Source organism: Amphiura filiformis, chromosome 11 (genome assembly GCF_039555335.1).
Source record: "Amphiura filiformis chromosome 11, Afil_fr2py, whole genome shotgun sequence".
NCBI lineage: Eukaryota > Metazoa > Echinodermata > Ophiuroidea > Amphilepidida > Amphiuridae > Amphiura > Amphiura filiformis.
In genome coordinates, this window is record NC_092638.1 from 18,037,951 (window position 1) to 18,590,748 (window position 552,798).

At 37.3% G+C, this 552,798-nt stretch overlaps 10 protein-coding genes, 3 long non-coding RNA genes and 1 pseudogene across 16 annotated transcripts; 3 read left to right on the forward strand and 11 right to left on the reverse strand.

Moving 5' to 3' along the window:
• Positions 1–5,119: 5,119 nt before the first annotated feature.
• Positions 5,120–104,941, reverse strand: LOC140164477 (Na(+)/citrate cotransporter-like). Of its 2 annotated transcripts, XM_072187758.1 has the most exons (15): positions 104,518–104,941; positions 99,762–100,028; positions 97,572–97,698; positions 96,808–96,977; positions 94,469–94,519; positions 91,556–91,771; positions 90,238–90,357; positions 20,138–20,257; positions 18,105–18,221; positions 14,698–14,795; positions 12,783–12,901; positions 8,354–8,515; positions 7,118–7,255; positions 6,102–6,521; positions 5,120–5,942 (listed from the first exon to the last, which is right to left on the reverse strand). In XM_072187758.1, the coding sequence occupies exons 1-14, from the start codon at positions 104,520–104,522 to the stop codon at positions 6,315–6,317; spliced, it is 1,917 nt and encodes a 638-aa protein (XP_072043859.1). In that variant the 5' UTR covers positions 104,523–104,941; the 3' UTR covers positions 5,120–5,942; positions 6,102–6,314. The 2 variants fall into 2 exon arrangements, with proteins under 2 accessions (XP_072043859.1, XP_072043860.1); XM_072187759.1 differs by lacking the exon at positions 94,469–94,519.
• Positions 44,513–51,077, forward strand: LOC140164478 (uncharacterized). Its single transcript, XR_011860533.1, has 3 exons — positions 44,513–44,622; positions 47,411–47,485; positions 50,972–51,077. It is a non-coding gene; the product is annotated as an uncharacterized lncRNA (long non-coding RNA).
• A 12,833-nt stretch (positions 104,942–117,774) lies between the features above and the next one.
• Positions 117,775–118,386, reverse strand: LOC140163521 (uncharacterized). Its single transcript, XM_072186836.1, has one exon. The coding sequence runs from the start codon at positions 118,384–118,386 to the stop codon at positions 117,775–117,777; it is 612 nt and encodes a 203-aa protein (XP_072042937.1).
• Positions 118,387–149,044: 30,658 nt separating this feature from the next.
• LOC140164479 (galectin-3-binding protein B-like) lies at positions 149,045–159,104 on the forward strand. The gene is made up of 5 exons (XM_072187760.1): positions 149,045–149,226; positions 151,673–151,787; positions 153,675–153,806; positions 156,104–156,420; positions 157,724–159,104. Exons 1-4 carry the CDS (start codon positions 149,224–149,226, stop codon positions 156,406–156,408), a joined length of 555 nt encoding a protein of 184 aa, XP_072043861.1. The 5' UTR covers positions 149,045–149,223; the 3' UTR covers positions 156,409–156,420; positions 157,724–159,104.
• Positions 159,105–190,387: 31,283 nt separating this feature from the next.
• Positions 190,388–305,665, reverse strand: LOC140163523 (E3 ubiquitin-protein ligase rnf213-alpha-like). The gene is made up of 73 exons (XM_072186837.1): positions 305,432–305,665; positions 303,475–303,810; positions 302,339–302,925; positions 301,969–302,125; positions 300,965–301,185; positions 298,908–299,042; positions 294,106–294,285; positions 292,318–293,105; positions 290,393–290,529; positions 289,035–289,106; positions 288,223–288,326; positions 284,717–284,858; positions 283,862–284,042; positions 282,069–282,312; positions 281,070–281,216; positions 275,479–275,593; positions 275,152–275,326; positions 274,336–274,498; positions 273,221–273,393; positions 270,317–270,523; positions 269,157–269,279; positions 268,485–268,614; positions 267,394–267,632; positions 263,901–263,983; positions 262,131–262,264; positions 261,379–261,471; positions 260,663–260,955; positions 259,253–259,478; positions 258,463–258,633; positions 257,771–257,946; positions 256,463–256,594; positions 254,933–255,095; positions 254,511–254,587; positions 252,860–252,992; positions 251,913–252,106; positions 250,785–250,967; positions 249,706–249,826; positions 248,542–248,733; positions 246,689–246,816; positions 245,483–245,715; positions 243,925–244,509; positions 243,049–243,193; positions 242,259–242,590; positions 241,362–241,540; positions 240,537–240,743; positions 239,382–239,590; positions 238,307–238,415; positions 237,711–237,814; positions 237,290–237,478; positions 235,839–236,102; positions 232,814–232,931; positions 231,874–232,119; positions 230,679–230,843; positions 229,916–230,032; positions 227,645–227,755; positions 224,226–224,279; positions 223,049–223,246; positions 222,037–222,115; positions 220,595–220,629; positions 214,747–214,841; positions 213,400–213,553; positions 213,038–213,193; positions 211,622–211,796; positions 209,565–209,665; positions 208,991–209,281; positions 204,729–204,870; positions 200,202–200,270; positions 198,236–198,419; positions 197,169–197,448; positions 196,477–196,671; positions 195,014–195,103; positions 193,745–193,923; positions 190,388–192,888 (listed from the first exon to the last, which is right to left on the reverse strand). The coding sequence occupies exons 1-73, from the start codon at positions 305,472–305,474 to the stop codon at positions 192,744–192,746; spliced, it is 13,233 nt and encodes a 4,410-aa protein (XP_072042938.1). The 5' UTR covers positions 305,475–305,665; the 3' UTR covers positions 190,388–192,743.
• On the reverse strand, positions 224,963–225,726 carry LOC140163945 (uncharacterized). Its single transcript, XR_011860437.1, has 2 exons — positions 225,432–225,726; positions 224,963–225,325 (listed from the first exon to the last, which is right to left on the reverse strand). It is a non-coding gene; the product is annotated as an uncharacterized lncRNA (long non-coding RNA).
• A 642-nt stretch (positions 305,666–306,307) lies between the features above and the next one.
• On the reverse strand, positions 306,308–333,513 carry LOC140163524 (E3 ubiquitin-protein ligase RNF213-like). The gene is made up of 17 exons (XM_072186838.1): positions 333,356–333,513; positions 330,761–330,885; positions 329,555–330,316; positions 329,050–329,114; positions 322,686–322,801; positions 321,431–321,616; positions 319,768–319,970; positions 317,881–318,245; positions 315,179–315,438; positions 314,151–314,363; positions 312,735–312,945; positions 312,085–312,143; positions 311,428–311,569; positions 310,721–310,864; positions 307,671–307,766; positions 307,121–307,237; positions 306,308–306,385 (listed from the first exon to the last, which is right to left on the reverse strand). The coding sequence occupies exons 2-17, from the start codon at positions 330,852–330,854 to the stop codon at positions 306,308–306,310; spliced, it is 3,111 nt and encodes a 1,036-aa protein (XP_072042939.1). The 5' UTR covers positions 330,855–330,885; positions 333,356–333,513.
• Positions 333,514–351,146: 17,633 nt separating this feature from the next.
• Positions 351,147–373,465, reverse strand: LOC140164481 (uncharacterized). Of its 2 annotated transcripts, XM_072187761.1 has the most exons (8): positions 373,394–373,465; positions 367,753–367,923; positions 367,140–367,244; positions 364,211–364,334; positions 359,250–359,593; positions 357,803–357,906; positions 352,748–352,837; positions 351,148–351,408 (listed from the first exon to the last, which is right to left on the reverse strand). In XM_072187761.1, exons 2-8 carry the CDS (start codon positions 367,915–367,917, stop codon positions 351,195–351,197), a joined length of 1,146 nt encoding a protein of 381 aa, XP_072043862.1. In that variant the 5' UTR covers positions 367,918–367,923; positions 373,394–373,465; the 3' UTR covers positions 351,148–351,194. The 2 variants fall into 2 exon arrangements, with proteins under 2 accessions (XP_072043863.1, XP_072043862.1); XM_072187762.1 differs by lacking the exon at positions 352,748–352,837 and having other exon boundaries at positions 351,147–351,408.
• A 53-nt stretch (positions 373,466–373,518) lies between these two features.
• LOC140163525 (E3 ubiquitin-protein ligase RNF10-like) lies at positions 373,519–410,261 on the forward strand. Its single transcript, XM_072186839.1, has 20 exons — positions 373,519–373,957; positions 381,232–381,407; positions 384,054–384,250; positions 385,353–385,443; positions 386,113–386,170; positions 387,896–388,022; positions 389,229–389,374; positions 390,503–390,568; positions 391,067–391,101; positions 392,589–392,636; positions 393,649–393,712; positions 394,038–394,108; positions 394,603–394,879; positions 397,097–397,230; positions 397,845–397,962; positions 399,319–399,420; positions 400,460–400,633; positions 401,559–401,713; positions 403,694–403,931; positions 404,619–410,261. The coding sequence occupies exons 1-20, from the start codon at positions 373,780–373,782 to the stop codon at positions 404,711–404,713; spliced, it is 2,550 nt and encodes an 849-aa protein (XP_072042940.1). The 5' UTR covers positions 373,519–373,779; the 3' UTR covers positions 404,714–410,261.
• Positions 410,262–413,991: 3,730 nt separating this feature from the next.
• Positions 413,992–422,314, reverse strand: LOC140164482 (uncharacterized). The gene is made up of 2 exons (XM_072187763.1): positions 422,218–422,314; positions 413,992–417,427 (listed from the first exon to the last, which is right to left on the reverse strand). The coding sequence occupies exon 2, from the start codon at positions 417,358–417,360 to the stop codon at positions 414,514–414,516; it is 2,847 nt and encodes a 948-aa protein (XP_072043864.1). The 5' UTR covers positions 417,361–417,427; positions 422,218–422,314; the 3' UTR covers positions 413,992–414,513.
• Positions 422,315–439,721: 17,407 nt separating this feature from the next.
• LOC140164483 (band 7 protein AGAP004871-like) lies at positions 439,722–477,074 on the reverse strand. 2 transcript variants are annotated; one of them, XM_072187766.1, is made up of 8 exons: positions 476,895–477,074; positions 473,567–473,691; positions 464,614–464,766; positions 458,048–458,200; positions 456,740–456,846; positions 454,681–454,759; positions 451,764–453,157; positions 439,722–444,903 (listed from the first exon to the last, which is right to left on the reverse strand). In XM_072187766.1, the coding sequence occupies exons 1-7, from the start codon at positions 476,965–476,967 to the stop codon at positions 452,969–452,971; spliced, it is 879 nt and encodes a 292-aa protein (XP_072043867.1). In that variant the 5' UTR covers positions 476,968–477,074; the 3' UTR covers positions 439,722–444,903; positions 451,764–452,968. The 2 variants fall into 2 exon arrangements, with proteins under 2 accessions (XP_072043867.1, XP_072043866.1); XM_072187765.1 differs by lacking the exon at positions 458,048–458,200 and adding an exon at positions 457,840–457,992 and having other exon boundaries at positions 476,895–477,067.
• Positions 477,075–481,416: 4,342 nt separating this feature from the next.
• LOC140164485 (uncharacterized) lies at positions 481,417–512,324 on the reverse strand. The gene is made up of 2 exons (XR_011860534.1): positions 511,567–512,324; positions 481,417–485,633 (listed from the first exon to the last, which is right to left on the reverse strand). It is a non-coding gene; the product is annotated as an uncharacterized lncRNA (long non-coding RNA).
• LOC140164484 (band 7 protein AGAP004871-like) lies at positions 484,846–500,182 on the reverse strand. Its single transcript, XM_072187767.1, has 5 exons — positions 500,156–500,182; positions 497,886–498,038; positions 490,738–490,844; positions 489,523–489,601; positions 484,846–487,339 (listed from the first exon to the last, which is right to left on the reverse strand). Exons 1-5 carry the CDS (start codon positions 500,180–500,182, stop codon positions 487,151–487,153), a joined length of 555 nt encoding a protein of 184 aa, XP_072043868.1. The 3' UTR covers positions 484,846–487,150.
• Positions 512,325–512,745: 421 nt separating the features above from the next.
• Positions 512,746–536,569, reverse strand: LOC140163526 (band 7 protein AGAP004871-like; annotated as a pseudogene).
• Positions 536,570–552,798: the final 16,229 nt, after the last annotated feature.

Sequence of the window (552,798 nt, forward strand, 5' to 3'; positions counted from 1 at the left end):
CATAGCATGTACAGTCTATCCACATAGAAGTACAAAGTAAATAGACCTCGGAAATAGGAGGTATGAGAATAATTTTTTCAGTGCAATGCGTGTGTAAATGCTTCTTTGGCGTGCCAACTGCTGCACGATTTGTACTTGCTGAGCTTTACGCGTAACATTTTTTAACACGCAGTGCGTGAGATGCAAAGCATAGACCCCTGATGCCACAGATTTGGTTTGTACTTCTGTGTGGACAGACTGTATGGATTGAAGTAATTTTAAAACAGGCATGTAATGATCGCAAAATTGCATGGCAAAATCATATTCTACCTTCTATTCCATCCAATTCATCACCACAGTAGCCCGGCCCCCCAACCAGCGTTCGAAATAGGGCCGGTCAGCCGGCCATTGGCCTGTAACTTTTTGGCCTGGCCGGTAACTTTTCTGACTGGCATCTAATTGCCGTCTCCGGCTGGCCGGTAACTTTTTAAGGTCAAGCCCGGCTGGCCTGTAACTTTTTGAGGCATATTTCGAACACTGCCCCCAACTCAATATAAAAATTGACAACCATGAGAGTTACCAAATAGCGCGGAAAAGGGGTAATTTTACCAGTAACAAGGACCGTACCGCGAAATTGGGAAAATAGGGGTATTTAATTTGGACAGTCCGCGAAATTTGACTGTAAATCAGCAAAATAGGGGGTATTTAATTTGCACTGTCCGCGAAATTTGGATAAAGGGGGTACTTGGGAAAATTCGGTAACATATTTACAACATAACATTATTTCATCTGCTGAGATGTTTGGTCTATTATAGATCTTAACTGTATGTAGACTACTTCTACTGAATACATTATTATCATTGTGGAACTTATACATGTATGAAAATATAATATTCATCGTAATTTAACTACAATTAATTCTTTAGATTGCTTAGTTGTTCTTCCTGCTATCAAATTCATAAAAAGGAAATCTCATGAATTCTTGATTTAAACGTTTGAGTTACTATATTATAAAAAGTAATGTACGTTTTGTTACATTCAAATGCAATTATTGCACTGTCTATATTATAACCATAATTACTAAATTACTACAGTACATACCTTTTTACACCCTGATGAGCAGGGACAAGCGATTTGCGCGGAACTTTTTTTCCCCGCAATCTCCACGCAATTGGCAATTTTTTTCCTATGGGCAGGGATACATAATTTGCACTGAAAAAAGTTCCGCGCAATCTCCTCGCAATTTGCTATTTTTTTCCGCGCAAATCGCCTGTCCCTGCTGATGAGGCAGACCTTGATGTGGCTGTAATGTCAGTGCACATTTCATTGGTAGCCGCTTCAAATCGCCAGTGTTCGCTCAAAGTACTTGCGTACACATTGGCTTAAAGATGCTGCATAGATACGCATGCAAAACCACTGCCTCAACGCGTTGACATGAATGACATCACTGCCATATCAGGGTGAAAATTGGTCTAGTGGGACATTTTACCAGGAATAAGAAAATTGGGGATTGGCAGATTTGTACAGCTGCTAAGCTGAATCATTGTGCACTTTGTGATAAAGCATGAAAGTGTCCATACATGAAGTACATGGTCCAAAGTTTATTTTAAGATGTGGACGCATTTCAGATTTGACCCCTGGTGACCTCTAGACGTCACGCAGTGGTAAAAATGTGAAAATGCTGTAATCCTGCTGACAGATACACCAAATTGTTTGTCTGATCACAAGGATTTCAAAAATGTATAGTTTGTGCTATCTACGACCTTTATAGTATCGTTACAGAGTTATTCCACAAAAACCTCATTTTGGGTAAAAAAATGGTACATTCCCATGCTTTTATCACAAAGGGCACAATTGTACCAAATTTGGGAGCTTAGCAGCTAAACTAGCTGCTTCAGCAGTAGTTAAAGGTATGTAAGCTGCTATTACCCTGCCATCATGTTCATTATTGATTGTCCGTAAGGCTGCGATCACATAGAAGTATACTATTCGGGTATACGGTGCACGTTTTGCAGGTGCACGCGTATAGCTCAAATCGAGCAAGGCAATTTCATAGTACCGGGTCACATAGGCTACGATCGCATAGAAGTATACTATTCGGGTATACGATGCACGTTTTGCCGGTGCACGCGTATAGCTTAAATCGAGCAAGGTAATTTCATAGTACCAGGTCACATAAGAGCTATTCGAAAAGGCCGTATACCTGCATATAGTTTAGTATAGTGGGAATCGTGCGTGTTCGATTTTAGTGCAGCGTATACCGTCCTAATTTTAAAAACCTAAACCATATGTGGGTAAATTAATTTTTTAATAGATGCACTATCTAATTCTGCACATTATGACACCTCATTGAATGCAATGTGACCAGAAGTAAAGTTACAAGCATTTGATCAGACGAAGAAAATGGGTAAACTGACATACTAAGCTATCCGCTATATGAAATACGCTCATTCGATCAGGCTGAGTTCACATAGTATACTCCTATATGAACTCAGCCTGATCGAATGAGCGATATTTCATATAGCTTAATACCATATACTTCTATGTGAACTCAGCCTAAGGGACACATGCTTGGGTCCATGGAAAATCCTTGGTCCAGACCTATGCATAAGCCAGGCTAGCTAGAGCATGCTGGCCCATTATGAGCCCTGCACCAAAAAAAAATGAGAGGAAGGTGGCTAATCTTTATTTTTGAGTAATGGCCAGATTCATAATTTCTGGATCGTAAAATGATAAACAACTTGCCAGGCTTGTTCCCACACTTGGTGTTCAAAAGTCAATATTTCAAAGTAGAATTCTTTTGTTTTCTATTGTAATCTGGTATGTTACAGGAACAATATCTCTTTTTCTTCCCAAGATGAGTTTCCGCTCATTTAGTGAGAACAGTCTTATATAATGTAAAGAAAGCAAAAATGAAGCAAGAAATAGAGGGAAGCACTTGCAATAATCAATGCAACAATTTTTCTCTTTCTTGGTTCATGATTGCTCATGGAATGTCAACAAGGTCATTTACACAATGATTCCTCTTTACTCAAAATAAAATTGAGCTCTATAAAAGAACTTTCGCTCTCGATACTACACTGTATAGAGTTGAAACATGGACTCTAGATGTTTTCTACCTCACATCGAGGACTGTCACCCAAACATTCTTACTCTAAGTTTAGCAGCTATTGCACGCTGCTGGCTATTGTGTGTTCTACCTCACATGAGGACCATCACCCAAACATTCTGTTCAAGTTCTGACTTAAATTGCTCCAGCGATTTGGTATTGAAAAACAAACATGTGCATCCTATAGTGCCCATACAAGAGCACATGGCTTCCAGAGCTGCCAACATTGGAATATGTAAATGCAGAAGATTTCTGCGAAGTGTAAAAAAAGCGGCCCTTGCGTGGGATCAGCGCCCACAAAAGCTCCTGGATGTTAGCTTTTTGAGACCCTTAAAAATGCCATGCCAAGGCTACTGAACCTTTTTTTTTTTTTTTTTTCAGGACAGTGGGCGTATAATTGATTTTTTTTTTTTGCCAGATGGCTGTAAATGCAGAAGATTTAGCCAGATGGCTGCAAATTCAGAAGATTTTTAAATATATATATTAAAATATGTTTTGCAGAAGACAGAAGATTGTCAGCAAATGAGGAAGTCTTCTGCAGGATCAAGAAGGGTTGGCAGCTCTGGGCTTCCGGCATAACCACCAAACTACCCTGTTTTTGTTCATGCTGCTTAAAGAAACATATATATTCCCAGCCTAAAACTACACTGGGATTATGAGACAAATATGAGTTTTCACCCGATACCAAAATATACATTTTGATGGGGGAGGGGGAGCCAATCAATCTCCTTTAACATTGATAACAATAATCACACCCATAATACAAACAACATTCCTACACATAACATGGCAGAAAAACAAAGGGAGAGCGCGGCGCAATGGTTAGGGTACTTGCCTTTAGTGCACAAGATCCTGGATTCAATTCCGGTGGTGGCGATTTGCTGGGATATTGACTTGGAAAAAAGTCTGAAATTAATTTGCAACCTCTGCAGATTAAATTCAGACTTCCGCTCTCCCCATGATTCATTTAGAATTGGGTAAATGAATTATGAAGTAGGGGACGTTAAGCGGTCGGTCCCGTGTGCAGGAGCCATACCTGTACATGTATCTTGCAGCCAGTTATGAAAAGAGTAGGGTGTTAACCCCTGACTGTTCCCAACCCGTCCTGGTTTCAAATGGACCCCAATGGAAATAAGCTTCAATAGAGGCTTTCTTGGGTTATCCTGGGTTGTCAAAACCTGAACAAACCAAATCAAATCAAAATCAAATCAAAATCAAAGCAGCCAAATATTGTCCAGAAACATTACAGATTTACCGGTATGTAAAAGTACAAATTTCAATACTGCATTTTTTTTTATCCGAAAAAAGAGAATGTTTATGAAGTATGTACAATGTAGTCAGAAAAATACAGCATTAATTTCAAATCAAGTATTAACCTGATTTGCCAAATGAAACATGGCTAAAGCTATTTTAAGCGATTAAAATCCTTTACTTAGTTCTAACTACATGTAGCAATAAAAAGTTTAATTTTAATATTTGGTCAATTCTGGGAAATAAGGGCCAAAAACATGCATTTTGGGGAAGTTTTTCATGTGATGTGACTATCAGGCCCAAAGACTTGTAAAAAGACTAATTAAAATGTTATCCTTAGACTTATGCCAAGTCATTGAATTTTGTGACTACAATTGAAAGAAATGCATGTTTTGGGGTCATTTTCCCTCAAATTGCAAAAATATTAAAATTTAACTTTTATTACCAAGTAGAGCTAACTAAAGATTAGGTTTAGCTATGTTTCATTTGTCAAAACAGGATAATATTTTTTCCCAAAAGATTAGTGCTGTATTAGTGCTGTATTTTTCTGGAATAGGAATATAGGTCTTATGAGTATGTGAAATAAGCCACTTAAAAGCAGCACAAAAATATTCAGCACACACAATTACATATAAGTATATACATTGTAAAAAGAAATCTGATATAATGAATGATTGGAAGTCTTGCACATCTATTAATTACTTACAAAAAATAAATAAAGAATCACCTAAATTGGTTAAAAAGTAAAACAAAAGTGATACATGGATTTTTTTTCCAAAATTCAAATAACACAGGTGTAACATGATTTGCAACTGTACACTTTGCCTAATTAACTTTTGCTTATAGTACTTTCTTTGAGATGTATGACTAAAAATTAATTTTCTTTCAAAATTTAACCAAGGATTAAAAACCATTATTATGACCACGACTCAAACCTGAGACCTCTGGATGTCCAGACTCCAATTGAGCTTTTACAAGCTTACGGTGTTGTAGCGATATGGGCTATTCCACTTGAAATCCACACTATTCCAGTGCAAGATTTAGCAAAAGTCTTCCACAGAGGGAGTATGGGCTTCAAATAGAACAGACAATTGGCAGGCGTTTAGTTTTAAGGAGTGCGGAGGAGTGTGATCGCACTCCTCAAAACCAAAGTCTGAATTGGGTAACTTCCATTTGACATACTTACTCCAGTTGTGGAGGATATAGATATAACCCCATATAGAATGATAGTAGGGGTTTCAAAATAATTAACCGTAGCCATTTCCATAAGAAGACTTTTATAAATTTTGGAAGATTTCAAGCAGAATATTCCAATAGATACAAGTTAGATCAGGTATAACTATGGAGATCGGAGCTATGGAGATTAGTCCTACAGAGAAGGAAACTTTTGGTATTTACATACCTATTCTATATTTTTATAGATCCGGTTAGAAGGGCAAATACATATTTTGCAATAACATAATATTAGATGGCTGCAGTTTAATTTTTGGACTTAGCTGGCTAGGATTAAAGGAGGAAAAGAAGGGATTAAAGGGATCCCTCCTAAGTCTAACCTCCATAGTTAGACCAGGTCTACAATTAGACTTATTTTGTGCATACGGACCTATAAGTCTAACATCCACAGTTAGACCAGGTCTAAAGTTAGACTTATTTTGTGCATACGGACCTATAAGTGTAACCTCCATAGTTAGACCAGGTCTAAAGTTAAACTTGTTTTGTGCATACAGACCTATACAATTAGACTTGTTTTGTGCATACGAACCTATAAGTGTAATTATTAATCATATTTCTCTTGCTTCTATAGCAACAAGCAATTTTTCATTTGACTAAAAAAACACAAAAACACAATAAAAACGAACAAGTCTTGTTAGGGTCAAAAAGGGCATCATAGTGCTATAATGTACATAAACCAGCTAGGTCTCACAGTTTTCAAAAGGGGCATTCTTAGTAGAAAGAGTAATTGTTTTCAGTCCTACTAGTAACACACACAAGTAGTAGTTGCACCATACATAGTTGTCATATTAGGTGAGAGAGTTGTCAAGTCGACATCACGGCATGTACCGTTAATATCAGGGGCCCACTCTGGGTAATTGAAGACATCAAACATGGGGGCACCCAAGGTGTTTATCATCAGGTTGATTAGGCAGATTCCCATTATGTTCATGACAATACCAGCTTTAGCCTGTAATGAAAAACAAACAAACAAAGTAGTAAATACCTAAAAATGTAAATTCTATGCTTCTTTCACATCAAAATTCAGATGCAAAACTCGATATACACCATTTTCAAACTTTTTGCGTTAAGGTTGGTCTTAACCCTGGAATTATGAAAACTTTTGGGCCTCATAACTGCTAAATTGTTGGTCTAAAGTATATAAAAGTATACATGTTTAGAATGGTAAAGACTTGATAAATTCATCTGTGAGGTCAAATTTGCTATTTTTAAAAACTAGATAAAAATATCTAGGAACCTATTTTTTTCATTTTTTTGAATTTCAACCAACTTTGAAAAAATTGCACCAAAAATGGTCAAAAAATGCTAAATTTTCAAAAAAATCATTAAAAAGCCTAACATTTGCCCAAATTTCAAATATTTTTTGTGAAGTTTATCAAATTTCAACTTCCCAAGTTTCATACGGGTTATCAATTAGCAATAAGTTCCTTGTCCAGGAGAATTTCAAGCTAACTCATTTTGCACGTGAGCATCACTAAACCACTGCTAGGGTTTGAACCCACAACGTCTTACACCATAGTCGAACGCCTTATCGATTGAACTTACCATATCTGGTACAGTGAGTGTTCCATAAGAAAATGCTATTGCATTAGGTGGAGTGGCCACAGGTAGCATAAAGGCATAGGAACATACTACTGTGGCTGGAATCATCAGGTAAAGTGGATTCACACATATACTCTCAGCCTGAAATCAAAATAATGTAATACATGTTATAATATAATAACATACAAATGAAGAATTGCATCTATCAGGCTTTGAGTTTTGAGGAGTGCAAGTGCGATCACACTCCTTAAATGATCATAAGGAGTGTGATTTACCACACTCCTTATATCTTTAAGCTTGCATCACATTTAAGCATAATCACACTCCTCATTCGAAAAAATAGCACTCCACCCAAGTTTGAGGAGTGCTATTTATCACACTCCTCAATTTTTTTTAACTCAAAGCCTGATCTATAAGTGTAATGCAGTAGTCTTTGTGTTCTAAAAATGTTTGATATAATGATTTAGAGAATAAACAATAGGAATTTTTGTTTTTACTATCCTCTACCGTTAGTGATAGACGACAGGCAGGTCCAATATTTTGAGTAGTGGATGCCAGCGCAATTTAATAACGGCAAAACTATTTTTTTAGCAAAAATTAAGTTAACGTCATAAAAACTCCCCCTTATTATAAAATGCACGAAACTTGTTGTGCAACATTTGTTCATATCATTCTGCTTAAAAATCCATCCAAATATGATATAATTGCTCCTGGGATGTTGCTGAAAATATTGCAACACAAAATGCTTGGCCTCTTTTTTCTTTGCATTTTTTTCCTTAATATTATTCTTGATCAGGTAACATATCTGGGTATTCGTGTGCAAGAAAGCTCCCACCTGCAATAGCTGCCAGATGGCACATTTTAAAATTATATACAATATAGAATGCAGATATTGTCAAATATCTATATGGCAGCTATTGGGCTATTCCATTTAAAATCCACACTACCAATGTGGAAGATTTTGGAAATATTTTCCACAGAGGGAGTATGAATTTCAGGTGGAATTAGCACATTAGGCAGCTCCATTTGAATTTCATACACCCTCTAACAAAGATTCAACCTGAATCTTCCTTTGAGGGAGAGTGAGTTTCAAATGGAGCTGCTAATGTGTTAATTCCATTTGAAATTCATACTCCCCTGTGGAAGATATTTCCAAAATCTTCCACATGGGTTTGAAATGGAAGAGCCCACTTGCCGATAGCACCTTCTTGCATATTCCCCTCCATATGATATACTCACCACAGCTGCTAATATAGGAAGGAATATGGTTGCTGTAGCGGTATTACTGGTGAACTCAGTGAAAAAACAAATAATTGTTACGATGATAATGTTGATTGTGACTGGTGACATGAATGATAAGGATTCAAATTGTCCTCCTAACCAATGAGATAATCCTGATACCTGTGATAATGATATGAATGACAATATATTCTTATGAGATCGAGATGCTAGGTGAATTATGAGGATATGGCCAACTGCATGGAGATAACTGAAGGATTGAGATTTCTTATGCAACAAAAGTTTATTTACTGCTACGTAGGCACAAACCAGTTCAATAAATTCAAAATCAATTAATTTCATTGGGATAGACATAAGCATTTGGAAAGAATTTGCAATTTCTCAATTGTCAATGTGAAATACTCCAGAAGCACAACATAAAATAGTGCTCCTGGAGCACAAGTTGAATGCTACATGCTGTATCTCACTGCCCATGTAATGGATAAATATTGTCACCATGCTATGATAATTAACTAACTCATTTTTTGTAATTTTGAGAAACAGTATAAAATATGGTTCAAGCATGCATCAGTTCCGTAATGACCTATTCATTTTTTATTATTACATGTACTTTTTAATTGGTCTCATTATCATTTGTTCTTGTGCAAAGATTTGTGAATAAATATGTTTAAGTGCATGCTGAACCATGATTTGTAACAAAATTACTAACAATGGGTTAGGCAATTATCGTAGCAGGGTGACAATATGTGCCAGATTCTGATTGGCCTACTTGCCAATGGGATAATTCAAATACCTGTCATAATGATAATAAGAGAATGCCTAATAATCTATATCAATAACAAACATAGCAAACATGAGATATTGCCATTGTAAAATACTCCAGAAGCACAATATAAATAGTGCTCCTGGAGCACAAATTTGATGCTACATATGGTACACTTCATTGGCCCTGTAATGGTGGCTAGGTTTCATGCAGATGTGATAACCGTCCTATCCAGTATGATAATCGTGATATCTGCGATAATGATATGAATGAAAAGATGACTCTTATTAATAGTTGGCTACGATAATAGATGCATTTTCATTATTGCAATGATGGAAATCTGGAGGCAGTGCCATTGGGTTATTCTATATAAAATCCACACTGCGACACTACCCCTGTGGAATAGTTTGTAAATCTTTCTTCCACAGGGGGTATGAATTCAAGTGGAATGAACACAGTAGGTAGCTCTACTTGAATTTCGTACACCCTCTTAGAAAGATTCAACCTGAACCTTCCACTGATGGACCGTGAGTTACAAATAGAGTTGGGTTAAGGGGTACTACACCCCTGGCCAATTTTGTGCCTATTTTTGCATTTTTCTCAAAAATTATAGCGCATTGGTGACAAGTAAGATATGTATATTATAGGGGCAAGGACTTGTAACTACTGTACTGAAAATTCAGCAACTCAAGGCAAGTAGTTATTGATTTATTGATCAAATATTGGTTTTCCCTCATTTTTGACTGTAACTCCACAACTGTTGTCTGTGCTGAAATCAAATTTCAAGTGCAGTAGTTGTAGTCCTTGCCCCAATAATATACATATCTTACTTGTCACCAATGCGCTATTATTTTTGAGAAAAATGCAAATATAGGCACAAAATTGGGCAGGGTGTAGTACCCCCTTAATGTACCAATTCCATTTGATATTCATACTACCCCTGTACAAGATACTTCCAAAATTTTCCACAGTGGGAGTGTGCATTTTAGATGGAATAGCTCATTGCATGTGAAGCGTAGTGTTTCTAATAAAAGGAAAGGATTTGATTTGATATGGTTATGGGATATGCTGGTAACATGTAACAGCCAGTAGCAACACCAAGGGGGGGGGGGGTAACAATGCTGCTGTTAATGTGTTTTCATGCAGGAAACGTCAAGCAAATTCAGGATTGAAATCCACAAAATATCATACTATCATAGTCCATCGTGTGATTAGAAATCTCAAATTTTGTTTGAAATATAGGGTATATTAGTTAATTAAAGTACATTATAGTTTGATCAGCTCGTAATCGCGGATTAATATCATTATTGTTTTTATTATTATTATTGTTACTTATTAACATCGCACATTATCAATATATTTTATTTTAGGGCTAAACCGATTATCGGATCAGATATCGTATCGGCCAGATATTGTATGGCCCGATATTGCACAGCATATTTGCAATATCTGTATCGGATCGGATATCAGTAGAGAATCACTGGACTAAAGTGCTAGGATCATTCACAGGCAATTTGAAAAAAATTTGAAAAACCAATACATTTTTAATGTGCGATAGATGTAGAGGTAAACATTAGTTTGTAGTTTGCAAATTAAGGATAACAAACTGTAATTTTTTCATAATTTTTTTTCCATTCTTTTTTTTCAAATTAGCTGAGAATGATCCTAATGATCCTAGGACTTCAGAATAGGTCCAACGGTTCTCCAAAGTTGCCAAAAACTTTTTTTTTACCAATATCGGATCGGATATTGACCGATATTATAAAATCGATATCGGATATCAGATCGGTAGACAAATGCCACATCGGTTGAACCCTATTTTATTTTGAAAATTGTCTTGTGATATGTTGCCAGAAGTAGAACAAATTAATTTAAGTCCTATACTTTGTCTACTTTATTTAACACATACAATATAGACCAGACAGTTTTATCACTCTTAACATGGGTCTACTTTTCGGCATAGTGGTAAAAGCCTAACAATTCCCGACGATTAGGAACTGATCAAAGTATACAATGGTGTATTGAATATTGACAAAAAAAAAGGAGGGCGCCCTCCTTAGCAAATGTCACATTATCGCTTTAATGGGGTGTAAATATCCTAACCCATGGTGCAACCACTGGCAGTAGATTATGATGGTTTAACATCCATACTGTCTACTTCTCCAGCAATTAATTCACTACACTCACCAAAGCTGCCAGAATTGGGAGAAATATGGTTGCCGTGGCAACATTACTTGTGAATTCAGTAAAGAAACATATTACAACAGTAATGATAAAGACTAATACTGGAGTGGGTATTCCACCTAGGGCTGCAAATTGTTCTGCTAGCCAGTCTGATAGACCTGATGCCTGTGTGCGAAGAAATAGATATTTGAAAATCAATACAAAATATATAATCCAAATAGAGGTAAAATCATCTAAAAATGGTAATGGTCAACCATAAGGGAGCTTATGAAAGCATAAAATTTGGACTTGTACAATGTCTTTACAGATCTGTTTCATAAAGGCTGTTAGGCCCTCACTCTTCAGAAGACTCAATGAATAATGATGACAAAATTGATATACACATACCAGAAAATATAATTATAATAAGTTTATCAATAACAAGTAAATAAACACAAACATGTACATGTATACCATGCAACATCTTACTGTAGGTCTTTCAAAAATAAAAATAAAATAAACAGTAAATAAAAAATGTGCCTTTTAGAGTAGACAAAGCACTGTATCTGGCCATATCAAAAGGATATAGCATGCACAAGTCAATCTAAACCCCCGTCCAGGGATGTGAGAGACCAGATATTTATCTGTTTTCAGATATTATTTTTCAACTTCCAGATATTTTTCTACACTTGTTGTGTACAAAAGTATGTATGATTTAAATAATTTCAGATTTTTTTAGCTAAAACCAGATATTTTTTCAAAGACACACTCTCAGGCTTGCTCCCGTCTCAACCATTATGAAATTTAAATGTGAGAAAAAAATAAAAGGAAATATCATCTTTGGCATCATTTCAAAGCATTAAATATGTGTTATCGAATATGCGTGTCGAATGTAGACGACAAGTTTCAAATTTTGGACTTAAGAAAACCACATCATTGAATGGGAAGGGGCAAAAGTACTCTACAGGGACTCAAACGCATTCACCAGAAGAATAAGGGAAGCTATCCAAATCCGCAAAAAGGGGGCCAAAGCAATCAACCGCGACGGAGGTATCGTCTCTCTCGATCTCGTATACGATCCACTGCTCAAAACAAAAACATCATCACTTCCGGGAAATGTCAACAAGCCGTTTCGCGGGAAAAGCAGTGGACCAAGACACTTGTGATCAAGCTGTCAGCCCAGATTGCAAAAGCTAAAGTAATGAGTTATAGTTTTTCATTGGATTTGCCTAGCAAAATGTTTGAATTATTTAATCTACAATCCTACAAATGCATCTATTTACTATTTTAATTGTCGTTTGCAATCGCTATTCCAAAATAGAGCTTTCCAAAAGTGTTGCATCGCAATCGCTCGGTGATCCGAGTATAAATTCAGCTTTAGGCTGATTGCGTCATGGCACCAAGTAGATGCATGTATGCGCAATGGTTTTCCTTGTAAGATTTTTGGGAATAGGGTTAACATTTTTCATTCCAGTTTATATAATAACTGTGCAATAAACCTACCTGACAACCATCGGCTAGTGCAAATCCACCACCTAACAACAGAATGACACTCCAGGGTAATTTACGTTGTGCAGTTTTCCAATCTAATAATGCAGGTCTAGGACCAATTTCTGATGTATCTGAAAAAGAAAAATATTTACAGGAATGTTTTACAGAAAACCTTAATTTGTTTGATTACAATAAAGTAATCCTTTTTTTGAGTGAAATTCCATAGCCAGTAAGTGGCTGCTTCCTGGCTTGATCTGCAATCGACGTTTTTTAAGAACGTGTACAGATGAAGCAAGTTGTTGTTTGCTGTATCAAGCCCAGGTAGACATATTATAAATCCTGTTCCATCAATCTAACATTCTGCTGCACTGCCCCCGACTTGGGACAGGCGGTGGTGGGTTGAGCACTTTGGTCTCGGGAACCATCTCTCTCCAGTGCAGCAACTGTTGACATCAGGGAATCATATTACAGTAGTGGCTACTCCTTCTTGCAGACCGGGAACTGTTGGTATAAGGTGTTGAAGCCAACGTGCCAAGTCATCACCCCTTAGTATACCAAGCAAACCCTTTGTCATGGATCTGCAGGGCAGGACTTGCACTGCTGGAACATCTTGATGTGTGTAAGTTCCATTAGAGGTTAGGCTGGTCACAGGATCCAGGTCCTATGTATAGGGAAGTAAAGCTTGGTCATTTACTAGTATTCAACTTCAGGAATTGGGAGAAATATGGTTGCTGTGGCAACATTACATTATTTGTTGACCGAGAGTGAATATTGGGATAATCCAGTTGAAATCTACACACCTCCTATGGAAGACATGACCTTAATCTCCCACACAGGGAGTGTGAATGTTAAATGGAGTCACTCATTCAGGTAACCCCATTTGAAATTCACACTCCCTGTGTGGGAAATTAAGTTCATATCTTCCACAAGGGGTGCATAGATTTCAAGTGGAATAGCCCATTTGGATTGCTCAGAATTTTGCACAAATATGTTCTTTTCCTACTGTTACATTTGAGGCATTTTGAATGGTGTACTATAAAAGTGGTAATTTTTGTGCTACATTTATTTTTGTGCTTTTCAAATTCCAAGCTTAGCAAAGATAACAACCCATGAATATACCGTAAACATTCGCCTAATGGCGCTATATGGGCTCCCTTGACACAAGTGGAATTTTAGGCACAATCTAAAAGTGTCCTCCCGTAAAATTCCCACCAGCATATAAGGGCACAGAACCTTTAAAATTCTTGTTGGAATTTCAGAGGAGGGAGCTCTCTATTTGCACATAAAATTTACCCCAAGGCAAAGGAGCCCAGGTTCGCCATTATTCGCCGGTATTCCTTTTGTGTATAGGTCAATGTAAGGAAACTTAGAATCACAAATTTAAAAACAAGGGAAACAGTTCATAATTGGCAATGCTCGGAAAATTAACTGTGCGAAAATTTCTACTTTTACAGTATAATTGCGACACGATCACAGAAAATGAGTCGGATGTCGCTAATATCGATTTCAAAATAATGGTATAGATAGTGTTAAAACTCTTTTGTTTTATGTTGTTTTCAGTGATTGATAAACTGACGTAACTTTGCAAAGAAAAGTTGTACCAACATTGGGTTTCCAGTTTCTGATAGCTCTAAAATTATGTCCTTTTTAGAAACTATATGCAAAACTCATTTTCGACCAGGGTCGACATGGGACTCATTCCCCTTGATCATACACTAGGATCCACAACAAGTTCATCTATCAGGGAACAGTTCTTTACCCCAACATATTTGTACATTCATTGAATGACCTTTGAAAATTTGGGTACAAAAACTCATATTCTGAAACTTTATTTCCAATTTTGCAGTATAATTGTTTTATTAAAATAATTGAACTATGCCATTAGGATGAGGCCATTGTGGTCCATAGTGAGGTCATATGAGCTTACCATTTTTTGTGCGGCAGCATAGAAAGTTTGGTGGTTGAGACGGGAATACAAATAATAAAAATGATATAAAAATAGCTGCAGTAGCATCTGATATATACCTGAAAAAAGAAAGAAAGGAAATCTAGCTCTGATTTGAAATGACTTCGTACTCTAGGTCGGTAAACATGATGATGGTTTGATCTTTCCCTAGAGAAGTCCTTTTTAGAGGGCTGGGGTTTCGGAACTATAGCAAGTGCCATCTTCAGAGCCAAGTCTAGCTTTGTTGGTTTAAATCTATTTAGCATTTTGTTTATAATACATGTATGTGACCATCCAGCACAACTGAGCCCTGAAGTCGCCAATCATCATTTTTGAGATATTCAACCAAAATATTCTGCTTGAAATTAGCTTTAAAATGATGTATATCATGTCTATAGTACTTGACATTTAAGTAGTGAAAATCAATAAAACAGTCAATAAATCCTTTGTTTCCTATTGTTTATTGTTAGTTCAATGGAGCATATCTCAATAGTGGCACTGGAGACATCCGGGCTCAGTTGTGGTGGATGGTCACATATGCTGTTATTCTTTTGTATATTAGGCTATTCTACATGTAGTTGAAATCCATACACCCCTATGAAAGACATGATATTAATCTCCCACATGGGAGGGGTAGATTTTACATGGAGTCACCCATACAGGTCACCCCATTTGAAATACACACTCCCTATGTATTAATGACATGTCTTCCATAGGGGGTGTTAGCGCCTCGGATTAGGCTACCTAGATAGATGACGCTTTATAAATGCTTTAAAGTTAAGGGGGTACTACACCCCTGCCCAATTTTGTGCCTATTTTTGCATTTTCTGAAACATTATAGCGCATTGGGGACAAGTAAGATATGTATATTATAGGGGCAAGGACTACAACTACTGCACTGGAAATTTTATTTCAACACAGACAACAGTTGTGGAGTTACAGTCAAAAATGAGGGAAAACCAATATTTGATCAATAAATCAATAACTACTTGCCGTGAGTTGCTGAATTTTCAGTGCAGTAGTTGTAGTCCTTGCCCCAATCTTACTTTTAAACAATGCGCTATAATTTTTGAGAAAAATGTAAAAATAGGCACAAAATTGGCCAGGGGTGTAGTACCCCCTTAAGGTGTACGGATTTCAACTGGAACATTCCAATGAATCATAATACATGAGAGACCAAGAGCAAAAAAGATATTACTTGCATGGAAGACATGATTGGAATCTTCCACACAGGGAGTGTGAATTTCAAATAGGGTTACCTAAATGGGTGACTCCATTTGAAATCTACACCCCTTTGTGAGAGATTAAGGTCATGTCTTCCATGGGGAGGGTGGATTTCAACTGCAATAGCCCATTGTTTTGCTTGTACAGAGCAATGTGGGTACATTACCTCTATTTGTTATTAATAATATTATTATTTATTGTTCGCAAAAGTGACCTGTTCGCTTCTTAGGCCAACAAAAAAATTGTTTGTTTGTCCATAGAGGCTTATGAAACAGTTGGGTCGGTAGGTCGGATTTTTATTATTTTTATTTTTACAGATATTGCACTTGAAACTGACAATTTGAAGACTGGTCAAAACACACAGCACTTTACTGGTTTAACTCTTGAGATGGTTCTGCATGTTATACTGTTCATTTTCTTTACATTTTCTTTCTTAAAATTTATACTAACCACTGTTTTATACGATGTCCCATCGATGCCAAAAAATATTAAAAAAATAAAAATAAATAAAAAGACACGGTCGGGACCAGGGTACACGGTCGGTCGGACGTGGACAAACAAACAATTTTTTTTTTGGCCTTACTGGGACAAGCAAACCTAAGAGATTATTAGAGACAAAGATTACCAACTCCACCATGTCTGCATGTATTTCATTGTGATTTCAAAATATAGGGGCCACAACTTATAAGTTCCCCCCTAATACTTTTTAAAATAAGTTGAAAAATATTTTACAAAATGTAAAAATGTAAAAAGGTATGTATAACCCTATTTGTTTTACACATGTGGACCATTGCGTTCAGTCACAATGGTTAATTGTGTAAGAAAAGAGGCAGTTTTAAAAGTTGCACCTGAGTCCATAGCAGTCAGGTTTTCTTATAGACCTGGCCTACTGTATTGTTTGAGAGTTGACTCCTATGGACTCAGATGCAACTTTTAACACTGTTTAAAACAGTTTTTTTTTACATAGTGAATCATTGTGATTGAACGCAATGATGTGTGACTCTATAATTTGGTCCATATGTGCAACAAATACGGCTACCCGGTACCTTTTTACGCGTTTGGGAACTGGGATGCGTTTGGGAATTTATAAGTTGTGGACCCTATACCTCTGGATTATTTTGCTATGCTCCTAGAAAACTTCAATTCAAAGTGTGTGGTTGTTTGCGTTCTTTGTGTAACACATTGTGCCAAAAATGTGCACAGAGCTCAAATGTAGCCCTCAAGAAAATACATTATTTGGTCTCCATGAGTGACAAACCAATATTGCAGATTCACCATAGAGGCTGTGCATATGTGACCATCCAGCACAACTGAGCCCTGAAGTCGCCAATCATCATTTTTGAGATATTCAACCAAAATATTCTGCTTGAAATTAGCTTTAAAATGATGTATATCATGTCTATAGTACTTGACATTTAAGTAGTGAAAATCAATAAAACAGTCAATAAATCCTTTGTTTCCTATTGTTTATTGTTAAGTTCAATGGAGCATATCTCAATAGTGGCACTGGCGACATTGTCTCGGTTGTGGAGGATGGTCACATATGACGTATCATACCATAAATATGGCGGACTACTCAAATGCATTCAACAAAAGCATGATTGCAATTTACCACGACAGTTTGTCTCACACACATAACAAATGCATTACGATCAAATAGGTTGATGACAACATTTGATTGAATGGACTATACTGCGCCATGATTACGGTGAAGGATACTGGTTCAAATCCTTTGTTTGAAGCCAATCAATAATTTCACGCACAACCTCTATAGCGTTACACCCAGGACAATTTTGAGTAGGTACTCTTTGGGCCTAATCTCTTTGAGGCAAACATAAAAGTGAATAACCATTTGTCAAAATGGCACTTTTGATAGAGTCAAACCCCTTGGTACATCATATATCGAGGGCTTAGAGCAAGAACAAGCTATGTCCACAATTACATGTTACTCATTTCGGCAACAAATGGACGGTTAATTCTGCCCTCTATAATATAATGTAAGCTAGTTCTTGCTCTAAGCCCTTGATATGCACATGATACGCCTCCACATACTTCACACCCCAATTGCTCCTGATCATACAGGATTACACATATACTTTTTTGATCATTTTAAATTAATAATATTATAAATGTAAAAAAAGCATAATAGAAGCATGTGTACTTACTCTGAGACAGGGAATAGCATAGACCAACCAGGGAATCCTGGTATGAAACCAGGTTCTCTTAGTAGCCATAGTAGAGCTAACACTATAAAATGACATAATACAGATGCTTCTGCCCACCTGCAAAAAACATAAACAAACATGGGTAACAAACAATCAATCAATCAATCAATCAATCAATCAATCAATCAATCAATCAATCAATCAATCTAATTATCACCCTCCACAAAAGCATGTGTCGGTCATGCAACATACAAAGCACAGTTCGCATAGGTACTTAGCCATAGTTTGTGGCCCATCAATCAATTAATCAGTCAATCAATCAATTAATCAGTCAATCAATCAATCAATCAATCAATCTAATTACCGCCCTACACTGTGGCCCAACCTGAAGGGCCCACGTAAATTCACAAAAGCATGTGTCAGTCATGCAACACGCAAAGCGTGCCTCGGTCACACAACATGCAAAGCCCAGTTCATGTAGGTGCTGTGCCCATTTGTGTGTTTGCCATTCTATATCAATCCACAATATTATGAGTCCCGCCCAAGCTGATCAGATGTAGGGCATAATCACATCCTAATTGTAAGGCTATCCCTGTGTCTCCCAATTTTTACAATTCCAGATAAGCACCACAAGCTGGATATATGGGCGGTTTTACCAGAATTTGGAACGTAAATCACCCAATTGGGAGGAAAAGCGTTTGACTCAAATTAACTTCAGGTCATAAAACCCATTTTATTACACTTTGGAGCTTCAGAGACTTAAAACTTTTATAATTGAAAGGAAAATACGTCTAATTACAGCCGCAGCCCAACACTTGCAAAAAGGAGCCCAATTTTAGACAAGTAGCAGTGTGCGTTTTTGAGTAGCCAAGTAGCCCAATTGGACACCTAAGGTGCGGTGTTGGCATCACTGTACTTACGAGATACTGCCTTGTTGCTTGTATTCATTCTTGATGACTTCATGTCCAGCTTTGTTAACAGTGTTTCACTTTCTACCACCATCTAGGGTTGTCGGCTTATACTTGTGTCGGTACGGTACTTACGAGATACTGCCTAGTTGCTTGTATTCATTCTTGATGACTTCATGTCCAGCTTTGTTAGCAGTGTTTCACTTTCTACCACCATCTAGGGGGTGGGCTTATTTTATACTTGTGTCGGTACAGTACTTATGAGATACTGCCTAGTTGCTTGTATTCATTCTTGATGACTTCATGTCCAGCTTTGTTAGCAGTGTTTCACTTTCTACCACCATCTAGGGGGTCGGCTTATACTTGTGTCGGTACGGTACGGTACTTACGAGATACTGCCTAGTTGCTTGTATTCATTTTTGATGACTTCATGTCCAGCTTTGTTAGCAGTGTTTCACTTTCTACCACCATTTAGGGTTGTCGGCTTATACTTGTGTCAGTACGGTACCTACGAGATACTGCCTAGTTGCTTGTATTCATTCTTGATTACTTCATGTCCAGCTTTGTTAGCAGTGTTTCACTTTCTACCACCATCTAGGGGGTGGGCTTATACTTGTCTCGGTACGGTACTTACGAGATACTGCCTAGTTGCTTGTATTCATTCTTGATGACTTCATGTCCAGCTTTGTTAGCAGTGTTTCACTTTCTACCACCATCTAGGGGGGTGGGCTTATACTTGTGTCGGTACGGTACTTACGAGATACTGCCTAGTTGCTTGTATTCATTCTTGATGACTTCATGTCCAGCTTTGTTAGCAGTGTTTCACTTTCTACCACCATCTAGGGGTGGGCTTATACTTGTGTCGGCACGGTACTTTTTACGAGATACTGCGTAGTTGCTTGTATTCATTCTTGATGACTTCATGTCCAGCTTTGTTAGCAGTGTTTCACTTTCTACCACCATTTAGGGTTGTCGGCTTATACTTGTGTTGGTACGGTACTTACGAGATACTGCCTAGTTGCTTGTATTCATTCTTGATGACTTCATGTCCAGCTTTGTTAGCAGTGTTTTACATTCTACCACCATCTACGGGGTGGGCGTATACTGTGTCGGTACGGTACTTACGAGATACTGCCTAGTTTCTTGTACTCATTCTTGATGACTTCGTGTCCAGCTTTGTTAGCAGTGTTGCCCTTTTTACCACAGGTGATGCAAGTTGTACAGTCTCTACAACATGCCACACAACTGATGGAATAAAACAAACAAACAATGAGAATTAATGTGGAACCATTACAAATATGCCAACGCAATCAGGTTTGAAAGAAAATTAACCAATCTCATCTTAAAATATCACATACTGTGGCTTCAGAGGATGATTTAAGGAAGCCCCATCATGTACTGCAAAATTGTTATCGCTAGAGTCTCAACTGCCACTTTACTTTTCAAATCCCATTGAATTCTGTGCAAAAGATGTTGTTTTAGAATTGTGTGTGTGTCATTATTACTTGGTCGATTTCAGAACAAAAGTGATGGTAATAATTCACACCTTCTGCATATAACATAAAATGTGAAATCGACCAGCATTTTGAATGTGTTTTTATTGTAAATATAGCTGTCTAATTTCAAATTTAACCATGCACGTATATGCAGTGGGCGTGCAGTGGTGTCATGTTCACTCACACAGCTGTGCTAACCACAAGTAGTGGTGGGTAGTACTTAAATCATCCTCTGCTGTGGCTTTAATGAAAATATATAACTTAAGCAATAAAGTGCAAACTTTGGTTCAATTACCACACACAAAAAGGAGAAGGATACTGTTACATATGATTCTATCAAATATCATCTGTGCAGATGCTATCATAAACCCAGGAATAATTCCTGGGTTTATTATGATTTAAAAGTTTCTGAAAGTTTGGACTTATGAAAGCGATTACATAAGAGTAAACCAAGTGTGTTTAAATTTTCTGTACAAAATATTGTGTGTGGTTTTTTTTATGGGGGGCCAGGGGGGCTAAGTTGGGCCCGCCTCCACAATACGGACTTGCCCTGATACAAAATTCCCAGCTACACCACTGTCAATATCTCCCTTAAAATTTGCTATCTACTGTCTCATCAGGCTATTCCAGATGAAATCCATACACCAGTGGAAGATGTGAACCTATCACGCAGAGGGTGTAGATTTCAAATGAAATCAACCATTCAGGGCAACTGCATTTGAAATTACCACTCCACACTTGCCAGCATTGGAAAACCAGTGACAATCTTATAAGAAGCGGAGCTCTCTCTTGTCATGGCCAGGGGTACTGGGACCCGCTTAAGGGCCCCTGGTGGGGTCCAGGGGCAACACAGGGAGTGGCAGGAGAATAAGATCATGCCCTCCATATGAGGTATATGGATTTCCAACTGGAATAGTCCAATTTTTGTTTGAAAGTTTCTTCCCACCATATCACTGGTAATTACCGTAACCACCCAGGTATAAGCCCACCTTCGGCTATAAGCCCACCCCCTATTTGTCAAAACATTCTGGGAACAAGGGTGCACTCAGGTATAAGCCCAGTACTAAATTTTGGCCAAGTTCTTATCAAATCAATGCTTTGCTCTCATATTTAAGAACAAATGAAAAAAAATATCAGTTGATAATTAACATTCCACACTTATAATTTTAAGAAATTGACATAGATGATAGAAATTACTGGTACATTGGGCATAAACAAATGGGGGATGATTTTTTTATTTTTAAATTCATGAACTAGTTCTTCCCCGGTTATAAGGCCACCCCCATTTTTGAAGTGAAATCTGTGATCTAGGGGGTGGGCTTATACCAAGTGGTTACAGTAATAAAAAACTCATTCTAAAGGGTGTAACTTTCACACAGCAGATTGTGGTGCCAGCTCAGATTGCTATCAGAGTACCATCAACTTTTCATATGCATCCATGACAACATATTGAACATATTGGGTCTGTATCATTTGAATGTTCCTTTCCATGGATCACTAGCTATTAATCATGTTAATCAAAAAACTGTCATTCTAAAGGGTGTAACTTTCACACAACAGATTGTGGTGCCACTGGAATAGCAGATCAGATTACCTATAAATACTGACATTGGTAGGTGTGTGATTTGTTTCACCTCGTCTCTTCATAAAGACAAGACGCCTGTTCTCTACTCATCATTCATTGTGTGGATTTGCTAATCAGCATCAAAGCATTAATTTCAGAAGAACATTCTAACTTTTCATAAGCATATCTTTTTGGAGGATCCTTGCCATAGCAAAGCAATACGTTAAGAACCTAACTTTTCAGTGTTTTCTTTTGCATCTGTGCCTATTCATTTGGAGGATCCAGTTAGCCATATTCAGTCATTTGCAGCATCCAACTTGGTAAGTACATTGTTCAATATTTGTACATGTAGGATTAATTTCAATTATTAGCTTGTTTTTATCTCTATTTGTTTCAGTTTAATCAGAAATGACAGAGAATACAACATTTATGTTAGTTTAGATGAACATTATTATGAGTTTGAACGAAGCATTTCATGCGCACAACATATAATGGGAATTAGACATAATTATACTATAAGCATTTACTCATTTCTTATGGATTATTTCAATATTCAACCAATTTTAGCACGATTATTAAAAGGATTCATGTAAATTGAAAACCTCAGAGAACAATCATTTTCATTTTCCTGAAGCCAAGATCAACTTGATTCCCACCAAAAGATGCAAGAATTATTTAATTCTCCCCTTAAATATACTGCTGTGTAAACTTGTGAAGTTCAGAAAGATCAGTGGTGAAACTTGGAATAAGGGTACAAGGGAGATGCAATATGGGAGAGGTCCAGTTAGGCTATTCCAGTTGAAATCCATACACCCTCTTTCAAAACTTGATGCCAATCCAGGTGCAATTTGTGGTAAATTTCATGGTAACAACTATCGACCCTGCTGAAACTTGAAATGGTTTAAAAAATCCCATTTAATTTTTCACATTTGTGACCGTACACCACGAATGAGCCGTAAATGTCCTCAATTGTATTCTGAGTTACAGTGTAAAATGGGCATGAAGGTCATATTCATAGGTACCTCAATTTGGTGCTACGTGTATCTCATTAAATGAGGTACACGTAGCACCAAATTGAGGTACCTATGAATACGACCTTCATGCCCATTTTACACTGTAACTCAGAATACAATTGAGGACATTTACGGCTCATTCGTGGTGTACGGTCACATTTAGGTGCCCATTTCAGGTTTTTTTTATTCAAAAATCTTTTACATCTTTTCCAGTATTTTTGATTTGGAAATTTGTATTATTAGAATTCCAAAATCTTCAATGCGAGTGTTGTTTTCAAATGGAACAGCCTATTTACATCACATTGTACCTTCATTTTTATAGCATATTTTAGTTTGTGTAAATGTACACTGCAAACATGTAAAATCTGAAGTTTTAGAAACTTTTTAGAAACATTTGGGTAAAAATCATGCATATGATGATTTTCTCAAAAACTTTGAACATTTTTACATACAGTTAAATTCGTCAGATTTTTGTCATTCAAAATATGTACATGTTTACATAGTAATTCGCTCCCTTAACAGCTAGGATCTTGGAAGACTCACTTATTCAACTGTACATTAATCATTGACTGTAGGGTGGCTCTGAGGGTGGAGGAAGCACTGGTGAAAATGTGGGACATGGATGTGTGGCCACATTATTAACCCCAATTTTTCAACTTCCTCTCCAATGACCTCCTTTTTTTTTTGCTGTCACCCAACCCCTTCTTTAAATAGATCTGAATAAATTTAAGATAATTCTCACCAAATGACCCCTCTTATTCTCTAAAATGACCAGAATTTTGTACTTTTTTCAGAAAATTGTTCTAACTTTAACTAAATTTAGACTAATTTTTGTGTTTTGGAACTATTATGGACCCAAAATTGCACAAGCCTCAAAATGGTTGTTTGATGCAATGTAAAGCTGTGCCATTTTAAAGTAAAGTTGAACAATGATGGTGCTATTTATCTTAAATCCTGTTTGCATCTTTACAAGGGGTAGACACTTGTATAATGGTATTAGAACATCAAAAAAGACAAACAGATGGCAACAGGGTTCGAATTCAGTCAATTTTTTTGCATCGCAGTTTGTGCTATGCAAAACACATGTTTGCATAGCAGTATAGCACTTTTAGCTATGCATTTTGGAAAAGTGCATAGCAGTTGATGGAAATTGCATCGCATTTTGCGATGCGATACCGTCGAATTCGATCGCTGGATGGCAAGCACATTAAAAAAACCCTTTTTATCATGAAATGTAAGGAATAACTTCTAAGTTTTGAATAATGTAAATAGCGCCCTCAATTTTCACACAAATATACAGTTTATAGAATAAAAATTACCACAAACAAGCAGAAAATGATGAACAATTTAAAATAGAAACAAAAATCTATGTTAAAAATAGCTAAAAAAATATATGTGTATTGTGATAGCTGTTTGTATTTTGTCCAGGTCTAGAATTGAATATTATAATAGTGTTTTGTTAGAAAAAATAATAAATGATCACATCAAACGGCCATGTAACCTCCATTTTCAAGGACTCATCACACTAATCCAGTTGAAATCCACACACCCCCTATGGAATTTTAAATGGGGTTACATGAATGGGCGACTCCATTTGAAATAATACACTCACCACTGTGGGATATTAAGGTCATGTCTTCCACAGGGGGTGTATGGATTTCAACTGCAATAGCCCAATAACCCCCATTTTAGGGGGCTTCACACCAAATGGCACCCTCTTTTAATCAAATCTCTCACTAAAATTCCCCTAGTTTTGAACTCCTGTCTTCACACCCATCAATTTGAAAGAAAAGTGCCCCTGGGTTACACTCTTAGAAAAAAATGTAATCTAACTAGGTTTTTAAATGCTGTATCAGTGTATGTTGAACCTTAAATAGTTCAATAAAGAACTAAAAAGGATTCTGCAAAGCCCAATCAGAACCATTTTAGACATGAAAAAGGTTCTGTAAAGGCCATAGAACACTAGCTGTCATATATGTAGAACTCTTAGAACCCTTTTCATGAATGAAATTAAACTTTTTTTTCTCTTAAAGCGAAGACTTTGAGATCACCCTATGCAAAGAGTTGAGACTTGGTGAAACCTTGGAAGGTTTTTGGGTAAGTACATAATGGTAAAAAGGTTTAGTTTTATGAAAGCACATAGTAACCGTCATTTGATTGTTTGTTTCTTAATATAAAGACTTAATAATTTTACCGTAAATTAAAGCACTTCAGGCTTAGGTCTTTCATGTGGTATTTTAGTACACTATTGGTCATTAAAATCATGCAAAAACTAGAAATTCAAGACAAATCACTTATTATAGCTTTAAAGGTGCATAAAAAAAGAATGGCATACAATTGAATACCTGAATACAAAACCCACCCAAGTCCATACTTTAGCCAAATTGAGTTAAGCATGGGAAATTGTTGCCTATCATATGTATAAAAGAACAAAAAAAATCCACCCACTACGTGCGTCTATTGAGCATTTATTGAGCATATATTTATTTATTTTATTTTTTTTGTCAAAAAAAACCAAACTATTGAAGTTCCAAAACAAGTCAACAATGGTTGATAACAAATGCTGGAACCTACCCTCATAAAACAATTTGAAATTATTTAAGAAAAGTGCATACAGAATTTGAAAGAGTCCAACATATTTTCACCAGATGTCCTTACTTTAATAGATTTAAAATGTTAGTGAATGGAGATGTTCAATATGCAAAGAATTTACCACAGCAAATGATTTTCTTTTTACATAAAACGGTTAGTGCATTTGCGGTCGGTTAAACGTTGTTGCCCCTAGAAGTAACACAGAGCACTTTTCTCACTTTATGGAAGTAAAATTATTTGCTTTCTACATGATCTATTTCCTTCTCAATTCACCATCTTTGTGAATTAATAAAATATCGAAATAACACGGATGTCAACATTCAATAAGGAGGCAAGGCGTGAGTGCTGTTGACATGGAACTATATAAATCAACCATATGCTCATTTACGGTCCAGCTAATATGCTAGTATCACAGACCCTTGAAAGAAATTCAGTCATAAACAATATTAAATGAATCTGCATATCCATAAATACTTGCGCATGTGCCTGTGTACCCATAAACACTTTAAAACGCATGCGTGTACCCATAAAGAGTTGCGCACAGGCGTGCATATCCATTTATACAAACATGTGTATATCCCCATAAACAATTGTTTGCTCACATGCGTACCCATAAACACTTGCGCACTCATATGCGTACCCACAAACACACCCCCACACGTGTGTGTACCCATAAACACTTGCATGCACGTGTATCCACAAACACTTGTGTGCGTACACCCCGACATAAGCATGTGTACCGACTGTACCCACAAACACTTTGCGCGCGAGCATAGGTACCCGCAAACACTTGCGGCGTGCGTGACACTGACTTCCATGTGTGACACTGACTTGTAGTAAGTAAAAAAATTTCTTATACAATACTAAGGTGACATTGACTCATTTATTCTTTTTTAATAGAATGCTATTGATGACACTTATTAATTTTATGGGTAATTGAGATTGCCTTTCCTTTTGTTTTCCTTGACAGCTGTATTGAGCCCAGGTTTCCATGGTTACGGGATACAAGACCTCACATCAAGCAGCGAAGCCTCCTGTGGTTAGCTTCTCAAGACAAGATATTTCCTTTCACTGTATTATTTGTCGTATCACATAATTTGTTCAAGATTTAAGTTTATTCCATCTATATTGTAGGTAGACTTAATTTATAATCTGAACAAATCAGAACAAACGATTTATGTAAGTTGGTAAACAACTGAGAAAATTCCTAGCAAAAGCGGATTTTCTTGATTACTATAAAGTAAAGTCACAACAGCAGCGTTTTCTTAATAATAGGAAAACTTATTCTTCCAAAACCAGTTATTTACCCAGCTCAAACTTAAAGCATTGCTTAACCCACTAGCTGACATTTCCCCTTCTTGTTCAGCCAGGTGTTTTTCCCAAAGCTGTGCTCCTCCATTACAGCGAGAACCAGTGTTGCAAGATTTTGCAGCACTTTTAGCAGAGGATTCTAAAGCTTGCTTAATTTATATATCCCCTAATCTCTGTTAAATTTTTGTCATAACATTCTCATTTAAATTAAGATGCTCCTCAACCTTCATAAAAGTAAGTTAGGAACATCATTCCCAGAAACACAAATGTTTTACAAATGTCTGATTCTTGTAATTGTTTTCGTGATTTGCTTAACAAAGGTCAATTGTACAGGACCGGTTACTGACAATGAAAGTCCAAATTCCCCTGAAAAGATGGAAAAAGAATATACTACTGAATCTGAGTTGATTACTGCCACTGCAGTTGATACAAAATACATTCCATATATGACTGAACAAGAACCAGATATTCACATCCAATCATCCTCAAAACAACACGCTAGAACCAAACCAACAAACCTGCCTATATCGTATCATGTAACAGCTCAAACTACCACGATGAAGGCAGACATGTTGGGAACAACTACAATGGGCGTGTCTAGTAGGTCCACTGCACAACACACAACACTGCCTACTACCCAGAGTGTAATTCATGCATGTGACATTGATCAATCTCTTGTAGTTTCTACCAATCCCATTCAACTCCAAGCATTTACTGGCCCAAATGAATGCAATGTGTCGGTTACTTCTAAAAGCGGAGCTTTTCTGTCAAAAATTACAGTCAGGTCTTAATACTGTATTTTCTTATTTCTATATAGAAATGTTAGATGAAGCCCAATATTGCCAAGGTAGATATGCCTTAATGTCATATACCAATGTTCCTTGTATGATACTTATCAGAGGGGGTCAATTCATATTTCATTTTCAGAACACTGAGTTAGTACTTGAGATCAGTGCTGAAGATAGAGAAATGTCAACTTGCTTTGAAAGTTTTTCTGAAAAGGAAGCTGGGTGTGGTTTGACTTTATATAGCAATCTTGTCAAGCAAAACAAACACATTAAAACATACAGATTCGATGCTGAGACTTATTATACTAGTTCAGAATCTTCTTATTATAGCACGGATCGGGATATCTTTGTCACTGAAATTGAAGTAACTACATATGACTTTAGGTGCTTTGTGTCTTTATGTACAGGCATATTGGGTTATAGAGAATGGCTGTATTTATGCAATACACACGAGAACAAGGCTGATTTGATAGTGTATAAGCCACCTATCATAGGTCTATCATTTGCTAACACTGGCTTACACATCATTCAACCACATGCATTTGCCGGTCTCAATATATTGAAATATTTAATCTTAGATCACAACAACATTCAGATACTTCCTGTAAATTTGTTTCAGAACTTGACACAATTAGAAATACTTAACTTAGGTTACAACAGTTTGACTAATTTGACATCAGGCATGTTCAATTCATTGGTTATGTTGCAATACACTTCTAGTGCCCGTTTCTATTCATCGTTATGTATTCTTCTCCCGTGCGTTATTTTCGCGAACTACCCTTCACAGCCCAAATTATATAAACCTGCACGCTAAACAATGCATTATCTAAAACCTGCACGCTAAACAATAGATTCTAGATAATACGTGCACGCTCAAATACTAGAAATACTACTTTCACATAACCATAAAGTAGAGTTAGGTGGCGCTTTAGACACAGAGATCACATAACTATATAATTGTCTGTTCTATATATATACCAACAAAAAAGTATGAATATACATTCTGTGGTGTTAAAATGGTATAGTTACAAGCGGTGTTCTATAATAGTGTACAATTACGAATAAGGTGCAACTTCGCTAGACTTGAGTCCAGTCCTCGTTTACGGAGTTTAGGATTAGGGTTTAGGGTTGGGATAGGGCAGTCTTGTAATAAGACTAGTAGAGTTGCACCCTTGCAAATATCATTGTCATAAATTATGATTAATGACCTCAAATAAATCAAACATCAAATGAGAATAATCGAGCTTCTATTAATTAAAAGGGCCAAAAACAGGTGGATCATAATTATACAAGATGACACCATTGCAAAATATTCAGCATTTTACAAATGAAATACATGTAGGCCTATATCTAAAATAACATAGCGGGCCCGGAAACACACACTAGCGCATAATATCATGATCATGCTTTATAATACCATAGGCCTTCAAACACATGTGTTTGAAGGCCTATGATAATACTGAACAAATTGTTAAATCCCAATGTCGTGTGTTTTAATATAAGTAGTTCAAATTATAGAGCTATAAAGTCCAGTTGATATTCACCGTAGTACTAGTCTGACATCTAAATCGATCGTTTCCAACTTGTTCAGTTATCTCTGTGTTCGAAACCACGCTATTAAATGATCACAACATAAAGTCAAGTCAATTAAACCATGCGTGAATAAGTTACCTAAGTATGACGTATGGCGCAATCGATACCATTGATTACAGGGATTGATTTTCTTTACCAGTTAAATGCTACGTAGCTGGTCAATGTCCTTACGGTGTTTTTAAAATGTAAGATATTTTCCCTAATATTAAAACTAATATAATGAATGCAGCAATTAATATTGCCTATTGTTTTAATAGGCCTACACTCAAAGTGTATGACGGATAATGTACTCGTGCAAATGCATTCGTCAAGATAATTGCACTTGCCATGGAGTTATTGCATTTAGCTTTCGAGCCTATCGGCTCTCAAGCTAAATGCAATAACTCCACGGCGCGTGCGATTATCTTGACGAATGCATTGCACTCAGTTCATTATCCTTATCATATCTTGATCTGAGCAATAATAAAATTCACACACTAACAAAGGATGTGTTTGACTCACTTGATGAGTCCTGTAATCTTGACTTGAGTTTTAATTACTTAACAACACTACCATATGGGATATTCACCTCATTACAGGCCATAGAGGGGATCCTTGACTTGAGATGGAATGACCTGACCTCACTACCAGATGGTATATTCACCTCACTACAAGCCATACTGGGAACCTTTGACCTGCATTATAATAACCTAACCATGCTACCAGATGGGATATTCGCCTCACTGCAGGCCATAGAAGGGATCCTTGATCTGAGTTGGAATGACATGACCAAACTACCAGATGGTATATTTGGCTCACTGCAGGCCATACAGGGAACCCTTGACCTGAGATATAATGATCTAACCACACTACCAGATGGGATATTCACCTTCCTACATGACATACAAGGGACCCTTGACCTGAGTGAGAATGACTTGACCACACTACCAGATGGGATATTCACCTCACTACAGTCTATACAGGGAACCCTTGACCTGAGATATAATGATCTAACCACACTACCAGATGGTATATTCACCTCACTACATGACATACAAGGGACCCTTGACATGACATTTAATGACCTAACCAAGCTGCCAGATGGCATATTCGCCTCACTAAAGGCCATACAGGGTACCCTTGACTTGAGGCAGAATGACCTGACCATACTACCAGCTGAGATATTCCCCTCATTACAGGCCATACAGGGGACTCTTGACCTGAGTGAGAATGACCTGACTACCCTACCAGATGGTATATTCACCTTACTACAATCTATACAGGGGACCCTTGACTTGAGTGAGAATGACCTGACCATACTACCAGCTGAGATATTCACCTCACCACAGGTCATACAGGGGACACTTGAACTGAGATATAATTATCTGACCACACTACCAGATGGGATATTCATCTCACTAAAGACAATACAAGGGACCCTTGACCTGAGTAAGAATGACATACCCATACTACCAGATGGTATATTTGCCTCACTACAGTCTATACAGGGGACCCTTGACTTGCACTGGAATGACCTGACTGAACTACCAGATGGTATATTCACCTCACTAGAGTCCATACAGGGAACCCTTGATCTGAGTGAGAATAACCTAACAACACTACCAGATGGTTTATTCCCCTCACTACAGGCCATACAGGGGACCCTTGACCTGAGTAAGAACGCCCTAACCAAACTACCAGATGGGATATTCACCTCACAACAGGTCATACAAGGGACCCTTGACTTGAGTCATAATGACCTGACATCACTACCAGATGGGATATTCTTCTCAGTACAGGCCATACAGGGGACCCTTGACCTGAGTAGTAATAACCTAACAACAATACCAGATGGAATATTCACCTCTCTACATGACATACAAGGGACGCTTGACCTGAGTGAGAATGACCTGACCAAACTACCAGATGGTATATTCACCTCACTACAAGCCATACAGGGGACCCTTGACCTGAGTAGTAATAACCTGACTACACTACCAGATGGTATATTCACCTCTCTACATGACATACAAGGGACGCTTGACCTGAGTGAGAATGACCTGACCAAACTACCAGATGGTATATACACCTCACTACAAGCCATACAGGGGACCCTTGACCTGAGTAGTAATAACCTAACAACAATACCAGATGGAATATTCACCTCTCTACATGACATACAAGGGACGCTTGACCTGAGTGAGAATGACCTGACCAAACTACCAGATGGTATATTCACCTCACTACAGTCCTTACAGGGAACCCTTGACCTGGGTTGTAATGACCTGACTAAACTATCACATGGGATATTCACCTCACTACATGACATACAGGGGATTCTTGACCTGAGTGAGAATGACCTGACTACACTACCAGATGGTATATTCACCTCACTGCAGTCTATACAGGGGACCCTTGACCTGAGTGAGAATGACCTGACCATACTACCAGCTGATATATTCACCTCACTACAGGTCATACAGGGGACTCTTGACCTGAGTGAGAATGGTCTGATCACATTACCAGATGGTATATTTGACTCACTACAGGCCATACAGGGAACCCTTGACCTGAGATATAATGATCTCTTGTGATATTATATCTTCAAATTCCATCAGATTTATTTCTGTGGACTGAAGATTTGGAAAGTTTAGATATATCTGAAAACAGATTGGAGACAATTAATTTCAGTGCATTTGAAAGTCTTAGGGCATTAAGATCTTTGAACATCAGTACAAATATTCTTTCAACTCTTCCTTCATTTAGAACACAAGTGAATTTGAAAGTTTTAGATCTTAATGATAACAGACTTCAAAACTTACCATTGGAAAGCTTTCAAGGACTGGACAATTTACAATCTTTAGTTTTGTCCAAAAATCAAATATCAGAACTACCAAACTATGTATTTTATCATTTGCAAAGGCTAAAATTTCTGAACCTCTCACATAATGTCATACAAGATATTGGTTTTAAAGCCATCCACTCAAAACTTGAAATTATTGACCTCAGTGGGAATGGCTTGTACCAAGTAACTCACAAAACTTTCAAGACTTTAAACACTTCAACCCTTTTGGTTTTAGTTGACAAATATTCAGCCTGTTGTTTCATTAAAAATGTACGATGTATATCCAGGGATCCCCGCCCAGAATATCTAACTTGCAAAAGAATGTTACCATATACTTTAACAAGAGTTTCAATATGGGTCATTGGATTATTTGCAATCGTCTCCAATGGAATTGCTTGTTACTTACGATTACGTCAAAGACAAGCAAACAAAGTACAAACTCTACTCATATCCCATCTATCATTGTCAGATTTCCTTATGGGTGTTAACATGATCATTTTAGTTATTGCCGATTTATACTATAATGAGTTTTTTCCATCATATGCATTTTTGTGGCTTCAAGGGTTCACTTGTAAACTAGCAGGTTTTTTATCAATAATATCTAGTGAGGCATCTGTATTTTTTATTACCTTGATAAGCATTGATCGTGTACTCGCAGTAAAATACCCCTTTGGTAGCCAGCGATTAACAACTAAAATGGCTCGAATATGTGTTGCGCTTGTTTGGTTGGTAGTCATATTGGTAAGTGCCATTTCAATTGGTTTAGCAAGTGAAAAGGGTGATAGATTTAGCATTTCTGAAGTGTGTATTGGCATCCCCATAGTTCGTCGACACATTACTACATTGATGAATAATTTGATACAAATTAACGGGACTGTTTTTGGAAAGAAGGTACTTGGACGGACCGGTGTTCCTGGTCAAATGAATTTCCCTAAAGGTAGAATGGTGGAACTTAGCATTGTTCAACAACAATACCAATCAAACATCACTCATACCATTGCTACCATAAGCGGCAGCCGAGTTTCCCCAATTGTTTCTATTGTGATATTTATCGGAGTTAACCTCTTATGTTTTATGGTAGTAGCAGCATGTTATATAGAAATATTTAGAATTGCAAGACAAACCGCAAAAGGGGCCGCGCGAATACAAAACCGTGACGAAGAATTACGCATGGCTAGAAAAATGTTTACACTAGTGTTTACTGACTTCTGTTGTTGGGTGCCTTTGTGTATAGCATGCATCCTTGCACAGTGTGAAGTCATTGTGATATCCCCAGAAATGTATGTATGGATAATAGGGTTTATCCTACCTATCAATTCTTCAATAAATCCCATTTTGTATGTGATTTATGGAGAAATATCAGAATATTGGAAGAAAAGACGGGAAACGACAATCCCAACACAGCAGATTGAGTTGGAAAACAGATAGGTAAAAAGACTCACATTCATTACTAAAAATGGTATAAAAAGTAAACTGAGCTCAAAAAGAAACTTATAATTTTTCACAAGGTCATATCTTAAAATCCTGTAAATAAAAATGAGCCAAAATTACAGACAGGGTTACTTCAATACTCTACTCTAAACACATGTCAGTTGTCCAACTGACACAACAGCAAAATGCACTGACACGAAACAGCTTCCTGGACCATATTCACAGGCGAATAATTGACACCAAGATCCGTACAGTTAATAATTTCCAAAGAGTAAGTGGAATAGTGTGGAACAGGGCTGCTTATGCTTTTCACACACTTTCTTCAAGAAACAGGTCTTGTTCGACACTATTCCACATACTCACAGATTTCTTCTGTTGGGTGCCAATTATTGGGCTGTGAAATGTGTTCCAGGAAGCTGTTCCATGTCAGTACCTTTTTCTATTGTGTCAGTTAGACAGCTGTTGTCGGTCGCATAAGTTGTTTCCTTAATAAATAAACAAACAAATAAATATTTGGAAAGACAGAAAATTGGTGGGTCTGTTGTATAGCTTTGTATTATAAACAAAATATATTTTACTTGTACATTGAGATGTAGGTTATAGAATGTATTTATATTAATCAGAGAAAAGAAACCATAATATCAAACAGAGAATGTTGTGTTGTGTCATGCTTGTTGTTTATTTGCGTCAACATAAAGGTTTGTCTTATGAACATTATGCAAGTACTTAGTATGCTTTTTTTCTGACAGCTCAAAAAAACCAACTGTTAGGGACTGTTCAATATTAACACCAGATGGGTGGGAGTTTCAATTTAAAAAATTGATACTTTTTCATTCCTCCTTGTTTTCCCCCTTTTCTCTATACATTTAAAACTCTACATTCCCCCTAATGATTCAAGTAAGACAAGTTCAGATTCCCCACAGGACCCCACAAAAAATGTGTATTCCCCCTTAAAACTCCCACCCCCAGATAACTATTGACCAGTCCCTTTTGCATGTAGGGTTGTGAGACAAACCTTTTTATGTGTACTTAATTATGGGAAAATTATATCACAGGATTCTTTATTGCAAAAAGGGAGGACATTTTTCTTCAAAATAAATGCACTTGTAGTCTGGTAGACTACCCATTTTCGATTTTTGATAAATGAAAGATATGTTATTATAAAATATGTGACTGGACACCACGAATCAGCCGTAAAGTCGGCCCCCGGTCAATTTTGTTTTATTTTGTGTTTAGAAAATATATATCATAAGCTTTAAAATGGTCTATCATTTGACTTCAAACGATATCGAGAAGCAGGGTTATGGTTTGTTGAACTCTGTTCCTTCAACAAAATTTTTAGTTTTTATCGGTTCTACATGTGTCTCTTTTTCCACATTTCTGGTAATAAATATCAAACAGTCATAATTGGCGGTCATTTCAAATCATCTCCCAAGTCAACGAGGTTCAGGAATGTCCTCTCATTGTTAATTGTTGATTATACATACCTAGACAAATAACAATGCTTTGATATCTACCACTTGAACAGGATTTGGCCAAAGCAAACAAAGACAAGAACTATTCTACAAAAATAAAGTTTAACACAGTGCAACAAGTTAAACTCAATTTACCCTTGCTGAGAACTGGGCCAATCCATGTTATTGTTTACCGGGTCAGATGTCAATCATTGTCATGCAGATAAATTTGTATTGTTTGGCTCGACCCGGGAACCAATGGGATTTGCCGCCTTCACAGGTTTCGGGCATGATTAGGTGGTGATTTATTCACTGTTGGTTTTGTATTGGACACGACAACAACAAAAATCTTTGAGTTTCCAGCCATGATATTTGATGAATGATCCACGGGTTCGGGGTCAAACGCTCAGAATTTAAGCTTCGGGTGGCGGCTACCCGAGTGCAAGTTTGGATCACATTTGGTTTAGCCATGATATTTGATTTAATGATCCACGGGTTCGGGGTCAAACGCTCAGAATTTAAGCCTCGGGTGGCGGCCACCCGAGTGCAAGTTTGGATCACATTTGGTTTTGCTAAAACGAGATTTTCTGCGCCTTTGGTCGTTGTTTCGCTAGTCTTGGGTTGGGTATAATTCGCTCGATTAAAGAATCTCCTATTATATATTTGGCTATAGTACGGCTGAGAATTTGTTTGTTTGTTTGTTGTACGTACTGGTGCGGGTCTTAAAACAAAAGTCAATAAATGGTTGTCGTGTCTGATTGCCAACATGCATGCAAATTTTGCGTCCGAGTGTTTTTCAATTTCTCTGTCTTAGGGTAATAGGTAGAAGCTTTATTATCCTCTTCAGCAATATGTATTATTGATTGATTTAAACAGTGTTTGATGAGATACTTGTCGCACTGAATTGAGACAGCTATGAATACGACCTTCACGCATATTTTACACTGTAACTCACAATACTATTTGCCGAGTTTACGGCTCATTCGTAGTGTCCACTCACAAATTATGATGAACACATTCAGCTGAACTCAAAACTTATTTATTATAAGTAAAGTTTTCAATAAATGGTCATAAAAAAAAGTTTACATAGGCCCAATTAGAGACAGTAAAAGTAAAGTATATGTATGCTATTGAATGCAACATATTTTGGCATAAATATAAGGAGGGCTCACTTACTGAACAATTCTGATTTTGGAATCTACCAGTTTTATTGATCGTGAAACCCCCCCGAGTAAAATATTTACTGTGTACTTTGGATTTTGAGAAGAACTTTTCCCCCAGACTTGTCCCTAAGGGCGTGTTCACATTACACAATGTGGGTTCGTACCTAGGTAGTGAAGTGGTGTCGATCCACATCGAATCCACATTGAGTTCGCGTTCACACTACCAAGCTAATCTACATCGAAAGTGGGTTATGACGTAAGTGGAGCGAATCCACATACCCGGATGTCAGAACGACCGGAAGTAAAGCGCCGTTACCACGCAGCATAGATACCAAATTTCGTAAAGCCATCACCCCAGAGAAGCGATTTAATAGCGGTAACATTGTGGCAGCTAAAACGCCGAATACAGAACCATAAGCCATTTATTTGGGGTTGCCCGTAACACAGCCTGTCTACTCGTAAAACAAGTAATTTATGTAAGCTTATGTTGAGCATACTGTGGACTGAAATATTTTTTAGCATGTAAATGTCATGAAGTCAATTCCCAGTGAATACAGTTCGTTTTGTTCCATTGGCGTTCACCATTTCGGCCCGTACGACCACGGCCACTTCCGGTATATGTGGAGTCGATCTGGATCGACTCCACATTATCGCGTTCACATTACAAAATTTAACCCACCTCCTAGGGTCGAAACTACCTCAACCAGGTAGTTTCGATCCACATTGTTGATGTAGGGTCGAATCCACTTACTTTGTGTTCACACTACACGGGGAAGTGGTTTCGATGTAGGGTCGACTCCACGTCCCTACATCAAAAGTGCCTGATGTGATCATGCCCTAACACACAATGTCAATCATACTCGTCATCTATTTGTTATCAATCAAATTTAACCACAAGCATCAAGCATTGTGATTCCAAGAGGTGTAAAATTGTCACCCTTTAATTTTGTCCAAACCTATGCCAAATTGTTCCTCTCATCATAAGGATTCAGAAATTATATAGTTTCACACATCTGTGACTTATCGTTGTTGAGTTATGAGCAAAAAGGTCAAAGGTTAAAAAGGGGACTCTACAGGGGTTAAAAAAGAAAAATGTTCCAATTTTCATGAAAATGGTCTTAAATTGTTCTTTCTGTGACAACAACTCTAGTAAAGAATAGTTTGGACCACCTAGAATGACTTGTTGCCTGGGTAACGCATCAAAATAAATCATTGCCATTTGAGTCCTATTGATGCTGACCTACTGGTAATCACTGAATGGTTAGGTAACAAGTCAATACAGGTAGTTGTAACTATTCTTTTATTAGATTGAGATAATAGTTCATTAGATCTATTTCAGCCCCTATGGCAATTCAAAATTAACCTTTGACCTTTTTGATCTACCTGGATGATTGATAATATTCATAAATACTTTGACCTTTTGGCATATAACTCTCTGAACTAGAATTACGCGGTTCGTAATTAAGGTATCCCCCACACAAAGGTGTGTAAATAACAAAGGTTGGTACAAATAATATTCAATATGCAAATAAGCTCATTAATATGCATATGAAAATAACTATGCAGCACATCAGGCCACCATATACTATCACAATATCAAGTTTGAAGTTGATCGGTTATTGCGTTTAAGCTGCAGAGTGGATTAATGAAAATGTAGGCAAGATATGCAAATAAGCTAATTAATATTCATAAATATGCAAATAACATGACACAAAATTATACAGCACATCATACCACCATACCAAGTTCATGCATTTAAGCTGCAGAGTGGATTAATGAAAAGCTAAGCAAAATATGCAAATAAGCTCATTGATATTCATAAATATGGAAATAACATGACACAAAACTATACAGCATACCATACCGCTATATCCAATCACCATACCAAGTTAGAAGTTGATCGGTCATGATTTTAAGCTGCAGAGTGGATTAATAAAAATCTAAGCAAAATATACAGGACACAAAACTATACAGCACATCAATCTACCATATGCAATCACCATACTAAGTTTGATATAATATTGGATGGCTGAGCATGATACCATAACATATCGGATGAGTCATAAAAATATCGGACGAGCCAACGGCGAGTTCGATATTTGTATGACAAATCCGATATGTTATGGTATAATGCAAATAAGCCATCAATATTATCATTATTAGGTTTTCTTAACTCCTAATAACCCTGAAAACATAATAATGAAGTTGATCGGTTATTGCGTTTGCGCTGGACAGTGGATTAATGAATTTGCTTCCACCCGGACATCCAGCCAAACAAACAACCAGCCAGACAGGTAAAGAAACAAACAACCATTTGGATGATAACATAAGTCCCACACTTGTGTGGGGGCCAAAAAGTCAGAGGTTGGTCAAACTATACATTTTCATAATCTACATCTTCATTGTTACTCAACAAAATATACAAGAGGAATATTTTTGTATGGGTTTCAAATTAAATTTAGCAGTCTTGAGGTATAAAACTTTGCCTTGGAAATCTTGAAAAATTTGCCCAGGGGTGTCAATTCTACACCCCTATAATCTCATTTTGTTCCACCTATAGAATAATAATCAGTGAAGGAAAAGACTAACTGGTAAAACCATCTAACCTGATGAAACATAGATTCTTTGACTAACCAAATCACTGATAGTGCCTTTAATGTAAAATATATAACTTTGGCAAAGGGCAAAGGTTCAAGTAGCATCACGTAAAAGCAGAAAGGTAATGTTACATGTAATTCTATCAACGATTTATCTTATAACCTTACTGCATAAACTAAATGAACGATCTTGTTTCATGCACGGAAATTAAATTTTCCTATTAGGTGATTATTATCTGTGTGGATTCTATAGAGGACACAACTGTGTATTTTACAAGCAGGGTGTGTCCAGAAAACGACAGCCAGGGGGTGGATCAAAATGTGGCCCAAACAGCTGATTTTACAGAAAACCAGAGAAAACCACAGACCTTTTAAAATGGTGGTATTTCCAACTGTCCTTTGACCACTTCTGGTTGACCTTTGACCCAGAAGTGGGCTTTGACCTTTTAACCTCATGACCCTTGACCTGGAAGTGACCTTTGACCTTGGTTGACCTTTGACCTCAATTACGACATTAACTCAAAGTTGCCCTGTTGTAATGTAAACACAACAAATTTGGTTGATTCCAATTAGTGTAAACATTACAAATATATGTCAACAAAATCATGTTTGAAAGAAAATTAACCAATTACATTTTAAAATATCACAAATTGTAGCTTTAATGGAAAAATATAATATAACTTTAGCGAAGTGTAAACTTTGGTTCAATTACCGTGCGCAAAAGGAGAAGGGTAATGTTACATATGATTTTATCAGATCTGTTTTGCTAGTCTTCTAATCTTACCATGTAAACTCAATGAACAATATTGTTTCACAGAGATGAATTACATTTCCCAATTGTAATCTGTGCAGATGCTATCATAAACCCTGGTAAATATCCAGGGTTTATTATTATGGAGTCAGTCCTTGCCAAAACAGACTGAGTATACACCCACCATCTTGGCTATTGGTCTCCTTTGGCTCAAAGGTACCTTTCATGGATCCCTTGAATCTGTTGTGACCCTCTTGTTGAATGTTGTCACTCACTGGCTGTGTCTGAAATGCCTAATGCCAAAAAGATGGATTTTTGAATTTTGTTGGAAATATGCTAATTAACCATGTCCACCTCATTAATATTTATACATGCTAATTAGCCACATGTGACTTGTTCCTGGTTTTGTCAGAACGGGTCAAATGTATGCTAATTAGACACACCCCCTAACATTTTCAAGTATTAACATTTATAAACATCCTTAAATATTAATGCTGGTAAAATATGACTCAAAATGGCAACATTTCCAGTTGACCTTTCAAAATGGTGGTATTTCTGGCTGTCCTTTGACCACTTCTGGTTGACCTTTGACCCGCACTATAACAAAACCAGGAACAAGTTGCATTTTTGAAATGTCATGATTTGAATAAAAATGTAAGCACTAGACAATAAGCTTTAAAATGACACCAAAATTATATAAATAGCATCAATACTTTTCAAGATATGGATAATTTTGTAAATGATACCTTGATATTTTGCCAAATTGCTATTCTGAGTAATGGGCCAATTAGTTTCCTGCCTTACACAGGATTGAATAGGGATTACCATAGTTCAACTGATAATTATTGATTAAATAAACCTCTGTGTAATATGTACTTTCAAGGATTTGAAAGTCCACTTAGTGCCACAGTCAAATACCATAAAATTAAGAATTTCAAAATTTGATTTTAATTTTATGGGAATGTCATCTTTAAAGGCCTATAACTCAAAAACATGTCTGGTGACTTGTTCCGGGTTTTATTGGAGCTGGTCACATATAACTTTAGCAAAGTGAAAACTTTGGTCCAATTACCGCATACAAAAAGGAGAAGGGTTATGTTACATATGATTGTATCAAATCTGTTTTGCTAGTCTTCTAATCTTACCATGTAAACTCAATGAACAATATTGTTTCACAGAGATGAATTACATTTCCCAATTGTAATCTGTGCAGATGTTATCATAAACCCTGGAATGATTCCAGTGTTTATTATGCTTTTTGAAGCATAATAAACCCTGGAATTATTCCAGGGTATATGATAAAAAGTTAGTGAAAGATGGAACTTATGAAACTGTGTGTTTAAAGGTATATTCAGAAATTTTCTGTATATAATATTTGTGGTTTTTTGGGGGAGGGAGGGGGAATTTAGTTGGGCCTGCCTCCCCAACATGGACTTGCCCCCGACAAAAATCCCAGCTACAACACTGTCAATAACCCGCTCCTAAAGTGTAAATTGCTGTACTCGGTGTCTACTGTTAGTACTATATGCTGAAATTGATGGCGACGGTTCGCTATCTCTAAGGACCGCTATCTCTAAGGTTCGCTATCCTACGGGTTCGTTATCACTAATTACGAAAAAGGTCCACTATACCTAAGGTTCGATATCACTAATTTTTAATAAGGTTCCATATTTCTAAGGTTCGATATCACTAATTTTAAATAAGGTTCGCTATCTCTAATTTTAAATAAGGTCCGCTATCACTAATTTATTGAAGGTTCGCTATCTCTAAGGTTCGCTATCACTAATTTAAAATAAGGTCCGCTATCTCTAATTTTAACAATCCCGGTATCCCTAAGGTTCGCTATCTCTAATTTTAAATAAGGTCCGCTATCTCTAAGGTTCGCTATCTCTAAGGTTCACTATCTCTAAGGTTCGCTATCGCTAATTTCAAATAAGGTTCGCTATCTCTAATTTTAAATAAGGTTCACTATCTCTAATTTTAAATAAGGTTTGCTATCTCTAATTTAAATAAGGTTCGCTATAGCTGTCCTTATTCAAAATTAGAGATAGCGGGCCTTATTTGAAATTAGAGATAGCGGACCTTGTTTAAAATTAGAGATAGTGGACCTAATTTAAGATTAGTGATAACGAACCTTAGGTATAGCAAACCTTAATCGAAATTAGTGATAGCGAACCTTAGAGATAGCAAACCTTAATTAAATAGGGATAGCGAACCTTAAACAAAATTAGTGATATCGAACCTTAGGTATAGCGGACCTTTATTGCAATTAGTGATAGCGAACCTTAGAGATAGCGAACCTTCAATAAATTAGTGATAGCGGACCTTTTTCAAAATTAGTGATAGCGAACCTTATTTTAAATTAGTGATAGCGAACCTTATTTAAAATTAGTGATATCGAACCTTAGAACTAGCGAACCTTATTCCAAATTAGCGATATCGAACCTTAGAAGTAGCGGACCTTTTTTTAGGTATAGCGAACCCTTTTCTCTATTAGAGATAGCGGGATTCGGATCTCCATAAACTTTACACGTTAGTGATAGCGAACCTTAGAGATAGCGAACCTTAGAGATAGCGGTCCTTAGAGATAGCGGGATGTTACCAAATTGACAGCCTTGTTGTATGATAAGAAAAAAACCATAATATAATAAAAGTATGGATATACTTTATTCTATCTTCATTTTGATGTCCGATTTTGTCTTTTTAATAATACTTTCAAAATCGTCATTTTCCCTCCAGTAGCACATCTGCTTGTTCCAAAAATGAAAAAAAAAATCTGAATTTTGATGGATTTGAGAGTGTTCTAATTCATCAAATTGCGGAATATGCCTTTTAATTCATGTTGCTTATATTGTAGTGCTAAAAAGCCACATTCTAACAATATGGAATTATCTTCCAAATAGTTTGGCTTTCGAAAGAGCTATTTAAGTATTAATTATGTTTTCAGGTGGTTGTTTCAGGTGTAATATTTGCTTCTTTATGTGTTTTTCATTTAATTGCCATCACACATTACGTAATCTTTTAGCAACATTTTCTATTATATGTGACACGATTTGGTCTATGGAGGCCAAAGGAGGCATTTTTGACAATTGAGTTACTATAATTATTACCTTATACAAACATTAAGCTATCATATACTGAAAACACCAAAGGTCTAGCGTACTTGGTTCTTCTATTTTCTTATGTATTTTATTGTTTTTTTAGTCCATTTTTTTGCCTTTATTTCAATTACAAATTTGCCACATTTGGCCTCTGTGGACCAGAGCGTGTCACATATAATAGATGTCTATGTAGATATATATGATAAGCCAATGGGTTTTCCAATTGAAATCCTTACACCCCCTATGGAAGACATGAACTTAATCTCTCTATTTGAATTTAACACTCCCTGTGTGGGAGATTAAGATCATGTCTTCCATAGGGGGCATATGGATTTTAACAGGAATAGCCCAATATCATGTGAAAGTTCCATCCCACCAGATCACTGTCTATTAAAGCCATATTATAACATTTGCTGAGGAAGACGCCCTCACTGAATTTTTAAAATTCCTTTTTTACACGATTAAATTTTTTTTACTCTGCAAAAATCAAGACTCTAGGTGCTGTAGTTTTGTCAAAATCCGAGATTTTGAATAAAACGCCGAACCGGGCGCTTTATTATTACGATGGAATTATTAGTCGAACGCATACACGATGTTCATAACTACACGGCAAAGGGTCGTACCACAACATGACCGAAGGAGTGGTACGTATTGGCGACATGTACGCTGGTAGTAAATTCCAATTTTCTTTGCTTTGCCGTTGTTGTTCGGCTCAAAAATAAAAGGGGATATATCTGACAGTAAAGCTGAATTTATACTCGATCGCCGAGCGATGCGATTAATCGCTTTTGAAAAAGCGATTTGAAATCGCCGAATTTTGCGATGCATCGCCCGTCGCTTTTGCATTTATACTTATCACTGCGATAGCGATTGCAGACGACAAATAAAATATTCTAAATGCCACAAAATACATTTTTAAAACATCAGTTGCTGTCAATAATTATTGCTTTGAATTAATTCATCACCAAAAGTTAAAAATCGAGAAAGGTAAATTAATTAGCAAAATAATAGATCCAGTTGGTTGTATATGATTGGTTGACGCATTTACGTGTCAAGCGATATCGCTGGGAAGTTGAGATTTCTTCAACTTGCAAAAGCGACGTCGTTTTTGCCTCCGCGATTTGAATCGATTGATCGGCTTGACGCTCTGGAAATGTAAGTAAACATTGAGCATGCGTGAAAATCGCTTTTCTGCAAAAGCGATCGAGTATAAATTCAGCTTTAAAGCTAACATTTTATGGCAAAGAGATGCTAATCTATTTTGTTTGAAAATGTTATAATATTGCTTTAATCAAAAACTGTCACTGGGCTATTCCAGATGAAATCCATACACCCCCTATGGAAGACATGAACTTAAATCTCTCATATAAGGGGTGTAGATTTCAAATGGAGTCACCCATTCAGGTAACCCTATTTGAATGTGACACTCCCTGTGTAGAAGATTACAATCATGTCTTCAATAGAAGGTACACAGATTTCAACTGGAATAGTCCAATATGCTAATATCATTTTTTGAAAGTTCCATCCCATCACCAGATCACCGGCTATTAATCAAATAACTGTCATTCTAAAGGGTGTAACTTTCACGCAACAGATTGTGGTGCCACTGGAATAGTAGATCAGATTACCTATAAATACTGACATTGGTAGGTGCGTGATCAGTCACACCTCGCCTCTTCATAAAGACAAGATACCTGTTCTCTACTCATCACTCATTGTGTGGATTTGGGTATTATTCAGTATTAAAGTGCTATCAAAGCGACAATTTCAGAAAAGCAACCTAACTTTTCAAACGCGTCCATCTCTGTGGAGGATCCTTGCCATAGCAAAGCGATAAGTTAAGAATCTTAACTTTTTGGTATTTATTTTGGATCTGTGCCTATCCTTTTGGAGGATCCAAGCCATATCCAGTCATCTACAGCATCCAATTTGGTAAGTACATTGTTTAATATTTTGCTTGAATCGGCTTGCTTTATCTCTATTTCTTTCCGTATAATCAGAACCGACAGAGAATACAACATTTATGTTAATTTAGATGAACATTCATGATTTTTAATGGAGCATTTTATGTAAACACAACATATAGTGTGAATTAAGCATAATTACAATACTTAGTATAAGCATTTACTCATTTCTTATAATAAAACATTTCTTGTGGTGGTATAATGCAGTATTTTATGTGCAGGTCTAAAACTATCTATATGCCTTAAATTTTAGCTTAATCTTTAAAATTATGAAGCAAAGACCAAAAAATGTTAAGTCTTTTGGAAAACTTCATGTATATCATTTTGATATGTACTTCAAAGACTGCTAAATGTAAAAAATGTAAATTTTTAATAATTTGCCATAAAATTTGTATTATATCGCTAATTTCAAAGTACTATTTGCTATAATCAGGACATTCCTCGTAGTCAGAATGCAATTTGGTGTGTCTATAGTGTGCTTTTAGGTCCCACAAAAATACTGTTGCAAGGTGGGTGAGTTAAGTATTATTGTGATCAGTGGCGGCGCTACGGGTGGTGTGGGGCAAGAATATGGGGCACTTTTGAGGCAAAACTCCGAAAATTATGTCTGCAAATTTGATCGGTTGGGGCAATTCTGAGAGTTCTTATGAGAACACATTCAAATTATCTCCAAAATGGGTTGGGAGCAGGGTTCAATTTACTTTTTTTGCACAGCAGTTTTAAGCGAAAACATTATTTAGGTCCCGATTTAGGTGATGTTCTTATGATATTAGCATACATGTATGTTTACATTGTAAATTGGTATTATGAAGTGAATTAACAATTTTGATTTTGGATTTTAACTTTTGAAAATTTCCAAATTTCTACTTTTAAATAATGACCTGTTACTGTGCAATATAGCTTGTTGGGGTGTGTAAATATTTCCGTAATTAATATATGACTATAATATGTAGATATGTATTCTAAATTATAATGTTATTTCTAAAATGTATGCAATTGTCTGCAATTTGTATTATGAAATTAGTTTAAATTTTAATTTTTTAATGTTATGCTAAATTTTACTATTTAGGACACAGGTTTATGACTCATATTGATAAGAAAATTATTTTTTTTTGGTATTTTTATATTTATGCTGGCATGGCATTAACATTCTAAATTTTTACCTGATATTTTACCATTGTTGCTAGGCCATATCGAAGAACAGAGAGAAAATTATATTTCTGTTGGCATATGGGGGTAAAGGGTAGGGATGAGGTAATGGTAGGGGTGGGTTTGGGAATGGGTGGGGTAAGGGTGAGATGGGATAGTGGTGGGTTAGGTGTAGTGTTGGTGTAGTGTAGGGTGAGGTTAGTGGTGGTGTAGTGGTTGGTTAGGTGGGGTGGGGTGGGTGTTGTTTTTTTTTGGTTTTTATATTTTTTTGTTTGTAATTTTTGATGTTGTAATTCTTCAGGGTTAGATGCAGTGTGGGTGTAGTATAGGGTGAGGTTAATGGTGGGGTGGGTGTTGTGGCCGGGTGTAAATGTTTTTTGGGTTTGGTTTTTTTTTGGTTTTTTTTTTTTTAATTTTTGTTGTTGTTGCAATTCTTCAGCATTTTAATCATCCAGTGTCCACAAAATGCAAAGAATGTTATCTTTTACCATGCAAATAATATAAACTACGCAAAAAAAGTTTCTTTATGGTTAGGAAATTTACCCACCAGAGTTTTTCGGAACTAGAGATGATGGCCAGATGAAGGGGACTACCTGTACATGTATAGACCCCTGACGTCACGCACAGGTCTATTAGATCTGTCAATTAAATGCACTTTTTGGCACAGATCTATGCTGTTTCAGATATTTATCAGCGTTTCCAACCCTTTTGAAACCATTCTAAGGCATTCCATGCGCTACAGTGTCAAAATTGCGGCTACATCATAGATATCTCGGGCATCTCAGATCATTACTTGGTTTTGCATATGAAAGTAATTGAGGTGTACTTTCGTCGTGTGCTAAATAATCACATGCGGTGGATTGTCCTGCGCATTTTGACACCTCAATCATTACCCTACAACACTCCTGACAAAAGATATGAATATTTAAGAACCAAGAGGTTGACAGATAAAAATGGCAAAGACGCCTATTCAATGGTTTTAGAGTTGACTCACTGATCCAAGACGGTTTCATTATTCCTGCCATTTCAATTTAAATTTAAAGCATTTTCCTTGATGCATGTTGCATAATCCTTTGCTTATTGTGCAGATAAATGAACAAAGACAAAGGTGAGCGGGTACTAAGACATTAACGTTTTGAATAGTGGGTAAATTTCCTAACCATAAAGAAACTTTTTTTGTTCTTTTATGCTGAAAACTTGAATGGGCCTTTTTGCAATTTTTATTTTTTGACCTTGTGTTACTTAAACATTCACATCTTTTCTCAGGAGTGTCATAGGGTAGTGATTGAGGTGTCAAAATGCGCAGGACAATCTCCTGCATGCGATTATTTAGCAAACGTACAAAATTAGCCGCTAGATTTTAATAATGGGTAAATTTCCTAACCATAAAAAAAAAATTCCGTAGTGTATACATCTATATACCAACCACCAACCACCAAACTCTATGCATTTACACAGAGCAAAATTTGCAAACAATCTATTTTTGGCAGAAACCGGCAGTTAATCATGTTAATGTCCTGTATGTAGAACCTTTTTTCTATGAGTGTACCCCTTGGAATGAGCAGGCTGGCTATGCACATGAATAAACCCTTTTTTCTCTCTCACAGGGAAGACATTGAGATCACAATATCCGAAGAGTTGAGACTTGAACTTGGTGGACAACTGGCGAAAGATTGGTTTTGGTGAGTACAAATAAAAAATTGGTAAAAAATATCTTACTCTTCCCATAATGCCATGATTTGCTATTCAGTGCAACATGGGTTGATAGTGACAAAAACTACCATAACCCAATAAGTGCCCACCCAGTGAATTTTCAATATGTTAAAGGGTACCATTAATGTTGAAGTGACTATAGACGTTGATACAGTGAAATAGCTTGAGGATTTGAAGTCCTGTGTAAACTTGCAATACATTTACTGCATCAGAAAAGCTACTGGAACGTCTCGGGACCCTATTATAACGTAGGTAAATTTGTCTCTAATAAACGGCCCTTACAAAAAAATTCGATAAACCAGGTAAATAATAAGCGCCCACCCAAATTGACTTTGTAAAGCGCCCTGGGCACTTATTGGAATAAATACAGTACTTCAATTAATAGCTCATTCAGATCTTGTAATTGAGGCATGTCTTGTTGCTATCGAATAGCAAATAAAATCAGTACAGGGAAGAAATGCATTATGGGAAGTGTAAGATTTCTTCCCTGAGCAATGAGCATCACAAATAGAGATGCTCATTACTCAGAGATGATATCTTACACTTCCCATAATGCATTTCTTTTTTGATCAGTATCAGCTACTCATTTCAGTTAACTCATCTCATCTGTTGCCAAATAGTTTATTAAAAGTATACAATGTATTGTTGGTCGAAGCAGCCAAAAAAAATAGTTTGCAGCATCTTGTAAATCATAGTGAGCTTTAGCAAAAATTGCATTGCTCAATTTGTAGCGAGCGTGTAGAAGAATTCAAATATCACAGATATATTTTTGCAGGTCCTGTGGTTCTTGAGTTATGTTGTAAAGAGGGCTGAAACAACAACACTTTTGTAAAACGTACATAACTCATTAACAACAATAAATCAAGCAAGTTTTCAAAGTGTATGATTTGTAGAATGAACTTTAACAAAACAACAAAGTGTTATTTTTCAATAATTAAATATTGATTCAGATAATGAAAATCAATTTTTTTTTTTTGGCTGCTTTGACCAACAATACCTCGTATACCCATAAGGGAGCATCTTGGCTATATAATGATCAGAGATTTTCCATAGCCCGCAATAAATCACTTTTTGTTTTTCAAACATATTATATTATGTATCAAATGTCTTAATCCAGCTATATCCACCTATTCATATCATATCATGTTCCATGAAATGGAGAACACTTGCATATTGATCAGACCACTCAAGGCTTATTCAGACAGGAGCTTACCTCCATGTTAGCATAACACAGAGGTAGTGAAAGGCTGCTACTTGTCCACACTGTCCCTCCTCAGTCTTTAACTCTAAAATCTCCATGTTAGCTGCAGCCATCACTTCGTGTTTGTGTGGTACTACAGAGATTTCTTGGTGGTAAATATTTTTGGTAAAGCTTCATGTTTGTTAACACGATAGTTGTTCAGACAGGCGCTAACACTAAGCTACCTCAGAGATTAGCTTCATGTTAGCCTAACGTGAACTAAACTCTAAGCTCGTCTGAACAAGGCTTCATCCACCATTCCATCAATCATTCACAGCTTTATAACTTTGAGTTTATAAAACTTATTAATACAGTTATTAGCTCTGACCCATTTAAAGTCAAGCACATCAAATAAAAATACATGTACTCAGTGGAGTAGCAGGGGTAGGAGGGTCTGTGTCCCCTGTGGCATAGCCAGGATTTTAGTGTCAGGGTACAAAGCCAAATTTCCGTCCCCATTTGTCAATTTTGTTCCATTTAGTCATTTTAAAGATACTTTATGCTTTGCCTTCCCAATTTCATTCCTGAAAAATTTCTGGGGAGGGGGTGGTAATCATGATAGTACATTTTAAATATATTGTATTTGCTTGTCAGCTTTTTATCCCTTTGGTTGGAGGTGTTGCCTACCCCAGGGGAGACGCCCACACCTTGTGTGGTGGTAGGGTTAGGGTAGTTGGATAGGGTTTGAAGGCAGGGGGTAGGTAGGGTAGTGGGGTTAGGGGGTGGTGGGGTATAAGGATGGAGTAGGGTAGTGGGGTGGTAGAGGGTGGTGGAGGCAAGGGATATGGTGCGGTAAGGTAGGGCAGTGGGGGTAGGGTGGTGGGGTAAAGAGGTCAGGGTGTGATGGGGTAGGGTGGTGGGGTATGCGAGATGGCAACTTCAAAATGCGAGAAAAAAGCGAGATTTATGCCCAAAAATTGGCGAAAATCAGAAAAAGGTAAAAAATTGAGTGAGGGCAGTATTTCATTGACTCCATACCCTGAGTGATACCAAAACAAAGCATGGAAATTGCCGACCGGACTATCAAAAATACACAAAATCAGCTTAAAAGGTTTGAGTAGTAAATAAAGAATATTACTTGTGTTGTTGCTTAATGTGCCAGAAAATGGACCGTTTTTGTACATTCAGGCTGGAAAATCAGGTCAAACTTAAGCTTTTTTAGTTGCAATGGTTGTCGAATTCTGCAACCTTTCGCCACAGAAATAGATTTTCATGGTAGAAATGAATCTTTTAAAAGCGAGAAAAGCACTAAAAAGCGAGATTCACGGCGAGAAAAGCGAGATTGCGTTTTCTCTCTAAGCCTAGGTATAAGGGTGAGGGTAGGGTGGGGTAGGGTGATGGGGAAGTTGGACAGGGTGGTGGGGAAGTTGGGCAGGGGTAGATATGGTGGGGTAGGGAGGTGTTGGAGGTAGTGGGATGGGGTGGTAGGGGTATAGTAGGATCAGGGATGGCTATAAGGGTCGGTAGGGTGGTAGGGGTATTGGGATGGGATAGGGAGACAGGGGTATGGGGAGGTGTAATAGGGTAGAGTATGGTTGGGTGGAGTAGGCTGATTGGGGTATGTGCTAGAGGTAGGATGATGGGGATGGGTGGTAGGGGTAGTGGTGTCCTGGTGTGGTGGGTAGTGTGGTGTGTGTATAATAAGGGTAGTTGGATGGGGTAGGGTGGTGAGGGTAGTGGGATAAGGTGGGGTGGGTAGAGTGCTGGGGTAGTGGGGTAGAGTGGTAGTGTAGGTTGTGGAGTACGATGTGGTGAGAGTAGTGGGTAGGGTGTGGTAGGGTGTGGTAGGGTGGGGTAGAGTGTTGGGGTAGTTGGGTAAGTTGTGGTGGGGTGGGTGTTGCAGGGTGGGATCAATCACAAAAGAAGGGGATCACAAAAAAGGGCAAGACTAGTTGTTCAAGAACCACCTTGTTCTTTTAATGAGGGCTCCTACAACTGCCAAGTTTCGATATCACACTGACTCATTTAGTCATACAGACTCATTTCTTTTTAATCATAGATTTTTATTGACTAATCAGTGTGAGGGTGGATGTCAAGCTTAGTTAAGAAAACTGACAAGCAAAAAAATGTAGCACACCAATTTTAAAATACATTACTGCATTTTTGAGTAGTTCTCCTTTGTAAAAAACGCAATTGCACCCCCCCCTTCCTCCAACTGCACTAATTAATTATTTGGGTCATTAAGTTTGTGTTCCCTTTTTGTTTTCCTTAACAGCTGTATTGAGCCCATGTTTCCATGACTACAGGATACCAGACCTGACAGCAAGCACTGAAGCCTCCTGAGGTCAGCTTCTGAAGACAAGATATTTTCTTTCAATGTATCATTATTTGTAGAATAACATAACTCGTAAATAAGTTTATTAAGTTAATTCCGTTGATATTGTAGGTAGGCTTCATTTCTAATCTTACCTAGATTGATATAATTGGTAAACAACTGAGTAAATTCCTAGCAATACCAGATTTTATTTATTTTAATAATAGGAAAACTTATTCTTATAAAACCAGTTATTTACATAGGTGAAAGCATTGCTGAAATTGCTAGCTGAAATATCCCCTTCTTGCTCAGTCAGGTGGTTTTTTTTCCAAAGCTGTGCTCCTCCAATAAAGTGGGAACCACTGTTGCCAGATTCTGCAGCACTTTCAGCAAAGGATTATAAAGTTAACTTAATTTGTACATCCCAAATTTCTGTTCATTTTTTGTCATAATACTCTTTATTTAAATTAAGATGCTCCTCAACCCTCAGAAACGTAAGTTAGGAACATCAGTCCGAGAACCACTAATGTTTCACAAATGTGCCATTGTTGTAATCATTTTGATGACTTGCTTAACAAATGTCGATTGTACAGGACCGGCTCCTGACAATGAAAGTACAAATTCTCCTGAAAACATGGAAAAAGAATATACTACTGAAACTGAATTGATTACTGCCACTGCAGTAGATACAACAGACATTCCATATATGACTGAACAAGAACCAGATATTCACATCCCATCCTCCTCAAAACAACATGACAGAACCAAACCAACAAACTTGCCTTCATGGTATCATGTAACAGCTCAAACTACCACGATGAAGGAAACTACAACACTGCTTTCTACCATGACTACCCAGAGTGTAATATTGATCAATCTCTAGTACTTTCTACCAATCCCATTCAACTCCAAGCATTTACTGGTCCAAATGAATGCAACATGTCGGTTACTTCTAAAAGCAGAGCTCTTTCTGTCAAAATATTACAGTCAGGTCTTAATACTGTATTTTCTTATTTCTATATAGAAATGTTAGATGAAGCCCAATATTGCCAAGGTCGATATGCCTTAATATCAGATACCAATGTTCCTTGTATGATACTTATCAGAGGAAGCCAATTCATATTTCATTTTCAGAACACTGAGATATTACTTGAGATCAGTGCTGAAGATACAGAAATATCTTCTGAAAGTTCTTCTGAAAAAGAAGCTGCGTGTGATTTGACATTATATATCAATATTGTCTTACAAAATCAGGTTAAAAGGTGTGAATGTGGGTGCCCTCTGTCTTTATGTACATGTACACTGGGTTATAGAGAATGGCTGTATTCATGCAGTACAAACACCCCACATGAGAACAAGGCTGATTTTATAGTGTATTATCCAAATATTGATTCGCTTTCATTTGCTAACATTAGCTTACACATCATTCAACCATATGCATTTGCAGGTCTCAACATTTTGTTTTACTTAAACTTAGGTTACAACAACATTCAGATACTTCCTGTAAATCTGTTTCAGAACTTGACACAATTACAAATGCTTAACTTACGTTACAACAGTTTGACTGACTTGATGTCAGACATGTTCCACTCATTGGTTGAGTTGCAATTTCTTGATCTGAGCCACAATAACATTCACACACTAACAAGTGATGCGTTTGAATCACTTGATGAGTCTTGTAACCTTGACCTGAGTTGGAATGACCTGACCACACTACCACATGGGATATTCACATCACTACAGAGCATACAGGGCACCCTTGACCTGAGTGAGAATGACCTGATCACACTACCAGATGGGGTATTCACCTCACTACAGGACATACAGGGCACCCTTGACCTGAGTGAGAATGACCTGATCACACTACCAGATGGGGTATTCACCTCAATACAGATAATACAAGGGACCCTTGACATGAGTAAGAATGACCTACTCACATTACCAGATGGGGTATTCACCTCACTACAGGACATACAGGGCACCCTTGACCTGAGTGAGAATGACCTGATCACACTACCAGATGGGGTATTCACCTCAATACAGATAATACAAGGGACCCTTGACATGAGTAAGAATGACCTAGCCACACTACCAGATGGTATATTCACCTTACTACAGGACATACAGGGAACCCTTGACCTGAGTGAGAATGACCTGATCACACTACCAGATGGGGTATTCACCTCAATACAGATAATACAAGGGACCCTTGACATGAGTAAGAATGACCTACTCACATTACCAGATGGGGTATTCACCTCACTACAGGACATACAGGGCACCCTTGACCTGAGTGAGAATGACCTGATCACACTACCAGATGGGGTATTCACCTTACTACAGGACATACAGGGCACCCTTGACCTGAGTGAGAATGACCTGATCACACTACCAGATGGGGTATTCACCTCAATACAGATAATACAAGGGACCCTTGACATGAGTAAGAATGACCTACTCACATTACCAGATGGGGTATTCACCTCACTACAGGACATACAGGGCACCCTTGACATGAGTAAGAATGACCTACTCACATTACCAGATGGGATATTCACCTCACTACAGGACATACAGGGAACCCTTGACCTGAGTGAGAATGACCTGATCACACTACCAGATGGGGTATTCACCTCAATACAGATAATACAAGGGACCCTTGACATGAGTAAGAATGACCTAGCCACACTACCAGATGGTATATTCACCTTACTACAGGACATACAGGGAACCCTTGACCTGAGTCATAATGACCTGATCACACTACCAGATGGGGTATTCACCTCAATACAGATAATACAAGGGACCCTTGACATGAGTAAGAATGACCTAGCCACACTACCAGATGGTATATTCACCTTACTACAGGACATACAGGGAACCCTTTACCTGAGTAAGAATGACCTGACCACACTACCAGATGGGATATTCACCTTACTACAGGCCATACAGGGGACCCTTGACCTGAGTAAGAATGACCTGACCACACTACCAGATGGGATATTCACCTCACTACAGGACATACAAGGCACCCTTGACCTGAGTAAGAATGACCTGGCCAAACTACCAGATGGGATATTCACCTTACTACAGGACATACAGGGAACCCTTGACCTGAGTAAGAATGACCTGACCACACTACCAGATGGGATATTCACCTCACTACAGGACATACAAGGCACCCTTGACCTGAGTAAGAATGACCTGACCACACTACCAGATGGTATATTCACCTTACTACAGGACATACAGGGAACCCTTGACCTGAGTGAGAATGACCTGACCACACTACCAGATGGGATATTCACCTCACTACAGGACATACAAGGCACCCTTGACCTGAGTAAGAATGACCTGGCCAAACTACCAGATGGGATATTCACCTTACTACAGGACATACAGGGAACCCTTGACCTGAGTAGTAATGACCTGACCACATTACATGGGGTATTCACCTCACTACAGGCCATACAAGGGACCCTTCACCTGAAATGGAATGACCTGACCACACTACCAGATGGGATATTCACCTCACTACAGGACATACAAGGGATCCTTGACTTGAGTTATAATGGCCTGACCACATTACATGGGATATTCACCTCACTACAGGCCATACAAGGGACCCTTGACCTGAGTTGGAATTACCTGACCACACTACCAGATGAGATATTCACCTCACTACAGGACATACAGGGGACCATTGACCTGCGTAGGAATGACCTGACCACATTACATGGGATATTCATCTCACTGCATGACATACAAGGGACCCTTGACCTGAGTAGGAATGACCTGACCACATTACCAGATGGGATATTCACCTCACTGCATGACATACAAGGGACCCTTGACCTGAGTGAAAATGATCTGACCACATTACCAGATGGGTTATTCACCTCACTACAGGACATACAAGGGACCCTTGACCTGAGTGAAAATGATCTGACCACATTACCAGATGGGATATTCACCTCACTACAGGCCATACAAGGGACCCTTGACCTGAGTGAAAATGATCTGACCACATTACCATATGGTATATTCACCTCAATACAGGACATACAAGGGACCATTGACCTGAGTGGGAATGACCTGACCACATTACATGGGATATTCACCTCACTGCATGACATACAAGGAATCCTTGACCTGAGTGAAAATGACCTGACCATATTACCAGATGGGATATTCACCTCACTACAGGACATACAAGGGACCCTTGACCTGAGTGAAAATGACCTGACAACATTACATGGGATATTCACCTCACTACAGGCCATAAAGGGACCCTTGACCTGAGTGAAAATGACCTGACCACTCTACCAGATGGGATATTCACCTCACTACATGATATACAAGGGACCATTGACCTGAGTGGGAATGACCTGACCACATTACATGGGATATTCACCTCACTGCATGACATACAAGGGACCCTTGACCTGAGTGAAAATGACCTGACCACATTACCAGATGGGATATTCACCTCACTACAGGACATACAAGGGACCCTTGACCTGAGTGTGAATGACCTAACCACATTACATGGGATATTCACTTCACTGCATGACATACAAGGGACCCTTGACCTGAGTGAAAATGACCTGACCACATTACCAGGTGGGATATTCACCTCACTACAGGACATACAAGGGACCATTGACCTGAGTGGGAATGACCTGACCACATTACATGGGATATTCACCTCACTACATGCCATACAAGGGACCCTTGACCTGAGTGAAAATGACCTGACCACACTACTAGATGGGATATTCATCTCACTACAGGACATACAGGGAACCATTGACCTGAGCTCTAATGATCTAACTACACTACCAGATGGAATATTCGCCTCACTACAGGACATACAGGGAACCCTTGACCTGAGTTTTAGTGACCTGACCACACTACCAGATGGGATATTCACCTTCCTAGAGGACATACAAGGCACCCTTGACCTGAGTGGGAATGACCTGACCACATTACATGGGATATTCACCTCACTACAGGACATACAAGGGACACTTGACCTAAGTCATAATAACTTGTCAACAATGGCAAACAGCATATTCACCTCACTTAGGAAATTAGGACCGGTTGGGACCCTTGACCTGAGTCATAATGACCTGTCAACAATGGCAAAGGGAACATTCATCTCACTTACGGACATACCAGTAGCTAGGACTGTTGATCTGAGTCATAATAGCCTGACCACACTGCCAAATGGAATATTCACCTCATTAAGGTTAATAGGATATGTAGGGGCCCTTGACCTGAGTCAAAATAACTTGAACACACTACCAAATGGAACATTCAACTCACTTGAGTACTTAAGTGGAACTGTTGACCTGAGTCATAATAAGTTAACCTCGTTGCCAAATGGAACATTCAGCTCACTTAGGGGAATAGCATATAGAGGGGCCCTTGACCTGAGTCATAATAACTTGACCATACTACCAAATAGACTGTTCACCTCATTAAGGGAAATAGGATTTCAAGGGGCCCTTAACCTTTGTCATAATAACATAACATCATTGGCAGATAGAATATTCCCCTCGCTACAAGTCATTCATGGGACACTTAACCTGAGTCATATTGGCTTAACAACACTTTCAGGTGGCATATTCATCTCTTTAGAGAAAATTGAACCTGAGGGTACCCTTGACTTGAGTTACAATAATTTGATCACATTCCCAGATAAAATGTTCCCATCACTACTGCATATATCAGGGACCCTTGACTTGAGTCATAATAAGTTGACCAAGTTGCCAGATACAATATCACAAGAAAACATAACAGGATCACTTGACCTAAGTTATAATGATTTGGTTACACTGACATGGGAAACATTTTCCTCAATGCCATTACTATCATTCCTAGACCTGGGTCATAATAACTTGGAAACCTTAGCAGTTGACACTTTTAAGACATTTCACAAATTGCTATCACTCAACCTAGGAAGCAATTCCTTGAAAATAAATTCATCCATGGCTTTCCAGTTCCTCCATGCATTAAAAATGCTAGATTTAAGCCACAATGCAATTGACCAATTTCCACCAGATTTATTTCTGAGAACTACAAATTTGTTAGGGTTATATCTATTTGAAAACAGATTGGAGACAATTCCAATTGGTGCATTTACAAATCTAACCGAATTAAGATCTTTGAACATCAGTACAAATTTTCTTTCAACTCTTCCTTCATTTAGAGCCCAAGTGGAATTGCAAGTTTTAGATCTTGGTGATAACAGACTTGAAATGTTATCATTGGAAAATTTTTATGGACTGGACAATTTACAATCTTTAGTTTTGTCCAATAATCACATTTCAGAACTACCAAACTATGTATTTTATCATTTGCAAGGGCTAAAATTTCTAAACCTCTCACATAATGTCATACAACATATTGGTTTCAAGGCCATTCACTCAAAACTTGAAATTATTGACCTTAGTGGGAATGGCTTGTACCAAATAACTCACAAAACTTTCAAGACTTTAAACACTTCAACACTTTTGGTTTTGGTTGACAAATATTCAGCCTGTTGTTTCATTGATATTGTACAATGTGTATCCCGAGATCCCCGCCCAGAATATCTAACTTGCAAAAGAATGTTACCATATACTTTAATAAGAGTTTCAATATGGGTCATTGCATCATTTGCAATCATCTCCAATGGAATTGCTTGTTACTTACGCTTACATCAAAGACAAGCAAACAAAGTACAAACTTTGCTCATATCCCATCTATCATTGTCAGACTTCCTTATGGGTGTTAACATGATCATTTTAGTTATAGCAGATTTATACTATAAAGAGTTCTTTCCATCATATGCATTTTTGTGGCTTCAAGGGTTCACATGTAAACTAGCAGGTTTTTTGTCAATAATATCTAGTGAGGCATCTGTATTTTTTATCACCTTGATAAGCATTGATCGTGTACTTGCAGTAAAAAACCCATTTGGTAGCCAGCGATTAACAACTGAAATGGCTCGAATTTGTATTGTGCTTGTTTGGTTGATAGTCATAGCGATTAGTGTAATTTCAATTGGATTAACAAGTGAAAAAGGTGATACATTTAGCATTTCTGAAGTGTGCATTGGCATTCCAATAGTTCGTCGACACATAACCAAATTGGAGAATAATTATATACAAATTAACAGGACTGTTTTTCGAGCAAGAAAAGTGCTTCACTATGTTTTTTCTGCCCCCAGCATTGATTTTGCGGGTCCTAGTTTCCCAAGATATGGAAACGTAGATTTGAGTGTAAGTCAACAACAATATCAATTAAACATTACTCGTACCATTGCTAACACAACCGGCAGCCAAGTTTCCCCAATTGTTTCTATTGTGATATTTATCGGAGTTAACCTCTTATGTTTTATGGTAGTAGCAGCTTGTTATATAGAAATATTTAGAATTGCAAGACAAACCGCAAAAGGGGCAGCACGAATACAAAACCGTGACGAAGAATTACGCATGGCTAGAAAAATGTTTACACTGGTGTTTACTGACTTCTGTTGTTGGGTGCCTTTGTGCATAGCATGCATCCTTGCACAGTGTGGAGTCATTGTGATATCCCCAGAAATGTATGTATGGATAATAGGGTTCATACTACCTATCAATTCTTCAATAAATCCCATTTTGTATGTGATTTATGGAGAAATATCAGAATATTGGAAGAAAAGACGGGAAACTACAATCTCAACACAGCAGATTGAGTTGGAAAACAGATAGGTAAAAAGACTCACATTCATTACTAAAAATGGTACAAAAAGTAAACTGAGCTCAAAAAGAAATTCATAATTTTTCACAAGGTCATATCTTAAAATCCTGTAAATAAAAATGAACCAAAATTACAGACAGGGTTACTTCAATACTCTACTCTAAACACATGTCAGTAACCAAGCAGCTGTCCAACTGACACAACAGCAAAATGCACTGACACGAAACAGCTTCCTGGACCACATTCACAAGCGAATAATTGGCAACCAAGAAAAGAAATCTGTGAGAATGCTTACAAGATCTGTACACAGTTAATAATTTCCAAAGAGTAAGTGGAATAGTGTGGAAAAGGGCTGCTTATGCTTTCCACACACTTTCTTCAAGAAACAGGTCTTGTTCCCCATTATTCCACATACTCACAGATTTCTTCTGTTGGGTGCCAATTATTGAGCTGTGAAATGTGTTCCAGGAAGCTGTTCCATGTCAGTGCATTTTTCTATTGTGTCAGTTAGACAGCTGTTGTCCAACACATAAGTTTCCTTAATAAATAAACAAACAAATAAATATTTGGAAAGACAGAAAATTGGTGGATTTGTTGTATAGCTTTGTATAATAAACAAAATGTATTTTACTTGTATATTAAGATGTAAGTTATAGATGTATTTATATTAATTATATTTAAATAATGTTATTCATATCAGAGAAAAGAACCTGTAATATCAAACAGAGAATGTTGTGTTGTGTCATGCTTGTTGTTTATTTGTATCAACATAATGGTTTGTCTTATTTTTTGCTTTGTTTGGCTTTTTTCTGACAGCTCAAAAAACCCAACCAGTGCATACTAGGATGGCTTAATAACTGTTAGGGACTGTTCAATATTAACACCAGGCGGGTGGGAATTTCAATTTAAAAAATTGATATTTTTTATATTCCTTCTTGTTCCCCCCTTTTCTCTATACATTTAAAACTCCACATTCCCCCTAATGATTCAAGTAAAAAAAAAATTCAGATTCCCCCTCAGGACCCCGCAAAAAAACTTTTGGATTCCCCCTTAAAACTCCTAACTCCCCCAGATAGATATTGAAAAGTCCCTTGCAGGGTTGTGAGACAAACCTTTTTATGTGTGCTTAATTATGGGGAAAATAAGGGCGCGTTCTCACTATGCCTGTTTGATACCAGGACGTGGACTCGATCCTACATCGAGTCCACTTCCAAGCATAGTGAGAACGCGAAATAAGTGGTTTCGATCCTACATCCAGGATAGCATCGAGACCACCTCATTGAGGTAGTCTCGTACCTAGGACGTGGTATCAAACAGCATAGTGAGAACACGTTTACAAGTGGACTCGATCCACTTATACCGGAAATGTTGTATGCACAACCTTGATGGCCGTCATTGTACTATAGGCCTATACAATATATGTCTACATTATATAATTTTCCATGATACAATTTAAACATGCATTTTCAACTTAAAAATTCGTAGCTGGTATTATAGAACAAATTTATACATGCTTTATTTCATGTAATTTACAATCTTTATTTTTATGCGGGAAAGTCGAGGGCCTGTTGATATATACACGGACATTCGTTCGTTCGTTCGAGATGCTTGCCGTAGTTTGATGAGCAGCATGCTTCTCGTGCAGTGTGAAAACAACGGCATCGCGCCAAGATACAGATTTTATCCAGTTTCAGAATTAAACAAAACGACATTGGGCTTTACAGTATAATACAAAAGAATATTCAGGTGTAATATTCGTTTTTGAGGTGTACATTTTGCTAGACTGAGTTACCAATCAAAAATAGTATTTTTGATGGTGATTTAGAGGTTGTGTTGCGTGTGAATCGGCGTGCTTGACCAAAATCAGAAATAACAACCCGATGTATTTCTCTCATTTTACACGTATAGGCCTATATAAAATAACAGTTTTTAAAGCTGTTTATTTCAGATCTTTCCAAATACATGCATATATCACAAAATAACATATCCATAGATTGAAGGAATATATCAGGGGGCCTGGAAATAAAACATGATCTTTCCAAATTGATAGTCTAGTAAAGTTTGATTTGTGCTGTGAGTTCGGCTCAAAACATGCATTGGAACAGAATTCGTGACATCATGGTCATTGAAGCGCTTGATATTATAACATCCGGGTAAGTGGAGTCGATCCACATCACATTTTGGTGTTAGTGAGAATGCGAAATCAATGTGGACTCAGTCCACTTGTATGTGGGCTCAGACCTAGGTACGAGACCCCATGTCTGTAGTGAGAACACGACCTAATAGTGCAGGATTCTTTATTGCACAAAGGCAGGACCTTTTTTTTCAAAATGAATTCACTTGTAGTCCGGTAGATTATCGATTTTTGATAAATGAAAAATATGTTATTTAAGGGATCACTCCAGTAAATCAAGTTCCTATTCTTTTATGAGTTAAAAGGTACAGAAGAAATTGTCATTTTCTCATGGTTAAAATGTCATAGTGCATTCAAAAACACCATTTTGCCAAAAGTTTATGATATATTCTCCCTAGAACCAGGGGAGTTGAGCTGCTTGATTTTTCACAGTGTTGCATTGAACATGATGTAAACCATACCAAACTCTACAGCTCAGCGCCTCTATATGTTGTGACATCATTTGGTGCATGGAACCACAAAAACTTCTTTTTTTCAGTGCCTAAACCAAAAACCTTCCTAAAATGTCGAAATGTAATACCGTAAAACCTCGTCTACAACTTGTAGTACAAGCATATAGTGTGCTTCTGATGAAAACTAAATTAATCCAGCCGCCATTATGGAGTTTGAGCAAATAAATTACAGATCGATCCAAGTACATACAAACAAGTACTATTGTAAGACCAATCTATTGTATTGGCATATTCACGCTTGTTTCATATTAATTTAGCTTTCATCAAAAATGCTATAATATGCTTGTAGACGAGGTTTTACGGTATTTTGCTACATGCACGCCTTCTATTACATGTAGAAAGTGAACTATATATATTGACATAAAATCACTGTTTCTTCTCAAATGAACTTTAAGATTATGACACGATTATGATACATGAATGATGAGAGCGTCCACACGGTCAGCATCTCGTCATCGTGTCGTAATAAATTCACGCTCCGGTAATTACGAAGCCCATTGAGTAAACATAAATACAACAACAAAATGCGTACACACAGGTAATTTTCATCATTAATTACGACACGATCATGCTAGAAACCGGCCCAATGATGGAAATTTTCATCATTCGTGAATGATGACACCATTGTAGTATGCCGACGACATTGAGCGGACACACGGTACTAATATTATAATACGATTATGACACGATCGTAATCGACAGGAAAAAACACACTCGTGTGGACCGGGCCTAAGTTTGAAGACAATCCATATATCCTAAACTAACATGGTTAGCCCACTTTAATATGATCCTTTCAGCTGTATTCGTCAGCAAATTGTTAGGTGTAATCCTATTATCACTATGTCAACTGGATCATGCTTTTGAGTTCTGCACCACGATCAAAATGACCTCAACACAAAGTCTATGGCATGTATTACCAATTCCAAAAGGTGCATGATCCAGTTACCAAGGAGTTACGTAACCACTTCGCTGGCGAATTGCAGATACATTAGCATACCTCCATAAATGCACAAATCTGATTATCAATGATTTTGAGATTCTTTGACTAACATTGATAGTACCTTTAACGGAAAATATATAACTTTAGCAAAGGGCAAAGGTTCAAGTAGCACACACATAAACAGAAAGGTAATGTTACATGTAACTCTATCAACGGTTTATCTTATAACCTTACTGCGTAAACTAAATGAACGATCTTGTTTCATGCACGGAAATTAAATTTTCCGATTAGGTAATTATTATCTGTGTGAATTTTATGGAGGACACAACTGTGTATATTACATTAATTGCAAACAGAGGTGTGCCAAAAAAACGACAGCCAGGGGGTGGATCAAAATGTGGCCCAAACAGCTGATTTTACAGAAAACCACAGATGGACCCACAGATGGCCAGGGAAAAGGCATACCTGAAGACCTATGGGCCGTCAACTGGACATTTCTGCAAAGCCATGCACATCTCAAAGGCAACTATGTTTAATTGGAGATCACTAATGATCTCTTAGAGAAAATGGAGAAAGGGTCCAGGTGGACAAAGGTGTGAAGAGAATGATGGCCAAAATCGATCTAAATTTGACGGGCTATTTCTGTACGATGAAGAGGAGGATGTCGAGGAGAATGGTGGTGCCATGGATGAAGGCAGTGAAGATTAAGACACAAATGCTCTTGCACTTTTAATGAAAATAACGGAGAAACAAAATAGAATCGACTGATTTGACTCATCCTTATTCAAATTTTAAATCTCTAAAACTCCTTCTGCATTACGCATTTTGTTGCACGATTGCGCATTTTGACCCCATTTGGCATGCTATTTACACATTTCATGATGCAATGACACAATTTGAAATGCAATTTATGCATTTCACAATGCAATTGACGCATTTTTGATGCAATTTGTTACGCTTTGACACCCACCTCATGAATGCAAACCGGAAGTGACCCCAGTTTACCTCTGACCTCTTGACATTTTTTGAATTATTAGTATTTTTTTTTTAGATTCAAAATGGCAGTATTTTGATCACAATCATTCATTCATATTCATGCTCTAGTGAATATACTAATTAACCATGCCCACCTCATCAATATTCATATATGCTAGTTAGCCACACCCACTAACGTTTTCAATTATTAACATTTGCAAACATCCTTAAATATTAAAGCTGGTGAAAAGTCAATTTCTTGACTCAAAATGGCAGTATTTCCAGCTGACCTTCAAAATGATGGTATTTCCAGTTAACCTTTGACCACTTCTGGCTGACCTTTGACCCAGAAGTGGCCTTTGACCTTTTAACCTTGTGACCCATGACCTGGAAGTGACCTCTGATCTTGGTTGACCTTTGACTTCATGACCTGGAACCGGAAGTGGCGATGTCCTGGAAAGCAATATTACTACTGGTATTGGTTTCTGTCCATTTTAAGCCAAAATAATGAGGTAAAATGAAGGAGACCACCAGCTGTCTTGGCTGTTTAACGCAGGGACTGCCTTTTGAGGGGGAGCAAGAGTGATCGCTCTCTACTGCTCTCCATAAATCTGATATAGGAGAGTGATTTTAAGCTCTTAGTTTTATTCTATTGTAAATGCTCTAAACAGCTCTCTTTGAAGGCTTCAGAAGAGCTATTTAATGCTCTCCTGCAAATTCCAAAAGACAGTCCCTGTAACGTGGAGCTGTATTGGGTATTTAATGTAGTAATTACGACATTAACTCAAAGTTACCCTGTTGTCCTATACACAAAAAATTTGGACGATTCCAATTAGGTGTAAGTTGGGACATGTGTAAACATTAGAAATATATGCCAACAAAATCAGGTTTGAAAGAAAATTAACCAATTTCATTAAAAAATATCACACATTGTGGCTTTAATGGAAATATATAACTTCACCAAAGTGAAAACTTTGGTCCAATTACCGCACGCAAAAGGAGAAGGGTACACACTGAAAAAAGATTGGTTAAATTTTCCGTGTCATATATTTCTAACACATATTTGTCATAAATCATTTAATTGGTCATTCGCGTTGGCAATAAGTTGGATAGAAGTGAATCTGTTGGACAGCACAGAGCAGGGTTAACAAACTTTAACAAAGTTTCTGTGTCAATGGATCAATGCTCCGCTCATTTGCAATGGAATGTTTTCGCAAAAAATATTGCCCTCAAGATGTGAGTATATGTGCATAGATTTTATATTATAAGGTAATCAAATGAATGAAGAATATACACAAATGTTGGCCATATTTTCTCATGTCATAACCAATCTGTTTTAGTGCATACAGCCCCACATCATTATCTGGATATCCAAACTCCTCTATAGGTCAAGCAGTCAAGTTAGCTCAATCGATAAGGCGTTTGACTAAGGTGCAAGAGGTTGCAGGTTCGAACCCTGGCGGTGGTTAGTACGCGCTCATGTAAAAATTGAGTTAGCTTGAAATTCCCCTGCTAATTGTCCGATACGGAAATCGCTTCAATTTGACACGGAAATATAAGAATATCCATGATCCTTTTAATGGAATTTGACTACTTTTCTTGTTAATTAATTTTAACACAGATTTTGGTTATTTCTTAACCATTTTGATGTAATTTACTTTGACCATTTTTTGCGTGTCATTTTGACCAATAATTGGTGATTCCCCTGCAGACTCATTTTCCGTGTTAAATCTGGCCATTTTTGTGTTAAATTTAACCAATCTGTTTTAAGTGTGTACTGTTACATATGATATCAGATCTGTTTTGCTAGTCTTCAAATCCATGAACAATATTGTTTCACACAGATAAATTACATTTCCCTATGAGCTAATTGTAATCTGTGCAGATGTTATCATAAACCCTGGACAATTTCCAGGGTTTATAATTATGGAGTCAGTCCTTGCTCAAACAGACTGAGTAATACACCCACACTCTTGGTTTTGATCTCCTTTAGCTCAAAGGTACCTTTCATGGATCCCTTGAATCCATTGTGACCCTCTTGTTGAATGTTGTCACTCACTAGCTGTGTCTGAAATGCCTAATGCCAAAAAGATGGATTTTTGAATTTTGTTGGAAATATGCTAATTAACCATGTCCACATCATTAATATGTATACATGCTAATTAGCTTAACCCACTATCCATTGTCAATTATTAACATTTATAAACATCCTAAAATATTAATGCTGGTAAAAGATCAACTTCTTGACTCAAAATGGCGGCATTTCCAGTTCACCTTTCAAAATGGTGGTATTTCTGGCTGTCCTTTGACCACTTCTGGTTGACCTTTGACTCACACTAACAAAACCAGGAACAAGTCACATTTTTGACATTTCATGATTTGAATAAAAATGTAAGCACTAGACAATAAGCTTTAATATGACACCAAAATGATATAAATAGCATCAATACTTTTCAAGATATGGATAATTTTGTAAATGATAACTTGATATTTTTGCCAAATTGCTATTCTTAGTAATGGGCCAATTAGTTCCCTGCCTTACACAGGTTTGAATAGGGATTTAATACCATAGTTCAACTGCTATTTATTGATTAAATAAACATCTTTTTAATAAGTACTTTCAAGGATTTCAAAGTCCACTTAGTCCCACAGTCAAATACCATGAAATTTCAAAATTTTATTTTAATTTTATGGGAATGTCATCTTTAAAGGCCTATAACTCAAAAACATGTCTGGTGACTTGTTCCGGGTTTTATTGGAGCTGGTCACATATAACTTTAGCAAAGTGAAAACTTTGGTCCAATTACCGCACACAAAAAGGAGAAGGGTACTGTTACATATGATTGTATCAAATCTGTTTTGCTAGTCTTCTAATCTTACCATGTAAACTCGATGAACAATATTGTTTCACACAGATAAATTACATTTCCCTATTAGCTAATTTTAATCTGTGCAGATGCTATCATAGACCCTGGAATGATTCCAGGGTTTATTATGCTTTTTGAAGCATAATAAACCCTGGTATTATTCCAGGGTATATGATAAAAAGTTTCTGAAAGTTGGAACTTATGAAACCGTGTGTTTAAAGGTATATTCAGAAATTTTCTGTATAAATTTTTTTTTTTTTTTTTTTTTTTGGGAGGAGGGGGAACTAAGTTGGGCCTGCCTCCCCAACATGGACTTGCCCCTGACAAAAATCCCAGCTACAACACTGTCAATAGCCCGCTCCAAAAGTGTAAATTGCTGTACTCGGTATCTACTGTTAGTACTATACTATGCTGAAATTGACAGCCTTGTCGTATGATAAGAAAAAAACCCAAAACATAAGTAATATAAGTATGGATTTACTCTATTCTATCTTCATTTTGATGTCAAATTTTGTCTTTTTAATAATACTTTTATAATTGCCATTTATTTTCCCCTCCAGTAGCACATCTGCTTGTTCCAAAAATGAAAAAAAATCTGAATTTTGATGAATTTGAGAGTGTTCTAATTCATCCAATTGCGGAATATGCCTTTAATTCATGTTGCATATTGTAGTGCTAAAAAGCCACATTCTATAAACAATAGTTAATGGAATTATCTCTTCCACTGAATATTCTCAACATTGCAAATAGTTTGGCTTTCAAGGGAGCTATTTAAAAGTATTAATTATGTTTCAGGTGGTTGTTTCTGGTGTAAATTTTGCTTCTTTTGTGTGTTTTTCATTAAATTGTCATCACACATTACGTAATCTTTTTAGGAACGTTTTCTATTATACATGTATGTGACACGATTTGGTCTATGGAGGCCAAAGGAGGCATTTTTGAAAATTGAGTTACTATAATTATTACCTTATACATACATTAAACTATCATATACTGAAAACACCAAAGGTCTAGCATACTTGGTTCTAAAGTTATAATATCTTGTGATGTCTATTTTCTTATGTATTTTATTGTTTTTTTACTCCATATATTTGCCTTTATCTCAATTACAAATCTGCCACCTTTGGCCTCTGTGGACCAGATTGTGTCACATATGATAGATGTCTATGTAGATATATATGATAAGCCAATGGGCTTTCCCAATTGAAATTCATACACCCCCTATGGAAGACATGAACTTAATCTCTCACACAGGGAGTGTAGATTTCAAATGGAGTCACCCATTCAGGTAACCCTCTTTGAATTTAACACTCCTTGTGTGGGAGATTAACATCATGTCTTCCATAGGGGGCATATGGATTTTAACTGGAATAGCCCAATATCGTTTGAAAGTTCCATCCCACCAGAAAAAAAAACTGTCAATGGGCTATTCCAGATGATTCCATTACACCCCCTATGAAAGATGTGAACCTGATCTCTCACGCAGAGGCTGTAGATTTCAAATGAAGTCACCCATTCAGGTAACTCCAGTTGAAATTCCCACTCCCTGTGTGGAAGATAACAATCATGTCTTCCATAGGAGGTACACAGATTTCAACTGGAATAGTCCAATATGCTAATATCATTTTAAAGTTCCATCCCATCACCAGATCACCAGCAATTAATCAAAAAACTGTCATTCTAAAGGGTGTAACTTTCACACATCAGACTGTGGTGCCACTGGAATAGTAGATCAGATTACCTATAAATACTGACATTGGTAGATGCGTGATCAGTCACACCTCGTCTCTTCATAAAGACAAGATACCTGTTCTCTACTCATCACTCATTGTGTGGATTTGGGTATTATTCAGTATTAAAGTGCTATCAAAGCGACAATTTCAGAAAAGCAACCTAACTTTTCAAACGCGTCCATCTCTTTGGAGGATCCTTGCCATAGCAAAGCGATAAGTTAAGAATCTTAACTTTTTGGTATTTTATTTTGGATCTGTGCCTATCCTTTTGGAGGATCCAAGCCATATCCAGTCATCTACAGCATCCAATTTGGTAAGTACATTGTTTAATATTTTGCTTGAATCGGCTTGCTTTTATCTCTATTTCTTTCCGTATAATCAGAACCGACAGAGAATACAACATTTATGTTAATTTAGATGAACATTCATGATTTTTTAATGGAGCATTTTATGTAAACACAACATATATTGTGAATTAAGCATAATTACAATACTTAGTATAAGCATTTACTCATTTCTTATAATAAAACATTTCTTGTGGTGGTATAATGCAGTATTTTATGTGCAGGTCTAAAACTATCTACATATATGCCTTAAATTTTAGCTTAATCTTTAAAATTATGAAGCAAAGACCAAAAAATGTTAAGTCTTTTGGAAAACTTCATGTATATCATTTTGATATGTACTTCAAAGACTGCTAAATGTAAAAAATTTAAATTTTTAATAATTTGCCATAAAATTTGTATTATATCGCTAATTTCAAATTATTATTTGATATAATCAGGACATTCCTCGTAGTCAGAATGCAATTTGGTGTGTCTAGTGTGCTTTTAGGTCCCACAAAAATACTGTTGCAAGGTGGGTGATTTCAGTATTATTGTGATCAGTGGCGGCGCTACGGGTGGTGTGGGTCAAGAATATGGGGCACTTTTGAGGCAAAACTCCGAAAATTATGTCTGCAAATTTGATCGGTTAGGGCAATTCTGAGAGTTCTTATGAGAACACATTCCAATTATCTCCAAAATGGGTTGGGAGCAGGGTTCAATTTACTTTTAAAAATTTGCACAGCAGTTTTAAGCGAAAACATTATTTAGGTCCCGATTTAGGTGATGTTCTTATGATATTAGCATACATGTATGTTTACCTTGTAAATTGGTATTATGAAGTGACTTAACAATTTTGATTTTGGATTTTAACTTTTGAAAATTTCCAAATTTCTACTTTTAAATAATGACCCGTTACTGTGCAATATAGCTTGTTGGGGTGTGTAAATATTTCCATAATTAATATATGACTTTAATATGTAGATATGTATTCTAAATTATAATGTTATTTCTAAAATGTATGCAATTGTTTGCAATTTGTATTATGAAATTAGTTTAAATTTTAATTTTTTAATCTTATGCTAAATTTTACTATTTAGGACACAGGTTTATGACCCATATTGATAAGAAAATTTTTTTTTTAGTATTTTTATATTTATGCTGGCATGGCATTAACATTCTAAATTTTTACCTGATATTTTACCATTGTTGCTAAGCCATATCGAAGAACAGAGAGAAAATTATATTTCTGTCTGCATATGGGGGTAAAGGGTAGGGATGAGGTAATGGTAGGGGTGGGTTTGGGAATGGGTGGGGTAAGGGTGAGATGGGATAGTGGTGGGTTAGGTGTAGTGTTGGTGTAGTGTAGGGTGAGGTTAGTGGTGGTGTAGTGGTTGGTTAGGTGGGGTGGGGTGGTTTTTTTTTTTTTTTTTTTTTGTAATTTTTGTTGTTGTAATTCTTCAGGGTTAGATGCAGTGTGGGTGTAGTATAGGGTGAGGTTAATGGTGGGGTGGGTGTTGTGGCCGGGTGTAAATGTTGTTGTTTTTTTTGGGTTTTTTTCCGCTGTTGTTGCAATTCTTCAGCATTTTAATCATCCAGTGTCCACAAAATGTAAAGAATGTTATCTTTTACCATGCAAATAATATAAACTACGCAAAAAAAGTTTCTTTATGGTTAGGAAATTTACCCACTATTAAAATCCAGAGTTTTTCGGAACTAGAGATGATGGCCAGATAAAGGGGACTACCTGTACATGTATAGACCCCTGACGTCACGCACGGGTCTATTAGATCTGTCAATTAAATGCACTTTTTGGCACAGATCTATGCTGTTTCGTATATTTATCAGCGTTTCCAACCCTTTTGAAACCATTCTAAGGCATTCCATGCGCTACAGTGTCAAAATTGCGGCTACATCATAGATATCTCGGGCATCTCAGATCATTACTTGGTTTTGCATATGAAAGTAATTGAGGTGTACTTTCGTTGTGTGCTAAATAATCACATGCGGTGGATTGTCCTGCGCATTTTGACACCTCAATCATTACCCTACAACACTCCTGACAAAAGATATGAATATTTAAGAACCAAGAGGTTGACAGATAAAAATGGCAAAGACGCCTATTCAATGGTTTTAGAGTTGACTCACTGATCCAAGACGGTTTCATTATTCCTGCCATTTCAATTTAAATTTAAAGCATTTTCCTTGATGCATGTTGCATAATCCTTTGCTTATTGTGCAGATAAATGAACAAAGACAAAGGTGAGCGGTACTAAGACATTAACGTTTTGAATAGTGGGTAAATTTCCTAACCATAAAGAAACTTTTTTTGTTCTTTTATGCTGAAAACTTGAATGGGCCTTTTTGCAATTTTTATTTTTTGACCTTGTGTTACTTAAACATTCACATCTTTTCTCAGGAGTGTCATAGGGTAGTGATTGAGGTGTCAAAATGCGCAGGACAATCTCCTGCATGCGATTATTTAGCAAACGTACAAAATTAGCCGCTAGATTTTAATAATGGGTAAATTTCCTAACCATAAAAAAAAATTCCGTAGTGTATACATCTATATATTACCAACCACCAACCACCAAACTCTATGCATTTACACAGAGCAAAATTTGCAAAAATCTATTTTTGGCAGAAACCGGCAGTTAATCATGTTAATGTCCTGTATGTAGAACCCTTAGAACCTTTTTTCTATGAGTGTACCCCTTGGAATGAGCAGGCTGGCTATGCACATGAATAAACCCTTTTTTCTCTCTCACAGGGAAGACATTGAGATCACAATATCCGAAGAGTTGAGACTTGAACTTGGTGGACAACTGGCGAAAGATTGGTTTTGGTGAGTACAAATAAAAAATTGGTAAAAAATATCTTACTCTTCCCACAATGCATTTTCTTCGCTATACTGATTTGCTATTCACTGCAACATGGGTTGATAGTGACAAAAACTACCATAACCCAATAAGTGCCCACCCAGTGAATTTTCAATATGTTAAAGGGTACCATTAATGTTGAAGTGACTATACATGTAGACATTGATACAGTGAAATAGCTTGAGGATTTGAAGTCCTGTGTAAACTTGCAATACATTTACTGCATCAGAAAAGCTACTGGAACGTCTCGGGACCCTATTATAACGTAGGTAAATTTGTCTCTAATAAACGGCCCTTACAAAAAAATTCGATAAACCAGGTAAATAATAAGCGCCCACCCAAACTGACTTTGTAAAGTGCCCTGGGCGCTTATTGGAATAAATACGCTACTTCAATTAATAACTCATTCAGATCTTGTAATTGAGGCATGTCTTGTTGCTATCGAATAGCAAATAAAATCAGTACAGCGAAGAAATGCATTATGGGAAGTGTAAGATATCTTCCCTGAGCAATGAGCATCACAAATAGAGATGCTCATTACTCAGAGATGATATCTTACACTTCCCATAATGCATTTCTTTTTTGATCAGTATCAGCTACTCATTTCAGTTAACTCATCTCATCTGTTGCCAAATAATTTATAAAAAGTATATGATGTATTGTTGGTCGAAGCAGCCAAAAAAAAGTAGTTCGCAGCATCTTGTGAATCGTAGTGAGCTTTAGCAAAAATTGCGTTGCTCAATTCGTAGCAAGCATGTAGAAGAATTCAAATATCACAGATATATTTTTGCAGGTCCTGTGGTTCTTGAGTTATGTTGTAAAGAGGGCTGAAACAACAACACTTTTGTAAAACGTACATAACTCATTAACAACAATAAATCAAGCAAGTTTTCAAAGTATATGATTTGTAGAATGAACTTTAGCAAAACAACAAAGTGTTATTTTTCAATAATATATTGATTCAGATAATGAAAATCAATTTTTTTTTTGGCTGCTTTGACCAACAATACCTCCTATACCCATAAGGGTGCATCTTGGCTATATAATAGGAGTGATCAGAGATTTTCCATAGCCCGCTATAAATCACTTTTTGTTTTTCAAACATATTATATTATGTATCAAATGTCTTAATCCAGCTATATCCACCTATTCATATCATATCATATGTTCCAAGAAATGGAAAACATTTGCATATTGATCAGACCACTCAAGGCTTATTCAGACAGGAGCTTACCTCCATTAACATAACACAGAGGTAGTGAAAGGCTGCTACTTGTCCACACGGTCCCTCCTCAGTCTTTAACTCTAAAATCTCGATGTTAGCTATCACTTTGTGTTTGTGTGGTACTACAGAGATTTCTTGGTGGTAAATATTTTTGGTAAAGCTTCATGTTTGTTAACACGATAGTTGTTCAGACAGGCGCTTACACTAAGCTACCTCAGAGATTAGCTTCATGTTAGCCTAACGTGAACTAAACTCTAAGCTCGTCTGAACAAGGCTTCATCCACCATTCCATCAATCATTCACAGCTTTATAACTTTTGAGTTTATAAAACTTACAGTTATTAGCTCTGACCCATTTAAAGTCAAACACATCAAATAAAAATACTCAGTGGAGTAGCAAGGGTAGGAGGGTCTGTGTCCCCTGTGGCATAGCCAGGATTTTAGTGTCGGGGTACAAAGCCAAATTTTCGTCCCCATTTCTCAATTTTGTTCCATTTAGTCAATTTAAAGATACTTTATGCTTTGCCTTCCCAATTTCATTCCTGAAAAATTTCTGGGGAGGGGGTGGTAATCATGATAGTACATTTTAAATATATTGTATTTGCTTGTCAGCTTTTTATCCCTTTGGTTGGAGGTGTTGCCTACCCCAGGGGAGACGCCCACACCTTGTGTGGTGGTAGGGTTAGGGTAGTTGGATAGGGTTGGAAGGCAGGGGGAAGGTAGGGTAGTGGGGTTAGGGGGTGGTGGGGTATAAGGATGGAGTAGGGTAGTGGGGTGGTAGAGGGTGGTGGAGGCAAGGGATATGGTGCGGTAAGGTAGGGCAGTGGGGGTAGGGTGGTGGGGTAAAGAGGTCAGGGTGTGATGGGGTAGGGTGGTGAGGTATAAGGGTGAGGGTAGGGTGGGGTAGGGTGATGGGGAAGTTGGACAGGGTAGTGGGGAAGTTGGGCAGGGGTAGATATGGTGGGGTAGGGTGTTGGAGGTAGTGGGATGGGGTGGTAGGGTAGTAGGATCAGGGATGGTAGCCTATAAGGGTCGGTAGGGTGGTAGGGTTATTGGGATGGGATAGGGAGACATGGGTATGGGGAAGTGTAATAAGGTAGAGTATGGTTGGGTGGAGTAGGCTGATTTGGGTATGTGCTAGAGGTAGGATGATGGGGATGGGTGGTAGGGTAGTAGTGTCCTGGTGTGGTGGGTAGTGTGGTGTGTGTATAATAAGGGTAGTTGGATGGGGTAGGGTGGTGAGGGTAGTGGGATAAGGTGGGGTGGGTAGAGTGCTAGGGTAGTGGGGTAGAGTGGTAGTGTAGGTTTTGGAGTAGGATGTGGTGAGAGTAGCGGGTAGGGTGTGGTAGGGTGTGGTAGAGTGTTGGGGTAATTGGGTAAGTTGTGGTGGGGTGGGTGGTGTTGCAGGGTGGGATCAATCGCAAAAGGGGATCACAAAAAAGGGCAAGACTAGTTGTTCAAGAACCACCTTGTTCTTTCAATGAGGGCTCCTACAACTGCCAAGTTTTGTTATCACATTTAGTCACACTAAGTCATTTCTTTTTAATCATAGAATTCTATTGATAACACTAATCAGTGTGAGGGGTGGGTGTCAAGCTTAGTCAAGAAAACTGACAAGCAAATAAATGTAGCACACCAATTTTATAATACATTACTGCAAAAAAACATAAAACTTGCCAACATTCAAAGAAATAGCTCTAAAACTGCACAGAGGGGTGGTGGCCCAAATAGCAAATTGGCAATTGCACACCCCCCCCCCCTTCCTCCAACTGCACTAATTAATAATTTGGGTCATTAAGTTTGTGTTCCCTTTTTGTTTTCCTTAACAGCTGTATTGAGCCCATGTTTCCATGACTACAGGATACCCGACCTGACAGCAAGCACTGAAGCCTTCTGTGTTAGCTTCTGAAGACAAGATATTTTCTTTCAATGTTTCGTTATTTGTAGTATAACATAACTCGTAAAATAGTTTAAGTTAATCATATTGATATTGTAGGTAGACTTAATTTCTAACCTGAACTAGTCAGAACAAAAGATTTATGTGAGAAAATTCCTAGCAATACTGGATTTTCTTGATTATTGGTGTAAAGTCACAACAGCAAGATCTTTTCATAATAGGAAAACTTCTTCTTCCGAAACCAGTTATTTACATAGGTGAAAGCATTGCTGAAATTGCTAGCTGAAATATCCCCTTCTTGCTCAGTCAGGTGTTATTTTTTTCCAAAGCTGTGCTCCTCCAATAAAGTGGGAACCACAGTTGCCAGATTCTGCAGCACTTTCAGTAAAGGATTATAAAGTTAACTTAATGTGTACAGCCCAAATTTCTGTTCATTTTTTGTCATAATACTCTTTATTTAAATTAAGATGCTCCTCGCCCCTCAGAAAAGTAAGTTAGGAACATCATTCCCAGAAACACAAATGTTTCACAAATGTGCCATTGTTGTAATCATTTTGATGACTTGCTTAACAAATGTCGATTGTACAGGACCGGCTCCTGACAATGAAAGTACAAATTCTCATGAAAACATGGAGAAAGAATATGCTACTTCTGAGTTGATTACTGCCACTGCAGTTGATGCAACATACACTCCACATATGACTGAACAAGAACCAGATATTCACATCCTCCCATCCTCAAAAGAACATGACAGAACCAACCCAACAAACTTGCCTTCGTCGTATCATGTAACAGCTCAAACTACCACAATGAAGGCAGACATGTTGGGAACAACAGTGGGTGTGTTTAGTAGGTCCACTACACAACACACATTACTGCCTACTACCATGACTACCCAGAGTGTAATTGATGCATGCGACACTGATCAATCTCTAGTAGTTTCTACCAATCCCATTCAACTCCAAGCATTTACTGGCCCAAATGAATGCAATGTGTTAGTTACTTCTAAAAGCAGAACTCTTTCTGTTAAGATATTACAGTCAGGTCTTAATACTGTATTTTCTTATTTCTATATAGAAATGTTAGATGAAGCCCAATATTGCCAAGGTCGATATGCCTTAATGTCAGATACCAATGTTCCTTGTATGATACTCATCAGAGGGAATCAATTCATATTTTACTTGCAGAACACTGAGATACTACTTGAGATCAGTGCTGAAGAAAAAGAAATATCAACTTGCTTTGAAAGTTTTTCTGAAAAGGAAGCTGGGTGTGGTTTGACTTTATATAGCTATCTTGTCGAGCAAAACAAACACATTAAAACATACAGATTCAATGCTGCGCACAAGACCTATTATACTAGTTCAGAATCTTATTATTATAGCACGGATCGGAATATCTTTGTCACTGAAATTGAAGTAACTGGGTGTGAATGTGAATGTGAATGTCTTCTGTCTTCATGTACATGCATATTGGGTTATAGAGAATGGCTGTATTCATGCAATACACAAGTGAATAGGACTGATTTGATAGTGTATAAGCCACCTATCACAGGTCTATCATTTGCTAACACTGGCTTACACATCATTCAACCATATGCATTTGCAGGTCTTAACACACTGAAATATTTGATATTAGACCATAACAACATTCAGATACTTCCTGTAAATCTGTTTCAGAACTTGACACAATTAGAAATACTAAACTTAGGTTTCAATAATTTGACTAACTTGTCATCAGACATGTTCCATTCATTGGAAGGGTTGCAATATCTTGATCTGAGCCATAATGATATCCACACACTAACAAGGGATGTGTTTGACTCACTTAATGAGTCCTGTAACCTTGACCTGAGTTTTAATGACTTAACAACACTGCCATATGGGATATTCACCTCACTACAGGCCATAGAAGGAACCCTTGACCTGAGTAATAATGAACTAACCACACTACCAGATGGGATATTCACCTCACTACAGGCCATAGAGGGAACCCTTGACCTGAGAAGGAATGACCTGACCAAACTACCAGATGGGATATTCACCTCACTACAGGACATACAAGGGACCCTTGACCTGAGTGGGAATGACCTGACAACACTACCAGATGGGATATTCACCTCACTACAGGCCATACAGGGAACCCTTGACCTGAGTTGGAATGACCTGACCACACTACCAGATGGGATATTTACCTCACTGCAGGACATACAAGGGACCCTTGACCTGAGAGGGAATTACCTGACAACATTACCAGATGGGATATTCACCTCACTACAGGTCATACAGGGAACCCTTTACCTACAACGGAGTGACCTGGCCACACTACCAGATGGGATATTCACCTCACTACAGGCCATACAAGGGACCCTTGACCTGAGTGAAAATTACCTGACCACATTACCAGATGGGATATTCACCTCACTACAGGACATACAAGGGAATCTTGATCTGAGTGGGAATGACCTGACCACGCAACCAGATGGGATATTCACCTCACTACAGGCCATACAGGGAACCCTTGACCTGAGTTGGAATGACCTGACCACATCACCAGATGGGATATTCACCTCACTACATGCCATACAAGGGACCCTTGATCTGAGTGAAAATGACCTGACCACATTACCAGATGGGATATTCACCTCACTACAGGACATACAGGGAACCCTTGACCTGAGTTGGAATGACCTGACCACACTACCAGATGGGATATTCACCTCACTACAGGCCATACAGGGAACCCTTGACCTGAGTTGGAATGACCTGACCACACTACCAGATGGGATATTCACCTCACTACGGGACATACAAGGGACCCTTGACCTGAGTTGGAATGACCTGACTACATTACCAGATGGGATATTCACCTCACTACATGCCATACAAGGGACCCTTGACCTGAGTGAAAATGACCTGACAACATTACCAGATGGGATATTTACCTCACTACAGGACATACAAGGGACCATAGACCTGAGTGGGAATGACCTGACCACATTACATGGGATATTCACCTCACTACAGGCTATACTAGGGACCCTTGACCTGAGTGAAAATGACCTGACCACACTACCAGATGGGATATTCACCTCACTACAGGACATAGAAGGGACCATAGACCTGAGTGGGAATGACCTGACCACATTACATGGGATATTCACCTCACTACAGGCTATACTAGGGACCCTTGACCTGAGTAAAAATGACCTGACAACATTACCAGATGGGATATTTACCTCACTACAGGACATACAAGGGACCATAGACCTGAGTGGGAATGACCTGACCACTTTACATGGGATATTCACCTCACTACAGGCTATACTAGGGACCCTTGACCTGAGTGAAAATGACCTGACCACACTACCACATGGGATATTCACCTCACTACATGCCATACAAGGGACCCTTGACCTGAGTGAAAATGACCTGACAACATTACCAGATGGGATATTTACCTCACTACAGGACATACAAGGGACCCTTGACCTGAGTGGGAATGACCTGACTACATTACATGGGATATTCACCTCCCTAGAGGACATACAGGGAACCCTTGACCTGAGTGAGAATGACCTGACCACATTACCAGATGGGATATTCACCTCCCTAGAGGACATACAAGGGACCCTTGATCTGAGTGGGAATGACCTGACCACATTACATGGGATATTCACCTCACTACAGGCCATACTAGGGGACCCTTGACCTGAGTGAAAATGACCTGATCACACTTCCAGATGGGATATTCACCTCCCTAGAGGACATACAAGGGACCCTTGACCTGAGTGGGAATGACCTGACCACACTACCAGATGGGATATTCACCTCCCTAGAGGACATACAAGGGACCCTTGACCTGAGTGGGAATGATCTGACCACATTACATGAGATATTCACCTCACTACAGGCCATACAAGGGACCCTTGACCTGAGTGAAAATGACCTGACAACATTACCAGATGGGATATTTACCTCACTACAGGACATACAAGGGACCCTTGACCTGAGTGGGAATGACCTGACTACATTACATGGGATATTCACCTCCCTAGAGGACATACAGGGAACCCTTGACCTGAGTGAGAATGACCTGACCACATTACCAGATGGGATATTCACCTCCCTAGAGGACATACAAGGGACCCTTGATCTGAGTGGGAATGACCTGACCACATTACATGGGATATTCACCTCACTACAGGCCATACTAGGGACCCTTGACCTGAGTGAAAATGACCTGATCACACTTCCAGATGGGATATTCACCTCCCTAGAGGACATACAAGGGACCCTTGACCTGAGTGGGAATGACCTGACCACACTACCAGATGGGATATTCACCTCCCTAGAGGACATACAAGGGACCCTTGACCTGAGTGGGAATGATCTGACCACATTACATGAGATATTCACCTCACTACAGGCCATACAAGGGACCCTTGACCTGAGTGAAAATGACCTGACCACACTACCAGATGGGATATTCACCTCACTACAGGCCATACAAGGGACCCTTGACCTGAGTAAAAATGACCTGACCACACTACCAGATGGGATATTCACCTCACTACAGGACATCGACATACAAGGGACCCTTGACCTGAGTCAAAATAACCTGTCTAGAATGGCAAATGGAATATTCACCTCACTTAGGGAAATACCAGTAGGTGGGGCCCTTGACCTGAGTCAAAATAACTTGACCACACTACCAAATGGAATATTCACCTCACTACAGGACATACAAGGGACTCTTGACCTGAGATGGAATGACCTGACCACACTACCAGATGGGATATTCGCCTCACTACAGGACATACAAGGGACCCTTGACCTGAGTAAAAATGACCTGACCACATTACCAGATGGGGTATTCACCTCACTACAGGTCATACAAGGGGTCCTTGACCTGAGTGGGAATGACCTGACCACATTACCAGATGGTACATTCACCTCACTACATGACATACATGGGACCCTTGACCTGAGTCATAATAACCTGTCGACAATGGCAAATGGAATATTCACCTCAATTAGGGAAATACCAGTAGGTGGGACTGTTGACCTGAGTCATAATAGCTTGACCATACTGCCAAATGGAATCTTCACCTCATTTAGGTTAATAGGATATGCAGGGGTCCTTGACCTGAGTCAAAATAACTTGACCACACTACCAAATGGAACATTCACCTCACTTGAGTACATAAGTGGGAATGTTGACCTGAGTCATAATAAGTTAACCTCATTGCCAAATAGAACATTCAGCTCACTTAAGGAAATAACATATGGAGCGGCCCTTGACCTGAGTCAAAATAACTTGACTGCAGTACAAATTGGACTGTTCACCTCACTAAGGGAAATAGGATTAAATGGGGCCCTTAACCTTTGTCATAATAACATAACATCATTGGCAGATAGAATATTCCCCTCACTACAAGTCATTCATGGAACACTTAATCTGAGTCATATTGGCTTAACAACACTTTTAGATGACACATTCACCTCATTAATGACAATTGAACCTGAGGGTACCCTTGACATGAGTCACAATAATTTGATCACATTACCAGATGAAATGTTCCCATCACTACTCTGTATATCAGGGACCCTTGACATGAGTCATAATAAGTTAACCAAGTTGCCAGATACAATATCACAAAAAAACATAACAGGCACACTTGACCTAAGTCATAATGACTTGGTTACACTGACATGGGAATCATTTTCCTCAATGCCATTACTATCATTTCTTGACCTGGGTCATAATAACTTGGAAACCTTAGCAGTTGACACTTTTAAGACATTTCACAAATTGCTATCACTCAACCTAGAAAGTAATTCCTTGAAAATAAATTCATCCCTGACTTTCCAGTTCCTCCATGCATTAAAAATGCTAGATTTAAGCCACAATGCAATTGACCAATTTCCATCAGATTTATTTCTGAAAACTACAAATTTGTTAGGGTTATATCTATTTGAAAACAGATTGGAGACAATTCCATTTGGTGCATTTACAAATCTAACCGAATTAAGGTCTTTGAACATCAGTACCAATTTTCTTTCATCTCTTCCTTCATTTAGAGTGCTAGTGAAATTGCAAGATTTAGATCTTGGTGATAACAGACTTCATAACTTATCATTGGAAAACTTTCAAGGACTGGACAACTTACAATCTTTAGTTTTATCCAATAATCAAATTTCAAAACTACCAAACTATATATTTTATCATTTGCAAGGGCTGAAATTTCTAAACCTCTCACATAATGTCATACAAGATATTGGTTTTAAAGCCATTAACTCAGAACTTGAAATTATTGACCTCAGTGGGAATGGCTTGTACCAAATAACTCGCACAACTTTCAAGACTTTAAACACTTCAACCCTTTTGGTTCTGGTTGACAAATATTCAGCATGTTGTTTCATTGATCATGTACAATGTGTATCCCAAGATCCCCGCCCAGAATATCTAACTTGCAAAAGAATGTTACCATATACTTTAACAAGGGTTTCAATATGGGTCATTGCACTATTTGCAATTGTCTCCAATGGAATTGCTTGTTATTTACGCTTACATCAAAGACATGCAAATAAAGTACAAACTTTGCTCATATCCCATCTATCATTGTCAGACTTCCTTATGGGTGTTAACATGATCATTTTAGTTATTGCAGATTTATACTATAAGGAGTCCTTTCCATCATATGCATTTTTGTGGCACCAAGGGTTCACATGTAAACTGGCAGGTTTTTTGTCAATATTATCCAGCGAAGCTTCTGTATTTTTTATTACCTTGATAAGCATTGATCGTGTACTTGCAGTTAAATACCCATTTGGTAGCCAGCGATTAACAACTAAGATGGCTCAAATTTGCATTGTGCTTGTTTGGTTGATAGTCATAGCAATTAGTGTCATTTCAATTGGATTAACAAGTGAAAAAGGGGATGCATTCAGCATTTCTGAAGTGTGCATTGGCATCCCAATAGTTCGACGACACATAACCAAATTGGAGAATAATTACATGCAAATTAAGAGGACTGTTTTTCAACCTAGAAAAGAGCTTTACTATAGTTTGGATATCCCCAGCAATGATTTTTCAGGTCCTGTCTACCCAAGTTATTATGGAAACATAGATTTGAGTGTAAGTCAACAACAATACCAATCAAACATCACTCATACTACTGCTACCATAACCGGCAGCCAAGTTTCCCCAATTTTTTCCATTGTGATATTTATCGGAGTTAACCTCTTATGTTTTATGGTAGTAGCAGCTTGTTATATAGAAATATTTAAAACTGCAAGACAAACCGCAAAAGGGCAGCGCGAATACAAAACCGTGACGAAGAAATACGCATGGCTAGGAAAATGTTTACACTGGTGTTTACTGACTTCTGTTGTTGGGTGCCTTTGTGTGTCACGTGCATCCTTGCACAGTGTAAAATCATTGTGATATCCCCAGAAATGTATGTATGGATAATAGGGTTCATACTACCTATCAATTCTTCAATAAATCCCATTTTGTATGTGATTTATGGAGAGATATCAGAATATTGGAAGAAAAAACGGGAAGCTAAAAACTCACCACAACAGATTGAGTTGCAAAACAGATAGGTCAAAAGATTAACATTCATTACTAAAAATGGTATATGAATTGCTTTCCAGCCCCATTTGAGCTCATTGCAGAATTGCTCAATAGGCTTTGTGTTGTACTTATTGCGGTGTGTTCAAATGGAATGTCAATGTTGATATAATCACGAATTTTACCTTTTTTATTCAAATATACATATATTGAATGTAGTCAGTTAAAGCCATATTGTGTGATTTGCTCCACAGCGACACCCTTAATTTGTCTTGAATTTCTACTTTTTGCATGATTGTAATGCCCAATGGTGTACTAAAATTCCATGTGAACGACTAAGCCTGAAGTGCTTTAATTACAGTAAAATAATATAACTGGGGATACCCAGTTTTATCCTGGGGGGCACTCACCATTGATAAGTTGTTTCATCCGTGAACAACATGAAAACATAAAAATGGTATCAAAAACCATGAAAATCTTGAAAGGGTGCATTTTCCGACATGATCTTACGTATTTAGGGTCCATTGCCAGCTTTCAGAATCTCAACAAAAAACATTCGGAACTGTTCAAAGTATTCCCAGCATGCCCAGGAAAGTGCACAAGGGGTTAACAGTATCATAAACTGAAGCAAACCCCAGGCGCCGACAAGTGTACCCTAGATCATGGATGAGCTGTTATAGTTAAAGGCCCATTCAGTGATTTGCTCATCCAGATGATCGTAAAAATCATCAAAATTCAGATTTTGGTACCTTTGTCATGGTCATAGATGTGTTAACATAGCCTGCTAGTAGTTCAGCCGAATGTATTTAAGACAAAATAAGGCATTTACATGAATGTGTATTTTGAATGGAGCTTGAACTTTGTCAATACTGCTGCGTTTGTTGTTTTTATGCCAAATTTTTCATTTCAAAAATACTAAATGACAATTTGAATGACTTATCTTTCACCTTTAAGCAATTTATAAACAATTTTAATTTTTTTACACTTTTGCTGGGATCACTGAATGGGTCTTTAAATCATTTTTTGTCACTATGGACGGTATGGACCTATGTTGAATAATAAATCAGTACAGGGAAGAAATGGATTATGGGAAGTGTAAGATGTCTTCTGTGGATTGATGATGTTCAATAAACATAACTTCTCCTGATTCCAGAAAAATACAGCAATAATTGTTTTGGATTAAAAATCTATTATCCTGTTTTGCGAAATGAAACATAGCTATAAAAATCTTCAGAACTGGCAAATAAAAGTAAAATACTTAGCCAATTTTGGAAATATAGGTCAAAAACATGCAAGTTTCTCATATCAAGCCAAAATACTTGTACAATGAATAATTTCAAGTTATGCATTCTAGTTTTTTGGAAAACATATTTTCTAATATCTTTTGCAAACACTTATTAACATTATAACGAAAAATATTAAAATTATGAGCGTAGCCTATACTCAAAATTTTGAATGTTAATAGACTTAAGCTAAGACTTTGAATCTTGGGATCTTGTGTAAGAAAATATGCAAAATTACACATTTTTGTTTGGCTCATTTTACCTCAAATTACAAAAATAAGATTTGACTTTTATTGCCAGTAAGTACTAACTAAAGGATTAGGATTTAACTATGTTTCATTGGCAAAACAGGAGATTCTTTTAAATCCAAAAAAATAGTGCTGTATTTTTCTGGAATCAGGAGTAGTACATTTCATTTCATAGGTGACCCCCTCCCTCCCTGTCCCTAATAAAACTGGGAGTGGGTCAAAATAATATTGATGTTTTTAAGGGCATAGAAGAAACATAACCAACATTTTCAACCTTATACAAAATTTGTTTATGTAATCGGTCGTATCAATTGTCCCCTTAATAAATAAACAAAGAAATAAACTGTAATATTTTAAAAGAAAGAAAATCATGATTGGTAGGTTTTTTGTACAACAAACAAGATATATTATATTTGCACAGGATTTAAATGTAGGTTATAGATGTATTTAATTTATATTAACCCTTACGCCCTCACGCCTTTTTGGCGAGGGGGAAGGAAAGAAGGAGGAAAGAAAGAAAGAAGAAGAAGAGAAAAAATTTTCTCGGTGCGGTTTGAACCCCGACCCTTCGGTGCCACGCCCTGCACTGGCCTACCTTGCCACGGGGAGTAGCTTGTCCGACCAAGCTTTCCGTGCCCATATGACTGTTCGCATGATGACGCAATAGCATCACGTGGGATACCTGCTTGTGCCTACGCTTTCTGATTTGAGGTTTTTTGGTGTTCAGTACGGTTAGGGTTAATATAGACATATAAGAGGAAAATGAAGGTGTTAATTATCCCTTACGCCCTCGCGCCTTTTTGGCGAGGGGGTAGGAAAGAAGGAGGAAAGAAAGAAAGAAGAAGAAGAGAAAACTTTTTTCTCGGGTGCGGTTTTTCATCTTCAGAACTGGCCCATTTCTAAGGGTAATTTTACCGAAAATAGGGACCCATATATAAGGATTTTCAGGAAATAAGAACCCATATCTCAGGATTGAGCTTGAAAATAGTAAAAGCAACATGTTTTCCCGAATGTTTTTCACACATAACACAGAAAATCTAAAAGGGAGACCCATATGTCTAAGGATTTTTTCTTCAAAACATAGACCCATGTCTAAGGATATTTCATGGAAAACCTACACATTTGGGCGGCACATCCCGTATAGCATCCCCCCCCCCCCGGGTTTCAAACAAAGAACAGCAACTCAACATAAGGAACATCTTGAAACTCTCAAATTGGGCTATTCCATTTAAACTCCATGCTACCCTGTGGAAAATTTAACTAAAGTCTTCCACAGAGGGAGTATGAGTTTTGAATTAATAAACAATTCGGTAACTTCCATTTGAAATACTCACCTCAGTTGTGGAAGATATAGGTAAAGCCATAATACAGAGGGAGTATGGGTTCCAAAATGATTAACCCTGACTAATTACATTTGAAAAACATACTCCCGCTGTGTTAGATATTTAAAAAAATCTTCTACAGGGGTAGTGTGGATTTCAACTGCAAAAGCCCATTGCGCCTTAACACTCATTTTGCGGGAGCAGGTCACATATGATATGCTTTTTTCTGACAACTCAAAAAAAAACCTGTTTTCTGCTAAGGATGGCTTAGGGACCATTAGGGACCATTCAATATTTGGGTTTGGGGGGAAAAATATACAAAAAAAACTGCGCTCTCCCTCGCGTCCAGTCAAAATGTTTGAATTCCCCTTGTTTTCCCCTTTTTATCCATTAACAACTTCACATGCCCCCTCATAAAAATTTAGATTCCCCCTCCCGATTTGACCCTTCCCAGGGCTCATAATTATTGCACAGCCCCTTTAGTGGTTGGAACTTCATTGACATGAACATTCACAACAACAAAAATATTTTTATGAACAAATTTAGGCAGAGAAAAATAAATCAAAGATTAAATTTATTTCATCTTCTCTGATTTAAGGGATCTGGAATGAGCATTTTGAGTGTTTCGACAGTATTTTTTGTGGGACATGAGAGCACATCAGACATATCGAATTGCATTCTGAATACGAGGAATGTTTTTTCTGATATCAAATAATTTTCATTTTTGAAATTACGATATAATACAAATTTTATGACAAATTATTAAAATTTGATATTTTTCACATTTTTGATATATAACAGTCCTCGGTTAATTTTATAAAACTAATGATATATTCTTAAAGTGTATGTAGTGGGGGAAAACCCGACGATCACTTGAAAATGTTGACCTTTCATATTGCAGATATGGATTTTTTTTCCCAAAAGACCTAATTTTTTTGTGTGTTTTGGGAAAAAAATCCATATCTTCAATACGGAAGGTCAAAATTTTCAATTGATCGTCGGCTTTTCATCCCACCTACATACACTTGAAGTATAAATCATCAGATTTATAAAGTTTACTTTGAGTACTTTTAAATATCAAAATATCAATTTTTAATCATTTGCCATAAAATGTGTATTACATTGCGAATTTCAAAAAATCAAAATTATTTGATATCAGAAGGACATTCTTCATATTCAGAATGCAATTCGATATGTCTGATGTGCTCTAATGTCCCACAATAAATACTGTCCAAATGTTCATACCCCATCCCTTAAGGCCTACTTTTTTCAGCACATGGTTGCCTCATCTCTTGTTATTATATACCTAAAAATATATGGCTCATAAAACTATATCAATTTTAATTAATGCCACTATAGCTACAACCATTTTAATTAATGCCACTAGCTACAATTATTTACAATTGAATTTCATGGGCGGTAATATAAAGCACTGAACTGTCAAATTATTTAGTTGAAAAAATATTCAAAGCATCCTTGGATTTACCAATGAGCTATTTCAGTTTAAATCAATACACCCTCTATGGAAGAAATGTCCTTAATCTTCTACACAGGCTTGGGAATGTGAATTTCAAATGAGGTTATTTGAATGGGTGATTCCATTTGAAATCTACACTCTCTGTGTAAGATTAAGGTTATGTCTCTATAAGGATTTCAACTGGAATAGCGCAATAGCCCAATCTGCCTGAGTTTCCTGGGTGGTGCTGTTCTTAGGTGATCTTGGGCTATTCCGTTTAAAATCCATACTACCCCTGTGGAAGATTTAGCTAAAGGCTTCCCCAGAGGGTGTTAGAGTTTCAAATAGAATAAACATTTGGATGGTTTCCATTTGAAATTATCTCACTCCAGTTGCGGAAAGGCTAAACCATAATACATGGGGAGTATGAGTTTCAAAATGATTAACCCTGACTAATTACATTTGAGAAAAATACTCCCCCTATGGAACATATTTCCAAAATCTTCCAAAGGGGTAGTGTGGATTTCAATTGGAATAGCCCATTGTTTATAGAGGCCAAAGTAAAGGGGACCTAGTTGGGCTACCTGTACATGGAATATAATCAGGGGATGGGGGTGGGGGACTCACATACAGGGTGTATCAAATGATTGGTACCTATCAAGTTTTGGGTGTTTAATGGCAAGCCCGCTCCTTCAATTAATATGCAACATTGGAAGCTATTGGATGCTCCTGAAATGACCAGGATTTATAGTTTTATGACCTTTTTATTTATAACATTCATAAATAAGGTAGTTCCTATGTTGCATTTTGACGTGGTAGTATTGTCCATAATCACTGGAAACTGACGGGTACCAATCATTTTGATACAGCCTGTATATAAGGTATACAGGGATGTACCACTCTAATGGGTCTGCAAAACAATACCTAAACATGGGTCACAATGTAGAAAAATTGGTCAACAACTGTCAAATTAGCCATTTTTTAGGTTATAAAATAAAACTTGGCTCCTGATTTGAGTAAAAAAAACCCTAAATATGAGACCCGATTTGAGAAAAATTGGACAAAAACTGTCAAATCAGCCTTTTTTAAGGTATAAAATCCCCCTCCCACCCTGAAATATAATGTGTACCAGCACATTTGAAATTTGACATTTAAAATATCTCACTGCAATCTATGCTTGTATGAAAATAACAAATAGAAATGAATTTCAGAAATAAATTCAGAAGTCAATATAATAGTAAAATGGGTATTTCCTGGCATTGTGCTGAATATATATTTGACATTATTTTAGTATTACCCATTGGTGCATGTGGCTCCAGCTGTTCCAATTTGTTGACTTAATGCTCTACATGCTAGCCATAGGTTTCAACATAAAAAGTCCCACATTTTGAGATATTTTCTCAAAATATCAGGAGCTATCTTAAGAACCACTGAACCAATACCAGGCTTGTTTGTACTCATTTTAATACATTTATCATGCTGATTCCAAATATGGTCATAAAATTGTACAATTCTGAAATATTATTTTTGAATTAAACAAAAATTTAAAACTTGTTATCTGCCATCGACTTCCGCGTGGAGTGAGTTAAAATGCATAACTACCGCATTTTATTTTATTATTTCCTGATCAAATCTAAATATTGTTTGACAATCTATATTAAATAATTCATACAATGTTGCAAAAATTCAATTTTGAGTTCAGCACTCAAGTAAATTTTGCACAAGGGAAGGCTTACGGATCGTACACTGGAACATAAAAGCATTTTAAAACATTGCAAAAATGGCGCAGTACTGACTCTCATGTTATAGGTATATTACGCAACTCATGGTCATGCTGTTATATTCGGCACACTTATAGCTCTGTGATAAACACACACATGTATCATTACGGTCCAGAAGATATGCTACATGGACGTAACCGGCATGTTCCAGCCAAGAATGACCTAATACCTATAGTCTGAACAATTTGGATAGCATAACAATCAGTTATTTCTAAATCAGAAAATAAAAAGTACTAATTGAAAATCAGATTCCCACATTGCTGTAAAGAGTATAGGTATGCTAACATACAGGTAACACAACTTCTAAGTTCCCCTTAATACTTTTGAAAATAAGTCGAAAAATATTTTACGAAATGTAAAAATGTAAAAAGATATGTATAGCCCTGTTTGTTTTACCCCTGTGGACCAATTTATAGCATCACACATCATTGCGTTCAGTCACAATGTTCAATTATGTAAGAAAAGAGGCCGTTTTAAAAGTTGCACCTGAGCCCATAGCAGTCAGGTTTTCTGTATTTAGGGATTCAATCATGTGTCACCGTTGTTCATCACCGATTAACAACGGTACGTCTGCGTCGTTTGCGTGGTTTACTTCGCGAGGACAGATTTAGCTTTAGCTTTAGCTGCCCTCGCGAAATAAACACGCAGACTACGCAGACGCATCGTTGTTACTCGATGATGAACAACGGCGAACATGATCGAATCCTTTTCAACAACGAAAACAAGCTAACGGTCGTCTAATTCACACGATTATTTCATGAGGAATGACCAGTTTAGTCATTGTCACTAAACACAAGAAGATCGATGCTTTCCTGATGATAGCAGCAAAAGAACTACAGAATAAAAGAGCAGTATTAAGCAGCTTCCTCCAAAATAATGAAAACATCATGTAGTGCACAATGTATGGCAAATTTCTGACGCGTATCGCGCATACCCGCTTCCAATAACTTGCGTTCTCGTATACGCTACTGGCAAATTGTGGATTCATCACGGATTAACAACGATTGGCGCCTGTAAAAAGGTATAGGAAAAATTGTTGAACAAACACATGAATAGGCCTGGCCTGCTGAATTGTTTGGGAGCTGACTCCTACATGTATGGACTAAAATGCAACTTTTAACACAGTTTAAAACGGTCTCTTTTTTTACATAATGAACCATTGTGACTGAACGCAATGACGTGTGACGCTATAATTTGTTCCATAGGTGTAAAACAAATAAGGCTACACATGTCTTTTTACAAGTTTGCATTTTGTCAAATATTTTTTGATTTATTTAAAAAAGGATTTAGGGGGAACTTACAACTTGTGCTATGGGCTCAGGTGCAACTTTTAAAACGGCCTCTTTTCTTACATAATTAACCATTGTGACTGAACGCAATGATGTGTGACGCTATAAATTGGTCCACATGGGTAAAACAAACAGGGCTAGACATATCTTTTTAAAATTTTACATTTTATAAAATATTTTTCGACTTATTATAAAAAGTATTAGGGGGAACTTAGAAGTTGTGTTACCTGTATACCCTGCAAATAATAAGACCAAACAAAACAAGCAAAGACGTCAAAATAAAGGTAACCTGTCACATTTTACATGCAAGATGGTGGAGGAGTTTGTCTGTACAAGCGCTTATAGCTACACACAACTGAGTGGAGCTTTGTATTTATCAACAAAGTTGTTTTCTTTCTTTTACCAAAACACCTGACAAGTCAATGACTTGTTTTTCACTTGTAAGCCATTCTCAAAATATCCCATAGATTGTCTCCTTTGTGAGGATCATTAATAGTACCTTTCATGCGCGCATTTTGGAGGGGCTTTGTATGCGCGAGCCCCGGGTAAAAAGCAGGGGTGGCCAAAATGAAGGGGTGGCAGAAGAAGAAGGGCGGCAGAAGAAGAAGGGCGGCAAAAACAGGGGCGGCAAAAGGAAGGGCAAAAAAAGAATTTGTATAGAAAAAGGGCGGAAAAAATTTGAAAAAGTATAAAAAATTGTGAAAAAATGGTACTATACATCAAAATGTGTTCGCTTTTGCCTATAATCCTTTTCTTCAGCCCCCCGGTAGGAGCGGCCACGGTACACCACTGCCTTTAACAGGGAATCTTGAGTTTTAAAGCACGCAATTGCGATAGCACACCATCGCACACCTTAAATCATCGATCCAAGTGTGATTTATAGCACACCTCAATTTCTAAACTTCTTATCGAATGCAATTTAATAGCATGCCTTACAGCCATGCACCTTAACATTCCCAGAAGTGCAATTTGTAGCACAGCTGTATTTTCAAAACTCAACCCCTGCTTTAACACAGGTGGGTGGATTTCAAATTGAATAGTGCACTGCATGTTCTTACCTTCTTCCTAAATATAAGAATTGAAGCCATAACCAAGCTAGAAATAGATTGATTATCATCCCAGGTAAGGCAAAGAACATCCACGAGGCAAAGTTCAGCCCAGCTTCAGCACCATACAAACTGTAGATAATAAAAAGCACAATGGTTGGGTGGTTAAAGATATTTCCAAATTTAAGTTATTTTCAAGTAAGACAAGTAAATTTTTTAATGGCCCATCCTGTTAACGAGCCAGTCCCACCATAGGGTTGCACAACAATGTGAACTATAGTCTATAGATGTTTGACTATGGCCTAGTGATAGTCTTATTTTCTCCCTACTGTGTCCTTGACAGAGATGTAACACAGGTAAAATGTCCAAATTGATGATCGCTTGTGTGCAGGCATCTATGGAAGCTCGTCCGTGGAATAGGCTATGGGGCATGAGCCTGATTGAGGGCGCACCAGCCATTTTTCAGCAATGTTCAATGGGATTTTTCACAATTTTCACATATTGGTGGACATGTGCTCCCAATCCCCCATGCCTCTCTGTCACTGGTGATCCCCTACCAAATCCTCTTCTCCCCAGTCCCCATAACTTACTCATCAACTAAATATCCAATTGCTAGATGTAGACCTGTTCATGTTACCAATGTTAACAGTGTAGCAAACACAGAGATTCCCCTCCTAAGAGCTGCCTCCTTACTCATAGCCTCCAATCACGGGTTTTGTTCTGTTCTTGCATAGCAGACAGTAAATGTGTAGCTTACTCCTAAGACCACCCCTCCTCTGTCTTCATGACTACTCATCCTCCAATCACCCAAGTTTTGTCCTGTTCCAGGCCTTCATTTTTGCCAATTGCAGGAGCTGTTAATCACTCTCCTGAGTTTACTAAGGTGCTCAACAAGGAGCTCAATCTTATAATATCAGTATTAAAACATAGCGATTCAAGTAGTGAGGAGCTCAGTAAATCACACTCCTAGAATGTTGTTGAGAGCTGTAGGAACTCTGGTACAATCGAGCTCCTCAATAATGAAGGTCTGCTGATCCTATTAACATAAGTCCCACCAAGTACATCAGGGGTTCTCAATTATATAATTTTACTTGTGGACCTCAGGACAGAAGGCCAAAATCATTTTAAAGATTTGTGTTTGAGGCATGTGGTTTGAGGGCCAAATACATCTTGTTTTGCTATGTTTACTGTACACTTCCGAGCTGTTCAAGGGCCAACCACAATTGGTCGACGGTCCAGATCTAGCTCTCAGGCTGTCAATTGAGAATCCCTACTGTACATCATATACATGTATAGTGACCCTCCACCCCTTAATATCCCCCTGACTTACTCATCTACTACGCCTCCAATCACCAGATTTGGTCCTGTGCCCGTTAGTGTAGCAGTCCCACCAATATTGGCTGCATAGCACACGCATAACATCAAGCCTTTACTCAGATTTCGTTCTTCTTCATTTAGTTTTTCCCAATCAATGGTATCTCCAGTCACTGCACTTTCTTCGATTTCCTTGGTAGTGTCTTCTATTTCTGGATTCTTGGGAAAATCTCTATTTTGATATAAAAAATAAACAAAAACATTTGTTACAATATTAGGGCTAAAATTTCTGGAGCATAGGGCTATTCCAGATAAAATCCATACACCCCCTATGGAAGACATTATGTTCATCTCCCACACAAAAACCTCAAAAAGACAAACTTATTTAAGTGTTGCGACGTTGCTTTGCCATATCATGGCCGAGCAGGCAGCCAAGATATAAACCCTGCTATGTCCCTGTTGAAGGATTCTGCAGCCTGTATACTAGGCAATAAACTAACCTGAATGGTACTATAACAATTGAAATGGCAACCTAGTTGCTGTGTTGAGGGACAGGTCCACAATTAACCATTCATAACTACCACCCATTTCCTTGTATAGGAAATTCCCAGAAAGTCTCTTAAATGAGCTAGGATGACTCTGTCATGAGGGATATCATATTGCATACCAACCTCATTTCACTTCCTGTTTGGTACTAACATCAGTGTTTTTATGCAGTTGTACCAACAAACTGCCTTTGTATGTGTGTGTATACATGCTCTGCAGGATTAGTTTAGTGCATAATTCATTATTGCAACCAGCAAAATACATACTATGTCGCTACCAAATTCAAGGTGAAACAAAGTCAAGGCAGTAAAAGTAAGAATACACACACCATACATACCGTCGGTCGCAACACATAGTGGCGTACGGTGATTTTGGTCAATTTTATGAAATTTGGCCCAGCAGTTTTATTAATAAGTTCTTCAAGTATACCAAGTTAGAAAGCTCAACTATATTTAATTAATAAATAATGTTAATTAATTAATTGACTTATGTTAACAATCCTGTAAGAATCCAATATCTTCCGTTTCACAAACTGATGTACGATCATCATACGCCATTATGTGAAACGGCGAAAATCGGATTTGATGACATTTAGGCACATCATCCATCAATAATGTGGTGTACGCTTCAGAAACCAGCCAAAACCCCAAATCTTCCATTTCACATAGTGGCGTATAAGTTTAGAGCTAGGTATATCATGTCAAAGTTATCACTCTTTATACCTATTTAAGTTACAGTTTAATAGTTTAATCCTTTAACTTCAATTTCAAATGTAATCGGTCCACTGAGAGATAATATTTGAGTACTGACTATGTTATTAGTAGCATATCCTTCAAACACGTTTTTCTCAGAAATGTATTTTGCGTTTGTCCTGCACGTACGCCACTATGTGTTGCGACCGACGATACATATAGGATATACTTAAGCCTAAAAAATTTGATTGATTGGTGTAGCATAAAAAAATTAGGTAGGTAGGTAGAGATTTTTTTTAGTATATTCAAGAAAATTCTCTGTGATAAAAAAGTTACCAATGCAACTTTTAAAGTTGTTAATTGCATTTGATAAAGGCCTTAGATTTTTTTTATTCTTTTTTTATATTCACTTTTTTATTTCCTTTTTAAAATTTTTTAATAATTTTTTTTTGCAAAAAAAAAGAAAGAAAAAGTCTAGGGTTGGGCCTAATTTTAGGGTAGGTCGGGTTACGCCAGAGCTGCCAATATTTGAATCTTGAAAAAAGGGAGATTTCCTGTTGGAATCAGGGAGATTTGTCAAAATGTGTACATCTTAATGGATGAAACCATTTTTTCAGGGAGATGACCAACAATTAAGGGTTCTGAAGGGTTAAAAGTAGGGAGTCTCCTGCGAAAAGAGGGAGAGTTGGCAGCTCTGGGTTACGCCAATCAAACAATTTTTTAGGCCTTATATTATAGCGCAACATACATCAAGAGTGCAGCGCTTGAATAATAAGCAAAACATGACAAGAAAAACAATGTATAAAGCAGTATTAACCAGATAACATACATGTGACTTTAGAGTTCTTTTGAAAGCAGTTTATGTTGGAGAAGTTCTGCTGGTGACTAATAAATTGTTCCAGAAGAAGCAAATAAACACACACAAAAAACCTGTAGGGACATCTCAGCTGGATGTTATCAGCACTTTCCTGTGAATCAATCGATCATTAAATTGATCAATCAATCAGTCAGGTGATCAATGAACCAATCAATCAAGATACCAATCAATCAACATGTCAATCAAATCGCACATTCAATCAATCATTCCTTCAATTAGCAGCAAGAAAACAGGAAAACAAGCAAGCAAGCAAGCAAGCAAGCACTAAGCTAGATAACAGAGAGGCTTGCGAACAGCATTGTTTGTAATAAACACCCCTACCATAATTAGGCAATGAAATGGATGGAAGTTTGATTTATAATAATGTAAGTTTTAAGTTTATACTCACACGATATGGCATGGAAATATTTGTCCATTTTTCATTGAAAAATTGGAGGGGCGTGTATTAGAATGGGGCGTTTAATACAAACAATGTGGTATACAGTAATAACTTGATAGTTAACATATGTGCTCACTATCGAGCCCTTTTGAAACATGCAAACCTGGAGAACCCCATTCACTAAAGTGTAAAGGGTTTTGAGCAAATCATCGATACACATAGTTATCTATGAACAAGTAATCCTGCAAATTTGCGTCTCAAACCAATTAGCTCAGTTGGTAAAGCACTGGACTTTGGTACAATTTCATGTTTTCAAAAGCTCTTGATAGTAAGCACATATGCTAACTATCAAGTTTTTACGTATACGGTATAGCTTTGCAATGTTTATATCAGTTATCATTATCCCATTGGTGCTTGCATGCAACATTTACTTACAATGGTGGTGCCATTACCAACACAGCTGGGACTGTATGGTCATCAAGCTGACTGATGAATATAGGATGAAAATGAAATAATGAGGAAGAAATCCACACAATAAACAGTGCTGACAATCATGTGGTACATACAGCACAGAAATGAGCCCAGGTACACCATCTAAAATGGGCTACTTGACTATACCTTGTTCGGCTTAATTATAATTGGCAAGTGCAGATATACGGGTTGAACGCTGTTGAGCCCAGTTCCTCCGCTAGTTGCACTTGCATATTATGCATGATCGGGACCTTTTAGCACATGCAGTAACATTGACAGAATTTTTTTGGGGCCTTTTATAAGCCGAACAAAGTACCGTAAAAGTGAAAAATTTTGCGCTTTTCGCATTCTAAGCTTCTACCGCAAAAATAACTTTCCACTTTTGAGCAAGTTCCACTAAATATGTCATGCAATTTCATTGTGAATTACACTTTTTATTTTGGTCCATCTTCATTTTTTTCAATCCTTGAAGTACTAAATCACAATTTGCCGTAGAAGGTGTGATGTAACAGGATTAATTACCATAGCGACCAGTCACCTATTTTTGGTTGTATTGCCCTGCACTAGATTTATGCTGTTCCTCTGCATTGCATCAGAGGTTATAAAAAACCCAGGTATAAACATGATAAAGACCTGAATTATAATTCTACAAAAATTTCTTATCATGCTGACACCTTTAAAATTAGTAGCTTTGAAAAGAGTGGTATCATATTCAATCTGTGATTGCACACATACCGGTACACAGGTGATGAGTGCAGCCTGTATAGTGCAGGGCAATAGGCCCAATTGAATACACCAACTGGAAGGATATAACAATTGAAATAGCAGCCATGTTGGTGGAACAGACTTCAAGTATTTCTGAATCATCTGCTTGAATCAAAAAAAAATAAATAAATAAATAAATCATGCCTGATGTATTGTTCTCCTAAATCCATGTTGGTGGTCATTGTTTTGATGAACTTGTATTCGACTGGGTCTATAGAAAATAGTACGGACCGATTACTATGGTAATATTTAATCCTGTTACAACACTACTACAGTAAATTACAGTGAGTGTTATGGAGATTTCATTGAATGGTTCATCATGTTAAAAAAAGAGACAATTTTAAAAGTTGCATCCAAGTCCTTAGGAGTCAAATATCTCAAATAATAGAGTAAGCCAGGCCTATTCATGTATTTGTTACGGAAAGTTTACTCCTATGGACTCGGGTACAACTTTTTTTACATAATAAACCACTATGACTGAATGCTATGTATTATGCTATAAGAGGTTCATATGTGTTCAACAAATACACATACCTTTTTATAGTTCATAAAATATTTTTAGATTTTTTTCAAAAGTGTAATGGGGCAGTTGTGGATCCTATATAGTAGCTTATAGTAGGCACAATGTAGCACAGAAAATTTGTCTGAAAAGGATTCAAGCTTCTGGAATGCAAGTCCAGTACCAACTGAGGTATCCAGCTTTACATGTATGATAGAGTGGTGATCCCATTTACCAATGAGCAATTCCAGTGAGAAAATCCATACACCTCCTATGGAAGACATGACCTTAATCTCCCACATATTGAGTAATAGATTTCAAATGGAGCCACCCATTCAGGTAACCCCATTTGAAATTCACACTCTCTGTGTGGAAGATTAAGGCCATGTCTTTCATGGGGTGTATGGATTGCAATTGGAACTTCACAATGTCTTTGCTGAGGTGAGGTACTGGTCAGAGCCATTACACCTTCCTACCATGGTTGAGGATCATTATTTTTTTACTACTGATACTGATCTTAACCTTCAGTGTTTTGATCTACAAGTATGACACTAGGCTTGTTCAGACGATCGCTTGTAAAGTCGCTTGTAACTACATTCGAATGTAAACTTGCATGTAGTGCCTGTCTAAACGCACTCGCATGTAGCTACATGCAAGTTACAAGTGACAATTTTACATGTAAGATATCTTACATGTAGCGAGCTACATTCAAATGTAAGGCCAGTGTGAACAAGACTTGCATGTAAACTTGCTTGTAAGCATGACCTTGATGACCCAATCCTATTCTGATTGTGCATAATCATGGCATACTTTACCAGTGAAGGTCACTCTTACTTTTGAGTTAGCTTACAAGTAAGTCCCGTGTGGACACACACTCGCTTGTAGCATAATTTGATTGCTGGCTCGCTTGGAAGTTACATTCGAAAATAGGCTACTGTCTAAACACACCTAGAGTTGGCGGTATTTTGTGTGAGTACAATGACGTTACATTGTGGATTTCGAGGCTACAAAAAAAACACTCAATAAAATCTCTACTTACTGTTTATTGGCTGATTTCTCCTCCCCATCTACTTGTGTCTCCTTTTCATCCTCTATGCTAGCCATTGGGTTGTCATTACCACCGTCCATCTGATATGATGGAGGGTCATCATCGTTGGATGAGACTACCTTGTGTGCATCATGATCATCACCTTCTTCACCTTTGAATAACTAAAATGAAATAGCGCAGAAAAAAGAGACACTAATCAACCTACATAGTAGAACAACCATCGCAACCAGAATCAGCTCCTCAAATTTTCATATGGATAGACCAGGGCAATATAAAGCAGTTAAGTTCCTAACTCACACCCATACATGTTATTTACCGGTTATCATGTACCTTTAGGATTTCTGAGACCAGTATAGACCCAGCATCGTAGCATCATAGAGGGATGTGACCCTGATTGAAGTGAAAATTTTGAAAATTGCCAATATCAAAATGGCTGGTGCCTCCTCAAACAGACTCAGTGCCCCCAGCACTTCAAACACTGTTGCTTTATGGCTTCACCTCAGCTACTCGCGCTAGACGCTCGCGACTCATGCTCACTAAGGCTGTGAGGGCCATAGATTGGGGCTAGGTGCCCCCTTAATCCAATGACTGAATGCTACACAACTGCATGTTATTTACATTTTTGTATTTATATCTTGGCTTTGGGCCCCTGTAAATTTGATCTACCGCTAGACAGGATTGCTATAGTTAGCATAAAATCCAGCTTGAGCCTGTAATAGCCCCCCCCCCCCACACACACACACGCTATCCCATACCTTTTTGTTTTCGCCTACAAGTTGTAGTAATACAGCCTGTGCTATAGGAATCATCATGGCTGTAGTAGCAGTGTTACTGATCCACATTGACAGGAATGCTGTAGTTAACATAAAACCCAACATGAGCCTGCAATAAACCATAAATAAAAATATAGTACCAGGATATACTGGTATTTTTACATATATAGCATACATGATGCCTGCAATAAGCTCATTCGTATCAGTTATAGTTTAGGCTACAATGTATATATATACAATAATTATGAGCCAGTAGTAGGTTAAATTGGGGGTGGGAGATAGTTTTTTTGGCAAGCCAAAGGAGGAGGGGAAGTCGGGGGGGGCAAGTACATGTACTTTTGGGGGGGTTGAAGGGGGGAGGGGGCAACCAATTTTGGCACACATTTATAAAACACTCTAAACAGGCATAGGAAAGAACACTATGGATTCAAATTTCCTACTTGCTAATGTTAAGAATCTTAACGTTTTCAAAATGGGCCAAAAATCTGCCGTCTACAAAGGGGGAAATCATTTTTGACAGACCAAGAGGGGGAGAGAGGAGGTTTATTCAGTTATTCAGTAAAATGTTTTTCAGCATTTTAATTGCCACACATTTATTGAGATTCAAGTTTCAAGAACAAAGGATTCCCACAGAGGACTCATAATAATAAAGTAAAAGAAACAATTTTTACTTTTGAGGGTTTAGGACCAGAAAGTCCTATCTGCAACAGCTGCCCATTGTCATAAGGTTTATAAGTGCTAGCACCCTAAAAGCAACACATTTTGATGTATAGTACAATTTTTTCAAAATTTTTGAACTTATCAAATTTTTTCCACCCTTTTTTCTTTACTAATTCTTTTTGCTGCCCTTCTTCTTCCACCGCCCTTCGTTTGTCAGCCTTTTTCTTCTTCCGCCGCCCTTCGTTTTGACCGCTCCCTACTTTTTTCCCCGGGGGCTAATGCCCCAAAGCCCCCAAAAAAAAAAAAATATGTGCATGGTGTGTATGCACTCTTCTTTTATAATTTAAATCACAATTTATTGCCTATTGAAATCTTTGAGTGTCATGCCACAGTTCATTGATCACACATGAAAGAATTCAAGGTTTTCCAAACTATTATGTGCTCAAGCCACACACCATTTGAATCATTTTCATGGATTATTAATTTCATGTCCTTGTAAAAATAATATCTTGGGTTATTCTACTTAAAAATAAAAATTTCCTACTAGTTAATAATGCTGGTCTCAATATTGAGAAGTGGCCTGTAAAAAAATGATTGGGCGGATGGAAAGACTGATGAATTATATGTAATGCAGTTTGAAAAATCCCATCTACAAGTATAAAGATGTTGGCATCTAGATATTGTGGATTTTTCCCATTGGACTATTTAATAATATATCTATAAATCTGTTAATGAGTGCCAATTGCCATGAAGTGCAACAGACAAAACTGCTACGCCCACTTTACGGTTGTTACTGTGTATTTTCACGTATCTTGCGTTACAAGTAAACGTGAAGGCACACAATGTTCTTTCTCATAAATGTGAAGATACGCAATGTGTGCGTGATTTATGGTCAATAGAAGGATGGCTCTTGTGTGCAAATTCTCATTGCATACAATTTACAAACTTAGGACTTTGCCTATTGGTGTCCTCTCATCTGTACCGCTTTAATCTAGATGATTTATCCCCACAAAATGCTGAACTGAAACAAACTTTTTTTTTAATGTAGATTACTCACCAGGCCTCGAATTTTAATTTTTGGGGCACTCATTTTATGGCCATAAGGCGACGAAAAAAAGATATCCTGTTCTACGGGTGGACGGACCTTTCAAGTAGGGTCAGTCGGTCGCCTTTTTTTTTTAATGATCCAAAAAATCACTAAAATGTGTAAATAATTTGCAATTTGAGAAAATACAAAAAAAAATTGTTCCTGAAATTTCCGAAATTTGGGTCGGCCTTCATTTGTACAGGAAAAATATGTTCCCAATTTGTTCAAAATCTGGGTCGGTCGGGCCCGTTGAACAGGGTTTTCTTTTTTCGTCCCCTAATGGGCAAAGACAAAGAAGGGCACAAGGCCAACAAGTGATGAAGAATGCCTTGAAGTTGTCAAAGATCTGGGGCACTAAAGCCAAAACTGAAAAGGGCAGGCAATGGCCATGGTGGCCTCCCTGAAATTTGAGCCCTGTCACTCACCATCTTGGTTGTGATCCCATCAGCATTAATACACTCAATGCTATTCTCTTGTGTAGATTCCAATGCTCCACGGCTACAGCAACGATTAAACCACCCACAAACAGAAAGTTGGTATCTTTCAGATAGTTACGACAGACATCATCAGACTCCTGCACCCCGAGTAGAGGATACAGGACGACTGGTAGTAGGGATGTGACTGCTAGAGGCACCACTTCAAAGATCCAATATCCTGCCATGACGATAAACGACCCACGCACCTTTGGAAGGCTGTTTAGGTTGGATAAATGAGGAAGATATTCAAATTAAAATTCAATGCATTTTGAAATCATTAATAGAGTATGACATGAATACAAATTATCAATTTTTTGTTTTTTTTGTTTAGGTCAACCATGAATGATCCTAGCATTTAGGTCTAGGTCCAGGGACACTACAAAATTTTTTTTTTTTTTTAATTCGAGTATAGTCCCACCCCCCCCAATTTTGAAAAATGTTCACCCAAAAACGGGGTGGGACTATACTCGCGTCAGTACGGTATTAGTAATGATCATTCAAAGCCTTGAATGTTGAGTTTGTATCAGCAAGGCTAACTAACTGATATAAAAACCAAAATATGGTACAGTACTCGGACAAACCAAAAGAGGACACAAAACAGGGTAAATGTAAGTTATATTGCCCATTTGTGGGAGCATATCAGTTTTTATGATGGGCTAAACAGCCAATAATAATCACCCTACCCCACTGGCTATCTTGGCTATTTAAGGGGGTACTACACCCCTGGCCAATTTTGCACCTATTTTTGCATTTTCTCAAAAATTACACATGTATAGCGCATTTGTGACAGGTAAGAATATTATAGGGGCAAAGACGGCAACTACTGCACTGAAAATTCAGCAACTCAAGGCAAGTAGTTATTTCATTTCATTTCATATTTATTTAGTCTTATCAACATCAACAATTGACATTTTAAAAGGCACATATAGAAAATACTTATATACATTTTATAAAAACAGAATAAGAATATAAACAGCACATATTTATAGAGAGCACGTTGATAAGACCAAGGATAGCCCAAAAAGCCATGGAGGCTTATTGTATTTATTGATTTATTGATCAAATATTGGTTTTCTATCATTTTTGACTGTAACTCCACAACTGCTGAAGTACAATTTCCAGTGCAGTAGTTGTAGTCCTTGCCCCTATAATATACATATCTTACTTGCCACCAATGCGCTATAATTTTTTAGAAAAATTGGGCAGGGGTGTAGTACCCCCTTAACATGGAGCAATGTTATCTGTACTCGTATTAAATATAGGGTCAGTCCATGTCAAAACAGACTGAGTGTACACCCACCCTCTTGGATTTTGCTCTCCTTTGGCTCAGGGGTACCTTTCATGGACCCCTAGGTGAGGTCACAAGATTGACCAAAATTGGGAATTTAAGGTGTCCAAATGACAAAGCGCTCTCTTTGAGAGGCATTTTCTTCTTAATTAAATCAGTTGTGACCCTCTTTTTGAATGTGGTCACTCACTGGCTGTGTCTGAAATGCCTAATGCCAAAAAAGATTGATTTCGGAACTTCGTTGGGCTTTCAGAGGGGGTCAAAATCAGCACTTCATACTGTTCCATCAAATTATCTTTGATTTTGAAGGACCCATGATAATGCCACAGTGCACTTATAGGTCCTAATTATGTTCAGAATGGATTAACCATGTGCCAATGTCTATGAGCAATTCAAAAAAAGAGAAATTTCTAGACCCCCTACAGAATTTTAGGCCCCCTAAAGTGGTTCAGCCACAAATGGTGCTTAAAATCGGCAAATTTTGACACCTAATAACTTTAGGTGTACACCAGATATGAATTTCTAGTCTTTTGCATCTGAAAGAATGTAGTCTTATGTTACTAGGAACATAAGATTTGTTTTGTATTTTTGTGTTTTGATACTTTTCAAAAGGTCGTTGACCTATGAACATTTTTTCGTCATAGCGCCCTCCTGAAAGGTCTGACACATAACAACTATACATTTTTGGAATCCTCATGACCATACTGAGTAATTTGATATATTACTTGACATAATTGGGAGCATTCTGAAAATTTGACCCCATAACCTGTACTTTATGTGCATCGTTGCCAGGAAGTGCATTTTGACCCCTTAAAAATCCATACAGAGGATTAGAAAGTAGTTTTTCTTATTACTTGACTCAAGAGCAACTTGAAATATCAGGATAAATAATACAAATGGCTATAAAGTGATCAAAAATATAAAATAATATCATACTAAAATTGGCATTTTGTACCGTATCCTGTATGCATGGTATGTTAGGCAAAAATGACTATTTTTGAAAGCGTCAACTTAATACTAAAACACAAAAATACAAAACAAATCTTATGTTCCTAGTAACATTAAACTACATTCTTTCAGATGCAAAAGACTAGAAATTCATATCTGGTGTACACCTAAAGTTATTAGGGGTCAACATTTGCCGACTTTAAGTGCCATTTGTGGCTGAACCACTTTAGGGGTGGCCTAAAATTCTGTAGGGGTCTAGAAATTTCTCTTTTTTAATTGCTCATAGACATTGGCATATGGTTAATCCATTCTGAACATAATTAGGACCTATAAGTGCACTGTGACATTATCATGGGTCCTTCAAAATCAAGATAATTTGATTGAACAGTGCGAAGTGCTGATTTTGACCCCCTCTGAAATCCCAGCGAAAGTCCGAAATCTATCTTTTTTGGCATTAGGTATTTCAGACACAGCCAGTGAGTGACCACATTCAAAAAGAGGATCACAACTGATTCGATCACAGCTGATTCAATTAAGAAGAAGTGCCCCTCAAAGAGAGCACTTTGTCATTTGGACCCCTTAAATTCACAATTTTGGTCGAGGTCGCCAAACTTTGATTGCCCGCCATTCATAAACGAAATGGAATTTGAATTTTTTCTTGTGACCTCACCTAGGGATCCATGAAAGGTACCCCTGAGCCAAAGGAGAGCAAAATCCAAGAGGATGGGTGTACACTCAATCTGTTTCGACATGGACTGACCCTATATCTATAGGGATGTCAGTTTCTTCGGAAGGAGTGGGTCATGAATATGTTGGTGACCGGAGTAAATTATTGTATGACCCCCCATCGCGGGCTAAAAAATTTTACGACCCCCCCTATCTCAGGTGGAGAATTTTTATGACCCCCACCCCCTCCATTCAACTGTTATTCATTGCCGGAACCAGAGGATGATTTAAGGAAGCCCCAGAGGATGTTTAAAGACATTCCCACAACCCAATGGGGTTTCTGACCTTGTATGTCTGGCTTTTGTACACATATGGTACAGTTGATCATGCCTTGCATTGGAATTGTGTGCAAATATCTGGTGTTTTCATCCTATTATTTAACATTCATAACATCGAGACTTAGGAATAAAATTAATGCAGTGGGACAATATGAATGTTTCCTGTAAGAAAATCAAATATCAGTCCTAAGTCTCAACTATTAGCTCGTTGGCTGCAGTTTTAAAATGACCATTTTGTGTGTGTGGCAATGGGGACTTTGCCTTTAAAATTAGGTTATATTGATCAAATTTCCCAATCATAGTGCATTGTAGGAATGCCTTTAAGCCTCCTCTGAGGAAGCCCCATCATGCACTGCAAAAGTGTTATCACTAGAGTTTCAACTGCCACTTTACTTTTCAAATCCCATTGAATTCTGTGCAAAAGATGTTGTTTTTAAAGAATTGTGTGTGTGTCATTATTACTTGGTCGATTTCAGAACAAAAGTGATGTATGCATAAAGGATAATTCATTCCTTCTGTAGGTAACATAAAATGTGAAATCGACGATTTTGAATGTGTTTTTATTGTAAATATATCAGTCCAAATTCAAATTTAACCATGCACGTCTATGCAGTGTGCGAGCAATGGTGTCATGTTCACTCACACAGCTGTGCTAACAGCAAGTGTACACTACTAGTGTATGGGGACGAGAAGAAATTCTTCAATTAAATTCTGAAATTAAATAACTGAACCTAATTGAAGGATTCCCGAGTCCCGACCATATAGGAACTTTTTGGGAGGGAAGAGAATTTCACCTAATATAAAGGCAAGCCCAAGGCTCGAACCCTCGTCGATCGTATCTCCCGGCCAGCAGCGCAACGCCTTAACCACTCGGCCATCTCGCCCTCATAAGCGTTAACCATCGCGTACGTACGCGCAACATCAATAATACGCATTGGATGGTTAGCAATATGCTTAATTTGTAAAAGGATATGCATTATTTCTTGCTCGAGAACTCTAGCCAAGAATTTGCTCACCGATAGCTTCTCATTCTAAGCTAGAGACCATTGCATTCAAAATCTAGTCGGATTTGCTGAAGCATGGCACCCTGTAAAGCAATGGGAGTTCAGAAGTAAACACAGCCGATCACGACAGGCGATTTCATCAAAAATGTTGCTAAAATAACACTTCAGCAAAATTTTAGACTGTCCAAAATAGGCAAATCTTGCTCAAAAGATACAGTCGACTCATCAGAATAAATAACCTTCGGTGCAAAAAGTTGCACCGCTGTCCGACCGAAAAATGATAGCAACGTACTCTAGCATCGAATGCGTAACTATCATGTGCAAATTCGAAGCTAGAGTTCTCGAGCAAATTATTTCATGATTTACAAAATTTATAATTATGTCTACATGATCATGATGTATAGTTGTCATGATTGAATAATTATCAATCGTCATTAAAATATTGAATAAATAATACTTACTCCATCGCCAATGGGATCGAGGATCAGTAGCGGCGATGCAAGAAGGGGAATCAAAACAAACAGTACAGTTTTCTTGAATGCCCACAGTTCACTCGCAAATCTTTTAAACAACCCCATATTGGTAGGCCTACTGTTTTGCCTGCTACGCTCCCTGCGCTGTGTACTGCGGGGATGCCATGCAGTGCTCGAGTAGCGGTCCGAAGTCCAGTCGTCAAACCCATCATAATCATTGTTTTTATCATGTTTATCTCGATGTTTGTTTACTGTTTTATCAGATTTATTGCTGCTGGTCAACAGAGGCGAAAATTCTCTTGATGGGGATGAATCCGAGGACATTGTGTCACCTATTTTCTTCCCGTATGTTATCTGTCGCTGTGTTATGATTGGCGACCATTTTGGATATGAAATCAGCTGTGAAAGTGTTTCTAGAAATAAGATTTTAGAGACAAGTGGGTAAGGGAATTTCCCAATGCACAACAACAATGACCTGCCCCCCTGCCGGTATAACTGCCGGTCCAGACTCTGAGTTGACAACATAATTTCGAGATGATGAGATAAATGATGAGATAATTAACTCGAAATTATATCGTCAATTATCTTATCATTTATCACATCATCTCGAAATTATTTTGTTACAACCTGTAACAGCTTGTAACTCGGATTTCATATTTTGAATCCTGTTGTGATAGTAGTCTTTTACTGAGCTTCTTTTTAGGGACCGCTCATTATTAATGGGGGAGGGGGACGGGAAAAATGTAGGGGGGTTATGTGATTTTCAGTTTGACAAACAGGGGGGGTTATGTGATTTTATTTTTCCTGATAGGGGGGTCATGTAAAATTTGATAGTCATTCACTATGATATCTAATAGTAATACCAAGTATCCTGGAAGGTCTTGCATACAATATATTAACCGTACCATATATACATAATTATTGGCACGAAATTGTTTCCATTTTGCACCATATTTCACCATTTTAGCTTCAATCATAGGGCCTGCACTTTGGCTCGACATTTGAAAGGGGCGTGAATTCATTTTTGGATACGCCCCTATTATAATTAGGTAATACTCGACTCACACACATTCCCTATATTAATATGTATATACATGTACCACATGTAGTCAATCTGTCTGCTTCATCTGTATTGTGCCCCTTCTTAAGCAAATACGGTAGTTAAACACGATTTCATCAAACATTATAACAATAGCTCTTTTACAGTGTGCAATCATCCCGGGGAATAATTGGGCAATAATAGAGGATGTGCGTGAAATTATTGATTGGCTCCATACAAAGGAATTAAACCGGTGTCCTTCACCGTCATATGCAAAACTTGTGCGCATCTGCTCAACACAGGCCTAATTGGTTCATTAAGCACGGGATTCCGTCGGCGCATTTTTCGTTTTTGACAAAACTTTTGCTGTTGATGGCTTTTAAAATAAACTTTCTTACAATCGTCGGACGGTTTCATAAAATATAACACTTCTTCTTTCAAATAAGCCTAAATTCTATTGTATCCAATGACGGGAACCGGTGGGCAATTTTGATTTCGTTTGGTCATTTTTTTCAAGCTTCAATGAGGACAGTGCCTGTTTTTGACGATTTTCTGCGGGTTGCCAGCGCTAAATTCATCAGCAAAATTAAACTATCTGTCAAATGTGAGGTCGTCGGACGGAATCAAAATCTACATAATATTCTCTTTCCAATGATATAACACACTTCGTGATTGGTTCATGGGAAGAGGTGGACAAAACTTGTCCAATCACGAGGACCGTGTCTCCAGGGATGCCAAACCCGCGATTTGGTAGCCCAATTGGGCGACTTTTGAAGATTTTCCCCGCGACTTTTGACAATTTCCTGTCCCATAGAAACCAATGGTTAAGAAAAAAATTGGACGACTTTTCAACATTGTCTCCCGCGACTTCCTATAGTTTCCTGTCCCATAGAAACCAATGGTAAAGAGAAAAATTGGGCGACTTTTCGATTATTTGACCCGCGATTCGGGCCACAACGCTTTACGATACGGGGATGTGTTTGTCGACGCTATACTTCCTGCTACAGGCCTAACTCACTCTGTTACGCTATTGTTTAGGATCCATTTCATTTTGGTAAAGTGGAATGGTCCACTTATCTGAGCAGTGCTCATGAGCCGTGCAATTAGGTCGTCGTGTACAAAAAGGTCACACACACACTGAGTGTTGCAAACAAATAGCTAATGCACAAATCAGGGCAAAAGTTTTCCATATGAATCATGGCACAATGCAGTGCATTCAATCAAACGTTGTCGTCAACCTATTTGATCGTATTTGTGCATTTGTTATGTGTGTGAGACGAGCTGTCGCGGTAGATTGCAATAGCTTGTAATCATGCTTTTGTTGAATGAATTTGAGTACTCCGCCATATTTACGGTATGATACGTCATAATCTAGGTGATTATTTGCATTGGATATCTTGAATACGTTGGTGAGGTTGTGTAATAATCGGATTAATGCTATAACAGTAGGTGAATACAAGTTTTGAATATATCACGTTGCAAAGCCCCATTCAATGATCCCAGCGAAAGTGAAAAAAAAATCAAATTGTTACTTTTATAAAAATTTTAATGAAAAAATTGGCACAAAACCCAAGAAAACGGCAGTATTGACGAAGTTGAAGCCCCATTCAAATACATGTAGCTAATTTATATATACTGTCAGTATATAAATTACAGATTCACGTAAATGCATTATTTTTGTCTTAAATCATGTAAATAGGCCTACACGGCTTAGGGCTGAACCACTAGCAGAAGACACCAAGTTGATGTTTTATGACCTTTGACATTCTTTTGTGGCGAGTGATGGTCAGTTCAATTCACGCCGAGTGTCCTTGACAGGTTTAACTCGGCTTCGGTGGTCATGAAAGAATTCAAAAGATAACCTCTGCCCCAACAATCCCAAGCAATTGTCTGAAACTGCTCTTCGGATGATGTATCATAAGAACTCAGTCGTCAAATGATGATAGTCATACACACATATAATGACCAAAAGATTATTACTGACTATATCATTGAAGACTGAGTTCCGCAGTCTTGTACAAAATCTGAAGTTTGATGATTTTTACGATCGTCCGGATGAAAAAAAATCACTGAATGGGCCGTTAGTTCCCTCCTCTCCTTACACTGGCAATATGGATCAAAGAAAATAAAGAAAAAATAAAGAAAACAAGAAAAAAAAAAAAGACAAAGAAAAGAAACAATAAAAGAAAAACAAATATGAAAAGTTCGAACAATATTTGGTTTATAAAATTAATGTGACCGTGATGAGGCTCGAACTCACCACCTTCCGATTTAAAGTTCGAAGCGCTAGTGTACCAAATTCTGATGCCTTACCAAGTGAGCTGTGCTCCTGAGATACGAAATAAAAATAAAATAATACACTGTATATCTGCTTGTGTCGGTAATTGATTTGCTCAAATTCCATAATGGTACAGTGCAACAGAGCAAAAATGCCCAAAATTTAAAAGCTATATAATTTATGACCACTATACACTACACATAAAAATACTAATACAAGGGAATTTCAACGTAAGAATCCAAACAATTAAGTACCAACATGCACAGCTTTGTCCTTATATCACATTTGGGTTTTTAACCAAATGTTATCAAACCTCTACTGTGATTGGCAGCTGCACAAGGCATCTCTTTGATAGCTGATCATGGCCATCCATTCAGCAAGTGGCTACTAACTGACCTTGACAGGCTTGAATGAGCACTGTCATCTGCTACAAAACCATCACACTCTAGGACCTGGTCACTCCATAATGCTGCAGCTACATACAGGGAGCACAGTACTTTGACAATGGAGTGAAAGACTATTATTATTGATTAGGCGCGGATTTTAAAAGTACAGCTCCTATGCGTGTATAGCAAAAAATTGGAATAGAATGTTTGGAATCATGTAACTAAAGTACTAAAGTCATTCTGCAAAATGCGCTCTGACCAATTTATAAAGCATTTCATTAGCTTTAATTTGACATATTGTTTGACATATTTGGAATTATGGTAAATCATTAAACAAAATATTTATTAATTAATCAATTATGTCAATTAATTAAAAATTTAATGCAAATATGCATATTTTCTCTTACAGAATTGTAGGATTTGACAAGAGCCATCTTTCTTGTAAGTTTGATTCTTATAACATACCGGTATCGTATTGCGTCCCGTTATAGTTGCAGAAAAAAAATACGCGTGCAGGACACACATACGCACACACACCCCCACACACCCCCACCCAGAGGATCGTACCGTTTTACAATCTTATAACATTCATTGGCGCTAGTAGTAGTAAATTTCAATTTTCTTTGCTTTACCTCACTTGTTCTGCTCAAAATTAAAAGGGGACATATCTAGCTGACAGTAAAAGCTTACATTTTATGGAAATTATGTTTAACTTTTTGGGTTTGGGAGTTATTTATTTATTGGGAGTTATTTATTTATTTATTTATTTGGTTCTGTTGCCTGATCTGCTTGTTTCCCCATTTCTTTTTTTCTTTAAGGACCCCAATGGAAATAAGCCTCAATTTTTATTGAGGCTTTTTGGGCTATCCTTGGTACTCGTCTGGTGTTTACTCCATAATCCATACATTTCGTTGTTATATCTGGTTTTTCATGCAATTGACCACATCTTGTATGTATTATAATGTATCTTTTTATCATATGTGCAGTAATATTTTTTATGTGAGTACTGAATAAATATGAATGAATGAAATATGAACTATTTGCTTAAACAGCACAAAACAGATAAAGCAGACAAATTTACTATACATAGGCCTATACATGTATGGTATCATGCCAGGGACTGTTTAAGAATATAACATTAGATTTATGATATTTACTTCGAGGACTGTTATTGATCAAAAATGTGAAAAATATCAAATTTTAATAATTTGTCATAAAATTTGTATTATATCGTGAATTTCAAACAATGAAATTTATTTGATATCAGAAAGACATTCTTCGTATTCAGAATGCAATTCGATATGTCTGATGTGCTCTCATGTCCCACAAAAATACTATCGAAACGCTCAAAACGCTCATTCCAGATCCCTTAATTTAGTTAATTTTCTTTTCTTGTTTTCTTTCTTTATTTTTCTTTGATTTATATTGCCAGGGTAAGGAGAGGGAACTAAAGGCCCATTCAGTGATTTTTTTATTTTTTTTTCATCCCGACGATCGTAAAAATCATCAAAATTCAGATTTTGGATACTAGACTGCGGAACTCAGTCTTCAATGATAGTCAGTAATTTTTATATTTTGGACATTATTATGACTATCAGGACTGAGTTCTTATGATCCGAGGAGCAGTTTCAGACAATTGCTTGGGATTATTGGGGCAGAGGTTATCTTTTGAATTCTTTCATGACCACTGAAGCATAGTCAAACCTGTCAAGGACACTCGGCGCGAATTGAAAAACCATGTCACTCGCCACAAAAGAATGTCAAAGGTCATAAAACACCACTTTTGTGTCTTCTGCTATCTAAAGGCCTATGACTGATTTTGTACCTTTCGTCATTGTCATAGATGTGCTAACATAGCTTGCTAGTGCAGTGGTTCAGCCGAAAACCGTGTGTCTAAGACAAAAAATAATGCATTTACGTGAGTCTGTAATTTATATACCGGTACTGACAGTATATAAATTAGCTACATGTATTTGAATGGGGCTTCAACTTCGCCAATACTGTCGTTTTCCTGTTTTATTTTTTTGCCATTTGTTTTTCAAAAAAAAAATTTATAAACGTAACAATTTGATTTTTTTTTCACTTTCGCTGGGATCACTGAATGGGACTTTATACACCTATCCGACTTCGCCATTACTGCGGTGTCCCTGATGTAAAACTGCGGTGTCCTGAGGTCGGGGGTTCCATCCATTATTTATTGTGTGCTATACAGAATTGTACCCGGGAATTGTACACAATAGTGATATTCAATACACAGTCATGAGTATTGAATTACGAATTAAATCTCCCGCTCTGGTACATCTGTGTTGCCGTCAATAGAGGGCCAAATACAGTAAACGCTTCTCGGATTGGTGTATAGCGCGGATTATTCAAAACTTGTTTTTACCTACTGCTATATAGTATTAATCCGATTATTACATAACTTTGCCAGCGTATTCAAGACATAGGTTATGTAGGGATAAACTGTACATGGGTATAAGCCCTGCATGCTTTTATCGATTGGCTCCAAACAAAGGATTTGAACCGGTGTCCTTCACCGTAATCACGGCGCAGTAGCCTACAGTCCATTCAATCAAATGTTGTCAGTGTGCGAGACGAACGATGTATAAATCTGGAGGTCACATCATCACTTATCATGCTTATTGTAAAAAGTTTGTCCAATGCATATACTGTGTGTATTGTTCCCGGGTATTGTCAATACAGTCAAGCAAACAGGTATTATATTTTGAAAAGGCCGCTATAGTATATTCACAGGGGTGTCTTGAATGGCCAATCATGTGGGACATAATCAAATTGCAGTGACTGCTTCCTTTGATACCACATGTCAGTCATCTTGTGATTATTGGACCATGTAAACCTGCAAAAAACGAGCCAAAGTGCAGGCCCTATGGCCAAAATATTGCGCGCATATGTAGGCCTACCACGATCATAGTCAACAGCCCGGGGGAGGCACTCGAATATGAAAGTGACGTACCTGTGCCCATCAGCGTACGGGTCTATCGGTGTAGAAATTTTCAGAAAAAAGGGGGCATTGGGTGTTGGCAATGTCAAAAATGGGGTGATTTTGTATAGGAGCGCCCTAAATTTCACATCATTGACAATCAAAAATAGCTTTTTACCCAAGATTACAAGTACAAAGTATAAAACAGACTAAACTCTTTTAAATGTCAATTTTGAGGACTAATTGTTCAAGAAAAGGGGTCATTCAGTGTTAGGCTATACTGAAAAAACCGGGTCATTGGGTGTAGGATTTGCCAAAAATAACAGGTTCTTTTCATGGGCACATGACGTATGTCAATATATGGGAGTGCCCCCCCCCCCCTCACGGGTCAACTGCCAAAATGTGCTGGATTCACTATACTTCAAGAAATTTGTTCTTTTTCCTACCTCATCCCCCTAAGAAACCTACGCCACTGCCACATGTTACATACACAAACCACTCACTCCTCACTACATGACCACCCCTGCAATTAGCACACACCTATAAATTTTCTCACCAAAATAGATCTATTGGCCTAGGCGGTATAGGCGTAGATCCCGGGGGATGGGGGGGTAAATCCCCCAATATTTTGCCAGGGAGATGGTCAATACAATCATCCCCCCCCCCCAATGTTGAGGCCTGTAGGCCTATGTGGGTTTCCGACCAAATTAACCTTATATTTGTCTATTTTAGTCCCAAAATTGTACATTTTTGTGCGCTTCGAGCGAATTTGTTCCACTTTTGCACCATATTTCTCATCAGTTTAGATTCAAAATGGCAAAAAATTTTGCGCGCTTTGCGAGCATTTGTACAATAAACTTATTTTGGCGACAAGAGCTGCATTCACTATGACTTTAAGAAATTTTTTCCAACCCCATCCCCCTTGTCAAAATCCCAATCTCTGTGACTGAATTAATATTGAAGTTTGCTTGAAAGAGGGGGGGGTATGTGATTTTGTTCGATTCAATACGGGGGTTACGTAAAATTGATTCATCGCAATAGGGGGTAGGTATTTTCACCCATAAAGCTCAACATGCTCCCCCCCCCCTCCCGCATTAATAATGAACGGTCCCTTAGCATCAGAAATTTTGCGGATGCTGTTGTGATAGGCCTAGTAGGCCTACTAGTAGTAGTAGTAGTCCTTTTTAGCATCAGAAATTTTGCGGATGCTGTTGTGATAGGCCTAGTAGCCTACTAGTAGTAGTAGTAGTCCTTTTTAGCATCAGAAATTTTGCGGATGATCATATTTCTGACTGATCACAGTTTTTGTCTCTCATTGATTAGGGCTTTGATATCATCTGTCATCCATGGTCTATTTTCTACATGAAGCTTAAGTACTGTCCGTGCGTGTATGAAAGTGGTCGCTGATAGCTGCATTAAGTGAATACATAGCATTACACTTAACTGCTCTGAGGATTATTACATGTAGCCGAGTAAACTTCGGTCCATTCATGCGTAATAATCCACTGTCCAAATTCCCGAAAGGAGGATTCTTCACGGGTCTAATTGCTTTCTTCACGGTGACATTGTGTTTGGTGAGACTAGGAAGAGGTTTCCACAAAACAACATTATGATCACTACGCCCGAATGGTGGAAACGTGTCAGGAGTTTCATACTGTTTGGAAACATTGGTGACTATTTTGTCAAGAATAGCATTACCTCGGGTAGGCCTAAGCTTGTCTACTACTTGTGCAAAACCTCCAGCAGCTAATCGCTCAATGTCAATGCGATGTACGTCACCAGCAATTGTGATACCAGCATTAGGGTAGGCCTATTTGGTACTGATGATATCTATAGACTGTTGCAAGTGGTCAAGCAACAAATCAACATGAGGATCATCAGGTGGAGAGTAAACGGCACAATAATACAAAGATGTTATAGATCGTGGAATGAATACTGGTCTTATTTGCATCCACACGACCTCCAATTCGTCTGGGACCTGAATGTCAACAGTTTTTGGATGCAGTGAGTCACGAATATACAGGGCAACTCCTCCGTGGATACGATTTTCACGAGGTTTAGAAAACAAAGTAAAGTTATCCACTTCCAAGTGATCTAGCGAGGAATCTGGCTTGATCCATGTTTCGGATATACAGGCAATGTCAAACAGAGTGATCATGAATGAACGATCTAAATTCATCCATCTTGTTGTTAACTGACATTGGGTTGCAAACAACAACAGTTGGAAATTTGTCTTTACGTGTAATAAGTTTGGGAATAGCAGTGAGATTGGAGAGAGTGTCTCCCCTTTGACCCGATATTTTAGTCTTTCTTGAAGAATTGGTAACAGGAATACGCCTGTGGATGTGCATGCATGCCTCCTCTCCGTCCACGTCGGCGTTCATACTTTTTAAGCCAATTAAGGTCAACATTGGGTTCAGTGAGACTTGCATTATGATATCTAAAGTCTAACAGTTCACTGCCAGAATAGCGATACCGTAGATATCTACTTCATCAATCTACGTCAGCAGTAGAAAGATACTTCATCAATACCGTTATCAGCAGTAGATAGCTACTTCATCAATCTACGTCAGCAGTAGAAAGATACTTCATCAATACTGTTATCAGCAGTAGATATCTACTTCATCAATCTACGTCAGCAGTAGATAGCTACTTCATCAATACCGTTATAAGCAGTAGATAGCTACTTCATCAATCTACGTCAGCAATAGAAAGATACTTCATCAATACCGTTATCAGCAGTAGATATCTACTTCATCAATCTACGTCAGCAGTAGAAAGATACTTCATCAATACCGTTATCAGCAGTAAATAGCTACTTCATCAATCTACGTCAGCAGTAGAAAGATACTTCATCAATACCGTTATCAGCAGTAGATAGCTACTTCATTAATACTACATCAGCAGTAGAAAGATACTTCATCAATACCGTTATCAGCAGTAGATAACTACTTCATCAACACAACGTCAGCAGTAGAAAGATACTTCATCAATGCCGTTATCAGCAGTAGATATCTACTTCATTAATACCGTTATCAGCAGTAAATAGCTACTTCATCAAACTACATCAGCAGTAGAAAGATACTTCATCAACACCGTTATCAGCAGTAGATAGCTACTTCATCAATCTACGTCAGCAGTAGAAAGATACTTCATCAATACCGTTATCAGAGGTAGATAGTTACTTCATTAATACTACATCAGCAGTAGAAAGATACTTCATCAATACCGATATCAAACGTAGATAGCTACTTCATCAATCTACGTCAGCAGTAGAAAGATACTTCATCAATACCGTTATCAGCAGTAGGTAGCTACTTCATTAATACTACGTCAGCAGGAGAAAGATACTTCATCAATACCGTTATCAGCAGAAGATAGCTACTTCATCAATACTACATCAGCAGTAGAAAGATACTTCATCAATACCGTTATCAGCAGTAGGTAGCTACTTCATTAATACTACGTCAGCAGGAGAAAGATACTTCATCAATACCGTTATCAGCAGAAGATAGCTACTTCATCAATCTACGTCAGCAGTAGAAAGATACTTCATCAATACCGTTATCAGCAGTAGGTAGCTACTTCATTAATACTACGTCAGCAGTAGAAAGATACTTCATCAATACCGTTATCAGCAGAAGATAGCTGCTTCATTAATACTACATCAGCAGTAGAAAGATACTTCTTCATCAATGCCGTTATCAGCAGTAGATATCTACTTCATTAATACTACATCAGCAGTAGAAAGATACTTCATCAATGCCGTTATCAGCAGTGGATAGCTACTTAATACTACGTCAGCAGTAGAAAGATACTTCATCAATACCGTTATCAGCAGCAGATAACTACTTCATCAACACAACGTCAGCAGTAGAAAGATACTTCATCAATGCCGTTATCAGCAGTAGATAACTACTTCATCAACACAACGTCAGCAGTAGAAAGATACTTCATCAATGCCGTTATCAGCAGTAGATATCTACTTCATTAATACTACATCAGCAGTAGAAAGATACTTCATCAATGCCGTTATCAGCAGTGGATAGCTACTTCATTAATACTACGTCAGCAGTAGAAAGATACTTCATCAATACTGTTATCAGCAGTAGATAGCTACTTCATTAATCCTATGTCAGCAGTAGAAAGATACTTCATCAATACCGTTATGAGCAGTGGATAGCTACTTCATTAATACTACATCAGCAGTGAAAGATACTTCATCAATACTGTTATCAGCAGTAGATAGCTACTTCATTAATACTACGTCAGCAGTAGAAAGATACTTCATCAATACCGTTATCAGCAATTATAGATATCTACTTCATTAATACTACATCAGCAGTAGATATATACTTCATCAATAGGCCTACCGTTATCAGCAGTAGATAGCTACTTCATTAATACTACATCAGCAGTAGAAAGATACTTCATCAATGCCGTTATCAGCAGTAGATATCTACTTCATTAATACTACATCAGCAGTAGAAAGATACTTCATCAATGCCGTTATCAGCAGTGGATAGCTATTTCATTAATACTACGTCAGCAGTAGAAAGATACTTCATCAATACCGTTATCAGCAGTAGATAGCTACTTCATTAATACTACATCAGCAGTAGAAAGATACTTCATCAATGCCGTTATCAGCAGTAGATATCTACTTCATTAATACTACATCAGCAGTAGAAAGATACTTCATCAATGCCGTTATCAGCAGTGGATAGCTACTTCATTAATACTACGTCAGCAGTAGAAAGATACTTCATCAATACCGTTATCAGCAGCAGATAACTACTTCATCAACACAACGTCAGCAGTAGAAAGATACTTCATCAATGCCGTTATCAGCAGTAGATAACTACTTCATCAACACAACGTCAGCAGTAGAAAGATACTTCATCAATGCCGTTATCAGCAATAGATATCTACTTCATTAATACTACATCAGCAGTAGATATATACTTCATCAATAGGCCTACCGTTATCAGCAGTAGATAGCTACTTCATTAATACTACATCAGCAGTGAAAAATACTTCATCAATGCCGTTATCAGCAGTAGATATCTACTTCATTAATACTACATCAGCAGTAGAAAGATACTTCATCAATGCCGTTATCAGCAGTGGATAGCTACTTCATTAATACTACGTCAGCAGTAGAAAGATACTTCATCAATACCGTTATCAGCAGTAGATAGCTACTTCATTAATACTACATCAGCAGTAGAAAGATACTTCATCAATGCCGTTATCAGCAGTAGATATCTACTTCATTAATACTACATCAGCAGTAGAAAGATACTTCATCAATGCCGTTATCAGCAGTGGATAGCTACTTCATTAATACTACATCAGCAGTAGAAAGATACTTCATCAATACTGTTATCAGCAGTAGATAGCTACTTCATTAATACTACGTCAGCAGTATAAAGATACTTCATCAATACCGTTATCAGCAGTGGATAGCTACTTCATTAATACTACATCAGCAGTAGAAAGATACTTCGTCTATACCGTTATCAGCAGTAGATAACTACTTCATCAACACAACGTCAGCAGTAGAAAGATACTTCATCAATGCCGTTATCAGCAATAGATATCTACTTCATTAATACTACATCAGCAGTAGATATATACTTCATCAATAGGCCTACCGTTATCAGCAGTAGATAGCTACTTCATTAATACTACATCAGCAGTAGAAAGATACTTCATCAATGCCGTTATCAGCAGTAGATATCTACTTCATTAATACTACATCAGCAGTAGAAAGATACTTCATCAATGCCGTTATCAGCAGTGGATAGCTACTTCATTAATACTACGTCAGCAGTAGAAAGATACTTCATCAATACCGTTATCAGCAGTAGATAGCTACTTCATTAATACTACATCAGCAGTAGAAAGATACTTCACCAATGCCGTTATCAGCAGTAGATATCTACTTCATTAATACTACATCAGCAGTAGAAAGATACTTCATCAATGCCGTTATCAGCAGTGGATAGCTACTTAATACTACGTCAGCAGTAGAAAGATACTTCATCAATACCGTTATCAGCAGCAGATAACTACTTCATCAACACAACGTCAGCAGTAGAAAGATACTTCATCAATAGATAGATAGATAGATAAATGGTTTATTAATATGCACTCGCAGTAAAAACTGAATTGCCACATATTTACAAAATATAATAAACATATTAACACATTATTCATTAAAATTGACATAAAAGATAGCATTTTATCAACACTCATGTACTCACGCTTCGAACAGTAAACTCACCACACTACGACTCAGACTCCTAACACATTCACAGCGCCCGTCTTCACACACACCCAACACACCCCTTTACAAACACTCACACACCCACACACCATCGCCAACACCCCGATCCACACCCGCGACACTAAACGCACAACCACCAAACTCACCCAATCACACACCCACTCACACACCCACACTTAAACCATTTACTCCATAAATTCAAGGTGAAAAACATCAAAATACATATTTCAAACGAGTACCACAAATTGATGAGAACACATTTGCATCAAAATTGTTCATAATATTGCACATGATAATAATGATAAAAGATCACATTAGCTGGTCATTGTACAGTTTAGTGAGATAGGGTATTGGGCTTTCTTGGTAGCGTTTAGTTCTGCAACGGACAGTGGTCAGATGATCTGAATTACGAAGTAGCCGACTTGTGCTGCTGCCGCGCAGGGGAGGTAGCCATTCGCGGAATTGATGAGAACTCATCATTGCATTGACGAATGTTACACAGATATGTTTCCTTCTCTCAGTCAACACAGTAAGGTTGCATGTGGTCAAAGCTTCATCATAGGTGAAGTATTTGTTGCCCAGGATGATCTTGCAAGCCCGCTTTTGCACACGTTCAATGGCGGATTGTTGTTTGGCGGTGATGCTTGAATGCCAAACCGGAGCAACGTATTCTGTAAGTGGTCTGACGTAGCCAACGTATATTGTCACAAGATCTTCAATCGGCAAGTCAAACCTTTTCAGCAGCTTCAGCATATGAAGCCTACCGTTGGCTTTCTTCAGCATTTGATCAATGTGAGTTGACCATGTCAAGTCAGCTGAGATTTGGACGCCAAGGATTTTGGTGACATCCACCTGATTAAGATCAGTGTTACAGAGTTTCAGCACGTGATTTAGCGGTCGCTTTAAGAACGAGATTGACATATGCGCACTTCTCAGGATTGAGCTTCATGTTGTTCTCATTTGACCTTGCATGGTGGTAGGCTGCGTTGCTTTGGCTGATTCTATGATGGTCATGTCGTCAACATATTTGAGAACACAGATAGGCGATGGTGTGTCAACAAGTGCAGAATTAATCATGACAAGAAATCCATTGGGACCGAATAAGGTGCCTTGGGGTAAGCTTCCCTTCAGCGTTATCCACGATGAAATGGCGCCTTTGTACCGAACACATTGTGCTCTTTGCGTAAGGAAGCTGCAAAGCCACGCAACCACAGGGGGCGGACTCCAAGATTGATTAATTTGCGAATGAGTACATTGTGGTTTATGCGGTCAAACGCTTTGCTGAAGTCAGTGACCACCAGCGTACTGTGGCTTCCTGGTTTGTCAGCATTTTTGTGTAGCGTATGCAACAGTTTGACAAGGTAGTGCGTAGTCGCCACTCCTTTCCGGTTTCCAAACTGGTTGGGATCAATATGTTTTTGAATATCGTCCATGAGCCACTGATTCATGAATGATTCGGCTACCTTAGCAAAATGGTCCGTTAAAGATATTGGGCGGAGACTGTTATATGTTGCAGGCTTACTCTTGGGGATAGGGACCACCGTGGCCTTTCTCCACTGGGGTGGTACAACACCCTCTGCGTAAGATCTGTTAAGGATGTTGGAGAGTGGTAAGCTCAGTTCATACGAGAATTCGCGGATAATCCTACTTGGTATTCCGTCAGGACCTCCAGCTTTACCGCTCTTTATTTTATTCAGTTTTCTGTACACCTCATGCTGCTGCACCACAAATGCTGAATTGTCAGACGATTCAAAAGATGGAAGATCATCCACATTAAGAGGTGGCTGGTCATTAGCAACTGATGCGAAATGTTCATTGATACTATTTGCCACAGCGACAAAGTCACTTGGGTTGACCCTCTGGGGTGGAGCAATGTTTGATTCAGTTTTTGTCATATTAGCCATAACACGAATCTGCTGATACCACTTTGCCGGATTCGCTGATTTTAGTCGCTGTACCCGGTCACGGTAGAAGTCACGCTTTGCTTTGGATATTTCGCGCTGGACTTTGTTGCGCATGATTCTCAATTGTGAGTGTTACCTTCATGGAAGGATTTCTGTCTCTTACAAATAAGCGATTTAATAGCTGGAGTGATCCAAGGTTTGTCATGTACATGAAGTTTCACTTTGCGACAAGGGAAGTGAAGTTGTATTGCCGAGTTCAGAGTTTTGTAGAAGGCACTGGTCTTATCACCTGTATTTGCCGCTTCAGTGACCTCAGTCCATGTATGACTAGTAATCCATCTGCCAAACTCGCGAAGATTAGAGTCTTTCAGGGGTCGTACTTTGCGGGTGTGAACGCTGTTGGATCTGATTTCATGATCCTCAGGAGTCCATAATACAGTACGATGATCACTAGTCCTGATTGGGGCGCTGACAATTGGTGTATTGTAAAACGTGGATAAGTTGGTCACTATCTTATCCAAAATGCTGTCACCTCTAGTTGGCTTGTCCACCACTTGGGCAAACTTGTGACTAGCAGCAAGGATCTGGGTGATATCAAGTTGGTTAACGTCACCTATCAGGGAAATACCAGCATCTGGGTGTTTGGTGCTAATTTTGTCAATACCATCAAGCAAATGTTCAATGAGCTCTTGTTCATGGGGATCGCCCCGGGGTATGTATATTACAGCATAGTACAGTACAGAGATGGCCCGAGGAAGGCGTTGGGGGCGTGCTTTGAACCACAGTACCTCTAGATTGTCTGGGACTGTGATGTCAGTATTTTGTGGATTCAATTCATTGCGGACGTAGCAGGCTACTCCTCCCCCTGCGCGAGTAGACCTTGATTTTGTGAGCAATTCATACCCTTCAAGTTGATAATGTTCAATTGGTTTGTTAGAAGTAAACCAAGATTCAGAAATGGCACAGACATCAGCCTGATTCCCAATAACCGTCGATCTGAACTCATCAAATTTTTTATTCAAAGATCTTGGATTGCACATGAAAATAGAGGGAAGGCTATGTCCGGACATATGAGAATCTTTAGGTTTACATTCAGGTTGACATTCAATTCTACATAAATTACTACTATTACTATTGCACACAGATTTTGTTGGCATACTGACATTATTACACGAACTGTAATTGGTCTTTGTTTGTTACGACCAGCTCTACACCCTCTCTTAGTACTTTTTGCGATACCAATGTCTTTAAGTTTAAGCCACAACGAGTTATCAATACTAGCGCAAGTATGTTGGGCTACGTCGAATAAAGCATGTCTATCGTAGCGTAGCATTGTACTTCATCAACACAACGTCAGCAGTAGAAAGATACTTCATCAATGCCGTTATCAGCAGTAGATAACTACTTCATCAACACAACGTCAGCAGTAGAAAGATACTTCATCAATGCCGTTATCAGCAGTAGATATCTACTTCATTAATACTACATCAGCAGTAGAAAGATACTTCATCAATGCCGTTATCAGCAGTGGATAGCTACTTCATTAATACTACGTCAGCAGTAGAAAGATACTTCATCAATACTGTTATCAGCAGTAGATAGCTACTTCATTAATCCTATGTCAGCAGTAGAAAGATACTTCATCAATACCGTTATGAGCAGTGGATAGCTACTTCATTAATACTACATCAGCAGTAGAAAGATACTTCATCAATACTGTTATCAGCAGTAGATAGCTACTTCATTAATACTACGTCAGCAGTAGAAAGATACTTCATCAATACCGTTATCAGCAGTGGATAGCTACTTCATTAATACTACATCAGCAGTAGAAAGATACTTCGTCTATACCGTTATCAGCAGTAGATAACTACTTCATCAACACAACGTCAGCAGTAGAAAGATACTTCATCAATGCCGTTATCAGCAATTATAGATATCTACTTCATTAATACTACATCAGCAGTAGATATATACTTCATCAATAGCCCTACCGTTATCAGCAGTAGATAGCTACTTCATTAATACTACATCAGCAGTAGAAAGATACTTCATCAATGCCGTTATCAGCAGTAGATATCTACTTCATTAATACTACATCAGCAGTAGAAAGATACTTCATCAATGCCGTTATCAGCAGTGGATAGCTACTTCATTAATACTACGTCAGCAGTAGAAAGATACTTCATCAATACCGTTATCAGCAGTAGATAGCTACTTCATTAATACTACATCAGCAGTAGAAAGATACTTCATCAATGCCGTTATCAGCAGTAGATATCTACTTCATTAATACTACATCAGCAGTAGAAAGATACTTCATCAATGCCGTTATCAGCAGTGGATAGCTACTTCATTAATACTACGTCAGCAGTAGAAAGATACTTCATCAATACCGTTATCAGCAGCAGATAACTACTTCATCAACACAACGTCAGCAGTAGAAAGATACTTCATCAATGCCGTTATCAGCAGTAGATAACTACTTCATCAACACAACGTCAGCAGTAGAAAGATACTTCATCAATGCCGTTATCAGCAATAGATATCTACTTCATTAATACTACATCAGCAGTAGATATATACTTCATCAATAGGCCTACCGTTATCAGCAGCAGTAGATAGCTACTTCATTAATACTACATCAGCAGTAGAAAAATACTTCATCAATGCCGTTATCAGCAGTAGATATCTACTTCATTAATACTACATCAGCAGTAGAAAGATACTTCATCAATGCCGTTATCAGCAGTGGATAGCTACTTCATTAATACTACGTCAGCAGTAGAAAGATACTTCATCAATACCGTTATCAGCAGTAGATAGCTACTTCATTAATACTACATCAGCAGTAGAAAGATACTTCATCAATGCCGTTATCAGCAGTAGATATCTACTTCATTAATACTACATCAGCAGTAGAAAGATACTTCATCAATGCCGTTATCAGCAGTGAATAGCTACTTCATTAATACTACGTCAGCAGTAGAAAGATACTTCATCAATACCGTTATCAGCAGTAGATAGCTACTTCATTAATACTACATCAGCAGTAGAAAGATACTTCATCAATGCCGTTATCAGCAGTAGATATCTACTTCATTAATACTACATCAGCAGTAGAAAGATACTTCATCAATGCCGTTATCAGCAGTGGATAGCTACTTCATTAATACTACGTCAGCAGTAGAAAGATACTTCATCAATACCGTTATCAGCAGCAGATAACTACTTCATCAACACAACGTCAGCAGTAGAAAGATACTTCATCAATGCCGTTATCAGCAGTAGATAACTACTTCATCAACACAACGTCAGCAGTAGAAAGATACTTCATCAATGCCGTTATCAGCAATAGATATCTACTTCATTAATACTACATCAGCAGTAGATATATACTTCATCAATAGGCCTACCGTTATCAGCAGTAGATAGCTACTTCATTAATACTACATCAGCAGTAGAAAAATACTTCATCAATGCCGTTATCAGCAGTAGATATCTACTTCATTAATACTACATCAGCAGTAGAAAGATACTTCATCAATGCCGTTATCAGCAGTGGATAGCTACTTCATTAATACTACGTCAGCAGTAGAAAGATACTTCATCAATACCGTTATCAGCAGTAGATAGCTACTTCATTAATACTACATCAGCAGTAGAAAGATACTTCATCAATGCCGTTATCAGCAGTAGATATCTACTTCATTAATACTACATCAGCAGTAGAAAGATACTTCATCAATGCCGTTATCAGCAGTGGATAGCTACTTAATACTACGTCAGCAGTAGAAAGATACTTCATCAATACCGTTATCAGCAGCAGATAACTACTTCATCAACACAACGTCAGCAGTAGAAAGATACTTCATCAATGCCGTTATCAGCAGTAGATAACTACTTCATCAACACAACGTCAGCAGTAGAAAGATACTTCATCAATGCCGTTATCAGCAATAGATATCTACTTCATTAATACTACATCAGCAGTAGATATATACTTCATCAATAGGCCTACCGTTATCAGCAGTAGATAGCTACTTCATTAATACTACATCAGCAGTAGAAAGATACTTCATCAATGCTGTTATCAGCAGTAGATATCTACTTCATTAATACTACATCAGCAGTAGAAAGATACTTCATCAATGCCGTTATCAGCAGTGGATAGCTACTTCATTAATACTACGTCAGCAGTAGAAAGATACTTCATCAATACCGTTATCAGCAGTAGATAGCTACTTCATTAATACTACATCAGCAGTAGAAAGATACTTCATCAATGCCGTTATCAGCAGTGGATAGCTACTTCATTAATACTACGTCAGCAGTAGAAAGATACTTCATCAATACCGTTATCAGCAGCAGATGACTACTTCATCAACACAACGTCAGCAGTAGAAAGATACTTCATCAATGCCGTTATCAGCAGTAGATAACTACTTCATCAACACAACGTCAGCAGTAGAGAGATACTTCATCAATGCCGTTATCAGCAGTAGATATCTACTTCATTAATACTACATCAGCAGTAGAAAGATACTTCATCAATGCCGTTATCAGCAGTGGATAGCTACTTCATTAATACTACGTCAGCAGTAGAAAGATACTTCATCAATACTGTTATGAGCAGTAGATAGCTACTTCATTAATACTACGTCAGCAGTAGAAAGATACTTCATCAGTACCGTTATGAGCAGTGGATAGCTACTTCATTAATACTACATCAGCAGTAGAAAGATACTTCATCAATACTGTTATCAGCAGTAGATAGCTACTTCATTAATACTACGTCAGCAGTAGAAAGATACTTCATCAATACCGTTATCAGCAGTGGATAGCTACTTCATTAATACTACATCAGTAGTAGAAAGATACTTCATCAATACTGTTATCAGCAATACATAGCTACTTCATTAATACTACGTCAGCAGTAGAAAGATACTTCATCAATACCGTTATCAGCAGTAGATAGCTACTTCATTAATACTACGTCAGCAGTAGAAATACCATTATCAGCACGTGATATAATGTGATGTGCCATGATTTATCTTTGTTTACAATTAAAATCTATTTCATGAGACATTTTAGGAATTCCCCTTCTTGCATCAACTTGATAAAGAACAAATTGAATCATATCTAATTTTGGATCATATGGGAATTCCCCTGAAATTGTAAAGTAAAGATGACATCATATGGGATTCCCCTCAGGAAGTGATGTCATGTGAAAGGTTAATGTTATAATTAAGACTTGCAGCATAGTGTGAAGGAAGTAATTGGCTCTTAATAGAATGAGGTTTTGCTAGTATCCAGTACTTGGTATATAAGAAAATGAAAACATAATTCTACACAGTTGAGTGTTATATTGGGCAAACAGCTAATGTGCTTACAGTCCATTTCCTTCAAAGAAAGGAAATTGCGTACCAGAAATATTTTATGTAGTCAATGTACTACTGCCTGCGCCAGTGTTGTCGGAGAAGATCTAGTTTACGTCAAAGGAAGTACCTCTTCCAAGAAAGGAAATTATATTCTTCTGTCGACTTTCTGAAGTCTGGTTTATTGAAACAACACATCTGTCAATATAATTGGGGACAACTGCAACGATCGAAGTCCTGCTTCCTGAAGACATTGTGTGAAAGGTGAAAATAGTACCAATTTGGAGATTTGGTGAACTGCGCAAGGAGTTAAGTTTGGAGAAAGCAGCGCAAGGAGATAAATATTTAGAGAATATCACCATTTTTGTGTGGAGATTTTATACGCATATATAGGAAAACGGACAGTGCAGTATGGTCAATGTTTGTTTTAGATAACGTATGAAACTATTCGGACTGCCACAACCTCATCAAGAACTGTCTTTAAATAAGAATTCTTTAAAAAATCCTTTTAAAAAGGAACAGGGCGAGACAATTATGTGCAACATGTATCGGAAACAAAGTTGCCCATACTCGAGAATTATGGTACGTAACAAATTTGGCATAATAATAATAAACAGACACTTAATATAGCGCATTATTACGAAGAGCCTCAATGCGCTTTACAACAAAATATACAAGCATAAAAAACATTAAAAGAACCAACACGCCTAAGAAAACAGTCAGAAGGAGAGCAGAACAAGGCCAAAGGCTGAAACTCAAACGTGATGGTTTTACAAAAGCAGGCAAGCAATAAAAGTAAAATACAGTTATAGAACCACAAAATATAGGCAAGCAATATAATGATATAATATGAAAGTAAGCTACAAATATATCACAGCAAATATATAACATAAAAATATTTCAATTACAAATGGCAAGTAATAAAAGAGAGTATGGATGACCAGCATCCACGCCCTCGGCAAAAAAGAACATGTCAAACAACATTATTTTAATGCAGGCAAAACCTTATCTAAACAAACATCAGAATACATAACATAAGAGCATATTACATTTCAACCACTAATGATCAATTATCGGAAAGATCATTAATAATTATGAAAACAAAACCAAATAATGTGATCAAGCAATTAACAAAGATACAATATATATGCAAAATATAATGCAAAATGAATCAAAATATGAACCAATATGAGGAACACGCAAAGGCAGGAGTAAATAGGGAACCCTTGAATAACGAAGAGGTCACCAGTACATATGAGCAACATTAAGATGCAAACAAAGTATAATGATAAACAATTCAATCAAAAATACAACAAATATAATAAAGCATTAATGAAACCGGTTATCAGGAACATACAAAGACAAAATATTATATGGAACCCTGGAGGAGCAGAGGTCGCCAGTACATGCATCCTCAGCCTAGATCCTCAGCATCCGGCTCTTGAAACAAGCAGGGAACCCGAGCACAAGAAAAATAATCAAAACACACAACCCTGGTGGAGCAGAGGTTGCTAGCACATGCATCCACAACCAAGATCTTCAGCATCTGGTTCTTGATGAAGCAGGGTATTACAAATTTTGAAACATGTGTGTCTTGAGCAATTTTTTTAATTTAGCAGAAGATGGAGCGGCACGGATGTTTTCTGGTAAGGTGTTCCACAGTGCGGGTGCAGCTGACGCAAAAGCTCTATCGCCGTAAAACTGCGTAGATGAGCGGCGTGTAACAGACAGAAGAGTTTTGGAAGATGAGCGAAGATGACGTTTGGGCTTGTACAATGAAATGATGTCAGATATGTAGCGTGGAGCAAGGTCGTTGATCGCTTTATAGGTGAGAAGAAGGATCTTATAAGCTGTACGCTGTTTGACCGGGAGCCAGTGAAGGGAATGAAGAACTGGAGAGATGTGTTCGTGACGAGATACGCGTGCGACAAGTCTGGCAGCCGTATTCTGGACTCGTTGAAGCTTGTTGATGTCGGAACAAGGAAGACCATACAGGGCAGAATTGCATGAATCCAAACGCGATGTAACAAAAGCGTGAACCAGTCGCGCACATGTTGTATCATCTAAAAAATTGCGAATTTGGCCGATACGACGAATTGCTGTGAGAGCACCTTTGCAAGTGTTTGAAATGTGGTCTTTCATTCGAAGCTCGTCGTCGAAATGGACACCAAGATTGCGAGCGCACGATGACGCGTTGATCTCTGAATCACCAATTGTAACAGTAGGAGATGGGGATGATGTATTTGAAAAACGTGATCTGAAATGAAGAACTTCGGTTTTAGCATCATTGAGAACAAGTTTATTTTCGATGGCCCACAATTTCACATCCTGGATACATTTCTCAATTCTGGAGACTGCTGTATCTCTATCCTCTGGAGGAATGTGAGGTAGAGTTGCGTGTCGTCTGCATAAACGATAGTGTTGATACCATGGCTGTTAATGATGTCCTGAAGAGGAGCACTGTACAAGGTGAAAATAAGAGGGCCCGCTACAGAGCCTTGAGGAACTCCCCATTTAAGGGGAACCTTCTCCGACAAATTATTTGAGATGTTGACAGACTGCGTGCGGCCATCTAAGTACGAGGTGAACCAGTCCAATGCTGTTCCCGTGATACCATACCGCGATGAAAGACGTTTCAGTAGGATGGCATGATCGATGGTATCAAACGCGGATGAAAAATCCAGAAGGACTAACAGGGCCTCATGACGAACATCCAGAGCACACAAAATTTCATTCATGACGCAAAGAGTGGCAGATTCGGTGCTATGGTGGGGGCGATATGCAGACTGTGCCCTAGTATAGAGATCGTGTTCAGCTAGGTAGGTCTGCAACTGAGCAACTGCAGCACGTTCAATTAACTTGCCGAGGTACGCTAAATTCGAAATTGGACGGAAGTTAGCTAGATTGTCGACATCCAGATTCACTTTCTTGAGAAGAGGTATCACGTGGGCATGCTTGAGAGACGCCGGGAACTTTCCAGATGATAGGGACTTGTTAACAATGCTGGTAAGCACAGGTAAGATTGGCTCAATGCACTCCTTAAAGGTGCACGTGGGTAAAGGGTCCAGTTGACAAGATGTTATGGACGATGAACGAATGATCTTCTGCAAGTCTTCCTCAGATACATGATCAAAATTTGAGAAAGTGCTGGTACAGGGAGCAGAGAGGTCATCAAGAAGCATCGATACCGGCGACGAATCAAGGCGTTCTCGAAGTGCATTGATCTTTTGGTGAAAGAAGTCCGCAAACCGCTTGGCAAGGTCACCTTTGTTCGTATGGGATGGAAAGATGGTGTCAGATTTAGGCTTCGAGAGCTTGTCCACTACACGAAAAAGATCTTTATGATCCGCACGTTCTATCTCCTTCCGGTGAAAAGATGACTTAGATTCATTGAGCATGTTTCTATAGTTGACGCATTGTTCCTTGTAGAGATCTTGGTGAACAGACAGCCCAGTGCGTTTGTATTTTCTCTCGCGACGGCGCTTCTCCTGTTTGGCTGCCCGTAGCGCATCATCATACCAGGGAGCGTGAGGGCGAAGAATAACGTTTCGCTCCACAACAGGGGCATGGACGTCGATGATTTCACTCAGAACATCAGTATATTGCTCAGTCAAAGAATCCAGATCACTAGCAGGATCACAGAGTAAGGAAGATTCCATGATATCTTTGTGGAATGATACAATATCAACGTTGCGCAATTTGCGGCCACGTATCATCTTCCTTGTCGGCGGCGGACGAGAGATGTTAATCAGACATTTGACCGCAGAGTGAAATGAAGGAAGATCATCATGAATTGATGTCGAAGTGACAAGGTCATCATCCTTGTAAGATATTAGAAGATCCAAGGTGTGATTTCCCTTAGAATAGGTTGGACCAGTGACGTGCTGAAGTAAATTGTAGGACTCCAAAATGTTTAGAAAAACAGACGATTCTCGATCATCAGGAGTGTCCACGTGAATATTGAAATCTCCAGCCAGCAGGATCCTTGACGAGGATGCAGTACAGGTTTCTAGCAGAGAAGAAAATTCATCTTGAAAAGCGGAGAAAGTGAACTTGTTTATGCGATTTGGTGGTGGTCTGTACAGGACGATTAAACGGAACGAAGATGACTGAGAAGTTACGTTCAAGTCCAAGTACTCAAATGTACTAAAATCACCGGTGGTGTTGAAGTCAACATTTATACCCTTGCGAACGATCACAGCAACCCCGCCACCTCTTGAATTGAGACGATGCTTGTGATGGATGACAAAATGCGGAAGAGTATTCTGGATATCAGCGATTGCACGATTATCTCGAACAGTCCCGGTAAGCCAAGTTTCTGTAATGGCTAACACATCGACATGATGATGGATAATAAAATCACAAATAGCACCAGATTTCTTTTTTGCTTTCATGGAGCGAGCATTCCATACCGCAAAACAAATATTTGGAGCATTATGGGCACTATCTCTATTAAGCGGAATGCTAATAAGATTGTTCTTATTTACTGATGATGAAGCGGTGCATTTTGGGATTCTGTTCTTTATGCAAGTTTTTATTGACCGCTTTTTGTGTTTGCCAGCTCTACAACCTCTGATTTCTTGATCAATACGAGAATAGTTATTGTTTATCACACTTTTTCGCTCAGACGATCGATTGGGTGGAAAGAGCAAGAACGGTCTCATGATGAATAAAATGAAGACAATTAAGTACTATACAACAGTCAACAGTAAACATGTAGCGTAGCTAGTATAGTAAAACGCAATGTATATCAATAGCATATAATAACATCGATGAACGTACAAGTTCGAAGAATGAAAAATGTCAGTATAACACGGAAACAGTTTAAAAATTTTAGCGATTGAGTTCACTTTGGTATACCAGATGTACTTACGAAGCATCAACAGCAAAATATTCTTGATAAAAACGATTAAATCCGTAGAAATTATCGAAAATAATGGAGCAAAAAGTTTATGCGGCAGTTCGAGATCAGCGCCCTCAAAAACAATCATGCAGGGGTCAAACATTGAAAAAAAAAACCACCCATTTTATGGCATGAAATTCAGTATCAAATGACGGACATTTTTAGTCATGCGTTATCAGTGTCTCGAACCGGGGGAATTATTTTGTTGGCCATGGGCACTGAAGTACCATAAAGCCCCGCAGAGCCCAATAACTTGGGTCATGCCCATTGCCTCCAAATATTTAACATATTCCGAAGCCTATGGTTATTCATTTGCTAATAGCACAACCTAACATACCGTAAACGTTTGCCTTGGAATAAATTTCATGTACAAATATAAGCTAATATAGCCTCAGCTTCCTCCTCTATAAATCCCAACAAGAATTAAGGATATATACATTGTATATGTGCCCTTATTTGCTGATGGGATTTTTTATGGGAGGGTGCTTTTAGTTTGTGTATAAATGTCCAGTTATGTCAAGGGACCCCATAGCGCCATTATAGGCGAACGTTTACGGTAATCTATAATCCTACTATAATCCTAACATGACACAACCTAACATAATCTATAAGTCCTAACATGTTAGGTTGTGTCATGTTAGGGTTATAGATTATGCTATTCATGAGATGACGTCATACGTAAATTTGCATATTCATGAGATGACGTCATACGTAAATTTGCATATTCATGAGATGACGTCATACGTAAATTTGCATATTCATGAGATGAATGACGTCATAAATAAATTTGCATATTCATGAGATGACGTCATAAATAAATTTGCATATTCACGAGATGACGTCATAAATAAATTTGCATATTCATGAGATGACGTCAAATAAATTTGCATATCCTTATAAAACAAAGTCAAACATAAGGATGACTTTTTCTAATTTTTTAATTCTAATAATTTTCCTCATAATACAATTAAAAACAAAAGAAATATATTTACAAATCCTAATAAAATAAAGTCAAACATAACAATAACTTTTTTCTAGATGCTTATTTTCAATTCTTATAATTTTCCTCATAATACAATGAAAACAAAAGAAATATATTTACATATCCTAATAAAACAAAGTCAAACATAAGAATGACTTTTTTCTAGATACTTATTTTCAATTCTCATAATTTTCCTCATAATACAATAAAAACAAAAGAAATGGATTTACAGATCCTAATAAAACAAAGTCAACCATAAGAATGACTTTTTTCTAGATGCTTATTTTCAATTCTCATAATTTTCCTCATAATACAATAAAAACAAAAATGGATTTACAGATCCTAATAAAACAAAGTCAAACATATATTTAAACATAAGAATGACTTTTTAGATGCTTATTTTCAATCCTAATAATTTTCCTCATAATAAAATTAAAAACAAAAGAAATCTATTTACAAATCCTAATAAAATAAAGTCAAACATAACAATAACTTTTTCTAGATGCTTATTTTCAATTCTTATAATTTTCCTCATAATACAATGAAAAACAAAAGAAATATATTTTTATTCTTTTTTAGTTATTCTTATGTTTGACTTTGTTTTATTAGGGTCATCATCATCATCATCAGTCGGCTGCGGAGCAGGCGACTACAAGCTTTCTCCAACTGTTGCGATCTTGGGCAAGCGAAACAATTTTGTTTGGCTGCAGCATCCCTTCAGTATCTCCCAGGAGGTGCTGTATATACTGTAAGTACAGTGTCCGCGGCCGTCCCGGTTTCCTCTTCCCATGTGGTGGAATATAAAGGGCATATTCTTTCACAGGCTCATCATCTTCAAGACGCAGTATATGGCCGAGAAATTTGAGTTGATGAATCTTGACTCTGGCAACCAGTGGAGTGGTGTTGGTCAGATTGTATATGGTTTCATTTGGGATCCGATCCACACGCTTGATGTTTAACATTACTCTGTAGCAAGATGTTGCAAAGGCATATTGATCTTGTTTTCCATGTCCTTGGTGATTACCCATGACTCGCACCCGTACAGAAGTATAGTGACACAAGTTGTCTCAAACAGCTTGATTTTTGTTTCGATTGGCAGGGATGGGCTTCTCCAAAGGCGTTCCAGTTTCCGGCCCAGGCTAATGCTTTTCTTCTTTTTAGGTGTCCAACACTAGAGCCCATCTTGGAACCCAAGTACTTGAAGTCTGCGACATGGTTGATGGTACTACCATAGACTTCAAGTGCTGGCTGAGTCTTACAGTTTGCAGTCATATATTCTGTCTTAGGTGCGCTGATGACAAGGTCTAGATCTGCTGCTGCTGTTGCAGTCCTAGTAAATTGTGACTGGGCCCGGGCTATAGAAGATTCCAACAGGGCAATATCATCAGCAAAATCCAGGTCATTCAGCATCCTAGCAGGATACCTGCTTGACCGACGTGGGTAGGTAACAATTCCAGCATCAATTCCAGAAGTTGATTTCTTCAGGAGGTAGTCTACCAGGATAATGAACAGGAATGGTGCCAACACATCACCCTGAAGCACTCCAGTTGTTACTTGGAAAGGCTCTGAGATACTTCCATCTACCATAACGGCACTATTGGAGTCCTTGTAGAGCACCTGGATGGCATTGACCACAACCTTTGGTATTCCATAATGCCGCAGCACTGAGAACATGACGGACCTGTTGATGGAGTCGAAAGCTTTTTTGAAGTCCACAAAAGTGACTGTCAAGGGAAGTTGGTACTCCTTGAAGCCTTCCATGATCCTCCTCAAAATGTGTATTTGCTGAGCACAGCTTCGACCTGATCTAAAGCCAGCCTGGTTGCTTCTCAGTAAGGGATCAATGTGAGGTCGAATCCTGTTCAGAAGGATCTTGTTGTACACTTTTGCGGCAATGGACATAAGCGAGATACCACGGTAGTTTATCATGAGAGAGAGAGGTCGCCTTTCTTTGGTAGAGGAATGATGACATTTGTGACCCATTGACGTGGCGGTGTCAGCGTTGAGAATACTTCCATACAGAATTTGAGAATCATATCAATTATGCTATCCCCTCCTCCCTGAAGTGCTTCAGCAGTTATGGCACAGTCCAATGCTGCTGCCTTGTTGGTCTTCATGGCTGCTACTGCTTCGACTACTTCTTCACGAGTTGGGGGCCCAGTGATAATAGGAAGATCTTCAACAGCTGGTGCAGAAAGTTCTGAAGCTGCTGTGCCACTGTCATTGTTAAGGAGTGAGCTGAAATATTCCTTCCTTTCCTCAAGCAGTTCATGGTCACTGGTTGGGGCTGATCCATCTCTCTTTTTGACTTTTACCCCTTTCCTTGAGTTCTTTCCAGAGAGCGAGTGTATGATTTTCCAGGTGGTGGTGTAATTCCCCATTTCATCGGCCAGCTTTAGGTCTTCCATCTGTTTATTGAGTGTAGCAAGCTCATCAGATTTATAGGAGTTGTTAAGGCTGGTGTTCAAGTTCCTCCATCTTTCTCTAGATTGACGAGACTTTGAAATAGAGTACCGCTTTTTGGCCTCATCCCTTTCAAGTTTAAGTCTGATGGTTGCATCTGATACCCAACTTGACAGTCCGCATGGCTTTTGCTTTCCAATAACTTTCTCAGCAACTTCACGAACTGCTGTTTCAAAGGTCTCATACCTATCAGAGATGGGTGTGGCATCATCCATGCTCAAGACCTGGAATCTGTTTGTTAGTTCCAGCTGAAATTCCCCTTTTGTATCAGGGTCTTGCAACTTCTTCCAATTGAATTTTGGTCTCTTGCAAGGTTTTCCTTTGCTTGTTCGCAAACTGGCAGCTAGACGGACGCTCACAATACGATGATCGGAGTCCACTTCTACAGAATTGTATGCTCGACAGTTGTGGAGAGAATTAACCCACTTGCTGTTTATTAGAATGTGGTCTAACTGTGCATGGGTTGATCCAGCTGGATGGGTCCAAGTCCAGAGACGATTTCTGGGTTGGGGAATCTCATTTGGGCCGGTCTGAGGTTGTACTCCTGGCAAATGTTGACCAAACGCTCACCATTGTCATTGGTTGAATCATGGTAGCAGTATGGACCCATCACCCATGGATGGGAAAGATGACTATCTGTTCCTATTCTGGCATTAAAATCACCGAGAATGAGATGGATGTCGTGCCTTTTCATACCATCCAAGTGGTCAGATAGAGATGAATAGAAATCCTCCTTGTCAGAAGATGTTGAGCACTCAGTGGGAGCATATACAACAGTGATGCTAAGCTGAGGGTTACCATGGAATGTTACAAATAGTATCCTCTCGGAAACAGCTTCAACACTCTTAAGACATCTGTGAACATGCTTGGACAAGACCAGACCCACTCCTCCATGCCTTTGCTTGGTAGCAGAACTGTATACTATAACCCAGTTCCTATCGTCTGACCAAAGTTCATCAGTTGGGCTTGGTGTAATTAGACGATGTTCTTGAATTCCGGCAATGTCAATACCTGCATCAGCACAGCCCATGAATAGCTGATGCATTTTCCCTTGTTGATTAATAGTACGGACATTATAAGTAGATATTACAAGAGGTTTGAAGGTAGACAGGCGACAATAATCAGGGCCAACAGTTTGTGATGGTGTGCCGAGTTCCCGCTGGTCCGTCATGGAGTCAACAGTAGACTGCCGCTCATCTACCCTCGGATTTTTTGGAGATTTGCTTATAGTTTTCGTAATCATTGAGTTGCAGGGAATTATTTTAGTCCAGTCCCAGCAGCTTTACGGGTGATCAGCCCTGTTTCAGTTTATTTCTGGACACACAGCAGCCGAGATCTACCAATATGCAGTAGTTCGCCTCTGATCTGGAACATGTTGGCCAGTGTTGGAAGGTTGACCAATGATGACATGTTCAACACCAGCCTATTGACCGTTGGGAAGTAAAACTTCCTCTTCCGCTCTTTGGCCCATGATGAAAATTTGGAGCCATTGAGATAGGCTACTCCAATATGAAGAGAATCACTACCGTCCTTGTCCCCTCAGAATACTCAAGAAAACGAAGATGGAGCTTGATGTTCATGGCAAGAGACCTTGGAACTAAACTAGCCCTACCAGAAAAACGGCACCCGATCTTAAGGTTTAAGGACAAAGTCCGGCCGGAACATAACTCACAAGTGCTCTTGAAAGACCTGGTATTAAACCTAACCTAACAAATGCCACAAACACCAAGATATGAGTAACTAAAAGGGAAAAGAACGGAGCAATATCTCATCATAATTGTGTCGCTGGCTGTACTGTCTACATCGTTGCAGTAGCAAAAACAAATGGCCAAGACATTTGAACATACTGGCCGTTGAACCTGATGGTTTCCTCCGCCCTAAAGCTGGCATGTTCAACAACTGAGCTAGGGAGGCAGAGGGAGCTCATTCCCTCACTCTGGTAAAATACCAGCCCGCACCTGGGAGCACCCAAGGGAAATCCAACACCAGAAACAGCATGTTAAACACTGATTCTTTGCAACCGGGGTTGCAGGTGTTGGCAAAGGTAATTTTCAGCTCCCCGACACTGCAACAGTGTCTCCCTTTGTTATGGGTTTGTAATGCTATTGCTTTTGCTTATCATTGTATTATGAGGAAAAATATTAGAAATGAAAACCTCATACTAAATTCGCCCTAAATCGTGACATAGCTGATGGCTTCTTTAGAACAAAAAAATTACGGGAGATATTCATCATTTTCTACCCCGGTATCCAAAGATTTATCGCCTGAATATTAAATCGTGCATAGCACATTCACGTGTATCGATCCCCGGGTATTTATTTTAGTATTTCTGCTGTACCAAGTATATATAATTATTAGCCAGGCGATGTCGGTGTGCCGCACTGGGCTATTTGCACAGACAACTTTATAGCCAAGTTCTGTTTATACTTTGAGTTCATTTCAAAACGTCTTTTACTGCTATGTAGTGTGCCACATTAAAATACACTTCCTTGGGCTCACTCGCTTCCATGAGACTAGCTTATTACTCAAACTTTAACTTTCTGATGTTTTAAGATCATTACTCGAGATTGCTAGCGATATAAACCGACACTCGTTGCGTTGACTAGAGATGTAAACAAACTAAGCAAACGCTACAGAAAATTCCTTTTATAACTTCTTTCTGTTCTTTAATAGTACAGTTTACCTCGTCAATCTTCTTGTGAGTTGTAATCATTCACTTTAAATGTCTTCTCCTTCTTATGAAGCTAATATATATAAGTTTTAACGTTTAAAAAAGTTAGGTAAAAGACGATTTGGTCATGTGGTTTCCATGCGAGTCGCCAATTTGAGCCAACCTTCCCACTATGCATCACTAATACTTTAAAGGGACAATCGACGATTTTGGAGCTACTCCGCAAATAAACAAACAATTCTAAAAATAGGGTTTGGACATTACAGTATCAACAGCCCGTAGGGTTACGCATAGATATCAGTTGGATCCACTAAGGAACGTGAACCAAAAGCAGGACTTCCTCTCTAAGTACAATGGAAAAAATCAACTTCTAGGCATATTGACACGGAATCTTCGACAAAGAAAGTTTTAAAATGCTTAAACAATGTTTAACCTAACCCGAAAGTGCAACACTATAACTACCAGGCGCACTGTTTATCACTCCCGGCATTTCGGGGAAAAATGGAGATCGTAAACAGATGTTTGAAATCACTCAACAGCAGCATATCGCTAGTGTTTTCAAGATTTATTAAATATTTTGTTTTGTAACATCGACGGAAATTGGAAAATTCTGGCTTATATGTACAAAGGTATAGGCAAAAATGATTTTGGCTAAAGATTCTACAAAAATGTGATTTTCACCAAGTTTTCTCCTAAATATAAAAGGTGATGACCATTTCAACTAACAAGTAAAAAATCAGTAGATCTTGGAATAATTTTACAAGAGCGAACTGAAAATTACCTCTCAATCACACCTCCAGTTAAAACTTCTGCATGGAGTAGGCCTATTTGATGGTGTACAATCCAAGATCCACGGTTAGGTCATTTAGGCCTACGTCTGTCGTGCCCATCTTTGAAATGTTTGATAACCCCGAAAGGCCTGCGAAATGCAATTCATTTTTAGGAGTACTGTTTTGGTCAGTGTTCTTTCTGTGTTCTTTCTGTGAAGTGCGTAGCAAGTTTAGGTAGCATTAGGGATCTGGGAGATATCGGATAAACCACGACTCAGCATGATGATTACAAGCATAAAATGCCAACATTTAGGGTCCCTATAGTTTAAAACTTATGTTTAAAAAATATTGAAAACTTAAAATTTCTGAATATCCCTTTATATTTTGTCCAGATATGAGGAGCATAATATGAAGTGCGATTAGAGGTTGATATGATTAGAGAGATTGTGTTTGGTTCCAAATGTCACCACATTCATTAAAAGACAAACGAGAGTCTCAGTATTGGCATAAGCTTTGCTATAGAAATCCAAAGTATGCAGAAATTATGACGTATGTTTGGTTCCAAATGTCACCATTTGTTTTTGACATAAATTAAAAACATAAAACAAATACGTATGGAATGATCGATCATTAAAAAGACAACGAGTCTCGGTATTGGCATAAGCTTTGCTATAGAAATCCAAAGTATGCAGAAATCATGACATATGTTTTGTTAAAGTACTTTGAACGTTTTGTTAATGTTTCGTTATGAAGCATTTTGTTAATGTTTTGTTAGTTAACCCTAGAACTACAAAGTAGTACCAACCCCGCTCGCGTTTACCCCCAAACGACCTAAGCTTATCGTAGATCCACCCTTTGCGCTCATTTTAGTGATACAACCCGGCACCTTACCACGTCACTGACAGTAAATGTCGCTGATGCGTGCCGACTTTTCCCAATTCGATATAAGTAGCGAACAAATGTATTCGAATTGAAATTTTTCTCGCGTTTCGCGTTAAATAGCAAATAAATAAATAAATAAATAAATAAATTAATTAATTAAATAATTAAATAATTAAATAAATAAATAAATAAATAAATAAATAAATAAATAAATAAATAAATAAATAAATAAATAAATAAATATAATTAATTAATTAATTTATTTATTAATTATTAATTATTAATTAATTAATTAATTAATTAATTTATTTATTTATTTATTTATTTATTAATTTATTAATTAATTAATTCATTCATTCATTCATTCATTCATTCATTCATTCATTCATTCATTTAACATGAAATTATAAGAATTATGACCATAATAATTTCTAGTAAGACAAAACTAGTAATAAAAAGCACATTTTTCTTGCGGAACGCGCAATGCCATTTCCCCTCTTGGGCCATTGTATTACTAGCCTGTGTTTCGCAAAATGGCTACAAAATATATCCTTATTTATTTCCTTTTTTAGATATATTTTTACGAGTCGTTCTTGAATCAAGGCCACAGTCACCTTTTACCCGAAATCACACGAATACACAACACAAATACACTGTTTGATTAAGCTAACAAAATCTAAGTCTTTAATTGAAAACGAAGTATGCTTGGTACATATAACACCAATTGCATATAATAAAAACACACAATCACAGTTTTATTCTATCAGTACTTAACCAGCGGTTTTCTTGTTGGTGATCCTAGAGTTCTTGCAATGTTCTGGACGACTGATGTAATATATCCTTATTCACTTGTCCTGCGAAAATCAGCGAAGTCCAGTGTACACTTGCGTTTATAAATATCCTTGCGTATGAAATCCTCACACGAAAATGACGCTGCTTTCTCCAATCACGTATCTTCTTGCGCTGCTTTCTCCAAAATATATCTCCTTGCGCTGCTTTCTCCAAAAATGGTGTTTCTTTCACCAATCACTCTTTTTCCAGGGAACAGGTTTCTTTAACACAGCTCCGCTGTATTTGACAGATGTGTGGTTTTCATAAACCCAGCAAACTCAAGCAATTCGACAAAAGAACTTTAATCCTTTGATGAGGAAGAGCACATTTGTGTGCTCGCAATCTCCTTCGTTGCTGTATTAAAAATAGCTCAATTATTGGCTATGTAAATTGGTTAAAATGTACTTCCTTTTTGAAGCACGAAGACCATCACACACATGTGGAGTTTCACAATCTCCCATGACATTCTGTAAAGTCCAAACTCAAGCCTCCAGCTTTTTATACCAGTACTCATGCAAAACCCATCATCTATTGATAAACCATCACTTCATTCACATCTTCACAGATGATGCAAGCTTGGGATTTCCCAAAATTAATTATACACATTAACCTTTCTCATTACATCACTTCCTGGGTTTTTTTCTTTATGGTGCAATACACTGAACTGGGGATTTCCAAGTTCCAAACATTATCTTGCAAGTACAAGGGGGTTTCCCATCTCATGAAATACTTTCAGCTGGTAAACAAAGTTAAATAATTAAATTAAATTACTCAGGGCACATCACACCCTCCCCCTTAAAAGAAGAAAGTTCGAATGTAATGAAAACTTTCTTAAATATTTTCTTCCTTTACATCAACTTTAACATATACATTATCAACTTTGAGTGTTCAACTCAACATACACAGTGACTTCTTGTCACACAAGTTCGCTTTTTAAAGGATTTTTTTTTGTCAGGTTTTTTATGCAATTCTGGACAGGGCATCAGCCATATGTTTGATGTCCAGATTGTACTCTTGCAAGGTCAAACTCCACCTCACCCGTCTTTGGTGTTTGTTCTTCATCCTGTTGATGAAGGTGAGGGGATTGTGATCTGTGAAAAGGTGCACAGGGTATACTGTGGTACCCAAATACACATCAAAATGTAGCAATGCTAATAGCAATGCTAGACACTCCTTCTCAATTGTGGAGTAATTTCTTTGGTGCTTGTTGAACTTCCTTGAAAAGTAACAAATGGGGTGATCTATTTGATCTTCACCCTCTTGCATCACAACACCTCCACAGCCTATTTAACTGGCATCAACAGTCAACTTGAACTGCTTCTGAAAATCAGGTGCAGTAAGTACTGGTGAACTCATGAGTATTGATTTGACTTTGTGAAAAGCATTTTCACACTGTTCTGACCAAATGAATTTTGCATCTTTCTGCAACAAATCAGTCAAAGGACTTGCTATCTCTGAAAAGTTTTGACAGAACTTTCTATAATAGCCAACCATTCCTAGAAATCTCATGAGTGCCTTCTTGTTTACAGGTGTGGGTATTGCTCAATTGCTCTAACTTTGGCTTTGATATGTTTCACATGACCTTGACCTACAACATATCCCAAGTATGTGACTGTGGCATGGCGAAACTCACTCCTCAGACAGCTTCTTAAACAATTGATGGATTTGTTCCATGTGTTCCCAACTTTGACTGTAAACAAATCATCTACATACGCTTCACATCCCTCTATGTCTGTCACCATTTGGTTCACCATTCTCTGAAATGTTGCTGGCGCGTTTTTCAACCCGAATGGCATAACGTTATATTGGTAAAGACCAAATGGTGTACAAAAAGCAGAAATCTCTTTGGCACGGTCAAAAGATCAAATTTGCTAACAAATTTTGCATTCCCAATTTTGTCTATGCAATCATCAATTCTTGGAATAGGGTTCGAGTCTGTCTTTGAATGAACATTTGCCCCTCCCATGTCTGCGACTAATCGGTATGAACCATCAGGCTTGGGAACAAGTATACACGGTGAACTCCATTCACTACTACTTGGTTCTATGATAGCATTGTCTAGCATATAATTGATCTCTTTTTTTTTTCAATGAATTGACTCTGTAAGGATGCTGCTTGATTGGTTTTGTATCACCAACATCTACATCATGAAATGCAGCATTTGTTCTACTTGGCGTATCAGGAAATATATTGTCAAATTTGTGAATCAAATTTGCAATTTGACTTTGTTGATCTAGAGAAAGATGACCTAACTTTGAGTCCAAATTAGTGAGCACATCAGAATTGTTCAATTTTACATTATACTCTTTGTGCTCCAGCTCTTTATCCTGGTCAAATGTGACATCAGAATTGTCATATTTACTCTTGTCTACATCGGCGATTTTGTCTACATCGGCATGTTTGTCCACATTATCAGCATGTTTTACTGTACACACAGGTTTTGGAATGCCACTGTCACTTCTTTCAACATACTCTTTGAGCATATTTATGTGGCATAACTGCCTCCTCTTGCGTCTACCAGGAGTCTTGATAATATAATCTACTTCACCCACTTTTGAATCTACTTCACATGGGTCATGATATCTGGCTTGCAATGGGTGTCCTGGAATTGGAAACAGTACTAGAACTTTGTCACCTGGTTTGAACACTCTTTCTTTGGCATGTTTATCATACCACTGTTTCATTTTGGCCTGACCCTGTTTCAAGTTTTCTTTGGCGATATCAGTTACTCTGTTAAGCCTATGCTTAAAATTGGAGACATAATCCAACAAATTGATATCTGATTTCTCATTGAGCCACTTTTCTTTCAACAACTTTAAGGGCCCGCGCACTATGTGTCCAAACACTAACTCAAAAGGGCTAAATCCCAAAGTTTCCTGAACAGCTTCCCTAGCAGCAAACAACAACAAGTGTACTCCCTCATCCCAGTCCCTCTGAAATTCCAAACAATATGTCCTGATCATGCTATTCAACGTTTGATGGAACCTTTCTAGTGCACCTTGTGATTCAGGATGGAAAGCACTTGAGGTATACTGTTCTATACCTAATTGATACATGACCTGCTGAAATACTCCAGAAGTAAAGTTTGATCCTTGATCAGACAGTATGGACTTGGGGAACCCCACAAATGTGAAGAACTTATAATTTGGGGGGAATTCCAAAATGACTTTTAACACCATTACCTTGCAAGTACAAGGAGGTTTCCAATCTCATGAAATACTTTCAGCTTACTTTCAGCTTGTAAACAAAGTTAAATAATTTAATTAAATTACTCAAGGCACATCACAATATCCCTTTGTAAATTTATCTTTTGCTTTTAGCTTCATATATTTACTCTTTTCGATGGGGTCACATCTCCCGTATCTACCCCTATTTTTGTTTTGGTTGAGTTGGGCCCCGCCACATGCATGCTACCCTCCCCCCCACTAGCAGGAATCGCGGGATTGTTGGTCCAGTTGATGTATTTAATTAACTAAGTTCATAGATGGGCTAAACATATAATTAAAATAGCTGTTCAAACTTGTTAAAATACTTTATAGCGGGCTTGAAAACGTCTAACCGTGAATGCAGCAAGAGACGATTTTACGGAAAATTTTCTTGTTTGAACGCGGAGCACGGACGCTATACAGCCGGTAGAAATCGTGGTAGTGTTCCAGGATACGCAATTGCAGGGTAATGTATACCTGTATGAATTATTTGACTAGCTGTCATATCCCTAAGCAATTAATCCCTGACCTTACTCGGAGGAAGGACTGGCCATCAAATAATGATCGGGGGGAGGAGGCCCACCGTTGGTTTCTATAGTAAAATCAATGATTTTCGATTCGCTCTTGTAAAATTATTCCAATATCTACTGACTTTTTACTTGTTAGGTGAATATAAGTATAATATAATATAATATAATATAATATAATATAATATAATATAATGTAATGTAATGTAATGTAATGTAATGTAATGTAATGTAATGTAATGTAATGTAATGTAATGTAATGTAATGTAATATAATATAATATAATATAATATAATATAATATAATATAATATAATAGTTGAAATGGTCATTACCTTTTAAGTAAGTAAGTTCAGTAAGTAAGTAGATCAGTAACGCTAGTGAATGGTGCCTTGCTGTTGACAATAAAGCATAGGCATTTAGCTCTTTCTTGATTTCATACAACCATGATTGCCATCCATAAAATTCTTTGTATTATATATAATAACATCACTGTTCTTCTCCATCTGACTCATTAGCTCAGTTGGTAGAGCATCGGTCCGGTAAACCGAAGGTACCAGGATCAAATCCTGGGTGGTTCTCTCACCGGCTGTCATTAGGTATGTTTTTGTAGAGACTTGTGTCAAAATTGAATATAATATGATTTTTTGTGTAGTCAGCAGAGAGAATTTAATGGGAACTTCTTTGATGCATTTATTTTCGTTTATATAAAATCATTTTAAAAAGTTTGGAAACTTTCAAAAACGGCTGTATATCAGAAAGTTTTGAAATCTATCTCCACGTTGTTTCATATCAGTGAAACCATTGTTCTTTCCTGTCAACAATGATACCTCATTTGTGACGATCACTTATTCCACGGCTGGGTAACTTTCTTTGAAAGACAGAGAGGTCTCAAAGAAAATGTACCAACTGACCATCTCATCTTATTGCTTTGAACTAATGAACGAGTGGTTTAATGCATGAATAAAAGAAGGAATGAAAAGTTGTTTGCCGTACATCATGTTGAATAAAAAAAGTGATAGGATGGTTCTACATGTGGATTCAAATGGATCAACGCATAGTGGTCATTTGCAAATTCTAATCAACCATGGTTCGATTATCAGATCTGGATAAGGCTCGAGCTATTGGTCAGCTTGAGGCTGGCATAACTCAGAATCAAAGTGCGGCAACTTTTGGAATTTCCCGCAATATGAATTCCAAGCTAAATCCAAGTTTCGTCAGACCGGAGATGTCAAAGACCATGAAGACAGACCCAAAAGTGGCCGCCCAAGGAAAATGACGGCTGCAGAAGACCGGTACATCAGACTGGCAGCACTTTGAAACCGTTTTTAATGAAACATTGTGATATTCCTTATTCATGTTTACTGATGCAAATGGCGCGAATAGTGGCAGATTTGGCACATTTTGTTTGAAACATCCTTGTCTTTCAAAGACAATTACTCAACCATGGAATAAGTTATGGTCACAAATTTGGTGTCATATTTGACAGGAAAGAATTATGTTTATTTTGATATGAAACAATATGGATATAGATTTCAAGTATTTCTGCTATAAAGCCGTTTTGGAAAGTTTTCAAATTTTTTGAAGAGTTTATAATATAAATGATAGGGTTCCAAAAATTTACCATTGTGTTACACCTCAACTTATATTTTAAAATCTTAAATTTAATAACATAATTCATTTACAAGTTTTCCAAATGTTGACGTACTATCATCGTAAGGACAACTTGTTGTCGGTTTCTTGGTAGGTTTCATTATAAAATATCAATCACTTGTTGAAAGTACACGTAGAAGGGTAAATGTACATTTATTTAATTGACTTGTCATTATTTTTAATTACCTACATATCCATGAAAGTACACACCAGGTTATATCACAATGCAAAAACGAATACAAACTCTGCAAAAATGCATAAAATGCACACAGGTGCCTACAATTGCACGAAATTAATTTCTGTAAAATGTAATAATAAAAAATGTTTGCAGTTGCTTAGAAGGATAGGTTTTCATTTAAAATGCAATCCATTTAATTGAATTTTTGTTTTTGACAACTCGATGAAAGTACAGAGATGGTTTTCTGATATAAGTTCAACGGTATTATGTTTAAAAAATGTTAATCATGAAAATGAAAAACTCATGTATTAAATGTTGCATAAAAATGCACACGTGTCCCTACGCAGTGGCGGATCAGAGGATGATTTAAGGAAGCCCCATCATGCACTGTAAAAGTGTTATCACTAGAGTTTCAACTGCCACTTTACTTTTCAAATCCCATTGAACTCTGTGCAAAAGATGTTGTTTTAGAATTGCCCGTGTGTCATTATTACTTGGTCGATTTCAGATCTAAAGTGATGTATGCATGAAGGATAATTCACACCTTCTGTAGATAACATAAAATGTGAAATCGACCAACTTTTTGAAGGTGTTTTTATTGTAAATATATCTGTCCAAATTCAAATTTAACCATGCACGTGTGTATGCAGTGGGCGGACAGTGGTGTCATGTTCACTCACACAGCTGTGCTAACCGCAAGACTTGCTGGGAAGTGCTTAAATCATCCTCTGGTGGCGGATCTAGTGGAGTGGTTGAGTTGGGATAAAATTGTGCAAACATCGATCGGCCAACGCGTGGCGCTTGTGCGACACTGGGGTGTCTCAGGGGATGTGCCCCCTGAGAAACTTTTGCAAAGTGAAGACCTAATTGAAGCCATTTGGTGGACAATTTTGGCCCTATTATTAAGTAAAATTTTAGTTTGAAAAACCCACAATTGAAGCCATTCATGGACCAGTTTTCACCGTTATTGTATAAATTATTGCTTTAAAGGCATATATTGGAATGTCATCTTTCCCTGGGTAAGATCTGACACCAGGCCAGCCCATGGCCAGAGGGTAACATGAGTAGGTTTGTTTCACCTTGAAGGCAAGGATAGTCTTGCTAATATGGGTTAACTTTCCTCTAGGCCATCCAATATGCCATGAATTAGTAGGACTACAAGTGGTATCTACTGGTCAGTTTTAATCCTATTTCCACATCTGTTAATTTTATATGTGCCTTTAAGCATAAAGTGTCGGGTGTCCAAAGCAGAAACGAAAAGGGCAACTACTTTATGCATACGCAGTTACGGGGTGCCGGAGGGGGATATTCCTCCTTGAGAAGTTATAAAATTGTGCAAAATGAAGGCCCAATTGAAGGCATTTGGTGAAACATTTTGACAATATTATTGTAATAAAAAGTATGAAATGTGTGAAAATGAAGGCCCATTAGTGCCCACGAAGCCATTCGTGGACCATTATTTACTATAACTACACTGCAAAATTCAAGTGTTTAGATTCTAAACACTTTTTTGTAACACTTATGAAGCGTGTCACAGTATTTATTTTCTAAACATGTCACAGTGTTTAGTTTCTATAACAGTCGACACCGTGTTTAGAAACTAAACACTATAGTGTCCAGCTCAACTTAACACTATAGTGTTTAGTTTCTAAACATGGTGTTGACTGCTGTAGAAACTAAAGATGTCACAGCATTTAGAAACTAAACACTGTGACATGTTTAGTTACCTGTAACACTTATTAGACACTGTGACACGTTTAGTTTCTATATCAATCAACTATAGTGTTAAGTTTACCTGGACATTATAGTGTTTTGTTTCTAAACATGGTGTTGACTGTACAAACTGAACACAATCAACACATGGCATATTTAGGACAATGTGTTTAGCCAAAAAGTGTTTAGGATTTTCAATCACATACCTAATCTTGAACATGTGAATGATGTGATATGTTTAATGTGATTTCAACCAAAACATGATAGATTTTCATTCCTACACCATTTTTCGTAAAGTAAAATATGATCATGTCATTGATGCACTGCCTAGTGCTACAATGGATGTATATAAACATACAAAAAACTTACATTTTCTTTGTAATTAACCAAATTTCTTCAACCATTTCCATGTTTTAACACATTTTGTTTTCAGAATTTTTACCATAAAACAGTGGTAAACACATTGTTACATTGCATCAAATATAAATGTCATTAAATAAGGAACACTATGCCACTACACGGTACAATAATATCCTTACAATTTATCTGACATAAATATGCTAATTAACATGCATAATTAAATATTCACAAACATGCTCATGAAAATATCAGATTATTGTCACAATTTTAAGCAAAATGCAATATTTAATTCACAAATCAGTTATATTAAACCTGTTAATTTCTGAAACTATTTTTCAAATTACCTGACAACCAAGTGAGAGAAAAATTTGAAAAGGAATAGTACGATCTGAGAAAACTAATTTTGTGAACAAATTGACATTTAGCAACTTTGTCTAAAATATAGTGATAAAAATATGTCCTTAAATTTAATCCAAGCATCATTCGCATTACTAATAGATGAAATGTCTTGCCAATTTACAGTTGACAGTTCTGAGATAAATGAAACAGCATCAGTTTTCAGTGATCTAATTTGAACATTGGGTTTCTAAACTATCATCGGTCAAGTCATCGCTATTCCTAAACGCAATGTCATTTCTTATAAAAGTGCAAACCCTACCCCTTCTCTAATTCTGTCCTTTCTTATAACATAGTAGCCGTCTATCATTATTTCACTATCAGTCACAGAATCATTAAGCCAAGTTTCGCTTATAGATAATGACGGCTGCTTTTGTTTTCCTAACCAAACTTCTCAGTTCGTGTAGCCCAGGCTATCAAGACAAGGTTGCAGCGAAGTGAGAGAAAAATTTGAAAAGGAATAGTACGATCTGAGAAAACTAATTTTGTGAACAAATTGACATTTAGCAACTTTGTCTAAAATATAGTGATAAAAATATGTCCTTAAATTTAATCCAGGCATCATTCGCATTACTAATAGATGAAATGTCTTGCCAATTTACAGTTGACAGTTCTGAGATAAATGAAACAGCATCAGTTTTCAGTGATCTAATTTGAACATTGGGTTTCTAAACTATCATCGGTCAAGTCATCGCTATTCCTAAACGCAATGTCATTTCTGATAAAAGTGCAAATCCTACCCCTTCTCTAATTCTGTCCTTTCTTATAACATAGTAGCCGTCTATCATTATTTCACTATCAGTCACAGAATCATTAAGCCAAGTTTCGCTTATAGATAATGACGGCTGCTTTTGTTTTCCTAACCAAACTTCTCAGTTCGTGTAGCCCAGGCTATCAAGACAAGGTTGCAGAATTCATCAGACTGTTCTATAAGCTTATTGATGATAAAAGTATTGCCATGCAGAACATGTTTATTTACAGTTACCTTAGCAACAATTTACCTAGAAGCATTCACTAGCAAAGTAGTTATTCACCTATGAGCTACAACCGGAACAACTACCCTCTGAAAGATGTAACTTCAAGGTAGATTTTTCCCGGTGATATAGAAACACACCGTTTATAAACAGCCTGACAGCTAAACACAGCTGGTTTCCCAGCTAAACACTGTGTTCAGTTTCTAAACACGTCACATTCTCGGTCACATGTCACATGTTTAGTTTCTAAACGCGTACCACGTTACCTATTTTAAACACTATGTTTAGCATATCAATCTTTATTTATGTGTTTACCAGCTAAACACTTAGTTTCCCAGCTAAACACTGTGTTCACTTTCTAAACACGTCACATGTCACATGTCACGGATTGATGTTGAAGTCAGCAATACTGACTTTTAAAATGTGACGGGCCCTGCGTATCGGGAGTAATTTTCATATGCTCGGCCGAGGACCCGCCTTCAAGCAATGCCTAAAATAACCAAATCCGTATAAATACTGTGCCAAAAAGTATCCTTACACTTGGAAGAAAAATCCTAATTTTAAAACTAAACCATATTTGGGTATATTTATTTGTTTAATAAACTGAGCTCAGAAACTTATAATTTTTAACAAGGTCATATCTTGAAATCCTGTCCATCAAATTGAACCAAAATTACACACAGGATTACCTATACTCTACTCAAAACACATGTCAGTAACCATTTTAAGATATGACTTTGTGATTCACAAGTTGTAAAAAATTATCTGGCACATTATGACACCCCATTATATCCAATGTGACTTCATGAAGCAAAGTTACAAGCATTTGATTAGGTCCAGTTTTAAAAGTGACAAACTGGCCTCACACTCCACGGACTAGACATCTGCTTTGAGAGTGGTGAATGGCTAATATATGCATGCCTTTAATCTAAAACAAAAGGAACAAAAGAAAACTGAAACAATAGAACTGAGAAATAAAATGAGAGCTATGAAAAATACAGAGACGTAAAAACTGAAATAAAAACTGCTTTAAATAAAGCTTCATTGATGAAACTGTGTTGGAATATTTTTGCGCCTTGTATAGGCCAATTTGTCACTTTTAAAACTGGACCTTTGTCTATTCAATTGCTTGTAACTTTACTTCTTGAGGTCAAATTGGATTCAAGGTGGTGTCATAATATGCATGGATTACATAGTGCATTTATTAAAAAACAATTTTTTGATTTTGATGTCCATTTCTCCACTTACGTTCAATTTTATTTACTCGGTAATTTTTTCTAGGACACCCTGTATACACATTGATTGATACTAAGTAATTGTGCATACCACAATGCCGGAAATATCTCTCGTACGCCTACTTCAGCGCTAACCAATCAGGGCATCAGAGGCTAGTAAGGCAGCTGCCTCGTCGTGTTTTCGCTGACAACAGCAAAAATACAGCAAAAATAAAGAAGTGTCCGGGGGTCACTCCCATTGTGACCTACACACCAACTTTTGAACAGCACCCTAAACAAAGATTTAACCCTTGGCTAAAACGATACCCTAAACACACGCCTGTTTTCACACCTAAAACAGGGACTTTATTCCTTGCATCAAATTTCATACTCTAAGAAGGATTAGCGTATTGCATTTTAGATACCCTTTAAAAAAAATTTCATGTTTTTGACACTCTAAACACGATACCCGCGTATCGTGCCTACCTACGAATACCTGTCCGTTTTTTCCTCGCGGATGGTGCACAGGCCACAATGGGAGTCACCCCCTCGGGGAATTAGAGTCCCGGGCTCTGGCTCCGTAATTGGACCCCGGACACTGCAAAAGCTTATATTAACTCGAGTTATTTCCTCGACGTGTTACACATTCTGTCTATACGGTCCTGCAAACAACACGTAACCAAGCATCTCCTCTGAAGTATTCACCTGCAGATCGGAACTTTTCGCATTCCTGTCGACGTTGAAGTGAGAGCGTATGGTAAGTACAATAAGTCCTATTTTATTCGTTATCCTATAATTGCTATTTGAGTTGACATTAATTCTTTACCTGACGTATTTTTCAGGGTCAACACAGATAAATCGGCAGTATTTGAAAAAATCGTGTCGCACACATTGAATTCTATTTTTCACGAATGCTTTAACTGTCATTGTGGATTTCTTTTGTAAAATCAAACAATCAAACTACATGCAAAAATGGTAATGTTTTTAAATCTTGGATTGCATTCCTTTTGTAAACCACAGAAGGTTGATTAAGGGATGTATGGTGAAAACACTGACGCAAATGAAATATTCTTGATATTTAATGTTGCCCTTTCTTAACCAAACGTGCATTCAGTCAAAACATGGCTTGTATTTGTAGTAACGATCTATACTGATAAAAGCAGCGAAAGTTTAAATGTCATGGCCTACTTTGAGTTTTTAAAAATACCATCGAAATATGCCGCTAGATTTCTTGAAACCTACGTTACCCCTATAATGTTAACACACACCTTAGTGGTTGTAAACACTTGCATTAAACCAAATCGTCCTTAAATATACGGTTTATCATGCAAGTTATATGATAGTAATGTTTACAGGTGCACATGATTTTTGCATTTGAGAAAAAATCCTATATGATATACGAAAGTTCAGACCCTATGGTTAAGAAATGTAACATACGTTACCATAAAGTGCCGAAGTAATACAAACAGGTCACTATAAACTGTTGAGCAAATTATAGCAGCAGGTGTACTTGATCAACTTAATTAATAATATTTCATTAACATATTCCCAACGTACCTGTCGGGCACATTGACGTTAACGTTGTAACGTAAGTTTCATCTAAAATGTCACATATGTTTCAATTTTTTGTGGCAATTAATTCACCTTTTGAACTAATTTCTGTTTGAACTAAAAGGCGACATTTAATATTTCATGCCAACACAATAATTAGTTGATGCATTGTCAACAAACGCAGTGCACCTTTCAATCGCAGTACTCCTTTCAATCTAATGGTAACGTAGGTTACTTGACTTACTCTCTTTGAGGTTTACTTGAATTTTTGCATAGTTCCCCATAGAAAACCCATGGGCATTATTGAAATTGATGTAAGAATAAAAGTTCACAAGATTTGATCTTCATATTTTCCAGAATGAAACTTAGAAGGACAGCCTTTGATTTATAAATAATAAGGAGTAGTTTGGGGATACTTTATTTTTGCCAATTTTTCAAGTAACGGTGATTTTTAGGTCTTTTGGGGAAAAATGTATAGCTTCAATACGAAAGGTCAAAATTTTCAAATGACGCTTTCCTCCTCGCAGCTACATATACTTTAAGTGCATATCATTAGAGTTATAAATTTACTTCAAGGACTGTTAAATGTCAAAATATCAATTTTGAATAATTTGCCATAAAATTTGTATTATATTGTATATGCAACAAAAATCAAAAGTATTTGACATTCCTCGTATGAATGTAATTCGATATGTCTGATGTGCTCTCATGTCCCACCAAAATAATGTGCAAACGTTGCTATCCGATCCCTTACTTACTGAGTTCACAAATATAACAATTTACATGTAGCACAGTCTGTGTCCTACACCGTGGAAACAGTGGTTACAAAGATATTTACTCTTAAGGATACTACAAGAAACGTATAAAAGACGTATGCAATAATTTTCTCTAAAATCAAGTTTTCTCAGCAAATTAAATATCCCAGTGAGAGTGCTTTACATTATTTTTGTATGTGTATACATAATTATTAGAATCCGTTTGAATATCATCATGCGACTGTGAAATTTATGCGACTTCTGTGGTCGACCCAAATAGGGGTGAGGGGGTCTGGGATTATGCAGGGGGCTTAAAATGTTTGAAATTTTTTGACTGAATCGTAGACTTTGGCAGGTAGTTAACACATTTTGAGCATTAATAGACCCTTAAATAGCATGGAAATATTATCATTGGTCCGTGAAAAAGGGGAAACATTTTGTTCAACGGCACGAGGGGCTGACATTGACCCTTTCTGAAATTGAAACAATGTATATATCCAATTTATTTTCATGCTGCTTTTTTATGACCAGATGGTTAACATTTCAGTTTAATAAAGGTCTTAGCTGATTTATTGGCTGAGATATTGTCCTTAAAAAATGGTACTTTGTAAAGTGGCCTGCAATTGACCAAATTTAGCTGAACATGTACAAGTCTATCAGAATTATGCAGTGCATTAATTTGTTTCCCCACATACCACCCTAAACTTGGGAGCCCCACAGTAACAACGACACATCACTGACAAACCTCAAATTTAAGTTAAATGTTAGATATTTATCCCGTGAATTAAATTTGAACCCCACCTCTCCTTGCTTGGCGCTACCAATTTATTCCGTTAGTCCTTGAAGATTATATGTGTTTGTGAGAATAATTTTCAATATACTCCTATTAATTTACAGATGGACATTTTTAACATGCATATTATTGCTGTGTTGATTTGCCTTGCTTTGATCTGCGAGGTCAGCAGTTATAGACCAGACGTCGGAAACACGAATATAAACCAAAAACGTAGTGGTAAGGCTTTCTTAGTGTTTTTCTGCGTCATTTCACCAAAACTCAATTTGATGAGATGGCTGAAAATTAAATGATTGCCATTCTAATACGTGTTAAAATCGAGGTGCTTGTGCAAATATAATATAAATTTCACTGTACATAATGCTACCAGGGATGTCTCCTACCCCTGATGCTACTATCGTCTATACATGTGTATCACCGAGCACTACTTAGAGAATAAACGACAGGAATTTTTATTTTGCCTATCCTCTAACGTGTGATAGACGACAGGCAGGTCCAATATTTTGAGTAGTGGATGCCGGCGCAGCCGGTATCCACTACGATAAAAATATTGGACCTGCCTGTCGTCTATCATAGGTAGAGGATAGGCAAAATAAAAATTCCTGTCGTTTATTCTCATTCTTAGTCAGTTAAATATTTTTTTAATAACTGTAAACAAATTATTGAAGCAAAAACTAAGTTACCGTCATAAAAATTCCCTCATTATAAAATGAACGAAACTTGTTTACAACTTCACGTATTCTGTAGCGCGTATTGCTAGCGCGTTCGCGTATTCCGCGCTAGTCTACGCATCCAGCGCGATACATACGCGCACCTCTACTCGCGTGTTACGCATTATCAAGACGCATGATGACGTGGGGTCGTCTACGGCCTGATAGACGGCACCCAAAATCATGCGATTGTCCAATCAGAAATGTGTCTACGAACTAGACCACTCCCACTGACTAAGAATATAATATCTACCTCGAGTCACCGGCACTAGCTTTGAAATTCAGCGTGTTCTTTGTTAGCTTAGCGTTATTTGGTCTGTGTACATACTTTTACGCGCGCGATCAAAGTGGCGCGTATGTACACGCAAGAAACAACGCTAAGCCTACGCAGCACATGCTGAACTTCAAAGCTAGTGCGGTGACTCGAGGTAGATATATCGACTATATACAGCCTATCTCAAAAAAAATTGTGCAAGTAAAAAGCGCCCTCTTTGGCAATTAGACAATACCGTTGTCGCATGATGCTTACGTCAACGTCAAGGGCGTAGTCTTAGCTCTCAAATACCGTTTGTTCTGTTCAATTTGCTTCTTTTAATCTCGAGATATGTTTAGTTAACGACGGAAGGGTAAAATCACAATTGTGCCACTTTTACTAGGGAAGAAGGTTTTACATGTAAATCAGTGATAGCATCAAGTTTATCAAGATATCCTTCGTGAAATCAAAGGAATGCATCAATTACACAACAATACAAAGACGTTTTTACTGTTTTTACTGTTTTATCATGATACAGGAATAATGATTCTCTTTTCCACTTAAAAGATAAATAAATATATGACATTCTGCTGTAAAATTAAATACATGTGCATGTCAATGATTTTATCATGGTAAATTCTGTTCTCTTTGTCACTCAAAACAAACATGTTAAAAAACAAACAGATATTGCACACTTATAGTTTAATGAATGCGTATTACTTGTTGGGAGAGAAATTAGACAAAATAATGCACGCGAGCTGATGTTGATGCGTCTAATGCACGAGCCTCGAAGGGGGAGTCCATTAGACTCATTTTAACATCTGCTATCATTGATTTACATGTACAGCTCTCTTCCCTAGTAAAAGTGGCACAATTATGATTTTACCCTTTCGTTGTTAAATAAACATATCTCGAGATTAAAACAAGCAAATTGAACAGAACAAACGATATTTGAGAGCTAAGACTGCACCCTTGACGTTGATGTAAGCATCATGATCATGTCACAGCGGTATTTTCTGATTGCCAAAGAGGGCGCTTTTCACTTGCAGTAGCTACACTGGAGACACGTGTGACTGTGTAAAACAAATGCACAATAAATTGAAGTAATGTATAATACGTTTTTCAAATATTATTGATTTTCAGGATGCAATAGTTACCACGACCCTTGTCGAAATGGAGGCGTTTGTACAAATCGGACAGATGGGACAGGTGGGTTCTGTACATGCGCTGCAGGCTACATTGGACCAATGTGTGAATATGTCCTGTCTGAGGGAGGTGAGTAATATATTGCAAATTTCACTGAATATTACATGAAATTTTGTTGCACTTTGGAAACATGAGCTCTGCTAAGAAAAGAACTTTTTAAAAAACACAATTCTTTATTTCATTTAGGTGTAGGATTGTTTTACATTTCAACCCTAAGTCTACAAGGTTGCGATAAAATAATGCCATGTGCGTAAGTTGTAGTTTACGCATTAAAGAATTATTATAACAGATACATTTAAATACAGAGTGTTCCAGAAAAAATACCGAATGAATGAATTTGTCGAGAAATAGGCATCGGAAACAAAAAAATATATATAATAAGCTCATTTCATTGTGCATCATAATACGCAAATTTTAGATGAGTAAATGGAAGCGCCAGTTCACTAAAACAGGAGGAATTACTGAACAGGTAGAATCATTGAAAAGGTAAATTTATTTATCTAAAACTGACACTCCTTAGGCCTACATTTCCTCTTTAGCTTCTTTCTGTCTCTTTAGCTTCTTCTACATGGGCTAATTTTGTTCCATTTTTTTTTAATATTTGCTGCTTTAATAGCTTGTGATTTTCCGTTTCCATGTTATTTATTTATTTAACCCCGTTCCCGTTATTTTCTAAATCTGTTCCTTTCTTACATTTCCTTTTAGCTTCATTTTTATTTGCTGCTTAGCTTGTGATTTCCGTTTCCATGTTATTTATTTAATTCCGTTCTCAGTTTAATAGCTTTCCTTGTGATTTCCGTTTCTTTCTTTCCTTCTTTAACCTATTACAGATAAACAGAGAAAGTACCACCAAAGTCCCCCAATGTCAAAAAAGAAATCTACGCCACTGATAGGAGAATCAATAGACCCTTAAGGGGTGGTGCAATAATTATGTGTACCCCCGGATGGTGAATTATAGGGGGGGGGGGGCAAAGATTTTTTGGCAAGCCAAAGGGGGGGCAAGCATTTTTGGCAGGTCGAAAGGGGGGTCAAGCGAATTTTGGCAGGTCGAAAGGGGGGCAAGGGATTTTTGGCACAGATATTTTGGGCACCGTTTCTATATTACGCCCTAAAAAGGTGCAGGAAAACGTTAGGAACACGTTCAAATATGCACAATTTCCTGCTCGCTGCGCTCGCATTATATGATAAGACAATAATATTTAAGGTTTTAAATTCAGGTTCCCAAAAAAATCTTGCATGTGTAAAGGGGGGGCAAAGATTTTTGGCGCATCAAAAGGGGGCAAAGGTTTTTGGCACGTCAAAAGGGGGGGCAAAGATTTTTGGCACGGCCAGGGGGGCAAGCAATTTTGGCAGACCATTTTGAGAATTCACCACCCTGGGGTACACATGATTATTGTACCACCCCTAATATGTACTGTATTGTGTTAGGGATGTTCATAAAATTTTGTAGTTCAATATTTTTAACTGAAAGTTCTTTCATTTGAAAGAGAATCAAATTACCTAAACAATAAGGGGTCAATCATGTTTCTAGTGCATATACTTTTGAAGTTACAAACAAAAATAGTGTCACCAAATTGCCCAAAATTTTGTGCGTGAAATTGTAACAGCAGGTACATGTACAATGTACACTACTGTATGTGACCCCAGATGACCTCCTATTCTTTACTGTAAGAAAGCTGTTTTGGATGGTCTTGATTTACGCACAAATTGCTTTTGCGCTTTAACGAGTGTCGACTTGGTGGAACATAGATTCCACTATGTGATAGTTTATGAATCCAGTATTATCCCAGTACCAACATATATAAAGTCAACATCACAATAGCTTTTGGTTGTCAAAAATAAATTTTTAGTGATTTCTTCCATTGAGCCCCACAGTAAAGCCATTTGTGGACCGTACATGCACATTCCACTTCCCTATGGACGAATAGCGCCACCAATAGTGTGTGATGTGGGCCTGCCTAATTATGCACCATATAAATTTCCTCACTGATTTTTTAACCATTTAAATACGGAGGATCTTTTCTTCTTTTTCATCAAACTCTCACATTTAAAGTTATTAAATTAAAAATTGTAAGTTCCTTCCCATGCTTAGGCAATAGAAACATATTAGTTCGATCTTTCGATCGACCATGGATGCTTGGTCGATCCTTATCATTTATGAAATCAGTTACCTTACTATTGTTAATTGTAATAACATAGTAATCTATGCCTGTAGCAATATTGACCAATATAAATTAAGCATTAATTTGGATTAATTAGTTGATAGTTCATTAATAATAAGCATCGAAGCAGCAGCGACGGTCGATCCAAAGATCGAACATATTTGTTTCTGATGCCTTATAAGTCTTATTTTGGAACTCTTTCAGCCGTCCGCCTTGTTAGCAATAAGACCGGTACCGTTATTGAAGAAGGCAAAGTGGAAGTATATCACAATGGAATTTGGGGTACAGTGTGTGATCACGATTTGGACGAGCATGTAGCAGATGTAGTTTGCCAGCAACTTGGATTACTTCATGGTGTTGTCAGTAGCGGACCTTTCTATGGAGAGGGAACTGCAGAGAAATGGCTGGATGGTGTAAAATGTACAGGAGAAGAAGGCAGAATAAATGAATGCCATCTTGGATGGGGAAATGATATGTGTCGGCACTTTTGCAAGAGTAACACAGGGTGAAATGCGATTTAGGTAAGTACCAACGGGGTGCAACCACTCAGTCCGACATGCCGATTGTCCGACACGTTGCTAGTCCGGCACGTCTGTAGTCCGACAACACACAATTCCTATATACTTAGAGGCGTGTCAATCCGAAAATGAAACTTGCGTCACACATTCGGACTACCGTATAGTACAGTGCTTTTTAGGCTCAAATGTCGCATTTCCTCCATGTCAAAAAAGAAATCTGCGCCACTGGTATTCATGCTGGTAGATATTTAGAGTGGTATTATTATTCTTGATAACGTTTTTCTGTATCGCTGCATGAGCTTACCTGGGGGTGCCCTCACTGAGTCGAATTTTTTTTGCCAAAAAGGTATATGTCAAGATCGCCCATTTTATTAGTATCTGATTATTTTTTATGTATGGCTTTTCACGCTTTTAGTCGAAATCATTGATGATAACAGTAGACCAAATCTGATCAATATTTTTTGCAGCACCGCATGACTTTTCTTGGGAGTGCCCGAGTGGGAAGCCATCCGGCCCCGCGTATTCGAAAAAATTGGCCAAAATGTATGTCAAAATTGCTCATTTTAACAGAGAAACCGGAGGAGAAACCCCAAGACTGGGGACAATGCCCTCGTGTCCCTTCGTGCAAGCCGCATTTTGGCACATTGGGAGTAAAAGTGGATGTGCGATGGACCAAGCTGAGTTTTTTTATTAATTAAATAGGCTTCGGTCTGCAAAACACTGAGCTAGTCCGAATTTGGGAAACACTGCGCTAGTAGTCCGAATATTGATTCAGACTAGCGCAGTCAGGGCCGTCGCTAGAGGGGGGGTATGGGGGTGTGACACCCCCCAATGCACAATTTTGTCGTCAAAAATTGACTGTTGTCGTCAAAAGCATGTGACTGTCGGCAAATGTAGTCAAAGGTGTGTGTGATTGTCGGCAAATTGCGAGAGGCATATAAAAGATTAATGTGTTACGAAATTGTGCTGTTTGGGTGTCAAATCGCTCTCCAAAAGCTTGGAGCTTGGTTGCTATGACGACAAAGTTGACTTACGGAAGTTTGATCTGCAGAAGGGTGTCTGTCTACCTGAGGCAGTGATCTGCAGCTTTCAACATCTTTGTAAAATGTTAACACACTTTTGTCGTTTTTACCAACATTGTACATTTTTCCCAGTGACGTGCGGCCTTAGAGTTTTGTTTTATCCATCCAATATATTATGTCTTCATTGTAATTTTTATAGCACCATGAGCATCTTTTTAATGTGGATATCGGTGCTTCATAAGTTTTCATTATAATAAAATATTACTATTATATTTAAATTGCAGGGGGTTTGGACGCAGATTTTTGATGTTAAGTGACGTGCTTCGGTAAAACTATAAGGACTAGTCCGACGAGTAGGACCTGATTTTAAATTTTAAATTTTAAATTAAATGAGGATTTCAAATATTGTTGGTGCAAGTTTTACAACTGGTGTCTTGTGTTTTGAGGCGGATTTTGGATTTAAAGGGTAACATTACAAAGTTGGTCAATTCCGGTTAAAAAGCACACGAAAGTATTCTTCTCATGATCTTAAGGATTTAAAAAAAGTATAGCTTAACCTGTCTACGACGTACCGTTATCAAGTTATAAGCAAAAGTTCAAATTCCAGGGCCTGTAGGATTAAAAAATAAAAAATACCGATTTCAGTCAAATTTATCTCAAATTCTTCGCCATGTAAAATTTAATCAAAACTATATTAGTTCGCACTGTCTACAATACTTCGTTACAGAGGAAATATGGCAAAATAGGTCAAGCCGCCATACCACCATGACCTAATTTAATAGTGAATGTAATGTTTTAGATGGTACTAACTATTCCTTTCCTTCTCTAACATAATATTTATATGACGAACAATTTAAGACCAGTTTCGTTAAAATCGGAATACTTTTCAGTTGTTGACCCCTATGGTCCAAAAGTTTGACCTCTGATCTTTTTGCTTAAAACTTCAGAATGGTATGTTCTTTAGACCCTCTCAGACCTGAACTATATACATACGCGTAAGATTCCTGTTTGTGACCATTTAAGGGTCACGTACTAGTACACCGGGACATAAATCTAATCATATTAAACCACAACTTAAAGCCTTAATGTACGATCTTCTTAAATTTTTCTTTTTTTTTTCTTCCAAAATGATAATATGCAATCATTATGAAAGTTCCCAATATATTTGGACGCGAAAAACATTTGGAATTTGCAAAGAAACAGCATCATAAACTTAACCTCTATCACTCGAAATATCTCGCACTATTTGGATTAGGACGGCGAGTGCGGCCTCATAGTTAGTCTCCTACGCAGGCAGTTTGGTTACGCTCCTTCCACATGTGGAGCGTAACCAAACTGGCTTCGTAGGAGACTACGATTTACGATCGTTCCGACATATTATCATAATCTAAAAATCATCCCGTTTTACTACAAATAGGGCGAATTTGACAGTTTGCTCATAGATTTAAGTTGGAACATGTGTAAGTATTACAAATATGCCAAAAAATCGGTTTTGAAAAAAATAAAGGTATATTCTGAAAAAAGATCGTACATTAAGGCTAAAATTGTTCGTCACGCGTTCAAGCCCTTCATGAATAATAGACAAAGCTTACACTGTGGTCCAGTCTTTAAAATTCGTTGGAAAAAATAAGAGATTCTTGTAGAATTAAAACTATGAATATGAAACCATCATGCGTCAGGAGCCTGTTTATTTCAATTGTGTGCCGTTTGCAGTTCTTAGGGACCAGACAAAACGATTGATGAAATCTTGATGCCATTTATACGTAACAACACTCAAGTGCCCAATTATGATATAAAATTGGATCGGTTGAGCCCATATTTATTGGTCGAGCTATGAGTTTTAAAATATTGGACGAGACGTAGTCGAGTCCAATATTTTACAACTCATAGCGAGACCAATAAATATTGGGCGTAAAGCATCCATTTTATCATTATTATGTTTTGGATCCAATATTATCACAACTTGGATCCATCAAAACATAATAATGTGTAACATCGGGAAATTTGGTTTTTCTGAGTGTCCCATTATGTGTAACATCAGACACTCACTCGGGTGTCCAGTTCTCTGTAAATAACATCAGAGACTAATGTTGTGTTTCTCATATACCTACAATCTTGGAAATAAGTCTTGGAACACTTGTGTGTAAATAACGGAAAACTGTCACCCCCTTCCCCCATGCAATGTTGAGAAATGCCAATGTCTTCAGCGGATTCCCAATGTGTCCAACATTGATTGATGGGGAGGGGAAGGGTAAATCATTGTTGTAGAAGTCATGCTTGTTCCCAAGCACAATATACGTCATTTCCATGATCATAAGAAATTCTGGACGGAATTTACGGCAGAGTGTGCCAAGCGTTCCAAGTACTTTTTGCCAAGATTGTAGGTGCACAATGTGTGACATCTGACATCTGAGACTACTGTTTATTGAGGTTTTTTTTCAAATGTGTGTGCCCAATTAAACGTACCATCGGCGATAAATATTGACTTTGCAAAACCTGGTCACCCAATTAAACGTAACAAAATAGATTATTGTTGTTTTTTCAATACCCGGGTGCCCAATTATGTCTTTCCATCAGCCGGGTGCCCAATTATGCGTTATATCAGAGGCAAATGTTGTGTTTCCAATACCTGGATGCCCAATCATGTATGACATCAGAGGTTAATGTTGTCTCTCCAATACCTGGGTTCCTGATTATGTGTAACATCAGAGATAAATCATGATTTTGATATAAACTTTTGATCCAAAAGTTATTGTTGGGTTTTCTGTACATTCTGTTACAAATCGTCCTCTCACCCGTAATTAAAGCCTTAATGTACGATCTTTTTTCAAAATATACCTTTATTTTCTTCAAAAATGATTTTTGGCATATTTGTAATACACATGTTCCAACTTAAATCTATGAGCAAACTGTCAAATTCGCCCTAACTGTAAAACGGGAAGATTTTCTGTTGGTCCGACATATTATCATAATTTTTAGATTATGATAATATGTCGGAACGATCGCAAGTCGTAGTCTCCTACGAAGCCAGTTTGGTTAGGCTCCCTCCACATCACAGGGAAAATATGCCACCTAGTGCCAGGTTAGCACTTGCCAACTGATACCAATGTGGTATTTGCCAGGTTCGGCCAAGAAGAATGTGCAAGGGGTACGCACAACCAGGCATTTGCAGGCACGGGCCAAATTGGCATTTGCCATCAATATCCAGAGTGTCAGTATACAAATATTAACTGTCTATAATGAGTGTGATGGTCGAAATATAATCACGAGGTGAAAGATGGATGAACAATACATCTTTCACCGCCAATATGTACACCATTTCCGTGGCATTGTGAACAAAAAATGAACTTTAATAATGGTGTTTCTTCTTACTTTTGACTGGAACACACACTAATTTTTCATCTGAATAATCTTAAATCTATTTTTTTTGTGATGACTGGTTTGGTATGATAATTTGTGATTATTGTAAATGCTCTAAACATCTCTCCTTGGAAGCTTCAGAAGAGCTATTTAATGCTCTCCTGCAAATTCCAATAGACAGTCCCTGGAACGTGGAACTCTATTGTGTATGTAATGTAGTAATTACAACATTAACTCAAAGTTACCTTGTTGTCCTGTAAAAACAACAAATTTGGTCGATTTCAATTAGGTATAAGTAGGGACAAGTTGTTTGTAGAATTTTGTAGCACTCAGGCCGGTTAGGGTTAAATGTAGTAATTACGACATTAACTCAACGTTGCCCTGTTGTTCTGTAAAGACAACACATTTGGCTGATTCCAATTAGAAGTGTAAACATTACAAATATATGCCAACAAATTTAGGTGTGAAAGGAAATTAACCAATTACATTTTAAAATATCACATATTGTGGCTTTAATTGAAATATATAACTTTGGTCCAATTACCGAATAATACTAATAATTAAAACCGGGAATTAAAAAAGAGGTGAAAGGTAAACTGAGGTCACTTCTGGTTTGCATATTCATGAGGTGGGTGTCAAAGCATAACAAATCGCATCAAAAATGCGTCCATTGCATCATGGAATGCATAAATTGTGTAACGAATTGTGTCATTGCATCATGAAATGCGTATATTTCGCGCCAAATGGGGTCAATATGAGTCAATCGTGCAACTAAATGCGTAATGTACAAGGAGTTCTAGAGATTTAAAATTTCAATAATGATGCGTCAAATCAGTCAATTTTATTTTGTTTTTCCAATATATTTTCATTAAAAGTGCGAGAGCATTTATGGCTTAATCTTCGCTGCTTTCATCCATGGCACCACCGTTCTCCTCGACATCCTCCTCTTCATCATACAGCCCTTCTAATTTAGATCGATGTTGGCCATCGTTCTCTTCACACCTTTGTCCGCCTTGACCCTTTCTCCATTTTCTCCGAGAGATCATCAGTGATCCTCCAAATAAACATCACACAGTGTCGACAGCCAGTGTTATAAATATAAACTTAATACTCCGTTGAAAGGAGGCCTACCGTATCTGATTGGTTAGAAATCGATCGCTGATCGCTCAGAGGTGTAGTACAAACTCAAAATGGAGACATGTATTCAATTCGATTGAAATCGATATTCTATTATTGACGCAGATAAAGAAAGTCGATAATGTACATTGAATTATAGATACAGCAGCTGGATCTTACACGGGTTCCTTTGTATAATTCATTTCTCAAATAGTTGAATATGTCACAATTTTTACTTTGGATTTCAAAATCTTTACTTATAAAATGCAGTAAAATATATCCACAGCAAACAGCAAGGCCCCGCTAATTAGTGTATTGCTTTTCGAGTTAGTGTACTGGAAACAAAACCTGCGTTTTTCCTGACAACAAATCGAATTTTCTATAATGGCAACACCATAATGTGATACTGATCATCATGCACAAATCATAGAATAGAAACTATGCGGCAGGCTCTGTGTGATATCTCATATCATGTAAATGGTATGCTTAGCCTGAGTCGCTCGGCCTATCTCGAACAAAATCGCCATACGTAGCTTTTGAAAAACGAGAGGATTCGTTGTACTATCACGCCAATTTTTGACACGAAGATATAGGGATGATGACGATGTGCATCATTGTCTTTGATATGTGCGTGGCTTTGCAGAAACGTCCTGTACTGATCGAAAAACTCGCATTTGACGGCCGATACGGTCTTCAGGTGTGCCTTTTCCCTGGCCATCGCTGGGTCCATCTCTGTGGTTTTCTGTAAAATCAGCTCTTTTGGCCACATTTTGATTGACCCCTGGTTTTTGTAGAAGAATTATGTAACGATAGGTCATATATAACATAAACTATACATTTTTGAAATCCTTGTGATCAGACAAATAATTTGGTGTATCTGTCAACAAGATTGGAGGATTTTCACATTGTTACCCCTGTGTAACCTTTCGTGACCTCCAGAGATCAGTAGGGATCAAATCTAAAATGCCTCCACATCTTACACAAAGTGTACAATGATTCAGCTTAGCAGCTGTACTACAAAAAAGTCTGTCCACTTAGAAGTACAAACCAAATCTGTGGCATCGGGGGTCGATGCTTTGCGTCACACGCGAGCGCGACGCGACGCGTAAAGAGCGTGGTGCACAAATCGCGCAGCAGTTGGCGCGCCAAAGAAGCATTGCACTGAAATAATTATTCTCATACCTCCAGTTTCCGAGGTCTATTTACTTTGTACTTCTATGTGGACAGTTGGGCCCAACGCACTGAATGGTCTATTGTTCTATTGTGTCCGATTTGAGCGCTGACATATTGGAAAATGTTGCCAATCAATATTCATGAGAGTGTACATTCAACGTCCAATTTTCGAAATTGGGTGACTTGTGCTTGGCAGGTGTAAAATACATCTGACTGGGCGTTTTAAATACGTAACGCATAAAGGCATTGACATCATCGAATGGCTGCCTATACGCTGGCGAAGTTACGTAATAATCGGATTAACTACCATAGCAATAGGTACAAACAATTTTTGATTATATCGCGCTGCACTACTACCTTCATGTGGTACCTCTGCATTGAACCATAGATGTCAAAGAAATGCTTATCACTTGCACCTGTAAGATTAGTCTCTTTGAAAAGAGCGGTATTGTATTCAATCTATTATATGATTGAAGACAGGTGATGAGTGCAACCTGCTTGTAGTGCAGCGCGGTATATTCAAAATTGTTTGTACCTATTGCTATGGTAGTTAAGCCGATTAATTACGTAACTTCGCCAGCGTATAGTGCTGTTAGTGTTAGGCTTATGTGTGTGTGGGGGGGGGGGGGCTGTGTTTAGTTTCTATAATAATTATAATAAGGCCTACATTTTGTCATTCCTTTCTTTTCTTTTTACTTATTCTTTCCTTGCTAAAGTATCACTCCCTCTTCTTATCTCCCTTCCCTTCTCCATCCCCTCTTACTTTTTGTCCCCTTTCATTCCTATCATTTTCCTTACCTTTCTATTTATTTACTTCTATTTATTTATTTCTCTTCATTTCTTCCTCTTTCTCTCTTCTTCCAGTCCCCCTCTCATTCTTCATATCCCCACTTTCACCTCTTCCTCCCTCATCCCCTCCCAAGACCTCTCACAGAAGAGATGCTCCCTTCAGTACGCCACTGTTTATGACATTCTCCTTCTTAAAATAAAATAAAATGTCAATTTGTGAAACAACTTTTATATAGGCCTATACCGGTATACTTATTATTTGTTACATGTATACGTAGCTATTACCATTATACTATAGACATGCAGACATGGCAGCATTGATGTGTAATCATTCAGCAAGCGCATTCAATTTATTTAAATGAAGCACCTAAAGTCAGTGGGGTGATCACGAACTGTACATCAGCGGCTAATGTGTGCCTTTTGTGCTTACGGCTACTCAATCACACCCTTGTGTGTTATGGTAACAAAGGGTACTTTTCGTTCCAGTAGTCGCTTTCACGCGCCTTTCGTTTGATCACTTATTGACGGTAGCCTGCTAGGTAAAGCGTTAATACACTGTCGGGTCAGCTTACCGATTTAATGGCGGAAGCCCTTTGTCCCAAACAAAAGGTACCTTTCGATGAATAGCTTGTCAGATTTCAAATCGGCACAAGTGAACCATGCGTTACATAATCTATTGCTTCTCCATCTTTAATAGCTCCATGGTTGGGTCCTCCATATAGAATCCACACATAGATTTTATAATGATTAGCTAGGAAAATTTAATTTCCGTGCATGAAACAAGATCGTTCATTTAGTTTACGCAGTAAATTTATAATAATTATAAACCATCGATAGAATTACATTACCTTTCTGCTTTTGTGTGTGCTACTTGAACCGTTGCCCTTTGCCGGACTAACGCCCTGCCAAAGTTATATATTTTACATTAAATGTGCTATCAGTGATTTGGTTAGTCAAAGAATCTATGTTTTATCAGGTTATGGTTTACCAGTTAGTCTTTTCCTTCACTGATTATTATTCTATAGGTGGAACAAAATGATATTATAGTGTGGAATCTACAGTGTGATGTGCTTTGAGTAATTTAATTTGATTATTTATCTTTGTTTACAATCAAAATCTATTTCATTAGACATTTTAGGGATTCCCCTCTCAGGCATCAAATTGAGCCACAACAAATTGAATCATTTCTAATTTCGGATAGTTGGGAATTCCCTGAGATTGTAAAGTGAAATGAAATTATAACTGGGAAAAACCCACAGGAAATGATGTAATGTGAAAGATTAATGTTTATAATGGTTCTTGGAACTTTTCAAGATTACATCGTATGTTGTAAAATAGCAATTGGCTATTAAAATTATGGGATTTTCCCGTGCTTGGTATATAAGGAAATGTAAACATTACAGTTTATAGTATTGTTCTGGGTTAGCTAATGTGCTTACAGTCCATTTCCTTCAAAGAAGGGAAATTGCGAAACCAGAGATATTTTATGTACTATTACATGCCAGTAGTGTCGAGGAAGATCTACAGCATGTCTAAAAAAAAGTGAAAAGCGCTCTCTTTGGCAATTAGAAAATGCCGTTGTGGCATAATGCTTACATCAACGTCACGGGCGTAGTCTTAGCTCTCAACTGCCGTTTCTTCTGTTCAATTTGCTTGTTTTAATCTCGAGATATGCTTACTTAACAACGAAAGGGTGAAATCACAATTGTGCCACTTTTACTAGGGAAGAGGGCTGTACATGTAAATCAATGATAGCATCAAGTTTATCAAGAGTTCCTTCGTGAAATCAAAAAATGCATCAACTACACAACAATACACAATTGTTTTTACTGTATTTACTGTTTTATCATGAATCAGGTATAATGATCCTGTTTTTCCACTTACGAAAAATTAATAGATAAAGATTTCACATTCTGCTGTATCATTAAATACATGTGCATGTCAATGATTTTATTATGGTTTTATACTGTTCTCTTTGTCGCTCAAGACATGTTAAAAGACAAACAAATATTGCACACTTATAAGTTAATGAACTAGACAAGTTCATTAAATTTGACAAATTAATGAAATTAGACAAAATAATTCACGCGCGCTGATGTTGATGCGCCTAATGCATGAGCCCCGAAGGGGGGAGTGCATTAGACGCATCAACATCAGCAATCATTGATTTACATTTACAGCCCTATTCCCTAGTAAAAGTGGCACAATTGTGATTTTACCTTTTCGTAGTTAACTAAACATAATTATCTCGAGATTAAAAAATAGCAAATTGAACAGAACAAACAGTATTTGAGAGTTAAGACTGTGCCATTGACGTTGATGTAAGCATCATGTCACAACGGTATTTCCTAATTTCCACAGAGGGCGCTTTTCACTTGCACAATTTTATTGAGACATGCTGTAGTTTACGTCACAGCGTGTACCTCTTCCAAAAAAGGAATATATATAATTCTTCTGTCGACTTTCTGAAGTCTGGTTTATGAAACAACACATCTGTCTTTGGAGAACAGCGCAAGGAGTTTTGGGGTCTGTTACCATCAAGCAAAATTTTAAATATGTGGACAAACTCAAAAGAATAGAAATTCCTGATTCTTTTAGCATGGAAAGGGTTTAGGGGGACATTTCAAAACTGACATTTAAAAAGTTGCATTTGACCTGTTGGCATGGTAACGGGCAACACATAATTTGGTCGAAAATGACCAAAAATGACCATTTTCATTTTTGAAAAAAGGCAAAGTTTGGTCGAATGCCACAAATAAATAGATGTGATATTATTTTTTTCTTCAGATAGGGGCATACTTTGGTAGTCATTGCAAATGAAGAAAGAGCTTGTCACTCTTTTAAAAGATCCTATAATTCTAAGTAGAAAAAAACACATTTTGGGCAAAAATCGTAAGTGCCATTTTACCCCAACATTTAAGGGGTGTAAATGTAAAGAAAAGATTGATATTTTTAAAGTGTATGGTGTCATAGCTAGAGTGAACCCTTGTTGACAGATATATAGTTTTAAAAAATTGGGATCTCAACTTCTAAAGAAGTTCTGGCTTTTTAAAAGTACCATGTTTTTGAAAACAAAATAGATTTTTTAAGGTAAAAAGGTCAAATTGCGATTGAAAGTATTGTGTTTAAATAACTGCAATGAAATAATCATTGAAACTATTTCATTGATGAAAAGATTAAAGCCATATTATAAACATTTGCTGAGGAGAACGCCCTCAAAAAAATGTTAAATTCTGGTTTTTACACGATTGTAATGTACTTTAGTCAATAAAGATACTCTGCAAAAATCAAGACTTTAGGTGTTGTAGTTTTGTCAAAATCCGAGATTTTGAATAAAACGATGGAACCGGCGTTTTATTATTACGATGGAAATATTACTAGTCGAACACGTATGCACAGTACGTACTCGGCGTGCGGGATACACATACACACACACCACGAGGATCGTACCATATTACAACCGCGGGAGTAACATGCATGGGCGCTAGTAGTAAATTCCAAGTTTCTATGCTTTACCTCATTTGTTCGGCTCAAAATTAAAAGGGACATATCTGACAGTAAAGGCTAACAATTTATGGAAAATTAATATTAATCTATTTTTACAGAAATCAGCTGAGAAATGTTATAATATGGCTTTAAGTGAATTATTAAATTTGTGTTTCAGTTTTAAATGGTACAAACAAGCTACCCGATATAGGGCGCACATCACTAAATAATCGTCCCATTCAAATACACGTGGAAATACAAGAAAGTAAGTTTGTTTTTCTACCCCATGTAACAATATTTTTAATATTTTGATTGCACCAATGTCTTCAATAAAGATGAAATTTTAATTTTAATTTGATTTTTTGGGACAAGTTAAGACAAACTTAAGAGATACGAACACCTAAACAGCGCCATCCCGAATTTCAGCCGACACTCGAGTCTCCTTACCAGTTCCGGCCATGATATCGTTCCGAGATCCTATAACCCATGCACATTCGATTCGGAACATTTTCTGAACAGATTTGTAATGCTGAGCTCCTATTCTACCAATCAAAACAACCAAGAGTCACTCGAATTCGTTTACCTCACGAAGCCAATATGTTTCACATAGGCGACATTTTTTACCGGGACTATGATGGGTTACACCAAATGCGGAAGGATTTAGTGTTGTGCACTCTATACAAACAGTTCCATGATGCAGTCATGTCTACAGTAGAATTCATCTCGACCTTTGCAGGACTTAACCCCATTAAAAGCTATTAAACCAAGATAACACTCATTGAAACAGCTCAACTGATTAAATCGGATCTTCTCTGGCTGTGCACATGTGACTGTTTTCATGTGCGATATCGCAATAAAGTTTGTATTATAGCTTCAGTTGGGTAACCGATTATAAAGGAAACGAAAGGAAACAATGGTATGTGTAGCTTTGTTCACGAAATGAGACAATGGCGTGCTTTTTGTAAACCAGCATTCTTGAAAATGAGCAACATAATGATTGTTGACTTAACACGGTTTGGAAATAATTTCTTCATATTTTTGGTGTTATCTGTCGTTTACATATCCTTCCTAAAACACAAAAGTACGACCCTCTCCAAACACCTAAATTAGCTAAAAATTTAGGACATGTTACAAAACTATATTGTCTATAATTTTAGAAGAGTACTTTTAATATTGGCCGGTTATTTTTCACACAGCGACGTTAACTAGGCAATGTACCATTACCTATAACATTAACTAAAACACCAAAGTACGAATATTTCCAAACATCTAAATTAGCTAAAAATTTAGGACATGTTAAAAAACTATATTTTCTAGAACTTTAGAAGAGTACTTTTAATATTGGCCGGTTATTTTTCACACAGCGACGTTAACTAGTCATATCCCCATATTTTTAACGTAGGGCTATGTGTAGAGGTCACGCGTCAATGGGAAAGAGCACAGTGAATTGTGTATAGGACAACGGACAGTAACTGCAGTATGCACCAACTCCACGTAAACACTAATCATGCAATAATTTTAAGTGTTGTATGAAGGGTAAATATGGGGGTGGGGGGAGGTTCAAGAACTTTTGGCAAGCCAAAAAGGGGGGGGGTAGCAATTTTTGGCAGATCAAAGGGGGGTGCGGCCCTGATTTGGTAAAATTATCTGACTTGAAAATCACTGTTTTGAGAAAAAGAGCTTTTAAGTTTGAACACTTGACGTTTTTCTTTTTGAATAAAATAAATTATTAAACACATCTAATATCTTAGAAAATATAAAAATCTCATTATTTGCACAAATTTGGCTAATTTGGTTGAGTAATTTTAAAATAACAACCATTTTTAGGAAGTTAGATTCTTTTACATTGTTTTACGTCGTAACAAAAATAGGGGTGCACCGCTCAGTCCGACACGCCGCTAGTCCGACACGCCGCTAGTCCGACACGCCGCTAGTCCGACACGCCGCTAGTCCGAATCTGAAAAACACTTTTTTAGTCCGACACTCCGCTAGTCCGAATTTAAAATACACTCTGCCAGTCCGACACACCGCTAGTCCGAATCTGAAAAACACTTTCTCAGTCCGACACTCCGCTAGTCCGAATATGAAAAACACTGCGCTAGTCCGAAACTGAAAAGCACGGCGCTAGTCCGAATCGGGAAAACACTCCTTCAGTCCGACACTGCGCTAGCGCTATGGTTTTCAGTTTCTGACTAGAGCCGTGTTTTTCAGATTCGGACTAGCGCAGTGTCGGACTGAAGGAGTATTTTCCAGATTCGGACTAGCGCAGTGTATTTCAGATTCGGACTAGCGGCGTGTCGGACTGAAAAGTGCTTTTCAGATTCGGACTAGCGGCGTGTTTTTAAAATTATGTAAACCACGCCGCTAGTCCGAATTTTTGTCGGACTAGCGGCGTGGTTTTCATAATTAAATTTCGGACTAGCGGCGTGTCGGACTGTTGCAGTGGTTTTCATTTTCGGACTAGCGCATGCTTTTTTCGGACTAGCGCCGTGCTTTTCATTTTCGGACTGACGCACCTCTAAGTATAGGGAATTTGTGTAGCGGCGTGTCGGACTAGCGGCGTGTCGGACTAGCGGCGTGTCGGACTAACGCCCTGTACCCTTTCAATTGGTCAGCTTCGTCATTTTTACTTTTCATTATAGCTCTGCAGTCGGCCTAATGCCGATTTTTCTCTGAGCGCGCAACTCCGTTCAATACAGTTTTGCCGTTTCGCGCCGTACTGAATCATCATCTACAACGCGTGCTAGGCAATGTTTTTTTTTTGTTTTGTTTTGTTTTTTAATAATATTATTATTATTTTTTTTGGCTTGCTATCTTCCGAAGATAGCAATTTTGGTCTGCTTCGATATGAGCGCCATAATGTCAACTAATGGAAAGCACATTTTCTGTCAAACAATCATTTTTCACCATCTCCCGACACACCCCAACTAATATTTAACCCGTGCCGTTTATGTTGACCTCTACCAGATCAGTCTTGGAATTTTGCGAAAAAGTGTTCCATTATTAAATGTCAAGTCTGTAGCTACAAGAAATAAAAATGACATAAGATTATTGCAAAATTAAAATGATGCGTACAAAAGTAATTTTTTTTTTAATTAGAGAAATGGGATAAGCACAAGTACCGCAAGGACTCACCCAGTGGCGCACAAAGGCTCTCTCGTGCGCACGGTTGTTTGATAGCATGCAACCGTAATCATTTTTCAGAAAAGGTGAACAATGATGGCGCTATTTATCTTAAATCTTATTTGCATCTTTAGAAGGGGTAGGCACTTGCATAATGGCATTAGAACATCAGAAAAAGACTAGCAAATGGCAAGACAATTTTCAAACAAACTTTTCATCATGAAACGTAAGGAATAATTCATATTATTTGGCTAATTTAATGTATGTAAATAGTGCCCTCAATTTGAATACAAATTACTACAAAAAATCAGAAAAAGATGACCACTTTGATATAGACACGGGAATTAACGTTAATAAAAGCTATAAAATATATATGAATATTAGTGGGATAACTGTTCAAAATTGTCCAGAATTAAACATTACATGTTTTGTTAGAAAAATTACTAAATGATCACATCAAACAACCTCGCCATGAGATAGATTTCACGCACAGACAGAGAGCCCCTTCTCCAGAAAATTCAAACAAGAATTAAGGGTCCGTGCCCTCAACTGCCATGGGTCATCTACGGGAGGGCACTCCCAGCCCCTCCCCCTTCGAAAAATGGTGTACGGGGATGTGCCACGCAGACTTTCGGATGCTGACTTTCCCTATACCTACTTTTTGAGGTTTTTGCCACCCATCAATATACCAATTTTCCACACACAAAGAAACACCCAAAAAGCACCCAAATTTGCCTTAATTTGACGCTTTTGGGGGCACTGGTATCCACTGAAAACCCACCCACCGAAATACCGATACCCCAAAACCATGGCACCTTCCCCATATACCCACAACAAGGAATATCCCCCACCCGCTATGCGCATGTTCACGATTTAATATTGACTACTATGTGGGGCATGGTTAAAATTATAGGCCCAAGGTGATCTCAAAACCATGTCAGTTTTTGGTACAAAATGGGAGGGTCTGTTCATTCAGTGATGATAACATTGGTGGTATATGAATGCCAGCTTTGGTGGGTTTCCTATATTGAAAAAGTAAACTATTTCAAAATTACTGGGTGAGAACTTTGACAAATTGAATTGAGATAGTAACGGCACACAATATTGATAATGCCGGGTGACAAAACTCGGAGCCAAATGTCAATGACAGGCACAGTATTGCGCATACTATGTTCGGGCAAGCAATTTTTTTACCACTGTCTGCCAAACCGGTCGGACAAGTCTGCCGAACTGGGCCAGCTAAAAAAAAAATTCGCGGCCTGTGCAACAAAATTTCATGCCAGCCATACCCGACAGCCATATCAATCAATCACTTAAATTTACAGAGCCGCGGCAAAAACCAAAAAAGACATTTCACTAAGGCGCTATGAACGAGGCAAAGAATAAACAATGAATATACAATGAAAGTGATACCCTGTGATACAAGCAAAATATACTACTACCACTACATTAATTAAAATCATATGATCGTCACTAATTATTATTCAATTATTCATTATGTATAAATACAATAATTTTCTCAAGTGCAGTCAATATTGTCCCCGCCGAAGGAGCTCGAGACGGGCTATGAAATACGGGATGAAATGAGTACCATTTGTCAACTTACATTTAATTACTTTAACCCCTTATACTACGCCGCAATTGCTTTGCCGATATATCGATTACTTTTTGCCGCAACTCGTCGCATTTCAAGTTTAAATGTATACCTTATTGCGACACCGCAATACAGTATTTTGCAGTACGATGCAGTGCGGCAACGCATCGCAAAGCAATTTCGGCGTAGTATGAACGGACATTTAGGTGATTGTAACCCAAATCTCAAATAGAGTATTCACCAACTTATTGGGGGTATCAAAGGTCATGTGTATGAGGCCAAAGATCATTTAGAGGTCAACTAGGAAAACTGCCAACCCTACATTATAACTTTTTCCTCTTCAACCCGATTGTAACCCAACTTGGATTACATGCAGTTAGAGTATGACTTCAAAACTTTATTGGGGATGTCACATGTAAAAGTTCAAAGGTCATTTACAGGTCAATTTTAACTTGCAAATACGGATATAACAAATACGGCGGGGACACATTATATATTTACGCATCGTCATTCTGCGAATTACATATTAAAGCGGCGGTCTAGAGGCACAGGCCTCTTGAGTTCCTCACGAAGACGTCTCCAAAACAAATACTGTCCATGTCCATCGCCTGGCCATCTTAGTAACTGCACTCTACAATATAATTGCCTCAACAGCAGTGTCATTTTGTTATCTGGAATATTTTCCAGAAGTATCAAAATCATGACATTGCGGCCCTCTTCCAGGACTCGATGATGCGCCATGTTTAACTCAAAATAACACCAGTTATCTTCAACGAATCTCGGTGAAAGAATAACAAGAATTTTGCGGCTTCTCTGTATGTGAAGAGATATTTCATTAAAAATTGGTCTCCCAGCGCGTATGTCTCTAGTCTTAAGACAAAGTCTGAATGGTTCTTCACCTTCCTCAATATTGGCGAGAAGTTCTGCATCTACCCAGTCCTCATCCTCTATATGGTAGGGGACATAAGCATCATATCGAGGGATGCCATTCTCATCATCATCAATAATGTCATCCTCATGATTGACAAGATGGTGCTGTTGGCGTTGTTTTCTGTTGAAGAGCAAATAAATTCGGTATTTCATGTGCCACCAATAACGCACCGTCAAAATGACTGTTACCAGTATTATCATGACACAAGCTATGCTGATTGAAACGTATGTCAAAATATGAGATTCACAATCCAAATTGACATCTGTAATGCTGAAATCTTTTTCTGAGTCTGGTGAAAAGCAGAGATACCCAGCGTCGTATAAGACTGGAATGTTAATGACCATATCTGTAAGAATCCAATTCCTAAGTGCCTCTACATGACAATCACATTGGAATCGATTGTTGCGAAAATCCAGCATGTTCAAATAAGGATGGTAAGATTCAGATAGAATTGCTTTGGGGACTATATTAATTTCATTATTTTGAAGACTTAATGTTCTTATATTGCTGAAGTATTGCAAATCACTGACTAATGTCAATTTGTTGTTGCTCAAATCTAGGTATGTTATTTGACTAAAAGTTGATAAAAAAGTGTGATCAATTTCTGTAATTGCATTGTTGTCCAAATGAAGACGTCGCAATTCCGGTGCTTTAAAGGCTTTAAGTTTAATAAGAATATATTGTCCATAAGTAAGCCAATTTAGGTACAACTCGTGTAATACAGGCAACTTGATTACACCATCCCACAATTCTAAGTTGCAATGGGAAAGCGTTAATGTTACAAGATGGTGACAGGTAGAATTGGTTGCAGAGAAGTCCACTGTTGTTGCAGTAGCATCAAATGATTCTAACTGTGTTGCGACGTCACATATATCTCCTTTCCAAGTCACCAATCGGGTTTTTTGGTTCCCTATGATTAGTGTTTTCAAATTAGGTGGTGCACATGCCCAATACAATGCATACCAAAAGTCAAATTCATTATAGGACAAGTCTATATATTCAAGTGAAGAAATATTACATAGTTGCTGCCAGAAAAAGTCAAAATCATCACTTAATTGATTATGTGACAGATCCAAGGTGGTTAAAGAGTTATAGCTACTAAATGTATTCAGAGCTCGAGCAGTAGGTGAGGACATGTCAATTGCGAGGCCAGACAATATTAATATATTTAAACTTCTTAATCCCTCAAAGACATTCACTGGCAATATGCGAGTGAAATGTGTTGGATACTTGATTATCAAAACTTGCAAACCAATAAACCATTCAAAAGGTGCACCTTCAAACCCAATCTCATATACATTTAATGTCAATACTCTCAGTGATGCTTTCCAATTTCCCCATGATGCAAATGTTGTTGAATTTAAAATACAAACTTCTGCAATTTGAGAAAGAAGAGTTAGACTTTTAAGTGGTGCATCTAGTGTGACCAAAGCTTCTATAGCTGTGTGCATCCAAACATCAAAATCAAGGTTGAGACTAGTTAGATTATGCAGTAACTGGAAAGCTGGTAGACGACTGCTAAAATAAAAGGAGAACTGGATAAAGCTAAGATGTCTCAAAGGTATCACTCTGCTACAGTTATGATTTGCATCCAAGCTATTGGAATTTCCATCATACAATGAGCAGAACTTGATTTCAGGACAAGAGTTCCGAATGGTAAAGTGCAATTGTTGAAGGCTGTGCAATCCTATAAAAAGTTGGTTTATACTGTCACAGTCATTGACATCACTGACTATCAACAGTTCCCGTAAAGATAAGAGGTTAGCTAGAGGGGTATCAGTAATGTTTTTGAAATTATCATAAATTGATATTGTCAAAGATTGCAAGTTTTCCAAACCTGCAAGTGATGTCATGCTGAGAGATCTCCCATCTTTCCAATAGATTTTAAGCGACTGCAGTGAGATAAGATTTTGAAACGGGAAACCAGATACATCACTCAAATAGTTAAAAGATAAGTCCAGGTTGGTAAGTTTGCTTAGTGTAGTGAAGGCTTTGTCGCTTATAATGTAAATCATATTGCGAGCCAAGTCCAAAGTTAATAGTTCATCAAGTCCAGCAAATGAACCATCTTGCAATGCTGAAATGTGGTTGCCTTTAAGAATCAAATGCTGCAATTTGTGAAGACTACAAAATAAGTTAGCTTGTATGTTTGACATCTCGTTGCCACCCAAATCCAAAGTTAATAACTCGTGAAAGCTGGCAAATGTTTCATCTTCAAATGATGATATCCTGTTGCGACTCAAATTCAAAGTTACTAACTTAGGAAGGCCAGCAAATGTTTTATCTCCCAGGGATGGTATATCGTTTGCAGAAATAACTAAATGTTGTAACTTTTGAAATTCGTGAAACGTATCATCAGCGATTGCCAGGAGGTTGTTATGAGATAGATCAAGGGATTGTATTGAAGAAGCATGCCGTAGTGGTGGAACACAGACTAGATCCCTGCTTTTACAATCAACATTAGTACGATTCCATGTTTTACATACAATAGTTCCTTGCGGGTAGCAAGATTTTGTTTGTGTTGAACAACCATTGAACACATAACAAAAGAGTACTATGCTACAAACGCAATGAACCATATTGTAAGCCATGGTGAAGTATCAAATGCATAGAGAGTTATTAGTTTTTGATTATTCCCTGGTAATATACTGCTGTTGTATCAGGGAGCTGGCATGTGAATATAAGTTTCAGTTCCTCATATTAGCGGGGAATTGCCAGTTCTTGCACCGCATATTACACAATGTAAATTATCCAGCTTCCTTCCGGAGATCAGTTGTGTTGGCTGTTGGCTCTAGTTTTACATTTCTATGCTGCACAGTAAGTCGAATATGTACTTGTTTGTGTAAAACTCCACGGTTAGAATGTGGTTTTGTGAAACTCCTCGGTTGAAAACTCCACACTTGTGGTTTATACAAGAAAGTGTTTGTATTGCGTATGTGTTGTCGCATAAAAGGGTACACTTTGCACTTTCACCAAAAGATCCACTTTTTCAAAAATCAACACAGGAAGCAAATGCTAGGCTCCTGACGATAGGTGACAGATAAATGTATATAAATAGACGGACTGCAATTAAACAACCGAGATGAAAATGGGTTATTCCAGTTGAAATCCATACACCCTCTATTGAAGACATGACATTAATCTCCTACACAGGGGGTGTGAATTTCAAATGGGGTTACCTGAATATGAAAACAGAAACCTGTGACTTATATTATTATATACAGAAAGCAAACCCACGCAGATAATAATGATAGACTTTAAATCTGAAAATGAAACTTCCTACCATACATCAATAAGTATTATGTGTCAAAGCACAAAACATAGATAATATCTGGGAACAATGAACTTCTCTAGAAACATTGCACAGTTGAATTGTATTCATTAACATTTACAACCATGATGTTCCTGGTTGGAATGATGCAATATTTGGCACTTTCAGATAGAGGGGTATGTAGCATAAGATAATGATATTACTAAAGAGGTAAAAATATAGGGAGGAGTGAGACAGGGAGACACATTGTCACCAGTACTAGAAGAGGTGCTTAAAAAGTCCAATAGACAATTAATGTGGTAAGATGTACAGGCTGTATCAAAATGTTTGGTACCCATTGTTTTTGCTGACTGTTTATTGGTAAGCCTGCTTCTTTAATATGCAATATTGGATCCTCTTGAAATGCCCAGGATTTATAGTTGTATGACCTTTCATAACATTTATCTATAAATAAGGTGGCTCCCATGTTGCATTTTGTTGTGGTAGTCTTGTCCATAATATCTGGAAACTGATGGGTACCAATCATTTTGATACACCCTGTAAGAATCACATAGAATTGATTTGGTGACTATCTTAATATCATTATTTTAAAGACTTAATGTTCTTATATTATTTAAGTACTGCAAATCACTTATTGATTTTAGTTTGTTGTTGGTAAAATCTAGATATGCAGCTTGACTAAAAATTTGTAAAAAAGTATGATCAATTTCTGTAATTCCATTGTCCAAATGAAGACGTCGCAATTCCGGTGCTTTAAAGGCTTTAAGTTTAGTAAGGATATATTATTCATAAGTAAGCCAATTAAGGTACAACTCATGTAATATAGGCAACTTGATTGCATTATCACATAACACTAAGTTGCAATGGGAAACGTTAATGTTACAAGATGGTGACAGGTAGAATTGGTTGCAGAGAAGTCCACTGTTGTTGCAGTAGCATCAAATGATTCTAACTGTGTTGCGACGTCACATAGCCTATTATCTCCTTTCCAAGTCATCAATTGGGTTTTTTGATTAGTGTTGTCAAATTAGGTGGTACACATGCCCAATACAATGCATACCAAAAGTCAAATTCATTATAGGACAGGTGGAAGCTCTATAGTCCGACGGTTCTTTATTCCGACGGTTCTTTAGTCCGAAGGTTCTTTAATCCGACGGTTCTTTATTACGAAGGTTCTTTATTCCGATGGTTCTTTATTTCGAAGGTTCTATAGTCCGAATTTTGAAAACGGTTCTTTAGTCCGAATATGAAAATAGGCTCTATAGTCCGAATTTAAAAAAGAGTTCTATAGTCCGAATATAGAACTAGGCTCTATAGTCCGAATTTAAAAAAAGGTTCTATAGTCCGAAATTGCAAAAGGGTTCTATAGTCCGAAACGGATACCGTGTTCTTTAGTCCGAATTGGTAAACAGGTTCTATAGTCCGAATTTTATTTTCATCATTTCTTTCAGTGTCAAATCATCATTCATTTATTCATTCTTGATTTCGTTCGATAATTTTTTCATTAGCTCTTTCTTAAAATCCCTTTCTCATTTTTGTTTGTTCTATATTCAAATTTCTTTATTATATTCTTTTTTTCTTCTCCTTGTTCTTTCTTAATGTTCATTATTTTGTTCATTATCTTTGTATTCATTGTTCTTTCATTTGGACTTCCTTTTCGTCTTTATTCAGTTGTTTCATGTGTTCTTTCATTTATTTTCTTTCATTGTGTCTTTCCTTCTTTTGTTCTGTTTTGTGTGTGCGTGGGGGTGTGTGTGTGTTTGTACTTCTTCAGGTTTCTTTATATTTTCGTTCCATTCATTATTTTTCTTTTCGTTTCTGATGGTGTAAAAATACGTCAACATTTTTGGAGCAAATATCGTATTTTTAGGATCTTTGTTTACAGTAAGTTGGGGATATCAGGCGCGAACGCAGGATTTGTTTTTGATGACGGGGGAGGGGGGGGCAAAAGTAGCGTTATCCTGTTTACCATAAACTCTGCTATTATCTAGCTAGAGGGCGCAGTAAATGTTAATGTTATAAACAAATTCGGACTATACGCTGGCGAAGTTACGTAATAATCGGATTAACTACCATAGCAATAGGTGAAAACAATGTTTGAATATACCGCGCTACACAGATACGTTCACGCGGTACCTCTTCATTGAACAATATCATGCTGATTACTTGCACCTGTAAGATTAGTCTCTTTGAAAAGACCAGTATTGTATTCAATCTATCATACACAGGTGATGAGTGTAACCTGCTTGTAGTGTAGCGCGATATGTTCAAAATTGTTTTCACCTATTGCTATGGTAATTAATCCGATTAATTACGTAACTTCGCCAGCGTATAGAGCCTTTTTACTGATTCGGACTAAAGAACACGGTATCCGTTTCGGACTATAGAACCCTTTTGCAATTTCGGACTATAGAACCCTTTTTTAAATTCGGACTATAGAGCCTATTTTCATATTCGGACTAGAGAACCGTTTTTAAAATTCGGACCATAGAACCTTCGAGATAAAGAACCGTCGGAATAAAGAACCTCTTTTAAATTTTTTTCGGACTAGAGAACCTCTTTTAAAATTCGGACTAGCGAATGCTATGAACACATGTTCGGACTAGCGCACCTTCGGACAAAAGAACCTTCGGATTATAGAAGCGTCGGATTATAGAGCAGTCCCTCCTCAACAAAAGTTTGGAAAGTTTTTCAAGCATCGGTATCTCCAATTATTTGTGACATATTCATATCGTGTTGCATATCACTGGATAGCTACAATACTCCTCTTTACAATGACACCCCATTTAAAACAAGAACATTTTTCACGGCTGAGTACACGCCTTGTGAACGTAGTGGGGTCTCAAACAGAATTTGCCAAATTGACCATTATTCTGTGCTCAAACAAAGCTAGCCACTAACCTCAATAGCGGGTGGAAAAACCACAGGCATCCACAATAGTCAGGCACCTTCTCCTCATGCTGCCCACCGATCTGGTTACACGTTACTGTGTGATGGAATTCCATTCTTCAACAAGGATTCGTCGCAGGTCATTCAATGTGGTTGCATATGGTCTTCTCTGGCACGCACAGCACGATCAAGCTGGTCCCACAAGTGTTCAATCGTGTTGAGATCTTATCTGACATGTCTGATGGCAGGCCATTTTGACTCTACTCCCATATTCTGTAGGTTGTCGTTGACTACCGTGGCTATGTGGGGCGAGCGGTGTCATCTTGGAGGATTGCATTAGGTCCCAGATTGTGAAGTTATGGGATTGCAGCTTGCTGCACAGAATAATGGTCAATTTGGCAAATTCTTTTTGAGACCCCACTATATTCACAAGGCGTGTACTCAGCCGTGAAAAATGTTATTGTTTCAAATGGGGTGTCATTGTAAAGAGGAGTATTGTAGCTAGCCAGTGATATGCAACACGATATGAATATGTCACAAATAATTTGAGATACAGATGCTTGAAAAAACTTTCCAAACTTTTGTTGAGGAGTTTATTCAAGTGAAGAAATATTACATAGTTGCAGCCAGAAAAAGTCAAAATCGTTTGTCGTTTTTGTCTGCTGAACGAGAAAAAGGGTACATATACCACAAAAAAGCTTTCCAGAGACTTTACGTGCTAAATAGGGGTCGCGTTTTGGCCATAAGTCGAGTTACGTCCAACTTGGAAATATATATTTGATATCATCTTAACTAGAACAAAATTCTGCATAACATTTCTGAAAATGACTACACATTTTATATCCGACTAATTTTTGAGAAAATCAGTGCTATATAAAAAGGCCACATTTTTCCGTGTTTACGTCCCTTTTTCTCGTTCAGCAGACAAAAACGACAACCAAGGGGCATTAAAATTTGAGCTATCTGCAGTTGATAGCTTAAATCACACGAATCCGACAAACACCAAAAACAGATAGAGAAATGTAAAAGCTTTATTTAAAAGTTTGTTTCAGCGTCATACGGTATTCGGTTCTTGAGATATTTCAATTTTAATATTACCCATGTAAATCAACGCATGAGCTCTATAGCCACCGGCACCAGAATCGAGCAAATTACGGCATGCCACATTTTCTTTCTTTTAGTATAAAAATCGGCACTAGGCCGAATGCAAAGCTATAACGAAATGTTAAAATGATGAAGCTGACCAAAATTGCTATCTTCAGAAGATAACAAGCAAAAAAATAAAAAATATTAATATTAAAAAAAAGTATTAAAAAAAAACCATTGCCTGGCACACATTGTAGATGATGATTCAGTACGGCGCGAAACTGCACATACTGCAGTTACTGTCCGTTTTCCTATTGACATGTGACCTCTACAAATAGTGTATGTTAGAAGTATAGGCCATTGCCTAGTTAACGTCACTGTGTGAAAAATTACCGGCCAATATTTAAAGTATTCTCTGAAATTCTAGAAAATATAGTTTTGTAACATGTCCGAAATTTTTAGCTAATTTAGATGTTTGGAAATATTCGCACTTTGGTGTTTAAGTGTATGTTATAGGTAATAGGACATTGCCTAGTTAACGTCACTGTGACAAATAACCGGCCAATATTTAAAGTATTCTCTGAAGTTCTAGAAAAGAAAAAAATATAGTTTTGTAACATGTCCTAAATTTTTAGCTATAAATTTAGGTGTTGGGAAATATTCGCACTTTGGTGTTTTAGGAAGGATATGTAAACGACAGATAACACCAAAAAATGTGAAGAAATTATTTTCAAACCGTGTTAAGTCTACAACTATTATGATTCTCATTTTCAAGAATGCTGGTTAACAATATGCACACTATTGTCTCATTTCGTAAACAAAGGCTCACAAGTATTGTCACCTGGCGTTTGCTTTATAATCGGTTACCCAACTGTAACTATAATACCAGCTCATTGCAAGATCTGATGTAACATAGTTGAGCTGTTTTCAATAAGTGTTATCTTGGTTTAATAGCTTTTAATGGGGTTTAAGTCCTGCAAAGGTCGTGGTGAATTCTACTGTAGACATGACTGCGTTATGATTGAACGGGGTTGTGCGCTCAGAGAAAAATCGACATTAGGCCGACTGCAGAGCTATAAAAAAATGTAAAAATTACGAAGCTGACCAAAATTTAAAACGGCACTTATAACGCAGAGATTATCATCTGTCTGTTTCTCTATTTTTACCTCTTCCCCCCCCCCTTCTTTTTTAAATAGCGCGGCATATAGGCTGAATGCCGATTTTTTAATTCGGGCAGAGTAACCGTGCGCGTTTTAGGATGTTTTCGCTATATCTACTGAAGATAGCATTTAGACTCTCATCGATTAATTGCATCTTTCTACTCTAGAAGTAATGTTTTACATTATTTTCTCTAAATTTTTTCTAATACATCAGTCCCGATTAGAAAGTTCAAAGCGACATTACAGACTCATCACTTGTTATGTTCTGTCTGTTTCTCTATTTTTACCTCTTTTTCCCCCTTTTTTTAATAGCGCGGCATATAGGCTGAATGCCGATTTTTTTTTATTCGCGCAGAGTAGGCCTAACCGTGCGTGTTTTAGGATTTTTTGTTTGCTATATCTACTGAAGAATAGGCCTAGCATTTAGAATCGCATATAGTCCCAAATTAAACCAAAACAAAATATCAGAACATTTGAAATTTTAATTTGATTCTCAGTAGATATAGCACCAGTAGGCCCAATTCGATTCGAAAATATATATCTCGCACAGGGGACAATGAAAACATAGGCCTGCCATTTATTTCAGCTATATACTAGTATTCAGTAGGTAGAACAAAAAACCACATGCAATTAAAATTAAAAACCAAAACAAAATGTAGCAACATTTGAAATTTTTATTTAAATTTTAAGTAAAAATCTAGAGAAAATAATGTAAAACATTACTTCTAGAGTTGAAAGATGCAATGAATCGGGATGATATTCTAAATGTGCGCGAAGTAAAAAAATCGGCATTCGGCCTAATGCCGCGCTATAAAAAAAAAAGGGGGAATAAAGAGGTAAAAATAGAGAAACAGGCAGATACGGAAAGTGATGAGTCTGTAATATCGCTTTAAACTTTCTGATCTGGACTGATATAATTAGAAAGAAAAAAATCGCTGTTACATGATGAAGTAAACATTTAGAGAAAATAATGTAAAACATTACTTTTAGAGTAGAAAGATGCAATGAATCGGGATGAGATTCTAAATGCTATCTTCAGTAGATATAGCAAAAAAATATCCTAAAAAAAAGCTTTTTTTATTTTGGCCAAAACTTTCATTATTTTCATGAAAAAGTCAATTATCTAAAAATTGAGATGGAAATATCAAACTCTTAAAACGTCACAGGCCTTTCTGATGATTTCAACAGTTTGTTTTAGTTGTAGGGTAGAGGATGTAGTCAATAATGTAACTTCATCATGTTTCTGGTGATTATAAAAATTTCAAATTTGTTTTCATTTTCATTACAACTCGAATATTTTTTCAATCTGTTGCAAAATGTCTACAGGTAAAGATGATCTGAACATTAATCCATGTTTTGAAATGTTCTTACATCAACAATATAGGTAGTAATGAAATACCGTAAAACCTTGTCTACAAGCATATATACTTTGATCAGCTCGTAATCGTTGGGGCCTTATAACATCGCGGATTAATATCAAAATATTTTATTTTAAGAATTTCCTTGTGACATCTCTCCAGAAGCATCACAAATTATTAATGCAAGTCCTATACACCAATCCGAGAAGCGTTTACTGTATTTGGCCCTCTATTGACGGCAACACAGATGTACCAGAGCGGGAGATTTAATTCGTAATTCAATACTCATGATTGTGCATTGAATATCACTGTTGTGTACAATTCCCGGGTACAATTCTGTATAGCACACAATAAATAATGGATGGAACCCCCGACCTCGGGACACCGCAGTTTTACATCGGGGACACCGCAGTAATGGCGAAGTCGGATAGGTGTATACTTTATCTACTTTCTTTAACACAAAAAATAAAGACATGAGAGTTCAACTAATAACACTCTTAACGTGGGTCTACTTTTCGGCGTAGTGATAAAAGCCTAACAATTCCCGCCTGTTACGAGCTGATCAAAGTATAGAGTATTTTTGATGTAAGCTAAATTAACACGAAACAACAACTGTAAGGCTAGCTTCAGACTCCGTATTGTACGTACAATATTGTATGTACAATACTTTTCGTGACGTCAAAAAGTATTACACGTGCAATAAATATACGTGCCACGACGAGTTGAATCAGATTAAATAACGCGCTATAACCGTGACGGTTCATTGTTTGCTAAATCCAAGCGAGGTCACCAGAAAATCTATGCAAGAGAAATTTCTACTGCTGCTGATGAAAAATCCTAGAGTGCATTTGGAGGTTTTTTCTGCACTTTACCAGTAGCCCTAATAAATTCATAAAACAATAAAAATCAAATAAAGATTTAGGGCAAATGTTTTTACTCACTGCTCATCTGATCCACTTTCCCAGGAAACTAAATACCGATACTCCTTAGTTTTTCCCTGACTTTCCAGACATAATTATGAGTAAACATCAAATTTAATGTTTACAAAACAATCAAATATATATACATTCTTTTGCATTTTGTACATAAATATTGATATCAATAATGTAGGCCTACAAACATTAAAAAAGGGGCCTAAGAGTATGTCTATTTTAATAATATACTAATTCCGCCATGCCCAAACATATCTTATTATAGTGAAATCGTGTAATGGAACCCAAATTCCAATCAAAAATAAAAACAAATTTGTTATCAAATACACTAGGCCTATACATTGTATTATAGGACTTAGATGGTTCATTTTAATTAATAAATAGATTAACACGGGTAATGGACAAGAAATATTTGGCAATACCGGATTTACCAGAGAGCCAGTGGATAAAGAAATTAATTAAAATTAAAACAAATTAAATGAGAAAATGAAAGCAAGGACATTTGGCGAAGTATTGTTTTAGAATTCGAAGGAGTCCTAAATGTTATCCTGGCCCCAGGACACTGATTAATGTAAATTCGACCCATAGTTATTTTATCTATACTTTTGCCAGCATTCAACCTGTTCAATGTGATTTATGCCTATTTTTAATAAAATTCCGAAATCTGACGTATCAACGTTGTATCGTGCACGAATTATGATTCGAGACTATTTCATTTGACACGGTTGTATGGATTTCAGAAGATCGGTCCTATAATAGATTTCGATTAGAGAATTACAGCAAGAGGCTTTGAGGATGCCGTAATCATCTTGACCATCAACCAATCAGAGAGACATGTTTCAGAAATATATTCGTAGGCTTGAAACTCTTTCAACTCTGAAATATATATTTCAAGTAATCTCGTTTCACACTTTGGCTTGCAATAAAGCCACGAAGGGGCGGTAATGTTAATATACGATTTTAGTCAAATATTGGTGCAAATATACGATTTCGGTCAACTATTTGGCTATCCTTTGCCCAAAATTAAGAAATGTTGATTAGTAACAACAACTCTTAGGGCGGTTTTCGAGTAATTTTAGCGAAATAATGAGGTTAAATAAAAGAAAACCCACTTACAATTTTGGACGCTTAACTGTGGTGTTCTAGGGGAATTAAAATATCACAATTAACATGTTTAATTCAAAATCGTTGTCCTACAAGCACATGTTCATATTGTGTGAACATTACAAATACAAACAATAAGGTTGAAAAATAAATAGCCATTTAAAAATGATTTTAAAAGATCGTCTATTTTGTAGCTTTATGACACTGAATAGGCCAAATATCTGCCTCTGACGAAAAAAAAAAAAAATGTTTTTCATGCTGATTTGTTTTTGTAACAAGTACCGTATGTCATTTCAAAAAAAAGAAAAAAAAAAAGGCGGATATTACTTTTTAAAAACTCAACGCATTACTATTAATACGCCTATAATTAATGAATGAAAAAGTATAGAAGGCGTTGCATCCGGTTCTGATGAGGGGAGGGACACAAGCCGTTTTCGGCAGTTTTCCTATGGGATTTTCTAATATTTCAGATCAATGGGGGGCTTTCGTGCCCCTAACGCTACGGTTACTGCATTAACACGTTTATGGATGTATTGTGATGATCATAAGTAGGCCTATCATAACATGCCTCAACGATATCAATATGTAACAAGGTGTTGCAAATTCATAACACAGCGTGTTATAATGTAACGAATGCTATGCCAAAACTTTAAAAAAATTAACAAAAATATCAGTATCAATAAAAAGAACCAGACCTACAAATAATACTTTTAAATATTATTATTACAATTTTAATATTATTAATATTAGTATTAATACGACGTATTATTAACTTTAAAAAGGTGCCCATTGATTATATAATAATTCAAGTACAGTTGATCATGGTAGGTATTATGATACCTACCATGCTTGAATACAAGAAGACATTAAAAGATGTTCATCATTCCTTGCACTCACTAAATTTAGAACTCTTAGAAATTTGGCAACTCCGTATCAATTAAGCAACCTATGATTGTAGCAAAATATATATTTTCCCGGTACATACTATTTATTGCACGTGTAATACTTTTTGACGTCACGAAAAGTATTGTACATACAATATTGTACGTACAATATGGAGTCTGAAGCGCGCTTAAATATGCCAATACAATAGATTGGTCTTACAATAGTACTTGCTTGTATATGCGTGTATCAGTAATTTATTTGGTCAATGATTTTGTTGATGGATGGTGCCTGGATTAATTTAGCTTTCATCAAAAGCACTCTATATGCTTACAGACGAGGTTTTACAGTACAGTAAGATAATGAATAATGAATAGGTTACCCTAACTTTCTACAAACAATATTGGACTGAAAACAATTTTCATTAGCCTAATAATGTCTCACAACTCAAGACTAGTTCAAACACATAGACATCAAAATTGCCTTTTGCTGTTTTAATACATGACCTAACTGATACATATATATTTTTTTACATTATTAGAAAACTGTCTTGCATGATATAGCAGTAGATTCAATTATGATCATCACAACGACCTGATTACAACTTAATAAATTGGGCTATACCAGTTAAAATCCACACTACTCCTGTGGAAGATTTTGGAAATATCTTCCACAGGGGGAGTATGTTTTTCAAATATAATTGGTCACGGTTAATCATTTTGAAACTCATTCTCCCTCTGTATTATGGCTTCACCTATATCGTTCACAACTGGAGTGAGGTTCAAATTGAAATTCTATTATATTGTATTCAAAACTCATACTCCCTCTGTGTAAGACTTCAGCTAAATCTTCCACAGGGGTTGTGTGGATTTTAAATGGAATAGCCCAATATCACAAGACACCTGTCATTTCCTGTGACAAATTAATGCATATGTTTGAGCATATACAATACAATACAATACAATATGATCAAGGGGACAAAGTAGGACATATATAACAATGATTTTTCATTATGGTTATTTTTTTCCTTTTCATTTTCATAATCAGTAAATCCTTCTGGTCAAAAAGATTCTCCGTGATATGATCCGGCCCACTGCAGAGCACCTTACTACAAGGCAAATAGATATTCACATGATTCGACCTTTCTCATTTTCATATCAAAAGTTATCAAACTAATCACAGACATGAAAACTGGTCTTCAAAAATTTTCAAACAGCCTGCCAAAATTGCTTGGCCCCTCCCTCTCGCCCGCCAAAAAAGAGGTACAGATTGTATTTTAAGCCAAGAGTATGAGCGTATCATGCTTGGTAAAAGTAGTGACATTCAGCCTGAGACAGTTACAAAATATTTGCAACACTAAGTACAACATGCAACCATGATGTATTTAATACTGGAGAACATTTCTAAAATCATTCAGACAAATATTTAAGAACCAAATAGTACTTAATACTAAATTTCATTTCATTTAAATTTCAGTATGGAAACACATATACATACTGCTCTTTACATGTTTATAGAATATTTATATATCTTAATCTACATGCAACTAAGGGATGTCTAACTACTTACGCTGGGGGAATGGGAGATTTTGAATTTTTTTCAACAAAAAATTTTGCATTTCCCACGCTTCCATGCACAAAATCCGGGAATCCCTCTTGTTTTATGAAATTTTTCCATTCAAAATTTCACATTCTCCTCTTTCCTGGCAAAAAATTCTGGATTCCCCCTTTTTGTTCACAAGAAAATTTGGATTACACCTATAATCCTCCTCTCCCTAAACAATTTAAATGATCTGGAATTTTATTTTTGATCAGCATTTTGCCCCTTGGACAAACTTACAAACATGCATAGTTATATACATGCACTAAAGGCAATTGGAATGCTGCTTTCTTGAGTAAATAACATATAAAACTATAATAACTTGCTTTTACACAGTTTGACTGTTTTGTGCACATAATTAGCACATAAATAAATGATTTCAGTCAGACGATGGTGGACGACATTATTCAATGTGGCAACAGCCAAAAGCTTAAACAAAACAGACAATATGACGGCAACAAGGCCTGCACGTTGGACGCAATTATTTTTTCTTACTTACAATGAGGTTCATTGTCGAACCTCAACGGATTTAGACTGATAAAATAGTGCTTGATAACATGCATACACTTTTGGAATTATTTGAGACATTTTTGTGTTTACGTGTAAAACCAATGACGACGTCAAAATTCAGTCAATCTTGGCCGCCCCACCCCCCCCCCACTGGATTTCAGTCATTTTCATATTTCAATATTTACTTTTCTCAGGTGAAAGACAATAAACTTGTAATGACACCTATAGATGCAACTGGCTATTCAAATACTCATCATTTTCTAAAACATTTCTGAGCATTTCTGAGTAAACTCTATAAATTCATACAAGCCATCAATAGTGTGGTTAAATTTAACTTGAGTAAAACTATTAGGGCGAGTTTCCCGACAGGAGTCTTATTAAGCCGTAGTCTTAAGGTGGCCTTGAGGCTACTAAGCCTAGCCCGCTCCCGAAGCCCGAGTCTTAACTCTAGCGGATTTCTTCAACGCAAATTCAACCTAGTCTTAGTGGCCTTGTAGGCTTAACGCTTGACAACCTCGTCCCTTTCAACCAGCGACTTAATTGTATAGGCTGTTGGAGGTAGATGTACAATAAGCTGCGTTCCTCACGGTTTACCGTACTAACAAGGTTGCCGTCTCATTATCGCAATGTTCCCGGCGCAAAGACCAGCCTGGACCCGCGGTCTTGTGCTTGGGTTTATACCGTACACAACTTGATGCAAGAATATTGTGTCTGTTTTTGTGTCTTTTATAACACACTTATTTTATTTCCACTTATTTTATTTCCACTTGACTTTTTATGAGTCCAACTTGTATGAATGATACGTCTATGCTTTATACTCGTGATTCTTTCTTTGCATCCCAAAAAGGGTAAAACTGTAAGCCTAATGGAAAGGAATCTGTGATTCCCCTAAAAAGGAAAGCAACCAACGTGCTATCTACTGCTGATATCAGATCTCACATGAAGTTATCTGTTCTGTTGGTACAATATTTATAATTATTTAAGTAGAAGATATAGCAATATTATATGCATCTTATCCGTAAATTCAGTTTTAATACTGCATGCATTATTGTTTACGTGTCAAATGTTTACTATATCTTTACCAATTTTGTCCTTCCTCTATTGTATTAAATTGATGTCCAACCTAATAGGCCTACTTATGAAAATACAGTATCAAACTATAAGGCTTGGATAGGGACAGGTGGTATCATATAGGTCTTGATGATGATGATGATGATGATGATGATGATGATGATGATGATGATGATGATGATGATGATGAAAGAATTTTTTTTAAATTATATTCGTTGTTAAAAAAACCCATCATGAGTAGGTCTTATGATAGCAACAGCTACTTAAAAAAATTCAACTAACTCAAATGAACACTAAAATAAAATGCTGAAATGTTCAACTAAATCGAACAATTAGGCCTACTTACCCACAGTGGCGTAACTAGACATTTTCATTTGGGGGTGGGGTGGGGGAAAGCGGGGGCAAACATAATAAATGAGGGGCAGGCATCGTTCATGCTGTTTGGGTTTGTAAGGGGTGGGGTGGGTCTGAGGAGTTATGGGATCTGCTTGGAATATGTCCCCGGAACATTGGCGTAGATTTCTTTTTGACATGGGGGGGGGGGGGGTGTGAAAAAAAAAAATTATGGTACAAATGCCATATTTAAGGTATTAAAGCTGGTGACATATAGGCCAATGGTACAAAAGTGGGATAAATGCAATTTATTTAACCTTAAAATTGAGTTTTAAGGTTAAAATGACCAAATAATGAGGTTAATTAATAACTCTCAGAAGTAGGCCTAATTTACCTTTTTTCATGGGGGGCAAGAGCTCCCCCGCTCCCCTAATTACGCGACTGCTTACTCATGTTAATTGAAAGACCGTCAAAAATATGAAAGATAAACTTTGCGTTACAATTTAAATAATTTGTAAATTGAAATAGACCAAGGCTTACGACCTAAGACCTGCTCTGAGGCAGGGCCAAGAAAAGCCGCTGTAAGCCTGGTCTAACAGGCTTGCGGAGACTACGGCTACAGAAGACTGATTTCGAGAAATGCACATTTTACTGAAGCCTGGGGCTAATCCTACAAGCCTGGCCCACGTGCTAACTTGAAGCCTCGAGGCTATGGTAGCCGTGCTTGGGAAATACGTTTTCAGTTAAGCCTGGTCTTACGACCTCTTAAGCCTTGAGGCTAGACAAGCCAATTGCTAAGCCACCCGTCGAGAAATTCGCCCTTAGAGTCAACTAAAATCACAGACACTCAATGAGTATCAGTGACTACTCCCCATTCCAGAAAAATACAGCACTAATTTTTTGGGAGTAAAAAATATTATCAACTTCTGCCAAACGAAACAGCTCAATCTTGATTATTCATTTGGTATTAACTGGCAATAAAAGTTAATGTCACTATTTGGCTAAATTTATGAATTAAGGGCCAAAAACATGCGGTGACAATCAAGTCTAAAGAGTTGTATGAAGTCTAATTTCAATTTATGCATTCTAGTTTTTGGAAAAGGCATTTTTCATTCATATATCATTTAATTAAAGTAACACAATAAAGTGAAAATTCCAAGTTTCTGATTTTGTCTCAGAAATGCATGTTTTTTGCTCTTTTTTCAAGAAATTAGAAAAATAGTGAACTTTTTCTTTTATCTCCAGTTAATACTAAATGAATAATTTTCTTCTGTCTGTCATCAAAGTAACAGGCCCGGGTTTAATTGAAGACAGAATTACATAGACTAGTTTGCATCGGACGTCAGGGTAAAAGCGCGGCGTGATTGGTTGCTGACCTGCGCAGTACGGTATTTTTGGTCCAGTTGACAGAACGTCATATGCAAACTAGTCTTTTTAATTCGGTCTTCAATTATAACAGTTGTAGGTCATTTCCTCTGCTGTGAACTGGCCAAGTGGGGTGACTCCTTTAATTGACATACACAAAACACATAAATAAATATTTAATTTTTACAAATTTCAATAATTATTCATCTCAGTGAAAGACCCTGGACACCACATACCCCATTTGAGGAATCACACCAATACATATTTACTGCCAGCATTAATCAAAGAAAAATCACCATTAGGCGACGAAAAAAGAAAACCCTGTTCTACGGGCCCGACCGACCCAGATTTTGAACAAATTGGGAGAAAAATTTTTCCTGTACAAATGAATGCCGACCCAAATTTCGAAAATTTCAGGAACACAATTTTTTTCTTCTCAAATTGCAAATTATTTACAGTTTTGGTGACTTTTTTGGGGTCATTTAAAAAAAAAAGAAAAAAGAAAAGCAGACCGACCGACCCTACTTGAAAGGTCCGTCCGCCCGTAGAACAGGGTTTCTTTTTTTCGTCGCCTTATGGAATGAAAAAAAACAACCTGTTTTACGGGCGGCCTTTTTTTTTCTGGTGGCTAAAATTACCCTAAAACATCACAAACTTGCAAAATCATGATTTTTTTTCAAACATATTTTGAAAAATGTTCTGAAATTTTCAGTCAAAATCAATTAATTTTGGCCAAAAAATGGCTGATTTTAGCCAAACTAAAGAAAAATTCATCCAAAACGCAAAATCTGGGACGGTCGGGCCCATAAAACAGGGTTTTTTTCATCGCCTTATTACAGCAACTCAGTGTTTACTGTGACCATCCTTTTTGCATATGTACACATGGTCATTGACAATATATACTTAATATTATTAATATACAATTTGCTCTCTTCAGTTAAATATAATACATGCAAATAAACTACTGGCAAATCTGGCATTACATTAAGACTCTTGAGTAAAGTTATAATACATTAATGAATAGTAAACAACAGTACACGATTACAATCTGTTCAGAGTTGCAAAAATGCACTACACAACATATAATTATATCATTTTATTCATATTTTTATACAATGTTAACTTTATCTCGTCCTAACAAGGCTAAAGATAATATGAGACATTATTTTGTATATAATTTGAGTAAATAAATACATAAAAATATACTTATCCAACAAAAATAGTTTGGTTAAATGAATCTCGAGTACAACTAGGGTAACCCACTGAGCACTACCTGCTGATCTAACATTGCCTCTGATTGGTTAACTACATGATATTTTCATTTTAATCACCAATCACAATGGAGTTTTGCAAATAATTCACCCCAATTTTTTGGTGCGGTGAAATTATTCTAACAACGTTGCTGATTGGTCCAATTTGTAATGAAAACTTCTTTTTGACCAATAGGCAGGTAGTTCTCATGGGGTTAATATCCATCTTTAAGTGCTGCATGTTTACTACATACACTTTCATATTCTGTATTCAAGTCATCGCATTTTCTCCTCAAGTTATCTCACCCATAACAGTACAAGCTTCCTTAAAGCTTCACAACATCTAATTTACCACACTTATTCAGTACTTCCAATTACCTTATTGAGTTATTCCACTCAAAATCCACACTACCCCTGTGGTAGATTTTGGAAGTATAAATATTCCCGGTTGCATCATATGACCCGGTATTATTGGTGGGATACATACATATACCATTTTCTTTTATGTATACAGAGACTGTACATGTAAAGTTTTCGAACATCCCAAAAAACTACTTTAGGCTTTGTTTTGTATTTTACACTATTTTGGGCCATAATCAGGGGTGAAAGGGCTTTGTTGGTACAATGTGCGTGTATAGCCCGGTATTATCGGTGGGATACAAACATATACCAGTTTCTTTTATACAGAGACTGTACATTATGCGTAAAGTTTTCGAGCATCCCAAAAAACTATGTTAGGCTTTATTTTGTATTTTACACTATTTTGGCCGGGTTGAAAAGGGCTTTGCTGGTACAATGTGCTGGTATAATGTGCAAAAAAATAAATACACAATTTTGGCCCAGGATTGGGTGAATTTTGATGGCAAATTGGCTCCTTGTCCCTTTTCTTTCCCTCTGTCTTCCCCATTTTCTCTTTCATTTTTTATGGCTGAGCAAGTTCCACTAATGTCCTCCAAGTATGTACAGCATGCTGCAGTTGAATATCCCTGGGGAAGTTCTCTTGTAGTCCATGGATCATAGAATTGCTATCTTTCTCATCCATGAATGCTTCCAGGACATCCACAATACTGTAAATAAATATACACATTTGTATTAAATAAAATGGCTTTTTTTGTCAGATGAAATATAAATCGATATAATTACTGGTTGTAAGAAGTTACAAACACACACTAGGGGAAAGCCAAAATTGGCCTGATCCAGCTGGTCTAATGTCAACTTACCTTAAAATATACCTTTGAATGTAGAGAATCTCACAAATCTAGCATTAGGTTCCATTGCCTAAACATAATTGATCACAAATGGATGGAATTCTGTCCAGAGGTTAGTATTTGTCAATGTGGTGACAAGATCATCAGGCTGTCATTATAGCTATACTTTGATTAGCTCATAATCGGCGGGATGCCGAAAAAGAGTGATAGAGTTAAGAGTGATAAAGTTGACCTGTCTGGTCAATATTGTGCGTGTTAAATAAAGTAGACAAAGTATAGGACTTCAATCAATACTTTGTGATGCTTCTGGCAAGATGTCACAAGGCAATTCTCAAAATGAAATATATTGATATTTAATAATCCGCGATGTTATAAGGCCCGCCGATTACAAGCTGATCAAACTATAGAGGCAGTATAAGATATGGATCAATGGGTTACATAAAAATATGACCTTGTGTGGTATTTAGTTCCCAGGAAGTGAGTTTTTTGCCTGAGACAATTTGTGGTTACATGTCAGATAGCTCACTGTATTAAGAGTTATTACCATCAATTTGGTTGAAAAAGGAGATAAGACGTGGTCAATGCTGTTCAGGCAGTGGAACCTAATGAGAATATTCAGATTGGGAACAAAGTTCTACTATCAATACCTAAAAGATACTATATCATGTTCCTATATTTGTTGAGTAAAATTGGGTAAATTAAGTTATGAGCTTACCTATACTGTGTGATATCTTGTTCTTCATTGCCAATATTTGTCAAATGTAGCACCATATATTCATAGAGCTCAGCCAGCATGTGTTTCAAGTTGATATGTCTTCTCACTTTCACCAAGCCAGCAATCTGGGCATTGCTTAGATCATGTTGGTATTCTGGTGCAACACTTACAAAAGGATCCTAGAAAGGAATGAGAGCAAGAAATCTTTACTGCTCTTTGTGCTGGTTAAAGGCTTCAACATACTGAACTAATACTAGGCTTGTTTGTACTCATTTTAATGCTTTTTTCATGCTGATTCCAAATATGGTCATGAAAATGTACTATTTTAAAAATGTTGAATTTTTTGAAGAAAATTTAGAACTTGTCTTCTGCAGTTGACACCCAAGTGGAGAAGGCTAAACATCAAATACATGTGACACGATCTGTTCCAACTAGCCCAAAGGAGACATTTTGAAAATTTATTTATTGTAATCAGCAGCATACAAACTAACCTGTAGTACTTTTGTTGAAATTTTCAGATCCCTAGTGCACTCTAGTTGCAAAGCTATGAGGTTTAAAATGTTATAATGCTAATTAAAAAAAATTATTTTCTTGTGTTTTGCTTCTTATTTTTGCCTGCATCCTAATTTCACTTTTTTTCTTATTTTTTTGCAAAAAAATTAAAATTTAAAAATTTAAAAAATAAACCCTACAATTAAAAAAAAAACATGAAAAAAAAAGCAATTTACCGCATAAAATGTGTGTAAAAAAAAAATTGCAGACCGACCACCCTATTTTTTTTTTTTTTTTATGTTACGCCAATCAAACAATTTTTTAGGCCTTACTGACTTTGGCCTGGTCAGATCAGATTTGTCTAGAGCAATGACATCCCAATAACACAATGAAGGCTGATGACAAATGAGCACAAATACCCATGATGTCATTGCTCTAGACAATTTTCGGCGCTGGGATTTTGAACATAGCATATTGAAAGCCGACTGTTTTTTTATGGTCAATATGAGTTTGTTTAAAATAAAACCACATGATTCGTGTTTGATAATTATATTATAAGACAATAATGTTGTGATTGCCGTACACATCCTTTAAGGTCATGTCTTCTATAGGTGGTGCATGGATTTTAAACATAATAGCACACTTCTAAAATAGCAGAGGTAATAATATCAGATTTTAATCATTTCAAATCTTCTGCTGATATCATTTTAGGCACTTTTTCTCTAGACCCTTCTATTAACATAATATTAATTGCAATAACTCTCATTTTAAACTTACTTGTTCATCTTCATGTAGTCTACACGCTCTTTCTACTGCCAGTGTCTGCCACAGTGCCAATATGTGACAGAGGCGACAATATTTATGAGCCTGAAAAAATAATAGGTTGCAATACAAGAAATAATAATATCAAAATAACACATCTCCCTAACTAGACTCTAATTCCTCAAGCATATCGTCACTCTCATAACCCCTCAATTGCCCAGTCATTTTTTGAGGTTTTGAGTTTTACAATTCCCACCTTGCAGAGGTGGCACCAGGAATTTTTGTCGGGGGGGGGGGCAAGAAACATATTTGGGGGATGCCCCTAGCACCGCCACTGCCACCTTGCAACAAAATGACTTAGTTGTTACCATAGAGAGCACCTTCATAACACCTTTATATGATTTTCGGCCTAAATCTGTGAGTGTGACTTAGGCTATATTCATTTCAATGACTTAGACAGTTATTCCAGGACTTCTACCACTATCAGTGACATTTTCTTTGTCATTAGTTTGAATAGGCCTACGTAAATCTTATGCATATAGGCCTATTTTAATTTCAACACCACCAACACCAACACCATAGGCCTACCATCATTACGTCACCCTCATAACCAAATTGCCCCAGTCAAAACTGCAAAAAATGACTTGGGCAATTTGGTTATGAAGGTGGCGATGTGCAAAACAGATTACATATATAGTCAGTCAGACATCTTTGAATTTAGTGAATCAAGGTAGAAACAAAACTTCTTTAATTTGGTCTTTGTACTTGTGATGTGTTTGCTATACATACTGGGCTATTCCAGTTGAAATCCATACACCCCTCCCTTCCTTCCATATACGTGCTCACCTCAACTGATTGAGTATCATGGCACAGGCTTTACGTGCAAAATGCGCGATCCTGGAACCTAGGATTGATTGCAGATATCAGAACCGGGGATAGTCCCCCTTCTCTTTTCGAATAGTTATGATACCTAATGTGCACAGGGTTTGACACTTCCTGTACACAGGACCAACGGCTTTACGTATGTTACTTCCGAACAACGAGATGTAACACACACACTACCTATATCTGCACGTGCTAAGCAGTGTATGGGGTGAGAAGAAATTTATTCTGTTAAGTAACTGCACACAATTGTAGAATTTCCGACCTTATAGGAACATTTTGGAGAGGAAGAGAATTCTCACAAGGCAAGCCCATGACTCAAACTCTCGCCGATCATATTCTCCCGGCTGACAGCGTAATGCCTTAACCGCTCGGCCATCTCACCCCCTATGGAAGACATGACCTTAATCTTCCACACAGGGAGTGTGAATTTCAAAAAGTTACCTATTTGAAATCTACACTGCCTGAGTGGGGATTAATGTCATGTCCACAGGGGGTGTATGAATTTCAACTCACCTTGATGCTTTGTACAGCGCTTCGAGATTAATTTTGTAAGCGCTTAATAAACATGTGCATATTATTATTATTGTTATTACCTTGGGTACATTCTTGATGCCTCTATCCTCAGGTAGGCTCAGAGTGGTGTGCAAGTAATCACTGATACGAACATCAGGAGGGCTACTTGTAGATGCTAGGAATCCAATGGCAATGTCTAAAGCAGCCAGACAATCACCCAGGTCAGAGACTGATTTGACTTGAGATAGAATTTGATGTTGGATTGTCAGTGGCTTCTGTTGAAAGAAAAGTCCAATAAGAAAAGAAAGAAAGTGAGAAGTGGCGGCATAGACTGAGATCGAGACCAGGACCTTGACATCCAAACAGTATTTGGCTGCCATTTTGGGTGCCATTTTGAAAATACACTGACTCTTGGGACTTTTTTTTTTTTCTTTATATCAACCCGAGTTTATGCTGGGCTCTTTATTTAAGCTAAAACAGTTAGTTTGGTCATTCATCATTTATAGTGATTACCTTCATATGGGAGCCATATTGGACACTATCTTGGACCCCCCCCCTCGGAGCCAGTTTATATTTTTGGGAACATCCTGATTATGTTTTGGGGTCATCTCAGGAATCTAAAAAAGTTGGTTTGGTTTAGTCGGGGGCAGGGGGTGCAAAGGCAGTGCTTATAGCTCCCTGGGTATAGGGACTAGACATCAAATCAAGAGCTTGTAGTTCCATGGTTATTTTCCTGTAATGTGAGAGTTTTTGAGCTTACAGCAATACTTACTTGTGGTACGTTCTTCCTCAGCTTCTGAAACACGGCAGCATTCTGCAGCTCTTGCCGAAAAACAATACGCTTAGTTTGTTCCTCAAGCTTAGGACGCCCTCGTACAAATCGTTCCTCAATCTGTCTCTGCAATGACATCAAGTTGAAGGTTTGGGTTGTGCCATGGTCAGCTTGTACAGCGTAGTCTTTGTGAGCCAACATCAAAGGAAGCAGATCTTTATCAAGGTCAAATGTCACAAGATGGCTGACTGCTATGTCACATGCAGGAATGGGGTCACTTCTGTGAAGAGAAACAATACACAAGTTTTCAATGATATTCATTTTGTTGTATGTAGGAAACTTGGGGTCATAGCTTGTGTTTCAGGCACCAGAATTCTTTTCTTATGTGCTTATGGATAGTGTATATCATGGTAAGTCTAGCATATTTCTAACAGGGTTAGAAAACATGTTCGTGCAAATGTTTTCTAGTCAGAAACGAGTCGCTGAGTATTTCTACTTTAAAGAACTGGGGCCCGAGCACTGATGACGACCTCAGCCTCACTGGATGCACATGTTTTTGTTGAATTACAACTTTTGCTGTGTTCAAGGACTATGTCCGACACAGCATTATATTTCAAGGCCTATGGCCTTATTTTGCAGCATGTCTCCGAATCAGTGGAAGAAACTCTACTTGGAACTTTATAAATATAACTTTTCAAGCCAATGTAACCAAGTCTACTTTATTGATTTTTCCAAAGTAGTGGATTATAGTGTTGAAATCAAAAATAAATATCAAATTTAATAGTATACAGGGATGTGTCACAGTTTTGGGTATGGGGTACCTTTCTGTATATCGATGGGTGGGTTTTCAGTGCAGACACATGTGCCCAATTCGACACATGTGCCCTTAAAGCCCCCAATTTGGACAAATGTGGGTGCTTTTTGTGAAAAACTTGTACATGTATAAGTACTGATGGATTGCAAAAACAGCAAAAGGTACATGTAGGCATAGAGAAAGTCATAGTACATCTCTGTTTTAAAGCCCCCCCTGCAGATGCAGATAGTATCCGTTCACACCAGACACTCACCTTGGCTTGTCACCAATCAGACCATGGTAGAAGTCCATGAATTCATTGTGAGTATTGATAAGGAACTGAACCAATGCAGTGGAACACACACCTGGTTGTTTGTCTGTTGGTAGCAGCATTGCAAGGCTGTCAGTTGTATCCATGACACGGAAACAGAACTCACGAGGTACCGCTGATATACCACCTGTTATATATGAAAATATGGACAACATACATAAACTAATAGTGGGATAGACTTTTACGATGGGAGCAGTCTTCAGTGAACGGCTCTTTTCAGAGCCACCAAATCTTTTACATTAGCAGATAGACAAGGTCTGCATGTTTTCTGTTGACAATTGGCAGTCTTCAGTGAATGGCTCTTTTTAGAGCCACCAAATCTTTTACATTAGCAGATAGGCGAGGTCTGCTTGTTCTCTGTTGACAAGGGGCAGTCTTCAGTGAACGACTCTTTTTAGAGCAACCAAATCTTTTATATTAGCAGATAGGCGAGGTCTGCTTGTTCTCTGTTGACAAGGGGCAGTCTTCAGTGAACGGCTCTTTTTAGAGCCACCAAATCTTTTATATTAGCAGATACGCAAGGTCTGCTTGTTCTCTGTTGACAAGGAGTAGTCTTCAGTGAACGGCTCTTTTTAGAGCCACCAAATCTTTTATATTAGCAGATAGGCAAGGTCTGCTTGTTCTCTGTTGACAAGGAGCAGTCTTCAGTGAACGGCTCTTTTTAGAGCCACCAAATCTTTTATATTAGCAGATAGGCAAGGTCTGCTTGTTTTCTGTTGACAAGGGGCAGTCTTCAGTGGACAGCTCTTTTTAGAGCCACCAAATCTTTTACATTAGCAGATAGGCAAGGTCTGCTTGTTCTCTGTTGACAAGGCCAAGGGGCAGTCTTCAGTGAACGGCTCTTTTTAGAGCCACCAAACCTCTTACACTAGCACATAGACGAGGACTGCTTGTTCCCTGTTGACAAGGGACTGTCTTCAGTGAACGGCTCTTTTTAGAGCCACCAGTAGGCAAGGGGCACCCTACATGTCTCATTCTTAGGTACTTTGTCCTGAAGAAGTCAGAGCTACTCCTGACAAAAGCTTGACAGTTCTAAACTTGTTCGACGGCGAACCCGCTAAAAACTTACCAATTGATACATAAACTAAGTAACTTAAAGTTTGCTCATTTACACATGTGAGCAGACCCTCGAACAAGGGAGGGCAACATGGGGAATAGTGAATGCCTCCTTTAGGGTCAGGCATAAAGGAGCCCAAGATTCACATGCAGATGGCCCAAATTTACTTATTTCAAATAAATAACATTATTATTAGATGACATTTTTAGTGTAAAAATATCCTTTATTTTTGTATGCATTTTATAAACACTTGTATGTATTAAAATAAAAATAGAATTTTGAGACCCCTTCTAAGCATGGCTCTTCTCTCTGCGGCCCTGTATCTCAGGACAAAGATTACACATTGGTTTTTCAAAATATTAAGATAAGGGTCAACTTGAAAAATGAACACAATTAAACAAAATAACAATAAAAACTGATCAAGAACCACAAGACCTCTGCATAAATGAATGTAGCCACAAGTGCCTACCTTCCATTAAGGAATACCGAAGACCATAACATAATATTTTAGCTTGCAGATATAAGACAATCATTCCTGACCTGAAATATTTTCCGGACACAATTTTCATGCTTATTATTTCTTTATTGCCCCGATAATCTCTTCATTTCTCGACAGGAATTCATTGTAAGTCATGTTTTAATGACTATGCCTTCGGTTATCATAGTACCGGTGCAGCCGGTCACTTTGTGAGTGGTGAAGCTTTCGTCAGACATGGCTCTGACTCCCCATCCTGATGAAGACAGAGCCATGTTTGATGAAAGCTTCACCATTCACACTTGATGGGCTGTACCGGTACTGTGATAACCTATAGTGTAGGTCTACTTGTTAAAACACTGCAACCTGTATCTTACCATGTCTGAAGATATCTTCTCTCACTTGATTCCATACACTGATAAATATCCCAACCGCATCTTTCAGCTCTGTAAGGAGAACAAAATGTAGCACTGCTGTGATAATGTGATTTTTGTGGCAATTTCAAACTATGAGTCAGAGTGCAAAATCTATTCCATTACAAGTCATATCATTGGATTCATTGAAGTCATTTTCCCCATCAAGATTCTACTGTCTTTAGTGCAACCAAATTCAGTGCAACCTCAGAATATTTCCAAAATTATATTCAAATCCTTTTTCTCACACAACACATGTTCTATGTTTACTTCCGTTTTCTGTTTACTTTACCGATCGATTGATACCCATAATTTTTTTGTAAAAATTATGTTGTTTTTACAGGTTGACAAAATTTCAACTCCAAAGTGATGCTGATTGACAAGTAAATGCCAATCATTGCCTACTGCCTGGATTATTTTGCTAATTTATTTCCTGTTCTTAGTCATTAATTAATGCTCTGCATGCTAGCCATAGGCTAGGGATTAGATTTAGAATTTAGGATTCAGGCCTAGTGTCAATGTTAGAGTGCAAAATGTATTTTAAGTAATTCCTAATTCAGGTAACTAACTCACATTTGCATTTTGTATAACATATGCTTTGATCCCTATTCCAGAAAAATACATAACTATTTTTTTTTGGATTAAAATATATTATCCTGTTTTGCCAAATGAAACAGGTCAATCCTCATCCTTTAGTTAGTCAAACTAGCAATAAAAGTCAAATTTTAATATTTGGCTAATTTTTGGAAATAAGGGCCAAAAACATGCGTTTTTAGGGTGTTTTTCGTATGATGTGACAATCAAGCCCAAAGATTTGTACTAAGACCAATTTCAGGTTATGCATTCTAATTTTTTTAAACCCATTTTCTAATATCTTTCATAACCAATTATCAAAATTAACATTAAAAAAATAATTTATAAGGCTATCAAATTTTGAATGCTTAAGACTTGTGCCAAGTTTTTTAATTTTGTGACAGCAATTGTAGAAATCATACAAAATTGCATGGTTCTGGCCCATTTTCCCTCAAATTGTAAAACCATAAAAATTGGACTTTTATTGTCAGTTAAAACTAAGTAAAGAATTAAGATTTAGCTATGTTTCATTTGGCAAAACAAGATAATATTCTTAATCCAAAAAATTTAGTTCTGTATTTTTCTGGAATAGGGAGCTCTTACAATAACATTTGAACCTATTGGCAAAATGGTCCATTTTGGTGGTACACTTTGAAATTCCAAATTTTACAGACTATGTAGAATGGATGTTTTACTACAAGAGAAGTTTGCTAGTGTTTTACAAATTAATTTTTGAAAACAATGGAGCTTGACCACTTATCCAGTCCACAAATTAAAAATCCATTTTTATTTTATGATCACAACTCATTCTACTCAACTGTTTGTAATAATGAGTCCACAGAGTAGTTCCACAAACCTGACACCATTCTTAGAAATACTTGTGGTTTTTTTTTAATGGAAGTATATATTAAAGGTATGTGCCTCAGCTTCATCCTCCACTTTTCTTCATACAAATCGAATACAAATGTATGAGAAGAAATTATCTATGCCCGTGCAACGGGGCATAGATATTGTATTTGTTGTGTTTAGTCTTCGACTTCTCCTTCTCCTCCTTCTCCTTCTCCTTCTTCTCAAGATCAGTCCTTTGCACCCCTCTAGCTCAGGAACTAAAGTAGCCCCTGGGCCCATACTTGGTACAATGATGGCCCATGACCCCTAGATACATCCTAGGTACCCCCGACCCCAAAGGTCAAAGGTCATGGGCTACAGGGGGCAATATGTGTAAAATTTCAAACAGCTCTAGCTCAACTACTATAGCGCCCTCAGGGTTCATACTTGGTACAATGATGGCCTATGACCCTAGAAGTATGCTATGCTAGCCGCAACCCCAGAGGTCAAAGTTCATATGCTTTAAAAAGCAAAATAGGTACGACCGGTTAACACAGTGTATCATAATAGGTAGCATTTTGGTAGCTACCTGTATTTGCAATGATGAAGGCTTCAAATATACGTCAAGACGTACAATGGGGTTAAGAGGTTAACCGCTTAAAGGGACACAATGTTTTGGGATTAAAGGGGTATTCTCCAGTCTGGTAGTGTTTCAGAGAGAGTGAGGGTCTGATGGAGTATAAGAGAGAGTGATGGCTGGGTGGGGTATTAGAGAGAGTTGGGGTCAGCCTGGTGGTGTTTTAGAGCGAGTGAGTGTCTGGTGGAGTATAAGAGAGAGTGAAGGCTTGCTGGGGTATTAGAGAGAGTATGGGTCAGCCTGTTGGTGTTTTAGAGCGAGTGAGTGTCTGGTGGAGTATAAGAGAGAGTGAAGGCTTGGTGGGGTATTAGAGAGAGTATGGGTCAGCCTGTTGGTGTTTTAGAGCGAGTGTCTGGTGGAGTATAAGAGAGAGTGATGGCTGGGTGGGGTATTAGAGAGAGTTTGGGTCAGCCTGGTGGTGTTTTAGAGCGAGTGAGTGTCTGGTGGCTTCTAAGGGAGAGTGAGGGTCTGGTGGGGTATTAGAAAGAGTGTGTGCCAGTCTGGTGGTGTTTTAGAGCTAGTGAGTGTCTGGTGGAGTATAAGAGAGAGTGATGGCTGGGTGGGGTATTAGAGAGAGTTGGGGTCAGCCTGGTGGTGTTTTAAAGCGAGTGAGTGTCTGGTGGAGTATAAGAGAGAGTGAAGGCTTGGTGGGGTATTAGAGAGAGTATGGGTCAGCCTGTTGGTGTTTTAGAGCGAGTGAGTGTCTGGTGGAGTATAAGAGAGAGTGAAGGCTTGGTGGGGTATTAGAGAGAGTATGGGTCAGCCTGTTGGTGTTTTAGAGCGAGTGAGTGTCTGGTGGAGTATAAGAGAGAGTGATGGCTGGGTACGTGGGGTATTAGAGAGAGTTTGGTTAGCCTGGTGGTGTTTTAGAGCGAGTGAGTGTCTGGTGGCGTATAAGAGAGAGTGAGGGTCTGGTGGGGTATTAGAAAGAGTGTGTGCCAGTCTGGTGGTGTTTTAGAGCTAGTGAGTGTCTGGTGGAGTATAAGAGGGAGTGATGGCTTGGTGGGGCATTAGAGAGAGTATGGGTCAGCCTGATGGTGTTTTAGAGCGAGTGAGTGTCTGGTGGAGTATAAGAGAGAGTGAGGGTCTGGTGGGGTATTAGAGAGAGTGTGGTCCAGTCTGGTGGTGTTTTAGAGCGAGTGAGTGTCTGGTGGAGTATAAGAGAGTGATGGTCTGGTGGGGTGTTAGAGAGAGTGTGGGCCACGGGCATAGATATTCGTGTTTGGTCAAACACAACTGTGGTTTCTAGTCTCATATTGTTCTTATTATCCATACCTCAGTAAAATTTAATGCCCGAGATATGTTTAGTTTCGATGATTTGAGTGAAAATGTATCATATCGAAACCTTTGGGGAACTAAGATTTTCCGAGCTATTTCACGCTTGAACTCCTATGGAAACACGGGCTAAAATCGGGTCCTTTTTTACATCTCTTGCCACCGAAACATAATTTATAGTGATATAACTTGGATCCGCTAGTTACATGGAACTAATACTGTGATCTTTTGATTTTTTCAAAAATAAACATGCTCGAAACTTGTTTAGACTCGCGTGTCTAGTGGTAAACCTTTTATTTTTAGTCAAAAATCGCGAAAATTTCAGTGTAAATTTCGCGTTTCTTGAAAAATCGGGACCTTCTAGTCAGCTTCTCTTCACCAGAAAAATAAGCAGCGCCATCTATTCACTTGGATCTCTTGAGTAAAATTTCTTCGAAGTGACCGCTTTCCATTGATGTAACATCCATTTTGATGGCTTCAGATTAAGACTCGCGTGTGTTCAAGAAAGAAATAACCGTGAATTCGAAGTCGGACTGAAATCTAGTCATCAGGTCGTCATATCCTAGTCGTTTGCACAGACCTAAACATTTCGACGCACTGAATGCGCAAAGCCAATCGATCAGGAAGTAAACAAACAACCCGCTGAAGAGGTTAAGTGGGCTATTGTGTGTAACACGGACAAACTTCTTCGCAAAGTTCGTGTAGATTCTTTCGTATTTGTGGCCAAAAATTGTAATTAAATTTTTAATTTGTATTATTCTGTAACCACAATATTGCAAAATAAGTAATACAGAATAAAAGGTGTGTATTTGTTTGCAATAAAACACAATATAAAGTGGTTAAAATAGCAATAAACGAGTCGTATGTCAAAATTTAAAAAATTCGACCGATCCTCCAATGTCGTTGACAGTATCGATCTGTGTTCACTATGCATGACCTGTGCGTTCAGGCCAATTTTGATAGGGTCCTTTTCACTAAAAAAGGTTTCCATATGGTACTATCCTACAGGGCATTTTTGTACACATTTTTTGCTTCTCATATCAAAATGGCTGGAGTAATGCAACTCAAAATTTGGAAACATTGTTTCAATGGTAGGCCTCAATGTAAGATAGGAAACAGAACATGAAGAAATCAGACCTTACTCCTTTAAGATTAACTCAAATAAATTCATCTCATACCTCTGTTTGCATTAGCCAGAAAGTCTTCTATTGTGATTTTATCTGCTTCTGTTGCATCAATACGTCGGTGGAATTGATCAATCAGCATCTGTTGAAGCCTTAGAAGATCTGGTAGATGCTGAGCCACTGAGAGAACATGAGCCTGTACACAAAATATGTTGGATGATTAATAAGAAATGAACATTGAATGGGTTAAACATGAGTTGTGTTATCAGGTTGCACTGAATTTCTACATTTATAGGTTAATAACTGCGCATCGGTTATTTGGAGGGCATTGTGAAAAATCTAAACATTTTGCCTTTGGAACCGAGGAATATCCCGAGGTCCAAAGCAAAATGTTTAGATTTTTCACAATGCCCGATATATAACCGATGCACACCGTCGACGCCCCTATACGATAAATATAAATTTAATACTCCGTTGGTGAGCGACAGGCGGTAGTGGTAGTGAGCGACAGGCGAGTGGTATTTCACTGAACGCAAGAAAAGGAGTTCTATCTGATTGGCTAGCAATCGATCGCTTAGGTCGCTCAGTAGTCAACTACAAACTCATGCATTCAATTCGATTGAAATCAATTATTCTATTATTGACGAAGATAAAGAGCGTGATAGTGTGTCAATAATGTACATTGTATTGCACCTGGTTTTACCAGCATTCCTTTATAAAATAATTTTCTCAAAGAGTTGAATATTATCAAAATTTTTACAGCGGATTTCAAATGTTTTACATCAAAATTGCAGTTAAACATATCCACAGCAAAATACCGGTCCTCACTAATTAGTACATTTAATTTCCAGTTAGTACATTTAAACGAAACCTGTGATTTACGTGACAACAAATAAAATTTTCTTACAATAGAAATATCATATGGGATACTAGAAATATCATATGGGATACTGATATGGTAGGCCGCAACCGCCACACCGTGGAGCTGCTTCGCGTAGCTGACTTTTTGTTCCGTGGAGCCAAATTGACCAATCATGTTAGAGTTTTTCATTACTCGGAGGTAAAACTGACCAATCAAGTACGATTTACTCATTACGTGAAGCGAATTTAGTCATTAAGAATTTGCCAGACGAGCTTCACGTAGTTGCAAGATATCCTCGGTCACGATAGTTATGATTCAAAAAGTAATTTATGAAAAGTACGAACCGACTTATTATTAAGATGGACATGCACTCACAAGAAACTCATACAGTATTGTACACAACTATATAGCTAGGCAGAGTGGTGGTAAACCATGCACACAATTCTGCGATCTGCAGTGTATCGCCGGGAGCTGATTTGTACATCTTATGCGGCGTGGCCTGCGGAATTCGACCTTCAGCAAACCAGTTCGGATTTACTTTATATACTAGTAGTAGGCCATACATACTGTAGTTACGGTACTGCCCGTTTTCCTATACACAATACTCAGTGCGCTCACCATTGACGCGTGACCTAGTGTATGTTAGAAGTATTATGCCATTGCCTATATGACGTCACTGTGTAAAAAATAACCAGTCAATATTTAAAGTATTCTCTGAAATTCTAGAAAATATAGTTTTGTAACATTTCCTAAATTTTAGCTAATTTAGGTGTTTGGAAATATTGGTACTTTTGTGTTTTAGGAAGGATATGTAAACGACAGATAACACCAAAAAATATGAACAAATTATTTCTAAACCGTGTTAAGTCTGCAAACCATTATGCTTCTCATTTTCAAGAACGCTGGTTAACAATAAGCAGACTATTGTCTCATTTCGTAAACAAAAGCCCAGACAGTATTGTTACCTTATGCGTTAAGCTTTATAATCATTCACCCAACTGAAACTATAATACCAGCTCATTGTTCATTGCACAGGTAAAACAGACACAAGTGCAGTGTGTATTTAACCAGAGAAGATCTGATGTAACATAGTTGAGCTGTTTTCATTGAGTGTTATCTTGGTTTAATAGCTTTTAATGGGGTTTAAGTCCTTCAAAGGTCGTGGTGAATTCTACTGTAGACATGACTGCATCATGATTATTTTAAAGTCAACAACATTCAACAATATGATCACCGTGATAGTATGACAGTATCAGTACCGTGGGTGTCAGTGATCCTGGCCTGACACAGTAGACAAACAAACAAACACGCCACACACATGGCACATGCATGCAAGGTAACATTGACTATACACTAATCAAACAATGGTATTGATCCTGTACAACTGTTTGTGGTTTATTTACATTCGATTCATTTAAAATCCACATAGTAAACATTAATTTTGGCAAGAGTTTTTCTCTCTGGAGCGATGATGCATCAACTGGCTCCAGCGTAATGAAAAGATCTAACATGATTGGTTAATTTAGCTCGCATGGCGAAAAAGTAAGCTACGCAGTAGCAACTCCACGTTAATGGCGGTTACGGCCAGCCATATACTGATCATGCGAAAATCGTAAAACATAGAATAGAAACAGTGTGGCCGGCTCTCAAAATCTCAAATTGTATGCATAGCCTGAGTCGCACGGCCTATCTCGAACAAAATAGCTCAAAATCACCATGCGTAGTTGTTGAAAAACGTGAGGATTTATCGTACTACCACGGCAATTTTTAACACGAAGATATAGGGATGATGACGGTGTGCGATGCAAAGTTATTAACCTCATTCATAACCGTCACTTTGATCTTTTAACTTTACAAAATAACACAAAATTTTCCTCAAAAGTTTGTAAAATAAACAATTTTACATCTTCCCTTTCCCAAAATCGATCAGGCTAAAACAAAACGACCAATAACAAAAGTGCTTATCAGAATCTGTCCAAATATGGTAGCGCGCAATCCAAATACGGCAGCCAGCGCACGCACAGTTCGTTGGACGCTGTCTGGCGCACGAGAAGTCAATTGTGTGCGACATTGGAACAATTACGCATTTTGCGGTCAATTGTGAGATATTAATGACCTCGATTTGCGTTCAAGCGTTTTCACAAATAATAAAATATGATTGGATCGCACGCATCGCGTTTATTAATGAGGTTATGAATATACAACAATTAATCTAGAATAAAAAAGTTTTGGTTGTTCATCAGGTCAGTCGGCAAACATTTCCCTCCAGAAACACCCAAACGACCTCAAGTTTAGGCGCTTTCTGATTTTCTGTTTTGTTGTTGTCGGTTTTGGCCCAATCAGGTACTTTTGAGTACTATATTGCCACTTAAATCTCTTTATTTTATAATATTATTTATATCAATATTAATTGGCTCAGCATTATTGATATTTGTGTATTAGTTATGATTGCTGGTTTTATCCTGTTGTAGATTAAGAATTGATATTAATTTTGTTGGGTTTTATGCTTTTGTAGTTTTTTAAGATGTTTGTAGTTTACGGTATTTTCCTTTTGTGCAGCGCCTAGAGACCATTTGTTTTGTGCGCTTTATAAATGTCCATTATTATTATTATTATTATCAAAGTGATTATGCCAAGCGAAGGTAAAATGGAATTGGACATCAGAAAACAAGTGTGCTTTCAAGTCCTTACAAAAACAAGTGTGAACAAAATACAAATACAATTCACATCCCAGCAAACACACAAAAGGAAAATGTATTTAAAATGTTATAAGTGAGTTATTAAAATGTTTTTACTTTGGTCAAAAGCGTTTTAAATGTCTATTATATAAAGGGCTTGAAAATGTTTTATATGAAAAAACAATGTTATTGTAAAATATTTTGGCTGTTTTGCAAAACATTTTGTCAACACTTTAATAAATTATGTTAGAATGTTTTGCAACAAGTTTTCAAAATGTTTTTGAATGCTTATATCACCTGTCATTTCAAAGTTTCTTACTGGGAAGGGATCATATGTGATGTGTCATGTCAAAAGGAGACACTTTTGGGCAGGTTATCAATTTTGAGGTTTTTACATATCTTAAATATGGAGATATTTTGCCCCACAATGTTTTCCCCAATGAAATCGGACTTTCCTAATCGAAGATATTGCGTTCGTAAGTTGTGGTATTATAAAATTGGAAATTGAGATATCAGCCTTTAAAAATATTATTGACAATGTTGAGAGTAGGATTTACCTTGAAAAATGTCTCAAAAATACAAGATGCCAGTTATTTTCTGGGTTGAAACTATCAGACAATATTTTTAACAATAATAACATCACAAATTCGCAACAACCCCAAATTATGAAAAAATCACCCCCAGGCAGATTTTTGGGCTATTTCTCCATTTATGATCCTGCCCAAAAGTGTCTCCTTTTGACATGACACATCACATATGCAAATTCAACACCATACCTTCTCAAGGAACTTTCGAAGCAATGCCAGTGAATCTTCCTCATGACCCACCAAACTAGCACCTCTGTCCACAGGGGACTTCCATCTCTCCAGATACTGCTGCAGACTTTCTATAGTAACTTGTGGTCGATACTGCCATACTTCAGGCATGGTATGCAGGTTTTGCATATCATCTTGTGATAGCGCCCTCATTGTGGGCTGCTGGTGTAATAGACGCATGAGAGGGTTGGCACTAAATCGCTGGTCAGCTTGAAGGGCTGTATTAGCTCTAGCCAACTCTCTGTCAAGATTCTGAAAAATTCAACGTTTATAAAAATGAAGGTAAGTACGTATTGCTAGGAGGAGGGTTCTCTGTGGAAATGAAATTTTGGTTTATTGGTGGCTCTCATTTTCATGAAAATTTGGTTTAAGATATGGTGTTTTTTGAAATTTTCTTGAAAAAGTGCAAATTTTCCATTGTTTTTTAGCAAAATTTTTGACAATACCGATGAGCAAATGCCACTTCCCAATCATCTCTTGACTCCCTACATTGAGTGGGAGGGGGTTAGATGCATTGACACTGTATAAGACCTACCTCTATGACAGGTTGAAGGTAACGATGAGCAAATGCCACTTCCCAATCATCTCTTGCCTTCCTGCTTCCCAACAATTCATCCCAATGCTCTCCTCTCCTTCCTTTATAAACAAATCATAAAATAATGAAAAGTAGTGAAATGTTTAAATATGTTCTTACTTGGTCCATATTAAGCGGTCGATCACGATATTGATGTCGTCATTGGATTAACACAAAATCATGAAATATTCACAAACAATTCTAATTGTGGTATCAAAGCAAAATTATGCTTTTCTAAAACTATTGGGTGCAACAAAGAACTCACTGTTTGCTTTCAATTTGTTACTGCTAACCGTCTATTTTGAACAGGCTGACAGCCTTGTAGTTTTGTCAGTCTTGTATGTCATGTGTCCTATATAGCCTGCTAGAACTCATAAAACACAAATAAATGTGCCGGGGGGCACTCAACTAAACTTTGGAAGTGACAGGGATGTGTGGACAGCAGTTCAAAACTAGGGGACTTTTGGTGAGAGCTTAGACACCGAATAAGGGGGTCTTTCAGTGAGAAGGCCCCCCAAAAGGGGGTCTTTCCATGAGATTGGGGAAAATCTGGGCCAAGATATAAAAGTTGATAAAAATTGTTAAAAAATTCATCAAAATTTGAAAAGATTTTTGAAAAATTTGAAATTTTTGAAAAATTTGAGGAAAATAATGAAAAAATGGGGTCATTCAGTCAGAGATCATCAGAAATTTCCCCAAATTTTTTGAAAAAGGGGGTCTTTTGGTGACAGGAAAACAAAAAGGGGGGTCATTGGGTGAGAGGGTGTTGAAAATGGGGGTCAATGTGGCGCACATCCCGTCACCCATTTTAGTGAGTTCCCCGGATAAATGTGACAAAGATTTTTATCTGGAATTCACTTGTTTTGATAATATATGAATTTTTTGTGACGTAATATACAACTCTCATTACATGTATTTAAGGGCAGAGTAATGGGAGAGAACATGGACCTTTTCGAGCTTCATTATTTCTGGATTGTATGTCCAAAGTATATAAAACTATACATTTTTGGAAAGGAAATGAGTCAAGGAATCCCATGGTGACGTCAGATTTGTTCAAAAATCTCAAGTTTTTGAAAAAATCACAAAAATTCACTTTTTTACCCCAATTTTTTTGTGACAACTTAGCAAAAAATCCGTTCTGAGTAAAAAAATTTCAGTTAGCTTTTCATGAAGAAGAGACATGAACTTAGGGAAGGTTTTTTTTTTTTTTGAAATTCGTCTCTTTTTTCGAAATATTGAAAAAAAACATGTGAAAAAAGCCATTTTGTCACTCTATTAAGCTCAAAATTGCACATAATGGTGTATATTTTTGTTTAAAATAAATATTTTGAAAAAATGAAAAAACCTTCCCTAGACTTTGATGTACTCTAAAGGATAGTGCAAAAAGTTTACCCTTTGCTTGCATATTTTTCGAGTTATCTTGTCACAAAAATCGCAATATTGTCAAAAGTGAACTCTGAGAAATCGACGATTTAGTAAAAAAATGTCAAAATTATGCACAAAACGTCCTTAAATTTTAAAACGGCAAGATTTTCACACTTGTAAAAGCTGTATCTGGTGCATGGTCTAAATATGCATCTTTTTGCACCAATGAATCTATAATCTGCGCCAAAATTCAAAATAATTAAAAAATCTAAGTAGCATTTTGACTGCAAATTTTTGTTTTGTTTACACCACATTTGCTGGCGTTAACAACATACCGAATGCGCCTTGAATGCGTTGGACATACGCGCAGAGTTGCGCCGCGTCGCGCGCCGCCCAGCGGATCGCACGCAGTAATCACAATATTTCGCATTCGCAAGCATTTCTGGCTCATTATTTCCGCCAATTTACTAAGCTGTCTTGAGCCATGTGACTTTTTAGAGTTGAAAAGAGTGAAATAAATCAAGCAAAAATACGAATAAATATTAGCAAATTGTATGTTATCAGTTTCAAGTGAAAGTTGATAAATATCAAAAAATCTCAAATTCGAGCGTGAACGAATGTGTCTTCCATTACTCTGGCCTTAAAAAGCCTACCTGTTCTCTTCTCGGCTGTTATAAGTTGTAATACAATGTGTACAATTAGCAGACAGTCATCTTGACTCTTTCCACATGCTAATGACAGCTGCTCCAAATCCTTTAATAGGTGTTGCCATAGAAATGCTCCTATGTCTCCTGCTGGCGGTGGTGGATGGCAAAGCTTTTCAACTTCCTGTCAATAAATTGATAAATTTTGATTTTACAATGAGTTATTATTTGAGGCATGATGATACCTACATCCTGACTCTCAAAAATAATTTAACAAAAACTTCATTTTGCAATTAGATTTTTAATCCACCTACAGGAAACAATTTTTTTAGCCTTTTATTGAACTTTATTCATGGTGTGCAGAAGTCCCTAAAAGCCCATCGACACATTCTAGGCCTGTATCACACCCATGATGTATTTAATGAAGCTTACCAGCAAGAAACTCTTGCAATGTAAGTTTTCAAATGAAATATCATTTATGTCATATTCAACTTTCAAGGGGGCAAAAGATAATGAAAAATGTCAAAAATAGGCTAAAAAGTAACAAAAAAGGCGTAAGAATCTTACAGATCAGGGCGAGCAGTATCCCACAGGGCATGGGGAGGGCAAGACTTCTCACAGGGGGCAGCTCCCCCTCTTTGCTCTGGCAATACAATAAAATAAAATAGCAGCCCAGTATAGCGTATAGAAAGAGGGCTGGATAGCTATCTATTTATTAATCTACCTTTGAGTTGTATACCACCTTCCATGTTATCAGAGAATCAGTTCAATTCCAGTAATAAGGGCACAGAAGATATTGTAGGGTTTTGTGACTTTCACCTTGAATATTTAGGGATTATAAATTTGGTACAGCAAGAAAAAGCATTCAAAAGAGGAGATGTATGTGCATTAATTCCATTTTCATTCAGCAAGCTTTGAATTTATAATTAGAGAATAAGATAGGATTTTGTCTTTTGCCTATCCAATATCGTGTCATAATGGATGGGCTGGCCAATATTTTGAGTAATGGATGCCGGCTTTTTTCCAGAAAAAAATCAAGTTACTTTTTTAAGTATATCCCCGTTGTTTTAAATGAACATTTAAGCCCCCCAAATCGTGTTCTTAATTTGCGCATGTGTATTACATAAGCGCATTATCATACGATCATTGAGGATCTACACACATGCTGCCATTGCGTGTTGGCGCGCTCACTGTCTTATATGACTATCCACTATCGTGTCATAATGTATAGATGAAACCAATCAAATTGCATGTATTCTTGACAAGACGCACCAACTGAATTAGAATGCAATTTCACACTATTGGGGTAGACTTGGCTTCAATATTTAGTCCACTTGAGTCCGAGCCAGCTAGGTCCAAGTCCAACAAAATCAAATCTGAGTTCATTTAAGTTTCATTGGACCCAAGTCCATTGAAATAGCTTACCTGGGGTTTAATAACAGCAGCACTAATCATGGAGAGGTGAAGGATGATTCTAAGTATACATGATGCCATTGGATACAGTTGTCCCTCTGCTATAGGTCTTACTGATCTTGCATCAGGGTCACCCAGTGTATGGCCTCTTAGGAATGAATGATATCTCTAAGATGCCATTGAAACTAGTTACCTGAGGTTTAATGACAGCGGTACTAATCATGGAGGAATGCAGGATGATTCTAAGTATACATGATGCCATTGGATACAGTTGTCCCTCTGCTATAGGTCTTACTGATCTTGCATCAGGGTCACCCAGTGTATGGCCTCTTAGGAATGAATGATGGCTCTAAGATGCCATTGAAATTGCTTACCTGAGGTTTAATGATAGCAGCACTAATCATGGAGGAATGCAGGATGATTCTAAGTATACATGATGCCATTGGATACAGCTGTCCCTCTGCTGTAGGTCTTACTGATCTTGCGTCAGGGTCTCCCAGTGTATGGCCTCTTAGAGACAAATCAGCCCTGTCATGAGGTAGAAGAAAACAAGATAGGGATTATTTTCATACAGAGAGATTGTGTGCTACATTTGACCTTATCAGTGCCTCAGGTATTTATAAGTAAGTCTTTTAAAAGCAGTGTTTGTTATGGGGGTATGCAGGTTCACTCTATGGGAATGTTTAGACATTATATTGTATTGTATCTTTAAAAGTAATGACGATAAGTTAAAAGTATATACACATGTATTTTCAGAAAGAAAATGATGCAAGGAATCTAACTAGCATGACATATTTCTGAAAAATCAAGTCAAGAGATGATTGGGAAGTGGCATTTGGTAGGTTTATATGTGAGTAAATGTATCTAACCCCACTCCTACTATGAGTAGGTAGTCAAAATGATTGGGAAGTGGCATTTGCTCAATCGATGAAAAGGGCATATTTACCTTTCTAAGACACAGAACTAGAAACGGCTTTCACAGATTTATAAATTTCTGTACAAAATATTTTGTCTCACTGCACCACCAGACAAACAAATATTATATTAATTCTATTTTATAAACAATTCAAATAACTCCCTCTTTAAGTGTAAATTGCTACCCAGTGTCGTCTGCTATGTGTCTATTAAACAAAAGCCATTTCTTAAAGACACTACAACTAAATTTCAAAATAAAGCAGTCCACAGATGGAGAATTTTGTTCTGCATACTTTGATACCACATTTTGCATGATGCGATTTTATTCCACTAAGCTATATGCATTTGAATGACAAAAGGTAGTTTCAGAAGTGACAAATTTGGATATTTCCTCCTTCAAGACGATTTCCGCTGCCTTTGTTACGGCCTCATTACAGCCTGGTAAATGAACGCTCACTCCACTTTGTTCAATATCTGTGTGCTTTGCGGGAAAAGTCAATGTAAATTTTTGTGTGTTTAAGAAATGGCTTTTGTTTTAAGTGTTTAGATATTTTTGTGCTCAGTATAATTATGATATCCAAATTCGACAGGCTCAATTAATGCGCCAATCGGGTGAATGGAAGTAACTAAATCTATATTCAGTTTGATGTCAGATTTGACTTAATCAGTTTTTTCACGTTCAGTTTGCCATTTGTCAGCTTCATTAGCATCTATGCTTGATCCAAAGATGCAAAAATTTTTATAAATTTTTGGGTGTTCTGGCTCCGGAAAACTCATAATCTCTTTAAGAAATTAAATTTACTTACACTCTGTTGCCTTCTGCTGGTTCGTGGTGCTGACCTCCTATGAACTCATTACAGCCTCTCTCTGCACATCTCCTACGCACCCAGGGCCTACCACACTATAGAAAGCAAGTAAAGCAGATCACAATGGAGTTTAAAATGACACTTTTGTACCTTTTTTATAAAAAAAATGGGTGTATTATTGTATTATGGAGCTGAATATGATTATATCCATATTTTTATGGACAGAATTATGTTAAAATTATAAATATATGATTTAGCTATCTACATTGGCATCAATTATTAAGTTACTGTCATAAAAACTCCTCTATTTCTGAAATGAACTTTCGAAACTTGTTTACCATTGTAGTCGTGCGTAAAAAAAAGCTCTCCGAGTTTCGTACATGTTACAATGAGACAATTAGCAGTAAGTTCCTTGCCCAGGGGAATTTCAAGCCAACTCAATTTTCCACGAGCGTACTAAACCACCACCAGGGGTGCAACCTCTCACACCATAGTTGAAGGCCTTATCGATTGAGCTAACTTGACTGCCCGTACTGTGATCTCCTTCGCATATTATCACATAACACGATACATACTCGCGATTCGATAAGCGTGTGATAGACAGCATGCAGAAACCAACAAAATTCAGCGCTAAAGAAGCTAAGCCAAAGTCACTAACTAAGATTTAGGGAATAAAGGTATTGTTTTTAACCGCTGGAGTGCATCTATCGTCTCATATAACACAGGCAACATCATTATTTTAAGTAAAACAACGAGGTGAAGCCGAGTTGTTTTTCCCCAAAAATAATGAAGTCGCCCGTGTTATATGAGACGATAAATGAACGACAGCAGCTAAAAACAATACCTTTATTCTCATTCTTAAACACTTCAATTCAAATAAAAAATATCATATAGTCGGGCTCTCATTCGCACGCGGATGGGAAATAGTGTTCACTTTATGTTTGATACGGTTTCTAGACTGAAATTTTGCGTAGAACACGCTCCCGTAGTCCACTTTAATTAAAAATGTGCCCAAAGTGCTTTTTCCGGGGTGTGCCCCTACAATGGGGGTCAAAATTACTAAAAATGTATTCTAAGGCCAATGGTGGTGATTTTGGTGTCTAAATATATGTTTATGGACATGAGAAAGTCATTTAGATAGTTTACTGAAATCCAAAATGGCTTCCTTATGGTCTAAAAATCAAAATGGATGCCAAAATGGTGAATTTTAGCCAAACTTATTTGAACAGCTTTTTCAGGCCGATGGTGGTGATTTGAGTGTCTATGAATATGTCTGTGGACATGAAAAAGTTATTTACATAGTTTATCAAAATCCAAAATGGCTGCCTTATACAAAAAAAAAATTCAAAATGGCCGCCAAAATGCGAAAATTATTCTAACTTATTTGAGCGGCGCTCTCGGGCCGATGGTCATGATTTGGGTGTAGGTATATGTTTGCGGACATGAAACAGTCATTTAAATTGCTTATAAAAATCCAAAATGGCTGCCCTATGCCCAAAAATTCAAAATGGCGGTCAAAATGTCGAATATTAGTCTATATCATTTGAACGGCATTCTCAGGCCGATGGTGGTGATTTTGGTGTCCAGTTATATGTTTGGGGACGTGACAAAGACATTCAGCTAGTTTACAAAATCCAAAAAAGTTGCCCTATGATCCAAAATTCAAAATGGCGGCTAAAATAGTGAATTTTAGTAAATATTACTTGAAAGATATTCTTAGGCTGATGGTAGCGATATTGATGTCTAGGTATATGTATGTGAAATATAGGCCCCTATAGTGTACATGACCAAGTCATTTAGATGATGGAATCTTAAATGGCTGCCCTATGCTAAAAAATTCAAGTGGAGGTCAAAATTGCAAATTTTATATTGATTTCACATAATTATCATATAGACACCCAAGTTCTATCTTTAAACCGGGGTATTTGAAGATCGGCCATAATATGAAACACAATAATCATTATAGCGCAATTAAAGAAAGTGATTAACCCTACAACTAAGGTTTTTCATCCTCCATAAAAAAAACACGCGTCTTTACGCCCAAACGACTTAAACTAATCGTAGATCCATCCTGTACGCTCTTTTAAGCACCTTACCCGGGGTATGACTGACCATCAAAGATGATTGACCATAGGGGGGGGGGGTGAGTGAGGCCCACCATAGGTTTCTACAGTAAATACAGTTTCATTTCACTCTTGTAAAATTATTCCAAGATATATTGACTTTTTACTTGTTAGTTAGGTTGAAATAGTCATTTTCCTTTATATTTAGGAGACAATTCGGTGAAAACCGCATTTTCGTAGAATTTTTGGAAATTTTGCCTATACTTTTGTATAACCAGAATTGAATACATGAATACAAAACCCACCCAAGTCCATCGAAAGTGATTTTGAAAAAACTAAAAAAACAAATGTGTATCATACATGCCGGGTATAGGCCATTTTGAATTTCTCATGCTAATAGACCCACGTAGAGGGTTGATTTGGGTTCAAATTTTATACATATGATAGGCCTATGTATAAGCAAACAATTTTCCATGCTTAACTCATTTTGGCCAAAGTACGGACTTGGGTGGGTTGTACATTCATATATTCAAGGATGTGCTCACAGTATGACGTCATAGCGATATTATGTGGGGAATGTTTGTACTTCTTTTGGTATCACTGGATAAACGAGACCCATAGCTAAACATTGGTACCTAATACAATTAAAAATTAGGGGCAACACCCCCCTCTTCGTATTCCGTGGTACAAAATATGGCTCAGTAGTTCTCAGTAGTATATAGCGACTGTTCCTTGGAGTCAGGTAACTGAGAAAGCTGGATTTGTTAGAAAGCCATCACATTCGCTTGTTTGGTAATAATATTGACCAAGACCTGATATCCTTGTGATAAAAGCGAGTGTCCATTGAACAAGGATAGATAATAAACAATAATTTCCACTTTTAGCACATTAATTTCACTCATAACATATCAAAAGTGGAAACGTCTGTAAGTTTAACCCTAGAACTACTGAGCCATATTTTGTAACACGGACAACAAAGGGATGGGGTGTTGCAACCCCTAATTTTAAATTACAAGCGTCATATGCCGTTATATTTGGTAACAAAGTATAGCTATAGGTCTACTCTCTCCAGATATATCGCTATGACGTCATAATGTGAGCACACCCATGTAAAATTGGGACATTTTAGCTATCTACAAAAGTATAGGCAAAATAGATTCGCCAAAAAATCTACGATTTTAATTCTAAAGTGCGATTTTCACGAAATTTCTCAAAAATATAAAAGGAAATGACTATTTCAACCTAACTAACAAGTAACAAGTCAATATATCTTGGAATAATTTTACAAGAGTGAAATGAAAATCATGATGGGCCTCACCTCCCCCCCCCCATGGCCATCTTTGATGGTCGGTCCTACCCGGTCCCCCGGGTAAGGTACTTGGGCAAACATTTTATCACTAAAATGAGCGCAATGGATGGATGTACGATTAGCTTAAGTCGTTTGGACGTAAATACGCGTATTTTTTTTTTATGGCGGATGGAAATCTTTGGGGTGGTACAACCCCCCTACTTAGTTCTAGGGTTTATCACTTTACTTATTGCGTTATAATGATTATTATATGATGTTTCATATTATGGCCGCCAAGGTCTTCAAGTGCCCAGGTTTAGAGATAGAACTAGTTTTCATTTTACGGAATATACAACATTTTCAATCGTCTTTGGACTACCTTTTTAAATCATAATAGATCAATGGATATCAAATGTGATAGTGTTAGTTAGTAGGGTAGCTGCAGGTAATATGGGACAGCAGGTAATATGGGACACCTGTTTTCATTTTAACAAAAAGTAGCTTAGAGAAGGTAAACACTTTAAGTTGATTTGTTAAGTGTTTAGAGACATCAATTGTGCTTCTAGAAATGCAGTTTTGGAGTCTGTGTATCAAACTCTTGGAAATCAATGCCAAAAAGAGTGAAATTGCCCAAAAAATTATATCGTTTTTTCGGCCTGATATAAAATCAATGACGTTACATTTTATGATTGTGTATCCAAAAACTCTGGTACTGAGGGGTATTTTTCATTTTTATGATCTTTAGGTGATGGGTTAAGCTTATCAGCAGGTAAAATTCCACTGACAAGTGGCACTTTCCTTTATAAATGATTATTTTCTCTGATTTTCAACTGAATGGGTGCAGGTAATATGGGACACATAGGAAATTGTGTGCATTGTCAATGCGAAAAGCAAAACTATTTAGAAAATTGAATTTTCTTGTAGAAATTTGCATTTAACATTCAAAATCATGTAACAAAAATGTTTTTAGAACAAAGTGATTTTCTGAACTTTTTGATTTTCACCATAGAGATAACACAGTGTCCCATATTACCTGCACATGCAGGTAATATGGGACACTTGACGATGACGTCATTTTGGCGTCATAGCGTCCAAACAAACATAAAAACAAGGTAACATTGCCTGTTTTATTAATCTTAAAGGACAGGTTGTTCATCATAACAATCTCTTGTGGGCATATCTTCTTTAGTTTTTATGCAAATAAGCTAAACGTCCTTAATGGTCCCATATTCCCTGCAGGTACCCTATAACATTTTGTTAATGACGCCATTTTGAATATTTTGGGCATCTATGTTCCATTATAAGTGATTATATTGTGACATAGGGCATCCATTCTAGATTTAATCAACTATCCAAATGACTTGGTCATGTACACTATAGACACCAATATCGCTATCATCAGCCTAAGAATATCTTTCAAGTAATTTTTACTAAAATTCACTATTTTAGCCTCCATTTTGAATTTTGGACCATAGGGCAATTTTTTAATTTTGTAAACTAGCTGAATGACTTTGTCATGTCCCCAAACATATAACTGGACACCAAAATCGCCACCATCGGCCTGAGAATCCCGTTCAAATGATATAGACTAATATTCGACATTTTGACCGCCATTTTGAAATTTTGGGCATAGGGCAGCCATTTTGGATTTTTATAAACAATATAAATGAATGTTTTATGTTCTCAAACATATAACTACACTCAAATCACGACCATCGGCCCGAGAGCGCCGTTCAAATAAGTTAGAATAATGTTCGGCATTTTGGCGGCCATTTTGAATTTTTTTGTATAAGGCATCCATTTTGAATTTTGATAAACTATGTAAATAACTGTTTCATGTCCACATACATATTCATAGACACTCAAATCACCACCATCGGCATAAAAAAGCCGTTCAAATAAGTTTGGCTAAAATTCACCATTTTGGCCGCCATTTTGAATTTTGGAGCATAAGGAAGACATTTTGGATTTCGTAAACTATCTAAATGACTTTCTCATGTCCATAAACATATATTTAGACACCAAAATCACCACCATTGGCCTTAGAATACATTTTTAGTAATTTTGACCCCCATTGTAGGGGCACCCCGGAAAAAGCATTTTGGGCACATTTTTAATTAAAGTGGACTACGGGAGCGTGTTCTACGCAAAATTTCAGTCTAGAAACCGTATCAAACATAAAGTGAACACTATTTCCCATCCGCGCGTGAATGAGAGCCCGACTAATAAGTATTACAAATTTTAATCAAATTAAATCCTGCATTTTGCAAGGAATTAAACCTAGGGCTTAAAATCGATCAGTCCCGTTGTTGCTATGCGCCTCCGATTGGTTCAAATAGCGAGTACGAGTATCGCGACGATGCACACGCGCTGACCAGTGTGATATCGTTTGACATCACTCGGGTAAGAACCAATAAGATTGCAGGAACAGTTTCAAGTGTTTAAGAATAGTCTAGAGTACCGATTGTCTGATACATCAGTTTCATATCATACTTACATCTCCAACAGTATATAAGTGTCCATTGGGGCATTCTGTAAATGAAAATATTAGAAAGTTTAAAAGAATGAAAGAAAGTTTGAACAAAAGTAAGAAAGAAAGAATTTTGAAAAAAAGAAAGTTTGAATGAATGCAAGTTTGAAAAAAGTTTGAAAGAAAGAAAGTTCAAAAGATTTGTTGTAAAAAGGTCCTGTCCTTGATTTTACAGGGTAAATATTCGAAGAGCTTTGTTTCAAAACCCCTTGCATCCATTTGAGCAATTTTGAGAAAACAGCAAAAAATCATCAAAAAAATATATATGGGGGTTTGCAACAAAAGCAGTTTTTTGTCGGGATGCCTGGGTAGGATGAGCATCCTGCCAAAAGCTGCTTTAGTTGCAAACCCCCTTATATCAGTGATTTTTTGATGTGTTCTCAAAATTGCTCAAGTGGATGTAAGGGGTTTTGAAACAAAGCTCTTCATTTGTCAAAAAGGAATGAAGAAATATTACATTTTTCTTTGTTATGTGAAAACATATTATATAGCACAGGCAGGTAATATTTAAAGTTCAATAAACAAATTTTGAAATCACCATAATCAATTCAAATGGGCTATTCCAGTTGAAATCCACACTACCCCTGCGGAAGATTTTAGAAATACCTTCCACAGGGGGAGTACGTTTTCCAAATATAATTGGTCAAAGTTAATCATTTTGAAACCCATACTCCCCTGTATTATGGCTTTACCTATATCTTCCACAACTGGAGTGAGTATTTCAAATGGAAGTTACCCAATTGTATATTCTATTTGAAACTTAGACTCCCTCTGTGGAAGACTTTAGCTAAATCTTCCACAGGGGTAGTGTGGATTTTAAATGGAACAGCCCAATAATCTTTGACTTATGGAAGAGCCCAAGAATCTTTGACTTTGACTGTGTCCGACATTTCAGATAATGGGTTTACTTGTGATTTGACATGTTTTGAAGTCGGATCACATGGGCTCATTACCCAAGAAAATGTTGGACGCATTGTCGAGATGTTTTCTTTTGTAGGCAGAGCCAAACCGTCCAAGAAATTCATAAAAGAACTCAGCAAAATGGCCCTCCTGTCTAGTTACACGATCTGGAATGCTAGGCAGGAGCCGGCCTGGGGCTCCGCAGATCAGCCTCACATCAGTTTGTGATCGCACCCGCCGCCCTGCCATTTTGTTGGGTTCTTTCAGTCCTGCTTGGTATTCCTGGTGTGTTCTGCTTGTTTGTATATTCTTGTGTATTTTTGCTAATGTATATTATGTCACCCTGCATTAATTTGGGCATTTTGTCCAGATTTTGTCCTGGGTTTTTGTTCCTCCTTGTATTCTTGCTTTGCTTATATTTTGTATTTTGCATTCCTGAATAAAGGTTGATAAACAAACAACAGGTTGCATAAATGGATGCTACAAGCATTTATTAGTACATTGCTTACCATAAACCCTTTCCCGTCCCCTGACTGCACTCCGTGCAACAAGTCTGACATCTTCTGGCATGGTGGGTAGATAGGATCTCTGTGTAAAACAAATCATAAACTAATAATATGTGTTCTGATAAAAATCAATATATCGATTTCCTCCCATTTTCGTAATCTGAAAGTTGCTAAATGCTTCAAAAAGTGAATATGGAATGTAAACTTTCAACTGTATTAAAGTAATGCAACAGTTATTGATTCCAGAGGTATAACTTCAAGGGACATATAGTTTTTCTTCAAAAAGTGATATCGGCGATATAGATATTATTGGATAGTTGATTTATTGATTATCAATATATTGATAGTTAGAGAATAAAGGTAATGTTTTAAGCCGCTGGAGTGCATCTATCGTCTCATATAACACAGGCGACATCATTATTTTAAGTAAAACAACGAGGCGAAGCAGAGTTGTTTAACGCCAAAGGTTCAAATAGCGAGTACGCGTATCGCGTTGATGCACATGCGCTGACAGGTAAGAACCAATAAAATTGCAGGAATGTTCACAAGTGTTTAAGAATCCTTAATATGCCACTAATTGAAACATGACAAATAAACATGAAACAACTTCATAATTCATTTTGTACAAATTTAAGACCAACCCAAATTTTAACAAAACACAAAAATGAAATTATCAATCATTTTCATCTGATTTTAGAACTAACTTTCTAAACTTTCAACAAATGAAGAGCTTGGTTCTAAACCATGGTAAGTCCACAAACACATAGGTATAGTAATTTCAGTTGGATACACCATTACAAAGCAAACAGTATTGATGCATAGTAAAAATACTGTGTGAGACCTTTGGTTCCTAAATGAGAACAATAGTCTGCATATTGTTAAACAGCATTGTTGTGGTAAATAATGGCTTGTTGATGGTACAACTCATTCAAGTAATTGTGATTGTATCACGCAAGTAAATGAGAAACATGTGGTTGTTGACTTAACACAGTTTCGAAACAAGTTTTTCAAATACCTGCATATCTTCTGGCCGGTGGAAGAGCCTAAGAAGTGGATGTAGCATTGAGTTGTCTGGTGAACATATAAGGGTTATCAATGTATGCATAACCAATGCTAACACTGATTGATGTAGTACACCTTGCTGGGCGGAGACTACCAATTGACTGCAGCCTAGATTCTGTAAGTGATTTCTGATCATGTGTTTCACAAAGTCCTGGATGTAAAAAGGTAATGAATAAGGTGCAGAAAAGTTGTCACAAGTTAAATTTTAACCACAGAATTAGAGGAGAACCAGGACTCCCTATACAGCCACATACAATCGCGCCATCAGCTATAGAGAGGAACATTACGTTTTACTACCTGGAGAGAATTGATTAAAAATTGAATTCCCTCCTGAGGTTGGTATCTGTCAATGAGTTGACCAGATCACAAGGATGTCATTATAGCTAGAGGCAGTATATAACACAAATGGGTCAATGAGTTACATAAAATGACCTTGTGTGGTATTCAGTTCATGAGGAAGTGAGTTTTGCCAGAGGCAATTTGTGGTTAAATGTTGATCCCTCACTACAAGAGTTATTACCGTTGATTTGGTTGAAAAGGAGGTGAGACATAATCAAATTTCTCCAGGTAACAAAACGTAATGAAATTGGGGGTATTCGGGTCCTTGCAGACGATGCACAGAGGCGAACAAAAACAATTCTGCATCTCATCTGAAGCGTCTTGGTACTGGCAGGCAGGTCGCATTAAGTGCGTCTCTCAAATGTGCCCATCGTCCATGTCGCGCTTGCATGCCAACTAATGCCTCAAGCACATTCCGAGGGAAACCAAAATTTTATTTGCTCCATGCCTGTATCACCCCTTCATTATGCACCAAAACAACTTGTTGTGATGGTCTAGATGCCAAAAGCAATGCTGAGACTGTCAGCCTCAATTCCAGGTTTGCAGCATTTAGAAATCAGGATTGTTTTTGTCAGGGAGTTGAAGGTATCCCTTGTTGTGATGGTCTAGATGCCAAAAGCAATGCTGAGACTGTCAGCCTCAATTCCAGGTTTGCAGCATTTAGAAATCAGGATTGTTTTTGTGAGGGAGTTGAAGGTATCCTTCTTGTCTTTAATATAGTGTACCTTATTTAGAGTAACTTAATATTAAAGGTTTAGGAATCATAAAGATGGAAAATCTTGTTACTTTACCTTTGGTCTTATATCAACTGATTCATCCAAAAATTCAATCAATCTGTCTATCATCTGAAATGTATATCACAGAGAAAATAATTAATGGAAACATTCCAATAACAGAAGGAATATGCAACTAATGTAGCCAAATCCAGGGCAGTTGTTGAAGTCATACTGTCAGCCAAGGCCAGATAGCTGTGGCTGTATAAACACACCCCACTCCCACATAAACACCTACACAAATATCCCCACCCCCACTTTCTCACCAAGACAGTTAGCATGCACATCGTCAAAACTTATTTAGCTACCTCTACATATACCAGATTCTTCAATGCAATTAGGGATTCAATCATGTTTCACCGTTGTTCATCACCGTTTAACGATGGGGCCGCGTTGTAAACCACGCAGACGCGCCGGACGCGAGTTGTTAAACGGTGATGAACAACGGTGAAACATGATTGAATCCCATTCAACAACGAAAAGAAGCTAAAGATCGTATAATTCACGATTATTTCACGAGGAAATGTCAGGGAATCATTGTCACTAAGCCTTACAAAAACTTCGATGATTTCTCTGTTAATATCATCAATAAAACTACAGAATAAAACGGCAAAATTTAGCCGCTATCTGAAAATACTGAATTCAACTTGTAAACTTGCATATACGCAGAAAGGTTCCAGGCATGACAAATTTTACGCGCTCTTGCGTAACGCGTAGTTACCCCCAGACAGAAATAATTCAACCACAAACACCAATTGCGCATCTGTCAGGCATTCAGACAGACATTCATATATTTATTTGCATCAAATATCATATGTTACAATGAATTAGCATGCACATTAAGAAAACACCTTCCACAATACTTTGAAAATATAGTTTGTATTATTACCAGGACCTAGATGAACCTACCTAAGATACCTCCCCAGTGAACTACCTACCTGGGAGCTGATCAAGTCATAACAAAACTAATAATAACTATATTATTGGATATACCGCCCCAGTGAACTACCTGGAATCTAGTACCTCCCCAGTGAACAATCTACCTGGGAGCTGAATTGATCATGAATCAGGACCTAGATGAACCTACCTAAGTTACCTCAACCCAGTGAACAACCTACCTGGGAACTGATCATGTCATAACAAAACTAATGAATATATTATTGGATATACCGCCCCAGTGAACAATCTACCTGGAATCTAGTACCTCCCCAGTGAACAATCTACCCGGGAGCTGATCATGTCATAACTAAACAAATGAATAATTATATTAGTGAATAGTGGGCTGAATCTTTACGATAACTGTGCATGAATACTGTTCTTCCAAGAGATTGCTTCCTGGAATCCTAGGAGAGAAATTCCTGAAAGGTTAATTTGGATATAAAATAGTATATTAATCCAATATGAAAATATATAAAGTATACATGTACATAATTAAATACATGTTAGAAAACATTGCCTTACTTGACTGTTTTAACATTGAGTAATCCTTGATAATATTATAGTGAAAGTTAAGTCACACCCATAGAACAGTTCATTCAACATGTTAAACTAGCACAGAGAAGAGTTACACGAACTACTTTTTCTACAAGATGAAGTACCTGCAAAAGTTATTCTTTAATATAGCCAAGCACAGGGTGGTCTTATGACATTTTTATCAAAATGAACTTTGCTGATACCAACATCATAAATATAAAAGAGCCCAGAGCATATGAATATATGTCAAATTGCACACCCCTAACTCTTGTAAGTAATTAGATATTTCATTTCATTTTATTCGCCAGAAAAACGTTATAAAATACATATATTGTACATCTATAAGCACTACATAAAAACAATTAGATATTTAAAAGCGATTACATAAGCCCCTTGAATATCATCAGGACTGTTAGGTAACATACCAATGGTAACTGCTTCACGAGTCCAGCAATTCGATATTAATACTTCTTTGCTAAACCCTTACTATGACTATCCTTACATCACACAACATACATACAACAACAAATATAGCATTTTGGTGTCGGTTTATTGCTGCCAAACGAGATGCACACACTGTACCATGCTATGAAAGTATACAGAATTAGGATATCGTGCCTACGCTAATAAAATAGGGCAGCCTACCACAGGAATCAACGTGATAACTAGGGGCTGAAAAAACAAAAAAAAAACTTGAACCAAATTTTTTATTTTTTATTTTTGTTGAACAAGAAAAATCTGAGGGCATAGTACTTGGCTCCTGCCTAGGCTATCCCATGCCAACCTGGTGTTGATTCCTTCCTTCCCGCTATAAACAATCTTAATCGACAAAACTTCCACCCGAGACTAAAACTGGTTTAAATAAACATATTTACTGATGATTCTAAACATTCATGCTTCTTCTGAAGAAGCAAACTTGACACACACTACTTAAATTCAACTGCGCTACAGAATAGAATATGTTGCCGTGATAGAAACCGAACCTGAAGTGAGGTTACTCATACACTCTCCCACACAGGAATAGTCATACTATTACGTAACGCAAAGAACATCAATATATTCTTATTCGGGGGCTCTCAACCGAATATATTTTTATATCTTTGCTCTAATTGCTACTGGTACCACACTTATGTAGATAATAATATCCTGGTGTAGGTTATTCACCCAGTAGTTCAAATGAACAAACAAAGCAAAGTGAGTTGCACATTTTTTGTTACAGTATTAAATTAAATTTACAATATAATGTTCTACAGATAATGTCACATATTTGATTAAATTTTCTTCGATTATCCAAGATTATTCTTTCTTATACATCAACATTTTTTTTTTTTATAATTAGCCATAAACTTTCGGCTTTTATTATACTATTTTCAAACTTTTAATGGCTTTAAATGCACACCTTGCAATAGGGAGTGGTGGGTGGGAGAAAAATTCATCATATGACTTGTCTGCATGAATGTTGACAGAATAATGGTGGTACATACACACACACAAGAATCAAGCCTTGTTAAAGATGATCGCTGATTGGCCCAATGAACACTGATGGTGCCCATGATAAACAAATAGACAATACACATGTATCACCTCATATTGATCTTATATCACCTCATATTGATCATATAACAATAACTAAACTAACAGGACCAAACCATTATTTCTGCAGGGGTCAAAACTGGTTTTTAACCTAGTGGTTCAAAACGTTATTTCGCTCGCGTTCGCGTATACGCTACAGTAAAAGTGTGGATTCATCACGAATTAACAACGGTTGGCTCCTGTACAAAGGTATAGGAAGAGTTGTTGAAATGAATTTTTATTTTATTAGACAATAATTGCCACTATAAAAATTAGAACAGTCCACCATTGCAGGTAGGTTTTCATGTAAAAAAAATCTGGTGTGTTTGGTAGCAAACACCAACACCCCTTACTCACACACTCAAATATAGTGCACACGCATAGTCATTTACCTCTGGTTGAATTTGTCTCTCTTCTTCTCTTGCATAAGACATTGTGACCTCTCTGAACAAAGCAAGTAGCAAACTGGTTTCTCTTTGGCTCACTGTCAACCTCTGACATTTCTATAAAAATAAAGATATGCATAAAGCATGAAACACAAAAGTAGCAAACACGTTTGTCTTTGCCAATCTTTGACATGAAAAATAAAGACTTGCATGAAACACAAAAGTAGGAAACTGGTTTCTTGAAACACTCAAGTAGGAAACTGGTTTCTTTTTGGCTCACTGTCAACCTCTGACATTTCTTTTGGAAAAAAAAAGACATAAAGCAAGAAACAAATATATGCTAAATGAGAAGTAAAAGGACAATCAAGATATTGTCTGCTCCAAATATTTTACCAAATTGCTCCATTAAATAATCAACAAATATAGGTAAGCCAATTTGATCATAATAGATCATGCTTATCTCATAAATCACTTGCCAATTTCTTAATTGTTCTGTAAATAATTCCACATGAGAGCGGGATCTGCATTTAAAATGTTTCAATGCAACCTCATGTTTCAATGTGATCTCCTTGGCTTTGTCTTGTTGTATTACTTTTATCGCCTGTGTTATATGTAGGGCCGGCGTCGGCACCGTTTTTTGATGTCGACATGTCGAAATATTTCGTATCTTGACGTCGACAGTGTGTCGACAAACATTTGGGTTCGAAAAAATACCATGACTTTTTTTTTTCATGATTTTAGGAATATTTTAAAAATTTTAACCTAAAAATATCTAGAAACACCAGCGGCAATTTAGCGAGCACATAGCGATAAAGTGTACAATTTATACCGGAAAACAAGGCAAAATACTGTCAAAAGTATGACCCCTGAAGGCAAATAACAAGAAAAGTTGGCGAAATAGTAGGTAAAAGATAAGATTTGGCATTGCATTTTGTTGAAAATACATTGGAAATGGCCAATATTTTGAGTGAAAATGAGCTTGCCTGACGAAGTTTTACTGGGCCATTGCCTGAGCACTGTGTCGCCATGGACGAAGTTCTGTCGATATGTTGACATAATTCACTTTGTCGACAGCATTCCGACAGAGGACCTGTCGACGCCGGCCTGTCGACGCCGGCCTTAGTTATATGAGACGATAGATGCACTCCAGTGTCTAAACACAATATCTTTATTCTCTAAATAAAAAGTGTCTTCTCAGCACTCTAATCCGCATTCGGGATGTGATCGGGTTTCTTGTAAGTGTGTCACAGTGCGTTTGCATGTATGCGCGCAGGAGATCACATTAAAACTTATTATTTCCAGTCATGCGTTTTAATGCAGATCCCTCCTCTTGTGTTGAGTCACTCATTAATGGCAGTCGTGAACAATGATTGCTTGCATTTATGGTTTGTGGAATGATGTGGGCCATAGTGGTCAGCGACAACCTGTAAAGTGTGCTGAGGCTTGTGGATCAACGTCTAGGCGTTGTGCCTGTGCGTAGCGCACTATAAATCACTGCGCTTTTTATTTATTTATTTTTTTTATTTTTTTTTTTATATCATAACCCTCTCCATGCCGACAAGTTTCAATATTTTTTTTTAATCTAAAAATTTTAGAATTGCAAATTTTCATGACCATACGTAACCAGTCACCACAAATGAGCCCAGAAGTCAGCAAATGTGATTTTGAGCTACAGTGCAAAATATCCAAAAATTTCATATTTTGAGAAAAATTAGATTTTCACAGAAAACATTTCATAGTACTCTTATACAGCTGCTAAGTTATACAGCTATACAAAAGCTAAAAATAATTACAAATTAACATTTAATGGAGCTGATTTCAACAGAAAGAATAATAGAATTTTGAAAGTATTAGTGCAGTTTTCTAAGTGTTGAGCTCTGTTGTAAGGCAAATATTGAAGAAACAACTTCATTTCATGATATCGTAGACATTTGGTTGAAGTGGCATTTTGAAGCTTAAAGTATGATCTTTACAAATCTGTAAAAATCTCAATTAGGGCCGACTTCTGGGCTCATTTGTGGGGGACGGTCACATATTTGGAATCATCATGAAAATGTTCAGTGGCTCTAAAGATAGGTCTTGATATTTTGAGAAAGATCATTAACCATGGTTTCCACATCTGTATTCTACAAGGCTTTCAAAATTTATTGGCTCTGATATTTATAAATACTACACTAGCATGAATTTCCATAGGTGGGGAGTTGGGGTCAAGATCATTCACATAGGTGAAAAATATCAGACCATGAACCTTTAAAAATAAACTAACAGAAGTTTTACCTGCAGCGCATCTGTGACCAAGTTAAATTGCCCTGATGTGACAGCCTCTGCTACTGCTTCCCTCACGACACCATATGCTTGTCCACAGATAACATATCTGTCAGCAATCTCATCATGCTGGAGAAATTTGAGAAGAAATAGGAAAAATCAGATTAAGGCTGCATTCTCACATTGAAATGGTAATGATTAACAATACTACTGAAAATAAACATACAGATTCTGTACTGAGTTTGTTTTAATAATAATCACAAGGGAAATTAGTATAATGCAGAAAATATTAAATTTTAAGTGTTTTATATCAGACACTAGTCCTTCAACAGTGCTATGTTTTTGATGCAAATCTCAATCAAATTTAACTTCTGGTTATCAGGTTATAGACATTATTCACTTGCTGAAAACAATAAGAACAAAAAAATTGAGTACATCATAATCATTATTGGACCATTCCAGTTGAAATCCTTGCATCCTCTATTGAATAGCACATTGGTAATATTAGATTCCTTCACTTTGATTGTGTCACATATAAAACAGTTACATAAGAAGAGTGGGTCTCATTTTGCTGAATAGTAGTTTGTATGAATTCACAAAAATGGTTGCAATAAACATACAGTGGTGGCACCACTTTCTTCCAGGGAGCAAGTGAAAGGGGGGAGGTAAATCCAAAATGTGTATAAGTGCTTCAATTTTGCCCCCCAATTGGAACGGTTAAAATTTCAGGTGGGGAAAAGCGCATCACCCCCCTTGGCGCCATTCCTAGCCATACCTGTGTTTCTAGTTCATGTGGTCTTATCCAGTCTACATCGGCATGTTGCAATAGCGTATCCATGGTACTGCTACCATAGCAACTACAAAGATGTCTGACTAAGAATAGATGGGCTTCATGATGTGCTATGCATGTCTGGTTGGCCTCAGCAAATAAAATCGTAAGCTGTGGAACGACAAGACAAAAATTGGTCAATTTATGTACATTTCATTGTAAATAATTATTTAAACTGAATCAAGCTACATAATTTATAGATGATAAGGGGCTGTGTAATAATTATGAGCCAGGGGGTAAAATTTCAGAATGGCATGCCAAATACTAGTAATGCTTGCCCCTTTTATGACCTGCCAAAAATTGCTTGCCCCCTCTCAGCCTGCCAAAAAATCTTTGATATATACATGTAGATATATATATATATGTGACACGATCTGGTCCAAGGGGGCCAAAGGCGGTCAATTTGAAACTGAGATAAAGGTAAAAATATGGAGTACAAAACAATAAAATACATATATGAAAATACTCATCACAAAACCTCATAACCTTACAACCAACTATATATGCTAGACCTTTGGTGTTTTCAGTATATGATAGCCTAATGTTACTACAAAGTAACAATTATAGTAACTCAATTTTCAAAAATGCCTCCTTTGGCCCCCATGGAGCATATTGTGTCACATATTGCAAGCGCAGCATGCTGGAAATTTGCATAAGCCTTTCCTCACTGTTTTCCCAAGCCCTCTAAAAGGCACCCAGATGAATGTGTGACAAAAATCACTTGTCCTCTTTTAAGGTAAAACAAAGAAAGTTGTTATTTTATTCCAGAGCGTATAATTATTGTCAATGCATGTATTAGCTCGCCAATCATTATTGAGCTTCACGCAGCTGGGACGTACAAATAAGATGCAAGACGAATAGAAATATATACACACAGTTTATACGTCACTGATTCAATGATACACACACATGAGACTTGTCAGCCATCACTCGATCGGTGAACTCTGAATATACCGCAGATTTCCAGATTTATCATAAAAACTTCAATTTTACTGCAATTAAAGCACTTCAGGCAGTCTTTTTATGGCATTTTAGTACACCATTGGGCATTACAATCATGCAAACAGTAAAAATTCAAGAAAAATTGAGTGCGATGCTGCTGAGCAAATCACATATTATACAAAATACCTCATACCCTTACCTGTTCCATATCAAGTCTCTCTTCTTCCTTCCTGTTGCCAACACACTTCAACTGATGTAGATAATTAGCCGTTATGACTAAACCATACCGTATCTTGGCAATAGCAATCAGAAATCTCACAGTCAATCCCTGCAGTGGATCCTTTGTTGCCAGCCATTCCCTACCAGCAGACAGACCACTGATGGCCTGCTCTACCATGCCAATGTCAGGGTTGCTGTGATTGGCAGCTTGACTGTGATAAGAATCCTATCAAATTTGAGAAACAAGAAGACAACAATGTATTGCATATCATACCTTGTATTGTAAGTCGGTGAAGATATAACACATCACCATTCAGTGCATGTGCATTATTGAGTTTAATATTATTTCGCATTTATTATAATTAGTGTCAAGCAGACATATAGACATAGACCCCAGGATTTTAGCTTTCATAATCATAACATTGCTCTAGGAGTGAGGAGCCAATATCCACACTAGTCTGCTGGATACTGAAGCATGGGTACCAGAAACTGGGAAACCAGCCCTTCATTACCTACAATGTAAGCAATCATGCCGTATTTTCTCAGTTGGGCTGTTCCATCTATTGCACTTACCCACTTCTCACGTCTGTCAAAGGGGACACACTCGCGAAATCCATATTGGTTCGTACAGGGCCTTTTAGTTCAAGTCAATTTTCTCAGCACAGAAAACACCAATTTGCCTTGTTTTTGGTAATTATTTAAAGTTGATTTCCCTGATAAGAAATCAAACTTTTGGAATTGTTTCATCAAGAGGTATTTATCTTATGACGTGTTTTGTGATTTCCCCCTTTGATTGCAACTGTAAGTGTCCCCTTTGTGTCCAAAGAGCCGAGATGGAAGAGCCAAATCTCAGCAAAAAGCAACCGATGGAAAGAAGCGATATATCGCAAGTGACGTCATGCCGAGCGACAAAATCTTACCTCCATACAGTGAATGAACAGCGAAGACACATTGACAATGTTATCCGGTTTGTGTGCAGCAAGAACTTGTTGAGATCTTTCCAGGTATATGTCTATGTAGTCTTGAACTCCATCCATACTGTATGAGTTAAGAAACATTATTTTTCAGGAAGACAAATTTCTCTCAAATAAAGTGTTTTATAATACGTACACACATCCACCCCACAGAACAAGGAACTTACTGTCAATTGTCTTGGTCTATACCCATATGAAACATGGGGAGTCAAGATGATGCTGGCTGCGATGGTTATTTTATATACAGGTTGATTAGGGTGTTGCACTTGTCCCTGAATTATGCTAAAATAGGTTATCAGATGTGTCATGGGCAAAACACAATGATCTTATGCAGTGTCTCCTCTAGGCAACAAAAAAAGGAAACCCTGTCCTACGTGCCCGACCGACCCAGATTTTACACAATTGGGTAACAAATTTTTCCTGTACAAATGAATGCTGACCCAGATTTTGAAAATATCAGGAATTTTTTTTTGTACTTCCCCAAATTTCCTACTGTAGAACAGGGTTTTTTTTTGTCGCCCTATGGATTTTTTTGTTGGTCTGATTTGAGCTGTGAGAGAAGTTTTTGCCCAGGGTTCAGCCTTAGGAGTGCACACCAGTAAATACAAGTCTCCTACACCCTGGGAGAAAAAAATCAGTGTTTCAAACGAGGAAACGTGCAATACGACTGAATTAAATCCATTAGAAAAGGCTTAAAACCCAACTATTAGGCCCTGATTCATATTTAATCCTCATTTAGGCCTGGGAAATAGATTGTCTGTGAAAAATGAGCAGGATCTGACTTTTTATTACAATTTGGCTAAACTTTCAAAAACTTTCAAAATGTATGGGCTATAGGGTGATCTAGTCGGCATTTTTCTGGAAAAAAATGCTGGACTCCGTATATAATTTCTACAATAGATGACTTCATCTGACCTTTGACTTGCAGAAAGGGTAAGTTTTGAAGAACTGAGTCACTCTGGAGTCAAGAAAATGACGTTTTCCTGGACCCTGTTTGTACAGAAAGTCAATGGGAGCTATTTACTGGTGTGCACCCTGTACAATAAATTTTGACCTTTTGACCTCGGTCACATTGTTTTCCTTCGAGTTTTAAATTGTTATCGATAAAATCCTTCAAAGCGAAGCTACAAATGACTGTGTAGCATATCAATTAGGTGGTTTCTAGCTTGTTTAGCAAACTACCTGCAGATTTTTGACTATTGAAGGAGTATAAAGGTAAGATTTGTGTACAAAATCAGTGAAATGCATACTCGGATCACTCGATCACTGATAGCATTGGAAGACGATGCATGATCATGCATCGCGAGACTTCCAGATTTGGCACTGCTGTCGTTCTCTATCATACAGAACTGCAAAAGCTTAAGAAAATCATTCCCACCATGGTTCGAGCATGCATTTAGAAGGCTGTGATTGGCTGAATGGAACCTGCATTGGACACAATGTTGGTAAGCTTAAAAATTACACTGACCATTTTTGGTCAGCTTGTTCTAGGCAAGATAATTCTCATCACTGTACCCAGGCTCTACTCCCAGGGCTTATGTTATATAGTTACTAGCCATGTACAGGGGTGTAGCATGAGATATCCTGGGGGGGGGGGGGGGTGGCACAGACCACTATGGGGGAGGGAGCATCACCAGGCCCTAGGGGTACCCAAGCACCTTTTCTGCAATTTTCCTCAGGGATTTTCAAAATTTTAAATCGATTGACAGGGGACATGATGCCCTTTCCCCCCCCCCCCCCACACACCCCTGCAACCCCCCCCCCACCCCACCCCTATGATGCTACACCACTGGCCATGTATTTTCTCCTCATTTGCTTTTGCAATTTGCTTATCTTCATGTTTGCTTGCTCTTATTTAGAGAGATTAAAATGGGAAATCATGAAATTAAAATTTTTGTCATTGCTATCAGCAGTAGATAGCAAAATATTCTAAAAATAGTACCATGTCAATTAGCTGATTTGCATAGTAAAAACCCCTTCAAATTGAAAGAAACCAGTCTAATTAAGTTTATTAATGTCCAAATTTATGATTTATTAAATAAACATAAAAACATAAAAATTCTTTAGAGTGCACACCAGTAAATACAATTATTAGTCTCCTACACCCTGGGAGAAAAAAATCAGTGTTTCAAACGAGGAAACGTGCAATACGACTGAATTAAATCCATTAGAAAAGGCTTAAAACCCAACTATTAGGCCCTGACTCATATTTAATCCTCATTTAGGCCTGGTCTGTGAAAAATGAGCAGGATCTGACTTTTTATTACAATTTGGCTAAACTTTCAAAATGTGTTACATTTCAGAAACACCAAGCTATTTGTAAGGTGGCGTACGCTGTATGGGCTATAGGGTGATCTAGTCGGCATTTTCTGGAAAAAAATGCTGGACTCCGTATATAATTTCTACAATAGATGACTTCATCTGACCTTTGACTTGCAGAAAGGGTAAGTTTTGAAGAACTGAGTCGCTCTGGAGTCAAGAAAATGATGTTTTCCTGGACCCTGTTTGTACAGAAAGTCAATGGGAGCTATTTACTGGTGTGCACCCTTAGGGCACATGATGGGGAAAAAATTCTTTTGTCTTCTCAGGAGGCCTTCTGCCACTTCCTGGAAGCGCCTGGTAAATTGCACACCATATCAACTTAGCGAGAGCGAGAACACTGTTCTTAAGTAATTGATCGATATATAGACCACTTGACATGTGACGTCATTGCCCGGCAGTATGCGGGCGAATTATGGCAATTTCCATTGTTCTTTGCCCTGCAGCGTGCGTACGCATCATAATTTGCTCAGGGCACATGCATTTTAAATTGCCCACCACATTTCATATAGTACAAGCAAGCCATTGAACAGTGTAGCGGTTCGTTCAAGCATATCGATAGACCAGTCCCTCGCCTTTGTTGATAAACAATGATGTCAAGTGGTCTATATCTGTTCCTTTGTTATTTATTTATAAAAATACCAAGGCTTACTTTGATTGCAGAAGTAGCTGTAGCAACATGGATCTTATGACAGGTGTAGAGTCAATGCTATCATCCTTAAATCCAGTAATCCTCTTGGTATGTATCTGCTGAACATCACTCTCATCTTGTGTTTCCTTGGTAACGTACGAGAGAAGTTTTTCAACGACTTTCCTGCTTGGAGGTGCACCATCAGCGAAACACAGCTGTGAGATAACGTCCATGAAGAAAGTGTTGCAGCGTTGCCTGAATGAAGAGAACAGCTGGTAGGATTCTCTGAGAGAAGAAACATAAACAACACACACACATTTTAATCATTGTTTGAGGAGATAGCATAAAATAGTGATCAAAATATATTTCTGTGCATTATTTACCAGAGCTAAATGCATCTGGCTTTGTGCAAACTTATATGCACTGTTGAGGAAAATGAGGGCACTGTCCAGATATTTCAATGCTAATTTTTGGCATGGAAGACATTTTTTGAAAAGAGTTTTATAGAAATCAAAAACTATCATATCACTGTTTTTGCCATCAGTCATCAACATCAACAAAATCATCATCATCATTGTCATCCTCCAGCACATCCTAGTCAACCTTCTCATTATAGCTAAAATAATAGTTTCTCGATCATGAGAGCTCAATAGGCATGCAATGACAATTGCGTCGGCGTACAACGCCTACCACACACGCTCTGCATTTCCTGTGCGTGCACAATCAATCGCGCTATTGTGTCATTCCACTAAACTTGCAATATTACGCAGTGCACGCAGTACATTGTATTCTCATGATCGAGAAACTGTTATTTTAGCTATAGTGCACATCATTGCATCTGGACGCATTTTAAAATTTGCTGATGCGAGTTTCAGCTGTCCGATAAAGTATTTTGCATCCATGTAAAATTAAATCAATTGAAGTAAATTCTGCGATATTTGTAAATGCTATTGTTTAATTTAATTATTTATCACAAGCTGAAAGCATTATGATTTAATGTTTTAATATTGGCAGCACAACTAACAAACTATATGATATTGACAAACCCGGAGGTATTTGTGCAGCTCAGAAAATGATTGAAAATCAAAAGAAATTACATATTTTACAATACATATTTTTGATACATTTTCTTTACTTTGTTTGAAAATTAGAAGCAACAGGAACATTTGAAGGACAACCAAGAATTGGTACCTTGGCAGACCACTACATTTTCCCTTCACTACTTCTGTATGGACTACAGCTACGGATAGCTACTAAATTTTCTTCACATCCTGGGTACAAGATTTTTTTTGCAGGATGCGTAATTTTATATATTTGCCATGCACTGTGCATCTGCTTGGATGCATGGTGCTAAAAACTTAATGGGACTCCCATCACCATTATCATCATCAGATGAATGATGATGATGATCATCATCATCAGATGAATGATGATGATCATCATCATCAATAGAAAAGTTGTTGTAAGCATACCTGCTCTCTGTAGGTGGTGGTAGCTCATAGTCCTCTGGTATTTCAGCTCTGCAATCTGGACATGCATGGCTGGCATTGTTTTGCAACCACGTCTGTATACATCTCATACAGCAAATATGTTTACATGGTAACTGGACTGGATCAATCTGAACGGGCTTCTTGCAAATAGGGCAGCTGGCAATCTCAGTTCTGGTACAAATGTATTGAAAGAAAAACACACAATGAAACAACCTAATAACAAATTTCCACTACAAGTAATTAAGCTTTCATTATTAGGGGGCTATCATTTTCTACAAAAGGGCAGAGCCAAAAACAAATTATTCACGGGAACTGCATAAAACAGTGTTATTAACGGGGTTACAGATTCAGGAAAAGTCAAGGTCATCCATAAAATCTAAAAGAAGCCCAAAATGTTTCTTACTCGAAATAAATATCAGACACTTTCTTGCTGCACAGACTCAGAACATTCTCTACAGCTTCAACGCCTTCTATTGCCTTGATTCCACCAGGCTTATTCCGTAAGGACTGAAATAAAATATAGAACAAAAACAACATGGTAAGATATTGATCAATAATCAATATTAATTATTGAAGATAAGGTTGTTACGTTGACACACATTGTAAAGGTAATAAGTAAGGTTCCAAGTAAACTGTTGTTTATGTGCCATAAAGTCCATATAAGGCCTATAAAATATAACGCTGTGTCGGACAATCAAGTCCTTAACATTTCAAAAGTTCCTAGTTAGCAAAAACTTCTAAGTCGAGGGATACTGAGGTATTCATCGGCACTCAGGCCTCAGTTCTGTTAAGTAAAAATACTAGGAAACTTGTTTCTAATTAGAAAGCATTTGCACGAACTTATCTGTGATATGAAATTGTCTGCTCAGGTTAGAAAACATGTTTGTCAGAATCAAGTCTCCATATCTAAGTACACAACATGATGGCCCCCACCTGGGTTAAAACATACTGAGCATGCACTTCTGCACCACCATTCCCAATCAGTATAACTAAACTTACCATCCATAGCATAAGTGCTTGGGGTGCCAGCTCTATTCCAGTGTTACCAGATGGCAGACACACATGTTCAACAAACAGTTTCAATACACACATGGCATCCCACATTACTCTGAAATATCAGAAGAAATCACACAATATTGTTGATTCTTTTTTAAGCATTTTATTTTTCAAATAAATGCCAAGGACACTGTACTAAAGGGCTACCTGAACACCTGAATGCCTATAAAGTGCTTATTTTGCTGGGCAACTTTAAAGTAGAAATGTGAAATCTGCCTGTTTTAAAAAAAATATAGTTTTGCTCCTACTGGGTTTTCTTTAACATCTGTAGCCTTATTGTTGAGCTTAAATCAGTTACTATTTGTTAGGATAGATGCACATTGCTATCATCTGCTACTAGCTCCTTGCAGCATTCAACATTGATCAAGGGGAGTTGGATTATGTGAAACATGTGAGGCACTACATCAAATTTGTAACTCTTTCCATCACACCTAGAAGATGTAACAAATTGAATCAAGCAAAAAAATTAACATTTGCATAGTGTTACCATTTTTCATTTAAATAAAAAATGAAAGCACTATGCAAATGTTCAGGGTATGATGGAAAGAGCCGCAGGCACCTATCGGGACACCGATAGCACTATAGGACCAAATTAGATGTTGTGCTAAAAGTGTGTTACATTTTCTCATTGCTGTGCATGATTGCAGCAGGCAGCTTCAAACTGACTGACTAAAAATGAACTTATTAAAAAGCAAATGAAGAGCTTATTTCCAAACCGTGTTAAGTCCACAACCACAAGTTTTTCATTTACTTGTGTGATACATTCACAATTTATACTTTGACAAGTTTGACATACCAACAATGAGCTGTACCATCAACAAGCCATTATTTACCACAACGATGCTGGTTAACATAACAATATGCAGACTTTTCCATCTACTGTTTGCTTTGTAATGGTGCATACAACTGAACTTATATATAATATCTATAGCATCACAACCCATAGCAATATCGCACAGGTAAATCAGACACATGTCTTAGCATGGTTTGGAATTAAACTCTTTAAATAGAGACCCACCTTGTACGTTGGACAATATCAGCAGCACCATTTCCAAACTCCTCAGATTCCATTGCCTTCATGGCTGCTTGTATAGTGTTATCAATGACAGGTTTAGTGTATTGAATCCTATGAAGCCAATCTTGTCTGTAGCCTTCATTTTCTCTCCAGGTAGTAGAATCAAGTTGAAGAGACTCAACGGCTATCATGACAGCGGTGATATCCAGAGTCTGTAAGGATGTTAACATAGAAATATTGACATGATATTGGTTTGTTTCTTCAAAAAACACTAGGAACAATGTTAGAAATAAGGTTGGCTCTCAGGCTAAAAGCGTGAGAAAATTGATGAGGGACCATCAATTTTGAGACCTAATGGCCTAAAGCAGTTTGTCATAACTTGCATTTTGTTATATCTTATATACACATGTAACCTACCACAATGAAATGAGTATAAAGCTACAAGTTGGTAGTTTTGAGACATTCGGGCTGACCGAGTTGATGGCTTTGTTTGCCCCACACCTGCTCTTGTCAGAAGTATGTCTGTATATCTTTTGTGAATGGGGGCACAATGGGACATTCACAAAGGAAACAAAGACCACCAACGCAGTAACCAGGTCATTTCAAAACTACCACCTTGCAACTTTGTGCTCATTTTGTGGTGGTAGGTCACATATGGTCTAAAATAAAGGGGTTTATATGATCTAATACAGGGTTACCAACTAGTAAGGATGACCCTAGGACAAGCAGTGGCATTAAAAGTAATACCTTTAGGGTACTTTCAAGCTTGGTATCAATAGCTAGCCCAAAATTACCTCTTTGCCATAAAAATATTGTTACTATGGACAATTAGGCATACATTGCCATTCCAACCACTCATGGCAACCAGTTATTTTGCATTCTAATTCAGTTGGTGCGTCTTGTCAAGAATACATGCAAATCTGATTGGTTTTCACCTATACATTATGACACGATAGTGGATAGTCATATAAGACAGTGAGCGGCGCCAACACATAGCGGCGGCATGCTCAGTAGATCCTCAATGATCGCTCCGGCATCCACTACTCAAAATGTTGGCCAGCCCATCCATTATGACACGATATTGGTTACGCAAAAGACAAAATCCTATCTTTTATTCTCTAAATGCCAATCTGGCCAAAACCTGCCAAATAGACTTACCACATCTGGTTTCATCAACCTCTTGCTGTTGTTTTCATTCACTAAATCTGGGCACACCTCCACCAATCTGGCAAACCTGGCTAGTGTTCCTTGAATGTTGGCATAAGCTAGATGCAGCAACACGAGGGAACTGATGACATTATCTTGCTGCATGTTGAGTTGACGAGCCAGGAGTTGTAAGGAGAGGTCCAATGTACATGATACACACTGAATCAACAAAATGAAACGTAACAAGTAGCAGCAAAATCAAAGCATGTTAAAGAGTCACAAAGAGCATAACATACTTCTTACATTTTAAAATATTATATCTAAAATGATTTTGCTTAAATTGCACGAGCTATTTTTATACTATCTGCGTGAAGATTTCATATATAAGAATCGTAAGATGTAGAGATATTATGTACCAAATTGCAGGACTGAAACTGACCTAAAGTGAAAAAAACCTTAAAATGCGAAAAAGAAGTTGGAAAGCAGCGTGAAATTGGGGTAAAGTAGCTCAATTTGGGCTGAAATAAAAGAAAACACGTAAATTGGAGCAAAAACAAAAATTAAATCTGCAAAAAAGCTGAAAAGTTTCAGATCTCTTGAAGTAGACCTGTTGGTATATATGTTAGTACTGCAAGTTTTGAGTACTCATCTCAGGGAGTGTCTGAGGGGATGTGCCTCCTCATAAGTTGGAATTTTTCAAAAAGAACAATTGGCATCGCTTTATTTGGGAGACCTTAGCATTTGCTCCCTTTCCCCATTCTGGCTTTAGGCCTGTGTATAATGTTGCTACCAATCAGACCAAAAACAAAAGAAACGGACATAAATAATGATCATTACCTCGAGTTCACTATCGCAATATGTACTGCTTTTGTACATCATTCTTATGAAGTCTATCATGTAATTGCGCATGAAATTCTGGCTAGCTTGTTGTGGTACAAAACGTTGTAGCAGTGAAAACCAAGGTGACTTGGTGACTAGTCTATAGAAGATCACTTCAATGGGTTCCTCTGAGTTACCTGGGAGGGAGAGGAAATGGGTTAAAAGCAATAAACAGGTGCAATGTGTGAAAGGTGTAAAAAGGTGTACTAATCTCCAAAGCGACCATGATGTACCGTATTATCAACTATTTCATTGACATTCCTGACAGCCAATTGATACCTTCAAGCACCAGCACCAGAGGCAACTCTCAGAAGTTCCGTGTTCCATTCACCCGCACAGCTTTACTGCAAGGCTATCTTTTTTTTTCCCAGACACTATCCGTCTGTGGAATTCATTGTCCCAGGAAGCTGTTGAGTTACCAACCCTAGACATCTTCAAGTCCAGTGTGTGTGTCGTCTCCTTCACCTAACCAGTCCACTTTCCAATCATCTTTTTAGCTGCACATTCACCTTGTATTTTTTGAATCAACACCGGTCTTTGTCTGCACTTACTTGAATGCACCACAACTAATGTGCGAGTAGACCATGATGATGATGATGATGACCATGATGATGATGATGATGATGATGACCATGATGATGATAAAGATGACAATGACGATGATGATGATGATAATGATGATAATGATGAATGTGTTGCCATAACAAAACAATATAAATTTTTCACTTGTGGGCAGTAAATAACTACTTTGACGTTTATGGTATTTCAGGAGCTAAACCCACTCTCCCACAGTTCCTCTCTTTTGTAAACCAAAGCGTTATTTAGAAATATTGGATTCAATAAAAGTTGACATACCTCTCAATTCCAAGGCCTGTTCATGCAAAACTTGCAGATGCTCTTTCAATAGGTACGAAAATGCCAAGCGTGCCGTCACTGACTTCTTGCTGGTTCCCACTTTCCTCACTAACGCCTTCTCTCTCAATGCTAGATTGGTAGGTGATATAAAATCCTCATAGTGTACAGGAACCACTGTTGTACTACTGAATATGGCAAGCCATAGTTTGTGTTGCCAGTGCTCAGGTTGGTGTTCTAGTAGTAAGCTTAGATTGGCATTGCAGTCACAATAGGCAACAAGTTCTGCCAGGAGTGGGCTGATGGTAGCAATCAAATGCTGCCATATAGTCTGCCTGTGTGTGCAAGAAAAACAAGTATTTTAAAGTAGTATTTTCGTGATCATCTTTTTATCACATTTTTCAGTAGATATCCACGAAAAAAGCTTATTTCCAAATTTTCAGTTGATTCCGATTCTGCATTTGTGAGTTACGCATGATTATGTGCATTACACTGCTAAATAGGCCATAGTGCAAAATAATACAAACTTGACAATATTTTTAATAAATGAATAAATCTGCATCACACAGTAATTCATGTCTGTGAATTGACAAGAATCACTGCATGAAATGCACTTATTAAAGATCCACTGCTATTGGTTCATTGGCTCATGAATATTAATACGGTTTATGAATTATAAATATGCATAACTAAATCCTTGAACATGGCAGGATATGCATACACACAAAGGGGATTCACTTGCTCAAAGTGATCATTTTACTGTTAATGCCATCAGTTTCTTTTGATATAATACCTGAATGTACCAGTCCTGTGTTTATCAGCCACAGTAAGTGCTTCCCTACTAAGCCAGGATGCACTGCCCCCTCCAGATCTGGACTGTCTCTCCTTCAACAACTCATACAGACGTTGCTTGGTGATGGTCAGGAAACTTATCATCCCTACAATAAAAGTAACTTATTAAGTTAATAGTTATAAGATATCTTTTCTACAGTTTTAAGTTTCATTTATACTCGATCGCAAAGCAATTGGGATGCACAGCTTTTGGAAAGTGATGGGCAATCGCTGAATTTTGCCATGCATCACTTGTCCCTTTTGCATTTATACTTATCACGGCGATAGTGATTACAGACGACAATTAAAATGTCATAAATGCCATAAAATACATTTTAGAACAACCATTGCTGTCAATAATTATTGTTTTGAATTAATTCATCACTGAAAGTTAATAATTGCAAAAGGTTAATAAATTAGCAAAATAATAGTAGATCCAGTTGATAGAAAATGATTGGTTGAAATTTTTATATGAGAGCATACAGACCACCACCAGAGTTCAAACCCACAACCTCTTGCACCATATTCAAACGCCTTGCCGATTGAGCTAATTTGAATGCAATAATTAACTATAATAACCAAACTACATTTATTGTCAAGCCATGTTGAAACTATAGACTGGCTAGTTGAGAATGGATAAGTTGGATTTGACTATTCCAGTTGAAATCCATACATCCCTATGGAAGACATGAACTTAATCTCCCACACAGGGAGTGTGAATTTCAAATGGGGTTATCCAAATAAGTGACTTCTTTTGAATTCTCCACTCCCTATGTGATTAAGGTCATGTTTTCCATAGAGGATATATGTATTTCACTTGTAATAGCCCAGGCAGTACCTTGTTCTCTACGGCATTCCAACGTCAGAAGCTTCATTAATGTTGTGATGCGTCCTGTTGTTCTTTCTGAGTCCAGTCCACTATCACTTATTCTTGCTGAGGCTGTATGTAGGCTGTCCTGAATGAGGCAGTTTACATCAATGGTGCTTGGGTTAGGTGGATCTCTCTCTGAGTGTCTACCAGGGTGGCTAGTGGGTAAATCACAGGTAGGACTATGGGGTACAGAATCTTGCTGTGTCTGGTTTTCAACATCGGTGTCTACTTCTTGGAGCGCTCTTGTTTCCTCTTCATAAGCTGCATCTTCTTCTGGATGTGACGTATCAGTGGTATCCTCCTCCTCCTCATCATCTTCATCATCATCGTCTTCATCATCACCACCACCATCATCATCCGGTTCCTCCTCTGTCACATCAACCAAGCTTTCTTTCACATTGACATCTTCATCGGTTTCCATCCATGTCTGTATATCAGGGTCTTGTTCAAACAGATTGAGGATGTCAACACCTGTCAGAGAGGACACCTCTGGACGGTTAAGCTGAGCAGGGTGAATGTCATCGATGTGTACTGAACGCCAAACACCTGATCCTGTTCATACACAAAAAGAGTACATAAACTTTCACATGGGGCAAAAAAGTAAATTGTTATGTCCTAGAATCTTTCCTTTTTCAAATTAAATTTGATCCTTGCCTTGACAAAATTTAACCTGTATTTTCTCAAAAACATTGATCAGTGACTAAACTAGATACAAACACAACTTTTGAAAATATATAAATGTGCTGAAACTGACATTTTCTAAACCAATAACACAATACACACATTAATGAAAAAAATCAATTTGATCTTTGACCCAAGGTCAGTTTGGGTCAAATCAAGAGCAACCAATGAGAATTGTTGAGATTCCAGATTGATTTCTGTCAGTCAGAATGTTGTCATCACAGACTATTCACAAACACCCAAAGTCCATAAGCTTTGTATGCTGTAAATTCTCGCATATTCACGAGGGATGATCATTTGATCGTGGGTGTCTATTAAATCACGTCAGCGTTGCGTGCCTCCGAATTACGTGATTGAGCATTGTGTGACTTCGCGTTTATGCGAAAGACCTTATTTTAAGTTTCATATGTCGACCGCACTTCATGGAACGATTGGCCCTCATTAACGGGGACTTTAACAGGAACTTGGTTGTCATAACTTGGCTATTCCATGGATATTCCTCAACCTCCCTCTGACACTGGTGTGAAAGATTGTTGTTTGCGGTAAATTTGAAATTGAACAGAATTGACACAGCAGCCTCATCTTTTCATTATAAATTTTGTTCAAGACAATGTTAATCCTTTGTGTCAAACCAAAAAGAATGAACAGAAGTGTCTTTCAATGCATGGCACCCTAGATCCGGTGAGTATAGATGGACCAAAAACCAGGAAGTCAAACCGACAGAATATCCCTGACTTGTCACCAATGTTTGATTCAGAACAGAAAACAACCAATCAAATTGCTCACTGAGTACTAATGCCCCATCCAAACAAGAAATACGGTAAATTATTTCCAATGAGCTCACCCTGGAAACCTGTGAATCCTTTTCCTCCACAAGACAACTGTATAATGAAGACCACATGTGCCAATCTGCAAGGCGCATCATCAGCTTGTTTGAGTCTCATCCTCTCCCTGGCTTGAGTTCTTTCATCTTGTATACAGTATGAGGCGCTGGCTATCAGGTTGTTGCTATGGTGACCATCTTCACACTGGACAAGGAGTAGGCTTTGGACCTTTTCACACTTCTTGTAGAAATCCCTGTAAATGATGGTAGAAATTTACATTACTCAAAGTTAACCCTCTCTAGGCATGTGTCAACTGCAGATGACAAGTTTTTAAAAAAATTTCTGAATTTCATGACCATATTTGGAATAAGTATGAAAAATGTATCAAAATGAGTACAAACAAGCCTAGTATTGGTTCAGTGGTTCTTCCGATAGCTCTTGATATGTTGAGGAAATATCTCAAAATATGGACTTTTTATATTGAAGCATATAGCTACACTAATGGCTAGCACCATTATCCACCTTTAAACGCACAGCATAGCATGGTGTCAAAATGGTTCATTTATTGTGACAAAAATGTAATATAATTTGTTAAACCAAAATCTTGTGTCTATTTCATAGTACTTCAAATAACTCGCTCATTATGTGTAAAAAAACCCAGTTTTATGGGCCTACTTTTCAAGTAGGGTCGGTCGTTCAAGATATTTTTTCCTGGAGGCTAAAATGACCTTAAAATATCACCGAAAGCTTGAAAATTTGGCAAAAGTTTCATGATTTTTTTGCAGACATATTTTGAAAACATATAAATTTACATGATTTTAGCAAAAAGTAAAAAAAAAAAATTCTCCCAAAACACAAACTAATTTGATAATTTATTCACTGAATTGCAAAGTATTCACAAATATGATACGAGAAACAAGACTGATTACAGACTCGAAATACACAAAATTAAATCTGTATTAATCTTGGGACTGAAACTTTCTTAATTCTAGTATAATAATAAATAGCCTATATTATTTCTTTTAAGGTGGTGTAACATTTAATTCAGGCTTTTGCCTTTTGTTACATCTCCACCATCTTTTTTAAATTCTATTTTTGCTGTTTTATTAAATTTGCTTGCATGTATTTTGATAGAAATAAATAAAATATGTATGCATGTAAAACATGGGTCGGTCGGACCCGTAAAACATTTTTTTTTCTTTGTCGCCTAAGCCCTGACATCATACCTGATCTTTGTAGAGAATTGATGTTCTGTTTGGAAATTCTTAAGATGTAGAATATCCACCGAGACCTGAAGATCTGCTTCCAGATGATGTCTGTCTGCTTTGGCAAGTAGACGAGAATGGGTGCTAACCTGTTGTTGTGAATTGGGAAAATGAAAATGAAAGATTTCAATGATATTAAAGTAAAGGAGATTCGATGCAGGGTTGCTAAACAAACAATCAACAAAACTTATTTTTTAAATTAAATTTAACCCTATGAAAACTACCTGCCTATTGGTCAAAATGAAATGTTCATTATCAATTGGACCAATCAGCAACATGGTTAGAATAATTTCACCACCCCAAAAAATTGGGTTGAATTATTTGCAAAGCTGATTGGCGCAAAGTGAAGATATCACATAATTGACCAATCAGAGGCAATGAAAAATCGGCAGGTACAGCTCAACTGATCATACTTTTCCTACATTCGACCTTGCATGATTTTTGAGTTGACACAGTCATGAAAATAACTATAGATACTTGACAGACCATTAGTAGCCCAGTTCTGAACCTTTTCATTGATCATTCATAACAATAGGTATCTGATGGATCAGTGAAGATAAGAAGGATTATAATATATCCGTAACCTTGATATTATAGTACATCTCGAGGAAAAAGTGCAATGGACATGTTTTCATTTTATGTTTCAAATATCCAGCATGAAAATTGAGTATTTAACCCAAAATGGAAAATGTATTGGAAATCTGTTTAACAGATTTTTTTGACATCTTTTTCCGCACTGTATTATACCTAAATTAAGAAATTTGATAAATATTCAAAGAAAATATAGGTCATCCAAAATTTTTAGATTTTTACACATTTTGGGGCAAAAAAGGAAAAATAAGCAAAAATATCAAAATCTGTTTTAACAGCTTCATTCATCAAGTCATAACAAACGGCCTACATGCTTAATTTCTAATAAAATATTGAAATTGTGAAAAATATAGGTATTTATTGATTTTCATGTTTTTTCTTGCAAATATGCTAATAATATGCAAATTATGAAATTGCAAAATAAAGTTTCTACATAGCATACATCTTTCAAGTGTGATGTTCAAAATGACAGACATCAAAAAGAGATTCGATGAAATGTAAAGGTGTAGTAACAATTTTGGCATGGACTGTCTGGTTAGGAAAAGTACGGTAAGTTTGCTACATTTTGAACTACTGGATGAATAATCTACACCAAGAGTCAACAAAACCCTTTCCAAGGAATGAATACAGGGTGATAGTCTTAAGGGTCTTAAGTCTGAAAATCCAATGACTTAGTTATAAACCCTAACCCTTATCCTAATCCTATATATGTTACCCTAAGCCTAACCAATAACCTAAGCCCTAATCCCTAACCCTAAAGATAACTTTAACTCTAACTCAATATTTAACCATAACTCTAATCCTAACAGTTACTCCATGACATATCATTTATACAGATGTGCCAGAAAAGGTGTTTTTTTAAAACTATGCAAATAACCTATTTCCTTGTCCTACAGAACTTGAGCATCTATCGGGAACTAACTTTTTGTTATGCTAAATAGCCTTCCAACTTTTATGCGTTGAAGGTTACGCTCTACATACATCAGTGAATGTCAAAAGAGGAGCTAGGCTTTGTCTGTATCAGATGTATGATAATTGTGTAATCCTAACCTCATCCCTAAAACTATTGATAACCCTAACTCTAATGTAACATTGCCCCTAACCCTAATCTAAAATGCCCTAAACTCTAACTTTAAACCTTTTTGACTGTTCTTAATTCTGAATTTGACTCCTACCTCCCCATCTACAACAGGAGAAGTGGCAAACAAATAACATCAACTTACTTGTACCATGAGCTCATCCTTTTGTTGGTTAAGCTCCTGTTGCAGGAAGCTTATCAAGCTACTATGATTCTGTGTATGGAAATACTGCTCAAATCTGTGATTGGCTTCACGCATCAGTTTGGAGTTCCCTAGTCTTATCACTGCGTCTGGTGTAGCACACTGCAGCATCAGGTCCTTCACTGTCTCACAAACCTGGTAGCAAATTGAGCAAGATTGAGAATGTGATAGGGTTATAATCACACATGGACGGACAGCAGTGGTTTTACTGTCTTATTCTTATTCTATTCCATAGTGTAAGACAAAATCACAAATATTCATTTGCATTGTACAATATAGAAAGTTTGTTAAATTGCCTCTTGCCTCATTTAGATTGTACAAGCAAAAATGTTGTATTCCATGTATAGTATTCTATGAGCCATTGTAATATGGATTATTTGGTTGAATTGTTGCTTATAAGGCTATATAAACAAATTAGTCTTTCGATCGACCAACAATGCTTGGTCGATCCTTATTCTTTATGAAATCATTGACCAATGTTGATTGTGATAACATATGAATCTATGCATGTAATGATATTAACCAATAAAAATTTAACATTAATTATGAGTAATTAGTTGTTAGTTCATTAATTTAAGCATCGAAGCAGCATGGACATCTGATCCAAAGATCAAACAAATTTGGGTCTGGTGCCTAAGTTTTACAAACAATTGAAATATTGTAGCATTTGCTAAAATGTGAAAAGTGGCAGAAGACTGTACAAGGATTAATGATAATGACATCAACTGGACAGATTCTCAATGTTGCACTAAATTATTTCTAAAAATTATTACTAAAGTAAAATATTGTAATAGATTGTAATGTGCTCATGCCTTGAGCATGCATTATAACAGTTACTGTATGAGGCTAACCCAAAATCAAGTAATGTATTTACTGGACTAAAAGTAAAAAGTCAGCAATTCTGGTTGATTTCTGCCTGGCAGATGGGACTGACAAGCCCATAAAAGCCGCCGGTCTGAGGTGGCCTGGTCCCCTGCCTGATACACTACTGTGATAGTGATCATGCAGATTCTGCAGAGGCTTGTACCACCTAAGCCACTCCATGGTGGACCCACTGATGTTGTATTAATTTCTCATGTGAATCCCCAATTATTCCCTCAGTCTTACCATATCTTTCCATTCCTGATCCCCTTCTGTCTGATGCATCTCATGACACACTTGGAACACCAGTGATGCTAATGTGTCAGCATGGTAACCAATGAAAGCATCAGTGATCTTGTATCTGTATCTGTTGACAAAGTCACATTGAAAGTCTTCAAATAATATATCCATTTCAAACATAAGACATTAATATTTAATTCTTGTCATCCCAGTTACCAACAATAAAGTAGTAAACATCAACTATTTTCCATTTATAATCAGTGGGGTAACAAAGATCACACAAGTGTTTAATGCTAAGCATCTGGATTGTGATCAAGGGCAGATCCAGGGGTACCACTTATCTAAAAAGTTCTGACTCTGGACTACCCCTACCCCAGAATGGCCAAAAGAGTTGCATTTATGCTCAAATTTGGTTGAGTGAAACGAGCCGGAAAATCTTTCATGAGCAGACCCACCCCCTTTCAAAAGCTTGGATCAGCCCTTGATTGTGAATACCCTGTCTTGTGGATAGCTTCTGCTGGTGACTTTCTTAACATCTGAAACATCTCCAAGATGAAAATTGCAGCATATGTGTTTTTATGTTGAGTTTGTAATAGACTGTTCCAGCAGACACACCCACACAAAGTCAAGCCAAACAAATAGCCCAAATGTCACCAGCTTCAGAGTGACATGTTTCCCTGTCCCATGCATGTTAAAGCAGTATAAAATCGGTGTTACAGGGTTACCACACCTTGAAGCCTTTAAAATTCAAGGACTTTTCAAGGACTTTCAAAATCCAAAAGCATGATTTTCAAGGACTTACCACAACACAAAAATCATGCTGCGGCTCTCTATGCGGCACGTATTTAGGAAAGTGACGTCGACAGCTCCTCTTCACTCCCTAAATTTTTGTCAAAATTATACTTTAGGTAAAATTCCAATTTTCAAGGACTTTCAAGGATCTTGTGTAAATTTCCAGGACTTTCAAGGCCTTGAAAAGCTGTTTTCAAATTCAAGGACTGTAGGAACCCTGGGTGTATTGGGTACCACTTAGAAGCTGCTCTTTGACAGGAAGAAAAAAACATAAATCATGATGAAACCCTTACTTGACTTGGTGTGATAGATTGATAGAAGCAAAGTCCTCGACCCATTTCTCTACTTGCTTCAAGATTTCTTGCTGATCCATGGATAGCATGGTAGAAGTAGCCAGGAAATGCTTCTCTAATCGGTTGATGAGTGGTGTCGGGAAATCTCTGTACACAACGTCCTTGTCTGCTATCACTATCAATCTGAATTCAAATGATTAAAAAAAGTGATTTTTTTTGGCAAATTTACATTTTAATGAGTATAATGCAGATAATATTACTAAGCCCAGTCAAGATAGCTCAATAGATGAGGCACCAGGAGTGAGACCCAGCGGAGGGAGGCTCTTTGTGGAAATGAGGGTACAGGGATGCGCTGGAGATTTGGTACATTTTGAGCCATTCAGTTTTAGACTCTGTAGATTTTCAGCCATTTTCGAAAAATTGGTATAATTTTGGGTCTGTTTTCAGTCAAATTAGGTTTAAAGTCAAGTAGTTTTTTGGAGTCCCACCCACACATCCCCACCCAACTAAAATTGAGAACCCCCTGGGAAGAGGGTGTGAGACGTTGAGCCCCGGCAGTGTCGTTAGTTTGCTCTCATGAAACATTGAGTTTTGTTGTTCTCCTGGAAAAGAGTTGTCTTCCATTGTACCCGTATGAAACTCGAGTGGCTGATCCTGGCTATGAAGGTATAAGTGATATAAATAGGCTGTGTGATTCTTAAGGGCAAGTCCTGAGTTGTTGTTATATAGTTATAGAATGATCAGAGCCACAGAGGTCAGCGACAATCTGTTAAGTGTGCAGAGGCTATGGCTGTTTATTACGACCACTTTCAAGGCTTATTGATATTACGCAAGCTGTACATATCCACAATCTTTGTACAATAACATGTAAACCTACATTAGTGGAATTTACACTTTCATTACATGGCACTATGAGTTCATTCATAAAAATAAAATTCCAATAAATCTTGGGAATAAATCAATAGGAAGGCCTACAGTTTACGTAAAATCAGTAAGGCTAAAATGGAGGGCGCCCTAGAGAAAAGTGGTTGTCACGCATAGGCGGTAAATGGCCATGACGTCTGTAGCTTACAAAAAGTATTTTATAATTCATCTGTTTGTTTACAAACACATACAATAAATTCCTACCTGAAATCCTCATGTACTTTGCATTTGAACCTATGGTAACCAAGTCCCAAGTCTACATAGCGATGATCTCCCAGGTACACATAGGACTGGTTGAGTGCATCATACAGACTTTCATAGAGGCTCTCCAGGTTCAGTAAGATGACTGTACGGCCTGTCTCCATGCAAACCTTTATGCGATTGGTGTTCCTGCATACCTGCATAAGAAATGCAAATAATTGTAACCTGATATTGTCGAGAATTGTATCAAAATCTTTCTTTAAATGATAAGTATCACTATCAGTACATGCTGACATATTAAAAAATACATTGATGCCAGCACTGGTGGCATCCATTACTGTTAGTAGACATGAAGTCTGGAAAGGTGACTTTCACATTGTACTTTTCAATGGGACAGCAGGAAGTGTGGCCAATTTTATACCAATTTAAAAAAAAAAAATTGTGAGAGCATAACAAGACTTTATACGTTGATGGATTTTGATTTCCGTCGGTATATATCTTTTTAATTAAGTTTTTCATAACACATTAAAATTTCAGAGACCCCTGTTGAATAATAAACTATCAAGGTAAGTAACTTTCATGAAAATTCTGAAAACAAGTTGCCTATACTTTTGTGTGTGTATGGTCCATTGCCTGTCACTTGGTAGTCTTGTAACATGTTTAATGGTACTGCCCATGCCCACCTGATGAATGTATAATTCAAATTAATCAATTAATTTTGATGTTATACACTATCCAGTATTAGTACATACAATGTTTAAGTTCAATTTTCTCAGATTTGAATCTCAAATGAGGTTACCTAAATGGGTGACTCCATTTGAAATCTACACTCCCTGTGTGGGAGATCAAGGTCATGTCTTCCATAGGGGGTGTATGGATTTCAACTGGATTTGCCCAATGACAGTGCTTTATAAAATTCTGGTACAAAATGAATAGAATGAAATGAGTACCTGTGTATACTGCTGGTCATATGGAAAACTGCTTCCAAATATGGTGATCACATCCTGGTCACCAAGGAGACTCTGTATGATTGGCAAGGCTGCATAATTCTGTGTCAATATCAGTGGATAACGACTCTGACTTCTGCAAGAAATATACAACAAAATGTAGAAAAAAGGTCAGCAATCACAACAATGAAAGCAAATTTTGATGACAATGTTATATTTATCTAGACTTCATTTTATTTTTTGGTCATTACTACCATAAACCTTAAAGGCCATGTGTTTGACCTTTGGATCGACTGTTGATGCTGCTTTGATGCTTGTCATTAATAAACTATAGACTAATTAGTCAAAATTAATGGTAAATTTGAACATGTATTGGTCAGTACCATTACATACACCATTTCATATGTTATCACAATTAAACATTTAGCAGATTAATTGATTTCATAAATAATATAGATTGACCAAGCATTGATGGTCGATCAAAAGATTGAACTAATTTAGTTCTATTGCCTAACATCTCTTACTTCCAAATAAGCAAACATAACCACATTCTATGTCCTTGTGCATTCCAAGCCAGGTACTTTTTGCCTTCTTATAAGACTGTGGATTTAATGGTTCATGTGTGAGTGTATTATAGTAGCCCTTATGTGTATACATGCATCTGTGTGTCTGTTACATGTGCATCAGTGTTTGGCTGCAAACGAGGACACACACAAGTTTTTTTACTCTATGCTGTGGACTTACCTGCAATGGAGGACAGTCCTTTGTCTCAAAATGCTGCAATAGACCTCAAATGCATGCTAAATGCATTTGAGCAATACTTGCTCAAAACCACGAACCATACGTGTAAAAATTACAGTCAGCAGTTGATGGCTAAAATCACAACAAAAAAAATCTGCCATTTTACTCCACGGTTAGGCGATGAAAACACCACACACACGTCCGCGGTTAGATAGCAATATACAGTGTCCGTGGTTGCCGGCAAACACACACTGGGGTGTGTGTGCGATTGTGAGGCCATCCAAACAAGGACACACACAGGAAGCTTACAGAACTAACATGGACACACAACAACTGAGGAGGTCTTTGGTAAAAAGACAATATTCAGAAGATTGCAAATAATGTAAAAATACCTATGCTGAAGATCCACAGGGTGAGGAATATAGGTAGGATTGCATTTGGATAATACCGATTGTGTGTGTTTCGAGTTATGCATGACCACAGTATGGCAATTAAAACGGTATGTGTGTCCTCGATTAAATAGTTTGCCGGTCCGTGCAAGTAGGTGCGTACGTGTTTGCCGACAAACGAGGACACACACAAGATTTTTCACCCTAAACTGTGGACCTACTTCCAACCGAGGACTGTCCTTGGTCTCAAACTGCTGCAAAAGACCTCAAATGCATGCTAGATGCTTTAAGCGCTATTTGCCTGAAACCGAGGACCACACGTGTAAAAACTACCGTCCGCAGGGTGATGGCTAAAATTCTGTTTCGTATTATACACACAAAAAATCCGCCATTTTAGTCCACGGTTAGGCGATGAAAACATCATACACACGTCCTCGGTTAGATAGCAAAACACAATGTCCATGTTTGGAGGCAAACACAGACAGGGGTGTGTGTTTGTGAGCGCATGCCTGTTTTTAACTCACCCATGTATATCTACATGGCCATCTAGACTTGCTTGTAGAAGCTCTGCTGGTGTGCACACTGGGTCACCCGGGAACACCTATTAATAGACAAAAACAGATACCTATTATCTTAAAGAGTTTAAACAGATACTAATTAGTCATCAACTTTGACAGTTGATAAAAAATGTCCTCAAGCATCGATTGTATGACCCAATTAAGTTGCTTAATTTGTCACTGAAATTTAATTTGTTCAACTTTATTGTGTATCACTGATGTTTGCAACAAGGTGGCCGAGCGAAATAGGCTCGGACTCATAATCAGAAGGTTGTGGGTTTGAGCCACAGCAACACGATCATGTTGTGCCCTTGTGTAAGGCACTTTATCTCGATCTATTCCTTATGAAAGACTTATTTTAACGGCACATGTCACTACAGTTTTCTTACTTCATCAGGAGTAACGAGGCCAGCCAAATGCTTCTCAAATACTTGTACAGGGTCTTGTTCACTCGGTAGTCCTCCAAAGTTGCGTCTCACAGAGTACACAATCTGGGCCCAGGTGGGACTTCTCTTTGACTGCTTGGAGAAGTGGAACACCATCTTAATCAAGCTATAAAACAAAATAATATAAAAGTCTGATGACTGTTATGATTGTGATACCATGTCATATTCTATGAAGGGCCAAGAAGAGAGAAGTGATGTTTCAATTTTATCATACCAAGGTGTTAGTGCATGGAAGTAAGTAGGCCCTATCTGGAATATCTGCCCTATTAAAGGGGGGTAACCCTATTGGTTTTGGATATGGATTGTCTTTAAAATTACATAATAATATCAAATATCGCCCCCTTTATGCTGCTTTGTGAAAAAACGAGAGCATTTTCGGCGTAAATGTGAATAAATAGCCAAATTTGCAATCCAATACCTTGGTATACGTGAATTGCATTCTGGGTAGGCAAGCAACAACAACCATTTCCGTTCAGATGATTTAATTTAATGCTGACATGCTGTACAATCAATGCCCGGCCCGTATTGAACGAAAAATATTTGTTTTTTTCAGTACCGTTTCAGAAAAAAGGAAACAAAATATATTTCCCTTGTAATATGTACATTTCAAATGAATATAAAAAAGTTTGGGTTAAAAATGGAGAGGAAAAAACATTCCGACACGGATTTTGAACCGATTACGTACCTCTCGGGTAGAAACATGAAGCGCTAGGCTAACCGACTGAGCTAATCGCCCGCTGCCTCCATCGTGGAAATTTTATAATTAAATACGGCACACCGTCTAGACGCGTCTCCTCAGCAGTTAGTGTGGTTCGCTTTTTCACAGAATGTGTATGACGCGAAACCAAAGTAGCTGTTGAGGCGACTGATATTACTGAGCTATTTCGTTCATAATTCCCGGCCCAGAAATCAAAGTATTTACCATTGTTTACAAACTGGTATACCTGTAAAAGCCGCTGTGTTTCATGATTTCTCGGGAAATACATCGACTTGGAGCGTCAAATTTCAGGATAGTAATGAGAAAAATAGTATCTATTATGTGATACTAAAACCTCATCAACAATGAAAAAAATCGGGGGGATGATGCTGTCGATCGGGTTACGGACCTTTAATAGACTATACATATCTAAAAATACGACACTTGGCAGCTATTGCATATATGGCCTTCTGGGACTAACCCCACAATTTCTTGTCATAGATCCTCTTCATCATAACTTCATTTTGTTCTCCTTTTTTTCAATATTCCTCCACTCTTTCTCCCTCGATCCCTTCCTTCCTCTCTCGGCTCTCTCTGTTTCTTTCTTCCTTATTCCTATCCCTTTCTATCTTTCATAGGGGTTCATCAATGAAAAGGAAAAAATGCAACATATTACATCTTCCATGCTTTTGCAATTCTACACAGTACATTTTTTTGTACATTGTCAGTAAGAATGACATAGCAACAAAATGTAAGTTTGAGCATGCATCTTTTACCTGTAGTAGTCTCTGAGACCAAAGTAATCCCTGTCTCTCCCTTGTTGACACAATTCTTGATAAGCTTCCGCAAATGACGCAATAAATAGCTGTAGATGATTGATCACCAATGGATCACTGGCACAAATGCCCCTGTACAAAGAAGTATACTTGTTTGTATTAATGTAAGCCCATAAATCTTGGAAGTGAAGCATCAAATAAAAATCTAATTGGACTTGTTTCACTTGGCAAAAACCATGCCTTGTACTGAAGTTTGTTCGGCTTAATTGGCGAAAATTATTTGGTTTTTGTAAACATTGTTTACACCAATAAAGTCTCAACTTATGCTCGTGTCAATTTACATAAGCATGTGCCAGCCACGCATTATGCAATGTGCAACTAGTGCAAGTGCTGCACTCAACTGCATTCTTAACTTTCTATTATCAATACATTGATACACGATGTTATGAGTCTCATTTTTGTACCCCAATTATAAGCCGACTTCAAAATATGACACGAAAGTCAGACCTAACTGGTGTAGAAAATGAGTACCACTGTCTGTCAGTTTGCCAGCCAATGTCAAGCAGTCATGCTTTATGGCAACAAATGTCAGAAGATCAAAAACATTAGGCTATTCCAGTTAAAATCCATACACCCCCTATGGAAGACATTACCTTAATCTCCCACACAGGGATGCAGGTTTCAAATGGAGTCACCCATTCATGTAACCCCATTCGAAATTCACACCTCCTGTGTAAAAGATTAAGGTCATGTCTTCCATAGGGGGTGTATGGATTTCAAAAGGAATAGCCCACGCAACAAGCATAATCTCAGACAACTATCCAGTTAGCATGCGGAATAAAGCAAATGAGGGGAGCGTGGCCTAGCGGTTAAGGTGTTAGACTGTGAATCCAACGGTTGAGGGTTCGAATCCCAGGTCCGCCTGAGCTTGGCTGGCTCTTTGTGTCCTTGAGCAAGGCACTTCACTCTACTTGCTTAGTGCTTCAGAGGGCACTTTAAGCCGTTGGTCCTGTGTACATGTATTTCTGACATTAATGCAGTGTGCACGTTAAAGAACGTCACAGGCTATTCGAAAAAAGCAGGGGATCATCCCGGTACTGTTGACTGTACTTCAAAAATACACTCATCTACTATAGTTCCAGAGTAAAACATAAGTACAGCTTGTCTGTACACAGTGCGATAATACTCATACATATGAGGGAGGCACTAATAAGGAAGAAGAAGAAATGATTCTATCGGGGTCAGTCGTGGTAACTGGATACTTGTCCAAGATTCTGCTTTGTGCATATAGCCCACTGCCTCACTCACCTGGCTGTGTCAATCAACTCTTGTGAAGTGGGTACCTCTCTGGACACCAATATGCCTCTGTTCATCTTGGCCGGATCTAAGGCCCAGTTAGACAGTCCTATGAAGGCCACTTTCTTGTAAGGTTCAGGCTCATCTTCATCTTCTTCTGAGCCAGTTTCCAGCAGGGGATGCAAAGTCTATGATGAAAATTATTAAATTATCAAATCATCATGAATATATCATGTTACACAACCTGGTAACAGGTATTAGGAGGCTAGTTTATAGGAGTACCAAATTTGGGTAAGAAAATGTATATGTATGCAAGTGCATTGTATGTACCACAGTGTTCTTAACTTGTCTATTTGCTGTAAGTTGCATGGGGATGTGTCTATATGTGTACCCCTAAACAGTGGCAAATGGGGGGGGCAAATGGCACCCAGTCAGAACTCTTGCCCCCCTAGTCTTCCTCCAGTAAAATACCAAAATTATGAAAATTTCCACTTTTTGCAGCAATTTTGCGCAAAATTGGTTGATTTTGCCCCCCACCGAAAAAAATTCCTGGCGCCACCACTGCTCATAGGGGCCACGTTTGTAGGTAAAAACGTGTAGGGGTGTACGTGTATAAAACTTTGTACATGCATTTGTGTATTTGTGAATCTATGAATGAATTGCTTTATTGGGGTCTGCATTTTTGTAATGCCCACACTAATTACCTTGAGTGGCATTTTTGGTGAGTCTTCTGCTAAACCCACTTCATCAAGTACCACAACTGATACAAACTTATCCAAATCCTTCCCTTTCTGGAATTCACTGCATTGTTTGAACACCCCTACAATGCCCTCTGGAGTTGACAATGGACTGCACTGGTATGATGTCATGCGCACCTGTAACAAAGATTATGTAATCCACTAGTCAATCATCTAATTACTTTCAAAAAAGTTGTATAATGTACCCAATAAACTATTGTCAAAAGCTAGTTTTTGGTTGGTTATGAAAATACAGGTAAATGTGCACTGCAACAATTATAAGCAACATTCCTGGTCTAGAAACGTTACTCAAGAGATTGCAATTTTTTACTCCAACACTAACTTCTATACAATCAACTGAAAACCAGCCCAGGTAGAGCAATTTTATATTAAAAAATTTGCGTAGAAGTTAGCATTAAAGCCATAATGTACGATCTTATATGAAATTGTTTTTTGTTTTTTCCAAACCTGTTTTTAGGAATATTAATGTTTACACATGTCCAAACTTACACCTAATTGGAATCTGACAAATTTGTTGTTTGTCAGGTCAACAGAACAGTTTTGACATGTTTTATTCAGACATTAAGTCCTCCATAGAACTCCATGTTAAACAGCCATACTATCTAGTGTGGTTTTTTTTTCAGTTTACCTTGTAATTTTGGCTTAAAATTGGCCAAAATCTTTTCCTGACAGTTATTTCAATCTTGTCTTTCAAAGGGGTTTCAACTGAAAGAGACAATTATTCAACACACAGTACCTTTTTGAGGTGCTTAAATAGCTGAGAGCGAGACGTTGGTCCCTGCATTGCATCTCCAACAATCTTCTTAGCCAGTGATTTGGAGCTGCCGGGTTTCCCTACCAGGAAGAGTGGGATTCGTAGTTCTATGCAGAGGATCATCATGAAGACATTCTCTTTGAGGGCAGAGTTATGAGCTATATTGTCATCAACATGTATCACCTCATCCAAAAACACATCTTGACATCTAAGATAAGGAGAGAATGCAAAAACATATCAGTGCATGGACAAGACCTTTGAATTATTACTTCTAATTTTAATTTTAAAATCACATTAGCACACATGCAGAGGGAGCCAACTTATGACGGATGAGCCAACAAAAGACTAGTCTACATGCCGGAAAGGGAGGTAATTAGTAATTGCCATATGGGAACGTGCCGCAATAATATTTTTGGTCTTTTGGTATATCAATGACCCTTTTTCTAGACCAATTTTGGTATATGGACAGATCCTTTTTTCAACAAGTTTTTTTTGTGGAAAATATTCCAATTTTGCCTAACTGTAGCCAAAATATTTGAAATTTTCCAAAAATTTGGGGAAAACTAAGACATTTCTGTTAAATTTGACCAGAAATGTTGACTTTTGGTGTATTGATGAGTCCAAATTTCTTAAAAAATTGGTATAAGGATGGGTCTACTCGACTTGCAATACTGACCGCACGATCGTTACCAAAATCAAGGGAAAAGGGGTCATTTTAGGGCTTGTCCGCGGACAAAATTGTCCGTGAAATTGGAAAAATAGGGGTGTTTTATTGCACAAATGTCAGCGAAATTGAAAAAAAAGGGGTTCTTATTATTTTCTCCCGATCCCGTGGCCAGATAAATAAATCACAGGAATAAATTTGGTTTCCTACTTTGTATTCATCCCGTGATCAATATTGTTCTCGGTTCTGATTTATATTCAAGGGGTACTACTTGAATTCTGTTAATTCTTGTTAATTACTGAAAAAAAAAAAAAAAAAAACATTCATAGGCCTAAAACCCTTTTCTTGAAAATGTTGAAATAGGGTCAAAATTGCAAATGTGTCCTCGGAATCGAAAAAATAGGGGTGTTTCAGAGTACCATTTTGTCCTTGTTTTGGAGTAAAAAAGGGGTAAAATGTCATGATTTGTCCTTGAAATCGACTGCGAAAGGGGGTAATTTGTACTTGTGGTAACGGTCCTACGCGTCCCCCCTGCCAGGGAGTGACCCCACCGGGAAAACGTTAGTATCCTCATGCCTACATTTATGTACTTCTTGAACACATGTGGCAAGCTAGTCCTTGTTAGGTAATTTTTCAACTTGTCACTTGAAGTTGGTGTGTATGTTAGAACACCTAAGCTTTTTACAAAAATGTAAAAAAAAGAAAGCAAAAAAAGAAATATTATTTACCTTGTGATATCTTCCAAGATCTGATCTGCACCATTGAACAAATAGCAAGGATTTGTGAATGCCCTAGCTACATGGTCTCGATATGCAGGCCTCCCTTCCTGTAAACAAGCATGGTAACACACACCAATGGCTAGTACGAGTGACAGGGTCACATCATCACGTGGGACAACCACCCGTGTGCTAGTGTTCTTTCTATCCAATAGTGGCCTCAATAGGGTCATGTGATCATGGAACCAAATCATAACATCCAGACAGCGTTCAACATCCCTCAAGCTGACAAAGCTACATTCGTTCTAAATAATATAAAAACAAAGATGACAGTGATAATGATGAAAGCTGATGAACAAGACAATGCAGAAAGATGAGGATGTTGTTTTTGTTGATGAAGATGATGATGATTATGACAACTATATCTGTATCTTATCCAGTGGTTAAGGCACTGGTCTTGTAAATCAGAGGACCTGGGTTCAAGGACTTTCAAGGTCCAAAAGCATGATTTTCAAGGACTTGCCACAACACAAAAAGCTGCGTATTAACAAATTAGTGACAGCTCCTCTCCACTCCCAAATTTTGTCAAAATTATACTTTAGGTAAAATTCAAATTTTCAAGGACTTCCAAGGACCTTGTGCAAATTTCCAGGACATTCAAGGCTTTGAGAAGGTGTTTTCAAATTCAAGGACTTTCAAGGACCGTGGGAACCCTGAGGTTATCATACCTTCTGTTCCCTCATGAATTGTTGTGAAGCAGAAAGTACATTATTGATGACATCTGCTTGCTCTCTACTTGCTCTCAGCTTCTCAGAAGAAACCTGCAGTCAAAATAAGCATGTTGTGATATATGAAAGATGAGTAAGCTTCAATAGCATGCAGATTTATAGATTAAAGATTAATATCATGCAAAACTGAAAAAAAGAGAAGAGTTTAAATTTCCACTTACTTTCTATGGCAACTTATCTTTAGCTATCTTTGCATATACACATAGTAAGGTACATGTACGCTACCTTGATCAAGGGGTCATAATTTAATATTGTGGGGTATTCCCCAAAGTGACTCTTTATTTTAGTCCTTTCACCATTAGCAGCCTCAATGGCATCATATACATGAGCTTTTGATGACTTACAGAGAGTTGTAATCCAGCAAATCACAAAGTGGATCTTTGATAACTATATGGTCCCTAGATCCCACTTTCTCCGGTCCCTACAAAGGGGTTCTTAGGCAACCTTAAATCTTACTTGCACGTCAGTTTGATCTCTAGCACAAAACAAGATTATTGCTTAAAAATCTGTGTGCTAGCCATAGTAGGCTTGTTTGTACTCAATTTGATGAATTTTTCATGCTAATTATGAATACAATCATGAAAATTTACAATTCTGAATTTTTGTTCATAAAAAAAAATTGAAACTTGTTGTCTGCAATCGACACCCAATTTGCTTCTGAAAGGTTGCCGTTCCCTGGGATATACACTTACATATCTGGCTATTATTTGCCTGATGTACTTGGCTTCTACTTCTGCGCTGAGCTGCCCAAAATCCCACACCAGAGGGCGCATACTTGGTGGGAGAGCCTGGACACGATACACCAACTCACGTAGTGGAATCTTGCCTGGAAGTAGCAAAAAAGAGTTTCCATACAATTAAACAAAATCAGTATGTTGTTGCTTCCAGATATATAATATGCACAATAACAAAACAAGATAAAATGAAATGTGACCTGCTACCACGAAATGAGCGTAAAGTCACAAGTTGGTAGTTAATGTTCTTTAAATTTGTTTGCCACGCACCAGTACAAGCCAGCTAGCATTATGCCCTTCATGAATGGCCCATTGTGCCCCCATTCTCCTGGGACCATTTCTGTTTCTCATCTACATAAACGACCTGCCCAACTGCGTTTCCAACTCAACCACTAGATTGTTCGGAGATGACAGCATAGTGTACAGGGACATATCATCTCCAGCTGACTCTGCACTCCTTCAGGAAGACTTATCCCTTCAAGCATGGGAAGACAAGTGGTTGATGAAGTTCAATGCATCTAAATGCCAGGTCCTGCAGATCACCAACAAACGCAATCCAATCCCTCCATCCTACACCATCCATGGACACAGCCTGGAGAATGTGAGCTCGGCAAAATATCTTGGAGTGCACTTGGACTCACGGCTTAGCTTTAATGCCCATGTTGATGCCATCACCAGGAAGGCTAATTCCACCGGGCCTTCTTGAACCGCAACCTTAGTCACTGTTGCCGTAAGATCAAGGCAGCTGCATACATAACTTTTGTAAGACCAATCGTTGAGTACGCTGCAACTTCCTGGGATCCCCACACCCAGCGTAACATCTGCAAAGTTGAACAGGTTCAACGTACCTCTACACGCTTCGTCACCAGTGACTACAGTTGTGAGAGCAGTGTGACTGCCATGCTGAAACACCTGGAATGGCCATCACTACAGGAGAGACGCCAACAAAGCCGCTTTGTAATGATGTATAAGATCCACCAAGACTTAGTTGACATTGATTGGACCAACTACCTTACCCAATCCACATCCAGACAAGAGGACACAAGTCTCACTTCGTGTACCCCAGACCAGCTCATCAGTCTATGCCAATTCCTTCTTCCCACGTACCATTAAGGATTGAAACATCTTGAAGAAGGATCCAGCTGAGTACTCATCCCTTGACGCCTTCAAGGATCGTCTCCTGATGTAGCTCCGCACATCCAGTTTTTAACCTGCACTGTATATTTCGCACTAGTCTCCAATTATATGTTCAAGTTGTTCCTACCCATGCACACATGCAGTGCGTTTTTCCTCATATTTCAGGAAGGAAGGAAGGAAGGACATACAGACATACTACTGGCTTGAACAGTGCATGTGAAACAAAGAACACCAATGCAGCAGCAACAAAGTCATTATCAAATGGATTTTTTTAAAGCATTGGTTAAAATGGCTGAGTGATCAGGCAAATGCTTTTGAGTATATTTCCTTTGCTTTGCAATATACTATAGAAACTAGACAATTTGTTACATAGCCAAAGAAAGAAATGTCCTTTTCTTCTTTTCACCCCTTGTTTAATATATTTGTCAGTTTATATTTTAAAATTCTTTGAATGTTTTCTTTTCCAACACTTATGATACTATTCCAGCATTCTCTACATGTGAGGCCTATATATATACCACAGACTGAAGAAGAGCTTGAGTTTATTATACCACTATGATGGCAATCTATAATTTCCATGATTATACTTACCCAGTTTCTCTTGGGTGTCCTTAGCAGATACTTTGTAGCCAAGTCCTGCTACCTTCAATCTCTCAATCATGTCTGGAGTATGCCTGTCAATAAACCACATTGTATATTGTGTCATTGAAAAAGTTAATAATAGGTCTGGCCAGAGAAGATATCTTATGCTTCCCATAATGCATTTCTCCATTTCAATTGTCTGCACTGATTTGCTCAACATGGGTTGATAGTGATGAAATGTACCTCAATGAACAGAGCACATCCAGATCGCAAAATATGTTTAGCCAATTTATTCACAAAATTAAAACAAAGGGAACCTGCATAAAGTAATGGGAATGTCATTTGATGAAATAATGTGATGTACCATGTTGCAAAGTATTCTGGGAAGGGTGAGAGATCTTCTGTAAGTTCTGACAGTTGAGAGAAAACAGTTTGAAACATTTACGTTTTGTATGTTTCGGCTATTATTTTTTCATCGCAAGTGGCTAATTTCCCCTTCCAGATTCCTAGGTACACCATCGTCAAGAAGCTAGAGTCAGCATCTGCTACATAGTGCAATAATTTCAAACTTGCTCACCCCAGCAGAAATATAAGAATAATCCACCTTTTTCGTAATTGTCCACTTTGCTGCTGTTGGTGGTGTTTGGCTCTGCTATCTCCAATTAGGCCAGGGTTAGTGAAGGAAGCGAGTCCACAGATGTAAATTACATACTCCCTACTATGCAAAGTTAATTTGCCAAGTAACTATAAGGACTATATAGCTGAGACTTGGTACATATGTAGTACAAGTAAAATATAAGTATATTATGTTTAGCATTTTGCATATTTTAATCTGCATAATTAATCAGAGGCTATTAGAGTTTATTGTATTTTTTCAAGAAATTAACCCAAATTAATTATGAAGACTATAATTAGCAAAATATTATAAATCACAATATACTTCTATTGTGCTTGTTACGTACCTTTGCCACCTTGCCTCACACCTTGCCAGATAGGGAAACCTTCAGAAGTTCTACCTTCCCATCCCATGGAAGCAGTGTTGTTCTTGCTCCATTGGTGCAGAACAGTCCATATATCTTTGGGGATTCCTAGAAGTGCCATCTTCCTGATTAGCCCATCTTGCCATACCACATCGAATGCCTCTAGAAGTGTCATGATGGTTGGAGTCCTGGGCAGGTTCCTCTGCACAGCTTCATTGATAACCAGAGAAGCTGACAAGATGGATACTGATGATGTAAATCCAAACTGCAGTCTACATTGCTGGTGTTCGAAGAAGGTCTCAACTCTTTTGGTGATGATGTCTTCAAAGACTTTACCCAGGGTAGATGTTATTTTGATATCTCTGTACTTACTGGGGTCATCTTTGGAGCCTTTCTTCTTCCAAATAGGCTTAATACATCCGTGAGAAATGCACAAGGGACATGCTGCTGTTGGATAATGTTGTCCTTCGCATAGATCAGATGTTCACCTGAGATGTCGTCTGCGTCGGGTGCCTTTCCCTTCTTAAGAGCTGAGTGTGCAGAGTAAGTTTTTTTCCATTGTGATGACGGTTGGTGTCTCATCCAGGATTGATTTGGGAGAGTGAAGAGTATTGCCACATCTGTCTCTACCTTTCCCCGATGCTCATTGTCAAATGAGGTATAAGACACTTTGGGTTTACCTAGGTCATTGAAGTAGGAGGCAAAACCTGCACGCACTTCATCTGGACCTTCGTGCAGAACACCTTGGTACCTTAGTGATGGGGTGTTAACTTCACTACTTCTTCTTTGTTTGTTGACCAGCCTGTGAAAGATCTCAGGATCAGCAAAGTTGGTTTCTATCAGCTGTTCGTGAAGGTCAGCATCCTTCATGGCCTTGTCTTTCCTCACCTGAGATCTCAGCTGTTTTCTTTGCTATCCTAAGTGCCTTGGAAGAGGGGCAATGTCTTCCAGGCTGTCCTGCCACTTTCCATAGATGAAACACCTTTTTTACTTTCTTCCTGCAAGTGAACATCATGTTGCTGGCAGACGATTTTCTGGCAGGAATGTGTTTGGACGATGTAGCTTTAAGAGAGCGGTGAAGCTCAGCAACAGCATTCTCGATTCCAAATTAACTAGCTATATCAACCTCCGACGACAGGGTAGGCTCAATCTCATCATTGTATGCTATAAGGTCCCTTTTGCCCACTTGATGATGCTTCTCTTCGTGGTACGTTGCTTCTTGCCACTTTTATTGGCAGTACACCTGCTAATTTGGCACATGGTCAGAGGTATTGAGAGGTGCCACACTATCATCAAGCTGGAGCACTCTGATGTTGACGAGTTGATTGGTTTTTGTACCTGATTGAAGTATGTAGTCAATGGCGGATTGGTCAATTCCGTTGGAGTGGTAGAACGTGGGGTCAGGGGATAGTTGGCAGATAAGTGGATATTCTTGTTGTTGCAAAATTCCATCAAGTTCCTGTCATGGCTATTGGGTGGAGTTATATGCAGCGAAGCGTTGAAGTCACCACAGATGATGATGTCATGGGTACTCTGGAATCTCTCTGCTAGGTTTCCCACCTGCTCTAGATGATCTCTAAGTGCATCCTCTGAGTTGTTCCTTCCCCTAGATGGCATGTACACATTGACAATACATAGTCTAGTCTCTTTGTCGTGAATTGTTATACAGCAGATCCTGGAGTTCTGAGTTTCAATAGCCTCAACTTTATAATTGGTCATGGATTTATTATTCCAGATGAAGGCTGTACCTTTTTCCCCTCTTGTCTTGTGAGTAGGGAGAGTTTGGTCAAGGGTGTCAAAGCAAACGACATGATATGCAATATCTCCAAGTTGTTCAATCTCCCTATTTACTTCATAGTCATGTAGCCAGTGTTCTTGTATGGCAACAATGTCAAACTTGCAATTTCTGAAGAACATGGTAGTTTGACTTAAAACCCCTCATATTGTAACTTGCTAAAATGAAGGGGGATCTGCGAACATCTTCGCTCACAGGTGTGTGAGGGTTGAGGCCCTGCCGCTTCCTAAAAAAGGGGTTGTCTTGTGAGCTGCTTGAGTTGCTTCGTGTGAGTCTGACTTGCCTTCCACTGCTTCGTTCAGGTCGACTACTCTTACTGTTGTGGCATTATCTGCAGTGAGGGGCTCTGCATCATGCTCGGGAGAGATAGCATTCCAAGTGCAGGGCTCAATATCATGTTGATCTTGCTTAGGTTTCAGACTGGGAATTTCATGATTGTTATTAAACAATCATTGCTGTGCAAGTTGTCATGCAGAGCCACGAATGCATATGTTCTTACTAACATGATTCGGTGTGTCGATATGCGCATGTGATGCCCTCAGCAGGTATGATATGAGATATATCATGTCAGTAAATCGGGGCACTTATCCAATGAAAACACTGGAAACTACTTCATGGTATGATAAATGTTTTCTCAGGCAGCCCTGAATATGTTTTCAAATAAATAATCAATCAAATAAAGAAGACACACAGAATATTATTATTTGCATATCCTCACTTTAATTACCTTCTATATGGATTGCATGCTGCTACTATCTTCAGTGCTCCATTAGCCATATCTATAGGTTGACCTTTGACCCTGCCATCACACATGATCTCCTTGATCAGTCCTATAAATTCCGTAGTGTTGACCTCATCCAAGAATAGCACTGTATCTACATTGTGGTTCAGCTTGTTTCTCTGTGCAATGTCTTGGGCCATGTGAATCTTCCTGATGATGGCTTCACATGTTGTACCGCCATGAACCTATGTGAAATACAGAATTGGATAATATGTGACATGATCAAGAGGAATGAGTCACATGTCGACCCTGATCGAAAATGAGTTTTACATATTTTTCTATAGAGGATATTTAGAGCTTTCAGAAACTGAAAACCCTATGTTGATACGACTTTTCTTTACAAAGTTACGTCAATTTATCAACCGCTAAAAACAATATAAAACAAAAGAATTTTAATGCTTTCTTTGCCAATATCTCAAAATGAATATTAACGACATCCGACTCATTTCCCTTGATCGTGTCACATATGTGTAATAATAATGAATTAAAGGCTCATTCAGTGATCCAAGTGAAAGTGTACACAAATTAAAATTGTGTATAAATTGCTTAAAAGGGTAGGAGGACAAATCATTAAATTGTCATGGTTATCACTGTGTAGCAGAAACTCACCATGAAAATGAAGGAACTAAGATACCCTTTACAAAATCATTCAAATCTTGAATATTATTTATGCCAATAAATATGATTCTGCACCAGTAACCTTGGCCAATTTTAGACCAAATTTTTGGGTTTAAAAAAAAAGAATTTCTAAGTTTGGGAGAGCATAACAAGACTTTCTGTTGATGGATTTTTATTACCGTCAGTAAATATTTTTTAAACTACGTTTTTCATAACATATTAAAAAGGCAGAGACCCCTGCTGTATAATAAATAGCTAGGTAAGTTTTGAGTAACCTTGATGAAAATTATCATTAGCGTGTGTACGGTCCATCACCTGTCACTTGGTAGTCTAGTAACATGTCTAATGGCGCTGCCCATGGCCACTAGATGAATTGTTTAATTGAATTAATCAATTCAATATTATAGACTGTTAAATACCTTCATGAGTATCATGTTTTGAAGGCCTCCCTCCCGAGCTGCTATACCGCCTTGCAGCTGACAAAGGAATCGGATCAGTCTAGTCTTACCGCACCCAGTTTCTCCCATGATCACCACTGGTATACCACACCTGAAAGATCATATAGATGCATTAATATAGGTTATAATTAGATTGTTCTCTTACATCAGGGGCTGGGGAAAATTGAGAGAATATCAAAATAGAGTGTCAGTTTTGAGCAGGTCCTGTCAGCTGCCAGTGTGCTGTGCAAGCAATAGCAGAGAAACATATGGTAGAGAAGGGCATTTATATTGACCTTAAAGGCCTATTCCATGTATATATAGCTATATTAAAAATTCCTTTGTCTCAAAGCTCCCGCGCTTTATTTTTTTAAAGTAAAATTGTGCGCATTAGGTTATTTTAAAATCATATTTGCTGTGCTGGGTGCCAATTATTGGGCTATGAATGTGGTCCAGGAAGCTGTTCCATATCAGTGCATTTTGCTGTTGTGTCAGTTGGACAACTGCTTGGTTACTGATATGTGTTTAAAGTAGAGTATTGAAATAATCCTCTGTGTAATTTTGGTTCATTTTGATGCACAGGATTTTAAGATATGACCTTGTGAAAAATTATAAGTTTCTCTTTTGGCTTAGTGTAGCATGCAATATACTTACCTAAACCTCATATGTATGGCCAGCATCTTCATGACATTATCAGAGGTCAACTCATAAGTCTCGTCTGGATCAATGAGCTCCTCAACACCGAGCACCATGCCTAGTTGACGCAGTTGGGTTGTTCTAAATGTAGAAAATAAATCTAATGACTTCAACATCAAATAAACAGTTTGAATATTTGATCAAATTCATTTTTATTTCAAAAGCCCCCAAACTTAACCAATTACATCATGCAAATTTTAGACAATTATTAATACATGTATAATGGTGGCATCATCTGCATACAAGATGGACTGATTCTTCAGATCTTGTGAGATGTCGCCAATGAAGATGATAAACAGGAGGGGGCCTAGTATGGAGCCTTGAGGTACCCCATGCATGTATTATATTACAACTTGCCAGAGGTGTTAATAACGCTCAAGTGCCAATTGATACATCATACATGTCAAATTCAAACTCTGATCTATAAATTACTGTAAACATGGATATTTTTACTCTTTTATTTTTGCACTTTTCATGTTCCTAGCAGCTATCCTGAAAATAACAATTATATCCTTATGATAGGTCAATGTAAAGAAGCTTAGAATCGTGAACTGGTATATAAGGGGGGTGTCATTTTTTTTTTAAGACCCTCCTATCTCGGGTATGACCCGCCTACACAGACTGAGGACGCGGAGCGTGCAAAAATTTTAGTATGAAGACTGAAGAAAGTACGCGGAGCGTATTACAATTTTGATCGCAAGTGTAAAGAAGGTACACGGAGCGTGCAAAAATTTTGCAATATATAACTAAAGATTGTGCGCACATTTTGATTGTAAATTAACATAATGTGGGCGCGGAGCGTTCAAAAAATTTGAGTCACCTGCCTTTAATAATTCTATTACCCCCCTATTTTTGGTGTAAAACATTTTGACCCTCCGTATTTTTGGTCTAAAAATTCTATGACCCCCACTATATTCATGATACCCCCCCATTCAAGATAATGACAGCCCACCAAGTCCTGGTAACAAGATCAGAGTTGAAGTAAGAGATATAAGGGGGGGATTAGCAAATATTCATATAGAATAAAAGAAAATTTAAAAACAAGTGAAACAGTTTAAAATTGGTAAAGCACACAAAAAATAATTTCCAACAAATAATTTCCAATTTTATGGTACTACCTTGGTAGGGTGTCAAAATCAGTGTTTAATGGTATTCCAGTCTGCTCCAAGTTCAATTCCAACACTTGTTTCAATCCAATATCAATGATGTTGGGTGCTATGACCTGTTGCGTTGTATGATCTACCAGGGAGCAGCCATCATCAATGAAGAATCCCATGAATGTCATGGTAACACGGTCATCATTGAAGAAGATGTAAGGATGAGGGCTGACATGAGTGGGAAAAGAAAAGAAAATTTGCATATTATTTACACAGCATTTATGAAAACTAAATTAATGTAAATACCAAATGATATCAATATATTTACTAAAGACTGTCTGTTTCACTTGACTTTGTGTTTGGCCAATCTGGTAACACCATAAAGCTGAATTTATTCTTAATCGCTTTTGCAGAAAAGCGATTCTCATGCATGCCCAATGTTTACTTCCATTTTCAAAGCATCAAGCCAATCAATCGATACAAATCACAGAGGCAAAAACAATGTCGCTTATGCGAGTCGATGAAATCTCAACTTTCGAGCAATCACTTGACACGAGAATGCATCAACTAACTGGATCTATTATTTTTCTAATTAATTTACCTTTCTCGATTATTAACTTTTGGTGATGAATTAAGGGCTGGGGTATGAACTTTTGGACAGTATTTATTGTGGGACATTGGAGCACATCAGACATATCGAATTGCATTCTGAATACGAAGAATGTCATTCTGATATCAAATAATTTTGATTTTTTGAAATTCGCAATTTAATACACATTTTATGGCAAATCATTAAAATTGATATTTTTGATATTCAACAGTACTTGAAGTAAACTTTATAAATCTGATGATTTATACTTAAAGTGTATGTAGGTGGGATGAAAAGCCGACGATCAATTGAAAATTTTGACCTTTCGTATTGAAGATATGGATTTTTTCCCCAAAACACCAAAAAAATTAGGTCTTTTTGGGAAAAAATCCATATCTTCAATATGAAAGGTCAAAATTTTCAATTGACTGTCGGCTTTTCCTCCCTGCTACATACACTTTAAGAATATGTCATTAGATTTATATAATTTACTTCGAGGACTATTATATATCAAAAATTTGAAAAAATCAAATTTTTATAATTTGACATAAAATTTGTATTATAATTGTGATTTTCAAAAAATGAAAATTATTTGATATCAGAAAGACATGCTTCGTATTCAGAATGCAATTCGATAGGTCTGAGGTGCTCTCATGTCCCACAAAAAATACTGTCGAAATGCAATAAACGATCATTTTAGATCCCTTAATTCAAAGAATAATTATTTACAGCAATGTAAGTTTTAAAAACATATTTTGTGGCATTTAGAATATTTTAATTGTCGTCTGCAATCACTATCACCGTGATAAGTATACATATGAATTTCTCCAATGCAATTTTGTTCAGTGAAATTGTATAGTAAATTCACTGGGCATTTATCGATTTTCTCTGACCACCATCTACTGTTCAATACACACAAAGCAATGCAAACAACATTTCTATTGTTCGATACGAAATTCCGCACACACACCCCTACTTGATTGGAAAACAGTTAGAAATTGTGGAACATACTTTTTTGTTTTTTCGTCATAGCCCCCCCAATAATTTATTTTTATAACATTTAAAAACAACAGTAAAAACATACACATTTTCAGTTTTCTGTACATATAATATTGTGTATATATCTACATAATAAGGTTATTTTGATCGGAGGAAGTCGAGTCCCGTGGCAGAGTATGTAAGCAATTTGGGCACCCATGCAAACGCTATGGGAATTGCTGATATTACGCCCATTCGTATTGGTTAATATTTTGAGATTTACAATTCGACGGTGCTTTATTTTAACCAATCAGAAAGAATTTTATATGAGCATTTCCCAAAGATTGTCAGTAAAATGATAGGGCTTTCGTCCATAATAAATAATACACGCCGGAGTATTTATACACAGAGGCCGGTCACCATGGACTAAAAATGATCACGCCACATGAAATTTGGCAAAACTTGGGAACAGAAACAATTAAATGACAGCGGATTTTTACAAGATATAAATATAAATTTTATACTACAAGATCAGTGACAAACTAAGCTTCAACAAACCCTTTTCGTCCATGAAAAAAGACCTTTCCATTCAAAAGAACGGAGTCAAAACCGTGCAAAATCGGCCATTTTTAAGGTTTTTCAAGCCTTTTCTGACCCAAAAACAAGTCGCGCTGAAAATGAAGCTTGAGTGAACATGACAAATTCATATGAATCCAAAAGCGACGAGCGATGCATCGCAAAATTCAGTGATGCCCATCGCTTTCCAAAAGCGGTGCATCGCAATCGCTCGGTGATGATTGTTAACTATAATTATTATTATATCTTCATTGGAACACTTTATTAGTCATAATCATATATAATATATGTACAAGAGTATCAACTGGGTCTTGATTCTATGGAAATTTTACATTAATACTCCTCTATATTGCTCAGCAAATACAAAAATGCTTTTAAAATGTTATATAGACATGTTTTGGTTTTGGTCAAAATGTTTAAATAAAATTTTAAATGTTGAGTTATATAAGGGGTCATGAAAATGCTTTTAAAAGATTTTTATAAAAAATCACTACAACAACATTTTCGAAAAGTGTTGTCAAAATGTTGAATAAGGAGCCACCCATTTGAACCAAATTGAAATTACAATGGATACAAAGTTCACTGATTGTCACATTTACCTGCACAAAAACTTGCAAACTTATCCTGGCTGCAATGGTGTATTATATATGTAGGGTGATTAAGGTACTGCATCTGTGGAGAGTTGAATTCCTGACTGAATGGGTTATAGTATATTTAGGGCCATATGGTCAGCACCTTTTTGTAAAGCACATATAAACCTCTTTTAAGATGGCCTTTCATACCTAGTTTCCCATCTCCTTCTGAGCTGGAATAGTTCAAGGACTTGTGCTGCTGCTGCTGGTTGTTGTATCCCATCTATTGTCTCATCATCATTCTCCTCATCATCATCTTCAATCTCTAGTACTCTCATGTCTGGTGTCTCTTCACTCATAAACAGAGATGGAGTTGCAAAGTCCTGTAGGTATGGAAAACAGTCAAGAACAACTTCATTAATCCAGCTATATTCATTATTCAAGATCTTTCAAATTTCACTTTACTAAAAATCCATATTGTAATATTTCCATAAGAAATATAATTATATTCCGTTTCCCTAAAATCATTTTAGTTTTCACTCTCAGATATGCCCTCAATTTTGACACAAACAGATGAGGCAAAACAAAGAAAATCGCTGTTATATCAGTTGATTCAGGCACGACGAGAGGTCACATGTATGGAATTTTTCTATCTATGGTTTCATTAATCTAAGGTTAATATCAGATACAAAGTTATGTATATTTTCAAACTTTAAGACGATGACAAATAATGATCCAAAAATTTTTTGGTATCTTTTGGTGAATTATGACATGCATTAAAAGCAAAGAAACAAAAAAACAAAATTTAAATAGGACAAAAAAAAAGCTCAACAAATACACATTTTGCTTCCCCACTATCCCGGCCCCCCCAACTCAACACAAAAATTGACAACCATGAGAGTTACCAAATAGCGCGGAAAAGGGGTAATTTTTTTACCAGTAGCGAGGACCGCGAAATTGGGAAAATAGGGGGTATTTAATTTGGACAGTCCACAAAATTTGACCGTGAAATCAGCAAAATAGGGGGAATTTGCACTGTTCACAAAATTTGGATAAAAGGGATACTGTACTTGGGAAAATCCGGTAATTTTATGTCAATATTTAGTGTCACTGAAAAGGGGTGTTTGAAATTCTAGTCATTGAAAACCAGAAAAAAGGGTTGTTTTTGGCCCAATTTTGTCCTCAATTTTGCATGAAAAAGGTGGGTAAATTTGATGAAATATCATTGCAAAGGGGGTCTTTAAAAGATTTGGTAACTCTCATGGTTGCCAACTTTTGTGTTGAGTTGGGGGGCTGGGCACACATGTTTGTCAGCACTGACTTACCCTTGCCATCTGTATCAAGAATTTGACCACAAATGCTTTGAATCCTTGCAGACCTGAGGCAGCACTGCAGTAGACAGATTTCTCACAGTCTTCTAATTGAGCACTCAGGAAGTAGGCAAAATGGCGGAGCTCAGACCAAGATGGGTTGTCAACACCACAGAATCTGGAAATAGGTTCAAATCACTGAGTTAACCCTAACTGTACCAAACACCGAAAAACCACAATTCCAAAAGCATAAGCACAGGCATGTATCCCACATGATGCGATTGTCTCATCATGCAAACAGTCATATGGTGACAGAAAGCTTGGCTGGCCAAGCTACACCCCCGTGGCAAGGTAGGCCCGTGCACGTCTCTGGCACCCAAGGGGTAGGTGGTTCAAAATCGCACCCGATTAAAATGCAGATATTGTTTATAAGGCAAGGCAAAAGCAAGCCTGTATGCAGAGGGGGTGCAGGTCCCTCAAATTGGCAATAGTATATAAAAAGTCCCCCCAAAAAAAAAAAATTAACAATTTGCAAGCGTGGCGGCAAAATTTTTAAAATTTATGCTTTTTGGTCAAAATAGGTCCAAATTTTGGGAAAAACATAACACTTTTCACAAAATCACCCCTCCGCCTCCTCAGTGTCCTGGAAAGAAAGTCTACTTTTTCAAAATCCGCACCACCTCCCAAACAAATCCTGCATACAGGCCTGGGCAAGACACCAAATTAGTTGGTTTTGCACAGCAAACAAAATTTCTTTTAAACACAATCTTCAATTTTTGATATAAATGAAGCAGCAACATTGTACCATATTCTGATATGAAGCCTTCTTACCTGAGGAGTGTATTCAAGACTAGCCTGTTATCTGCTTCAAATTCTCCTTCAATAAACTCATAGTTATCTAGTTCTTCAGGACGCTGACTGTGTCTGATGAGATATTGATAAGCACGCTGGAAAGCTGCACTGTGGAATTCTTGTTCATCAAATTTTGGATCATCGCTTTGCCAACCTATTTCAGAAATATAAAAGAAACAATTTGTGGTTATCCATTTATAATAACTACATGTAGTGTTACCTAAAGTGGTAATGTTAATTTATAGATTAGCCATCACATAAAAACAACAGAACACAATAACATGATTTAACTTTAGTGCAAACTACCTCTTGGCAATCCTAGACGGTGGTGGAAAAATGTCACGGTATGGACATCTGTGGGCGCATGGCATGTTACCAATGGCAACAAGGAGTACAGCTGCTGATTGGTTGATGAAGCCATCTGAAATCATAATTGGCATAAACATAAACAACACCTTATCAATTTTAAATAGAATTAAAATTAATGAAAGTAAAGCTGAATTTATACTACATCGCTGAGCGATAGCAATTGGTTTTTAGCCAATGAGGTGGAGCGCTTTTTGTTGCGTTGGGAAAAGTGCACTACCTCATTGGTCAAATACCAATTGCTCGTTGCTCAGCGATGGAGTATAAATTTAGCTTAAAATTTATAATCAAGACCAGCATCCAATGTAACTAATTGGCACTCTTAAATGGCACCAAATTAACATCACACCTGCAAATACTGAGTTCATGTTCATTTCCCTGGTGCTGCCGATTAACTTGCAATAGCTACTCTACAGTTTGTCCACTCTGAATGCATGCATATACAGCATGTAAACAGTGCGCAGTGCTGCGTCTCTGCTGCAGGTATGCGCGCCTTTGTTTGAACTCCCACATGTTTTTACTTCACAGCATATTTTATGGGCAATCCCATAAAATTAGCTATTTGATATCTCAAATGGTCTTAACAATGGACCTTTTCAAACCAATTCATTCTGATTAAACACAAAGCATGAAATTCCCCGATCGCACGCGCATACCTCTTCAGCATCATGTACAGTGTGAAGTTCCAATATGTAACAGGCATCATAACCACAATGAAAATTTGCACAGTCAATTATGGATGAGAGAGATATAGTCGCTGGTTAGCTGACGACAACACAGCCATGATTGGGCTCCTGTTTCATTTTCGTTTTGTGTCGTTTTTGATTGTGTTAGCCAACTATATTTTACACCAAAATAATCGTGAGTACCTAGAGAACAATTTAAACAACTTTAATGAGCAGAACTTGACTTTTGTGGCTCATACAGAGAGCGGGAACTTTGAACATGAATACTGCAACGATATCCATAAAGCTAGTAATAGTAACACCATTGAGCATCGGACTATTGATTGCAATGACCTCGGTGTTGTGTATGGTCATTCATCACTTACGGCTAATAATGGTCAATCACCCGTACTAAATAGTGACCACAGTACGGAGTATCGCTATTCTCGCAATGAGCTGTTAGACTTTAGATATCATAATGCAAGTCTCACTGAGCCCAATGTTGACCTTAATTGGCTTAAAAAGTATGAACGCCGACGTGGACGGAGAGGAGGCACGCACATCCACAGGCGTATTCCTGTTACCAATTCTTCAAGAAAGACTAAAGTATCGGATCAGAGGGGAGCCACTCTCTCCAATCTCACTGCTATTCCCAAACTTATTACACGGACAAATTTCCAACTGTTGTTGTTTGCAACCCAATGTCAGTTAACAACAAGATGGATGAATTTAGATCGTTCATTCATGATCACTCTGTTGATATTGCATGTATATCCGAAACATGGATCAAGCCAGATTCCTCGCTAGATCACTTGCAAGTGGATAACTTTACTTTGTTTTCTAAACCGCGTGAAAATCGTATCCACGGAGGAGTCGCCCTGTATATTCGTGACTCACTGCATCCAAAAAACTGTTGACATTCAGGTTCCAGGCAATTGGAGGTCGTGTGGATGCAAATAAGACCAGCATTCCTTCCACGATCTATAACATCTTTGTATTATTGTGCCGTTTATTCTCCACCTGATGATCCTCATGTTGATTTGTTGCTTGACCACTTGCAACAGTCTATAGATATCATCAGCACCAAATACCCTAATGCTGGTATCACGATTGCTGGTGATGTTAATCGCATTGACATCGAGCGATTAGCTACTGGAGGTTTCGCACAAGTAGTAGACAAGCCTATCCGAGGTAATGCTATTCTAGACAAAATAGTCACCAATGTTTCCAAACAGTATGAAACTCCTGACACGTTTCCACCATTCGGGCGTAGTGATCATAATGTTGTTTTGTGGAAACCTCTTCCTAGTCTCACCAAACACAATGTCACCGTGAAGAAAACAATTAGACCCATGAAAGAATCCTCTGTTCGGGAATTTGGACAGTGGATTATTGCGCATGATTGGACCGAAGTTTACTCGGCTAATGATCCTCAGAGCAAGTGTAATGCTATGTATGAGACACTTAATACAGCTATCAGCGACCACTTTCCTACACGGACAGTAAAGCTTCATGTAGAAGATAGACCATGGATGACAGATGATATCAAAGCCCTGATCAATGAGAGACAAAAGCTGTTTGGCAAATGTGATCCCCGGTGGAAATCAGTCAGAAATATGATCATCCATAAAATTTCTGATGCTAAAAAGACTACTATCACAACAGGATTCAAAATATGAAATCCGAAAACCCTGCTGCTTGGTATAGAGAGATCAAGTTCATTACTTCGGGCCAGAAGAGTTCGCCAACTATAGCTCCTCCACCTGGAGTTGACCCCACTAATGTTTCTGCGGTTGCTGACAGCATCAACCAGCATTTTGCTTCTATCACAAAAGACATTGATGTTTTGGAGCGGTCTTCCCTACCAGTGTTTCTTCCAACACGGATTCTTGTCCCACAATTTATGAATGGGACGTGTATGATCGTTTAAAGAACCTTAATCGTCGGAAAGCAGGGGTCGGATGGCATTCCTGCGAACTTAATTCGCAAATTCGCCTACGAACTCAGCAAGCCGTTAGCTGATCTTCTCAATTGTTCTTACCAGAATGGTGTTGTCCCTATACAATGGAAAAAAGCTACTGTAATACCCTTGCCTAAAACTTCGCGCCTAGCCGTGGGACAAACTGCGTCCGGTCTCATTAACTGACCATTTCGCGAAGTTAGCTGAGGGATTTGTCACCGAATGGATTATGTCGGATATTGATCACAATCTTGACCCAAATCAATTTGGTAACCGCAAGGGTGTTTCAACTTCACATTATCTAGTCAAACTGGTTAACAATTTGTGTTCTCATACGGACCAATTGAAATCAAAGTGTTCGGTTGTCATAACCGACTTCAGTAAGGCTTTTGACCTTATCAATCATAATATCGTCATAAAGGACCTTCTTAACTTGGGAACTCGTCCATCAGTGATCCCTTGGGTGTGCAGTTTCTTAGAAGAACGAATGCAGTGTGTTCGTTATCAAAATCACAGTTCTGAGTTTGTTACCCTAAAAGGTGGTCTTCCGCAGGGTACCAAGTTTGGCCCTCTTGGTTTTCTGGCCAAATTTAATGAAGCTGTCAGCACAAATGTCACCGAGTTTAAAGTATGTTGATGACATGACAATTGTTGAGAAAACCCGTATTGGTGATACTGAATCTTTGCAAAATGTTCTTGATGGTTTTTTTGTGACTGGGCAAAGCAAAATGATATGAAATTAAATCCTGACAAGTGTGTTAACATGAATGTTACCTTTATGAAGATCCCACCTGACAGTGCACCTGTCCAAATGTGTTCCGAGAATTTGGCAATTGTGGACAAAGTGAAAATTTTAGGTGTTACAATTTCTTCCGACTTGAAATGGGATCTTCATTTGTCTCAAGTCAAGCGTAAGGCTAGCAATAAATTGTACATGCTTAAAGTGCTTAAGAAATTCAGCCTTTCTGTTGATGATTTGATTACTATTTACAGGTGTTATGTGCGGCCTTTATTAGAGTATGCCGTACCTGTGTGGAATGCAGGAATAACCGAATCTCAGGTCTTAATGCTAGAGAGGGTGCAAAAAAGAGCCCTCAGGATCATTCTTGGTCCTGATTATCTGTCGTATGACCATGCTCTTGAACTGTGCAACCTCACCAGCCTTCAGGAAAGGCGTAAAATGCTGTGTGTTAAATTTGCCATGGATATGTACAAGTCAGATGAGTTCAGTGCCTGGTTGCCTTTAAAAGTCAAAGATAAAGTGCAATATTCTCTGAGAAATGCAAACCATTTTAACAAAATCAAGTGCAGAACCAATCGGTTTCAAAATAGTGCAATTCCTTATTTTGTCGATTTGCTCAATGAACTCATGTAATAATGTGCTCTAATTTTAATCATGTTGCTGGCTAACTGTTTTTATATTGATGTGTTTATTTTTTCAAATTCTTGATATTATCTTATTGTATTGTTGTATTGAAAGTATAGGGGTGGGGTGGGAGAGTAGACTATGATATGTGAGTTTTGTTGGTGTGAGGACTCTGATTGTGTTATAATTCAGGATGTGTCTAGTGTCATGCTGAGTGGTGTGTGTGAGCAACTGTTGTGAGTGGTTATGTGCCCTTCCAGTGTGCTGTAAGTGGATTGTGCTGTGCAAATGTTGTGTGCTTGTGAGTAGTCTGGGTTGGATTTCTTGGGGTGGATTATTAACTTGTTTTGCTTTCGTATGGTTTGTGCTATAGGGTTTGCTGCAATATTTTGTTTATTTTATTTTGTTGTTCACTTGCATTTTGTCATAATTCTTTATTGTGTATATTATATATGTCTTTTAATGTAAACTTTGCTGTAATTTAGCCTGCGGGCTACAATGCATTGTGTTAATAAACCATAAATGAATGAATGAATGAGGTACTTTTGCCAAGGACACTCAATGCGCAATCAAGTGTGTGGTTGTGTCTTGTGTAAAAGACTGATTTGTGGAAGAGGTGATGCAGAGTTTGTTGTTCTGTAAATATCTAACTGATGAAAAATGACAAACATTTGCACTTCTCTTTCCATTGTAAAGTACCAATAGCGAAGGTGTTAGTTAAATACCGTGGAAAATATTTCTCGTGATGACCCATGTTGAATTTGGCTATAATTAAAGACAGAGATAAAAAGAATTTATCGCGTCTGATGTCACTGTCAATTACGATCCTTGATTGGTAAACACAGGTTAATCAGCGCGTAAAAGGAAGACCGATCTATCTGGTGCTGATCGGAGAAAAGGAATAGCAGCAAATGGCGAAAAATTCCGTACTTTTACAAGGCAAAAAGCAGCTTTTCTAGGCATTGTGGACATGGTGCCTTCACCAAAGAAAGTTTCCTACTATAAAGACCTAACTTTTGAGATGGTTTGCATGTCGAAATGTGCAAAATTAACAATAAGGCGCCCGGTTATAAATCCGTGTTCAGCAAGTCATCATCACGACACTTGTAAACAAACCGTGCTTGAATTTGATTGGCAGATGACGTCAGACGCGATAAATTCTTTTTATCTGTGTCTTTAATTATAAGTAAATGTATTTTCACTCAAAAGTGTACCTTGATTTATGACATTTCTTGTCCCCCAATTTGACCCCTTAGCTTACTGAATAAATACCGGGGTTTTCCAAACTTTTCCAATCTTAATTTGAAATGGTCTATGGTTTAACCCTGTTAGCTGTCACAAATAGTGAACCAAATTGACACTACTTAACGATGGGTGGTCGGATTTTTTTATAATGTGTTTTCTGTCTTTCATTGAGGTTTTGCTTCAGCTGTGTCGATTTGAGATGTACAAACATGAGATAATACATTCTTCTGTTGGTGGTTACCATGTTTATGTTCACACCATCTAAACAAAACATTTTGATAGCCAAATTAATTACCTGCATATTACTGGTCTGTAGATTTATGTCAGTAATCTCAACCAGGTAAGTATCCTGTGGTTTACATCTCCATACTTGCCCATAGCTATCACATAGACGTCTCAAGATGAGAAGATTGAACAGGAGATCATCTAATCCATCATGAACCTACATACCACAAGCAAAGATAAAAATGTGGGGATCAGGAACATATACAATCAGTCTAATCTGAAGTACAAAGTACCGATGCGGATGCACACATTGTGCTGACTTTGAAGGCATGCATACCTGCAACAGAGACGCAGCACTGTGCACTGTTTACGCGCTGTATACGCGAGCGTTGTCACTTTGTACTTCAGAGTGGACAAACTGTAAAATGTGGAATGTTTGGCAAAAGTCTATTTACATGTAAAAGGTAGATTATTTTTAAAGGGAGCAAGTTGCAAACAAAATTGACCAAAAATATACATCTTCTTTTTAAACAAACTTGGCCTGTTTTAAAATTGGCAAATTTTCATGCCCTTTTTTTTCCACCTTGAAAATTGTGCCACTGTAATATTTCCCTCAGTCAATTGGTATGCCACTGGGTTTGGTCGAGAGGTGTGGTTGGGTTTTGGAAATCTGGCCCAAAAATATGCTACTTAGATTGGCAAATAAAGGGATCAAAAAATATAGTCTGCTCTTGAAATGCTTCGAAAATTACAAATTAAGCTATATTACAACTTTTGTTACAAAAGAGTGAAAACAATCCCGCTACAGGGCTAGTATAGATGATGATAATGCAGTGTAAAACTGGTCCTTTTTGCATGTGTATTTTCTCACACTTTGACAATTTTAACTTCTTGCTACCTCTTGAATTCGTGATTTTGAGTTTTCTTACAAGATCTATAAGTAAACATAAGTCACACATTTTTATTTTCATGGTACTTGTGTTGAAAACAACATGTTAAAACAAATGTCTCATAAAGTTTTAACTCTTAAAGTATCATAGATGATTGATGGTTAGGTGAATGTACTCACCACAGGAGACACATCAAGATGATATATCATTGGTACACTGCCATTGTTTGCATCCTGATGGGGCAGCAAGGCTTTCACCACCGCATCTTTCTCAACTACACCCTGGAACAGAGGCACTGTCACATGTTGTTGAGTATCACTGTCATTGGATGGAAACAACCTGGCTAGAGTGTCTGTGTATCTTTGGATAGTGAGTGACTTGCCCACACCAGGATGACTGGATACAACTACTTCAACTTGGGATCTGTGTTGGAATGAAAGAAATATTTAGACTTAAAAGTCAAGTTGGCTCAATCGGCAAGGCGCTAGACTCTAATGGGCAGCGGTGCAAGTTCGAGTCCCTGCAGTGTCTTCATTCTCATGGGAAAAATGAGCTTGCATGAAAATCCCTTGGGCAAGAACTTATTGCCAATTGTCCAGATCCACCCGTATGAAACTCAGAGGGTGGATCCTGGCTGTGACGGTTATTATATGTAGACTGATTAGGGTTCTGCGTCTGTATAGAACTGTATCTCTGAATGATGCTAAATGGTTTATAAGATGTGTCTTTGGCCAAAGTGGTCAGCGACTTTCTGAAATTGCGCTATATAAATTTGTGTTTTTTTAAAAATATAAACCTGACTCAGAATAGCCCTGTGTGTAATGCTTTGGTAAATCCACCATTTGGATTGGCTGCTATATTGGATTGACACAGAAGGAGACTAAAATAGCCTCCTATGGTATTTATCACCAAAAGTCCAAAACCAAATGACAGCTAGCATCTTAAAACTTAAGCATTACAAGGATTGGTGCATGTACTTACTGTGTGTTATCAGCATTATATACATGTATGGAATGCAAACAAACATGCACTGAATTACCATGCGCATTGTGAAATATGCAAGAGGTACCGTACTCTCAATTAACACCAGGACCGATTACGATACACGTCGACAGAAAGAAAAGATGAGGTACATGACTAGCATCAGATTTTAAAAACCAGGTGACTGCACGGCTAGGCCTATCCCGTGTTTGGACATGTTGGACATTTTTGACGCACCCCCGACACACCCTTGTAGAATGACAGACATTGACGCACCCATTAGTCATACTTTGACGGACCAAATGCCGTCAATAATGATGGTACCCTGCGGCATAATTCCTTGGTAAATGACCCACCCATGACGCACCTTTCCCAGGAGTCATATAGTGTGTCACACAAGTGATAGGTGTATTACACAACAAGGTACACCTTTTTAAGAGCCTACTTCCTTTTGAGCAAGTTAGTTGCCGTCTGGTTTCTCATGTGTTGTCCATTGATTTTAGACACTTTTAAGCCAATACCTGGGCAAGACACCACCACAAAGGATTGAACTTATGGCATAGCAAAGGAGGGGCAGGGAAAAAAGGGCACCTGTCCCCTCCCTCCTGAATATATTTCTCTCCTGTGGGATGCTGGCTTTTGTGATATTTAAAAAATATTTTTAGCCCTTTTATCATGAAATTTTTGTTGTCAAGTGTTGACCCGAAAGTCAATTTCCCCGAAAAAATCATAGCTACACCTCTGAATGTGGGACCGCATGCATCAAAGCAAGTTCCATTAACCAATGCCACAAGCTCTTCAGTTTGTAATCTTACTTCCGTCTTGTCTCCATGCATCCATACAGCAGTCAACTGCTTCTTGAGGTATCCCTTGATGTCATCTGTTCTAGGATTTATATGAATATCTATTGCCCTCTAAGGGCCCCACCCCCAAAACATCATGGCTATGCCTCTGAACATGGGACTTCATGCACCAGAGCATCATATCTTACTTGCGTCTTGTTACCACTGCACCTTCGTTCATCCATACAGCAGTCAACTGCTTCTTGAGGTATCCCTTGATATCATCTGGTCTAGGATTGATATGAATATCTCTTCTATACTGATCCAAAGCAGCTACAATGTGACAGTTGCCTTCTCTTTCATGGCTGCAGATAAGGATGAGGCGATAGTCTGCAAAAAAGGAAATTGGGATGAAACGTTTACGCTACCACTTACATAAAAATGTATTCTTATCATTCATCAATTCACCACCGCATTTTTAGGGCATATTCTCCTAAAAATTAAGGTTTCTACAGTCAGTCTACTCTGCAGTACAAAGTACAGACGCGGACGCACACATTGTGCCGACTTTGAAGGCACGCATACCTGCAGCAGAGATGCAGCACTACACACTGTTAACGCGCTGTATATGCGAGCGTTGTCACTTTGTACTTCAGAGTGGACAAACTGTATACCAGTTTTCACCCTGATGTGGCTGTGACGACAGTTTGCATTGCAGCTTCAAATTGCTAGCGTTCACTCAAAGTACTGGAGTACATTCGCACATCTCTTAAAGATGCCAAATAGATACGCACGAAACATATGTCACAACACCAGACATTAAACCGGAATTCTAAAATATGACTGCTTGACTGTAATTTGACCTAGGCCTGTTTTATCAGTCAAACTTTGGCCATAAAATGCCTTTAACTAGCCTACAGTTTAAAGCGTACAAGGGCGATTTATTAGCAGGCTTGCGGTGCAACCAAAGTGGCATGCAATAAAGTATAAGTAGAACCCTATTGCGAAAATGACCAACACTATTAATAACTTTTTTTCACATTTTATTCATCTAAATGACCCACCTTGTGGCCCCTGATCACACATAAGTTCAGCCAATTTTCTTTCCGCCTTGACACTGATATCATAGTTCAGTAGATCTGGACTAACCAGGCAAAACACCCGTCCTTGTCGATCGCAGATGGCTCGTCTCCATAGCAACACAACCTATTTGGTTTTGTGGATGGAAATGGAAAAAAGTTGTTCCAATTGAATACAATCTACTTGTGAAGGTAGTAAATTAATATATGCATTTAATACATTATGCTATTCCATTTGAAATCTGCATTTTGTGGCAGATCTTTGTTTTGTTTGTTTGTTTGTTTTATTTCTTCTTTAACCTGGGACACTCAATCAGTTGAAAACACAATTAATCATCTGTTCTTCCTTGAGGCCCAGGGATCAATACAACATTTACATAACATAATTATTAAGGTTTTAAAAATACTAAATACATTCAAATACATGATAATATTGCAAATTTAGATAAATACAATGTTTACAAAATAAATCAAATTACAATGTAACTTTACAACATGTTTAAAATACTATTAATACTACATACATAGGCAAAGCATATAGAATAAAGGATCAAATAATATGGGGGACCCAATAAGCATTAAAACTACTTAAAAGATAAAACACTACAAAAATCAACCTATGAACCAGCATAGCTATAAAACATTAATATTATTCAAAACTATCGATTGCACCAAATACAAACAAAATAATTCATTTAATGTCAAATACAAATAATTCAATATGGAAATTGATTGCACAAAATAGTAGTAAGGCATAGCATGATAGTATAAATATAACTCAAACAAATCTTGTTTTGCAAAATAAACGAATGAAGCCAAAATATGAAACAAATTTAAAGGCTACTATTTAAGAATCATAAAATTGAGAGTTGTATATTGTTTTGAAAGTTGCTGTGCTAATTGGGAGAGGTGATTTCAGTTTAGGATCTAGTGAATTCCAGGCCTTAGCCCCTAAGATCTAAGAAAAGTCTTCCACAGAGGGAGTACATTTTTCAAATGGAATTAGCTAGAGTTTATTATTTTGAAACTTGTACTCCCTGTATATGGCTTTACCTAAATCTTCACAGGAGTGAGTATTTTAAATGAAAGTTAACCAAATTGTCTATTCTATTTGAAACCAATACTCCCTCTGAGGAAGACTTTGGTTTAATCTTCCACAGATGGTAATGTAGATTTCAAATGGAACAGCCCAGTAGTGCCTTTGAAACAAACAATGCAGTTATGAAACATGTATGTTACATTTATTCTACTGCCACTACATGTATAGTGCTTGTCACCACAAGATTGGTAGTGATGCTACTGCATGTTTTGCATGTGGAGATGGCACAATCAGAATGCTTTCTCACATTAAGGGTAGACGAGGTATTGTTGGTTGAAGCAGCTAAAAATTGATTTTCATTATCTAAATCAATATAATTATTAAAAAATAAGGCAAAAAAAAAACATGTTTGTTTCCTGTAGCAGGTCTAAAATTCAAATGCGAAATGCAGTTTTTAATTTTTATTTTGTTTTAATCCATGTTTTGAAATGAAAACCAACAAACCATTTTTACTGCAAATTGGAGTGGGAATTTACCGCGTGTCTATCCGACACCCACAAACAAATCATATTTCTTCATATTCAAGAATATTTATGATCCCTTTTCAACCTGCAGATTAAAAAAGGTATTTAAAAAAATGTGTGATGTTTTCTCTAGTAGTTTTTCACAATGCTCGTTTGTTGTGTAATGTGTAAATATTTTCTCCAGTAGTGTTTTATATAATTTTTTGTGATTTTCCGGGTTTTTTGTTTTTCCCTTTGTAAGTGAAAAAACAATTCTAATGCACAAAATAAGCCATCAAAAACGAAATGCACGCGATACAGGAAACAAACCTTGGTTTTTTTTGGCCTAAAAAATACTATAATGTTTTGTAAAAGTTCATTTTACAAATCATATACTATGAAAACTTGCTTAATTTATTAATGTTAATGAGTTATGTACGTTTACAAAAGTGTTGTTGTTTCAGCCCTCTTTACAACATAACTCAAGAACCACAGGACCTATAAAAGTATATTTGTGATATTTGAAATCTTCTACACACTCGCTATGAAACGATCACTGCAATTTTTGCCAAAGCTCACTACCATTCGCAAGATGCTGTGAACTACCAAATCGCAACAGTTTAACGCGGCTGTGTACTCAAGACATTGTTTCTTTCGCGAAATTGAGCTTTTTTGAAATGTATTTACTTTGTTATGTTTTTTATAAATACAAGGAAAGAAAATCCAGATTTGTTAACTCAACTGCTCTATTTTATGGATTTTATTTCACTATTTCACTCGTTTCCATAATTTAAAAGGAAAGAAAATCTTTGTTGTACCATCGGGTATCTGGCAAGCATAACAACGCATCGCGTTTTGTAGACAGCGCAATTTGTTAACGCACAGATACGCTACGCACGCATAGCGCTTAGCTGCATGCGCCCGGCGCATCTTATGGAAGCACCGTGAAGCACTGATTTCATAAAACCTAGCGGTCAAATGGCTCCATTTTAGCTGATAAAATGTGAATTTTTCAAGTTCTTTCCCCGATTTAAACATCAAGATATGAATAGATTTCGCCGAAACTTCTCAAGGGGCTGTGGATTTACCCGATGTTCACGTAATGCAAGGTAGAAAAACAAGAAATGCCGCATTCTCCTGTGAGCTTCGATCAAAGTGCAAAATATGACCACTTTAAACTTCAACGGCCTTTATTTCAATGTTCATTTTCTCGGTAAAATGACGATTTAGGTACACGATAACTCAATAAATACAGCATCTATAGGTAAGCAATTATGCTCATCATAAAAAGCATGATCGACTTAAGAAAGCGGTTTTCTCATTTTTTTATATTTTGGTCTATTTCCGATTTTAGGCATCATTTTGTGCAAATAGGCGTTTGTGAATTTTAAAAAGTTCATTTTGATGCCTTATATGGTCAATATCTCAAAAAATAAGGCCAATATCAAAAAACTAAAAAACTGTTTTTGGAATGGTGCCTCAAGACTAAGAAAAAACCAAAATAAAAATTTTTGGAAAGAGTGTTTTTTGTTATGATGTACCGAACAAAAATTGCCAAAAACTCACTTTTTGTGATTTTCTTCATAATTGTTGTTTTACACCAAATCTGTATTTATATTAAGATTCATTGATGTCTTGCCTTTATAAAAATGTAGACTTTTATATGTCTTGCGTTAATAATTACAAAGTTATGGCACTTTTACTACATGCATGTCTGAGAGTACACAGCTGCCTTAAAGTGGTTGCTAACCTTAATGGACTAAATTCCTGTCTTAAATCCTTATGGACAGCACTGAATCACAACAGTTTCAAATACTTGCTAACCTTAAAGAGATGCATTTTGACATTGCTACCAATCTCAAAGTGACAAGCAGTGTTATATAAGTGGGATATACCACACCAGTTTGCCAATCATTCATAAATTTTACTAATACTTGAAATCATCTTACCTCTTCCAAGGTCGTATTCTGTGAACATGTCAGAACTTCTTCAGGAGTTGGTAAAGGTCCATTTTTGATCATGAAGAATGACAATACCATCATCCAAATGTCAGCTGTAACATCAATTATAGAAAATTAAAATCAATTCATACATATCATACTCTTTATTTCAATGGCGCACATGCCAAATTGAATTGAATTTGAATACATTTGCAATTTCAGGGGAAATGGGCCAAAAACATGCAATTTTGCATAATTTCTGTCAATTTCAGTCACAAATTCAAAGACATGGCACAAGTTTTGTAGTATTTTATGTTAATTTGATAATTGGTTTAAAGATGTGTTTTCCAAAAAATAGAATGCATAACCTGAAATTAGTCTTAGTACAATTCTTTGGGCTTGACAACATATGAAAATACCCTAAAAACATCTTTTTGACCCCCTATTTTCACAAATTTTCCTAACATAAAAATTTGACTTTTATTGCCAGTTAAAACTAAATAAAGGATTAAGATTTAGCTATATTTTATTTAGAAAAACAGGATAATATTGTTTTTAATCCTTAAAAATTAGTGCTGGATTATACAATAACCACAGAAGGTGCAAAAGAACTCTGATAATTCCACCAGCAAACTTACTCGTCTTAATACTAATAACGATGTGTCCGTCCGTCCGCGCGCTTACGCGTTCGCGCGGTTCGCGTTCACTATCGCATGCTCGCGGTGCGCTATCGCGGAGTATCAACGGGAGTGTGCGCGGAGTACAGTGCCCGCATCGGAAAAGTATAATATACTTATATCACACCAATGACACATACATACCTTCAGGGCAAACAAGTAGATTAGGTTCTCCTGCTTTCAGTAGATCATGAAACTGTCTTTTAAGATGACCACCTGAAATTCAACATTTTATAAATTCATTATTTGTTGATGGAGAAATAAAGTTAAACTGTGTGGGAAATATGAGAAAGGTTTTTAACACAAGTTTTCACTGACCATCCAGGATTTGAGCCTGGGACCTTTGGATCACAGCACCAATGCTCTACCAACTGAGCTATTAAATGAGTTGGATGGAGAAGAGCAGTGACATTATAGCTACAGGATAGATAACGTCACTGCTCTTTTCCATCCGAATCATTAGCTCAGCTGGTAGAGCATCAGTTCAGTAATCCGAAGGTCCCAAGTTCAAATCCTGGAAGGTCAGTGAAATTGTTTCACTGAAAAACCTTTCTCGTCATTACTTGGTGTTAGACTGTTTAGGGAAAAAAAAACGTTGAAAAAGTAGATTTATGTTCTTGTTAAAAATCTGCTCTTTTCCAAAGAAAGAAGTGATAATTTTCTCGCAGTAATTTTCTCTCACATACTATTTTGCATTTTGCCAATTTTGAACTACTTTGCTTGTTCTTAAGAAACAACATTAAAGCTGAATTTATACTCGATAGCTGTTTGCAGGAAAATGAATCACACACATGCTCTGAGTTAACTTCTAGCTGTTTTCAGAGTGTTGAGCTGATTGATCCATACCCATTGCTTTTGCAAAAACTTGAAAAACTTCTGCACTCACTAATCATTGCATACCAACATACTTATTCTTTTGCTAATTAATTTACTTTCCTTGATCATCAACTTTTGGAAGTGAATTATTCAAAGTCATAAATATCAACATGAATGGATGTTCTAAAAATGTATTTTGTAGCATTTTTAATATTTTAATTGTCATCTGCAAGCATGATCGCTATGATTAAATGCAAAAGCAATATGGAGCAATACGCTACAAAATTCTGTGATTGCACATCATTTCTCAAAAGCAATACATCACAATCACTAAGCAATCTAATGTACATTCAGCTTATTTAACCCCATGAGAACTACCTGCCGATTGGCCAAAAAGAAGTTTTCATTATCAATTGGCCCAATCAGCAACATTGTTAAAATAATTTCACCACACAAAAAAATTAGGGTGAATTATTTGCAAAGCTCCATTCTGATTGGTGATTAAAGTGAAGATATCATGTAATTGTTCAATCAGAGGCAATGTTAGATCGGCAGGTAGTGCTCAGGGGGTTAAATCCTTTCCAACTGGCAAGTAGTGATCATCTCATTTTCAGGTAAAAATATTTTGATTTTGTTTGCAAACAACAAACAATATATTTTTGCTCAAATCAGCCACATGTACTTACTCTTTGCTTCAATGTGTTTCAATATGAGGCCCAAGTATTCCAGACTCAGACAGTCATTTTCATTAGTAGCAGTTGTAGCTTCACGATGCTCTTTCCATAGCTGTGTAAGCTTGAGTTTCAAAGTATCTTGTGGGCTCCTAAACAGAAATACATATAAAACACTTAAAGCAATACTGTAAGACTAACTCAAGAGGCCCTCAATGTTTCTCAAAATACTGATTTTTATAATATTGTGATGAACATTGATACCCTGTGACAATCAAGGCCTAAGGTGCTGTATTTGTGAATTTAATCAAAATGCACATTATTCTTGCATTTAACCATCAAGGCTTCAACAACTCTTCCTATACCTTTGTACAGGAGCCAACCGTTGTTAATCCCTGATGAACCAACACTTTTACTGAAGCGTATCTGTGACGCAGCGAGACTACAGCGTTCTGGCGAGAGCCAGCGTAAAATTTGTCATGCCTGGAACCTTTGTGCGTATGCCAGCTTACAAGTTGAATTCAGTATTTATCAGGAAGCGGCTAAACATTGCCGTTTTATTCTGTAGTTTTATTGCTGATATCAAAAGAGAAATCATCGAAGTTTTTGTAAGGCTGAGTGGCAATGATGAACTGACATTTCTCGTAAAATAATCGTGGATTATACGATTTTTAGCTTCTTTTCGTTGTTGAAAGGGATTCAATCATGTTTCACCGTTGTTCAAAGCTGCCCTCGCGAAGTAAACCACTCAGACGACGCGGACGCATCGTTGTTAATCGGTGATGAACAACGTTGAAACATGATTGAATCCTTAATTGTTCGAGTTAGGCTAACACTAAGCTACCTCTGAGGTAGGGGTAGCGTCTGTCTGAACAAGTATTGTGTTAACTAACACAATGCTTAACAATGAGAATTTACCACAGAGAAATCTCTGTGACAGCGAACTAACACTAAGCGCTCATTCAGTGTTAGCTCCAGCAATGCTGTTGGAATACGTAGTGTTAAGTTCAGTGGGAAGGGACTGTGTGAACAAATATCTGTGTAAAGGATGACTACCTCCATAGTACACTAACACAGAGGTAGGCACCTGTGTGATCATGGGTAATATGTTATCATATTTTCACACTCCCTATATGAAGAGCTTTTTTGCAAACCCCCTTACATCCACTTGGGCAATTTTTGAGAACACATCAAAAAATCACTGATATATGGGGTTTGCAACAAAAGCAGTTTTTGGCAGGATGCTCATCCTACCCAAGCGTTGTTGCAAACCCCCATATACCAGTACTTTTTTTAATGATTTTTTGATGTTTTCTCAAAATTGCTCAAGTGGATGCAAGGGGTTTTGCAAAAAAGCATTTCATATATAGGAGACATATTGAAAATATTGAGAGCTTAGAGCCAGAACAGATTTTATTCACTTTCAGAGTATTTAGATTTTGTCCACCATATTAGTATGAACTTGGTGTCTATGTCATATGTTTCAAAATTATATCAAGGAGAATTATGGAATAATGTTGTTTTGCTGGGATTTTTATTTGATTATTTTTAGAAAGAATCAAGTAAACATTAAAATTCAAAACATCAATTTTGGACATTGCCAGTTCTGGATTTAAGCCTTCCATATCTGATTAAGAAAATCTTAACTTGGTGCTCTGCATACATTAAAAAATCATTTTCATTCTAATTTTGTATTGGGGTATTCCAGTTGAAATCCATCTACATCTACATCTAAAGAAATACTGGGCAGGCTCAATTGGTATTGACGTCCAGATTCACCACCTATAGAAGATATGACCTTAATCTTCCACACAGGGGGTGTAGATTTCATATGGAATCACCCACTCAGGTAACCCCATTTGAAATTCACACTCTGTGTGGGAGATTAAGGTCATGTCTTCCACGGTGGTTGTATTGATTTTGCCTATTCTATCACTAACCTGTCAGCAATGTCGGAGATCAAACGAGACCGCACCTCTTGACTTGTCCGACCAAGACTGGGATATGATAAACCCTCATCACTATCATCATCAGGAGTAGTATCTCTGTCATTCAGGAAGAATAGACCTGATGTCAAGGACTCAATGTGGCTATCATTCTGAGCATTATCCAGGCACCACTCCATGTATTCCTCTGGTGTCTTGTCATAACCCAACTCTAGAATAGCCGCCCACGTGGATCTCTCCTGAAGACCATACTCAAGCATCAACTTCTTCACTATCTGCTTTCCCTTCTCCATATCAGCCTTTTCTGCTTGTTCCTCTGCAGTTGCTTCATCAAGCGGTCCTCGCTTGACATCTTTTGCAGCTGCTTCTATTGCACGGCAGACGTCAGCTTTTGTGCACCCGGATTTGACAGCCGAAAGCAGCACTAGTATTTGAGCCGGCAAGTTGGTTCCACCGATCAGAAACTCTGCCAAAAGATGACGCAATTGGACCAGTTGTTCCGTACTGTAGTAGTTAAGTTGATAGCACCGAGATCTTCTTTCATCCACATACACATACCATTCCGATAGACAGGTGTTCATGAATTCTCTCAAGAATTGCAACTCTTTTAGGAGGGGTAGGTTCCCGGTAAGGAGGCCTACATCACCGACATCAAAGCTGACATGGACTGAGTATTTCTTCTCACCAGAGTACAGCATAGCTTTCCATTCTGTGAATAATATGCAGCCAGCGTGTCTGAGTTTCTCATAGATTTTAGCTATATGGTTTGCTGCTGTGAATACCTTAAAGGTGAAAAACAGACATCAATGATAATTATTATAAATTGCATGTCAGGCTAAAAAAATTTTAATTTCTAAGAGTCAGGATGTACATGAACAGTAATAAATAACTAATATTTATTGTCAAATCGGGGAAGAGTATATGTTAGATATGAAAACTGTGAGTTTTATGAAAATTGTAGATTAACTTGATTTCATATTGCTTGTAAACAAAACATATGAGAAAAAAATCATATTCTTTTTGCTTGAAGATATTACTTTTTCAGGATTTCTCAAATTAAAAAACGAAATATGGTAAAATTGCTCTCTAAAACAAAATGGGCACTGTCTATGGGACACAACCTTGGTCTGTTTTTAGCCTAACATATCTTTAAATAATAAATGTTGGTATTTACACAGCGCCTTTTACATGTTTTTGCGTGTATCAGAGTGCTTTACATTTATTCTGCTGTCATTAGAATATGTCAAATGCCATACAATGCCCAAGGCATGCTCATACCTTTGTGCGGCGTTCAATGGAAAATATTCATAACAGCTCCCCATTGCGCAAATGCACAACACGATGGCTCCACCGGTACCGGGGCTTGAACCCGCAATCCACCGATTGCAAAGCAGAGCCCGTACCGCTGTGCCCCTAATGATGGAGGCTTGATCACATAATGTTTCAAAATAGATCAGTAATACTTATTTTCAGATCATGTTGCATAGACACAACGATCACCATTGCAAAATGAACTCCAGTTAGCAGCTAATACTGGTCAAACAGCATTTTGCTTCAAACTCTATTTGTTATATGTATTTGGATTGCACCTTCATATCTTACAAGGGGTAGCCCTAGAATTGCATTAATTCATGTCAAGGGCTAACAGTGTTATGTAATCATGTCTACCATGAGCAGTCATTCATAACAAAGTGCCTTTATCAGAGCTACTGACTTCTGTAAGCCAAGGGCAAATATTTTGAACAACTCTTTTCAGAGCCACCATTATTTCTATAGACTCACTTCCACAAAAAAGTCCACTTCATGTTGTCTTTCCATGCTACCTTTGGCCCGGCCAGCGACCAGCGTGAGCTTGCTTTGTAGGTCCATCAATTCATCAGAGTGGTAGACTCTGCCCCTAGTCTGATGAGGATCAGGAGGGACCCTGAGTTCCAGTGTGGGTCCAGGCTTGTCACCAGGAGTCTGGGTAAGAGATAACATAAAGACAGAATAAAAAAAAGCTTATTCTAGCTGGAAGAAAAATTAACAAAGTACAACACAAGGATTTATAGTGAAAAGTTGAAAATGAGCGCTTCAACCCTCTCCACCAGGTGTCGACTGCAGACGACAAGTTTTAAATTTTCTTTAAAAATTTACAAATTGTACATTTACATGAACATATTTGAAATCAGCATGAAAAATGCATTAAAATTAGTACAAACAAGCCTAGTAATTGGCTCAGTGTTTCTTGAGATTGCTCTTGATAATTTGAGAAAATGTCTTGAAACTTGACAACAGCTTTAAGAACATATATGCATAGAAATGCCTGTTGTAGTCCAGGCCCTAGCTAGAACCCGGCCTACACCGGATAGGGCAGAGATTTTGACACTTGATTTGGGTTATTGGACCTTTGAGGTTAACGAATCACAGAGGTGCTTTTGCTTGAAAGCTCTGGTCGAGAAATCCAAGATGGCCGCCATGGCCATTTTGAAAATTTTAAATTTTAGTTTTCACTCAATATTCATGTGTAATACATCATTCTATAGGTTTTTGCATACAAGGAATCAATTTCTGACATTATTTTTATGATTGAAGGTCAGTATAACATGTTTACATTCAAAATGGCAGCCGAATGATTGCCAAAAGATGGGGTTTTCATTAAAATGCATTTAGAATTCAATATTTTAACTTATTTGATGTTAAAAATAACCATGGGATGCTGATATTATGGTGACAACAAAGCATAAGTCGTCTATGTCATTTCTATCATCTCCTGGATATGTTTTAAAATCAAAATGGCTGCCAAAATGGCCGCCAAAATAGTCTTTTTTCATTAAAATGTGTTACAGGAGTATTATAAAGTACCAGATTTACAATGAAATGGTGCCAAACATTGTGTTCTTTTGTATTCAAAGTATCCCTCTGGTAAAGGGGTAACAATATGACATCGGCATCAATTAATATTATCTCATATGGGCATGTAAACATTCAAAATGGCCGCCAAAATGGCTGCAAAACATGATTTTTTCATTAAAATGGTATTTAAAACAGCATTTTAATAGATGTTGTGTTAAATATTTCCATGGAACGCTGATATAATGTTAAAGGGATATTTCTATCCCAATTTCTTCCTGCTCATGTGTTTTTACATTCATAAAAGAATCTTAAATCCTAAATTTCATGCAAATCGGACATTCCGTTGGCGAATTATGGACTATAACATACCGTATATTTCAATGGTCCATAGGATTGTGTGTTATACTTTCGTTGGCGACAGAATAAAATTCAAAATCGAACATGTCGGCCGGTTTCTCTGGAAAGGGAATATATTTGCAAGATTCCTCTTGCACTTGATCATTATGCACCTAGTATATAAGGGGTCCCGTTGGTATGAGCATGCCGGCAGAATCATTTTACGACAGAATGTTAACCATATGCCATGAAGCTGAAAAAATGACATCTCCTGTAAAAACTGGTATCTTGAAAGTTGGTGTAACAGTCATTTAAAAGAATATAATATACTCTTTTAAATGACTGTTACACCAACATCAAAATATTATTTTGGTGGCCAAGTTGAATTTTAAACATGCCCAATTACCCATAAGTCCATGCTGTTTTCCTATTACTGCTATGCTATAATGATTATGTGGGAAAATACTCTCCTTTTATGGCACCATCCCCTTGAAAACCAGATACCTAGTGTCGCTGTAACAGATTTTGATGAAAAAATAATATTTTGGTGGCCATTTTGGGAGTCAATTTTATTTCTTTGAACTTACCCATGGGATAATTTTGAATGACATATTTTACGTTACCCTTCTGCCACAAAGATATTTTTGGATCTCAAGAAAGCACTCATGTGGCACCATTTCCTTAAAAATCAGATAAATTACATGTTGTTGAGACATAATATTATCAATTTAAAAACTACTTGCATGGTCATTTTGGAGAAAAAAAGAAAGGAAAGAAAGCACTATTGTTGCACATAATACATTATGTAAATTGTAAGTTGCTGGAAGATATGGGTCTTGCTTAAAATGCCATATAGTTGAAAGCTTTCCATCCTGTTTCTGTTTTATGGAATTTGATGGAAAACAAAAATAAAATAGACTATGGGGCAGGTTGGCCCACTTGTGCTGGGCAGGTTGCCCCCATTGTGTTTATGGGCAAGAGTTATGCATACTTTCTCCATTTTCACCCATTTTGTGTCAAATGAAGCAAAATACAATTTACACACCAACACTAGTCAGTTCCATGGATAAAATTGTTCAAAGGCGGAGTATAGTACAAAAAAATCTATATTGTTGTCCTATTTGAGCACTTTTTGACTGGAAATAGCAATATTTCAATATCATATTTCTTTATAATTGGGAATTTGTACATAAAAAGTAATTCATCACTCAGAATAGTTAATAATGAACAAAAAAGTCAATTACAATTGTTATCCACAGCCTTTCAGTTTTTCGTTATGGGTTTTATAAGATGATTGGTTAACGTTATTTCCTTGATTTTAGCTATTTCCTCAAGAATGACCCATGATGGCGCAAAATGAATTTTATTTTTTGATTATCTTGGAACTATGATAGGTGATATCTTACCGCAGTTGTAACTTTAGAATGTTTTATTGGAAAGAAATATGGCAATAACACACGGTTGTGCATAGAGGGCCAACCTGCCCCGTTTGGTGGGCCAACCTGCCCTGCCTGGTTAATTTTCTTTTCGCTCTCTCCTACAACTACTATAACTTTTGTATAAGTCACAGAGCCATATAAATTTGTTAGCATTTACCTAGAGTAAACAGCTCTCAAGTATCAAATTGAGAGCCTCCTAACCCACAAACTGAGCTCTCCAGATAAGTGGGGAAAAAGGGGGCCAACCTGCCCCGGTCTCCCTTACTAGGTGCATAATGATCATGTGCAAAGGAATCTTGCAAATTTATCTTATAAATTTATATAATTTATATCTAGAGAAACGGGCCGAAATGTTCGATTTTGAATTTCATTCTGTCGACAACGAAAGTATCACACACAATCCTATGGACCATTGAAATATATGTTATAGCCCATAATTAGCCAACTGAATGTCCGATTTGCATGAAAATTTGGGTTTAGGTTTCTTTCATGAATGTAAAACACATGAGCAGGAAGAAATTTGGATAGAAATACTCCTTTAACATTATATCAGCGTTCAATGAAAATATTTAACACAACATCTATTAAAATGCTGTTTTAAATATCATTTTAATGAAAAAATCATGTTTTTGCAGCCATTTTGGCGGCCATTTTGAATGTTTACATGCCCATGAGATCATATTAATTGATGCTGATGTCATATTGTTACCCCTTTACCAGAGAGATACTTTGAATACAAAAGAACACAATGTTTGGCACCATTTCATTGTAAATCTGGTACTTCATAATACTCCTGTAACACATTTTAATGAAAAAAGGCGATTTTGGCGGCCATTTTGGCAGCCATTTTGATTTTTAAACATATCCAGGAGATGATAGAAATGACATAGACAACTGACCATAATATCAGCAACCCATGGTTATTTTTAACATCAAATAAGTTAAAATATTGAATTCTAAATACATTTTAATGAAAACCCCATCTTTTGGCAACCATTTGGCGGCCATTTTGAATGTAAACATGTTATACTGACCTTCAATCATAAAAATAATGTCAGAAATTGATTCCTTGTATGCAAAAACCTATAGAATGATGTATTACACATGAATATTGAGTGAAAACTAAAATTTAAAATTGGATTTCTCGAATTCGCAGCCGCTTTCGCAAAAGCACCTCTGTGATTCGTTAACCTCAAAGGTCCAATAACCCAAATCAAGTGTCAAAATCTCTGCCCTATCCGGTGTAGGCCGGGTTCTAGCTAGGGCCAGGACTATTGTATTCAACCTTGCTTATGTGCCTTTTAGTTTATGACCATGCATGCATAAGTCTATCCTTCAGATGATACCCCTATGCCATTCCAAAATGGGACAGGCTTTTACTGACGAAAAACAAATACACATTGGTTCTAAAATTTACATAGTTTAAGATACATGATTACAGTTATTGTCTTTCAAAATAACCAAATCATTACTGGGCGTAAACCAGCCTGTACTGCCTTTTCTATTTTGAAGGTGGTGTTGTACCCCAGACACCCCCCCCCCCACCACAAATCAGCACAAAAGTTGATAACCATGAGAGTTACCAAATCTTTCAAAGACCCCCTTTGCAATGATTTTTCATCAAATTTACCCCTTTTTTCATGCAAAATCAAGGACAAAATTTGGCAAAAACAACCCCTTTCTTGTAGTTATCAATGACTAGAATTTCAAACACCTGTTTTCAACGACACTCAATATTGACATATAATTACCGGATTGTCCCAAAAACCCTTTTTATCCAAATTTCCTGGACAGTACAAATTAAATACCTCCTATTTTGCTGTCAAATTTCACGGACAGTGCAAATGAAATACCCTTATATTTTGCTGATTTTGCGGTCCTCACTACTGGTTAAAACATTGCCCCTTTTCTGCAAGATTTGGTAACTTTCATGGTTACCAACTTTTGTGTTGAGTTGGGGGGCCAGGGTTGTACCTTTGAAGTGACTTTTCCAATGGTGTAGACACCTCTAGCATTAATAGCCTGCACTTGCATCATTGATGATATCTCCACATCTCCCTTAGATTGTTTCACTTGCTGTAACCATGGTAACTCCTTCTGGCTATCCACCTAAAGATTGATATAAAATTATGCACAATTCAACATAAATTTGAAAGCAACAACATGAACTCAAATATGTCATTTTTAACAGCTTGCCTTCTTATAAGATAGTCATTACCCTAACTAAGTGCACATAATGGGATATTCCAGTTTAAATCCATACTCCCTCCCACCCAGAAAGCCATGACTTTAACCTTCCACATAGGGAGTGTGAAATGGGGTGACATGAATGGGTGGCTCGATTTTGGTCAAAAAAGGTTCCAATTTTGGGAAGGTCCAACTTTTTACATTATTATGTTTTCAGAATCTTGCTTCCTATACCTCTCCACACAATTTAAAACATCAAAAAAATAGCATATTGGATCCATTTTGCATCCAATTTTAGCGCCACCTGGATGCCAATCCCCTGTGATTTTTAAAATTGCCAATTTTGCCGCCAATTTTAACGTATTGTAAATCGACCGATCGTATGTGATCAAGAGAGAACACAAACGCACTGTATGAGACTATTCATTCATGAAATCGATTTTGTTTATTTTGCTGTCAAACCGGGAGAATTTAATTTTTTACGGACGCGGAAAGAGATGTTTAATTTCATGATTCTAGGCTTGAAAATCAACGTTGTGGTGTACTAAATGCATGTTTCAGCTGCTAAGAAATGAAGAAATTAATGTGGTTTATTGAAATATCCGTGGTAAGTACAAAAAACTAGTAAAAACCGGTGTTAAACCACTACGTAAAAGCTGCAGAATTCGGCAATCTCACACACTCGCCGACTCGGACATCAAAAATTATCAAATTTTCTGACCAAACCAGAGGATTTATTCCTGCCAAGTGCTAAATATCACTTTTTGAACTAATTTAAGACTCTGCAAGGTGTGAATGATGTTAGCACAGACACGGTAGGGTTTTAGATAAGCTTATGAAATCGGCAAATAGAGTCCACCAAGCTGCACAGTTGCCTTGCTCTTGCACTGGCTGCAGGCTTACTTTATCAGTTTATTGCCTTTCAAATATCATTATAAACACTTTATTACTTCATATTTTTAACCCTCATAATTCAATTATATCATTTCGCAACTTACGAATGACTCGGAACGAGTACGTATCTTCATGAGACAGGGATTTTTTCATATTTTTTTTCCTCTAGTGTTGGTAGGCAATCTCTGGGAAGTGCAGATTAGTAAATAATTTTAGTGAAATGTATTTTACAATACGTTCTAAAGTTACGATGGATTTTGAGACTTACTGAGCGCACTGAATCGTCATAAATTTTGGTGAAATGGATCCCCATTGATGTAAATGTTACGGAAACTTATGGAATTCGGAAGTAGGGCCAAAAAGTCCGAATAGGCGGAAAAAAATTCAAAATTTTTTTTTTTCAATATTTTTTTTTTGCTTGCTCTAGGCATGTAAGATCAGTCGATTTTGACCCCCCCCCAAAAAAATCACAAAACAAAATTTGAATTTTTAATAAAGATTCTGAAAACATAATAATGATAAAATTTGATGTTTTTTCTCACCCAATGCAAAATTTTTGGTCTCGCTAAGAGTTTTAAAATATTGGACTCGACTACGTCTCGTCCAATATTTTAAAACTCATAGCTCAACCAATAAATTTGTGCATTGGGTTCAAACCATCCAATTTTATATCAAAATTGCACCCCCTCCTCCCGAAAAACAGTCCACTTTTTCAAAATTCGCACTCCCTCCAATAATTATCTGCGTACGGGCCTAGTTCCAGTATGTGATGTGTGAGCCTCTTAACTACTTAGATTAAGTTTACTTGATGACAGAGATGTTAAGGGTTGACATCAAAAGTAAATTGAAAAAATGACAACAAAATTAGAAACATAATAAAATAAATAAATCATAAGCATGAAATCGATATTGTGTAGCTCCCAAGCAAGCTTTGATATTTTCCTTCTTACCAATAATGTAGGCAGAGCCGGGTCTGTCTGAAGGGCTATTATAACTCTCTCAGCTATAACTGTCAGCTCGGCATAGCCTGTGTTTGGATGTAACTCAAAGATGAATGGCGCATATCCACTAGCTGCTCTGTGGAATATCGATACTCTGTCTATTTCCATGGCCATCTCATCACTTGTGGTGTTCATAGCAAGGTCTGCAAACACTTCTAGCTGCATTTCATCTTGATGTAAAAAGAGGAAAACAGGTGGATTATAATTACAGCAATCAGAGATATTGGTAGTTCAGGGTTTCCCAAACTTTTTTTCACATGACCCAAATTTAAAAATATGACGCGACCCACAGCATAATACAAATGCTGTTACTTACCAAAACTTACTGAATCATCAGTGGCATACCAGGTGAAATTTCCAAGTCGTCCCGCTGCCCAGCTCCCAGAATGACTTGACCGGGATACATGTGTGCAATAAATGCTAAAATAGGTCAAAATTGGGTTACATGACCAATACGATGGTACTTTAATGCACATAATGTCTAGAGACCTCTTTTGGAAGAGGCTCAGGCAGGCTGCAACCCCCAAATTGTCTTAGTTGGAGAAATTCCAAAAACTTTGGCTAGATTGAGGCAAAATTGGGCTATTTTTCGAGAAAAAAATGAGAAAATATGGAAAACAGGACCCATCCATATACCAAAATTGGCCTAGAAAAAGGGGTCATTGATATACTATATACCATAAGGCCGAAAATGCTACCCATGTTTGCGGCAAATCCCTGTATGGTCATTTGTACCGCCCACCCCCCGGGCTTTTATCAACATTTGGTCTGCATACTAACAAAGAAAAAAAATCTTTCCTTAATCCTTACCTTTAATTTCTTCTTTTATCCATGTGACAAGCTCCTTGCATTCTACAAGAGGTCTCAAACATTCTACTGTTTGTTGGTAACTTCTTCCATTTCCCTCTGCTATATTCAATACATACTTACATTGTAAGCTGTTATTTCTTTACCTTTGATTTCTTCATTTATCCATGTAACAAGCTCCTTGCATTCTACAAGTGGTCTCAAACACTCTACTGTTTGTTGATAACTTCTTCCATTTCCCTCTGCTATATTTGTAGACTCATCTACAGTATGCAAGGGTCGGCTCTTGAACTCATCCATACCCTAGGCATTTATTTGGGTGAAAAATGAAAGTGTTACATATAGGTAAGGAAAGGAAGACAAATATAGATGATATGAGGTGGACTGATCACTATAGTCCTTATATTAGGTTCACAAAGTCTGCTACTTTTCATGCCAAATCAAATTCCATCTCTCATCATGTGAAACTCACAATTTTTCATAGACAATTATGATGATTCAAATATTTCAACTCACCAAACTGCAGACCTGTTCTTCTCTCTCAAAGTTCCCCTTGAGCTCATATGCATCTCTTAACTTCAAGATCACCCCAGCAAGGTCAGCTGCCTGCTGCATCTCATAATAAGCCACTATCTGTTGCAGACGTTCCTGGGTAACTGCTGGGTCAACTCCTCCCTTCAAGTTGATAAATTTGGTCAGTTCTTCTTCAATCAGTTCCTGCCAGTCATCACTTGCACGCAGATCCTTAAACATATCCTCAACATCTCGCAAGACAATCTGACCATATATCAACTTGCCTTTGATATCTTGTAGCTGCTTCATAACAGGTTTCCAGATCTGGGCATTCACCTCCGACAAGGAGAGTGGTTCCTGGGATTGTTCTGCTTGTTCACGCCAAAGTCTGCCAAAGATGTGGCTGTCGTGAATCTTGTACAATGCCTGAAGCATTTCTGTTACGTCCGGTGTGTGATTGAAGTATGTGATATCAGGTGGGTTCTCTGTCCCTTGTGATACATTGTGTAGTGATCGTGGCTTGCATACCTGACAGAGATCAAGGGTCTCTTTGTCTTCATGTAGTTTTTGTTCCAACTCTGTGCAGTCAACTACAGTATGATTGAAGAATATGGACATACATAGTTAGATATGAACATACATGCAGTCAAAACTTAAAACATAAAACTGCATATTTTCCATTCATCACAGTCTGTTTTCAATTTGATTTCAACCTTAGCACCCAATTATAGGATAATAAATGTGTATCACTTCTTGAAGCGAAATTGTACACAATAATGCATTGAGATCTTGATGCGTCTAATGCAGGAGGGGAGTGTATTAGATTAGAGTGGGGGAGGGAAGGAGGGCATTTGTTTTTCTTGTCCTCCCCAGGTAAAAACCCCAAATCACTTTTTGTTTTTTGCAGCAATTTTGTATTTAATGTTTTAATTACAGTTCTATGGTGCCTATATATATATTTATACATGAAAGAGGTCAAGACTGTGCTTTAAAAACAAAATGTGGTAACAGGCCCAGAATGGGGGTAGCATTTTTGTGCGCAAACTTCATGGAATGATTGGCTTTCATTAAGAAATGATGCTGGACTTTGTCTGTTGATGACTGAATGGTCTGTTTATTTTTGGTCTGTGGTCACATACCTCTCTCCACAATTCTGCACATCCTCAATAAGCAAGTGTTCCACTTCCACTGAACCTCAAATTCCTCTACTTCCTCTTTTCTTGATTCTAATAAAACGATCAGATTCGCTTTCTCCATCTTCTTTCCACCTTCACCTACACACTCATGCATGGTGTTATTCATGTGTAGATTGATGAATTGGTCATGTTGGCCATTTCTCAGGATTTGCTGAAGCTGTCCGATCTCAATGCTGCCGTCAATGAGTCTTGTACACATGGTGTTAAGAACTGAGTTTGCAGTTGCTAGCTTCTTCTTTGCTGCTTCACTGAGATGGGATGCTTGGTTTGGGTTTGTTTCTGTGGGAAAAATTGGGTAAAATGAGCAAGTATTAATCTCAGGTGGAGTAGGGTCGTGTGTCTTGAGCTCGCCACCAAAAAAAGGTGGCGACGTTACATTTTGCCAAAGTCGACTCAAAACAAATGATGATATCTCTGTCAAGCAAAAAGGTATTGTCATACTTGTGGTCTCATTTTATTGCTAAATAAAATGCACTTTCAACCCTGTAAAAAGAAATACTTTAGCTTTTTTAATACTGACACTGTGCTTCATAGAATTCAGAATGGGAAGGGTGGCGGTGGTGGGGGATGTGGTGGTGGGGGATGTGGTACACACAAACTCTATGGGATTTGTATTCTTAGTGCGTAATCTGCTTCTGTAAAGGCTGTAAATTGGATTTGGACTCTATTTAGCATCTAAAACACTCATGGCCTTACTGCTAAACAATTCTACTAATTGTTTTTAATAATTTATGATTGGTTTAGTCTAGAAAATACAAACTTTTCATACAAAACTACCCGTTGTCATATTAAACACTGTAGTAAGTAATGCAGATGTCTTCAAAATCTAAAAGTTACTGTAAAATTTTAATTACTTATCATATCATAGTCAAAGTATAGATTTTCTGAAGGGAAATTTGATGAGGAATCTAAATATGGACATATTTTTTCTGTATCGGTTAGGGGGAAAATGTTTAGGTTCAAAATATGTTGAATTGTAAAAAAATCTAACATACTTTGGGACATCCTATATTCCTAGATTACCAAACAGCTGTGATTTTGGTTTCTTCCAAAGTCAGTTGGCTCTCCATATCCTCTAACCAAATGAAAGTTGTTTACTTCCAGTTTATTACTGTAAGTTGGTAATAAGCAATGCATTGAGTGACCCATTTTTTATCAAAATATTTTTAATCCACCCTGTATAACTTGCAGGTCACCCTGTATAATGAGTTGAAATGTATATATTTGAATTGCTTATGCCTTCAGCTGTCCAAAAATGTATACTTTTGCTAGTTTAGGGTTGACGATTGTCGAGATAATCTAATTAGAAACACGGTTGGTGTAAAAATTCATAATATTTGTCATGTAACGCTAAGGGTGGCGAGCTCAGGACACACGGCCGTAGGTTAAAGCTTTTTTTGTAAATTAGACAATTTCATTGATTTCATTTTTATTTGGCCCAATTGCATACAAAAGAGGCTATTGAAAGAGTGTACTATGTTAAAGTGACAATCAGAGATAATTTGTACAAAAAAATGTCACTACAAATTTTGTGCATATATAATGTAGTAATTTTATGCAGACAAATACAAATACCAACTAAGCTCAAATTGAATTTAATGCCTAATAGCCCCTCCCCATCTCGCCCCCCAAAATTGCTCTGGTCAATGGGGGCCAAAGGTGGCAAACTTGAAATTGAGATAAAGGCAAAAATATGGAGTAAAAAACAATAAATTACATAAGAAAATAGACATCACAAAACCTCATAACTTCAGAAACAAGTATGCTAGACTGTTGGTATTTTCAGAAAATGAAAGCCTAATGTTTGTATAAGGTAATAATTATAGTAACTCAATTTTCAAATTGGACCAGATCGTGTCACATATACTTTATGCATGCAGTTACCATATCTTAATCTTACCTAAAACACTGACAAAATTACAAAATGGGCTCCAAGTAAGCATGTGATCAAGAACTGCATCTTCGTCATCATCATCTTCATCCTCCACCTCCACTTCATCATCATCTGCATCATCATCTGTGTTCTGTCTTCCAGGCCAAGATTGCAGCAACAATGAGGACAATAAATCACCATATTTTCTGACTGCTGAATCATCACAATGCCTCTGGAAAAATGCCTTTCCTTCAGGTCTCTGTATAACAAGAAAAGCAAACAGTGTTGATAGTTTTCATTGATGGAAAAGGATATCAGTAATCTATTAGCACGGGGTGGGGTGGGGGTTTAGGTGGGGCTGATGGGTGCACTCAAGTTTTATTCAGTGTATACATGCGCTACCAAAATTTTAATAACATATATACCCTGAATAGAATTTGCCCTTTTGAGCAAAAAAACAGACCTAAACTAGGATTCAGCATCTATCAAATCCAATGTAAAGACTGTCCATCACAGTATATAGGTGAGACTGAAAGAGCTCTCGGAAAAAGGGTTTCCGAGCATAAAAGAGAGCCCTCGCCTGTTGGATGTCATATGACTAGACACTCCTTTGACCGTGAGGTCAAGGTGTTGGACAGCGATTCCAGGTGGTTTCAGCGAGGGGTTAAGGAAGCGGGGTATATCACAGCCTCCGAACCAGACCTCAATAAAGACCAGGGGCGCCACCCCCTACCAGCCGCCTACAAGAGGCTGCTCGGGTCGAGTGGTTTGGGTTCATTGCCTAGATCACGTGTCCCGAGCAGCGGCATGTCTTCCAGTACTACGCCAACTCAGTGCTGAAGAAGTGAGCTCGGATGAGCCACAAAAATTCCACTCGTAAGTGAAATTTTACAATTGCTTGTGTCAATCAGTTTTAAATTGTTCTACATTAGGATTCAGCATAGTTTCACAACTAATTTTTACCCCAAAACAGGATTGTGTCTGAAATTTACCCCCAAGAAGGAATTTTATCTGAAAGGTGCTACCTTTGCACAAATAACAGGTTTTTGATAAATACACCCCTTATTATTTTTTAAAACATTTTAATATTTATAGTGGTCCTGATGCAAAACACACACCCACTCATCCCTAATCGCTTCCAAACGTGGACGCTGTTGAGGACTAGACAAACGTGGTCATCTGAATCCGTACTTAATTGACATATTCAGGACATTTTCCGCCATTTTGTTTGTGTATTTTTGTGTGTATGGAATTTAACCTAGCAACTGCGGACCGATAGAGGTCGTATTTCGCAAATACATTATACATGCATTTGCGGTCATTTGCAGACCTCCAGAAACCGAGGACAATCCCCCATTGCAGAGTGGTCAGCGGTATGAATGTGGAGTGCGAGTGTGTGTCCTCGTTTGCTGGCAAACACCAATGCACACCCCACACACAAAAACCAACAGTGTAGGTACATAAAATGACCCCCTATAGACGCGATTCACGTTCATTCCTGAAAAGGACCCTTTTTCGCATTTTTCTGGTCATGCATGTGTATGATGAAACTTGAGTGGCCCCATAGGGTTGCCTTAATCAAACAATTAGCTGTGAGTCTACTAAATTCTTGGTCAGAAGAAAAAAATAATATACAGGTACAATTAATATTACTAAATCAACTCTTACTAAACCCTTACAAATGTTACCATGTCTAGGTAATGTTTCAACGTTTACCTGTAGAAGATCTCCAGCAGCAGAAACAGCACGATCACATAGTAGATCACCTATGCTGGTGTTAAAATCAGGACTGTTGATTTTGCAATACAGTTCCAGCATTGCAGATGGGATAACCTGTTACAAAAGAATCATTGAAGAAATAATCATAAAAATGTTTAAATGTTAATTTAAAACTACAGCATTTCTGGATGTTTTATAAGCAGCGTTGCTGTTTTGAAGTGCTATTTCATTCATTCATTTCATTCGGCTGCGCTAGCGAAGAAGGCAACTACAAAGTTTCCCCATGTACTACGATCTGAAGCCAAAGTGGTAATGGCATCTGGCAGTAGAAAGTTGATTTTGATCAGGCAAAACTCAAGAGTTTGACACAGGGAAGGGTGCTGAGTGTTGCTAGATCAAGTTCACACAGCACCTCAAAACAAGAACACTGCGGATGAAGTCAACCGATGGTTGATGAAGCGTCCAGAAACGTAAGTTTGAAATGGTCTTAATATGATGAAATTTCTTGGATATAATTATAGTACATTATTTGTTCAATTTGTCTTACCTGTTTGAGTCTTTCAGTAAGAGAGTCAGTAAGTTGTTCATTCCATACTGCAGCCACTTCCTCTGGGAATGCTATGTCCAGCAATTGGTTCCAAACCTGCCAAAGGAACAAGCAGATAAGTAAATATGTGATAAAGGGAGAGCGTGGCGCAATGGTTAGGGTACTTGCCTTTAGTGCATGAGGTCCTGGGTTCGATTCCCGGCGGTGGCGATTTGCTGGGATATTGACTTGGAAAAAAAAAAAAGTCTGAAATTAATTGGCAACTTCTGTAGATTAAATTCAGACTTCCGCTCTCCCATGGTTCATTTAGAATTGGGTAAATGAATCATGAAAGTACTCCGCCCTTCGGAGGGGACGTTAAGCCCGTCGGTCCCGTGTACAGAGAACCATACCTGTACATGTATCTCGCAGCCAGTTTCGAAAAGAGTAGGGTGTTAACCCCTGACTGTTCCCAACCCGTCCCGGTGTTCAAATGGACCCCAATGGAAATAAGCTTAGAGGCTTTCTTGGGTTATCCAGGGTTGTCAAAAACCCGAACAAATCAAAACAAAGATGCGTAAAGTGTGTCCCCACCAGAAGGGCTGTTCTTGAGCTTTTGTAGTTTTTTTAACTTAAAAAAACACACCATATATTCAGTACGAGAGTCAGTAAGTTGTTCATTCCATACTGTAGCCACTTCTTTTGGGAATAATAATTATGTCCAGTAATTGGTTCCAAATCTGCCAAAAAACAAGCAGATCAGTCAATATGTGGTGCGTAAAATGTGTCCCCACCAGAGGGGAGGTTCTCGAGCTTTTATGGTTTGTTTAACACAAGCAAAATTAAACATATATTTACAAAAATTGCCACAAGTGACCCTTAGATGACTTTTAACCTAACACCTGTTGATATCACACATGTCAAAGTACCAAGGATCATTGTGTCCAATTGGAATCCATCAAAAGCATGTGGGAGAAATCAAGAGCCATGAATATGCACATACATCACACACCCCTGTTTGTATATGCCAGCATCCGTGGACATTTATTGTGTATTTCTATCAAAACGAGGACGTGTATGGTGTTTTCATTGCCTAACCAGTCTGCCGCCTGGACAACCAATTCTTTAGAAATGCTTAGTCGCGCTAAAAGTCGATCGATACATGTAAAAATCAGCACAATTCAGAGATACACCTTTTGCTATGAAATTAATTTTCTCGGTCAAATATAAAGCAATACTTTTTTTTTCTTCAGTAATGTCAGTTAAAAACTTGGTGCTTGGATATACATTTTTTTTTAAATCCTGGTGTTAAAATTAAGCATCATATTGTGTCTTTTAGTGTGATATTTTTGATTTTTATAGGCCTTGAATTCGCCATGCGAGCTTTTTACGGAATTCATGTTTTAGCGTCTCAAACTAACATAGTTTGCTAAAGAAAGATATTTCCCACCTCTGTAAAGCACATCGTGTGGGTCTATATGTTATAGTTTTGTCAGAATTTCCGTTTTTGTTTTAACCTTTTTCCATTCATGGTCCGAAAATGTCAAACTAAGTAAAAGTAGGCAATGGTGAGTACTTTTATCTCGAGAGCAACCAGCTGAAATAGTCGATATTTCCTTTGTTGTTATCCAGGTCAATTTTTCATTGAAAGCAAATTGCCCGACCAGCGATTAAATCCCCAATTGGGTGTTCTGGTTAAACATGATCAGTAGGAGCGCTTATAGGTCTGGGAATTTCTTTGCTATATTGAAGTTCTGGCAACACTATAGCCATGCCGGTATTCCTATTAAACCCAGGGATATCGATCCACAATGCTAGTATTAGCCTTTAGATTTCACGTGTTGATTTAGAAATTTTTTCAGCCGACAGTGAAAGATGGTGAAATCAAAACGGAAATTCTGACAAAACTATGATATATAGCTCACGGTGATGTGCTTTAGAAAGTTGGGGAAAATCCTTCATTAGCGAACTATATTACTTTGAAAAGCTAAAAGGTTGATCCAAGAAAAAGCTCGCGGGCCGAGCTGAAGCCTATAAAAATCGAATATCTTACACTAAATGACTGAATTTCAGGCCTAAGTTTAACACCAGGATTTTAAAAAAAATCAGTATCAAGCATTATAGTTTTTCCAGCCATTTACTGAAAAAATGAAAATTATTGCTTTTCATTTGGCTGAGAAAAATTTTTACACTGAAAAGGTGTAACTCAAAATTTTGCTCATTTCAACACCAATTTCGATCGTTTGTATTGAATGACTGAGTGAGCCTTGCAGAACAAAAGAATTGGTTGTGCAGGTAGCTGACTGTAACCATTGATGACTCTAATGGCTGATTATTTTTGTGTATGATACAAAACAGAATTTTAGCCATCAACTGCTGACCTTATTTTTTATACATGTATGGTCCGCAGTTTTGAGCAAGTATCGCTCAAATGCATTTAGCATGCATTTGCTGTCTACTGCAGCAATTTGAAACCGTGGACTGTCCTCGGTTGTAGGAATGTCCATGGTGGAAGGTGAAGAATATTACATTTGTCTGTCTTGGGGGCAAACACATACGCACCTCACCCCCATCAGACAGACACACACACCGGAGCTTGTTTATTATAATCCCCTTTCCAAATTTGTTTGGCAGGGACAAATATAGTCATTACTAAAAAAGTAATACAACTAAACAACACAGCTAGAGAAAATATTAGTGATTTACATGACGGCGCAATCATGGATATGGGTGTATGAGGCTGAAAAATATGTGTTTTTCAGAAAAATTATGTTCAGCTGCTTCTGGAAACTTAAGGGGTCTTAGAGTGGGATCATGTCAATTAAAGTCATATGGGGTCCTCAAAATAGCCCTTATGAGTGGGCAAAATTAGGCTATTTTTTGGAAATAATTGGAAAAATGACCATCCATGTACCAAAGTTGGCCTAGAAAAAGTGGTCATTGATATACCAAATGGCAGAAAGTCAGACCCATGCTTGCGGCACATCCCTGTATGGAAATTTGGACCAAGTATTAACCCAGCAGCTGGGCTTGAGAACTGAATTTACTAAATGGCTAGAAAATAAACTTACATCTAATTCTAGTGGAAAGCAGAGTATTCCTTGACCTGTACTGAGATTTCTTGGTAGATTGCTATTCAGCCATTGCAGCAGATTCTGAATGACGCCTTGGGAAGGGTGATATACATCTTGTTGCTTTGTCGACATCTGATTAACCTGTGAGAAATCAATATAAAACTCATTAAATGCATGACAGGATGGAGCCTACCAAAGCGTTACAGTTAGCATACCCAGGAGAGCCAGACGGTCCTATTGCTGAAATATAATAAATCCGATTTCACCGATGAGGGAGCAGCAAGAAAAGTAGCTTTACATTAACAGTAGTGGAATTATTGGCTTTGTACTATTACGGAGTAATGGTAATAATAATAATAATAATAATGAGAATTTATATTGCGCACATCTCCACCAAATTAATGGCGCTCAAGGCGCGATACAGAGAAATTCTTACACTACAAAATTAGCTCCCTCTCGATATGGACATGACCCAACTTTCAAATTTGTGCCCATATGAAACATATTTTGCATTGAAATGAAATATATGAAAAACAGGGCTATTTCAAACAATGTTCAATTACCTTGAAGCAGGTAGCTAGTAGTACACACCCTTGTGTTATGATTTTATAACCAGACTTTCAAATTTGTGCCCATATGAAACGTATTTTGTATTGAAATGAAATGTATGAAATACAGGGCTATTTCAAACAATGTTCAATTACCTTGAAGCAGGTAGCTAGTAGTACACACGCTTGTGTTATGATTTTATAGGCTGTCAAACTGACCATTCCAAGTACAGTCTCACAGATCTCTGATGCAATGACAATGAGCTGAAGCATTTGTTGTTCAGGAATCTTTTCATCACTGTAAAGTAGAAAAATGTTATGTATTTGTCCAGGGCCTTAAGTCACAAAAACACCTCCCATATGACTTGCATGTTCATTTTGGTTTTGAAATGAAATCCAATCTAAACGGATCAATGTATGAAATGAACCATATTCCTGATGAAGTTAAGGGGTCAAATCCAAGATGGCAGCTCAGTTAAAATTAAAAATGGTCTGCAAGCTGTGCAATACCTCAAATTATATCTCTAAGCATAAGGAAAAAAGTCAATGGTTGCATATCTTTAGGATGATATGTTAATGAGTTAGAGGGTGAAACAGGCAAAAGGTCAATGATCTTTTGACCTTTTGTACATTGGACAAATTTTCAAAATTCTCTTGATTGAAGTGAAAAGAACAAAAAGTAAAGTTGCCATTTTGCTTTTTCTAGAGGACTTTTGGCTATTCTCTATTCATCTACTATTTTTCATGCCCTGATAGCTAAAGGACAACATTCAGGCTGTCGTCTTCAATAATTTGCAACTCATTTAAACCTACCTTTCTTCAGCAAGTTTGTGAACCTGATGAGTAACCTGTATGAGGCATTGGTAGATTATCTGTTGGAATGAAAGAAGAAAATTAAATCTGGTCAAAATGTATGACTTCAGATGAGACTATAATACCATTTTTTTCTCCATAGAATTTATGATACAAAAACGCCTCCATGTGAATTTCTTTTCAGTGTGAAAAAAAATATTATTGACTTATTTTGGATTTCTGACAAATCTGGGAGAAACAAAGATTTATGCCTTGCATCATAGAATGATGTTTGTGGACATTTTGTTTGACAATTTTTCATTTTCATTAAGGGGTTGGGAATTAAGGAGGTATGACAATTGATTAAAACTTCTGATCATTGTAAACCATAACATGGAGAAACAAAATGGAATGATGTAGCTGAATGAGACGTTTGATGTTGTTATGTTGGATTTTCTGAATTTCCTATACTGCTATTGAAGAGTGCAATCTTCAAAAACAAATTCCATAAAAAATAAATTTCAAGATCTGAATATGATACCATTTTCTCTTCTGTTGTCTTTTCCTATAAGATGTGCCTAATGAAGAGGTGCATCAATTTTTTCCAAATTGCAAAGAAAGACCATTTTACAGGGTGTCCCTGTAAGAACTGTATCGCAAATAACACAAACCTGGTTCTGTTGTTCAGAAGCTGTTGAGAAATCTTGTCTCTTGATAACCCACCACAGAGTACAGCATATCAGATGTAATGGCAATTGATCGGCAAATCTAAGCAGTCCAGATGGGGTCTGTTGGCACCACAGGAAACTACGAGGCAGCAGACGGTCCAACTCAAACATGGGTGCGATATTGGTCCAAAGATTATCCAGATTGGTTTGCTGGCTGTTGAGGATTATGAAGACAAAAATTGAAACAAAGTTAGGAATATGATAGAATGCTGGAAAAGTGCGAACTGACACTTGTTTAAGAGAGGAAAACAAAATTAAGTCAGTTAAGCTACAATTCTGGAAAAAAGGTTGGCACACTTTGCCTGTCTTTTGGTATATCTCTGCCCCCGCCGGCTCCTCTACAATTCAATGTTAGACCAAGCCATGTTGTCAACAGGTCCGTGAGACCTTCCAACACTGAAAGATGGGGAGTGGGGAAGGGTGAGATACAGGGTGATCTGTGCTTCACATATATTGCATGCGCATTTAACTTGCTTCTCCGATTTTGATAGGGCAGGCATTTCAATTAATTAGTACAAGTATGCCAACTATTTTTTACAGGATTGTAGCTCAAATTGATTATGTGTTAGACTTCTGTGTATTAGAGTGTGTGAGGTGCGCTTGTTTTCACCTACAAACATGGACTTTGAGTCCACACTTATGTAGTGAAAAACCAGAAACTGCGAAACGTGGACGTCCATGGTCGTAGGACAGCGGCAGAGGGTGCTATACAGCATAACTTTGCCGCTGTCCTACGACCGTGGACGTCCACTATGGTAGGTGTAATACCAGGACCACGGTTAGCGGTGAAATATCAAAGAAGTCCACGTTTGGATTATGATATGTCTGTGTGTGTGGGTCCACGGTTTCACTGTTAACAACCACACACACAATAAGGGTCCACGGTTGTCGGTGAAGGCGAGTAGGGTGTGTGTGTGTGGGGGGGGGGTGCCCTTGCGGTTGAATAAGTCAAGTATGTGTAATTGAGCTATGTACCTCCTTATTGTCTTGGTTTATCTATTTACAAAAACTCAGGGAGCTGACCTGGTTGAGATGGTTATTTCTACACGTAGGCTGATGAGGGTTCTGTACCAATACAGAATGATGCTTTGAGGGTGTTTGCAAAGTTGTCCTTTTGACCTCTCAAATTGACTTTACCAGAGCATGTGTGCAAAGCTTGTAGAAATTTGAAATTTGCAAGTTTTGCACTATATTCCACCTAAAATCAAAGGTAAATTTGAGTCTGAAATGGGGCTAAAAGAAGACCACAATTGAGGCAGGAGCCACTTGCCCATTAAGTGTACACCACTCCCTTCCTATTTATTGTGTGAAGTCACTTAAAACATAAAAATACTGAACAACAAAGACTGTTTTACATACCTTTGATCAGCAGCAAGATAGAAGCCCTCATCTACTCCCAAGTTTTCCACACCCCACCATCGTGGTTGCCTGAAATCAGTGCTCTTGGTACACTCTTGGTAGGGTTGACAGTTTCCACTCAGGAAATGTAAAGTTGGTAGTACAGTCAGCCATTCTATCTTCCCTTTAGATGACAGTTGTTGACACATGTATATTAGGGCAAAGATAATGTCACTAGAAGTAAAATAAATAGTAAAGGACATTTAAGTTTATAGGTGACCCCGGCCATCCGGGTACTTATTTTACATGATGCTACAGTGCCTACACTTAACGCTTTTCAACCCACAATAGACCGTGGAGCAGTGCGACTAGTTGAAGACTTGTAACAGATGCTGATTCAGTTTGTTGACATTTTGTTTTGACCTCGAATCAAGCATATTTCGGGCCGATTTCGGTAAAATAAGGGTTAAATACTTGGCTTAAAATTGCATTTTATGTGAAGCTGAACACATGAACATGTAGAGGAGAGTCTTTATTTTGTTGTTGGCTGGCGGCCCCATGTAGAAGTTATAGAAATGGTAGTATTTTGGCCGATTTGAAAAGGACAAACCACAGAAAACTACAAATTTGACTTCTGAATCGGATTTGTTGTCAACGGAGGTCAACAGCTTGTGACGTCACTCCGGAATGCACACACTGATTTGCCCAACCAGAATACTATGAACTCAAGGCGTGTTGGAGCCTCAGACCTTATTTTTCCAGGTTGGGTAATTTTGCTTAATTATACAGGTTGCAATTTTCAATGCATTTGCAAACTTTGATGTAAACACCAGTTAAATCAATAGAAAATCATTCACAGCTACAAGGGTGATTTTAAATTGATTTCACTGGGATTCATGTTGATGTTTGTGTTCCCATTTAGTGCATGAAATCCCTGAGTTGATCAAATTGAACTATAGGCCTATAATATCCCCACTTGCAATGGAATTTCTTGTTTGGGCTTACACAAAAGTGACTACAGCAGATAAAATTGTGCACATTGTACTTACCTAATGATTTCAGGTCCCAAAGCCTTCTTTACATCCGCAATAATCTCAGTGCTCACTGCTTTCTCAAAATGCTCTGGAAAGCGTAATCCTTGGAATAGGTTCATCAACTGGTCCCAACTAAGTATCAATTCATGTCGAGAAACTAGTAGGGAAATGGCTAGTGCAGAAACTAGACGCTCTACTTCTTGTGTCTTTGTGGCTGTAGTCACATGACTTTGTGCAAAGGAGTCAATCTTGTCTGACAGGTAATGCAGCAGCACCTGAAGTAGATGGAAAAATTATTAGTTACCTTATTTGTTAAATATCTCAAATTGTCTGCTACTTTTACCATATACCATTCCTATCATTGATATCACATCAATATCACATATTTTAGGGAGCAAAAGTGAGGGCAAGAAAGGTATCACATGATTATTTTATAATCACATGGTACACTTCTTGACCTTGCTTTCATTGTTTCATAGTATGTGATATCGATGTTCACCCCATCAAAGGCAGGAAGGTACCAATTATAGGAATGGTCTATAACAGATATCAGAATCTGTTCACTTCCTCCATGCTGTAGCGCATATCATATCTGTATGTAGACTTTGTGTTCAATATATATCACAACTGCACCAGAATAGATTGAGACTGTCAGGGTTAACACCTTACTCTTTTTGAAAGCGACTGCAAGCTATGGGCGGATGGCTTATCATCCCCTCCAAAGAAGAAAGTACTCTCATGTTTTATTTTCATATTTTAAATGCACCCTGGGGAGTGACCACAAGTCTGAACTTAATCTATAGATGATCCCAGCTAAGTTCAAACTTTTCCCCAAGCCAGAATCCCAGCAAGTCGGCACTACCGTGGATTGAGCCCAGGACCTTATGCACCACTCCCACAAAATCAGAATGAAATGAAAATCTTGCCTGCATTAGAAAATATATACAAAAATCAATCTTTGCTAATTAGCTAATCTGAATTAGGTTAGAATTTTTAATCTTAATTTGGATTAATGAGGCTGTGTACTCTCAGACATGCATGTAGTAAAAGTGCAATAACTTTGTAATTATTCGCAAGACATATAAAAGTATACATTTTTATGAAGGCAAGACATCAATAAATCTTAATATAAATACAGATTTGGGGTAAAACAACAATTATGAAGAAAATCACAAAAAGTGAGTTTTTGGCAATATTTGTTAGGTACATCATAACAAAAAAACGCTCTTTCCAAAATATTTTATTTTGTTTTTAGCTCAATCTTGAGGCTCCATTCCAAAAACGTTTTTTTAAATTTTTTGATATTGGCCTTATTTTTGAGATATTGACCATATAAGGCATCAAATTGAACTTTTAAAATTCACAAACGCCTATTTGCACAAAATGATGCCTAAAATCGGAAATAGACCAAAATATAAAAAATGAGAAAACCGTTTCTTGAGTCGATCATGCTTTTACGATGATCATATTTGCTTACCTATAGATGCTGTATTTATTGAGTTATCATGTACCTAAATCGTCATTTTACCGAGAAAATGAACATTAAAATAATGGCCGTTGAAGTTTAAAGTGGTCACATTTTGCACTTTCATCGAATCTCGCAGGAGAATGCGAAGTTTTTATTTTTATACCTTACATTACATAAACATCGGGTAAATCCACGGCCCCTTGAGAAGTTTGAGCGAAATCCATTCATAACTTGATATTTAAATCGGGGGAAAGAACTTGAAAAACCCCACATTTTATCAGCTAAAATGGAGCCATTTGACCACTAGGTTTTTGTGCTTCCGTGGTGTTTCCATAAGATGCATAGCGCATGCAGATAAGCGTCGGCGTATGCGTAAGCGTATTTGTGCGTTAACAAATTGCGCGACACGCAACGCGACAAGCGTTGTTGCGCCGTATATACCCTGCTGGTACAACAAAGATTTTCTTTCCATTTCAATTTCAAACACGAGTGGAATAGTGAAATAAAATCCTTAAAATATTGCAGTTGGAGTTTACAAATCTGGATTTTCATTCCTTGTATTTATAAAAAACATAACAAAGTACAAAAATATAAAAAAAACCTCAATTTTGCGAAAGAAACAATGTCTAGAGTACACAGCTGCCTTAATGTCTATTTTAATCCAAGATTAAGCCACAATAAGATTAAAAAGTCAATCTTATGGATTTGAATATTAATCTATAAGATTAAAAAATGGTAATCCAAATTTAGATTAGTTCATAGATTAAAAAATTTTAATCTAAGGTTGGATTTGTCCCTGATTGCAATCAAATAGATTAACTTTTTAATCTTGGGAATTTAGAGAGTAATCAAGCCAACGTATGAGGTCGATTTTTGTATTCAATACAACAAAATGATTTTGCAACCTGAAGTGCTGTAACATTTTGGTTACTTTTTATAATGCTTGTAAATATGAATTAAAGCCCTATTATATAGGCAAGATATTTTCTTTTCCACCCAAATAAATTGAGACCCAATCTGATCCGACCCATGACAAAAATTTCTGGACCAGGCAATTGGCAGAAAGTTGTTCCAGCCCACCCGATACCACTTTTACCGCACCTGAATTTCATCTTCATTCCAGGCCAGTTTTAGTACTTCAAGATTATGATTGAGCTATATTTCTTAATTAAGTGAAATATTTCAAACTAAATATTTAAAAACAATACTATCTTGGGGGTGTGGGGATTCAGGGTATATAGATACTCACATCATTTGCACAGAATCCACCTGGAGTCCATACTGTAAAATTTGGACTACAACCATATGAGAATTTCGACCAGATGGTCCAGTTCCAAACTTGCTCTACCAACTTGATGGCTTCAGTTGGTTGGATATCTGCACATGTCTCATCCATGACAAACCCACTCCACCTGGGGAAGTATGCCATTGCGGCCACAAACTTGTCGTTCACCAACCTTGGTACTTTCTCGTCATTCTTTTGATTCTGATTCTTACCCAAGCCAATCATTGACTTGGCAGATGACAAAGCAGATGACACCATTTTGTTCCATACATTCCCCTTGTGGTTTCCAGGTGAAATCTGCATGACATCATCATACTGATGCCATGTATCTGCAATGAGAACAAATTAGTTATAATGCTGGTTTCATACTTTCCTGCAGCTTGCACAATGATTTTGCGTCCCTGCGCAGTCACACCAGAAACACTAGCGGTGACCAGGGGCCATGGAGGCAAGCCGATATATTGATCACTCAACTCAATCTGTTTTAATTTTTAACATATATAATGCCCCATTTGATTATCTATGTAGTTTTGATGTTTTATGATGTATGTGCAATATTCCATGTTGAATATAAATGTTTCTTAATGTTATAAAAATGTAAACCACATGTAATTTGGCCTTTGGCCACGATTTTGTGAGTGAAATACAATACAATACAATACAATACAATACAATACAATACAATACAATACAATACAATACACAACAATACAATTATGCAATACCACTTTGCCCAAAGTGGCAGATTGGTAGGAGTTGAATTCAAGGTAATTCAAGAGTGACGCCGCTCTGACGTATAAGAACAGGAAACAATTTTGGGTGGTGTTGAGCAGCAACATTATTGCTTTTCATAGTTGCCCTCCAGTGACAAACAAAACCCCTGACAAGAGACGGAAAATGTGTTCATTCAGCATTGTTCTTTCTTTTCATTTTTGCAAAGCCCAAATATTCTCATCTTTAAAAGAATGAGCTATTTGTACCAAAAAAATATGCAACAAAAAATAAATGTAGGGCAAACAATCTGGAAACATCAAAGAGGTTGCACTTACAGAGTCTGGAGACCCTCATTTGTTTGTGTATCCCTCATTGAGGGCAAGATTATTTTTGCCATGCCCCTGGCAAACTTTGTTTTTAAATGTGTTGCCAGTTGTTTGCATTGTAGGCCTATAATTAAACTCTATGGGGAATTCCCATGGTCTTTATGTATGTTTGTTTATTTGTTTGTTTAATCTTCCTTTATTGAGGGTAATACCACATCAGCACAGCTTTCCAAGCAGACTGTCATACACAAAATATATAATAGTACATGGTAATTTCATAAAATCATATTTACAAAAAATATAATGCAAAAACTCAATGCATACTTATAAAGTTTAACCAGTATGGTCAATACATTCAGAACAATTTCTAATATCAAATTAAGTTAATGCTCTGCGTGCCAGCCATAGATTAAAAAACAAAAAATTGTGAGATATTTTCTCAAAATATCAAGAGCTATCATCAAAAACCACTGAACAAATACTAGGCTTGCTTTCATTTTAATGCATTATCCATGGTGATTCCAAATATGGTCATGAAAATTTACATTTCTGAATATGTTGCATTAAAATGTTGTCTGCAGTCGACACCCGCGTGGAGAGAGTTAAAGTAATATAAATGCCTAATTAAAATCATGCTCTTGCGAAGAAAAGTGACATTTTTAATGCCAATTCTGTACACAACTCTATGGGCAAGGAATTTTATGGTGTAAGACCATAAGGGAAGTGTACATCATGTTTTCATGCATCTTCTTCAGTTTAGTTTTATGGTTAAGACTGGAACTATAAAAAGTTTTAAGCTATATATCCTTACTTCCACTCCGACACTCCTCAAGGGGTACTTTGAAGACACGATTGACATGAGGGCGAGGAGTTCTCTGTAGGTAGATGTATTCCCACTGTGGCTTCTGGTTGGGCTTTTGGACCATGTACTTGTATGCAATGACTCTGTCTTTGATGTTTTTGATTGGTATAGGTAGACATCCACCAAGCACAATGTAGTCAAAGTTCAAGCATCTGAAAGTAATAAGTCATCAGGATGCAGTTAGAGTATTTTACTCTCGGTGACATAGTGACGTCTGGCCATGCGTTTTGAGTTGGGCCGGTAATGCGTTACATGTTTTCGCGAGATGAAAATTGCATGTTTTTCATTTAGATATGAATATCTTTCACATATTATACCCAACATATATAAAAGTATACATTTTCTGGCTGCAAATGAACCAAGGAATCCAAAAATGCACTTTAAAATGACATAGGGTGTAACACTAAGGAGTTATGAAACTGAAAATACCAAATATTTTAGGGAAAAAATGTAAAATTTGACAAATTAAAGAAAAAAGTTAGCTTCACCCCACATATTTTAAAAGTTCCATATTTGAATTCCTCTCAGTCAGAGCTTTAAATACATATATAACATCATAGGGTTCAATAAAATTAAAATGATCTTGCGCTAGCCTCTTTCAAGGCATATTTTCCCATTGACTTCAATGTATAACCCGAACGGAAAATAAAATATGTAAAATTGCTTCTCAAAGCAAATTTACTGAAATGGACCTCTTGCATCATATGACCCCTGGGAGTCACTTTTATTAAATTTGCTCCTCCTGATCCTCCTCCTCCTGATCCTCCTCCACCCCGAACATTATGCTAATTAGATGCAAATTATTCAAATGTTAATAACTTCTTACAACTTTTTTAAGGTTTACTGTATTGGTCTCATCACAAGCTTTAATTTCAAATTTAACTACATAGGCTGCATATTAACTGAGAAAATTAAAAAGATGAACCCTAAAATGTCGCGGGCATGTAACATCTCCACCTATTTACTGGCCCAACTCAAAACACATGGCCGTCTATGAGTTGAGGCAGCTGTTTTGTAATGGCATCTTTAAACTTGTGAATGTGTATGCCAGCACTTTGAGTAAATGCCCATAATTTGAAACTTCACTCGATAAAATGTGCACTGATGTCTCTGACCATAGAAATAGTAATGCTCTGACTCACCAAGAGTACAAATACTATATAGTGCTTGCATCATGGAAGGTCATTATTTCAAACCATCCTCCAGCCATGCTCCAGAAGTAAATGCATGGAGTACAATACCAATCACCTGTTTAACTGGTATTGATCAAACTATAATTTTGCTCACTTTCTAAATCTTGTATTATTATCCTCTCCTGACTGCTAATTGAAATCCATACACCATTCTATGGAAGGCAAGACCGTAATCTTCCACACAGGTGGTGTTGATTTCAAATTGGGTCACCCATTCAGGTAACCCTATTTGAATTTCAGACTCCTTGTGTGGAAGATAAATGTCATGTCTTCTATAGTGGGTGTATGGATTTCAACTGGAATAACCCAACCCTCTAATTTAAGTTAGGATCTGTCCAACCTGAAGTAAAGCTTAAATCAAAGTTTAAGATTTGTTCAAAAGAAATCTATTCATATAATCTTTTCTACAAATCTGTTACCTCTCTATCTTGAGTTCCAGACATGGTTGATCCCATCCACCAAAGTTCTTTGGGCCCATAATCAGCACAACTTTATCAGTTTCTGAATTGAAGTTGAAATCTGGTGCAATGATGGTATGGAAGTAGATGGTGATGATAGGTTCACCTTGCGAATATCTCAGTGCTGAGGGAATGTTGCCATTGTTTCTGAAATGATATAAGATGTTGTAAAAGCAGTGAGTAAAATCTGGTGCTGGGCACTGCAGGAACCTGAATCTCGATCTAATCCCCTAAATCTTTATCACATAATGAATACAGAATAGACTGAAAATATGTAGGGGGCCAGATCAAGATAAAGGTTATTGCCTGTTCCTGGGCACCACCATAGTGCTTGTAAATTAAAAGGTTTGAGAAGTGACATTTGACAGGTTGCAATTACGCCTTGGTGGCTGGAGGTTATTTTGGTCGGTGGGAGCAAATGAAATAAAATATTTCTTCCCAATTTTGGTAGTCAAAGGGGAGGGGTCGGTGGAAACTTTCCTAGTATGCATAATTTTGGCCCTGTATTTATCAGTGAAGGATGTGTGTACCGGGTATCTTTTTTACATAGACTTTGGGCACAATGCCCCCCCCCCCGGCTACGCCATTGAATCTAACTATTTAGACGGATGTAAGCACTGAGGCGTAACAAAACAAAACCTCTCAATTAAAAAAACTGTGCAATCACCCCATATATTTGAAATGAAAGGCATAACTAGTATTGGAGCAAAAGTTTTCAGAGTTTTCTTTCTCATGTTTGTGATGTACACGATTTTCATCAATAATCTTATTTCAATCAATAAATGAGTTTAAATTTGGTTTTTGATAACATGAACAATTATTCTTTTGAAGCAACAACCAGATAGATAAGGCCAAGTAAAAATGAAACATGATTCTCATCCCTTTTTTGAGACCGCTTCAAATTTACAATTTGTTTTTTAGATTTCAGTTATAACTTCTGAATAAAGATGTCTAGGAAGTTGAGATATTTTCTATAGCCTTGATAATATATACAAGGAAAACATCTCGAATGATGATCATTAGAGGGGCTTACCTACCTCCTCCTTTTTCGGGCATTATTCTATAAGCTAAATACAGGGCCAAATCTGGGTATTTGCACCTATTTTTCGATGAAAAATAAAAAGCTAATCCTCCTCCTTTTTTTTTTGAAAACCCGAGAAACATGTTTTATTTTTACTTGGCCTAAGAGAAGAGACTATTTTGTCATTTGACATACCTGAAACGATTTTCATTTTCCACATTCTTGGTCCCGTTTTCCTCACTTTTGTTCCCTGGAATATAGTCAGGTGCTGGTGTATCTTGCTTCCTATATGGCTGACCTCCACTGGATGTCTGCATGCGAATATAAAATTGGGTATCAGATATAGAGGTAAACCAGATATGGCATAAGATGCCAATGGGCTACTCCAGTTGAAATCCAGGGGGTATAGATTTCAAATGGAGTCACCCATTCAGGTAACCCCATTTGTAATCTACACCCCCTGTGTGAAAGATTATGCCATACCTTCCATAGGGGGTGTATGGGATTCAACTAGAATAGCAAAATGAGAAAAATGTCATGCTGGAAGCTGGTCGTTTAATTGGTATTCTGCCGGTCCGACATCCAGGGTATTTCTACTAGTCTCCGGCTCAAACTGCACATGGCTCACGGTTTGTTATGAACAACAGAAACCGGATGTGAAGGAGGCTATACATAGCGATGTTTCTTACTCCAAAATTCATTTCTGTAAAAACCAACACTCGGCCATGGAATTTAATTTAAAGTTTGTCATACATAATTAACAGTAAATCAAGTAAGTAACTTCATATCTTAGAAACTTGTTTGATTCCACTGACTATTTGCAAATAAAATGTACACAACAAAAATGACAACTTGTTTTCACTCGACCGTGAGTCGCATCATCAACCAGAAGTGACGTGGCACCAATTCACCCACAGAATTAGAACAGAGCATGTTGGGAAATAAGAGGGAACAGAAGTCTCACCTACCACAAACATTTGAATTTTCCATTCAAAGAGACAATGGCTAACAGACACTTTATAAACTTAAGTTCAAAATTGTTAGCCCTCTATGAAATGTTAGCCCTCCCATTTCATGATATATTCAAAAATAAAATTGAGATGAAACGCTACTATTTGCTGCTTTACATTGTATAATTCATTCTATTAAGCTGTAGATCTAAAATCATTTATGTCCCTGGTTTGTCAAATATAATAATAAGAGCCCCTAGTTCAACTCTCAGCTAAAGAAACTAATGATAACAAAGCTAACTGTACTTAAGGTTGGTCTGAACCCTGGAATTATAGAAACTTTCGGGCCTCATAACTTTTAAATTGTTGGTCTAAAGTATATAAAAGTATACATATTTAGAATGGCAAAGACTTGATAAGTTCATCTGTGAGGTCAAATTTGGGCCAAAATGGCACTTTTGGCCCAAAATCTTCAAAATAACGGTTTTTGGCCCACTTATTTTTCGTGCATCGTAACAAAAAAATTCTTGGGACAAATTTTTTTATTTCTTAATTTTTAAAAACTAGATCAAAATATCTAGGACCCTTAAAAAGGCTTAAGGGTACTTGCCCATCAATTTCATTCAGGGGCGTGTTTGAAAAACGGCACAGCGCATTAGTAAAAAGAATAAAAAATACTAAAATTTTCATCAGGGCTCGAACCACTGCCAAGGCACTATGAATGCTAAAGATGCCTATTGTGCCACGGTGACCGTGCTTAACATTCGGTGATTTTCAAAGATATACATATCAACACGTTTCTAGTGTATTGAAAATCAGATTTTGGTAGGAATACAGTCATAGAAAGACATATGACTCTACTTGTCTGTTTGTTTTTCATTTAAGGAGGCACACAGGGTCACTAATTATCCATTATTATTCACCTCATAACTCGAAAACTATTTATGTAAAGTATATAAAAGTATACATTTTTTGAATGGAAATGGGCTCATAAATCCATTTAAAATGTCAGTTTTGGGTCAAAAACTACAATTTTCGAAAAAATCCAAAAAAACTGATTTTTTGACCAAAAATTTTTGGTCCGCCATAAAAAAATTATTTGAAAATCAAAAACTGTAAAACATGAATTTTATTAATTTAGACAAATAAATCTAGAAAGTGTTTTTTTATTTTTTGAAATTTTGCTTAGTTTTTAAAATATAGGCAAAAAATCAGTAAAAACGTGTGACCCGTGTTCAAATTTTTTGAATCATGGGTGATAAAATAAGTTCTAGGCCCTAATTTAAAAAAATTAAAAAACACTATCTAGATTTTGGCCATATCTAAACGTTTGACTTAAAAACTTACCTCAGTGATGCTTCATTTAGACGCTATGGCGGACCAAAAATGGTTAAAAGTGGTCAAAAGTGAACTTGCGAAAATCGCGATTTAGAAAAATACAGGGATTTTAGGTCCATTTTTGAAGATTATTCCATAAAGATATAATCCGTGACTTGTGACGTTTGGTCAAGTTAGAAAATGAGAAGGGCGTCCAACTGCAGCAGATTGGCATTTTTGGTGATTTAGAAGGTAAAAAATACAATATGACAAAATTATCCGTGCACATTCGGCAGATGTTTATCCACATGGTGCAGCCATTTTATTTACTGCAGTCTTGTTTCCATGGTGCAGCAGAGCTTCCGGCAAGGGCGCGGCGTCGCGTCGGCGTTTGAGGAGCGACAGGGCGCGCGGAAAGACAGACAGGTTACGCGAATAAGTTGCACAGTGCATGGTCGTGTTGCCGCGAACGAAACCATGATTATTTAAGCACAATTTTGTCCTGTTCCGTATAAAAAAGATCATGCTCTGTATCAAAATTTGCGGACACCAGAACATTAAAATTAGCATAGAATAACTGACAAGCAATTATTTTAGCTGATAATCAGGAAGTTTTATGAATAAATTGAGACATAGGCCTAATCATGATAATTGCGATTTCTGTTTTGTACTAATTTTCATAATATTGCTTTAAAAATGCAATGTTTTTAATTTATCGCTTTTTTGGTGATTTTTTTTTTTTTTTTTTTTTTTTGGTGTTGACAAATATTGCATTTTTATGTTCATTGTCCTTTTCTGAACCGCAAACATGATGTTGTTACTACTCGTTGCTTTTTTCTTTTTTAGTTGGTGCTTGAGAGGCACCACAGCGGCCCGTCTGCGCTAAAGATAGGCATTTTAACACCCGCTTGAATATAGCTAGGCCTACACCACAGGAATCCCAAGTAAAATTTTAAAGGATTCTGATGTGTCGATTTATACTCAATATTGGGTTTTGTTATTGTAATTGTTTGTTGTTATCATATTTTATTTTTAACTTTTTACGGAATATCAAACACGCATAAAAAGTCATAGGCCTATTATAGGTTGTAAAATATTTTGTACCGCATAAAAAGTGAATAAAACTACAACAAAAAAAATTTAAAAAAACTGTTGTTGTTTTCAATCAAATAAACGTGTAAAAAGTGAGGTAAAAGTTGTAATATGTCTTGAATAAACTTCTTGTAAAACGGACAAAAAGTAGGCCTTTATATAATGTTAAACGGGCAAAACACGGAGAGGTCACAAGAAAACTGAAAAAAAAAACCACGGACATTTACATAGCCTAACAAAACCGAATTTCAAAAGTAGAAAACGGAACACTTATGGCTTTAAATTATAGATTGTGGTTTATGCAGTAGGCGATAATACCGTATATAGGCATCATGCTATAAATTTGAGCGCTTTTAAAACACTGCATGAAAACATTCACGAAAAATGCTTTAAAGCAGTTTACCTTTTAAAGTATGCAGAAAACATTATAAACGTGAAAGTTGAAAGCCAGACAAACATTGCAAATAAAAAGGCATTCGCCAAAACATTCGCAAAAAGTGTTGTAAAACCAAAGGCTTTTATCGCAATCATGGTATATGGTAGACCTAATAGGCCTACTAATGGAAATGTAGTTAAAATGGGTTATGAAAAAAGCACGAATTTGCGTTTTTTCGATTGTCGTTTGAAATTATTATTTAGCATTAAAACATTCATGAAAATGCTTTCATAAACTCGTGCCCGCTATGCCGATTTCAAATATCGACATTTTTGACTTAGAGTGCGCCTATGCCTAGATGGTTGATATGATGTATTGAATTGTCAACGGTCAATCAGGAGTAGAGAACGTTTGAAACGAACCTTAAATCCGTGTTTTAATAACACTTTGAAACATTATTCAGGGCCTTAAATTAAATTATAGGCCTACCGGTATTAATAGTAACTGCTTGCTTATTTTTTAAGGACTTCAAAATGAAGACGGGACTGAACAACCGCAGAGGCTCCCGAACCAAGGCTGGGACTGCATTAAATATAAGCTAATATAGGCCTAATAGGCCTATATTCTTGTCCAACTACACCAACTAATTGGTAAATCAAATAATAACAATGAAATGAATGAATGAATGAATGAATGAATGAATGAATGAATGAATGAATGAATGAATGAATGAAATAACAAAACAAATTTTTAAACATAAAATAATAAGCCTAATGATGTACTATACGGGCTAAGTCTAGCCTACTAGCAAAATATTTAGGGCCTACGTTTTCTATCGTATCTACCAGATTGCGTCATCATTACAGGGCTTCTTACGGGTAACTACTTCTTACAGATAAATTTCATCTTTTCACTTTTCAAAACAAAAACAAACAAAAAATTCACTATTATGTTCATATAAAAAACACCAAAATTTATACCACTATATCAGCACTTTTTTGGCTTAAATTTATCGAGTAGGCCTACAGATTCTGGGACGGGACGGGACGGTGGTGGTCTGTCGGCCCGCAGTTTCGCAATGCAATGGTGCAAGCTTTACCTACCTTGGAAGAGATCAATACGATAAAATACGGTAGTGATCGCGATTGGCGACTCCAGCGCCTCAATCAGTAATCACGTCGCCCATCCAGTTTACCATGTGTGCGTGTCTTTGTTAGCTGTATCGCCGCAGTACGCAGCACGAGAACGCGATCTATTGCGGGAAAACTATGATTTATTTGCTTTTGCATTTTGACTAATTTTTAATGAAAAAGGGTCTTTAAAATAGCTTTTCTTATGGTTCAAATTTTAAGGTTTCTTTAAAATCTATTAATGACAAGATAAAATACGGTTTGAAGATGACATTAGTGATGAAAACTCAATTTTGGCCATGTAACACTTCAGTGATCCTGTGTGCATCCTTAATACAAATTAATTTCGATGAATTGAACTGGTGCGACTCTTAGGACTCGTGATAAACGACGATTAATTTTGTAATAATAAAATGAAAACGCGGGGTCATTCACAACGTCATTTGTAATTCATGTCAAAACCTGGGGAGGACCACACACATCTGTGTTACTTGCGCAATCAATACTCAATGATCCAGACAATACCGTTTGAATATACCGCCCTTATGTATGCACCTGCTTGACACATCTTGGAGGCCGGTCGACTGCATATCCATCTTTACACGCTTTTCAATACGGAATAAATGCTAACCTCGTGACATCATCCAAGCAGCAAAGTTCATTTATTGAAAAGCGTGTAAAGACGGATATGTAGTTTACCGTTCTGCTTGTCACTTGCGGAAAGATATGCTATAGGCCTACCCTAATAGCTTACAATAGATACCCCACTGTAAATAGCTCTCTTCATTACCTCGCTGTGCCAGAATATACGCGCAGTGTACGTACTTTTGAACCATATTTTGTTCAAAAATGATAGGAAGGGACTGTTTTCAGCTAAAATGTTGGCTATCAGCAGATGCTCAATGATACCGGGAAGTATTGCAGAAAGGTAAGCGTACTCTTTACTTATTCAAAATATCACGTATCAATGAATTTAAATTATGGAAATCCAAAAAGGAAATGTCAGGTCAAAATTCTCACCTTAGTATTATTGTGAAATAAAATCAAACCAAATTTAGGCTCTGCAAACAACGTCCAATTATTCCCATTGGTGTTTGCTACACGTGCATATAATAAATTATGATTTGGGGCTAATTTGAGAAGAGTTAATGCCTCGAGTTTCAAAATACACCGAGTGATGTTTATTTGATCAAAAACATTGACAATTCAAGACTCTGTAAAAACAAATCAAGAATTATCTGGGATTATTGCAACTAAGTATAATGAAAGCTATGATCTAAGCTACCAGATGCATCATTAATTTCCTGACTATGATATTTAGTTTTGGGAAAAGATTACTTTAATGTTTTGGTGGGATTATTTCCCGCCAAAAATTTCAACCAAAAAGAGCATGTAGCCTTAAAAAGGAACAGTACAGAAACGCTTAAATATGCAAATTTAAATATGCAAATTTTCCTGCTCGCCCAACATGTATACCATTTATGTATACCATTTATGGTTTGTAAATTGGGATCCCAAAAATTTGGCATGCACAAGGGGGGGGCAAAGAATTTTGGCAGGCCGAGAGGGGGGGTGGGGCAAGCGATTTTTGGTGGGCCGAGATGGGATGGGCAAGCGATTTTTGGCAAGCCGTTTGGAAATTCTACCCCCGGCGGGCCTCATAATTATTGCACAGCCCCTTACATGACACTTACAACAGTTTCAGTGTTCTGTCCTATGTTTTCTCTGCCATCTAGTTTTTTGACATCAGCCACTGCACCTATAATGAAATATGACAGCAAAAAGACAAGGTTTTTAAGTAAATTGCCAAGGTAAATTGCACCTTTTAGGTTCAAATTGGTATCCAATCTATAAGGTACATTCTGAGATCCATCACTGCCAAACAATTTACCACACACATCATGGTTTACACATTTATAATGTTTTCTCAATGTAGTAATGAATTGGTCAGAAACTGCATTTCTGTATCTGAAACAAACTGCTAAACATACCCCATTTTCATGATGTACATATTTATTATACACCTTAAATAAATATAAACTTAAATTAAAAAGACTAGTTTGCGTCTGACATCAGGGCAAAGGCGGGCCGTGATTGGTTGCTGACCTGTGCAGTACTGCATTTTTGGTCTGGTTGACAGAACGCCATACGCAAACTAGTCTTTTTAATTCAGTCTTTAATTATAATACTTTATCTTACCTTGATTGGCCGCCTGGTTTGAAGAGTTATCCCCCTGATTTCCAATGCCACTGGAAGCAATTAGAGCACATGTTTGTGGTAAGTGGGTGTCTCCTCTGCTCCCAGTATTTCCTGATGAGTCTGGTAAGGGAATAGGGGGAGTCTCACCTCCTCCACCATTCTGTTTCTGCCCAAAACCAAATGTAGCTCCACCAGTAGTATGACTACCTTGTCCAAAAACTTTCTGATCTTGTTCGTTCTGTAGCTGCTGGCTTATCTTCTGTTGTTGGTTCACTTGCTGTTGCTGGCATACATGTAGCTGCTGCTGCTGGTTCAGCTGCTGTTGCTGGTCTAGCTGCACTGGCTGTTGCTGGTTCAGCTGCTGTTCCTGGCTCTGCTGTTGCTGACTCTGCTGTTGTTGGTTCTGTTGCTCTTGCTGATACAGCTGCGGTTGCTGGTTTAATTGATGTTGCTGCTGTTGATGATTTGGTTCATGCACCTGACCAGCCGTAACATCATCATTGCATGTTTGCTGGTGACAGGTGGTTTGGTCCTCTTGGCAAGTAACATCAGTTATAGTTAGTTGTCTTGGCACTGATGTTAACAGTGGATGAGTTGGGTGCATGTCAGGTGGATATCTAACATTTAACATTGGTTGCAAGCCTTGTAATCCTGGATTGGTTAACAGTAAGTTATGTATTATCTGGTTGATTACAAGCTGGGACTGTTGACCTGGTGCTGCTGCTAGTGATGGGACTATTCCTGGTTGTATACCAGTGCCACCTACACAAATAAAATATAATTATATTAATTCTTTCAAAAAGAAAGAGATGTTCATGGGAGGAAATGATTTGTGATAAGCCCAAGCCCCAAGTGCTTATTTTCTTTTGTATTCTTTAGAACAAAATTGGATCATTAGCTGATGGAAAACATTTCAAAAAGAATCTGAATGCAACACTGAAAAGTAATTTTCCTTATGACAAGACTATTGTGTTTCCTTGCATCATATATAAGGACAATTTCTTTTATCAATTGTCAATTCCTGTGAAATCGTTTGAGGAATTTAAAATTGATGAATCCTTCAGTATTTAACTCCTTGAAGGAAAAGAAATTAGTAATAAATATAATTATGTAACGATCATTACATAGGCTAACCTAATGCCCATCACATTAAACTTGCCGATTTATTCAAATTTTATGAAGATTTTAACAAAATTTTCAAAATACCTGGACTGGTTGGTTGGCCACATCCTGAGCAAAAATTTGCACCTTGTCTCAATGGAGTGCCGCAATTATCACAATATGGGCCACAAGATGCCATCTTATAGCCACTCCTGTATAAAAGCTATGTCCTGAATAAATGAAAGACAGGCAATTATATTTGATGGCTAGAAAATTAGGTAGGTAGGTCAGTAAGAAACCCTTTTCTTTATGCTGTCAAATTTCCCATTAGGTAGTGTAACTGATGGCAAGAAAAAAGATGGCACCGAAAACAGTACACAACACTGAAACTACTGTGTCACATGAATCCCTCACAACTGACCCCCTGCACACATATTGAACTACTCCCTATTCCAGAAAAATACAGCACTAATTTTTTGGGAATAAAAAAATATTATCCTGTTTTGCCAAATGAAATATAGATAAACCCTAATCCTTTAGCTAGTCCTAACTAGCAATAAAAGTCCAATTTTAATATTTGGCAAAATTTTGGAAATAAGGGACAAAAACATGCGTTTTAGGGTGTTTATCGTATGCTGTGACAATCAAGCCCAAAGATTTGTACTAAGACTAATTCCAGTTTATGCATTATATTTTCGGAAAGGACATGTTTCATTCTTATGACCAATCATTTAATTATACCAACAATTTGGCATATACTCAAGATTTTGAATGCTTAAACTTGTTCCAAGTCTTTGATTTTTGTGACTTGACTGTAAGAAAACATGCCAAAAATGCATATTTTTGGCTCTTTTTTTCAATAAATTGGTAAAAGAGTAAACTTTTTCTTTTAACAATATGTCAAAACTGAACACAACTAAGTAAAGAAATCAAGAAAACAAGGCAAACTCAGCTCTGTCGTAAATTGCATAGTCATGTTAATGTTTACCCAGCAGAGTAGACTAGCAACTGCATCGATCATGTCTCAGTTCTATGTGATGGAAACTACCTAATCTATTTATAGCATTGTGGAGAAATTGCAATCCCAGGCAGGCAAATCAGTAATCCAGGGACTTCCTATTTCAACATCACAGAGCTTAACATTTGGCAAAAAGTCAATGCACTGAAATCTTTAAATTATCATGTTGAAATATTATCGGGAACATTTGTTTTCTATATCAATATTTAATATTGTATCATATGGGTCAGGAAAAAAAAACATTTTCACATGGTAATTAAAAGCTAATAAAATTAATACTGTTAAGGGGGCTGGCATTTTCTTCAGAAGGGGGTCCCAAATATACTGGGGGTCATACATTTTGGAAAGAAAAATGGGGGTGGGGGTGGAGGGCAAGGAGGTCATAAAATTTTTGATGACCGAAATGTAGGAGTCACAAGATGACCACAGATAGGGCCCTTCGCACTTGATTATTAGTTTCCTGTTTACCGCCCGCGTCCAAAATTGAAAATCTCAAAATAATTAATTATTTTATCTTTATTTCTAATTTTCTCCTTTAAAATAACTTTCAACAACTTCTACTTGCCATTTTCTAACTTTAATAATATCGACAATAATGATGAATGAACAAAAAGTACAACTCCACCTTCACTTATTTATAAAATCAAATATTGTTGTGAAATAATTAAATGCCCGCCCTAGTCAAAACGAGTCAATAGTTGCTTGTAATAGTTCAAACTAAATAAAGAAAATAAAAGATAATTAATAATTAATAATTAAAAGTCACCTCGCCCTTTTTCAAAATCTCTAACAGGAAACTAATAATCAAGTGCGAAGGGCCTATAAGTGTGTTTATTTTATTCAAAAGACTTATTTCAATACAATTTAGCCTGTTTAAGGAGTAAGGTGTATCGGAGGTGGGGGTCATAAAATTTTTGTTGCAAGTTTATTGATGCTGACTTTTTATTAAATTGGGACCTCCCCCTGCAATGAAAATGGCAGAGAATCTTTGCACCCCAGCACTCAAATTTAGAAGTGGTGGGTAGATCTGTTTACTAAAGATGGGGGGTCATTAGGTATATTATATTGGAGCAATTTGAAATGTTTACCCCTATACAACCAAAAATGTGCAATTTTGACCAAATATGAGGTTTTTGTATAATAACTCGGTAACGATAGGTTGTACATAGCACAAACTATACATTTTTGAAATCCATAGGATCAGACAAATAATTTGATATATCATTCAACATGATTGGAGAAATTTTAATTTTTTACCCCTGTATGACCTTTCGTGATCTCTGGCGGTCAGTAGTGGTCAAATCCAAAATGCCTCCACATCTTTGGACCATGTACTGCATGTGTGCAAATTATGATTCTTGTATCAGAAAGTGCACGATTATTTGGCTTAGCAGCTTAACTGTATGAATCTATGCACGAACATGTACCTGAACAATACCATTATTATGTTGACCCAATTTACAATTCAACAATTACAATAACATACAGGAAAATGAAAAATAGGCTAAATAATATCTGTAAAAAAAAAATGGACCATATCTAAATAATTCAATTTCCAATCTGCTTTGATCACATGATCAATCAATTAATATTAGAAACAATGATAAACTGATAACAATCATACAAAACACAAATCACTAACTCATATCATTTACAATTACATAAAATGTATTTCAACTTACCTAAAAAGTCTTCACATCTTGATCATGGTATTGAATAGATATCCTTTCACTTTGATCACAGCTATGCTTATAACTCAAGATTTCCCGTCTCTCTCTATATAGCCAATCCAACATTGCATGATAAACCTGAGTCACCCAATCCTGGGCAGTCAAGTCTGTGTGTGTTTGGAAATGTTGACATTTACTCTGTGTGTTGGACTGTGTTCAATGCAACAGTCATTGGGAATTCCCCAATTCATATACTAGTACATGCAACTAATTTTTTCTGAGCGGAGTTGTCTGGGGCGATAAACTGTATAGGTATTTTCGCAGTATTTATTTTTCACAATGTTAACTATTCTGAACGACTTGTGTGTTTCTTTTATTCACGGTTTCAAAAAGCCACACATTTATTATATAAAAAACATTTGTGTCAAAACTATTTTTGTGGGCTTTTAAATTTGCAATTCTTAGATTCTTAGAAATTAAAAACCCTGCAAAAAATTCCTGCTAAAATATACAGTTCTATTGATACCCACAATTATAATTTTGTTTTGTATCAAAAAATATTATTTGATTGTCCATATCCTATCCAAGGGGTAGGGGCTGTCCGATTTTGTAAAAAATATTTTTGTTTATAAATACAGGTCATAGACAAAACATGTATATTTGTACAATAGTATAGAGGCCACTTTTACATTGGTCTATCTGCTCTAGTTAAGATTTTTTAGACAAAGTGCCAGCAGGGTTAGAATTACCATTAGAGTCTCATTTCATTAGAGTTTAACCTGGCTGGCATTTCTGAAAAGTGCCATGAACTGAGATAGGCCCTATTTGGGTTGAAAAATGCATTTTTTGTGATTTTTTACCAAAAATGCCAATATTAAAACAGCTATAACTTGAATTTGAAAGTAAATAAAGTCTGAACTTCGTATTTGCTGTGGAGAATACATGTCACATGTGTTTTCAATATTTGTTAACAAAATAATTGCATCTTAATGCATATTTTGATGTTTTTGCTCAATTTTGACCAAAAAAGTTTTACATGGTAAAAAATGGAATTAAAAAAAATTAAGATGCTTGAAATAATAAAATACCGATAACTTCCTGAAACCATAGGTTTATGACCTATGACCTCTTGAAAATCAAAGGTCAACATAAAATGATTGTTTTTGGCATTTTTGCCATCAAAATCGACTGAAAATGGCAGGAAACATGGTTGCTATGGTAACTTGTACCCTTTAGTATCAAAAACAATTGTAGTTAAAGCTTAGTATCAAAAACAATTGTAGTTAAAGCTGTTACGCATCCTATGACCCGTATATTACATTACAATAAATATTATAAATATGCCCATTTTTAGCCAAAAGTTGCCATTTTTAGCCCAAAATGAGCATTTTATGCTGACCTTTGATTTTCAAGAGGTCATAGGACAAAAACTTTTGGTTTCAGGACGTTGCCATTATTATTATTATTATTATTATTATTATTGTACACATTCATATTTTTTCCATGATTTACCATGTAAAATTAACTTTTTTTCGACCAAAACGTTAAAATAATGTATTCCCCCAAAAAATATTTCATCAAGATATAAAGATGCATTTTTTGTTAACAAATATTGACATAAATGTACTACAGCCAATAAGAAATTCATACAAGTCTTAATTTAGTTTCAAAGTTATTTTAATGTACACATTTTTGGTAAAAAATTGTAAAAATATCACAAAAACTGCATTTTCAACCCAAATATCTCAGCCTCAAAACTAACCTTCAAATTAATAAAAATACAGTAAAATTTGATTAAAAATATTACTGGGTGAGAGTTGCCGAAATTCGCTCTGTTGGTTAGGCTTCGATCACTCATATTTGGGTTGAAATGAACCCCTCAAAACTAACCTTCAAATTAATTAAATACATTAAAATTTGATTAAAAATATTACTGGGTGAGAGTTGCCGAAATTCGCTGTGTTGGTTAGGCTTCGATCACTCAGTGTGTAAATTGAACAGCGCTTACCAGTTCATCACGGCAGTTGCAAAATTCAGATCCGATTTACTTCCGTGTTCCGATTGTGGAAAGTGCCATACGGCTGAGCAGTTTTGCTCTCTCTCTCTCTAGCATGTCATTATCGAACCCCAACGGTGTTAGCTAGTATTAATATTATTTATTAACATAGGCCTACTTGTTTGTGATATTTTAGAGTTTTAAAATTTCAAAATAATCCCATTCAATTACAGGCTGACAAAGGAAATTTACTGAATTTAGAGAATGCATTGCGTTCACCACCTGGACAGCCAGGTAATAATTATAAGATCAGAGCCCGGGATCAGAGTGTGTAGCTAAATTTTAACACCAAGATTTGTACAAAAATGTACCTTGCACGAAAACCTCAAAATCACTGTGTGGCCTTTCTAAATCTTGAATCATAGGACTTGTTATTTCGGCCTATGTATGAAATGACCTGTAGGTCAAAAACTATGGGTCACAAAAATATGCCACTTTGAACTTTTTGAATTCAAACATCCAGCTAAATACATTCATATACATTTCTTGTCAAATAAAATAAATAAAATTTCAATACAAAAAATAGTGTAAGAATGGGCATTTCTGGTAAAAAAAAATAAATCATGAAAAAAGCATGATTTAACCCAAATTTTACCTCAATATGGTATGATGAAAAATTGTGTTCAGATGTAAAATATTCATAATTATTGCCTCTATTATTCAGACCAAAAAAATTAAGGTTGCAGTCAATTTTCTTTTGAAGTTATGCTGCTATTTTAATATTGGACATTTTTGGGTAAAAATTGGAGAAAGTCACAAAAACACATTTTTGAACCAAAATATCTCAGTTCACATCAGTTTTCAGGAATGCCAACTGGGTTAAACATATAGGGGAGACTCGAACGATTAATTCTAACACAGCTTGCACCTTTGTCCAAAACTGTTGCACGGGACTCTATGTATAGCCACAAAGTGACCTCTCTGCTACATTATGAAGCCTAATTAGCTCAAATAAATGTATATACTATATGTATTTATACCACTTCATTTATGTTTTAAAACAGTTCAGTAGTGTCATGGAACTGTTTCAAAAAACTTTTTGGTTGTCAAAAATTTTGAAAGAAAAATATTGACTACATTGTAGTTTTGGCTCAAATTTGAAGGATTCCAAGATCTATACTTCAAAGTGTAGAACATAGACCATTACTGTAAGCCATATTTTTATAAGCAACCCACAACACAAAGGGGGCAACATGGAGTACAGACTTCTCCTCCCAGTTTGTTACATGTAGGTACACTATAAAATCAAGTTCATCTTACCTGTATGTTGTAGACAGCAATTGATCCATTTGTTTCTGATGTAGTAAGGTGCTGGTAAACTGGTGCTGGTATAATTTTCTCATCCAAAATATCCAATAAGAAGATGGCACTCAATAGGAACTGTTCCCTCACTGATAATGAATCAGCGAGGGAATGACATCTCAGACTCTCTTGATATATGTTAGGATATCTCTCAGTGATGCAATCTCATGGTAGCACTTGATCACTAAAGAAAGTTCATTCAGTAGGGAATTTCCCAGGGGAATTTCCCTTTACATTCATATTATCTTGTGTTCACACTGTCACACAGATTATCTTGTTTCATGCCTGGAAGGACATCTTGTTGATACAGCCTGGTCCAGGATTGCCACTTGATCATCTGGGAACATTTCTTAGCAGGGAATTTCCCAGGTTACACTCCCTCCTTGTTGATACAGCCTCATGGTCCAGGATTGTCACGTGATCATCAGGGAATTTCCCTAGCAGAGAATTTCCCTAGTAGGAGCAGGGAATTTCCCAGGTTACACTCCCTCGATCTCCTCTACATCATACATTCAATGAGATCTCAGTCTCATTTGACCACCTGGGAACGTGACATCTTTTTTAGTGAATTTTCCATTCCATTATCCATTCTTTACTGTGTCAGCACTTCCTTCTCGGTCTTGAGGCATACTTAGCCTTGAAAGAACATCTCTCACAAATCAACATTTCTTACAAAGAAATAACAAGATGCATAATAATTGAAAATATCACACACCATCACAGGATATTATGATATGTGTACATCGATATCAAAACAATGCACTTGTCAGCAATTTTACATAATAACTAGGATTAAATACCAGACTCATCTCAAGTGGAGGTCACTTTAATCATTCCTAAGTCACAATAATTAGGAATACAGAGAACATTCCTAAATCATGTGACTTAGGGAGTGACCTCCACCTGAGATGAGCTTAATATTTGTTCTTAGCTATTATGTGAAAAGAGACACATGTAGCAGCCGACAAGTGCATCGTTTTATTCTACATATAATGTATGTCAATGAGAATTATAGGTTTTTAGATGTATCATATGTGAGAGAGAAATTTGACTCAATAATGCATGTGCACTGAGATGTTGATTCCTCCAATGTACGAGCCCTGCAGTGGGGAGTGCAATGAATGCATCAACATTTAAGCACAAGTGCATTATTGTGCCCAATCTCTCGAGCAACAAGGGATCGGCATTTATTCATAACCTCATTAATATACGCAAAGCCTGTCATTCAATCAAAAGAAATTGATTGCCTGACCGCGCACTAATTGCGAGGTCATTAATAACTCAAAATGAATCCTGTGCGCGCGTGCGTGTATTAAAGCTAGGCGTAATGGCAACGCACACACCCACGCGGTGCCGTCACGCTTCTGTGTGATTGGTAGCTCTTGTTGTCGGCGCGAATGTTAAATTCGCCTGGTCGCTATTTTATAATTTAGTAGGGTAGGTTACAACAATAATTAAAACTGGTTATATTTAACTGTGTTTTATGACATAAAATAACATAAAATGCCATTTTGATTTGTTCAAAATATTAGATATGATGGTAATGAATGACAATAATAACTTTGCACCATCTATTTTGAGGTCATTGTGTGAAATTGTCGGATTTTGTTTTTTTACCGCTCCCTCGGAAAAATACCTCAGCTCAAAACAAAACCCTCCGATTTCACACCATGACCTCAAAATAGATGGTGCGCGGTAATTATTGTCTAATTAACCTACGTCATACAGGACAAAGAATTTCTGCAATTTCTGTTATTTTTTATAACAAACAAAATGCTAAAAATGTCGGAAATTCAATGCGCCCACGAATCATGCAAGATGCGAACCCCCAGGGTACGGTCCGCAAACTGTGTGCATGCGCTCCGCATTTTTTTCCAACAACTTTTCTGATTGGCTCTGTGGTAAACTAGGACACTGTTTCATATCATCAAGCTACCTTTCCATTAATATCATAAATATGTTTATAAGTTCACCAAAAAGTTCAACACTGATTTAAAATGCTGACCAAGGTAAAGCATACATCAGAAACCTGCATAGCAGATTAAACATGTACAAATTCAACCGTGGACTTCCAAATCAGTTTACTGTATTATTTTGGTCATTGACTTTGATGTAGCGATTGTTGAATATAATACCGTACTGACGCGAGTATAGTCTCACCTTCGAGTAAAGTCCACCCCCTAAATGCTAGGATCATTCATGGTTGGTTTAAAAAAAAATATTGTAGGTATACGTGTTTTGAATAAATTTGTACTCATGTCATACTCTATTAATGATTTCAAAATGCATTGAATTTGTATGCATTTTGAAATCATTAATAGAGTATGACATGAGTACAAATTTATTCAAAACACATAGGCCTACAATATTTATTTTTTTAAATCAACCATGAATGATCCTAGCATTTAGGTCTAGGTCCAGGGACACTCCAAAGCCGAAAAAATAAATAACTTAATTTTTTTTTTGAAATTCGAGAATAGTCCCACCCCCCAATTTTGAAAAATGTTCACCCAAAAACGGGGTGGGACTATACTCGCGTCAGTACGGTAGTAAGGCAAAAAAAAGTTTATTGTTCTCATCCGACTGATCTCTAATTTGGAAAAAAAATTTACAGAACAAAGTGACCATAAATTTGGAAATTCCAGAAAAGGTTTTTTTCTGAAATCCTGGAGTTCCTGGACAAGTTGGGAGTTTTTAAACAGTTTCTTCAAACTTCGTAAATATTTCAAACCATGAATGAAGTGATGTTTTTTTAAATAACCAACTGACCTACACTACCCCTTGACGGGGATCTACTATGGACAATCAAACATTTTTTTCTGTTTTGCTTAAAAGGGCATTTCGTAATCCACAACCTCATCCCCTCACTTTTTATATCACTGGAAACCTCTGGCTACATAATGTTTATGTACAAAATATTTCTTACATATTAATTCGTTTAAACAAAGATATCGCCAAATTTGAATTTTGTTCTGGTATACCAGAACGTAATTCAACACAGTGGCCTATGCATGGAGCAGTGTAATACACATACTCATGCATAACTCGCAAACGCAAAATCAGAATCAACTGAAATTTTGGGAATATGCTTTTTTCGTGGATATCTACTGAAAAATGTCATAAAAAGAGGATGCTAAGATCACAAAATACTCCTTTAAGGGAACATACCCAAAGATCAATGAAGTCCTATAAATTAAACTAGTTTTATACAAGAGGGAGGGAAGGGGAACCTTTAAAATGTCAATTTGTTTCACGATCTATGGTTTCATTTACCTTATACAGAACCATGTTAGGGATGAAATCATAACTGAACCGCCAGTTCCGTCTGGTTGGAGCCGGTTTTTATTGTTCTAAACAATGGGATGCCGCGGTTCAACCGCCGGTCTATTTTTTAAGCCGCCCCTTATTTTGCAGAACTTGAGTTTTTGGGTAGGGAGGAGGTCAGTTTTGCAACCAAACTACATGTAGTTTGTCAGGCTTCAATGATCAATGCAATAATTCCAGTTGAAATCCACACTGCCCCATGTAAGATTGTGGAAATATCTTCCACAGGGGGAGTAATGTAATTGGTTAGGGTTAATCAATTTGAAACTCATACGCCCCCTGTATTATCCGCTTTTATTTAAATATCTTCCAGAACTGGAGTGAGTATTTCAAATGGAAGTTACCCAATTGTCTATTCTATTCAAAACTCCCTCTGTGGAAGACTTAGCTAAATCTTCCACAGGGGTAGTGTGGATTTTAAATGGAATAATCCATTTGTTTTCAAAAGCTATCTATCCAATCTATTCTGTGATATACATTTGTACCTCTTTTATCCGGCCATGATGGGACCAAGCATTGGCTAGATAAGTAGGACAAGTGCATTGTATAATTCTGCATTGCATGTTGATTGTTCAAAGTGCTCAATTTGGGATGACAAAATATTACTCATTATTATTTATATCAGGCTTTTTATCGATACAATAAAACTGTATATTGTACAATATTTGCAAAATACCCGGATGCAATACAATATTTGTTAAATATTGTACGCGTCGCGCGTTATCATGGTGTCAGCACAACGCGTCATGATACAACAGCACAGTACACTACAGACACCGTAACGGCTCACAGGAGATTTCGTAATGTAAACAAGTAAAATCACAAACTTAATTCGCGGCAATTCTGGATGATGATAACCTTAGGAAATATAATCCACATCTACAAATAAACCTTTATATAATTATTCCAAAATTGTCTTTTGAGAGTAAAGAGCAGAAAACAAGAAGGTCAAAAGGTAAGCTTACAAGTTACGATAGGCCTACACATTGGTTAAACCCGGTGGCTAGGTAAGCTTAAATTATCATTTTACCGCATAGCAAAAGCCTGATATAATAATAATAATAATATTGAATGAGCTTATTTTGCGTGTGATACAAGAATATATTGCACTCGATAGAAAAATATATTCTTGTATCACACTCAAAGCCATTCAATATTATATAATTATTATGTTTTGATGAATCCAAATTCCAAGTGTGTGAAAATATTGGATCCAAAATATAATAATGATAAAATTGGATGCTTTATGCCCAATATTTATTGATCTCGCTACGAGTTTTAAAATATTGGACTCAACTATGTCTCGTCTAATATTTTAAACTCATAGCTCGACCAATAAATATGGGCTCAATCGATCCAATTTTATATCTATATAGGGTAATAATGTATTTAGGTATTTTAGTGCTGTATGCTTCCGAGCATGCAATTAAAGTGTCCAAGCTTTAAAAACATGTTTTCTGATATAAAGATCACCGCCGGATAAAAGGCATTCAAATAAAAGAGGTCTGGATAAGAGAGGTTGGATTGTACTTACATACATCATATATGATAATAAAGAAGACAGAAAAAATAACTTTGACCGCTTTACCATGGCATTACAACATTTAACACAAAATAAAAAGACAAATCATATAACTTTTTTTACATTGTTATTAAAATTATATACAAAATACAATTAAGTTTAATGTAAGCATTGGATAAAACAAAATGCAGCAAGTAACATAATATCTACAGGTAAGTCTTTAACATCAATAAAAGCACAAAGTCATTATGCAAAACTGGAACAAAACTAAAATAATGTAAGCTGACTGAAAACCAACTCTTGTGGTTTTTGTATACGACAGTTAAAGAATTTAGGTACCAGTTATATGTTCAACCCTATATATCCTAAGGGAACAACCCAAAAGTCTGATGAAGCCCTATAAACGAAAGTCCTTTCATTAGGGAGGGAGAGGGGTCAAAAAGTCCGATTACGTTTGTAAAGAAGTAGCTAAAACATCGGTCAAAGTTGATCTTTTTTTAAGGATTTAATATATACCGTATTGGTCCGAGTATAGTCCCACCCATTTTTTATGTGAAAAATTTTTCACAATTGGGGGTGGGATTATACTCAATTTCAAAAAAAAAAAAAAAAAAAAAAAGGTTTTTTTTCCGGTTTTGGAGTGTCCCTGGACCTATACCTAGATGCTAGGATCATTCATGGTTGACCTAAAAAAAAAAAAAATGATTTCAAAATGCATTCAAATTCAATGCATTTTGAAATCATTAATAGAGTATGACATGAATACAAATTATCAATTTTCATATTAAAAATACAAAATATCTTGACATTTTTTTTTTTTTTTTTTTTTTACAATTTCTGAAATTTTTCGAAAAATGGGGGGTGGGATTATACTCGAACATGGGACTATACTCGGACCAATACGGTAATCGTAAAATTTTAGTATTTTCTGAAGTACGATATTCATATTTTACAGTGGTTGCTTCAAAATGATTTCAAATCAATGTAGAGTGCAGTACTCGCAACCTGCAACTTGTAAGTTCATTTTTAAAGCAGCTATACCGCACTTTAATTCTTTTTTATTTGAAAATCCATTAAGTCCTAACTTTTTATGAAGAAAAATATTTCAAAATAAAATAGAACTATTGTTTCTTAAACGTGATCACTGATCAATATCCTAGCAATGTCGCACCCCTCCAGGGCCTCCACAACCCCATCGACCATAGCGACGGCCATGTGTCCCAATGAATACGGGTTGGAATTTTCGATATTGAACACTTACGTTCGAGGGAAGGGGGAGGGGGTTAGCCTTCTAACGAAAGGACTTTCGTTTATAGGGCTTCATCAAACTTTTGGGTTGTTCCCTAAACAAAGACAAATATGACATTAAAACCAGCAGCTCTCATTTGTTGAAATTGGTCAATAAATACAGACATGGTGATCCAAAATCCCACAGGAAGATGCAAATTCAAAGTCCATTGGATGCCCTATTGATTTCTACACAAAAGTGTGCTTTCCATTGATTAGAACATTAAAATACAATTTTGATTTTGTTCCTTCCATGGGTTTTCGATCACTATTTCTTTAATTCTCAACCGATCTCAACAAATGAGGTCTTTATCTGAGCTACAAGATGCAGCTTTTGGCTCCTGGTTCTAATTATGACATATCTGTCTGTTAAGGACATATCGGGGTGAAAATAACCTGTACCTTAATTATTTTGTGTCTGTATAACACACCTTGTTCGTAAACCCTACACAATATCAACACTACACTAACAGATACTTGATCAGAGTTTTTATTCACTCCAAAAATATCTTTTAAAGCATTGAGGTCTCATGCCTCCTTGAATTGAGGGGATGATTGTCATGCCTTCCACACAGAGAGTCTGTCTACCTTCCCAGCTTTAAACCAGTTCCCATTTATACGCTTAGGTGGAGACAGACAAGTCCGAGATGCACTTCCCACAATGCATTTCTTCTCTGTACTAATTTTCTATTCCGCACAACATGAGTTAATATAATAGCTCAAGAATTGCCTCAACTGAAAGATGAGCTCAGTTAATTGCAGTATTTTTTTCACTATATCGACCCATTTTCAGTAAATCCTATAAGCCTTTGCGAGTACACCAGAGATGTTGTCATTTGATGTCACGCCAGCTTCCAATGTGCAGTAACGATATTCGATAAAAGATGTCTGCATCGGCGCAGAGCGGAGTGACATCAAACGATGACATCTCAGGTGTACTCACAAAGGCTTATGGGATTTACCGAAAAGGTCAATCAATACAGGGAAGCAATGCATTGTCGGAAGTGTAAGATATCTTCTCTAGAGACAAGTAGGGTACTCTACTAATTTAAATTTCTGTAATAATGTATGCATTCACTGAACAGAACCATGATAACAAGACATGGCTGAACTGAGCTAAATGTTCAATTCATAAACTGTTATAAATTAATATTTTGATTTCTATGTATATAAGATATATCTAAAAATCTGGCTTAGTTTTCCATCTAAAGCAGTTAGTTACCAATCAATACACATGATTATAAATATTCAGTAGTATAATTCAGTAGTATATATTAATATAGTCTCTCTATTAAATGCTCCCCTGTATCACATGCCCACACCACTGTTTTCAATGAAAAAACTGATTGTTTTAAATGCTGAAAATGCAGTGATGAATTCTGCCAATTAGCTTTCTGGGCATCACAATCGTGTTGATGCTTTTTTGTGGGTTTCTGACTAATTTAACCTCTGCGCTCTTTGCACAAATTAGTTCCACTTTTGCACCATAAACCATTTTAGCTTCAGTGTGGCAACATTTTACATGCGTATCTGTACCATAAACTTATTCTGTTACAAAAAGTGTGGGATTCACTATACTTCAAGAAATTTTATCCAACCCATCCCTCCAATGTCAAAAAGAAATCTACGCTACTGATCCCATCCTGTTTATTCAAAGCAGTATTAAAGAATTTTCATTTATACTTGTTACTAATTCATTCTATATAAATTGCTGCTTGATGGTGTATAACAGCAGAATAAAACAGTTGGGATCTGGCGAGTAATTTCTGAATAAAAATGTTGCCTAGAGCCACAGAATTAGAGAAGGAGAACCGGGACTCCCTATACCGCCAAAGACAATCTCGCCGTCAGCTATGGGGAGAAAATTGGGGGTATTCAGGTCCTTGCCGACGGTGCACAGAGACGAATGAAAACAATTCTGCATCGTCTCATCATTAGCGTCTTGGTATCGCGTGCAGGTCGTATCTCTGTGTGTCTCCTAAAGGCCCATTCACTGATTTGCTCATCCGGACGATCGTAAAAATTCAGATTTTGGTACTTTTGTCATTGTCATAGATGTACAAACATAGCTCTGCAGTGGTTCAGCCAAAAGCCGTGTGACAATTTGAATGACTTATCCTTCACTTTTAAGCAATTCATAAACAATTTTAATTTTTTTACAGTTGCGCTGGGATCACTGAATGGGTCTTTAAATACGCCCATCATCAATGTCGCGGTTGCATTGCCTCGAGCGCATTCCGGGGGAAACCGAATACCCCCCATTTTTGCTCCATGTCTGTATCAGGATGGCGGTCGAGTCCTGGTTCTCTTTCTCTAAATCTGTGCCTAGAGCTGATAAATTTATGTTCCCCTTTTTCAAGAACTGCCAGGGGTTAATAGAGAGAATACTTGATATGATATTAGATACTTTAGTTCATCCCATGACGTACAATTTCACTAGTTCTTACATAATTATTCTTATAAATTATTATAGCAACCAACCAATGTGGTTTAAAACTGTGAATACATTATTAATGTTAAATATTGGTGCAATAAATAGAGATCAAAATGCTTAAAATTATATGCATACATAATTAATCACATTTTTAAAAATGTTTATATTTTTTTAAGCATAATGCTGGGCTGGATTTTTGTCTCAGCTCTGGATTCGGGCCAACAAACAAACGTCCATAGCATTGGGCTATTCCAGTTGAAATCCATACACCCCCATATGGAAGACATGACCATAATCTTCCACAGAGGGAGTATGAATATCAAATGGGGTTACCTGAATGGGTATCTCCATTTGATATCTACACCCCTTGTGTGGCAGAATAAGGTCATGTCTTCCACAGGGGGAGTAAGGATTTCAACTGGAATAGCTTTTCAGACCTATGGGCCGAAATGGCCCAAACACATAAGAACTTCAATTCAAGCCCTGTTTGAGTATGACAGGCAATTTCTATGGAGTAAAGCCACTGGGACTGTTGAGTCCACTTGATGGACTCTGTAAAGCAGATGGTGGACTCCTGGCATTGCGGAATTTCTCAATCATGAGAGCGTTGAAGGCTGTGACGCATTCAGTGCCAAAGGCGCCGACAGCTTTGCAAGAGACTGGAGTGGGACGTAACACTGTTGCTGAGATGGGGTAATACGACACGGTGTCCCTGTGACTGATCTGATGGGTAAAATGGTGACACAAAGGTATAATAATTTAATAGGTAATAGTGACAGTCATAAAAGTGGTTTTTAGCTATTGGAAAGGAAAGAAGGAACAAAAATGGAGAGAATATGAACAAACCATTTACTTGGCTCGCACTGGATTTGAACCGTAGACGCCTCGGGTGTCAAGCAAGAGATCACCGACCGACTCTGCCAACGAAAGCATGTGCAGTGCACCTTTCAATATGTTTTAATACTTTCAGTAAATTCTTAAGACTTAAAATCCCTAATCACTATTTCCGCACTTCCATGTACAATGTGGTTTGTCGTACTTTCTGTATTCTGCAATCACAGTTCTCCATATTCTTGAGTAAAATTAATTCAGCACAAAACAATGGAAAGCAGTACTAGTTAGCAGAACAGAATAGTTACAGAAGATATTACTTGAGCTGTTTGCTTTTAGCATGTGAACTATTACATGTATGTTCAAATAGGCTTACAAGTGCTTATGCCAGGGATTCCCAAACTGATCCAAAATTCATGAGAAAAATATAGCGCGTCCCACCGCAAAACTACAAAAGGGGCACAATTTCTAAGTCTTGCTGACCGGCTTCCAGAATGACATTACCACAACAACTGTGCGCATGAAAAAATTTTATTACTATAATGGGTCGAAATATGTTTATGTGACCAATATGATGGTGCCCTGCACTTTAATACACCATTGGTGATGTATTTTTTTTTTTTTGTTTCCGGCAAGTCCCTCTTTTGGAAGAGGCTGCGACCCCAAAAGGGTCGCGACACACGGTTTGGGAACTGCTGGCTTATGCTGATATAATGAGAGACAAAGATAAAAAGACTAGTTTGCGTCTGACGTCATCTGTCATTCAAAGTCGAGCATGGTTTGTTTACAAGTGTCGTGATGATATGAGTTGCTGAACACGGTGGTAAAACCTGGCGCCTTATTGTTAATTTTGCACCTTCAAACATACAAACCATCTCAAAAGTTAGGTCTTTATACTAAGAAACTTTCTTTCGCGAAGGCACCATGTCAACAATGCCTAGAAAAGTTGCTTTTTGCCTTGTAAAAGTACATAATTTTTCGCCATTCACAGCTATTCCTTTTCTCCGATCAGCACCAGATAAATTACACCGCGCTAATTAACCAATCAAGGATCCTACTCCTAGAGAATTTGATTGACAGTGACGCCAGACTTAAACTAGTCTTTTTTATCTTTGTCTTCAATTATAGTGAAGTGCTTAGGTACAAGATATTTCTGCTTGTTCCTCTATTTAAAGTGTAGGGACTACAAACATGCTGCTAAAACATGGAATGATTAGTGGAGTTAGCTCACCTGAGATTACAGACAGATTTCAATTTCCTTTTGTCAAATGTCATTAACTCATCGTGTACACTACCGACAGAACTCAGTGATGTTGTAGACCTTGAAATAAAGGTGTTAGCAGAGAGGAGATTAAATAGCCTGGATGCATGTGTTAAAGCTATAATGTACGATTTCCATCATTCTTTACTCAAAATGCTGAAATATTATTACCGTACTGACGCGAGTATAGTCCCACCCCGTTTTTGGGTGAACATTTTTCAAAATTGGGGGGTGGGACTATACTCGAATTTCAATTTTTTTTTTTTTAAGTTTTTTATTTTTTCGGTTTTGTAGTGTCCCTAGACCTAGACCTAAATGCTAGGATCATTCATGGTTGACCTAAAAAAAAAAAAAATTTCAAGATATTTTGTATTTTTAATATGAAAATTGATAATTTGTATTCATGTCATAGTCTATTAATGATTTCAAAATGCATTTTTTTTTTTTTTTTAATTTCTGAAATTTTTCGAAAAATGGGGGGTGGGATTATACTCGAACATGGGACTATACTCGGACCAATACGGTAATCGTAAAATTTTAGTATTTTCTGAAGTACGATATTCATATTTTACAGTGGTTGCTTCAAAATGATTTCAAATCAATGTAGAGTGCAGTACTCGCAACCTGCAACTTGTAAGTTCATTTTTAAAGCAGCTATACCGCACTTTAATTCTTTTTTATTTGAAAATCCATTAAGTCCTAACTTTTTATGAAGAAAAATATTTCAAAATAAAATAGAACTATTGTTTCTTAAACGTGATCACTGATCAATATCCTAGCAATGTCGCAGCCCTCCAGGGCCTCCACAACCCCATCGACCATAGCGACGGCCATGTGTCCCAATTAATACTGGTTTGAATTTTCGATATTGAACACTTACGCTCGAGGGAAGGGGAGGGTTAGCCTTCTGAAAGGACTTTCGTTTATAGGGCTTCATCAAACTTTTGGGTTGTTCCTAAACAAAGACAAATATGACATTAAAACCAGCAGCTCTCATTTGTTGAAATTGGTCAATAAATACAGACATGGTGATCCAAAATCCCACAGGAAGATGCAAATTCAAAGTCCATTGGATGCCCTATTGATTTCTACACAAAAGTGTGCTTTCCATTGATTAGAACATTAAAATACAATTTTTGATTTTGTTCCTTCCATGGGTTTTCGATCACTATTTCTTTAATTCTCAACCGATCTCAACAAATGAGGTCTTTATCTGAGCTACAAGATGCAGCTTTTGGCTCCTGGTTCTAATTATGACATATCTGTCTGTTAAGGACATATCGGGGTGAAAATAACCTGTACCTTAATTATTTTGTGTCTGTATAACACACCTTGTTCGTAAACCCTACACAATATCAACACTACACTAACAGATACTTGATCAGAGTTTTTATTCACTCCAAAAATATCTTTTAAAGCATTGAGGTCTCATGCCTCCTTGAATTGAGGGGATGATTGTCATGCCTTCCACACAGAGAGTCTGTCTACCTTCCCAGCTTTAAACCAGTTCCCATTTATACGCTTAGGTGGAGACAGACAAGTCCGAGATGCACTTCCCACAATGCATTTCTTCTCTGTACTAATTTTCTATTCCGCACAACATGAGTTAATATAATAGCACAAGAATTGCCTCAACTGAAAGATGAGCTCAGTTAATTGCAGTATTTTTTTTCACTATATCGACCCATTTTCAGTAAATCCTATAAGCCTTTGCGAGTACACCAGAGATGTTGTCATTTGATGTCACGCCAGCTTCCAATGTGCAGTAACGATATTCGATAAAAGATGTCTGCATCGGCGCATAGCGGAGTGACATCAAACGATGACATCTCAGGTGTACTCACAAAGGCTTATGGGATTTACCGAAAAGGTCAATCAATACAGGGAAGCAATGCATTGTCGGAAGTGTAAGATATCTTCTCTAGAGACAAGTAGGGTACTCTACTAATTTAAATTTCTGTAATAATGTATGCATTCACTGAACAGAACCATGATAACAAGACATGGCTGAACTGAGCTAAATGTTCAATTCATAAACTGTTATAAATTAATATTTTGATTTCTATGTATATAAGATATATCTAAAAATCTGGCTTAGTTTTCCATCTAAAGCAGTTAGTTACCAATCAATACACATGATTATAAATATTCAGTAGTATAATTCAGTAGTATATATTAATATAGTCTCTCTATTAAATGCTCCCCTGTATCACATGCCCACACCACTGTTTTCAATGAAAAAACTGATTGTTTTAAATGCTGAAAATGCAGTGATGAATTCTGCCAATTAGCTTTCTGGGCATCACAATCGTGTTGATGCTTTTTTGTGGGTTTCTGACTAATTTAACCTCTGCGCTCTTTGCACAAATTAGTTCCACTTTTGCACCATAAACCATTTTAGCTTCAGTGTGGCAACATTTTACATGCGTATCTGTACCATAAACTTATTCTGTTACAAAAAGTGTGGGATTCACTATACTTCAAGAAATTTTATCCAACCCATCCCTCCAATGTCAAAAAGAAATCTACGCTACTGATCCCATCCTGTTTATTCAAAGCAGTATTAAAGAATTTTCATTTATACTTGTTACTAATTCATTCTATATAAATTGCTGCTTGATGGTGTATAACAGCAGAATAAAACAGTTGGGATCTGGCAGTAATTTCTGAATAAAAATGTTGCCTAGAGCCACAGAATTAGAGAAGGAGAACGGGACCCTATACCGCCAAAGACAATCTCGCCGTCAGCTATGGGGCGAAAATTGGGGGTATTCAGGTCCTTGCCGACGGTGCACAGAGACGAATGAAAACAATTCTGCATCGTCTCATCATTAGCGTCTTGGTATCGCGTGCAGGTCGTATCTCTGTGTGTCTCCTAAAGGCCCATTCACTGATTTGCTCATCCGGACGATCGTAAAAATTCAGATTTTGGTACTTTTGTCATTGTCATAGATGTACAAACATAGCCTGCGAGTGGTTCAGCCAAAAGCCGTGTGACAATTTGAATGACTTATCCTTCACTTTTAAGCAATTCATAAACAATTTTAATTTTTTTACAGTTGCGCTGGGATCACTGAATGGGTCTTTAAATACGCCCATCATCAATGTCGCGGTTGCATTGCCTCGAGCGCATTCCGGGGGAAACCGAATACCCCCCATTTTTGCTCCATGTCTGTATCAGGATGGCGGTCGAGTCCTGGTTCTCTTTCTCTAAATCTGTGCCTAGAGCTGATAAATTTATGTTCCCTTTTCAAGAACTGCCAGGGGTTAATAGAGAGAATACTTGATATGATATTAGATACTTTAGTTCATCCCATGACGCATAATTTCACTAGTTCTTACATAATTATTCTTATAAATTATTATAGCAACCAACCAATGTGGTTTAAAACTGTGAATACATTATTAATGTTAAATATTGGTGCAATAAATAGAGATCAAAATGCTTAAAATTATATGCATACATAATTAATCACATTTTTAAAAATGTTTATATTTTTTTAAGCATAATGCTGGGCTGGATTTTTGTCTCAGCTCTGGATTCGGGCCAACAAACAAACGTCCATAGCATTGGGCTATTCCAGTTGAAATCCATACGCCCCCATATGGAAGACATGACCATAATCTTCCACAGAGGGAGTATGAATATCAAATGGGGTTACCTGAATGGGTATCTCCATTTGATATCTACACCCCTTGTGTGGCAGAATAAGGTCATGTCTTCCACAGGGGAGTAAGGATTTCAACTGGAATAGCTTTTTCAGACCTATAATGAAATGGCCCAAACACATAAGAACTTCAATTCAAGCCCTGTTTGAGTATGACAGGCAATTTCTATGGAGTAAAGCCACTGGGACTGTTGAGTCCACTTGATGGACTCTGTAAAGCAGATGGTGGACTCCTGGCATTGCGGAATTTCTCAATCATGAGAGCGTTGAAGGCTGTGACGCATTCAGTGCCAAAGGCGCCGACAGCTTTGCCGCAGACTGGAGTGGACGTAACACTGTTGCTGAGATGGGGTGTACGACACGGTGTCCCTGTGACTGATCTGATGGGTAAAATGGTGACACAAAGGTATAATAATTTAATAGGTAATAGTGACAGTCATAAAAGTGGTTTTTAGCTATTGGAAAGGAAAGAAGGAACAAAAATGGAGAGAATATGAACAAACCATTTACTTGGCTCGCACTGGATTTGAACCGTAGACGCCTCGGGTGTCAAGCAAGAGATCACCGACCGACTCTGCTAACGTAAAGCATGTGCAGTGCACCTTTCAATATGTTTTAATACTTTCAGTAAATTCTTAAGACTTAAAATCCCTAATCACTATTTCCGCACTTCCATGTACAATGTGGTTTGTCGTACTTTCTGTATTCTGCAATCACAGTTCTCCATATTCTTGAGTAAAATTAATTCAGCACAAAACAATGGAAAGCAGTACTAGTTAGCAGAACAGAATAGTTACAGAAGATATTACTTGAGCTGTTTGCTTTTAGCATGTGAACTATTACATGTATGTTCAAATAGGCTTACAAGTGCTTATGCCAGGGATTCCCAAACTGATCCAAAATTCATGAGAAAAATATAGCGCGTCCCACCGCAAAACTACAAAAGGTGCACAATTTCTAAGTCTTGCTGACCGGCTTCCAGAATGACATTACCACAACAACTGTGCGCATGAAAAAATTTTATTACTATAATGGGTCGAAATATGTTTATGTGACCAATATGATGGTGCCCTGCACTTTAATACACCATTGGTGATGTATTTTTTTTAAATTGTTTCCGGCAAGTCCCTCTTTTGGAAGAGGCTGCGACCCCAAAAGGGTCGCGACACACGGTTTGGGAACTGCTGGCTTATGCTGATATAATGAGAGACAAAGATAAAAAGACTAGTTTGCGCCTGACGCCATCTGTCATTCAAAGTCGAGCATGGTTTGTTTACAAGTGTCGTGATGATATGAGTTGCTGAACACGGTGGTAAAACCTGGCGCCTTATTGTTAATTTTGCACCTTCAAACATACAAACCATCTCAAAAGTTAGGTCTTTATACTAAGAAACTTTCTTTCGCGAAGGCACCATGTCAACAATGCCTAGAAAAGTTGCTTTTTGCCTTGTAAAAGTACATAATTTTTCGCCATTCACAGCTATTCCTTTTCTCCGATCAGCACCAGATAAATTACACCGCGCTAATTAACCAATCAAGGATCCTACTCCTAGAGAATTTGATTGACAGTGACGTCAGACGCAAACTAGTCTTTTTATCTTTGTCTTCAATTATAGTGAAGTGCTTAGGTACAAGATATTTCTGCTTGTTCCTCTATTTAAAGTGTAGGGACTACAAACATGCTGCTAAAACATGGAATGATTAGTGGAGTTAGCTCACCTGAGATTACAGACAGATTTCAATTTCCTTTTGTCAAATGTCATTAACTCATCGTGTACACTACCGACAGAACTCAGTGATGTTGTAGACCTTGAAATAAAGGTGTTAGCAGAGAGGAGATTAAATAGCCTGGATGCATGTGTTAAAGCTATAATGTACGATTTCCATCATTCTTTACTCAAAATGCTGAAATATTATTACAGTACTGATCGCAGTATAGTCCCACCCCGCTTTTGGGTGAACATTTTTCAAAATTGGGGGTGGGACTATACTCAATTTCAATTTTTTTTTTTAAGTTTTTTATTTTTTCGGTTTTGTAGTGTCCCTAGACCTAGACCTAAATGCTAGGATCATTCATGGTTGACCTAAAAAAAAAAACAAAAAAAATTCAAGATATTTTGTATTTTTAATATGAAAATTGATAATTTGTATTCATGTCATACTCTATTAATGATTTCAAAATGCATTTTTTTTTTTTTTTAATTTCTGAAATTTTTTCGAAAATTTGGGGGTGGGACTTTACTCGAAGGTGGGACTATACTTGCGTCAGTACGGTAGTAGCAATAACTGCCAGGAAAGGTTTCTGTCCATTTTAAACCGAAATAACACGTGAAAGAAATCCCACTAGCTATTTTGGCTATTTAACATGGAGTTCTATGGGCAGGGGCTTAATTATGACATTATGTCAAAATTGCTCTTTTGACCATTAGAAATATGCCAAAAATCATGTTTGAAAAAAACTGTCCAATTTCATGTTATAAGATCGTACATTATGGCATTAAGATATGTGTGACACGATCAAGAGGAATGAGGCTAACGTTTTCGATTTTGATTTTTGTTAATTATTCATTCACACTTTCAAAAATGCTAAAAATTTATGGTCCAAACCCCATTTTAAATGTTTCACAGCTCCGTTTTTATCAAAACACTTACATGTTCCTCTTGACCTTCTTATTGTGTCACCTATGTGCAGGGTGAATTATATATTATTGGATATTTTGATTTCCTTGTCAATTGTTAGCCATTCATAGTAGTATTAATGATCTATGTTAGTCCTACTATACCGAAAATATTAATTTCTCGATCCTGAGAGTATGGGCGTACTACGTGCACTGCGTAATGTCGCACGTTTAGTGGAATGACACAATAGTGCGATTGGTTGTGCACGCACGGCACAGGAAATGCAGCGATACCCAAAGCGTTCGTGGTAGGCGTTGTACGCTTGACGCAATTGTCATTGCATGCCGATTGAGCTCTCAGGATCGAGAAACTATTATTTTAGCTATAGATACATGTAGGACCCTATTACTGTGGTCTCCAAAATCCGCTATTGCATACTTGTAATGTATTGTGGCGCTTCCATAGCATGCTCAATCTGAGGCTATTGACAGACCTGTTGATACTACACCCGTACAGTACGTGTATTATTATAGAGGGCCATACTATGGGCAGTATGCATTGTAATGTACAAAAAGTAGCCTGGGTTCAGAACGGTAACTTCAGATTGAGCACTGTCTAGGCGCTTCATGCAGATATTCTATGATCTTCCTAAACTGATTTCCGGGGGGGGGGGTACAAATGACCATACGGGGACGTGCCGCAAACATGGGTAGCATTTTCGGCCTTCTGGTATATCAATGACCCCTTTTTCAAAGCCTATTTTGGTATATGAATGGGTCCTTTTTCAAAATTTTCTCAATTTTTTTCGGAAAACAGCCCAATTTTTCCTTAATCTAGCCAAAATTTTCCCAACATTTTGGGAAAATTTGTAAAAACTAAGACAATTTTGGTTAAATTCGGCCGAAAATTTTGACTTTTGGTATATCAATGGGTCCAAATTTCTTGAAAAATTGGTATATTTATGGGTCCACTTCCAAAATCTCAGCGGCACGTCCCTACCCAAACCAAACTTGAGTACCCCCCCCCCGGCTGATTTCGGGCCTTTGCCCATTTTGGCATGCAGGTGATGATCCACTATTCCTGATTAAACTGAGTCTCCTTCAAGGAGAGAGTCAAATCAAAGTGGAGCAGACGACGGCCAAGCCACCACCAGTGCAGGCTCATATTTTTTATGCACTTGGGTGTTTTTACCTCCACAGTACTTACAAAACTTTTCTACATTTATATTCTTGTCTATGAACCGTGCCTACTGGCAACCCCGAAGCGTCTGTGCTCAATTGTTTCTACAGAGAAACTGTGATCAAAACTATATAGATTGTACAGAATGTATTGTCGGGTATCTACCAGGTTTTAATGTGCATCCCCCCAGGACTCTACCAAACCAACTTTTGTAGCTTCCTTTTATGGTCCTGTAACACATTCAAGATGTTAACAAAAATATTTCCCGGCACTCCGGCCATATTCAAGGTTAAAGGTCAACACAGGGGTCAAATTTCAAAGTTGCTCAAATCTGGTTAACCAGCACACCAAATTATTCCTCTCATTGCAAGGATTCAGAAAAAGTATAGTTTGACCTACCTGCGACATACCGTTCTTGAGTTATAAGCAAAAAGGTCAAATTTGGGCGGCGGTCAGTTTTTTTGGCCACACAGGGGCCAAAAATTAAAAATGCTCCAATTTGAACGAAATTGGTCTCAAATTGCTTGTTATATAAAAATAAGTCAAATAAGGAATTGTTGTAACCATGTAGGATGTTTCGTTACCTAGGAAACGTCACAACATAGGTTGTGGTCAATAGGCTGTAATGGGGGATTGACCTTTATGACCAATTTTGTCAATAACGAAGCATTTTAGACAGTGCAAACGATTCCTTTTTTTGACTTGCTTTTGCATGGCGAGCAATTTGAGACCATTTGCGTTGAAATCGAGCATTTTTAATTTTTGGCCCTGTGTGGCCAAAAAACTGACCACCGCTCAAAACTTGACCTTTTGCTTATAACTCAAGAACGGTAAGTCGCAGGTAGGTCAAACTATACCTTTTCTGAATCCTTGCAATGAGAGGAATAATTTGGTGTGCTTGTTAACCAGATTTGAGCAACTTTGAAATTTGACCCCTGTGTTGACCTTTAACCTTGAATATGGCCGGAGTGCCGGAAATATTTTTTGTTAACATCTTGAATGTGTTATAGGACCATAAAAGGAAGCTAAAAAAGTTGGTTTAGTAGAGTCCTGGGGGGATGCACATTAAAACCTTGTAGATACCCGACTAGTAGGCCTGTTATCGATACGGTGTTTTGATGTTTTCACATCCAATTTAACATGGAATTTTATACACCAAATATTTTACACAAAACTTGTCAAATTTGTATCAACAGTGTACAGACACCCATTTTTTCTGAACTGAAGCATTTTCAAAAGATAAAAAAAAGCCTCATGCTAGCGTGTGATTGATTAATATAAAATTTAGACGCAAGCTTGCATAGCTTACAATGTTATGTATTGCATTATTTATGTTCAGACCAATTTCTGAGAATTGTTTTGGGATTCTGCACTGGCGGTGTGGATGGCGGCAATATGGTTCACTTTATATGACACATACTGGACAGTGCCAAAGAGATTAGATCCAAAGGTCCGTATGCACAAAAGAGTTAGACCGGGTCTAAAGTTAGACCTGGTCTAAGCAGAATTTAGTTCCACCAGGAATGGACCTTTACTCTTATTTCCTTCCTAAGTAGCTAGCAAATTTTAAAGATTTAAATGCAAAGTTCAAAAATAATAGTAATACAAAAGAACTTAAGAAAACGTAAAGGAAAATGTCCTTTCTCCTGGTATTAAATATTCCACTTAGACCAGGTCTAACTTTAGACCCGGTCTAACTCTTTTGTGCATACGGACCAAAGAGTACCGACTAAGAATTATTGTTTGTCCCATGGAGACCAATATAGTGTATCTCCGACAAAAACACAATGTCGACAATTGGGCCAAGTTAATGGCACAACACATTACTCGTACAATGCAAACAAGCATGCACTTTAAAATCAAATGTTACCAGCGCATGGGGAAATCCATGAGTGACATGCAAACATGGCGATTGGTACTCTTTCAGTCTAATCTATAGCATAAAATCATGCCTTCCTGTCATGTCTTGTCTTGTTCCAAAAACGGGGTTCTCCGTCAAAGCAAATGGTGCATTTCTGATTTTCGTACTTTTCTATAGTTTTCAGCACAGTTCTTCAGCGGTCTGCCAATTTGGTGCAGTTTATGGCATATACGGAAGTGGGGTTTTGATTGGCTAATTGAATCATGTCATCATTACATCGGCACCTCATTCACTGGTCAAGCTGCGTAGCATAGCGTGACCTAGTTCTTTTTATGCGGTAATCACACAGAGCAGACAGACACTGCTGAAGTAATTTGCTGAATAGTATAGCAACGTGACAGAAGGCTTTTGCAAAGTGAATGTGGTAATTAAGCACATGTACTAGTCTCGTATGAAAGATGTACACACAATTTCTTGCAATGCACCATGGGAGGATTGGGTTTCTGCTGTGGTACTGCTGCTCTTGTAATCAAAAACATGTTTTGAGCCCTATTCTTTGGTTCACCTCAAGAAGTGACATCAATGCATTATTCTGGTTGCATTGCAAATATGCTGACAAACCGCCCTTGTATGCATGCATGTACACTCTGTGCGATTAATTTACATGTGCGATTCAATACTATGACCAATGTATAGTTTGAATTTGTATTTGATCGGTTGGAATGATGTCACTTGCGATTTACCCATTGGTTATTTTTGCCGGTTGTGGCTGTTCCATCTCGCGCCCTCTCACAAGAAGGGGGTACTTACTGTTGCACTCAATGGGGAAATCACACAGCATGCCATAAAATATATACCTCTTGATGAAACTATTCCAAACGTTTGATTATTTATCAGGGTATTCAACTTCCAATAATTACCAAAGGCAAATTGGTATTTTCTGTGCTGTGAAAATTGACTACTGAAAGGCCCTGTACAAACCAATAGGGATTTTGCGAGGGTGTCCCCTTTGACAGACATGGGAAGTGAGTAAGTGCAATAGAGGGAACAAGATGATGTTGGTGGCCTTAACGTGAAGTTTCCATGGCAATGTAAATTAACCAATCCATACTTACCCATACTGGCTGACTTTTCTCAAGTTGGCTGGTTTAGGTTTGGGTGTACTAGTCATGTTAGTCAGTTTGGAATTAGGTGTCCTTTTCCCTCCAGGGCTGTTGATCTAAAACAAAAAATTAATATTGATATTGAGAAAGTGTTAGAGGTAAATATTGTTGTGCATTTATTTGTAATGATAAACTTCAATCTCTAGTATTTAGATAAGCTGGAACTTAAAGGGGTACTATACACCCCTGGCCAATTAATTTTGTGCCTATTTTTGCATTTTATAGCGCACTGGGGACAAGTAAGATATGTATATTATAGGGGCAAGGATTACAACTACTGCACTGGACATTTTATTTCAGCACAGACATCAGTTGTGGAGTTACAGTCAAAAATGAGGGAAAACCAATATTTGATCAATAAATCAATAACTACTTGCTCTGAGTTGCTGATTTTCAGTACAGTAGTTGTAGTCATTGCCCCTATAATATACATATGTTACTTGTCACCAATGCTATATTTTTTGAGAAAAATGCAAAAATAGGCACAAAATTGGACAGGGTGTAGTACACCCTTAAGTTATGGTCATGACTGTTCTCATGACTTTTTAACTGCATACCAGCAGGTTGTAGCTACAGTCGGTGGTGCCACCCAGCACGAAAAAAAAATTAATGATTTGATACTCCCGGAGCTTTTTTCCCAATCACACACATTCACCAAAAAGATTGTGCCCCAAGCCAGTACTCTAATTGGAGCCCGGCACTCAACCGGAACATGGGCTAGCTGCAACCATGTATATCATATTTGTGACACAATCTGGTCCATGGGGGCTAAAGGAGGGATTTTTGAAAATTGAGTTACTATTATTATTACGTTATACCATGGTACTAAAATTATGAAGTTTTGTGATACCTATTTTTTATGTATTTTATTGTTTGTTTGACCCCATATTTTTGCCTTTATTTCAATTTCAAATTTGCTGCAGGTTGGTCCCCATGGCCTAGATTGTGTCACATTATTTTGCTCTATTAACTGTTCACTAAAATCAGCCTCATCATTTTTTTTCAACTAAACTGTTCCACAAATACCGGTACTGAAAATACCATACAGTTACCAGGCTGTCATGGCCATATTTTTGAACAACTGATCCGACAAACTTTCAAATTATAGTAGCAAAAACCAGGCCATTACCAGGATTTATGGGGGTGCAAGAAGATACCTTCTGTGATTTTTCTTAGGGTTTATTTCAATGCCCTCCCCGAGCGTTTGAAAAATTTTCCTTAAAAAAGGATCTGATTTGCAAAGTTTTCTACAGAAAAAAGTGGATTTTTTTCAAATTGGCATTTTGTTTGGGGGTGGGTGGGCGGGTGGGTGGGTTGTATCCTCACACCCCCTCTGGCTATGGCTTTAGGCAAAACAGTGAGTGTTAAAAACCACACATCGATTCTTGTTCATACTCACAGTATTTGTCCTCTCTCCCAGTGGTTTAGGCTGCACAAAATTGCCTGGTGGAGGGGGTGGGGGAGGAGGTGGTGGGGGTGGTGCTGCTGGTCCACCCTTCTTGGATTTCCTGCTCTTGTTGCTTCCCCTTATTGGAGGCCTGGCTAGAGGACTTCCATCAGCCACTGTGAAATCATCATCATCATAGGACAATGGGGGTGGGTATGGAGGGGGTACTGGCAGGTTTTTGCGGGAGGGCTTCCTGGGGATGGTCTTGGCTGACTTGGATGAGGTGTTATTAAGATGACTGCCTGATCTCTTCGCTGCTAGCCTCTTAGAAAATCGTACATTGCTGCATTTAGTTTCTGCAAACAAAAAAGGCAAATGGGAGAGTATAAATCTAGACATTAATCACATTAATTAGGAAACCACACCTCAAATTCAGTATTATGTAGGAGCACAAGCACTGACTGATCAAGGAAACTAACTGGCAACCCTATAATCTGAGACTGTTCATTAAACTCCCCATGAAATTTGATTAATTAGTAGGACGTAAAAGGAAGGGTAATTCATCTGGTGCTTTCATCGGAGAAAAGGAATTGCCCATACATGTCGATTCTATTACATTTCAGTAAAACGACAATTGATAAAAACTATACTTTAATAATAGTGGCACCTGAAATTTCTATTAGATTATTTTTGCAAAACCTGAGGTTATTGATGCTCCTGAAAAATAAGGTACATAAGGCGACGAAAAATCAAACAAATCTGTTTTACGGGTAGATTTTAAGTAGGGTTGGTCGGTTGGGATTTTATTTACAATATTTCAGGCTACAATGACCCAAAAATATCACCGAAAGCTTGAAAAATCTGGTAAAAATTTCCAGTCAAAATCAATAAATTTTGGTCAAAAAAAAGCCGATTTTAGCAAACTTCAAAAACAATTGTTCCCAAAATGCAAAATCTGGGTCGGTCGGGCTTGTAAAACTAATTTTATTTGGTTGACTAACCATATAAATAAGGTACATTAGGGGACGAAAAACAACAAACTTGTTTTAAAGGGCAGGTCTATTGCAAAAACAACATCATATCATTGGCAAGCTAATATTATGAGGACAATGAAAGTGACTCCTTTTTGAGAAAATAAGACGTTTAAAATTGATATTCCGCAAAAACCAACTTAAGCGGTGAGTTCCTTCGAGCGAGACAGATTTGGCCTAGAAAAAAGGTGACATCATGAAATGAGATGTGCCCGCTTTGAGAAAAGGGACTATAAACGCTCTCAATGGACAGAACGTATACTGTTGTTGTTCACAGAAAAAACTCTAAATAAGTATTACAAATTTAATGGTTTTTAAACATATGGATAAAATCAGCCGCTGAGACTAGCATATAAACTGTGTTAAGTCCACAAACTCATGTATCTGATTTCCCTGTATTATTGTAATGCTATTTGACCCCCCTAATTGTGTTTGAAACACTGTAGCTAATGACCTGTAGTCTCTTATCATACTTGTTATGATGGACCATACAAGGAGGAGACCGTCCCTGGTAGCATCTTGCATGCAGCATGTAGATAGTTTAGACAGTAGTGTAGCATGTAGTGTGAGGGGACGACCGACTTGTGAGATAACGGGTAAGGCGCCCTGGTCTACCTTCAAGACTGGTGGGGGTTGTGAGCCTGCTGACTTGTTCAGCAGGTGGCGGACAGACCAGGACGACGGCTTGGAGAGGGATAGGCTCCGCCAAGCTGTAATTTGCCTAAGATTCACCAATTGATGACAGTATGACAATAAATAAATTGAACATACCGGATCGGTCGCAGCCCGGACCAATGACCGCGCCTTCTGTTGGGCGTAGCCAGGGCAGAGGTGATAAGTATGCAACTGGTGCGACAAAGATCCGAGGTAGAGACAACATCACCATTGGAACATGGAGTGTTAGAACTCTGAGACCTAACGGAAAATTAGAGGAATTATCCTATGAGCTTGATAGGTATCACTGGAACATCATCGGGCTCAGTGAAGCTCGCTGGAAATTCCATGGCGAGATGTGCACAGATGAAGGTCACAAGCTCTACTACAGTGGAAGTGAAACGAAGCATGAGTATGGAGTGGGGTTTATCATCCACAAAGATACTGTAAATGCCGTCATGGGCTGCAAACCAGTCTCAGAAAGGCTCATCACTCTTCGTATGAGAGCTTCCCCCTTTAATATCACCATCATTCAGGTGTATGCTCCGACTACAAGTCATGGAGATGATGAAATGGAATCATTCTACAGCCAAGTTCAGACACTCATGGATGAAACACCAAAGAAGGACATCCTAGTGGTATTGGGAGACTGGAACTCCAAAGTAGGAGAGGATGCCCAGCCAGACTGGAAGGAAGTGTGTGGCCCTTACTGTAACCCAGAAACAAATGACAGAGGCCTCAGATTGTTGGATTTTGCTACATACAACAACCTTGTGCTAGCCAACACCCTTGGGAAACATAAGGCTTCTAGAAGATGGACATGGCACAGCCCTGATGGAAACCATCATAACCAGATTGATTACATCTTGATCAAAAAGCGCTTTCGCTCTGGTGTTAATGTTGCAAGAACCCGCAGCTTTCCAGGTGCTGACGAGGAAGCGACCATGATCTTGTGATGATGAGCTTCAGAGTGAGATTGAAAGTAATCAAGAAACCCAAACAACTGAGAGTAAAGTTTGACCTTGAGAAACTGAGGGACCCAGATGTAGCAAGAGAATTCTCAGCCAACATCGGAGGAAAATTTGCTCCACTGATCTGCATGAATGATACAGACCTGGATTTGGACTCCCTCATTGACACCTTTAATACAGCTCTCACTGAGACGGCCTCTGAGCTTTTAGGCAACAACACCGCCATGTGAAGAAGCCATGGATCACAAAGGAAGTGCTTGAGCTCTGTGATAGGAGAAGAGAGTTGAAAGGTAAACGGAACAATCCAGATGGAGCTAGAGAATATAGGGAGGCCAACAAGTTGGTTAAGAACGGCATTAAGGAAGCGAAGGAAAACTGGATTGGACAGCAATGTGAAGAGGTGGAATCAAGCCTGAACAAGAGCAATAGTAGAAAGGCATACCAACTGGTAAAGAATTTAACCACTGTCAAGAACAGCAGATCTGCAACTATACAGGACAAGAATGGGAAGTGTTTAGTGGAAGAAAAAGAGATTCTTAGTAGGTGGACGGAGTACTGCTCTGACTTGTACAACTACGAACTGCAAGGTGATCCATCAATCCTAGACTGCCCACAGTCCTACCCAGATAATGAGGAAAGTCAGCCTATCCTGCGAGAAGAGGTAGAAGCCGCTGTGAAAGAATTGAAAAAGGGCAAGTCGCCAGGCATAGATAACATTCCAGGTGAGCTTGTTCAAGCAGCAGGTGATGCAGCTATTGATGTGCTTACAAAGATATGTAACAATATTTGGAAGACAGGCAAATGGCTGAGTTGAGATGCTTCCGGAAGATCCTTAACATCTCATATAAAGACCATGTGACCAACGAGGAGGTGCGGACCAGAGTGAAGCAAGCAATTGGTCCCTATGATGACCTACTAACAACAGTCCGGCAACGTCAACTACGTTGGTACGGCCACATCTCTCGCTCCTCTGGGTTAGCAAAAACAGTCCTACAGGGTACAGTGAACGGTTCAAGAAGAAGAGGAAGACAGAAAAAGAGATGGGAAGACAACATAAGAGAATGGACTGGCCTGAAATTTACCACCTTACAGAGGGCAGTGGAAGACAGGAACAGATGGAGAGAGATTGTCAAGATGTCATCAGTGGTGCCCCGACGACCAAGCCGGTTAAGGGAGCAGTAAGCAGTAAGTATTATAGTTTCAGTTGGATGAAATATTACAAAGCAAACACATAGTAACAATACTGTGTTGGCTTTATTTCCGAAATGCAGGGTTCGGTTTTTGCCGGCAAAGTGGCAAAAAACTGGCAAAAACTCACATATAGTCACTCAAATATTAAAAAGTGGCACAGAAAGCTCATAAACAGTAACACACAACTTTTAATGAATCATTCAACATATTTTTTGTCTCATCAAGTCCTTGAAATGAAAAAGTTTTGAATTTGATACATGCCACATTTCAGTTAAATGCACTTAGGCAATGAAAACGCATGCCTTTAATTTCTTAATATATTGCTTATAATTACAAAATCTGGCCTTGTTACACTCGAGAACTTATTTTTGTAACTTAATAATTTTTTTTGAGATGTAAAAACTGAACTATAAATCACTTTTTAAATTTTTGCCATTTTTGCCGGCATAATCTGGCAAAAACTGTTTTTGCCAAGTGGTTAAAACCGCGGTTAAAACCACGGTTTTTTCCACCTGCGGCAAAAACCTGCGAACCCTGCCGAAATGAGAACAATAGTCTGCATATTGTTATGCAGCATTGTTATGGTAAATAATAGTACAACTCATTGTTGCTAATGTCAAACTTGTCAAAGTGATGAGAGCATGATATAGTGTCCGCTTCATTTACCTACGTCATCAGCCAAACGGGGGGAAGAACACGTATGCTTAAAACGGGGGAAGAACACGTACGAGGCTGAACTTTACCCACACAATTTCTCCTTTTTCAGGAGAAATACGCATTAAAAAATTGCAACGAGTGTGTCAACTTGTAATGTAATAATTATTCTCTTCGAATAGAGATAAACTTGTTTTTGCAACAGACCTGCCCTTTAAGGGCAGATTTCAAATAATGTTGGTCTGTCGGGATATTTTAAACCATTTTTTAGGCTAAAATGACCCAAAAATATCACCAAAGCTTTAAAAATCTGGCAAAAATTTGATTTTTTCAAAATATGATTTGAAAAACTTTCCAGTCAAAATCAATCAATTTTGGTTTTAAAAAAAGCTGATTTTACATGATTTTAGCAAAAAAACCTGGGTCGTTGTTTTTTTGGTTGCCTAATGAAAGAAACCTAAAAATGGCTTACCTTGTGCATAATTGAAAGCTTCGCCCATTTCTTTCTGCATATCAGCAAGCCTGTCATTCGTCTCTTCCTCTGTGATGCTATGCTCCATGTAATTCTCACCTTGGATGGTTTCTAAAACTTTACTCTGTATAAATGGATTTAATGATTTTAAATAATAAAATTGTATTAATTTTAAGTTATTGTTATTATTACTAAAAAATAATTTGGGAATCTGTTTTTCAATGGTTTAAAATAGTGCAATACAAGGATTTCTTTCAATTCCAAAGTGAGTAGTTTCCAAAATGCCTGCACACAAAAAAGAATGGTCATGCATGGCTTGCATGCACATACACACATACTTCATTGAAAAGGAAGAAATAGGACAGAAACTCATGCCACAACACTTTTCATTGAACAGAATAAATTGTGACCTTGTTGCAACATCATCCAAGCAACTCAATTCATGTTCCATATATCTTTACTCAAATTTAGGATATAATATTTCTCAATATGAATAAAATGGCTTCAGTTCCTCCATACAAGCCTCACATCAAAAGCATTTAGGTCAAAAGAGATTTCCAGCTGAACCAATCAGGAGTATGGGGCGAGATGGCCGAGCGGTCTAAGGCGCTGAGCCGTCGGCCGGGATAATAATACGATCTGCGTGGGTTCGAGCCTTGGGCCTGCCTTTGGTGAGAATTCATTAACCTATCCCAAAATGTTCCTATAAGGTCGGGAATCCTGCAATTATGTTCAGTTACTGTGAGGTTAGTGTATCAGAGATATTTTCTCTGAAAGTGTGAAGCAGTCTCTGCTTCAAAGCAGTAGAATATAATTGTAGAATTCCTTCTCACCCCCCATATACTACGTAGCACATGCAGATATATGTAGTGTATGAATGGTGTCTCGTGGTTCGGAAAGTCACGTAAAGCTGGTGGTCCCGTGTACAGGAAGAGTCAAATCCTGTGCACGTTAAGTGTCAGAGCTATTCGAAAAAGAGAAGGGGGACCATCCCCGGTTCTGATATCTGTATTCACCTCCTCTAAGTTCCAGAGGACTTCCAGTATAGCTCAAATGAGCTGCAATAATAGGAAGTACTAGAAAGGAAAGGAAAGGAGACAGTTTTGAGGTCACACATGGGTTTGGTATTAAATAATAATGTACATTGTAATATGCATATATAATGTAGGGTTATATAGACTGTATCAAATCAAACCAAATCAAATTATTAATACAAAATAATTGTTTTCATCTGTTCATTGGTGTTTTAAAAAATACTGCCACTTCCAAACCCATCATCAGATTGACTTGAACCCGACTTTATACTTAAATGCATTACATTTCAAAAATTCTGGTCATTTCAAGTTAATTGGGAAGATGCAAACGTTTCAAACACACCAAAAACTGATGAAGAACAGATGAAGAACAATCATTTTGATCAGGGGTCAATTCGCAATCAATTGCGGGAACCAGTTTAGGTTCTCGCAAATGGCTTTTGCGAGAACCTTTGGTTCTCATCAGAACCAGGCTTTCAATTCCCGCAAATTATTGAGAAAAAAAACACAGTAAAATCATAATACCCTATAAATAGGTGGGAATTTGTATGCAACTTACTATAACATTATTAATAACAAAACCAAGTTGATTATCTTTAAGGTTTTTTTTGTTAAAAGCAGCTTTTTCTACTTTGAATCCTGAAAGTAATTTTTAGTTTACCGAACGTAAAATTTACAAGGAATTATGGAATGGAGTATTGATTTGGACAACAAAACAATTGAGAATCATTCAAAAATAAACTACTCACCAGACTTGAAATAAATCTAATTTTAAAACTTTTAATAACCATGCAAAAAAGTGAAGTCAACTTGCACAAAAAGTAACACAGCTGTAGTGTTATAAATACGCCTAGGCTTAGCTTCAGAATTAAGTTTAATTTGAACATGGAATTTCAAGTATTTTTCTGCTGTGTTGTTAATATTGAACAAATAGGGTAATAGTATCAAAATGCAAGTAAATAAATCAATACAGCCTGTATGTTGATTTTGTTCATACCAATACCAGGTGCTTGGTACTTCTGTACAATTTGTATTGCCCTGTTCTTTTTCTTAGTGAACTAAGGGAGGGATTATTATTTACGCCGGGGAAGATTTTCATATATATTTTCGCAAAAAATTTTTGCATCCCCTCATATCGAAGGAAAATTTTCACATCCCCCCTCGAATCCTAAATTCCTTGTTTATAATTTCATGTCCCCTCTCCAATGTTTTTTAAGGTCAACATTTCATGTCAAGTCAATCAAAAGATTTTTGCATCCCCCTAAAATCCTCTGTCCCCCTGCATAAATAGTGATCCCTGCCTAACTGGTCTCGCAGGAGCCAAACTGCATCCAGGGCTCAAAATACATTTTTGAATTACTAAGGCTATTATATATTTATCAAATGGAATTAGCACATTTAAAACCAACTCTATTTGAAACTCACCCTCCCTCTGTGCATGCATGTATTTTGGGGGGGGCTTTAGTGGCGCCAGCCCCGGAGTCAAAGCAGGGGGCCAAAGCGAAGGCGGCGGGAAGAAGAAGGCGGCAAAAAGAGGGGTGGAAGAAGAAGGCGACAAAAAGAATTAGTAAAAAAAAAGGCGGAAAGTGTGAAAAAATTGTACTATACATCAAAATGTGTTGCTTTTGAAGGGGCGGTAGCGCCTATAAATCCTTTTTTTTTGCTCTTCACTTTTTCAAACGACCGTAAAAAAAAAATTGGGGCAACCTTTTCGGGCTGTTGAGGAAGGCGGCAAAATTGGATTTTCTTCAGCCCCCCGGGGAAGGGGCGGCCACGGTACGCCACTGCTGTGGAAGATTCAGGTTGAATCTTTCATAATCCCTAGATGTGGAAGATATTTCTAACATCTTCCACAGAGGGAGTGTAGAATTCAAATAGAATAGTCCAATTCTCACCTTCAGGAATGAGAATACCCCAGCATTCTCAGCATCTTCTTTCTTCCTCCTGGCAAGCACTTTCTTGTAGGTCTCAGGGTGCTCCTCCATGTAGTCCATTAAGCTCTATAGTATTAAAAAATGGTAATAGTGAAATGATCAACTTTAGTGAGTGTTGAATGGAAACTGTAATACGAAAAATCTCATCATAGCCAAGAGGGGGAGAAAGGGGAAGCTGCCCCTCTTCCTGAAGCTGGTCACCTTGGTATGTAATATTTTTATACCCTGCCCCTCATACATTTTAGCCCATTTTTGTCAAATTATGAGTCAAAAAAAAATTGCCTCACTTGGTTGCCAAAAAATTTCAGCTTCAATTGCCGGTCAAATAATCAAAGAGTCGCTCAATTTTTCTCTCCACCATTGGTTTTTATGGGAACTGGAAACTACCGAAAGTCACAGGAGCCAATGTTGAAAAGTCAGCCAATTTTTTTCTTTTACAACATGATATTCCTCATAGACAGGAAATTGCCCAAATTTACAGGGAAAATCTTCAAAAGTCGCCCAAATTGGGCTACCAAATCGCAGGTTTGGCAACCCTGCCACCGTCATGACCTGTCACCGTCGGATGACATACCTGTAATGCAGTATACGTTTCACTTGATCCCTGCTCTTCAAACTGCTTCACCGTAATACGAGGACAAAAAGTTTTGCCAAGCGGAGTCGCTGGATCATATTCACCAAATGCTTCCATTCTGTGTGTTCTTCTTGCCAGCTTCTTCAATTTCTTGTACATGTACATTAGTAGCTGTTGAAATTAGGAGTAGAAACAAAAAACAAACAAAAATTGTTAATGCATATATCATGTATTCATTTCATTTCAATGTATATATTAGTAGGTCGCAATTCATGAATTGGTCATCTTTTGTGTAACATACATGTAATGTAAAATGATCACAAATTTTGATTCACTCCAACACAACTTTTAATGAATACATTTTAGACCACTGTAAAATATATATTTCTGGAATATATATTTCCCACACATTTTCTTTAAAATTCTGAAAACTATGTAGATCAAAATAAATATGGATTCAGAAAGACATTGCATGGGCCCTTCAAAACAAAAGAGTTTGGAGTTTGGTATGCAATAAACATACAGGGCGGTCAAAAATTGTAAAATAATTTTATTATTTTTATGACATTATCAATCAAAACTTTTTTCCTTCATTTTCGGTCACTAAAACTAATAGCATAATTGAATTCCTCATCAAATTTTCTTTTTAAAATATGTGTACAGTACTTTTGAATAATTATATTATAAGCAGGGTGACTCAGGCAATACATACATGTATACATACATACAACGGCATTTATATAGCGCAATTTCAAAGAAATGATCATTGCACTTTACAGAAAAACTTACCCTACTACTAAAGACTACAAGTAAACAAAAATATGCAAAAGAAACAACAAAAAATTAGCAATGGTTAAAAAGATGGGTTTTCAAACTACGTTTGAAAGTAGTAACTGTGGGAGATGACCTAATGGATGAAGGAAGATTGTTCCAGATTCTGGGTCCAAAGACACTGAACGATCCGTCGCCTATCAGTCTGTTTGTCTTAGGAATTATAAGGCGTAAGATCTTGATAAGAGATAGGCCATGTTGGAGCATTATGTGCACACTTTGTACAGCAATTTATTACTAGTTACATCTTTTGTTACAGTTGATATATTATGAGGTAGATCTACAATCCAGGATGATGCACAATTTGTGGTCCATGCTAGTTGTACATGTACTTTACAAAGGTTTGCTAGTTGTACTTTACAAAGGTTTGAAGTTTGCTATATTTTCACAATTTTGTGTACAACCCTACACAGGGCTCTCAGCTCCTACATCCTGCCCCATGCTATAAATAAATAAACAAACAAAGACAGAAAGACATGTGCCAGTATCGATCGCGAGGGTATTGAATAACATTCATTTTGGGTGGTCTCGACTGTCGAAAGTGTCGACTGCACTGGGTGTAAATCATATCGATTAGGGTGCTCTGTACTAGCTACTACTCAAATTTTCTACTTGTCAGTAAAAAAAATTTATTTGATTTAAATCATATTTTTTTTATAAATTGATTTTTTTAATTTTTTTTTATTCCAAGAGCTGCTATACCCCATGATAAAGTCAAAAGAGACCAGTATAATGCTAGACATATGGCATGCACAATCCTATACAAATGATTCGTACCTATCAGGTATTTACAAAAAATCAAAACATGTTTTCACATGTGAAAATTTCAAAGTCAAAATTTGGTAAAATCATGGGAAAAACCATACCAGCTCCAAAACCTTTCGCATAGCATGAGCGCATGATTTGCTCGAGAAGTCTAGCCAATAAAATTTCCAGTGCAGTAGTTGTAGTCTGTCCTTGCCCCTATAATATACATATCTTACTTGTCACTAATGCGCTATAATTTTTGAAAAAATGCAAAATAGGCACAAAATTGGGCAGGGGTGTAGTACCCCCTTAACAGAATAAATAACCAGTTATAACCTCCATTGGAAAAAATTGCACAACTGTCCGACTGAAAAAAACCCGATAGCAATGCATTCTAGCATCGAATGCGTAACTAACGTGTGCAAATTTGAAGCTAGAGTTTTTGAATAATGCATGATGGAGGACGGTCTTACAAAATGTAGCTAGCCACCCATCTGGCCGTCATTTTAGACGGCCAGTTTACTCCTGGGATGGGCAAAATTAATGCCTTTGACAGATGCTACATGTATATTATAAATTGTATGTTTTGAGAAGCTAATTGACCTTTTTAGTAGACCCAATTTGTAGAACAAGGCCATATCAGCACACATTTGAACTCTTTGTTCACCCCCAATGGGCTATAAATGTCTGGCAAATGTTTTAGAGGTCAAATTAGGTCAGGCAATTTCATTCAAATGACAGGCAACCCTCAATTTCTAGCTAAGACCCTGATGTATGTGCGTTTCAATTTAACAAACGCCAGTCTCCACGCCAGTGAATCATGCATTTTCAAGCGCGTTTGGCATCTTTTTCTTGATTTATAAATTCAAGATGGCAAATTTCTCAACAAATGTGATGTAATTTTCTGAGAAAATGCAATGCCTAGATATTTCTCACAATTTCTGCAACTTTTCACTCAGCTGGTCATCTTTTTATGTGATGGAAGTGATGGCACTAATTTGATAAATGTACATTTCATGCTATTTTGATTATTTTTCAAGACAAGTTGTAATGTCATGACCTTGTTTTTTACCCCCATAACTTCCCTCATTAATTGAAGCCCTGCCCTCCTTCTTTAGAATACATTAAACCTTGACTCCAAAAATGTTCGGCAACTTTTTAACCATGATGCAAAACAATAACCATTTCATGATTTGATAGGTAACCTCAGGCTAAGTCTTCTTCTTCTTCTTGGTACAGTTCAACACCCCTAGTGGGGAAGGCGAACCGGAAAATGGTGTGCGCTTAATGGTTGAGCTATTGGAGATTTGTTACTTGTGCTTTGAACTGCTTGGGTTCTTCAATGCTGACGATTGACTCAGGCAAGCTATTCCACTCCTTTAGTGTTCTAGGTATGAAGGAGTTCTTAAAGAGTCCCTTTTTGTTGACAGTTCTATGAATGATTTGCTGTGGGTACGGCGAGTAGGACGTGTGACCGGGCGTAGTAGTGTTCGGATAGGGATGGACAGGTTAACCCTGATATGATTTCTGGAATGTTGAAAGTCTAGCTATCTTGCGTCTTTGTTGGAGTGTCGACCAGTTTGAGTTCTTAACTAAGCATTTCTGTGACACTTGCTCTCCTGTCGTAGTTGTGTTTGACAAAACGGATGGCTCGTCTCTGCACTGCTTCCAGTTGGTACTCAGGCTCATATCACACACTATAGGTGGCGCTATTTGTCCATAGGGAAGTGGAATGTGCCTGTACAGTCCAAAAATGGCTTTACTGTGGGGCTCAATGGAAAAAATTACTAAAAATTAATTTTGACAACCAAAACCTAAGTGATGTTGACTTATGTTGGTAACCGTACTGGCATGATACTGGATTCATAAACTATCACATAGTGCAATCCATGTTCCACCAAGTTGACACTCGATTTAGCTCAAAAGCAATTTGTGTGTAAATCAAGACCATCCAAAATCTCAGCTTTCTTACAGTAAAGTATAGGAGGTCATCTGGGGTCACATACAGTAGTGTACATTTTACATGTGCCTGCTGTCACAATTTCACACACAAAATTTTGGTCAATTTGGTGACACTATTTTTGTCTGTAACTTCAAAAGTATATTGCTTGATGTCTTCTGTACATGAGTGTAAGTTCCTTTTTAAGTTTTTACAAAACCCAGAGCCCTGTTACTTTTTGCTGCTATATTATTAATATGTTTGTTCCATTTTAGATCATATCTCTACTCCAAGGTACATTTATGAGCAGTGTCCGATTTACAAATTTTTTCCTACCTGCACTGGTGCATGTAGCCCAAAATTTCTACATGCACAGCAAAAAGTGTGCATGCACCAAAATTAAAGCAAACATAAAATCACATTGAATCACAATCATTGTCAGTTAAGCTTGTAATAATATTCCGGCTCCACTGTCATTGTCATTTTATGCCGATCACTCACGATTTCTTAGCCAAAACACTGGATGCTGTGGCTTCATCTGTTCTAGAACTAGTCGTCGACGAGGTGCACGATTTCCAGAATGATGCAAGTGTTTTTGAGCTATTTCCTTTTTGCTGGACATTATTATGATTATTTTCCGTGACGTAAACAAATATTTCCCACGGTTTAAATTCCGGTTCTTTTTTTTTCAATGATTTTCAATGAAAATGACAGCTTGTACATGTGCGAGGGTATCGGGAATTGGTGGATGACGTCACATTACGCTAGCCCCTCTAAGGGAAGTCATAGTCTCGGACCAGACTGTATGTGGCTATCTCGAATGTTCGCTAGGATCGACAAGTATCAGACCGACGCAAACTGGCTGTGTAGGAGACTAGGGAAGTCAATGAAAAAAGTGACAGTTCTCACGTGATAGGGGTATCGGGAATTGTCAATTGCGCGATTTGCGCCAGCCCTTCTAATGAAGTCAGGATATTGCGCTAAAAATAGAGTGGGTTTTTCCAAATCGGACTGACTGCTTGTTTACTTTTGTATATTGCCTTGTCATATCGCTAGCACTAAAATCGTACATGCACGCGTGCAGGCAAGTAGTGAAAAGCTGCATGCACAGAGGGAATGTTACATGCACTGGTGCAGGTATGCAGGTGGTAAATCGAACACTGTTTATGAGTGTGAGTTTGTTTCCTGGAGGATGGTGTTTGCAGTCACTCGTGACCGTCCTTTAGGTATCCCAGGCAAACCTTAGTTAACACATTTACTAGTCAGCGAAATTCGCCGAGACCGGGCGCAAACACAATGCATATTTACATAGAAATTTGAATTTTTTCGAGAATAGGTTGGTGAAGGAAACCTACATAAATATGTTTTCTATACTTCACTTGACCCAAATATATGATTTTTATGGTGATAATCAAGTCGCACATGGAATTTTAGAGGATTTTGATAGCAGTTCCATTAAAAAAAAAGCTGCTATCGCCATGCGATTAAGATCTAGAAACACCCCTAATAGCCGTTTTGGGGAATTTTGCAAGCAGAATCTTTTTGATGAAAGTCAATCTTTGACAAGATGTAACTTAATACGGAAAGTGCTATGACAAAAATGTTTTCAGTTTTGGCTTTCTTTACTCAAGGGCTTTAATTTGATATGTAAAATGATGCAGTTTGATGGCAAATTTGAATTCACCTAGGATACCTACGTCCTTGTCCTGACCTTGATTGAAATTGAATGAATGCAATTTTTTTTATGTACATGACTCATGAGATGATGAGTATGTAGTCCTACAAATCATCATGCGAGGTGGGTGGTCTAAAGTTAAGATCGCCCTATAGATTTTGGTCAGGCTGTTCAATTAAACTTGCAATTTCTGTTAGTTTTTCTTTGAACGTGCTGCATCAATTTGAGTGTAAGCTTAATAACATGTTTATAATGCTGAATGCAATGTTGTGAAAAAAGTGGATGACTTCCGGTTTTGTATAAATTTATTTACCTGCAAATATGTTGAAAATGTGCCAATTTTAATGTCACATGGCAAACTACAATAACACATTCTATAAAGTACATAGTGCATACACTTAGCGCAAATTTTACACTTGAAAAATGCATAATTTTACCCTAAAACTCACCACACAAAGTCAATCATCCGTTTCTGTTTTGAAATCTCCGCCGTTGATTGAGGTCATTCAGCTGTCGAAAAGGTCAAATTGTTGCCCTTTGACCTCATGCCGGTCTTCCGGATCCGGGTGTTTCTGGCGAGAATCGCCCGATTTCGACAGGTTAGGACATCGAGTGGTCCGGTATTTTCTCCAAATTGGTCGATTTAGACCAAATTTGGAGCCCAAGCGATACCAAAGCGACATTCCTTGTGCTTCACAGCACGATAAGTTAAGCCGTAGTGGCTTACCTTGCTCCTTTTATTTTCCTAAATAACCCCAAATTTCATCTGTCTATCAAACACAAATTCAGTTTGATATTTTTTTTTTTTCTTTTATGGAGCTCTGAAGAAGTTGAGATGAAGTCGTACAAGTTGAATTCCTCAATCAGTACCCAAGTGGGAGCAGCTCTGCTGCAACCCGCAATCTGCAGATCACACAGTGTAGTTAATGTCGGAAGGAGAGAGATGGAGAAGAAGGTTGCTTCACGTACAACAGCTGGTTCATCAGCAGGGAAGTCTCTGGATAGACAGCGAGGTAATTTTTTCATTGTGTTTTGTTATTCCGATTTTAGGTATCCTAGGTGAATTCAAATTTGCCATCAAATTGCATCGTTTTATATATCAAATTAAAGCCCTTGAGTAAACTAAGCCAAAACTGAAAACCTTTTTTTCATAGCACTTTCCGTAGCAAAGTTACATCTTGTCAAAGATTGACTTTCATCAAAAAGATTCCGCTAGCAAAATTCCCCAAAACGGCATATCGGGGGTGTTTCTAGATCTTAGTCTCATGGCGATGGCAGCTTTTTTAATGGAACTGCTATCAAAATCCTCTAAAATTCCATATGCGACTTGATTATCACCATAAAAATCATATATTTGGGTCAAGTGAAGTATAGAAAACATATTTATGTAGGTTTCCTTCACCCACCTATTCTCGAAAAAAATTCAAATTTCTATGTAAATATGCATTGTGTTGGGGCCCGGTCTCGGCGAATTCGCTGACTAGTAAATGTGTTAACTAAGGTTTGCCTAGGTTACCTACAGATTTCCTTTTACAAATTTTAAAGCATACTGCTTGCCGGCCAGTGCATATAATTTTGCACAAAGTCCAATGCACATGCTTAGCGTCGCGCGCGTATACAGAACAGTATGGTTAACGCTGAAAACATGGAAAAGGAACCTTGAAAAAATGGTGATCTTGAGTTTTGGGCGATCCTGACTTTTCCTTTTAGACCACCCGAGCTATATAATAAGGTACAAAACCTCCAGTTTAAAGTCCCCAGGAGTATTTAGGAGGTTTACCAATCCAAGATCCAAGAATTGCAAATTTATCATACTAAACTTTCGCAACAAGGTCAAGGTTAAACATGTTTTCAACTGTACAAACATACCTTTTATTCCATCGAACAAGCTTTATTTTGTTCCAAAATTCACGTTTTTATAGCTATTTTTTAACGTAAAAGAGCTGGTAAGAAAACCGGTGGTGCCAGCTCAAATGTTTTCGTGTATCACAAGCGCTTGATGTACGCTCGTTTTGACAGTAATTTACGCTAGCGTATCATGCATTTTCAAGCGCGTTTGCATGTTTCACATCGTTTTTCTGCGCGACGCAATTCTGCATAAATATTCAAGATGGCGGAATTTCTCGAAAAACGTGATGTATTTTACCCCGTAATTTCCCTCATTACTCAAAGCCCTGCCCTCTTTCACAATATTTTAGCTTCTTCGATATCATCGGAAACATAGATTAGTAATATTAGGTAGGTCACTGTATTTTAAAAGATTTATTTGATGATTTTTACGATGAAAAAATTGATGTTTTAAGCTTCTTTTCAAAAATTGGTTTTAGCTTGTTAAAAAACGGGTAAAAATCGTTTTTAGCTTGTTTGATATTTTTGCTTTTAGTTTAAAGCTTGACTCCTTAGATGAAACTTTTAGTTTAAGCTTGTTAGAATATTAAACCTTGATGAAATAGTAATATTTGAGCCCTATATAGCGAGGGTGGTCTAAAAGTCGGGATCGCCATCTTTTGCATCAAGATTCAAGGTTAACTTTCAAGGTTAACTTTTGTATCAAGGATAAACAAACAGTTGTCAAACACATTGAAATCAAGGTTTAATGACTATTGGAAGGAAGGCAGGGCTTCGATAAATGAGGGAAATTATGAGGGTAAAAAACAGGTTATTTAAAACACAACTGTTTGAAAGTACAAGTAGTTTTTGTCTCAAAAACAATTTAAAATTACCGGAAAAGCAAAAAACGGTACCTTTGTGAATCGTAAAATCAGCATCACTTCAGTCACATACTTAAATGATCAGTAGTGCCATACAGGCCTCGAAATAAGGCGGGCCCTCGGGCCCTCGGCCCCCGAAAATCAGTGAGGGCCCGCAAAAGATACAACCGGTGGGCCCAAAGCGCCCGCAAAATTTGTGGCAATTTTTTATCACTTACGGACTTAATCTTACTGCAGAATTCAACAGTCATGCAACACCAAAAATCACCCGACTATATTGCATTCTAAATTCACATTTCAGGAGAATTGAAGTAAATTCAAGGCCAAAAACATTGTTATTTACTTCAATCTTTAATAATATTTGATAGTTATGATGTTAAAGTAGGTGTAATAACTCTGTTTTTTCCCATAAAAGCTGCCGATATTGTGTTTTTTGGTACTTCCGGGATAGCACAATACACCACCATAATATGCATGTACAGCAGGTCATGAATATTAATGAGGTTCTGTCACTGTGGCAGGTTTATAATAGCACTGCACTTTTGCATATTAAATCACTTTTGATTTTGATAAAATTGGAGATATAAAGGAAATGAAAAAAGCCTGATTAACCTGGACTGATACTAATGACAATGTTTAAAAACAAATCAATTCAAAATAAAATAAAAACTTTTTTAAAAAAAACAAACAAAAAACTCTAAAATGGTTGCTTGCCCCATTTCTTTTTTCTTTGGGCTTCTCTCTTTCTATTCTTTCTAGTAATTCTTTATGTATTAATTAATTACCTAATAACTTAATTACTCCTACTTATTGAATAATCTATTCTATTCATTTGAATGTTAACATAATTATGGGTTATTTGTTTCTTTATTTTCTTTAGGCTCCTTCACCCGGTCACTCGCAAATTTTCCATGTTTACTCTTTTTTTTTGTGGGGTCACATAGGTTAAAATCAATGGCCCAAATTTGGGCCCCCAAAAATTTGTGAGGGCCCTCAAACATTTAAGATCAAGGGCCCAAATGGCCCTCAGAAATTCTGGCTTATTTCGAGGCCTGGTGCCATACTATTACGCTGCCTTTCGGTCGCATGTCACAAGTTCGTACCCTAAAAAGGTGGAGGTGTTACATTTTTCTAAATGGGGCGGAACGAAAAATGTTATACTGCAACAACCCCTTGTCCTATTGAGCTAGTTGAGGTCTCATTTTAAAGCTGAAGGATGGGGTAAAAATTGTGGAAAATGTCAATGAAACAGAAGTTTAAACAAAAAAATGGCAGCAGTTTACATTTGAAATTGCGGGGGTGGAGGAGCATGTGGATCAGGAGCAGGTGGATCAGGAGGAGGTTGAGTGTGCTGAGTGAATGGGAATGGAATGTTATTTTTGTCACACCCAGACCTGTTTTGCAATGAATATCTAAAACAGTACATACATAGATGGGGCTGTTTTAAATATTTAATTGTGAGTAACACATCAGAGTATTGTTCTGAAACATTAAAACATTTTCAGTATCACTACTTGTAAAGTGGTATGCTGATTTGCATGGAATGCACTTGTAATTCCTTATGTATTCTATTGTTTTCTGATATCGAATTTGAAGAAACCACATTTTGCCGTGCCCATGTAGCACGCTTATTAGTCACCCTACTATTATGCTAAAAGTATACATTTTCTGGGGTGAAATTTGCATTCAAAATTGTGTAGAAGTGTTAACAAGTTGTCCTTAACACTTCCTACGACAAAGTGATTCAGAAGTGAATCACTTGGGTCACGTGACGTTAAAACGATATTGCCTGCCTTATGTCGCCAGTCATTGTTCGTAAAACAATGAAAAAAATCGAAAAAATCACGATCAAAAAGCACCTAATTTTGCAATTGCTCTTCCGTCGTCATTTTTAGGTGTTTTTATCTCAAATCTAAAAATGTAAATTCAGACAAATTTTATTTTATAATATTGATGACCTTTAGCCTCTAGATAGCCTAAGTCCCTTGAAAATCAGTGTAAAGTAAGGCATGTCAACAGCTAAAAGACTCACTTTTCGCCGGAAGCTGGAAAATGTTTTTAGGAAAACAATCTAGAAACGCCGCTGTATTTTGGAAAATTCAACAATGTGATCGCGAAATGGCGAAGCGATGTGCAAACGCTGATCTAAACCGTGTTTTTCAAGATGAATCGGATGATAGTGAGAGTAAATTCGAAGGAAATTTACGGAAGAATGATAACAAGGGCAACTTTGGGAGAAGTTACAGCTGCTGACATCGATGAACAAGCATTGGAGCGTCTAAATATCATATGGGATGGCCACTGGGTGACATGCCCATTGTCCATACGTGGGTTTCAGTATCCATGCATTCATATGCGTGCGTGGTACTGCATTAGAAATAATTCGTGTAAGGACAGTTACTCTATAGCCTACCATAAAAAACATCGGGGCAACGCTGTATCATGCAGGCTACGTACCTCTGTATGTAAGTTTGTTATACATGTATTTCATTGTTCATGAGTCTGAGATTCATAAAAATAAATATTCAATTACAGTACGTACATGTACACAGATTTTTTAGTTCATCTCAACTCAAGTTCGAGATTTCGGTAACTGCAGTATCGAATTGTGCAAGTAATATTCATCGCAAAGAGCGTACATACGCAAAGCGTACAAGTGCGGTTTGTCCACACGCTATGCGTCTCAACCCATGAAAAAACATTGACGTCATCGTCAATGCTCTACACCGAACTTGAAAGTCATGATATTGAAAGCAGTGAAAGTTGGAGTGAACCAATGTATATACATGCAATGCATGCATACCCATGCACACTTTACATTCAGTGTTTATTTTATTGGAAAAAAATGGCTTTCGTAAATTGAGAGTGAAATACTAAAAAAAAAATAATAACGCTTACTCAAACTGATCAATTTCTATATTTTATTTGTATTTTTATTCAAAAACAATTGTATAAATAATATTCTGATACATTTGAGCAAATAATATAAACTCGACACAAAATCTACACAATGTAGAGAATTTTATTTGCAAAAATCAGTAAACGGCAGCTATTATAAAAGCACCCAAAAACACCCAATTTTTCAAAATTGCTGCCCTTGGTCGTAAAAATGTAGGAAGTGTTAAAAATTCAAAAAAATAATTTATTAATTTTACGTACTTTTTACGCACCCTGTATACAAGGCGCCTTTTATTGAAAGAGTCATTTATTGACTCCAAGATGTTCACAAACATGTTTGGAACATATTCTGATACAAAATATTCCAAAAACTCTATTCCAATGATGTGCAATGTAAATTGCTCGGATAATAGTCGAAAACGAGAAAAATGCATTTTAAGTTTCAAATTTACATTGAATCCTGTACATTAATTAGGCGGAAACTGTCCGTTTTCGCCAAAATGGAACATAATTTTTCTTCAAAAGTCATTTGTGAAATGAGGGAATTAAAAAAAAAAAATACATCAAGTTTTTTGAGAAATTCGCCATCTATGCAGAATTGCGTCATGCAGTAAATCCTGTCAAACGGGCTTGAAAATGCTTGCTACACGAGCGTAAATCATTGTCAAAACAAGCGTACATCAAGAGCTCATACTTGGCAAAGTGTTGGTGTTTGCATCACCGGTTTTGCATGCAGCTCTTTTACGTCAAAAATTGCGATAAAAACATATATTTTGGAACAAAATAAAGAGCCTTGTTCGAAGAAATAAAAGGTATGGTTGTATTGCTAAAAACACGTTAAACCTTGATGCGAAAGTTTAATTTGATAAATTCCTAATTTTAGCCTTAGCTCGGGTGGTCTAATAGTTCTCGCCGAAAAAAATATTGCCATGTTCATGTGTTGCAATACAAATTACAAACTCCCTACCTTCAATCATGACCAGAGAGTAAATAATGATTGATTGTTAGTTGCGATTGCCTGGATTTGATGTAGAAATTACAGGTAGGCCTACATGTATAGGCAAAAAGCACAATTTTTTGGAAGTAAAAAACAAGATCCAAACTATTAAAAATTCAAGCTAGAAAAGCATTTTTTCCCTGAAAAAATGGCACAAAATGACGAAAATACAAAGAAAAAAATCCTGTCGTCTGCCCTCTACATGCCTATAGATATTCGTTATTTGTCCGAACCATACATAAATTTATAAAGCTATGGAGTATCCATCTCAAGACTCAAGACTCATGTCAGAATTTCCAAAATTCTATCTTTATATTGTCAACAAAATTCAGGCATTGAGTTTTGCAATGTGACAGGTGTGCTGTAAATCGCACGCCTGGATAACCCGAGGTGTGCTTTTAGGTGTGCTGCAAATCGCACACCTAAATAAACCAAGGTGTGCTTTTTTCAAAACTGGTGTATGACTATGTATGATTTCATTTTCAGCTAAAACTTAGCAATTGTGACAACATACATGTACTTTTTTTAAATGGCCATGGTAAAAGCTCTGGGGTAATGAATGGTGTATACTGCATAGATGTCCCTGGACTTTGGACTTATTGCTAGTGTCATTTGTAATTTTTTTTTTTTTTAATTATTTTTTTTTTTTGGATTTAGAATGTCCCTAGAATGTCCCTGGAACTTTAGAATGTCCCTGGAATTTTTTTTTAATTAAAAAAAAAAATTACAAAAAGATTTTAAAAATTATAAATTCTTGTTTAAAATAGGCAAATTTGTAAATTATGTTCACATAATAATCTATGAATGATTTTAAAATGCATTTGTTTTGTATGCTTCTTTACTTCATAAATAGGTTGTAATGTGAACATCAATTATAAATTTGCCTATTTTGAACATGAATTTATAATTTTTTAATCTTTTGTAATTTTTTTTCAAGTTTTAAAAAAAATTAAAAATATTTCCAGGGACATTTTTAAGTTCCAGGGACATTCTAAATAAAAAATAAAAAAACTTAAAAAAAAAATTTTTTTTTTTTTTTTTTTTTTTTTAGGTGTGAAAAATCGCACCTCGGCGTATTTTCAGGCGTGCGGCGCGTGCGAATCGCACTCGCACGCCTTAAAACTCAATCCCTGAAAATTGCAGGCGCCCATCAAAGAAAAAATGACAAAACTTTCATTGAATTTATAGTCAAAATACTCCAATAATTCATTATAATGATATATGTATAAATTGGCCTAAACCTGAACTCATATTTGCAAAACTGAGTAAAAGTATGGCTTTTGCACAAGTCCATGTGGTTGTAATGGCTGTTGAATCCTGCACTTTACTGAAGTACGGTATATCAAGTACATTGTAGAACTTCATTTCATGGAATTTGGCGAACTTTTATGGCGTAAAACAACATTTTTATAGTAAGTACACTGCTTGCGAACACTCTTAAAAATCAAGATAATTGGTTAATAGTGAGAATCGCAGCTTGACTGAAAAGCGAGATTTTGTTTTTTGCCAGGCCTTATTTTATTTACAGGTCATGATTGGCTCCACGGTCCACCCATAATGGGCATGGCAAGAAGTGCAAATGTACCCTAAAGCAAAAATTAGATTGCAAAATCAGTGTACTTAACAAATATTGTTAAATAATGTTGTTGAATTGTAATTTCTACCCTCTCTTGAATTACAGACAATGGTCGTGGTAATGGGAATGGCGGAAGCCGCTTCCAGAAGAAGAGAGAGCCAGTACAGTGGAGCAAGGCCGGTAACGATGCAGGCCAACAACGCAAAGTTACATCGCAGAAGACCAAAGCCTTTGATAAGAGGCCCCGCAGTCGCAAGGACTGGACAGGAAGACGCGATGAGGTATGTCTAAAATCAAGGAATGAATCGCAAGCTATCACTAAAAAAACCTAATTAAATGAGTTATTTTACTCCAGCAGTTTGGATATTTAAAGCAAACTCAAACTATAAATATCGTAGGGGCTGCTAAGAATACGCAATTGCGTTATTTGCGCCGCAATTTGAGTATTTTGGATCCAATTGTGTTTTTTGACATTTTTGAAAAAATCTATAAAAAAATAAAAACAATTTTTTTGGCGATTTTTAATTTTTTTTTTTTCGCGGATTTGGAGAGTCCCTGGACCTAACAATACATCAAGTGCTACCATCATTAAATTTTTTTTTTTTTTTTAAATTGGAAAAAGATACAAAAAAATTACAAGTTTGTATCCAAATGGGACCAATTTGTAACTTGTGTTCACTTCAAAATCTATCTAAGATATAGACTTGTGTACAAAACCAATGCATTTTATATCTTCAATAGACTATGCAGTGAACACAAGTTACAAATCAGTCCCATTTGGATACAAACTTGTTTGTTTGTATCTTTTTTCCAATTTTTTAAAAATCAACCACAAATGATTGCAGTACCTCACTCTAGGTCCAGGGACTCTTTATGCGCAAAATATTTTTGTAAAAAACGCAATTTGTTATTTTTTAATTTTCAATTTTATTTTTTTTAAATTTTTTCTAATTTTTTTAAATGATGGTAGCACTTGATGTTAGGCCCAGGGACTCTCCAAATCCGCGAAAAAAAATTAAAAATCACAAAAAAATTTGCGTTTTTGGCGGGAAATTGCGGATTTTTGCATTTTTGGGAAAATCAGGGTGCGTTTTTTGGCCTCCAAAATTGCGTATTCTTAGCAGGCCTAAAATATCGCAATGGCTGGTAGAATATTGGGTCATATTAGAGGTGTGATTTTCGGGTAATTTTGTGCCCGGGTACCCGGCACATTTTTCAGGCGGGTAACTGGGTACCGAAATTGCAACAAAAAATAAATAAATAATTTGTATTTTGTAACATTTGTCCCTGGACCTAGACCTAAATGCTAGGATCATTCATGGTTGACCTAAAAAAAAAATTGCACGATGTTTTGTGTTTTTAATATAATGTAATCTCGGGCGGGTACCCTGGCTTAGGTCATATGTACAAAGAACTTACATAACAACTCAAGTTTGTTCTGCTTATAATTGGCAAAAAAATAAGATTCATAACACTGTTTAATGGTGCAGCACATAACGCTAGTTGTCAATGTGCATTGTCTAATGCGTGGCTGGACTTTATTGACATGCACACTAACAAAAACACAGAATAACTTTCGCTGAACTAGACTCAAGAAGCGCTGATAAGCATACTGATGCGCGGCCTAAGAGGTAACCACCCCAGCTGCAACATGGATATCTAAATTAGTGAACCAAAAAATGTACGGCAAGAAATTTCGTACCACATCAAAATTAGCTTTTCAATGTGTACACTGTACATGAAGTTAGGATAACGAAAACGACTGGTAAGTAGGTCAAGTACTATATGACCTTAGGGACGCACCATTAGACTTCAAGGGGGGGTGGAGGAAGTTGGGGTGGGGGCAAGATTTAAGTATGGCTTTGTGATGGGTTTTTTTTTTCGCCGCCAAAGGCGACAAGTTTTTTTTTTAAATTTTCATGCATTTATACAGTTTGGTGAGGAAAGGTTTTTTTTTTTTTTTTTTTAGTGTTGGTAGGAAAGTTTTTTTTTTTGCTCATGTAGTGGGGGAAGTTTTTTTTCAAAACTTCCTCCCACCCCCTTGAAGTCTAATGGTGCGTCCCTTAGACTGCGCTGCATTCCTTTTTTTTTTTTAGATAAACAATTCATACGTTTCCATGCATGAAACCATTTAAAATCTATGACGAAACACATCACATCTCCAGTGACTGCCCTGCCCAGAGAAAAAAGGACTGCGGTAGTTGGATATGACCTGTGTTACCCACCATATCTTAACACATAGACTCAACCTCTTTCATCTCGAATCTGAGATGAATGTTAATGAAGTAAAAATCAATGTGGGTGGTAAATCGTAACCAATAACAGATATGCAAGCATACATGTTTATGCATTAGCCCAACCCACTGTGTTCACTGAACCCAACCCACGTGGGGTAGCTCTATCTGTGTCATTCAGATTTCCTTTGACAGCTTAACCATCGCGTATATGTGCGCGACATCAAGCGTATACATTGGACCTTGTGCACAGAATACGCGTTGGACGGCTATTCAAACGGCTTAATTTGTAAAAACCACAGGATATGTGCATAAACAGCCAAGACTGCATTTTTAATGAGGTAACATCATACCCACTATAGAGTGCATAGTTCATTATATATTCGAAATACAGTAGACCAGTTTTCTCATGGATATCTGAGGTCAGAGAGATTAATTTAGGGAATGATAAATTAAACTGGTCTACTACAGTAGACTAATATGACCTGAGAAAATAAAAATGGAGGACAAGAAACGGCACCAATTTGTAAGTTTTCAAGTGAAAATACAGCTTATTTAGCCAATGTCAACATGGAGACAGATCATTAGTAGATTATTTTCCCAACACCTCAGTTATACTTCTCAATATAACAGTAATGGAAAGAAAAGTGCAAAATGTTAATTTTGGCTTCCTTGTTTGTTGTACATGTACAGGTAACACAGGTTCACAGGGCTGAGTTTGGTTCAGCCCTACCCCAAGGACCCAAGAAAATGAATCTGAATCACCTTATCAACTTCACCATGGCACCCAGAGAGGATACAAGAGGTGGGAGACTCGGTGCATGGAGAGGACGCAACAAATGGGGGATCAGGCATCCCAGATATAATAAGGAGCAGTTTCTACAAGCCAAGTAAGTTGTTAAAAACTGACCTGTACTCCATATACTGTGCTTTATAATGGTTATGAAGGGGACCAAAGAAAATTTGGCTATTAAAGCAGAATTCGAACCAGCGAACTCTGGTTTTGGATACCAGTGCTCTACCATTTGAGCTATCGAGCCCTATGATGGGGAGCGATCCCAAAATATTTTTCAGAGCAATGAAACTGTACGTTTAAAATTGCGATAAAAAAGATTTTTTGCAAGATAATTGAGCAGGCCTATCAAGCCTTAAAAACTTCCCTTTGTATATTACTGATCGCCTTCTTTACGACAGGGTGCTATGAATAATAAAAGTGGTCGTTTTAGCTTCTGTTTAGACAGCCGTACAATTTAAAGCAACGACAGATTCAAAATGGTGCACCAAATAGCTTCAATATTAAAGGGGTTTTGACAAATTTACTAACATTTCAAAGGGGGACTCCCCGGCCCCCTCAGACACCATCCTTTCATACAGAGTGTAATCCTAAACATGACATATAACGGGACTTTTCGTCAAATTTTGGTGTAGGCCTAGGCCTATATATTTTTTATCAGAAATTCCAAAAAGTAAGATACATGGGATCTCATGGGCATGTAATCAGAAATTCAAACTAAATCAGGCCTACCCCTTTGGAGACTATAGACCACATATATAGGCTACATACAATTAATTTGATCGCTTTATGAGAGTCTCGATATATCTCTATTTTCGAATCGAGCATGGCCGGGATATCCAGCCAAAATTCAAGTATAACCCATACCCCCCCCCCCCTGTGGCTGGGGATTACACCCACATTACAATGCAACCAGGGAAGCAACAGTAGAGGGGATTGAAACTTAAATTTATAAATTTGATTTGTGATTGCAGTGGGTCATCATGAACTTAATCATATCATAAATCAAAGTCTTATCATCTTGGTTGTAGCAGGTGATGCTCCAAGTTTGTGCTAACTTTTGGCCAGGTATCCATACCTTCAATCTCGAAAGAGTGACTCCAATATTGTTTAGCTCCCTAAACTTGTTGATGGTGTTTTATAGCCTACATGTACAAATCTGATTGTTTCTTATGACATTGGTTTGTTTCTTTGCACAGTTGCCAGTTTGTAGTGAAGGCTACAGGAGATTACACAGTACAGTCAGTTGACCCTGATAAACTTGTTGACTGGGACCTTATTGAACAAGTGGTAAGTTATTGCAAACACTATGGACCACAATAGCCTCACCCCAATGGCATAGTCCAATAACCTCAATTACATAATCATAGTGCAAAATTTGACCAAGTTGCAGAGTATGAGTTTTTGTACCCAAATTTTCAGAAGTAATTCAATGGATATACAAACGTATTGGGGTTAAAGAACTGTGCCCTCATAGATGAATATGTTGTGTTCCTAGTGAAATTAAGGCAGGCATTTTCAGTCAGGTTTTCAGGTACCCGACCGAGATTTCACTACCTGGGTAAGAGATTCGGCATCGGGTTACTGGAATTTTTTTAAGGTTAAATATTTTCCTGGTTTTGGAGTGTCCCTGGACCTAGAGACAAATGCTAGGATTATTCATGGTTGATCTACAAAAAAAATGTTTAGTGTTTTTAATATGCAAAGGGATAATTTCTGATCATGTCATACTCTATTGATGATTTCAAAATGCATTGAATTGGTATCCATTTTGATGGAAAATATATCCTGTTTTACCAAATAAAATATAGCTCAATCCTAATCCTTTTGTTGGACCTAGCTGTTCCAATGCACATACAATCTGTCTTTGAAGTTCGTGAGAACCATCCGTGGTATAGTGAAAACTCATTCCCAGGACAATATTTAATACATGTTTGTTTTATCTTTCTACCTTTACAGAGGATCTTCAGCCATGAAGTACCATCATGCCCAATATGCTTATACCCACCAGCAGCAGGTAAGCTCACTATATACCCAGCTATGTGTATCCTGCTTCAGCATGCGGAAACCAGGGTTGCCAAACCCACAATTTTGTAGCCCAATTGGGCGACTTTTGAAGATTTCCTGTCCCATAGAAACCAATTCGCTGTAAACGTACGCGTTGCACTAGTACGTTCACGCAGTACCTCATCATTGAACCGTATGTATCATGCTGATCACTCACATAAGATTAGTATCTTTGAAAAAAACGGTAAATTGTATTCAATCTATGATTGCAGACGTACAGGTGATGAGTCCAACCTGCTTATAGGGTGCAGGGTGATATATTCAAAATTTGTTTCAACCTATTGCCGTGGTAGTTACATCCTGTTACATCATCACTTTAACGGCGAATGGTTTTAAAAATTGGGTGACTTTTCAACATTTGCTCCTGTGAATTCGGTATTTTCGTATCCCATAGATACCAGTGGTTCAGAGATAAATCGCTTGACTGCTAGATTATTTGACCTGTGATTCAATCTGATATTTTTTGGCAACCCTAGCTGAAACGGTACACAAAAATAAGTCATTTGACTCACAGAGATGTAACCTTTCCGGAATTACCGTACCTGGAAATTTGGATCTGGGGCCATAATTAAAATAATTCTGTAATAATTTTTTTTGGGGGTAGGCTTTTTTTGTTAAACATTTCTGGAATTAATTGATGATATTTCGGCAATTTTCAGGTTTTAGACAAGTACCTGTGTTACATAATGTCATTCCTTGTACGTACAGTACACTATATGAAACCCTCACTTAGTCTTATTGCTATCAATTTTGTTTGAAAAAGAATAACAAATTACAAATTTGGCCAAAAATTTATATTATAGGAGCTTTAAACGATACTAGAGGAAACTGATTGGAAACGAGAACCGTGAACCCAATCAATGTGCTAGGAAAAATCAAAATCAAAATTTAAAGAATGTGCTGTCATGCATGTGAATTGAGCCTGTGATCTGCTGCATTCCAAGCAGACATTTAAATCACTATACCACTGGCAGGGACCACTTGTCATCTAATAACTCAAAACATTTTGATATCATTGTAATTGAATACTTATTATACAGTAATCGTTGGAGTATAGACCACTTGATATCATTGTTTATCAACAAAGACGAGGAACTGGTCTATCAATATGCTTGAACGAACAGCTACACTGTTCAATGGCTTTCTTGTACTATAAGAAATGTGGTAGTAGGCGATCTAAAATGCATGTGGCCTGAGCAAACTACAATGCGTACGCACACTTCAGGGCAAAGAACAATGGAAATTGCCATAATTTGCACACACATTGCTGGGCTAGAGCTAAATGGTAGTAGGATCATTCATGGTTGACTTTGCAAAAAAAAAATTAAATTAACATTCTGTGTTTTAGCAAAGTTATAATTTTATTTGTGTTCACTTCATAATCTATTATTGATTTCAAAATGCATTGGATTTTGTATCCATTTTGAAATAATTAATAGACTATGACATGAATACAAATTTTAACTTTACTATACATAGTGAAGACACAAAATGTTATTTTTATTTCTTTTTATTAGTCAACCATGAATGATCTTAGCATTTAGCTCTAGGTCCAAGGACACTTCAAAAACAAAATTATTATTATTATCATTATATTTTACATTATTCAACTTTACACACCAAAGACCTTCAACTCAATGATAACACTAATATTTTTCTTTGTTATTGTTTATAGCCAAGATAACTCGCTGTGGACATATCTACTGTTGGCCTTGTATCTTACATTACCTGGCCCTGGGTGATAAGTCATGGAGGAAATGTCCCATATGCTATGAAGCTGTACATACCAAGGATCTTAAAAGGTAATCTCAAGGTTTTGTTTGTGTGTGAATGTTTTATCAGCTTTGAACAGCTTCTCAACTAATAGGAGTTTAACTACTACTGCATTTGTAATTGGGCCTGGTAGCTGTGGCATAATACACTAAACTACAAAGCATATATCCCCCCCCCTTCCCCAAAAAATGAAAAGCAGCAGATCCTGTGCCATATACTGGGGTACCCAAAAAGGTGGCTTTGTTACATTTTGATGTGCAGTTTGGATTTCAAAACACTGTCTCTTGAGTATTCCTTCACTTAGAAGATTCAATTAGGTCTTAAATTGAGGCTAATTTATTCTATATTACTCATGTTTTTATCCTGTTTTAAAATATTTTTCAATTATTTTCTTATGACGTTTGGCATGAAATGTGCCAAGGGTGGCTGAGGATTAGGGGGAGGAGGATTAGGGGGAGGGATTCATATCGTAAATTTGATTTAAAACCCCTTTAAAAATTTGAATCTAGTAAAAAAATGTCTAAATGAACTCCCAGACATCTAAACCAAGTAAATAAATACAGAAGTTCATTTAAAAGACCAATACTTGCTCAGAATGATTGTAAATGTAGAAAAAAGAGGCGAGGTTACATCCTCCCTACTTTGTGATTGTTTTTGCCCGCACTCTCTCATTTTTTAACAGATTTCCATAAAAAAGGTGTCAAAATGCTCAGAAGGATGAACCACATCAAATGAGATGTGTAGGTAAAATGTTTGAACCATTTCATTTTTTTACTATGTAACACAAAGGTACCCCATGTTGTGACACAGGACCAGCAACAAAAGAAACACCCTCAATGGTGCGGTGCCCATTCTGAATTGAACTTTTCAGAGACTGATACAAAATCTATTTTTGCATATATTAACTTGGTATGCCTGATCCACTATAATTAATGCTCACTTCTCCATAATATTGGCGCCCCGTATGGAAGACATGAGTCCTTTAATCTTAATATCGGGAGTGTGAATTTCAAACGGGGTTACCTGAATTGAAGATTCCATTTGCCTCCTTTTGAGGGAGATTATGGTCATGTCTTTCGAAGGGGGAGGGGTAGTGTATATGGATTTCAACTGGAATGTCACTTATTACACAATATAAATGTTATTGTTTTCACTGCCTTCCTTGCCATCTAAAAACCATTAACTTATAAAAGGATGTTCTAAATTTGTCTTATTATTATAATTGTCTCTTGAAGTGTGGTTGCCATGGAAACCCACATGTACACAGTTGGTGACATTATCACTATGCGACTGATGAAGCGAGAGAAAGGATCCGTGTTAGTGCGCCCGCACATGCCTGGACGAGAAGATGGTCAGTCTAATCAGATGTACAGCTTACATGGTAAGAATGGAGTCATTTAGGGAGGGTTCAGTGGTGAACCCGTGGGGTGGGGGAGGTCAGTGGGACATCATTAATATGACACTCTTGAAGGAAAGTAATTTTGGAACGGTTCAGTGATGTGCCCCTGGTGGTGGGGGAGGTTAGTGGGACATCATATGTGACTCACTAAAGGGGGAGTCTTTTGGGAAAGGTTCAGTGGTGTGCCCTGGGGGGTTGGAGAGGTCAATTGGGACATCAATACTCTCACTAATGAAAGGAGAGTCATCTTGGGATGTGTATCGGGATGTGTATCTGTGGGTGGGGAAGGTCAGCAGGGTTGTCACTAGACTGAATTTCCATGATATTTGTCCAAAATACTCTCATGCGTCACTTTCCAGCTGTTTTTTTAGGGTAAAAAGTACAATTTCTCTACTTTAGTGCCGGTTGGCAAGTCCTCATATTCCCTTGAGTGCCGGTTGGTCTGCCTGAGTGCTGGTTACTACCGACCGGCACCGACCAGTGTAGTGACAACCCTGAAGGTCAGTGAGACTTCAGTACTATGCGACTCATGAAAGGAGGGTCATTTTGGGAGAGTTCAATGGTGGGCCGCTGTGGGTGGGGAAGGTCAGTGAGACATCAGTACTATGCGACTCATGAAAGGAGGGTCATTTTGGGAGAGTTCAATGGTGTGCCGCTGTGGGTGGGGGAGGTCACTGGGACATCATTACTATGCGACTCATGAAAGGAGGGTCATTTTGGGAGAGTTCAATGGTGTGCCGCTGTGGGTGGGGGAGGTCACTGGGACATCATTACTATCCGACTCATGGAAAGAGGAAGGACACAGTACAACCATACATGGCAGATAAGGAAGCTAGTCAATCCAGTGAGATGTATGTCTTGCATGGTAAGATTGCAGTCATTTTGGGAGGATCCAGTGGTGTGCCCCTGGGTGGGGAGGTGAGTGGGGCATCATTACTATGTGACTCATGAAAAGAGAAAGGATCAGTGACAGAACATGCCAGGTAAGGAAGCTAGTCAATTCAATGAGATATATGTCTTGCATAGTAACATTGGACCCTTGTACTTGGCACTTCAAGTAAACAAATAAACAAACAAGTAAACAAAGACCATCTGTATTTTCCTTTCCAGATGATACATCCAGAGTCTGTTTTGCCAAATTGCTAATCGCTTCCAGTGAAGAAGTGGGAACGCACTGTAAGTAGTAGTAGTTAGTGTGTTGTTGCTCTGCATAGGTGAGAAGGTGTGTGGCATGTGAGATGTGGGTATGTGCACCCATGTATAATTGGTATCAGCTTAGGATGGCAATGTGTTTTCACACTTACATCATAAACAGCTGCATACCAATCCACCCGTAGACCATGCACTTTTACATGCAGTGGGCTAGAAGCAATGCATAATTGCATTTGAGCCATGGGGCCCTCTTGGGAGGTTCCTGTATGTCTGCAATTTGTACCCAAACCGTGCATATTGGTGCGTGTGTAAGGACAAAACACCACCTGCAAAATAAATCGGCAAGTTATGTTTTATTTTCACAGCTTGTAACTTAGAAAATAAAGAAAAAAAATATTTTTGTATTGAGATCAAGAGTTAAAATCTTTCTTATATGGATTACCAATACAGATGAACTTTTATGCTAAAATTCTTATCATTTATTATTGTTGTGTTTCTTTATGTGTGTGGTTTTTTTTTCAGGTGATCGAGCCAGAAATGAAGGCACTTCAGAAGCAGCTAGCTGAAAATAAGGGGGTAAGAGGCTTCTCTGTAAATGTGTTCATATAATTCCACTATTATACAAGTGGTGATGTACAGCATTTTGCAAAGATCTTTGGTCCTGGTAAAGCTGTATTCAATCTCTGTTTGTCTTCCTGTCCATAAGCCTATCAAAAATACCATTCATGTTTTGAGTGCTTGCCTTGTATGAACACAGAGTGCTAGTTATTTTTACAACTTGGATCTTAATCAATTGAGAACAAAAGCTATACAATTAGCTTACAATAAGGTACAATATTGCTAAAACTGCGGTTAAGGTGCCAAATTGTGTTCAGTGTATACCACGGCTTCACCAAAATATATGACTCTTTAACTTTAGATCCCGGTACCCCAGGTCAACATAAAAAGTGGTAACCATGTGTGTTCTTCCTTTTTTCAAAACCCCCCTTTTCACTGATTTTTCATTGATTTTACCCCCCTTTTTTTGCCAAATCACTGACAAAATCAGGGTAAAAAATAACCCCTTTTCAAGGTTTTCAATGAGAAGATTTCCAGACACCCCTTTTCAATGACTCCAAATATTTTAAACTGAGCTTGAAATTTTCGAAAAAAACTCACGGATTGCATGATAGGTTCCAAATTCGGCAGCTTTGTTAGTTTGACACATGTCAAAAGCTTACTTTGATTTATTTACTTCACGAACGAACCGGCGCACGCCAAACTTCAAGTGCAACAGGGGAAGAGAAACAACGATACAAAATAAAACTTACATGCATCAGAATTCTAATCACTCGGTCGGTCGTAGAATTCGCTCCAATCACTGCCAATGTTTCCCGCAATGTTTTCAATTCACCACATGGAAAAGTGTATACGGCAGCCAAAACGGTTACATCTAACACCATCGATGTTCGCGTCGCTCATTCAGCTCTCTTCAAAACGTGCGGGAGCATACGTGCAACACCCACTAGACAACTATATCGGGAAACCGCCGTGCCAATAGTAAAAAAGCTGCCTTCTGACGCTCTCGCTGTGACGATTGAGGGCGGAATCAATGAAATGCCAGAGGATGGAGGCTGAAGACATCGATCGAGCGAACCTGTGAAATACCCCTTTTTTAAATTTCGCGGAGACAATGCTCAGAATACCCCCTTTTTCGCGATTTAGGGTCCGCGATTTCAGTCAACAAAATACCCCTTTTCCGCGAAATTTAGAACACACATGGTTACCACTTTTTATGTTGACCTGGGGTACCGGGCTTTAGATCACGGTTTTGGATATTGTTTGAAAGTTTGTTTTCTTTACGAGTTGATGGAGCAAGGAACATCAATAGGTATTGGATGGTTTATCAAGGAGTGTTCCTCCATTGGTCTAAATGTACTAAATTGTGCTTTCACTGCTTATATAACACATCGGCAACACTGACTGGGTTCAAATGAGGTTTTATTACAAGGTCAAACAAAGGTGAATTGTGTCTAAATTCTCCCTTTTAATGATTTGATTTTAGGATGATCTGGAATGTTCATTCATCCAAGAGGCTATTGATCAACTACAGGTGAGTATTCTGAATTGAACGACAAATTTATGTTCTTTCTTCAAGTTCAGCAATAGACACTCTGTGGCAGGAACACTGCAACTTTGATACAGTTTTAACCCCCCTGAGCACTACCTGCCGATCTAACATTGCCTCTGATTGGTCAATTACGTGATCAGAATGGAGCTTTGCAAATAATTCACCTCAATTTTTTTTGTGTGGTGAAATTATTCTAACAATGTTGCTGATTGGTCCAATGAAAACTTCTTTTTGACCAATAGGCAGGTAGTTCTCATGGGGTTATCACATTTTAAATACATTTTACAATAGATGTATGTCCTGTAGTAAGTTCCTAATTAGTGCACTTTGCATGGCGATACTTAAACTTCAAAATCAGTATATGGTTTGACCTTTTGCGTTGTTTTTAGCCATTACATGTTAATTGCATTTTACATGTTCAAAATGTCAAACTTTATATTGGCCTTCAGAAGATTGATCACCAACACTAGTAACATTTTGTGCGGAAGAAATCTGAGCTAATCCTGATGACAGCTGGACAGTTTTATATACATGTTTGACGGCAAACTTTTTAGTCAAAACCCTCCTCTGTTGTAAAAATACCATTAAATTGTGTGTGTATGTAATTAGTGAGATGCAAGTATTGATTTTAAACTGCTGCATGCTTGATCTCTTTACAGTAGTCTTAAGAGACTACATTCTGTATTTTCCATTTATGTTTTTATCTCAGTATTTAATCAAATATGTCAACACAGACTTTGTTCAGCAAACCATGTGTATGTGGCAGTGTATTTGATGACTTGACTTTAATGTTCTAGGCACAAGAAATTTCTGTTTAAAAATGAATTCAGTGGGTTTTTTAGTCTAAATTTCCATAGCTTTATTTAATTTCAGCCTGTTTTTGGTACTTTCTGCACAATTTCATGTGCATTTTAAGTTTTTTTTTAGGAAAGTGCAGTCTCATACCTGATTTTCAAAATCATATTGAAGTCTATTGTGTTTTATGTTAATCTAGGCTAGAGAAACGGAGGTAACAGGTATCAAGAAAGCCACAGCTCAAGCTACATCTTTACTTCAAGGTAACCCCTTTTGTTTGTGTGATGTTAAAAAAGTTAAGTTCTAAGTTGCCAAATAAGTTTTTTGCATAATTTTGCAGGTGTAAAATGTGAATTTAAATTTTTAAAATTGTAAAATTTAAAATGCAGAATACGATGTGTACCTTCAGACTATTTCATCATGCGCACAGCAAATTATGATTCTTTCAGATAATTGTATGACTCCAATTTGTGTGTAGTGTGAGGGTTTGGATGTACAATGTGGCATCTCTGTGCAGGTGATTCCTTGTAGTTTTCTGTTATCTTCCACATTTCTCTAATGTGATGTTTATATTTTGTTTATCATCAGATTTGGAGTTGGCTAGCAAAGAAAAAGAGGAAGATGATGACATACATATCCAAGACAATCCTGTCAGCACTGTAAGTAGGATGTTTCCTTAATTGTGTCCAAACCTAGCTGGCTGATAATAGACCGTAGAAATATTGTGACCTTTCTGCAAAGTATTGTCTATGTCAAAAATGTAAACAAGCACCAGCATAATGTTTTTTGACACTTTTCACTCAAAAAGTTTAGAGCACTAATTTGCATATTTTAACCACTCCCTATTATAATTGATTGACTTTTTTTGTGAAGGATGTTGGAAAAAGATTTTTTTTTTTTGAGATCCAAATTTCTCTCACTTTCATATGCCCTGTTTTGCCCCATACATTATAGCTACGATTATTCACCCTTTGCCACACAACACTCAAGCTCAAAATAACTTGGTTTACATTGAAATCTTAGTAAAGTTTTACATAAGTAATACCCAGCACTCAAAATCTGCCATATAGAAAATGTTCTGCTGCACAAGATTGAATTATTTGGTCATTTGACAACAAGCTCTATTAATTTTATGTTTTATATCCTCTCTTAGCCTTCCATTGTGTATGCCTCGGCATTCTCAGACGAGGAAGCAGACCCTGAGGCTGATGAGGACTTCAAACCCAAGTCTCCAGCGTTTGTCATTGAAGAACCAGCAGAAGCTCTGCCACGGCGATCCTCCAGTCAGAAGGATGAAGAGGAGGTACCTAGTCGCTCTAGCACACCGGATATAAAGGAGCGCAGGGAGAGTGATGATGCAGAGAAGATGAGTGATGCTAAGGCGTTGAATAATGGTCCTGATAAGAACAGAGCCTATTATTTCTATCAAGGTATTGGGGTTTGGCATGATAACAATTATTTACTTCATGAATTTGTCCCAACTTAGTACAGTTCTTTAAAAAAAAGAATCTTTGCTAAATCTGTTATGGAGAGGAGCTTTATTAATGTATTTGATTTTCTTTTGACCTTGCCTAACAGCATACACAAGAGAGTGATCACTTAAGGGGGTACTACACCCCTGCCAAATTATGTGCCTATTTTTGCATTTTTCTCAAAAATTATAGTGCATTGATGACAAGTAAGATATGTATATTATAGGGGCAAGGGCTACAACTACTGCACAGGCAATTTTATTTCAGCACAGACAACAGTTGTGGAGTTACAGTCAAAAATGAGGAAAACCACTATTTGATCAATAAATCAATAACTACTTGCCTTGAGTTGCTGAATTTTCAGTGCAGTAGTTGTAGTCCTTGCCCCTATAATATACATATCTTACTTGTCACCAATGTGCTATAATTTTGAGAAAAATGCAAAAAATAGGCATAAAATTGGCCAGGGGTGTAGTACCCCCTTAAGAGGAAACAACACATCTGGATTTATTCATTAAACATTACAACAAGCTCAACATTTGATGGCAACACATAATCCATGATAATTGAAGTGTACAACTCCCCAAGGTCCAGACAAGCGTTAAAGAATATTGTGATATAGTAAAATGTATAAACATTTAGTAAATATTGCTGGTAATAGTTACTGCACAATAACAGATGTTGGCTACTTCCCTGGACGAAGCTGGCGTAGTCAATCATTCTTCCTCTTTAAAGGCATATGATAAAATGTCATGTTCACCAAACGGTTCAGGTGTATCAGTTCAAATATGGTCTATTAAGGGGGTACTACACCCCTGGCCAATTTTGTGCCTATTTTTGCATTTTTCTCAAAAATTATAGCACATTGGTGACAGGTGAGATATGTATATTATAGGGGCAAGGACTACAACTACTGTACTGAAAATTCAACAACTCAAAGCAAGTAGTTATTGATTTATTGATCAAATATTGGTTTTCCCTCATTTTTGACTGTAACTCCACAACTGTTGTCTGTGCTGAAATAAAATTTCCAGTACAGTAATTGTAGTCCTTGCCCCTATAATACACATATCTTACTTGTCCTCAATACGCTATAATTTTTGAGAAAAATGCAAAAATAGGCACAAAATTGGGCAGGGGTGTAGTACCCCCTTAAAGGAACTTGAGTTTCGTGTTATTCTGGTAGTATAGCTGAGCTACTTAAATTGAGGTAGTGTCCAAATGTTTCCAACCCCACAAGTTCATTGACAATATGATTGAAGACACCAATGCAAACGGGTCCCCTGAGGTCCACCGGCTGAAGAGTTGAGGTCTTGAATGTCTTTTAGCAGGGTGTTGAGGCTTTCAAATAATTACGGTGGATTTCCAGAGCACAGATGACAGATGTGTACATTGGACGTGAGTGAGGCAGAACAATGTTGATGTGATGGATTTGACAGGGATGAGATTCTTCCTCGGTTTTTCTTCCCTATACAAAAGTATAGGAGATTTATTATTTTTCCTCCTTTTTGGTGCTTTTCCTCTTCTTTGATTGAACCTCTCTCTCATGCCTGATTTTAGATAAGGGCTTGAGCTAGTAGTGTCTGTAATACTAGAATTCAGGTGTTTTTTTCTTGTCATTAACCCAAACTTCGCTGAGGCTTTTTACCAAAGGGGAAGGAAGGAAGAAGATAAAGAGAATTTTCATTTTCTCAGGTGTGGTTTTGAACCCGACCCCCCCCCCTGGATTCTAGGCACACGGGCGGCATACCTTGCCACAGGGTGATTACCTTGGCTGGTCATGCTTTCGGTGCCCATATGTGCTTTTGCATGATGACCCATTTGTACCGCATGGAATACTAGCGCTCGCAGTAGATTGCTGCTGTATATTTTTGTGGCTTAATGTAGATTGAAATGAGTACAAAATTAAACAAGCCTAGTATTCTGGTTAACAAAGTTCCTTGTATCTGATCCAGAAAGTTCACTTACTTGTGTACGTTTCAACAACACCTGTTGTCTTTATCAACACTTGACTGGTTAACAAGGAACTTTGTTAACCAGTTTACTATACCGATCCTGATGAATCTGTTCAATCATAAAGCCTAGTATTGGTTCAGAAGTTCTTCAGATACATTGTAGCTCTTAATTAACTGGTAGCCTAATTGTATCTGTTTTTCATGTTTTGCGTATTTTCAGCTGAGGATGGTCAGCACCTGTACATGCACTCAATCAACATCCGTTGTCTCATCCTGGAGTACGGCAGCCTAGACAAGTGTCCACCTACTGTACAGGCCAGGATTGTCACCATTGAACACATGTCTATTGATCCGGTATGTTGACGTCTCACATTCATAGAGCTCATACTTCTTCACATCTTAAAGGGACATTTCATGATCCACAACATTGTCCACTCGGGATTAGGGTGGGCCAAAATAAAAATGTCTTCCCGGTTTTGGTGGGGGCAAAGATGTAAAAAAATTCATTTTTACGCTGTATTAATGGTGGGATATATACAAATAACATTTTTTTACATGTAAAGTCTTTCAAGTTTCAAAAAAAGGGTTTTTTGGGTCTTATCGCATGCGTACCGCATATAAACTTTGGCACTATTTTGGCCCATTATCGGGGTGAGTTTTAGTGAGAAACAGGCTCATTTCCACTTTCCTTTGAATTCTATTCCCAATTTTCTCTTTCATTTTTGTCAGGAGGCAGATACACTAAGCAATAGAGGGGTATAAAATTGTGATTAAAATGCAGATGATTTATTGGAAAGTAGACATTATAAATAGACAGTATAGACACAATGCTTCTAATCTAATCACATAATTTTATTTGTAAATAATAGAATATTATTTATAAAAAAATTGTGATATATATTACTTGTGATATCTTACTTCATTCCCTAGTTAGCATTGGTAATATTTTCCACTTTTTTCATTCCCAGAATCTGCGTCGCCGTCTCAATTTTCTGCAGCATCTGCCAGTCACCTGTGAATTTGCTACTTGTGAGCTGGAACTCAAATCACCACTACTGTCCAAGTCAACCCTGCAGAATTTTTCAGGTAAAATTGTCAGTAAAATTGTACAATTTGTCAGACCACACTAGTGTTATTGTTATGCCTCCACCATGAGGCATACTGTTTTTTGCAATGTCCGAGCTTCCATCCGTCCGGATGCTGTATCTCTGGCATGGATGGGCGGATTGACTTCAGATTTTGAGGATAGGTGGGTCATGGTCAAAAACTGAGTGGGGTTTAAGGTCATATACTGAGGTCAAAGGTCACTCTGAGGTCAAATTAGCAAAAACTGTCATATGGTCATGAAACTTAGTGGGTACAGTCAACATTTAGAGCCAAATTTTTTGGAAGGTCATTTTGGGGTCATCCAGGGTCACCAAGGGGTCATATGAGGTCAAATTACTAAAATTGTCATATTGGCATGAAACTTGGTGGGTACAGTCAACATTTAGAGCCAAATTTTTGGAAGGTCATTTAAGGGGTCATCCAAGGTCACCCAGGGGTCATCTGAGGTCAAATTACTAAAAACTGTTGTATGTGCATGAAACTTGGTGGGTATAGTCAACATTTAGAGGTCATATACTGAGGTCAAAGGTCAATCTGAGGTCAAATTAGCAAAAACTGTCATATGGTCATGAAACTTAGTGGGTACAGTCAACATTTAGAGCCAAATTTTTGGAATGTCATTTCAGGGTCATCTGGGGTCACCCAGGGGTCACCTAAGGTCAAATCAATAAAATTGGTTGTATGGGCATGAAACTTGGTGGGTACAGTCAACATTTAGAGCTAAGTTTTTGGAAGGTCATTTTGGGGTCATCCAGGGTCACCAAAGGGTCATCTTAGGTCATGGGCACGAAACTTGGTTGGTACAGTCACCATTTGAGAGTCAAATTTTGGAAGGTCATTTCAGGGCCATCCAAGGTCACCCAGGGGTCATCTGAGTTCAAATTAAAAACTGTCGTATGGGCATGAAACTGTGGGTACAGTCAACATTTAGAGCCAAATTTTTTTAAGGTCATTTCAGGGTCATCTAAGGTCAAATTAATAAAATTGGTCATGTGGGCATGAAACTTTGTGGGTATTGTCACCATTTAGAGCCAAATTCTTTAAAGGTCATTTTTGGGTCTTAGGTGGAGGCGTCACGGTCGACGCTGTGCGTCGAAAACCGTGACATCCGAGAACAGCGGTTCATCTAGTTTTGTTTTGTTTTTATGTCAAGACATATCAAGGCATTACACAGCTTTGATCATTACCGTAAAGCGACAGGTTGCCGCCTAGATAACTGCTAACCTCGTTTTGAAGCTGGTCTATTTCACAATTCCTAGAATGTGAGGCTGGAGTGCATTCAATGTGTAAAGTTAAGATTTATATTCTGTATTTTCTTTGTATATGTCTATCTAGGTGAAATCTTGAAGAGAAAGAAGACGCGTGACCGGAAAGCAAGAGATGAGAAGCGTAGAGAACGCAAGATACAGGCTGAAGAAAATAAGAAATCGGGCAACTGTAAGTTAGTGATTTGAATACTTGAACAGTCAAATATACAGCATGTAGTAGTTGATTAGGCGAGTAAAAATAAAAACATGTTTCTCATCCGGGTTTTCAAAAAGGAGGATGAGGGCTTTTTGTTTATTTATTTTTTATCGAACAATAGGTGTAAATAACCATATTAGGCCCTGTATTTAGCAAATAAAATAATGCCTGAAAAAAAAGGGGGGCATTTTTTATTTTATTGTTCTGGTAGGTACGCCCCCTCTAATGATCACAAAAACCATCCTAAAGTGTATCTTTTATATTAGGAAGGCTATACAAAGCATCTCAAATTCCTTGACATCTTGTTTCAAAAGATAACTGATTACAAATTAATTTTATTTATTAAGCTGCCTCAAAAAAGGAAGTGAGAGGGGACGAGAAACATATTCTTTATTCTGCCTTATAGCCAACTCCTGTGAAGCCTATATCATAAATGGTAATTATTGCAAATGCTTATCAAAGCCAGGGTTGCCAAAAGATTTCAGCCCGAATCGCGGGTCAAATAATCGAAAAGTCACCCAATTTTTCTCTTTACCATTGGTTTCTATGGGGCAGGAAACTATCGGAAGTCGCGGGAGCTAAAGTTGAAAAGTCGCCCAATTTTGTTTTTAAACCATTGGTTGCTATATGGGACAGGAAATTGTCAAAAGTCGCGGGGAAAATCTTCAAAAGTCCCCCAATTGGGCTACCAAATCGCGGGTTTGGCAACCCTGATCCAAGCATGATTTCCATACTGTACTTGATGGTGTGGTTTTTCACACCTTTTTTGGCCCACTCAAGCCTCTACTGTTATTTAGATTTCTTTTATTCTCAGCTGACTGATCAATGTTTTTAGTGGCTTTATATCCCTTCATTTTATGATTAGAGCTGGTCTCAGCCTGTTGTATACAGGTCTCTCCTTGTTTATCTCTACTTTGTTTATTCCACCATGTGTCACATATCCTGTTTTTACATAGTTGTACTGAATTTCTTTTTGAAAACTAATCAACAAGTCATTGTTAATTTGTCTTAGATCCTGGCCCAAGATTCTCCATAGAGAGTGCAGCTCACTTCCCGTCATACAGTGCTAATGCAGCCAACTCTGACACAGCTAGTGTACAACCACCTGACTCTCCTGTCAGTTCCTCTGTCGGATCACCTGTTGGGAGCAGCTTTGATGAAGACGTGATATTTGGCCACATATCTGGTGAGCGTCTGTTCAAATCGTATATACATGTACAAACTAGGCAATATTGTTGAAGATTGCACATGTGTCTGTGAAAGAAATAGGACATGATGGGCAAGCTTTTGGCTATTCCAGTTGAAATTCATACACCCCCTGCAGAAGACATGATGTTAATCTCCCAAAAGGAGGTGTAGATTTCAAATGGAGTCACCCATTTGGGTAACCCCATTTAAAATTCACACTCCCATGTGAAAGATTGAGGTTATGTCTTCCATAGGGGGTGTATGGATTTCCACTGGAATTGCCCATTATAGTGTTAGCAAGATAGTGTTTTGTTACAAATCGGGCATACACTGTATGTGAGTGTGTTGCTAAAATGAACCCTGAACAGAGGTATTATATTCTTCAAAAATGTGTTCACACACTGCAGCTGTGAAAGAAAGAAAAATTGTGTCCTCATCAAAACTGTAATGAGTTTAAAAAGATAAGTAGAAAATATAAACGGCCATGAGAGGTTCTGGTTAAAACTATGGGCCTGAGTTGGATCTATAGCCCCTCAGGAAAATATATAGTACTGTTGATCCCACCGAGGGACCATAGTTTTATCCAGAACCTTGAAAAGCAGTAAATATTTGTTTTATGTACTTCATTAATATATTCTTTGTTCTCAAAACAAAATTTCTATTGTCATTGTTAAGTGGATCAATCATAAAATCATGTTTGGATGTAATTCACCTCCACTTTTTAAGGTTATTTTGTTTCATGTTCAATATAAGTCACTCCTGTGCACGAAATTGACCAATCGTGTTTATCACAGCTTTTCACCCATGTGTGAATTCAGCTCGACTTTTTGGGTTTTGAACTATATTAGAATTAAAGTTGGTGTCCCTTATTAAGTTGCTCCCGTACTTATCTACCGATACATTACATTGTGTGTTCGTAACAGGTGGAAGTCAATCATCATCATCATCAGCTGTAGCCATTCAACATCAACAGCAGGTAGACATGGCAACTAGTCCACCAAGCGCTGTAGCTGGCAGCTGGAAGTCTACCGGTAGCAGTGATCTAGAGCAGAATTCTGCATTTCCATCATTTGCACAAGTAGGTTTCCTAGAATCAAGGTTAGGTTATTTTACCAGGTTCACAGAGTTGGGCTTGGGATTACGGCGATCGGGAAAAAGCATGCATGCAGGAATTTTCATAATTCTTCAGAGGGCCCCGATGCAATATTTATCATGTGACCTGTGCATGTAATTCAAAGACAGTAGTATTAAGCACATTGGAAATCCAGGTGTCTGTGTGTGTACAAGGTGAACTGGTGGTGGTACCATGATTTGTGGCACCAGCCAATTGATGTCGGTGTGTAACACAATCCTGTACATGCACATCGTGCTAGATGGATGAAATGCAACTCTGCATCCAAGTTAAGCATATGTGACACGATCAAGGGGAATGAGTCACATGTCGGCAATTTTCAATTTGAAGTTTTTTGCATAATTTTCTGGCAGTTTAAAAATGCTACATTTTGATGCAAATCCCATCAAAATCAGATATTTGGTTGCTGAGTTATGAGCAATTTATCAATGGCTGAAAACAATATAAAACAAAAGAATTTGAACACTGTTTTTGCCAATATCTCAAAAACAATATTAGCGACATCCGACTCATTCCCCTTGATCATGTCACATATGTTCAGTATATTTCAGTGGCGTAACTCCTATGGGCTCTGGGGGGGCGTGCCCCCGGGCACCCGGGCTAAGGGGCACCCAAGCCGATAGCCTTTGACACGATAGTAGGCCTACTTTGTTATAGGAAAGAAGTGGAAACCTTTACCCACCATGCATTGAATTACTCTTCATTTGGGTGCCCTTCAACACAAAATTTTGGCAAGGCAGCTTACAAGCATTGCTTTATATAAATTGTCATTTTAAAGACCTAAATTCAACTTGATTAAATACCAAATTAGTGGTATTTATGCACATTTTCAGGCACCAAGCCATACTCAATTGTTTTAGGAAGAGGGGTATTTTGTATTCTTGCCCTAGGCGCCATATGCTACGTCACTGCAGCTAGTGGCGGGTTTTCAAGAGTAAAGACATTAGAGAATGTGAAAACATTTTGTTTTATTAACATGAACTGCATTGAAACATGATATAAATTTAATCTGAAACACTTCGTAAGTTATTCGGTAGGTCTATGGCTTTCAATACTAAAATTGATTAGCTCTGCACCATGTTGGTCAGGGGCACCCGAACTACTTTCGCCCCCGGGCACCCTGACCCAAAGTTACGCCACTGGTATATTTGTGCATTGTACAATAATGCATGAATTTGTGTACAAGATTGCAGACTTCACGTAAATGTATACATACAGATTCAATGATGTACGATCAGAGTCAGTGAAACTGAATTTGCTCCAGCACTTAGCCTATTGCTGTTTTAACAAATGTTTTTTAAAAAAATGCATTATTAAAAAGTTTTTTGACATTAAAAGATTAGATTTCACAGTACAGTAGAAAATGGTAATGGGTGGTCATATTGATTGTCTCACTAAATATGAGAATATTCTATAATCCATTTGGCTTCCTCAAGAGGGTGACATTAGACTTTTTTGCAGTTACCCCACGTGTGTACACTACAGTATACCACCTTTGATCTTTGAGTTGATGCGCACATTTAATACTGTGCACACTGGAACACACTCTGATGTCACTCTCTCAAGGAAGCCAAATAGACTAGACTAGAGTTAGCGTAAGGCCTAAAAAAATTGTTTGATTGGCGTAACATCAAAAAAAATTAGGGTAGGTCGGTCAGCATTTTTTTTACACACATTTTAAGAGGTAAATTGCATACGATGAAGGCCTTGGAACATTTTGGGTTTTTTTTTTTTAAGTTTTAGGGTCGGGCATATTTTTAGGGTCGGTCGGGTTACGTCAATCAAACAATTTTTTTAGGCCTAATGTTGCTGTGGCTGTTCCTTGGCTTATCGTTGTGACAAAAGCCAAAATCTGAAAAAAAAGAATTCTAGTTTTGTTTTGATAAAGCCAATGTTAACTTTTTATTCTTGCAATGTTTCTTTCAGATGCTACGCGACGGCAAAGCAAATCCTCAAGCATGGCCCAAAGTGGTACGCCCAAGCAGCGATGGCGGAGACGTTGCGCAGCTAAAGGTCAGCCAGGGTCGTAAGGTCAAAGTAGCCGGACCAGACGGCAGCGATGATAGCGAAAACGAGGACCATGTTCCAGTGCCACAGTATAGGGAAGCATTTGGAGATGCCATACAGGCTGCATTGGATAAGGCTGTGACTGGCAAGAAAACAGGTATGTATCGAAACTTCATATGTGAAACTTTCGTCCCATGACACAATTAACAGTCACAAAACAGGTGTGGTTATTCTTGGGGAAAAGCGTGGTATTTGAGAAATTTGACAAATATCATGGCGTCCATCCAAATTTCACAATTTTCAAAAATTGTTGTGCCACATCTTCAATATGAATGGTTGCAATTTTCAAATGATGGTCGGCTTTTCCTCCCAGCTACATAAACTTTAAGTACCGGTACATATAATTAGATTTTTAATGTTTACTTCGAGGACTGTTAAATGTCAAAAATATAAATTTTTAATAATTTCCCATTAAATTTGTATCATATCACAATTTTTTTTTTTAAATCATAATTATTTGATATCAGAAGGACATTCCTCGTATTCGGAATGCATTTTGGTGTGTCTGATGTTCTCTCGGGTCCCACAAAAATGCTGTGCATATGTTGCTATCCAATCCCTTAAATAGCATTATTCACAAATGTTATGTTAAATGTTTTATGCCCATTATATTCACCCTTTATATAACAAGACATTTAAAATGTTCACTGTTTGCTGGGCAGCGCTGATATTTCAATTGAAGTGAGCAAACTGGAAAATGCGTAAAACTGCTTATATTTTTTGTTAAATTTGGTGTGAAAAACACTGTACTGTTAGTAAAGTCGCATTGTGATCTTTGTTCCAGATTCAGAGAATCCGTCACCAACTACCAAGAAGGGCAAGAAAGGACGCAAGAAACAGCAGTTGCTCTTCTCTACTGCTGGACCCAGGTTTAAATGATCTGGTAGGGTACTAACTGCTAGATAGCATACCAGCTAACATATAATGATCATAGAAAAGAGATTTGTTGCATACTTGAGTAAATGTATGCACGGATAAAAAAAAACAAGCTTTAAGATTTCATTTAGTCATTTGAAATGCAGTATGAGAGGAAAGATTGTTAGCTTGATGAAATTAACTTATCTATTTTTGTTTGTGCATGGAACTTTTGAGGTTGAAACATTGTACACCATATCATAATTATCTTCCATAATATAAGTTGATAAGGCAAAAAAACAGCTTGATTGTCCTCATCCGACCGCCCATTTTGTTGAAAATCTTTTTTTTTGTGGTATTACTGTACAAAAGACTACCGACCGTAACTTTGGAAATTCCAGAAAAAGATGGCTTTTTTTCCTTTTCAAAATTGTTGACATCCTGAAAAGTTTTGTAAACAATTTCTTCACACTTCTAAACTGTTTCAAAACATGAATGAGGTGGTTTACAGTAGAGAAATATCATAATTCACACCTATTTGGGCTATTTATTAAGCTAATTAGGCCTATACATGTTTTTGGGTATGAACTTTAAAAATAACAATTATATAAAATAAAAAATCTGACCAGCCAAGCCTACCCCTTGAAGGGGTTCTATGGACAATCAATCAGTTGTTTTTTGACCAAAGTGTGACATAATTTGTACTTGAGTGACTGTTGTCCTGAGGCACCTGTTACTGATATTATGTTGTTAATATTTACCATCATATATTTTGTAGTGTGTGTAATGTATTTTGCATACTGGCAAGATCAGGCCTTTTCAGCAGCTGTTCAGAAATTTTTGTTCAGAAAGGTGCTGTCACAAATGCGCTGTAAAGTCGGCATAGTCAATTTTTGAGATTTGGTCCTTAGGCAAATTCTCCTCAAATAAAAATGATATATTGCATGTCCATATTGCTTGTCAGGAAGGCAGTGAAAATCAGTACATAGGTTGAGAAATCTTTTTTTTTTCTATCGTTCATTGAAAGGCTCAATACGGATCTTGTTCTGCCGACGTTACAACCCCTCTATGGTAGATGGTTGAATAAGACATATCCATGTTGAAGCTAGTATTATATTTACGGTGTTATCAGCTACTTTGATCATGCAGGAACTTACCTTGAACTAGCTAGCATTATTGTGTTGGTGTTGGATGGCTTGTTCATATTGGGCTATTCCAGTTGAAATCCATATACACCCCCTATGGAAGACATAACCTTAATCTTCCACACAGCACAGGGAGTGTGAATTTCAAATGGGGTTACCTTGGTGACTCCATTTGAAATTCACACTCCCTGTATGGGAGATTAAGGTCATGTCTTCCACAGGGGTTATGGATTTCAATTGGAATAGCCCATTGCATGATGGAAATCAGAGCAGTGAGAAATCTCTTGAATGATATCATGGTGAATATTACCAGTTCAAAGCTTTGAAAATTGACAGCAATTTTAATGTCTAGAGTGTACTACGGTACTACCGTAAAGGTTCGACTAATGGCGCTATGGGTTCCCATGACATAAGTGGAATTATAGGCACAACCTTCAGGGGCGGATTTAGAGGGGCGCGCACCCCCTCTCATTTTTGCAGAGCGGCGCCTAGCTATGTGTATTTCTGCAGAGCGGCGCCTGATTTTGTGTGGGCGCGAGCCGCAGCGGCTCAGTGCCCCCTCTATTGAAAATTCCTGGATCCGCCCCTGACCTTAAAGTGCCCTCCTGTAAAATTCCCAGCAGCAAATGAGGGCACGGAACCTAAATTTTTGTTGGGATTTTAGAGGAGGGAGCTCTCTATTTTCATATGAAATTTACCCCAAGGAAAAGGAGCCCAAGTGTGCCATTAAGCGAATCTTTACGGTATTAGGTTAACCTGTAAATGCTGGATTTATATACAGGCTATATCAAACTGATTGTTACCCTTCAGTTTCCAGTGATTATGTACATGACTGCCGCATCAAAATACAACTTAGGATCTGCATAATTTGTTGATTAATGTCATAAACGGTCATACCACAATAAATTATGGTCATTTATGAAGCAGGCTTTTTAATAACCATCAAAACTGATTGGTACCAATCATTTGATACAACCCGTCACTATTATGACTGCATAAATTGTTTTAACTTACATTACTTTTGTTTTATTTGAAATGACACTTATCCTTTATACATCTCAAATTATGTATATATAGAAAGATACAATCTTGAAGAGCTTGTGTAACTGTAAAGGCCTTTGTATGCCCAATGTTTTTGCATGCATTTTCACAGTCAAGTTAGCGCAGTTGATAGGGCATCAGAATTCAGCGCGAGTGGTCCCAAGTCTGTGCCCTGGTGTGGTTAGAAAATATTCTTGCGAAAATAATTCTGATTACTTGAAATTCCTGAGCTGCCTAATTGTCTCGATTTATATGGTATACTTTTACTCGGGAGTTGATCCTGGTTACATGTGGGCAGATGAGAAGCCTGCACTTATATTGAGCCTGAATGTTGTCAATTGGTTGTGTCTTGGGCCACAGGGGTCAGTGAAAGTCTGTAAAGTGTGCAGGATGGCATCGTGCACTATAAGTCCCCCAAATCATTTTTTTATTTCAATTCAAATGCAGCTTTATTTAAGTTGCAAATTATAGCAGAATGACAACAGAAAAATGTATGCAAAAACATTAAATAATACACTGACAGCAACTGTTTATTAAATTTATTTATAAAAAAAATATTTATTTCAGAACAGACACCTGATTGGACAAATTCAATAAATGTTTATCAGAAGAATGAAATTAGTGAGAAAACCCTTATGTACACCATGTATTATTTTGTATATAAATGCAAATAAGCTTCCTTGAGTTCCAATTTAATTATCTTTTATTTCATTTTCATTGTTACTTGTTTTTTGTTTTAAACAGATAATATAGGCCAAAAAAGGAATTGTTGTGTTGCCCTTATATGGTTTGAAATCCTCCAAATATTAAATAATGTTTCTTCCATGAGGAACATTTGTCAATTTTGACTGCGGGATCTGGACATTCATTTTTAAGTGGAAAACATTGAGATTTTGAACATATCTGTCAAAATCGTCATTAAAAAAAAATCGGGATACATTTGCCAGTCGCTGAGGGCAACACAACAAGTTTTTTGGCCTAAAATTCATAATTTAGTTTTGGGAATAGGTTTTAGAAGGACATTTGTTAAGGAGTTAAGAACTCATGTACATTCATTTTGCTTTATGTGTAACTGATTAAGTTTGAAAGGATCCAAATGATCTATTCGCTGTCGTAGTGCATGTTACAATATGACCGTTGCCAGGTCAACTGGATCACGCTTGTTTTGTTACGAACCACTGATCGAAATGATCACAACACAAAGCCTATGGCATATCAAAATTCGGAACAGGTGTATGAGCACCAGCTTGGAGCAGTAACCAATGGTTACAACGTGCACTATGACAGCGAATTTGTATAGGGGTTGAACTACAGACAAAGTGGCTTTGAATATCTGTATCATAAGTTTCTCTACTGGTCAGTTTGCATCATCATTTCTTCCCACAAGGTAATAGGCATATTGCATAATGAATCCATCTTTTTAGTTATAATATGAATATTGTATTGTGGGAAGGAATTTCAGTACAAATTAACTTCTGAAGGTCAAACCCGGGATCCATGTGTTAGAAAAAGCTATATGAGAGAGGAAATGTAAGTTAATCTTGTAAATTGTTGTGTAGTTACGCACTGATGCATAAACTACTCCGTTGTCAAAAGGAATATTCCTTCATATTCTGTATCACAACTATGGGAATAGTTCTACTCATAAATATAAAAAGACTAACCTTGATCGTAACCTACAAATATTAATTAAACTAATTTGCATACTTGTGATACAGTACAAACGATGATTTATGAAGTATCAAGCTGAAATCTAAATGAATATGGTCTGTGATTTGAATGTTTAAGCTGAATTTATACTCAATCGTTGAGTGATTGCCATGCATCGTTTTTGAAAGGTTGAAAAAAGCGATATATTCAGTGGCGGCACCAGGAAATTTTTATGGGGGGCAAAGTGAATTTCAGGGGGGCAAAATTGACACATTTTGCGCAAAATTGCAGCAAAAAGTGGAAATTGACGTGATTTTGGGGTTTTGCCTCAAAAGTGGGGATATTACTCATAAAATTTGCATTTACACTATTCATGTTAATCTCAGTGATTGCAGACACAAAATCAACATCCTTTTTGTGAAAGTGATGGGTATCAATCAATTGGCTTGACGGAGTTGACGTTCTGAAAACTGAAACGATGAAGTATAAAGTCAGCTTTAAGAAGTTAACTATTAGTATGTTATTCTTATAGTTGAGATGGGAAAAAAACACTTAGAACATTTTGAGATATTGTACAGATTGGTGATATATTGTAAATTGAATATGTGCAGTATTTATGACTTAAGCTTAAGGGCTTGTTCACCCATCTTTGCACAGTATATTTTGTAGGACCTGAGTGCTCATCAGATACAACAAATTGCACTCTGAATACGAGGAATGTACTGATGTTATCAAATAATTCTGATTTTTTTTTCTTTCAAATTTGCGATATAATACAAATTTATGGCAAATTATTAAAAATTGACATTTAACCATGCTCAAAGTATACTTTAAAAATCTAACACTATGTACAGTCCTCAAAATACACTATTAATATGCTATTTAGTTTGTAACTGGGAATGTGTTTAACTGGGATGAAAAGCTGACCGTCATATGAAAATATGATGATCGGCTTTCCCTCCCAGCTACATACAACTGATGATACAAGTACATATTATTAGATTTATAAAGAGAACTGTTAGATGTCAAAATATGTTTCACATAAATACTGTGCAAAGTGGATGTTATTCAGTAAGAAGCTGAACCTTAATATTTGTCATGCAAGTCAAAGAAAGTTTGTTGAAAAGAAATAATTTATGTGCATTGCCATGCCGTATACCGTATTTCGTCAAATAAACGCGGGCGTTACATTTTCCCAAGGGGGGGCGTTTATTCAAGGTCAATTTTATAATGATAATTCCCGTTAAAATCATTAGGTAAACTAAAAACACACGCTAAAATGACGAACTATGAACTAGAAACACTGACTTCTGGTTCACTTCCGGGTTTCTGATCCAGATTTTCGCCAATTATTGACGCTATTATTGACCATGTGGGCAACTTGGTAAGCTTACTACACAAGATAGCATGGAAATATCGGCATTTTTTAAACATCTTGGTTGAAACAAGTGGTGGGGGCGTTTATTTGAGGGGGGCGACTATTTGACGAAATACGGTATATGACTATGAAGTTACTAAAAAGGATTGTTAGAATTGTTGTTGATGTTATTGAAGTCTAACCCCTGACCCCAAGTGAATCATGTTATAATGCATGTTAGCTCTATGTGTTGGTTGATGAAAAGAAAAAAATGCACGAGTATGTGGTTACAGCAATTAAATTGCAAGTTGATGATTGTATAAAATCCACGATAAATACTAAATGATTGAAATAAACCAAACTCAAGTTATAGTTATAATATCATGTCTTGATCTGATAATTTGTGCTGTGCTTTGTATTATTCAAGTTTCAATTTTTTTTTTCATTTAATTTCTTGTACCTTTAAACAGGTTACAGTTTGGGCTGTTATGTTTGAAAAACACACCCCACTGGATGATTTTGGAATTCCAACCAAATTAAATTTCCTGAACAGTTTCATCTGTAGGATTGGTTATCAAAGCTTTAATTAGGTAAACAATTCCAGTGAACAACCCACGTCTTTAGCTTTCGCCATCTCGGATGATAGCTTTCTCAAAAGTGACTTGGTTCACTGCTTCTCCCGCAGAAACCGGCTGTAGCCTCATTCTCAGGGTGTGATGGTACAAGCAGTGAGTCATATACGTGACCTAGAGTGTATGAGCTTATGTCCCGGTTCATTGTGGCAGCCCCCTTTCTCCTGATCCATATGGCCTCAGGGGAAAAAAAGACATTATGCGCCGTAGAAGTTACGTAATAATTGGATTAACTACCATAGCAATAGAATACAATTTTTGAATAGATCACCCTACACTACAAGCAGATTGCACTCATCACAATACAATACCGCTCTTTTCAAAGATACTAATCTTACAGGTGCGAGTGATCAGAATTTCTTTGACATCTATGGTTCAATGCGTAAGGTACATGTACCGTGTGAACGTTATAGGGCAGGGCGATCTATTCAATAATTGTATTCATCTATTGCTATGGTAGTTAATCCGATTAGTACGTCACTTCGACAGCAAATAATAATACAAGGGGATGGTTTCTAGTTCTTTGCGATCTGCAAGTATACACTGATCATGACAATGTATTGTCTTGCTCAACCCTGTGACCACTACATGTAAGATCAGGGAATCACACAAGTCGGATTCACACAAGTCGGACCTCATCTCTACGATCTGAATTGACATACCGGTAGGTCAATTTATTTCCCGGCATGCTTGGTAGGCACATCGGTCTTACCATAGACCCTGGAAGATATTTAATAAATATTTGCTCCACAATTTATCAATACACGTATTATAAAATATTAAAACATCGTATAAGAACTATTCTATAGTAAATCAGTTATACCAAGTAACTGATGAGGCATTTTAATACGCAGGATATTAATCATCTTCCTAATAGGCATACTATGGTACATGTCATAGACGTGACTTTTTACTTCCGCAAATGGCCGTTGGTCGGACCTCATCTCTTCTCAAATTGTGACCTAGGTCCCGACATTTAGCACTATGCAGTCTCATCCCCCTGGTAGGATATTTAATTGCAGAAGGCACTGTACTGGTTATACCAATCTGGTATTTGCCAGTGTGTGCAAATCAAGGGTATATTGCCCTTCCAGAGTGTTTCAATGGCATGCATGGTATTAGCTAGCTAGCCACTCGTCATTTTGGACGGGCAGTTCACTCTTGGGACAGGCAAAATTAATGCCTGTGACATATGCTTAATTCTAAAAATAGTGCTTGAATTAGTTCTGTGCAGTCAAAACAAGACTATAACAATAGCTTTTTGAACTTGCTGAATTCCTAGAAGGGGCAGAGGTCTGGTCAAATTTTGACGGGCAGTTTTGGTGAAAATGACGGGCACTTGTCAAATCCTAGCTAAGACTGATGGCATGTGTTTTTGCTTGTAGAGAAACTCAATAACAATTATAATAACAGAAAGTATATTCATGTACACAAATCATATTTATGTTTATTATTCTCATTCAAGACATTCATACAACATTGTCTCTTATTTGTATTGTCTATTTGTTTTACATGAAACATGTCCTGATTGATATAATAAAAGTGACCCTTTCAGATAATGAACCATTAGAAGCACTGACCCAGGCATTCATCAGGTCAAGTTATGATACTAGTCTATACTTTGATCACCTTGTAATACATCGCGGATTAGTATCAAAATATTTAATTGTTAGAAATGTCTTGCGATATCTCACCAGAACCAAAATTATTAATTCAAGTCCTATACTTGGTCTACTTTCTTTAACACACAAAATCAAGAGCAAACAGGTCAAAGTTTAGCACTCTTAACGTGGGTCTACTTTTCGGCGTAGTGGTAAAAGCCTAACATTTCCCGCCTATTACGAGCTGATCAAACTATAGGACTAGATTAACTTGGAAAATATCTGATAATCAATGAGCATATATAATTTGCAGGCCCTACCAACCCAGATTTTGCATTTTGGGAGATTATTTTTTACTTTTTGCTAAAAATCATGTAAATTAGATGTTTTAGGCTGAAATTGATTGATTTAGACTGGAAATTTTTGAAAAAATTCATAACATTTTCAAAATATGTTTCAAAATCATCAAAATGATAGATGCCAAATTTTCAAGCTCTCGGTGACCCTACTTGAAAACACCTTAAGGTCATTATTTGTGAACCTTAGTGTGCTGAAAGTAATGCAGCACTTTGACCAGTATATTCTAAAACTTCTTACTTGCATTTCTTAAGCAAATAAAGATGTTAATTCAAATGAGTACTCGATGAACTATTAATAACATTTACAGCATTATACCGGTATATACATATCTTATAACTCACTAACCCCTTTAGCATAATATATGTACATGTACCAGGGGTGCGAGTGACCACAGATAAAAAAAGTCTGAAATTTGGAAAGCTCCTATACTTTTGTACATAGGAAGTGCAGAAAAAGAGATAAAAATCAAGATCAAAAAATCTGAATTCAGATTTTAATCTGAACACCATCAATTAATGTGCTACATTCAAATGTAAGGCACTCTCAAGAAAATACAAAATTTTCACCAAAACAACAAAAGATGCACAACAGAAATAGTGTGTCAAAACCAACTGATGATTAGTCAGTATAATTTATAGTTAACCTATTTCCAAGGAGCCTGTTTTACAAAGACTTGGGCAGATCTTACAATCTTCTTGATTTAATAGGGATAATGTGTGGTAAGTCAATGGTAAGGTTGATGGTACAGCTTTATTAAACAAGGCTGGAGTTACAGTCACACATAAACCTGGGGATGAAGCCCTGCAGGTTTGTTATTTAAAATGTGAGTAAACATCGCTTAGTTTTGACAATCAATTTTGTGTCTTTGATTTGATTAACAAACCTGATGCATCTATACAGTAAGCCAAAGAATTAAGGTACCAGTTGTACTCACCCCTGTATATGAAGAGCTTAGTTTCAAAACCCCTTACATCCACTTGAGCAATTTTGAGAACACATCAAAAAATCATCAAAAAAGTCACTGATATATGGGGGTTTGCAAGAAAAGCAGTTTTTGGCGTAATGCTTGGGTAGGATGAGCATCCCGCTTGTTCTTCTTCTCTGCAAGTTGGCAGTACATGTATAATATAAAAAGTTTGGTAAAATCTAAGCAGTTCAATACATGAGTACATAATTACTGTTTGGTATAATTCAAAGCTTCTGTTATGACTGGTTCTACTTTGGAAATATGTGCTTAAATTTCAAAGTCTGTGACCCGATCAACAACCTCATCCTCCATTTTTATTCGTCAAAACTGAGATTTTAGTATCAAAAAAAGCTTATCAAATTATTTGCCTGAGGCCTAAGGATCACAAAACACAAAAATTTAATATACATGTACAATGTACATGTATGTGCACGTAGGACATATACATGTAGTCAAGTTACGAGGCTCAACAGGTTCAAGGTCAATTTGCCTATTGTACAGGGGTGAAGTTGATTTGATTTCTAAACTGTTAAGGTATTTTAAAAAACCATAGTTTTTACTATCTGTGATGTGAAGATTAATGATAAATAATTGAATCCTATTAAATCCCACATAGTTTTCAACTCTTTGCTGTGTCACATACTAACGTGACAATGCAGATTCTTTTTTTGAAACCTCTAAGCTATACAAATAATTTGCCTCAATTTTTACAAAAATTGTACAACAAGCAAATAGACCGAAGACCTCTTGTGCAAGTCACACATGTACAAACTTCATATTTCTGGGTATGGGCCACACATAATTTGACATATTTGAAATATTATTGGAATAAAATCAATTTTTGGCCACTTTGGGGGTCTTTTTCAGGATCAGTTTCAAAATACTGATTGGCAGACAACAGATTCAAGTTCGGCATGATACCCAATAAAACAACATTCAGCTGGTTGTGCTGCAAAATTCCTGAAAATCTGTACAGGGTAAGCAAAATTTTAGTTAATTAATAATTAAGAACGCCATGGGCAAAAATATTGGCAGAAGCGTGCGAATAACAAACAGCAGGGCCTTCTACCGTTACATAAAAGTCATGCGGTTAAAATCAACGTCAGAAGATTTGCTCTTTGTCACACTATGTGTTTTCGTTTTTAGTATTTTCTTAAGCATAGTGCCATCTTCCCTCACGCCAGTACCAGCCAGCATTGCCTGCATTCTGTTGGCATTTGAGTGGCTTGTACCATCAGTATCCTTTGGGTTAAGAACTTTGGGCCGATTAGCCTGTGTTGCTTTTGCGGCTTGATTTGAATCAGAACCTGCTGTCTTTGTTACATAAAAATATGTATTTGGACTTCTGCTACTTTGCTTTGTAGAACTTCTTAGACTTGTGGGTTCTTTACCGTCCAGACTAATTAATGAATCTGAAAGTTTTAGTCTCTTTGCTGCAGGAAGTTCTCTTTCAGTTTGCGGAGATGTGCCAGATGGTTGTTGAACTATCGCGGATGCTGATGTTATTGGTTCCGATTGCTTTCGAACTTGAGCTTGTAATCTTGTTGATGGTTGTGCTTCCTTCTGAGCTTGAGTCTGGGATCTTGTTGATGGTTGTGGTTCTTTCTGAGCTTGAGTTTGGGATCTTGTTGATGGGTGTGCTTGCTTCTGAGCTGGAATTTGTGATCTTGTTGATGGGTGTGGTTCCTTCTGAGCTTGGGTCTGGGATCTTGTTGATGGGTGTGGCTCCTCCCGAGCTTGAGTCTGGGATCTTGTTGACGGTTGTGGTTCCTTCTGAGCTTGAGTCTGGGATCTTGTTGATGGTTGTGGTTCCTTCTGAGCTTGAGTCTGGGATCTTGTTGATGGGTGTGCTTGCTTCTGAGCTGGAGCATGTGATCTTGTTGATGGTTGTGGCTCCTCCCGAGCGTGAGCCTGTGATCTTGTTGACGGCTGTGTTTGCTTCTGAGCTGAAGTTTGTGATGGTCCTGGCTCCTTTTGACTTTTTGAAGTTGACAGTTCTTGTGTTTTCTGAGCCTCTGAGTGAGTCGGTTGCACTTGACCTCTTTCACATGGTTTGCTTGCTGCCTTTGTCACTGTTTCATGTGCATCAATCTCTTTGGCACTATTCTCACTGTTACCTTGGTCTCCAACTTGAGCAAACGTTGCCTGGATTTTGACCTGTGACTTCGGTGGAGAGGCTACACTTTGACCCCTCTTAACTTTCATTTGATACTTTCGTGCTACTCTTGCTGAAGTTTTGACGGATATATGACTTGCCTGATGGATTCTCAAATCAGTCAAATTAGTGAATATCAAACTGCAGTTATCACACTTTGGACGTTTGTCATCTTCATCGACGTCATTCTGATGTGCCAAAGCTTCTCCCTGCCCCTCTTGAGGACTACTTTCCTCCATTGTAATCTCTTGAAATTCAACCTCATTTCCGGTACCTCCAACCTTTCCATCTTGATGATCGGTAAGCACATGTGCATATAACTCGGATGCATTTGAACTTGTACATCCGCAATCTTCGCATCTGTACATCACAGCTTCACCTGCTGCATTCTGCTCTGTTGCATTCTCCAGACCATCTGGTAGATGAACACTCATATGACTCCTCATGGCTGCAACATCTGGAGTTTGAAATTTGCATTCCATGCATTGATACAACACATCGTCGGCTGCTGGTTGCAACTCCAAGCTGCTGCCATTACCAGCTTCTTCAAGCAGCTTCGAGATAGCTTGAATAGTTTCTGGGGGAAGAGCCGAATTAACTTGATCCTCCGCAGAAGTCACAACTTCCTCCTGGTGTGCAATCTCTTTTTCTGTTCCATGTGTGTTGGTAACAGCTTCCTCTGCAAGTTGAAAGACTACATTCGGTGCGGAGGTATCAGTTTGCACGCTTTCGAGTATCAGATTGGTCCTGCTTTTATACAAAATATCCGAAACTTTGGATGCAATATGTGTCATTTTATGAGCATCCATGTCCTTTAAATCAGAGCATGAGTATGTACACTGTGAACAAGCATATGCATGCTGTTTTACGCTGGATCCAGTGTGGCGCATTTTGATGTGCTTCTTCAGGTACTCTTTGTCTTTTACTTTCAGATTACAAAAATTACACATATACGGTTTAAAATCAGAATGCACCTGTTGGTGTCTTTTCAAGCGACCTGCCGTCCTGAACGCTTTTGGACATTGGTCGCAAACATGTGGCTTATTGTTAGTGTGAAGCTTCTCGTGACCCGTGACCTCTGACATATGCCTGAACAGCTTACCACAATACCTACATGGTCGATTTCTTTCGGAATTGTGCAGTATCTGGACATGTCTTCTGTAGCTGTATATTGTCTTCAAGGAAGAACCACATAGTTCACAAGAGAACATCTTATTGTCATCTGCAAGATGCGTTGTCAAGTGGTCCTGCATATGAGTGAAGCACGTAAACCCTTCAAGGCAATAATCACACTTGTAAGGTTTCTCCTGGAGATAATCCAAGTCGTGCTTGATCTTTAGATGCCTCAGAAAGTTATAGATCTTTGCACAGTCCATCAGACACAGTTTACATTTGAAAGGTTTTGCAGGATCTTCAGCTGGGTTCATCATTTGCAACACACGCTCATCTAAACCCTTTGTGATCATTTCCGGATTGACATAATGTTGTTTGACAACATGAGCTGTGACGGTTTCTAATTCAATCTCTTCTACAGATTCTTCTTCTTCATCTTCAGAGATGTCATAATGCCAATCGGGATCATTGGTTATCTCACTTGTGTCTGGTATGACTTCAGTTCCTTCAGGACTTGAGGGGAGCTGTACATTGCAAAAACAGCAACGTTTGGGATCATGTCGTCTTTTGGTAATTAGTTTCTGTAATTCGGCTTTGACCTCTTTGACTTGTTTCTCACCGCAGGTGTCACAAAAGTTCAAGGTTGCCATACTGTGGGATGATTACTTGAAAATAGATTGGCTTCTGCAATGTTGACTAGGAACCTAGCCAAATCACCTGGAAAAAAAAGAAAAAAAATAATTTAAAAGTTAGAAATTATCACATTTGGTTTTTGCTGGTAAAACTTGTTTTACCTTTTAATGAATCATTCAACATATCTGTGGTCTCATCAAGTCTTTGAAATGAAAACGTTTGGAATTTGATATGACACATTTCGGTTAAAAGTGCACTAGGGAGCAATTGAAAGTGGGGGGCCAGGTTGTTCAGTTCCCCCGAATGGAGTCTGATTAGGAGCAAATTTTGATGTTTTTAACGTTTTCCCCCCGAATCCCCCGAATGAAAAAAAAAAGTGGGGGGCAATGGAACCCCTGCCCCCCCCCCCCCCTTTGCGCACGCCACTGTCCCATTATGACATTATCACAAGATCTACCGGTAATCAAGTAAACACAACAACTAGTTGCCTGGTTATCAAACAAACAGAGATGGGACACAGCTTATATAGCAATTTATTATAAAACACAATCACAAGAATGGTTAAAAAACAAGAGAAAATGCATGATGGTGCATGCATTAATTTTACGCATATATTGTCGATATTGATGTTCCTTATATCGGCCGATATCAGATCAGATCTGATATTATTATTTTTATATAAAAAGAAGTTATAAACCCTAAACTACTTGTTATTCAAGGTTGGAAAGCAGAAAAATATTGCTACTTCAAAAAAAAAGTTGGATGTTTTACTTTGCCTCTATTGAACAGCTAATAATACATACTAATTCTATGTGTCCATGCCTGTTCAATAGAAGCAATAGGAATTAAAATGTACAACTTGATCCAGCTTTGAAAAAAAATACTTTCAAAATAACTTTTTTGTAGTAGCAGTATTTCTCCGCTTTCCAACCTTGAATAACAAGTAGTATAGGGTCATACAGAAACTCAAATCCAGCATGTCCAGTACATGGTTCATTTTGTTTTTAAATTTTTAGCTCTGACTTACTCAAAAAGTGTAGCTTTGAATTTGTTCACCCATTCGGAGCTAGAGTAACTCCCAAGCCAAGCTATCTAAATCTGGTAGAAATCGATGAAGCATGACACCGTGAAAAGCATTAGCAATGGAAGTCAAAAGTAAACACAGCTGATCATGATGGGTGATCACATCAAAAATATTGCTCAAATTGCACTTCAACTATAAGTTTTAGAATGTTTAAATTATAGTCAACCTGTGCGCTCTAAAGATACAGAACTTTGACTCATCAAAATAACTTTTATCCAAATTTAAAATTATCCACCTACATCTACCAAAAAATGATAGCTTGAATGTGGAGTTAGTATTGATCAGTGAGCAAATTCAAAGCTGGACTTCTCAAGTATAAAGCTCTGACCAGAAAAAAAATCCACAAATTTCGTGTGAACAGAAAAATATTTCTTTAGTGTGAATTTCTTCAATAGATACACCAATTTTCCTTTTTAGGCATTTCTTAATTTCTAGCCTTAATTTTTATCAATGGTTTCTGGTTTACATGAACATGATGTCATGCTTTACTGATTACAGATATAGCTGAGCCTGAAAGCTCTATCCTAATATCCATTGTCATCCCCCATTATCAGTGGCATGCTCTTGGTTGGGCTGATGTTAATTATAAGGACCAGTACCATTGATATACCGGTATCGATAATAATCAATAAATTGACTACTAGGTATCCAATATTATTATATTATAATACAAAGCTTTTAGCTATACCACAAATTTTTAATACTGCACAGTAACACCTTGCAAGATATATTAATACTGAACGCGCGTACACATTTTCCGTTGTCACTCGCAACTCGTAGTGCATTATGCTGCATATCTCGCGCACGGAGAGACCAAAGCAGGCGTAATTGAATGAGTTACGGTACGCAGTTTGTTGTTTTGTACCACCGCCGGCAAATATGATGGAAATGATTACACTAAACGACTGGGTTCTAAATGGCACCAGCATGTTTAGTTTGATACGTTGGTACTCAAAACGCATAGTAAAAGCTTCATATTACATTGAATGGCTTTAATTCAGGTTGTATGAGAATATAATGCACTTGCCATGAATGATATTCAACTCACCGTACCGACTCGTTGAATATCATTCAAGGCGCGTGCAGTATATTCTCATACAACCCTCAATGCCATCCAATATTATAAATATCTATCACCGATATCACTTTCTGAACAAATTCGATATATCCAAGTTGCAGATAATGAAAATCAAGGGAATAGAGGAATGAATACGAGCTCCAAAAAGTCGCAGAAGGTGGCTAACACATTTGTGAGTCCAAATGGCATAGCGCTCCATTTAGTCGCTGAAAATTGGCTGGCGCATTTGGCCACGAGTCCAAATGGCATGATCAGGGACAAATGATTTGCGCAGAAAAATATAGCCAATTGCAGGGGGAAAATTGTGCGGAAATGCACGGTAAAAAATAGCAAATTACGCAAAGATTGTGCGGAACTTTGATACATAACATAAAACACACAGGAAGAAAAACAAAACATGTCAAAATATGAAATTTTACAATACCATATGTCATGTAGGATATATATTTGGCTATATCTAAATCACACAATTTGTGGCAATTTTTGATCATTTTAGGCATTTTGGTGGCCATTTTGAAAAACGTAGATCTGGAGTTTCCCACCATCCATTTGACCATTTAAAAAAAACTGAAAAAAAGACCATTTTTGTTCACATTTCATGATGAATTGAATTTCGCGGAACAAATGAAATTGCGTGGAGAAAGGAAAATTTCACACCGCGAAAATCATTTGGCCCCTGGGCATGATGCATCCTGATACATTGCTGCCCAACCTGCCGTAGTCTATACAATGATTTTTATTTTTGGGTGGATCATCGTACAGGCAAATAATGTAGAAAATACATGTCACATACTCGGCAGTGGGGTTTGACCCCCACCCTTTTTATTTTACCCCCACCCTTTTTACTGAGGCACCCTTTATACTGAAAATTCCTGACCCCCATGCTTTTTACTGAGGCACCCTTTATACTGAAAATTCCTGACCCCACCACTTTTTGTATCCATTGATGAAGTCACACGCAATTCGAAGTAAATCAAGTATGCCAAATTCTGCACCTATTTCACACGTGCTAGTCCGATGTTTTTCTCTCCATGAAGTTGATACATTATGTGAACAATGCAAATTTTATGTGAAAAGCTACTACTGTACAATAAACATTTTAATACATAACTGTACTTTGCGTCCAAATGTTGTTCTTGTCATGAACTGATTCGTTTCTCGCGTGCGCTCTGTGACTTATATCCTACCCTTCTTCGCTCAATCAATTATGCATATGATTAATGACGTCACTCATACATGTACATACGATCGATGTAAAGAATTAACTACCACACATCGTAACACGTAATGGAAAAAATCGGACATTTGCATATCACGGAAGGGCTTCCGGGGAGGATATAATGGTCTGGACTCACGTAAACAGGCGCTGGGCCTGCATCAAATGGAATTTTATCTTGCGCAGGTTTGGCGATTTTTCTTGGAATGATGATTTTAACATTCAATAAAAATATACCGTACTGTAAGCTGAAACAAGCCCACGCTTTTTATTTCATTCCCACGCTTTATACCATTCCACGCTTTTTACCCAAAAAGTTTAAACCGCCACGCTTTTACCAATTTTCAGAATTTCGAACCGGCACACATTAAAAAGCGTGGACTGCCGAGTATGTGTCACCCAATAGCTGACCGGCACTGCACAGTACCAGCTTTGGCTGGTTACCAGTTCAGTTGTACTCGTCTATGACTATGTAATCAGTAGGTATGCTAGGTGAATTCAAATTTGCCATCAAACTGCATCATTTTACATATCAAATTTTAACCCTTGAGTAAAGAAAGCTAAAACTGAAAACATTTTTGTCATAGCACTTTCCGTAACAAAGCTACATCTTGTCAAAGATTGACTTTCATCAAAAAGATTATGCTAGCAAAATTCCCCAAAACGGCATAAATAGGGGTGTTTCTAGATCTTAGTTTCATGGCGATAGCAGCTTTTTTAATGGAACTGCTATCAAAATCCTCTAAAATTCCATGTGCGACTTGATTATCACCATAAAAATCATATATTTGGGTCAAGTGAAGTATACATAGAAAACATATTTATGTAGGTTTCCTTCACCGACCTATTCTCGAAAAAAATTCAAATTTCTATGTAAATATGCATTGTGTTTGGGCCCCGGTCTCGGCGAATTTTGCTGACTAGTAAATGTGTTAACTAAGGTTTGCCTGGGATACCTATAATCAGCAATCGGAGTCTACAAAACGTGGCGCATATATCATGACATCAGGAATTGACGCAAATTTGACAGTAAAATCAGTCATACCTAGGCCTAGAAAGGATAAAATTCAAATTAAGAAAAAATTCTAGGTATGACTTGTTGTACATACTAAACCTGCCAGGTCGAGGAACCCTACGTTTTTCACTACATGTAGTACAACAATGTTCTAGCCTTCGTGCGGGAGTGGAGAAAGCTAGCTTATTCAGCTATAAAAAGGTTCATTCAGATTTCTTAAGCATACTGCTAGCCGTCCAGCGCGTATTATTTGCACAAGGTTCAATGCACACGCTTTACGTCACGCACGTATACGCGATGGTTAAGCTGTCAAAGGAAATCTGAATAAAACTTTAATTGAAATTGTCCATGAATCATAATTTTAAGCTTACTTCATCTGTCAATTTCCAATTTTTAGGGAGTTTTTACTTGTTTCTTTCTACCATAAAACTTCTTTACACTCATTAATGGAAACAAAATCATACTAAATAAATTAAATTACCTTCATTTGACGATCACAAGCTTTCTTACTGGTAAAACTACAAATTTTCCTGACACAAATCAGTCCGAAATCTTCGGAAACCCAAACAATTTGCAAGACGTTATATGCAGCCTGTCGTCTTTGTCGAAAGAGGGCAGCACAACATTAAAGAAAAAAACAGGGCTGGAAAAAAACAGCCTGGAAAAAAATTCCCTGAAAATTCCTGCTAAGTTTTCTTTCTTGCTCAATTTCTTTCCCTCCTCATTTTTCCGAACTAAGTTCATCCTTCTGCCTTAATTTTTTTCTAGTTTGTTTTTCTTTTCTCTCTTCTTTCCTTTCTTTCTTTGTGGTATGTGATGTCTCAGCTCAGGGGAAAATCTTTTGTGTCATAGTAACTTTTTTCTGAACTTGGCCTTCATTTTTTTCTATTTTTCCCCGCTTTTTCCTCCTTTCTTCTTTTTCTCCTTTCTCTCCTTTTGTTCTTTTTTTCATAGATTTTCTCAAGATCCATCTTTTCCAGTAGGGTAGACTGAGGTAAAATGGGACACCGGGTAAGACGGGAAAGTGATTTTCGGAACTTGAATAATTTTATACCTTTAAAAAAATAGTCATCATCAACCTTTGTACGGTACTCTTTTTGTATTTTATAAATAAATAGGCCTACTACTCTCTTGAGCAGATAGCGGAAAAACAAACAACCAAACAAACAAAAAACATCAAAAACAAACTTTCCTAACAGACGTTTTCTAAAGTTTGTGAAATATTTTCTATAGTTTATTAGGCCCGCAATGCTATCTTCAGAAGATAGCCGTTTGACAGCAGATGATGCATGTCGCAAAGGGCCTATATTGATTTCACACCGTAAGTGCTATCCTGAGTATATAACAAACAAGCAAACAAACAAACACGTAATAATAAAAAAAAAATGAAATTTCTGACTCGTCTCATGCTAAATCTATGATTTTTTATAAAAAAAAAAATATTTCATAAGGTTTCAAATGTTATTATCAGTAGATAACAAAATATTTTCAACCTAGTCTTACAGTTTCTAACTTTCTTTGTATTTTATAAATAAATACTATCTTGAGTAGATAGCGGAAAAACAAACAAAATTATCAAAAACAAATTTTCCTAGCAGACGTTTTCTAAATTTGTGAAATATTTTCTGTTGTTTTATTAGGCCAGCATGCAATGCTCTCTTCAGAAGATAGCCGTTTGCGCCTTCCGAGAAAATGATGCAGGCCGTGAGTGCATGGGCTATGCTCGCGCGTGTTCAAGCATTTCGCAACGGGCCTATAGGGTAGACTAAATCCTCCAGTCTCGAATATACGCACGGCCGTTACACTGTGCTGTATACGAGGACTGAACACCAAACGTGTTCTGAGCGTGGAGGACTTTTGAGCTCATTAATAAAACGCGTGCGACTTCGCGCGCTTCGCGTCGCACGGCGCATTGCCATTTAAGGAAATTTTCCCGGGTAAATTATCTTCCGACTCGCCTGTGAATAAAACAACTGTTTTTAAAAGGAATTTTAATGAATTTTATACTTGTTCTTTTCGTATGATAATTGCTTTCTTTCCTGCGATTTATATTCCCTAGGCCTATCAGTATTATATAATAGAATACTGTTTAGTTTTAAATAGGCCTATTGCTTTATTGTATTTTCCTTTCACCATTCTGATTCTGTTTAATACTCTGACTTAGTCTTCAATCTCCACTCGGCCGTCATGTCCGTCCGGTTTAATAGGGCATATTTTTGCTTTGCTTTCTTAACTTACGTTCATCATCATATACTTTTATTCGAATTGCGGTTCATCATCGTGTGTAACAAATTTCATGTTAAACAGCCCAAAGTGCATGTGTGTCGCCCAAAGGCCCCAGTGTTGTTTTGTTCTTGTTGTTGTTTAATTATTACTTAATTCAAAATGGATGGTAGGCTTGTTTCTTATATTTGCAGTTACAGTGAACAACATTTATAAGACAGTCCACGCTTATTTAATATGCCGTAGAGAATGTACAGTCAAGTTTTACGGTGCACCCACAGTAAAATAGAAAGTCAAATGAAATGTTTAAAATTCCGGTCGCATAATTTTTACCGCGTGATGATGCGACTTGATCTAATATTTTTATTGTATTTCATTTATGTATACATTTAATACCGGTACCTGTCAAGACCAAAAATGCTTAGCCTTCTTTAACAGTAGATTTTAATATCGTTACAGACCGTTGCAACAGATTGAAAAAAAAGATCATTTGAGTTTGAAAAGAAATTAGACACATGTACATCATTTGTACATTATCGGGTTATTTAGGGGGCTGTCATTTTCTTTGGAAGGGGTGGGTCATGAATATACTGCACTGGGGGAAGGGGGTCATAGAATTTTTTGACCAAAAATAGGGGGGTTATAATTTTGTACACCAAAATTAGGGGGGTTATAGAATTATTAAGGGCTGGTGTCCCAAATTTTTTTTTTCGCGCGCTCCGCATGCATTTTTTTGATCAAAATGTATGCACAATCTTAAATATGATTCAAAATTTTGGCGCGCTCCGCGCAACTTCTTTACACTTTCACAATCAAAATTTTAACGCGCTCCACACACTTTCTTTGCATTAAGCTTTTTTTTACGACCCACTTATCGCGGGCTAAATTTTTTACGACACCCTATCACGGGCTAAATTTTTTTACGACCCCCCCTATCGCGGGTCAAAAAATTTTATGACCCCCCTTCAGCCTATGCAGACTGAAGACAAATTATTCATCGGCTGAAGTAAGGCGCGGAGCGCGTCCTAATTTTGACTCACTAGCCCTTAATAATTCTATACCCCCCCTATTTTGGTTGTTAAAAATTTATAACCCCCCCCCCTATTTTGGTCTCAAAATTCTTTGACCCCCAGTATATTCATGACCCCCCCTTCCAAAGAAAATGACAGCCCCCTTAGTTCCAGTGTTGAATAATTTGTAGTCAGCCTGTGAAGGCGGAAGGGAGGGGCATAAAAATTTTTGACCTGCGATAGGGGGGTTAAAAAAATTTAGCCCTTCATAGGGGGGGCCGTCATGAAAATTTTTACTCCGGTCAATGACATATTCATGACCCACCCCTTCTGTAGAAAATGACAGCCCCCTAAGGGGGGTCATGAATATACTGGGGTCATACAATTTTAGATCAAATATGGGGGTTATAATTTGTTAACACCCAAAATAGGGAGTTATAGCATTATTAAGGGTTGGCGACTCAAAATATTCAGCGGCGCTCGGCGTGCATTCTTTAATTTAACAATCAAAATGTCGCACAATCTTTCGTGATATATATTACTTGCACCTCTTTACACACGATCAAATTTTACGCCTCCACACACTTTCTTCGCTCTAAAGTTTTGAGTGCGCTCCTGCGCCTTTGTTCGGCAATACTTTGTCTTGAGTCTGTGTAGGCGGAAGGGGGGGGGGTCATAAAAATTTTACTCTGGTCACCGACATATTCATGACCCCCCTGCCGAAGAAAATGACATCCCCCTTATCATTGCTTATTACATTCAGCTATTAAGACAAACAGCAGGGCGTGTCTGGCATTTTGAGAGGTTACATTTTAATTTTGATAATTTCCATAAATAGTTGACTTTTTTTCATGAAAATAATGGAAATAATGTCATGGTCTGGATGCAGCTCATGCTAGCATACTACCGCTCGGGGGTGGGGTGTATAAATGCTAGGACTTTTACAGTATACACATGATACATGCTATGGTACAATCATGACTTGCTAGTATATTTTAGGCCCAACAGGGGCTACGTAGGGCAGGGCCTAATTAGTTCAGACCTTTATACGGGAGAGGAGAGGACATCATGTTCAACAGTCTAGACCACAACTGTTGTCATGTTTTTGCTTACCGTTTTTCTTTTGTAGGCCTGCAGCTTCTGACAGGATGACACATTGTATACTCATGCGGTATGCCATCGGCATTGGTGCTTGTTCAATCATGCTCGGCATTGACACTCATGTGCTTGTCACAGTCAGAATACACACGACACAGTCAATAATAATATTAATGATGACATGGCCATGATGATGAATGAATGATGGAAACACTGTCAACATCAGAGTAAAACTCTCCAGTCAGTGCCAGTAGCAGTACCATGCATGAGTACACCTCATGACCTTGGACATGTTGGAAGTTGTAGGCATGCAACAATCCTGGGCAATAATCATGACATCAGGCACAGTAAATAGCAAATCAACTGATTTATCCAGGGTACAACATTCATGACATAATGACATTGTCTTGACATGCATGCATGGCATAAATGATGGAGAATCTTGCATGGAAGTCTCAGGGTTTTGATCATTGCATGATTGCAGTGACACTGTCGGTTGGTGCGACGATATTGTCAAGTAGCAGTATTCTCTTGCCAAGTCAGATGCTAGGCCTGTCTACAAGTACAATCAATGTGATGCCGTGTATGCCACTGAGGCCTAGTCAGAAGTAACAGGCTACATTTACGCACGGTCATGACGGTTTGCATGCATGATGCATTGAGTGGAGATGTCCATTTTTCACGGCAACTTGAGATGCAGACAGACCATAAGATTGAGCACACTGCCGTAAGAATGAACTTGTTTTATACTAGAATAGAGCTGATTAAATATGTCGTCATTCAACTGGGCTCAGACCATGCAGACAGTACGTAAAAAACAACCATCATCACCATCATGACATGTAAAAGTCCGGGGTAAAAGTATAGCATGCATGGTGTAGAAATAATACTGCACACAGCGGCACTCCGGGAACTATCCACATAAATTCTTCCAAATCGGATTATGTTCAACTCTTTCTTCACTTCAGTTTGGTCAAGCGATGTTTGAACACTTGCCGTTCATTATACCTTGTTTATTATTCCACAAATCGGTATATCCTGTTAAATTCCTGTACAAAATTTGTCTTCCACACGGCGCCGTGATTGAATTTCGACATCGGTGTTCAAAATTCCGACGAAATGGCGCTACGTTGTTTGATCTCCATATATAACTATAGAAGTGCCAGATATGGACTATGTATTCCTTATATATGGACTATATAAGCAATCCATATATGGATATTTATCGCGCCGTCAAAAAAACGTCGGCGCGCATGAAAAAGTCCTCCATGAAAAATGCTAGCCGGATCGTCCTCTGGCCTCTCACTCGCAAAATGGCGGACAAACATGGCGGCAGCTCTTCGAGGCCTGAGAACGATCCGTGCATTTAAAGAGGAGGATATCACGTAAAGATTGCGCGCCGACGTTTTTGATTGTTAAATTAAAGAATGCACGCCGAGCGCTAATATTTTGAGTCGCCAACCTTAATAATGCTATAACCATGACCTATTTTGGGTGTTAACAATTATAACCTATAACTCTATTTTGGGTATATTTGACCCCTAGTATATTCATGACCCCCCCTTAGGGGGCTGTCATTTTTACAGAAGGGGTGGGTCATGAATATGTCAGTGACCGGAGTAAAATTTTTCATGACCCCCCTATGAAGGGCTAAATTTTTTTAACCCCCCTATCGCAGGTCAAAAAATTTTATGCCCCTCCCTTCCGCCTTCACAGGCTGACTACAAATTATTCAACACTGGAACTAAGGGGGCTGTCATTTTCTTTGGAAGGGGGGGTCATGAATATACTGGGGGTCAAAGAATTTTGAGACCAAAATAGGGGGGTTATAAATTTTTAACAACCAAAATAGGGGGGTTATAGAATTATTAAGGGCTAGTGAGTCAAAATTTTTGCGCGCTCTGCGTGCCTTCTTTACACTTACGATCAAAATTTTTAACGCGTTTCGCGCACTCCGCTCTAAAATTTGGGCGCGCTCTGCGCCTTACTTCAGCCGGTGAATAATTTGTCTTCAGTCTGCATAGGCTGAAGGGGGTCATAAAATTTTTTGACCCGCGATAGGGGGGGGTCGTAAAAAAATTTAGCCCGTGATAGGGTGTCGTAAAAAAATTTAGCCCGCGATAAGTGGGTCGTAAAAAAATTGACTCTGGTCACCGACATATTCATGACCCCCCTCCTGCCGAAGAAAATGACCCCCTAAGGCACGAAGCGCACAAAAGCTTAATGCAAAGAAAGTATGTGGAGCGCGTTAAAATTTTGATTGTGAAAGTGGAAAAGAAGGTGCGCGGAGCGCGCCAAAATTTTGAATCATATTTAAGATTGTGCATACATTTTGATCAAAAAAATATGCATGCGGAGCGCGCAAAAAAAAAATTTGGGACACCAGCCCTTAATAATTCTATAACCCCCTAATTTTGGTGTAAAAAATTATAACCCCCCTATTTTTGGTCAAAAAATTCTATGACCCCCCTCCCCCAGTGCAGTATATTCATGACCCACCAGGGGTAGCGCTAGAACTAAACACTCGAGTGTCCGCAGGGACCCCCGAACTTGCAAAAAAAATTAAAAAGTAGGGAGTCCGGAGTAGAGTTTGGTGAGTCCCAGTTGCACAAATGCAGCATAAATAGTATATCTGCAATAGCGCTAGATTGAAAAACTGGGGGTCTGCAGGGACCCCTGAACTTGCAGAAAATTTAAAAGCAGGGGGTCCCAACTCTATTTTGGTGGGTCCGGGACCCCAAAAAGCAACTTAGCGCTACCCTTGTGACCCACCCCTTCCAAAGAAAATGACAGCCCCCTAAATAACCCGATAATGTACAAATGATGTACATGCAGGGCCCTGTGTACATGTGTGTAATTTCTTTTCAAACTCAAATGATCTTTTTTTTCAATCTGTTGCAACGGTCTGTAACGATATTAAAATCTACTGTTAAAGAAGGCTAAGCATTTTTGGTCTTGACAGGTACCGGTATTTAAATGTATACATAAATGAAATACAATAAAAATATTAGATCAAGTCGCATCATCACGCGGTAAAAATTATGCGACCGGAATTTTAAACATTTCATTTGACTTTCTATTTTACTGTGGGTGCACCGTAAAACTTGACTGTACATTCTCTACGGCATATTAAATAAGCGTGGACTGTCAGTGTCTTATAAATGTGTCACTGTAACTGCAAATATAAGAAACAAGCCTACCATCCATTTTGAATTAAGTAATAATTAAAAAACAACAACAACAAGAACAAAACAACACTGGGGCCTTTGGGCGACACACATGCACTTTGGGCTGTTTAACATGAAATTTGTTACACACGATGATGAACCGCAATTCGAATAAAAGTATCCGTCTTGCGAAATAATTAAATATGATGATGAACGTAAGTTAAGAAAGCAAAGCAAAAATATGCCCAATTAAACCGGACGGACATGACGGCCGAGTGGAGATTGAAGACTAAAGTCAGAGTATTAAACAGAATCAGAATGGTGAAAGGAAAATACAATAAAGCAATAGGCCTATTTAAAACTAAACAGTATTCTATTATATAATACTGATAGGCCTAGGGAATATAAATCGCAGGAAAGAAAGCAATAATTATCATACGAAAAGAACAAGTATAAAATTCATTAAAATTCCTTTTAAAAACAGTTGTTTTATTCACGGGCGAGTCGGAAGATAATTTACCGGGAAAATTTCCTTAAGGGGCGCAACACTAAATAAGCGTCCCATAGGATAACGTGTGATTTCGGCCTACTTCGAGCGCCATTCCTGGCGTCCCTGCAATACTTGGCAAAATTAATTTGGTATCAAATTAAAGCTGTGTTTCTGTAGATTCCAAAACTTTTGTCGGCATATATCGATGACCGTTGACTTTTTTCGCTATTTCGCGGTGCAAAAAATATGGCCTAAAAATATACTAAATTCACCACTCACATTTCAAAATCGGAAGTTGTCTTCATCCGCCACAGAGAATTGCTTTTGAGATTAAATGTCCGGTTTTTCTGCATCTTATCATTGAAGACACTTGTCGAATTCATATGAGCTGATTTTGAGTGATTTAAAGTGAACATGTCGGTAGATATGGTCGCTATAATCTTCTATTCACTATGGACTATATTAGCCGAATTTCGTTCTTACATAAATGCGTAGTGATTTAGTGTTGCGCCCCCTTATAAGGATTTAAAAGTTTTCAAAATCCACATTTGTCACTTGTTAATTAAACTAGAGAAAATTTGTAGCTCAACACCGAAGATTTCATGTCTCTGCGACATTTCGTTCAAGAGAAATGATGTTTTAAAGATCAGTGCCGAAACGCGGAAAATGGCATATTTCGACTTTCCCCCCAATATGCGAGAGTTTGTACAAAACTCATTAAACTGGTGACAGACAACAATTTAAGCACGTCTTTGAACCAAGTTTAATTTCTTTTCTAGATTATCTGTCTTGCCATTTTGTTTTGGAAAGCACTTGTTAATGAGTGTAAAGTATAAACACCCCCCCTGTTTCAGTAGTAACAATTATGAACTTTTTTTTTTTTTTTTCTGAATATGCAGCAAAACGCCTTTATGCAGATTAACAATGTCTATTAACTTTAAAACCCGTTTTTGAGCCTTTTTGAAGATTTTTGGGTACAATTTCTAGACTTTGAAGGCGCCTGCTAGGCCAATAAAGCGTTTTTCCCAATAATAATTCATCAGGGTGACTTTTTGAAATACTTGTTTATCATCATGATTGAAATAGAACACATTTCATGAAACGCATTTCTTATTTTGCGCGAAGAATGTAAAAAGAACGCGTTCATAGCGACGGCCGTTACAAGGGGGCGCAACACTAAATAAGCGTCCCATAGGATAACGTGTGATTTCGGCCTACTTCGAGCGCCATTCCTGGCGTCCCTGCAATACTTGGCAAAATTAATTTGGTATCAAATTAAAGCTGTGTTTCTGTAGATTCCAAAACTTTTGTCGGCATATATCGATGACCGTTGACTTTTTTCGCTATTTCGCGGTGCAAAAAATATGGCCTAAAAATATACTAAATTCACCACTCACATTTCAAAATCGGAAGTTGTCTTCATCCGCCACAGAGAATTGCTTTTGAGATTAAATGTCCGGTTTTTTCTGCATCTTATCATTGAAGACACTTGTCGAATTCATATGAGCTGATTTTGAGTGATTTAAAGTGAACATGTCGGTAGATATGGTCGCTATAATCTTCTATTCACTATGGACTATATTAGCCGAATTTCGTTCTTACATAAAATGCGTAGTGATTTAGTGTTGCGCCCCTTATAAGGATTTAAAAGTTTTCAAAATCCACATTTGTCACTTGTTAATTAAACTAGAGAAAATTTGTAGCTCAACACCGAAGATTTCATGTCTCTGCGACATTTCGTTCAAGAGAAATGATGTTTTAAAGATCAGTGCCGAAACGCGAAAAATCGCATATTTCGACTTTCCCCCCAATATGCGAGAGTTTGTACAAAACTCATTAAACTGGTGACAGACAACAATTTAAGCACGTCTTTGAACCAAGTTTAATTTCTTTTCTAGATTATCTGTCTTGCCATTTTGTTTTGGAAAGCACTTGTTAATGAGTGTAAAGTATAAACACCCCCCTGTTTCAGTAGTAACAATTATGAACTTTTGCATAGGCCTACTGAATATGCAGCAAAACGCCTTTATGCAGATTAACAATGTCTATTAACTTTAAAACCCGTTTTTGAGCCTTTTTGAAGATTTTTGGGTACAATTTCTAGACTTTGAAGGCGCCTGCTAGGCCAATAAAGCGTTTTTCCCAATAATAATTCATCAGGGTGACTTTTTGAAATACTTGTTTATCATCATGATTGAAATAGAACACATTTCATGAAACGCATTTCTTATTTTGCGCGAAGAATGTAAAAAGAACGCGTTCATAGCGACGGCCGTTACAAGGGAGCTCCACACTCATTCAGCGTCCCATAGGATAACGTGTGATTTCGGCCTACTTCGAGCGCCATTCCTGGCGTCCCTGCAATACTTGGCAAAATTAATTTGGTATCAAATTAAAGCTGTGTTTCTGTAGATTCCAAAACTTTTGTCGGCATATATCGATGACCGTTCGACTTTTTTCGCTATTTCGCGGTGCAAAAAATATGGCCTAAAAATATACTAAATTCACCACTCACATTTCAAAATCGGAAGTTGTCTTCATCCGCCACAGAGAATTGCTTTTGAGATTAAATGTCCGGTTTTTTCTGCATCTTATCATTGAAGACACTTGTCGAATTCATATGAGCTGATTTTGAGTGATTTAAAGTGAACATGTCGGTAGATATGGTCGCTATAATCTTCTATTCACTATGGACTATATTAGCCGAATTTCGTTCTTACATAAAATGCGTAGTGATTTAGTGTTGCGCCCCTTATAAGGATTTAAAAGTTTTCAAAATCCACATTTGTCACTTGTTAATTAAACTAGAGAAAATTTGTAGCTCAACACCGAAGATTTCATGTCTCTGCGACATTTCGTTCAAGAGAAATGATGTTTTAAAGATCAGTGCCGAAACGCGGAAAATCGCATATTTCGACTTTCCCCCCAATATGCGAGAGTTTGTACAAAACTCATTAAACTGGTGACAGACAACAATTTAAGCACGTCTTTGAACCAAGTTTAATTTCTTTTCTAGATTATCTGTCTTGCCATTTTGTTTTGGAAAGCACTTGTTAATGAGTGTAAAGTATAAACACCCCCCCTGTTTCAGTAGTAACAATTATGAACTTTTTGCATAGGCCTACTGAATATGCAGCAAAACGCCTTTATGCAGATTAACAATGTCTATTAACTTTAAAACCCGTTTTTGAGCCTTTTTGAAGATTTTTGGGTACAATTTCTAGACTTTGAAGGCGCCTGCTAGGCCAATAAAGCGTTTTTCCCAATAATAATTCATCAGGGTGACTTTTTGAAATACTTGTTTATCATCATGATTGAAATAGAACACATTTCATGAAACGCATTTCTTATTTTGCGCGAAGAATGTAAAAAGAACGCGTTCATAGCGACGGCCGTTACAAGGGGCGCAACACTAAATAAGCGTCCCATAGGATAACGTGTGATTTCGGCCTACTTCGAGCGCCATTCCTGGCGTCCCTGCAATACTTGGCAAAATAAATTTGGTATCAAATTAAAGCTGTGTTTCTGTAGATTCCAAAACTTTTGTCGGCATATATCGATGACCGTTCGACTTTTTTCGCTATTTCGCGGTGCAAAAAATATGGCCTAAAATATACTAAATTCACCACTCACATTTCAAAATCGGAAGTTGTCTTCATCCGCCACAGAGAATTGCTTTTGAGATTAAATGTCCGGTTTTTTCTGCATCTTATCATTGAAGACACTTGTCGAATTCATATGAGCTGATTTTGAGTGATTTAAAGTGAACATGTCGGTAGATATGGTCGCTATAATCTTCTATTCACTATGGACTATATTAGCCGAATTTCGTTCTTACATAAAATGCGTAGTGATTTAGTGTTGCGCCCCTTATAAGGATTTAAAAGTTTTCAAAATCCACATTTGTCACTTGTTAATTAAACTAGAGAAAATTTGTAGCTCAACACCGAAGATTTCATGTCTCTGCGACATTTCGTTCAAGAGAAATGATGTTTTAAAGATCAGTGCCGAAACGCGGAAAATCGCATATTTCGACTTTCCCCCCCCAATATGCGAGAGTTTGTACAAAACTCATTAAACTGGTGACAGACAACAATTTAAGCACGTCTTTGAACCAAGTTTAATTTCTTTTCTAGATTATCTGTCTTGCCATTTTGTTTTGGAAAGCACTTGTTAATGAGTGTAAAGTATAAACACCCCCCTGTTTCAGTAGTAACAATTATGAACTTTTTGCATAGGCCTACTGAATATGCAGCAAAACGCCTTTATGCAGATTAACAATGTCTATTAACTTTAAAACCCGTTTTTGAGCCTTTTTGAAGATTTTTGGGTACAATTTCTAGACTTTGAAGGCGCCTGCTAGGCCAATAAAGCGTTTTTCCCAATAATAATTCATCAGGGTGACTTTTTGAAATACTTGTTTATCATCATGATTGAAATAGAACACATTTCATGAAACGCATTTCTTATTTTGCGCGAAGAATGTAAAAAGAACGCGTTCATAGCGACGGCCGTTACAAGGGGCGCAACACTAAATAAGCGTCCCATAGGATAACGTGTGATTTCGGCCTACTTCGAGCGCCATTCCTGGCGTCCCTGCAATACTTGGCAAAATTAATTTGGTATCAAATTAAAGCTGTGTTTCTGTAGATTCCAAAACTTTTGTCGGCATATATCGATGACCGTTGACTTTTTTCGCTATTTCGCGGTGCAAAAATATGGCCTAAAAATATACTAAATTCACCACTCACATTTCAAAATCGGAAGTTGTCTTCATCCGCCACAGAGAATTGCTTTTGAGATTAAATGTCCGGTTTTTTCTGCATCTTATCATTGAAGACACTTGTCGAATTCATATGAGCTGATTTTGAGTGATTTAAAGTGAACATGTCGGTAGATATGGTCGCTATAATCTTCTATTCACTATGGACTATATTAGCCGAATTTCGTTCTTACATAAAATGCGTAGTGATTTAGTGTTGCGCCCCCTTAAATGGCAATTCGCCGTGCGACGCGAAGCGCGCGAAGTCGCACGCGTTTTATTAATGAGCTCAAAAGTCCTCCACGCTCAGAACACGTTTGGTGTTCAGTCCTCGTATACAGCACAGTGTAACGGCCGTGCGTATATTCGAGGCTGGAGGATTTAGTCTAGAAAAATGCACGGATCGTTCTCAGGCCTCGAACGAGCCGCCGCCAGGCGGCATAGGACACGCAACACGGACGTACGAGGCTGGCGAAGATACAGGGCTGACAGCCCCATTCACAATACACGGTTAGCGATTATAAATGGACAATTAACATACTTACAGTGGGGTACTTTGCAGAACCCCAACGGTTTTAGAGTAAGATAATTTTGCTTTGACACCACATAACAAATTTAGAATTGTTTGTGAAGATTTCATGATTATGTGTTAATCCAATGGCGACGTCAAAAATAGCGATATCGCATCCACCATCATCTGCCGCCGCCATGTTTTGTCCGCCATTTTGCGAGTGAGAGGCCAGGGACTCAGGCTAGCCTATAGGGGCCGGGCCTAATGAATGATTGGCAAATCGCACCGTAAATGCTATCTTGAGTAGATAACAAACAAACAAACATAAAATTAAAAAAATATATACCAAATGACCATTCTGACTTACATGCTAAATCTATGATTTCTTTCTTTTTTGTATTATTTCATTAGGTTCAAAATGCTACGATCATAAGTATATGACAAAATATATTCAACCTTTCTCAATTTCTTTGTATTCTATAAATTAATACTATCTTGAGTAGATAGTGGAGAAACTAACAAACAAATAAATAAACAAACAAAAAACATCAAAACAAACTTTCCTAACAGACGTTTTCTAAATGTGTAACATATTTTCTGTTGTTTTATTAGGCCCGCAATGCTATCTTCAAAAGATAGCTGTTTGCGCGGCATTCCGATAAAATGATGCAGGCCGTAAGTGGGCTATGCTCGCGGGTGTTCAAAGACGGATAATGCATGTCGCACGGGCCCACATAAATAAATAAATATCTTGAGTAAATAGCGGAAAACAAACAAACAAATAACCAAACAAACAAACAATATATTCAACCTTTCTCAATTTCTTTGTATTTTATAAATAAATACTATCTTGAGTAGATAGCGGAAAAACAAACAAACAAATAAACAAACAAACAAAAACATCAGAAAAAAACTTTCCTAACAGACGTTTTCTAAATTTGTGAAATATTTTCGTTGTTTTATTAGGCCCGCAATGCCTTCAGAAGATATATAGCCGTTTGCGCGTTCCGTGAAAATGATGCAGGCCGTAAGTGGGCTATGCTCGCGTGTGTTCAAAGACGGTAATGCATGTCGCAATGGGCCTATAATGATTGATTGGCAAATCGCACCGTAAATGCTATCTTGAGTAGATAGTAGAAAATATACCAAATGACCTTTCTGACTCGTCTCATGCTAAATCTATGATATCTTTCTTTTTTGTATTGTTTCATTAGGTTCAAAATGCTATCATCAGTAGATAACAAAGTATGTTCAACCTTTCTTACTTTTTTTGTATTTTATAAATAAATACTATCTTGAGTAGGCCTAGATAGCGGAAAAAACATACATACAAACAAACAAACAAAAAACATCAAAAATAACCTTTCCTAACAGACGTTTTCTAAATTTGTGAAATATTTTCTGTTGTTTTATTAGGCCCGTAATGCTATCTTCAGAAGATAGCCGTTTGCGCGTTCCGAGAAAATGATGCAGGCCGTAAGTGGTTATGCTATCGCGTGTGTTCACGTCACAGAAGATCATGCATGTCGCAACGGGCCTATAATGAACATGATGAATGATTGTCAAATCGCACCGTAAATGCTATCCTGAGTAGCTTAACAAACAAGCAAACAAACAAACAAACATGTGATATAAAGAAATAGGCCTATACCAAATTAAATTTCTGACTCGTCTCATGCTAAATCTATTATTTCTTTTTTATAAATTATTTCATAAGGTTCCAAATGCTATCATCAGTAGGTCATCTTGAGTAGATAACAAGCAAACAAACAAACAAACAAACAAGAAATATATAAATAAATACACCAAATGACCTTTCTGACTCGTCTCATGCTAAATCTATGATTTCTTTCTTTTTTGTATTGTTTCATTAGGTTCAAAATGCTATCATCAGTAGATAACAAAATATATTCAACCTTTCCTCAATGTCTTTGTATAAACCCATTTTCTTGGCTAAAGAATCTTTTCTAGATATAACCTTTGAAGGATTCTTTATTAACGGTTCCTTAAGGTTGAATGCCTCCCCCTTAACGTAAGTGTGAAACCCGGTGTGAAATATCGCAGTTAAAGCAGTTTTCTATATTTTATTGATAATGTAGGCCTACATGAATAATTTAGAAGATCGCTGTTTAGATTAACAGTTTACAGCCAGTCACACCACAGGAAAGTAATTAACACACAGGAAACAAGAAGCAAGCATTAGATGTTATTTTTTATATTAAGTGTCATCCACGTCCATCTAAAGCAGGTATAGGCCACCTTTTTAACTCGCCGAATTAGAAATAACCAAAGAAAAACTGCACGGGCTGCACATTTTTTTCCAAAATGCCATTAAAAGCATTTTCAGACGATTTTGAAGTAAAAATAATTTAATTTTCTAACCATTTTGTCTGAATTGATTTGGTAAACTATGTAAATTAATTGATATGTTTGCATGTTTGCGTAGGTCTATAATCCTTGGCCCAAATCTATGGTTATGAATTTTGAAACTTTGATGATTGCAAAAAAAAATGGAAGAGGAAGTCATGCCGTCTTTTTACCATCGTAACTAAATTCCTAAGTCTACCTGTAATGAACCGCATGAATCAAGTACCTGATGGAAACCTTTGAAAAAATAATGTATAGGCCTACGTAAATCCCGGGGATATGAATCATTTCCTGTCAACAATTGACATCATTATTTGGCAATGGATTGGAACACAGATATTGGAACACATCTGTGATTGGAATGAATTCATATATTTGTCTGTTCTGGGACAAAGTCCGTTTAATTTTCTATAGAAAATATTTGACATGCAATTTAAGGCCAAGAAAAAAAAATTTGTTTGCCCCAACTTTGCCCTTGCCCGACCGACCCAAAAATCACTAAAATCTTGGGTCGCGTTTTTATTTTTTTCACCTTTCATAACCTCAAAAAATCACTAAAATCTTGGGTCGCGTTTTTATTTTTTTCACCTTTCATAACCTCAAAAAATTCGGAATTTTTTGCAAAAAAAAAAAAAAATCATCAAAAAATAATTTATACTTTTCTAAGATATTTTTGAGCGTTTTGAAACCCAGACTTTGGCAAATGATACCCCATGATTATGTTTCCATGACTGTTCTCATTTTTCTTTGTTTCTGTTTTGTTTTAAAAACAAATGTGGGACATCATATACAACTTTTTTTAAATCGACCTACCGAAAGGGCAAACAAACAATTTACTTTTCTTGGCCTTAAGGAAAAAATGTGGTTACATCGCAACGTTAACTCTTTTCCATGAGTCATCCAAACTATCAGAATTGTATTGTTCTATGGGAAATTCCTACTGGAGGACAGGGCAGGCGTAATTTTATTGGGTTATTCCAAAAATCAATGGCACCCCCCTAAAGAACATAATTTATGTAAGTTTGTACCATAAATTTTTGGGAATTCCTATACCAAAATTGTATCCCATTTTGACTATATAATTTAATGAGTAAAAAATTCGGAATTCCCAGTGTCCCTAAAGAAGACAGGCAAATTTTTGCCAAAATTGTAGGGAATACTTCTTAAGGGATCTAAAATGAGCGTTTATTGCGTTTCGACAGTATTTTTGTGGGACATGAGAGCACCTCAGACCTATCGAATTGCATTCTGAATACGAAGCATGTCTTTCTGATATCAAATAATTTTCATTTTTGAAAATCACAATATAATACAAATTTTATGACAAATTATAAAAATTTGATATTTTTCAAATTGTTGATATATAACAGTCCTCTAAGTAAATTATATAAATCTAATGATATATTCTTAAAGTGTATGTAGCAGGATGAAAAGCCGACAGTCAATTGAAAATTTTGACCTTTCATATTGAAGATATGGATTTTTTCCCAAAAAGACCTAATTTTTTTGGTGTTTTGGAAAAAAATCCATATCTTCAATACAAAAGGTCAAAATTTTCAATTGATCGTCGGCTTTTCATCCCACCTACATACACTTGTAAGTATAAATTATAAGATTTATAAAGTTTACTTCAAGTACTGTTAAATATCAAAAATATCAATTTTTAATGATTTGCCATAAAATGTGTATTAAATTGCGAATTTCAAAAATCAAAATTATTTAATTATTTGAATGACATTCTTCGTATTCAGAATGCAATTCGATATGTCTGATGTGCTCTAATGTCCCAAAATAAATACTGTCCAAACGTTCATACCCCAGCCCTTAAGGGTTGTGAAAATAATTGCCTTTTTTTTGGGGGGGGGGAATTCCCAGAGCAAAAAATGGTGAAAAATTTTTGGAATCACGTGTCTTCTTTGGGGGGGTGCCTTTAATTTCTGGAATAGCCCATTTTCTGATGTAGAATAGTTACCAAGGAAACACAAAATGTTCTACAGATAACATTTTAAATGTTGGGTTATATAAACGGAATTGAATAACATTCAGAAAACATTTGTGAAAACTTGATGCAAAACATCAAACATTTCTAACATGTCATTAAATGTTGACAAAATATTTTGCAAATATATTTGCCAAATCTTATTTTACAATAACATTTTAAAAATGTTGCTGTGTTTTTTCATATAAAAGGTTCTAAAAATGTTTTCATGACCTTGATACATGTTATTAAAACCTTTCAATCAAAATCAAAACATGTTTATAACACATTTATAAAATGTTAAAAACATTTTTGTGTTTGCTGGGTATGAATGGCATCATAGACTACTATCCACACAAAGAGAGAACCATTTCAATAATTAACATCAATGTGAAATTTTATTCAATGCCTCTACAATGAGGCATACACGGAAGTGCACAATTATATATCTACAAATTAGTCAAAATATCCATATACCGGTACCTGATAGATGTTTATATTATTTCTCACAAATAATTCACAACCAATAGGTACTATTACACAAAATTAATACAAACCAGCAATGATATGTACCACCAGGGCGTAGAACCAGGATTGCTAATGTCCAAAATTTATGTTTTGTGTTTCAAAATATAATTCTGAAAATACAGAAATCCCTACAAAAATAATGATTCTTGAATTCTCCTTGATGTAATTGAAAAAATAGTACTTAAATTTGGCACATTTTGATAACTTATTTCTGTCAATAGACCCTTGAATGTTGCCATGGAGACCAAATGAATGAAAAAGGTGCAGATTTTCAAGTTGCAATTATAGCCACTGACAATGTTGCTTTTGTTGGAGCAAATTTTAATTAAGAAATGTAATGCATGGTTTTTGAGTTGTTATATTCCACAGAAGGGGCTATTTTTTGTGATGCGTGTTTAGATTCCTCAACCGCAGTTCACGTTCATCCTTCCTTCCTTCCTATATATATTCTAAAGCAGTGGACAAATCTGAACACTCTTAAACAAGTTGAAGTGGACAAAATCAGTTCTGGATCTAAGCCCTTGACCAGTGGATCAGAGCATTAGGTAATAAAGAGAAGAAAAAAAAGTTGGATTAACTCTTAGTTACACATCATTTAGACACTAAGTATGAGGCACTATTTGATCACAAAATCAAACACATATTATTACACAATCTTCAGAGCCTATATTAAAACATACAAGCTACTGAAATCACTACCATTCTTAGTGTTTGGTCCATAATCTAAAATAAACAAAATTAGTATAAAATTGTATGATAAGGCCAAAAAAAAAAAAAGATTGTTTGCATATCCTGTTACGACCGACCAACTGTCCAAATGTGTTTATTTTTTTACCATTTTGTTTCATCAAAAATGCTTGAATTTATTTGAAAAAATTGTTTGACATTAAGAAGCTAAAAAAAGTTTCACAAAGTTCAGGTTCACCACCGTTGGATATACCAATATAACGCAACTGCAGCATCACATCTCTTCTGTGCATTTGAGAAAGGAGTTTGTTGACAAAAGTGTTGTTGACAAGAATTGAAATGTCCGATCGTGCCTCCAGTCCTTAGCAAGTTGTAGACTTGAGTAAGAATGGAATGAATATTGGTATGCTGGTCACTTAAAAAAACCCTCTAAAAACAAAAAACTGAAAAGTGGTGTATGGACAAGCAAACAATCTCTTTATTTTGGTCTTACTGAAAGGCTGATATTCACCCAATAGAAAAATCCCATGGAAAAAAAAAAAAAAAAACAGTAGTAGGGTGGAGGCAGAAAAGATATCTTGCACTTCCCACAATGCATCTCTTCCATTCTGATTTGCTATTTAGTATACATCATAGGTTGCTATAGTGACAAGTAATCACAAGATCTTGATGAACTCTGTTAATTGAGGTATTTTTTGTTGCTACTGACCCATGTTGCACTGAAGAGCAAATTAGTACAGGAAGAAATGCATTATGGGAAGTGTAAGTTATCTTCTCTGGGATGGAGATAGGGAGGCTATAATTGGTAGATTGTCCTTCCGAATAAAAAAAATGCAAGGAAAATTAGTAAATATAAACAATATTTAAAAAATTAATGAGCCCTTTTACTTCATTAATAGGCACTTTTGCTTTACTCACTTAAAATTTAAAATAATACTTTTTGGGAAATAAAAGCGATTAGTACTAGCGGAAACATTACAATGGTATATATATATATATTAATATCATTACTTTGACATATTTTGAGAAAATACTTTAAACCTGATTAACTGGACATGTTTGGCATTTGCTACCTAAACCCCCTGAGCACTACCTGTCGATCTAACATTGCCTCTGATTGGTCAAGTACATAATATCTTCACTTTAATCACCAATCGGAATGGAGCTTTACAAATAATTCACCCCAATGTTTTTGTGTGGTGAAATTATTCTCACAATGTTGCTGATTGGGCCAACTAATCATGAAAACTTCTTTTTTATTTTAGCCAATCGGCAGGTAGTTCTCATGGGGTTAAGATGTTTCCTTATTTGGACTGTTACCTGAACAAATTAGGTAAACAAGGATAGTGGTCTATGGGTGCAGCTCAAAACTTGGCCATCAAGAAGAGATATGCTTGAACCACTGTTCTGGCAAAACCTTGTAACTCCAAAAGCTGCTGTGTGTTAAATATGTACAGTACAATATTGTAGTGTACATATTTAACACATAGCAGCTATTGATCTTGTAACTCCAATAGCTGCTATGTGTTAAAAATGTACAATACATTATATTGTATTGTACATATTTAACACCTAGCAACTATTAGAGCTACTAGGTTTTGCCAGAGCAGCAACGTTATATGTGGCAAACCAATACACACTCTTTTCAGTAAATCCCATAAGCCTTTGCGAGTACACCTGAGATGTCGTCATCTGACGTCACACTGTCTTGCAATGCGCAGTAACGACATTCGATAAACGATGTGCACATCGGCGCATATCAGTGTGACGTCAAATGACGATATCTCAGGTGTACTCGCAAAGGCTTATGGGATTTACCGAAAAGGTCAATTCTGGACCTATTACCTCTTTGTATTGCACTCATCTTTGACCAATTAACAATATCGTTAATTTCTTCCCAAGTTCCCAGTAACAGGTCAGTAAGAGATTGCGGCCAAAACATTAGTATGCCTAGCAATGTACAATTTACTGGTGAAATGCAATACTGCAGTCTGCCAAAATGTCCAAATACTCAATTTTGGTTTATTTTCTCAAATTTGCTATCATCTAACTGACCATAGAGGTATACCTCCATGAACTGACTCACAACATTTACTCCAATATTCAGTATACTGTTACTTGAAAACACTGGTAGGCACGTAAGATTTGTTAACTATTATCTACAGATTTATGATCTGATACTAAAAAAGTGGTAATTTTTACGAGTATAATTTATTTGTGATTTGCCAATTTTTGCCTACTTTGCTAGTTTTTTAAGTTCATAATTTTTGAGTTTTCTTACATAAACCTATATGTAAAAGAACACATATTCACTCATTTTTATTTCGGTGAAACTTTCCGTTTTTACAGTACTAAAAATACTTTTTGAGTTGCGAATCTTTTTTCATGATTTGTTATTTTAATATAAAATATAGAATTTGCATATTACAGAGATGTTTAAATGCCATCTACTTTTCTAAGAAAATAGAAGACATAATTGATTGGAAAAATTAGAAAAAAAGCCCATTTGATGGATGAAAGTTAACATTGGTTGTAATTTAAATTTAATGTCAAATCATTGTTGGGCAGGAAAAACCTCATATGTGCTTGTGGCCCCTGAATGTTTGAAACTGCCAACAGGTTACATAGGAGGTTTGGTTCCAGTGTTCGAAATATGCCTCAAAAAGTTACAGGCCAGCCAGGCTTGACTTTAAAAAGTTACCGGCCAGCCGGGTCGGCAACTAGATGCCAGTCAGAAAAGTTACCGGCCAATGGCCGGCTGACCGGCCCTATTTTGAATGCTGTTTGGTTCTAAACATGTTCAGGGGCCAATGACACATAGGAGGTTTTTCTTGCCAAGCGACGATACATAATTTGAACAGGAGAAGGCAATATAAATTTTCTCATTTTTATTTGTCCTTTTTATCCCCGTTTTCTTTTCTTCAGGCAAAAATGTTTACTGTCTTAACTTGCCTGAATGTAGTCCTGGAGTTTTCACATTGATACAAAACCATAGAATTCTGTCTACAAGCATTATGCATCTAGAAGAGGGTATTTTGATGTAAGAGAAGAAGGGGAGACACCAGGGCTCGAATTTCAGGGAGGAAACCAAGGCCATGCCATTGCATGGCCTTGGTGCCCTCATTTGTCTTTGCCCAGTGGCCTTGAAATGGGTGCCCCAAAAAATTCGAGGCCTGGCAAACACCCTCCACAAAAACATTACAATAGATTGGTCTTACAGTAATACATATTTGTACAGCTGCCTGTATCAGTAACATAGTTGGTCAACTCTGAATGTTTTTGTGGAGGGAGTCTGGCTTATGTATCTCCATAAAAACCCTCATTTAGTGGCATATATGCTTGTAGATGAAATTCTATGGTACATCTGAGTTGTGAATCACTGGTACTTTGGTCCATCAAATATACAAATTTTAAATAAAAAACCCAAACCAAGCAGTACTTTTATATTCAATTGTTAGGCACTTTGTGTCACGATCTCCGATAAATTTGACATTTTTAATTATCGTCGCTGGGCGGGAAAAAACCTCCTGTGTGCTTTTGGCCCCTGAACATGTTTAAAACAAAATTATCAACATGTTACATAGGAGGTTTTGCCTTAAACATGTTCAGGGGCCAATGACACATAGGAGGTTTTTTCTGCCCAACGACGTTATGATCCTTTGAAATATAAGAGTACTATTTAAAGACATGAAACCAAAACACTTGTTGGGTCGTAATGAATGACTCTGGTAATAATTGGATTGTAAGGTTTCAGAGAATGATTATTACATGAAAAATATATATGATATTAATATACTAATATACTAACTATATGACACACAATATGAAATAATACTACAGAGATCAAAACATTAATAAGGCGGCAGTTTCTATACAAGACCATTGGCACACAAAATTCAACTTAATATTCAAGAAATTGAAAAAACAAATGTATTGTGTTCTATTCTCTTAATTTGAATTTGAAACAATGCTGACTGAAACCAATTACAAAATATTAAAAAAAAATATTGATATTATTACGAAATAATGTGTTCTATTTTCTTAATTTGGAGCAATGCTAACTGAAACCGATATTAAAAAATATACTTGACTGAAACAGATTATGAAATAAAGGGGATATGAATGACACAGCATCGCAATTTCGAAACATTAATGTTGCAGTTTCAGCATTTTCCAATTTAATTTGTCCAACAATATCAGTCAGCAATGTGTCAAATTAACCCCAGGGTACTACTCCCTTTCTTACAATACCCATGATTGGTTAATTACATGATAGAATCATTTGAGTAACCAATCAAAATAGCTTTTAGATATCTTAGCAATGTTAAGCTTAATCTCTTCAGTCCCTACTGTAACGCGGCTGGGCCGCGGGGGTGAATACTGAGAATCCGGAACCTGGAACGACTGGACAAAAAGACAAACTGTACGAAATGCCATCTAAAATGGTGAACTATTCTTATTGCTAATTTCACTGGTTCTTAAAAATATTACTCATGGCGGGAGCTTTCGACTGATGCCAGCTTGTCTATCAGTTTGGCAATTGAGCAATTTAGGCCAATCAGAAGTCGACTTTGTGATATATAAAAATCAATAAATAAATTCAGAAAATAATAGGCTTCAGCCTATTTAATTACTTTTGAAGTCACTGGCAGATTTTCCACGTACTTTCCTTGATTCTGAAGTATAGAACTGCACAATTGATAGAATAAACAGGAAGTTCCTTTTTAATTCATAAACGACGAGTGTGCCTTTAATTCATAACACCTAAATTCAGAGCTACCATCTGCATGGCATGCATGCACATCATAATGCAAGGCTAAGCTTAGCCTTTCTTGAAGACTAGGAACTTCCCCTTTTATATTCTATCGTAATTAAATTAAGATGATTAAACCATTGTTTAACAGTCACGATGAACCAAGATGTCCAAGAGAAGCAGAAGGCCCAAGAGCCTAAGTAAGCTTAAACTTTCCAGGCCACCTACAGGCGCTTAAAAGTCGCAAGGCAGCAGCCTAGGCCACCTAAGCTTACCGATTTATGACGATTCGTGACACTAAAGATGCTAAAAATGGTGCAGTTCTATAGGCCTATCTTCGAGGGAGACAATTAAGCATTCATGGGAACCAAAAATTATTAAACTACGAAGTGGAGAAAGCTAGGCTAGCCTTGAAAAAGGCTCGATGATGACAACCCACTTTTTACACTGCTGACAGGGCTGACATGTCGCTGTCGCCTGCTACATTTTGACCATCATTTTTGGCTGAAAGTTCCCATAAATTGCGTTAAATGTCTTCCACATCGAAGCTGAAATTTAGTGAACCAATGTCAAGGAAAGCGAGGCTACGGCAGTGAGTGGCAATCACTTCCAATGCCCGATGAGTCTCATTTCAAATCTGCTGTGACAGAGCTGACCAGGGGCGTGACTGCCCCTGGCAGCGTCAAACCAAAAAGTGAGCAATTTTGGCGAGCAGCCGCTTTTATAGTGAGCAATTTATCGCGAAAACACGCACAAAACGAGAGTTGAGTGAGCAGAAAAATCACTTTCCTTGCTCGCGAGCAATTTATCGTCTTTTCTCGTGAGCAAGAAAACAGCACATTCTGCTCACGAGAACTCACTCACCGAAAAGGTTTCTGATTGACTGAAAAACATGAAAAACGAACGCTGCACAAACCCAGACAAGCGAGAATCCGACCATAGACATCCCCAGACGGGGTCGATCTCCAGAATTAAAAGCGAGTTGCCAGGGCCGCAAATTTGACAGAATCTTTTCTAGATTCAGAGAATTACGCCCAAAAATCGACAAAGAACTGGCAACATGTAAACAAATAAAAACTTTCCTAGATCGAAAATATGCACGAAACACATCATTTTAAATCAATTAATTTGAGCTGAAATTCATTTCAGATTTCAATAAAAGTAATTTTGATAGTATTTCCACCTGTGCTTTACTGTAAACTTTTATTACTTTGCACAATAAAATAATTTGGATCATGAAAATCTGGCGACAAAATCAGTGACTGGTGAGTAATACAATACTCTTCATTCAGTAAGCTTATAAAAATGCATGACCAGAACATCGAAATCGAGGATTCATCAAAATTGATCAAATTTGGTTATAAAAATCATGATAACTAGTCCAAGAGAGATAGGTACGTGTAACAATACAAAAATAAGACCATAAGCCGCACACGAGCTCAAATAACCAATTTTTAGAGAATGAGCGAAAATCCATTTTCGTTACACTACCCCCACCTCTGAAAAGAATTTCGTCCTCGAAATTTAATTTAATTTCTGAATTAAGTGAACAATCTAAATTGTGAACTATTATTAAAATTCAAAACATTCAAAAGAGAATCAAATTTGCAAAAAATTTGAATAAAAGCCAAATTTCATTAAAAAAATTGCACAGGATTTAAACTGGTTAGATCGACCAATTCCATACCTAAGTCATTTTAGTGCACTCATCATTGCCAAAAATTATTCGTCTTGTGACACGTGAACATTTCCATCAGGTCTCCAGCGCTTTGCTTTAAGAAGCATTTTTAAAGAAAACTTAACACCATGCACCATGAAGACCTTTGCAAGACAATCTCTGTCAACATTGAGCACACAATACATAGTATAAAATCTTATTCTACAATTTGGTTTAATTTTGTTTTGTTTTCAAGAATTTTTGTTTTTAATTATTTTTATTATTATTATTATTTAAATTTTGCAAATTAATTTTAAATTTAACTGAAGTTGAGTTTAAAAAGTTATTCCAGAAATATGATCACAAGTTTTCAAAACATATCAAATTCCAAACTATTTTCAAAAATCTATTTCAAAATCATCAAAATGTAAACAAAGGTTATTTTTATCTTCCAAAATTTCAAGTTACAAAATTTCAATCAATTTTCAAATTTCCAATTATCCAAAATAAAATAAAATCTTGGCATGTTTCCATTCATCACACAATTTTGATATCAGAAATAATAGTATTTCACTTTCGGAGCTTTTCAGAATAACCAAAATTCATATAAATTTCATTTTCCAAAAATCCAATTTTCAAAATTCAAAGATAAATTATTTATCAATTAAAATTTTGTGCTCAAAATTATTTGCTAGATTTTTGATGTGTGAATTTACAAATTTTACATGCTGAATTAACTGAATCTTCAGTATAGTCTTCTTCTGCAGGTTATCAGTCTCTCAGATGATCATCAGCTTGTACACCATCACACAGGTAGCCTGTCATCTGACATCATGCTGAACCAGGTTCCAGATGGCAGTGAGAGTCACCTTGTCAAGACTCAAGTTGGGAAATGTTGCTTTGAAAAGATTTAACACTGGTATTGTTGGAAGAACCATCAAAGTTTCACCATACACACTCGGTAGCGCAGTCATCCCATCACACCATGTAGCTAGCACAGGGCTCTCATCAGAACAGGTTCAGACCATCACTCACATGACATCCCACATAGAGCCCAAGGTAGAGAATAAATAATACCAGTGTCAAACTTCTCATTGCAACATGTCCCAGGTGCGTGCCATCTCCAGGTTGAATACCTTCGAAGACTGAAGAACCACCGTCACCACATGCTGACTGATGAACCATTGCTGAAAAGATACAACTAGTAAAGATGGTTGTTTACACAAGCAAAACAATGGTACATTCTGTAATTCACATCAACACAGTAAAGTTGATAGCATCATAGATGTATTGTACATGTACAATGTGTAGTACCAAATCATCAGAATTAATAAAGTTGGTTGAACAATAAAATATCATAAAACATGACATTTTTGCAGTTATTTTGTAAAGTTGAAGGTATATGTTAGATTTGTCTTCTCCATCAAATAAAGTTGACCATCAAGGTTGGCAAGGTGGAGTGTAGCCAAACCATCTCTCCCTGAAAGGTAGGTAGGAAATATTGAAAATGAATTTTACAGTGTGATCAGTACTGCAAGCATCAATGTCAACATCCCAGAACACATTGTAGGACCGCTGATGATGTGGTGCACTCAGCAACACCAGTACGTCATACAGGCACAAGGTAGGTATGCTTCATCACCCCAGGTGAGATCTATTTGATGAAATAAAAAAAAGCCAAATCTAATAAAATTGGTGAAAATAATTGTTGGTTGGTAGCCACTCACTTCTAAAATTTCCAGTCAGCAGCACTGCACAATTAGTACAGCACTGCTGATACAGCCACATCTTACCTCTCTCAGTTTATGTAAATTAAGTAGAATGATAAGAGTCTCACACACTCTCAGTCTCCCTGCAATCATCCTAAGGTTCCACCCATTTTGTAGTAGTCGTCTCAAGGCGTAGTACCAGATCAAAACAATGGCGCTTACTCAACCATTGCGATCAAAAAAACACATCTCCGTTAGCTGCTGAGCTTACCCTGCTCGTCCTGGCTACAACGGAGGTATCAACAAAAGCGGACCGGTCCTTTCCAATTCCAACAAATTCACATGTAAAAATACATCTTCCAGGCATGGCGCTATATCTCCCTCTTCCTCACTCCTTTAATCGAGCACCTCTCTGGGAACGGCGGGTGGTTACTACGTGGCCTTGCGACTACTTCCAGTTCAATGGGCAGTGGCACCTACTACTGTATGTATCCATTGCTGCAACCCCTGCTACAGCATCTGCAGCCCCTGCTACTGCGCCTGCAGCCCCTGCTACAGCGCCTTGAGCCCCTGCTGCTGCGCCTGTAGTCCCTGCTACAGCGCCTGGATCACCATCCACAGTATTTTCTATCTAATTTCGGAGTTGGGTTGTCTACCAACCTTAGGATTGCTATACCACCAGATAATGTAAGATGAGGCTGTGGTTGTGACTGTAGGCCATCTGGCAACACTAAAAGTATAAAAACTTTGATAAAAGTTAACATGTAGAACATTTATGCAGTTGTAAATACTTGCAATTACATCATTGCATATTAAAGATGATAGACTGATCATTTGGTACTGAAGCTGCATTTGTAGGCCATAATTACATTAAGGAATACAGGCACTCACATGCTCAAAAGGGTTTGAAGCATTTCAGACTCAGTTCTGACATCACAAACATCACCATAGGCTAGCATTGGTAGCGTAGACACGGCATGGGTAGCGTAGAAACTGAAGCGGCGTAGAATCAGTATACATTACAACACCATAGGCTAAACATGTAAATAGAGATTTGAAGCCACATCACAGGTAAGCTTACCATGGAATGTCGAAATTCATGTCCAGGCTGTTCGGACGCTCTCAGTACTCGGTAGGTCTATCATCGATGAAGAAGGTCAACTCTCCTAAGAAGCAAAGTTCATCCACACAAGCTGCCACCAAAAATTTGTAATGCGGCTGGGCGCGGGGTGAATACTGAGAATCGGGAAGATGGAACGACGGGACAAAAAGACAAACTGTACGTAAATGCCATCTAAAATGGTGAACTATTCTTATTGCTAATTTCACTGGTTCTTAAAAATATTACTCATGGCGGGAGCTTTCGACTGATGCCAGCTTGTCTATCAGTTTGGCAATTGAGCAATTTAGGCCAATCAGAAGTCGACTTTGTGATATATAAAAATCAATAAATAAATTCAGAAAATAATAGGCTTCAGCCTATTTAATTACTTTTGAAGTCACTGGCAGATTTTCCACGTACTTTCCTTGATTCTGAAGTATAGAACTGCACAATTGATAGAATAAACAGGAAGTTCTTTTTAATTCATAAAGCATTTGCAGTGTGCCTTTAATTCATAACACCTAAATTCAGAGCTACCATCTGCATGGCATGCATGCACATCATAATGCAAGGCTAAGCTTAGCCTTTCTTGAAGACTAGGAACTTCCCCTTTTATATTCTATCGTAATTAAATTAAGATGATTAAACCATTGTTTAACAGTCACGATGAACCAAGATGTCCAAGAGAAGCAGAAGGCCCAAGAGCCTAAGTAAGCTTAAACTTTCCAGGCCACCTACAGGCGCTAAAAGTCGCAAGGCAGCAGCCTAGGCCACCTAAGCTTACCGATTTATGACGATTCGTGACACTAAAGATGCTAAAAAATGGTGCAGTTCTATAGGCCTATCTTCGAGGGAGACAATTAAGCATTCATGGGAACCAAAAATTATTAAACTACGAAGTGGAGAAAGCTAGGCTAGCCTTGAAAAAGGCTCGATGATGACAACCCACTTTAAATTACACTGCTGACAATGACATGGCTGCATGTCGTCTGCTACATTTTGACCATCATTTTTGGCTGAAAGTTCCCATAAATTGCGTTAAATGTCTTCCACATCGAAGCTGAAATTTAGTGAACCAATGTCAAGGAAAGCGAGGCTACGGCAGTGAGTGGCAATCACTTCCAATGCCCGATGAGTCTCATTTCAAATCTGCTGTGACAGAGCTGACCAGGGCGTGACTGCCCTGGCAGCGTCAAACCAAAAAGTGAGCAATTTTGGCGAGCAGCCGCTTTTATAGTGAGCAATTTATCGCGAAAACACGCACAAAACGAGAGTTGAGTGAGCAGAAAAATCACTTTCGCCAATTTATCGTCTCTCGTGAGCAAGAAAACAGCACATTCTGCTCACGAGAACTCACTCACCGAAAAGGTTTCTGATTGACTGAAAAACATGAAAAACGAACGCGGCACAAACCCAGACAAGCGAGAATCCGACCATAGACATCCCCAGACGGGGTCGATCTCCAGAATTAAAAGCGAGTTGCCAGGGCCGCAAATTTGACAGAATCTTTTCTAGATTCAGAGAATTACGCCCAAAAATCGACAAAGAACTGGCAACATGTAAACAAATAAAAACTTTCCTAGATCGAAAATATGCACGAAACACATCATTTTAAATCAATTAATTTGAGCTGAAATTCATTTCAGATTTCAATAAAAGTAATTTTGATAGTATTTCCACCTGTGCTTTACTGTAAACTTTTATTACTTTGCACAATAAAATAATTTGGATCATGAAAATCTGGCGACAAAATCAGTGACTGGTGAGTAATACAATACTCTTCATTCAGTAAGCTTATAAAAATGCATGACCAGAACATCGAAATCGAGGACGAATCAAAATTGATCAAATTTGGTTATAAAAATCATGATAACTAGTCCAAGAGAGATAGGTACGTGTAACAATACAAAAATAAGACCATAAGCCTCACACGAGCTCAAATAACCAATTTTTAGAGAATGAGCGAAAATCCATTTTCGTTACACTACTGAGTATTCATACCATGCCTCCAATTGGCTTAATTAATACATGATTACTCCTCATTGTAATTTATAACCAATCACAACAGTTAACAGAGGCTGATACTTTGGCTGGTAGTTCCAATGGGGTTAATGATAAGAATATAGCATGCAATTGTCTATTTTCAATGTTTTGATAACAAGTTAAATTTCTAACAGCCTCTACAAGCCTCAAAATATTTTTTTTCTTTACGGAAAGATAAACAATTTCCACACAAAAGTAGAGATACCTGCAAGATTGTGCAATGTTTTGCTTACTTTTGGGAGGTTAGCCCCCTGAGCACTACCTGCCGATCTAACATTGACTCTGATTGGTCAATTACATGATATCTTCATTTTAATCACCAATCAGAATGGAGCTTTGCAAATAATTCACCCCAATTTTTTTATGTGGTGAAATTATTCTAACAATGTTGCTGATTGGTCTAATTGATGATGTAAACTTCTTTTTGGCCAATCGGCAGGTAGTTCTCATGGAGTTAAAATTCTTTCCATATGCCAACATTTCCCTGGAAAGGCTGGCTTTCTGGATTGCACATAGGCCCTTGTATGGGAACTGGTGCCTCTTTTATTTTGAGCACTGTACTTGTTGAAATGATACATCTTGACATACTATTTCATCAATTTACAACAAATGTTTTGTTCATCCAACGACAAGATTTTTAAATGAGTAAATATGAGTGTATATTCACTTCTGAAAAGCAAAAAATGTCAAATCTTTAACACGTAAGAGTAGTTAGTAGCTCAAAATACATGGGGCTAAGGGCGAAATACCTCAAAATAGCCCTTGTTAAAAAGTGTCATGTCAAAAAGTAAGGCCTACTTTTTGTAGAATCCAAAATACACGGAGGCTAAGGCAAATTGCCCCAAAATGTTATAAAATCGACCCTGATAAAAATTTCATGTCAAAAAGAAGCTGCTAAAAATAGCCCTCGTAATAAAAAACATTATATTTTGAGCCCTGACTCACACTATTCTTTGGTCCACCTCAAAGTTCTGTAGTGGTGTACGTGCATACTTCTCTGGTCGCAGTATTAAATGACGGGTGTGAAGTTCATTGCACAGAGCATACACATACAAAGGCAGCATGTTGGTATGCTTAAGGTGCAACCACAAAAAGGCATTGACAACACTACCGAACTTGAAGCGAACCAATGTATATGTCTGTTTGATTACTTGCTGCCAAAACCCTTAAGCATATCAATAGGCAGTGGGAATATGATGGTGGAATTCTTCTCAGCCGAGATGGTGTTGAGAGTCTGCAGATAACGAAGCTGAAGAGCTGATGGTGACTGGGCGATGATGTCGGCGGCTTCCTTGAGGGCCCGAGATGCGTTCTGTTCTCCTTCAGCTGCGATGACCTGTGGGATAATTAGAAAATAATGAGAGTGTATCATGCCTTCATGGGGACCTTCCACTCTTCCAATTTGGTAGTAGTTGGCATAAGTAGATAGGCCACTATCAGAGCCTTATAAGGTGAGTGATCTGAATTTTTTGGTTTCACGTAACCACGTTCTGTGTAAATTCGTGCGGTTGGTTTACCAAAAACATATCACAATTTCCCATCGCACAGTGGGACAAAACTATCACTTAATGCCATATTGTAACATTTCCATAAGAAATAGAATTGTATTTCTTTTCCACAAAATGTTAGTTTTCACTATCCCTTTGGCCTCCATGGACCAGATCGTGTCACATATATGTGTGTGCATTGTCTATCGTGGGGTGGGGTGTGCATGCGTATGTTTACCTGAAACCAAGGACACGCACCAGGCTTTTCATATTCAAACTGTGGACCTAATTAAGAACGAGCACCAGTTTGCGGAGGTCTGCCGTAGGTCCCAATTGCATGCCAAATACTATTACGTATAACAAGTATCGTCCACAGTTTGTAGGCGTATTTCACACTGCGTGCCTCTACTTGATTACAATGCCAGAATCCATCAATTAGGGCATTGTGAGAAAGGGGATTCTGGAACTTTCAGGAAGTGATTGAACAGGTATCAAAACCAGGATTGGCCCCCCTTCTCTTTTTAAATATCATTTCTGGGTGGGAAAAATTTCAAAGGTCAAATGTAAAACCTCATAAGTAAAAAGTGAGCCCCAATTACAAAACCTCATATGTGACACGATCTGGTCCATGGGGGGCAAAGGCGGCAAATTTGAAACTGAGATAAAGGCAAAAATATGGAGTAAAAAAACAATAAAATACATAAGAAAATACACACAATAAAACCACAAAACTTTAGAACCTAGTATGCTAGACCTTTGGTGTTTTCAGTATATGATAGCCTAATGTTACTACAAGGTAATAATTATAGTAACTCAATTTTCAAAAATGCCTCCTTTGGCCCCCATGGAGCAGATCGTGTCACATATATAACGATTTTGCCATTTTGTGTGAGACGCAAAAATGTTTAAAAATTAACAGGATTTACATAGAACATGGTGTTGCTCTTTTGGTTATTTACAGACACTTATGCAATTTACAGTTAAAAGGTATGTACCAGAAGGTGTGGAGTATTGAGACATTTTCTTCACGTTGACATACAAAAATATAATTTGAGCAAAATTGCACATCTAGGTTTTGTAATTGGAGCCCACTTTTTACAAATGAGGTTTTGCATTTGACCTTTGGAATTACATATGAGTTTTTTCCCGCCCAGTGACAATATCTTTGACACTTGAATGTAAACAAGGTTAATTATCCTCACAACTAGCTTCACGTCCACAACTATATACACAAACAAATCCGCTATTTTGGGCCTTGGGTTGGTGAATACATGTTGATTCATGCTTCCTCGGATGCTCAACAATACAAAATGTCTGTGTTTGCTGACAGGCGTGTGTGGGTGTGTATATGTATATTTACTCATGTATTTACCTTAGCTCTGGCCTCCCTAGATGCTTCAGCTTCTGCTGCCATGGCACGCTGCAGTTGGAGTGGTAGACGTACATCCTTACTGTAATGCAATGAGAAAATAAAACCATCAGTTTCATGGAACAAGATTCCTTAAATGCGTTTGGGTGAATTTAAAAATGAAATTGGTTTGTTTGATATAATATGTGACACGATCTGGTCCATGGGGGCCAAAGGCGGCAAATTTGAAACTAAGATAAAGGTAAAAATATGGAGTAAAAAAACAATAAAATACATAAGAAAATAGACATCAAAAATCTTCATACCTTTAGAACCAAGTATGCTAGACCTTTGGTGTTTTCAGTAAATGATAGCGTATTGTATTTATAATGTAATAATTACAGTAACTCAATTTTCAAAAATGCCTCCTTTGGCCCCCGTGGACCAGATCATGTCACATATGTTATGGTATCACATGTTCAGCCCCTGGAGGGGCACCACGCATGTAAAGGTGGTACAGGTATGTGCAGCAGTCAAGGTGCCCCCTTTTCAGGCTCTCCGGCAGTTTCTTAAGACCTGCACTGTGTTCCAGTTCTTTAGCCTCTAATTCTTACAATTGTAGCTTTTAACCATATTCTGGAATTTTTAGCTCCACAGCCTATAATAATTTGGGCCAATTTTAATTCACTAGACGCCTAAAATGTTGAAATTTCAGTTCATCAAGTCCTTATTTTGCCCGAAAATCAGTTCTTAGTTCTCAAAGTCTTTTGAAAACAGGAGAAAACCTGAGATCTCAGAGAAAACCTGCAAGAGCGAGCATTGATTGGGATGAACCAAGTGCACATACAGTCCTTGGGAATGGCCGGGGCTTGAACCCGGGACTTAGTGGTGCAAGGCGAGGGAACAACAGCTGTGCCAACTTGCTCTTCCATTGTCTGTCCAAGCGACAGGTGGACTAAAGTCTTGAATAATTGATCTACTAGCTGTGCTGATCAAGTCAGCCGTTAAATGTAGATCTGGCCCCTGGTCTACAGAAAGAATTCCACTTGAATCGTATTACAAAGGACAACATGTGGGCTGGGTGGGGCGGGCGAAAATACTGGTCAAACCAATCAAAAGACATTACAAAATACCAACCAATCAGAGTGACTTGGATTCACACAGTGCATGCATGTATTTGTTTTGCTCCACATTATTTGTCATCTCAATTCACTTTCACCTCCTCTACTCATTCTAAGAACACTCGAAGTCAATCACATAACAAATTGGTTGTTCCAAGGTGGAAATTATCTTCTGGGCAGAGAACATTTCATTATAGAGCTGCCACTTCATGGAATAGACTTCCTTTTAATCTCTGTGCAAATTTGGATTCACTAAGCTTGAATGAGTTCAAGAATGTCTTATAATTTTGTTTGTGTTTAAGACATCAAGTAACTTATTGTAGCCTTCCTCATTAATTTGTTAATTTGAACCTGTTCTTTATTTCTATGTTTGTATATTAATTATTCATATTCTTATATAGTGTTATTTGTATATGAATGTTATGTATGTTATCAGGGCTTCCAGGGAGACCAGTACTTTTGTATTGATGGAATTTTCCTGAATAAATAACGAATAAATAAATAATAATAAATAATTCTGTGTTCATTTAAATGAAATTCTTACTGTACATGTAGGGCCCACCCCCAACCACCACCACTCCCGCCCCTCAACACAAAACTTGGTATTTACCATATATGGCAGCAAAGGGGTATTTTTTTACCAATAGTAAATTGGCAAAGGTATTTAATTCGCACTGTCCGTAAAATTTGGATAAAAGAGTACTTAGGGAAAATCTGTAATGTATTGCATATAAAATATCAATATTGAGTGTCATTGACAAGGGATGTCTAAATTCTAGTCATTAAACCCCCTGAAACTATAAAAAGGGTGTTTCTTTGCCAAATTTTGTCCTCGATTTTGCATGAAAAAAAAAATTGGATGAAAAATCGTTGCAAAGGAGGTCTTTGTGTAAGATTTGGTAACACGCATGGTTACCAACATTTGTGTTGAGTGGGGGCAGGATATAGGTCTATTTCCTTACATTTCCACACGTTCCACTTTGACACCCCATGGATCGGTCCCAGAATCAAGCAGTCGCTGCAATTCGGAGCTCACTTCGTCACGGTGGGCAAGCATCTCCGCCAAAGTCTGTAGAATAGGGATTTAACCAACGAGATTGAACCAAAGAGTACCGACTTATGCCATGTTTGCGTGTCACTCATGCAGGGCCAAGAGAGTGCATTTCCGAATAATTAATTTTGCCATGCACCTGGCAAACTTTGAATCTTAAGTGTTGTATGCATTCTGCGTATAATATTGTCCAAAAAATGTGTGCAAAACTGTAAAGATGCAAATTATCAATCAATGGGCTGGTCCATTTAAAATCCACACTACCTCTGTGGAAGATTTTGGAAATATCTTCCACAGGGGGAGTATGAATTTCAGATGGAATTAAAACATTAGGCAGCTCCATTTGAATTTCACACACCCTCTGAGAAAGATTCAACCTGAATCTTCCCCTGAGGGAGAGTGAGTTTCAAATGGAGTTGTTAATGTGGTAATTCCCATTTGAAATTCATCCCGAAATTCATACTCCCCCTGTGGAAGATATTTCCAAAATCTTCCACAGAGGTAGTGTGTATTTTAAATGGAATAGCCCAATTTCAGGTTCTTGCTGAAAAACACCAGAGGTACACTATAACTATTTGCCCTCCATAATGAGCGACAAATCAAAATGATAGAGTTGCAGGTCAATTTTAAGTCGGTACTCTTTGGATATTATCACACTGCATAAAACATGAAATGTATGTGTGTGACATGATCAAGGGAATGAGTCACATATCAGCAAGTTTTGTACTTCATTTTCTGGCAGTTTATGAATGCTACATTTTGATGCAAACCCCATCAAAATCAGACATCTGTTTTCTGAGTTATGAGCAATTTATCAATGACTGAAAACAATGAAACAAAAGAATTTGAACACTATTTTTGCCAATATCTCAAAGACAATATTAGCGACATCCTACTCATTATCCTTGATCATGTCACATATGGTGTCTGACTACATTAATTAATAATTTATCATACTTATAGCCATCCCTGTCGGAGTTGATTGCAAAATGCACCCCCACATTAACATACCTTGGTGCCCAGAATATTACGCAGAGTAGTAGCGGCTAACAGTCGAGTTGATCCCTGGTAATTCTCCACATTAATGACAGACATAACCGGATCAAATACCCTGAAGTATACTACAGCGTCAACAGTCACAGTTACACTGTCTTTTGAAAGCACCTGAAAAATCACATCAAAGACATCATGAATATGGTTGTTCTACACATTCACATACCTTGGTACCCAGAATATTACGGAGGGTAGTAGCAGCCAACAAGCGAGTTGATCCCTGGTAATTCTCAACGTTAATGACAGACATAACGGGATCAAATACTCTAAAGTATACGACAGCATCAACAGTCACAGTTACGCTGTCTTTTGAAAGTATCTGAAAAATCACATCAAAGACATCATGAACTATAGGTGTTGCAGTATTAAAAAGTGGATTAGTAAAAAATGTGCCCACTTGCCAGAAGGGTGGTTCTCAGGCTTTTATGGTTTCAAGCAGGCTTTCATATTGTAAAAAACAACCCAAAACAAACAAATTATCATATTTGTAAATTGACCTCTAGTGACCCCTAGATAACCTTTGACCTCACATGGCATGGGGGGAAGTGAATTTCAGGAGGGGGGGATCAACAAATATTGCACACATTTGCCGCAAAAAGTGGCCATTTATGTAATTTTTGGGGTTTGCCTCAAAAGTGTGCAGGGGGGAGGAAACTGGGGGGGGGCAAGAAAAATATTGGGGATTTTCCCCCCACCTGTAGCACCGCCACATATTTTAATGCCTTAATAACTTATTTTAATGCAACCATGTGTCAGGTGCGGTAACTAGGCAATCAGGTAACCTAGGCAACAGAATATCCAAGCAGTGCACTTAAATTTAATGATGATATGGATTATTACCAACCCAATGCTTAAAAAAATGTTTGATGTGATTTTGACTTCACAGTAAACAAAATTTCAAAATGACTTTCTAGGGCTTGGTCACCTAGGCCTCTTTTGCACAGTATTTTATGGGACCTGATGAGAGCACATCAAACACACCAAATTGCATACAACTTACAAGGATGTCCTTCTGATATCAAATCATTTGTGATATACCGTATTACAAAAATAGTCATGTCATAAGTAATTTATTAGATTTTTTCAGATTTGTCATGCTTTCAATGTTTTTTTAGGTACATTTACCCTCTCCTAGAAAAAAAGAAAGAAAATTCTGACCAACAACTGACCCTACATTGTACTTGGCAAGTCTGTTCGGTGTTCGCCTGTAGAACAGCATTGGCTTTAGTTTTTTCATCACCACATTTAAATTACACTGAATTGGGAAGAATGGGCTATTCCATTTAAAATCCATACTCCCCCTGTGGAAGATTTTAGAAATATCTTCCACAGGGGGAGTATGAATTTCAAATGGAATAAGCTCATTTGGCAGCTCCATTTGAAACTCACCCTCTCTCAGTGGAAGATTCAGGTTAAATCTTTCTCAGAGGGTGTATGAAATTCAAATGGAGCTGCCTAATGTGTTCATTCCATTTCAAATTCATACTCCCCTGTGGAAGATATAATGGAATAGCCCAATCCATTATGTTTACCATTTTCAAAACCAATGCAAAAATTGATTTTTATTCCAGTAATACACAATGCAATTACCTAGTAATGTACATGTAAGAATGGAAAAAAAACCCATAATGATCATATTTTAGCAAAATTGAAATTCTATCCATGACAATAAACACCGCTCGAATACACTAGAGATGTGCTGGATCATATTGCAGAACGATTAAATTGTCAATTTTCATATCCATGGGTGACATGCATTTTATAAACACAGCATCTAGTAACAAATAGTTTAAAGGGACGTGGTCCAATTTGTTCATGTTATGTTTACGTTGACGCCAAACAATATGTTACCAAATTTTGAATTGAATATTCAGTAGTTTGATATGAGGAGCAAAACATATTGCAATGCTTAACCCATTAGCTCTAAGAGTGAAGGTTTTGACTGGTGTTATGTGTCCTGGTTACGTATTTACTAGGTTTACCTCATTGATTATACATTAGGGGCTGTGCAACAATTATGAGCCCTGGGTTGAGGGTATAATGGGGGGGCAAGAAATTTTTGGCAAGTCGAAAGTGGGAGGGGGAAAGCAATTTTTGGCAAGCTGAGAGGGGGAGGGATTTTTGGCAAACATTCATGGGGCGCCTTTTAAATAAAACACTCTTAAAAGGCTTAAGAAAAAAGTACAGAAACGCTTATATGCCAATTTTCCTGTTCGCTGTGCTCGCAACATGTATCTAGACCATTTAAAGGTTTGCAAATTGGGATCCCAAATATTTGGCCGAGGGGGAGCAAGCGATTTTTAGCATGCCGAGAGGGGGGGGCAAGCGATTTTTGGCGAGCCTCCTGATATGTTTTAGTGTCTGAGTGTGCAAGTATGAGTTTTAAGCATGAGGATTTGTGTGCTGTGTGCCTGAGGGGTATGTGTGGGGGTGGGTGCACATCTGTAAAATAATTTATAGCATAAAATTATCTATTGAAAATTCATTGTTCTCAATGGTTGTTGAATATGATCAATTGTCTTTTAAATATTCTATGTTTAGATTTGACAGTGTTCAGGGGAGACCACTGCAATGTTTTGCAAACTTTCAGCTTTTATTTTACATTTGGTAGATTTTGTTGAGTATCCACTGTAGACAGACTTTAAGGTGGTTTTTATATGGAGGCATAATGAAAGTGCTCTAAGCATGTTTTAAACAGATTAATTGAGTAGAGCAAAGCACACTTATCAATATGCCTTTTGTTTGATCGGACATAAGGTTTTTAAAATATATATCAATTTATATTTTCTTTAATATATCTTATTGTTTTTATTAATAATCAATATAATTAATGAGCTACAATGACTGGAGAAGTTCATTAACATATAAAGTTTGCCAATATTTTGCTAAAAATCCATGCATAAATGTTCATGGTACATGCATATGGCTTCACTATATAATACATTAGAACACATTAGAAACACTTTGACAAAGTTTCAGGGCAAAAGTATGCAAAATAAAAGTAACCCTGAACATTTATGCATTGATTTTTAGCAAAATATTGGTACAAATTACATATTAATGAGCCTTTGCAGTCCTTTTAGCTCATTAACTATATTGATTATTGACAAAAACAATAGGATACAAAGAACATATAAAATCAATGTATTATGGAAACCGTATGTCCGATTTGCTCCAAACAAACTCCAAACAAAAGGCATAATGATCAGTGTACTTTTACCCTACTCAATTACTCTGTTTAAAACATGCTCAAAGCATTTCCTAATTTCTAGAAAATGCATCCAATACCACCTTAAACTGGTCAGCTATCTAGATCTAAACACAAACAAAAAAATTTATTGTCTGTGTTTACCTTTATGATAATGTTATGTAACAGCAAAACACTTGTAAGCATTTACGTACAAAGTCCAATTGTTTGGACTTGTCGACTTTCTTTCCTGAATTACCATTTGCCTACTTGCATTCTAGTGCTTGCATTTTAGTAATTCAAACATATATTATTACTGTATATTATATACTTATGTAAGCCAATATTTTTAGGTATTTTCTCAATTTGAAGCAAAAAAGGAACAATTTATAGCAATATATTTATCCTGGGCTCAATCCTGCTCCTTATGCCAGAGAAGACATCTTACCCTTCCCAGAATCCTTTGCAACATGATATATCACCTCATTTCATCAAATGACACTTCCTCCCATTACTTTGTACAGATTCTCTTTGTTTTCATTTTGAGAATAGACTGGCTAAACATGGGTCGATAGTCAAGAAATAAACATATTTTGCAAGATCTGGATGGTCTTATCAGGAGTGTCACCCCCGGTGGGGAAAATAATTTTAATACATTTTTTACTTCTTTCTCTTTCACTTGACACCACTTGGGGGCTCATATACCATCTTGGCATTTCAAGATATGAAATGGACCCAAAATATGAATATTAACCCAGGTCCTTTGAGGAGTGCTACCCCGTGGTGGGAAAATTATTTTTATTATATTCTTTGCTATATATAAAATTGCTGAAAGACCCATGATTTTGACAAATTAAGTATATAAATTGCTCATATTTCTGGAATTTTTCAGGCGATTTTCACAGCTTCCAAAGACCCACCATCTCTGAATACCGGCAAATTGGGGGGGGGGGCACAAAAACTGACACACTTTTGAGCTTCATAATCTCCCCTCTGGGAAAATTCAAAATTATTAATATTAAAAGTGACACGCGACCTCTATCATTGCTAAAAGTTTGTTGACATCATACGGCCAATCAGATCATGGATCACATGATATTATTATTGAAATCTTGTTTCTCAAAACTACACATGTACTCCCCGTAAATTTTTACAGTCCTACCATTTGCCTACCTAGAACTTGCATTTTGGTAATTCAAACAAATATTATTACTGTAAGCAAAAAAGGAACAATTTATAGCAATATATTTATTTCATTTGCTCAATTCTGCTCCATATGCCAGAAGACATCTTACCCTTCCCAGAATCCTTTGCAACATGATATCACCTCATTTTAGGGGTGGTGCAATAATTATGTGTACCCCTGGGGGTGAATTCTCAAAATGGTCTGCCAAAAAACGCTTGCCCCCCTTTGGCCATGCCAAAAAATCTTTGCCCCCCCCTTTCGGCGTGCCAAAAAACATTTGCCCCCCCTTTTGTCGTGCCAAAAAATCTTTGCCCCTCCCCTTACACATGCAAGATTTTTGGGAACCCGAATTTAAAACCTTAAATTGTCTTATCATATAATGCGAGCGCAGCGAGCAGGAAATTTTGCATATTTGAATGTGTTCCTAACGTTTTCCTATGCCTTTTTAGGGCGTAATGTAGAAACGGTACCCAAACTATCTGTGCCAAAAATTGCTTGCCCCCCCCTTTCGACCTGCCAAAAATCGCTTGACCCCCCCTTTTGACCTGCCAAAAAATGCTTGCCCCCCCTTCTGGCCTGCCAAAAATCTTTGCCCCCCTATAATTCACCCCGGGGTACACATAATTATTGCACCACCCCTTATCAAATGACACTCCCATTACTTTGTACAAATTCTCTTTGTCTTCATTTTGAGAATAGACTGGCTAAACATGGGTCGATAGTCAAGAAATAAACATATTTTGCAAGATCTGGATGTGCTCTGTTCATTTTGTCACTATCGGCCCATGTTGCACTACCAAATCAGAACAGGAAATAAATGGAAGAAATGCATTATGGGAAGTATAAGATACATCTTCTCTGGTGAAATGCATTCTAAATTGAACATTTTGTTAATTTCATAGTAGGTTTAAAAGTGGCATGATTTGCAAATTTGAGAGAATAAAACCTGATCGCGAAAAAAATAACAGCTGCAGGTGATATCATTTTCTTCGGAGGGGCGTCCAAAATATATAGGGGGTCATAATTTTTTGAAAAGAAAAATAGGTGGGGGCATAAAAGTTTTGATGACCAAAATGTAGGGAGTCACAAGATGACCACAGATAGTGTGTTTATTTTATTCAAGAAGACTGATATCAATACAATTTTAGCCTATCGGTGGTGGGGAGGTCATAAAATTGTTGTTGCCGAAATAGGAGGGGTCGCAATTTTATTGACCCCAACTTTTTGTAAATTTTGGACCCCCTTCCGAAGAAAATGATAGCTCCCTAAATATAGTAATCAATCTTTTGATTGATTCCCTAAATATTAATATTGGAAAAATCATTTTCCATAATAAAAAGTAACTAAATAAATCAGTAATTAATTAAATAAATAAATAAATAAATAAATAAATAAATAAATAAATAAATAAATAAATAAATAAATAAATAAATAAATAAATAAATAAATAAATAAATAAATAAATAAATAAATAAATAATTAATTAATTAATTAATAAATAAATAAATAAATAAATAATAAATATATATATTTTCAAAGTTTAGCAGGGGTGTGATTCAAAGCTTGTCAATGTCAATAAGTAAGTCAGCAATTCAATCAATCAGCAATTTGATACTGGATATTGATTATTTAAAAGCAATATTTTTAAAATTTTATATTTGTAAATAAAATTCTTTGGTCCTAATGTGCTTCCAAATATATCAGAGTTTGTAAAACATTTTATTTTTCAAAAAAATTATCGACCCATTTAATATAGTGAAAGTGAAAGTAAATTCAGAAAATGTATCCTTTACAGTTACACCAAAATCATGTGTCTGAGATACCGGTAGTAAAAACATAAATGATGGGCGAGGCACAGGTGATCCTATCATTTAAAAATTTACTGCCGAGGACACATTACTTGGATGTAAATGATATGGCAGAAACTTTAATAATATTTCCATTCTTTTACTGGGTATATCAATATAGTGCAATTTAAAGAGAAAATATCACTTTTTGCCTAAATATAATAAATCATTTACATCAAGGTATTAAGTGCGTAGATGTATCCACTGGACACTGCAATTGACTTCATGTTTCCCTGGAAAATTGTCCATAAAGGAACCTCTATATATTATGTGCATGCTATATTGTGTTCAATGCAATCAGAGCATTTATTAATTTCTAGAGTGCTTTCTCGTGACATGTTTTGACAAAGCACAGTGCGTGTTTTCAATAATGGGTTTTGAGGGTAATGGAATAAATAATAAGGCATAAAAATCATATAACAAGTAAATTATAGGCCTACTGGAATGAGCTAAGGCATATATTTATTATGTTGCAATGTCTTTTTTACAGACATTTCTTGTTTTTTTCATACCTCCTGCGGTGGCACATCAAATGAAATGGTCCTCTGATCCACAATTCTGATCTCATCTGTACACGGCAAAATGAAGAATAAACCTGGTCCTTTGGCTCCACCTGATATCCGACCCATACGGAATATCACAGCACGCTCATATTCTTGTATAATCTGTGAAAAGAATGAGCAATATCACAAATTTTAATTTAAAATATTTAAAATATTTAAAAATGTTAAATTTTTAAATTTTTAAATAGTTCCCAACTTTGATCATTAGAAGATATATGACAATTTAAACCCCAGTTGGGAATCAATCTACAGTGGCATAGTAAAAAAAACCAACAAAAAATCAGTGATTTATACTTGCACTACAGACAAACATGTCTATAGATGTAGACATTGATCCACACGCCTCAGCACACTTTAAAGGGGGAAGGCTCCCCCCCCAAATGAAAGTCACCTTGCACCCTCTCCCTATCTAGAATACAGGACAGTAAATAATAGGTAAACTGGGTGGGTATATTATTTGACATCTGACAGGTGCTAATTAATGTTTTAATGTTATTGCATCAATTAGCACCTGTCAAATTCAAAGATAACATTGTCAATGATTAATTTGATAACCAAGCAGGTTTGGTTCACCCAGAAGAACTACTCTGCCGGGACTTCCTCTTTAACACAAAATCTGTTTACACAAAACTCCTGATAACACAAAATGCTTTTCAAGTCCCAAGCATATATTTTATACATTATTTTAATTTTATTAAATAATGTATAAAAGACCTGATGATAACACAAAATCCTGTAAACAACTAAAAAAATGCCCTGACAATTTTGTGTTATTAATGAGGTTCCAATGTACTTTTTGACAAAATAAACATTTTAGTTAATAATTAATATTATTAGTTTGTTCACTTCCTTTCAAAGATTTAATTATTCCCGACCTTCATTGTTTTACGTAATTTCTGCATATAAAGACATTGTTTAATAAACCATGAATGAGTCTCTCAACAGGCAAGGTTAATATTGTTTGGTTATTTAATCATGTGTAAATAAATTTTTGCTCATCTGAATTTCGTTTCTATACCAGCCTCCCCGGGACCAGCCTGTTAGGCAAAAACCTAGTGAGATCCTTTTTTCTGTATCAATAGCATTGTACAGTAGGTCAACAAGAAAGTTTCCCATGACAGTTATACCTTTGGTATCACAATTAGTCCCTGTTGAGAGTTAAGTGTGAAGTTCTACTGTCATATTTAAATGTATTCAGGAGACAAAAATCTGTGATCAGTAGAAAAATCAGTGAAAAATCTGTAATTTTTCAACAGGTCAGAGATTTATCAAAAAAAATGTCTTCTAGTGATTGGCTTGAACTGCTTGATTAATTGTTATCTGCGAGTACTAATTTTGTCATAGAATTTCTTTCAAATTCTGCCCTGAACAATGTCACTTTAAAGGCTAGTACTAGTAATAAATGTGAGCTCATTCACTAATGGATTTTACTGATGGATTTAAAAATCCTTTTCAGAATTGCCTGGAAAGCTGAAACATAATAAAGTGGAAATTATGCGAACTCCATATTGCAGCAATAATATAAAATTTCTGACAGATATCAATGTTTAAGTTTATTTATTTTATTATTTATTTTCTAATTTAAGCTGGTGTGACTAATCAATGCACTGGCATTGTTCTCCCTTGGTTCCCAGGTTATTCACAAAACGATAAAATTATGTCATTAGTTATAAATGTGAACCATATAAACGGTTAAACTTAAAGCGGAATATTGGAATGTCATCTTTCCCTGGGTAAGATCAGCCAGCAGTCCAGACCGTGGTCAGACGGTAACACAAGTACGTTTATTTTACCTTGAAGGCATGGATAGTCTTGCGAATATGGGCTAACTTTCCCCAAGGCCATCAGATATCAGTGGCGTATCGTGGCCGCCCCAACCCGGGGGCTGAAGAAGAAACAATTTTGCCGCCCTTCCTTTAAACAGCCCGAAAAGGTTGACAAAAAAAAAAAAGGATTTTAGGTGCTAGCGCCCTAAAAGCAACCTTTTACTTTTTTATGCTTTTTCAATTTTTTTGCGCCATTTTTTCTTTGCTAATTCGTTTTGCCACCCCCTTCGTTATTGCCGCCCCCGAGGGGCTGGCACCCACCCCCCAAAAAAAATACGCGCATGGATATGCTATGAATTAGCAGGACTACAACTGGTATCTACTGGTCAATTTATACTCTTATTTCCACATCCGTTATTTTTATATGGGCCTTTTATGAATGCAAAAATGTACCCCAGCACTCAACATATTTATTTAAATCTAGACATGATAAAAAAAACCTTGAAGGTGGGTAGTAGAGGAGCATAACCTACAGGTGTTTTCACAAAAATATAGAGACAAATAAAGCTGACACACAAGATGGGTTCTATTAGGAGAACCTAAGGCTTGGTGTACATGTATGGGGTATCATTTCCACCCAAGTCAGTGTGCATAAATTCTCTCTGGATGGATAAATTGACCAAAATGTTCATTTGATTCTGTTTTGATATCATTGGCTGACGGCCGTAACTTAAGAACCACAAGACCTAAGAAATATTATAAAGTTTGCATGTACGCGACCACCCTGGTCCCACGTAACAGATGCCACTTTCTGGCACAAGTTACCGAGGCATATTCATAACCTCATTAATATACACAGCAAGTGCGATCCAATCACAGATAATAACTTTTAAATATGCGGACGCAAATGCAGGTCATTGAAAAAGTATAATGACCGTGTGTCGTGACGTACCTAAAAGTATGTTCTACAATGACCGCGTTATGTGACGTGTTACGCATTCGAACAATTTATGCGGACGCTGGCTGCCGTATTTGGACATCGCATGATTGCGTGCTAGTGAGATTGGTCGCTAGCAGCTAGTATTTCCTTAAGGTTAGCCGAGAGTTTTTCCGACCGCTTGATTTCAGAGGGGCGTAAGTTCATAACAGAAACAGCCATGCAAAAAATGAACAAGCGTGCAATAGAATATCGATCCACGGTCAAGACATGAAAAGGCTATGAAACTTGGGAGTAAATGTATTTTTATCATTGACATTGTAGTTATAGTTGTAATCACATTTTTATAATCATTTATAATTGTAGTTGGATTATAGTTGCATTTATAGTTGTAGTTAGAATTGTAGCTGGATTGAGAGTTATAATTAGAGAGTTATAGTTGAGTCTAGAGTTATAGTTGAGTTTATAGTTACTTTATAGTAGTTGTAGGGTTAGAGTTAGGGTTGAATATTTCACTTATGCTACATAAGATCACAGAAGTAAGAAATCTTTCATGATGATCAGGTATTAAACCTGAATTCAAAACCTAGGTCTATACACCTATCTGACTTCGCCATTACTGCGGTGTCCCCGATGTAAAACTGCGGTGTCCCGAGGTCGGGGGTTCCATCCATTATTTAGTGTGCTATACAGAATTGTACCCGGAATTGTACACAACAGTGATATTCAATACACAATCATGAGTATTGAATTACTAATTAAATCTCCCGCTCTGGTACATCTGTGTTGCCGTCAATAGAGGGCCAAATACAGTAAACGCTTCTCGGATTGGTCTATAGATTCAAATCTTCTTAGACTATACTCCAACATCAGATACTCTTTTTTTCTGGAAGACCTGGGTAAATTACTTGAGGGCACAACAAAGGGGAATTAGTTTTATGGCCATATTAAATGTTTTCACTGTGGGAGACTATTAGCATGATTAGTAGTTGTGAAAACAGACCCTGGAAATAAATTCCAGGATCTGTGATGTGACTTGGTATAGATCTGATCACCTACCATGCCTATACTGTAAAAATAGTCATGATAGTGGGGTGGGTGTAACCACAGATATTGGTGGTGTAACAATGCGGTACTTAAAAACAATAATTGTGCCATTTAGTACCATTTAGCATAACATAATTAGTGCAACAAATTCAATTGCACTCTATTAGTTTAATTAGTGTTCAGTGGTGTAGTTCAGGGGTTAACCCAGGGGCCAATGATACATGTACATGATGGTGCCCATTTTTTTCCTCAGCCCCCCCCTTACAAGTGTTTGTGAACGGTCCATAAATAGTTTTGCGAGCATAGCAAGCATGACATTTTGCACACATTTCTGTACTGCCCCCTCTTTTAAAGTGCCAAATCCCTACAGCTCATGATTAGGGGTATATGAGGGCTGATGGAGCCACCTTCAAAAGACAGGGTATAAACTCTTCTACAGGAGTGTGAGAATTAAGAAGGGGCCAAGAGGTGAAAAATTTCCAAATTTTCCTGCTGTCCCTCTACTAAAATATATAACTTGATCAGTTCCCTCGGATCGCGATGTCCAAACAGCAGAGGCGTGTAGCGCCGACCTCGAGGCGTGTAGCGCCGAGGTGTGAAGAGGCGCGTAGCGCCGAGGCCTCATATAAATTACTTGTGCTATTGGGCAATGGCAGAGAGGCTCTAAACTAGAGCTACGGTACTAAAATATTGTTGATATTCACTAAGAATACTTTTGGTCAATTTTGTCCCAGTATTTTGAGCCGAGGCAATATCGACCAGCCCGGGGTGGGGGCATCAAAAATTTTGGTGGGTATGCTCCCCCGAAATTTTTATGCGGTGGGTCTTTGGGAGCTGACTTCGTAACGATAAAAGGGGGTCTTTTGGAGCTGCGAACAAGTAAAACAGGGACCTTTGGAGCTGCGAACAGTCCAAATCAAGGGTCTACCTTGGCTTTCTGGTTGAAAATCGCCTGAAAAAACCTTTCAGAGCTGAAATTATCAAAATCAAGGGTCTTTCGGAGTTCTATTTTGGTCAAATATAGGGAGTCTTTCGAGCTGCGAAATCCAAAAGGGGGTCTCTCCGGGAGCATACCCGTATGGTCATTTGTGTTGAGTGCCCCCCCCTGGGACCAGCCTCTCCCACTCCCCATTACTGCTGAATGCTGATGCTGGTATGCCTCTGTTCTTCTGGGTCTTTGAATTGATGAAGGATCATGCTATAAAAATTAATTAAGTCATGAAGTGACATGAGCTTGGCCATGATTTGACCATCCAGAGGCTTTAATTTCCTGCTTAACCATCAACACATTGACCCCTCACTGTGTGTCTCAACTCCAAGCATGAAGAACTCCCAGGACCCCAGTTTAGTATCTTTGTTTACCTTGACAAAAAGGCATTATGGGAAGGCATTCCAGTACAGAGTACGGAATGCATTTATGGAAGGCATTTGACTACCGGTATAGCATAGTATCAACAATGCATTATGGGAAGCTATGGCATAATTTCATCAATCCTTTGTATGGGAATATAAGGTACATGTGATGCATTCTGGGAAGAATACATAGTGTACATGTAGGCCTATTTAACATGACAATAACATGGTTTAAAAAATGCATTATGGGCAAGAGTTCCAACAATGCATTATGGGAAAGCATTCCAATACAATCTACAGCAATGCATTTATTGGGAAGACATTCCGCTACAGAGTATGGGTATAGCATATAGTTTCAACAATGCATTTTGGGAAACTATATCATAGTTTCAACGATGCATTATGGGAAAGCATTCCAGTACAGGTTACGGAATGCAATATGGAAGGCATTTGACTACAGGTATAGCATAGTATCAACAATGCATTATGGGAAGCTATGGCATCATTTCATGGGACTGAAATAATTTCATAATTTTATGGGAAGCTATGGCATTATGGGAAGCTATGGCATTTGACTACAGGTATAGACCTTTTCATACTGAGTAATTCCGATAAAACCCGAAGCATGAAATAATTTCCTAGTCGCGGCGCCGTCACAAGACGCATAAAAGTACCTCTTCAGCATCATGTACAGTGTGAAGTTCCAATGTGTAACAGGCATCATAACTACGATGAACTTTCGATTGTCAATTTAGGGACGAGAGAGGTACTTTTGCCAATGATACTCAACGTGCAATTGAGCGTGTGGTTGTAGCGTTGTGTAAGAGACTGACTATGGAAGAGGTGATGAACGTAAACAAACACGTTCTGGAAAAAAATTTAACTGACGAAAAATTACGGACATTATCCATTTCTTTCCATTAGTATCTTATTGTGAAAAACCAAGTAGCTGAGGTGTTAGCTCAATATGCTAGGAAAATATTTCTGGGCGATGACCCATGTTCAAATTGGCTTAATAAGCTGTATTTTCGTGCAAAAGGGTGTCGTAATTCATGACATTTCTTGTCTGCCAGTTTGGGTACAATTTGACCCCCTAGCTTACTAAATAAATATCGCGGTTTTCCGAACTTTTCCGATCTTGATATGAAAAGGTCTATAGCATAGTATCAACAATGCATTATGGGAAGCTATGGCATAATTTCATCAATATTTTGTATGGGAATATAAGGTACAGCTGATGCATTCTGGGAAGAATACATAGTGTACATGTATTTAACATGACAATAACATGGTTTAAAAATGCATTATGGGCAAGAGTTCCAACAATGCATTATGGGCAAGAGTTCCAACAATGCATTATGGGAAAGCATTCAAATACAATCTACAGCAATGCATTATGAGTATAGGTATACATGTAGCATATAGTTTCAACAATGCATTATGGGAAAACATTCCAGTACAGGGTATGGAATGCATTACGGAAGGCATTTGACTACAGGTATAGCATAGTATTAACAATGCATTATGGGAAGCTATGGTATTTCATCAATACTTTGTATGGGAATATAAGATACAGCTGATGCATGTAGGCCTAGGCCTATTTAACATGACAATAACATGGTTTTAAAAATGCATTATGGGCAAGAATTCCAACAATGCATTATGGGAAAGCATTCCAATACAATCTACAGCAATGCATTATGGGAAGACATTCCGCTACAGAGTATAGGTATAGCATATAGTTTCAACAATGCATTATGGGAAGCTATGGCATAATTTTAACAATGGTACAGAGAATGTCTTTAGTTATCTAGCCAACTATAATTCCAACTACAACTATAAACTCACCTATAATTCCAACAACTATAAACTCAACTATAATTACAACTACAACTATAAACTCAACTATAATTCCAACTACAACTATAAACTCAACTATAATAGCAACTATAACTACAACTACAACTATAACTACAACTATAAACTACAACTACAACTATAAACTATAAAATGTTAACACTCTTTTCCTTAGCTCGTGCCCGGAGCTCGTGAGTCGCGGGGGGAGGGGTCATGAGGGGCGGCATGCCGGGTCGGATGCCGGGGGGGGGGGCACAAACCGTTTTCGGCAATTTTCATAAGGATGTTATCAATTTTAAATTTGATTGGGGGCACTTCGTCAAGCTATTTTGTTGATTTTGAATTTATATAGCCTTGATATCTTTGATGAAACCACTGAATGCTGCTATTCCCCTAATTCAAAATGTAATAGGGTACAACAATAACATCAACAACAATATCAACAAGCAAGTTATTTGCAAATCGAATTTGGGAAGAATATCAACAAGACAGACTTAGCAGGCCTACAAATGTCTGAATCATATAAAGTGGAAAACAATCAATCACGATTCACTGCAGTCAGCGAATCAATCAAATAAAACTAAAAAGAAAGGAGCAAGAAAGAATAAAGAAATAGTGAAAAAGAGAAAGAAAAAGAGAAAGAAAGAGAGAGAAAGAAAAATAACGAAAAAGAAGAAAAGAAATAAAGAAAAAGAAAAAAAAGAAATGAAAAAAGAAAGGGAGAAAGAAAAGAGGAAAGAAAGGAAGTATAAAAATGGGAAAAGAGAAAAAAAATTCAGCCACACGGGGACTCGAACCCATAAAAATAGTTCACAACAGCTTCCCAGTCCAACGCTCTATCCACTCGGCCATACATCAGCTTACGCAATTGACTGTTCTCGAAGCGGATATATAACTATAATTGGATGCAATTACATGTTATACAATCGCGTCCGCACAATGGCTCTTAGAATAAACACGCATGTCGGCGCTGAAATTTTGAACGAACTGATGGAGGAAAACCTCGTTTTTTGCAATACTAGCTTCAATTTGGAGTGAAAATCAAATGGGATAGCAATTGGCAGAATGTTGAGAAATAATGTAGATATTCAGATGTCTAAATTAACGTCCCGTAATCAAGATATCGATAATTTCACAAAACAGTTTTTTCTCAGTCAAGATTCTCGAAAATGTTCCCCAAAAGCGGGCTTTTAAAATTTAATCGGTACTGTATTTGGTTCTTCCCCATGGCAACATTATTTCTTTGAGCGATTTGTAGTACAATACAAAAAAGAAGAAAACAATCACTCAGCGTGGTTTAATATGGAGCGCACAAATGAAAAAAACGTCATGGAACATGTTTTTGATCTTGTGAACATGGTGCGAAAAACGGCTTTAAACGAAGGATTTTCAAATTTATTCAAAAAATTTGTATAAATACACAAGAAAAATGTTAAGCTACACCCAATGCACCAACATTTCACTCCCTGCGATATTTGATTACTGAGAAAACTCTGTTTTAGAGAACAACTTTATACGTCTTTTATACGTTTCTTTGTGTAACCTTAATGGGCTATTCGATTTTTTACAGGAAAACGACAGATAAAGTTAAAATAGTGTTCTGCTTTCAAATTAAAAGTAGAAAATGTGATGTAAATTGGATTAAAAAAGTGAAAAGTGACGTTTATGAATGAGGTTAATGACTTTGCATCAAGTATTTTTCGGATATTGTGAAATATCTAAGCATTGTGCTTTGGACCTCGGAATATCCTTGGTTCCAAAGCACAATGTTAAAAATATTTCACAATACCCTAAAACAACTGATGCGCAGACAATACATGACAGGGAGTGTGAATGGGTAACTCCATTTGAAACTCTACAACCCCTGTGTGGAAGGTCAAAGGTCATGAATGTCTTCCATAGTGGTGTGAATTTCAAGTGCAATAGCCCATTGTTAAAATACCTTTATTGATGCACAGAGACAGAAGGGGAACGTAAAAAACATGAGAACCCAGGAGAAGAAAATCAGTATATATCTGCAGCAGGTTGCGCAACCATCTGGCTCATTATTCTCTTCTGTATGCGAACCTGTATCATGAAATTCAATGAAAATAACACATTAATATAATGACTAAAAGCAAATGGAGGGTAAAATGTGACGTGTCATGTCAAAAGGAGACACTTTTGGGCAGGATCGTAAATGGAGAAATAGCCAAAAATTGCCCGGGGTGATTTTTTTTCACAATTTGGATTTGTTGCGAATTTGTGATGTTATTAATGTTAAAAATATTGTCTGATAGTTTCAGACCGGAATATAACTGGCATGGCATCTTGTATTTGTTGAGACATTTTTCAAGATAATTCCTACTCTCAACATTGTCAATAATATTTTTAAAGGACGATATCTCAATTTCCAATTTTATAATAACTTACGAACTCATTATCTTCGCTTAGGAATGTCCAATTTCATTGGGGAAAACGGCGTTGTGGAGCAAAATATCTATATTTAAGATATGTTAACACCTCAAAATTGATAACCTGGCCCAAAAGTGTCTCCTTTTGACCAGGGATGTGAGTACTCTCACATCCCTGTTTTGACAGACACATCATAAATGTGTTTGCCTAAATCATTGGTTAAAAAAAATAACAATGTGTATACTTATAAAATGGCGTACACATGCGCCCATATGAATTTACGCGAGCGTCATATCGAAATCTTTGGGGAACTAAGATTTCCGAGCTATTCCAAATAAAATTTCTTCGAAATATCCGCTTTCCATTGATTTAACATTCATTTTGATGGCTTCAGATTAAGACTCGCGTGTGTTCAAGAAAGAAAAAACCGTGAATTCGAAGTCGGACTGAAATCTTAATTTGTCATCAGGCCGTCATATCCTAGTTGTTTGCACAGACCTAAACATTTCGACACACTGAATGCGCAAAGCCAATCAATCAGGAAGTAAACAAACAGTATTGTGTGTAACACGGACATACTTCTTCGCAAAGTTCGTGTAGATTCTTTCGTATTTGTGGCCAAAAATTGTAATTAAATTTTTAATTTGTATTATTCTGTAACCACAATATTGTAAAATAAGTAATACAGAATAAAAGGTGTGTATTTGTTTGCAATAAAACACAATATAAAGTGGTTAAAATAGCAATAAACGAGTCGTATGTCAAAATTTTAAAAATTTGACCGATCCTCCAATGTCGTTGACAGTATCGATCGGTGTCACTATGCGTGACCTGTGCGTTCAGGCCAATTTTGATAGGGTCCTTTTCACTAAAAAGTTTTCCATATATGATGTTGGAACTTCCTTGAGTCTGGGGGGGGGATGACCCTTGGGGAAAGGGTAAGGGTTTTTGCCTTAGGCCGCTCACCCCTGTCAAAAAACAATTCAAGTCCCCGCCCACCACCAGAAGGAGCCTCCTTAATCAAGGCTACCCTTGGTCAAGTGCCTCCTAGCATTTTCCAAATGGTGCGCCAAAATATGCGGAGCGATTGCCGAATAGGGTGCAACTCTACTAGTCTTATTACAAGACTGCCCTCCCCCAACCATAAACCCTAACCGTAAACTCCGTAAGCTAGGACTGGTCTCAAGTCTAGCAGGTTGCACCCTATTCGGTATTTTTACCAAAATTGCTTTCCCCCAGTCACTGCCAAAACCCCCCCTGCACATGCCAAATTTTTGGGATTCCAATTTGTACCTGTCTAGATATATTACAAGCACAGTGAGTTACATGTAGATGTTATTTTCCTTTTTAGAGAGCATTTTATTTAGAAGGTGGCCCATGAATGTTAATGTGTGCCAAAAATCGCTAGCCCCCCGCCCCCTCCTCTTGCCTCGGCTTGCCAATTAATTGCTCGTTTGCTCCCCACTTTTTAGCTGGCAAAATTTAAGCCCCCCTCCCAATTTTACCCTCCCACAAGGCGCAGTGGCGGCAAATGCCCCCCAGTCAGAACTCTTGCCCCCCCCTCCCCCCGTTGTTCCCCTGGTAAAAACCCCAAATTAGGAAATGTTCCACTTTTTGCGGCAATTCTGCGCAAAATTTGATGATTTTGCCGCCCCCCTGAAATTCACTTTGCCCCTCAATGCCCCCCTGAAAAAAAATTCCTGGGCGCCGCCAAGGCAATCTATTCAAAAATTGTATAATCAATTAATTAAGAGGGCCTACATGCAGTGACATGTATAAATTAGTAAATTAAAATGGTATAAACCATTTTAACTTGATGGCAATACATGTATTAAACTTGTAAGTAAGCTTACCTCGCAAGTGCTGCATGCATCAGTTAAATTGGAATATAAAAATTTACAGCATCACTCAGTGATTCACTGTACAGACCTTAAGGGTGAAAGTTAAGTGGGAGACGGGAGCCGTTTAGGCCAAATAAAAAATAAAACATGTTTCACGTCCCCTCCCGCTTCCTTTTTTGAGGTTTCTTCAATTTTATTTTTATTTTTTGAAATTCAGTTATAACTTTTCAAAAAATATGTCTAGGAAGTAGAGATGCTTTCTATAGCCTTGCTAATATACAAGAAACACTTTTGTAAGGTTTTGTGATAGTAAGAGGAGGCCTATCTCTCAAAACAACAAATAAAAAGAGGCCTCCTCCTTTTTCCAGGCATTATTGTATACGCTAAAACAGCTCTAATTATGGGTATTTACACCGATTTTGCGATAAAAAATAGAAAATTAAAAGCCCCCTCTTCCTCCTTTTTTTCAAAAACCCGGACGTGAAACATGTTTTTTATTTTACTTGGCCTTAGCCCCCAGAAACCCTGAAATGGCCCCTGGTTCCATCTAAATTTAAGCTGACCAGGGGACGCTTTTCTTCAGAAACTGGCCCCTGGTCACTACACCCAAAAATTAAATTCTATAGCCATTAATGCATGATGAACTTATGATTATCCATAACAAATATTGGCCCCTTGTTGATTAGAAGTGCCAGGTGGCCCCTGGTTCCATGTTTTAAAAATGAAGTGTACCAGGCCAGGGCCATTTTGTGTAAAAAGGAGCCCCTGGTTCATCATTTCTTATTTTCACCCTTGACACTGTCACTGACTGAGACATCATGATCATGCACGCATGGATGTTCACCATACCACGATGATGTATACATCATCATTTACATGTACACATGATAGTGATTTACATGCAGAGATGCACGTAGATTTCAGCCCATGTAGGATGCATCATTGCTTATTCGCATACATTCATCCCTTACCCTTTTCATCAATCAATCACCTCTGCACATTTTAGCCCTGCAGTTATAATTTGTTTTCACTTACCATAACGCTTCCCTTGGTCCTCCATTTCTAACAATTCTTCTTGTTGTATATCTCTTGGTGCACTGTTTGACATTGATCACAATATAGTATGGATATGACCTTTTAACTAAAATCTCGACGTCATACTATTGTGAGAGTGATCACTTGACTATGATGATATAAAATACGCTTATTGATTGCACAAAGACACTGCCCTATTTGTAAACAATCCCCGTGATCATGCGCCACATGGTAATAGTCTCATTGTTTATTCTTGCACGTTACATGATACAGCGCAGCTTTTTACGTTTTGGACCGACTGGTACAACAAGTTGTAGTATGAGACTATTAAGTATAAGCTGCAGTAATTGCCATAATTGCAAAATTGACATTTGATTTAGGGGGCGGGGCGCAATACATTATTTTTACAGTATTTTTACCCGGATTTTTACAAATTGTGCAATCTTTTTTCCATCTCTCTCTCTCTCTCTGGAATTTCCCATGATCGATGTTTAAATCTAAATTTTTAGGTGACGGAAAAAACACTGTTCTACGGGCCTGACCGACCCAGAAAAAAGTTGTGTGATTTGTGTACATAGTGTCAATCTATCTTGAAATGTAGGGGTGTGTTTCAGTGTGTTTGTGTGTGTGTGTGTGTGTGGGGGGGGCATTCAGGCTGTATTGTCAAAAAGTGCCCCTCCCCCCCCCCCCAAAAAAAGTCATTTTGCCAAACAGGGATGCCAGTGGCCGGGGCCTGACGTGACTTTGCATGGGCTACAAATCCTCAAAACGAGCTGAAAATAAGGGAGCATTCAGAAATAGGCCTACTTTGGTGTGGTAGGGGTGGAAAAGTTGGAACCTTGGACATCAAAAAAATTTCGATCCCCCCTAAAAAAGGGTGGATTATTTTGACCCCCCCATTTTTTTATGGTCTAAAATTTTTTTGATCCCCCCTTCATGTCCTGAAAAAGAAACCAAAAATCATACATCATTATAACAGTGGCAAATTTCTTGAAGTCCAGTGAATCCAGCACCTTTTGTCGACAAAATAAGTTCATGGTATAAATGCGTGTGAAGTGCATAAACAAATATGCCATATTGAAGCTAAACTGGTGAAATATGGTACAAAACTGTTGCACAAACTGCAAACAAATGGGCACTTTTTAGTTTAAAATGGCCAAATATGGGGTTAATTTTGGTCAGAAACCCATATACAGGCGTCAGCATTGGGGGGATGATTGTATGGACCATCTCCCCTATCAAAATATTGGGGGGAGGGGAGGTTACTCCCCCATCCCTCCAGGATCTATGCCTATAACTCATTAGCTAAAAAGTACTGTTTGAAGTTATTACTCATGGAGTCATAGTGTTGCACCCAAATTGTAAAGTGTGCACATTTTGTTGATTTGAAGCTTGAGAGTACACAATTGAATACTTTTCCATTCAAGCACGCCGAGCGCGCACATTTTGGGAATGTACATGCCTTCTCGTACATTTTACCCTGGACTTTTACCCTCAAATTTTTTTGATCCCCCTGTTAAGGACTGAATTTTTTTTAATCCCCTTTTTAGGACCCAAAATTTGTTTGATCCCCCCCCCCCGCCATATTTTCCAACCCCCCACCAAAGTATTTATGAACACTCCCTAAGTAAAAGTGAAATCAGGTAATTGCCTGAAAACTGGCATCCCTGGCTGAAAGCGGGGTGCAGGTCACATCTCCCTGTCCCCCAGGATTGACATCCAAATGGGTATCCTAGTTGAAATCCATACATCCCCTAGATTAAGACATGACCTCTCACACAGGGGTACACCACATTTCGCCATAATTCATTCTAGAAACGCTTGCTGTTAGAATAAGAAAAATTTTAATGCTAAATTATTGCACATTCTAGGGAAGCGTGGTTACTGTTTTGAAATAACCGAGTGAGAGGGTTTTCAAGAAAATATTTTTCCTGTCAAAACTGAAGCATCCTCTGTATAAAAGAAAATATGAATATTAACTGCACATCATATATAACTATTCATGATACCCAATTGTGGCATATTTGAGGTCGTTTATGAAGCAGAGAATTTTATTTAAATTTTATATACGCCAAAATATTTTTTTAATTGAGCAAGAATAAGGATAGAAAAAACGTTAAAAAATCTATGTATAAATAACATTAGACCCGGCAAAAGATTACTGTTTCGTTTTTATGGTATTCTAATCTTTTATTTCCCGAAGAAACATTTGGGGTCTAAAATGGATTTTTTTGTAATTGATAAAAACATCGAACGTGTATACAAGAAAAATGGTAGGTTTTTCTCTATAGTATTTTACTGACCATGGAAATGTACTGAGACACAAGCACGTGTCAAAATCGATATAATGTATTGTCCATATAGACGCCCAGTTATCATGCTTATCGTTGATTTTTTTTGTATAAAACACGCAGTTAACCACAATTGAGCGCTAATAATACACATTTAATGTTTTTATTTGAAATATAATTCCAAAATATGGTACGCCGGTTTTCTGCCTTTGCTTGTCACGTGGTAGGCCTATGTTGAAGTTGCGATTATATCTTCGAATAAGTTCCAAATGAATTCCAACAAGACAAGTAGCCGAGTGGTCTAAGGCGCTGATGGGTTTATAGTGTGTCCAAAGCAGTCCGCCGCCGTGAGTTCGAACCCCGCCTCCGCCAAACTTTAATGAAGTAAAATTAAAATTGAAATTTTACTTTAAAAAAATTTCATATTGGGGAAATGTGACTGGCAGAATTTATGTATGGCGTGGAGTGGTGTGGTGTGGGGGGGGGGGTGTAGATTTCAAATGGAGTCACCCATATTGGTAATTCCACGTGAAATTCACACTCCCTGTGATTAAGATTAAGGTCATGTTTTCAATATGGAGTATATGGAATAGTGCAATAGTATGATTCCTAGTGGCATAGTTCAATGATACTTGGGCCAAAATAACAATTGTTGTGTTGCCCTCAGCGACCGACCCTAAATCTTTTTTGGTTTTGGGTTTTTTAATGATGAATTTTACAGATATGTTAAAAACAATGTTTTTCACTTCAAATAAATATTTTATTGAAAGACTAGTCTTAAATTGATTATCTAACAAGTATCCAGTAGTCAAAATTGACAAATGTCCCTAATGGAAGAAGCATTATTTAATATTTAGTGAGGATTTTTAAAAACAGAATGTTAAAAAAATAAAAAACGATAATCGACCGTCCGACCCAACGTTTCCATTTTTCCCACTTAGGGCAACATTTCATGAGCTCGTTTTGTGGCACCCTTGAGTAAGTTGAGTTTCACCACAACGGCTGTGGTAATCAGCAACCACTCCTAGTTTTTAGTCGTGCCAGACTGTAAAAGGAGTATATAACTACTGAAGACTGAATGTTTGAGATCAGAGGATGATTTAAGGAAGCCCCATCATGCACTGTAAAAGTGTTATCACTAGAGTTTCAACTGCCACTTTACTTTTCAAATCCCATTGAATTCTGTGCAAAAGATGCTGTTTTAGAATTGTGTGTGTGTCATTATTACTTGGTTGCCGGGCTTGGTTGATTTCAGATCTAAAGTGATGTATGCATAAAGGATAATTCACACCTTCTGTAGATAACATAAAATGTGAAATCGACCAGCTTTTTGAAGGTGTTTTTATTGTAAATATATCTGTCCAAATTCAAATTTAACCATGCACGTCTATGCAGTGGGCGGGCAGTGGTGTCATGTTCACTCACACAGCTGTGCTAACCGCAAGACTTGCTGGGTAGTGCTTAAATCATCTTCTGGTTTGAGATCCTGTTACAGTATAAAGTATTTTATTTGACTGAACACAGCATGATGAACGCTATGCGTACATATACCAACTCACTCCCGATTGGTAAACATGATTTGTTGATCAGTATTTTCGCCCTGCTCACATTTTGTCCATTTAAAGGGGTGTGGTCCAATCGACAGCCTCGTCCCCATTTTCTCTTCATCAAAACTGGATTTTGGTATCATAAGAAAGCTCATGTTTCGTTTAGATGAAGTGAACAAAAATGTGGTGAACTGTGGTAACCACACCGTCAGCATACCGTACGTATGTACTATCCTTTAATTAGGGCATTGGTGTACACATTTTTGCTTCTCATATCAAAACCACTGGAGCTAGACAATTCAAAATATGGAAACATTGTTTAAAAGGGCATTTAGTGATCTACAGCCTCATACTTTTCTCAAAAAAAGTTGAGATTTTTATACTGGAAACCTCTAGCTACATAATCTTTATGTACAAAAAATTCTTGCAGATTAATTTATTTAGCAAATTTGAATTTGGTGTATCAGAACGAAATTACAACAGTGGCCTATGGAGCAGCGTAATACACATAATCATGCATAACTAGCAAATGCAAAAAATTGGAATCAACTGAAATTTTGGGAATAAGCTTTGTTGTCGGTATCTACTGAAGTGTCATAAAAAGAAGATGCTAGGATCACGAAATACTGCTTTAATGGTAGGTCCCAATGCTAGAAAACAGAACATGAACAGATTGGACCATGCTTGTTGAAATACAATCTTGTATTGTTGTGTTTATTCAAATGAAATTCTTATTGTAGACACAAAGTCTAATTTTATCTGAGACGAATATAACTAATTATCATCTTGGTCTAGATTATTCATCCAGTAGTTCAAAACATTATTTTGTAAATAAAATAAAATACTGGAACTAAAAGTTGCAACTCGCTTTGCTACATTGCGTCTGACGTCACAACATCTGACGTCATTACAACATCATCAATCAGATGCCTGATGAAGTCTGAAGTTATCGGACGCAACGTAGGAAAGTGAGTTGCAAATTTTAGTTCCAGCATTAGATTTAATTTACAAAATAATAATAACTACCAATTATAATTATTATTGTTATATACTTATATGCGTCTCAGATTTTATCTCGTTTGCAAACATGTAATGGAAAAACATTCTATAATCTTTGGTTTCACTGCATTTGAGTTGATTTTATTGACAGTCTATTACTATAAGTTTATTAATTCAAAAATATTTATCACTAAGTTAAGAAATAATTTTTTAGTAATAACAATGCACCTTCAAACATTTTTATATAATTCAAAAAATTTTTCAATGTTTTTGTAGTATTTAGTTTTTAAAAAATCCAAAATTTGAACTACCAGTACCAAAATTTAACAACCAATCATTCCAGAACATAAAATAAATTATGCATGTTTTTATGGTAGATAATATCATTGTTATTAATTTAAGACAGAAACTTGGAAAGCACATAGGTACAAACAGGCACTCAAATACTTTTTTGTCAAACAATACAAATTCTGGTAACTTGTGTTTTAACATCAAGATAATTGCAATATACACAACCTGACTCCTATTGCTGCAGACCCTAATAGGTACTATGCTGTCCAGTACCAGTGCAGTACCAATCCAGTACCAGTGTGTGTACTGAACATGTGATTCTGATATGAGTACACATGCAGGTGCTCTGGAGTGCCAATGAAGTAGCTGGCAGCAGTGTACCTCTAAGGTCGGCAGCATTAGGAATCTGGTAGTGCAGTTGGGGTCCAGCCGCCAAAAAACCTCTACAAAACATTAGGGTCTACACAGAGAGCCACAAAAAGTTTAAGAGTGATTCTTGGTCAAGGAGGGGGGGAGGTGCTGACATCTGTATCAAGACCCTAAAATTTGACCCATTTCCTATCTCTTGAGAACAGTACATCGCTAGAAAGTCCAAGTATACTTTTTCTGAATCCTGAGCAGTATAGCGACACTACGGGGTGGGGCATTTTCCCCCACATATTTGTCTTGCCCTCCCCTCCAGTAAAAACCCAAAATTACGAAAATGTCCACTTTTTGTGGCAATTTTTGTTGTTTTTGACCCCCCTGTATTTCACTTCCAACCAATTCCTGGCATCACCACTGATCCTGAGGACACTTTGGTCTAATTTTAAACCAAAATAGACCTACTTTAAAAATTTGATGCCTGTGTTACACTTTAATGCCAGATTTGAAGACCTTTGACACCCAAATTGACCAAGAACCACTCTTGAACCTTTTGTAGCTTTCTGCTCAAAATTCACCACCCATGGACCCCAACTTTTATTTTATTAATGGTTTCAAAAAATACTCTAAAACCTACAGGATGACCCGTTGCTATATCAAGAATCTCACATCCAGTGGGTCACCTCACACACACACAAAGTGACTACAGTTTTTCACAAACCCTTCAGCATATTCTTTGTAGTGCCTGATGACTCATCAGTGATGAGTGTATTCACACAGCTTACATGGTATCTTATTACAAAATCATGCATGCAAATAAATGAGACGTCAATAAGTAGCTGTCATCAACTATTATTAAATATCATAATACTAATCACAGAGTGTCCGTCCGTCCGCGTGCTATCGCGTTCGCGCGGTGCGACATCGCATACGCGCGGTGCGATATCGCGTGCTCCAGAGATTGAGACACCATACCCATATCCACCAGAAGTTGTTTTCACACTGAAGTGATAAAAAGTCTTTATGATAAGTCTTTGGTCAGAAGAAATGAATGGGACACTCTTCTAGGTAACCCCCTCCAATATTCAACAAGGGGTGTCCTTGCAATAACCTCCCACGTGTTATATGCATGTGTTTTTGACCATATTAACCTCATATTTGAAATTGTTAGCTTGACAATTTGTGAGCGCATTTGTTCCAGGAAGGTACAGGGTCTCCCTGTCAGTCCGAACCACCGCTAGTCTGAATTTTTAGGGTAAGGGCCAGGTTTAGGGTTAGGCTTAGGGTTAGGGTTAGCGTTTCGGACTAGCGGTGGAGCGGACTGACAGGACTTCGGATTGATGGGGTGTACCTGAAGATACATTATTGTGGGACCGAAAGATGCTCCAATCACATGGCTTCACGAATCCTACACCAACCTCCATCCCCTCATATGAAAAACAAATCTACACCAATGTGTGCTACTAGTTCTGCATTATTTACCCCCACCCCTGAGCCCTACTCTACCACAGAAATGTTTAAACCTGGAATAATTGCTGAAGGGTTTGATCCAAACTTATGCGCCAAGTAAATATTACTTACTACATGTAGTCATATATATAGGCTATATCTATTTAACATATATACATAGTAATGTAAAAACACTAGATGTACAAGTATTAACAATAGATTAATAAAAAATTGAGTGCTTTTTTTACATGTGTCCTAAAAATACTGGAACAACGGTGGTTTTAATGTATTATTATTATTATTTACCTTTATAAAGCAGAGCTGCCAACGTTTGAAAATATTTTTCAGTATTCTAAATACATTCTAAATAAATTTTTCCATACATATTTACACACTTTCATACATAAAAGTATTATATTCAATTAATAGCATTTTCATTATTCATTTAGTACTTTGTTAGTCAAACCAGTACAAAATCAATACCATTGTTCGCAGTTTGAATCCCCGGACACAACATGTATATTTGAAGGCAGGTGCGTCACAAGCGAATCTTGTAAACTATATGCAAGATTTCAAAAAACCCATACAATCACAGGACATAATGTTGCTTCAAAGCAGTCAGTTGCTAAGTTCATAGCATCTGCGAGGTACGCACACACATTGACCAAACGCCATGCATGTACACCTGCGTCACAAGCGAATCTTGTAAACTACACACAACTTAAAAACCCATACCAATCACGGTACATAATGTTGTTACCAAGCATTCGGTCGCTAAGGTCAGAGCATCTGCAAGGTACGCACACGCATTGACCAAACCCCATGCACATACACCTGTGTCCGAGAATTAAATTTAGAAACAGTAGTAACTGTTGACAGCTCCGAATACTACTTTGGAATACTACATTTGGTATACTACTTTGGAATACTAAATTTGGTAATGGAATACATTTTTACTATCCATGGCGTTGTCTTTTTAAAGACATTTCTTGTTACTACATATCTGGCCTCATAATCTAAGTTCTCCTTCACTAAATTAAATCAAATCTTGGTCAAATCAAAGAAACAGAAAGTCCGAATAATTTTGACTTTTGTCTGACAAACTGAAGGTGGTAATCATCGTTTTGCACAGAAAATGCCCACAAAATTGTTTCATACAAAAAGTTTTATGCAAAATGTACTTAAGAGCTTGGTGGGCTATTATTTACATGTAGGTCAAATATGATGGTACATGCTTTTGTTCCAGTACAGATAATGTGCTATTCCAGTTGAAATCCATACACTCTGTATGGAAGACATGATCTTAATCTTCTACACATGGAGTGTGAATTTCAAATGCGGGTACCAAATATGGGCGACTCCATTTGAACTTCCTCCTGTGTGGAAGATTAAGGTAACATTGTCCATGGGGTGCAGGATGTCAACTGGAACAGCCAAATACAATAGGTGATCTTGCACTCAATATATACAAGAATAGAAAGATGCATGAAGAGGGAAAAAATATATAATCAAAATTTCAAAATCTATTTCTGACCACCCTCTCAATAGAATGTTACACTTTTAAAGTGTCTTGGATGTGATAATACTAGAGGCTGTGCATTAATTAGGGGGATTCAAAAATAGTCTGCTAAAAATTGCTAACCCTTTTGGCCTTTCATCAGGCAAAAATTCTTCCCCCCTACGCCAGATTTAAGGGCCCAAATTGAAAACCTCAAATGGTCTAATTATGGGATGAGAGCCCTAGAACATTTTGCTTCTGTTTTGTAAGGCCTTTTTACAGCGTAATATCAAAAAGATACCTCCATACTTGCTTGCCCCCCCTCCAAGACTGGGCAAAAATGTTTTCATCCCTTTAAAGAACACTAAACAGAGACATTCTTTGTGTTGCTCATGATGGGGAAATAGTAAAACAATGTACCTTACAATGCGAAACTTTTGCAACGCTCATAGTTTAAGACACCAACTGTGCCACTCCAGTTGAAATCTATACAGCCTTTATGGAAACATGACCCACCATGGCAAAGGGAGGGTGAATTTCAAATGGGATAACTAATGGGTGACACCATTTGAAATTTACACTCCCTGAAGTGAATAGATGACTCTATTTGAACTCTACACCCCCTGTGTGGGAGATACATCTTCCATAGGGGGTGTATGGATTTCTCCAGGAATAGCACAATATCTAGTTTGTCAACAGAGGGACAATAGCATCCACTAAGAGTTGCACAACAACAATATAATATTAATCACATTGGAAAGTCAGTGAAATCACAAGCATATCAAATCACAAGCATTCGCTCAAAGCGCTGATGTACCAATGCATGCATTTAAAGACACTGCACAGATGTGAATTTGAAACAGCTGCCTCAATTAAGGGGGTACTTAAATCCAACACAGGTCTACAGGTGGACGGACTTGCCGAGTAGGGTCAGACGGTGAGGATTTTTTTACTATTTATTAATTTTTGGTAGCAGCTAAATGACCGGCCCTAAAAAATCATCAAAAGTTTGAAAAATCAACATAAAATTTGAAAAAACATATTTTTCATTTTTTTTTTTGTATTTTTTATTGACAAAAAAAAGTACAACTGGTTTTCATTACAGCGGAAGAAGAATAAACATATAAAAAAAACACAAAATCTGGGTCAGTCGGGCATGTAGAACCCTTTTTTCTTCTCTGTTGACTTACCTAAAAGTCTTGATTCTTTATATAATGAACATGTTGATAATTCATTCATACCTTAATTCGCCGTAGAAGTAGTGATGTAACATGATTCATTATCATAGCAATTCAAAACAATTTTTGAATGTATTGCCCTACACTAAAAGTAGGCTGCACTCACCTATCATGTATGTGTGCAATCATCCAGCAACTAATCATACAGGAGCGCGTGAAACATAATGGGACTCTGTCAGACTTGTAACGAGTCATGACTCGAGATTCAAATTTTCCCCATAGAGATTGTACAGTGACTCGAGTCATTTGACTCGACTCGACTCGAGATATTGCAAGAAATGACTCGACTCGACCATGAAATGACGTGACTCGTTACAACTCTGGACTCTGTATAACATGACATTTCCATAGAATTATGATCCAGGTCATTATGCCTATTCTTTGATAATCAATGGTGCGATGCAGAGTTACAGCCACCGTTTAGTGCAGGGCAATACATTAAAAAAAATGTTCACCTATCGCTATAGTAATTTATCCTGTTACATCACTACTTCTATATTGGTGTGAAAGCTTCGGATTAGTGGCCCTTGTAATAAAAAAACAATTATTTTGATGCTTGACTCAAGCTATGCCTGTTAGATTACTTGCTGCCAAAACCCTTAAGCATATCAATAGGCAGTGGGAATATGATGGTGGAATTCTTCTCAGCCGAAATGGTGTTGAGAGTCTGCAGATAACGGAGTTGCAGAGCTGATGGCGACTCATTCATGATGTCAGCGGCTTCCTTGAGAGCGCGAGAAGCGTTCTGTTCTCCCTCCGCTGCGATAACCTATGGGAAAATTGATGGAAACAGATAAGATTCAATTTCAATTCTGACATTCATGGTTGAAATTATACTGCATGATTTCTGTCAAACTTTAATTTTGTTACCTTTTACCCAAAATGCTGAAATAATATCAGAAACTGGTAGGAAGGGTTTCTGTTCATTTCAAGCAGGAATAATGATGAAAGGTGTAAGAAACTCCACTGGCTTATAGTGGTATGGAAGACTTCCACTACAAGATTCCTATTGGGCCATTTGCACAGGTACACCGTCAGCAATGTACTTGGCTGGTAGCCGGTACTGTGAAGTACCAGTGTAGTACCACTGCTGGTGAGTCCTGTGCAGTAGCAGTAATCACTGATACTAGTGATAGTGCCTTTAATTCACCACTGAATTTCAACAATAGCATTATAAATCCCTATAAAATCGGGGGTGGGAGTTGTTGGGTACACATTTAAGTTAAAACACTGATTTTTAAAGTTTTCTGATCATTGAAGTATTTGACAATTGACCCAAATTAAGTAACTTTGGGAGTTTTGCAAGGTGCAAATGTACAAACAAAAAATAAATTAATTTTAAACCAAACATTCTCATCTTCTTCATTGCATTGCATCATGTACTATAGATCTTTGCATGTACGACCATTTTTATTGCTTCATGTAAACATATCAATAGATGAGGACTGAAGTGTTTTTATCTGCTGTTTATCAAATCTGACACAACAGAAGGTTCCCATAATATCCCACAATACATTGTGCACTGAAAAAGATGTGTACCCCTGCCTACATGGACTGCTACAACAGAATCCGCAGTAATTGGAAAACTAGAGGGTATTTGGAATGTTATTTAGCTGTATCTTCGCAACAAATTCAGGCAATTCAACAAATTTTTACAATGTTTTGCAGAAGCAAAAATCCTAGCAGAAAAATTAACTCCAGAGGATGATTTCAAATTTTTATGTGGGCACCCTAAATACAGCCTATAATCAGTGTTGCTTCAACTGATGCAAAAGGCCCATTAGCAGTGTAATGTGGGATGTTGTGAATATTATCTGATATATGAGCCCAATCATGCCACAATGTCATAATTGGTCAATTAAGTAATAAAGAAGCTAAATGACCTTTGATATGTAATCAATCAAGTCAATTATTTAGTATCCTATAAATACATAAGTCATGTCCAGACAAAGGTTGAAAATTTGAGGTGTCATAAAATTTGGGTGGTAATTTGGAGTTTCGAACAGATTCTGATTATGTGGATTTAACTTGGGGTGTCAGACCCCAAGAAAATTTGAAGTGTTAAACCACAAAAAAAATAGGGTTGTCAACTGACATTCCAAGTTCACTGAAGTGCAACTTGGGTGTTTGTGCCAATACTGCATGTCGTCGTTGGGCAGAAAAAACCTATGTGCCTGTGGCCCCTGAACATGTTTAAAACAAAACTGCCAACAGGTTACATAAGAGGGTTTACTTGAAACATGCTCAGGGGCCAATGACACATAGGAGGTTTTTCCTGCCCAACAACGATGTTCAAATAAAAATGTCCTTCGTTGCTAAGGTGCTACCTGCAGGCAATACCATGGCTATGGACAATCAACCCACACTACTAAATAACTCTTAATCACCAGATATGTGTATTTTGAGGTGTTTCAACATAGACATGGCCTAAAAAAAAAAAAAGCTCTGCGATATGCGGGTTTTTTTTACAGTCACGGCACAATATTTATGTACTTTTTGATATTCATATACAGAAATATAGTAACAACTAACATACATACACAATGAATAGTTTTGTTTGATACGATACTGAAAATATCAGAAGAAAATTGAATATAATTTTATGGGCCATAGCAATAAAATGGGGCATAGCAATGCGTGTGGGTGTCTGAGACCGACTTTCTCCTTTTTTTTGGCCTAACAAAGAACTCTATATTATGTCCTTCAATTGGTCACACAGCAATGTGTTTTTTGTGTATTTAGAAAAAAAATTGTGAAGAAAATATTGATGATTGGGTTGAGACACAAAATATTCCTTGATTTAAGTAGAATAAATATGATAAACAATGTTAGATTTGTCCTCTTCAAACATGACCTTTGTGAGCTAAATGCATGTTGAAGTCATTATGTGTACTCACTATGCATGTGTATGTGTGCATTTACTAAATGCATATATTTGCATAATATATTTACCTTAGCTCTGGCCTCCCTAGATGCTTCGGCTTCTGCTGCCATGGCACGCTGCAGTTGGAGTGGTAGACGTACATCCTTACTGTAACGACAATGAATAAGCAAACTTAAGTAAGTCAACTTTCAAGTTAACACTCAACAAGCACAAATGAATACATAAGGGGGGATACCGAGTTACACTCTCAGTCTTCAAGGCCAATACCAAGAAGATATATAACTCTTCCCAGAATCCTTTGCAACATGATACATCTCATTTCATCAAATAATACTTCCTCCCATTACTTTCAACAGGTTCCCTTTACTTCCATTTTCAGAATAGACTGGCTAAACATGGGTTGATATAGGCAAGAAATAAACATATTCTGCAAGATCTGGATGTGCTCTGTTCATTGAGGGACATCGTTTTGTCACTATCGACTCATGTTGCAATACATGTAGATAGCAAATCAGTACAGAAAATTGAAATGGGAGAAATGCATTATGGGAAGTGTGAGGTATCTTCTCTATAGTCTGGTTACTTTACAACATCTCAAAATTCAGTAAATATTGATTGAAATTTGACCTTTAGTGACGTTTTAGTGACGAAGTGACGTAATAATCGCATTAACAACCATAGCAATAGATTAATACAATTTTTGAATAGATCACCCTGCACTACGGGCAGGTTGCAATCATCACTTGTGTCTGTCTGCAATCATAGATTGAATACAATACCACTCTTTTCAAAGATACTTATCTTACAGGTGTGAGTGATCAGCATGATATAAATATTCTATAGAACTAAGATCCAGGGGGTCTTTATCCCTGTTCTTTGACATTTATGGTTCAATGCATAGGTACCATGTGAATGTTGTAGTGCAGGGCGATATAGTCAAAATTGTATTCATCTATTGCTATGGTAGTTAATCTGATTAATTACGTCACTTCTACAGCGTAATTGCTCAAAGGAATAAGTCCAGTTTGAAAGAAAAAGTCAAGATTGACTGTCAATTTCACTAAGGCATTCTAATATTCATTCATTAGGCTATACCAGTTGGAAATCCATACACCCTTACGACCATAATCTTCCATACACCCCCTACGGAAGATATGACCTTAATCTTCCACACAGGGCATGTAAATTACAAGTGGGGTTACCTGAATGGGAAATTTTAGATGGGACAGATACTGCATTTGAATGTGAATTGCCCCTGCTTGTAACATTTGCAATTTCCTTACATTTCCACACGTTCCACTTTGACCCCCCATGGGTCGGTGCCAACATCCAAATTTGCCTGCATCTCTGCACTCACAGTATCACGATTACTGAGCATCTCAGCTAATGTCTAATATAAAATGAAAAAAGAGAACAACATATGCAACTTATCAGAATTAGAAAAATCCATCATTGCTGGTCTTAGCATTGCTGGTGTAAGATTCTTTGCTGCGCACATATATAATTAGGCCAAAAAAAATAAATTGTTTGGTTGCCCTTCCAATTTGGAGGGTTGGTAGGTCAATCCTTTTTTTTTCATGGGCTCTTCCTCCATTTTGAAAAGGCTAGTATTGACAATTCTTGATCATTTTACAAAAATTGTGCATTTTTGGACAGAATTCAATGGAAATACTTCTTTTTTTAATCAAATACACAATTGATAAATGAAAATGAGTGAATAACAAATATAAAATGTCCTTGATACTATCCAAATTTAAGGTTTCTTCTAAAAAAGTGATTGAAAAAAAAACCCTGACGATTTCTAGATATTTTGGGTCAGTCTCTGAGAGCAACCAAACATTTTTTAGCCTCATATGGAATCTATCTATCTATCTATCTATACTAATAAAATAATAAGCGGGCTGTATCTGTCTGTCTGTCTGTCTGTCTATCTGTCTATCTATCTGTCTGTCCGGCTATGCGTTTCGCCGTTCTTCGACGCATCGCGCTGACATTTCGCATATAGATAGGTATCGGGAAAAGCATGTTGGCCATGTGCTTTTCAAGGTCATCGGCGGTCAAGGTCAAAGGTCAAATGGGGGAAAATACCCCACGTGGATACAAAGCAGCAAGTGGATAAAAAGAATCCAGTAGACAATCTACAACAAGTTTCAAGCTGCCCAAGCCGGTGTCATTCAGCTTTTGGCTATCTGCCCAATTTGAAATGCACTGTAATGTCTACCCAGAATGCATTGCTGCAAATGATTTGTACATTTCAAACTTTGTCCGATCGGGCCCAAACTTGCTGCCAATGAATTCTATAAGCGCCCATACGCCAATAAGCGCCCACACCCCAATAAGTGCCCATACCCCAATAAGCGCCCATACCCCAATAAGCGCCCATACCCCAATAAGTGCTCTCACAGCATCAGGGCTCTCACAGCCGCAGGTGCACTAGTACTAATAAAATAATAAGCGGGCTGTATCTGTCTATCTGTCTATCTATCTGTCTGTCCGGCTATGCGTTTCGCCGTGCTTCGACGCATCACGCTGAAATTTCGCATATAGGTAGGTATCGGGAAAAGCATGTTGGCCATGTGGTTTTGAAGGTCATCGGAGGTCAAGGTCAAAGGTCAAAATTTCAAACTTTGTCCGATCGGGCCCACCGGGTGGGTGGAATCCTTGATAGGAGGGGAATATAATGCATAAACTAAAATCGAGGTCAACCGAGGTCAAAGGTCATTAGGGAGGGGTCAAATTTCAAACTTTGTCCGACCGGGCTCAAACTTGGTAGGTCGAAACCTTTGTATGAGGGGAGCATGAAAAACATTATATGGAGGTCATCCGAGGTCAAAGGTCAAAGATTTCAAACTTTGTCCTATCGGGTTCAAACTTGGTGGGTGCAATCCTTGATACTGAGGGGAATATATGCGCATAAAACAAAATTGAGGTCAACCGGGGTCAAAGGTCATGTAGGGGCTAAATTGAAACTTTGCCCTATTGGGCTTAAACTTGATAGGTGGAATCCTTCGTATGACTGAGGGGAGCATGAAAAAATTGCACCAAGGTCATCCGAGTTCAAAGGTCATCTGGGGTCAAACAGTATCGCTATCATGCCAGTGCTCTCACAGCATCTGGGCTCTCGCAGCCGCAGGTGCACTAGTACTACTAAAATAATAAGCGGGCTGTATCTGTCTATCTATCTGTCTGTCCGGCTATGCGTTTCGCCGTGCTTCGACGCATCGCGCTGAAATTTCGCATATAGGTAGGTATTGGGAAAAGCATGTTGGGCATGTGGTTTTGAAGGTCATCGGAGGTCGAGGTCAAAGGTCAAAATTTCAAACTTTGTCCGATCGGGCCCAAACTTGGTGGGTGGAATCCTTGATAGGAGGGGACTATAATGCGCGAAATAAAATCGAGGTCAACCGAGGTCAAAGGTCATTACGGAGGGGTCAAATTTCAAACTTTGTCCGATCGGGTTCAAACGTGGTGGGTCGAAACCTTTGTATGAGGGGAGCATTGAAAACATTATATGGAGGTCATCCGAGGTCAAAGGTCAAAGGTCATGGATTTCAAACTTTGTCCTATCGGGTTCAAACGTGGTGGGTGCAATCCTTGATAGGAGGGGAATATATGCGCAAAACAAAATTGAGGTCAACCGAGGTCAAAGGTCATGTAGGGGCTACATTTAAACTTTGCCCTATTGGGCTTAAACTTGATAGGTCAAAGGTCATCTGGGGTCAAACAGTATCGCTATCATGCCTGTGCACTCACAGCATCTGGGCTCTCACAGCCGCAGGTGCACTAGTCTATCTATACTAATAAAATAATAAGCGGTCTCTATCTATCTGTCTATCTGTCTGTCTGTCTATCTGTCTGTCCGGCTATGCGTTTACGCGCCGGCGCATCGCGCTGAAATTTCGGATATAGATAGGTATTGGGAAAAGCATGTTGGCCATGTGGTTTTGAAGGTCATCGGAGGTCAAGGTCAAAGGTCAAAATTTCAAACTTTGTCCGATCGGGCTCAAACTTGGCGGGTGGAATCCTTGATACGAGGGAATATAAGACCGAAATAAAATCGAGGTCAACCGAGGTCAAAGGTCATTACGGAGGGGTCAAATTTCAAACTTTGTCCGATCCGGCTCAAACTTGGTGGGTGGAATCCTTCGTATGAGGAGAGCATGAAAAACATTATATGGAGGTCATCCGAGGTTAAAGGTCAAAGGTCATGAATTTCAAACTTTGTCCTATCGGGCTCAAACTTGGTGGGTGGAATCCTTGATATGAGGGGAATATATGTGCAAACCAAAATTGAGGTCAACCGAGGTCAAAGGTCATCTATGGGCTAAATTTACTATTTGCCCTATTGGGCTTAAACTTGGTGGGTGGAATCCTTCGTATCAGGGGAGCATGAAAACGAGGTCATCCGAGGTCAAAGGTCATCTGGGTCAAACAGTATCGCTATCATGCCAGTGCTCTCACAGCATCAGGGCTCTCACAGCAGCAGGTGCACTAGTACTATAATAAAATAATGTGCTCTGTCTGTCCGTCTGTCTATCCCGCTATGCGTTCCGCCGCGCTCGACGCATCGCTCCAATATTTCACACATAGATGGGTATCGGGCGTGCGCTGTTTACCGGGTAGTTTTGAAGGTCATCGGAGGTCAAGGTCAAAGGTCAAAATTTCAAACTTTGTCCGATCGGGCCCAAACTGGGTGGGTGGAATCCTTGATAGGAGGGGAATATAATGCGCGACTTAATCGAGGTCAACCGAGGTCAAAGGTCATTACGGAGGGGGTCAAATTTCAAACTTTGTCCAATCGGGCTCAAACTTGGTGGGTCGAAACCTTCGTATGAGGGGAGCATGAAAAACATTATATGGAGGTCATCCGAGGTCAAAGGTCCAAAGGTCATGGATTTCAAACTTTGTCCTATCGGGCTCAAACTTGGTGGGTGGAATCCTTGAGGCGGGGAGAATACTGCCCAAAACAAAATTGAGGTCACCCGAGGTCAAAGGTCATGTAGGGGCTAAATTAAACTTTGCCCTATTGGGCTTAAACTTGATAGGTGGAATCCTTCGTATGAGGGGAGCATGAACAAAATTACACCGAGGTCAAAGGTCATCTGGGGTCAAACAGTATCGCTATCATGCCAGTGCTCTCACAGCATCAGGGCTCTCACAGCTGCAGGTGCACTAGTACTAATAAAATAATAAGCGGGCTGTATCTGTCTATCTGTCTGTCCGGCTATGCGTTTCGCAGTGCTTCGACGCATCGCGCTGAAATTTTGCATTATATAGGTAGGTATCGGGAAAAGCATGTTGGCCATGTGGTTTTGAGGGTCATCGGAGGTCAAGGTCAAAGGTCAAAATTTCAAACTTTGTCCAATCGGGCCCAAATTTGGTGGGTGGAATCCTTGATAGGAGGGGCATATAATGCGCGAAATAAAATCAAGGTCAACCGAGGTCAAAGGTCATTACGGAGGGGTCAAATTTCAAATGTTGTCCGATCGGGTTCAAACTTGGTGGGTCAAACCTTCGTATGAGGGGAGCATGAAAAACATTATATGGAGGTCATCCGAGGTCAAAGGTCAAAGGTCATGGATTTCAAACTTTGTCCTATCGGGTTCAAACTTGGTGGGTGCAATCCGTGATATGAGGGGAATATATGCGCAAAACAAAATTGAGGTCAACCGAGGTCAAAGGTCATGTAGGGGCTAAATTTAAACTTTGCCATATTGGGCTTAAACTTGATAGGTGGAATCCTTCAGTATGACTGAGGGGAGCATGAAAAAATTGCACCAAGGTCATCCAAGTTCAAAGGTCATCTGGGGTCAAACAGTATCGCTATCATGCCAGTGCTCTCACAGCATCTGAGCTCTCATAGCGCGCAGGTGCACTAGTACTAATAAAATAATAAGCGGTCTCTCTCTATCTGTCTGTCTGTCTGTCCGGCTATGCGTTTCGCCGTGCTCCGACGCATCGCGCTGAAATTTCGCATATAGGTAGGTATCGGGAAAAGCATGTTGGCCATGTCGTTTTGAAGGTCATCGGAGGTCAAGGTCAAAGGTCAAATGGGGGAAAATACCCCACATGGATACAAAGCAGCAAGTGGATAAAAAGAATCCAGTAGACAATCTACAACAAGTTTCAAGCTGCCCAAGCGGGTTTCATTCAGCTTTTGGCTATCTGCCCAATTTGAAATGCACTGTAATGTCTACCCAGAATGCATTGCTGCAAATGATTTGTAAATTTCAAACTTTGTCCGATCGGGCCCAAACTTGCTGGAAATGAATTCTATAAGCGCCCATACGCCAATAAGTGCCCACACCCCAATAAGTGCCCATACCCCTATAAGCGCCCATACCCCAATAAGTTCTCTCACAGCATCAGGGCTCTCACAGCCGCAGGTGCACTAGTACTACTAAAATAATAGCCGTTGTCTGTCTGTCTGTCCGGCTATGCGTTTCGCCCCGCTTTGACGCATGGTTCCGATATTTCAGACATAAACTGGTCCCAAAAAGTAACTTACCAGGTAAGAAATTCGTCTGTCAAGTTCAAACGACAAATCGTATTATACTGAATAGCATATGAGTGGAAGGTGTACATTTACGCGAGTTTGACACCTCATTTGTCGCAAACAGATCAAAACTTTTGAAGTTATGCTCATTTGAACAAGCCTACTATCAAATTTGAAAGTTGCAGGTCCGCCCCAATGAATTCACACAATAAACAGATTACACCTGTATACTGCCAACCATCTCAAGTGGTATGAGTGCAACTTTCATTCCAGTGGATAGGTTCGGTTAAATAAGCATAACTTCAAAAATACTCATCCGTTTGCAACAAATGAGGTGTCAAAATTCACGTAAATTAACACTGCTTCCACTCATATCCCATTTAGTGTAACACAATTTGTCGTTTGAATTTGACAGACAAATTTCTTACCTGGTAAGTTTCTTTTTTGGAGCAGTTTATATGGGTATCAGGCGGGCGCTGTTTACCGGATAGTTTTGAAGGTCATCGGAGGTCAAGGTCAAAGGTCAAAATTTCAAACTTTGTCCGATCGGGCCTAAACTTGGTGGGTGGGATCCTTGATACGAGGGGAATATATGCCCAAAATAAAATCGAGGTCGACCGAGGTCAAAGGTCATTACGGAGGGGTCAAATTTCAAACTTTGTCCAATCGGGCTCAAACTTGGTGGGTGAAACCTTCAGATGGAGGGAGCATGAAAAACATTATATGGAGGTCATCCGAGGTTAAAGGTCAAAGGTCATGGATTTCAAACTTTGTCCTATCGGGCTCAAACTTGGTGGGTGGAATCCTTAGTATGAGGGGAGCATGAAAAAAATTACATTAAGGTCATCCGAGGTCAAAGGTCATCTCGGGTCAACATTTCAAACTTCGCCCAATTTGGCTAAAAGGATTCTCCATATCACGGGAGCATTAACAAAATAGAACCGAGGTCACTCAAGGTCAAAGGTTGTATGGGGTCAAATGTTAGAGTATGCCTAATTGGGCATAAACATGGTAAAAAGAATCATTGATATGTCAGGAACATGTCATAAACTCAAAAAGGGTCATCAAGGGTCAATCAGTATCTCTATCATGCAGCTGGCGCCCTAATAGCTACAGGGCCATTACAGCTGCAGGTGCACTAGTACTAATAAAATAATAAGCGGGCTGTATCTGTCTATCTATCTGTCTGTCCGGCTATGCGTTTCGCGTGCTTTGACGCATCGCGCTGAAATTTCGCGATATAGGTAGGTATCGGGAAAAGCATGTTGGGCATGTGGTTTTGAAGGTCATCGGAGGTCGAGGTCAAAGGTCAAAATTTCAAACTTTGTCCGATCGGGCCCAAACTTGGTGGGTGGAATCCTTGATAGGAGGGGACTATAATGCGCGAAATAAAATCGCGGTCAACCGAGGTCAAAGGTCATTACGGAGGGGTCAAATTTCAAACTTTGTCCGATCGGGCTCAAACGTGGTGGGTCGAAACCTTTGTATGAGGGGAGCATGAAAAACATTATATGGAGGTCATCCGAGGTCAAAGGTCAAAGGTCATGGATTTCAAACTTTGTCCTATCGGGTTCAAACGTGGTGGGTGCAATCCTTGATAGGAGGGGAATATATGCGTAAAACAAAATTGAGGTCAACCGAGGTCAAAGGTCATGTAGGGGCTAAATTTAAACTTTGCCCTATTGGGCTTAAACTTGATAGGTCAAAGGTCATCTGGGGTCAAACAGTATCGCTATCATGCCTGTGCACTCACAGCATCTGGGCTCTCACAGCCGCAGGTGCACTAGTTCCCAAAACAAGGGTGAAATTGAAAATTCAAAACGCATTTTAATGCCATGGACGTTCGTGGTTCCTGCGTTACCGCTGCTACACAGCAATCATCATGTGTGAGTCCTTGTTAGCCAGTTTACAGACACACTCCACACACCAACATACCTTGGTACCTAGAATATTACGCAGAGTAGTAGCAGCTAGCAATCGAGTCGAATCATGGTAATTCTCCACATTAATGACAGACATAACGGGATCAAATACCCTGAAGTATACTACAGCGTCAACGGTCACAGTTACACTGTCATTTGAAAGGACCTGAAAAATCACATTAAAGACATCATGAATATTGTTGTTCTACACATTCACATACCTTGGTACCCAGAATATTACGCAAAGTGGTAGCAGCCAATAAGCGCGTTGACCCCTGGTAATTCTCCACATTCACAACAGCCATCACAGGGTTGAACACCTTAAAGTACACCACAGCATCAACGGTCACGGTGACACTGTCTTTGACAGCACCTATAAATTCCAAATATGAAAGAATTATGTCAAGCAGTGCTACTTTTGAGGTTTTCAATATCGGGACATTTTAGCTGCTTTAGTATTTAAGATGGGCACAACAGCGAAAAAAATTAACCAAGTTGCACAAATGTTGCTACAAAATATTAGGGGCTGTCATTTTCTTCTGAAGGGGAGTCGTGAATATATTGGTGACCGGAGTCAATTTTTATGACCTCCCCATCCCCGGCTGAACAATTTTTATGAGCCCCCCCTCGAGTTGAAACATTTTATGACACCCCTCTTCTGCCCATACAGACTCACACAGCCAAATTATTTATTGTTGGAGTAAGTAATAGAGCATGCAAACACTTGATTGCAAGTGCAAAGAATGTGCGTGGACGCACAAAAATTTTGATCGTAAGTGGAAAGAGTGTGTGTGAAACATGTGAAGATTTTACATTAACTGATGATTGTGTACACATTTTGATTGAAGGTTAAAAGAATGGGTGTGTAGTGTGTAAAAATTTAGAGTAACCAGCCCTTATAATAATTTTATAACCCCCCATTATTTTGGTGTAAAAAATTATGACTCCTCCAGTATATCCATGACCCCCAGCCTACCCCCCTTCCAAAGAAAATGACAGCAAAACAAAACATGTTTAGTTTAGTATCCAACATATTTTACAAAAGCTTTTGTGACACAAGATCTAACAATTATAATTTTAAGTCACATATTTACTCAGTATGGAAACTACATGTAAGTGTTAAAAACTATTTCTCAATAACCACATTTAAGGGGTACTACACCCCTGCCCAATTTTGTGCCTATTCTTGCATTTTGCTCAAAAATTATTACTGCACTGGAAATTTTTATCTCAGCACAGACAACAGTTGTGGAGTTACAGTCAAAAATGAGGGAAAACCAATATTTGATCAATAAATCAATAACTACTTGCCTTGAGTTGCTGAATTTTCAGTGCAGTAGTTATAGTCCTTGCCCCTATAATATACATATCTTACTTGTCACCAATGCACTATAATTTTTGAGGAAAATGCAAAAATAGGCGCAAAATTGGCCAGGGTGTAGTACCCCCTTTCAGTGCCTATATTATGTTCTGCTCCAGAATGCATCTTTTAAAAGGAAGATTTACACAAAAACTTTTAGAAAATTTTTTTTTATCACTGAGTACTATATGAGAAATGCTTTTCAACACAAGTCTCTACATGTACACAAATACCAGCGTAAAAATACACTGACCAGTGCACCATCCATGATTGGAACCTGAGGCTCTACATGTACCAACCAAGCTAATGACCCGAGGAGGGGAGGGGGGGTATATTTCAAGTTGTATATCACAGCGTACAAAAAAGCAAGTAAAAAAAGGGTCCTTTTTTACAGCTGGGCATGATACGCGATTATCTCGTTTTAGGTCTCAAATTTGACAGCAAAAATGGGGGAAAAGTGTACCTTTATTGCACTACATGTTACTTGAAAAGGGTAGCTTTTAACTCCGTTGAGTGAAGGTAAAATTCTGGGAGAAATTAGGCCAAAAACAAATATTGTTGTGTTGCCCTTAAGTGGGAAAATGGATAAGTTGGGGCGGACGGTCGGATTTTTTTTTCCAAACCTTCATTTTTTTCAAAATCCCCTCAAATATTAAATAATGCTTCTTCAATTAGGGGACATTTGTCAATTTTGACTTCTGGATACCTGTTAGACATCAATTAAAGACTAGTCTTTCAATAAAATATTAATTTCAAAGGAAAAACATTGATTTTTTGAACAAATCTGTAAAAATGCAACACAACAATTTTTTTTTTTTTTTTACTCCTCAAAATATGTGCTTTTTCATTGGTTTTTATTCAGGCGTCTTGACTGATTGCTACCAGCAGTTTTATGTTCATTATGACTCATAACGGTAAAATACTTGCTTAGGGTAGGAAAACGACCGCATACATGCAATGCTTGCTTTGGGTCCATTTGACACTGACAAAAATTACTTGCTTTGGGTACTTTTTGTGCCCGGTTGATATACAAATTGAAAATACAAAACCTTTATCCCCGGGCCTTTATCACTATAATCAGATCTGCCCCACACATTATTTCAGATGCACAATATAATGCATGTACATGTTCATTCCATTAACCGCCCATACATTTATAGCGCCCGCCCAGCGACTTTAATACATGTGATCCCCCATCATCAATGTGGTGGAATCAACAACACATGATCCCCCATCATTTGCAGGAACCAACTACACAGTACACACTAAGGCTGGCATTTTCGGTCGGGTAAACGGGTACCCGCCTGAGATTACATTACCGGGTAGGAAATACCTCCCGGGTACCAAATTCAAAAAAAAAAAAAAAAAAAAAAAATTTTTTAAAGTTTTTATTTTTTCGGTTTTGTAGTGTCCCTGGACCTAGACCTAAATGCTAGGATCATTCATGGTTGACCTAAAAAAAAAAAAAAAAAAAAAAAAAAAAAAATTCAAGATATTTTGTTATTTTTAATATGAAAATTGATAATTTGTATTCATGTCATAGTCTATTAATGATTTCAAAATGCATTCAAATTCAATACCATTTTTTTTTTTTTTTGTATTTGGTACCGGTTACCCGCCTTCGAAAATTGCGGCGGGTACCGGGTACAAAATTACCCGAAAATGCTAGGTCTAGTACACACGATTCTCTTTCATTATGTGCAGGAACCAAATACACATCAAACATGGATCCATCTATATTAAAATCAATATCATGGGCCATTATTTACATAAATTTGCAATTATGTAAACAATGTCAAAAATACACATCCACCCAAAATGACTGGCGGTTAATGGAATGAATATGGTACTTTGTAAATTACACAAAATACAGTCCTGATTGATTAATTCAATATTCAATGTACATCATCCCAAGTGTGTTCACTCTTCAAACTGTTAGCTACTCCAGGGACTGACTTTTGAGACGAGTGTAAGCAAACGTTCCAACTGCTCTCCTTAAATCTGATACATGTAGGAGAGTGATTTTTAGCTCTTCTTTAATAGTTGACCATTCTCTCCAATTATATTCTATTGTAAATGCTCTAACAGCTCTCTTTGAAGGCTCCAGAAGAGCTATTTAATGCTCTCCTGCAAATTCAAAAGAAAGTGCTACTTCATATACAGTAAGCAAAAGAATTAAGGTACCAGTTGTGTTCACCCCTGTATATTCTAAATAAAGACAAATGTGTCAAAATTAAAACAAGCAGCCGATGCCTGTACTTTTTAGCTCTGATTTAAGACCTTATTTGTTGAATTTGGTTGAAAATTAAAGAAACGGTAGTCCAAAACCTGATGAAGATACGAAATAAAAAGTTGCACTTTTGTGTTCTAATCAATGAAAGCACGATGCTAGTTTTTCGTGCTAATCAATGAAAGCACAGCGCTAGTTATCTTGTTCGCGTACGCTTTGTGTACAAATCAATAGGGCATGTAATGTGGCTAACTGCAACTTTTATATTTGCATCTGGTCATTTTCACGGTAAAGGGTGTAACTTTGGATTTTTAACATTTTAATCCGTAGTGTTCTAATAAAGCCACAGAATTCCATGATTTTTGGCCACATAAGTCATCTAGTTAGCAGCTACCTTGGGTAGCATAATCAGCTTTGGGAGTTACTGCGTTCAGTTTTAGCAGGCTTAAATGTACTTAATATTGCCATTTTGAAAAACTATAAAAAACAGTAACATTTTTGTAAAACCCTGTGTTTTCTTCAGTTAGTTCATGGATAATTTTTCTTATCCTGAAAGTACAGTCATATGTTCAGTAAACACTGCCACATTAGATTTAATTGTGAACGGCCCTGTATTTTTGAGAACCGGACTTGATATTTGTCGTTTCGAGGCTTCATTTTCCGTTAACAATTGTTAACAAACTTTGTGGGTGTAGCTTTGGTTCATAATTCTTGGTTATTTCTTCACTTCTTCTTGATTTATAACAGTTGTTATCTTAACTTGAAATGGGTAACAAAAATTAGTCGATTTACAAGCTTTTAAAATTTTTATAAAATCTTGACTTCAAATAGCCGTTTTTCCGTTAACTTTTTGAAGCCTCCGAAACAAACTGTTCAGCAAGCTTGTGCAAATATAAATAAAAGAGCTCATCCAATCTATTTATCAAAATGTAGCAAAGTAGATCCTCAAGTCACATGTTTTTAAATTGTGGAGATATATATCACCGTTTGAAAATGGGACCCAATACAAACTTTCCGTTAACAAATGAAGCCTCCGAAACAAATGAAGCCTCCGAAACAAATGAAGCCTCCGAAACACCAATAAGCTTAATTATCATCTATGCATATCTAAATTGGTGTGTTGCATACTGATATCTGCATTGTAATTATTACTTGATATGTGCAGAATGTCATAAATTAAAAAAAAAATTGACATTATGGTTAATGTTTGAAAAATATACTGATACCTTAAAAAGCCTGTTTCGGAGGCTTCACATGCAAAAAACACCATACTTAACAAATGGGTGAAAAAATTAACGTGTGATAAATCTACAATATCTGCCGCATAGAATCATTGATTCAATACACACAAGAAAATAACAGCTTAGATGATCCCAACACTGTTGTTTTCAAAAAACTACTTCTGCAATGTTTAACAATTGTTAACATGAAGCCTCCGAAACAAAAAAATGACTTGCTGTGATAATTTAATTTTGTCACAACTGAAATTCAATACTTAGAAGCAAAGCATGAAAATTGGTAATTGTGATATTTTTTACCTATTTTTTATGTCAACTTGTAGTAGTTAGCTAAATATTTTACTTTTATGATCACCTGTGTTGTTAACTGAAGCCTCCGAAACACAAATTGCTTGAATTGCCAATTCTAAAAAACAACTCCAATTTCTGTGAAACTTGGCTGGGAGGTTCCTTTCATCAAGTAGTATTTGTACATGAAGTTAGACATTCAAATTATTTTAGGAACCCAATTAAAACTTAAAAATATGTTTAAGGTTTGGAAATTTTCATTGTAAATGACACTTGATGTTAAAAATTTTCAAAACTGCAATTACAAACATAGCAAAACATGGTATAAAATTTAACTTATATCTGTTGACTTACTTTGGAATGGGATTTCACATGTATTCCAGCTTTCATGTCATAATTTTCTGAGGTTATGTAAAATACATTTTTCTTAGATTTTAACCAAAATGTTATGCAAATGTCAAATTTTTATTAGAAATCAAAAGGTTTAAGCCTTGAAACATTATTTTACTGGAATTTAAGTTGCTTCTATGCATGATTTCAGTAAACAGAAACATATTTAAGTGGTTTGAAATTTTGACCCTAAAAATCAAAAGTTACACCCTTTACCGTGAAAATGACCATCTACTTTGGGGTTTTGGATCGTCGTGTCTTTATTTCTTGGACAATGTCAACGAATGAGGTCTTAAATTTGAGCTGAAAGATGTAGCTATTGGCTGTTGGTGCCAATTATGACGTGTTTGCCTTTGTTTAGGATATACAAGGGGTGAACGCAACTGGTACCTTAAGGGGGTACTACACCCCTGTAGCAAATTTGTGACTATTTTTGCATTTTTCTTAAAATATAATAACACACTGGAATCAAAAGTTATGTATATTATTGGGGCAAAGAATCCATGTACTACACTGAAATTTCAGTGACTCAAGACAAGCGGTTCAGTATATATGATAGGAAATGAGGTACATCCTAGCGGTACCTTATTTCTTATCATAAATAATCGAACCGCTTGTCTTGGGTCACTGAAATTCCAGTGTAGTAATTGATTCCTTGCCCTATAATATACATAACTTTTGTTACCACTGTGAAATTAGTTTTTGAGAAAAATGCAAAAAAACACATAAATTTATCGAGGGGTGTAGTACCCCCTTAATTTTTTGGCTTACAGTAATACTGGTACCAAATTGGCTAGCGATGATACATTTGCAGCAAGCTGTTAGGGTTTTGTGGTTATTAGAGTTAGGATTAGGGTAAGGGTTATGACATGCCAGGGTCAACGAAAAATGCAATACTACGCACCTATGAATATGTTGGCCTCTCATTGGCTGAACAAGCAAAGAAGCATTTAATCCCTGCAAGACCTAGTTCTTTTCTCCCTGGCGAAACATAAAAGTCCAAGCGGACTGCACAAGCCCCAAAATGTGCCATGCATGTCATGCTGAGTGAAGCCTGAGCCCATGCTCACGTTTTCCCAGGGGCCCACTTAAGTTTAAATCAGAGTGTAAACATGCGTGACAAGAGATCTTCAAAACATACCCTAAACATGATTTTTCCTTTCAGCAAAATAAACCCCTGAACAGGAATTTAGCACTATTTCGCAGAAAATTTCACCCCTGAACAGGTTTATACCTGAAAGATACCCCCAAGCAGGATTTCATCTGAAAGGTACCACCCTTACAGGATTTTGATAAAAGTAAACCTTAGAGTACATATTTTTGTTTATAATTTTCTAATATTTATGCTTAGGTAATGTTCCTTATGCAAGACATGCCAGGGAAACATGCTTTGTGAAATAGCAAGATCCGAAAATGACCCCTTAAGGCTGCGATCATATAGAAGTATACTGTATACGGTATTCGCTATACGATATATATACTCATTCGATCAGGCTGAGTTCACATAGTCCTATGTGAACTCAGCCTGATCGAATGAGCATATATCGTATAGCTTAATGAACGCAACCTGATCGAATGAGCGTATCGTATATAGCGAATACCGTATACAGTAAACTTCTATGTGATCGCAGCTTTACGCACCAACTAGAGGTTTTAAAGCAGCCCTTTTCCTTGAAAACAGGTATTTTTGACCCCCTGAACGGGATTCGCGCGATACACGTTCATTCTCTGAAAAGACCCTTAATTCGTATTTTTGGTCATGCTTGTGTACACTATGATACTTTAGTGACCCCCTGGGTAAGTTTTAAATCCACTATCAGTGATTCACTAATAAGAAAATCTAAACATGCAATCATCAAAAATCTGATTTTTAATTTTTTGTAAAATTAGGACCCCAATTATGTACCTATTTACAAGGGTGCAGCTTATGTACAGAATTTACTAAGTAATAGTAATTCTATTGAAGGAGGAATCCCAGCCAAACCCCTCTCTGTTGTACAATTTGAATTCAGTTTTGTAAATTTGCCATTTTCTGTTTTCTCAAACCAGGTGATTTGAAGCCATTATTATTGATTATTATGTGTGATAACATTATTAAATAATTTTAGAAATAATCCTTTTTTAAATATATATGGATTGTTGTGTTATTTTACTGGTCAGTAGGTCGGTACAAGGGGTTTTTTTTCTTCTGAAAACACTTTCTTTTGTAAAAAAATAGTAGCACTAGCTACAACCCTGGAAATGAGTGTTTTTGGCCTAAGCCAAAGGTCAAATTGGGCATTTCAGCCACTTTTGGAAGAGTCTAGATCACTGATAGTGTATTTAAAAGAATGGATAAAAATATGTGTTACTTACATACATACAGTACAAATCAAAGCTGGACCTGATACATTTATATATAATGTATATCATACCACTGTAAAAATTTCTGGAAAAAGTAAAATAAAATCTTTTGACATTCTAATCACTGCTTGAACACATCGAAACATTCTATCTTTTAACACATTCAAATATAGATGTGGTGACAACGATGAATAAAGGCAAGGGACTGGTGTAAGACTTCACAAAGAGTAACACAGCCGTTATATGTCTGTAGCTTCAGAACTATAAATCATATTCATATGACATAATCACAATATTTATATAGAAAGATGGGTGGTAAATGTATGCACATTTTGATACCCTATTCACCCAATTATTAACAATACAGCAACAAATTTAAAAGTTGCACTTACAGCCAATCAGCCATCGATGGTTATTAAATGCAAGCATAATCTGTCATTATCTTCGCGCCGGATTCAAATCAATACAATGCACCACAATTTTTAAAGTCAGCTTTTTTTCTTTAAAAATACTGTGTTTTCAATATTAAACGAAAATGGATCAAATGGAGTATCAAAATGCATGTCTTTCTGTATTAAAATATTGTGAATACGATTTTAAATAATTCTGAATGTCAATCATTCCAGAACATAAAATAAATTATACATGTTTTGTTGATAGATAATATCATTGTTATTAATTTAAGACAGAAACTTGGAAAGCACATAGGTACAAACAGGCACTCAAATACTTTTTTGTCAAACAATACAAATTCTGGTAACTTGTGTTTTAACATCAAGATAATTGCAATATACACAACCCGACTCCTATTGCTGTAGACCCTAATAGGTACTCTGCTCTCCAGTACCAGTGCAGTACCAATCCAGTACCAGTGTGTGTACTGAACATGTGATTCTGATATGAGTACGCATGCAGGTGCTCTAGAGTACCAATGAAGTAGCTGGGAGCAGTGTACCTCCGAGGTCGGCAGCAATAGGAATCTGGTACTGTAAAAGTCAATATTTTCGCGAGAAGATATTTTGAAGATTTTGTCAATTGCACAAGAATTGAATTTCGCGGTTTTGATATTGATACAATAGAAACCTAATGCAAAAGTTTATTTTCGCGAGTTTTTATTTCTGCGATTTTATGTCCACTCATGAAATTAGCGAAAATAAAAATCTGAAAATTTCTACTTTTACAGTAGTGCAGTTGGGGTCCAGCCGCCAAAAACATTAGGGTCTACAGTCTCTACACAGAGAGCCACAAAAGGTTTAAAGAGAGTCTCCGGCAATCGCAACATTATGTTAGAAAAATAATTATCAAGCACAAACAAACTCATATTGACCACAAAAACGAATAAAAACATTCGGCTCTCAACACGCGATATTCAAAATTCCCACGCCGAAATTGTCTAAGTGCAATGACGTAATGGTTATTTGTGTTCAATTGTCGTCAGCCTTCATTGTATTACTGGGACGTCATTGCACTCGACAATTTCGGCGCCCAGGAATTTTGAATATCGCGTGTTGAGAGACGGATGTTTTTATGGTCGTTTTTATTTGTTTTAAATACAACCACATGATTCGTGCTTGAAAAAACAATTTTCTTACATATAAGGCACAATGTTGTGATTGCTGGAGACTTCCTTTAAGAGTGATTCATGGTCAAGGCGGTGGGGGCAGGCTGGTGCTGGCCCCTGTATCAAGACCCTAAAATTTGAAATTTGACCCATTTCCTATCTCTTGAGAACAGTACATCGCTAGAAAGTCCAAGTATACTTTTTCTGAATCCTGAGCAGTATAGCGACACTACGGGGTGGGGCATTTTCCCCCACATATTTGTCTTGCCCTCCCCTCCAGTAAAAACCCAAAATTACAAAAATGTCCACTTTTTGTGGCAATTTTGCACAAAACTGGTTGATTTTGACCCCCCTGTATTTCACTTCCAACCAATTCCTGGCATCACCACTGATCCTTAGGACACTTTGGTCTAATTTTAAACCAAAATAGACCTACTTTACACATTTGATGCCTGTGTTACACATTAATGCCAGATTTGAAGACTTTTGACACCCAAATTGACCGGGAAATTGACCAAGAACCACTCTTGAACCTTTTGTAGCTTTCTGCTCAAAATTCACCACCCATGGACCCCAACTTTTATTTTATTAATGGTTTCAAAAAAATAGTCTAAAACCTACAGGATGACCCGTTGCTATATCAAGAATCTCACATCCAGTGGGTCACCTCACACACACACAAAGTGACTACAGTTTTTCACAAACCCTTCAGCATATTCTTTGTAGTGCCTGATGAGTCTATTCACACAGCTTACATGGTATCTTATTACAAAAACATGCATGCAAATAATGATACGTCAATTAGTAGCCGTCATCAACTATTATTAAATATTTAATATATTTATGGTTATGCCGCTGAATTCCAGAGATTTAAACACCATACCCATATCCACCAGAAGTTGTTTTTACACTGAAGTGATCAAAAGTCTTTATGATAAGTCTTTGGTCAGAAGAAATGAATGGGACACTCTTCTAGGTAGTTATACATAGGTGTAGATCCGGGGGATGGGGGATGATGAAGGCAACACCCTCCAATATTCAACAAGGGGTGGTTCTTGCAATAACCTCCTCCCACGTGTTATATGCATGTTTTTTTGACCACATTAACCTCATATTTGAAATTGTTAGCTTGAAAATTTTTGAGCGCATTTGTTCCAAAAAGGTACATTATTCTAGGACTGAAAGATGCTCCAATTACTTGGCTTGTCAGATCTTACACCAACTAGGGGTGTGATTTTTGGGTAATTTTGTGCCCGGGTACCCGGCGCATTTTTCTGGCGGGTAACCGGGTACCCGAAATTGCAAAAAAAATTTTAAAAAAAGGTTTTTTTCGGTTATGTTCTGTCTCTGGACCTAGACCTAAATGCTAGGATCATTCATGGTTGACCTAAAAAAAAAATTGAATTTTGCACATTGTTTTGTGTTTTAAATATGAAAATTGATACATAGTTTTCATGTCATACTCTATTAATGATATCAAAATGCATTCAAATTCAATTTGGTACCGGTTACCCGCCGAAAAATGCGCTGGTACCGGGCACAAAAATTACCAATTTTTTTTTAAATTTCAGGGAAAATTTCAGGGAAATTCCTGCCCAGGTAATAGGATTATCGGGCCGTACTCGAATTCCCGGGACTCACTCACACCCTTAACACCAACCTCAATCCCTCCCATATAAAAAACAAATCTACACCACTGTGTACTCCCACCCCTTCTCTACAACTGACATTTTAAAACCTGCAATAATTGCTGAAGGGTTTGATCCAAACTCAAGTACAAGTAAATATTACTTACTACATGTAGTCATATATATAGGCTATATCTATTTAACATATATACATAGTAATGTAAAAACACTAGATGTACAAGTATTAACAATAGATTAATAAAAAATGAATGCTTTTTTTACATGTGTCCTAAAAATACTGGAACAACGGTGGTTTTAATGTATTATTATTATTATTCACCTTTATAAAGCAGAGCTGCCAACGTATGAAAATATTTTTCAGTATTCTAAATACATAATATCCATTTTTTCCATACATATTTACACACTTTCATACATAAAAGTATTATATTCAATTAATAGCATTTTCAATATTCATTTAGTACTTTGTTAGTCAAACCAGTACGAAATCAATACCATTGTTCCTAGTTTGAATCCCCGGACACAACATGTATATTTGAAGGCAGGTGCGTCACAAGCGAATCTTGTAAACTATATGCACGATTTCAAAAAACCCATACAATCACAGGACCTAATGTTGCTTCAAAGCAGTCAGTTGCTAAGTTCATAGCATCTGCGAGGTACGCACACACATTGACCAAACGCCATGCATGTACACCTGCGTCTGGCGAATCTTGTAAACTACACACAACTTAAAAACCCATACCAATCACGGTACATAATGTTGTTACCAAGCATTCGGTCGCTAAGGTCAGAGCATCTGCAAGGTACGCACACGCATTGACCAAACCCCATGCACATACACCTGTGTCCGAGAATTAAATTTAGAAGCAGTAGTAACTGTTGACAGCTCCGAATACTACTTTGGAATACTACATTTGGTATACTACTTTGGAATACTAAATTTGGTAATGGAATACATTTTTACTATCTTTGGCGTTGTCTTTTTAAAGACATTTCTTGTTACTATATATCTGGCCTCATTATGATTCGTTCATCAGGTAATGGGCACTCACTATGAACTTTTTTTTTCAATAAGGCCAAAAAAAAAAAATATTGTTGTGTTGCCCTCAAGTAAAAAAATGGGAAAGTTGGGTCGGGCGGTCGGATTTCTTTTTTTTTTTTTTTTTTTTTTTAACCTTCAGATTTTTAAAAATCCCCTCAAATATTAAATAATGCTTCTTCAATTAGGGGACATTTGTCAATTTTGACTTCTGGATACCTGTTAGACATCAATTAAAGACTAGTCTTTTAATATAATATTAATTTTAAGTGAAAACATTGATTTTTGATCAAATCTGTAAAATCATCATTCCAAAAAAAAAAAAAAAAAATTGCGACCCTGATTTTTCAGGATTTAGGACCGGACGGTTGAGGGCAACACAACAATTTTTTTTTTTTGGCCTAATCTAAGTTCTCCTTCACTAAATTAAATCAAATCTTGGTCAAATCAAAGAAACAGAAAGTCCAAATAATTTTGACTTTTGTCTGACAAACTGAAGGTGGTAATCATCATTTTGCACAGAAAATGCCCACAAAATTGTTTCATACAAAAAGTTAATGCAAAATGTACTTAAGAGCTTGGTGTGCTATTATTTACATGTAGGTCAAATATGATGGTACATGCTTTTGTTCCAGTACAGATAATGGCTGTTCCAGTTGAAATCCATACACTCTGTATGGAAGACATGATCTTAATCTTCTACACATGGAGTGTGAATTTCAAATGGGGTTACCAAAATGGATGACTCCATTTAAAAACTTCCTCCTGTGTGGGAGATTAAGGTCACATTGTCCATAGGGGAGGAGTATGTCAACTAGAACAGCCCAATACAATAGGAAATCTTGCACTCAATATATACAAGAATAGAAAGATGCATGAAGAGGGAAAAAATCAAATAATCAAAATTTCAAAATCAATTTCTGACCACCCTCTCTATAGAATGTTACACTTTTAAAGTGTCTTGGATGTGATAATACTAGAGGCTGTGCAATAATTAGGGGGATTCAAAAATGATCTGCTAAAAATTGCTAACCCTTTTGGCCTTTCATCAGGCAAAAATTCTTCCCCCCTACGCCAGATTTAAGGGCCCAAATTGAAAACCTCAAATGGTCTAATTACGTGATGAGAGCCTTAGAACATTTTGCTTCTGTTTTGTAAGGCCTTTTTACAGCGTAATGCTTCCGTCAATTGCAAGTCCGGCTACCAGGGACCCGGGCACTGTAGACACAATACCCGGGACTGTCACCCTGAAATTACCAGAAAGTACGTCCCCGGTACCCGGGACTGTACCCAGGACTGTACCGGGATGTACAATCAGTCGTCCCGGTAGCGGGGCCATGAAAATACTTAAATTTTGGATTTGCTGATTAAAAACATTGAAAATTAATACAGCACTTTGAAACCCGGCTGGCATGGGCGGGGACAGTACCGGGGGTTTCACCCACAATTTGTGCCCGGTACCCGGGACAATACCCGGGGCATAGCGGGATTATTACAATTGCCTTTGGTAATCTCCCCCCCTACGTCCTCGCTGTGCCCGGGTCCCTGGTAGCCGGGCTTGCAATTGACGGAAGCATAATATCAAAAAGATACCTCCATACTTGCTTGCCCCCCTCCAAGACTGGGCAAAAATGTTTTCATCCCTTTAAAGAACACTGAACAGAGACATTCTTTGTGTTGCTCATGATGGGGAAATAGTAAAACAATGTACCTTACAATGCGAAACTTTTGCAACGCTCATAGTTTAGGACACCAACTGTGCCACTCCAGTTGAAATCTATACAGCCTTTATGGAAACATGACCCACCATGGCAAAGGGAGGGTGAATTTCAAATGGGATAACTAATGGGTGACACCATTTGAAATTTACACTCCCTGAAGTGAATAGATGACTCTATTTGAACTCTACACCCCCTGTGTGGGAGATACATCTTCCATAGGGGGTGTATGGATTTCTCCAGGAATAGCACAATATCTACTTTATCAATAGAGGGACAACAGCATCCACTAAGAGTTGCACAACAACAATATAATATTAATCACATTGGAAAGTCAGTGAAATCACAAGCGTATCAAATCACAAGCATTCGCTCAAAGTGCTGGTGTACCAATGCATGCATTTAAAGACACTGCACAGATGTGAATTTGAAACAGCTGCCTCTACACATTGATATCACTGATTCACCAAGAAAGTTGAATTTTATATAGATATTGACCTCCAGAATTCAAATAGTTGTTGAATTGGGAATCAACAAGATGAGTACTATACTAGCAAAAGCTGTTAAATCATAGCATCCACATCTGCACTAAAAAGTGGAAATTTGTGCGCAATAAATTTCTTGCACTTTGCCAAATTTTCTAATTAGCAATTTGTTGATAAATTGGCTTTTCCTTGCTTCCTTACACCAATTCAAAAGGAACATACAGGGTTCCCACATCTTGAAGCCTTTAAAATTCATGGACTTTGCAAGGAATTTCAAGGTCCAAAAAGCATGATTTGCAAGGACTTATGGTAACACAAAAATCATGGGGAGGCTCTCCATGCGGCACGTATTAATGAGAGTGACAGCTCCTCTCAACTCCCCAAATTTTGTCAAAATTATACTTTAGGTAAAATTCCAATTTTCAAGGACTTTCAATGACCTTTCCAGGACTTTCAAGGCCTTGAAACGGTGTTTTCAAATTCAAGGACTTTCAAGGGAACCCTGAATAAATATAAATGTAGCATGAAAATTTTCACTTTTACACTATTCACCACAAAAAAAACTACAGGTGGACAGACTTGCCGAGTAGGGACAGACGGTGAGGATTTGTTTACTATTTATTAATTTTTGGTAGCAGCTAAATGACCCTAAAAAAATCATCAAAAGTTTGAAAAATCAACATAAAATTTGAAAAAACATATTTTTCAATTTTTTTTGTATTTTTTATTGACAAAAAAAAGTACAACTGGTTTTCATTACAGCGGAAGAAGAATAAACATATAAAAAAAACCCACAAAATCTGGGTCGGTCGGGCACGTACAACCCTTTTTTCTTCTCTGTTGACTTACCTAAAAGTCTTGATTCTTTATATGATGCACATGTTGATAATTCCTTCATACCTTAATTCGCTGTAGAAGTGATGTAACATGATTCATTACCATAGCAATTGAACATTTTTGAATGTATTGCCCTACACTATAAGTAGGCTGCACTCACCTATCATGTATGTGTGCAATCATCCAGGAACTAATCATACAGGAGTGCGTGAAACATAATGGGACTCTGTAACATGACATTTCCATAGAATCCAGGTCATTATGCCTATTCTTTGATAATCAATGGTGCGATGCAGAGTTACAGCCACCGTTTAGTGCAGGGCAATACATTAAAAAAAATGTTCACCTATCGCTATAGTAATTTATCCTGTTACATCACTACTTCTATATTGGTGTGAAAGCTTCGGATTAGTGGCCCTTGTAATAAAAAACAATTATTTTGATGCTTGACTCAAGCTATGCCTGTTAGATTACTTGCTGCCAAAACCCTTAAGCATATCAATAGGCAGTGGGAATATGATGGTGGAATTCTTCTCAGCCGAAATGGTGTTGAGAGTCTGCAGATAACGAAGCTGCAGAGCTGATGGTGACTCATTCATGATGTCAGCGGCTTCCTTGAGAGCGCGAGAAGCGTTCTGTTCTCCCTCCGCTGCGATAACCTATGGACAAATTAATGAAAACAGATAAGGTTCAATTTCAATTCTGACCTTCATGGTTGAAATTATACTGCATGATTTCTGTCAAACTTTAATTTTGTTACCTTTTACCCAAAATGCTGAAATAATATCAGAAACTGGTAGGAAGGATTCTGTCCTTCTGTCCATTTCAAGCAGGAATAATGAGGTAAAGGTGTAAGAAACTCCACTGGCTATTTTGGCCGTTTATAGTGGTATGGAAGACTTCCACTACAAGATTCCTATTGGGCCACTTCACAGGTACACCATCACCAAGGTACTTGGCTGGTACTTTGAAATACCAGGGGAGTACTAGTGTAGTACCACTGCTGGTGGGTCCTGTGCAGTAGCAGTAATCACTGATACGAGTTATAGTACCTTTAATTCACCAATGAATTTCAACAATAATATTATAAATCTTTGTAAAGTCAGGGGTGGGAGTTATTGGGTACACATTTAAGTTAAAACACTGATTTTTAAAGTTTTCTGATCATGTTGAACTTGTTTAGAAAAAAATTGCCAAACTATTTGACAATTGACCCAAATTAAGTAACTTTGGGAGTTTTGCAAGGTGCAAATGTACAAACAAAAAATTAATTAATTTTAAACCAAACATTCTCATCTTCTTCATTGCATTGCATCATGCACTATAGATCTTTGCATGTACGACCATTTTTATTGCTTCATGTAAACATGCATCAATAGATGAGGACTGAAGTGTTTTTATCTGCTGTTTATCAAATCTGACACAACAGAAGGTTTCCATAATATCCCACAATACATTGTGCACTGAAAAAGATGTGTACCCTGCCTACATATATGGACTGAATACAACAGAATCCGCAGTAATTGGAAAACTAGAGGGTATTTGGAATGTTATTTAGCTGATCTTCACAACAAATTCAGGCAATTCAAAAAATTTTTACAATGTTTTGCACAAGCAAAAATCCTAGCAGAAAAATTGATGATTTCAAATTTTTATGTGGGCACCCTAATTACACTTTGAGCCTATAATGAGTGTTGCTTCAACTGACGGCCCATTAGCAGTGTAATGTGGGATGTTGTGAATATTATCTGATATATATGAGACCAATCATACCACAATGTCATAATTGGTCAATTAAGTAATAAAGAAGCTAGATGACCTTTGATATGTAATCAATCAAGTCAATTATTTAGTATCCTATAAATACATAAGTCATGTCCAGACAAAGGTTGAAAATTTGAGGTGTCATAAAATTTGGGTGGTAATTTGGAGTTTCGAACAGATTCTGATTATGTGGACGAACTTGGGGTGTCAGACCCCCAAGAAAATTTGAAGTGTTAAACCACAAAAAAAAAATAGGGTTGTCAACTGACGTTCCAAGTTCACTGAAGTGCAACTTGGGTGTTTGTGCCAATACAGCATGTCGTCGTTGGGCAGAAAAAACCTATGTGCCTGTGGCCCCTGAACATGTTTAAAACAAAACTGTCAACAGGTTACATAAGAGGGTTTACTTGAAACATGCTCAGGGGCCAATGACACATAGGAGGTTTTTCCTGCCCAACAACGATGTTCAAATAAAAATGTCCTTTGTTGCTAAGGTGCTACCTGCAGGCAATACCATGGCTACGGACAATCAACCCACACTACTAAATAACTCTTAATCACCAGATATGTGTATTTTGAGGTGTTTCAACATAGACATGGCCTAAAAAAAAGAGCTCTGCGATATGTGTTTTTTTTTTACAGTCACAGCACAATATTTATGTACTTTTTGATATTCATATACAGTAATATAGTAACATACATACACAATGAATAGTTTTGTTTGATACGATACTGAAAATATCAGAAGAAAATTGAATATAATTTTATGGGCCATAGCAATAAAATGGGGCATAGCAATGCGTGTGGGTGTCTGAGACCGACTTTCTCTTTTTTTTGCCTAACAAAGAACTCTATATTATGTCCTTCAATGTGTCACACAGCAATGTGTCTATTTGTTTATTTAGCAAAAAAAAAATATTGATGATTGGTTTGAGTCACAAAATATTCCTTGATTTAAGTAGAATAAATACGCTAAACAATGTTAGATTTAAAATTGTAAATTCATACGTAGTGGTATAATTTAAATTAGAAGAATTTTTTGACTTCAACACTACTTAAAATTTGATCGCTTACGGGAGCGCTTTCACAGTACCAACTGCGTACTCAGCCGGATGTTATGGCTCTGATGGTTTATGGCTTGTTGACAACCTTCGATGGCGTCACACTATTAGTAGATGTCGTCAAAGGTGTTGTCCTCGTCCCCCTGGTGGTCTTGGGTATGAGTAGGTTGTCCCAAACTGGATCTAAATCCAGTCCAGTGTCTCTGTTCAAGTTGGGTCCTTTTTTCCTTATGTGTATGGCTTCTAGGACCCTTCTGGAAAATTCTTTGGGTTCTTTTTCCAGCACATTTACGTTTTCCCAGTCTATTTGAAGGGTGTTTTTGCTCCTGGAAATATGCTCATGTACAGCAGATTTGGAATCGGCAGCCTTTGATTTATGTTCAGATAGCCGTTTTTCCAACTTTCTACCTGTTTCACCAATGTACATAGCATCACACTCAACTTGAACAGAGACACTGGACTGGATTTAGATCCAGTTTGGGACAACCTACTCATACCCAAGACCACCAGGGGGACGAGGACAACACCTTTGACGCCATCTTCTAATAGTGTGACGCCATCGAAGGTTGTCAACAAGCCATAAACCATCAGAGCCATAACATCCGCTGAGGACGAGTTGGTACTGTGAAAGCGCCCCGTAAGCTTATCAAATTTTAAGTAGTGTTGAAGTCAAAAAATTCTTCTAATTTAATGTTAGATTTGTCCTCTCCAAACATGACCTTTGTGAGCTAAATGCATATTTAAGTCCTTATGTGTACTCACTATGCATGTGTATGTGTGCATTTACTAAATGCATATATTTGCATAATATATTTACCTTAGCTCTGGCCTCCCTAGATGCTTCGGCTTCTGCTGCCATGGCACGCTGCAGTTGGAGTGGTAGACGTACATCCTTACTGTAATGACAATGAATAAGAAAACTTAAGTAAGTCAACTTTCAAGTTAACACTCAACAAGCACAAATGAATACATAAGGGGGGATACCAAGTTACACTCTCAGTCTTCAAGGCCAATACCAAGAAGATATATTACTCTTCCCAGAATCCTTTGCAACATGATACATCTCATTTCATAGACTGCTGCCCTCAGTCGTCAACCGTCTGGATTGACGACTGAGAAAACTACGTGGAAAAAAAGTGACGGATTTTGCAACAGGATTCCTGTGGCATAGAGCATCTTTGAGTCGTGTTCAAATTGACCTTTTGACCGAGTTTGTTGTTTTAGAAGTTCAGAGCGCGATCTTGTCACAGCGGGCGGTACAGCGACAGCGATGCACGCTGGCGCCGCTAGTCAATCGGCCTTCTGGCGCACAACTGAAGTCGCATTGAATAGTTTTCAGAAGTCCGTCATGATATTGGCTGTAAGATAATCAGTCGTCACTACGAAGCATACACAGTACATGCGAAGTGTAGACGGCTGATTGGAATTAGTCTACTCATTTCATCAAATAATACTTCCTATTTTTTTTCAACAGGTCCCCTTTACTTTTATTTTGAGTATAGACTGGCTAAACATGGGTCGAAATATATTCAAGAAATAAACAAATTATGCAAGATCTGGATGTGCTCTGTTCATTGAGGGACATCGTTTGTCACTATCGACTCATGTTGCAATACATGTAGATAGCAAGTCAGTACAGAAAATTGAAATAGGAGAAATGCATTATGGGAAGTGTAAGGTATCTTCTCTGTAGTCTGGTTACTTTACAACAAAATTCAGTAAATATTGATTGAAATTTGACCTTTAGTATTGTATTCGCCGTAGAAGTGACATAATTATCGCATTAACAACCATAGCAATAGAGGAATACAATTTTTGAATAGATCACCCTGCACTACGGGCAGGTTGCAATCATCACTTGTGTCTGTCTGCAATCATAGATTGAATACAATACCACTCTTTTCAAAGATACTAATCTTACAGGTGCAAGTGATCAGCATGATATAAATATTCTATAGAACTAAGATCCAGGGGGTCTTTATCCCTGTTCTTTGACATTTATGGTTCAATGCATAGGTACCATGTGAATGTTGTAGTGCAGGGCGATATAGTCAAAATTGTATTCATCTATTGCTATGGTAGTTAATCCGATTAATTACGTCACTTCTACAGCGAATTGCTCAAAGGAATAAGTCCAGTTTGAAAGAAAAAGTCAAGATTGACTTAATTTCACTAAGGCATTCTAATATTCATTCATTAGGCTATACCAGTTGGAAATCCATACACCCTTACTACCATAATCTTCCATACACCCCCTACGGAAGATATGACCTTAATCTTCCACACAGGGCGTGTAAATTACAAGTGGGGTTACCTGAATGGGAAATTTTAGATAGGACATATCAGTGGCGTATCTAGAAGGCCCTTACCCCGGGGGGCTGAGATGGTTTGTGCCGCCCTGGAGAAAAGATACAGGATGCCGCCTACCCCCCACACACACACACACGATTATTTGGGAAGTCTGAGGGGAATGTTACCTCTTAAGAATTTGGAAAAAAAAACCATTTGGTGGACGATTTTGACACTATTATATTGTAAAATTATACTTAGAAAAAGTGAAAATGAAGGCCCAAATGAAGCAATTCGTGGACCAAAACTGATTTTGTGTTCTAAAGAGAAGAGAAAACGGCCACTTGTTTATCTCTACGTAGGAGGTTGTCTGCTCAGAAGTTGGAAAGTTTTGGTAAATGATGGTCCAAATTGAAGCCATTTTGTGCATCATTTTTCACTTGTTTATCCACAGGCAAGGGGTGTCTGAGAGATGTCCCCCCTCATAAAATGTTGTAAATGAGGGTCCAAATTGAGACCGTTTGGTGCATCACTTTTTACTTGTTTATCCATAAGCTGGAGGGGTGTCTGAGGGAGATATTTCCCCTCCTCCGAAGTTGGAAAATTTTGCCAATTAAAGGTCCAAATTGAAGTCATTTGATGTATAATTTCAAAGTTGTTTACCCAATAGCAGGGGAGTGTCTGAGGAGGATCCCCCTCCGAAGTTGGACAATTTTGCCAAATGAAGTTCCAAATTGAAGCCATCTGGGGTGTAATTTTTCATTTGTTGAACCAGGGGGAAAGGTGTCTGAGGGAGATGTTCCCCCTGCCAAGTTGGAAAATTTTGCTAAATGAAGGTCCAAATTGAACCCGTTTGGTGCATCGTTTTTACTTGTTTAACCATATACGCAGGGGAAGGGGTGTCTGAGCGTGGATGTCCTCCCTCCAAAATTGTACAATTTTGCCCAAATTAATAAAGGTCCAAATTGGAGCCATCTGATGCATCATTTTTCACTTGTTTAACCATATGCAGGGGGTGTCTGACAAGTCTGAGGGTGGATGTTTTCCCTCCTCCGAAGTTGGAAAATTTTGCTTTTCACTTGTGTTATTCATTCACAGGGGGTTGGTTGTCTGAGGAGTGATGTCCTTTTGCTGGTCCCTGCGCAACATGACTGCCACCTCTGGCCCATCAAATAGAAGACACCCCTCCCCACATCTGTAACCCAAGTTTTTTCCGAGCTGTCCCCATAATTCCTTTACCGGGAAATTTTGAAAAAGTGCGCGCGTAGCGCGCAGAAATTTGCTATTTCAATGCTAAAAATTCAAAAGGGATGTATCGGCATGATCGGAGTCACCGAGCCAGGGGCCGAATTCCTAAATCATCCCACTGATTTACTAGGCCTACTAAGAGAACATTACGGGACAAGTGCAGCAAGCCTTGCTAAAATTGCAGTTTCAATGCTAAAATGAACACAATTGAGGACAATTGTGCCAAAGGAAGATGTATAGGCGTTTTACAACATTTGGTAAATTTAGTCCCGGTGTTTTGATCCAGCTCATGAGTTTTATGCTTAGGCATCAGAGGAGCTGCATATTGCACTCATTTTAATGATTTACATAATAGAAAGGATGGAATTATGACTCTCCTTTTTGAGATTCGTGATTGTGTTCAAGTTTGAGATGAAAAAAAAAAAGAATTTCCAATGGGGCGCCTCACAGATCTACTCACAGCGAATGAGCTTGCCGCGATAAAGGCGCGAGCAGCGCGATCCAATCTGGCATTCTAATACGAAATGTTCCAAAATGTTTGGCTTAAGTTTGGGTCTAAAATAGACCAAAAGGAAGATGCAAATCATAAATTGTCACAACATTTCTCTCGAATGAACAGGGAGGGTACTGACTCGCCACCCTGCTCTATGGACAGTGGCGTAGATATCTTTTTAACATGGGTGGGTTGGAAAATTTCTTGAAGTACAGTGAATCCAGAGCCTTTCAGTGACAAAATTAGTTTCTGGTACAAATGCGCTCGAAGCGCCAGAAAAATTTACCATGATTGAAGCTAAACAGAAGTGGAATAATTGGCACTTTTTAGGTTTATATGACAAAATATAATTGACTTCCATGCAACGCTAATGGCACGGGCTATATGATTTTGTTACCCTCTGAAAATTTTGGCTTTGAAAAACTGTCTTTCATAAGGATTAGTTTTAAATTCGCAAGAGAGTGCGGAAACATTTTTGCCGCTTGCATCATGGAAGGTGCTCAAAATCCACCGACGGGTGTTGATTCCAACACCGGCTGCACGTTCCTTTTTTACTCTCTTAGTTTTAATGATCAAAGCAAAATAATCAGTTTTGTTGAAATTCGCGCTTAAGCCTTTAATAATTTTGATTTTTACTGGGTTGGAAGGGCTCAAAATCCATCGAGGGGCACTGTATCTGATCATGCGTTTATTCGGTTTTTTTTCTGACCCTCTGAATTTTGCCGGCCGTAAAACAATCTTTCATAATGATTAGTTTTGTTGAAATTTAGATTTTCACTGCTTGGACGCGGGCTCAAAATCAATTAAAGAGGCGCTGAACCCAACGCAGGGCGGCAAGTTCCCTGTTGTCTCCATTAGTTAAGGAATGGTCATGCATGGCGTTAATTTTCCTCTCCTTCTCCCCTCTTCTCTCAGTGCTAGTTGAAAGCCAGTGGCATTTCTGGGGGGTTTGGCGCCCAGGGCTAAGGATACACAATGGAGCCCTCCTAATCCTTGAAACAAATGCCATGGAGCGCTGTAAAAATGTGCACAAATAGGACCTATCACTCATTAATTTCGGTTATAATGAAGTTGAATATCGTCAATTGATCTTTCCAATTAATTTGTGTTCAAATGCGCGTGAAGCGCGCGAAAATTTGGAGGGGCGCAGAATCGATGTTGAATTGGTCAATTCGGCGCCCTAAGGGTGGCGCCCAGGGCGTGCCCCCTCTGCCCCGTCGTTACAGCACTGTTGAAAGCCACCATATACACCAGGCACAAAAAGAAACTCGTCAGTTATATTCATCCTTGCTGTTCAATAACTTGATGATTTTGGATTATTCTGAAATATACATTTTGTTATTTGGAGTTTCCTTTCTCATTTGACACCTTGTTCGTGAAAAACAAACAAGAATTGACCAAGATATGTGCCTCCAAAGCCTCAAATCCCAAAATCAAAAGTTGCATTTTCAACGATTTTCAATGGGAACGCATCGTTGTATTCCACACAAGCACCACGGGCCAATCAATAAAGCACACATAGCAGTGTAACAGGCACAATTGAATCGTTAAAATTGCAACATTACTTTTCATTTTGGGGTTTGAGAGTTTGGAGGCGCATATCTTGGTCAATTCTTGCTCAATGTTCACGAACAGGGTGTCAAATGAGAAAGAAAAGTCCAATTAACAAAATGTATATTTCAGAATAATCCAAAGTTATTGAACAGCAAGGATGAATATAACTGACGAGTTTCTTTTTGTGCCTGGTGTATCTGCGGTTTTCTCATCTTCATCTGCTTTATTCCTGGTTATAAGCCATCTTCCTTGTATGTGCCGCCCATAAGCCACCTTACTTTTATGTAGTGCCGCCCACAAGCCACCCTCCTTCTATGTGTCACAGTGCAGGCCCATAGTTAAACAGCGTGATATACCGTTTTCCACTAAGAATCACGACGAATCTATCTCTCTATCATGGTTGGTTGGCTGCAAGCCGCCCTCTATCTGCATTCCTGGTATGTGCCGCCCCTCTATCTCTCTATCAAGGTTGGTTGGCTACAAGCCGCTCTATCTCCCCTTTTCTTCTGACTGGTTACATCTCGTACTTGATATGTGCCGCCCTACAAGCCACCCCTATCCCTCATCTTTTCTTCTCAGTGCTGATTACAAGGAGCCTCCTTGTATGTGCCGCCCCACCCATAACTCAGGTCGTTTTTTTTTTGTTCTTTTTTTCCTTCTTTCTTTCTTGCTTTCTTGCTTTCTTTCTTTCTTTCTTTCTTTCTTTCTTTCTTTCTTTCTTTTTTTTTCTTTCTTTCTTTCCTCTTTCCTTTCTTTCTTTCCTCTTTTCTCTTTCTTTCTTTCTCTTTCTTTCTTCTTTTCTCTTTCTCTTTCTCTTTCTTTTTCTTTCTTTCTTTCTTTCTTTCTTTCTTTCTCTTTCTCTTTCTTTCTTTCCTCTTTCTCTTTCTTTCTTTCTTTCTTTCTTTCTTTCTTTCTTTTTCTCTTTCTTCTTTCCTTTTTTTTTTTTTTTCTTTTTCTCTTTTTACGCCCTTTTTTTTCAGCTAGGCCCAAAGCCCCCATAAAATCTGCGCATGCATATACTGCATTTGAATGTGAATTGCCCCTGCTTGTAACATTTGCAATTTCCTTACATTTCCACGTTCCACTTTGACCCCCATGGGTCGGTGCCAACATCCAAATTTGCCTGCATCTCTGCACTCACAGTATCACGATTACTGAGCATCTCAGCTAATGTCTAATATAAAATGAAAAAAGAGAACAACATATGCAACTGATCAGAATTAGAAAAATCCATCATTGCTGGTCTTAGCATCGCTGGTGTAAGATTCTTTGCTGCGCCCATATATAATTAGGCCAAAAAAAATAAATTGTTTGGTTGCCCTTCCAATTTGGAGGGTTGGTAGGTCAATCCTTTTTTTTTCATGGGCTCTTCCTCCATTTTGAAAAGGCTAGTATTGACAATTCTTGATCATTTTACAAAAATTGTGCATTTTTGAACAGAATTCAATGGAAATACTTCTTTTTTTTTATCAAATATACAATTGATAAATGAAATGAGAGAATAACAAATATAAAATGTCCTTGATACTATCCAAATTTAAGGTTTTTTCTAAAAAAGTGATTGAAAAAAAAAAACCCTGACCCAAGATTTCTAGATATTTTGGGTCGGTCTCTGAAACAACCAAACATTTTTTAGCCTCATATGGAATTCCCAAAATAAGGGTGAAATTGAAAATTCAAAACGCATTTTAATGCCATGGACGTTTGTGGTTCCTGCGTTACCGCTGCTACACAGCAATCATCATGTGTGAGTCCTTGTTAGCCAGTTTACAGACACACTTCACACACCAACATACCTTGGTACCCAGAATATTACGCAGAGTAGTAGCAGCTAACAATCGAGTCGAATCTTGGTAATTCTCCACATTAACGACAGACGTAACAGGATCAAATACCCTAAAGTATACTACAGCATCAACGGACACAGTTACACTGTCGTTTGAAAGGACCTGAAAAATCACATTAAAGACATCATGAATATGGTTGTTCTACACATTCACATACCTTGGTACCCAGAATATTACGCAAAGTGGTAGCAGCCAATAAGCGCGTTGACCCCTGGTAATTCTCCACATTCACAACAGCCATCACAGGGTTGAACACCTTAAAGTACACCACAGCATCAACGGTCACGGTGACACTGTCTTTTGACAGCACCTATAAATTCCAAATATGAAAGAATTATGTCAAGCAGTGCTACTTTTGAGGTTTTCAATATCGGGACATTTTAGCTGCTTTAGTATTTAAGATGGGCACAACAGCGAAAAAAAATTAACCAAGTTGCACAAATGTTGCTACAAAATATTAGGGGCTGTAATTTTCTTCTGAAGGGGAGTCGTGAATATATTGGTGACCGGAGTCAATTTTTTATGAACTCCCCCATCCCCGGCTGAACAATTTTTATGACCCCCCCTTGAGTTGAAACATTTTATGACACCCCTCTTCTGCCCATACAGACTCACACAGCCAAATTATTTATTGTTGGAATAAGTAATAGAGCATGCAAACACTTGATTGCAAGTGCAAAGAATGTGCGTGGACGCACACAAATTTTGATCGTAAGTGGAAAGAGTGTGTGTGAAACATGTGAAGATTTTACATTAACTGATGATTGTGTACACATTTTGATTGAAGGTTAAAAGAATGGGTGTGTAGTGTGTAAAAATTTAGAGTAACCAGCCCTTATAATAATTTTATAACCCCCATTATTTTGGTGTAAAAATTATGACTCCTCCAGTATATCCATGACCCCCAGCCCCCCCCCCCTTCCAAAGAAAATGACAGCAAAACAAAACATGTTTAGTTTTGTATCCAACATATTTTACAAAAGCTTTTGTGACACAAGATCTAACAATATAATTTTAAGTCACATACTTACTCAGTATGGAAACTACATGTAAGTGATAAAAACTATTTCTCAATAACCACATTTAAGGGGGTACTACACCCCTGCCCAATTTTGTGCCTATTCTTGCATTTTGCTCAAAAATTATTACTGCACTGGAAATTTTTATCTCAGCACAGACAACAGTTGTGGAGTTACAGTCAACTAGAGCGGTTACCGCACCATAGCTGAACCATGGGGTTTTGGCAGTATATTGTGGTACATGTATATATCATCCCTTTATGACCCCTTAATGACCTTAAATGAATTTTAAAATATTTAAACATGTTTAGAATGTCATAAGGGATCATTGCATTTAAATATCAGCTCAATTGGAGCATTTTCGGAAACTTGACCTTTGACCTCTTAATGACCTTAAATGAATATTAAATTATTTTAAACATGTTTAGAATGTCATAAGGATCATTGCAGTCTCTACATGTACACAAATACCAGCGTAAAAATACACTGACCAGTGCACCATCCATGATTGGAACCTGAGGCTCTACATGTACCAACCAAGCTAATGACCCGAGGAGGGGAGGGGGGGGTATATATCAAGTTGTATATCACAGCGTACAAAAAAGCAAGTAAAAAAGAGGGTCCTTTTTTACAGCTGGGCATGATACGCGATTATCTCGTTTTAGGTCTCAAATTTGACAGCAAAAATGGGGGAAAAGTGTACCTTTATTGCACTATGTTACTTGAAAAGGGTAGCTTTTAACTCCGTTGAGTGAAGGTAAAATTCTGGAAGAAATTAGGCAAAAAAAAAAAAAAATTGTTGTGTTGCCCTTAAGGGATCTAAAATGAGCGTTTATTGCGTTTCGACAGTATTTTTTGTGCGACATGAGAGCACCTCAGACCTATCAAATTGCATTCTGGATACGAAGCATGTCTTTTTGATATCAAATAATTTTCATTTTTTGAAAATCACAATATAATACAAATTTTATGACAAATTATAAAAATTTGATATTTTTCAAATTTTTGACATATAACAGTCCTCGAAGTGAATTATATAAATCTAATGATATATTCTTAAAGTGTATGTAGCAGGGAGGAAAAGCCGACGGTCAATTGAACATTTTGACCTTTCATGTTGAAGATATGGATTTTTTCCCAAAAAGACCTAATTTTTTTTGGTGTTTTGGGAAAAAAATCCATATCTTCAATACTGAAAGGTCAAAATTTTCAATTGATCGTCGACTTTTTATCCCACCTACATGTACTTTAAGTATAAATCATCAGATTTATAAAGTTCACTTCAAGTACTGTTAAATATCAAAATTATTTGATATCAGAATGACATTCTTCGTATTCAGAATGCAATTCGATATGTCTGATGTGCTCTAATGTCCCAAAATAAATACCGTCCAAACGTTCATACCCCAGCCCTTAAGTGGGAAAATGGATAAGTTGGGGCGGACGGTTGGATTTTTTTTTTTCCAAACCTTCATTTTTTTCAAAATCCCCTCAAATATTAAATAATGCTTCTTCAATTAGGGGACATTTGTCAATTTTGACTTCTGGATACCTGTTAGACATCAATTAAAGACTAGTCTTTCAATAAAATATTAATTTCAAGTGAAAAACATTGATTTTTTGAACAAATCTGTAAAAATCATCATTTAAAAAAAAAAAAAAAAATGCCGACCCTGATTTTTTCAGGATTTAGGGTAGAGGCGGTTGAGGGCAACACAACAATTTTTTTTTGCCTTATACTCCTCAAAATATGTGCTTTTTCATTGGTTTTTATTCAGGCGTCTTGACTGATTGCTACCAGCAGTTTTATGTTCATTGCGACTCATAACGGTAAAATACTTGCTTAGGGTAGGAAAACGACCGCATACATGCAATGCTTGCTTTGGGTCCATTTGACACTGACGAAAATTACTTGCTTTGGGTACTTTTTGTGCATGGGTGATATACAAATTGAAAATACAAAACCTTTATCCCTGGGCCTTTATCAGATCTGCCCCACACATTATTTCAGATGCACAATATAATGCATGTACATGTTCATTCCATTAAGGGGGTACTACACCCCTGACCAATTTTGTGCCTATTTTTGCATTTTTCTCAAAAATTATAGCACATTGGTGTCAAGTAAGATATGTATATAATAGGGGCAAGGACTACAACTACTGTACTGAAAATTCAGCAACTCAAAGCAAGTAGTTATTGATTTATTGATCAAATACTGGTTTTCCCTCATTTTTGACTGTAACTCCACAACTGTTGTCTGTGCTGAAATAAAATTTCCAGTGCAGTAGTTGCAGTCCTTGCCCTATAATATACATATCTTACTTGTCCCTAATGTGTTATAATTTTTCAGAAAAATGCAAAAATAGGCACAAAATTGGGCAGGGGTGTAGTACCCCCTTAACCGCCCATACATTTATAGCGCCCGCCCAGCGACTTTAATACATGTGATCCCCCATCATCAATGTGGTGGAATCAACAACACATGATCCCCCATCATTTGCAGGAACCAACTACACAGTACACACGATTCCCTATCATTACGTGCAGGAACCATTCTCTCCAATTATATTCTATTGTAAATGCTCTAACAGCTCTCTTTGAAGGCTCCAGAAGAGCTATTTAATGCTCTCCTGCAAATTCAAAAGAAAGTGCTACTTCATATCAGTAAGCAAAAGAATTAAGGTGCCAGTTGTGTTCACCCCTGTATATTCTAAATAAAGACAAATGTGTCAAAATTAAAACAAGCAGCCGATGCCTGTACTTTTTAGCTCTGATTTAAGACCTTATTTGTTGAATTTGGTTGAGAATTAAAGAAACGGTAGTCCAAAACCTGATGAAGATACGAAATAAAAAGTTGCACTTTTGTGTTCTAATCAATGAAAGCATGATGCTAGTTTTTCGTGCTAATCAATGAAAGCACAGCGCTAGTTATCTTGTTCGCGTACGCTTTGTGTACAAATCAATAGGGCATGTAATGTGGCTAACTGCAACTTTTATATTTGCATCTACTTTGGGGTTTTGGATCGTCGTGTCTTTATTTCTTGGACAATGTCAACGAATGAGGTCTTAAATTTGAGCTGAAAGATGTAGCTATTGGCTGTTGGTGCCAATTATGACGTGTTTGCCTTTGTTTAGGATATACAAAAGGTGAAATAACTGGTACTTTAAGGGGGTACTACACCCCTGTGGTAAATTTGTGACTATTTTTGCATTTTTCTTAAAATATAATAACACACTGGAATCAAAAGTTATGTACATGTATATTATTGGGGCAAAGAATCCATGTACTACACTGAAATTTCAGTGACTCAAGACAAGCGGTTCAGTATATATGATAGGAAATGAGGTACATCCTAGCGGTACCTTATTTCTTATCATAAATAACAAACCGCTTGTCTTGGGTCACTGAAATTTCAGTGTAGTAATTGGATTCCTTGCCCCTATAATATACATAACTTTTGTTACCACTGTGAAATTAGTTTTTGAGAAAATGCAAAAAAACACATAAATTTATCGAGGGGTGTAGTACCCCCTTAATTTTTTGTCTTACTGTAATACTGGTACCAAATTGGCTAGCGATGATACATTTGCAGCAAGCTGTTAGGGTTTTGTGGTTATTAGGGTTAGGATTAGGGTAAGGGTTATGACATGCCAGGGTCAACGAAAAATGCAATACTCGCACCTATGAATATGTTGGCCTCTCATTGGCTGAACAAGCAAAGAAGCATTTAATCCCTGCAAGACCTAGTTCTTTTCTCCCTGGCGAAACATAAAAGTCCAAGCGGACTGCACAAGCCCCAAAATGTGCCATGCATGTCATGCTGAGTGAAGCCTGAGCCCATGCTCACGTTTTCCCAGGGGCCCACTTAAGTTTCGTAGTGTAAACATGCGTGACAAGAGATCTTCAAAACATACCCTAAACATGATTTTTCCTTTCAGCAAAATAAACCCCTGAACAGGAATTTAGCACTATTTCACAGAAAATTTCACCCCTGAACAGGTTTATACCTGAAAGATACCCCCAAGCAGGATTTCATCTGAAAGGTACCACCCTTACAGGATTTTGATAAAAGTAAACCTTAGAGTACATATTTTTGTTTATAATTTTCTAATATTTATGCTTAGGTAATGTTCCTTATGCAAGACATGCCAGGGAAACATGCTTTGTGAAATAGCAAGATCCGAAAATGACCCCTTAAGGCTGCGATCATATAGAAGTATACTGTATACGGTATTCGCTATACGATATATATACTCATTCGATCAGGCTGAGTTCACATAGTCCTATGTGAACTCAGCCTGATCGAATGAGCATATATCGTATAGCGAATGAACGCAGCCTGATCGAATGAGCGTATCGTATATAGCGAATACCGTATACAGTATACTTCTATGTGATCGCAGCTTTACGCACCAACTAGAGGTTTTAAAGCAGCCCTTTTCCTTGAAAACAGGTATTTTTGACCCCCTGAACGGGATTCGCGCGATACACGTTCATTCTCTGAAAAGACCCTTAATTCGTATTTTTTGGTCATGCATGTGTACACTATGATACTTTAGTGACCCCTGGGTAAGTTTTAAATCCACTATCAGTGATTCACTAATAAGAAAATCTAAACATGCAATCATCAAAATCTGATTTTTAATTTTTTGTAAAATTAGGACCCCAATTATGTACCTATTTACAAGGGTGCAGCTTATGTACAGAATTTACTAAGTAATAGTAATTCTATTGAAGGAGGAATCCCCAGCCAAACCCCTCTCTGTTGTACAATTTGAATTCAGTTTTGTAAATTTGCCATTTTCTGTTTTCTCAAACCAGGTGATTTGAAGCCATTATTATTGATTATTATGTGTGATAACATTATTAAATAATTTTAGAAATAATCCTTTTTTAAATATATATGGATTGTTGTGTTATTTTACTGGTCAGTAGGTCGGTACAAGGTGTTTTTTTTCTTCTGAAAACACTTTCTTTTGTAAAAAAATAGTAGCTACAACCCTGGAAATGAGTGTTTTTGGCCTAAGCCAAAGGTCAAATTGGACATTTCAGCCACTTTTGGAAGAGTCTAGATCACTGATAGTGTATTTAAAAGAATGGATAAAAATATGTGTTACTTACATACATACAGTACAAATCAAAGCTGGACCTGATACATTTATATATAATGTATATCATACCACTGTAAAAATTTCTGGAAAAAGTAAAATAAAACCTTTTGACATTCTAATCACTGCTTGAACACACGAAACATTCTATCTTTTAACACATTCAAATATAGATGTGGTGACAACGATGAATAAAGGCAAGGGACTGGTGTAAGACTTCACAAAGAGTAACACAGCCGTTATATGTCTGTAGCTTCAGAACTATAAATCATATTCATATGACATAATCACAATATTTATATAGAAAGATGGGTGGTAAATGTATGCACATTTTGATACCCTATTCACCCAATTATTAACAATACAGCAACAAATTTAAAAGTTGCACTTACAGCCAATCAGCCATCGATGGTTATTAAATGCAAGCATTTGTGGCATGTAAAATCTGTCATTATCTTCGCGCCGGATTCAAATCAATACAATGCACCACAATTTTTAAAGTCAGCTTTTTTTTCTTTAAAAATACTGTGTTTTCAATATTAAGCGAAAATGGATGAAATGGAGTATCAAAATGCATGTGCATAACCCACCTGTCTTTCTGTATTAAAATATTGTGAATACGATTTTAAATAATTCTGAAGCTATAGACATATTTGTTACGGCTGTCGGCTGTGTTCCTATTTGTTAAGTCTATGCTTGAGAGAACAGCATGTGACCCAGTTGACCACTTCATGTTTCAACAGCTTCTTTGCCCTTTGATTTAGCACAGGTCCTCACCATTAATTATAAGGTTGTATAAAATTGATGTTTTCGTTCTCGTCCAGAGGATTTTCATGAATTGATGAGGGAGGGACAAAGACAAAAAGTCTTGGAAGTGACCCATGTTCTCTAATAAACTTATTTATATGTACTATAAAGTTTTCCTAAAGTATTCCAAAGTCTAAAAAATTTAGAAACAAAATCTGACAAATCCCAGAAATTGAGGCGGGAGGGACAAGTATAAAACATTTATTTTATACGGCCTAACAGGATGTACGTGCATACTGGCAGACAAAGAACATCGCATGTCACTTCATCTATACTTCCCTCTTCAGGGATTCTCAATAGGTGGCCCGCTGGCCAGGTCCGGTCCAATCGACTAATTGTGGTCTGCCCTTGAACAGCATTGAAATACAGTAAACCTGGCAAAACAAGGTGCATTTGGTCCTCAAACACAGACCTTTGAAATTGGCCCTCTGTGACCAGCAAGCATATAAATTGAGAATCCCTGCTCCACATTGACTGCAACAAAACTTTTTAGTTGTTGAAAAATTTTACCTCTTGTGGTGGCACATCAAATGAAATGGTCCTCTGATCGATGACCCTAATCTCATCTGTACACGGCAAAATGAAGAACAAGCCGGTCCTTGGCACCACCAGGTGCAAGGCGACCCATGCGGAATATCACGGCACGCTCATACTCCTGAATGATCTGTTGTTATAGGCAGAGAAAAATTTGAAATGTATTTACATTTATTTATGTTACATGTATCTGCATTTAGTGGGTTTTGTGTTTGATAGTATGATACTTATTCTGCGCATTTTGATGCTTTAATGCAAAATAATAAAATAAAATATAAAATTGCATTCATGATTTTTCATCAAATTTACCCCCTTTCTCGAGGAAAAAATTTGGTCAAAAAGAACCCCTTTTTTGTGGTTTTCAATGACTAAAATTTCAAACACCCCTTTTCAATGACTTCGAATTTCAAACACCCCTTTTCAATGACACTAAATATTGACATAAAATTGCAGGATTTTCTCAAGTGCCCCTTTTATCCAAATTTCGTGGACAGTGCAAATTAAATACCCCCTATTTTGCTCATTTCATGATCAAATTTCGAGGACAGACCAAATTAAATACCCCTATTTTGTCAATTTTACGGTCCTTGCTACTGGTAAAAAAATTACCCCTTTCCGTGCTATTTGGTAACTCTCATGGTTGCCAATTTTGGGTTGAGTTGGGCCTGTTGGGGGCAGTGTTCGATTTACCACCTGCACATATGCAGGTGACTTTGATTCGGTGCAGGTAACTTTTCGAATGTACCTGCACAAGTGCATGTAGAATTTTAGTCATAAATTACACAGATGGAATCAGAAACATACAATGTGCCTCTAAATCAAAGAAGTAATATAAATATCCCTTAAGAAATGATACCAATTTTTACTTTTCATCTGTAAAAAAGATGATTAGTTTCACAGCACTAACTTTTTATTTTATATGGTTAAATTGTGTGCAAGTTACTTTCACTTTGTGCAGGTAGATTTTCTATGTTACCGTACCTGCACAAATGTAAGTAACTTTCTTGTGGTCAGTCGAACACTGGTTGGTGGGCCGGGACCCAGACCCAATCACTGTTCTACCAGGGAGCTGGCATACAGTCAACAGGCGGTTAGCTTTTGCAGTCATCCAATAAAATTTTTTGCGACCTTGACCCAAATGCTTACGGTAAATTTTTTCATTTGATTTGTTGGTAGTGACCTTTGTTTTCAAACCTGCAAATAACCCCCCCCCCCCCCTGAGTACTACCTGCCGATCTAACATTGCATCTGATTGATCAATTACATGATATTTTAACTTTACTCACCAATCAGAATGGAGCTTAATTTGCAAATAATTAATTCACACCAATTTTTTTGGGTGGTGTAATTATTCTATTCTAACAATGTTTCTGATTGGTCCAATTGATAATGAAAACTTCTTTTTGACCAATAGGCAGGTAGTTCCCATAGGGTTAAAAACAAACATACCGTAGGCCTACCTTTATTGCTGCACACAGACAGAATGGGAATGTGAAACACCCCCTGAGCACATGCTGATCTAACATTGCATCTGATTGATCAATTACATGATATTTTAACTTTACTCACCAATCAGAATGGAGCTTAATTTGCAAATAATTCACACCAATTTTTTTGGGTGGTGTAATTATTCTATTCTAACAATGTTCCTGATTGGTCCAATTGATAATGAAAACTTCTTTTTGACCAATAGGCAGGTAGTTCCCAAAGGGTTAAAAACAAACATACTGTACCTTTATTGCTGCACACAGACAGAATGGGAATGTGAAACACCCCCTGAGCACTACCTGCTGATCTAACATTGCCACTGATTGGTCAATTACATGATATTTTCACTTTACTCACCAATCAGAATGGAGCTTTGCAAATAATTCACACCAATTTTTTTGGGTGGTGTAATTATTCTAACAATGTTGCTGATTGGTCCAATTGATAATGAAAACTTCTTTTTGACCAATAAGTAGGTACGGTAGTTCACATACATGTAGGGTTAAAAACCCACCTACCTTTATTGCTGCACACAGAGAGAATGGGAATGTGAGAAACATGAGGATCCATGAGAAGAAAATGATCAAGCCCTGGCAGCACGTGTTACCGCAACTTGGTTCCTCTTCTTCATTCTGTGTGACCCCTGCAATAAAAGATTGAATTGATTGATTGAATTTATTTGAATTAAAGAAAAAGATAACAAATATTGCACATTATTGTTTTCAGAATCTTGCTTCCTATACCTCTCCACACAATTTAGAATTTAAAACGTCAAAAAAATAGCATATTGGATCCATTTTGCATCCAATTTTAGTGATAGTATGGCACTAATTGATACATCTACTAGGTATGCGAGGCAAACCTTAATTTTACACATTTGCTAGTCAGCCAAATTCGCTAGAACACAATACATAGAAACAGGGGCGGCGCCAGGGCAGGCTTCGAAATATGCCGCAAAAAGTTACAGGCCAGCCGGGCTTGACCTTAAAAAGTTACCGGCCAGCCGGGTCGGCAACTAGATGCCAGTCAGAAAAGTTACCGGCCAGGCCAAACAGTTACAGGCCAATGGCCGGCTGACCGGCTCTATTTCGAACGCTGCGCCAGGGTATTTTGATAGGGTAGGCAAAACAATTTTGGAAATTTTGTATGCAGTGCAGAAAATTTTCAAAATGAAAGCACAAATGAAGCCATTTGATGCACCATTTTCACCCTTTCTAGGGTTATTTATTTATTTTCCAACCGGATATTTTTATGGATTTCATTCACGGGCCCGACTTTCAGCCCGCTGGTTTTAGGCAAGGACCTACTCAATTAGTAAATCCAGCACCTTTTGGCAACAAAATAAGTTCATGGTACAAATTTGCACGAAGTGAAATATGGTGGAAAGCGCGAAAAATTTAGCACTTTTTAGGCTAAAATGGCCAAATATGAGATTACTTTGGACAGAAACTCACATACAGGCGTCAACATTGGGGAATGATTGTATGGACCATCTACCCTATCAAAATATTGGGGGGATTTATACCCCACACCCCGGGTCAGATCTACGCCTCTACATGTACGTCAATTGCATTGTAAATATGCCGGGTTTTTTTTAAATATAAATTTGCACTTTATGAATGGGGGGGTACCCGTCTTGAGGTTGGAAATATTTCAAATTGAAAGCCGCAATCAAGAGCATAGGCGGGAGGTAGTCGCCCCCTATGATCACTAAAAGCTGAAAAGGTCCACTTTGCGAGCGTAGCGAGCGAAAAAAAAAGTTTTTGTATGCTTTTTCAGTCGGAAAAGGACAAAAGGACAGCATTTGCCCATTTGCGAGTGTAGCGAGCGAAAGTAGTTGGGAGAATGCAAGAGAGGCCATGTGACTTTTATTGGGGAAAAATTTGCCGAAAATGGGCCCAAAATATAAAAACCAACAACTTAAAATCGCGTAGGTGATCAGCATTCCACAAGGGGCAAGATGTCCGATGGGGGGGAGTTTCCTCCTTCTAACCATGGACAGGGAGGGAATGGCTCCTTTTCTTCTTCTCCCTCCTCTCTTTTCTCCCCCTTTTCTCTCTCCTTCTTCTCTTTCTCTTTTCCTTCCTTTTACCTTTTTTTGAAAATCATAGGGGGCAATTGCCCCCTTGTGGCGCCGCCCTGCATAGAAATATAAAAGAACTGGCCGATCAAGGAAACCTACATAAATATGTTGTCTATACTTCACTTTTAAAACCCAAATACATATGATTTTTTATGGTGATAAGTCACTCGCACATGGAATTTTAGAGGGATTTTGATAGCAGGTCGCATGTCATGAGGTGGTCCATTTTGTGTTACATGGTCAAAATGGTCAAAAATTTTTTTTAATATGTTATAGATATTGTAAAACTGCAACATCTCATACCATTTTTACCTCAAAATGTTTATCGTTTTAGGCGTAATTGCCTAATTAATAACTAATTAGCCCATAAGCCGGAATGTAAATCAACATTTTCAAATGCGTTTTTCTCAAATTGAACCTTATTCACATAAAATACCCCACAACAAATGTCTGAAGTTGGATTTTGTCTAATGTGCTAGGATATGTTCACAACATAGTGATGTATCAGTCTCCCCCTTCAAAAAAAAATTATGTAATCGCATTCACGATATACAGGGTGCACCAAAAAAGTTGATATTTTTAAATTAAAATTTAATTAATCATTCATATTTTCCCAACACTACTTCCTACCATATTTATAATGCAAACATTAGTTTCCTTGTGCAATTTCCTTTCAGAAAATACATACATTTATCATGATACAGTGAATATTAAAGGAGATATGGACCTTGCCGTTTTTGCATGTGATTGCATTGACTTCTGTGCATTTAGAGGCAACCCGTGGTACAAAATGTAATGAGAAACTAATATGAAATATGAAATTGATCAATTTTGAAGTCAATCTTGTTTCTTTGAGTTATTGGCTCTAACATGAGACATTAAAAAGCTCAATATGACAAGGAGTTATGAAGATACAATAATTTATTCAAACCAACACTGTGGAAATCTTACATTTTCCTATGCTGATTCATTACTCCTGACCCACCTGCTCCTGACCCACCTGCTCCTCCACCCCGTCAATTTTCAATTCCAGCTGATGTCATTTATTTAGTTTGACTCACTTTTCAGTACTAGTTTACACAGTTTTAGCCCTGTTCTTTAGCTAGTCAGGCTCACATCACACACTATAGGTGGCGCTATTCGTCCATAGGGAAGTGGAATGTGCCTGTACAGTCAAAAAATGGCTTTACTGTGGGGCTCAATGGAAAAAATTACTAAAAATTTATTTTGACACCCAAAACCTAAGTGATGTTGACAAGTTTAGCTTTTAAATGAGACCCAAAGTAGCTCAATAGGACAAGGGGTTGGTTCACTATGACATTTTCATTCGCCTACATTAGAAAAATTGTAACACCTCCACCTTTTTTGGGGTACCAACTTGTGACATGCGACCAGCAGTTCCATTAAAAAAGCTGCTATCAACATGAGACTAAGATCTAGAAATACCACCGAAATGCTTTTTTTGGGAATTTTGCTAGCTGAATCTTTTTGATGAAAGTCAATCTTTGACAAGATGTAACTTTGCTATGGAAAGTGCTATGAAAAAAAGGTTTTCAGTTGGCTTTCTTTACTCAAGGCCAAGGCAAGGGCTTTAATTCGCCCTTCAAAAAGTCGAAAATAAAACGGACTTACCAATTACAGCACTGCGCAATCACGCCATGTGCAAATATGGTAGTTCGCGTGCACGCATGTAGAGTTCGCGCAACAGATGCGCACTCACGCGGAAGTCATTGTACATGTGTACCGCGTAAGCATACGCAGAGGTCATTGATGGATATCATCAATAACCTCCGGGCCGGTGTGCGTATATCATCTAACGAGCAATTTAATTGGGACGCACATATGGCGTAATACGCGGAGGTTATGAATAATACTTTAAATGATTGACTTCTGGGACTGCATGCAGACTGATTGATTATTCGGTGCAAATGCATCATGCATGAACATGCATTGTCTTGAATGACTCAATGAGTGATGACTGATTTTTTTAAGCTTCCTTCCAAAAATGTTCTTAAGCTTTCCTTACCGTTGTGGTGACGATCCATTCTCAACAGTTGTAATTCTTGATCAGGAGCTGAGCCAACTCGAGTCATGAGAAGGGCCTGCTAAAATTACTGTAAGAAATTGCAGCTCGATACACCACACAGCAAAATCAATGGTTCAGTAATTTTCAATTCAATCGGAGATCTATGACATCATCATCAATGATCATGATCAATCAATTATTGTGTACAGCCAATCAACGATATCGATCATCTCCATAGCGATCCGATTGACAACAACTATGGCATGCCATATATGCCAAAACCACACAGAGTGACAGATTGCTGTAAATAGTTGGTAGGCCTAGACATACCGTAAAATGGGGTAGGCCTAACTTAGCACTGGCTTCTGTGCTGTACTCTGATACCTGTATGATGATTTTCAAACTGTAGGATAGTAGCTACGCTCGGTGCTCCCTTCGGTCGCTATTCGAGAGGCGTCGCGGTTTGTGGAACGGGCGGCTAGTTCTAGCCTAACTTATACCACTTTTCAGAGTTTTTAAACCACTGCTTCTCAACAAAACCAATAACAGTTTTTATTAACCGTTATTTAAGACTTAGAGTTCCCCTCTAGGCCTACACCTTGAAGTTGAAAAAGATTTCTAAAACAATTTTGGCGTGGGGTTAAAAATAGCCCGACCAAAATTAGGCCTACCCCTCATAGCTCCTCATCGGGTAACTTTGGTCACAGTAGGCCTATCATTCCATGAAGAAGAAGAAAAACAAATGATCTTCACTGTATGGGCAAGTTGTTGTTTTTTGTGATATTTGATGAACCTTGCAAAATTAATCAAGCACACATCCTTGACCACATTAAAGATCGATTATTTTTTCTGAAAAAAATGTATGAAAAAAATGTATGAAAAAAATCTCAATTATTTCGTCAATTTCGAGGAAATTGGACATGAGAGAATATTGTTTCTTCCAAATATATTTCTTAACAAATTGACACCTATGACTAAAAACAATAGGCCTATAGCTGGTTGGAAATATGACCGTTAAAAAAAAAAAAAGATTTGACCGACCAAAGCTTTACCCCGCTGACCGCAGGGTTTGGGATAGACTATGCCATAGTCGAATTTTGATTTAAAAATATATATTATTAGGGGCCTATTATTTAAACATGATGAACGCATTCCGTTGAACTCAAAAGTATACTGATGTTTATTAAAAGCTAAACATGTTAAAATTAAAGTGTTCAATAGTAAAATGGTCATAAAGAGTTTTTATAATTATAGAGGATTAGTGACAATAAAAGTTATTGAATGCAAAATATAATAATAACTTCAATACTAAACAATTCTGATTTTGGAATCTACCAGTTTATTGATCGCGAAAGCCCGAGTAAAGCTAACAAACAGAGGGAGTATGGTGACTGAAAATATCAGATGTGAAAATCTATCAATTGCACACAAATTAATACAACTCAGTGTTTTATGCTTAAATGTAATAGCCAGAGTATGCAAAATGGGCAAGTGGACTACGGAGAAGTTTAGGGTTGAGAGGTTTTTTAAAAAATTCAAAAACCCAAGAGTTCTTCAATGTTTAAAGCAGAGGTAGGCCTAGGACTAATGCCTATGGCATGCATCTGCATTTTGTGATAAGTGGTTTGAAAAACGTGAGCGAAGAGAGTGAATTTTACTTGACAGATTTTGAAGACATTTAGGCCTACTAGGCCTATAGGGCCAGTGTTTTCTTTATAATTAAGCATTTTTGTTGAAAAGAGGTAGGCTCAATTGGCCTATAGGCTTATCCCTATTCATTTTGTTTTTGTTTTTTTGAATTGTGAATTGTTTCCTTTGCCCAGGGGTAATTTTTTTGGAAGACTTTTCTTGAAATGTGTATTTCACTGAATTGCCACCCAGTATGCTCAAGAAGAGGGTGGGGTAGACATGAGGCAGATGTAGACCCTATCATGCACACAAATGTAATTTATATTGAATGGATTATTTGCAATTTTGCATTGCACTTTGGACTTTGAATTTGATGGGGTATACACAAAGTGTGTGAACTCGTATTTAGTATTGACTACTCAGTGCCAGAGGAGGGCATGTGCAATAGCTGCCATGTGTATATTCATGTGTAGATGAGTGCAATAGGCCTATATTGTGTAAATTGCTAAATGTTCACAGGGCAGCTATAGGCATGATAGGGACCAGTCCCATAAAATTTCCGCGTCGTTGGATAGATGTTTCAAATGGACAAACTTTTGTAACTCACGAAATTTTTTTAAATGATGAAAAATGGCCTGTTATTGACCAAAATGACCAAAAGCACCAAAAACATGCCTTTTAGGCCTAGGCCTATTTATAAATTACAGGAGGTCATAGGTCAAACACCATAAGTCACAGAAAAATGTTGTGGTTGACTGTTTTGATCCAAACATCCATCAATTAATATTATTAAATTGATACACTTTCTATGATGCATTATAGGCTATGTCATTTTTCAAAAAATAATTCCCATGTAAAATTACATTTTTTTGGTCAAAACTCAACGGAAATCACACAAAATGGCATTTTTACCCATAAATTAAATGTATTGAATTAAGCGATGATTTAGTTCATATATTTAACGGTGCCATTTATTGTGTTCTCTGCATATCAAATATAAAGTTTCTACTCCATTTAGTTTTAAAGAAATTGCTTTTTTAGGTAAAAAATTACCAAAATCCTTAAATAGCATGGCCGTTGCCATGGAAAACAGGGTAACGCGGGTTACAAATTTGACCACATGGCAGAAAATATTCTCCAGGCGGCAGTTCTGAACATCTTGATATATAATTTATCCATTTGAAACATCTGTCCTATGAAACCGTTAGAGCACTTTTGGCTGCATAGCCCCATACTGCATGGATGACCAGTACATGCAGCGATGACTGATTTTTTTACAAATTCTTTAAGATTCATTCAAAAAATGTTAAGCTTTCCTTACCGTCGTTATGGTAACGATCCATTTTCAAAAGTTGCAATTCTTGATCAGAAGCTGAGCCAACTCGAGTCATGAGAAGGGCCTGCTAAAATTACTGCAAGAAATTGCAGCACGAAGTACAATAATCAAATTTCATGCACTGGTTCCGTAATTTTCAATTCGATTGGAGATCGATGGGATGCGCCGACATCAATTATCAATCAATTATTGTCAGAGATAATAATAATAGGCCTACATAATAATAGTTTAACAATAGATTATTGGAAAACAATTTCAAAACAGTGGAACAGGTGTAAATCGGTGCATCCAAGAGACATACAAAAAAAAAAAAAAAAGGGTTACAGGTAGATTAAAGGAGTATTTCGTGATCCTAGCATCCTCTTTTTATGACATTTTCAGTACATATCCACGAAAAAAGCTTATTCCCAAAATTTCATGATATCTTTGCTAAACGAATTAATCTGCAAGATATATTTTGTACATAAACATTATTAAAAATAGCCCGACCAAAATTAGGCCTACCCCTCATAGCTCCTCATCGGGTAACTTTGGTCACAGTAGGCCTATCATTCCATGAAGAAGAAGAAAAACAAATGATCTTCACTGTATGGGCAAGTTGTTGTTTTTTGTGATATTTGATGAACCTTGCAAAATTAATCAAGCACACATCCTTGACCACATTAAAGATCGATTATTTTTTCTGAAAAAAATGTATGAAAAAAATGTATGAAAAAAATCTCAATTATTTCGTCAATTTCGAGGAAATTGGACATGAGAGAATATTGTTTCTTCCAAATATATTTCTTAACAAATTGACACCTATGACTAAAAACAATAGGCCTATAGCTGGTTGGAAATATGACCGTTAAAAAAAAAAAAAAAGATTTGACCGACCAAAGCTTTACCCCGCTGACCGCAGGGTTTGGGATAGACTATGCCATAGTCGAATTTTGATTTAAAAATATATATTATTAGGGGCCTATTATTTAAACATGATGAACGCATTCCGTTGAACTCAAAAGTATACTGATGTTTATTAAAAGCTAAACATGTTAAAATTAAAGTGTTCAATAGTAAAATGGTCATAAAGAGTTTTTATAATTATAGAGGATTAGTGACAATAAAAGTTATTGAATGCAAAATATAATAATAACTTCAATACTAAACAATTCTGATTTTGGAATCTACCAGTTTATTGATCGCGAAAGCCCGAGTAAAGCTAACAAACAGAGGGAGTATGGTGACTGAAAATATCAGATGTGAAAATCTATCAATTGCACACAAATTAATACAACTCAGTGTTTTATGCTTAAATGTAATAGCCAGAGTATGCAAAATGGGCAAGTGGACTACGGAGAAGTTTAGGGTTGAGAGGTTTTTTTTACCCATTCAAAAACCCAAGAGTTCTTCAATGTTTAAAGCAGAGGTAGGCCTAGGACTAATGCCTATGGCATGCATCTGCATTTTTGTGATAAGTGGTTTGAAAAAACGTGAGCGAAGAGAGTGAATTTTACTTGACAGATTTTGAAGACATTTAGGCCTACTAGGCCTATAGGGCCAGTGTTTTCTTTATAATTAAGCATTTTTGTTGAAAAGAGGTAGGCTCAATTGGCCTATAGGCTTATCCCTATTCATTTTGTTTTTGTTTTTTTGAATTGTGAATTGTTTCCTTTGCCCAGGGGTAATTTTTTTGGAAGACTTTTCTTGAAATGTGTATTTCACTGAATTGCCACCCAGTATGCTCAAGAAGAGGGTGGGGTAGACATGAGGCAGATGTAGACCCTATCATGCACACAAATGTAATTTATATTGAATGGATTATTTGCAATTTTGCATTGCACTTTGGACTTTGAATTTGATGGGGTATACACAAAGTGTGTGAACTCGTATTTAGTATTGACTACTCAGTGCCAGAGGAGGGCATGTGCAATAGCTGCCATGTGTATATTCATGTGTAGATGAGTGCAATAGGCCTATATTGTGTAAATTGCTAAATGTTCACAGGGCAGCTATAGGCATGATAGGGACCAGTCCCATAAAATTTCCGCGTCGTTGGATAGATGTTTCAAATGGACAAACTTTTGTAACTCACGAAATTTTTTTAAATGATGAAAAATGGCCTGTTATTGACCAAAATGACCAAAAGCACCAAAAACATGCCTTTTAGGCCTAGGCCTATTTATAAATTACAGGAGGTCATAGGTCAAACACCATAAGTCACAGAAAAATGTTGTGGTTGACTGTTTTGATCAAACATCCATCAATTAATATTATTAAATTGATACACTTTCTATGATGCATTATAGGCTATGTCATTTTTCAAAAATAATTCCCATGTAAAATTACATTTTTTTGGTCAAAACTCAACGGAAATCACACAAAATGGCATTTTTACCCATAAATTAAATGTATTGAATTAAGCGATGATTTAGTTCATATATTTAACGGTGCCATTTATTGTGTTCTCTGCATATCAAATATAAAGTTTCTACTCCATTTAGTTTTAAAGAAATTGCTTTTTTAGGTAAAAAATTACCAAAATCCTTAAATAGCATGGCCGTTGCCATGGAAAACAGGGTAACGCGGGTTACAAATTTGACCACATGGCAGAAAATATTCTCCAGGCGGCAGTTCTGAACATCTTGATATATAATTTATCCATTTGAAACATCTGTCCTATGAAACCGTTAGAGCACTTTTGGCTGCATAGCCCCATACTGCATGGATGACCAGTACATGCAGCGATGACTGATTTTTTACAAATTCTTTAAGATTCATTCAAAAAATGTTAAGCTTTCCTTACCGTCGTTATGGTAACGATCCATTTTCAAAAGTTGCAATTCTTGATCAGAAGCTGAGCCAACTCGAGTCATGAGAAGGGCCTGCTAAAATTACTGCAAGAAATTGCAGCACGAAGTACAATAATCAAATTTCATGCACTGGTTCCGTAATTTTCAATTCGATTGGAGATCGATGGGATGCGCCGACATCAATTATCAATCAATTATTGTCAGAGATAATAATAATAGGCCTACATAATAATAGTTTAACAATAGATTATTGGAAAACAATTTCAAAACAGTGGAACAGGTGTAAATCGGTGCATCCAAGAGACATACCGGGTGTCCCAAAAAAGGGTTACAGGTAGATTAAAGGAGTATTTCGTGATCCTAGCATCCTCTTTTTATGACATTTTCAGTACATATCCACGAAAAAAGCTTATTCCCAAAATTTCATGATATCTTTGCTAAACGAATTAATCTGCAAGATATATTTTGTACATAAACATTATGTAGCCAGAGGTTTCCAGTAATATACAAATCTCAACTTTTTTTTTGAGAAAAGTGGGGGAGTGAGGCTGTGGATCACGAAATGCCCTTTTAAGTTAAGGGGTGGGGTATGAACGTTTGGACAGTTTTTATTGTGGGACATTATTAGAGCACATCAGACATATCGAATTGCATTCTGAATACGAAGAATGTCCTGATGATATCAAATGATTTAGATTTTTTTAATTAGCAATGTACCGGGGTAATACACATTTTATGGCAAATGATTAAAAATTGATATTTTGGATATTTAACAGTGCTCGAAGTAAACTTTATAAATCTGATGATTTATACTTAAAGTGTATGTAGGTGGGATGAAAAGCCGACGATCAATTGAATATTTTGACCTTTCGTATTGAAGATATGGATTTTTTCCCAAAACACCCAACAAAAATAGGTCTTTTGGGAAAAAATCCATATCTTCAATATGAAAGGTCAAAATTTTCAATTGATCGTCGGCTTTTCCTCCCAGCTACATACACTTTAAGAATATATCATTAGATTTATAAAATTTACTTCGACGACTGTAATATATCAAAAATGTGAAAAATATCAACTTTTAATAATTTGTCATAAAATTTGTATTATATCGTGAATTTCCAAAAATGAAAATTATTTGATATCAGAACATGGAGGTAGTAGAGCTACTACCTCCATGATCAGAAAGACATTCTTCGTATTCAGAATGCAATTCGATATGTCTGATGTGCTCTCATGTCCCACAAAAAAATACTGTCGAAACGGTCAAAACGCTCATTCCAGATCCCTTAATGTTAACAAAATGTCCTTTTGATATGCAGACACTCTCAAATAAAAAAATATTAGTAATTATAAATGGCACTGGCGTATAGATTTCTTTTTGACATGGGGGGGTTGTGGGGGGGAAGTATATTGAATCCGGAACCTTTTGGCAACAGTTGCGCCAGAAACGTGTTTTTCCGCTATCTACTCAAGATAGTATCTATTTATAAAATACAAAGAAATTAAGAAACGTTGAAAATATTTTGTTATCTACTGATGATAGAGTTTTGAACCTTTTGGAATAATTAAAAAGAATCATAGATTAAGCAAGAGACGAGTCAGAAATTTCATTTGGTATATTTTTTTAATGTTTCACGTTTGTTTGTTTGTTTGTTTGTGTTTTACTCAAAACGGTGCGATTTGCAAATCATTTAGCCCTTTGTGACATGCATCATCTGCTGTCAAACACACGAGCGCAAAGCCCACTTACGGCCTGCATCATTTTCTCGGAACACAGGGGAACACACAAACAGCTACGGTATTTTCTGAAGATAGCATTGCGGGCCTATAATACAGAAAATATTTCACAAATTTAGAAAACGTCTGTTAGGAAAGTTTCTTTTGATGATTTTTGTTTGTTTATTTATTTGTTTGTTAGATTTTCCGCTATCTACTCAAGATAGTTTTTATTTATTAAATACAAAGAACTTTAAGAAAGGTTGAAAATAATTTGTTATCTACTGATGATAGCAATTGGAACCTTGTGAAATAATTTAAAAAAAATCATAGATATAGCATGAGACGAGTCAGAAATTTCATTTGGTATTTTTTATATTATTTTTTAAAATTCTTATATTTACTTTTTTGTTTGTTTGTTTGTCACCTACTAAAGATAGCATTTACGGTGCATGATTTGCAAATCATTATAGGCACTTTGCGACATGCATCATCTGCTGTCAAACACACGCGCGCATAGCCCAATTACGGCCTGTATCATTTTCTCAGAACGCGCAAACAGCTATCTTCTGAAGATAGCATTGCGGGCCTAATAAAACAACACAGAAAAATATTTCACAAATTTAGAAAACGTGTGTTATATAGGAAAGTTTGTTTGTGATGTGTTTTTGTTTTGTTTTGTTCTTTGTTTGTTTGTTTTTCCGTTATGTTTTTTGTTTGTTTGTATAGTTTTTATTGATACAAAGAAATTAATAAAGGTTGAAAACATTTTGTTATCTACTGATGATAGCATTTTGAACCTAATTTCACTTGAGCAAAGCCCAATTACGGCCTGCATCATTTTCTCGGAACGCGCAAACAGCTATCTTCTGAGATAGCATTGCAGGCGTAACAAAATAACAGAAAATATTTGACAAATTTAGAAAACGTCTGTTAGGAAAGATTGTTTGTGATGTTTTTGTTTTGTTTTGTTGTTTGTTTGCTTGTTTTTCCGCTATCTACTCCAGATAGTATTCAATTCATTTATAAAATAGAGAGAAATTAAGAAAGCTTGAAAATATTTTGTTATCTACTACTTGAATGATAGCATTTGGAACCTTATGAAATATTCTTTAAAAAACTGATAGATTTAGCATGAGACTAGTCAGAAATTTCACGTGTTATATTTTTTACATACTTGTTTGCTATCTATACTCAAGAGAGCATTTACGGTGCGATTTGCAAATCATTATAATTATGCCCTTTGCTACATGCATTATCTGCTGTGAAAAGTTGAAAATATTTTGTAATCTACTGATGATAGCATTTTGAACCTAATTTCAGTTGAGCATAAACCAACTTACGGCCTGCATCGTTTTCTCGGAACGCGCAAACAGCTATCTTCTGAAGGTAGCTTTGCGGGGCTAATAAGACAACACAGAAAATATTTCACAAATTTAGAAAACGTCTGTTAGGAAAGTTTATTTTGATGTTTTTTGTTTGTTTATTTGTTTGTTTGTTAGCATACCGCTATCTATTCACGATAGTATTTATTGATACAAAGAAATTAATAAAGGTGGAAATATTTTGTTATCTACTGATGATAGCATTTTGGACCTAATCTCACTTGAGCATAGCCCAATTACGACCTGCATCATTTTCTCGGAACGCGCAAACAGCTATCTTCTGAAGATAGCATTGCGGGTTTAACAAAGCAACATTCAATATTTCACCATTTAGAAAACGTCTGTTAGGAAAGTTTCTTTTGATGTTTTTTGTTTTGTTGTTTGTTTGTTTATCCGCTATCTACTCAAGATATAAAATAGAGAGAAATTAAGAAAGGTTGATAATATTTTGTTATCTACAAATGATAGCATTTGGAAACTTATGAAATAATTTTTAAAAAATCATAAATTTAGCATGAGACGAGTCAGATATTTTTTTTATATTACATGTTTGTTTGCTTGTTTGTTATCTACTCAAGAGAGCATTTACGGTGCGATTTGCTACATGTATCACCTACTGTCAAACACACGCGCGCAAAGCCCACTTACGGCCTGCATAATTTTCTCGGAAAGCGTGGGCCAAATACAACAACACAGAAAATATTTCAAATTTGAAAACGTCTGTTAGGACAGTTTGATTCTTTTGATGTTTTTTGTTTGTTTGTTTATTTGTTATAGTAGGTTTTCCGCTATATACTCTAGATAATATTTATTTATAAAATACAGAGAAATTAAGAAAGGTTGAAACTATTTTGTTGTCTACTGATGATAGCATTTGAATTATTATATAGGCCCTTTGCGTCATGCATCATCTGCTGTGAAATACACACGTGCATAGCCCACTTACGGCCTGCATCATTTTCTCGGAACGCGAAAACAGCTATCTTCTGAAGATAGCATTGCGGGCCTAAGGCTGCGTTCACATAGAAGTATTCTATTCGGGTATACGGTGCACGTTTTACAGGTGCACGCGTATATAGTTCAATCGAGCAAGGCAATTTCATAGTACCGGGTCACATAAGGCTACGATCGCATAGAAGTATACTATTCGGGTATATACGATGCACGTTTTGCAGGTGCACGCGTATAGATTAAATCGAGCAAGGTAATTTCATAGTACCGGGTCACATAAGCGCTATTCGAAAAGGCTGTATACCTGCGTATAGTATAGTATAGTGGGAATCGGGTGTTCGATTTTAGTGCAGCGTATACCGTCCAAATTTTAAAAACCTAAACCATATGTGGGCAAATTCATTTTTTTAATAGATGCACTATCTAATTCTGCACATTATTTCATTTTATTGAATGCTATGTGACCTCATGATGTAAAGTTACAAGCATTTGATAAGACAAAGAAAATGGGTAAACTGACATACTAAGCTATTAAGCTATATGAAATACGCTCATTCGATCAGGCTGAGTTCACATAGTATACTCCTATATGAACTCAGCCTGATCGAATGAGCGTATTCATATAGCTTAATACCGTGATACTTCTATGTGAACTCAGCCTAATAAAATAACAGAAAATATTTCACACATTTAGAAAACGTCTGTTAGGAAAGTTTCTTTTGATATTTTTTGTTTGTTTGTTAGTTTTTCTGCTATCTACTCAAGATAGTATAGTTTTGATTTATAAAATACAAAGAAATTAAGAAAGATTGAAAATATTTTGTTATCTACTGATGATAGCATTTGGAACCTTATGAAATAATAATAATAATAATAAAAAAAATCACATTTGATATTTTTGGAACATTATATTACACGTGTTCACAAACAGCACTGAAACCCAATGCATTAAAAGGGCATTTCGTGATCCACAGCATCATCCCCCCACCCGTTTATGTACAAATAATTTCTTGCAGATAAATTTACTTCGCAAAAATATTATGAAATTTGAATTACGTTCTGGTACACCTGAACGAAATTACAACACATTGTCTACTGAGCAGTGTAATACACATCATCGTGGATATCTTGCAAACCCATAATCGGAATCAACTGAAATTTTGGAATTTTTTGTGTGTGGATATCTACTGAAAAAAGTCATAAAAAAGGATGCTAGGATCACGAAATTACTCCTTTAAATGGGCTACTACTAGTTTCAATTCATACATACCCTGGAAGACATTAATACTGATCTTCCAAACAGGGAGTGTGAATTTCAAATGGGGTTACCAGAATGAGTGACTCCATTTGAAATCTACAACCCCTGTGTGAAATTAAGGTCATGTCTTCCATAGGGGGCGTATGGATTTCAACTGGAACAGCCCAGTGTGTTTCTAAACTAAAATATGAACACTAAAAATAAATACTAGGGACTGTCTTTTGAAATTTGCAGGAGAGCATTAAATAGCTCTTCTGGAGCCTTCAAGGATAGATGTTTAGAGCATACAATATAATGTAAGAAGAGAATGGTCAACTAAGGAGAGCTAAAAATCACTCTCCTACATCAGATTTAAGGAAAGCGGTAGAGAGGAAGTCCCTGATATACACTATTTATGAATTACTATTCATTCAAGTTCAGGTTGCATGTCAAAAAAATTTATTCACCTTGTGAAATAGTAACATAAATTCATAAAATTTCAACATTTTAAATATTTGAGCAATATTTACTGAACTTTATACACAAACTGTCGTATGTACATATTTTATACACTAAATGCATTTACAGCAGAAGCCATGTTGGTTATTGGCAAGAATTAATTGACCTTTTTGGTAAATCCCAGAATTCTTTGCGGTTAGACCCGAAATGTTGTCAAGTGTTGCGCACAATGTTACTGTCTATTTTCCGGCTTTCAAATGCGCAGTCGCCAGTCAATCTTCACTTAATGATGTGCACATCGGCGTGATGTCAAATTACGACATCTCGGGTATAATCGCAAAAGAATTATGGGATTTTAATAATGAAAAGGTCAGTTCTTTAACCCCCTGGACATCTAACAGCATTTCTGATTGGTTGATAACTTGAAATGCTTATTTCAATTGCCAATTATGACTAGGCTTTAAACTATTTGTGGTCAAACTTGCATTTGCAGGTGATCTTATTAACACCATCCTTAATTGGTTTAAAATTGGATGCAATATTCATTTTGGCCAATTGGCAGGTAGTTCTCACAGGGTTAAGGACCAATGGGAAAAAAATAAAATAAATGAAGGTGAGATTCTAGTTGAAATCCATACAACCCCTATGGAAGACACCAATTGATCATCCAAGCAGGGAGTGCAAATTTCAAATGGGGTTACCTGAATGGGCAACTGTATTTGAAGTCTGCTCCCCCTGTGTGGGAGATCAAGGTCATGTCTTCCATAGGGGTGTGTGAATTTTTACTAGAATAGCCCATTTCCAACACTGGTTTGAAGACTGCACACCCATTTATACATTCAAACATTAATTAATCAGTATTGTCATGGCTTATAAGCAGCGGTACGGGCCCTACCTCGCAATCAGAGAGTTGGAAGTTCAAGCCCATGCGGTGCCATCGTGTTGTGCACTTGGGCAAGGCACTTTACCCATGGAGCTTAATAAAGCTCTATGGCTTTACCTCACTTGCCTCTCTCTACCCATGGGTGAAATGGAGAGCTGTTAGGAATATTATATTAAACTATATATTCTTGTATTTGCCGTAGAAGTAGTTGCATAATCGGATTAATTACCACAGCAATGGGTGCACACTGTCTTTGAATCTATCGCCCTGCACAAAAAGCAAGTTGCACCCATGACATGCGTATGTTTTCAATCATAGATTGAATACAATACTGCTCTTTTCAAAGGTATTTCTGTGTGATATTAATATTCCCAAGAATTACGAATTTATGATTCAGGTCTTTGTCCCTGTTCTCTGATAATAGATGTGCAATGCAGTGGGACGGTGTAACATCTAGTGCAGGGCGATACATTCAAAGATAGTGTGCACCCATTGCTATGGTAACTAATCTGCTTACGTAGCTACTTCTATGGCTAATACTTTAATTCCATTTAATATTCACACTACCCCTGTGGAAGATTTAGCAGTTCAGTCTTCCACAGAGGGAGTATGAATAGAATAGACAAATTGGGTAACTTCCATTTGAAATACTCACTTCAGGGAAGTATGGGTTTCACTGTGACCAATTACATTTGAAAAACATACTCCCCTGTGAAAGATTCCACAGGGGTAGTGTGGATTTCAACTGGAATAACCCAATATAAGAAATAAATAATGTATCAGATACTGGCTTTTCTGAGAGGTCAGTCCATTCCCAAAGTAAATCTTGTCTACTAATAACCAAAGTAGCATTGCAAATGTAGCAATTTGAGTAATTGTATTTGTAATTTATGAACAAAAAGTTAGCAGACAATGGGACAAAAGAGAAGTAACTTTGCAATATCAATTTGGGACCCACAAATTTCAACTAAATGGAATCTGAATAGGTCCAGCATAAAACAAGTAGACGCTGTTATTTTAGAGGAAACTGTGAACCTACTCCTCAAGTAAGAAGCAGTATCTTCTTCAAGTGTAACACACCAGATACTGTTATTTCAAAATTTCTATTGTACAAATCCAAAATTTTGGTTCATGTTACGTGCCTCAATACTTCTTTCTCAAATTAACTGACATATTCCTACACTTCATACAGTGTCCGCATCTGGTGCTGACATAGATGGCACTGTAAGGACTTGGTCAAATACTGATTACTGGTCAGTCAATTTGATAAAGTATGAAGTCTTACCAGCATGAAATTGTCATTGAGGTGTATGTAACATCAAGAAAATTTTGGATTTGTACAAAAGAATTCTGAATTATCTGTATTATTGACAATCTTGATCAGGGTTGTAGCTAGGATATTTTTAGTGCTGGGTGGTCTTTGATAAAAGCTTGGCATTTGGTAATTTGTTGCCAAATTGACCAAATTCCTGATTAATTCAATGAAATTTTGCAGTTTTGGACTTTTGAGTGGTGCATTCCAGTGCTAAAATTGCAGCTGAGTGGTGGGCTCTAAAACTGAGTGGTGGGCTCAAAATAACCAAGCACCTAGGAGCCATTTACCCAATGGTCATAACATTTTGGCTCCTGGTCTACACCAAAATCATATGAATCAGGCTCTACATTTAAAAATTTTTTTAAATAGAGATGGGTAGTTATAAGCAGATTTTGTATTTAATGTGTAGTTGTGTACAATTGAAATTTAAATGACTCTTTAAAAATGGCTCCTGGTTCACTAGATAATCACAAGACTAGGAGCTGCTTTTTCCAAATGTGTGGCTCCTGGTCCAGATTTGCTTATTTTGAGGCTTGCCACCGCCCACTGTAGCTGCAACCCTGATCCTGATGAACTTATTCGCAAAGCAACAGATACTGAGCTTTGACAGTGTTGCTTCATACTTCCAAATCAGGCATCACTTGTACCTCAAGCATGCTCATCCACCAGTACACAGTTCTTTTACCCAAATATGTTTCCACACTGATAGAATGACCTTTGACTGAACTTGAGGTCAAATTGTAAGCTTTCATAGTTATGAAGGTTAATGAACTGCACCGATGGCAATGAGGCTATTCACTATTGTGATATACAATTGGATCAATTGAGCCCATATTTATTGGTCCAGCTAGAAGTCTTAGACAAGATGTAGTCGAGTCCAATATTTTAAAACTCGTAGCTTGACCATTAGTGTGAAGCATCCAATTTTATCATTATATTTTGGATCCAATATTTTCTGGATACATCAAAACATAATGATGCATGGAAAACAATAACTTCTTAATAATGAGAGTTGCAACAAACAATGTCAAAAGAAACTATAATAAAAGTCGGAAATAAAAACCCTACTTTTGTGTCTGATGATTCTATCAATCAAACTTGAGCACAGCTTATGATTGGTTAGTATCGTTTAACTACTCCTTGATCCAGAAAAATACAGCACCAATTTTTTGGGATTCGAAAAAAATTATACTGTGTTGCCAAATGAAACATAGCCAAATCCTAATCAAATTTAACTATTTGGCCAATTTTTTGGAACTAAGGGGCAAAAACATGCATTTTAAGGTATTTTTGGTATGCTGTGACAATCAAGCCCAAAGACTTGTACTAAGACTAATTTCAGTTCATGCATTCTAATTTTTGAAGAAAATGTTTCTTATATTCAATGATCAAAATTAACATAAAATATTAAATTTCATAGCCTACAAATTTTGAATACTTAGACTTGTGCCAAGTCTTTGAATTTTGTAACTGAAATTGTCAGAAATCATGCAAAATTGCATGTTTTTGGCCCAATTGGCCTCAAATTGAAAGGATTAAGAATTAGCCATGTTTCATTTGGCAAACAGGATAATATCTTTTTAATCCCAAAAAATTAGTGCTGTATTTTTCTGGAATAGGGAGTAGGGGGGCCCTACATGTAGGGAGGTCCGGTGTGATACTAACCAATCACCGACCACAGGGAGTTTAATTGACAGAAGCAAATTAGTTTCTGCCTTTTAGTTTCAATATACCATGTTGTGATCCCAGCACACCCCAAATATTTTGTTACATTTTCAAAAGGACTTACAATGATTGCCAGAAAACATCCAAAACATTTTAATAACTTTGTTTTTCAAGTTACCGCAAAATATTTAACATAACATCATTCAAGTGAAAAAAAAGTGTTCATGTTTGCAAAAATTTACAATTCAACATTTTGATATCAATGTTTCAAAATGATTCCATATTTTTAATAATACAATATACACTAAGACAAAAAAAGAAACTTGTAATATTTCACAAGGTCATATCTTAAAATCCTGTTCATCAAGCTGTTCCATATCAGTGCATTTTGCTGTTGTGTCAGTTGGACAACTGCTTGGTTACTGACATGTGTTTAGGGTAGAGTATTTAGGCAATCCTGTGTGTAATTTTGTCAATTTTGATAGGCAGGATTTTACAATATGACTTTGTGAAAAATTATAAGTTTCTTTTTTGGCTTAAGTGTATAAAGTAATTTTAATATTTGTTAACTTTTGAAAAATGTTTTAAAAGATAATTTGCATATGGTCATGTTTTTTGAGGTGGGCACCCAAAAAAGGTGGAGCTGTCACATTTTCCAAAAAATTTTTCTTCTTCTTCATATATTTTTGCTAAAATCCATCATGAAGAAATGGTTTTGGTCTCATTTTGAAGATAAATTATTAATCTAATGAAATAGTAACAAATACAGTTGAACAAATGTATTAATTAATTACAACCGCTTAATTACAGTTAATTAGCCAGGGGTGGAGCCGGTAGAGGAGGAGCCGGTAGAGGAGGAGCTCTGTGTAAATCCAATGAGAAGTTGGTGTTCAATAACAAAATATATGCATTTTGTTGCCTAGTAGAAGTAAAAATGCATTTGCATAATGTTAATAACTATAATTGCCCAGCTAATCTTAATAAACTTAGTAATTAAGGATTTAATGAGCTTTTAATTAATACAGGGGAATGTGTGTCATGCAATACAATGGGCTTTAAAGTTTGCATGCATGAAGAAAGGAATGAAAATAA

Excerpts from the sequence above, each read along its gene's own strand:
- LOC140164477 (XM_072187758.1), bottom strand. Across the intron at positions 7,256-8,353 it reads TTCCTATATTAGCAGCTGTG|GCTGAGAGTATATGTGTGAA; the intron begins GTGAGTATATCA and ends TTTTGATTTCAG. Across the intron at positions 6,522-7,117 it reads CACTCACTGTACCAGATATG|GCTAAAGCTGGTATTGTCAT; the intron begins GTAAGTTCAATC and ends TTTTCATTACAG.
- LOC140163521 (XM_072186836.1), bottom strand. The coding sequence starts at position 118,386 with ATGTCAATCTCGTTCTTAAAGCGACCGCTAAATCACGTGCTGAAACTC.
- LOC140164479 (XM_072187760.1), top strand. Across the intron at positions 151,788-153,674 it reads TATAAACCAAAAACGTAGTG|GATGCAATAGTTACCACGAC; the intron begins GTAAGGCTTTCT and ends ATTGATTTTCAG. Across the intron at positions 153,807-156,103 it reads ATATGTCCTGTCTGAGGGAG|CCGTCCGCCTTGTTAGCAAT; the intron begins GTGAGTAATATA and ends GAACTCTTTCAG.
- LOC140163523 (XM_072186837.1), bottom strand. The coding sequence starts at position 305,474 with ATGCTTACTTGGAGCCCATTTTGTAATTTTGTCAGTGTTTTAG. Across the intron at positions 274,499-275,151 it reads GTCTTGAATACACTCCTCAG|ATTCTGTGGTGTTGACAACC; the intron begins GTAAGAAGGCTT and ends ACCTATTTCCAG. Across the intron at positions 196,672-197,168 it reads TGAGGAAGAACGTACCACAA|AAGCCACTGACAATCCAACA; the intron begins GTAAGTATTGCT and ends TTCTTTCAACAG.
- LOC140163524 (XM_072186838.1), bottom strand. The coding sequence starts at position 330,854 with ATGGCATCTTGTGGCCCATATTGTGATAATTGCGGCACTCCATTGAGA. Across the intron at positions 321,617-322,685 it reads GAAAATGAAAATCGTTTCAG|AAACAATGGCAACATTCCCT; the intron begins GTATGTCAAATG and ends ATATCATTTCAG. Across the intron at positions 319,971-321,430 it reads CTGGAACTCAAGATAGAGAG|ATGCTTGAACTTTGACTACA; the intron begins GTAACAGATTTG and ends TATTACTTTCAG.
- LOC140164481 (XM_072187761.1), bottom strand. The coding sequence starts at position 367,917 with ATGTACATGTACAAGAAATTGAAGAAGCTGGCAAGAAGAACACACAGA. Across the intron at positions 367,245-367,752 it reads AAACGTATACTGCATTACAG|AGCTTAATGGACTACATGGA; the intron begins GTATGTCATCCG and ends TTAATACTATAG. Across the intron at positions 351,409-352,747 it reads AAATCTGTCTGTAATCTCAG|ATCAGTCACAGGGACACCGT; the intron begins GTGAGCTAACTC and ends TTTACCCATCAG.
- LOC140163525 (XM_072186839.1), top strand. The coding sequence starts at position 373,780 with ATGAAGTCGTACAAGTTGAATTCCTCAATCAGTACCCAAGTGGGAGCA. Across the intron at positions 388,023-389,228 it reads CATACCAAGGATCTTAAAAG|TGTGGTTGCCATGGAAACCC; the intron begins GTAATCTCAAGG and ends TGTCTCTTGAAG. Across the intron at positions 389,375-390,502 it reads TCAGATGTACAGCTTACATG|ATGATACATCCAGAGTCTGT; the intron begins GTAAGAATGGAG and ends TTTCCTTTCCAG.
- LOC140164482 (XM_072187763.1), bottom strand. The coding sequence starts at position 417,360 with ATGGCAACCTTGAACTTTTGTGACACCTGCGGTGAGAAACAAGTCAAA.
- LOC140164483 (XM_072187766.1), bottom strand. The coding sequence starts at position 476,967 with ATGTCAAACAGTGCACCAAGAGATATACAACAAGAAGAATTGTTAGAA. Across the intron at positions 464,767-473,566 it reads GTCTCTGTGCATCAATAAAG|ATTATACAAGAATATGAGCG; the intron begins GTATTTTAACAA and ends TTCTTTTCACAG. Across the intron at positions 458,201-464,613 it reads TTGATGTGCCACCGCAGGAG|ATACTTTCAAAAGACAGCGT; the intron begins GTATGAAAAAAA and ends GTGATTTTTCAG.
- LOC140164484 (XM_072187767.1), bottom strand. The coding sequence starts at position 500,182 with ATGCGGTCGTTTTCCTACCCTAAGCAA. Across the intron at positions 498,039-500,155 it reads CGTTTTCCTACCCTAAGCAA|GTCCTTTCAAATGACAGTGT; the intron begins GTATTTTACCGT and ends GTGATTTTTCAG. Across the intron at positions 490,845-497,885 it reads GTAATATTCTAGGTACCAAG|ACATTAGCTGAGATGCTCAG; the intron begins GTATGTTGGTGT and ends ATTTTATATTAG.